This window comes from Larus michahellis, chromosome 6 (genome assembly GCF_964199755.1).
Source record: "Larus michahellis chromosome 6, bLarMic1.1, whole genome shotgun sequence".
In the NCBI taxonomy this organism is placed as follows: Eukaryota; Metazoa; Chordata; class Aves; order Charadriiformes; family Laridae; genus Larus; species Larus michahellis.
The window spans coordinates 27940424-28497530 of NC_133901.1; the positions used below are offsets into that span (position 1 = coordinate 27940424).

The window sequence follows — 557107 nt, forward strand, 5'->3', positions numbered from 1 at the left end:
AAAAGGTTTCTAAAAGCCTTTTATTTACAAATACTTCCAGGGGGTTCTATTATGCTGTACACCTCTGTTTATAATGCCCACTCATTAGAGTAAGAAAAGCAAAAATAGACAGCAGAGAGCGGTGATCTGGTTTCTGGGAAAAAGGACAGCATGAAATCACAGGACACCATCCTCATAACCCCATGAAAATGCATCACATAGCCAAGAAAGGCAGAAAAAAGCTAAGGTTTTGATCCTGCACAGAGTTCCTGCTGGCAGACCCTTGTTCCCACCTAAACTCTGGAGCTCCAGGGAGGTGCAAAGAGCTTTACTTTGGATTACAGCTTCATAGACTAATGCTGTAAATTGATAATGGGGTTTGATCATACCCTGAAAGCTTGCCTGCAAGAAACAATGACTGCATGTGTAATGCAGCAATAACTGATCAATTCCTTGTTTACTTCCTTTAGCCGAGCAGCCTGGTCTTCCAACTGCAATTACAGCCTCCTCCTTGAGCAGACTGTGCTGTATGTAGCCTGTTTCTTTCTCCCCTAGTACTTGTCACGCTAACAGAATAAGACTTCCCAAACCCTGCTCTGCACCCTCCCTCCCACCTCAGACATCAATACTGGCACACAGCTATAAGGAGAACTGGATCTGAGTTATGCAGTCATTTGCTACAGATCCAGTCTCACAGTTAACATCAAAGTTATCTCTAATGATGGCCATTGGAATCGACTTACGGCTGTCCAGTTCCTGATGTAAATCCTTCTATTCCCTCCTGACTCTGGGGAGTCTTTCTCTATAGCTATCACTTTTTCTGCTTGTTGAGGGTGCTCATGGCACTCATGCCTCCAGGTCACATCCTACTGTTACAGTCTCCTTAATGACACTGGTGCTAGAGGAGATGAGGCTTCTGATGAGGAGATGGTTTGCAATGTCATTTCTTCAGCAAAGAAGTGACAGTCACAGGAGTGCTGTACCAAGAACTGAGCCCTGGTGCAAAGCTATCTCCTGCAGCGTCTGCCTTGCTTAAGCTTCTGAGGAATTCTTGCATTCAGAGCATGCTGGTGTGCTGTCATGCACTTGGTGTATTTAGGGGTGATGATAAGCTCCTCTTCCAAAAAGCCTGTCAACAGGCTTTAAGTAATGGCTACGAAATATCTGCTTTGGGCCTTTTCCATTTCTGATGGGCATTTTTGTTTCTTTTCCTGCTTATGCTAACTGCTTTTGCTCTGCTGTTCTAGAACCTTGAAGGAAAAGACTTTGCTGAGTGTAGTTGTATGCTTTTCAACAGATTAGCTATTCCACCACCTGATGGGGGACGTGCTGAACAGTTCCTGACACTAACGCTCTCTGCCAGAGTTCCCCTGAGTTTAAGCAGTACAGCTAAAGCTGCCAGATGCAAGTGTTTGCAGAGCTGAGAACAACAGAAGTCATAGCAAATGTCTAGGCATCTACCCTCTTTCACCTCTTGCAAGTTCACAGCAGGGAAAATGGAAGAAAGATGACAGCGGCAACGTCAGGATTTGCCTGTGTCTGCAAAAGAGCTGAGGAGGGAAGATGAAACACAGTGACTTTATGTGACTTTCTTCCCAGGTGACAACATGCCAAGCTTTCAGAACAGGAGTCACAGAGGGATTCTAGCACAAAAGGATATTGTGGCCTTTTTTGAGAAAAATTTAATTAGGAAAGTGTTACAAAGGTCCTTCTGTGGCAGGTATCCCCACATTGCATACCCATGCATTGAAAGTCCACATGACAAACGGTGTTCGATAATCTCAGACTAAAGGGACCCATTTATATTTCGGGTATTTGTTTGCCACCTGCTAGCACAAAACGCTTACCAGTAAATACAGATAATTCCAGCAAGCAGAAAACAGCATGCCCAATACTGGAAGTAGAAAATAAATTATTTTAGTTCTTCATATATAAGTTGAACTAAAGCTAGAAAAACACATTCATGCATGTTGCGGTTCTGGCAAGTCCCGGCTCACTAGTATCTTTGTTTTGTGAAAAGCACAATTCCCTTGATTTTCTGTAACTTTCCTCCCCTCCCCACCAGGCTCCCATTTTTTTCGTTATTTTTCATTTGCAATTGTCTGTCTTGGCAGACAGACAAGTCCTGCGTTCAGGATACAAACTCCTACGCCTTATTATAGACCACTAAAATGTTTTATCTGACACATTTGTGATCTGTCGCAAGCATTACAGGAGATTTTTTTTTCATTATAGATTGTTGTTGCCTTTTGTTTATCCATCTCAGGTCTTCTCTTCCTCAGAAATGAACCTATCTACCGGTCAGAGTTGTGCTGAATGCTGCTTCTCAGCAACACAAAAAACATGCTCTTAAAAATGTCTCTGCAGTGTCCAGGGGATGTCCCTTTTGCCATCAGATGCAGAAAGATTTTTAGTGAAGTAGGGCAGTTAAATACAGTACAGAGCTCAGGCTTCCTGGATTTCATTTTATGTTAATGTATTTTTATAGAAAGATGCTCAGAAAGCTCTTAGATCTTCATGCTAATGAAAGGGAAATTGATATAGAAGTCAGAGGTTTGACAGTTACAGATTGGAATATTCTGACAGGAAGCACAAGGTGGGGAAAAGCACAGGAAAGGGACTATTGGCTTTCAGCACATAACTAAGGGACTGTATTTTCTCTTTGTGTGACTGCTGCTACAGGGAATTGCAGCATTTCCTGCAATCCTCCTTTTTCCCACTGCTTTATGACAAGTTGTAATAAGTGTGTTCTTCAGGGACATAGGAAAGAGTCTGGGGGATGGAGCCTTTCTTGTTTTCAAACTTGGAAAGATATCCATCTTTTACAGCTACAACCACCACCCAATGGTCTGGAGAACTGAGTCACTTGTGAACTCAACGTGGGATTTTAAATAACAAATGATGCTGGGATTGGTACATTATGAGGCTCCAAAGAAGTAGCAGGTATGTCTAAATCACAAGGACAGTTGCTATTTAACAGTCTGCATGAAAAACGCCTTGTTGAAATCTTCTCAAGACCTGCAGAATGAGACACGGGGGTTAAACTGCTGCTGGTAGCCACCTTGTGAGCAGAGGTTTGGCACAGGAGAAATGGTATAATTGTTTTTTCTCACCCTAGATCTATATATCATTGCAGGCACAGACCCGCTGGTAACTTTTCTAAGCTCCTGGGTTGGAAGAGAGTTGCTGAGTGAGGTCTCGGAGTATACAGTGAAATGAAACACAAGTGATAATGACCAGTTCTTCATTATGTTTATATCTGATTTCCAGTACAATAGGGCCCTGATTCTCATTTGTGGCTTTTGGTATTACTGTAATACAAGTAATTAGCTACACATGAACAACAGCAATGAGTGTAGTCAAGCCGTATATAATGCACGCAGAAGTGTAAGGGAGCGTGTCTTGCTGTTTGTATTCTCTAGTCGGCCCTACCAGAATTTATTTATTATACCTGGAACCAAACCCAAACACCAAAGCTGTATCCTCTCCGTGTAGGGGGAATTTGCACATAGATCAGGGATTTCATGTTCTGGTCATATCCCTGTATCAGAGCATTAGCTCCAGTACAGCACTACAATGCTCAACGCTGCTCAGATCTGAATCCAAATTTTACTACTTGAGATAATCCCAATTTAAAAATAAAACTAATGACAGAAAATTGACATAAGCCCAGGAAACGAGCAGCAGAAATATTTCCAAACATTGCTTACAGAGGCCCTGAGCCAACCCACTTATAGACTATGAAATTTATCAGATCAGCTTCAAAGGTGTCTGTGTACAATCTAATTATACTTAACAACAATGAGATAAACGGATCACCAGTATATTTTCACACACCAAAAAAAAAAAAAAAAAAGAACACGAAGGCAAGAATAGTAAATGGTGTGGCTGGAGTCTTTCAAATAGTTAGTGTCTGAAGCTGGTTTAGAATCAGGATCAGGAGTCTACTTCTTAGAACTTACTTCAAAAACCTTGATGGATACACGAGCTAGATATATTTCTAGCTTGGGATATGCACTAAGCATCTGCTATTCTTTTAGAAAATGTTTTAAGCATCCTGAGTATGGGTACTTTGAGGCTGGCTATGACAGATGCCATGCCATTGTTTCAAAAGATTTTAATGAGCACAGCTTCGCTGCCATGTGGACAGCTCGATGCTGTGTTCTGCTGACAGGATGTAGGAGTTCACAACTCTTCACAGGGGGAGGCATTGCTTTTTTTTTTTTAATCTGGAGGAAAAGTTTGAGTCTGTCAAGGTGGTAACACACCCCTCTTTAAAACTCCCTCAAGATTGTGGTGTGTGCTGGGTGCGATTGATCTGTCATAATCCTTTGCATATGGAAATTGTGCCTGTAAATCACCCAGATTTTTATTTACAGACACTAACTTAGACAAAGGGGTGACTGGAGGGGGGTCATGGGCAGGCAGAGCTTCTCATGGTCTCTGGGAAACATCTGGGACACACTAGGTGCTTGGAGAGAGACAGAGCTGAGTATAATCCATGCTGCTTTGGCTGGCAAATTTCACAGCTGGTACCACACATGTCACCATGTGGAGACAGCTCTAAGTGGTGAAATTAATGGGGTGCATGGGCCAGAATGGGACTGGCTTTCTTCTCTAAATGGGGAAAGGGAAGGGGGAGCCCTGGATACAGAGCAGGAGCCCAATTCCTTGTCAGGTCCAGATCTCCAGAGTCTGGGAGCGCTCTGGTGGGGCTGTGTGACTTTACGTTCGCTACAGTTCCTTCGAGTCTTGCCCTTTTAAAGCATAGAACTTGAATAGCAAAGCCAGGGAGAGACCATGAGTCTGAACTTCATCTGAAAGACTCTCCTTGCCCTGAGTCTGCACTAAATTCAGCCTTTCTTGATCCCAGCCTTGTGGAGTCCGAAGGCTGCTACCTGTAACTGCTGTTTTGAAGACATTTTTGGGGTGTGTGAAATACAGGCAAAGTTTCTGGCACCAGAACAAGGGGAAGTCCTAATGCAGAGAAGCGCAGGGAGTACTTCAGTGATGTCATGGCATGCTGTGACATTCCAGTCCTGCCCGGGAGTCCCAAAATGCCTCACTCCACAACCAGACTAGGGACTGCTAGTGAAGGGAAAGACCCAAAGATCAGCAAAGCAGCTGAAGTACATAAGGATATCACCAGGGCAGCCTAATGAAAGTGAGCACCTGGTAAATGTGAAACCAGGTTTGGTGCCACTCTGGGCTCTTTTCTCCTGGGACTGGCGCAGATCTGGGAATGAAGGCCACAAAGAGAAAGCATGTAGGGAGGAGAAAAGGGAAAGGAGGGAAATCTCTGCTGGGATTCAGCTATCAGTGGGAAGAGCAGAATTGGATACAGAGCCAGTGAAGGAGAGACAGGAAGATGGCACAGCAGGATCCTTGGTCTGCTGCTGCACGCCTCCCTCCCTGTGCATGGCTCACTTCCCCGCTCTGTGTCACTCTTCTTATCTGCACAGACAGCCTGTTCTATAGGCCAAGACCAGGTTTCTGCAACACAAGGCACAAAGGACCTTTGAACAGCTTAGAAGGTACTGCGATAATAGGAAGAAGGAATTGCAGCCACCAGATTGGAAAAATAGAGCGCTTCCAGTCAGCAATTTTGTTCCTGGTGAAGCCCCTTGCCACGTGAAGCTTTGAGCTACAGCTGCTTCAGTGCTAAGTACAGAAAAGGAAGATGTTTCTTGAGTCTACTTTTAGCCTCAGAAAATCTGGGTACAGTTTCTATGAAATGAGGGATGAATCTAGCTCATTCTGCGTCATACTCTAATTACCAGCTGCAGTGAAATATCTTAAGATGATGTATCTGAGGCTCCATCTTATTTCTGGATCTTGTGCCAATTAATTTGCCCTACCAGTTTGCAGAACCTAAAGGAGATGCACTGAGCATCAGGCCCTGAGTTGCCTGGTCTTTCTCCCTTGGTATCCCAGGGCAATTGCTCTTCTTGGCTACTGCAGAACTGTTTCACCACTCTTAGGATGGTGGTATTAATACTCACTTGCTATACAGCAGTTTTTTGAGACAGCCTATTCAAGTGCGAAAATCATTTTGAGGTCTCAGGTCATGCTACAGAAGTGAGAACAGTTATTTCTTCTCTTTCGCTTCATTTCTCTGTGGCCTGTTCTATTTCTAAATGCTGGAAGTGGTGCTGAGAAAAAAAAAAAAAAAGGATATCTGTTCTGCAGCAGAAAAAGAAGAGGAAGTCTATTTTGCAGGAGAAAAAGAGGAAGACACTTTGAAGGAAAGAGAAAACACATGGGAGAAAGGAAGAGTGCACGTGAAGAGGGAGAGCACAGATTCCAATGCAGGTGAGAAAAGGTTTAGTAGTTGGGGCGTTCAATCGCTATCCCGAATAAGGTGAATGTCCTCATTGGTAAGTCTTGGGCCCAGTATGGCAGATGCCACAGAGTCCTCTTACGTCCCAAATAATGCTCACAAAAGGAGCTTTGAGGATGCTGCAATGTTTCCACAGAGAGTTCAATTTCAGAAAGAAAAAAGATTTGGTAGAAAAACTCATGGCCAACCGTACTTGCAATCTCATTCTCGTTTATTTGCTCAAGTAATCCCCAGTGCTTGATTTACGTAAGACTTGAATTAACTGTGTATTTATTCAGAGATCTTAAATTGCACTGATGTGATGAGGTAAAATTGCAAGCTGATGCAGTTTCAAGGGTATTAACAAGCATATGACGGTGCAGCAGATCCCACTTGGCACTGAGGGACCCAAGCCCATTCAAAGATTTCCAGAGAAGGTGACAAAAAGGCTCCTTCTTTTGCAAGTACAACTGCTTTTCATGAAGGAGAATTTCTCTCAGCACTGAGGTGGGGCAGAGAGGTGCGGTACCTGTCTGAGATTCTTGAAGAAAATTAAAACTGCTTGCTCGGTGCTGCTCTTGGTTAACAGTGTTGGCTTGAGCTCAGACACTAAACAAAGCACATTTTCTTGTTCTGAGCAATTTCTGAATAATTCATGGTACCAGGAATTAAGCAAACTCCAAATGAGCAAGAAGCATGGAGCAGTTAACACCCTGATCTAATGGAAATTTTCTGCAAATATGAAGGTAACTGTAACTTCAAGCAGAGGTGCCATTAAAAAAGGCAATCAAACTGAAATCTCCCTTGCTTCTGGCATTAAGTGTTTCTGAAGCACTTTATGTTTCCAATAGATGTTTAGTGAATTCAGGAAACCAAAGCTAGCTATGAAGCTGTTATTGAATGGGATTTAAACATTTTAAATGAAGAGGGGGAAAAAATGACAAAGTAAGTCTGTGAATGATGTGGGTGGAGCGTCAGTGAGACCGTTTGTTGACCCACTGAAAGACAGAATCTGAGACAAAATGCTCATGAGGAAGCTACTGGAAGTCCCAGAATTGAAATACGATGCAGCAAATAAGACATGGTTAGGAAAGAAAGCTACACAGTCCATGAAGCCTGTGGGGAACATCAGCTTGAAAAAGATGAGGCAAGAGGGTTGGGGGTTTGCTGGCAGTCTGCACCATGGAAAAGTGAAACAAGGTTACCCACACAGCTAGAAATGGTTATGGCAGGCACACAGGGGATTTACAGATGTTCGGAGGCGGACAGGGCAAAACAGGAGGTCTTGAAGTGGTTTGGGGTTCGGGAGCTACCGTGACTCCTGTGGGAGCGGTGTTATCACAAGAGGGAGCTGTCTGCCTGTAGGAGATTGTCACCCCAGACAAAAAAACCACTGCAGAGAAGTAGCAACAGGGCTCTCAGGCCCGGAGAGTGGCAGGAGGCAAGAGGTCCTGAGTGCTCAGACAGGCAGGGCTGGCACGGGAGGGCACAGACTGAGCCAGGCAGGCCACCAACACTGAACACTGCGAATTGCTCTTCTACAAGTCAGATCCTGCATTATGTTAATGCTATCAGTTAATTGTTTTTATTTGTATGCTTTGCTGGGAAGGGAGATGAAGGAAAGGTGCTTGGTCAAAGTCAACCATGGTGCCGGTCAGAAGTTCATGTGACAATGCAGCTGATCACCAAGGCTCAGTGGGTGAATGAAGTTGCTGTGTGTCCGTCGGCTGTGAGCAGTACCTGAACACAATAGGGCCTGTGTACCCAGCAGAGGGCATGTGCATGCACACACACGCGCTCCTACCTTTACCTTTGGGACATCATTTCTTAGATAATGAGCATATCAGTGCCCTCAAAAGCTGTGTAAGTAGTTAAAGGAGGAAGCCAGAAGCATCAGCTGTTCCCCTTTGAATAGGCTGTGGTTTCTGTTACAGGGTCCAAACCTACCCTTGATTTTCATTCTTCTTCAGATAAGGTCCCACTGCAAGAAGTGCTGAACTCCCAATTCTGATCAAGATTAGTAGTCCAGAGGAGCCAAGCCACATTCCCGAGCTCAGGTCTAAACACTAGCATCTGTGTTTAATATGCATCAGGGAAACCAGCCTGTAACCTCCTCACACTGAGCTTAGTTTCACCTTCCTGTTTTTTCTCTGAATGCCTCATACCTAATTTTCATAGACATATTTTACCGTACTCTGGGACTGAGCTGAAAGGTTTGTTTCCTGCCAAGAATCATGAGAGGATAATACATATCCAAGCAGTTTGCATCAGTGCCATAGCATCTGAAATGCCCTGTAGAAGGCTAACACAATATATTTGTACGCTCCCTGGGCAGGAAGACAGACAGTTCTTCCAGTGGATGCACTAAGGTAAATAATGGATTGTGCTAGAGATGTTCAATGATGGGACAAGGCACAGAAGATCAGGGAGAAAACCACTGCAGGTTGAAAAGTTAGAAGGCATTAAAAATACATAAAGAAAAGAAGCATGTAGTCTTGGTGATGAGGGAATGGATGGAGATCAGAGGTCTGGGCTCCCTGCCACAGGCTGCTTGACCTCAGGGAAGTCTTCTGAGATCCCATTTCCCCTCCTATCCTTTGTCTATTTAGCTCCCAGGAGCTTCTAGGCAGGGTTGGTCTCAAGTGCTGCGGTGAGGATACTTTATCCTGGTCATTGATTCTAAGACATATGATAAAATAATTCATATATATATATATAGAAATACACACACATATATAAACAATCTTCAGGATGCCTTTAGAGCAAAAAAGGAATAAGCGCAGAATGCCTCAGGAACGTGGGAGGAGCAGAGTTCCCAGCCGGTTATTAATCCACTTGCAGGACAAGGCTTTTGCTGAAGTTTAAAATTAAATTGAAATTTAAAAAAGAAAAGAAAAAAAGAAAAAAAAAAAGGGAATTTTATCCGGAGCCGGAGGTCCGGCTCCAGTCACAGCCCCCGCCCGCCGTGACGCCGGCAGAGGAGCTAGCCCCCCCCGCGCCCCCTGGCCCCGGCAGCAGGCGGCCCTGCTCCGCTCGGGCCCGGCCCCCGGCGCGGCGGCGGGCGGGCGGCTCCGCGGGCGCGGCGCGGGGTAGGGGGGGCTCAGCCGGCGCTGCCGCTTGTTGATCTCGGCGCCCGGCGCCGCTCCGCGCCTCCCGGGGCCCGCTCCGCGCCCGCGCAGGCAGCCCCCGCGCCCGGGCTTGCCGCTGCGCTGCGGCGCCGCTTCCATTCTCCCATTGCAACATTGCAAACCCCTCCTTTTTTTTTTTTTTTTTTGCCTTCCCCCCCACCTTCTTTCCTCCTTTTTTTTTTTTTTTTTTTTTTTTTTTGCATGAAGATGGCGGCGCCTCTCGCCAGCAAGGCAGGGTCCGCCGGCACCAACAGCAAGCCTCCCTTCCCGGAGCTGGATTTCCGATCGGGAGCCAGGGTGGAGGAATTGAATAAACTCATCCAGGAATTCACCAAGCACGACCAGAGGGAGTACGACGACCAGCGAGCCCTGGAGATCCACACGGCGAAAGACTTCATCTTCTCCATGCTGGGTAGGGCAGGGACCGTGCGGGGCGGGGGCAGTGGCGATGCCGGCCGGGGACCCCGGGGCAGGGCTCCCCGACGATGCGGCACCGGCGGACCCTTTCCCCGCGCCGAGCTGGGGGGACCCCGGCCGTAAGGCGAATCTCGCCCCCAAGAAACTCTTTTTTTCCCGTCCTATCCACCTAGCCTTGAGCAGCGATGTATTTATAAGCACGGAGGAAAGGCTGGGTCGCAGAGCTGGCCGGTGCCCGAGAAAGACGCCGAGCCAGCTCGGCTGGAGGCGAGGAGAGCCCGACCCTTTATTGTTTCCCCCCCCCCCCAATTATCAAGGCTGTAGGAAACACAGATATTTTTTTCTGGGCCGCTTATTTTGATTTTTAGACCGGCTGATGCTTGTACAGAAGCATCCTCTGAACTGCGTTTCTTGCTTAGGTTGCAAAACTTGCTGCGAGTGGAGCAAGTCAGATTGTGGCGGGGGAGTCCTCATCTGCGTGAAACTTTGAATCGTGGGCAGGGATCCTCAAACCAGGGTGAAACATGAGTTGCCCCTTGCAGAAATCACCTGGGCTCTGGCATGACTAAGGCTTTTTAGGATTACCAGTGAAACGAATGACTAACAACTCTGATTCTCTAGGTAGTCAGTTCCTGATAAATATTTACCTTGTTTTGACTAAGAAATCACTCACACAAATGAAAGCCTTCAGGATACGAAAAGATGTTCTTTAACATGCAGGCTGGACCTTGAAATCACTCACACAGGTTTGAATCAATATCTCAAACATTTCTGCATGTAAAATAAGGACATGGGTAAACAGCAGGTGTGGCCAGTGAATGCTTCTTTGTAGCTCAGAGGTGCATATATACACCCTCGAAGCATATTTGGCGCAAACCAAGTGTATGGTCTACATATACACCATGAAAAGCCTACATCGCTTTTCTCATTCAGAAGCACAGAGCTATCCTATTGCAATAATAATTGTTTTCTGTATTGGGGGGTGAGCACTATAATAATCACTTCCTCTATAGCCATGAACATACTAAATGAGAATCTACCTGTCCATCTGGTTATCTTGTAAGGTACCTGGATAAGCATAATTGCCTGCCATGGGATTTGCACAATTTTGAGTGTGTATGGCTTTTTCACCAAGGGCTGGACAGGATATAACAGACTAAATTTAGCCTGAGAACAAGGACAACAAGTTGAAAAGTCAGTAGCATGTATATTTATAGTTGCTGTTATAAATATTTTTCCCTTCCTGTTTAAAAAAAAAAAAAGATGTGGTGAAGCCATGGCTGCATCAAAGCCTGTAGGATTTTTGTTATTGAAAACCTGATCCTGTGGAAGTCATCCACTATTATGATCTGACACATTTTTCAATCAGGGCTTTAAATAACCGGCTGAGGAAGCAGGGCTGGATGGGACGAAGCAAAGAGGAGTGGAGAGAAAACAGCCAGAGCAGCAGTTCTGGGTGTGTGGCTAGCAGGCAGAGAGATCTTTATATGATCCTGTTCAGGCATTACTAGTCTTTGCAGGGGACAGGGACCACAGCATTTCTTCCTGCCTCATGTGAGAGAGGGCAAAAGAAGAAAGACAGAAGAATGGGCTGGAGCGTGCCTTGCTTTTCTGCAAATGCACCCTAATGCCTTGCTGTTTGTGAAACCAGGGAGCCTTGGGCTGTTTAGAAATAAAGTAAATTAATGTGGCTGTCTTTGTTAATATAGTGGCTAGGAGATGAGTGTTCTTCAGTTTTAAATACATAAACTAAAACCAGTCTTTAAACAAAAACTGTATTTCTGTTTAAGTTATGCCTGGCAATTTTCAATGAGACTTGTTTCTGAATAAAAGAAGAGACTTAAGGACCAAGCCCAGGACAGAAATGCAGATGGGGTGTCTCATTTGTCTTCATTACACCTAGAAGTTGTGTTTGTAGATCAGACCCTTCTTAGCCAGAGAGGCTCTTAAATCTAAAAGGATTTAACTTATTAATAAATAGCTCTTTCCCCTGTGCCTGATCCCTCCCATACGTACTGCTCTTATCTCATCGGGCGATGATAGGAAAATTAAACGTAGCTTTCCTGATTTAATTACATTGGTGCGTAATTGGTGGATGAATGATAGGCGAGGAGACTTTGTGCAGATTCTCGGATGTTTGTACTCTGCATGGCTTGCCCTCTAGGTCAGATCTTTTCTTTCTATTTATATTAACTCTTTTTTGTCTGTGTTGTCTTGCCCTGGCTATTAGCAACTGAACTCTGGGAGATCTCAAGAGTTGGGCTATGATAAAATTAGGGAGAGGTACCACTTGTCATGCCTTTGTCCAAATTCTTGTGCCCTAGGAATTGGAACAGGATGCAAATGACCTACCTGTAGTGGGGGAAGTGAGTATTTTCTGAATGTGGGCAATTCCTGGGCATCCCATTCACAGTCACCAAGACCATATGGTCTTGCTAGCACCCTACACTGAAACAACAGGTGTGTTTTGGTGCCTTTCCTGTACTCGCACTGGGCTGTGCCTGATCATTACTTGTCTCTTTGGCACAGGTATAACTGAGCCTCAAGGCTGTATTAATCAAGAAAACAAGTGGAGAAAAGACAGTCTTGTGTTCTGGGCAGTGGGCTGGATGAGAGCGACTGAGAGACCCAGTCTCTGCCTGCCAGTCGTGAAAGGAGCTAATTACTTACTCTCCCTGTGACGCGGATTTGGATTTTTTTGTGCTTAAAGAGTGATAAAGGAGTATTTTTGTCAAGTGATGGTATTACAGTCAATGATATTTTGATTTTTAAAGCACTTGCCGCTATTGTGATGAGAGGTGCGTAGCACTCATATGAAAAACCTTTTAGAGGTACCTGACCTAGAGAGTATCATTCCTGCAGTACAACTACTTCCAGGAAGCTTCTTTAATAAACACTACCTGTCTTTTTCTGTTCAGCCTCTAAGTATAAAGTACTGTAATGCACAGGTGTGCTAGGCTTAAAAAAGCCATATATTATGCTCTTGGGAACGAGTACATTCCATTGAAATTTCTATTGCTGCCTCAACCCAGCTCATGTTATTAGGGATACTGACTCTGTGTTTTACTTCTTAACAAGAGAAGAGAAAAGAGCAAGGACATATGAATAAATACAGACTATACAGCGCTGTTTCCTCCAACGTTGGCGTTCAGTCATCTAGAGCAGTTTTCAAGCGCTTCAGGTTGGTATTTTGTTTCCCTTTCCTATCATGAGACTTTTTCTTCTCTGTAGACTCAGAAGAGGGATGCTCAGGACCTTTCATGCTATTCTCTTTCCTCTCATTGCCCTCTCCCTGCCAAATCAGGGGAAGGGTCGGTTTAAATTGAAGGTAAAGTGGCCTTTTTTTTTTTTTTTCCAGGCCTCTAGTATATCTTTTTGTCACTTCAGTGGTTGCATCTCACTTCTGTGGGAGCTGCCCACCAGGACAGGCCACTCTTTGAGGATCTGCAGCCAGCTGCAACTTAGAGCTGTTGACAAGACCTCTAGAGAGCTTGTATCAGCACCTGATACAGGAGAGGTGGTGAGCCTATTCTGAGAGCATTTTCCTTTTCTCTGGGGTCTGCCTGGTGCTGAGCTGGGAGTGCTAGCAAGTGTTTGTGATAGAGGCAAGTCTCGTAGTGGAGGCAGAGCTGGCATCGGCAAAAGATTTCTGCTGCCAATACCAGCTTACCAAATGGAGTGAGTTACCCTGCTGGGCCCCTGCATCTGTAGCAAGGCTTCCAGCTGTTTCTTGGACTGATGGGCCCCTAGAACATGTGCAGTGGAGGTGCAGATTGCTGTGCTGAGAACACAGGTGTCCTGACAACAGCTTGCTTTTATTAGCATCTTCTACAAGAGGAGCATTTTAAGGTTCTCCCCCGTGTCTGGGATCTGTATAGCAGAACATTGGTAATGTGACTCTGTTGTGTGGGTTTGTGCAGTATTTTTTATCCCTTTCCCTACCTGTCATAACTTGCTGATGAAACCTCCTATTGTAGATTAGATTTCAGGCATTGTTGGAATTGTTACCTGTTTGTCTATGATACATCATGGAAGTTCTCTGGTATCTGTTGTGGTGTCGAGCTGATGAAATAGCAACAGGATTGGAGTGATCTCTCTAGGGTTAAGTCTTTTGTGTGTGTGCGCCTTTTCTCAAGAGAGGCCAATCATGATAGGAGCACACTGTACTCTGAGGCCTATGTTAATAAAGGCTCCCTGCTGGCATTCCCTGTGCTGCTGAATGCATAATGCACAGCTGTTAAAAACAACCTTACTGTATTGCAGATTTCATTTCTGGCTTCTGTTGGGTCTCCTCTTCGTGCATGCCACACGTTTCTGTATTTGCATTCGAGGTTGTGGGGGCTTTGTGTTGCTTTTTTCTTAAGGGACAGGATACTATGCTGGTAAAGTAACCTAGCAAGGCATTGGTAGCTTCTAATTGATTATAGCTGCTAGAAGTCAACCAGTTTCATCTCACCGGGGATTCTTTCCCTGTAACTACTTAAAAAGGATTGGTTGCTTCCTCTGTCCCTTTGTTCAAAGGGATTGCTGCTCCATGTATGTGTGCAGTGAAAATAGCTTGAAAATCTTTCTCTCAATTTGTTTTAAGATGCTGGTACTTCACTTGCTAAACTACTGTTTTGAAACATTAGGCTGTGATGCAAAGTATTTAGTGTAATAGCTAGGAACATGTCCTAAGGGCACAAATTCTCATGGCAGGCTTGTCAGACTGCCCACCGCCTGTTCCTTCAGTCTGTGGAAATATTTGTAAAAGATTTGGGTGAACACTTGCCAAGCCCAATTACGCAATTATGTTTTAAGGGCAATTTTATAATTATAGTGGAGAATGGTAACCAGGATACGTGAGTTGTTGGGTTTCTGACTTTTCCTTTTTTCTTCCACATGACTTTGCACGAATGCTAAAACATTAGGAGCAATTCTAGTCAGAAACCAGTTGTTCAACTTTCTTTTAGGCAGCTGGCTATTTTTGTAGGTGAAGCTAAATTAAAGGTAAATACAACATTGCTCAGGAAGGCTGGAGGACATGTTTTATTATAGCTTTGGTAACTTATAAGATGGATGTGTACTGAGAGACCCAGAGTAGCCCATAGGCAGAGTCCAGTCCAGAGAACTGCCTGGACTTCGAAAGAGAATCTCAAAGCTGTAAAGCCTTTTGGATAGTTGGGATCATTTTTCTTAGTTTTCATTTGACAAATGCCAATGATGGCTTTAACCATCTCCTGTACATCTAAACCTTTTACATCTTCTCTTGGACCTTGAGACATACACTCTTGCCCCTATGCATGTCCCAATTCTGCTGCAAAGATGATTTCCCCAGGCATATCTCTGAAACCCTTCCCTGTGTTCCTTTCTCTGTCCAGATCAGACTCTAGCGGTTTGTACTCTGCAAGATTGGTTAGGTGACAAAGTTCTAGGAAGAAATGTGTTTAAGGCCAAGATATTAGCTCTCGCCTCCAGTCAAGGGGGCTTCAGTAGCCAGGGCTCCTTTAGCATGACACTGTGAACAGTGATTGAGATGACAGCTGCACCTCCAGGCATGTCTGTGTGAGACCCTGTGGTGGCAGCTGCAGGTAGAGGCTCTGGCATAGACCTCTGAACTCTCTTTGAGTCTAAGAAAGACAGCCAGCCGTTGAGTCTGTTACCTATGGCTGGGTGATGCTAGTGTATGAAACTAACTTGAGAAGCAAGAGCTGTACCTCATTTCCTATGAGAAGAGGGTCCTAAGAGTTGAATGCGTTATGTAGGGTAACATACCTCCTGAGCCAGGTTTTCCTTTAGCAGCTTAGAGCTGGGATGGGTTAAGTTCCATATCCTAAAAGAAAAACATTAATTCTGCTCATTGGTAGCTTTCCCTGCTATCCTCTGAACAAGGAGATAAAATTCCCTGAGAGTAACAATCCATTCTATACACATACTATATGCACAACATACTATATTACTTCTAGGCTTTCTTTAATTTGCCTGTCTTCAGGGTATGGAAGAAGCAGTGGAGTAGGTGGAGTTCTGGAGAAGCAAAGAAGAGTATCTGCCCTGCTTTTTTCCTCAGGAAAGCAGGGGACCTGTCATGGAAGCTAAAGGAGAAGGCAGCTTTGGATGTTGTACTCAGAGAATGTCCCTTAGTGAGAAGAGAGGAGTATGCCTGCACGGCAGCAAGGGTGAAAGAGCTGAAAAATGACCATCTTTAGGTGGATATCTCAAGTTATCTGCCCAAGTCTTGTTCTGATCACTAGTAGTATGATCTGAATTCAGGAGACTGAACTGTAGCTTTGTTGGAACTTGCAACCATACTTCATAGGCTCCCCCTCCTAACTATGGATTTTATATCCAGTGAAGGTTTATGACTTCTGTTAGCACAAACCTGTCTTACTGTCTGACTAGCAAAAATATGAAGGTTGCCTTCTTTTTTTTGCTAATGCAACGGGAAGGCAGCTTATGAGACATTCAAAATAAATCTTTCAGCACTAGCTGATGTTCCAATTGACAGATGCTGCTATGGATTTTGCTCTCTTTCATAAAGAGAACTCCACTGTTTGCTTTTATTTCTACCATTCTGTTGCATTCCCTTTTACTGCAAATAGCAATTGTCCTGGACTGAGTGGATTAATCTGTGCCTTAGTACTTCAGCCAACCTGACAGGTCCCTGAATCATGTACTTCTGCATTAGATAAACTTTCTGCAGTTCTTTCAAAGCACCATTTCAGTTACTTTCTGGTTGTAAGGAAATCAACACGTGCTGTAGCGTTCAGTTTGAGGAAGATAGATTCCCTTCTCCCCAACGTATTTGACTTTTGAGCTTTTAATAAACACTTGATGCTAAGGAAGTTACCACAATCCTGTTAACGCGTTATATTTCACCTGTCAGACAATATGATTTTAATCTAATTTCAAGCATTTAATTAGGAGGTTGTTAATGCATTTTGTTATGAGCATGCTGATGTTGAAAGCACAATTTGCATACCTCTGAGTGAGGGTGATTAATTACCTTAAGGTTCATAATATCCATGTCTTTGAAACAGCAGTGGTAGCTACTTCCACCCACTCACGTTTAGGGCTGTGGGCAGAAGTTTGCACAGCACTGGGTGGTTTCAGCTTGTAGAACAGGAGGTGGGTGGCATCCATTTCACCCTAAGAAAATCACTCTGTAGGTAAAACACTGAGTCAGGACACCCTAGACCTATGTTCCATTCTGAGCTGCCCCCAAATTTACACAGATCTGTGCAAGTTTATGAATATAATCATATGTAGTGGGACCTTGGTACTACCAGAAGCCTTCCTCGTCTCTTGTGCTTCAGCAATTTGTGAAAGGTGGGGTGGTATCAGAATAGTGGAACATCCTGGTGTTGCTGTTCTTCATGATAGGATGGTTTAACCGTGCAGCCCTCTGAAACTGAAGCTGGAAAAGGAAGTCTGTTTTTGAGAGTCTAGCCTCGGAAAGTATTGAAATAGTGATGGCAAATAGTTGCTCTGTCATTAGGTGTTGATCTAGTGGTGTTGAGATCAAGTACAGCTCAGCCTCTGAGAGACAGATTGCAACCTGACCCAGATAGGCAGTTCTAGGAAGTAATCTTATCTTATACTGAAGGGATCCCAAAGCAAAATTGGGACAAATTAGTTTAAAGAATGCATCCTGGCCACAGTCTGCATGCTGATGTAATTTGGCAGAGTCAGGCAATGCCAAGCAGTAGAAGGCAGCAGTTTGAGACAGAAAGCAAGGGAAAAATGGCCAAAGCTAGAAATCCTGCTGGGATAGCTATAAGGAATTGGCAGAGAATCTTTTTTTCTTTTTCTTTTGTCAAATTACACCTTTCTAATGTCATGATTTCGATGAAAAGTAGAGGTTTATCTGTGGGATGTTGTTGGTCTGCTTAGATCTTCTGTACTGTGGCTTGCAGTCAGGCCATCCAGAATTTCTTCCACCCACTGACAGGGTGAGAGTTCATAAAAGGTTTGGTACAGAAGTGCTGAGCAGTTAGGGAACACTTGCAGTTGCATCTAGACGTAACAAAGTTGGTTCTTGCTTCGCTGTGTAGTCTGCTAGGCCATGTGCTTTTTCTGTTCTAAAATGTTTTATCTCAGCTGTCCTGTTCACGTTGTAGAATCCTTTGACACTGCTCCCCATCTCTCTCAAGGAAGGAAGTTTTTATTCAAAGGTGCACGTATGACCTTGTCTAGAAAATCAGGTGCTGAGGTTGTGAGGGAGAAGTTGTATTAAACAGCTATCAAAAATGGTACGACAAACAGTGCGATTAACTTCTGTGCTTTTACTTCCAGCACTTCGATTCTTTGCATTTTAATGGATCTCTGGAAGAGCTGGTGATGCTTTTGGTCACTCCTCTTGGAAATGAATCCTGTGCTAATAGCTCTGGCTGGGCCTGATCCACAGGCAGATGCTTGGAGATATTTCATGTTTGTTTTGTACCTCACTAATTAATGTATAACTTAGTGGTAGAACAGCAGGAAAGCTGCATTTGCTGACACTTCATGATATAATGATTTAATCCTTTGTGACACATTCCTGCTGAGTGTCAAAGCTGATAACTCTAATCTCTGTCCCAAGCTCAGTGTAACAGGAACCTGTTCTAGAGGGCATTTTGCAGGAGCTTGCAAGCTCTTGTAGGTACTTCGTGACCAATTCATAAACTTTTTTTGTACATTGCCACTCTTGAATGTGATTGTACAACATTGCCTGGTGCACGGAGGAATCTGGAGTTGAGTGCAAACAAAGGAGCAAACTGACTGCATTCAAATAAAATAAGGCTTGTCCTGGGAGGAGGGGGGAAATACCCTAATCTCCTTCTAAATACACTTCTTCCTTACCAGCATTAAGAGCGGTGTTGTTATATTGATTCAATGGTGCCAAAACCCGCTGCTCTTTGTTACATCTGGTTCTGAAGCCTGGGTATGGATGCAGATCTGTACACAGGGATAGCTGTACAGCTACTCTCCAGTGGTTATTCCTTGCGATACAACCAGCAGAGCTCGCTTCTGTTCCAGTGGACGGTGAATTGCTGTTTATTTTAAACTTTTGCTTGAATGGTATTTGTAAAACAATTTGCAGCTCTGCAAATAGAGGAGGGAATGTCACTGTAACAATACTTCAGGGGCTCCCGTTGCCTTCTGTCTCTGAAATTTGCCTTTTGAAAGTTGCATACAGTGTGCTGAATGGCAGATCAGGTATTGATATTGGCCCCTTGATACTAGGCCCTCAAAGCTTGAATTGCTGAAATGTCTGTATTTCACAGACAGTAGGGCAACCATGTGCTAAGCAATCAGTAACCCGAGGAAAACAGGAGGAATGCAAGTCTCTGCAAGCGCGGCATGTCTCTGAGTAAGCCGCACCTTCTGAATTAAAATACCTGGCTTTTTTTCCAATGTGCAAGCTGTAATGCACTTCTAAGTACAGTATCGAGAAAAAGGAGCTATTACAATTTGACTGAGCATCTGTCAGAGGCTTGTTTTATGTGATAAGTTGTCTGTAAAAGCTTGACCCTGTACTCCCAATTTTTCCCAATATCCTGTGAATTTTGTGAATGTGCAAAGCATGCTGTTGAGGCAGCGATGCTATGCTGGAAATAACCACTTTGACACAGGCTTGTAATATCAAAGAATGACTATGTCTGTGAAGTTTAATTATCTTGGAGAGGGATTCATATGTTCTAAGTAAACATTAAGCAAAACTATTTGCACATTATCAGAGCTGCAGAGTTAAGTTACAAGTTGTTCTGGAAAATCAAAGTTTAAAAAAAAAAGTGATTTTGATCTTCTTAGACCTAAATTCTGGTTCTGGAAACATAGGGCACTCCTGGGGTTACTTTAAAAACTAGACAATCGCTATCACTCCTTCACCCAAGCTGCTGACGGGAGGTTTAAAATCATCTTTTTATCTAAGCTGCTTCTTAACAATGCGGTAAAGAAATCAGTGTCTAAAAATCTGCTCTTATGCTGAGACCCGTCTTGTAAGACATCGCTTGCGTATATGAATCACTCTATTGTGCTAGTGTATGTCACTCTGAATTCCCAACGTTTTTTAACTAACCCTTTCTTTACCATGAAACGGGTATGTGGTTTTATTTTATTCTATTTTCTGCCTTACTTTGGCCTAAACATATAAGTTGGGTGGAAAATATTTGCTGTTCAGTGGCAGTGATGACAGTGCTTTGGAGTGTAGGAGTGCTGTTGAGAAGTGAATAACCTAGGTTTGCAGGTGGAGGTCTCATGCCCTCCTGGTAGAACTGTTCCACTGTGACAGGCTTCACTGGGCCGAGGCCAGTCCTGCTCAGTGAGGACTGTAGGAGTCCTATGGAAGAGATTTCTGTCTGAGGGAAACAGGAGTGGGGGAGACAAATGAACAAAATCCCCAGACCCACAGCATGTTGATGGACCTCCTGTTGTTCTTAATTTGCGTCTGTAAATGGCACTAGTTTCCGCTGTTGTGCACCAAGACAATAATAAATAACAATCCTTAGCATTTATAAACCACTTCACAATTTTCAGAGTGTTCAACACACATTAACTAATTCAGCTGAGATGCAAATATTCTGTGAGCAAAGCTACTCTTGTTGCTGCCCAGGGGAACCTTTCATTACAGCTGGGACAAGGCTTTTCTTTTTCCCCTTAACTGGAGCTGTTGGCAGGAATGTTCTATACAGGGGCAGTGTCTTTCTTCTTGAAGTTTTTAAGCCTTTGCATGTACCCCTGTTTGCACAAGAATTGAACTACTCCCAAGTCATACGTGGTACTATTAAGAAAATTATGCAGAAGACTTGCCTGTATATTCTGTGCTGCAAATATGCAGAGCCACAGTCAACAGATTTGTGATTTCAGAAGCTAATGTGTTAGCAAAGATATTGATGCATTAAGTGCATCTTTCTGTGCTTGCGTAAGGCCTTGGGGGAACACCATCTCCCATGGACCTCTAGGCTCTGGAGGGGAATAAACATCTGTCAGTTCTTACTCTGCTGGATTGTCAAACCGTGTGCTAAAGTGAATTGAGGATGCTTTGGTCCATGTTTCACTAGATCCAGCACCTGCTAGAGCACCAATCTGTCTTTTTGGGCAGGAGAAAGCCCAACAGAAGGCCCACTGCCAGGTAAGAGATGTGTTTTGAGGGTGATGGCAGTATGTCCTATTGTTCATAATTCTGAATCCCAAACATGGAGTAATATGTGCATTGACGTGCATCTAATTTGTCTGGCATTTGACTCACTTTCTGCCTTGGCATTTGTGTGTGTGTGTAGGGAACTGGTGAGAGGGAGTTTGGTGCATCTCTCTGTATCTTTGAGCTGGGCAGGACTGGTTCTACTTTTTATTTGTAGGCATTGTAGCATTGCATTAGGGTGACTAAGAGATAAGCATCTTTTTTTATCAGGTCACGTAACCTGAGTTTAGTGGTTTACCTTGGAAATCACTGTTTGCTAGTCTTTGTAAACTGATGCCTGGTGCTGCAGAACTGCCTGCATGCTTTGTAGTTATAACCCTCTTTCTAATCCATGAGGTTTAGTTATAACTAGGTGGTGGCACTTCTGGATTGCCTCTTGTCTAACCTTTTGGTAACTTTCTTTTTCAGAAGTGGTGCCTGCAGGTTTGACCTGAAACTGATTCTGAAAGAACAGCTTAGATTATAATTTTCATATAAATGGTTGTATGAACAGGAACACCATTAGCCTCTTAGTGACCTAATTACACAGGGAGGTAGCAGCACATTTTGAGATCAAAACTCTCGTTTTGCTACAGCTTTCCCTTCAGCTAACAGTGCATGGGAGAAGAACAGCATGTTTCTTGCAGGTGATGATTTCTTTTTCAGTGGCTTTGATATCCTCATTTTCTGTTTGAAGTTAATGTGCAGATTGCTAGGTGGCGTCACTCAAAGTGACTGACTGAGCTGCTGTTGTATGTGAAGATGTCTCCAAGACAACTAATTTCCTGATCAAACAGCACATTGGCTTCTGCCACAAGACATTTTAAGGGAGTTGGTCAGCTGAAGGAGCAAGATTTAACAGTGTATTATTAGCACTGTAGCTGCCAAATACAGCTCAGAGTCCAGGCTGAAAACATTCCTATTAAACACTGCAAATGAATAGCTTAAAAAAAACCCAACAGGATTGTGTGATTTAACTAGCAAACTGATTTGTCAGAGAACTTCTACCAAAAAAAGGGAGGTAAATCCCTACCTTCACAGTTCATTTCCTCCAATTGCTATGTATATTCCTATGCTGGAAGCATAGGGAATTTAGGGACCTTCTTTTACTCTTATATTTTGTTGTTTTATGTCCAGGCTTCCCTGATACATTTCAACTCTGCTTTTTTGGTATTAGTGAGCCATATTTTTTTAAAATATACCCAAAAATCAAATGTTTGTTTCCATTTATCTTTTACTCTAAAACTTGGAAAGGTTTAGTGATTCCTTCCTGTTTTGAAGTTATGATAAAATAAGCTTGAAGCATTGGGTTTTTTTCCCTGTTTTATCCCCTCCTCCCAGTCCCCTTTGTCTCCAGAGAAGCGGTGTTACTGGACAGGTATAGAGCACTTAAAAATATTTTTCCTTTTGCATTTCCAATTTTTTACTTTTCTTTATGAAATATTCTTATGCCCATCCTGTTTCAAGGGACTCAGTCCAAACCAAAATCAAAAACACCCACATTTTTTCCTCCCTTCCTTGCAAGGCTTGGCTGTTACTGCCTAGCTGAACAAACCCCACCTTTGTCTTCGCTTTGGAATAAGAAACAAGCAGGCTTGTTGATTCCTGCTGCATTAACGCTATCCTCCTCCCTCACGCTGATGTAGTGGTTATCAGGGGGAGTAGGGTAGAAGCTGTTTGCTGCTGTTTTCCTGAGACCTCCCAGGAGGCTGCTGCAGTGTGGATCTCCTGCACTCCGTCCCCAGGGACCTTACAGCACTTGTCAGGCTGTAAAGACTGGAGGAACGCAAGCAAAAACCGCTTTGTGCAATAGTGGGTGGAGAGAGGACGCTGAGGGTGCTATGCGGAGAACGCTCAAAGATTTTTAAATAAAAGCCCAGGAGAGACAAGGGGCTGCATCCACGTCCTGACCTCTGTCCCCTGGCACATCTGAACCTGAACTCTCAGCTAATAACCCCTAAGCCACTAAGCCGCCTTCTCTGAGCATGCTGGCATGCTCCGGGGAATTTTAGGAATGCGGACTTCAGCACGGTGTGGGGTTGCTGCTGCTCACCCTCTGTTCAAGAGCTTTAGAAGCTGCAGTGGGGTTGGTATTGCCACGATAAAGCCCCATTGTAGTTGTTTGCAGCATTCTTTAACTGAAGATTTATTTTCCTGGGTAAGGTTCCATTAGAACAGCAGGAGCCAACATCAGAGAGCTGGAGAGAGGCCTCTTCCCTTCCCTGGCACAGCACAGCTTCTCCCCTCTCCCTTCACCATCCCCTCTCCCGATCCCTTTGTTTTTAAGGCATTAAAACTTTAGTGACTGGGATATCAAAGGCGCTGTAGTTAGTGGTGTATTGCCCCAAATTACAGGGGCAATTGATCTAAGGAGGTAAGAGGAAAAAGGCCGTGGCAGGATGGAGCTGGTATCACTGATGCAAACCTCTCTCTTTTGATGTGTCCTCCATTCTGAAGCAACCTCATCTTTAGCCTCCAGTTACTTGAATTGTTCCTGGTGGAGGATGTGGGAGGTCTGCAGTTGACCCAAATGGGAGGAAGATATTAACTAAGCTGGTCATACGGGCCCCACCACCGGCTTGGCTTTGTCCACAGCTCTGTGTCCTGTGTGTCTTTGCTGTTTGCATCTCGCACAGCAAGGCAGCTTGAGTGGGTTTGTTTTGTAGCCTGTATGGTAACAAGGGGTGAAGGAATGCACTCCTTAGTGAGTCCCTGTCTCTGCTTCTGGTGGATAGTAAAAGGTCCTCTTATTTACTTTGAAAACCTGCTCACAAAGGAAGGCAAAGCAATTTGTGTCCTCAACATGGCAGAACAACCATATGACCAGCATTGACAATGCATCTTGGAGTTCCATCCAACCTCTGTTAGCACAGAGTTCCTACGCGTGCAGGCATTCAGTGCCACACTTGATAACTAGCAGTGAGTCAAGCTATTTGACACAAGTCAATACTAAGTGCAGTATAAGAAGCAACCTGGACCCAAATAAGAACTCGGTGAAGGTTATTTTTAGAGTTACTGCTATTCTGTTCTACACCAAGGAGGTTTATGCACCAGTTTTGCACTACAGTTCAGCGTTGTTCTGCCTTATTCCTCATTTCTTGGTCCCATTTATTTTAACTGGCAAATATTGGTTGCTTGAGTACCTCCTTTCCTGACCCGATGTCTTCTCATCTAGGTGCTGGACAAAGCTGTGGTTTGAGACAATCCAGGGCTTGTGTTCTCTACAAAATGCACTTAAACTCATTCCTGGTTGCCTTGCAGCAAATCTATTTCTGCCCTGCTGATGGCCTGGCTTGCAAGCTGCAAATGTCTGGATAGGATTTATTATGCTCTGACCATTAAATTTTAAACTGCTTTTAATGGTAGATGTTAAATCACTGTTGTCCCGGTTCCAAGATCTGTGCAAAATTTCTGAGTTCTTAGGAAGGCATTTCCCCTGCCAGCAACCTTTGGTTTCTGAGGACGACAACAAGCTACCGGGCTGTTCACAGGACAAGGAAGCAGTAGTTTGGTGAGGGTCCTGTATGCTGGCCAATGTCCAGGCATCTGTCTGGCTCTACGGAGCAGAGCCAGGCAGATCTGGTACGGCTGTGATGTGATTGAGAGATGTTTGTGTCGGTGTCTGGGTGCAGACACTCTGCTGGGACACAGTGATTTAGTGGCTCTGCTCTTGGCTTTGTTCCTTCCTGATTGAAGCATCTTTGAAGCAACCAGAAACTGAAATTCAGTGTTTCAGCATGGAGCTGCTTACAGCAAGCTATTTTATTTTTGTACATGTCTAATAAATACTGAACTGTTCAGTGTTGTCACTCAGTGTGGCTTTGTCCCTTGCTGCTGGAAGTCTCTGTATGGATTTCCCTTGAGACTGGCAAAACATAGCCGTAATGTCCTGTGACTCAGTGTACGGTGCAGGCTGCTTCCTTGAATATGGCATGAGATGTGCACTCTCCTAGCTGAGGCTGTTGTCTGTCACCTTTACCTGGAGAGCACTAAAAGCACTAAAGCAGAATCTAATGTTTCTCAAACCACTTAATAGTCTTAAAGCCCTTTTCAACTATTAGCAAAAGCAGCTGTGGCAGGTGGGCAGGAGACTACTTCTTTGCCAAGGAGAGGGAGATGCCGCCTTCTGTGTCACGTGTGTTTGCAGAGGAAACAGAGAGACACCCAGCGCTTCCCACTCCCAGATCTGTGCATTTCACACTGCTCCATCTTCCTGGCAGTAGCCTAGCACAGGGCTTTCCTTTTCATCAACGGGAATACTATTTAGTGTGTTTTGCTTTCTTTATCCCAAAGCTGGACATGGTACAAAATAGTCATCCAACACTGGGCTGGTGGGAAATGTTTGAGAACAGCATATCAAAAAAGGCTGCAGGATTTTACAGTATGCTGTGGCAGAGTTTTCCAGAGTTTGTGCTTGATGGAGCAGGATAACCCCAGTCCTCTACATGGTGTTTAAAACCACTGTTTATAGCAGGCTTTGCAGTGATGGCAGCTACTAGCAAAGCTCTGGACCAGAGCCAAGCTTAAAACCATCTTGTATTTGATAATTTTCCTCTTCTTGAAGATCTGTGCTCTTTAACTCTGGGGTTATTTCATTTTACTTACAGTGGGAGAGGCAGGCTATCATCAGTAGAGACAGGATACTGGACCAGAGGTTTAAGCAAAACCATTTTCAGCAAAAATGCTTTCCCTGAGGGGGTCTGCCTGCCTCAAGACAAATGGAGACTGTGACTTCTTCTCTGCTTATTCTTACACCTGTAAATTTGAACAGACCGGTTTAACAGCGCTGCCGTATGGCTTATTCCCATATTAGAAAGGAAGGTGCTGAATATGGACATCCCAGTGTGCATGAGTCTCTGTGTCTGGACCCATCCCATCAATTAAACAGGAGCTGACGTCATATTTGAAGGTCAGCTGTTTTATAACCTAATATTACCATTTTTTTTTTTCCTCGTGGTTTATTATCTCCCTCCAACCTGCAGCTCGGCACCATCTGGTGCAGGCACACAAGGGAGAAAGATTAGAGGAAAGTAAAGCAGCTTTGTTCGCTTCCCCCATTGCTTCCGATGTACAGAGGAGTCGGCAGTCTCTTAAAGTATTGAATTTTAAGTGGTGGGAAGGGCTGGATCCTGTTAGCTGTCTAAGGGAGAAAGAAATGGTCTGTGCTTACCAGCGATCTGTCAGGAAGTGTCTCATGATTCCTAAGGGACTTATTGTGGCCACAGAGTGCACTTTGCTGCAATTTTATTTTACATTTAAATAGTCTTGGGGTTTTATGACCTGTTTTTCCCAGCATCCATATTTTCCTTACCTGTAAATTGCCAAAAGCACTCCTAAATGAGGTACACGCACAGTGCTAACCCAGACTACAGTCTGCTTTGGTAGTGGAGTGCTGGGAACACCTGACATGCATTTACAGCTATCAGAGCCACTGGACTGACACACCACAAGCATGTTCTGCCACATGGGGAGCGCTTTGTCTTCCCTGGTGGCATCTGCCTGCACAGACCTAGGATAGGCGTATTTACTTGTCCAGCCTCAGCCTACGGTGATAACGCACCAGTTGTTTCCACTTCACAGGCAGGGTTGGGTTTGTACTCAAGCTTCACCCTCTCTCCCATCCTCCCTCCTTTTTCTCCATCCATCTGGAGGTGGGATCGCTCTCTGTCCAAACTGCATGATGACTCTTTTCTGTAAAAGCAAAGCTCTTTTCTTCCCAATAGTAAAATCATCATAATTCAGGAATGCTGATCTCCTAGGCCAGTGGGATTACTTGCAAAATAATATCTTGTTGTTTCGTTTCAATGTTGCAAATTTTGCATTAGGCTATTTTGAAACAAAATGTCTCTACCCATAAATAACTATTGTATTTAGCTATTTGGAAAGGATGGCTAATTGGTGCATGCTGGTTGCATACCAATATACAAGCCGAGTTATGAAAACATTTGGCTGACTGTGACTCATGGTAGTACGTGGTGCTGTATACATGGCATACAATGTACATATAGACTCTTTTTCGTCCACCTTTTCTTTGCTGCTATGTACCCTTCTTCTGAACTGTGATTTTGTCAGGTCAAGGACGCTTTGTACAAATTCCTAATTCCTGGAGAGAGGAGGGTAAGCTTGGAGGCTTTGGGGGACTTTTATTTTTATTTTTACTGCTTTAAGAAAAAATAAAATTAGTTTCTCGTGCCCCCCAGCCCCTTAAATAAAGAATCTTGAACGAACAACGGTAGACATTCAAAAGAGAAAGATTTATTTGGAAACAAAGAGGGAGTTCAGGGTTTTCCAGTGCTTTAGCTTTAGCTCCAGTTTGTAACAGAACAGCATTTGTCTTCTTTCACACGTGTTCTGATACGGTTCTTTCCACTGTAGTCTTTGAGGATGGGATTTGCCTTATTCCTCTTCTAAATCAGTGTAATGTACAGTGTTTCTTCAACATTTGATTCAGCTATTCTTGTCCCTAGCATCTTCCTAGAGAAGATCCATAGTAAATGGAGCAATGGTTCCTGCATCTCTTGACAGGTTTGTATATTTGTAAAGTGCACTTTTCCAAGTAGTGAGACAAACCAAAGTCTCTGCACATGACAGTGAAGAGTTGAGAAGACAGGTGCACACAACAGAGGGCCTGACCAAGTCACCACAGTCTTCTTAATGTGAAACTTTGCCGCCTTGAACTGAGCTTGAGAATGGTGCTATAGATTCTCATGTGCAGCTTAACTCTGAAACCAATTGTGGTATGTCCCTTTAATTGCCTAGAAAGGTGTTTGCTCCTCCCCACCCCCCTCCCTCATAAGGTGGCCTTTGCAACCTGAAATGCTCCTAGACATATCAGTTGTGTACTTCTAGTGCTCTCTCTGAAAAGATCTCTCACTTCCCTTCTCAAGGATGGCATATGACAGCAGTGCTTGGCTTGGGTCATTGCAGTGCTTGGCTTGGATCATTGCGAAATCCTCTTATCTGCCTGTTCTCACTTTATTTTTCTTCTGGCTCTTGCCTTCATTGGTATTGAAAGCCTGCAGCCAAGGTTGATGAGGACAAAACTTAAGCTATGGTCAGTCTCTACTTAACTCTTTGCAGCCTTTCTTTAAGGAGGAGTGTGAGTGAGCAAAGCTATCAAATCTCTCTTTTTTTCTTTGTGTTTCTTTCTGTCCCAATGCAGCAAGGAGTTTTAATCTACCTTTTGAAGAGCTGAGAGCTCAGTCACTGATCTGAAATGCTGTACCGTGCCTGTTGGTACTGGCCACTCTGCGAGGAGCTCAGGTTTTTCCATCTCTTAGTCATTTCTTCTGGAGGTCAAGAGATGCATACACCTTACGATTAATACAGACGAGGTTGTACATGCCAGATTTCCACGTCAGGCTTCAAAAAAGAGGCAACTTTATGGCTGTCTTTGCTACCCGAGATTTCTGCCCCAGAAGAATGTGCTGCTGACACATATCTTCGTGTAGCTCCTGGTGCTGAAGCCAGAGAGGCACCCACACTGTCTGGTGAGGTCTTGGCAGGGAATGAACCAGCAGTTCTCTTTCATCTGATACACACCTGGCAAAGCCATCCTGTTTGCAGTTGCCTGGATTTTTGATTGTTCCTCTTTGCATCTCAGCAAGAATCCCTGCTGTTCATCTTTCAGGGTTTGTCTTATTTGTTTCTGGAAGTTCCCTTGTTGAGGAGCTTGGCAGGGGTTTGCTCACTGTCTCTAGCAATGATTGAGCTGGTTTAGTGAGTTATGGAGAATAAACTGAATTGATTTCCCTTTTGCAGTCTGGACTGGAAAAGCTGATTCCCTTGGTCTTCTGTGCACTCAAGGCCACAAGCCAAGCTGCTATCAATTTTACCTTCCCCTCCTGTGAAATTGCTAAAGAAAAGATGCTTTCCAGATCATGTGTGTGGAACAGATGTGGCTTATATTACTAGATGACTCAGCTAAAACTGGTGCCAAAACATCTTCCAGAACTCTCAGCTGGCTGTTGAGTTGAGAGAAGTAATAACTTCATAGAAATGCTGGGCTGGCTCTGCCGTCTGTGTCTGTAACTGCAGCCGTGTCAGGTACAGTTCTCTTTGATTTAGCAAAGGTCTAACAAGTGATGGGACGAGGGGTGCACACAGAGGTCTTGTGCCATGAAGCCAGGGAGGCACTGGAGATGTGTGTCCAGAACTGGGTGATACCAGCACAGGAGCATGAAAAGAATACAGAAATGCAATTGCAATAGGCTTGGTTAATATGTGGAGGTGCTTACACACAGCCTGTGCCTGAATTACGCACTGCTTCTCCCACTCCAAGTGTTCCTTTATTGTCAAATACCATCAGCATAGAGAACACTGGGGTCTTCTTGGCCAAATGTATTTCCTTCCACCTTCTGCTGAGATGGAGGAAATTCTGTTGTCATAAATAGGAATGTGATTAGCTCACCTGTTTTTCCCTTTGCAGTCACACTTGGCAGTCTCCCAGAAACCCACTGGAATAAGCTTTTTTGAGGTCAGAGGTATAAACAGGCTCATGCCAGAGATGAGACTGGGCAGTTGCCTGAAAGTCTAGCACTGTAAATGCACATTTGTCTATTTAAAACTTGTTTACATGTGGACTGAGAAGTGCAAAGAATGAGCAGAAGTGGTTGATCAAATTCAGTAAATATGTCCTAACAGCACGGCTCTTTGGACTTTACTGCTGATGTTGTAAATCAGAGCGCTTTAACCCTAAATCAAGTTAAACTTTCATACATGGGTGAAGTCCAAGTGAAGTGTGCTGCTGTTGATGCCTGGGGAATCCAGCCCAAAGAGCAGAAATTGTCTGTTTTGTAACCCATAATAAGGAAGTATTAATCTTGACTGATGAACAGCTGAACCAGGCATGTTTTTTACTGCACAGAGGGCATTTACGGTGAATACATGATAGTAAGTCTTGGCACTAGAGAATGTGGAGTCTACAGTGTTGTGTCTATGACTGTCAGAAATCACATTTATGCAAAATGATTGCAGGGTACCAGCTGCCTCCATCAGCAAGAACACGGGTGCTAGTAGCCTCACTCATGGATGCATCAAAGGGAAGAAATGTCTACAAGTGGTGGTGATGGGGACTGTCTCTCCTCCCTGTTCCCAGAAAAGCTTAATGTCTGTCACAGATTCTGCTGAAATCTATACTACATTCTGCCTTAATAAAGAGAGCTAAGTCCAGGAAGAGCTGTGGTTTGTTTCTGCAACTGCTGAGTCAGGAGGGGGTGGAGATGAGAAACACAGGGTTGTCATTCTGTTCCCCTGGGAAAGCTGTTTGCACCTTGGCACAATAGTTCCTCTCAGTATCTGTCCTCTGGGAGCTCTCTATGGTTCAGCAGCCCTACTTGCCTTCCTTTAGAAGTCAGGATACCTCCCTGTTGTTGCTTGGTTCTGGACTGTAGTCTATAAGCCAGATCTCCTGCACCAGCAGCTGAAAAAGCCGTCTCTACTCAATGCCCCTGGTACATCTGGTAATTTGGGAGAGGTCAAATGTGGCATGCTTGGGCTACTGCATACTATTGGATGTAACCTTGGTGTTCCATGGGAGATGGTGGTCCTTTAAACAGTGGGTGGTGCTCCCCATGCTCTGTGCCTGTAGAGTCCAGCTGCCTGGGGAGGGGGCAATGTTTGCGCAGACTGGCTTGCCTCTTTCTATGTAATTATTAAATAAGGCAGTTGGGGTCCCAGCTGTGCCTCTCTGGTTTCTTTTGTGTTTGATGTTGTGTCTTCTGTTCTCTACCCAGCCACTGCAGATTTTCATGCAGCTCAAAGTGCGAGGACTGGTGCTTTCAAAGCAGGAGACTTGATGTCCTTTCGGGTTAGTAAGGGCAGCCTCTGTCAGCAAAATCTTGCCAAGGTGCTTGTAGTTTTTGTCAGGAAGGCTTTTTCCTACCTTTGCCTGTGCCTGAGCAAAAGGCAGCACCAAGTGGCAAATAGACTGGGCTCGTACTGCAGGCTTTCAGTGGCAACACTTTGCTAATCATGAATTGTATCTCTCGCACTTTTGGACAATGGTGACAGAAGAGCTTGCCATATAGGCTAGGTTAATAGTGCTTTTGTGTTGCTACCAAATTCTCTTTAATGATAGAGTACTTTGTGGTCCCTTGAATTTCACGCAGAACTGCATGCGTGCTTTGGTGCTAAACAGTAAAATGATGCCTACTGCAGACTGAGGTGTGCCTTGGTAGGTTAAAACCCACCCAGTAAACACAAACCCAAGCCCAGGTGGATGCAAAGATGAAGTAAAATGTATTTACCAAGCTTCTATTTACTTTTACCGCAGAGATTTTAAATGGAAGCGTGGGTGCTAATTGGGTAAAGAGGCTGCTTTGTGTATGCAAAGGGTAAAAGTTTTTAGTCACTTTCACTCTGAATAAGTTGCTGCAGTATCAGTTTGCAGTTCCCTCCCTAGCTCTGTGACCATTGAATAGCGGAGAGGATACAGTAGGCTAAAGACATAATTTGGAGGAAATTAATTTCTCTCTGCTCCTCCTTTTCCTGTGAGCAAAAGGAGGGGGAAGGCACAATGAAGACATCTGTTCCTTTGAACCCACTCACAGACTTGCTGGGTAATAAAAGTGGGGGAGAGGAGGAGAACCTATTGCTGCTGCTCAAGTGGTTGCTAATCGCTGATTGTTGAGTACTGAGGGGGTGAGCTTTTATCGTGTTGACCTTCTTAGGGGATATTGAAAAGAAGCTGGCACTGACCTCTGCCAGGATTTAAATCCAGGAGACTCAGAATCCCTTTGTGCCCCTTTCAAAGAGGAGGCAAATCTCCGTGGTAGCCACGCTCTCTCCTCCGCCTCCGGGTAGGTGCCTCTGCTGTACTGACCCAGATGCTGCGCTCTCCTCCCCGAGATGAGCCCTTCACTGACAGTGTATGACCACGACCTGGGCTGCACCAAGCTAAACAGGTGTCCTGCAGAAAAAGCAAAATTATTTTGTCCCCTGGACTCAAAGCATGCCCTACCTCCCATCCACATTTTGCTCTTGTTATGTGTAGTGCTTAAAAATCTTGTGGCCGTAAGCACAGGGCTGCAGGGTCCTCCCCATCCCCCGCCACCCCCCCCCACCCCCCCCGCCCCCCCTGCCTAATCTCATTGTGCTGCTTAGTCACAGCCAAGACCACTCTAATGGGTTTAAGTGGCCCTGCTCCTGGCTGGGTCTGCTGTGCTTTATGTTCAGCCTGGGATGGTGGACGTAAGAGATCAGGTTGCACACATCTACTGCTTCAGAGTCCTCCTGTTGTCTCAGCAGGTGCATGCATGAATATTAGGTTTCCCTCTAAGTATCATACCTGGAAACAAAAGCTGTGTAGTAACCCGCATGTTAAAAAATGCCAAGCGGGTGATACATTGATCTCAAACTAATAAAATGTGGCCGACAACCCTTTTATGAGCTCAGCCACAGAATCCGGGGGCAGATGGTCCCTTAAGAGTTTTCCCACGCCCTTAGAAGTGTCTTAAGGGGTAAAACAATGGTTGTGACACCTACTGGCACTAGTAAGGTTGATGGGGGTGCTCTTAAGTTGTGGATTTTGAGTCTCCTGTGTATTCTTACATTACATTTTCCCTTAGCTAGTGAGGAGCTGTCAGAGAAATGGCCATCTGGGAGATGGTATGAAGCCTGTAAACATGGGGTGTTTGTTCAGAGTAGGACTGGTTCTGCCTTAACCAAAGGTAACAAGCAGGCAGCTGCTAGAGAGAAGAAAGATGGCTCTGTGCAGTGATGTGAAAACTGTGAGCCAGGAGCCTTGCTGGTAGGTATTTGCAGAGCTGACTGGGTTGGACAGGAGAAGTCTCTTAGGGGTGTGATGGACACAGAGGTATCTCTGTATTAGTGAATGGGATGGAAACCAAGGCTGAGCTGAGCAGCGGCATTCAAGATGAGAGATAAGTTCCAGGGCACTGTGTGAAAGGGCTGATGTCTTCTTTGTGAATGCATGTCTAGTGATTATGGCTTTCAGCACAGCTGAGAGCTACAGATACACAGTCACTGAAAAAATTCTCATAGAAATAGTCAGAAATCTCTCTGGCCTTTCAGTTTCTCTCCCAAGCTGCAAGTTTGATGAACCCACACAGTGGTGGAGAAATAGGGACTTTGTTATTGTAGGTGTCACTGGAGCATGATGATGTGATTTGAAGTGATGAGATTCTCTAATTTGTGGCTGTAAACCATAGGGACAGATGTATTATGTTACAGAGGTGAGAAAGAAGTGCAGGAACCCCCAAACATCTCCCTAAACTCTAACAGGTGACATAATGTGAAGGGAAGGGATGACACCACAATATAACAGTATGTATAGCGTGGCCTATGAAGTTGAGCTAGCCCGTAGGGCTAAGCTGCTGCAGTGGTCTGGAAAAAAAGAATGTGAGAGGCAAACACTGACAGAAGAGAGGCAAGTGAGGCTGGTAAAGCAATAGGCAAGAGGAGAGGCTGGTACTGAATTAATCTTATGAGCTAAATAGGAGTTTGTTCCACAGTTAATCACCTGAAATATTAAGCAGTGGAGACTGCTAAGGTGTCCCCAGTAGCCACGGTTGTCCCACACCTCGGAGACCCTCTGAGTGCAGGATTGAAAAAAAAAAAATCGCCAGAAAGAGCCCTGTGTTTTTCCACCCACTGTTTTTATCCCCCTTCTCTCTCTTATGGCATGGAGCAACTTGAGGGGAAGAGCCTTTGGAGAGAGATTCACCTTTAGCAAGAGGAATAGGAGGGAAACCCCAGCACTCATACATCACTAAGCTCCAGAGGAGGCAACAAGTGCCTCTAAACAATGGAAGACTGCTTGATGCCACCACAAAAGGGTGTAATACATACAAGGGCTCATCAAGGGAAAGGAACACAAAGCCAAGGATGTAATTGATGGGATGAAGCCCTCAAAAATGGCTTGTGTGTACTAGTCTGTGGGTGAAGTGAGCAGCTGAGTGGGAGAATGATGCTACAAGGAAACCTTGTGAGGTCAGGGATGGAGCTGCTCTGTCATTAAATACGTGATATTACCACAAGCTGATCTGATTATGCAGATGGCTACTCTAGCAGTATGTTTGCTTCGTTTCAGTGCAAAGCTATAAGCAGAGACAAGCAGGAAGGAAGGAAATGAAGGTCAAAGTAAGTTCCTTTGCAATAAATGAATAAGGTGGTTAAAGGGGAGCGGCAGGTCTCTAAGTAATAGGTTGCAGCACACTCCCTAGGCTGGGTTCATTTTAGTTTTAAGAGAGATAGAAAATAGAGCAGAGCAAAGAACACAAGTTAGATAAAAAGGGATACTCTCTCTACCCAATGAGTAGGAATTCAGGCTGATAAACTTCAATAGGGTGTCTGGAAAGGTTTGATCATATGTGCTAACATCAGGAGCTCTTCTTGTCCTTGAAACACATTGCTTATCTGGAGTAAATAGGAACACGAAAATCCAAAACTTAGCCAATTTTACTCATCTGTCAGGGCAGTAGGTGGGAGCAGACCTTACAACCCTATTTAGAGGAGGTTACAACACTGCCTAGCAGAGGTTATAATGCTGCCCAATCACCTGCGTGGAAAAGAGGTTTTTACGCTATGAGGTAGCTTGAATAAAGTATTTGATTTCCTTCACTAAAGCAGCTTTTCTGGCAACACAAACATTATGCAACATGACTGTATAGCATAGTATATTCTATCCTAGAGGCAGAGGAAGAGCCACCATGGATATGGTTAGCAGATCAAGTGGGGGTCTCCTGAGTTGACAGGAACACCAGGAATGCAACCTATACTGAGAGTTTGTCTTGGAACAAGCCAGGCTTTTTCTTTCTTTTCTCCATGAATCCTTAGCCAGTACTGAGTCGGTAGTTAAGATTTGTATGCAACACTAGTAAGTACGGACACTCCACCGTGTGTTGGGACATAGAGGACACTTGAAAGGAAAGGCTGGAAAACAGAACCTATGAAGTATTGTTCTCCTTTGTCCTCTTCTTGAAGTGCTTGCCTTGGGCCTGAAATGTCCTGGATGGAAAAATTGCTTCTAATAAGAAACCATTGGCTTCAGGGAAATGAAATCTCTATGCAACACTGTTCTCTCTTCACTCTGCCTTTCAAGACAGACTTTGGTGCAGACCCCTGTGGTGCTGCTAGGAAGAGCAAACAAAGAGTTACAATAGTGTCCTGGGAGCCACTGCCTGGCCCTGCCACAGTCCGTTAGTCTGAAGGCAGGGATCTGAAACCTTCATTAAGGCTTGGTGTGCTCTCAGGTGTGAGTTTTGCTGTTCATACTAGCCAGGGTGCGATGGGCAGAGGGACATCTCAGCACCCTGTTTGCTATTTGGCTAACTCCATGCAGAGGATGGGTTATTTCTAGTTTGAGAACTGTGATGAGTCTAGAATTGCTTCTGGAAATGCTTCCCTTTGCTTGGCCTGAACTGTTCAAGGAAAGCGCTACAGCGCAAGTAGACTCAGTGAGAAGCCAGGGAAATGGACCCTGAAAAACGGACCGTAGATCTATGATTCTGCTTCAACAAAGACGAAAAATAAGTGCTATGAATGTTCTGTTAGGGCGCAGATTATTGCCCACAGATTTCTCTCTAGCTGAGAGTGGAGCCCACCCTTGTGAGCTTGCACCCAGATTCCCAGTGAGACCCATCAGATGATTCCTCAGGAACGTGCATAGCTGTTGTCCTCCACAAAGCATAAGGTCCCAGCCGCTCTGTAGGGAACCATGGAGCTGTCGGGCCCTGCTCTGGATGATGTTGATGCTCAGTGCTGCTGTCAGGCTGCCTGGGATCCAGGACGGAGGCAGGCTCTGGGGAGCACCACACCACAGGCCACATGGAATAATCCTTTTCTGCTGTCTTAGGGTAGTACAGTTAGAAGAAGCCTCAGGGTCTTGCATCCTCTCCTGAAACAACCAGACAGCTGGTCTTACAGGCAAGGTGGTGGACTCAGTAGGCAGTTGCTTCTGCTCTGAGGTGATTGTAGCTCTAGTTTGACTGATGCATAGCTATCTGCAGGGTGGGCTGGACAGAGAAAGTGTTTTTTGCTAACAAATCCCCGTATCTTCCCTTTTGTCCTGACAGCATTTTTCTATTACAGCTCTTCTTACTAATCTCCCATATATCAGATTTAATTGAGCAATGCACAAACCAGACAAACTGAGTTTGTCAGTTCTTTCCCCTGGAGCAGGATTTCTTAGCCAGCAGTGCTAGAAGGAATGCGTGTGCCCTGGTGCCTTCCTTCCTCTCTGTGCCCCATTCTCTGTTACTCAATGGGAATTGTCTGGACTGATAATACTGATATCACTTCCAGAAGCACTCTGCCCAGACCTACCATTGGCTGGTAGAGAAGTTTCTTTTTTGATCATCAGGCCTGGGCCAGAATATAATCTCTCTTCCTTCTAAAGCAGCCATAGAGCATCCCAAACTGTTGAGATAATGCTCTAAGAAAGAAGCAGCTTAAAATAACGAACTCCTGACCCATGACATTTGCTACTGTGTTTTAAGAGGACGCTCTTCTTTGTGCTAACCTGCTTTTTCCCCTGTTGGGAATGGCAGTGAGTGGGGTGGAAACGGTAATTATGATATGAATTCTGGATGCTTTCCATGCTGCAGAAGAATTGCAGGCACCAATAAACTTACCAGGTGGCCACTGAGATGCAAGCATTTCCCACGACCCATAGTTAGAGCATGGAGCTTGTTGCCCCGTGACACATGAAGGCCAAAATACAAATAGATGCGAAAGGAGTTGTGCAAATTCAGAGGATTTGTCTGTCAGGGGCTATTTAGCAATTACGAGTCCGCCTGCAGAAACCTCTAAGCCACACACTGCTGGAAGCCGGGGAAGGTGTATCAGAAGAGGTATTGCTGTCAGCTTACTCCACCTTTTTACACTTTCCCCTGAAGTTTCTACTCCTTGGCACTGTCAGTCTGTGGTAGATGAACTGACCCAGGATTGTTTTTCTACTGTTGTTGAACACTGACTGTTGCTTTGTCACGATCTCTCTCCCACCCCTGTCATTTTTGCCTTTTGCACAGAGACTTGTCACGCAGGCATCTCAGTCGGAGCCTGCTTGCGTGAGGCATCATCCTAATGAGCGCTGGAGCTCAGAAGTTCCCTTTTCACACAAGTAGGGCAGCTGCTCCAGTGTGGGTGAGAGAGGGAAGGCAGACGCAAGTATCATGAGCAATAAGGGTGTTTAAAAATAAATGGCACAGCAGTTCAGTTGTGCAGACAGATCAGCTTTTTTGCTTTTTTCACCTGTGTGAGCTTCTCTGATGTGCCCGCCATTGTATTTTGCAGCGTGATACCTTCTCATTCCTCCTTCGTTTGCTGAGCTTTTGTCTCTGGCACTTTGACTCCAAGGATCTCAAAGTGTGTTAGAGAGATAAATGTTAAAGAGGTAAATGCATCAGTTTTCTGGCATCTTATACCACCCTCACTCATAGCAGTGGAATATAAAGTGTCCAATATATATAATTGGATATATATATCCAATATATCCAACATATCTAATATGTGTAATTGGTTGGATATAAAATATCCGACCCCCTTTTCGACCCTTCCATTTCAAGGGGCCTGGATATGAAACTGAAGAGTTTTGTGCTAGGAAGGTGATGGTGCTTAGTGCGAACACTAAACCAGACAAACTAGTGTCTGGATGGGTGGCTTGTGCACCATAGGTCCTTCTCTCTGGGACCAGCTAGACATGTGCTCTTTAGCAGGCTGTGGGGCACAGGCTTTCTTAAGAATTTTCACCTAAAACATGTAATTCACAAAGCTTGTCTTGCTGGGACAAACGTTATGACCACACATGAATAGCTCTTACTTTGTGTGCCTGATTCGTTGCGTGCTTTTCTGCCTTCCTCTCCTCCACGCGCTATACCCTCTGCTAGTTGCTTTTGATCAAGTTTATCTGATATTTCTTAGTAGACGGGAATATCATCAACCGTTCATTAGATGCTTTGGATCTCTGTTGAAATGGCTTCTTCGTAGAGGGAGTTAAGGCTTTGGTGTCCATCCTGCAAAACTTCAGGGTGGAGAGAGACTTCCCATGTTGGAAATGCTGGTCTGTCACCTGTTACCTGCTGCAGTTGGACACCTTTAGGCCTGGACTGCTAGGCAAAGGCATCCTGACCATTGTCAGTGCCGGCACAAACTCTTCACACAGCACAGTCACGTTGCTGGCTTTCATTTCCAGTTTTCGTTCTGATGCATGCCCCTCTTTTCTCCAGCCCTTGCTCTGCTCCCTGTCACCTTATCAGCCACCGTGGGGCTTTGGGTGAGAGTTTCAAACGCGCACTGGGTCAGCCTCTTCCTCTCCAACAGCAGGTGAGACAGAGACAGATGGCTAGGTTGAATTTTAAGGTCATACTTCTGTGTTAGGTTATCTTACTGTGTTTCTGTGACTTTAGGGAGCCTGCATGCTCAGAGATAATACAATGCTATGTGCTACAAAAATTTGCAACTTAACGCTCTTTCATTAAGAAGAACTGTTGTGTTCCTTTAGGACTACTTGTATGTTTCATCTAAACTCCCTTCTCAAAACATCCCATGAAAATGTGACTCTCTTCTCAAAAGCTGCATGCATAGCCTTTCTGGCATATGCAAAAGAGATGGTGTTGGTTTTACCTTAGCCTTATTCCCTAGCTAGTCACGAGTTCATTTCTTTATTCATATTTGTTATTTGCAATGCCCAGCTATGTAACCTCAATGCTGACCTCCTTCTGTAATCAGTTCATCCCAGCTAGTAGGAAAGAAAATAAGCACATATTGCAGTTTATGTTACAAATTGCTAGCGTGCTTGTGTATCTCAGCATTGACTGTGTAGCTGTTTTGCACCTTCACGTCTCGTGAAAACTCACAGAGTTAATGTTTTATAGCATCCAATCCAGTTTCCACTTAATGGAAAAAATCTTATTGGTTTCAGTGGTATATGGATCAGTCTTCTAATCCTATGAAGGAATGTAGCTGTATTCTTCTGTGGATTTTGGCATGACTGTATGCTGAATGCCATAATGACTGCTGCAATATTAGTCTGCATATTTTCCATCAGGGTGTGAAATCATCTTGATGTTTGGAACTGCTCAGACATTTTTCTAAACCATTGCTTATCTCTGCATGGGAGCACTGGGCTGTAATAGCCTTAGGACTGATTGAATATTGCATGCTACTGGACTGTGAGTTCCCCTTAATCCAGGGGATTCCTACCGTCTTTTTGAAAACTAAGGTAGGGAAAGCGGAGGAGAATGTGAGAAAGATTTTAAAAGGAATATGTAATGAACCTTTGCAGACAAACAGTTAGGTATTACAGGTCTGTTAGTGTGGCTTTCTGTATAGACTGACTGATGTCTTGCTTTGAAGGTGTTCTGTAGATTTCCGTCATGTTTTTAATCTTTGTAGCATTATTGAAGCATATCTAAACGCTACCAAGAAGTTTTCACTGATATGTGGGGTCTCTGACAATGTTTCAATATAATCTCTACATATTTTTGGCAGGTTTTAGGGAGTGCTGCATATACACAGAGATTTAGAAAGGAGTTTAAAAATATTTTTTGTGTTACTAACACCTCCTATATTGAGACACAAAGTAGAATCCTATACGGTGGGTTTTCTGTTTTTCACGCTGTCAGGTTTAACTTGCTGCACTGGATTCATCCTGAAGAGTACATCAGAAATTGGCTACTTTCTTTGCTTCTGCATTAAGCCTGTTGCTTTCATGCAGTGCCAAAATAGCGTCTGCAGGTACTAACGTCACATTTTCTGTAAAGAACAATCTTCTTAATAAAACCAAGACTATGCAACTTCCCCTTCCCTTTCCTCTGGATATAGCTTTTCTTTTTTCTGTTTGTAAAAGCCTGTTAACTTTGAACCTCATTTAGTTTTCCTTGTAACTGACAGCTCCCACTGCTGATGTGCCATTTCTCTGAAACAACTTTGCAAATAATTTCCTTTACATAGCAGAGTGGACGCATGTCTCTTCAGGGTGCTGGAGGGTACAAGCTACAGCGTGCTGGCTGCCTTGTTTTGGTTCCTGTTTGAGGGGTATTTTCTGCTGTGGTGTTGCATTGCTGCAGACCACTTGTCAACCTTGTATCCTTTTGCATGGCACTGGGAGAGCCAAATGCCAGGGAGTCACAGGGTTAAACAGATTGTAAGGATCAGCTGCAATGGCTGAATGGGGCAGCTGAAGCCTTTGGCTGAAAATTTGGTACCCTGAAGTCTTAGTGACCTTATGCGGCACTACAACAATTGTTTTTCAGAAGGGGATCTACCTTTTTCCTATGGTGAAACAGAGCTCCTTTCATGGGCTCATCCCAGTATGCTGATAGCATCAGGACAAAAAGATGTGTCAATAGTGTCTTCCCAGGCCTTGCTGGCAGATGGGTGCAGACCTTCCTTATGCAATTCGTACTTTTCCTGGCTTTTGTTGCTCTGAGACCCATCTAACCAGCAACGGCAATGAGTTATAGAGTCCTGCCATCCATCCTGCATGTGGATGTGGAAATAGCAGCTTCCAGGCCACTGATGGTGACAGCTTGGGGAGAATTGTCTTGGCACAAGGAGTGCAGAAGTGCTTCACTTGCATTTGGTGCCAGATGTCTGCTTAATTCTGGCTGTTGGAGTAATGCCAGCTCTGGGGTGGGTGTGGAAAAAGGGATTTGGGCAGTGAAAAGCAGGATGGGCAAGAGGGGTCAGGCCTGGCTGCTCTTCAGTGCTTTACAGGATCTTCTTACAGCAGAAGCCTTAAGGGGCTGGGTGTCCTGCTGCAACACCCGTGGGCAACCCTTTGATCTTTTCCCAGACTCACTCCTAACTACTCTTCTTTTTTAACATCCATATGAAATATGTGGGGGTCTGGCCTCACACGTGCTTGGCATGAACAGAGCCAAAAACATGCCTCTGAGCATGGGAAATATGCCCTTCCTGGGAAGTCTGACCAGGAGCACAATTGGAGCAAGTCAGATATGGATCACAGGGTCAGGATAACGATTACTCCTACCCTTCCCCCTAGTTGTAATTAGCTGTGATGATGTCACCCTCTGTTCTGACTTCTTGCTGGCATTAATTACAGAGCTGCAAATTTCCTGCCTTTCCCTTTTAATTGCTCTCTGGGAAACTAAGAGTTTACACCCTGTGTTTAATATCTGACAGCAAATTTCCTCATCACATGCTGCAGGGCCTAACCTCTGACTTGTAGCACCACCTGGAAATAGGCTTGATTGGGGGGCTTGCTTGGGTGCCTTTCTGAATGTGAACACTTTCAGGTCAGGATTGTTCCCTCTGCTTCTCTTGAGCTTGTGTCCTTACATCCCATTTCATTTTGCATTCAATCCTGAGGAGCAAGAGATGTTTAAAACTCACAGTAATGGGGGGTGATGAGCCCACAGTGATGAGTCCCTCCCTTTAAGGGAATTCTGTCCCCTCTAGGAAATGCAATTTCTCCAGCTAAGTTGAGCCATAGCCTTAATATTAGTAACTGAGGAATTGGTGCAGAAACCACTAGATGAGCAGTTTCTGTTGGAGATATTCTCTCTGCTGGTGGGACACGGTTCGCGAAGTCTGAACTGGAGCAGTTCTACATAGCTTGAGGGGCTTGCAATCTGTCCTAGTCCTGCAAGGACCCTACAGCCCTCTGCTTGGACTGCGCTGCTGGACTCTGCCCCTGCAGCTTAAACCTGGTTTCAGGGGCTGTGGCTTGAAACCAACCAGTAGTGGCTTGTACGACATAGAATCATAGAATGGTTTGGGTTGGAAGGGACCTTAAAGATCACCTAGTTCCAACCCTCCTGCCATAGGCAGGGATATCTCCCACTAGACCAGGCTGCTCAAAGCCCCATCCAGCCTGGCCTTGAACACTTCCAGGGATGGGGCATCCACAATTTCCCTGGGCAACCTGTTCCACCGCATCACCACCCTCACAGTAAAGAATTTCTTCCTAGTATCCAATCTAAATCTGCCCTCTTTCAGTTTGAAACTGTTACCCTGTGTCCTATCATAACACTCCCTGATAAAGAGTCCCTTCCCATCCTTCCTGTAGGCCCACATCTCTGTCACCCACCCATGGACCCTCATGAACTCTGTGCCGCCTCTAATCATTGGGGTCAAATGGGAAGGGTAGGAGAGCACTGCTAGAGGGATGCAGGAAGCAGATAACAGTGATTGCACTAAGAGTTGTCAGGGGAGATGAGGACTTAGGCTGTTGAGGGCAAGTGAGATCCTGGGGGCCAGGAATGCCAGCATGAGCTGGCTGGATTTATAACCAGTTCAGAGTGGGCAGTCCTGGTTAAGTGCAGATGCTCCGGATCTGGTCCTGAGCCAGGCTGGTGCTGAGAGAAGGAACGAAGACTGTCTCCTCTGTTGGGGAGCTCGTCTTAGCATGTGGGTATGCAGAGCTGCCTGTATCCCCAAGCAGGTTACCCTAGGCAGCTTCTCTGCTGATGTGGGATGTGAGGAACCAAGGATCTGCACTAATACTCCTCCATTTAGAGAAGATCTTAAAAATATGGTGCAGATTCTTTTCTGGGGAAGCTAAATCCAAAGCATCAGTAGTGGCATTTGAAGGGTTTGTTTTGGTATTGCTGGGTGATATTTGCCTCTGATCTTCATACTTGTTTTGCAGCCATTTATTTTCCTGGACAGCTTCTCAACTTTGTGCATTTTGCTCTGTACAGACCTCAGCAAGGTGGCCTCGTGGCTCCTTCAGTCAAGCATCCCCCAGTCAATCCTCCCTTTGTTTTGGGTGTCTCTCCCCTTTGAAGCGGGGTGCGTCTATGACAATGGATCCATCAGTAACATGAGGGGGAACATATCCCATAATCAGGAACGTTCTGTCTAGAGAGAAATGTTTATTATACACAACTTGTTAGGGACTGTCAATCAACCAGCCTCCCTTTGTTACTCCATAATGCATCATTAATGATGGCTGCTGCTGTGCATTTAATTTCATTGCACACAAGGGCCTTGTCTCTGTCTCCCCATCCCCTTCCCCCTCTTTATAACCACCAGCACAGAAGAAATTAATAAATCGATCCAGGGAAGGAGATACACAGGCTTGTTATAAGCTATGTTCGGTGTCCTTGCTCTCACTGGGTTGTACCTTACTCTTGGAGAAATCTCTTGGATGTCAGTAGAGCTATTTTGGGATTACTGCTTGCTCCGCATCCCGAGGAAGGGGATTGGTATCTGCCCACACACATACATGAGCATGGATAACTGGCCATGTATAGAAGGGCCAGAGGTATCTCATGAAAGTGATCTGTTGAGTGCCAGGCATGCATACGCTGCATCCTTTTCAGCTCTTCATTTCTGCCCCTGCCTCTGGATCTTTGTGCCCTGAGAACATAATGATGCTTTGCTGATTATCATTTTGCTCATTCAGCCCAACTCAATTAAGTTAAAAGAAGAAGAATATTCATCTCCGGGGCTTGTGAAAGGTGGCTGGCAGAAACAAGCTTACTGGAGGCTATAAATTCACTAAGAAAGTCAGGGCCTCCCATGGAATTTTTAGGAAACCACAAATAGTGGGAAAAACCCAACCCTGAAAATCCCCAGTTAAGACTGATAAGAGAAAAGGCTAGTTGTGGTGTGTTTCATTTGTTAAATAAACCTAACTATGTGGTTTGGGATTGGCCTGTTGGAAGCCCTGAAGCTGATTTTCCCCTACTGTCAAAGTTTGCAGCCTTCATCTGCAGCTGAAATTCAGCACACCAGTAATGGCTAGGATAATTCTGCCTTCTGGCTGGTGTCTGCTAATTGGTTTTGGTTGGTCTCCCTGTCTCATTTCTTTCTATTTGAGTATCTCTAGGGCTTTTTTTTTGAACAGAGTGGGCCAAGCCCTAGTGTGAGCTGTGGATACCAAACTTTCTGGTTTTGTTGCACTTTCCAGGATTAGAAATTACTTGGAATGCCTGGGTCCTTTCCTGTTCTGTGGAAAATCCAATTCTGTTTTGTGGTCCTGAAACAGCTGCCTGGTGTCTATCTCAGTACCAAATCTTGCATAAGGCCTTATGTGGTGCTGCCTGCTCATATTGTATGTTGCTTTGGTGCACAAGACGCTGGCATGTTTGTTCATGCAGAAATGGTGGTTTGTGTGGTCATTCCAGCATGAAAACGAGGAGTGGCTTGCGTTGAGGATAAGACACCTCACAAATATTTCTGCTCCATTCTCCTGGGTTTTTCCAAAGGAAGTCCCCTCCTTGTCCTGATACCTGTTTCACAGAAAGACCTGTAGCTACCGAGGAGAGTCCTGAAGACAATGCGTAACAATTGAAGGACAAGGAAATTCGGTCAACTTCAGATGGACTTCTTTAATTCTCTCTCCCCACATCCTTGGCTCCAGGCCATACTCTTTTGGGATTTCCCCCTGGCAAACAGCTTTGGCAGAGTGCTCCAGGCTGGGTTCCAGCTTGTTCGCCTTTGTCCCGTGTGTGTTGGGGCAGCCAAGCCTGGCTGTGGGTTTCCGGTATTGCTGGATGGGATCCCACTCCTGTCCATCCGCATGGGCACGACCTCTCCCTTGTGTAAAAGCAAGGGACGAGGAAGCTACACACATGTCCTCCACTTGGTGTACAAGGGGGAAAAGCTTGTCTCTACTGCTCATGGCCAACAGTTTGGCTTTTCACTCAAGAGAGCATCCTGTCCAGGTAGGCAAAGGCCAGGAGCAGAGCTGTTTTAAACATTTGATAAGCAGCGCTGTTCCAAAAACCTTTGATCATTTTCCATCTGAAGGGAGTAACTCATAAAACTGCTTTGCCTCAATTTTCCATTGTAAAGGAAAAATAACAAGATTTGACGTTTCTTTTCTGGAACAGAGCATTTGAGGTTTTTGAAAATATTTTGCATATTTTCTACTTGCTGTTCCTGTACCAAACTATCTGAAATATTTTTAGATTCTTCCTCTTGTGAATAATTTCAGAGGTTTTATGGCCTTTGTTTCAACTCAAAAGGAAGTCAGATTTCAGAATGTTTAAATCCTGGTCATAATGGATTTTTCTGTACTGCTCTGTAGATTTGTTTGGTATTTAACAAACACAGAATTTAGCACAGAGGAGGACAAATTTTACCTTTGTTTCCAATTTTTTTTCTAAGACCTACAATTTCACTGGAGTCATGTTTCTGGAATTGCTTTCTCCACTGTAAGGTTACTTTCTCCCTCCACTCAGCACTAATTCCGGGGCCTCCAGTGGCCCACCAATGGAGCAAATGGTCTTTTGGTGCTGGGCTGTGAACTCGTTTTCCCCAGATAAGAACATGCCACTTGGGTTAAGGTGACTACCATGCATTTATCATGGTGCTGAGGGCATAAGGTGGCTCTCAGTGTGAGAACTTGTAGACTTTATACAATTTGGTAGAGATCCTAAATGCACGTTACTGGGAGGACAGTGTGACGATGTAGTGACCAGTCTTTCCTAAAAGGAAAGGAAATTGTTGGCTTAAAATTTTACTGTACTCTTTGGTTTGACCCTGTAGGCTGAATTCAGCCCTTGGATAAATGTATCTAGGAAAAAGGATTCACCAATTTACCTGCTAATACTTTCTTCTCTTTTGGTGGAAGGTTCTTCAGAGAAGATCTTTCCATGCGATAAACTGGTGCTGAATTTCATCTACAAGACAAACTGCGTGAGCAGCTTAACCGTCTAGGTCTTTGTGATGGTAGGAGACTGAGCATAAAGTTGGTATGAGAACGAAACTCTCAACTTTACGTTCTGAATTCTTTGCTGAATTTTGTTCCTTTACATCCAGTGAATTTTCACGCTTGCTTTATATTGAGGATGGAGCTATAAACCTTGGTACTTCCCCCCTCATTCATGGCTAGTGTAGAGCAAATAATTAATCATGGAGTCTTAAATCACTGCACATCATCATTGCCTTTAAATGTCTCTGGCACAGGCGTACTATCTCTGATTTTCATGTCTCACCAATTGCTATTTTTACATGTTTTGTATGGAAGAGGCTGCTCCAAATAAAGCTGTGTGTTGTAGTAAGTGCTTGCGAACTTTAAAATGGCTACCACTCTGTTGTGTGCCTTATAACCTGAATTCCCAGCTCAGCTTTTTCCCCATGCCAGGAAATGTCTCCTGCCTTTGAAACTCCTCTCAAGAGATGAAAGATTAGCTTTATGCTGTCAGGAGCTGTCATTTCAGGCAATTAGAAATAGATCAGCTGACGCTTGGTAGTTTTGCAAATATCTGGCTTTCCTGGAACTGCTTCATTTCTGGCTGGTTTTGAAGATTACACGCAGGGTAACTCTTCCCAATTACCCACATGCACTCTTTGTGTCTGGCTACTGTTTTCTGGTTGCTTTTTCACTGTCGGTGAAGTTTCTGGTAGCTAGTAATGCTGCTGTGAGGTAGCTTTATTTGTAGTGTAAGTAAGTGGCAAATTTTTCCCTTCCCAGTCTCTGGAAAAGGAAACGGAGAAAATAGAAGTTGGTGTGGCTGAAGGCAGAGGCAAATAAAAAAGCAGTTTTTATTGCCCTAGAGATCTGTCCTGTACAAGGACTGAGAGGAAACATGCAGCAGGAGCTAGAGAATTGCATCGACAGAGTGGAACTCTTTGCATACCCTTCGGCTACACCTTTCATTAGGAAGCGTCTGCCAACCCTCCGCTGAGCGCTGATCCCGACCCACCTGTCTGGTCTTGTGCTCTCTCCATATAGGTGCTTCTGCTTTCATCTATTTCTAGGTTAAATATCACCGCCTGAAATATGCAGTTCCCAGGGCAGAGTGAAAGGCTAGGATCTGTTTCTTTGCATTTTAGGTTGAATTTGGGTTATAAAATCAGTGTAGGAGAGTGAGGGGGAGGCTGAGCCACAGCACTGGGAGGAGCAGAGTCCTCTTTGGTGACCTCTGCATTGCCTCCAAAGCATCCTGTATGTATGTGAAATTATGAACTCTGGGGCTTGGTTATGCTGCTAACTCCATTTTGGCTTTCTTCTCTGTCCCTGAGCCTGTATTTTAACTGAAGTATAGCTAGCAGGCAGTTAACCTGAGTGCTCTTACCTTGGAGATGCACTACCCTAGATAATGACATAGTTTCTACCAAACTGTTGTTTGAAAGAGGCCTCCTTGACAGCTAAGTTTCTTGGCAGGGATCTGTTATCACTGGGTGGAAGCTAAACAGAGAGCCTGGAAGGTAACCAAATGCCAGGGAGCTGGCCTGTCTGCTATGTCAGACATCTCCAACGGCAAAGGCAGAGAAGGGTCTGCCCGTACCCAGAAATAGCAAGGCAGTGAGGCTTTTGGCTCCCCATGTGCATGTAGATGGAGGGGAAGGAAAAATGAGTGGTCTCAAAGATCATTGTGTTCAAAACTGTTTTGTCACAGGCTCTGAGTCCCTGGGGGACCCTTTTGTGAGAGGGTCTGAAGGGTGGAAGACTCTGAGGCTGAGCGACTGCACCTGATACATCGGCTGAGTGCTGAAAAAGGCCAGGACTTGGACAGATGGAGTAACGGAGATTGGAGGCAGGGGAGCCTGGCCTTGCGCCAGCCTGTGGAGTGGGGTGGGCAGATCACAGAGAGGAGCTGGAAGGGGGTCAGAGGAGGATAATCCTCAAGCGGCGATGAAGGCTGCAGCTGGTGGTGTTAGAGCATGGCATTACAGAGGTTTTCTGCTGCTGTGTTGTGGGTATCAGCAGAAGTCTGCCAGCCCTGAGAGCTGGGTGAAGTGGGGTGCTGATGAGCTTGTCCCCTTCAGTGGCCCAGGGGATGTTCTGGGACATTCATCTAAAGGTGCGGGGGCCTGGTGGTATGCAGAGCCCTGGATGGAGCCTTGTCTGGCGTGGAGTGGGTTTGTAAGACCCATGACGGTAGCTGGAAGGGAAGGCAGCACGCTCCTGGAGCCAGCATTTGCATACACTGCTGTGTATTGCCTTAGAATAACCGCTGAGCTCAACTTGCATTTTTGTCCCTCTTTGCAGCCAGTCACAGAACTCTGCCCTGTCTCAATGCTTCTTCCCAGATGCTGCAGTGGGGCAAGTGGGACACTCTGGTGGGAATGATCGACTCATGCTGAGCAGGGAAGCAAGCAAGGACCCCATCAGTAGACCTAGCGAGAAAGTGAGGGCTCTCCAGGCCCCTGGAAGCCACTTGCTACGGTCCCTAGCAGAGCCACCCAAATTGTGCTGCAGTGCAGGCAGACAGTGGTCCCTGTAATAGAGCCTTTTGCTCCTGCTCTCTGTGGCATTTCTAACTCCTGCAGTACAAGTGTACATTGCTGCTTTTTTGCTTTGAGACTGCAGAGAGTTTGGCTGGGTGGAAGATGTGTGAAGAGAGATTAGAAAATCCAGCAGCGTTCTTGGTGTGAAAGTGGGTGCCTAGAAGATCACAGCGAGGCAGGGACCATTAGGTTCTGGGAAAAGATTCCCTGCCCTCCACAGAAGGGAGGTCTCTGCCCTGGGAAGAATCTGCCCTGCCTTTGCCATCCCTAGGGCAGCAAACAGACTCCCTTTTTGGAGTGTTTTCCCAGAACATCACTGTCCCAGGGAACAATACATGGGATCCTTCTATCCCTTTCCTAGCAGTCCTGCCTCTCCGCCTCCTAATGTGAGGCCCAGTGGGTTTTATTTGGCCATTGTTTTACCTAGTAAATTTGTGGAGAGAGCTGACATCAACTGTCCAAGGGGAACCTCAGAGGGAAGAGCAGTGAGCTGGTTTGCTAAAACTGAGGCACTCAGAAGCTATGAGTTGGACTCTAAAAATAAAAACTCTTGGTATATTTTTACATCTGTTTTCTTCAGCTTTTTAAGTCTTTCTCAGCCTCATCTCCTTCAGGGTATTTTCAGTTATTTGCAGCTGTGATGGACAGGAATTGCTCATTTTTTTTCATAAATTTAAGCTGATATTTTTGCACAGTGTTTGGACTCCAGAAACTGGGGTCTTCAGCAGAAAGGCAGATGCAGAAGACAAGTAAGAATTGGCAGTGTGGCCAAATGCTGAGTATCAAAAACTTATCAAGCACCTCCAGCGCATCTTTGCTCGGTTCCAGGACCTGAACACAGTACAAACACTTGTCTGTGGCTCAGGATTTAAAGGCTTGGAAGGCACGGATCTGTCTATTAGGTAGGTACATGGAGGTGATGAATGAGAATGGATCTTTCTCTGTGTTATAGCCAAAAATGGTTTGTAACAAAACGTAACAGTCATTACTGTCCAGCTGGTGGGGGCTGTTGATGGCTACTGTCTCAGAAGTGCAGACAGGTCTCTGTTTTCCTGTCCCTATTCACTGTGAAGTTTGAGATCTGGCTCAAACTCTGCAAGCACGAGCTGTCTAAGACTAGCCCCAGCCCTGCTTGTTCTCATTCCACAACTTGGGATGCGCTGGAGCAGGCAGATCAAATAGTTACGAAGGGTGTGAATAAGCCCTGGGAAAGAGCAAGCAGGCGGCTTCTTTTATGTTTGCTTCCCTGTGTTTGTGTGAGTCACGGAGCTGGCGGTGGTCCTGCTTTCACCTCGCAGAGAGCAGAAGTAAGTGTGTAAGAGCCCCACGCTAATTTGCTGAAAATAGCTGAAAGCCAGGCTCTTAAGATACTTGCAAGGGATTGCAACTCCTCTTTCTATTGATTCTTTTTCTTCAACTCCCTTCAACTCCCCCCTTCAACTTAACAGCTTTTAAAAGACAGTAAAACAGGGGAAGAGCATGCATGCAGCCCGCAGTGTGTGGTGGGCTGTCCCAGCCCTCGCCTGGGTGGCGCATGTGTGTGATCTTGCAGGGTGTGCAGAAGCGACTACCGGGCCGTCAGTGGGATGGTATGTGAAGACAGACATTTGCAGCAACAGAGAAGAGGTAAAAATGTACTTCCCTTGTTACCCTGGAGGCTGCTGGCATGCCATGCCACTGTCACGGCAGGAGAGGGGCTGGCTCTCCACCATCACACACCAGCTCTGCCCTGAGCCAAGGTGGTTTACACCTGAGCTGGTGCAAGTCTCTAGCGGTTGTGGCATGCCCATGCCATTCTCCAGTGCAGGGGGCAATATACCAGTTGAGTGCCTTGCAGTGGTGCCAGGTCATAATTGCATTTTTTGTTTCTGTTTTTAGTCAAGAGTGATGTTAAATTTTATGCTTTCATTAAAGCTCCAGCTTCTGCAGCCAATAGATGATGCTGTGAGAATCCCAGCTTTGTTTCTGAGCAGGGCAAGGAAGTCCAGAAAGGCAGTCTGACAGCTTGTATCCTGGGGGCAAAGGTAGCAACGAACCCCGTGTTCCTTCCAAGTTTCCGTGGGCCAAGTCCATACATGAGCTCCTGTTACAGGTTTTGAACACAAGGGCTGGCAGAGCAGCCTCTGGTCTAGCTGGTGTGTTGGGAAAAGCAGGAAGAGTGCTTCAGCTTACAAGGGATACAGAGCTTGCATGATGGCCACGTATTCAGGTCAGCTCAGCTGAGCAGAGGGGGAAGTAAGTGAGAGAGGCTGCTGTCACTTAAGCCATTGATGTGGGGAATGCTGCTGTGGTTTGGGGGCTCACTAAACCAGGGGTGTTTACATGCTGAGCATCTCAAGCAGGCGAGAGAGCCAGTCATCTCCCAGCATTCGTCCTTCATGCAATCAAGCGATTACTCTTCAGCAACACAGGCTCCCCTGAAGCCCAATTCCTGCATTTCCTCCCTGCCTTAGGCAGGCTTTGCTTCACTTGTTTCCACATTTTTTTTTTCTGTTACACAAACTCTGGTCTCAAGCCCCTGAGCTGAAGTACTCTGGGCTTTCAAAAGCATGATTCTGAATTGCAGAGTCTCTGCCTCCTCTCTGCTGCGTGCCCAGCTCATCTTACCCTTGGTAGAGCGAGCAACAAAGTTGGGGAGCTAGCGAGTGTTGCTGTTCAATGCTTAAAACCCGTATGTGTCTTCTGAACTGCCACAGTTTTGCTTTAAAACCAGACCACTCTCCATTGGATTCAACAATTATTCCTCAGGGAATCTTTGTGGCCATGTGAGGGCTCTGTTTACCACTTAATTGGCTTCTTCTGGTTACCCTGCTATTTTGCAGATATGTGCCTGTCCTCAGGACTTTTATTGTCCCTGCTGCCCTGAGTGCCCCAAAGGAGAAGATTTCCTCCTGTGGTCTGTAAACTACCCCTCCACCCAGCCCTCTCGCAACAAGTGATCTGCCCCTCACACTGTCTGACCTCCAGAGCTGGGCAGACGTGCCCTGCACACCACCCCTTTCCTTTGAACTGGGGTGGAATGGGAAAATGGGTATGGAGATTCAGCGTTACTCATCCACCTCCCTGTTTTCCAGAGTCCTGACTGGGGATGGGCTGGCGGGGAACCAGGACACAACAGGACACCCTGCATCCTGCCCTGGAGCATCAGTGAACCAATGCCATATGGAGTGCTGTCCAGGGGTTATGTTCCAATATCTGGAAACCAGTTCTGGAGCTTGAAATGGGCTCGCTGGTGGGTTGCTCCTGGATATGTTTGTCTTGAGCTGCCAAGAGAGGTATCCCAGCAGTATCTCCCGTGAGAGCCTCTGAGCAGTGTTTCAAGGGTGGGGTGTGTTCTGGGGTACATCTACTAATGAGAAATACGTGTTTGTGTCATGCACTAAGGTTTCTGCTGGCTCACACCTAAGGTGTGGGTGTGACAATAGCTATTTTAAATGCAGCTTCAGAAGGGTTTGTAGGAGATACCCAGCATCCCCTGAGAGCTGGTTGCTGTTGCTTGGCACGGTGCTGTAGTGCGTGCGGCGGCAGCGTTACTAACACATTGCTTGCGGTAGCTAGTTTGCTATTTCTGTAAACTCAAATGATACTTGGTTGTGTTCCTTTGATGCCCCTCATCCCAGATGTTATGCATTGCCAGATGTTCACAACTGTGTGTGTTAGAGCACATCCGTCTAAGGCTGCATTAAGTGCACCCACCAACCACTCTGGACTTGTTCCTTCGCTTACCCATAACTCTGCTGACACACAGACAGTTTGATGGACCTCAGTACTGCCAGCGGCGTCATGCTGTAACCTCCTACCTGTTCTGCAGTATATTGCTCATGGCAGAGGGTCTGTATCTTGAATCTCTGAGGAGTTACACTGACAAAATAGGAATAAAATTTCTTTGAGTAAGAAGCTAGTTTTGGCTTCCACATGTCTTTGCTATTTAGGTCCATTTTAGATTTATTTAGTTCAGAAATTTTATAGGCTGGATTAAAAAACGCAAACACCAACTACAGAACACTGTAGTTTTTTTCTTTTTCTTGATGCTTTCTTCCATGCCCCCATGTGCAGGTAGGCTCTCCATTTATTGCCCTGAAATATCTCAAAAATTCCAGTCCTGCTCCTCATTTTTGGCGTGGATATAGGTGCATTCCTACCTGACCCCCTTTGCATTTAATTTTGAACGCTCCTAGAATACTTTTGTTGTATTCTCTCTGTTCTGGGGGTGAAAATAAGTAAGGGAAACTGATTAGTTAGGTGTTGATTTTGCCTTCTCTGTGTTCAGTCTGAATCACTGGAGGGCTCTGTCCTTAAACCCGAGCACCTGCTTCCATCGAACACAGGAACACAGACAGCCTCTCTGCCTGTCTGCACGTGTGTGCTTGCTGGGACTTTGCTTGCTTTTTGATGAAGAAATAGAAAATCTAAATTTCAAACTAAATTTACCTGCAATGATTCATTCGGAGCACTGCTCTTTTCATAACTTATTAAAATGCATTAGCAATAAATTCTTAACAATGCTTCTATAAACAGCAATTGTTCTGCTTTGAAGCCATGATGCACACTGCTGGCTCAGTTATGCTGCTGTGTAAAGTGGCATAAATACTCAAAGAGAAATGACACAAAAGGAGCCCTGTGCAGATGGCTCGGATAAAATGCTGGCCTTTCCCTTCAGTCATCACAAGCTGGAAATCTGGCATTAAATAGGATTTGGAGACAGGTTTGGTGTCTGTCTTCTGGCTTATCCCCCCTTAAATTTACATCTTGCTCCCACCCCATACAGTGTATAGTATCAGAGGACTTCTGACGTACACTAGATGAAAATTATGTACCGGATCTGGTTTTATAGAAGATAGCCTGGTACTGGAGGTCTCTCTTCTCTCATAGCAATAAGTGTGCCAGAGCTGGCGTCCTCTTCACTGTAAACCCTAGCAGGTGGCGGGGAAAGATGTTTGTATGCCTGCATGTGGCTTCTTCCCTTGCCCATACTGCAGTGTGAAAACTCTGTCGCCTTTTGTTTTCAACGGTTCTTTTTCTCTCTGCTCACAAATCCCATAGGCCTGCTGAGTTCTGCAGCCCCGTCACACTGATACATTCCTGCCATCTCCTGGCAGAAGAGATGATTGCAAGTACCAGTTTTGATGGAGTTTTTCACAACTTTTGTGGGGATCTCGTACACGAAAGAACAATGAGCATGCCCATAGCAAGGGGGAATGTTTTCTGTCCTCTTGTTAAGGTATCTGGGTATTCGTCAGTAAAGCTCGAAATAAGATTGAACCTTAATATTATGATCTAAAGAATCAGCAGCAAAGTAGAATGTCCTAGGCTCGGGAAAGCAAAGACATGTTTTAGTAGCATCGTGATTTCATCAGCCATCTTTCTGGGAAGGGGTAAAGTGGTTCGTCTTCCTCAAATCCACAGTTCTGTGGAATATTTCTTGCTTACTTTCTAAGTGTTCAGAATATAATTTAGGGCAGGGAGTTGTAGTTTAGCAACCAATTCTACTTTACAGGATCCTAGTCGTGCCCCTTTCTATTGGCAGAGAATGCCAATGGCATATCTGAGCACAAGCAAGTGTTGCCTCTTTGGGAATCAGCATACTTTTGCCCTCCTCGGGGCCATGCCTGTGGATAAAGGCTGGCTGATGTCTGAGCTTGGCTTGGAAGTGCCTCAAACCCCATTAGCGTGACACATTAGCTTCTCCATCCATGGTCAGGAAGCAAATCTGAGAGGTCGTCTTGCCTGATGGTGACACTCCTTCTGGTGGGTTGTTTTGTGAGGTAGGGAGTGCAAAGCAGTTTGTATTTGGGTAGAAGAGCTCGCTGGAGCCTCAGGTCTGAGCCCAGCCGCTCATACAAAGTAGGTCTCCATGGGCACAAGCAGAACAACCCCAGCCAGAAATGCAGTGCAGCTCAGAATACAGCTTGTGTTTTGTTGCTGGTTGGTTTCAGCTACAAATCTGTATTTCTCTGTCTCTGCTTCTGCCAGCCCCTTCCCCAAGTTCCCCAGGAACAAATCAGGAGGATTGTGCTCAGATGTCTTCTGGGCATGAGCTGTACATCAGCTTTGTCTGACTTCAGGGACAAACGTCCTCCTTAAAGGGCCAACTCACACACTAATATTCCCGCTTCTACGTTGTGCAATTAATTCTATAGACTGTTAGCAAATTTAGGAGGTCTTTAATCTTCTTTGTTTGTTGATTAATCACAGGGCAGGGGGCCAGCTGTCAGTGGGAAACTAGTGAGGACAGTGTTAGTTGTTGCTTTCTGTGTAGCAGGACTGTATTCAGACAATATCCATCCCTGTTCTGCTGGGAAGTGTTTTCATGCAAGGGATAGGAAGCCCTGCAGGAGCTGAGCGTCCACCGGGAAATTTTACAAAGTGTTTTCACAGCAATATCTATAAAATATAGGTGAGATTTCTAATTACTGAATTCATTTAAAGGGTCTGTGTTCTCCATCTGTCTGCCTCTTCTAAGCCTAACTTCTTTATTAGCACTTGCGAACAAATCTTTATAGCATTTTTCATTATCGCTACAGATATAGTAGGGAATTTGTGGGATTAAAATTCAAGATTATGCACTGTGTAAGACAATAAAGAAGGTAGTCTAATGTTTGAGAAAAACTTCAAATGCAAGAGACCTGCTAGGACAAAATACCGGAGTATATTGTGGTTTTCATTAAGGCTTATTACTGGCGTGATGTGAGGTTCTCTATTAAATAAAGCAGAGTGCAACCAGAGCATCTCTATTTATAACGTTTTCAGGGGAAAGCTAACTGAACTAATTATTGGTTTGGATTTTCAAAGGTAGCTGCCTTTCCTCTGTCCTTCTTGCAAAAATGCCTGGAGAAAATGAAACTTGAAGATACTGCTATGATTTCACAGCCTGTCTCTTACTTCATGGATGTTTGGGTTGGAGACACTGCCTCCTAAAGCTTAGGGGGATTGGTGAGTGGAATCCTGCTCCCCTGAGCTTTCCCAAGTCACCAGGGTGAAGCAGCCCTGATAGGAGATGAGATTTGGAAGAATGAGCTTTGGTTGTCGTCAGCTTTCCATTTCAAGAGGGCTTTGAGATCCTACTCCATGAGGTCTTTTGGATAAGTTTCTGACGGTTCTCTGGACCCAAATCTTGCTTATGTCTGTATTCCACTAGAATTTTAGATCAGAAGGACTTTGGGAATAGGCTATTGGAGAGAATGGCTTCCTGGAACATACTTTGTGAATTTTATATTTGATCGGCAACAATTTTGCTTTCTCCTCTCTCCTTCACCTCACAACGTAACTATCATCCTGATGAGTCAAGAGATCACCAGGCCCGCTCTAAATAGATGTGCGTGTGAGGCTCTGTTTCATGCCAGGTAAGCACAAAAATGCTTAGTGACAGATGTGGGGCTGGTCTCCTGGAATTTCTCCTGAGTGAGCAGAGCAGGCAAAATGGGATGAGAGTCCTGTGCAAAGGGCCATGAGTGCTTCATGCATGAACTGTTACTAACATTTCATTCCCCATTCCTGGTAATGGAGAACCGCTCCAAAAATACAGCCCTCATCTCACTGCAAATGCTTACAGGGCATCAGCTAGTTGTGAGCACTGCCAGCTCCTGCCTCAGAGCTCCATCAGCTCCTCCTTCCCACCAGCCAATTCACACCTTACACCGGAAGGAGGGCAGTTGCAATACTCGGATCTTGCAGGACCAGCTGGCTACGTGACTTCGAACTGTTGCTTTCTTAAGATCACAGTGCATTTCACCTTTGGAGTCCTATGCTAGTGTGACAGTGGCATTTTACTGCATGCCTTCACACAAGGTGGCCCAGGTTCTACTCTGCTGTAGCAGTGGTTGCTTTTCCCTTTCTCTTTTACTCTAATTGTTCCCGTTCTGTGCTTCCTGGCTGCTGCCTGTGCTGCAGGGATAAGAGATCCTTGACAGTTGCTGGGGCCGTGAGCTTGGTGCTCGATGGAGATCAAATCTGCACAGTGCTTCCTGCTATGCTCTTTAACAGATGACAGTGCTCAGCTGCACATAAATGACTCTAAAATCTGAGAATTTAGGGTCTGACAGTCCCTGTTAGAAACTTCTGCTGGCTTTTGTGCGCTGTTAAATATGACCTCTGCAAGATGAAGCTGGGGCAGGATGGTAGGAGCAATGGGACATGGACAGGCAGGTTTGGGGGGCTTAGGTTTTCCTCTATCTGTCTGCCATGGAAAGGGAGAAGGAATGCCCTTGAAATTTCTGCCAAGTGTTCCCGTTCGCTTCAGAGGAGCTGCTCTGTTTCCCGCTAGCAGAAAACCTGGCCTATAACTTCTTCCCCCAGCGATGTGGACAAAGAGGAATTCTGCATGAACGTCAAAGCCAGCCAGCACTTTTCATACAGCTGATGTTGTACATGAAGTCTTAACACGTGTATTTCATATAGGTGACTTGATCTGGCTCCACATGGCTTTGGAAATGTTCTCAGCGATGGGTGGTCAATTGGTTAGTACTGCAGCAATGCTTGCTCTTAGCTTCATGATCTCAGACACAGCTGTATTGTTTAAGCCTTTTTGATTTCAGCACTTTATGACCAAGGATCTGCATTCCCTGCCTCATCTTGCTGGTCCAATCCATGTTCATCTGCAAGGACAGAGAAAAATGATATTGTGGTTCTGGCATTGGGTGTCTTAGCCATATTTGGCCTATATGTCTTGGCTCCCTCCAGTGTTTGCATATAAGACCTGTAAAAAGGGCCAGGCTGGGCTTGTATGGATGGGGTCCAATGAATTCTGGGGGCTGGAGAGAGGATTCACTTCATGTCTTCTTCTCCACCAGGTGCCTCAGAAAGGCTTCTGAAGACAGCTGCTTTCCTTCTGCACTCAGAGAACAGATTTCCCCTGTGTCCAGCACTGTTTTGGGGCTTGGCTGGTTTCCTGGAATCATCCTTTGTTCCCTCTTTTTCTGACCTGTCCCATGGCTCAATAGATTTAGTCACTGGTAGATGATGAGAATGAAAGTGATTGAAAGGGATGCCATTCTGGTCATGTCATTGACCCCAAGAGCCAAGTTTGATGGAATTTAAGGGAAAATCAAGAACACTGTATTGAATTACAGTTGTGGTTATCCATCAACCCTCTGATGGCTGTTTGTTGCCATGTGCGCTCCACATGTAAGTTTTAGCTTTGCTGGATGATACAGTGAAGAATTTTTGAGTCAAGGGCAAATCTCCTGCTGCTCTGCAGTGAGGTAGAGCTGTTAATACAGAATAGGCAGGCACCGAGGATGGGCAATGTTGGTTCAGGCCCAGTTCATAAGGAAGAGTGCTGTGATTTGCTCTGGCTGTGACTTGTCTTTGTAGAAAACAACTGTTACGGGAACAGAAAACAAGCTGGTGGTTAAGCAGCTGGGGAGAGAATTTCCAGTGTGTTGGATAACTGTAAGCAAGCGGCTTGGCAGAACAGCTCAGAGTGCATTTATGATGGAGGCTTTTCTCTTATGTACAGGACATGAGGGTGTGGTGGCATTCCTCTGGGCATAGCCCTCTGGCTGGCACCTGAACATAAAGCGGTGTAGCAACTTAGCCCTTTCAGAACAGGCAAACAGATACTAGACAGTAACTAAGAACAGCAAACCATCCCAGGGGAGTCCAAAGTGCTTTTGCAACCTTGGAGTCAAGTTCTGCCCGACATGTACACGTGCCCCTCTGGCTGACTTGGAGCAAGAGGAGAATGTGTTCCCAGGTCTGGAAGGGAAAGGCTGTGCTCATCGCTGGAGAGCTGCCACGTGTCTTCTGCGAGAGGCACCTGGTGCTGACTAGTCAGATTGGGATGAGAACTTGAGGGAGGCTGGGGACTTTTTTTCTGGTGTGCAGCGTTCAAAGCCTTCCCCTGTCCTATTTCTACTGTTCTTTTCCAGTGTCATCAGTGCCCTTTGTAAAGTGGTGGGATTGGTGTTCGCTTCTTCAGGGAGAATATCCTGAAGGTGAAATTAAATTTTGGGGAGGAGGACTCCATTACATTGAGCAAACCAGCAGTGTAGTTCGGGGCTGCTGCAGTATTTCCCAGAGAACTGTGAAGACATCCACACAGAAGTAGCCTTTTCGTGTGACATGCAGTGGTGACCACCTCATTTCACCTAGCGTGTAGCAATACTAGGGCCTACACAAGTGCTGAGAAAGATAATCAGGTATACAAAGTTTAAATAAATGGTTCTTTTCAATGTGGAAGAAAGATGACTGATTAAGCCATGTAAATTCTTGAGTGATCTGTGGAAGATGCCACGGTTAGGTGAGTTTCTTCATTTCCTAGTGAGCCAGCAAAAGGAAATACTTCTTGACACAACATGTACTTTGTGAAACGCGGTGCTGCAAGGCACTGACTATACTCAAAATATAAATGATTTAGAAAGCAATGAGAGACATTCCCAGCAGATGAGTCCATCAGTGTTTTCAAGGACAAAGCCGCAAATACTGCCTCTGGTTTGGGAAATCCCAAAGCCAGAGACTGCTTGGAGGTTGCAGAGGGAAAGTTATTATGCTGTACTTTCCTTGCTCTTATGCTCTTCCCCTGAAATCAGTGAGCAGCAGTTGCCTAAGACAGGATGCTGGGATAGATGGACGTATTATGTACCTCACTGAGGTTGTTATGCTCTTGTAAAGAGCACAGTAACAGTGAAGGTACTAGGAAAATAAGGGCAGAACAGCCTCTCCTGCAAGGAGCTGCATGTTTGCACTCAAGAAGCTTGACCTGGTTTGTGCCCACTGTTGTTACCCTTGTAAGCGGATCCAAGAGAGGAGTCCTGATGAGTCTCCCTCAGTGTAACATCTTGCTGAATGCTCAGCAGTGCTCCGTAAGGGTGTGAGCAGAAATGGCCCATCTAGACCCCATGTAGCCCTTGCCAAATGTGTGCTCTCAGTCCCAGAGGGTGGAACTGATAAAGCAGTCTGTCCCCTGGCAGATTTGATCTCTGGGATTGCAGTTCCAGGGTAAATGGCATCTTGTGCCATTTCCGAAGGGAATTTTATGTGTTATGCACACTTAAAAATATGGTCACTGTATGGACACAGTGTATAGCGTTAAGCAGGGTGTAGCAGCAAGCTGTTCTTATAAGCACACTTTCTGCCCCTTCTTCCTTCTGTTCTGCTTGTCGGCTGCTCTCAGACCTCATCACACACATTCTTCAGACCCTAGAGCACCTCCTTGACATGAACTTCATATTCTTTGTAGGCTTTCAGCTTTCAGACACTCTTAGTTTGGCTAATACGACTCTGGAGTAAGTCCATTGGATAAGCAGACTGGCAGGCTGGAAACCCAAAATCAGTTTGGAGGGTGACTCTTAAACTCTTTGCTATCCCAAGCAGAGTTGCACAGTGGTGTAGGGCCTCCCTCTGAAAGTGCTGGTTCCAGCTCTGGAGTCAGTCTGCCCCTGCTATTGTGGTCTCTCAGGCCTCAGTATTTTAGCCAAGCAGGTCACTGCAGTAGCATCACTGCTGGTTTTGGTGCCAGGGTGGGTTTGGGTGTTTGTGACAGCACAGCCTCTTGCTGTACAGGCCCACCCTTTGAATCTGGGCTGCTTCTTTCTTTTTTTTTTTTTTTTTTTTCTTTTTTTTCCCCTTGCACCATGAAATACCCCTCTGCATTGGCATACAGGATTTCAGCTAGCTGGGTGCCTTCCACCAGGGCACATGGGAACTGGAAAAAAACTGGGATATTACTTTTAAGATTGTTTTTAAAGAAAACTTTGGAGAAATAAGCTGATTTCTTTTACGAGGGGGTGCTGGGTCCCTGCAGTGTGTTCTGTCACCATATCACAAGATTTCTAAAAGGAGCAGAATCAGTAGGACACTGGTGTATCAGTCTGCAAAGAGCAGCTTCCTTTGCTCACCTCCCATATTTGACTAAACTGGTATCACACAGTTCAGTCTCCCCACTCCCCTCCCACCCCCTGCTTGCTTCCTCCAACAGTCCTCTCAAAATGTGCTTTGTAACTAAAGACTCTCCTAAAGAGCTGACTCTTTCAGTTCTTCTGCATAATAAAAACTTGTGCTGCTCGTAAATAGATTTGCAATTACCAAGGGAAACAGAAGAATCAGTGCAATCCAGCTGCATCAGAGCCGGCCTCCCATCCTGTCTTAAAGAAGCCCCTGAAATTCCACACACATCACTCAGGCATAGCTGGGAGACCTCTGTGGCGATCTTTCCTTTGAACAGCATTCCTCTTCTGTAGAATCTGCTGCTTGCAGCAGAATTGTCAAGGAACTGCAGAGTCCCTATCTAGTGTCTTTACAAAAAATGACAAAAGCTTTTTCTTTTTTTTTTTTTTTTTTTTTTTGGCCAGCCTTGGGTTTCTGGGTTTCATGTATTTCTTTCAGCAGTCAAGGGTAAGAATTGCCTGGGCAAAGCAGAGGACCCTGAGATTTATCATGAGCTTACAAATTGGTTCTCTGCTAATAACTTCTGGTGTGTGGTTAGTGCTGTCTGAGCAATTCGAAGTACTTTCTGAGCATCCAGGAGGTCAAACTTCCTTAGCTTTTGGGGCGTAATACAGGAGGGTAATGATTTTATATAGAAGAAAAAAAGGCATGCCCAAGGTTATGCATCAAACTGTGTAGAACTCGGAGGAAAACTCAGGAGCCGTGACTGTGCTGGGTCCTGTGGAAGGATTAAGCAGTAGAAAGGAGGGAGCAGTGGTATATGTGGGTGATCCCTAGCCTTCCCTATACAGGGAAGATCCCTTCTATATGTCTTCTCCCTAGGCTGCCAGGGGGGACGAGGGGGCATACACCCAGCATAGTGTTTTTTGACTGCCCTGGTGAGATGAATGGGCTCTGCCCTTGCCTTTAGCAGCAGGTATGTCAGATCCTTGCAAACCTGGCTGGGCTCAGCTTTGTCTTAGGTCCTGGGCTCAGGCTCTGCATCCCCACAAAGTGGAGTTAGTTTCCCAGTGGCTCATTTCTGCATATCCCAGAAAACAGTCATGGAGCTGGGGCATGCAGTGCCACAGGGCAAGCTTCCCTGCAAAGCCTCTGTGCTGCTTCTTGCTGGAAGTGCTGAATGAATAAGGGGAAATCAGATCTGTTGAATCAAAAGTAATTCCTAGCATTTCTGGTCTCCTCAGAGACATGATTGATTCCTGGAACCCTTCTGGAGAGCTTCCCTGAGTGGGAGTTCACTCGCCCCAGGGCCTCGGGTGGGTCTGTGAAGGAATTTAAACATACAGCCCTGTTGATGTCAGTGGGGACTTTCTGATTTCTTTTGTGAGGGGTATGTACCTATGTTTCTTGCCAGGTGCTGGGGGTGCAATAGCAGCAGCGTGGTGCTCACTTTCTTTCAATATGATTACTGAAAAATATTGCTTAAGACAATAGGCAGGTCTGTGCAAGACTGGCTGCAAGTAACAGGAGACTTCTGTTAGAGCCCAAGCTAATGGTTTGGAGAGGGCACACTTTAAATGCAAGGTCAGCTGATGATCAGTGCCAGAACACCACATCATTGCAATTGACTGAGGAAATGAGCATCCAAACCTCTTGTTTTGCAGAGATTAAGTTACCCGCAAAGTAAGAAGGAACAGGGGGAAGAAGATATCAATGATAATGCCAGCTCAGGTGTTGGATTTCTCTAGAGAAAAATTCAATTTTAATTCTGTAGGCTTTCCCCTGGTGTGTGAGGGAGAGAGAGGAGTGAGGAGAAGGACACTTCTAATTTTGTCCAGATCTCCGTTCCCTCCCATCTGTCCACGTGCATGTGTTGAAGTGTGTAAAGCATCGGAGAGTCTCAGTTCTTCTGATCGTTCACAGACAGCACTGTGTGCCTAGGCTGAACCCACAGTGCTTTGGGTCTTTGAGCAGGGCTGCAGAGGGTATTGTGGCGTCTTCTGAACTCCAGTGTGGGGCTGAAGGGCAGGTACCAGGCATGTTAATTCTGTGCTGCAGCTATTTTTAACAGCTGATGTTACACAGACATGTGCTGCTTCTCAAATCAGATTAGATGGCAAAGTCAAGAGGTGAGCAGGGAAGCTCGGTAATGAAGAGCGGCAGCTACCATCACTTTTACTTGCTGAACTGCACAGCACAGCTGCCCACAGGCTGCAGCCAGCCCCTTGCCATTAACCTGGGGCCTTTTCCTTCTGGAGAGAAAGGGCAAACTCCTGTCTGTATATCCCACAAATAACCTTGTGTGCATCATTTACATGTGTCTGGGGATCATCGTGCTCCTTAAAGGTGTTCAGCAGCCTGGCCGTTGTATCTTAATGGTTTAGTAGCCTCTTGCTTGCCTCCTGTGCTGGTGATGTAGAATACATTTATGATCTTAAGAAGTTGAAGATGGTCTGTGAGGGACAACATTAGCTTTCTGAGACAGCTTGCAACCCCTTCCTAGCGCAGAAACTCTGCAAGGACAGGGGTGTTACAGTAACTCATGGTGTCAGCAGTGTACAGGGAGCCTTGCAGGCTGTGCAGGAGGAGTAGGTGATGCAGGGGTCAAGGAAGAAAATCAAGGCTGTGTGCTGTGTAGGCTGTCTCCTCCCCAGCAGGCTTGTGTGGAACGCGAGCAAGATGCTGGGGTCTAAGTTGGAGAACAGGAGCAGTGCAGAGCTAGTGCCTGGGTCTGGCTTGGCTCCCAGAACTCCAGTGATATGCTTCCGCATGCAAAGTTCTGCAAATCCTCCTTTGTGGAGCCTTTCTGAGCACCCCACTGCTCTTTTGACCTCTCTCTAGTTCCCATGCAGCAGAAATGTCCCTTAATTCAGTGGCTGCCCTGAACATCACCCCATTCAGTTTGATGAGACCAGGTTAGACTAACTGAATGGCATCTTTCTTTGCTCACATTTTCTTTTGGTGACAACAGTTGTGTATCTAAGGCATCAGAAAGGAAAGCTTCAAGAAGGAACACCTAATTAGGAAATACATGTTAGAAATAAGTTCTTGTGTAATATTTCTTGTGGTCAGTTTCTTCAAAGACAAGTCTGTAGGTTCCTCCTTATTTACACAAAGCTGGCCGTGAAATAGGAGGAGATCCAAGTATGGACTGCAATTGTTGTGAAATCACTTCATCTGAAATTCCGTAATGGACGGAGAGCATCGTTGCATTGCTTTTTTTAAATGGGAAGAAAATTCTCTGTGTCATGTGCATCAGAGTTCCAGTTCATTCAAGGATGTATCCCAAATGTAGGTGTTATGTAAAAGTAAAATCTTTTTTCTCTGCCTTTATTCTCTGTGTATCACAGTGCTTGGAGTAGAAATAAATCCTATTTTCCTGCCACTGAAGGAACAACAATAGAATGAAATTCTGTCTGTAGAAGTAGTTTGCTCACCTGTGTTATTCTGAACTGACTGTTCAGTAAACTAGCCAGCAAGCTTGGCCTACAGGTGCTGCTCCTAATTCTCACATTCCCTGCTTTTCTCATGCTTGTAAGTGTACTTACCTGTTATGATGTCAAGTTTTGTAGGTTGGGAAGGTCTTAAAGTAGGTACACAGCTAGGAAAACAAAACTTATTTAAGGTGCCTTAGACAGAAGTGGTAACTGGACACCTATCTCTTACTTAGCAAAATGCCAGCTTTGCCAAACAACCTTTTCAAAAGAACATGTCACACAAGATATGACTACAAATTATGTGTTTTGCCTGGTAGCAGCAAGAGACTTAAATATCAGTGAACCTACTTCAATGCCATGAGAGCTGGTCCTTCAGCTAAAATAGAATTTTTCGAGTTTGACACTGCAAGTTCTGGGTTCAGTCTTTACAGACAACTCCACAGGGCTTCTACAAATTTCATAAGGTTATTTGTAACCCCTATTCCCTTCTCCTCCCAGAGAGTCATGGTACTGAGGTGGAAAGAAGAGAACTCAAATGTCCCGCTGGTGCTATTATCCTAAGTACTTGGGTCAAGTATCAATCTTGATATTTTTCTTCTTTGTATTTGCACTTACATGCTTGCTGAGCTGGAGTGCCTGCTTCTGTTGTACATACACGTGGTTCTCTCAGCTTGTGTTTGGGCTGTTGAAACATAGGATGAAAGCTTTGTGCCAGGGCAGTGTATGCCATACAGTGTTGGCTAAAGGGATTCCTTGAAACCCCTTCACATTTCAAATAGATGTATGAATAAAGGGGGCAGTTTGAACACATTGCAAATCCCTAAAGCCTTAGTGAATCCTGAATTTGGCCATCTCAACTATTTATAGAACATTCTATGCCTATTCTAAATATATTTTCCTCAAGGGGACCTCATCTCAAGCCCCTGCTCCACAGCTTAAATTGGATCAGCAATGTTGCTATGATCTGTTAGCAAAAATTCCTTCTCTAACTCCGTGGCAGAGCTGAAGATGTTGTTAGCCCAGGACTTGAAGGGGAAGTTCTGTGCGAGGCAGAGCTCAAGCATTTGGATTGCCAACCAGCCAGCCAGGAAGAGCAGTATTGATGATATTGGATCATTTCCTGTAGCCATTGCCTGATTATTTTTATTTTTTTATATATATTTTTCCTCTGCTGGTAGGCCTAGAGTTCTGGAGTCGGGGGGGAAAGTGACTTATTGGCAGTGTATGGCACCTTTCCCTTACAGGAGTCTTCAACCTTGCAAACTAAGCTTAATGGTGAGCACACAAAACATTTTCTTTTTAGAGGAAGTGTAAAGAGTGTTCTGTGGGCAGAAACCATTTCCTATTGCAAGGATGCTTGAAACTCGTGTTCTCTTTTCTTTCTCTGCTCTAGGGAAGAGACACTCTTCCGTGGGAGCTGTGACTCTGACTGTATGGGATGGTTCCTCCTGAAACGTTTTCCATGCAGAAGCCTCCCCAGTGCTAGCTGGCATTTTGTAACCCCTCTAGCAGTAGAGCAGGCTGTACAGGCCTTGTCCAGTGCAAGCTTTGCTTTGTGCTAGCGAAGGCAGGAGTGCTGTAGGAAGGTGCAGAACTAACATCGCAGGAGTGGCTTCTGCTTTCATCTGGCTTTGGAGGTTGATCATACACGTTCGCTGTTATTTTCCAGGCGGATGAGCACGGGGTATTTAGATAGCAGGGACTGAATGGTGTCAGACTCTCAAGTCTGTTACTCCCACATAAGGACAGAGGATATCTTCAGGCCAAGGAAAGCAACTCATCCTACTCTAGATTCCGTACTGGGGAATCTCTACCTTTCAGAAAAATCGTATGATTTTCAGTCAAAGCCTCTAGGTGTACCATAGGATAGAAGTCTTGGTGCAAAGGGCACACTACAGAACTTCACAGGACATTTTTCATCCTTCAAGTTTAAAAATACATCCTTTATTGAATTCTGTAGGTTTGAACAGTTTCTTCTGTAGGACAGTTACACTCTGTCTGCCTCTCTCAGGAACATCTGCAGATCTGCATGGCAGATGCTTCAGATCACAGTCCTGAGACTGAGCGGAAAATTTTGGGTCAGTGTAGAGGTAGGATGGGCCATCAGGACCCTACATATCCTGAATAGCTGTCCTGCCCCACAGTAAGGGTCAGTACTGATCTGGATGCTTGGAAAAAAACAACTGCTTTCTGTCCCTATGATGGGATTGACCCAGAGTCCATTCCATGGGTCTTGGACTGAGCTTACAATTGAGGTGTAAAGCACCAAGGCTGCTTGCACTGGTTCCAGGACAGGATTTGGAAGCAATGTGTCAATACTGTCTCTGGAAGTCGTGTCAATTTAGGTACCCATTAGAAATCCCCTTCTTCTAGGTGCAACGAAGGAGTTGACTGCCGCTTACTTGGCCTCAGGGGTAGAGAAGCCTGCACAAGGCTTTGCTACTCCGTAGATCAGGGTAACGTAGCCCACTGTGTATCTAAGCCTCAGAAAATGTCTTTGAGGTTGACAGAAGCTTGTCTTGATTATTACCTTTAAGGATGAATGGCACAGCATGGGGCAAGATTGCAGAATGGGATTAGCTCAGGATTTAGCAGGAATAGTTTCTTAGCACTCCTCCAAAGCTATTTCCTGCTCTTGCAGCCTCTGGAGCTGTATGAAATGGAAAGGGTTATGTCCTTGCCCACCTGGCAGGATAATTATCCCAGCTCAGTGCAGCAAAATGGACTGGGTCCAGTGCTCTGGGAAGCAATAAAACAGGTAAAGTGTATTTAACAAGGAATTTCTCATGGGGGATTTAACAGTTACCCTGAATATTGCCCCGAGATGCATTTCCTTTCACACACAGGCCTCTTCCTATTGTCTCCTTGGCTCTTCCAAGGAATCAGTGTAAGCATAGCTGCAGATTTTGCTCCGGTTACGGCTTACTTGTGTGCATGCAGGTAGCGTTTCATTGCCCCTGTCCTAGCATGCAGGAGAGGACAGGTGAGTCTCCCCAAAAGCACTGCAGTGCCACTCAGGCTAGTGCAGCACTCAGCCCTTTGGGGTGCTGCTGCTGCTTCACTCTGCTAGGGAGACCTGCTCCGCTCAGGCAATATCTGTGATCCCATGGGGATGCATTAACTCAGGAAAGGCTCTGCAGTACCTGGGCCTATGCCAGAAGGGGTGCTCCGACTCTGGTGCTAATCATTTGTGTTAGCATTTCAATAAAGAGACACTTCTAATGTATCTGTTCCTGGTCTGACAGTGTGATCGGCAGCTCTCTGGCTCACTTTGTCGTGCCTCTAGCTACTTATTCACGCTGATGCGTCTCTAAGACTGGCTTCCTCGTAGTGGAAGGTCTCCGGTTGACCACTCTTGATATAAATGAACTGATGCTGATGCGTCTCTAAGACTGGCTTCCTCGTAATGGAAGGTCTCCAGTTGACCACTCTTGATATAAATGAACTATAGTGGTGCCTGTAAGAAATAGTGATATGTCCCTTTTGCGTAAAAGATTCAGCCTCTCCATTCAGAGTCACTGGCCTTAGTTCCTTCGTGGCCTGGGTGTCTTGTCTGAACTGGGTCTGGGAAGGAATCAAGAGCATTTAACCACAAAATGAGCACCAGGAATGAAACAGCCTGGATAGCAGAAGCAGACTACAGAGTACTCAAAGCACAGAACTGAATTTTAAGCCTAATTTGAACATTGAATGAGGTGCTAATGTCTCAGCTACTGTATCTTCTCAATCTGCTGTTCATGTGCTGTGAGCAGAGTATAGTGGTATATATAGAATACACAGTGAAAAACTGGCTTTGTGCAACTGGTGCGGGCAGTGCAGGGTGAAAGGAAGAGTCTGGTTTTGGTGATGAAAATAGAAATCTGTCTTCATGTCTGTGCTCTGGGGAGCTGATCGGATATTTTGTGGCATGATATCATCATTATAGCTTGAAGAACGAATTTCAGAGCTGGCTTCTGTAATTGCTCCACTCCTCTATAAGAGGAGGACGTGTTGCCTCTGTTCATGTTGCCTTGTTCATCAGTAAATGTAAAGCAAATTGTAAAATCAGATCTACTTGAAGTAACATTTGTAGGTATTCATTCACTTGTGCACAAACCAACTCCCTGATGCCGGTCAAGCTTTTTTCTTATACTAGAGAGAAAATGAGAATAGTGAGTCAATTAATATTCGCCTTTCTTTCTGAAGTGTCAGGGAAGCATTTGGATACCATGGAAATGAGCAACAATATTGGGAAAAAATGGTTTAGAAGGTGTTTAAGAAGTTAAATTTAGTCCTGGAGGTAGCTTTGCTGTGTTTTACAGAGGCTTCTGCTTTTTTCCATTGCTCCCAGTATGTTATTTAGGGTGGACTTCACCCATTCCCAGGAGTGTAGGAGAGTCCCACCTTGAGTCAGGTGGGACTAAAGGTTGGCTGGGTGCTGGGCCTGATGTACATTTCTGTTACACGAACAGTGATGGAAACCTCTGGTTGCTTTTTTTCCGGCTGGGCATGGAATGGGTTTTAATCCTGGTTAAATCCTGCACCCCAGATCTGTTTGCCTTCTCTTGAAAGGACTTCTCTTTCTCTCTTTTGCAGGCATGGTTCAGAAACTTGACCAGAAGCTGCCTGTGGCCAACGAGTACCTGCTGCTTTCAGGCGGTGTGCGGGAAGGTGTGGTGGACATTGATCTTGATGAGCTGAATGTTTATGCACGAGGCACAGACTATGACATGGACTTCACCCTGCTTGTGCCCGCACTGAAGCTGCATGACCGTAACCAACCAGTCACTCTGGACATGCGCCACTCAGCTTTGTGCCACTCCTGGCTGAGCCTGCGTCTGTTTGATGAAGGAACTATCAGCAAATGGAAGGACTGCTGCACGATCGTGGACCATATCAACGGAGCTACCAATTATTTCTTCTCTCCAACAAAAGTTGCAGACTGGTTCTATGACTCCATTAGCATTGTCCTCTCCGAGATCCAGAAAAAGCCTCAGCGAGGGATGCCAAAGGTGGAGAAGGTAGAAAAGAATGGGACTATCATATCTATCATTTTGGGAGTGGGCAGCAGCCGCATGCTGTATGACATCGTCCCTGTGGTGTCCTTCAAAGGTTGGCCAGCTGTGGCCCAGAGCTGGCTGATGGAGAACCACTTCTGGGATGGGAAGATCACAGAGGAGGAAGTCATAAGTGGGTTTTACTTAGTGCCTGCATGTTCCTACAAGGGGAAGAAGGACAATGAGTGGAGGCTGTCATTTGCCAGAAGTGAAGTGCAGCTGAAAAAGTGTATCTCCAGCAGCCTCATGCAAGCCTATCAGGCCTGCAAAGCCATCATCATCAAATTGCTGTCGCGCCCCAAAGCCATTAGTCCATATCACTTGCGAAGCATGATGCTGTGGGCTTGTGACAGGCTACCAGCCAGCTACTTGGCCCAGGAGGATTATGCAGCCCATTTCCTCCTGGGTCTCATTGATGATCTCCAGCACTGCTTGGTCAACAAGATGTGCCCTAACTATTTCATCCCCCAGTGCAACATGCTGGAGCATCTCTCGGAAGAAACGGTCATGCTGCATGCGCGGAAGCTGTCCTCAGTCCGCTCAGACCCTGCCGAACACCTTCGAACTGCCATCGAACATGTCAAAGCAGCCAACCGGCTAACACTAGAGCTCCAACGGCGGGGCAGCACCACCAGCATCCCCTCCCCGCAGTCAGATGGAGGGGACACCAACCAGCCTGATGACCGATTAGCCAAAAAGTTGCAACAGCTAGTGACTGAGAACCCTGGGAAGTCCATCTCCGTCTTCATTAACCCAGATGATGTCACAAGGCCCCACTTCAGAATTGATGATAAATTTTTCTGAGCTTTCATCAATGTTTCCTGGGATTTTTTTTCTTTTGTTTCATTTTTAAAAACTCTTGCAGTGTGCAGGGTTTTTTTTCTTTGGTTTTCCTTGATGACTTAGTCTGTTGTTTTTTACATATCCAGCGTAGATTGGATCTGTTGAGAGCAATCTGAATAAATTATAATTCCTGGTTCTGCAGGACGGTGCAGATTTTGAAACAGTGTATTACTATTTCATATGCTGCTTTGATTTTTTTTTTTTTTTTTGCTCACCCAGCCCCATTGTCTGTGAGTAGTTTCTAAAGGAGAACATGCACTGTAAACACACATGCCACAGTCTAACATAGGGTTTGGTTTTTTTTTTTCAAGCTTCCATAATTTATGTACATTGTTGGGCCTGGGGAAGGCAGAACTCACCTTCCGTTGCTTCGGAAATTCACTTCTTTTTCCATGAGCTTCCATCACCCTAAAGAAATGAGAAGATACTTTGGGTTGGAAAACGCTACTGGTAATTTGACAAGGCCAAATCTACTGGGCTGAAGCCCAGTTCATCTGTTCTTCACACTTCTCACACTAGGGGAAAAAGTTGACTTCAAAGATGATGATGATGCAGCTTTTGGGGGAAAGAGTTGTTTCTGTTTTGATCTACTTTTTGAATGTAATTGTTCATAATTGGACCTTGTACAGTCCAGAGGGTTGTTTCTGCTGCTTTTCCATGCGGAATAAGGTTATGGAATGTTAGTTTTAGTGTGTGTAATTATTCAAAGCCTTATTTAAATTCTATTAAAGAACATACCATTATAAATGTTAATTGCACTAATGAAATCTCTGCCATTACCTCAGTCCCACTGTTTGTGTTTCTTTCATGAATTAGCATCTGTTATTAGGTCTCAGTATTGCAGATTGCTTGAGGCCCCTCGGGTCTCATGGTTTCAGGTGATTTCTTGATTGTCTTTTGTAAAAGGCTCTTCCTTGTTAGCCCTGCTATGTGTGAGAAGTCAGATTTTTGCATTGGCATATTTCTTTGGATGCGTATTGTGTGTTGCAGTGCATATTGCATTAATATGTATTGCATGTTGTTGAAACAGGTTTACCATTAGATAAGGATGTAATGCTAAAGCAGTGGTATGTGCAAAGTGAATCAGCCAGACCTCGAGCAACGGAGCTACCTTGCTTCTGTAATGCATGTATTAGGCCTGATCCTTTATGGCAGTTACCATTCCCTTGACTCCTATGGACTTTCTGACTTACCCTGGGACATGTGAGATCTTACTTTGGTCTCATGTTTGCAGAAGTTGTGTTTGTATGTAAACTTGTGGTGCAACAGTAGCCTTGAAAAACACATACGCTTTCCTTTTGTGTGTAGGGTAAGTTGTATGGTAACAAGGGTTAGTCTGAGCCAAAAATAATTCCAAGAGTTCAAGGATAGAGTGACTTTTTGCGGCTGGCTGGCCAGTGACTGATATTTAGGCCTTAAATCAGCAATTTGGGCTTACCGATTATCCCAGAGAAGCTGTTCTGATCCAAACTTGATGCATGTTTTAAAATGTGGTTATTAGAGCAGGTCGAAGTATTTTTTAAATATTTGACAGACAAATGAGGTGCATATCTAGTAAATTCTAACAGATAAAAATTGTGTATGAAAAATGTGTCACTTTTTTAGCCCAGCCTTTCTGGTAAAGAAACCAGGCTGGTGGAGCAACAGACCAGCAGCTTTGGAAACTGCTTTATTAGATGGCAGGGAGGTTTCAATAGCTGATCTAGAGCCCAAGTCATGTCTTAAAACAAAACTTTGGCTCCTCCGTTTCTTGGGCATATTTGAAAACTTCATCTCATTGCTGTAGCCAAGATGTTCACATTTACCTGAATTTACTGGTACACACTTACATGAGCCTAAAGAAGCTCTCAGAAGTTGCTGGCTAGATGGAGTGGATGAGGATCTAACTTTAAAGCACAATTGGCTAGTGATCATGAGCCCTGGTGCAGCTGCGGTTATGGTCCGGGAAAGGACATGTATTGACTTCAGCGGAAGCAGAACTGGGTCCTACCAGTATGGCTATTGCCAAAGATGAGTCTCCATTTAAATCTGTGTAACCTGCTGGAGGAGGCAGGAGAACCGACTGGGAATCCTCTCCAGAAGTGCTTGGATAATACAGATTCATTGAAATGGTCTTTTCCCCAGTCTCCGGGACTTCTGTCTGTTGGAAGAAGAGTCTGGGCTCCAGGATGAAGTTTCCCATCACCACGTGAGAGAGATCTGCTCAGCACAAAGCAGCAGTAGCCTGGCAGGCAGAGTACTTTCCCAAGACTCCCAGTGTCTGTGCCAGTGCTCCCAAGTTAAGCAGAAACACAGCCTTCCTCATGCCAGTTCAGCGTCCCGATGACCAGCAGTTTGGCTAGCCCACATCAAGCTCTGGTGTGTGCTCCTTTTTTGGTTTTAATTAAAAAACATTTTGAAAAGTATGCATCTTGTTTTTCCTGCATTATGAGGAAAATGTGTGTGTGTTGGGTTCTTTTTTGTGGGGGTGAGGAGGCTTGGCCTTTTACTGGACTGGAAAGCAATTTCCCAGGTAGGCCTGAGAGATGTTATATCCTCTGACTGGACCATCTGTTTTGCAGGGAGGCAGAATCCTAACCTCCAGGTGTTTTGCAACATCAGTCTAGTATTTACTCCTTTCAGCATACTGTAGCTCAATTTAACAAAGGAGGTTGCCAGCCTGGAGAGGTGACGTGTGCTTTCTGCATCAGAGAACACCAGAGGCTCTGTTTTCTCTCTCCTGTTGTCCCCTCTTGCCTTTGAGTATATGCTGGGACAGACTTGCAAAATGCATAGGTCTCTACGTGGGATTTCAAAGTCGTGAGTTTAGATACAAACGACCTATTATTCTTCACCACCTGCCCCAAGTTTCGAGAGGACTATAGTGCTTTTCCATCTGGGAATTTCTTGGGAAGTCCTTCATACAAGCATTTTAGAGCACCCAACTCCATGAGGCTAAAGACTTGGCCAATCTGACAAACACTGAAGTAAGAGGGGATTTGCTTTAAACTAACCGTGTTCCCTACTGACTAGGAAAGAGGAGACAAGTCAGTGCTGTGAGCCCATGGCTCAATAATGGGAGCTTCGGTTCTGCACGCACAGCTATGGGGACAGTGTGAATAAAGAAAACAGATTTTTTTTTTTTTTTTTTTTTTTTGCTTTTGCCCATTAGCTATCTCTCTTTTAGCAGATAATATTGCAAAAGGACCAGGACAATTAGTGGGGGGCTAGCGGCATGTGAAAGAATGTAGGAGGTCCCATGTATTTGGCTGCACAGTACCACCCTCCTACGCTGCTAAAAGGAGAGGGAGTCACAACCAAGAAGGTCTGGCCTTGAGGCAGCAGGAAGGTGAGGAGAAAGAAGAAGTGCCCTTCAGAGGCTCCGCTTCCTTTTCTCAGTGTGAGCCTCCTTGGGGGTCCTGACTGTGGTCCTAATCTTGGGACAAGCTTTTCCCTTTGCTCTTTCTGTAGGGCTTCTGGCCAGTAGCACAATAAGAGAAGTAGCTCATTTCACTGGTTCCAGTTGTTGTCACTTCTTTTGAGAGGCCCTGAAGAACCTGTCACTTCTTCAGGGGGACACCTGAGCTGCTGCAGAACTGACAGAAACACCAGCCAGTGGGGGGTGGTACTCTCTGTGCTGTGTTGGGGGGAATACTCAAATTGGAGCAGAAGGGAACAACAAACAGCCCAAGAGCTTTGTGAAAGCCTGCAGTGTGCTCCTTCAATCACTTCTGGCTGACTGTGATAAATCGGTTTCTCCACGTTTTCCAGTACTCTAGCCTGGAGAAAGCATGGTGTAACCAGAAAACTACAACTGAGTGTGAGAGTCACTCTTTGCATGAGATTCAGCAAAATACTGGCAGGAGTTTAACCATCCACTGCCCAAAATAGAAGCCAGTCTTCAAAAGCTGTATTTTAACAGTCTGTCTTTTCTATTGTCCTTCTGTCACACTGAGAAATAGCTCTAATTTTGATCTAAATTCTTGGACTTTCCCTCATTGCCTTGTTCCAGTGTAGAGCAACCTTGCTTTGGCAGCTATGGTGGTTCTGGGCTCAACAGAGGCATCCAAGCTCTGCGTCCTTCTACTTCTTGGCCTCCTATGGAGGCTGATAGTACGCCGTGAGACAGGCTTGTGTCTGCTACAAATTGACAGATCAGTGCCTGAAACAGGCACTGGAAGGCAGCAGTCACTCTTGATATGAGATATTTCCTCAGCTTTTGTTGGCCAGTGTCGCGGGCCAAATGAAATTATCCCCAAACTCTCTCTGTGGGCATCGTGCTCCGAAACAAGCACAGGGTGGCTGGCTTCACGCAAGATGCTGTACTGGTGCTATTTGCCAAGCTGCCAAGCATGCACCAGTAGCCAGCAGCCTCCAATCAGTTGGTTAAATTTTCTGTTAAATCTGCGGATACAGGGAAAAATGACTACCTAAAAGCCTCAGAAAGCCAGAGATTCCTGAAGGTCACATTGCTCTTGTCTCTAGAGGCTGTGACTGGTGCTTAGACCTGGCTCCACTCAGCTGCAGCCTCTGAAAATGTTTCTGTAAAGAAGGTTTATTTAGGTGTCTCGTCAATCTGCTTGATGTAGGGTGATGAATGAATATGCACATGGCAGATGGGTAATCGGACCAAAAGGGTTCAGGAGGTGGTGGCTGCGGCTGGAGGGTCACAGGATGGGGCCCAAATCCTGTTAAAGTCCATTGGCACTTGAAAATGTGCTTGAAACAAAAGTTTGTGTGCTCTGCTGGATCAAGCTGATTGTGATCGGACTGAAAATAAGCAGACGTCTGTCATATTTTATTAACCCATACATAATACAAGCATCCATGCATAATGCAAGTGAATGTGGCAGAGGGAAAGGGGAAGATAGACTTTGCTAATGATTATTTCTTTCTCTCTCTGTCTTTTTTTTTTTTTTTTTTTAAAGGTGTGCATAGTTGGTGCCTAAAATTGCTTCAAAACATCCGTCTGTCCCTGTTCGCAGGTTCAGTGCTGGATACGTTTTGCCGCTCTGTTTCACATTAAAGCGAGCGCGTTGGAAAGGTCGCTGGGCAGCTGAGGGCAATGATGTTCCGAGTCTCCTGGCATTGCTCAGTGATTAGAAATATTCAGCATGCAAATAGCTCATTCAACTTCAGCAAGTACATCATCTCCCTCCCGCCAGCCTTGCTTGGGGTGAGCTAATGGACTTTTAACATTATACAGCTTAGAGAGTGGCTGTCTCTAATAGCTCCTGATTAAGCTCTCCAGAAAGGCAAGTAACCATCATGGGGCAAAGGCTAAACAAGGGGAGGGGGGGCAAAAAAGCACAGATATTAAAAAGTTGCTGGCCAAGGGACTCTTGCTGACATGTTTTGTATTTAGGGAAATTCAGCATTATATTTAGCACATTTTGGCTTTTGAGAGCTGTCTATCAAACTGAGCCCAATTTACTTCCTCTGAATGCTTTTAGAATAGTGATAAAATAGCCCTCCATCCCTTCTCCTCCCCCTTTGCCCATTTATAATTATTATTTTAGGGCTGCTCTGAGAAACTATTGTGTTTTCCTATTATCTTTGTCCCTGGCTCAGCACTGTGCTTCCAAGCTGAATGTAGGCTTTTGGGGGTTATTTTTATCTTACTGACCTTCTGTGGTAGAGGAACACGCTCTCATTCAGGCTCCAGACAGCCTGATTTGCTGAGCAGAGAGATGTGGGTACATTTAGGGAGCATCAGGATCCCTTTAAACGGACTTGGCCCCGTTTCTCCCTCTCAGTTTTTGTGTGTTAGGAATACCAGCATGGAAGATATGACTGAGGTCTTGCTAGGGACAGAGAAGACATGATACATGATTCTGAAGTCAAGCAAGCTCTAGTGCACAGTGGACATTGAGCCCAAAGAGACACTTTTCTCCCTGATTGTCTCAGCCCCTCTGACTCCTTTGTTATAACTTTCTTTTTAGGAGGTGGAGAGAGATGAGCTGCTTTTGTCCACTTCAGGGGATACAAATCATAGCTTTGGCTTAGGATGTTAAAGACTTCAGTCATTAATGGCTCTGTCTCCAGGGCTCCCTATTGCTTTATGCCCTATCATGACATTGGTGGGACAGGTTGAGGGTTTTATGATCTGTTCAACCAATTCGCAGCAGAACTGTGTGAAGAAAGGAATGGCCTTTTTCCATGAATCATAGGCTTGTTTAGGTAGGAAAAGACCCTTAAGATCATCGAGTCCAACTGTAAATCTAACACTGCTAAGTCCACCACTAAGCCAGGTCCTTAAGTGCCACGTGTACATGTCTCTTAAGTACTTCCAGGGATGGGGACTCAACCACTTCCCTGGGCAGGCCACTTTCCTGGCCTGTTCCAATGCTTGACAACCCTTTTGTTGAAGAAATTTTTCCTAATATCCAATCATGGGGGCTATCGACCTTGTGTCCTTCTCCTGCCTCCTGTGGGCCAAGGCTTATGCACATAGTATGTTAACAGCCACTTCTAAGGACTTCACCTGATCAGAGAATAAAGGACAAGGTGCTTCTGTGCAAACCCACCAGCTCCCCTTCCTGGCCTTCGGTATCCCTTGCAGGGCAAGGCTGCTCCTCCCTGAAGCCAGTGCTCTCAGAGCAGACTTTGGCTAGTTGTGTTTGCAGGGAACGGGCTGGGTCTGCATCTGCAGATGACAGCAGGCCAGGGGACGGCTTCCCGCAACTGGCACATCAAGAGATAACTCCACTTGGCTGATCTGAAATAACACGGAGAAGAAAATCCTTCCTGCAGAGAGGCCACTGCGAAGTCTACCCTTTCCCACCAGCAGCATGACTTGCATAGTGACCAGGAGAAGACATGACCGTTGCTATCATAAAGGCACCCTTGTGTCTAGGAGCTCGTAAGTGTCACACTGCAGCCACTATCCCTGAGAGGTGCTGGGGTTCTGCCTCCCGCCCCAACACGAGAGGGAAACTAGGACTGTCTTAGGACTCCCCCAGCAAGGAGGGGATGGCAGAGGGGAAGCTGGAGTGGTTGAGGACACATTCTCTCCTCACTCTGACCCCCAATCTCTGCAACACCACCATAGCTGCAGCAGCTGGTTGCAGCTTCTATGACAATATACCATTTGTGGAGCTTTCAGAAAGAGAGACTGGGTATTTCCTGGCAAAGACAGCTCTCCAGGGAAAGCCTGCAGCCAGCCCAGCAATTCCTGTGCCTCCCTACTCACTTAGGGAAGTGCTCAGTGTGTGTGAAGCCCTTCATTGTGCCTTACACCTTCTTTGCAGCCATATGAACTCATGCAGAATAGTTGGGGCAGTGAAGAACAAGGACCAGTGAAGGACATGTTTTCCCTCTACCTCCCATGGTGTCCAGTACCTGCACATTCACCTGTGATTGTCCTGTGATGATCCTCCAAATCTTCCTCAACTATTAATTATTGATACAGAGCTCAGAAGAGCCATTTCAGTCATGGAGTTCAGCCACCACTGCAGTCAAAAATGCCTATACTGGTGGTTTTGATGTTTAGGCCCCCAAGAGTATCTGGTCTACCCTCATCCCCACACTTATCTATGCTCTGTAACAGGCAAAAGGGATGGAGCAAGAAAAAACACAAAGCTGCAACCTTCATTCAGCTTCCCTCAGAGGTTCTTTCTATTTGCCAATGGTTCTGGCTAGTCTTGGTTGATGTGCACAGTGCTAGCTATATTCATTACATTATTTTGTTAACCACTGGTGACAAAACTGGGATTGCCAAGTGGTGTCTTTAATCCCTGGACTGCTGTGAGTACATATAGATGGTATCTTGCTGGATACTTGAACTGGGTGCACTAACATCATCTCTCCTGCTAATGAAAATGGAGGGAATGATGGTGGGAAGTTGCTACAGAAAGCCTCCAGAAAAAGCACAAGCCCATCAGTTAAAGGAAACTCTAGAAACTGAACTAAACAGTTCTGAATTCCACCAGCACATTGTGAGTAAGGATGATAAATCCACCAAGGCATATGTTACCAGATTAGTAATACAAAGCTAGTTGCTCGCTCGTTCTTTCCCCAGGGCGTGGCTCTATTCAGCATCAAGACCCCCCTGAAGGTAGAATGTGAAACCCAGCCCACCAGGAGGTATGGAAAGTAAACACTGCTCAGCTGGTTCCTCCAGTCTGTTTCTCTATTGCACCCAGCCTGCCCCATGTCCCTCTCTAAAACATCTTTAAATAAACTCTCCAGAGGTGTTCTGCTACACAGTAATAAACTAAAATGAAATAACATGCTGCTGAATGGAGCTGGATAAATGCCTTCTCATATTTTGTTATAGTCACCTAGAGCACCTCATTGTCTGTGTCATCTGTCTCTCCGGTTTACTTGTGGAGCAGCAAGCATCATGGTGACTATGCGAAAAAAGGAAGAGAAATGCAAGTTCATGTGAGTTGGAGTAAATAATTCAGAGGCACTGGCTTGTTCTGACACACAGGGCTGCCAGGGCATACTGGTCCGGCACGCACAGAAATCATGGTCTCCCAAGTAAAAGTAAGCTACGGAGAAAACTGAGCAAATCCCCCAGCCTGTTAACTTTCCAGCTCATTGAGCAGGTGGAAACTCAGCAGCATGACTGTGTGGAGGGCTGGAATGCGGCTGCCGGCTGTGAGAGCAGTGTCAGGACTCCCAGGCTGGTGGGCTCTTCAGCTGGTGCTGCTGTACCTGCACAGCGGCACTAGTGCTTGCATTACTATATGCCGTTGTGCAAGTGACTGAATACAGTCAGTGCTTGAGTTTGAAAGCCATTTCTCTGTAACAGCTTAAGAAAGAAATGGTGAAAAAAAGAAGATGACCACCTAAAAAGCAGTACATCACGCACAGTCCTTCAACAGAGCAGGGCTGAGAGTGAAGAAGAACTTCACATGATCAGTTTTAATGTTGTGGTAGACTTGGATTTCCTGCCCAGCTGCCAGCTCACAAGGAACCTTACTGTATTGTGCTCTGGCTGGAAGGGAATTTGTTCTGGCTATGCAGCTCCGATAACTTTGGAAAGATGCAGTCTTGGAGGCAAATGCAAACCTGTGTCCTACCACTCCAGCATCAGACACAGTGATGGTTTGCATGGTTGCAGACACTTGAGCTTTTAGTCTTCCAGTTTCTTGCTGTATTAATGTCTTAGAAGTTCTCCTAAGCAGTGAAGATCTCCAGGAGATGTTTCCGTCCTTGATACTTCTGTCTAAAAATACAAGGAAGACAGTACAGTGTGACAGTGCAAAGATGAGGAGGCAAGTTAAGTAATTCCAATACAATGCGCAAGGGGATCTTCATGGTGTTTGTAGACCAGGGTGCTGCCTGGTTTACCTTTCCTGCCCCTCTGTGCCTTCACACCTGTGCATGCACAGGAGAGGTCTCAGGTGTGGGCTGGAGGTGTTGGGGACAGCCACAGCTCACCTTCCTGCCCGATTGGCTCTGGGTACAGCCCAGCAGAGCAGTTGGTAGGTCTGGGGGATCATGTCTGTTTGGAATCCAGCTGTCCCAGTGGCCAAATCCTGTTAACTGCTCACCTTTTATTTGAGGCATGAGTAACCCCAGCTATACAGCTGCATGTGCCTTGAAGAACTAAACGTATCTTTGCAGAAAGCTGGGGGTTTATGAATCGCTGTGGTTTATGGCTGGGGGTGGGATTTATTTATCACGAAGAACTGAGTTAATTTGGCCGTTTGTGCAACCAGGTCTGAGGTCTGAGGGACCCACAAGGTATTTAGACATCTGAGCCATGCCCCTCATGCATCACAGGTGCTTGCTGCCACAGACGCAGTCCCTCAAATGCTTCTTACGTGACATGATGCCATCGTCATGTAATAACTCACCCCAGCAGCTGGCTGGGTCCACATGTAACGGCATGTACTCCTCTGACCTGGCTGCAAAAAGGTCCTTCAGATCCAAATGCCATTTCTCTTTCAATAGTTACCGCTGAGCTCTTCCCACAAGTGCATCAGCAAGGCATTCTGCGAACCCGAAGAGCCCTGGCTGTAATCCAGCCAAGGGCCATCACCAGCCGTGGGGAGATGGGGTGCATCTTGCCTCCCCTTCCCTGTGCTTGGCTTGGAGATAAGCCCCAGGTCTCTAATGGTGACATCCAGCAAGCAGAGCTGATGTGCCTGCACAGCTCAGCCCCGCGCGGGACCAGCCCGGCACTCACAGGAGAGGCAGCGCTGCACACTGGCTGGTTTGCTCGTTCCTTCAGTGCCGCTAATTAGACCACATGCAGCTCCTGCTTCTGGGAAGAGCTCTTTTAGAGCCAGCTCAGGTATCTCTCAACTGCACAGCGTTCAGCAGTTTGGAAATAGCCACTCTGCTTAGAAAGCTAAATGGTGTCTCACAGCAGTATTGCACCCTCCCAGTTCTTACTGGAAATAACCTCCTGGTGCTGTCTGCCTGTGGCCTCATCCCTTCACACCTCTGGCAAGATAAAACGTTATTTTGAGGGTCAGGGTGAATGATGGGGAAGATACCTGCTGTTCTCAATTTTACACACAGTACTTCAGCAAATGTCCACGTTTGGCAGCCTGAATTCAGAAGACGAAGGGAGGGGTGGGGGGATAGCACAGCAACACAAAGTCATGAATGTGTTTGTAAAATAATCTCTTGTGTGCATAACTCACTTTTAGTACCCGATTTTCAGTCCAGTCACAGAGAGATTATGTTGATTTGCACTTCTGCAACCACTGAAATTCCTTTGCAGCCAGTGAGAGGCAGGAATTTCTGTTAAATATATACGTAGTACTTCTCCAGGTTCATTTGAAGAGAGTGATAATATATCATTGCTCCCAGAGGGGAGATCGCTGCCTCCTTGCTTATGTCTGCTGACACGCATTAGAGCTGGGCTCGAACGGCAGCAATCAATAGTGGGAAATGCAGCGGCTGAAGCTGCTAAGTGCAGCTCTAACGTTCCTTACCCAAACGGTACCACTCACCAGAGAGCAGCCTGCTCAAATGAGCAAAGAAACAAGATTGACTGCTCTGTTTGCTAAATGATTCCCAATATTTCTTGTTGGTGGGTTGGTTTGGGTTTTTTTGTGGTTTGCATATCTTAGGAAATAAAAAACAAAACAAATAAAAACAGTTGCTGAAACTGGGGAGGGTAACAGCAGCCAAAATTAAGAAGAGAACACCTCTCTTTCTGGGACAAGTGTGGGTTGCTCACACACGCGAGGGCAGGTGGGCTATCCTGGGCTATCTCCAAGCACATCAGGACACAGCTAGCTGGGTTCTGCCCCCCTGCCTGGTGCCCACCGATTCCTACCCTGATGCAGACCAAAGCAGGCACAGGTGTCCCTGACTCGGCTCTCAAGCAGAACTAGTGCAGGGGTGTTACAACCTTCTGCGAAGCTCCTGGGCACCCCCATGCCCTCTCCAACATGGTCATTCGCTAACCAGATGCTCAGCCTGAAGCTGGACCCGACTGCCCAAGTAGCTGAGCACCCGCTGCTCGCACCGCATTAACAGGAGCTGCTTGTCCTCAGGGTTGCCAGTGGCTGGACATGGAATTTGCTCATGTTAAAAGCCAATTTGTTTGGTCTGAGTACAGAGCTGATACATGGAGGGAGACCACTGTTATGACAGGCAGGCCCTGAGGGTCTGGGATCACTTTCTCACTCCATCTGCAAGCCGGAGTAATTGCAGCGACGACCGAGCATCATAGCAGTACTGACCTCCTTCCCCTTCCGTAATACACAGAAAAGTGGAAGAGGAGAAGGAGAAAAAGAACTTAGTTTTCTTATTTCTTTCTGCACAGTGACCCTGACCTTTGTGGTACACCTGGCTGTATCTGTGTCTGGGAGGGTTCATCCTCACCAGCTGGCCCCGGCACAGCTAATTGACTGCTCAGCAGCCCAGGTGAGGGGGAGGCTCATTAGCAGCCATTTGGCACAGCAAGGTTATAAGGAGGAATGGGGGCCACTAGGAAGGTCATGGTGGTGGCTCTCTGTACTCTGAGGGGTGACTGGATGGGGACTACAGTCAGAGAAAGGTCAGCGATGGACTGAGAAGTAAGTGAGCCCTTATGTGGGGCTAATGTGAATCTATGCATAAAGTAGGAAGGGGCTGTGTGTCCTGGGTCTGGCCCACTGAGGAGCTTTGGGCAGACCCTGTGGTCAAGGAGGGGCTAGACCCTGAGCTGTGAAATGGTGGAAGAGGTGATCCCTCATTTCAGAGGATGTGTGCGCTCACCTTTCTCACCCTTCTTGCTATTGAAGAATAAGCAGTCGGACCCTATTGGGATCCAGAATGGAGTTAAACAAGGTGACCCGATGTCTCCAATTTTATTTGACTTGTCTGTGGATTCCCTGCTGCACAAGTTAGAGGAAGATGGGGAAGGTTTCCAACATTGTGTGAGAAGCATAACAACTGTGGCATTTGCCGATGATTTGGTACTGCTGAGGATGTGTGTACTCACCTTTCTCACCCTTATTGCTGTTGCAAGCAAACTTGTGAGCTGAGTGAGATGAAAAGCCAGGGTTTGCTTGTGTATGCCAGGAGCTCGAGTGCTTAGAGAGCCAGAGGTAATGTTATGGGCATTTGAAGCAGCAAGTGTCCTGCTGCCTGCTCTTTGCTCAGGAAAGGATCAAGGTAACAAAACAAGGAGAAGTTGTTAGTGTGACTGCCTTGCAGATATGCTACCTGGGGAAGCTTGGTTTGGGAGGAGCTGAGCAGGAGAGATGTGTTTGGTCTTGAAGGCAAGGAGCGTTGGAAATGCTGCTGGGCTCGGGTTGTCTGAAGCTGTTGGTTCCTTGGGTGATAACACTCTTGGCCAACAGTGTCTGCACACATTCATCTGTGAGGAAATAACTGGTCAGATTGTAAAGAAAGGATGTATCCTGGCATGCAGTCAGCTGTGTTTGCTGTTATCACTGGTAAGCTGGACACCAGCAGGTGTTTATCAGTGGTTGTAAACCCTTGTGAGGTGTCATGGAGGGAAGGCAAAATGCTTCCTTGGCTTATATGACAAATTGCTAGGAAGAGTGCATCCTTTACACTGTGAGTTGGGGGAGCGTAGGCCTGCTAAAGCCTTGCTGTCCAGGTGCTTTGTATCATCTGTCTTAAGGGGTGCTCACCTGAACGCAGTTTGGGTGCAGGTGTGTGTGAAGAGCCCTATTTCTGCTGTCATGGCTGCAGCACTGTTAGCCTGGCAGGGGTGCCTGCTGGAAGCTAGGAGGTCGCCCCAGCTGGGGAGACAACTGAGTTCTCTTGAATAAGCAAATCCAGTAGCTTGGTTGGCTCCTTACCTGAGGAGGGAGTGTGTTGTCAGCGTGTTGACTTTGGGTTATCCCTGCCTGAAATGCTTGCAGTAGAGACTTCACTGGCCCAAGCAGTATGAGAGCCACCAGCAGAACACAGCTGTGCTTTTGTAATGCTAATGCATGAGCCGCCCGGGCTCTCTTCTCAAAGTCCTTGTTGCCTCCACAAAGTTTCCAGCTTGTTAAAAGCAGAAATCTGCAACAATGTGTTCTCCAGTGCATCACCGCAGACCAATTTTGACTCTACTGTGTTTTAAAGGTTTTAATTCCTATACACCACCTCACCCCATTTCTCTACTCTTCTAAAGCAAGAAATATAGCCTGGAAAAGCATTGTCCCGCTCTTGAGGAGGAGTATTGTTTGGACCACGCTTTCTATCCCATTTTTATGTTGTTACAGCTCTGCTCGCCCACGAGCATAGCTAAGGGGTACGATTATACTATCCATCTCTGCTGACCCTAGATGTGGAGATGAGAGCAGTTGCTGCCTGATTATTTTTTTTTTTTAGTGAAGCCTTTATGTGAGCTGTCTTGAGGGTGTGGGCCCAAGGGAGAGCTTTACGATGGGTATGTGACTTGTTAAAAATGCAAACAAAACCCCAGGGAAGTAAATCTGCCAAGTGCTGGAGAGGCTGCTTCTGTTGGTCCTCAAGTAAGAATTTCAGGTAGGTCTTTAAGCCCCAGGTGGTAATTGCATTTTCATTGCTCTCTGCATAACCTGATTAGCACATCAGTGGAAATGGGCAGAAGCTGGAGTTCAGTTTCAGAGTTTTAATGATACAGTGTGAAAAGAAAACCCACCATCTTCTTTCTCTTGTACCCTCCCTCCTATGAGGCTCTAGCAGCTGCCTCTAGTCATTTTTTGCTGACTTTAATCTTCCCTATGGGCATTTCTCTTATGTGCTGGTTTCCATTACAGGTGGGAGAATGGGAGTTTATCTTTTCTAGATTCCAACCTCTGGATGAATCTGAAAACTTTCATGTGCTTTTAAGTGATGTGTATAAATGCACGATGAACAGTCTTGCTATAAATATGAATGGCTCACTTCTCAGCGTCTCACTCCAGCCAGCTGCTGCTCCTGTTTCCCATCCCTGATGCTTAGTGAATGAGGGCTGTTGATTTCCATACGGAAATAAGCTAAAACAGCAGTAATGCTCTATTTCTTGTAGATTTTCATAATTGCTGAAGGATTTGGTTATCTTGAGTAACAAGTCATCTCTGCTGGGAAGTAAGAATGTTTCAGGCAGACATTTTTTTGAAATGGTAGCCCCCTTTTACCTTTGAGATTTCTAACAAGGCAGAAAGATAGTATTGCACAACCTCGCTTTTGGCAGCAAGTATGAACTGATGGCAGCCAGCGATGTTTCCATTTCTTTTCAGCTCAACTTCTACCTCCCCAGTCCTCTTCTCCCTGTTTGCCCTTGTAATTGGAGATAAGCTGGACCCACATAGTTATCCAGCATCAGAAATGTAATCTAGACATCTCTTCCCTGAATCACATTTCTAATGTGCCCTTCAAACAGAAGGCAGATGCCTACAGTCTATTTCCTGTGAGCTGCTTGGAAAAAATCTGAGCTGCAACTATTGATAGATACATGTTTGAGGGACACCTGGAGGTGTCTGGTGTTCTCACAAAAACAGCACAATACTTCGCTGAAAAGCAGCTCTGCTCAAGGACAGCTTTATCCTCTTCCTAAAGGGAGATCAAACTCTTCATGGGAGGGCAGGCAAGGGGCCACTAGGGACTTTGATAAGGTGATGAAAGCCTAAGTGATTCATTTTTGGAGTGGAACGGGAGTTCAGGCTGTGCAGGTCTGCAGAAGAGATTTTAAAATACCCTCTCACGCTGACTGGGAACAATGGAGGACTTGGTGAAAGATCAGATGCGTTTTCTGTCTTTGTGCCCTACCCAGGCTGTTTTGTTGCTGAACAAAACCCTGCTTGCTGTGCGATGCAGCAGCTCGCCAAGGTTCAGATGGCCCAAAGCTGGACCTCCTTTTCAGAGCATCACTGAGCTCCTACCTTCTGTTCCAGAATGGCAAACTTGTAAAAACACGAGGAGGGAAGTCTTAGCTGAGGGGAAGCAAAAGTGGGGGTGAGCAATTAACTTGCAGGTGACAGGCAATAAATTTTGATGATTCTTTTGTCGAGATATTGAAGTCCTCCAAGTGCAAAATAATCCTTACTTCCAGATCTTGTCCCTGCCAAGGGTGTCCTCAGGATCTCCCTCTTGGGAGGCCTCATGGCCATCTACAAATGCATAGAATGTTTGGCAAGGATAAGGACAAGGAAATGGAAAGCTTGGAGGGGAGGGTCAAGGGAGGTATCCAGACCAAAAAGAGCTATTTGGACAATGCCATTGCTTTGAGACAGATGAAGCTGCTCCTGACAGATGGGTTGATCTTGGGGTGTTATTGGAAAAAAAAAAACAAAAACAAAAGTGTAGATTCTGGAGCCTCTAAATACACAATGAGATGCTCAGGTGACTGATTGCTCTGAAATCCTGGTTGTGCTGGATCTGGGGGCTCTCAGAACCACAGTAGTTAAACTATTGCACTTGACTGAAATTGCAAATATATTCCTTAGCCTTCTCCTGTGCACAAGTCTCTTAGATGTCTGAATCCTTTAAGTGGTAGAAATGAGATGTAAAGGTCCAGAATGCCCTGGCTGGGTGGTCAGTGAAATCCTGTGTTGTGAGGCCCAGTAATGCTGGGTTATCCAGATTAGACACTGCATCTGATTATCTTGCTGCTAATCCTGCCCTCAGTAATTTAATCAGGATGGGGATTGCAAGGCCAGGATCAGGCAGAAATAATGGGCGATTGCCCCCTTGCGCATCTGTAGTACTTGGAACTCCTTGTTTGTGGCAATATCTGCAATGCATTTAAATAAATACACATGTGAGTTTCTGCTGTGTTGCCACTGCCATTGCAACTGGACTCTCCTGTTGTTTCTCGCTGTTCATAGGTAAGAAGTCAGGTATTGAGTGACTTTGGGTGACATGGATTCCTGCATTTGCTTTCTTTGAGTTCTCACAAAGTGTATGTGTGAGGGGACTGATATGTAATGCCAATTTAAACGAACTGGTATGGCAAAGAGTGACCCAGTCCAGTAAGAAGAACAGATGATGTTAACCTGCCTGTCAGGTAGCAGTAGGCAAGGAGTCCTACCTCTATGGGAAAGCTGGGTAAAGTAAACAATGTCCGGATCCCATCTCTGGCAAAGGCTCCCTCGGTGTGAACTGGGAATGAAGCTGCTTGGTCATGTGTTTGTAGACGTGCCTAAAGGGGAGCTGTGTTTGTGTTATTGAGTTTGGCCCAAAAGGCAGGGATTTAGATTGCCTGACACCTGGAGCATCAGGTTCTACAGAAAAACTGGCATCCAATCTATCCAGCTTCCCCAAACCTCAAATGAATTAAGACCCTATCGTGAGACCCACCTGAATATATGCACATGGGAATATAAAAAGGCCACTTTTTCAGTGTACTACATGAACCTGACCCTCGTAGCCAAGCAGAGTCTTAGTCAAGGATGACTGGGTGGTGCCTTAGGATTTGGGATGCATGCTACAAAATACAGGCTATAGAGGATAATGGGTGCTCTTGGAGCAGCTCCATGCACAGCCAAGTGTCACAATTTATGTAGGGCTTTAACCACAGTGCATATGTGATCTATTGGAAAGGCATTTGAGCAACACTAATATGCTTAGAGCCATAAAATATGTACCCTGTGCAGACCCGCAACTTTGCAAAGACTGTTAAAATAAGCCTAGAGGATGAATATTAACTCTGGAGAAGTGCTCATGCTGTGTACGGCGCAGGCGATAGGGGGGGAAAAAACCCAGCTCGACATTTCTTGTTCCAGCCAGGAGAGGGCAGGGGTTCATACACAACCACGTGTGGCCTCGGGAGGCTGCTGATCCTTAATGATGGCATTTAACGGTCACTGCCAAGGGGCTGAGCGCTTAGGCTGAGGTGATGACTCCCCTCCTAGGTTGTGACATCGGAGAATGCCTGGGGCAGCTGTGAGACAGAGCAAATGCTCTGCTGTGTCTGGGGAGAGGCTCATCCTGCGCAGGGGTGAGCAGAAGTGAGGAGAAGCTGAAAGCAGGGGAAGGAGGAATGAAAAAGCCAAGGGAGAGAATGGGTGCTGCGGGAAGGGGAGGAATAGCAGGTGGCAATGGCAAGCCTGGGTGCTGGGCTGGGAGCTGAGAGTTTTCCTCTGTGTGGCGAATGTGGCTCGTGTCTGTGTGCAGATGCCAGAATCGCAACGCTTTGTGCGTGTAGGAGGGCTGCAGCTGGGGAACGGGGGAGATGGCTTAGCTGGAGCTCACAGACTGGAGCGCTGCCTTGGGAAGGGGTCTGCACGCACTGGCCTAGGGTGTTTCAGTTTGACATGGCTCCTGCCTGGTGCTGTGCCCTTAGAGGTGGCACCCTGACCATTGCACTGAGGATGCGCTTTTGTTGCTTCGCTCTTCATGACATGGGGAAGTTTCAGGATCAAGCTGTGAGTGTTTCCAGCAAATGCTTTTATTTTGGAGCTGTTTGCCAGTTGGTGCTTTCTTGGTGCTGGCAAGAAAACATCTTCCCACTGGAAAACAACCCCATTGCTTTTCCCACTTGCTGTTGCTAGTGGCTTTTTTTTTCTTCTGCGTTGGCTGCACATCCCATCGCTTGGTGTTTCTGCTGCTCTCAGCCTTGACATTGTATCTTCTTGTTTCTGTGCTGTCTGTCCTCTTGGTTGCTACAGCTGATCTTCTGTCATCCTGAATCTCTTGCTTTCTCATCCCACTGCAATGTGGAGCTGGTTGATTCCTGGTCATGGTTGCTACAGCTGATCTTCTGTCACCCTGAATCTCTTGCTTTCTCATCCCACTGCAATGTGGAGCTGGCTGATTCCTGGTCATGGTTGACTCCAGCCTTGGATTTTTCTGCTCCTGTGAATTGAAGGGTCTCAAACCCTATTGCCATGCTGATTGTGCTGAAATCTTCCAGTTTTGCCACCTTGCTGACTAAATAGTTTTAGTTCCCTAGCTTCCTTGCTGGCATGGGATTCAGTCACAACTGGCTTCCTGCCACCTTGAGTCAGTCCAAACCTTCCTCCTCTGCCTTAATTTCTTTTTTTCTGAACAAAATCTCTTCTACTGCTTTGAAGTTTAAAAAGAAATGTGAGATGATATGCTCTCCTTTCTCATCCTTGTCTCCTGGATGTGAGCATAAGCACCTTCTTCTACCTCCAAGATTCTCTGTATCTATTCCTATCCATGCTGTTATTCTTTCCCTTCAGTCCACCCTCTCTTCTGGCAGCTCTTCCTTACAAAACAAGCTTGCTATGGAAGCCCCCACGAGATTTTCTAAATGCAGCCTATCTCTGCACCTTGACTTGAAAAGTGCCTTCATCAAAGTCAGTCCTTTCCCCTGATGTCCTTACTCTTATCACCCGGGACAGTCCTCCTCTCCTCTTCCTTTCCCTCCCGAGACTGTTTTGCACAAAGTCACTTGGAGGATGCTGTTCTTCCCTTTGGCCTTTTCCAGTCTAAATTTGTGCTGGATCCCATATCACTGCATCCTTGGGCCCTTTCTCTCCTCCCTTTACATGCTGTTTGACTGATTTCATCCAAGCAGTAAATTGCCTTTGTGGATGCTTTGTCACCTCTTCTCAGCCGGAGAATAGGAGACAGGTGTGTCCTGAAGATTTCTGTGCAGATCCAGCTATCTGCTCGATCTAGAGCAGAGCTCCTCCCCTCCAATGCATTCCTGCTTTTCCAGTGGCAATGGACATTGCCATCAGGTCCTCAACGTGCATGCCACTTGCCTTGGATGTGCCACTGGATTGCCAGGTCATAGATATTTTAATGCATACTGCTGTGTAAGGTTCCCTCCCCCGTACCACACAAACCCTTCCTGGCATCTTTTCCCTTACTGACGGTTTTTCCCACCTAGATGGGTGTGATCTCGGGCTCCTCCTCTCTATCTGGAATGTTGCTTCCACACTGGTCTTTTCCCTAGCTCAGGAAAATATCTCTTGCAGTTGGTGTTTCTGCAAAACCAACCACTATTGCAGCAAATACTGTAAAACTGCCCAAGGAGTTGGCTCTTTCTTCCCACCATTCATTCTCTGCACAGCTGCTTCTCTGACAAGAGAGGAATGTCCTCTTAGTGCTGCTTGGTTCTAGCGTTTAGTTTTGAAAGATAACTACTTTGGCTAAGAAACAGAAACACCTCTTTGCTTCATCAGTCAGCTAAGAAAAAGGTTCTAGAAATGCAGGGGAGGAAAGACTAATCTTATATGCAGTATAAAATGAGATCCTAGGAAAGGGCTTTGAAGGGGAAGGGCAATGATAATTCCAGTCTGACCCTTCTGAAGCCCATGGAGACCAGCTTTGGGCATGGCTGGGGTGGGTAGTAGCAGGACTGTGCTCCTTGACACATCTTCTTAGATGGCTGTCATGGCCAGCTCTGGTCTGCATGGCAATGTCTGTAGCACTGACACAGCTAAAAAGCTCTGCTCTTCCAGGGCTTCTGGGTCACAGCAGGATCTTCAAGGGTAAGGCTGGAATATGGGCAGAGAAACATGAGTCTTTCTGACCCCATTTAGGTGGTGAGTGCTTTCTGGACTTTGTTCTTGAAAAGACCTCTGAAACCCAACCTGAACGGCTCTCCATGATGGGACAACCACCCTTTTATGCTTAATATGTGTTGGGCTGTGTAGAATGAAGGAAGAATCTGTACAAGAACATATGGTTCTTCCAAGTCAAAGTGCTACTCTTTCTGCAGTACACCTGAATGCCTAACTAGCAGTAGGTTACAAATGTTGCCCATGATCTCAAAATCTTGCTTCAGACTTTGCTGAAAGGTCTGCAACAAGAGCAGAGGTGAACTTGCTGGCTATATTGAGTGTAATCCCATATTCTTCCTTGAATCTCCACTGTTTTCTATGTTTATCTTTAACTGTCATCTGGAAGATGCCACTGCAATGTTTACAAAATACCGTCAGTTGTTATGTCTACTCCACTTATTCACCAGATAGAGCTGACCTCCTTCTAAGCAGTCATGCTTTGCAAGTCTTCGGTTAAAAGTGTGTGACTTGGTTGTGCAGCGAGTGATGCAGCTGAACTCCCCAGCACCTCTTGGCTGTGCTGTGGCCACAGCTGGCAAGTGGGGAGCAAGCAAGAGCCTCCAAATGGTGTTCATCCTTTCATGGTCAGGCATGCTGATTTTCATACTGTTTGGATTGGTTGCAGCCCAAAATTCTGGGATGGATACAATGAGATCCCTCCAACTGAGGAACGCAAGGCTTAAAGAAATTGTTATTTATGTATATGAGCTAAGCAAACAAACCAGCCAAGCTTTTCTATAAGCAAAACCTCACCAGAAAAGAGCAGAGGCAGGCAGTGTCTTGGCAGGCTTATTAAATAAGCCATTGAAGACTGCCTGTGCCTAGTGTCCGACAGATCTGGGGACAGGTGGCAGGTCAAGTCCATTTCTGGACACTGAGCTGGCTGGAATCTAGGATTCCCTGAGCTCTAAACTGCAGCCATCACTCTTACTCTGGGCCTGAGTGGTGCTTTCCTATCAGTGCCAGACTCCTCTGCCTCCAAGGGAAGTGGTGTCCTTGCAGCTCAGTCTAGGTTGCCACAAGGATTAGTATTCCCACCACATAGTTTATATCCCACTTAAGACACTGGAGCAGAAACCAACATCATACCTTTGTACTACAGAGCTGCTGGAAGCTGGTGTGGGTTAAAATGGCTTTAGGGGTCAGGCTTCACCCAGGCAAGCTAGAACTTACAATATTCACTTCAGGGACTGAGTTTCTCCTACAAGCGTGAAGAGCTGCCTCCTTAGTTTGCAGCCTTTCATGTCAGGGATGAAGGTGCTCTATGGATGCTGTCTGTTCATGTGGATTGGTATTTTGTGGGAGAACTGAGAGAGTTTGTTCCCCTCAATTTCTCCCAGCAAAATGCATGAGTCTGTACTTCAATTTAAGTATGGGAATGTTTTGGGTTTTTTTGCGTTTACCATGGCTGTTCAAGTGCCTAAGGTTTGTGACACTGCCTGCTGTAACCATTGAATGTGGAGATAAATAACTTCAAGTAAGGGTTGGTTTTCCCACCTTTGCAGCTGAGTGTGAGCTAGTTCAGTTAGGATTGCACTCTGTTGCTCTTCTTTCTTTACTCTTCCTCCCTTTGTTTTCTATTATGTATCCCACTTTTATTTGGATTTCGCTCAGTTCTCAATGTTTTTCATGACATCTGCCAAGAGGAATTCAAGCATTGAACTGGTCCAGTCGAATATCTGTCAGTTGTGCTGGTATCAAGCAGCACTTGTCTGCCTCTTGTATTTGGCCAAACTCTGAGTTTCAGCTTGAATTATCACAGATCCAATTCCCTGAGGCATGGGAAAACTGCACTGTGAATACACTGATGCTAATAGTTTTGGCTCTGCAGGTGTTATTGCATTTGTTATTTTCTGATGTTCTGGAAAACATATAATTAAAATGAACAGAGTACACGTAGGCAAATGGAAAAAAAATGTTGGAGCTGGATAGGAGATGACTCTCTGCCCAAGCCACTGCCTGTCCCCTTCCTCAGGGACACTGGAGCGGTCTGGCATATGCTTAGGATTTTGATGGGTGTCAGATGGTACTGGATAGGCACCTTAATGGGCATCTCACAGGACTGTGGGTTCTGAGGGCAGAGTTCAGTGATGTAGAAATGTCTCTTGCATGGTAGGAATCAGGCAAAGAAATTGCCTCCTGGGATATGGGCCTCGGCAGAGGTCAGTCTGTTGTGACTTCTTGTAATAGCAGATAAAGAATAAGAAAGGTACTCAGCCCTGATGGCTGTAGAGCAGTGATGAGCTAATGGGTTTTTATTATAGGAAACAGGCGTAGGCAAATAGGACTTTAAGATAAATAGTCCGTTCTCTGTAAGCATTTGAGCACCTGGCTCTTAGGAGGGCTGAGCTGCCAGCAGGAAGCTCCTTCCTGCCTCTGCCCTGTAAAGTGTTTTTTCTTGTGTAAAGCATTCTGAATGTGTGTAATTACCTTTTTTTAATCAAGTCAAAAATGGGCTAGTGCTTAAGCAGCTCCAGCTTATTTTCATATTTTCTCTTTTCACATGGAAGCCTTAACCTTTTATAATGATATAACAACCTGACTTCAGACACCTTCCCTGGTCCCACTTGGTGGAGGAGGTGATAACGTTATTTGCTAAACTGAGTAACTAGAAGTCTGTGGTGGGGCTCAGAGGGGCTGAGTGCTAGCCCTGAGAACATAATGTGTTTTGCTGCGAGGACTGAGTACAGCCTCTAGCTTTCCTGGACTTTGAGGAGCTCAGGGTGCTTGGTACCTCACAGCAAACTAGAACTTGGGATTGAGCTGTGTCTGGGTCAGATCCAACTACCATTAGAGTCAATAGCAAGACTCTTGTTAATGTTAATGGGTGTGCATGAAAGTCCATGAAGAATAGTGGCAGAAGGAAGCTGATGGTACTTTGCCAGCCCAGTGCTGGTGCTCAGAAGGACCTTCCTCTGAGTCAGTCCAAGGATGGTTACCTTCCCTCACGTTTTTCTTCCATAGTAATTTTTGATGATTTAGTTGCAAGTAAGTGTAAAACTACTCCCTTGTTTTGGTACTTCTGTGACTTTGTTAGTGCTTTTTCCTTTATTAATATAATGCTGGCTGATTAATCCCAACTGTTGATCAATAATTGTATGTAATTAAACAGACTGCTTACTCAAAGGTCATGGCTTGTTTTGGTCTTTATTCCCCACACCAGCTCCTAATGCACTTAAGATATGCTTCTAGCAACTACTTGGATGATGTAAGGAAGTGACATCAACTGATGATGTCACAGTTATTATTTCTCTTGTTCATAAACAGAAGCTGTGTACATCATCCCTCAAGGTGATCACTACAGCTTGCAGAATGTTCTTTGTATTTTACGCTACTCATATTATTAAAAACTTCTAGTCTCTGTTTACTCCCTCTTTCCCCCACTGCATTCCTTCCTTTTGTAGTAGTGTTAGAGGTCCTTCCTGCTGCTGCTGTGTCATGGCCTACTTTCTTGGAACCTGCTGCTTTGGTTTGTGCTTATCTGAGCACAGTTCATGGCACGTGAACATCTTCTGAGCCTGATGTGGTACAGAGCTGTGTTGAGGTTTTTTTTTTTCCTGTCCTAAAGGAATACGTTCTGCTGGCTAATGATGGCGGTTAGCTAATGATGCACATTGGTCTGCAGGAATAGATGCTTTGGAGTCCAAAAAAGGACTTCCAGAAGCACTTGGCTGAGTCTTGCTCCCCAGTGCAGATGGTTTCAAGGGGTGCACTGGTTTCAAGGTTAGACCCATGCCAAACATCACTTTTAGTAGTTATTCCTCATCCTTGGTCAGAACTCAGTGCAGCTCCTTTTTGATTGAACTGTTTGTCTTTAAGGAATGCTGTCTTTAAGCTGTGGGCAAGACAAGTGCCTTTGTGTGACCTGCGGTGAGGGCAGTTCTGTCTCTAGCCAGGAATTCTTCTCATCTGGGCACTAAAGTTGGCTTCTGGGCAGTTTGGGAACAGGCACCTGGATTCACGCTCCCTGGAAATCACAGTGAAGAATTGAAGCTGCCTTGTGGCCAGGTTTGCGTAGAGCTTGGTACAGAAGTTATGTTTCCTGGCCCTTGAAATAGTGACTCTGCCTGGGTTTGCTGTTTTGGATGGTCATCATCAGGAACCGGCACTGAGCAGGTGAAATCCCACCACTGGTGGAATTGCTCCCTCCTGGCACATCCAGCCTCATGCAGAAGTGCCCCATGTGGACATGGCAGCGTGTGCATGGCTACATGCATGACCTTGCAGGCTGGCTGGTGCTTCTGCCCTTGTGAATGGAGGTTCCCTCTAGAGAAGGAGGCACTGTGCCAGGGTAGCAGATGGGCAGGAGCAGCAGCAGCTGGGAGACCATGTATGATCATCACGTGGGCTTACTGTCTGCGGCGATGCTGAAATGGCCACTTGCCTCTTTCATGTCTGTGCTTGGGGTTGCTCCTGAGCCAGCTGCTTCCAGAGGCTGGATGTGGGAGGAGGACAGGCAGCACTGATTCCAGCAGGCTCTGCCCAGCATCCCCTATCAATGGGGGGAAGCAGGAGGTTCCTCAGGGGCTGGAGGCCTGTGTAATACTTCTTTGTCCGGACCACCATGTGAGAGCAGCCAAGCTGAGTCCTTGCTGTGTCCCCTCTCGTCTGTCCAGGCTTAGTTCTTCTCTGCCAAGTAGAAGACTTACTTCCATACACCTTGTCCTGCTCCCTCTGGGGAGAGGGGGTAGCACTGGGACTGTTCTTAAAGCAAGCTGGTCTTGTGCATGTCTCCAGTAGCGCATGCTGGGCAAGAACCCTGCTGATAAAACAATGGTGCAGGCAGCCTTGAAGAAGCCCTGTGTTGGTAGCCTCATGGAAACAACTCAGGACTAACACCAAGGGTGAATAACTCTGCCTCTGCCAAATGATGATCCCCTTGCTATGATGGGAGCCAAGGCCACACTGAAGCCTTGTGAAGAGGGTCTGCAAGGGGTGGTTTGTGCTTGGACTGAGCCACTTCCTTATTTGTACCATGATTCCAGCTTACTCCAAAGGCTTCAACATGCAAAGCAAACATCTGAGAAGCGAGGGAAGCACCGCTGGCAACCCTGTGGACTTAGTACAGGAGGATGGTGCTTCAGAAGCTCTCCTTCCACTTTGTCTCAAGAGGTGTGGACGGGAAAGAGTCCAGGCTCAGCACATCTGCGTCTCCAGAGTGCTGCAGTGCTTTGTCTTACTGTGGTTTGGAGAACGCCTTGATGCATTACTGAGATGCCATAAATGTGTGTATCTTCATTTGCTGGTTGTTACTTGCAAAGCCACAGTAGACACAGGTCTGACTTTCCTGAGGGTCTGTAGGAGAAACAGTGATCTAACTCAAGCTGGTCCGGCTTGCTTGATACTTTCATGCAGGATGCACAATTAAAATCTAGAGTAGAGCACAGGCAGTATTATATTCCTTTCTACTGATAAGGTGTTTGAAAGGTGACCTGTAAATGCTAAGGGAGGGAAAACATCCACTGGATTCGTTCCCTTGAATTTGCTTCTTTATATTGAGGAGAGAATCCTTGAAGGGGCTTCATCTGTTCTGCGTAGGGAGGGGCTTCTTTCTTAATGCTGGCCTTTTATTTTAAGAACATGTGTCTTAAGCGTGTTTCATGATCTGGGAGGGAAATCATGATATCCTGAATGTGACCCAGAAAGACATAAACTGTGATTGAAAATGAATACGCGGATTGGTGGGTTCGTGTTTTGTTTGAACTATTTTCTTGCCTGCTGTTACCTCAAAGGAAGAAAAGCTTCAGAGCTCAAAAGCAAAACAAAAATTAACAAGTTTGCCTTGCTCCCCAAGGGTGAGCCCTCTGAAGTCCTAATTCATGTCCCTCTCCATGGAGAGGACCTCCACAAAGAAAACAAACCCTGGAAGAAAGCAACCTGCCTTTGCTAATGGGGAGCATGTTATGGCTGTCTCTTTTGGGACTTTGGAAAAATGTATTTCCTGTGTTTGGGAAACTTTGTGTATTCCTGTGGCAGTGGGTGGGGCTCAGCCTATGCCTCCAGCTGGGAACTGTTCCCCACCTTTTCCCGTGAAGCTGAATTATTGATGGCTCTTTGCTTTCCAAGGAGTGCACAGCTTTGAAAGGAGTCTCTTGGTTCCTTGGTCCAGTGCCTGATATGAGGAATGGTGCCTCAGATTATGTTCTTGGTAAATAGCCTGGCCATACCTTAAAAGTCAGGGTGTTTCTTTGCCCTCAGTTCTTCCTGCTGAAAATTGTTCATGAAATTGGATGCCAGGAACTTCAATGGCCTCTGAGAGTTTGCCTGGTTTTAATCTGTGGGAGCTGATAACTTGAGTCCAAGTGTTTTTAAAAAGAACTGGCTGAGGAGTTATTGAGCACTCTGATGTATATTTTGACTGCATTTTGGAACATTAATAAGGACTAATAGACCTTGAAAAGAGTTATTGTTTCATTCGGTCTTTCAGAAAAAGCACACAGGTTGACCTGGAAGTCTAGTCTGGTCAGTCGGGCGCTGATGGTGGGTAAAACTGTAACAATGGGAAATAGGATCCCACCATTTGATGAGAAAAACTGAAGAAACATAGAAGTTTAACTCAACATTCTATTTGTCATAAACTCTGTCTGCTTTGTCAGCTCTTTATAGTGCGTTTTGACTCAAAGCTCACCTATAATACCTGAATATTCAATCCTGAAATAAAATAAAACTAATGTTATTCTTCACAATAATGTAGGACTTAATAAATGGGTAGGAGCCAATTAACATGTGAATTTTATATGGTGGATCTTCACCCTGCTGGGCTGTTTCTAGTTGATTTTCAGGGGTACTAGTGTGCCATCTCCAACTTACGTGCCCTGCCACCTTGTGGGATGGTAGCTGGGATTGGAGCAGGTGTTGTACAGAACTGCCTGGACCATGTAGTAAGGTGGGATCATGTGCACAATGCTCACTTTCATAACCAAATTCAGGGTTGTGCTTTGGGCTGGGGAAGCCTGTAGGCGGTGTCTGCAGGATGGGGTACAGCAGCTTGGATGAGGAGCATGAGAAACCCTATGTAACCACCAACTGGTTTGCCGGTACTGGGTTTCAGGTGAGAAGGTGAATATGAACACCAGGATGCATAAAGAAGCAGTAGGAGAGAGGAATTATTGTTCTGGTATTCAGAAACTTATGTAGTGCTGGAGCCATCTATCCTCTACATGTGCAGCTCCCAGCACAGTGGATGCCTTGAGCTGCTTTTTCAGGAACACAAATCATAAAAAGCACAGAACTGGGGTTTACATCCCCATCGTACCAAAGTTGAAAATCATAGAAAAACTTCAGAGCCGCAGGAATAATTCCACTGTGGAGAAACTTCCTTACAGGGGCAAACTTAAGGAGCTCAATCTGTGTTCTCTGAAGTGACTTGTTTCTGGTATGAATGTTTTATCAACTTCTCATTTAGGGGACTGCTTATTTTATGAAGCAGCCAAAGAGGGACCAAGTCCGGTGGCTGGATGCAAAAGCAGAAAAGCCCGAACTAGCCGTGAGCTGGATGTTTTATGAATCAGCATAATTAATCTTGAAACAACACATCCAGGGAAGGCCTGAACCCGAGAGTGGGCATCTTCTAGGAGATCCACTCCGTGTTGGCAGGTGTTGTGGCCTCAGTCTGGTTTATATGGTAGCGGGAGGCTATGGCGAGTGGACGAACCCCTCTGAATTTGAGTGCTGTGGCCTGGGGGTTTGCCTCTGACCATGTGTGACGTGCATCACACACACACACACACATCACCTGCAGAAACCAGCCGGTGCCTATGCAGCAGCCGGGATGTGTTCTGCGTTGTGCTGCGCGGATGCCACCTCCGTGTGCCCGGGAGGTGATTTCCGTGCCCAGCGGGACTCTCACCATAAACCAGCGGGGGTTTGCGCCCGCCTTGTGTAACCCAGCGCTCCCCGGGCAGCGGGGCCGGGGGGACACCCCGGCCGAGCCGCCGCTCCTCCCCCGCGCATCCCGGGGGCCCGGCGCTGCCGCGGTGCGGGCCGCGGAGGCGGGGCGCGGGCGGGGCGCGCATGCGGGCGGCGCCAGGCAGCGCGGCGGGCCGCGGAGCCACTCGCCCCCGCAGCACCGCTCGGCCAGGGACAGCTCCCGCCGGCGCGCAGGTAACGCGCTCCCCCCGCGGCCGCGCTGCGCTCCGCTCCCGACCCCGGCCGCGGGGCTGGGCACGGGGGGCTCGGGGGGGCTAAAGGGGGGCGGCTCGGCGGCTCACGCTTTTCCTCCCCCCGCGCGGTGGTTGCTTGCTTGCAGCTCCCAGGCTGTGTCGGCGCCGTCCCCACCGCGGAGCCGGCTCTGCCCGCCGGGCTTTCGGCTGAGGAGGGAGCGCATCTTCCGGCAACTTCCCGGCAACTTCCCGGCGCTCTCAAAGCTCCGCGATGGAAGGGAAAGGTGGGTTGGGGAGCGGGGAAAGGAGGAGGGGGGGTGGTGCGGCGACGAAAGGACCGCAGTGGCCGGGCCGGGTGCGCGGCGGCGGGCCGGGAGCCGCCGAGCCGAGCCGTGCCGTGGCGGGGACATTGCAGCACCGGCGGGGAAGCGGGCTCGGGAGGCTCTTCCCTCCCCGCTCCAGCGGGTGGTGTGCCGGCAGTTGCGTCGTGGAGCGTGGTTGAAAAGGGGGTGGTGGTTTGGTGGTTGTCTCGTTTTGTTTTGTTTATTTTTAAATTGTATTTATTTTCCCTTTAGGGTGAGACAGATGTTAGTTGGTGATTTGTTTTCTTAATGCCAAGGATTTGCATAATAAATATGAGGTCTGTCCCATGTTTTTGTTTTTTTTTTTTTTTTTTTTAGCCAGTCAGCAATGGGGAGGTTTTTAAGAGATGAAAAGCATTTCATAATTAGAATGGGTTTTAAAATTATTTTTTTTTCTGAAACGAGAGGAACAGGGCTATAGAGCTCTGCCCTCATTACGTTGCATATTTAACACATCAGAACATCCTGATAGATTGGGAGAAATGCAATGAGTATTGTGCTATTGAACTGTCCACCCTAGAAAGAGGAAATCATTAAATATTGCCTGCCGAGCTTGTCTGTTTGCATACAAAGACCTATATCTCACCCAAATATATCCCTTCGTGTTGGGCATATGTATTTTGTTTCCATACATAGCTGTGTAGTCCTGCACACTTATTTACCTGCCTACCTCTACAATTGCACCAGACATCATACATTCAACTGGTACATGAACTCAAGATCTGTACATGTTAACTGCCAATGAAATATTGATGGTAGGTCAGTCCATGCGGAGGGAAAGCTAGTTGCCATTCCCACCTAACCCAAGCCGCCAGCTCTCCTGTATAACACAGATCTGGTAGCTGTTTAATTGATAGAGATCAAGGCAGTGGGAGAATATGGATTATATTAATTCAAGGAAAACGATGGCAGACTTGTATAACACAATACTACATACCTTCCAGGGAGCCGAGCAAGCTATATTTAAACCTCAGGTTTATTTTTGTAACTATCTTGTCAATCAGGGCTATAGTTCTTCTGTGTGGGAATATCTGATTATATGCTGATTAAGGAAGGAAGCTATTTCAATCATACGGAGGCAGTATGCCCTATAAAGTACAGTTTCTTGTGGGCAGTGATCAATAGAATTACTAGGGCTTGAGAACAGGTAAGTACCTTCTTTAAAAAAAGTGTATCTGCGAAGACTTGACTTCGATTAAAAGCTCCCAGCAGTCGTGTTAGTATTGATATATTATTTTTTTTTTGGCTATCCACACTGTTTTCACAGTTAACCTGAAATGGGACACCTTTACCTTTTTGAATGTCCTACTGGTACGTGTCTTGATGCGAAACAGATAGACTGTGACTTTAGTATAACACATTATGTGCCTTGTCATGCACTACACAAGCAGGCAGAAGGCTCTCTGTGGAACTCCTGATGAAGCTCGTGTAGCTGGAGGGATTGTACAGGGGGTAGAAAGGTAACATCTGCAATCAAAGAAAAGAAAAAGGCTCTAGAGAGCAGGTGGCAAAAGAAGCACCTGAGAGGGGGTCACCCGATTCCTGTCCTGTGCAAACAGATAGTGACTGTTATGATGCAGTCGCTGCCCGAGTTGGCAATGAGCAGCTGAACAAGGCAGCCTTTGGCACCACTGGTACTCGTGTTTATTAGTTTCAAGACGGGCTCTGCAGCAGTCCCTGATTCCAGGCTCTTGGCTTTGGTGGAAGAGTTATCAGGGAGGTGAGACAACCCCAAGAGTCACTACTCTAACCTTTTGCAAAAAAAATCTCAGCAGTTTGCTCTTGCTGGATGTTTTCCTTGATGGGGTAGAGGTGGGGAACAAATACTCTCTGGGTTTCCTCTATCTAAGCAGAAAAAAAAAAAAGGGCTGTTCAGAGCAAACCGGCAGAAATCGAGGTGCCAGAATGGGACAGGTCCAAAGTAAAGATGACCTTAAAGGGGGAGTACACAAGCAACTTTGGCATTTCAATGGGAAAATGAAAAGGCAGATGAAGTCTGCTCGCAGCAGGAATCCAGTTGTGTTGGCACTGAAGTAATTCTTGAAACTCGCTTAACGTTGGAGTAGCATGAGGAGGCCTGTGGTGCACAGATCTAACAGACTAATTTTGTGTACGTGTACACAGTGCAGGACGTCCCTCCAGAGGGAAGGTGTGAGCCACCCCAAACCCTTCACATCTTCAGCTGTTGTGATTAAGATGGACTTGCAGCTGCATTGCCTTACTAAGCTGTTGTTTACATTTTATTTTCATTACTAACCAAGCCTCTGCATTGCAAGCTCTGTGTTAAGAGGTTGCTGCTTGTATACGGTGTTTCTCTGAAGTCATCCCTTGTTTTTTAAATGCTTTCTCCTGCAGCCCTTTTCCTACCCCTCCAGTCTTCCTTGGTGCAAATCTTAGAACACTTCAAGCTCAGCATGATGCAGATACTGGGGAAGAGTGTGTGCTATATTAAGCAACTTAAAGTCTGGTTAAGAAAACCTACCTTCTGGTCCCTGAATTCAGCTGTCCCTGGTGACTGCTGTGGATGTTTCTGCCTAGGATTTGCCATCCCAAGACAGCTTGATTGTCTGAACGTGGCTGGTGCTGATGCTTTGCAAAGCCTGCAGTCCTCTAAAAAAAGGAGCTCAAGGCCCGTCTCCGGTGCTGCTCAGAGCAGCCGTAACCGATTGCGCTGCTTGGACTTGTTCGTGAGAATGCGGGCAGAAGGGCATATCCTAGGTTTTGTGCAGGGGGGTGCAGGACTAAGGACTTGTTGTTAGAACGCTGCAGTAAGAGTGCAAACCAGAGGGTCCTGGTGTGGGCTGAGGAGGTGATGGTGCAGCCTGTGCCTCCTTCCAACACTCAAACCTGGCTAGAGACAAACATCTCCATGTCCTCTCGATTCCTAAAAGGTAGACAACTGTAGTGCTCTATGGATCTGCAATGTTACCAACACGTCTCGGTGGTCTAAAAGTAACATCTAACTTACAGCGTCTTCAACCTAATTCTGTTCCGCACATTCACTGACTCCAAACATTTTTCCAGCTGTGAGAAGCTTAAAAGTTGTAGCTGCTCCTGAAGCTCATTAGGCAACGGGGAAAGGGAGGGTATTGTGGGTGAGGATTCTGTTTTGCATCTGCTACCTGATCCCTGTACTCTGAATCTCGCCACTACAGCAGTTCCTGTAGGCTGCAGCAGTAAGCGATACCACTCCAGGCATCCCAGGAGCTGGGCTTTGCCAAAGCTAACAATAGTTAATGTGGAGGTTAAAGAATACTTGGTCATTTGCCAGATTCTTCAGTCACAGTCAGAAAGACGCTTAGCAGGGGAAGGAATGTCACACAGTGATGTTTAGGCTTGGAGGCTGGGAAAGAAATCAGCCAAGCAAGAGTCAAGCTGCACAGCGTGGAACGGATCCGTGGGCTTCTGGACGGAGCGGAGAGGGACTGCAGGCTGGCCTTGCCGCAGGGAGCGCTCCCTTCCTCCAAAGGTGCTATATTCTCTTCTGTAGTCCTGAAGACACAGGGAAATCCTTTTCTGGCAGTGGGGGAGAAAAGACATATTACTACTTTTACCTTGTTTGAGGTGGGGACTTGATGTGTCTATGCTGCATGGGGGGCAGGGGCACGCTGCCTGCTGGGCCATTCTGCGCGGGCAGCCAGTTCTTGGTGCTCTCTGTTCTCCCTGGAGGTCAGTGCTGGGCGCTGGTGGCCCTGGGGAGGTTTCATTGTCTGGGTGCAGGGCAGGCTGCTGACAGCACAGGATGCATGCTGTCAGCTGGGAAATACAGCAGGACTTGTTTGTGCCAGCTGCTCTACTGGGACAGCAAAGCTAAAGCATGTTGTTGGCTACCCCACTGAGATCTGGAAGTGCTCTTGTCAGTCCTCTGAGCCATCATCGTGCCCTGTTGGATAGTAGTGTCGAGTTGGAGAGACATCCTCCATGCAGTGGGTCTTCCCTCAGGAACACCATTCTTGTGCTCAGAAGGCTGTGTTGTAGAAGCCAGGGGATCTGCTCTTACAGCTTTCTTCTGCTGGAGAGTCCCAAAGCAGACGGGCTTTGAGGAGACGTCTGCAGAGGACATCTCTGCAGAGTGACTGTCCCAGGAAGATGCTGCCACAGTAGTGCTATCTGAGTCATGTTCTCTTTCCAGTCACAATTGGGGGGGGGGGGAAAGAGCCACAATGCTGCTGTTCATAGACATGCAATGTTCAGGCCTTTAAATGGGGTCCTGTAAAACAGCAGTAAGACCCAGATTACCTACGGCACAGAGCTGCCCTTCTGGGGACTGGGAAACAGTTCGAGCAGTTTACATCTTGCTGTCTTGTAGATATGTGAATGGGCAGGGTGGTTTGATCTGTGTGTCCGCACTGGAGCTGCTCTGAAGCCTCCTTGGCCAGACTCAGCGTCATGGGCCAGCTTTCTCTGCACAGCTGTCTGCATGCTGTGCCTGTAAAGGACAGAATCTTCACCTTGAAGAACTTGTGATCAAAACCCAACACGAGACAATGAATGTTGGGATTGCAGACGGGCTTTGTGGACAAGGTGAGAGAGGGTGGCAAGTGAGAACATGCAATTCTGGAGATTGCTGTGCGCTGTTGCCACCTTCATGGCTTTCTTCAATGATCAAAGTAAAGATCTTAGCGATCCCAACTGTAGTCCGTGACCTGAAGCTGTTTGGGATGCTCATGTCAAAACCTACCTCATCATGCATCTTCCTGACACGTTGTGTATTTGTTAGAGGTGAGTCTGCAGCACATACTGCTGGACACATGTGTTGAAGTCATGCAGATTGCTTTGGTAAAGACTGGGTCACACAAGTCATCTTGGTTACGTCTTTGGAATGGAGACTAAGTAGTGGCACAGCTGCTTTTGTTATGAAACTGTTCCCTTTTTGGGGGGGAACGCTTCCACCTCTGTCAAGATGACCAGAGGCTTCTCTGAGCAGCTCATTTTCCATAGAGAATGTGGCTGCATGCTCGGCCTTTCTCAGTGACGTGCCGTATGAGATCCAGGACATGTTACTGAGGCCAACAGTTCTCAAACTGGCTGCTTGAGGTTTGACACAGGGAAGCAGGTTTAGGGATGTAAATAAATGGCCTGATTTATTTTTTTTTTTTCCTTTTAGTAGCTTGTCCGTGCCTCAGGCTATGTATTTCTGTCTGGATGCCAGCTTTCTGTAAAGCAGGGGAACACTTTGGTTACCTGACCTTAACACCTTATCCCTGAGGCTGGAGCGTGGTGCTGTGAAGATTGCTTTGTTCTTGTGCATCAGACTCAATTTCCGCTGAAGATGCAAACTGGGATAGGTTGCCCAAAGAGGTGGTGGAGGCCCCATCCCTGGAAGTGTTTAAGGCCAGGCTGGACGGGGCTCTGAGCAACCTGATCTAGTGGGAGGTGTCCCTGCCCATGGCAGGGGGGTTGGAACTAGATGATCTTTTAAGGTCCCTTCCAACCCTAACAACTCTATGATTCTATGCAGGAGGGGAGTGTAAGGCACTAAGCTAGCACCGCATGCGTGCTTTTCTTTAATGCGTTTCAGAAAGCAAGTGAACTGCCTGCTCCTCTTACATTGGAAATCCCATTAAACACAACACAAACGTGACTGTGTCCTGGGAGGGCTCAAAGATGGTAAGAGCTCAGGTTGCTGTGTGGGACTATCAAATGGGCAAACCTTGGCTGCACGCTGCCTCCTAGAAGAGCAGATAAGTCTAATATCTTTATTAACCATCAGTTGTTAGCTGCTGAAATGCTGTGGGCATGTATCTGCAGCTTCTGGATAAGAGGATGACCCAAGCTTATCTGATGATGGGGGAAGTAGACATGGTGCCCATATTCCTGCATCCCTACAAACCTGCCATGTTACTAAAACAAAGGGGAAAGAGGACCCTAGTAATAGGCTTAAATGTTATAAAAATGGGAGGAGGACTTAGTCATCTGGCTATTATTAATATACCCAAGAAGCAGACAAATTCCTCCACCCCACTTCCACAAGTTACGTGGGAGCTGTGGAAGTTGCATTTAGCCTGAATGAAATGCTGGAGTAATTTAAAATGAATTTTTTCTAACGTATTAAGTTGTTCTGACGTACCATTTATGCATATAGTGGCTGGAAGCGTAATCTGTGGATACTTTGAGTAATGACCTGTATACAATGGTTTCATCCATAGTTCATTTAGGGTGCAGAAATTTAAAAAAAAGAAACCTGATTTTTAAGCAGGTTTTTTCAAAAGGCTTAGCTTACAGCAAAATTTCTCTTATCTGCTCTTATCTTTCCCCCTCTATCTACTCAGCTATTCAAATCCTGTCTGAGTTGCATTCATTTCTAACGTGTCATAAAACTTGATATGCAAAAGCTAGTTATTTAGGGAGAATTGCAGAAACTATTTTAGTCTGTGCCTTTTGACCTATAAACGAGATAACATGATTAACTTTTACATGCAAAGCTTGGTGTTTATTAGCATGGTAAAAGGCAATTTTACAATGGAAAAAATATTCCTGATGGGCATAATAATTAATGCTTTCATTCCAAGTATAAAGATCTTAATACCGTTGTTATACCAAAATGATTGACGAAAGAGTTTACTATTTTCCTGTCAGTGATACAAGGATGTTTCCTTTTTTAATAGCTCCTACATCCCTGCTTTTTCTGTGTTCTTTATACTCAATAAGAGTACAAATCATTACGCTAATTCATTGAGTTTCTTCTCCCAGGTCCCAGGTTTGGATGAACCTTATGATTTGATATTTATGCAGGGTACACGTTGAAAGCTATGGCTTTTTTTTTTTCTTCTCTGGATTGAATTAAACTATTTATGGTGTCGTCATGTTTCAGTAGAGATCTTGTGGCTTGGGATGACGGCCGCTCAATAGAGTGCGGGAGCAACACTGCGGCGTGCCTTGAGCCACGCGGCCGAGGGAGGGCTGTGTACGCATCAGGATGCGTACTTTCAGAAATAAGGCGTTTTACTTGCTATTTTTAATAGCATGTGCAAAGTGAGGAGTCAGGAAAGTATGGAATAGCATTTCTAATTCGGAAAACTGCCTTTCTTGAGCCGTGTTTCTTCCTTTTGTGTTTCAACCCTCTGTTGGAAGCTGGTTTAGACTGGCTTTATCCACCATCAGCCTTCAATAGGTAAGGTTAATTCACGGAACAGAGCTGCTTGGAGGATTTAGGAAGAAAAGCCAGGAGTTCTGAATGCTTTATTGGTATAATGAGGGAAAGTTGCCTTGCTTCTTAGTCACTGAGAATGTATTATTAATGCAAAAACACTTTTCCTTGAATTTAATGCTGCCTCCAAAAGAGGCTGACAAGCCAGAAGGCCTCTTCAGGAAGACTGAAGCATATCTGGTCACTAAATCTCTTATGCCATGCTTATTCCAGCATAAAGTGCTGTCACTGATTTTCATTTTTCTCTCCAAATCCAGCCAGACAAGGGTTATTGGTAGGATGGACATGCTCTAGTGTTGTGATAGTCCCTACTCAAGCAAATGTTGGACTAGAAACCTTGAGGTCTCTACCAGCTGATGTTGGTCTCTGACATGACCCTACTGAAGGCCTTGAACTCTAAATCTGGTTCTGAATTCTGCATCCTGCCTCTTCCTCCTCCTATTCACATACTGCTCTGTACCCACTTCTCACATCTTGAGTGTTTATCATGACTTGGGGCAGCAAAGAGCTGGGTCCAAATGCTGTGGTTGGAATTTGGCTGTGACTTATACAGTGTGTGTGTTGGTGGGGATCATGGGTGGCCATGCAGTTTGAAAGATCAAACCTTGTATGAAATTAATCAGTGGAAATAAACTTCTGCCTTGAAGGACAGGCCTCAGAGCTTCATCCTTTATTGATGTGTTGTTCTGAATGTGTATTTTGGGGGTGAGCTTTAGAGAGTATAAAACTCACCTGACCTTCAGGTAAGAAAGTCTTGCAGAATGGTAGAAACAAACACAAAACACCAAAATATTTTAGATGTCCAGAATTACTCAATTTCATCATAGGTGATATTCTTTTAAGATTCAGCTTGCTTTCTGAAACTGTCTAGGGAAAGATGTACAGTATGAATTCATTCTTTACTTGAGAATCCTTACACATGCTGTGCTTGCTATGATGCAAAAGTATCCGTTTCACTGCTGCTTTAGAGTAACCCCAAATTCAGTCTTATAAATGCTAGTGGCTTCAGCATACTGTAAGTGAGAGGGAAATAACAGTAATGCCAATAAAATGAGGAAAAAACATAGAATCCAGCACCTTCTAGTATACGGAGGAAAAAAAGGAAATTACTTGTACATAAAGGAAGACTTGGATTTCCTAATTTGATACTAACAAGCCATTGCAGCATAACTGGGTTGACAGTGGAATCAGCTTCCTCAGGAAGACCTGCTTTCTGTAATATTCCCAGCATATTTGATCCCTTTGAAGGCTGAATCTGAGCTTTTGAGATATTTTCTAGCCTTAAATTCATATTCCCTTTTAGTATTGACCAGAGCTCCTGGTATTCCGAGATTGGCTGTTAACCAGTGCCATACATTATCAAATAATTGCATTGATGAAGTCAGCTGTTAATTTTTAAACTTTTTATGCCTATCAGCTTGTCCCAGTGGAGAAATTACGTGCTGCAAATTGTAGCCATTTTGTTGCCATATGAGAAGTGAGGGAGAAATCAGTGCAGAAGTTTAAAAATTTACTGTCCTGAGTCTCCTCTTCCAGTCAAGACTTTAAATAAAGCCCGTGGAGCTCCTCTGGATTTGCGCTTGTGTAGCTAAATGCATCATTTGGTCAGTAGGCAAAGGCCAGGTCTTTAATGCCTTACCTAACTGAAAACACGACGGAAAGAATACTGATTATATGGTGTAAGAGCTATTTAAATGCCTTTAGACCTTAATAATTAACTACTTAAGAAGTTGTAAAGGTTTGAAGAAGTCATTTTATATTGGTTCAAAGAAATGTTAAAATAACAAACAGTGGTAGCTTGTTTACCTTTGACTTTCTTCCTGCTGCTTTGAAGGCAGTTTACTTTATTGGTACAAATTGTATAGCTTTGGGGCTTTTGTGTTAGCAACTGCTATTAAAACTGCTATATAGTATCTTCAAAAGTCAGAATATCCACCTCATCTTAAAAATGACTATTAAATACACGTAAAACAAGTGGCTCTGAGACATGTCTCTGCCATTACTACTGAACACAGTACTGGATACCTAGATTACCTGTCAATTTTATTGGCATGATTCGTCTCTCAGTGACACGTGTTTCAGGCTTTCCTACCTAAACTGCATTTATAATGCGTTCCCCTCCCAAAAAATCAACATCCAGGAATAGCTAGCCTTTCGTGGTGTTTTGTTGTTTGCGTTTTTTTTTTTAAAAAAAAAAACCAACAAAAAAAAACAAAAATAAAAAAAGAAGCAGCAGCTAGGGTTGAATTTTCCACCTGCTTTGATTAGAAGGTTCCCAGAAATAGTGAGGACAAGCTTGACATACTGAAGCAATGCGAGCCTGCAGCCGTGGGCAGTATACAGAGACAAAGAACAGAATGTGTTTAAAATCTTAATTATTTATAGTAAGGAAATACTGGTTTTGATTAAATTGTCCCTTCTGTGGTACCACCCTGAGGTTGACGACAGCAGAACTGAGTGCAGAATTTAGCCTCGCGTTCTGCTGTCAGTGAAACTGAGAACAGGGTATTGGGGCTGGTGCCGAGCTCTGCGTGCACAGGCATCTTCTAGCGCAGGCAAAGCTCTGTGCTGTGCAAGTCAGTCAAACGGCAGGAATTTTTTGATTGATGGCCTGTTATAGGCATACTGCTATACATATGAAAACACAGGCAGTTCCTTTTTTTATTTAAAGGTTTTCAGGAACAGCGAGTCCAGAAGAGTCTCGCTGAATCTCAGCATCATTAAAGCTGGCATCACCACCACTGAAACGAATTTATGCTCACGTGGAGTGTGAGTTTATATTTGGTAATCTCAAAAGCGAGGCTGGTTCTCAGCTACTTTACTGCTTTTGTCTTACTGAAGTCATCTTTATTACCCAGAAGCTGCACAGCAACTTGGTCATCCAAACCAAACAGAGCACGTCCTGAATAAAGCTTTCCATCTTATCTTGAAAGTGGCTGTGGTGGGCTGTTGTCTTGGAGAATCTTGGGAAGGACAGTGTAAGTTGGACATGTCCCACTTCTGTCTCTCTCTTGTAGCTTCGTATCAATTCTGTAAGTTGGACTTGGGCTTGAAGCCTGGCTGGGGCACCCAGGGGGTGTTTGCTGCTTTTCTCTTCTCCCTGGCTCCTCAAATGTGTGAAGGCTCTGTCTCCTGCAGAATTCCTGCTTGTGGGCAGTTCTTAGTGACAGGACTTCTGTTCTGCCTTAGGGGTAGTAGTCAGTGGTCTAGCAAAGGATAATCTATGACGTTTCTGGGCTCTCCACTGTCTGTCAGGAACATTGGTGTAAGCACTTGCCTCTTCTCCCTCCTGTTTGCAAAGAACCTGCCTAAAAATCAGGTTTTTCTATTTTGCAGAAAAATCACATTCCCTGAAGTTTTTGTGCTGAATCGGATTGCACCCAATACTCCTTTTTTTTTTTTTTTCCATCATTCAGGCCGCTCAGGGTCTTCCTGGAGTCCACACTTACTGATAGAATAGGATGTTTCCAGTTGGAAGGGACCTACCATGATCGCCTAGTTCAACTGCCTGACCGCTTCAGTGCTGAGAAAAAGTTAAAGCACGTTATTAAGGGTGTTGTCCAGATGGGTCCTGCCTTGGATCCATGAGAGCTTGTCAGTGCCTGAGGTATTACGAACAACACAGCTGAGATTAGACTTGTGTTTTTTCAGCTAAACAATTTCACTGTCTGCTATTTTTGTAAGGAGGTATCACAATACTCTTACTGATCTCAGAGGCACTGTGGATTTTGTGTGATGCTTTTAAGGCCTTTCCAGGTGGAGGTACATATGGACCATAAAGCCTTTATCACTGTTTTTAGTTCTTGTATTATTGCCCTAATCAACTTTATAGCTCTTCCATTTGTTGAAGTTGATGTTGGAAATGGCTGTTTCCAGTTTTCTGTTTTAACTTCCTTTGTAAAAGAGGAACAGTGCTGTTGGCCTGGAAAGGAGAGCCACATATTCAGGAAAGCATGCATATTTTTCTCTTGAAAAATACTGTATTTCAATCTTAATTTCAAAACAAATTCAAACTAAAATACATACTACTTATTTCCTTTAAAAAACAATTAAAGAACAAAAAACCACGTTAAACAGCTCAAACAGAGTTTTACGTGGAGGATTACTAAAACTTATACTTCTCCATGGATTTTCTCAGGAAAGTTCAACAGAACTGGTCATGAAATTGCAAGCGTTACAATTCACTATATCAAGTGTTTCTGCCTATGCTTTGCCAATAGTTACTGGCTCAAATGCTTTGCCAAGGCCATGTGAAACTGTTCAGTTCCATGAAGATGGCTCATCTGTCCTCACCTGGGTGGATGACCTTGTAGCTTTACCAGAAAAGCATCATTCAAACCAGATTGTGTTTTGGTTTATGAACTATGTGGTTTTCACCCCATTTCCCAGAATAGCCCCAGTTGGCACCACTAGCTGTGAACTATGTATATTTATAGTGACGCTGCAGGGTACTAGAAATAGTGACCAAGGTGGCTATTAGCCAATGGCTGTTGAATGCCCTGTGTCTAATGATTTGAAAAGCTCATGTGGTTCCTTGAAGGGAAAATGCAATCAGATCGTCTCTAATGATGACCCCAGATGACGGTAGTGCAATCCAGAAACAGCAAAGCATGAGCAGTGAACTCCTGTGATACACGACGAAACTGGATGGGTCTGGTATTGGATCCTTCCTTTTCACTGAAAGACCTACTAGACTGTCAGTTCTGTTCCTGGAGGGGCTAGTTACAGCTATGTGAGGCAATAAATCAGCTCCTGCTCCTCTGGAAAAGAAACCCCTTGGCTCTCAGCTCAGGTTCTCTTGGCAAAAAAAAGTGTGGGGATGAAGAGCCAGGGTTTCACATAGCGGTGCCAAGTCCAGGACACCAGCTTGTATATCACCTGGGTTCAGACCCTTGTGTCTGCTCTACGGTGGGGTCCTCTGGTAAATGGACGTACTGTGCCTGGGGACCGTGTGTCAGTATGGCTCTGTGGTTTGTGCTCAAGGGGAGGTTGGCTGCTGCCTGGGCAGTATGCGTTCATGGGCACGCTCTGGGGTTCAGGCAGGTCTTCATTACCTTATGTAGGAATTGTATTAGGAACCCAGTGTGGGTTTAGTGTCTTACCCTGCTGATCCGAAACCTTGCTTGGGTAGCATTTGCAATTTGGGAGTGGTTGGATCCAGATACTGATGTTGTATTGTTGGCCAGAGAGCTTAAGGGGGTTTTGGAAAGAGGTCTTGTTGGTGATAAAGTGGTCGGTACAGAGCATCAGGATTCCTGGGTTAAATCTTTGAATTTTCATGTGTTGAAATTGCTTTCAAACCCTCTCTGTGCTGCTGAATGGTGAAAAGATTGGTAAGGTAACACAGTCCTGGAAGCAGGGCACTGATGTTTTGTCTTCTCCTGCTAATCCAGAAGTATTGAGCCATTTCAGTTGTAAAGTATTTGTTTACGTCTCGCCCTAGTGGGGTGCTGTCAGCTTCCCTCTTTCTTTTTCTGAAGTTCATAGCTCAAAGGTGCTCTCTGAAACATCAGAGAAGTTTAACTGGAGAGATGCACTCGATGCCAGCTGCCATCATGACTAGCGAAGTTAAAGTCTACCAGTTATTTTTTGGATGATGGATCCTAACAGTTTTTAGAGCAGCAGTGTTTAATAACAGAAGGTAAGAGCATAGTGTCAGGCCTGGAGTGATGCAGCATCCTAAATGGCGGTCAAAGATTGTAAAGGATGAAAGCACATCTGATCTGTTTGGCAGGATAGGCAAGGATATTGGGAAACCTCTATACTTCCCACCCCTCCCCCCCTTCCAGGTGGTTCCTGTTGTAACATGTTGTCTTATTCCGTATTTTTTTTTCCTCCTAGCTGTTGTCAAGCCTGTGTGTTTAGGCAGTAGTTTGATGTGGGTATGATATGGTAATGTCTCCCCTGTGCCTCAAAGGCCCTAACCTTGTCCCTAGTAAAGATGGTGATGCAGAAAGCACTGGGGAGAAAAAAAAACAAACAAACAAACAAAAAAAAACCAAAAACAACAGAGGTTTGAGAACTGTTTCTATAGGCGTGCTGCATCCTATAGACTGATCTGTGTGCTGTCTCCCAGAGGGACATATAAAAAGAAGGATGAAGGGACTGAAGTAGCAGTGCATGTAATTGTCACTTTTTTGTTACAATTGCTAATCATCTGGTTTTTCATAACGTCTCTTTCTCCTTCTGTGCTGTCAACCCCAATACCTGCTTTGCAATCTCCCGTTCATTGCGATGGCAGAAGATTGGGATCGCACAACTGCGTTACAGTTGGTGTGCTGAGACCCAGTGGATGGAAATTACCTTGAAGGGTAAACGAAGCTACAAGTGCATGTGATCGAATGCCAGCGTGCGTCGCCGCCCTCTTCGCATTTTATACCGCACGGGTAACGCTTCTATTAGCTATAACTGAAGGACTTGTTCACTCACTTGCACCATTTTGCAGGATACACTAGACTTCTGTCTAAAAGATAATCCCAGTATTTTTCCTACTGGTAAGGTGTGATTGATACGCACTGTCTGGTGGGATCTAAACCCTTCAGTATAAGAGACGTTTCACTTACATAAAACGCTTCATACTTTTAAACATCAGAGAATCTTTATAGAGCTATGAAAATGTTATTGATCTCACATAGAATCTGACTCTTAATTTTAAAATCTACGGATGTTTTATAAAATTATCATAGTAACCTTATTTTATTAAGTTTAAAATAGTGTAGTTGGTTTGGAGTAATAGTCTGTAATGTTTCCATGCGCAGTAAATCTCATTTTTCATGCAGAAAAAGACTTTCAAAGACAAATATTTGCAATAATAGAAAAGGCAACATGTAGAAATGGTGTCAAAGAACATTATTCTCTGTATAATTGTTTTCTTTCTTTTCCTTATGGATATTAACTGAGCGGGGCTGAGTGTGGATGTGTGCCTCTAACAGGTGGCTAGTTTTAATCACTTTTCTATGAGGGGAAGAAATTGGGAATTTTGAATTGACAGGGTTTAGGAGAGTTGTGCTGCTTTAATGTTTGAGGTCTCTTGGGTACCAGTTGGCTTGGTTTTGTGGGTGGTGGGTGCGTTTGGGACAGTTCCAGGGAGATCAATGAGTCCATCTCACCAAACCCTGCTAAGGGCACACCACTAGTTGCGCTCGCATAGAAGTGCGTGTCCACCGTTGAGGAACAAGGGACCCACATCAATAAGCATCTGTATCAGTGGGTGCTTTTCCTGTATTTGTCTTGCTCTGTTCCCTTTAACTTCTGCTGTGATACCTGCCCTGGCACACCTACCGGAGCCAGTCAGTAGAACTGGTGCATCTCATGTCAACTTCTCAGGCTCTTATGCGTTTGTATTTACGCTGCTGGTGTTTAAGCAAAGATGCCTGTAAAGCTCTATACCCAATATTTTCTGTTTGAATAATGTAGCTGTTTCACCAATACATTCTAGCACAGCTAGCGATAAAACACGTCTTCCGTGATACTCTGAGCTAGAACATCAGAAAATTCGTATCTTTAACGAAAGACAGGGAGATTCCTTATAGCAATGTGGAAGATGTAGTTTGCCAGGGACTTTCCCTCAAAAAGAGAGTCGGGGTATGAGCTGCAAGTCTAAAGCAGTGTTAGTAGGGAAAGGCAGCTGAATTTATTAAAAAATAGTCTTCAATTATTTCGGGTTAGTTGAACGTGGCAGAACATTCTTATTTGGACCTGTATGATACTTCACTGCAGTTATCCTGGTAAGAACGTCTCTGAAAATGCAGGGGTTTTTTTCTTGCATAATAAGGGGTGGGGGGAAAAATCCAATAGACAATTCTTAATGGTGGTAATGAAGGAAACTCGGGGGTTTGTTGAGGATGCATCTGTGGACCTCGTTCATAAGATGATCTCTCTCTGAGGGAGGATGATATTGTTGCTGTCCTGTGGCATAAGGAATCGTAGGAAGCTCAGCTTAGAACAGCAGTAAGTCAACACAGTGTTTATGCCCACCTGTAGCACTTGTGATGCCTGGGGTTTAGGAGCTTTGAGGAAATGGGGTGTTTCCCACTATTGACAACTTTTATGAGTGTATATATATAGAGAGAGATGAGAGGTTGAAATTCTTAATATGAAATGAAGATTATTTTGTGGAGTTAAGAGAAAGCTAGGTCTCTTAGGTGTTGAATTTCTTCCTCCACCTGCCAGCACCCTGACCATCCTCCCAGGAGTACTGTGGGCCTTATAAACTGGAGTTCAGTGTCCTACCTGCAAAGCTTTTGACCGCCTCCGAGCATCAGCCTCCCCCGAAGGAGTAACACTGACACGGAAGAGGAGCGCGCCGAGGACAGAGCGATGACTTTGTTCAGGGTGGCGAGGGTGGGGGTTGTGCTCTGAGGCATAACCCTGCCTTCAAAGGCAGCTTTGAATTGCAACTTCAAATACAAGTTGCCTGCTGGAAAATCGGGGAGTCCAAGGGAACAGTTACGTAATGCAGACTTAAATGTGTATTTTTCCCAGAGATGGGTGTGAGCTGCTCAGTGATTTAGAGGTGGTTGCATGTTCTTTATGACGTCTTTCAGTAGGTAGGACCTGGGGTCCCAAGAAATTAATAGAAATGGAAGCATATAGAAGTATTTCTATATAGGTGATGCTGCTGTCTGTTATGGAAAAGGATATATCAAAATATATGGTATTTATTTCTATAGCCTGCACATATAAGAATATACTTTGTAAAAAGATAATACAGCTTTCGTGGTCCCCCAGTTTTTATGAAGTATAACAATTTAGTAATTTGTTAGACAGCCTGGATGTCCTCCATTCAGAAAACAACAGATATATCTGGGTGGTCTTGGTTTTTGCTTTTATTCGAAATTCAAACTGTTCACTCTCAGTGGCTCAGTGTCTCATGGTTGATTGCTCTGTATGGAAGACAGATATTTCCCAAAGATCTATGCATAGTGTTCACAATATCAGCTGCTGTCTAATGTCTGCTCAGGTAGTATTCAAAAGCAACAAACAAATAGGAAGACACTTCTCAACACTTGAAGAAAAAGACTCAAGATAAGGACTGTTTTATAGTGTGTACTTTCTTCAAAAAGCAATGTATGCCAGAAGAAAGGATTTGTGTAAATCTGTCCTGCTGGCTGGTTATCTTCAGGCAACATACCCAGGTGACAGGCTGTTTCTTGTGTAAGTCCAAAAACCTGGTTGAGTGTTAAATTCTACCTGGAAACTAGTCAGAAGCCCAGGGTGGACATGGAAATGTTATTGTGGCGTATTCCCTGCATGAACTGTTGCTTTCTTTGTGGTGGCATTTTAAAACCAAAGGGCAGTGCTCCCTTCTGAGTGTGGGTGGTGGCCCTTGCTCCACAGGGACAGATGGAAACCAGCACCTTTATCCTGGGCTGCAAACTGAGGTACCTGAGTCAGTGCAGAGCTCCAGGATGCTGCTGCTGCAGAACTAGTCCCACATATGACGTGATCCTAAAGCTGGTGCAGTCTTATTTATTTCCAGGCTTGTACCTGCCTTTTCCCACCCCAGAGTCTTGTGAAACAGTGGTCTGTACCTGCCTGCTGTGGAGGTGTATTGCACTGTGGCAGCCCCCTGTTGCTTGTTGCTGAGCCTCTCCAGCAAAGGTTGGGGTGTGCAGATGGAGGCTGGGATGCTGGCTGGGTTTTGGAATTGTCCAGCTCTTGGTTGGGTGAGGCTGCTGGATTTGGGGCCATGCCGTGGAGGGCTTGCCTCCTCCCAGAGCTGCAGTCCTGGTGAGATGCACCGTGGCTGCTGCGCAGAGCAGTGGGAGAAGACCTATCTAAAGTGTCAGCTCTGATATGTGCTGTGGTCCAGTGGGGTCCTGCTCCCATTGCTGTCTTGCCCCATGCCAGCACTACTTCTGGAAAGCTATTTAACCATGCAGGGATTTACTTAATCTCTTGCCCCATGGGAACGACAGAAAAGAGGGTGCCAGCAATCCCAACCGCTGGGCACCGACATCACGGATTAGCTTGCCTTTGCGCTTCATCCTTGTGCTTATTTTTTAAGATGAAATACTATGTACAGATATTTATAGATTTTCCGGGCCTTTTCTGAAGCTCAACCAACAAGACATTAATGGATAGATATTAATGGATGTTTCTATCATCCAGAAATCCCTTCCTCTGTTGGTTACTTGGGTTTATTGATTGATTTTTTTTTTTGAACCACTGCTTATTAGCACATTACATAGAAGGATTATATTGAAGTATCTGATAGATTTAGAGGTTCCCTTCTTCCAGTCTTTGCATAGTCATTTGAGAAAACAAGCATGATAACCCCAACCTTCACTCACCTGTAGGCCAGGGATGCCTTGGATGGGGACACAGAGACATTTGGTATCCCTTTCTGTCCAGTCCAAGAAGATTTTACCCTAACTAAAGCTTTATCAAGGTGTGGGAGAGTCAGAGCTCTTTGGATGTTTCGGAGGGAACTGACCAAAAGCAAGCTGAGTTGAGGGTTGTGACCAGCAGGAGAAGAGGCGTTTTCTTCCAGTGCATGTGAGAACCTGCAGCCCTTCACAGAGCAGCAGCGCTCATAAGGTCTCTGCATGTAACTTTCCTTCTCTGTCGCTGCCTAAGAAAAGAAACTTCAGCAGATACATCTGAGTGTCCTGAGGTCTTTCCAGGGAGCTGCTGTTAAGTTGTACTCAGGTTTGAAAGCACGGAGAAGGGATCAAGGTTTGGTTGCAAGGGGCAGAAACAGCTGCAGGTTTTATTGCAGAGATTTGAGGGTGAGAAGGTGAAGCAGATCAGATTTAATGGCACACAAGTCATTGCAGTTAATGGTAGGCTGGACAAATTAAAAAACACGTATTTGATGCTGTGCAGCTTGAGCAGCTCACAGGTCGTGCTCGGCTGCATTTGGCCAGCAGAGTTTTAGCAATGACTTTCTGGCCATTCTTGAGGTAACTAGAGAAGGAACAGGGTCAAATCCCTGCCCCGAATGTGTATCACTCGTAAGTCCTGTATGCACTCTCAAATCCTTCTCAGGTGCCTTAGAGGAGCTAAATGAATAACGTACAGTCTTGAGGAGAGTGGGGCTAACTGTTTAGGAATAACCCTTGCTCAGGCATATATATTTTAAGTAGAGTCTCAAATGTCTACCTCAGCAAGCAACTTGCCTAAGACACCCCGATGGTAGGTGCTGAGCTCCAGTAATTCTTTGGTGTGGATAAGATGAGACTGCTTGGGTCTGCTGCAATACGCAACGGGGTGCGGTCAAAGAAACTACAAAATCATTGTTTGTCCTACAGAATATGGATCTGTGAAAGCCTATTTTCCAGCTAGGAAGCCTTCCAGCTGGAGGAGTTTTAATGTGGATCTGAACACTGTCTTGGCATTGTATGTGTGTTTATGCTTTTGTACCCCGCAGATTCTCATTTGCCAAATAGATTAGTGTCCCACAAGTGACTCCTTGGAAAGTGAAGTCATCCCTGAGTGGTCAAAACCAGCCAAAGGCGCCGTAAATAAAAGAAATCCATCCTCGTTGTTCTTGGATGCTTTTGAGTGTTTTTCCCTCAACCTTGTTTCGTGCTCTTCTGGAAAGTCCCGGGGACTAGGATACAGCGTTATTGATGGTGACAGCCTGGCTTTTTTCAGAAGACGGGAAAATAATATTTTAATTGATTTGTTAGTTGCAGATGAGGGTCAGACACCGTCTGTGGAAAAGTAATTGGCTTATCTCGATCTGATTCCATACTGGGGAAGTGTCTCTGTTCCAGCATTCATTAGCTGCTGGTACCCCTGCGCTGCGCAATGAGACAGTGGCTTTGGGGAATGAAACAAGCCGGGAGGGGCGCGCGGGAAGTGCCTCTTGCTGGTGGAGTACGTGGGACCTGCCCTGGAGAGAGGGTATCGACTTCGGTCTTGGGTGGCTGCTGCTCAGAAAAGCTGTGCCAGCACAGGATTCGCACATTTCCAAGGTGTTGTTTAGAGGGGTTTGATTACCAGGGATAGCTGTTGCTAAGCCTGTGCTGCTCTCAATTAAACAGCTGATGTCAGGACAGGCTGTCACTACGTAGCTGTAGAGAGGAATATTGGAGGGGGATGGGGAAAGGTGATCAACTGATTCCCTGGTTTGAACTCCTAAAATAAGCCTGAAATCTATTTTATTCTGCTCTGAAAGAATATTCTCCTTGCCTGGGAATTAACATGGTTGTGATGCTATTCCAGCACCTTAAGAGGAATTGAGGCTGTGATGTTCTATGCCCTGGAGAGTCTCTGCCTCAGAAATCTGCCGGGGCTCTGCAGTTGTCACTTCTCCATTGTGTCGGCGTCCTCAGCCTCATCAGTGTTTCAGTTTGAAGCAGCATGGGCTTTTGATCATAAACCATCTCACTTTTGGGACAACACGAAGGAAACTGCATTCTGCTTTGTTTGGAGGAGGGGAGGGAGAGGACCAGGGCTTTGTGCGTGTGTATTTTTGCAGCACGCTGAGCCCAAACCTTCTACCTTAATGGGACAGATTTGCAAATTCACACCTGCAAATTCTGCCTACCCAGGGTTTTTATGCGCAAGCGCTTTATTCGTGCCCCAGAGAGCAGCCTGCACCTGCTTCATCTCGCCGGGGAGACAGGCGGCTCGCATCAAGTGACAGTTTGCTCTCTGGTATTAAGTGCCACGTCCTGCAGCACTGACCCCCTTTAGGGGGTAGTGAGTCTCGCCCAGGTGAGCGAGGGCCAGAAACACAGCCCTGCCCAGCCATACGCCTACCGCCAATACTGTCGCGCAATAAGCACAATAAAACATGAATAAAGCACCGCTGCTGTTGTCTAAGCCCACAGATCCCCAAGCTGTCAAGAAAACCTTTTTTTTTTTTTTTTTTTTTTTTTGGCTGGTGCCTGCATGTAAAACATCAAGGAGCTGTAGTACGCAGCTGCCCAGAAGTCTGGCCTTGTTTCTGCTTCTTCCTAACAGTGGTTCGTGCGTTGCATTTTTCCTGAGATGGGAAGCTCAGGCTCCCATAACCATGGAAACCCGGTCTGTCTTCCCTAATAGCTTCAGCTGTACTCAACATCTGTCTCCCTGGGAAAAGGGAAGGCAGCGAGCCACAGGTTAGTTGTGTGCACCTCTTGGGATGCTGAAACCCTTGAGCACCTCCAGCAGGCTCCTGGCCCACCAGCACGAAGCAGCAATGCTGAGATAATGCTTGAGGGGCTTATAAAGATATGTCAGGCGGGAGGGGAAGTAGGGAGTGTGAAGGAAGACTCTCTGGAGGCAGGAAGGTGTTATGAAGCTGAATAAGAAAATGCTGCATTTTCGTTGTCTTGCTCTGTGTGTGTTGGCTTGATGAGCTTGGGTGTGTAGAGCTTTCTTTGACTTTAATGCTTTAAAAAAAAAAAAAGCCATTTCCCATTTTAAGTTAGCAGCCCTTTAAACAGCTTGTAGTGAAGAAGGAAATCTGGGTATAAGCTGGTAAGCATGAAATAAGCTATGAGATGTGGTAAGTGGCTCTCTTTGGTAACTGCATGTCTCTGTACAGCCCCTCACTTAGTTATTGGAAGAATGATTGTTGATTAATGTGTCTCATGGCTCTAACTTGGTGCTAGCAGTGTTGCCAGATTGGTTAACATGGGGGGGAAAAAGTGGGGAGAGGCATTTTAAAGAGGCTTAAAAACTAATTCAAGAGGGTTCTTTCTGCTGCATTTCTTCATAGGCATGCATGCATCTCCTACAGGCTGCAATTTAAACTTTGACAAATCTATCTTTCAAAGAGCAAATAAAAGCTGGCTGCAATTTAAACTTTGACAAATCTATCTTTCAAAGAGCAAATAAAAGCTAAGCACAACTACAGCCCTGGACTCTGGGCTTCCAGGAGAAGCCCTGCAGTCTCTCGGAAAGGCATCGCAGGAGCTGGCAAGGCTGGGCCCTTTTCCTGATGTTCCCAGTCCCATGTCTCTCTCAAATGCAGGATCACGCCTGGTGCAAGCCCTTGGAACTGTGTGGGGAACAAGTGTTTTCCTGCACCAGGGAGGTGTTGGGTGCCCTGGCCGCAGGTCACTGCACTCTGTAAACTGGAGGCACAAACAGAAATAGAAGCAACCTTGTCCGCTGGCAAATCACCACCTCTGTGTGTCCGTCTGAAATGGAGGTGACAGTATTTCACTGTGAATGCTTTAAGGCTTTAGTTAGTGTTTATGAAATGCTATGAACTTTTGGGTAGTACCTGCTGTAGAGGGGACTTAAAATGGTCCCCAAATGTCTTTGATACAGCAGGTCCCACATACAGTATACAGAGGTGCTGGGAAATGCTCACAAGTTAAAACCAGAATGTTTCTAAAACGAACCTAAAATACTCATCTAACAGCTATCACCTGGAGGTGCTGTGGGCATGAAGAACGGGAAAACGGTAGCAGGTAAAAATCTGGTAAAATCCAGGGTTGAGGATAGTGCCTGAATGATAAAAGCTCTTTGGGAAATGCTTTATACCTCTGCTTAATCTAGCTGTTGACGTTCTATCTCTGAGCGCAGAGCCACTGGTCTGTGTGATGAGTCCACGTTTCTTCGTGGACATGACAAGCATAAATCTGTCTTCATAACAGCCTGGTAGGAGGGTTTTCGTGCCAGTTGCTGCAGTGTTAGAAGATTGGACCGAATCAGGGAGACAGTACTCCAAACTCACCCTCTCAGTAGGGACTCTGGCCAGCACAGCCGTGCAAGATGCAGCCTTGTAATAACAATATGCTTCGCAGAAACAGTTTTTAGTTTTCTGGCTCCTTGAGTGTTTGGTGAGCGGAGAAACAAATGCCTGTCTCTTGTCTGCAAAATCCAAGTGAAGATCTTGGGAACTGATCCTGCCTGCGTGCATCCACAGCAACTGCTGTTGATTATTTTACTGGCAGCCAGAAGTCAGTGTTTTTTCCCCCACACCTTTTTGTATTATAGATGCTTTCCCACTCCTTGTCTACAGAGTGAAATGATCTTTGATCAGGGTACCTGGATCCCATCTGTTCAGAGTACTAGTCTCCGCTTCCGACCTGGACCTGAGGAACCTTTTCCTCAAGTAAATTTAATCAAGATTGCTCCTTCTAATTAAGTTTCAATTAAAAGGCATTTTATGACCAAAAAACCTTTTTTGTTAATGCAAGAGCCAGCTGGGAGCACTTTGTCCCCACAGGAGCTCCTGGGAGCCAGCAGTTCCAGCTGTTGGCTGCGTCAGATGTCAGAAGTGCACCAGAAGGACACTGAGCTGTTTCAGTGTTTGCCACCACTGTGGGAAGGTATCCTGAATTGCTCCAGGTTTGTACTTATTTTGTCCTCTTGTAATAGGAATTTCTCTGGTAGTACCAAACAGCAGTTCTGCAGCCAGTGACTATAGACTAGTATATACATACTCTGTGCGTTTTTTTGTGTGTATGTATATATACGCACACATATATATAAAAAAATGCACGTTTATTAACTTTTCTACAATAGCAGCCATTTATCACACTGCCCATCCAACTGACGGGATGTGGTGATAGCAAATGTTAAGGGAACTATCTCTTGTAGCAAACTAGCTTAATTAGAGCAATATTGCAAATAGTGCCTTTTTTGCTTTAAGTTGACTCTGGCATTTATAATGTAACATGTCATGTTCAAAGCTAATCTCTGTATCAGCACTTCAGAGTTGTGATTGCAGCTCTAACAATATTCTCTTAATCTAGCATAGATGTTGGGGTGCATGTGAGAGAAATAACCCCACCTGGAAGCAGACGCAAAGTTGGACCTTCTTCATGTTGTGCTAGAAAATATCTGTTCTTATGAGTTTGTACTTAAGTCAAGATTTGTACAATGACTTTGAGTTGGGTCTTAAACAATGGAGATGAGATAAGCAGTGGAAGTGCTCATCATGAACATGACGAACAGGTTGGCATCAGGAACTGGGCAGATGATTATTGTGGATCTATTGATTTGAAGTTGTGAGGGGTGATGTTGGTTTGCTGAGGCTGGTGGTAGGTGCTGGTTCTATCTGATAAATTGCGTTTTCCTGGTGACCTGTTTCTTGCCAACCCTATTTATGGATCTATATGGAGTCTATTTATGGATCAAATGGTGAATGAGTGACTACTGTTTGGGCTACGTTTGTGGAGCTTTGAGTGTGAATGCAGAAGTGACAAATCATCCCATAGCTGCTGAGGAGAATAGCTGATGATGACTGCAGCTGCGGTGCAGGCTTCACTTACTGTTAATATTTTTGCATCAATAAGATAGGTCTGAAAAGAAGTTATAGTTAAGGGTCAAGTTCAGCAGGTTGGCAACTGAGCAGGGAAGGAGAACAAGCTGGTGGGGTGGTTTTGGGACATGCTGGTAATAATTTTGCCTCTCCACTTACTTGCTCTGTGACCTTAGTCAAGTCTTACTATGCTTTTGATGTGCAGTTAGGTTTTTTTATTTACCTGACTGTAAGTGCCCGACAGGCACTATCCCTTTTTGTGTCTGTGTATGATACTTAGTGCTTTCAGTCCATATTCCAGTCATTCCTTCAGAATATTACTGAGCTGGAAATTATCTAGTAGCAGTTATGATATATAAGGGAACTGAATGTGACCATCTAAAGAAAGTATCCCCCCCTTCAGGGGACATGTCTTTAGAGAGTCTGTTAATGGTTTACGTGTTTCTGCAATATCTAGTAACAAGCTCTCTAAAGCTGGGGGAAATCTGCAGGCAGTGGGTTGAGCTTTACTAATGCATGAAAGAAGGGAGCATGGAAAACGGTGAGGAACTGGGCAAAGCTGGACACCTATAGCTTCCAGAAGTGGTGCAAGACTCGGACCTCTTCACCTTGGTAGCCTGAGGCCAGTTAGAGGTGGCTGTGGCTCATTCAAAGCAGCTCTAAGCAGCAGTGGTTTGTAAAGCTCTGTGCAGGGCTCAGCTCCTCGTTGCAGATGTGCTGCCTCCCTTCAGTGTCTTTAGAGCCGCAGCACGCAGTTACGCTGTGGCAGCCTGAACTCACTGGCCAAATATTATTGGCTATCTTGAACTATTGCCTCTTAATACTAAGAAATTATGGTGTAGTTACAGATGCTAAAGCAGGTGTCACATCTGAGCCTAAAGCATGCAGATGGAGCCACACGCAGAAAGGTGTAAACCTGATATTGTCCATGTTAGAGGAGAGCTAAGCAGGTATGTAGATTTACTTCTGCAAAAGTTAGCGCTGGTTTCAGACTAATGGGATCAAAACACAGTTTTTCTTAAATACGTATGGTCCAGAGATGCTGCAGTAAAAAATCAAAAGCACTGGCCTGTTCTCTGCAGTGCAGATTAAACTACGTTATTACGGTGGCTTCTTTTGGACTCTCAAGCGAAGAAGTGACTATGGGATGGGTTTTGGTGTGTTGTGGGCTTGCTTTCTTTTTCTTTCAGGTACATACTACGTCAATGTGCTGTGTTAAAGGAGCGTCCTTGAGTTGCTGGGAGACCTTTAGCTGGACCCCTATTCTGGCTTTTCAAATGATAATCCAGTCTCAAATTCATAAGATGCAGTGACAGACAGTTTAGCTTGTACAACACACAAGCCAGGGGGAAAAATGTGAGAGCTTCTCTGTTTTCCCCTTGGCTCTCCGTTTCCTCAGAGTCTGGAGCTCAGCTGGGTCTGAAGCTGCATCTCTCCCAGGAGTGAGATGCCAGCGATGCTCCTGCAGCAGGGTAAGGTCGTATGTGCCATAGGGCCTGTGCTCAGCAGATGTAAAAAGCTGCCGCTCCGAGCAGAGAAAGCCAGGGAGGGAGCTGAGTGGCAATGCCAAACTCTTTGGCTGTTCTGAGGTTTGAATTTTGGGTTTGGTTCCAAATGTAGAGATGCTTTTTTAAGAAGCAAGGCTGAAAAATCTCAGCTACCCTGTTTTTAAAGCTACCGTGCGTGTCTCCATAGGCTTACCTCTGTCATTGCTGCCCTGTGTGACCTCGGTGTGAAAATGTGCAGTGAAAAGGCAGCAAGGTATGGGCAGGAATTTTCTGGTGGCTGGGGGCTGTAGTGCCTCTTCTTAGAAACAAAGTTGAAGATGCTTTGAAAGGTAACAGATTTGATAAATGATTGCACGCTATTTTAAATGCAATTAAAAGCCATACGAAGAGTCTGAATTTAAGGCATCCTCAATCACCAGTCACTTCTGGAAAGTAAGTAATGTTTCATCTCATTAGCAGTGCATACAGAGCTGGCGCTATAAAACTGAGTCTGGAAAAGGGCCTGATACAGATGCCTGTATCTGTCCCTCCCCAGATCCCAAAAAGCCGGAAAAATGTTTCTAAATAAAAGGTTCTTCAGCTCGCTGGTTGCTTGTGTGTCCTTTAAAATAATAGATTCTTTCCATCTCATCTTCTGACAGATCTCTCGCTACATGCTCAGTAGTCAGTACCTCCCTTGGTTTAATCTGAGATGCTTAATATTAGAGAACCAAAAAAAATGCATTTTCCTATTTGAGAAGGTTCCTATAGCAGCTGAAGTTAATAAAAGTGAAGAGGATGTAAACCTAAGCCCATAAAACTTCCACAGCTGGAACGGTCCCTGAGTTTTGAAGTATATTTTGTCCGTGTTTTTTGAGTTTCTAATAGCTATGTTGCACAAAGTGAAACAGATCCTGAAAGCCCTGGATTTCCATGGTTAGTGTGGAGGCTTCTGCTCAGACCAGCACCTAGAGGTGACAAGCCTCCCTTGCAGGAAGGAGATCTGGTTCATGTTCTGCCCAGCCCTGTGGGATGTGATAAGGTGTTGCAGACATGCATGGATCTCAGAGTCACTGCAGTGGGCTCCAGCCTGCAGCCCTGCTGATTAAGAGCCTCATCTGTGTTTATTTGGAGTCATTTCTTCAGGCCAGGTCGGGACTAGGAGCTGGTGGATACTCCAAAATAGAGGGGAAAAGGATCAGCTCCAGCTGATCCAGCATAGTCTTACTCTTCTGTCATGAACTGAGGGTTGTGCTGTTTCTGATGACTAACAGGCTCACATGGACTGATTGCAGAAGCTGAAGCTCATGTGAGCATCTGGTGAGGATGCTTCAGTTTTGTTTCTAGTCATTTATGTCTGATGGTGCTTTGGAAACATCTTTGTGGGTCTTGGCTATTATGGAGCCTGAGCAAGGAGACAGATTTAAGTCGAAAAATTCAAGGGCTCTAGAGACTGAAGTCAACATCTGAGGGAAATGCATTTTTCCTCATCTTAAAATAAGTTTTTTTATGATGTCCTTTACTCTCCAAGGTGTCTTTCAAGGCTCTGCCTGGGTTGCATTTTGACTTTTGCAGAGCAAAGCTCCTGTGAGGAAGGAGGGCCAGGAAATTCAGGGAAGGCAGTCTGGGGCAGGCAGGGGAAGGGCAGGGGGAAATGCTGATAAGGGTGACGAACGGTTTCACCTTCAGGAGTGATGAACTGTGGGAGAGTTGGCTGCATTGAGGGTCTGGCACAGCTTCAGCATGCGCACGTGGGGATGGATCAGCTGAGAGAAATGACTGCATTTATTCAATGAATTTACATGAGGTGCCTGCGTTGCCAGAAAGGGAAGGGCTTCCTCCCCCTCCACAACATCAGTGGCTCCATGCAGGAATGGCAGAGGGATGTGGCTGGGAATTTTTCGGCAGAGCCTTTCCTGCATGAGGCACCCACACGCGGTGCGGGATTCAACTCCTCCCTGCTGTTCCTGGGGTTTGGCTCTTATAAACTGAATTAATAAACGGTTACCCATAGCCAGCCTGCTGCTGGCTGCTTTATAGGCTGCTTCTGCCTCCAGCCAAACTCTCTTTCCCCTTCTCCCCCACACCCCCATCTCTAGAAATTCACCAGCAGCTTCTTGCAGATGCGATTATATTTATTTTTTTTTTTTGAGGTATCATCTTCTGCTCTGTAGTTGCATTTCCCTTAAAAACAGTGCCTATGTGCAGGGTGTAGGGCAGGAAGCATTGATTTTGCAGTAAGTGTAATGGCCAGAAGAGGAGTAATAGGTCTGGACCAAAAGGTTGGAGCCACAAATGCTTTCATAGCATGTGGTGAGAGAATTGGGGCTTGAGGTGGGGAGGCCCAGGGCATGTCGTGCATCCTTTGGGCTCCCTCAAAGTGTACCACGCTCTGCAAAAAATCTCCACTTGCTTCTGTGCTCTTATTCCTGGCCCTGAGGGAACGTCCTGCCGCAAACCTATGCCACACAGGAGTCAAAGAGCTTGTTAAGAAAACATGCTGAAGAGGTTAAATGACTTATTTCTTAACCCTGCTGGGTTATTAACAAGGTGACTGTTCAATAGGCTGCCTAGGCCTGTGATTGGGGTGGGTTTATCCTAAAGGCCCCCCCAGGGGCTGTTCTCGGCACAGCCTATTGAGCCAGAAACAACTGGTCCATGTTGGGAGCTAGTGGGGGTCCTGCAGCTGATGCTCTGTTCCCTCAGCTTCCAGAGCCAAAGAGCATTTGGAAAGCCATCTCCCTCAGTCCTTCTAAAAAAAATTTAAATAATACATAATAAACAATGAATGTTTAATCTTCAAATGGGATTTCTTCAAGGATTGTATTCTTTACGTTATACCTGGTTATAGCTGTTGCCTTGCCGCATGATCCAGGGTCCTGCAGGATGTGAGCTGAGCTGAAGCGCCATGGGAATGTGCATGTCCTACACCCAATAGTCACGTTTTGTGGGAGATGCTGAGGGATGAGGTGCTGTGATAAATACCAGCTTGGCAGGATGCTGGCCAGCCTGGGCCAGAGCAGAGAGGCTTCAGGCTTAAACTTTCATTCTAGAGAGCTGCTGGAGTGACAGAGCTGGTCCTCAGTGGTATGCCATTGTCCCTGCTTTGGAGAGATGCTCCCACTAAAGAGAAATGGGACACATAAAGCTGCTCATACAAAGTCTGTGTTATGAAAATTCCCTGGCTGCTCTGAATTGATTCCTTTCTTGGCTAGAAAGTTGCATCTGAGTAGGGGGAAAAAAAATATCTTCCCATCATGTCTCTACTGTGTGGTGTAGAATCCATGACAGCTGTTACTGTCCTGCATTCAGCCTCCCTGACAGGTATCAGTACAGGTAATACTATCAGCTTTAGCTATCATAAACATGGATTGTTTTGGGCCCGAGTTTGTCTGGTTTTGTATTGCCTCATGTTAGACTGGATTTGCTAAAGGACAGAGCTCTTTGATGGAATTTCTATTCCTTATGTAGGTACTTTCAAACTGTGATCAGATTGTCCTATTAACCTTCTCCCTTTGTTAAGGAGAACAGATGGTGCTTCTGGAGCCTTTCTGTAACCTGAACTTTTGGTCCTTTAATCATCCTCTTGGTGGTTCTTTGCACTAGATCCAGTTTTCTGACATCCTTCTTGAATTGCAAGCATTAAAGCTTATAATTTTGACAGTATTAATGTCGAATGCCACATACTGACTTTTTTCCTTTGAGTGTTCCCCCATCCAAACCTTCATTGAGCTCTGTTGACCACAGCACAATGTGCTCAGCTGCTATTTTTCCATGTTGCCTGGGAAGTTCTTGCCAAAAATCACAGGATGCTGTTCCCATCATTTGTGTTGCTGTGTGTGTGGCAGTACTGAAGTCAGTGCTGTATTCTGTAGTGCAGCTTATTCAGCCATGCAGATCTGTTGGTCTCTTCTTAGTTGCTATTTAGCAGTCCCACACTGTTTGTCATCTTCAGGCTTGATAAGTAATAGTTTTAGGCTCTCTCCCACTTATTAACATATATGTTTACACCACAGGGCCAAGGACCAGCCTCTGCCAAGTCCCCAGTAGGACATATATATATACCTGTGACTACTTAGTCACAACTGCATGAGATGATTTTCATCCATTGATACGTGTGATTATTTCCTAATCTGAATCAAATCATATAATGTGAAGCTAAATTCTATATGGAAAATCAACAATGTAATTTTAATGACAAAAGAGTAAAACCATGTTAAGTAAAAGTTTAATTGTTATTTTATATCTTTTTTTAAAAAGTCAATACTAGATACTGCCTGTTCAGGAGAATTTCTAGTTTATGCAGATTTTCTCATTCTCTTAGTTTACTGGAGATGACTGTTAGGATTTTCTTTTTACTTAAAATGCTTGGCGTATCAGCAGGTTTTGTTCCAGCCACTGTGAATTCCATGTGCCCAAGATATGTTTAAAATTGATATCAATAATACAGAGTGTTTCAGGATGTTCTTTTAAAACTATGATGCAAGTCATCCAAACCTGCTGAATTTAGGTTCTGCTTAATTAGCTGCATCTTAAGGTTCTGCTTAGTTGGTAGTAGATTAAGGAGAGCAGAACTGATGATATAACACGTGCATATTCCACTGAACTGCTGTCCCCCTGCAATGAGAAATGCTAAAAATCGCTTGTAACTTCTTCTTTTGACCCCTACAATGTGGAAATGATTGAACTAGCATTGGAGTAATCTTTAATTGCCTCAAAACCTGTCTAGATGGCTCAATTTTAGTAGCTAGATTCACCCCTGTGCCTTTATAAATAAACTTACAGTTCCTAGCTTTTGGCTCCTTGTCATCACCTTTCTCTTTCTCCAGGGTGATACGTGTATAATCCTATGCTTCTAAGGGGCTTAGTGTTGGACACAGCACTTTTGAGTTAGTACGTTGCCATCTGGATGGTGGTGTTAATGTTTGGAGGGCATTTTGGTAACAGCCATGTGGGACCTCCATTTTTTTCCATGCTGAAATCCACTGCAATATCTCAGTTTTCGTTCTTGCCCGTTCTTGATGATGGTTAAAGAACAAGAGCAAAATCTTAACTTCATCTTTTTCTGAGCTGTCATTTACTCAAGGACAGGAAATGCTGAGAGTTGTTCCATTTCTTCTCTACTTACCGTTCCCAAATAAGTTAAAACCCCTGATTTCTTCATGTTCCTGTTGTGTGACTGTCTGCCAGGATACAGCATTGTTGAGTAGTGGAGTTTTCAGAAATGAGCAATCCTGGCTGCGCTGGTGTGTTGTAGTCTTACTTCTGCTGTGTAGACAGATAAAACAAATTAACCTAATAGGAGACATGCTGAGAGGAAACAAATCCCGAGGTTGGTTTTCTTCGGTGTTGGCTTTTTTTTTTTTCCCTCATGTATCAGTGTGTGTTTGTTGGTTTTTCACATGTCTGGCCAAACCCAGAAGAAAAGATCTTTCTTTTGTGAAGACATATATCGCACTTCTAACAGTTGGTGGAGTGTTATTGCTCAAAGTTCTCTGTGCCCCACAGGGTTCACTGGTTGAGCAGGACAAGCTGAGAAAGATACTTTTGAGGAACAGCAAGGAGCTCTCTTCTAGTGAATTGCTCAGCTGTGGCTGGCTGTATGTGGTGAAGCACTGCTATTAGTCCCTTGGTGTTATTTGCCAGCCAGATTCAGAAGCCCTGAAATTTGCATCTTGTCTTGGATCTGGGAGGACCACAGGCCATCCTGGTGTTCCCTTGCCTCCCTGAAGAACAGTTTCCAGCCAAGATTCAAAAGCTTGTCAGTGTAGAGGGCTTGTGGGGATGAAAATCCCTCCCAAATGGCATGCATTTTGAAAGCACCATTCATAGTTAATAGCTAAAACCAGAATTTTTAACACTTTCACAAGGACAGAATAGCGTATTCTTCCCAACGTGTGTAGCTGGAGCTCAACCGTATGTGTAAGTTAGTGTGGTGCAAAAATCACCAGCTGATTCATTGCATCTGCCAAGTGCTCGGCCTTCAGGGGTAGAGGAGCAAATGCAACGCAATTCAGGCAACCTTGGCCGCCTTTTGCTGAAAGCTGAACCGATCCAGGTTGTCTCATATTGGGTTGAGCTCAGGGTTCCCTCAGCTCAGTCTAAGCAGGGTTCCTTGATTATCTTGCTGCCTTGTCGTGCCTTATTTGTTTCTGTCTTATTCTTTGAGAAGAGAAGGAATTCTTTGATGGTTTGTGTGGCACTCCATTAGTGGGATTTTTATAACAAGAGTCAGCTGATTTGTAGAAACAAATAGAGAAGATATTTTTAAAGGGCTTTCTTTGAGAAAACAGTGTCTGAGTCTTATGAATGACCTTGATATCAAAACAACAGATACATCACACGGCTTCTAACTTAGCCTTTCTGAAATCGCATCCGTACTCTGCATTTGAAGTAGTTCTTTTAAGGATTATCTCCTCCACCCTCGGCCTCTCCCCTTCATAATTGAAAGTTTACACAGCAGCCACGTGATTTTGATAGGGGGAGCTGGTGATTGTGACGTCTTTAATTCCCTCCCTATGCTGTGACGTGGTGGGAATGAAGATGTGTGTTGGTACACCAGATAATAACTGTGCAAAGACTGTTAATGTGGAACAGTGTTGTTGCCAGATGAAACAAGTGTTCAAAGTCGCATGGGATTTTTCCCTATTGTTTTGACCCTCCCACCTGAATTGGGCAGAATTGAGATGACATGAGCTCAGTAATTAGGTGTATCTGCTTTAACATGCTTGGTGTTGCAGAAGGTTAGCTGTAAGTCTGAACATCCCGGGCTTGGAAATTTGAGTGCTTGCATGTGACAGCTAGCACATGGTTAGTTCTGTATTGCTGGTACGTGTATTTTCAGCCTGCACTCTGCTGTATCATAACTCTTAATCAGTAGTATATATGTATATGGAATGAAATACGACCCTTGTCAATGCTGCTAGTAAGGTGCGCTTGCAAGTCGGAGCCCTTGAGAGTAACTGCAGGTGTCACCCAAGCACATGCTGTACCTGCAAAAGGGGAGATGTCCTCTGGAAAACACGGTCTCAGATTATGGGTGATTAGGAGCCGATGCTTCAGATTATGGTCTAGGGCAGATGGAAGTCACAAACAGCGTTTTTCTCTCCTTTTGCTTTTTACTGTTTTTTCTGCACTGTAAGTCTGCTTCACCTGTATGTGCCCTAAACATCCAAAGCAGCAGTGGAGGCAGTAGCTACAGCTGTTCTGCCTCCTAGCCACGGACTGGAGGTACTGAGCCTTTATTAATTAGAGCAGTGTGGCAGGACACTTTCTTCCGCTGAATAGTAGCATGCATGGTAGTATGCCATTGGAATCTTCTCTTCAACCAAAGACATAGCTGCAAGCTTTAAACTTAATGTAGTAAACCCAAGACTTCAAAGACTGCTTGGAGGTCTTATTTGTTATTGAAGATGCTGCCTCTGGTGTATGATGATTTCTGAGAGATGGCTACAGTCTGCTTTGGAGAAAGAACCCTGTACCCATGACCAAGTCTCCCTGACACCCTGCTAGCAGGATGTGAATTCATTGCAGGGTAGATGTTACTTGAATCATCTCAAAAATGACTTGTGGTGAATGATCTTGACTCAAGATCACCTTCAAGAGCTGTGTTTTTTGCCATGCTTAATGCTATGTCTGAGATCAGACTTTTAGGATATTTCCTGCTGGAGAGGAGAGCGGTCCCTGTGAGCAGGGTGGAGGCTGAGTGTTGTGTCCAGGACGTGCCTGGGGGCTGGTCAGCCCCAGCTGGCATGGAGCTGCTGCCTTGCCTTCAGCAGGGAGCAGGAACACTTGTTCCTGGGGTTTGGTCTCAAAGCTGCTGTGTGCTTGGTGTCACAAAGCTGCCCAACGTGGAGCTTCAGAGGACTCTGCTGGAGCATCTGTCAGGTCCAAGGACGTATGTCCCATCAGCAGAGCAGCTGACTTTGGAGGTGACACAGGTTTGTAATCCCCTGGATAGAGCGGGTGTCTCTGAGCACCACCAGGGCTCTGGCTGCAGACCTGTGCTGACTATGTCCAGGAGACTTTACTTCTGTGTCCCAATCTGCGGTGCTTCTAAATCACTGATACTACAAGCGGATCTTGGAGCTGAGATCCTGGTCTGAGATTGTTCTGGGAGATGGCTCAGGAAGAAAATTTGGGTGTACCCTTGAGCTCATCCACAGAGGGATGTGGGCTCACCTGTGGGAGATGATCTGGTGGGGGCTGCATCTGTCCTAGGGCAGCTGCACTTGTCAAGGGAGATGTGGATGGCGTTAACAAACACTGGATCCTTGAATTCCCTGAGTGTTGTTAAATAGAAATCATTGGTTCCAGAAACCCTGAAAAGTGGAAAATGATCAGTGAATATGAGAATATTAGGGGCAAGTAGCTAATAGTTCTGGTGTACCTAGATACCTTTCCCTGGCTCTTAGTTAATACCCCGTAGGCGATGGGATATTGGTCTGTGCATCCCATCTTTATGTTGAGAATGGAGAAATCTAAAGAAACTGTAGTTGTCTGTGACAGTTCACACTTTGTTTAACTTCATGTTCCTCATGTGGTAATCATTAAATCAAATGCCATGATGCTAGCTCTGTACTTTTATTTTAAGTATACAAATATCTCAGTTCCTTCTTAGTGCCTCTCCTCCTTTTGTTCAGAAGGACAGTTCTTGGCGTAAAAGATAAAATGTATTTGTTCTCATTGTTAATAAACATCCAGTTATGTTCAGTGACAGGACAATGAATCAGTGCAGCAACACACTGAATATGCTGAGGCCAATTCTCAGATACGTGATGCTGCAGTTCCCCGTGGACCAAGCATGAGTTCCTCATGGGTGTATTGTTTTCTGCTGTCCAGCTCAGTGAAAATTAATTACAGAAGATGATAAAGGGAACTTTTTTGCAAGCTACACAAGCTGTGAGCAGAGATGAATGGAAAAAGGATTTTGAAAATACCTGAGTCCTCACTTTGGAAAAGGTGGAAAAATGATGTTGGTTAATTCATCCCTGGTGGGATTCTGCTGCTACGGAGTTAATCACAGGACAGATTTGTCCTTATAATGTGATATTTCTGTAACAGCACAAACTTGCTTATTTGGTGGATAGGAAAGGTTTTACAGCTTAGCTTTAAAGAGGTGAGGACCAACCCGGCTGCACTATGAAAGAGATGTGCTAATGTGATTTCCATGTGAAATGGTCCCAGATGCTCTGCTCCATGAAAATGTTTTAATGTTTTGAAACAGTTTCTAGTTTTAGGATTTGGGAGGAAAAGGTAAAATTTTTTTGCCTGGATTCCCCTTTTCACTTGAACTACACTGTAGGAGAAATTAAACTGCTTTGCTTTAATTGACAAAAGGCAAATCTCTCTTCTGTTTTATAATAGACTTTTTCTTGTTGTTTGGAGTAATTACACTAATTTATTTTTGTCTCCAGGCTAAGAATATTCTCCTGCCCTCGTTGCCGTAGATGAACATAGGTCATGGTCTGTGTCAGTGTTTTTCAGCTTTTTCCCCCATGGGCAGACTTTAGTGTCAATAGGGCTTTCTTCCACTGTGCTACTTTGAACCCCACACAGGGTATGATATCCAGGGCTCAGCTCCCTTATAAACTGGAGCTTCTTTCTTCACAGAGAAGAATCCAAAGAATTACTCGTAGTAGGGAAATAAATTCAGTGTGGAGTTTCATGTCTGACTTCTTTTCAGCTGTGCAAATTGTTATCCTAGAAAAATTGAAGTGAGTATAATTTGTCCTTAAAAACAATTACTTCAATTATTCTTTGCTATGCTGCACTCTGCTGATGGCATATGTGGCCAGTGGGACTTATTTTAAATATGTATGCTCTTAATATCAGCTCAAAAAGAAAGCTATCTCAGCTGGAAAAAATTAATGTAACGGAAAAAATTAGATTATTTTTTCCATCTGACCTTGCGTCTATTTGGTTATCTCTGCTTTTGATGTTGAAATTTACAGATTTAATAATTGTAGCTGCTTGAGCAAAGTCAGGGCAGAGAACAGCTATGGACTGCAAACAAATCCCTCTTCTGCCTTTGCCTTTCCCTCGGTCGGAGCGCAGCATCCACAGCACCGTTGTGACTGTACACAATTACTCACTTTCCTAATAACTCGGGGAAAGCTAATTACTTTTTCAGGGCTGTTTGCTGCCAAAGGAGGGTTTTCCGTTATCTGGCGTAGCTGAGGTCTGCGCAGGGTGTGTTTACTCTGCATCACCGTGATGTCCGGCCCCAGTTTATTTTATCAGAGCTGGCTCCGTGGGCAGCAGCCGCCCAGCCCAGGGAGCACAGGGGTCTGGTTAGAGCTACATGGGGTTTTCGGGCTGGGTTTTGCAGTCTGTGCTGGATTTAACTCAGTCCTGGTGAACCTGCTATCCATCCATCCATCCCTCGCTCGGTGCTTTGAAGCTAGCTTGTCTCGCTCTGGTGCATCGCAGTTGGGCTTTCGGTGCTGTGCGAGTGCACGTCCTTGCTGTGGGATACAGCATGCTGTGACGATGCTGGTGGCACCAAGCCTGCTTCATCCTCAGAGGTGTGTGCTTTGTCGTCATCCAACTCTCAGCTCATCCCTCCCCGGGCTAAGTTTGGCAAATGCTCCTGTATCTGCTTGATTCAGGAACGCTGACTGTAAGATGGTCCAGTTTGTACGAGCAAGAGCGGCCGTTGCGGGTGCTGGCGTGCTGTGCCCGAGCTATGCTTTGGGTACTGCATAGATGACGTTTAGAGATGGAAGTCCAGAGATATTGCAGTTATTGAGGCCACGTAAGAGATATAAAGGTCAAGTCCCTCAGACCCATAACAGCTGATTGCATGTGACCATAGGCGTGACTTCTTGAAGGTGCTGTTGCAGGCAGACCTTGCTGCGTGTTTCCAGGGTACATGCTGTTCTTGGAAACTAGACCTGAAACTGGCTTTGCCTTTAGGGTTTTGTAGCAGAACAGCCTGTTACAGCGCAGCTACCTGAATTTTAGACTTGGAAAGGCTCTTAATCATCTTATAAATGTAATCAGTGCTGTAACCTTCTGAAAACTCGGGATTCAGCTTGGAGCTAAAGACAAGTGTTTTTGGAGAAGATCTAAATCTATTGGAGAAAGTGGATCCTTGAGCTAGCAGAGTGATGTAGAAAAGACACCTGTCCTCACCGTTGCTGACAGAAATTGAAGAGCTGTTCCCCGTGCTAAGGTGTTTTTATTTTGCATCTGTATGTTTTATTTTTGCATTTGTAGGTGCTTTTAACCCAGAGTGCTCACGGGATCAAAAGCATGATTGAGAAATGAGATGCTTAATTATTGTCTCATTAGATAGACAGACCTGCTGTACAGCGCCTCCCTCCCTTGCCCCCAAAAGTTGTTTCTAAAGCTCAGACCTTTAAATACAGGGGTCCTCTGGCTACTTAAGGCATTTTTTAGAATTAAAGACCTGATTTGCCTGTGCAATTTGCAGCCCAGCTCTCTGTTGAAGGCTAGTGGAGTTCTGAGATCTGACTTAGTGCTGTATCCGAGCAGGAGTGAAACCCTCTCTGAGTAAGGGGACTTCTCCTGAGTCTTTCATGCCTGCCTCACTTCAGCTCCCCCTGGATTTCCACGACTGTGAAATGACTGATTAAATTGTGGACCTGCAAAGGCGTAGGTGCAAATAACTGCAGTGTTCTCTGAGAATCTTTCCTGTAAAGTGGTAGTGAAAGGCAGTTATATGGCTACTGCTCCTTTGTGCACGCCAGCTACAATTACCACTACACCACAGAGAGCTGCAGTGCTTCTATAATTAGCTGATGATGTGGTGAGCGCTGGTGAAATAAACTTTCCTTGGGAATATACCAGCTACTTACCCAAACACGTTACCTTTTAAAAGACATCATAAAAGGGGCTTACTCAGACACAACTAGCGCTATTTTACATGCTCTGTATGTGAAAGGATTTCCATTTTCTAATCTGGTGATAAAGCCAACCAACCACCTCGCTAATAGAGCAGAGGGATTTAAAGCAGTGAATTTAAAATATCCTTTAAACTTATTTTTGTCTGATAAGTCATTCCAGGAGCTGGATTTTGCCATATGCCCACGTTCCTGTTTCTACCAACAGCCTGCTGGATCTCACGTAGGTGAGGTTTTGCATCACGTCATACCCTGTCACAATGTATGACCCTTGTCTCGACTCAGTTCTATCATTGATTTCAGTGTTGCCTATTCTTCGTAGAAGTGTGAATGGCTCAATGTGGAGGAAGCCTTGGAGATGGGAAGTAAGCCTGAACGGAAGGATTCCCCGTCTCCTTAGCTACTCCCAGCCAAGCCATTACAGCAGATACAACCATTTTTGTTTGCCCTTCTATTTGCTCCGAGTTTGCCTGCACTATTTCAGTGCAGCTGATCCCTGTGCTGAGCACGCAGCCCTGCCCTGCCTACATCTTTCCTCATGCTGTTGGCTGGGCAGAGTTTTTGGGGCTGTGGGAATGACCGAGCTTTGCTGGAAGGAGGCGTGGACGCTGGCATGGGAACGGTGCATCACTTGTGGAAAGCTGCTGGCTCAGGAGGACAGAAAGGTAATGTCAGCCCTGAGCATCACTGCACCGTGCTCCCCAGGGCCTGGAGGATTCTGTCCACTTTGCTCGTCTGAAGCAGGCCCTGGACACAAGCAGGAGCTCTGCCTGCCCCTTGCCTGGGTCTGTGAGGGCAGAAGTGAGCTTGGGCACGAGATTTGGGTGGGAAGGCCCAGAAGTGCTCACAGAGCAGTTAGCATGACTACCTGCACCCAAAAAATACTTGGTATTCACTTTGATCTGCTTCAAAGGGTGTTTCTAATTGAAAAGATCATGTGAAAACATCGCTGTCCAGGTCAGAGATCCCTTATTGTATGCAGTCAGGAGATGATATTACAGATGGGGATCGAATCCCATCTCTGTCAGGAGCTGCTCAGTTCTCAGATCTGTATTACACCCCCCTGGTTCCGTGGCTTCCACAAGCCCCAGTGGAGGCAGGAACAGCGGGACGCAGAGGTGCTTGTGTTGGCAGGCTGGTAAAGCACTTGAGTAAACACTTGTTCTTTCGTATGGTCCAGGAGAATCTCTAATTTAAATGCTGGTGGCTGCAGAAAAGATGCTAATGAAGCGAACCTAGCAGCCTCATTTACCCATATGAAATCATTACCAGTGGATAATTCATTCTCCTGGAAAATACAATAATAGTAATGTAATATACAGAACACAATACTACCCTCTAATAAGTCTGACAGGCAGATTGCAGTGTCTATTTAGACTGTATTAGCCAGCCAGTGATTTCAAATGCTTTTATGTGCAGACCCTTGTTGCTCAACTCCTGCTCTTTGCTGGTTGAGCTAAACTAATTAAAGAAAAATGTACTATAGCTGGGGAGCCCCCCCAAAAAAGCTAAAAACAGCCCTTCCAAACAAAAAACCTCCTAAACGAACAGCTTTCATCTGTTTTTGCAGAAATGAAAGCTGCTTTGTTTTTCTTTGGGAATGGCCAGGTCAATTATGCTATGTTTAATAATCTTATTTAGGATCTTGGGTTCATGAATGTGGACCTCTATTGCAGACTACAAGCACTGGAGAAGACTTGCGTTACCTGGCTCTCTTGCTCTTACAACACGAGGTGATGGTTCTGTTGAGACAAATGGTACTAGCCATTTGTTGCGTGATACGTGACTGTAGCCTCTGATGGGTGTTTAAAGCTCTCTGTGGCTGAAGCTTGCAGTGCCTGAGGGCTGCCTCAATAGACTTCTTGGAGCATGTAACCTGTGGAGAACTCTCCTGCTTCTCCTTTGACATGCATGCAATATGCTGCCCCTCTGCTTAGGCTGATGCAAGCTGTCAGGCAGAGGACATCTCTGTCCTTGGTGGCTTTGGTGGGAATATCTCCTGTTTCAGGTGCTGGAGTGTTGCTCAGGATCTACTTTGCTCCATCCCAGTAAGCATATAAGGGCTTTTATGAGGAGTGAGTTGCCAGTAGAACTAACACCCGTTGTTGGAGAGCTGTATTTAAATGCTGCCAGTCAGTTTGAAGGCTTTAGAACTATGGGAGATAAGTTGCAGACCCTGGGGATGTCCTGTCCTCACTTGCACGCTTGCCCAGGGAGCAGATACAGGCAAGGAGCATGCGTGGGGTCAGGGTCTGTGCACTGAACTGCTTAGAGGAAGCACCATCCCCATCAACCTATTTGTGAAAGATGGTGATGTTCTCACGGGTGTACCCACAGCCCTAGGTGAACCCTTTCTGCTGAGTCCCAGCCCATGGGTTACAAGAGAACACAAAAAATCCTAATCTTGTCTATTTATGTGAAGATTGCTTATTTTCTTTTTGGATACCTTCATCAGAAGAGCAGTTTATCTTTCTGAAGCAGCGAACTTATGCTTTTGTTTCTCCAGGTTGCAAATACTGCATGTAGCTAGGACTTGTCCTGATGGCGTTCACTGTTAATGTAGGTTAAACCATCACAGAAAGACTTGGGCAGGCTCGGACTTTCCCTTGGTCTGTTTGAATTTGACTCGAATAGCCTGTTCTGATCACTTCAATGGTGAAAATTGGTCCAGAGCAGGAGAACTTTTTTGTCTGTGCATGCAATGTAGAGCCAATAACTGGTTGTTATCTTGAGCAGCACTTGAAGTCGAAATTTAGAAGCTGCAGCGTTCCGTTTGCTCTGCAGCCCGAGTTTGAAGGATGCATACCCTCTTGGTGTTCGAAGAAATATTGGCACAATGTGCTGTTGAATGCTGGCCCACTTCAATTACTGATGGAAAGATAAAACACGTTTTGCTCTTGGCTGGCTTCCTTGCTTGCTGATGCTAATAACATCACGAGCTCAGCGTTTCAGGGGTCATCTTGAAAGCAGCAGACACCTGAACCACCCCCCGGTCCTGCCTTCCTGCTGGTGTTGCCGCTGCAGGGAGACGTTGCCGGGTCGGAGAGTGGCATCTGCACTTCGGCACAGCAAGTGCCAGGTGCCTGCAAGGGCTGCTGCGCAACGGGAGTCATGACCCAAAGCGGGGTGGTGGTGGGTCTCCTGACTGGCAGGTGTCTCCGTGCACATCTCATCTTTTATTTTTTGCGCTAAGGTCAGTCTTGAAAACCCTGTAGGACTGCAGCTTTCGCAACCACCTTTATAGGAGAGAAGGCTGAGGGATAACCTGGCCGTGCACGTGTCTGTGCGTCTTTCTCATCCTCTAGGAAGTTTTGTAGTGTTTTCATCATTTTGTAGCACCCCAGGGAGCCTCTCGCTCTCTGCCAATTAATTTGCTGTGGTTATTGCAATTTTGTTCACAACCTGCTTGACAAAAGCTCTTTAAAGCTAGGTGGTTCACAGTGAGTGGGGGGGGAAACATGAAGCTGGTCTGGATCACAAGTAACAGTAGGAGACGTAATGCTTAGCCATAAAAACTGCATACATGCCTATAAGCTGATGCATGGAAAACTGAAGTGCTTCCTCAGCTGCCTGCCACTAGGAATGATAAAGATGATAGAAATAAACTTTAACTTGTTCATTAGTGTGAAAATCAAACAACTGCAAAGGCAGCTTTTACTATACCTCGCTCATGGAGAGTGGTTTTGCTGCAACTCTTTAATGCCTGTTATTTCGCTGTATGTCAGTGTCCCACATGAAATAGTGGTGGCTTTCTTCAAGTCTGGTAATGGGAACTTGTGCTTTTAGCACCTGATGGTGGAGACTTTGGTTTTGCCTGGGCACCCAAGAAAGGTGGAAGAGAAGGGGCGACATGTGGTGTCACCAGTGGGAGGCGTTTGTTCCTGCTGAAGGACAGCGATAACTTCTGAAAACATTTCTTTGTGAAGTGAACGCACAAAGTAGTGTCTGAGTGTTCAACTAGATATGCCCGCTGTCTCCTTTTGTTCCTGAAAGAGGACTATTGAATAAAGAATTGCTTGGGAATTCATGTGTATGCTGCTTCTAGCTGCTTTTTAGCAAACTGTGTGAGCCTGCAGGTGGCAGAGAGCTGGGGGGGAGAGCCGATACCCAGTGCTCTGGCTTTGGGGAGCTCCCTGCTCATAGTCAGGCAGGCTTTGACTCATGGATATTAATTAACCCCAGATTGTTTTTCAGCCCCCACTGTGGAATTTTTCTTTCTGGGCACTTAGACTTCTGTGTGGAGTGGCTCCTTGGACTTGTGCATGGAGTTGGTTTATTTATCTCGCATTCCCCCAGAGTGGAGAATTTTAATTCTGTAAGCACCAAATGTCTCTCTGTTGGTTTTGTTGTTTTGTTTTGTTCTGTTTTTTTTTTTCCCCTACTTATGGCCTTTTATTAGCCTACTGCTGTAGATCAGAAATTAGCTACACAAGTGACGTTTGCAATCGTATTTTCTACCTGGGGAGGTCATGGTAGGTGCAGGATGGCAGTGAATCGGCCAGTCCATGTACAAACATCATAGCGCCAACTCTGCTCCTACTAGTGCTCCATCTCCTGGGTTCCAGCTTCCTTTAAGGGTGCTGTATAACTGCTCTGCTGGAAACATTTTCATTAATAATGGAATTTAGCTTCTTAACACATGGTATTAACTAGATTTCCATTTATTTTTTTTTAAGGTTGACCTTAACTGCAGTGGTTCATGGGGCTTTTTGTGTGGATGCAAATGTAATTGAGTGCTGAACTTGGCCCTGTCACTTGGGGTGATGGTTCCCAGGGGCCTCAGTGAACTTTGCCAGGTGATCTGAGGTGAGGCACTTGGATCCTCCAAATCTGATTTCTGCAAAAAGACTTCATGTTGTTGAACTTAAAAGTGTTAAAAAAGGCTGCTCTGGGAAAGGGTAGACATCCCGTGCCTCAGTTTTCTCTAGTAATTTTAGTCCAGCTGATAAAATAACCCCAGTTGTCTGGAAGTTTTGATGTTTCAAGCCAGTCATAGCTATTTAAAATTGTATCATCGCCTCTATTGAGGATTTACTTCCATACAACAATCAGCAAGCTCATCTCCCACCAAGAAAAGATGGCTTGATAAAGCTTTCCCTTGCAGACCTGAGGAATGGTGAGGAGGACCTGTGAATCCAAGGGGACCTTGTGGACCTTCCTGGGAGAGCAGCAGCAGGGGGCTGTCCGTGTCCCATCTCAGCTGCTTGGCTCATTCCCCTAAGGGAGTCGGTGTTTCTTAAAGAACCAAAAACCACATCAGCCATGCTTATCAGAAAAGGGATTTTGACTGTTAAGTTCCTTAAATTTATTAAAATCTGTTTTTTTGCTTCTCCTGGTTATAAATTAAAGCAGTGCTTTCAAGACTGTTTAATTTGGGCTGTAACAAGGCTCGTCATGTCTGGCAATGATGAATAAAGGGTTTGACTGGAGCATATGTTAATGCACAGAAAATCATGACGCTTAAAATAAATGCCCCCAAAGTGCCGTATTTGGCAGTGGCTGCAGGAGATATGTAGTAAATGATGCAGTGCTGCTGCTGTGCTTATGAGGGACAACAGCAGCTTCTGGCTGGTTCGAGGATTTAATTCTGCTGAGCCCCAGCAGTTGTGTGGGCAGTGACCTGCAGTGAGTGTCTTGCAGCCAGGTTTTCCAAAGGAGCCGCTACTTTGAGCTGTGTAAGAGGTTTGTTGCAAATCTCCCTGCGAGAGGCTGCGAATGCAAGGCACCTCCAGCACCAGATACAGGGATTCTGGCTCTCCGGGGGCTCAGTGGGTTGGAAACCTGGGCTGGAATTTTATTATTTCTTTGAGGTTTCCAGGATGAGCATGGGCAAGGTGCCGTGTGTCTATAGCTGCAATACAGATCTCTCTGTCTCTCTTTCAGGATACCACCTACCGAAAGCTGTCCCTGCATATTTATTTGCATGTGTGCTGTGTAGCTTAAATCATTTGGGTGGAAGAGCAAAGTGCCATTTGCCCTAAGACACAGCTTTTGCAGTAGCCTGGTGTCTGTACCCCAAGCAAAACAAGTTTAAGCAAATTTTAAGCAAAACAAGTGACACTTTCTTTAGAAAGATTGCTCTCTTTCCTCACTTTTGCTGTTATGTTTTCTGCCTTAAGATGTAACTGAAACAAAAAACTTATTTGTCACTTGCAAGGGTTTTAATAGCAGCAGTATGATGCCCCTGGAAAGGCACATGTAGTAAAAGCTTGGGCGGTTATATGGTTTTTGATTAGTAAAAGACTTATTTCTCACCTGTGGGCACAAAAGTTTTTTGTTACACATCAACTCATTAATCAGCTTAAAGAAAGCCAACAACGTTTGCTAGCGAGCAGAGTGGTAGTTTGAAAGGAAACGAGGGCAGAGGACAATTAATGTATCATGTAGTAGGCAGCCTGTAAACTTCACCGGAAGGCTTGTGCCTACTGGTGCTGCATCCATTGAAATGGGGACAGAAAAAAAACAACAACAAACCCAAACCTGAAAGCACAATAGAGTCTGTAACCTCGTGTTTCCCGAAAGGGGTTAATGCGGGGGATGGGGCAGCACGAAGTAGAGAGTAGGGCTGATTTAAGGGTGCGGGGGGGGGGGTCACCTTCTGCTCAGAGAGGCTGCAGCCACGCTGGCCTAGGCATCGGAGGAAACACATCTGGCTGCGGGGCTGGAAGCTGAGCAGGGTGAGGGGAAAGGGAAGGGACAAGCAGTTGGGGTCCATGCTGCCCTGCCGTTCCATCGCGGTCGGTTATGCCATTGCAGCATTACCGAGACACATGTCGGGCTGGACATGGGCAGGCAGCTCTGCCGTGGCGTTGGAGCAGGTCCAGCACGCCCATGGGAAATGGCATATGGGACAGCATGTCGTTGGATGCTCTCTCACAGGGTGCTGTGGCTGGGCTGGGGTCCCATCCTTGCAGGGAAATAAACATTGCAAACTGCGCGCTGCGGCTTAAACCGAGCTCGGAGCCTGTGTTCGCTGTTGTATTCAAGCTTTTAACGAGACTGTGCAGGGGCCTGCACGACAGTGCTGAGAGCCAGCCGTGTTTCTCAAACATATCCAAGCCCTGTGGCAAAAAGTCTTCACTCTGACAAAGCAGGGCTGTCACAGGTGCCACAGAGAAGATCCATGTTAAACAGCTTGCACCAACCCCCTTGCCACAGCTGGAAGTGGGCCGTGGAAAGCTGGGTGGGAGAAATATCTGCATGCCTGTGCTGGGGAGATCTTTTGCTTAAAGGAATTAGTGGTGAATTTTTACCTGACATGGCCACAGGTATAAACTTAGACAGTTATAGGAACAATTTGTATTGTTACCTTATAGGAACAATTTGTATTGTTAACCTAAAGAACTGCTATGCTGTGATTGAGAGTAATGGGAATTTAGGATGCTGTGAATAATAGGGGAAAAAAACCCCCAAAACCAAAAAAAAAACCCAAAAAAACCAAACACCAAAAAACCCCAACAAAACCAAAAAAACAAGTCTGGCTCGTAGAAGGATTTCTGTTTCCAAACCTCAGTTGGGTGCCTCTGCACCATGTCTCTTGTTGTTCCATGTTCTGGGAGAGCTTATTAAACCAGCACAGTGCTGCAGGAGGTCTGGCAGACAGGTCAGATCTTCCCGGGCTTGGTAACTCAGGCCAAAAAGTCCCAACAGAGGTGACAAACCCTGCCAGACCTAACTGGCCTCCGTCGGAGGTGCTGGTGTCGATCTGCAGCCTGGGAAGCCAACCCCTGGCAGCGGTTGGGTTTCTCTAGCATAGCTGTACAAACACCAAGGAGACAGAGGTGCTGCTGTTACTTAAGATGATCTAGAGAAAGAGACTTTTTTCCCTTCTTTTCTGAAAATAGATCTTCCCTAAACAAACCCTCTGTACTTTAAAGAACACCTGACAGCCAGCCCTGGCTTTTGCAGCACACTGGGATTTAATGCTGAGTGAAGGCTTGGTTCGCTTTCAGTAGTTGTTTCCTCCTTGGGATTGTACTAGGGAAATGCACTGTCAGTTCAGCAGGGAGAGAAATTAGACTAATCCTTTGGGAATTTTCCCATTTTTACTCCAAGATATTGCTTTATTAATGAAACAGAGGAAAATAGGGGATTTCAGAATTTCTTTTACAAAAAATGCTGATAATGAGAGCTTGTAGCAACTTTTACTTTGAACGAAGAACGGATATAAATTGACCAAAATATTTGTTCAATAGTCTTGACTTTTTTGATCTGTGTGGGAAATGTTACAAACACAAACCAACCTCAAGACTGGAAACCTGAGCTGGAAAATCACCTTTAAGACAAAACTGCCTTGTTCCCCAAGTTACAGCATCCAACCCACCAAGGCTAATTAATAGCAGAAACACAAATACGTGTTTATACTTGCCCACCCAATTTGCCTCTCAGCCGTAGGTCTGACGTTTGCTCCCAGTCACTGTGAGCTAAAAATCTCTGGTTTCCCTCGTGCTGCTTCTACCGCATAGCTTTAAGCAGGCTTCTTTAGCCTTACATCTTTAAAAGCTTTTGCTATAACTTTTCGTCGGTTGTATTAATTGACAAAGTTCTTTGGTTCGTGCTAATGTTTCATTGAGCCTGGGCTGCATGAGAAGGAAATAAATGTCACTGCCTTCTGTAGGACAGCAGGACTTTGCGAGCTTGCAGTTGAACTGAGACATCCCTTGGGAGTGCCTTACAGGCAGAAAAAGTCCTACAGACTGCATATTAAACTTCCTATTTTTAACTTTATGTCAGGTTTAGAGAGCATAGCAAGACAACCCGATTTTCCCCTGAGGATTCAAGTAGAAATATCAGTCTGTCATTTCAGTTCACTGCTTGGGTATAATTAATTACAGCTGAGGACAATTAATCATTTTAAAGAATTTGTTTCTTGAGAAGGGCAGGGATAAATACAAGATAAAAGTCTCCGCCTGACCCCACGTGAGGCCAAGGCACTGTGATATGTTAAATAGTTATAATAATAGTTAGCAAATAATAGTTATTTGCTGCCCTGAGCCTTGGTGATTCAGAGTGGCTTTGGTGGTGTTTGGATTCCTTGGTCCTGTCCTTGATGGGTGAAACCATAACTCAATTGAGATGGACAGTTTCTGACCAGCTTGTTAAGTAGTAGTTCCTGATTTTGGATGACTCTGGAGAAAGCTTAGCCTAGGGGAAGAGCCAGAAAGGCTCAAAGCCTTATGAATTACTTGTTTCTGACGTGCGGCGTGGGCAGTTGAGGAGGAAAGGGCCTTGTGCCTCCCAGCTTTCTTCTCCATCTAGGCCAGCACCATGAGCTCATCTAGGAGGAGGTCTGACAGCAGCTGAGGTTGGCTGAATATCCTTTGCTGTAGGTGTGATACGGACTGAAAGATCTCAGAGTGCTTAAACCTGTCTGGTATCGGTACCTTCTCTCCTACCTGTCATCGTGTCTTATACTGATTGCTAGATGCTGTGTGGGTTGCAGACCTAGCCACCTAATGACATGGTAGAAAAGGAGCTTGATGCAAACTGCTTTTCCCCAAGTTATCTGTGTTCTCAATGCGGTCTTGGTGGGCCTCATTGCCGTGATGTTTATCCCCAACTTTATGAAAACAAAGGAGTTGAGTGATTCTTTTCACGGGGCTCTCAGCCATGCCATAGGTTCACCAGCCTTCAGAGACCTGCCCCAGTCCCCACACCACCTCTGAATGTACGTTTGGTCTTGCAAAAGCATCTTTCCACTGGTGCTACTGGTACAAGCTTGGCGCAGGTTTGTGGTGACCCACTCATAATAATCTGATGGTAGTTTTGAGCCCTGACAACCCCCTCAAATGTCACATCTGACACTTCTAGACAGCGTTGGCAGAGCAGAGGCCACTCCGATAAACCAGAGGGGACACACATTCTTAGTTTCAGGGTTTTCATGCCGAACTCGGGACCATCTGCTCAGATCCTGATGGTGTTGGAGTCTGTGAAAGTTTTTTGCGTTTACTCTTGCAAATATCTGCTAGGGGTTTCTGAATATACTTGCTATTGCTTCTCTACTGACTGCACTTTCGTGAAGGTCAGCCAGCGCTGAGCAATTTTAAATTTTTAGTGCTAGTCAGAGCAGCTTTCACCCTGGTGCCTTCAATTTGGGGTGGCTGCTGGAGGCTAATGCGGTTTGGAAAAGTTGGCTGGGAGGAGGAGAAGCAAGAGTCCATTCCTGATGCAGCCAATGAGACATTTGTGTTGCAAGAGGTGAAAGGAGAAATGGATGGAAAACTTTCCTGAAACTCTGATGGCTCTAGCTCTCCAGCAGGCTGCTAGAAGGCACCTATTTTCCACTTTAATTATTGCATAGCCTCTATGTTACCCCTTTTACAAGCCCATGAAAGTGTTTTAGAGTTTCCTAAGCTCTGTTTCACAAAACCCTGTAATCACCAGAGGCTGCACAGTCAGCTCTTGGGGACTGCTCATGAGGTGATCCATTTCTGTTGGGAAGCACAGGGAGCAGCAGGCACCAGCACCGCCGGTGAGCCTGAGGATGAGGAAGGGGGAGAGGCCGGCAGGCATGCTTAGCATGCCTGCAGAGGCTTTTCAGAGTCAGATACTGCCCTACTGCATAACGGTGCACGTCCTAGGCTTTAATGTCACTGCTTTAATGGAGGACTTACCCAAGGGGGATGTAAAAACAGATATTTTTTTTCTCATTGTGTATCTGTCTTCTCTAATCTACTTGTTTCTGAAGTATTGAAAGCTGCGGTACATACATGAGCTCATATACATGGGGTATACGTGCTTTTCCCCATTCTTCCCAGGAGAATGGGGAAAAGGGTCAGTGAAGCCAATAGTACAAAGACTTGTTTTCTAAAAGTAATATTATAATTTCTATAATTTTCAGACCATTGTCGCAGTTGAGCACTGGTCCGATCCAGTAGTGCATTTACAGGGTTTCAGTGCATGGCCCAGCCCGTCACTCCCAGCCATCCGTTTTGTGAGCTCATCCCAGGTCTCCTACTGAGGAAAAACATCGCATCCCTCAAGCGGGAGAAACCAGGTGCTGGTGGTACTTACCCAACGGGCCTGTCATGCCTGTGGTTGCCTCTCTTCCCCTCCTTAGGCCGTGGTGCAGGTGTTAACAAAAAAACCGCAAATCTCTTGGTGAGTGTAACAGGACTTCCGTGGGTATGTACAGGGCAGTTATTATACGTATTGATTTCCAATAAACAGATGTTTCAGAGCTAAGTGGAACATATTTTGGAAACATGTCAGATCAAGTAAGCTTTGTAAATAAATCATAGCTGTGATAGGTGGTATGAAACTACCTTATGAATAAGTTAGACTGCCTGGGGTCAAGCACACTTTCTTTAGGTCATCGTAAATGTGACAAAGTCAGTTTTTTGTCTATACTGTAACTTGCCTAGGAAATTGGGGCAGACTGTATGGTGGGAAGGAGCACCAGGAAGTTTCTGGTTATAAAGAAAGAAGTCAGGTAATGTTGCTTTGACATTTTCCAGAGAAATTTCTCTCTGGACTTAATAGGCAATGATTTAGTTTCTCAGCACAAGTCCCGCTGGCTATGTCAGTGGTCAAATAAACTTCTCTTTTAGCTCACTCTGTCCCCAGTTAACCTTGTTTTGTCCCAGTCTGGCTTCTCTTAAGGAGAATCATGGGGGAGCTGTTGGCTGGTTTAAGCATTCTGCACAAGTGCAGCCTGTTGTGCGGCAATATCAATTGCGATGGATATTTGGGATTTTGAGATCCAGGTGTTTGGAATCGTTTCCTGAGGAAGCACAGAGAACAAACGTAGCGTGAAAGCGCGTCTCCAAGCGGAAGATCCCTCATCTCGTAAGCACTTAAGTAGAAAATACGACCGCCTGTGTGCCCAGACATCTGTCACGTACCATGCAGCTGGTGTCCTCTCCTGGGGAGTTCTTGCTAGGCCAAAGTGGTGCTTTAGCATCTGACCTGAGTTAGAGGTGAAGTGCTCCATGGGCAAGGGCAGTGTCAGAGCTGGGTCTTTGCTTCATTTGTGCAGCAAAAGGCTGGTGCAGCTCTTCTCGCTGTGGATGGTTTCCTTAGCCATGGCTGCTTTGCTGCTGGCTGCCTGTATTTTGCTCGGAGCCTACGAATACTGCTAAATGATGCAGCAGCGTGGGCTTTTTTTCCTGCACAGGATTGAGGACAGCTGAGCTTTTACATAAGTAAAGTTTATTCCTGCATGCATGCAAGCCTCAGCGCTGGCTCTTACTTGAAGCTGGCAGGTTTTGGCTCTAGCCCTCCATTAATCAAATTCCTGAGTTCCTAGTTTGCTCTTTTTCCTGTCAAACCTTCACTGAGCTGAGTGGGCATTTAGCAAGAGTAAATCTGTAAGAAACGCTAATAGAGAGCAGCTGTTATTATCTTGAGAGAAACATCAACGTGAATTTTCCCTCAAGCTATTTGTGTTTCAAAACAGAGGGAAAGTGTTTAGACAGTGGCTGGCCCAAAGGTGGGAATCTGGAGGATGTTTGGAGAGAGGAGACTGAGTAAAATCTCCCTCTGCCTTGATAACCTGCCCTTGCAGCAGACAAGGGGGGGCTGAGACCTCCCAGGCCACTTGGCCTGGTTTCCTCCCATTTCAGAAAACCACACTGTACGCCACATTCATGAACTTCAAGTGCCCTCTTAAAAGCTGAATTTCTGCTGGGAAACTGTTTCAGAGCCACCCTGTGCCGATCAAACCTTTCCGATTTCTAGGTTATGTGTATTCCTGGCCATATTTATCTGCGCTGGGCTCCGATGCTGTCCTATAAATACCTCAGGGACAATCATATTCCCTCTTGCGTTTGGTTTTGCTAGGTTTAAATGGGCCAAGCTGCTTTAGTCTTTGTCGCGCGCAGCTCCGTTGTCGGCCGATCCCGCTGACCCTGCTCTGTACCTGTTCCAGATGGACTTGGTCTCACTCAAACGCTGTAACGCAAGCAGGCTACTTTCTTTAAATATAAAAGTCTTTCAGGTTGACAAGCTTAAAGATCAACATCTTGTCTGGCATAAGGCTGGAGTCTGCAAATTCAGCATTTGGATTTAAATAGTTTTTCATTTTTCACACTTTTTTTTTTTTAAATGCAGTATACACACTAAACAGATGATGCTCAGCAGGGCACTGCATAAGCTGCTTTCTGTTGTGTATTGCTCTCAGTGATGGATGAAATCAGGCTTCGAGAGTCACTGGCTCTTTCTTCTGGATGTTGTGTAGCCAGATCTATGGCAGGGGATATTTTTTGGTGATTTCATTTTCAAGTCTTGTGCCAGCGCTTCTTAAAGTGCCTGTTTAGCTCTGCCAACCTCCAGAGAGGACGAGGAATGTAGAAACATTTGGATCCAAATACCTTGGAGGGTTTATGAAGTTCAGATCCAGCTATGAACCTGACAAGTGCCAACTAATGGAAGCTATCACACTAGCTAAGATTTATGGTTGGCTTTGTCCATTATCTCCCTGACAGTGTCCAAGGGCCAATGCTTCACAAGGACCTCTCACAAAGCAGCAGCAGATCCGTGCTTCTGTAGGAAAAGCGTCTTCCCAACTGCCAATTTCTGGCTTATTCCCTACAGCAGGAGTGTTTTATTCTTCATAAAATGTGTCAGCCATTATCCGTGGATGTGGTTTTTTTTTTTTTTTCTTATAAATAGATGATCCTTTGTGGATTTGTGCCAGCCTCTTCCAATATAAGGCACCGTTACAGTGGGATTTCAAAGGCTGTTATAGCTGAATTGTGCCAGGTGAAAATGTTGAGACTATTGGAAATGCTGGGGACCCAGTTACAAGGCAGGCTTCTTTGCATTTATGAATTGCATGGAAAACATGGCACTGTGCAACGCATTCAGTGAAGGCGGAGAGTTTTGTAATACAATTTTTTTTCTGGTCTTCTAATAAGCAGTAGGAATTACATTATTTTATTAAGGCTTGTATTAATATCCTTAGTTCCACTTTGTGACTGAACCTTAAATTAAGCTCAAATAATTGGTAGAATAAAAGATAACCAGGAACAGGGGAGTAAAATGATTTCTGATACTTTTCTGGAATGAGTGTGGATGTGAATGGAGCAGCAGTTTTGAGGTGACTGGTTCCTGAAGCTGGTGTAAGCATGCTGTTAATTAACATTTTTGCAGTGCTTTGAAAATGTAAATTGCTCCAGGAACGTTAAGTATCATTATTATGGCAGTCTTGAAAAGTAATAACTTAATCTATGAAGTTATGAGTTCGTTCTTTAGAATTACAAGTGGGACCATGATGTGGCTGCTGGAGTGGCAAACTGCAATTTGGGACATTGGGTTCAGCTCTTGGGGCTCTTTAGTAGGGTCTGTCTGAAGTCAGCTTGTGTCTGTTCTCTGCTCAACGGTAAGTGACCTGGAAGGAAGAGTAAGGAAGATGAGGACAGATCGTTCATGGAGAGCCATCAAGTTGCTCGGTGAATTAGCGCAAGCAAACGGTATGCAAAGTGTTACTTGTAAAAGCAGGCATTTGGGCAGGGAGAGTTGAGAGGGTGGGCTATTTCTGAGAAGGAGCAAGTCTGAAAAGGTGCAGGGCCACTGACTAGTCAGCTGAACCGGAGCTCTCAGGGTTTCACCTGAGCCCTCCCCGTTCCCATCCGTCATGCCTGTGCTTACGGGTGCAGTAGGGGTGCAACGGCTTCCCCAGCAGCGAAGATTCAGCCCGGGGAGCTCCTTGAGGGTAACGGAGTACAGGCAAATGCTGCCTGGGGAAGGGCAGACACGGAAATTTGTAGTAGTAGTGAGGTGATTGTGTTTTCTCTGAAATTAGCACTGGTGCAATTGTTTGGAAAATACTTAAGGGAGTTTCTGACACCTGTAATCAAAAAAAAGATACTGGGGGGAAAAAGGATACTGGGGGGGGGGAAAAGATATCAGTGATAAGTCGGAGAATAGCATAAGAATGACCAGAAAACATGACTTATAACGAGAGGAATTCATCAAAGAGTGATTTGATCTGTCTAGTGTCTAGATGGAGAACAGCTCTTTAATACACAGCAAGATCCAGTGGCTGGAAATGAAAGGTGGGCACATTCTGACCAGAAATAAATTGAAGTTTAACTGTGGAGCTAATTAGCCATGGGAACAGTATGTAATATTGAGGATTATGGTGAAAGCTCTGTCATTAGAAGCGGTAAAATCAAGATTGAATGCTTTTCTGCTCCAACTTTCATAGAAATTGGTTCAGGATTATGTCTTGGTCTGTGTCACGTAGAATACCCGAACAGATAACGGTAGTGGCTTGCTTTATTCATTTACTGTGTGGCTTGGGCAGGTTTAATGGGGACATTGCAATTCTAAGTACTATCAATGACCTCCCAACTCTGGGGGTGTTCAAAGGCAAAATTACGAACAAATTTGCCAGGGCTAAGGCTTCTCCTATGCTGACATTTAAGAGAGTTGAACACTCCGAGGTCTATTTGTTTCAACTGGAGTTTGCTCAGAAGTTGTGAAAATACAGCAGTCAGCTGGGAAAATTAGTGTCTTCAAAACTGGGGGGCAAGAAGAGCCACGTCTTCAAATTTTGCCTTGTCCTTGCTGTGAGGATAAGGTTAGTGTCCTGTGAAACTGAAAGGAGTTAATATTGACCATTATCTCTCAAGGACGTGTATGTGACCTAACGAGCATTTGGAACAAGTCTCACAGAAAGGGTTGCACAGTTGAACCTGTCCCCCCCCACCCCCAGCGCTGCTGGGTGTCTGACGCTCACTGTGCCGCCTGACGCAGAGCAGCTGAGCTGACCTACCGTCTGGCCAAAAACCACGAGGTCTGTCTCGCAAAAAAAAAAATTAAAAAAAAAAAAGAAAGAAAAAAGAAAAGATGTCAGGATTTGGCGCGTGTTGTCGCTACCTGAAACTTTTCAAACTCTTGTGTAAAAGCCACGAGGAGAGGCTGCGGGTGACGCATCCGAGCTCGGCAGAGCAGGATTCTGAACAGGCAGTGCTGCAGGAGGGAACTTTTGCATCAGCACCTCTCCCTGTTTCTTGTTTGGGTTTTTTGTCTGATTTGGGGTTTTTTATGTTTTGTTTTGGTTTTTTTTCCTTGTTTTTTTGTTTGTTTCTTTTGTGGTTTTTGTTTTGTGGTTTTTTTTTTTTTTTTTAATGGTAAACTCCATTTTTAACAGCCATTCCATTGAAACAGTTTAGTTTGAATGAGTTGATGTTTTCCAACAGTGGTTCTTGGTAACAGCAGAATGGTCCCTGGCCAAAGAGGACCCTTTGAGGTATGCTGCTTCTCACAGGGATGGGGATGGTTTGAGGCAGGTCACCTGGCAGTCATGGGAAGGTTGTTCCTTGCATTAGTGTGAATGTTTCCTTGTGCATAGTGAAGAAATTAAAGGGGATTTGTGTTCTTGAGGTTTCCTTGGTTTGCCTGAACTCATCTGTCATCAGTGTATCTGCTAAGTGAGGGACATGGCTGTTACTGCTCTCTGGTGGGGTGCAACAAAGAACTAATTGTCACTGGAAGGTGACAGTATCAAAATGAGACCCCCTGTATGCAAAATGCTTATATTTGCATACAAACTGCCTAACCTGTTATTAATGGAAACATTTTGGATATACAGGGAGCCTAATCATGGCCAGTCACTCCAAATGAACAGGCATCAAAATTTGACCTATGCAAAGTCACGCATTGAGGCAGGAAGCAAAAGCCAAGAATAGATTCAGGGTCCTGAACTTCCCCAACCTCTAAAATGGGAGCCAAATTTCATCTCTCACTTGTAATTATGGTCAAAGCCTGGGCTGGAAATGAGATGCACTGATTTCTGTTTCTGCTGTGCAGTAGATTTACTGTATGACCTTGTAGGAAACGATGTGTCCTTCTGTGTCTCAGTTTACCTCCCCACTAATGGAGATAATTGTACTAGTATGCAGTGAGCTTTAATGGACTTTGTTCCTGCACCTACTGAAGCTAATGGCTCTCCTTGCGATGTGAAGATGACCAGATACATCATTTGTAGAGCATCTGGCTGAAAGGATGTTGCAGAAGTGAGATATCTATTATTTGTTTTTAACATATGGGCCCAGATTATAGCCACATATGCTTGAGAGTCAATTGCTTACATGGATAGTAAGGGATAACAATTCAGTCTTGAGAACAACAGCTGCCTTGACCTTCCTTGTGCTGCTGCTGTGTGCGCGCGTGGTCTCACCTGGCCTGGGTGCTGCTGGAGCACTGGGAGGCTTGGAGGCGGCGGTGTGTGTGTGGGGGTGTGTGTAGTTGTAAGAAATCCAAGGCCCAAATCTGTCAATAATTTTCTGAGCCAGGTGAGTGCTACACCTTGCTCCTAATGCAAGGCTGTAGTGAACAAATACAGCGTGGGGAGAGCTCCTGGCTGAGCAGGGCTCTGCCTGGTGCCTTATTTTCCTCATTAGTTAAACCAGCCCATGTATTCCTCCAAGCTAGATGTTTTTCAAGTATACAGAAATGGGACAACAACTTAAAACGTGGAACTAGAAAAGTTAGCAGCTGCAGCACCATGGAAGTGAGTGCAGCATCCCTTGTTGCTCTGCATTCCCTCCTGTGCGCTGCAGTGGGCTGGGTGGCACTTCCAAAAACCAAAGCTAATGTTGCAAAGTGTATCTGGTGTGTTTCCTGGTAACTGGTGTCACCAAGTGGAATATTGCTGGCAAGTGGGACAACATTTCTCTATTCTTCTGTTAGTAGATGAGGTCTAAGCACTGCTATCAGTTTGTATTTTTTGTGCTGATTCTTTGTTTCCTGGGCCAAGGGGAAATAAATGACCATTCGTTCTGCTGACCAACCAAAAGTCTGTTCAAGTAAATTATCCCTCAAAGACTCTTTCTGTGCATTTTACTTTGAAGTTTTTCAGAACCTGAATAAGAAGTCCCTATTTTGAAGTATCTCGGCTGGTCAGGTTTCAGTGAGTTAACACGTTCACAATACTAGCACCGGGCTGTCCCTGGAGTGATCAGTTATTGATGAATACCTGGTTGCCACGCACAGCACGTCACTGTGGTTGCCTGGTGGAGACACGCACCTATATCCAAACCTGTGTAACTGCTCTAGTTTGTCAGTAACCGCAATAGATTCCCTTGAGATTTTGCCAGGTGAACAATTGCATGCTAAAGACAGCCTCCATCCCAAAAAGCTTATAACTTGGAGAAGACAAAGAGAGATGTAAGTCTCCAAAGTTCCTGTGTCAGGTTGCAGTCACAACACTCTCCATTCCTCCTACTCAGGAGGAAGGACGGGATCATTCGCTTGCCATTATGAAGCTTTACACATTCACATACACCATCACTGCTGCTTTTTTTTGGATTCTAAAATGATTTTCTCATAAAATTGCCCTTGATCTCCAGCCTGAGACTCTGATGCATATTTATAACCCTTTCTCTGTACTTTCTTGTCACTTGACTTTACCAAATCTCAGTCCTTGTCTGAGTTGATGATACGAAGCACAAGCTGCAGCCCAAGTGGGGCTGAGGGCTGGAAGAACTCTCTCGCTTTGCTTTTACTCCGTTCTACTTTGAGCTCCAGTAATGGGGCGTCATTGTGCTGCCTGCTAATGAAGACAGCCAGTGGGATGTAACCTGTGCTTAGTGAAATCCCTCCAAGACACCTGGTTGACTTCCACCATACAGCTAGCTGAGGTCCTCCGTGGGCAAGCAATAACTGCCATAATCCCCCAACATGATCCTTCTGCCCCCAGATCCTGTCCAGATATATATCCCTATGACATTGCAAAGCAGAGGCCAACTCGTAGCCAGTGGTAATTGTCACAGCTCCGTCACCTGATTCAGTTTGCCCTCACAACAGCCAAGAGAAATCAGAATTTGTTAGAGAGCTTCCAATCTCCAGGGCCACACAGGGGAACTCAGGCATCAGAAATCTTGCACCTTAGCCTAAGTGGTGCTTGAAGCCTGCATCATCCCACCCGTGCAATCTCCAGGGCCGGGGCTGTGGTGGGGAGGATGCTGACAGCCTCACAGCTGGCTTCCTCTGAAAAAGTCTCTCTTTTCCCTGAGAAGCAGAGCACAAAGCAGGATGGTATCGCATCGCCAGGCCCTGTGGGTTTTTATTCAGCAATTCGGTGCACCACGCACTGTAATCCTGGGGACTGTTAAGACAGTACAGCAAGCTGGGGGAGAGGCTGTTGGGAAGAGCTGTAAAACGGCAGCATGTTTTACACTCTGTCCTTGGATGTGAGTCATGGAGATCTCCGTATGCTGAGGGTAATGAGCATTTGTATTCAGATGGTTTCCCAAGCTGCCTGTTGTTGAATGCTGGGGAAAAAAAAGTGTTTACTGTTGTTTTTCCAGGCAGGGACAAAGTGCAAGGTGGTCTATCAGGCTGATTTCTGAAAGCTATTCTTAGAAATGTGTTTATGGGGCTCTTTTGCTTGTTCTCTCCTTGTACAGAGATGGAGCTATCAGTGCTTTCTCCCACCCACAGTTGGTGTGAGACAAAACATGATTCTCTGCACAGGTCTCAGCAAAAGGCCTAGTTATAGTTGGATGAACAGGTTCCTATCTGCTGGTCTTCATAACCTAAATACTTCTGGTATCTGCTAGACATGGAACATTCAGACAGAGAAACACCATGTGCATTCAAGAGGGCCGCGTTGTTGTTGTTTGTTTGTTTTAAACTGCAAAATAAGGCTTTGCTGTGGCTTGGAGAGGGGAATGACTTGTCCTCCTCTAGCTGGCCTGTCATTGCCAAGGCCCAGGCATCCTCCTCTTCTCAGGATGAAAGAAAAATATGACCCTCATGAGCTGTGCTGGAGAGCTGTCAGCCAGGAGTCATTGCATGGGTGTCTTCTCCTCCACTTCTTTGTTTTGCACTGTGATGGTGCCCCAGCGGAGCTCCTCTTCCTGGCAAGCCTTCTCAACAGCTGCAGGGAGGTCTGTGAAGGCACGGAGGGCCCTTTGTGTTGTAGGCTTTATCCATTGAAACAACATGTCTTTTGATGATGCGGTGACAGTTCAGGTCTGGTGCTGAATGGGATGCTCCAGTTGGTGCGGTGGGTCAGCTGTTGACTGCTGGCTGAGAGCACAGCGAAGGCCACCTGGCTGAATTCACCAGCTGTGTCAGTGAAACGATGACTGCATCCTCCATCAGAAGCTGCTGCTTTTTGAAAGCCATAGAAGCTATCGTCTCCACTGGGAAGACTATTTCTGAGCTTCTCCTGTAGAGCAGGTGTGAATTTTAAAGAAGTGGGGTCATCTTTAGTTAAGTGCCCTCAGCATCAATCAGTTACCAATATTTCAGCTCCCTTCCCTGGTGTCTTTGGAGGCATCTGACATCCATCAAATAAAGCAGCCTCCAGATGGCCCTAACATATGGTCCATGTCTTGGAATAGCTGAAATCTAAATGCTTTTCCTCCTTGGGAAGCTGCAGCCCCTTGCTGAGTCTCGGCATCCAAGGGAGATGCCTGCTGCTTTAATCAATGCGTGTTCTGTTTTTTTTCTGCTTTGTCATAGTCATAATAATAAGCAAGTCTCGCTTCGGCATCCCTTGCTGCAAGAACCTTTCTGTGCTTGAAATACTAAATGCCTGTCAGTCCCTTTCTTTCCTCTTCTCTTTTCCCTCGTCACTAGGACCCTACTGATCTTCTCAATCCTGACAGCGCTAATTACCCTTCTCTTCCCTCCTGCTATTGCTGCCTTCCTTCCTTCTTTTAATCTTTTGTTTGTATAAATCACCAAGGGTGAAGGAAGAGTAAATATCAATAAAGCAATTCAAGCTGCTCATGATGTTTTTAAGGGCTGCCCGAGCTCCTACCTGGGGAATGGCAATTAGTGGTGGCAGTTATTGGTCTGTCCCACTTTGCACCAAAGTTTGTCCCAGTTTGTCATCTCTTCATTCCTTTGTCCTCACTCTGCTTAACGTTGTGAAATGGCAACGCAACTTCTGGCCACCAGGATATGCCTCAAAACTTGTGCTCCCTTAAATCCATCAACCTGATGTTGATGCTGTAGTCCTGCCGTGCCTAGGAGTGACATGGTATAAGTGCTAGGAGCTGTGCAGTACCCGTGGAAAAGTAGTCTTGCAGCCTTTAGTCACCATTCTGCTTGTCCCTGTTGAAACCTGTTTGGAGGGAAAGTCTCCAGAGGATAATGCACTTTTGTAACTCCTGCTCCCTGTCAAAGTAGCAAGTCAGTTAAAAATATTTTTTAATATAGTAAGTTAAATTATTGGAGCTGGATGAAAAAAGTTGCCTGCACAAAAACTTCAGATGGAAACCTTCCGGCAATTCTGTAAATATATTTATAAGACAAAAATATGGTGTTCCTTTAAAAGTGTCACGTGTGACTAAGCACGTGATACTGCTGCCACATTTAGGATATGTAAGTAGTTATAATTTGTACCTATTTGCTTTGTGTGCAGAAGTATTTGTCCAAGACTTACCTAAATCAAAATTTCAGTTAAAGTTCCCATTGATGAAAAGGCCCGTCTCTGCAAATACAGAATCTGATGAGGAGTTGTTACTGCAGCGGTAGATCTCTGTCATTCTGCAAGGTTCACAAATTACAACGTTTACCTTGTGAGCGAGGTAACTTTTGCAGATGTCAGAGGCTGAACAACTCCATCGTCCAGGTCCCTGATGGCCTTGACCCACTGAGCTGTGCACAGGATCAGTGTTGCAGAGCTGCATTCATGTGCCCTCCGGGTTCTGAGGTTGCCATTCAAGTGGTGCAATCTACTGGTATGAGATCTAGCCTTGTGTACTCATCTGTGTAATCTGTGGCTCAATTAATTTAGCCTGTGGCGTCCACTCAGACGACCATTGCTTTTTATCTAGCTTGGTGGTAGTTCTCTGCCCTGTGCTTGAAAACTAAGGCAGATGCTCTCCAGACCGTAGGTTTGATTTTAAGTTTTTGAAAGGGGAGACGAGAATGAGATTCTGCAATGTGAGAAGGAGTTACTGGTACCATGGTTTCTCTTTCACTTTCCATGAACCTTCATGCTTTGTGAGCCCAAAATACAAAGTAAAACAGTCTCACTTTCTCCAGCCCAGGCTAGTCTTGGCTGCCAAGAGCTGTGGATTGACAGTCCTGGGGCCTCATGTCCCCACACAGTAACAGAGGACTGACAGAGGGTGATGTTCCACCTATGTCTGGGACATCTCTTGGGATGAGACCTTTCTTTAGTCTACCTGTTTGCTGATGCTTGTCCTCTCTGCTGCATCTGTCAGCAGGGATTCCTGTTAGCACCCACTGCTTTGGTAGATTTAACCGGATATATCAAGGTTATGTTTACCTAAGTCACCAAACAGCCATCACGTAGCAACAGCTTCCCAGCATGACCTTACAGCTGCCCCCACCTCACCCTCTCCTTTCCCCAGAGGGGGCGATACGTACATGCATGCTGTAGAGTTTGTGGTTCCTTTGTGTGTAGATGGCAGCATATTCATGTCTCCTGTAAATTATTTACAAGTCTTGATGCTTATGTGCAGGAGGCATAGGGCCAATATTGGGATTATGCTAATAAATTCAGGCCTGAAGTTAGAAAAAAGTTTATGATAATGAAAAGGGCAACATTCTGGAACAGCTTCCCATAGGAGTAGTAACCTGCTTGGGTTTTTTCAGATGTTTTTTAAGTGTTTATGGTGAGCCTATATAAAGTGATGATCTATGCTAGCTAAATATGGGTGTGTGGGACAGGGCACTTGACGTTTTGAGGCCATAGCAGTTGTCTGTGGGCCTCATTCAACATCAGATTTGCAATGGCTTCGCTTACTTTCTCTTTCTGAAATGAAACTTCAATGGTCTGGATTATCTATGATCACTTTATCCAGCTCGCAGAGTAACCGTGCCTTAGGTGCAGTTGCTGGGGTGGCTCTGGGGAGAGCAGCAGGGCTAGAGCCTGGCACGGTGCTCAGCAGGCATGGCTATTCGGCTTTGGGGGTGCTTTTGTACCTGGAAACATCCCACTGACATTTGTGTATGAGGCACTAAGATCTGTGGGTGTGCACAGATGGTTACCTTTGTGCTATAGGCATCTGGGTTTGGCTTCAAGGAGCCCCTCTTTAGCGTGTGGGGCAGGCAGGACTGGTGGGGCGGCTGCTGAAGCAGGTCAGGAAAATGTCTGGGATGTCTTTTCATCCCCAATCCCATATTTTCCCCTGTACCTGAATCCCCCCTCGCTTTCCTCCTCCTGCTCCCAAATACTCCATCCCTTCCCTTTCCCCCCTTCTCTTGCAGCTCAGTCACACCTCTCTACCCTGCACCTCCTTGCCAGCAGCACAGTTGCATAAGTGCCTCCTTTAAAACGTGCTGGTGCCCTCTCGTCAGGGAGCAGTAGGGACTGCAGTAGCCACAGCCAGCCTGGCACCTTCCTTGCACCTCACCATACCCGTTCCAGTTCTCCACCCTCGAAGGCAGGTGCCTTTTATAATTAATGCTGATAATGGTCATAAGACATGTCGTTTGCAAGATGTGAGGTGGTAGCTAGCAGAGGGAGAGGAAAATCTTTCTAACCATATGGTTGTATCAGCAGCAGTTTGGTGCCAAGGTTGGCTCTTGGTTAAATTGGGACCTCACTTTGCATGCTTACATCTGCTGGAGGAAAAAAGAGTGTTTGAGTTGGGACCATAAAATTATTAACTTTTTTCATAGCCTTATTTCTATGCTTTCTTTCTATATGCAAAGCATACAGCGTAAAAAACGTGTCTAGGCACAATATTTTGGACTGACTGTGGTACTATACTAAGACAAGTCAATTCATTCTGTCTCCACTGAGAAGCAGAAAGAAAATCTCTGTGGCTGTCATGCTCCATCAGCTTTCCTAATCACTTTGAACATGTATTTCTGAAGATACCATCCCCATTGTCTCACACACCAAATAATTTATATTGTGTTTTGAAGACCGCTGGTGGTGTACAGGTGTAAGGGAGTGTGCGCTACATCTCCAGAAGGCACTCAGAAAGGTTTCACGGGTTGCAAGCTCCTTATTTCACTGTGGTTATTCTCTGTGCATTTGTTGGTAGGTAGATGGGAATGAGTAAAAGCCTGTGGTTTTTCATTGAGACCTCGCTGGGTCTGTTCACAAAGATGATGCGTTATGAAAGAGTAGCTTTTGTTCTTCTAAGTTCACCCTTGAATAAGAAAGCATAAGAATGTTGTTGCTTGTAGAAGCAGATATTGGAAAACATAATGTTTTGGGAAACCTCGTGAAGTAAAACCGGAAGATGGGAAGAAGGGGGGGTGTTGGAGGGATTTTTGGCACAGTTTATTCCCATAGGTGTAGGGCCTGGGACTGACTTCCGTGTGAACGCAGTGCAACCAGGAGGTGCTTTTCCACAGATGCTCTGGGTCGTTTTTATACCCACCATGTGGTGTGCCCTGACTGGCTCAGTATTCCTGGGTGGTCAGAGGTTAAAATGTAACTCATGTTTTAAGTGATGCAGAGCCTTTTGGCTATATTTGAGACCATGTTAAGCTGTACGGATGTAGCCAGTGTGGTTTATCCTCAAATTTTGGATTTAAGTCTCTTTCTGCCCCACTTTCTCTTTAAAATTTTAATTTCCAAAGCTTCATATCACAGTTTTTACCAGTTGGAAAGTTACATTAAAATTAGCAAGAAAAAGAATAGGCTGTGAACTCTCAGCACCTCTGAGATGAGGTGTGCTAGGGATATCGACCAATTTATGATAAAAAGGTTTTAGAAGAACTCTTTGGGTGTGATCTGGCTCAGCCTGTGGGTTTTCCACTGCATGATGTGAATGCACCAAGGGCTGGCGCTGAAAGCATGCTCACAGCGTGATTTTATTGTGGAACCTGAAGTCCTTGCATGCCAAATTCGGTACATAGACAGGCTTGTGAATTGGATTTTTTCCTTTATGATGTTCTATATCTTCATTAAAAATACATACATACCTAATACCCCCAAATGATAAATGTGTGAATCAGAAGCTTATAGACATCACATTTTGAGGACACTCCATTTCTTATGCAGCAATTAATCTGAAACACCATAAGAAAATCTGTATTATCTCCTCTTTGAGAAATGTGCAAGTAGGGCTTTGAACCAAAATAGAGCTTTAGTGGAGGCAAGTATCAGTTCTCCAGGTAATCTGACAATCCTTTCCTTTTATGCCACATGCTCTGCAAATGCTCTTTTCCTACACTTTCTTTTTTCGTAGTGGAAAAGGTGAACTTTTTTTCCCCAGTTAGCCAAACTACTGTACTTCAAAACTGGGGGGGGGGGCGGGCAGAATCAGTCGTAATGGTATTTTTTTCTAGAGAATGTCAAAATGAAAGAAGTTGTTTGCAGAGGAAAAGAATATTCAAACTTCACTTGGCCGCAGGTATGGCAGAGTGCAGACTGGGCACGTGTCCTTATTCCTCAGCTTGTGTAGCCCCCAGACAGGCATCCTGGAGCTCCAGCCCTGAGACACAGACTGTGTTCTTCTCTCTGTGGATATCAGCCAGACCATGTTGGAAATCCTGGACTATTAATGATTACGAAGAGGAGGCCTCCCGCTTCAAGACGCTGTATTTCAGGCATTGCAAGGTCCCTCTCAGTGCTGCTATTTTTGTGCGTATAGAACAACTGAGAGAGAACTGCAGTGTCTTAGGGCGAGTGCTGAGTCTCGAGGAGTACCTGCCAATAGTTATTCCACATCATCTCATCAAGCTCATTTCAGGGAAGGTGTTGGAATGGATAGGGCAGAGAACGGGCGATGAAATTTCTAAGGTGATTCCCTTAAAGATATTTGGGGCTGGGCTGAGAACTGATATAGTATTTTACCTGACACGAGGCTTTTAGCAGGAGCAGAAGCATTTGCTGACAATGCTGACAAAACCGCTCAAGTTGCGTGTTGTCTGAACAAAGGTAAAAACAGGCCTGCCCAGAAAGACTTTATGGGTGAGGTTCAGTTGCCAAGCACCAGTGCCTAATGCCGTTTCAGCCTCCCCAGTAAACCTGAGATATCCACATTAACGCACGCAGAGCTACCAGAGCCTGCAGCCCCCTGGAGCTGATGCAGACCAGGCAGGACACCCCATCACTCCTTAAATGACACCGGATTATGTGTATTTTGGTGATTGATTCCTCTTCTGTGTGTATGCTGCTGTGTGAAGGTACATCTGAGTTTGCCTCCTAGTCTGGTCTGCTCCAGGACTTAGAGAGTAACTTGTGATGCCTGACAAGGCTCTTGGCCACAAGAGGAAATAGAGCTGAGGAACTGAATGAACGGATGAAACAGGAATCTCCAAGGTCTGGGTAGATAGGAGCACGCTTTTAGGGACTGTGGAAGCCCACTGGCAACATCTACACAGATATGATAGCCACCAGAGGGACCAAACTGAGTGGAAAAAGAGGAATGGTGGCGGTGGTTGTTCATTTGCGGTGGAATGGCAGGAGCAAGTGGGTAAAACCCCACCAAGCCATGTAAACACAGTGCTTTGTGCTTATGTACCAACGTCTCCCCAAAAGGTCTGTAAGCCATGTATGGCACTCAGCAGTTCTCTTGATGAACTCACAAGGTTACCTTATGTGGTCTCCAAAGCAGGGGTGTGTGTGTCTGTGAACACTAGCAATGGAAAATACCTCTCAGGAGAGGAGGGCACTTGCCCAGCCTCAACTCTCAGCTAATTGCTGCACCGTAATTCTGGTCGGTAGGCAAGAAGCAAACCCTGTCTTTTCTAGATAACTCTCTGGGGCTCAACATCCAATGAACTGAAAACTCATTGAAACCATGAGCTTTGTTTTGTTTTTCCATAAACCATAACTGAGCCTGAACCACTGTTTCAGGCTGTGTTGAACTCAGTCTGCCACAACACAAGCCAAAACTGAATCTAGATCTGGAGTGAGATATTAAGCCAGCGGTAGGAGTTTTACTTGGAGAATCTTCATTAGCACAGTAAGATGAAGGTGCAAAGACCAAAAGATTTGAATGGGCTGTCTTCTTGCTGTGTGTTGTTTTGGGATATTTCTGGTACGATAACTTCCATTATGATGGGATCTCTGAAGTTTTAGAGGAGAAGACTCCTATCTTCTTAAAGAGATTACAGCGTAAGGCTGTAGCCCTCAGGACTTGTCCATACCTGCTAGCCCACGTGGGCTGAGCTGCTTCATTGCAGGCTTTAGCTCTGTGTGTCACTGTTTCCAGGATGGGGTCTCAGGGGTGAATGGGGGAGGTACAATGTTGTATAGGCAGTGCTGTGTGTTTTCTCACAGTCACTTTTTCTACACTATTGCTTCTTCTAAACCCTCTTTGTCTAAAATCTTTCAGTCTGGGCAGGGCACCCAGGCAGGCTCCATATGAACACGTGCAATCTAACCACTGTTAGCAAGCTTTTGCTTTTATTAGCCTTTGGTCCAGATTTCATATAGTTCTCACTTATTCAGATCCGAAAATGAATACCTTTGTCTTCCCACAGCACCTCTGTGCATCTTCTGTCTATGTAAACTTGAGTTTAACTCTTCTCTTTCTGTTGATGTGATCATCTCTCCCTGCACTGCCTTATCTGTATTTGCCTACTATTGATTTTCCACTTAGACTCTGGAAGAACTAAAAGGGGTTTAGGAAAAAAATAGGCTCCTAGATGTTTCTTGATTGAGAAGCTACAGCTAACTGTGTTTATTAGGACATTGTGAATAACCCAGGCAAGGGGTCGTCTCGTCTCTCTGTGCCCCTAGAAAGCAAATATGTGCAAGCTTGAGCTATAAAATTGCCAGTCAGTTGCAGAACACACCCTTGATCCTCTACAGAAAAGGGAGTGTTTTGCCAAGAGAGGGCATCTGCTGGGCAAGAAGGACTTAATGTACAAGCACCTTCTGGCCTCTGTCCCTGCCTTCAGGGCCTGACGCAATGTCCTGTAGAAGTCAGTAGCAGCAAGGCTGGAAAAGGGCTCTGGACCTCCTGACTAGGTTTCTTGTTCCCTGAGCTAAACGTCTGTCAGGCTTCTTTCCATCACTCTTTTAATCCTGTGTTTTTGCAGACATGTCAGCATGGGGAAGGTTGTTACCTTAATTGCTTTCAATCGTTACATAAAAGACTGTCAATGAAGAGCTGCAACTACTGAGAAGTTTTAATTATGGCCTGACGTGATGTTATTGTCCTGGCCTTGCACACCTCTGTGGGTGTATTTCTGAAGGAGGTGGCTTTTGTTGCTCCAAGCTGACTCCTCCTGAGAAGTCTTTCTCTCCATCAAGGTGACATTCAGGAATGACAGTGCGACATGTCACCGAGGAAGAGAAGTGCTCGACAGGGAACAGTGACTTTGGTGTGATGTTTCCCTGTATCGCCACAGTCTTTTCCAAAGTGGGTATTAGTGATCCTCCAGTTTTTCCTGTGGCATCATTCACAATAGTAAGAGAAGTTGGGTCCTTCTAAGCCACTCTGTGAGCTGCCATAAAAATTGGTGAGGTGCAGCTTCCTTGTTTCAGGTGCATTACCAGAGTCCAGGGAAACTGAACTGCATCATTAAACAACTGAATTGCGAAAAGGAAGGATGAGGGGCTGAGAAAGGCACATGGAGCCTTGCACTTTGGTTAGCTAGTAACAGCTTTCCCTGTCATTTTTCCCTTCACCAAACAGAGGTCCAAGTCACATCTGCTGGAGATGCAATGTAGTATCTGCAGTTTCCCTATCTTGAACCACCCAGTCTCTCAGGTCTCCTAAGTCAGGGCATTCTTTCCTGAAGTTGCGTAAAGCTGCTGCCTGTATTCATGCAATAACTTTAATTGGGCTCCCCATGGGTTGGAAAGTAGCAGGTTAAGATGTGGGTTGAACCCCTCAAGTTAAGACATTCTGGCAAGATTACTACAGATGGTGCCGTGACAAGACAAGTAGCCAGGAGAGGACTTTGAAGGCTGCCCATAATACTCTTTGGCCATCTTTCAGAAAAAGGAAAATTTTTATTTGTGCTTTTTGCAAGCTGGAGAAGGGAGAGAGTTGCCTTGTGTAGGTGTACTTAATTTGGTGTCGCAAAAATTAAAGTAGTTTTAGCTTCCCACCAAAGGGCAGTGCTGATGACAAGAATGCTAGCAGCGAGATCAATGCAGTGTGCCTATCATCCAAATGTATAGAAATGAAATGCAGCCCTCCTTTTAAAAACAGGTTCTGCGGCTTGCTTTGCCAAGTAGTTGTTACTTTTGGGACTGTCAACAGCTTTATTTTGTGTTATGAAACACACAAAGATGACTGGGGCAAAAACAAAGAAAAGGAGTGACTTTGTAGTTGGAAATGAGCACACCAAACAGTTGGATTGAGGAAGGGTCTGTTTTAGCTTACTGTCTTGTCCCAGAATATCTCAGACTGATTGTCAAGTAGAACTTGGTTTTATGGTTTGTAATAACAGATTAATTTGTATTAAACATCCAAATGTATTTGGAGGAGTAGGGGGGGAATCTCAAATTAAGATGCCCATGCCCTCACTACCCTAGCAGGGATGCTCAGTGCTCCCAAATTACGTTGTCCCCTTGAGGTGTCCTGACCTCAGCTACAAGAAAATGAAAACACTTTTATATATTGGATACTTTCTTTAAAAAGGTCTATAAATGGATCTTGCCCAGAGTGTGCTCTTGCACTGAGCGTGTGCTGCTTCACATTTTTAATTTGTGCAGAAGATGTAATGGAGGAGTGAGTTGCTGGACTGGATTTAGATGATGCTAGAGATTTTTCATACTGCTACAAGAAGCTGGTGCTTCTGATGTCTTTAGCTTTGGTGTCTGCTTCAGGAAGCCTGTGAGTAAATGTGTGTCTGCTACTGACGGGTCAGGTCTGATAATCAAGTTCTCTACGGGGCAGAAGCTTTTCCCTAGAATTGGAAATCTGCAAGAGCCTTTCCTCTACCTCCCATTGCTTCCTGACAGTGTGGCAAAGGGCTGATCCTCAGGTGGGGCACAGTACCTGGGGAGAGCAAATAGGATACTCTAGTTTGGGGTACGGTTTGTGGAAAATGTAGCTAATGACTTCCGTCTCTCTGTAATAGTCACTGAAATCAGCTGCAATGAACAGATATAACGACAATCAGTGCAAAGTGTCAGCTGCACTACAGTGTTAACCTACTGGGTGAGACATACCTGTATTAAATAAATAGGATAGACAAGTGAAGGTTAGTTTGTCTAATTTTTTAGAAATGGGCAGATATGAAAGAATTTCTGATTCAGAGGCTTGGCGTTTCTTTGAACTTAGGTCTAAGTGAACGGAAATTTTCAACTCTGCAAGTGCAGCTGGATGAATAATTTGTAGTGAAAAATGTATCTGATGGCTTTCACCGCATTTGGGACTGACAGCAAACACATCACAATTTTAATTATTGGGATTGATTTGCTGAAATATTCAGGAGCTATTTTTGGTTCCTGCAGGCTGTGCATGAAAAAGTTAGCTATTTAAAAGCCAGACTCTTTTTTTTTTTTTTCTTTCTTTTTTTTTTTCCCCTCTGAGCTCCTGACTGGTCTCCTTGCTCCATACAAGGTTCTCCAAACAGGGCAACAGGACTCCTTGCATCCTAGCTTGAAAATTTAAGATATAGGAACCTTCAAATAAAATAATAATAATAATTTAAAAAGTTATTGCAAGTCTTCCTACCCTAACCCTCATCAGAAAGCATGTGAAAAGGGATCAGGATGGGCTAGGCTTGTTGGCTTCTTGAAGTGCTCGCGGAGCTGAGGGCTTTCCATGTAACTGGGGTAGGTATCGGCCGGGTGGAGAATGGAGGCTTTTGCAGAGGTGAGGAAAGCATTACAAAATGTTATGTCTCTGACCCTCTCCTGTACTTTTCACAGCTTTGATAACGTCAAAACTTCAGGACTGGCCATCAGCAGTTCAGGCTGGGGGTTAGTTGAATGTTGCCCAAGGAAGAAGGCAGGGAGTTACTGATGTGTCCAGTTTCCCCAAACCGCTGGGAAAAGCCATTTGCCCTCCTGACCCTCTTCCCCGCCTCGCGCCTCCCCGTCGTGTGGTACCATGCCGTTGTACCGTCGTGCCATCCCAGTATGATACTGCATGCCACCCACTGCTGCAGGGGAGAGTTGGCCTGGGGGGTGATGCAGACACTGTGAAGAAAATTAGGGAGAAACAAACTTTTTCCCAGGGAGCAGGGCAGGAATAACGTGAAATACCAATTTTCCTTCTCATCTGCAAAGAAATCAAGGCAGCATTTTGAAAAGGAATGTAGAGGGATGAATAAAAATGCGACTTTCCTGAGCAACTGAAATAGCAACCAGAAAATAAGGAGGGAGATGCAGGTACATCGCCCTGGTTTGCCTGGATTTCTGATAGCTCCTCTCTGAAATGTTTTGCTACCCTCTGGTGGCATTCTGAGGATTTGTGCAGTCTGGTTTTCATTCCTTGTACAATCCCCTGCCAAATTTTTGAGATGCACTAAGAAACCCAGATCTGCCGATGGAGGCTCTTATTTTCTCTAATTCTAAATCAGCAGTACGATAATAACGAAAAGGCAGCTTTGTTTTGGTTGTTGTTGTTTTGTGTTTTTTTCCCCTTTTTTCATATGATATCTTTTGATCTGAAGTTATAATCACAAAGGCAGCTTGGTTGGGAGGTTAAAATGAAAGAGCCCTAACTTTGTGCCTAGGCTGGCTGTGTAGTGGGACTGTTCAGTGTTTGGGAATGACAGAGCCTTCGCAACCGTGCAGAATGCCAACCTGTGTCCTCTACTTATCTGCAGAGGACACAAAAGTGAGTACCAGCGAAGCAAATAGTAGCAAAACTCTCATGATTTCCAGAAGCCCAGAATAGGTCCTATTCAGCCTGGTGCAGGGGCAATGCTCAAACCGCCGTCATCCTTCAACTGTGCCTTGGTCTCCATTATTCAGTAACTTCTTGTTTTTTTTCCCTTTTCCATCTTCCCTGCCTTTTAATTGATTCTACATCATGCCTTTGTAGCAGAGGAGCCGTAGGTAGGGATTTAAAGGGCAGTGGTTTGACAGATTTTACAAGAAACTCCTCCCAGGCATTAATTCCTGGGTTATGGGGTCAGAGAGGCTCTTGTGATCTTCTCAGTCTGACCTCCTGCAGAGAGCAAGTCACAGGACTGCCCTCAATTGACTCCTGCTTGAAATGTGGCATTGAATGTAGAAAACATCCCCTCTTGGTTTAAAATTTTCCAGTGATGGAAGATTCACCTTGTTAAATTGTTCCAGTGCTTGATCACCTTCACCATTAAATACTTCCTCACTTCGCTTTGTTTAGTTTCAGCTTCCAGCCTTGGGTTTTCTCGTTGCTTTGTGAGTTTGAGAAGCCCCATGTTGCCAAAACTCTGTCCTGTGTTAGAGACTCATGGGCTTGATCAAGTTGCCAACCAGGTGGAGCTCTGAAAGGCACCTTTGTAGTAAGAAATGAGAAGTTGTTAATGTTATTGACTGAGAAGTTGTGGGGTGTGGTGTGAAATCACAAATGCATTGCACAGAAGGCACAAAAAAAGCAATACAGGGGCACTGCTGGAGGATGTGTGCGCTTCTCCCTAGTGCGTGTCTCCACTGAATATTTCTAGGGTTCGTGTATTTAAAACATACAGTTAGTAAGGGAGGATTTATACAGGTTTGCAAATGAGATCTAATTGCAAAAGTTCTGCAGAGGTTGAGTTTCACAAGAGATGACTCGAAATATAAAAGCATTTGTTGTTTGGGGTGTGGGGGTTTTTTGGTTTTTTGTTTGTTTTGTTGGTTGGTTGTTTTTTTTATAAATCAGCTGTGCTGTGGTCCTTTGGGATGTAGGCTGCTACATTCAGCCAAATGATTGTTGTTAGCTTCTTATGCTGTTCCAATTCACGGTACATTTTTAAACCAGCTCCATCCATCTCACAACCTGGCAGAGGTTTGGAGCAGAGAGCAGCCAGTACCTTTTGTGCCGGATCAGCCTACAAAACCCCTGAGCCGAGAGTAAGAGCGCAAGCCTGGTGGGGCAGTAAGCACAGGTAGAAGGCTACCTTAAAGCAAAAAAAAAGGTTTTTTGTGGCTCAGGCAGGGAAAAGGGATGCAGTAGATTTAGATTACCTCAACCACAGAATATGCTGTGACAGCAGATGACCCAACTCTTTCTGTGGTTTGACCTCCATCAGGCCAAACTTGCTGTTTTTAAAGCCACTTGAAACCCTACAGGAGATGATGGAAAGGCAGTCAGTGTGGAGGCATGGGATATGCTTTTAGGTTTCAGCCTTGTCTCTTCTTGGCAGGGTGTCTGAGCCCAGCACGTGGGACCAGCAGTCCTGAGTGCAAAGCCACTTGTAATACAGTTCCTTTCATGGTCTTGTGGGCTGCTTGAGTGAGGCTCCGGGAGATACTTATTTCAGTCCTGCTGCCATATCCCTGCTTGTGAAGAGGGGACAGAAATGCCAACCTCAGCGTCTCTGCCAAGGCATACCGTAAGGATTTGTTAACATACACAGCTGTTGTGGAACAGCTCTGCTGTTGATGTTCAGCATCCCCAATCCATCTTCTGGCATTGATGCTTTCTAAACCAAAGGAGCGTTTTTTGAGCTGGTGCCAGTAGTCATGGGTATGTCTTATACGATGTTTTGCAGCCCGATGCAAACTTGTTTGGGCTGTGTTTTGGGCTGGCTGGACTCAGTCTGGTTCAAGACTGCAGGATGTGTAATTGCCTGAGTGTCTCAGCTAATAAATCCAGTCTCCCAGCGGACCTAAATAGCTAAGCGTAGTGCTTTGCTGACATGGTTACAAGGCTTTTTGGGGCTGGAGACAGTTTATATCCATCCCTTTCAGGGAAACTTCTCACCTGCCAACAAAAGACAGTGTAGGCCCCTCTGAAAAGAGAGCGCATGCATTAGCCTTTCAGCTGGGATAGAGTTAATTTTCTTCCTAGTAGCTGCTGTGTTTTGGATTTAGTATGAGAATAACATTGATAACATATATTGTTTTAGTTGTTGCTAAGTAATATTTATATTAAGTCAAGGACTTTTTCAGCTTTCCATAGAAGCTGAGAGGGAGCATAAACAGGACAAGCTGCCCAAAGGAATATTCCATACTATAGACTTCATGCTCAGTATATAAATGGGGGTTGGCCAGGGGGCAGGAATCTGCAATCACTGCTGGGGACAGACTGGACAATTGATCATCGGGTGGTGAGAGCAATTGCGTTGCATCACTTCATTTTATGTATTCTTTTACCATTATTATTTTCTCTTCTGTTACTGTGCTATTAAACTGTCCTTATCTCAACCCACGAGTGTTTTTCCTCCTTTTCTCCCTACCCTACAGGAGGGATGCTTTGGGAGGGAGTGAGTGAACGGCTGCGTGGTCCCCGTTGCTGGCTGGGGTTAAACCACGACACCCCATACCCTCTTCCTGGATTCAGTGACCAAGTGGATGGCAGAGAGTGTGAGACTGAGAAAGGCTTCAACAGAGGCATTTTACACTTTAAAATCCCTTTTTACTTCCACCCTCCACCTCGATTCTGTCAGACCACAGCTAGTTCTGGAGGAAGATGAGATGCAGACTGACAGCCTCAAAGTAAGGCAGTACGGGAGATGCCAGGGATGTGTGTGAGCACCTCTCCAGAGAGGACCCCAGACTGCTGTGTCCCCCCCATAGAACCTCTCTGTGTAGTAACAGGAGAAGATTTTCCTGCAGGAAACTAGGATGATTTCAGGAAATCAGGATTCCTGCAGGATCAGCAGGAAATCACTACGACAGTTGGGGATGAGGGTCTACCTGTGATCACTGGGAGTTCCTGGAAGCTGTCGTTTTGCCATGCACAGAGACTCTTTTTGTGCCAGGTAACCTCTTCCCCAGTTGCCAATATAAGAGGGCATCATAAATGGAAGTGTGAAAAAGAAGAGAAGCAGCGTTGCATCACCTACTGCTCTGAAAGGAGAGGGAAAGAGACAAAGGAAGGGAAAAGAAGGCACTGTGTCCTTAAAAATCAGTCTTTCAGACTAGTTTTGGAAACAAAACTGACAATGGTTAGGAAAGAACAATCCCATCTAAAAGCTTTACCAGTGGGGTTTGGCTCCTCAGTACTGAGGGAAAAAATGCACTCTTGAAGCTATGCTCCTCCCTGTTTTCCAGGGCACTGCACCCTCAGCCTGTCAGTGCATCAGACAACTTTCCCAAAAAGGCACTTTGGGGATGTAGCCTACATCTCTGGAAGGAACTGAATGGGGAACATGTCTCTGCTAATGAAAGCTGCAGCCAGAAATAAGAATTTTGGAGGTTGAAAACTAGGTTAAAAGCAGCCAGCAACAGAAAGCAGCTGAAGATGGAGTGGGTTAAAGAGCTCTTGAGCATTAGACAGTGGACGGTTTTGCTTCACTCCCAGCTCCTGGGCAGTGCAGTCCTGGCAGACTGACAGGGCTTCTGGGGTGAGTTGTCACAAGATGCTTCAGCTTGTTGAGTATTTTTTCCTTAGGTTTTTATTTTTAGTTGAATTCTCACATTTTACACACACTACAGTGACCCCTACTGCTGCCAGCAGTCAAGGGCTCATCTCAGTGCAATTATTTAACTATGGGAAAGTATTGCCTGTGGTCTTATAAACAGATAGCATCACTTATAACCCTTAACTACACAGAAAGTCTGCTGCCCAACCCTACACCGCCAAAGGGGAAAACTTCTGTAAACCTTTGTGATGCTTAAATTGTGGTCATAGTGTTTGTGTAAAGGATAAGAATCAGCCAAAACCTTCATAATAGACCTTTTCATAGAACAGAATCATAGGATCATCTAGGCCTAATATCATCGAGTCCAACCATCAACCTAACGCTGCCAAAGCCACCACTAAACTGTGTCCCTAAGCACAGTATCTACCCATCTTTCAAATACCTCCAGGGATGGTGATTCCACCATTTCCCTTTCCATTTTCTCCCTTTTCCAAGTAAAACTGTTGTAGTGCACCACATGCAGAAACAGCATCCTTGTTGTTCCTGCTTGGTCCTAGGCACCAGGACCTTCTCCCGTTTTTCAAGAGCAGTTTTAGGGTGGGAAGATCCTGAAAGCAGTACTAGCATGAAAGGGCATTCAAGGCTACTACCCCTGCAAAAGTGGATGGCAGCTGCTCAACCTTCTGTAACTTCTTGTGATGTGTTAAGGGAAGAGCCCTATGCTGGTTTATGCATAGCATTTTGTGTCTGTGTTAACTACCCTGACCATGGGCTGAACCATCACCTGCTTATTTAATCTCACTCTTTTCAGCGTGATTTTTCTGGTGGGTGAACGAGTTCTTTACAGGGACATGGAATTACAAAGAGATCATGAAGGAATATGAAACGTGCAACGTGGAATAAAAGGAAGTCGGAATATTAAATATAAATAGCAGGGTCTTGCTGAAGTGCTGTGCAAACACAGCTGCTGTGCAGCAGGCTGGCCGAGCCACCACGTGCCCATCTCCATCAATCCTAGTCGGTGTAAACACCCCTGAGAGAAATGATAACTGGCCTCAGCAGGCATCCTGCAGTAAATATCCCTTGGTGAAAATGACACTAAGGAAGAAATCATAGGGTACCAGAGACATGACTCAAAAGTTTCTACAAGGCAAGGACCTAACTGGGAAAGCAAGCTGGGGAAGAGCAGAAGGAAGAAACTTTAAAATGAGATTATCCAGGCACTGCTGCCTGCATCCCTGACAGACCAGTGCAGGCTTTTCCCTATGATTTGTTCCCCAGGAATTGCTTTGTTCTAGTTTTAGCTGCTTAGAGACTATCCCACAGGCTGGAGCAGACGTCAGCTCAGAGATTGTTCCTGATTATTAATTTACTCTGTCTTAATGTAGGCCCATTACCAGGCGCTTCCCCTGATGGTGTGCAAGAAAAGCTGATGTCTGTTCTGCCTCTCATCAAAGGCAGCCGTGTGTTTTACCTGGAGACCGGGGGCTGTCACGTTTTCTGTGCTTGCTGAGAAATGTCCCCCCTTCTTTTGGTCTGAGTAAATGGGCAAAGAGGCAGCTCCAGTGACTTCTCGCCTGAGCCCAGAGGTGCTCTACCAAGGCGTATGGGGTGGCTGAGCATCAGGAGGCATCCCCAGGTCTGCCTGTGCGTGGTGCCTGCACCTCTGCGTGGAGATTCTTACGGCCGTGCTGCGTCTGGCACACGTCTATGGACTCACAGGAAACACCCTTCTCCCCACTCCCCATGTTAGTGATGGCTTTAGTCTGGGGAAAGGCAGCCTAATTACTGCAGCTAGACTGAGGCCCAAGAGCTCCACTTATGAGCTCTTTCAGAAGTTATCTTGGACAGTCTGTCCCCTGAGAGCATCAACCTGAGAATGATCCTTCTGCTTTTGCCTCCATGCACTTTGCTGTTGGCATTGAACATCTTGGACATTTGTGGTCTTGCCTGACACCTCTCGCTGTAACCAGGAGGGTGACTGAGGGAGCAGGGTGAGGAGTAAAGCCTTTCTCTGCTATGCCTTGCTCTCACTTACCATCGCTGCTGTTCAAGGAGTGTTGCAAATAAAAACGGGGAGCCAGGCTCTTGGTATCAGACTCTTCTCCTTCCTGCAACGTTGCACGCTACACAGTCCACCTCTGCAGAGCTGGAGTCAGAGTGCTTTTGTACGCTGCTGAGTGATGCTGGATTCCTTATGGTTTCGTTATGGCTTGACACTGAGCACAAGGGAATGAAAAAAACAGATGATGTGACCATGACACTTGCTGTAACTCAGCAGGGGAAAAGGAAAGACACCCTCCTGGGAACCTGCTTTCCATTCCTCACACCCTCAAATGTCATGTGCTGCCTCGCAGTGTAACTGGTACTGCCCTCAGAAGTGTGTGTCTCTGCCATCGTGAAAAGCAAAGAGCTAAACTTGTGTTTTACAACAAGCTGCTCCAGTGAGACTTAAGCAGGGATGAGCTGGGACCATGACAGAGAGAAGCAGCAGAAGGTGTGGTTTGGGCAGGAGGTCCCCTGCTATGGGTCTATTTTTCCTCACAAAACAACCATTTCTTCCCTCTCCCTGGTACAGCAGCCCTAATCAAGACTGGTGAGGACCTTCTGGAGATAAGCAGCGATTGCTCTGTAGCAGGAGAACATTGAGCTGGCATTTCCTAGGTCTGAGTCATCCTGCTAAATCTGTGCATGGCAGCTGGATGAGAACGGGAGTGGGGAGCGGAAATCCCTTATGGGAGTCAGAATTACAATGAAGGAACCAAAGTGGTGGAGAAAGGGCGAGTCAAGCCTCTGAGTGTTGGGATTTGAACGTGGGACTGGCCAGCTAAATAACTAGGTAGAGCAAAGGTAGCCTCATGGTTCCTTCCACTGGTCCCAGGGAGGCATGCAATATCTAAGGAGGGTTTATGTTAACCCAGTACTGCATAATTCCAGGTTGTCACTGTGTTGGGGGTTAAGCAAACGCCAGCTGGAAGGAAATAATTTTGGCAGTGGTCTGGGGATGGATACGTGACATGTGAGAGCTTGCTTAGAACATTTTTGCTTTAATTGGCAATTTCTCCCCATTATAACTACTGTTTTCCTGCTGAACTGAAGGATGTAGCTCTTTCAGAATGGGAAGTGATGGCTGTGGTTCCACTCCCTCATGAGCCCAGTATGCCTGATAGGACCACTTGTGCAGGGACAGAAACGGGGTGTGGAGCTGGGTAGCACTGAGGACTTGGGGTGACTCAGGTCTGCACTCATGCTTTTTGATTCTGCAGGGGCGTTCTTGTCTGAGGGTTGTAAAGTAACCTCTTAAAATTTAGCGTTGCCATTGCGTGGCACTTGTTGGGACAATGTTTGTGGCTGTCCTGATGTAAACAGGCAGAAGGCTGATGCAGGAGTGGCTGGAGGTCAAACATGTCTTGCAGCAGAGTCGATGCAGTGGCTCTGCCAATAGCTTCAGCAGATAACGTGCTCTGGTGACTTTTGCCGAGTAGCTGGAGAAGGCATGTTGGCCACATGCCATTCACAAGCTAAGGTGAGAATTAGAAAAGGTGTGTTTTAGTGACTCATAAATAGCTTAGCACATGCTGACAGGGCAGCAGCTCAGCTTTATCATTCCAGCTTTGAATCCCTAAAGTACCTGTGAAAAAAAATAATAAAATAATCAGTGCCTGAAACCTAGGGGCTAAATTCAGACCTCGTGGAGCAGTATCAATTTATAGCAGGTCTGAAGCTGGCCCTAGCTCTCTAACATTATTGGTAAATTCTCTGCAGCCACCTCTCTCTCTCCTCCAGCCCTTCCTTGGTCTGTTCTGCTGCTGCAGTTACAGCTTTAGCTTGTGCTGAGCTGCACTGTGTGCTGTGCCAGGTCCATCACATGTGCCTTGTGTATCATCCAGGTTTTGAACTTTGTTTGTGGGCAGTGGACAGCCACTGCAGGGATTGACCTTCAAGGCCTTTGGTAATGCCTTCTATGTGTTTCACTGATGATAAAGCAATGTCTTACTGATTTATCTGCTTGCACATAGAATTATTTGCCTCCCATATTTTATTTCCCTCATGAAATTCTACCCATTTGATTTCCAATTTCTTGCTGTGCTCTGTAGCAGTCTCTGTAGAATGGTGCTTCATCTTTCACTTGAACACTTCTCATTCCTCCCCAATTTTGCCAGGTTATGCATGTTTTGGAATGGGACTCGCTGGAATTTTTCTTCCAGCATAAGTGAAATATCTTCAGCTGCTGAGGAAAGAAGGATTTTTACCTTTTCATAGGGGAGCAAAATCTCCCAGGGGCCGATAATCAGTCTAAGCCACGATCTGTGCTGGCACCACTCTGCTTTCAGCAGAAGCAGACTAAGGCCATTACCGAGTATGTCACAAGTCAGCAGTGATTCCTGTTTCTTGGAGCCAGCCATGTTACCCGTCAGTGGTGTCATTGTTGTAAACTGGTGTTGCTAACTCTTCGAGGATTGGGGCCTTTCTTAAATCCCTGAGCCATTATGTAAGAATCACAACTTGGCATATTTAGATATTTTCTGGTTCTAATGGCTGCAGAGAAGAGCTAACAACAGAAACCTTACAAGACCCTAAACTGGGAGTCAAACGCAAGAAAGAAACTCAAAGATTTGCTTTAACTCTCATAGCAGAGGATGGAGGAGGTGGGTCTGCCTTGTGGCTGGCCATGTCTCAGCCTGGTAGTATCGACTGCCTTTGCCATTTGTCCTGAAACTGTGAGCAGCAAAAAAATGTCCTCTTTCCTGTGAAGCCAGCTTGATACTCCATGTATGTGGTACACACATGTCACCATGAACAGGGCTGGGGCTGCAGCAGCAGTGTGGGGGTTGTGGCCTGATGGGGTGGAATTTAAATTCTCTGTGTATACACCAGTGTCAGCCAAACGCTCCCGGCGGTTCCTCAATTGTCGATTTTCATATAAAAAACTTATGGAAATGTTTCATTTTGATGAGGTCAAAACCTTTCATTGCAACTTTATTTTCATAATATTGTCAAAATATTTCAGCAAAGTTGAAATACTTTAGAAAGTGTCTTTTAAAGGAATAATGGTGAGCGTGTTGATTTTTTGACTTCTTTGGAGCATCTACCCAAAACCAACAGTGTTCCCTGAGAAAGAAAATCCGAATCTTTTTCTTAGCTCTCTTGTATTCTGGTGAGGACTAAACTGCATGAGACAGCCTCAGAAAAGGAATTTTTGTAGACAAAAAGTCCTCTTAACTAAGTTCACCTGGAAAAAATGTACCTAGTAGGAAGTCCTGCCTAAGAAGCCAGGATTTCAAGGTTGGCTCTTATAAAGGTCTTGTAAATTCAGTCTTCAATTCTCTTGAAACATGAACTTGGCTTTACATATATAGCCACATTATAACTACGCTCTAATGTTATGATTTGAAGTCTAGCTTTTGTCATTTTTTGGCCTTCAGAACGAACAGGGACAAACCTGTGTGTGGGTCTGGTGAAGACCCTGCTGCCTTAGCGATGCTACGCTGGAGGGGCTGGGAGTTACTTGTTCCAGAATAGTGGTTTTGCTAGTGCAATCTGTGTTTCAAACATGTCTTCACGTCTTCTTCAGCCACGGTGGTCGGTTAACGAGTGAGGGTCTGAACTGCGGTGCCCTGGTAGTGGTTTTACTGTGATTGGAGAAGCTGTGAACTGGAGCAGAAAGCGTTTCTTGTACCATCATTCCCAAGGCAGGGAATTAGGCAGGCAGGTACCTGCTTGTCTCGGTGAGACTATGCCACACATGTTGTATTAGCATGCCAGAATAAATACACTTCAGATCTGGACGACAGTAAAAAGCTCTGTAAGTGTCACGGGAAGTAGGTAGATGGGGAGGTTCATACTTCCATGGATGCTGCTCCTGACCTCAGATGCACTCCTGAACATTAGGAGTGGGTCTGCTGGAGGGGAAGGGGACCTGGCTTCTTGCAGAGGTGGTCTATTGTACTTGCCCTCTGAAAATCTTTATTAAGCCTCACAACTTTTCCGTGTGGGATGGATGGATTAATTGTGCTATAAGATGAGGAAAGCCAGTCGTTCACTTTTCATGCAGTGAATCAGGGGGAAGCCAAGAGCATGTCCTGGTCGAATTTGGAAGGCGTACTGGTTCCAGTGTTGGCTTTGCCTCGGTGTCTGCCTACTGAAACCAAAGGAGCAAAGATGCTGCCTGATGGGCAGAGCCCAGCAGCCCTGTTGGCCAGTGAGCTCGCTTGCCTGCCCACCTCAAAAGCCTGGCACAACTGCAAGCTGTTGCCCCTAAACTTGGGTCATGCCTCAGGCAAAGCCTTTGTTTCCTACCGTGGATTAATAACCTCAATTACCAAGGCGCTGTGGGTCAGATCTTCCCACCGCTGGCTGCATTACAGCCCTTTAATCTGCCTTCCTCTCTCACAACCTCTGAGCCTGGAGGGATCGGCAGAGGGGCGAGATCTCCTGCCTTCCTGCACAGTTTTCCCTTGTGAGGGGCTGCAGAGACTGATCAGATGGGAAACAGCACTTGGAGCTGGCAGAGGAATCACACCCACAAAGGAGGTGCCTCTGGAAGGTGCTTCTGCCACTCTCAGGTGCAAAGAACAGATGTGGCAACATCTGGAGGTTTGCCATGAAATTCAACCACTTGCAAAAAATCACAGCCCCCCACCCCAGAGGGGTCTGGCAGTCAGGTCGGGTCATCCGGGGAAGGGGCAGCACGGCTCTTCCTGCGGGGGAAGATCATGCCTCCCAAATCTCTTGGTATCCCCTGAGCATCTGAGTAAAGGTGATGCAGATGAGTTCATGCACTTGAATTTCTAAAATGCTTCCCTCGCTGGGTGTTTCCTTTAAAGAAAAAAGGTCAGGTCTTGTAAGTGGGGAAGCAGCCAGTGGAGAGGGATAGGACTCTGCAGTCCAGCATGCTCCTAAATGATCTTGGAGAACGAGGGGATGGAGAGGAGAGAGAGTTTGTTGATCAGAACAAAGTAATTTGGAATAAGAAAAACACAAGTGGACAGGAAAGAGCTGTAGAAGAATCTCCTGATACTAAGTGTCTGGTAAACTAACAGCAGTATAAACTGAGAAGTGCAGAGTAACGCACCCATGGATAAAACCAAAGTGAAATATATATTTGTGATCAATCATGGTAAGGGGTACTACTTGGGCCATTTTCTCTCTGGATGAAGACCTCAGCGACAGCATGGATCTCTCTGAAAGCGCTAGCTCAGCAGAGGCAAGCAGAAGTTATTGGGAAAGGTACAGAGAGCAAACAGGACCTATCATCCTGCCATGCTAGAAATCCCTGGTGCACTCGCACCTTGAGTGCTGTGTGCAGCTCTAGTTTTCCTGTCTCAAAAAAGATGCGATAGAAGGAGAAAGGCACAGGAAACAGCGACAAGGTCAGAGGACTGTGCAGAGTAGCTGCTGCCTGGGGAGCAATGGAACAGATTAGGCATTTTCAGGTGCCTTCATGAATGAAACAATTGAGAAGGGAAACATGGCAGAGGCAAATAAAACCATGACTGTCGTGGAGAACGTAAAATTACCATTTCACAATATAACCGCTAAGGTGAGCGTTAAATGGAACTACCGAGAAGCAGTTTTAAACTAATAAAAGCTTTTTTCCGGCAAACAATGAACCTATGGAACTTCTTGCCAAAAGATAGTGAGGAGACCAACTGTATTACTGGCTTCAAAAACCAATTATAAAAACTTGTTGCGGAGAAATCCGTAAGGGTTCCTAAGCATGTTGTGACACATCTTATGGATGAGGAAATGGCAAAGCCGCAGGGCACTGGAAACAGATGGAGGGAGCAATGTATGGCTGCCCCTTTTTCCAGCATGTCTGTTCCGAGCTGCTGGCACTACTACCAAAATACATTTGGAGAAGTCCTAGAAATTCCAGCGTCTGAGGAAGTGTCACTGTGCTAAAATATATCCAGAGCAACAACTTCTCACTAATTCAGATTGGAGATATTTGATACACAAAGCCTTCTTTACGTATAATATTAGGTTTCTTCTTAATGTCTGCAAATGTAACTACTAAGTACTCATTACTATGAGCTTTTTATGTGTCTGAGGATAAACCTATTAAATGATCAAGGCTATGGGGCATCTTTTCTTTTTCTCCTGCATTTGCCTTGGTGAACTGAGAGGATGCTGAGATTTTACCAAGTCAGTCTCTCCACCAGTAGCTGGGGTAAGTGGTTTCTGTGCCCTCTTGTTCATACGATAGCACTGCTTTTTGACCACAGAAAAGCAGGCAAGAAATTGGAGTTTCTCCTCTGATGTACAAAATCAAGCTACGTCTTTTTTTTCCTGTCTGATCATCTATTTTTTGTCAGAAGGTGTGTGGTATACTTTTTCCATGGTAGATTTTCCAGCAGAATAGCTACAATCTTTGCCTTATAATGAGCGCAATTTTATACTGATCAGGAAGAGGCTAATCCTCTCGTTAATTCACCAGAATGAGGACTGACAGATGATTCCCTACTTGGCCACAAATTTATTGTGTGACCTTCAGCAAACCCCTGAACTTTGAGCTGCAGCTCCCACTGGCTCTGGCGTGAGTGCTGTGTGCTTCGGTGGAGCTAGGTGCAGTAGAAGGTCTTCATGGGTAGTATGTCTCTGAAGCAGACCCTGCCGTCCCTCCTTGTCAGTGGGGCTCTGCTTCGTAAAGAAGGGACTAAAGTATAAGCAGAAATACTGGGAGAGCACAGTGACAACAGTGGGGTAAGTACTTGTTTGCACTGAAAAGGGATGTATTTTTTTTGGGCCGTTCCAGGGTAGATTTTGCTCAAATGGCTCCTGCCAAGAAAGGTGCTGAGAAGTGGTTACCTGCCGTCACCGAGGAATATACCGTCGCTGATCACAAATAGATCCATGGAGTGACCATCAGGAAATGAGCACCGAGTGCTCCCATAGGAATTTCGTAAATTTACAAAGAGGGACAAGGTCTGAGATTTGCATCAGCACCGGCTTGGGCGAAGCTGTTGAGGTTAATGGACCGTTTCTCACCATATCTGGCTATGTGTGGCCAGAAAATACAACAAGGGCGAACACTTGCCGGGGGGGCGGAGGGGCACACCTGCAAAGGCTGTTTATCTATGTACCCATCGCAGTGTTCAAAGAACTACAGGTAGTTGATATGGGTGAAAACAGAAACAACATGGACCCAGCACCTTGATTATTACCTGCTTTTGTATGAACACAAGGAAATTACCTTTCCTGACTTGTCACTTCTTTGAGCTTTTGTAGATTTTTTTTCTTTTTTGTCTTTTGTAACTGATGAACTCATGCACATCATGCTATTTTAATACCTAGCAAAGAGCCTTGTCTGCTAAATCACCTTATTTTTCTCTGATCAGAGCACAGTGCATTCCTCTTTTTAGTAGAAGGTATTAATTTAAATTCCATAATCCTAAACATATTCTCGTTTCTGTTCCATGCTTCAGAAGGCCAATGGCATTTTAATTTAATAAGGGAGAAACACACATGACATTGTGTTCCCTGTAACTGTCTTCTGACCTCAATGAGTTTTTCACAGCTTGCTTTGTGTTCCAGTAAATGCAATCTCTGCTTTTATTCAAGAACACTATCATTTCTAATACCCGTGTTCTACTGATGGGCAAAAATGTAAATATCTGTAGCATTTTCACAGTAACTTTTGAGATGTTATTTGAATTATTATTTAATAATGCAAGCCCATCAATGGAGCCAGAGCAAGATTTATGTGCCACTTATGTTCCGTTGAAATGTTTTGGGTGCATGCTGTCCCTTTGCAGAGAAATAAATTTTATTTTTGGTTTACCTTGGTTTGGGATTAGAATGAGTTAACTCATCTAGCATTATCTTGATTTATGTCAGCTCCATATATTTTTCTAAGTTCTATAAGCTTTGTTTACTGGTTTAAGATTCACCTAATTGGGTACATGATATTACTGAGTATTTTGTGGCATGTAAACGCTTGAGTCATATGCATCACAGTTCCTAAAGAATCATCCTTTGCCATTTTTATGCTTCCATTTTGCTGTTTAAACCTACTTAAACCTACTCAGTTTGAAAGAAGAACATGTGCTTGTTGCAGTCCTCGTGGCCCTTCTTTGGAAATGTCAAGTAACACTCGTTCATTTATTTCGCTGGTTTGATTCTGCTCTCCTTTACTCTGATGTGAATCAGGAACTGACCCCTTGGAGCCTGCCCCACAAAGGCAGAAATCCCATCAGATCGGTACCTGTTGAACCTGCATCATCAGCCTCGCTGCAAGGTGATAGAAACACCCCAAAGAAATGGGGATTATTTTATTAGTGGTTTTGTGGGTTATTCTGCATAGATTTTCTAAGAACTGTGTTAGCTTAATGAACAGAGGTTTCAAACTTCAGCTACCTGTTGCATTTTCACTTTTTCCTTCTTACAAACATTTGTAATGTGTCTGGTACACCTGTTCTCGCGTGTCTAAGTGATAATGCCTGCCTGTTCCCATGCTAGCCTAGCACGTATAACATCTAAGCGCATGTTTCTCCTGGGACCCGGTGCTGCACTTTAGTATGGGCATCTTTAAATCAGAACCCCCTCATTTACAGCTCCATGTTGGCTGCTAAGCAAAGAGGGCACCTTGACTTCAGATCTCACTGTACTGTCCTTGGTCTGCCAGATCCAGGATTGTTCTCATCTCAAACATGCTGCTGATGCATTTGCAGAAGGAGGACTATTATTTTTTGTGCTATTACAGAAGTACCCAGGAACTACTAGTTGTGTTTTAGGGCTTTGCTGTGCAAACTACTTCTGACCTTGTTCCAGAGGGACTACAGGCTTGCTCACTAATCTGGTATAGCGGAGAACTGAAGGACAACAGTGGGCAAAGGGGAGGGGTAACAGCTCTAGTCTCGGTTTGGTATCTTCTCTGATACAGCACAGCAGTCTTCCATGATTGCTGTAGAGCAGGTATTACTACGGAGTGTAGGTGGAACAATGGTCCTGGGTACGTGGGGACACATAGAGAGGAGGGAGAGGGCAGTTTCATTTAGCTTTTTGCTATGACTTGGAGCATGTTCAAGGTCCTGTGTAAAATAGCTTATGAATGAAGACATACAGAGTGATGATTTTCAGCACAAGTCAGAGCAGACAAAAACTGAGTTTAGCATGGATCCCAGGGATTAGTTGTTAATACCTTGCATCCTTTTAACAGTCCTGAACTGTATGCTACTGGCTTTGCTTCTAGCTAAGTGCTGTTTTCAGTGTATGAAGTAGGGCTGACTGGAAAATAAGAGCTTCCATTTCATGAAACATTTAGCATTTTAACTTCTTTGTTTTGTTTTGTTCCTATTCTAGAGGAAAACAGTCAGGTATTTACAGAGGGCAGGAAAGACTCCAGATGCTCTCACAAATAGTGTTTTTGCCACAAATTCTCAATAGACTCTCACACTAGAACAGCGTTTCTTTTGCTATGCCTGGTTTATGTGCCTTGGTATTCTGATCTCCATGTATTTTATAGCTTTTACTATTCCATCCTAATGGGATTCCCAGTGGGCAAATCAGTGTTGCATCCCATATTATGCTGACTGTGCCTTATTCTCTTTGGTTTGACTTGAGAGACATCCTAGCAAGCGTTAACAAAGTAACCTCACTCTCCACTCTTGCATCCCTGCAGGGTGTTGGCCAAAAGCCTGTTACATCCTAGAAAAACACTTTCTGGAAAAACTTCTGTCTTGTGTGCTGGTCAGAGGAGCCTGGCCACTTCTGCCTGGTGCCAGGAGGAACAAAAGTAGAGGCAGCTTTGAAAGGTGGTGTATGAGTAGGTAACCCTGCTTCAGCACAAGGTAATCCAGGTAGAAATTCACCCTGGTACAAGGTGGTACATTTGTCCCGGAGGCAGCTCCCTTTCAGTGGAGTACTGGAGTCTACTCAGATGAAAGAGCTCATTTGAGAGGTTTTTGTATATGCTAATACGACTTTCTCTGAGGAGCTTTCCATGCTCCTGTGATTTCCAGCCGTGTGTAGTGGGTTTTGCACTGTGTAATTTCGTAAATTGAAAACAGCTCTAAGGAGAGCACCTTTCCTCAACTTTCCTTGCATGTGAAATATCAGCCCTACCTTTCTGTGCAGCACAAAAGCTGAGCCTGGGCTTAAGTCTGCAACGCTGTAACCGCAAGAGTTTACAAGTGGGTAAAAAAGTATGAAACTTCAGTTTCGTTGGAGTGACCTTCGCAAGGAACTGTTGCCTGAGTGTCCGTAAGCCCGTAAATAAGGGGACTTGCTCGTTTAAAGTGTGTGGTTATAGGAACACCCTTGCTTCTAGGGACGCGCTCCTACTGGTGATTTAAGACAAGAGGTGTGTCCTCGTCCCAGCCACGTTGCAGGTCCCGTGGTTTCTGCCAGGCGGGGAGCCCCGGAAAGGCCGGATTCGGTGCCCCCTGCACGTGGTGCCTTCCATCGCTGGGAATATCCGCGTCGAGCCTGCCTTGCCCCGGAGAGCATCCCCGGCGGGGGAGCGGGGCCGGCCGCCTCCCACCCTTCCTCTCTGCCCGCCGGGAATCAGACAACTTCAGCACAGCGGAGCCGTGCAGGACGGCCGGACCGGGCTCTCCGCAGCGGCGGAGGGAGCTGCGGGGGAAAACGGCGAGAGTCTGCACCAGCGGAGCGGCGCGGCCGAGCCTGGCGGCAGCGGGAGGGGGGGTCCCGGCGGAGGCTCTCCGCCCCGGCGGGGGCTGTGCCGGCAGGGGGCAGGGCTGGGAGCCGGCCGCTCCCGTTTCTAGGGCTTGACGTCCTTCTAGCTGGCCCGACCCGCTTCCCGGCAAAGCCTGCCCTCCCCCAGCGGAGAAGTCCCGAGAAGTGCCGGCGGGGTCCCCCACCCTCCCCCGAGCGCGGCGATGGGCCGGGAAGTTTGGCGGCGAGAGGGGCCGGCGCCCCGCCGCTGAAAGCCGGCCGCTCCGGGGCCGGTCCCTTTTCCGAGGAGCGGGAGGGCGCCACAAAGTGAAATCCATGAGGATTCTCGGGCTTCTCCTGGAGAAAGGCTCGCATATGCTGCAGTGTCTCTGTGGAAGGCGCCTGAGATCCAGCCACAGCCCAGGTGGGGAGCGCGCGTCCTTGTCCCCGCCGCCCTCGCCTCCCCGCCCGGGCGCCGCTCGGCCCGGGCTGGCCCCGTTTCCTCGCCTTCCTCCCCGCGTCCGCCGGCGCCGCGCACAGGTGGCCGGGAGGGACCGCGCGCTGTCCGCGGTGCTGACCCCACCGCCCGTCCCCATCAACCCAGGATCCCGTCCTCCCCCTGCCCCCCTACTCGTGGCACCACCCCCAGCCCTCACCTACCTGAGTCCTCCACCCTACCTGTGTACCCCACCCCTACCCAGGTTCTACACCCCCTCACCGTGGATCTCTACACATGGCCCTCACTAGTGTCCCCCATCCCACCTGCAGCCCACAGTCATGCAGAATCCCCCTCCAGGTTCCTCTTCTTCATGCAAGTCTCCTGTATCTCCCATCCCACCTGGGATCCCCTACCATGGTCTCCGTTACTACCTGATCAGGAGATACATAGCCTTCCCCAGACTGCGTATGGCCCCACACAACTCTAGGGTTGGGCCCACAGTAAGAGCTGTCTGTGCCCTGTGTTTGTAGCAGCGATGTTGCCGTGTTTTTCTGGTGCAGGGTGTTATGTGAGTTCTTGAGTGAGGATGCCCCTAGAAGCAAAGGGAAATCCCTGGCTGCTCCTGATGGAGGTCCATGAGACTTCCAGCACCTCTCTTAGCTCCCAGTCTGTTGGGGAGGGAGCGTCGCTGGAGGCTGCACCAGGGTGGGGAGTGCAATGGGGTGAAGGGCTGAAGGATGTGCTTGATCTTAAGCTGTATCCAAGCACTTTTTGAAGAGGGGAATAAATGCGTGAGTGCCTTGGTTTGGTGTGGCACTACCCCTGAGTTTTAGGGTGATCTTGTTAAAGCTTTTTGAGTGGTCTCTCTGCGGTTTCTTTTGTTCTATATGTATTTCATGAGTCTGACTTTCTCTTTCTACAATATTGGATGAATGTCTATGGAAAGAAACCCTATGTTATGAAGATCTGCAGAAGTTACAGCACTAATCCTACAGTTTTGAGCTTGGCTGCGTTTTAGTTCCTCCTTGGCTTTTGACTAGATCTGCTTATTGAACCCTGACCATTGTAATCTCTGGGCACCAGATGCTTATAAGGATGTTTTTTTGAGTATTGCTTGCTAATGCTTTTGTTGTTTCCTTATGTGAGATCATGGTCCTAGAGGAGAAAAATTTCAATGCCTCCTGGTATTGTCCGTTGAAGAGAAAGGCTGTGCTTGAGGGAACACTGTTGCTGAGATAGCCATATTCCCTTTTGGCCTTGCTGAGGAGAATTTGTTAATGGTTATAGCTACCTGTTTATGCCTCAGTATCCCCTTTCCTGTCATGAGACTTATGCGTGCAAGTTGTTGTCTGTGACTGTTTAATGTCAATAGGGGATGTACTAGAAATCTTTGAGAGAGTAGGCTTGTCTCCCTTTAACATGTCTTCTGCCTTGCTTTGAGGAAAGATATGATCATATTAAATAGAACAAGTTGTGTCTGTGCTTGGAAACGTTACACACAGTCATTTTTTCAGTGAAAAACTATACTGGAGTTTTCTTCATGGTGCTGTGTGTGAATGTTTGTTTTGTGTCATTTAGAAACCTGGGGTAGAGTACAATAAACTTACTGGTAAAAATGGGGTGGTGCTCAGGCTATAAGGCATGCTAGACTGTAACTTTAGCGAACCAGAAGCTGATCATAGTGTTATAATAGTTGCCTTGCTGAGATGGTTTGGCTTTACTGGTGGATCCTGTGCTGAAGCATGCTTGATGTATGCGTGGGGACTGAATCTTTCCTTATCCCTCTTGCTCTGATGGAGTGATACTGAACATCGCGTAGTCTTTGTATTTTGTGATGTTGTGCTATAAGGAGAAAGTCCATGGGAATGACCTCCTATTGTTATCTCTAACTGACCTTGTTCTCCAGGTACTAGCCCCATGTTACCATGAGCTTGAGCACTCTAGATGTGGCCTATTGCTTTGAATCTGGCTGCTAAAATATGTTCCTTCTTGGCTGCATTTTTCCCTTTTCCAGTAAGGTTGGGCTTTACGTTCTTGAAAAACGTGTAATAAAAATAAAAGCTTACACCTATAAAGGGGTTGCTGTGGGCCAGGCCTGCTGGAGGAGAGATCTCCTTACTACTTTGAAAGGTAAGCGTGCCTCAGGAGATAGGCGTGTACTCCTGCAACAGCCCTAAAGGTGTAGCGCTGTGCCCAGTATGGCACTGTGGGCCTATGGCAGTCAAAGATGTAAACCAACAAAAAGTTTATAAATTACAGGAGAGGTAGGACCATGGAAACAGGGTCTACAACAGCAATAGAATGCTGTGAGCTACTTACATACCCTTGGTCCTCCAATCTGAAGAGTTATGCTGATGGTAGGTGGCTTACGCCAAACAATTTGGCACTTTGTGCACTTAAGTTGAATGACAGATTGACCAAGCCCTTTGCCCTCCTCCTATGCTTTCTTTAATGCAAACAAGTCATAAAGATGTAAGCACACGCTTAAAGTCAGATTCATACTCCTGTGCTGTGCTGACTCAGAGCCTTAAACCACTCCTGATTCTGACAGAAACTAATGCATGATACTTCAAAGAAAGACAGTGAAATACTGGAGATAGTTGCAGAGTACTGTGCAGCTCTGTTGTGATGCTAGCAAAAACATTAGCAAAGTCTTTGTTATTACAATGCTAAGACCTCCCACCTTTACTCTTAGTTAACTCTCGCCTTGTTTCCTTATGGTCCACTTCTGAGGTCTGCAGACACTTGTCTTACTCTGTGCAGGCGCCGGCTTCTTTGGTTGCTTGAGCAGCACCTTGCGAAATGGGGTTTAATGGGTCTCCAAGGCACCACAAAAGTGCAAGTAATTCATAGCAATACAAAGCAAGAGATTTATTCCTAGTCCTTTGTGTATTTTTTTGCAAGTATCTTAGCACAGCAATGTCCTGTATCATCTTTTTATCTTAGTTTTAGAATGTGTAAGTTGACTGATTGTATTGCATATGCAGAGATATTTCCCTTCTGGATGGTACAATTATAATTAATTTTGTTAAGTATTTTTTAGTTAATTTATTTTCTCTTCTAACACCTTTTTCCCCTTTGCTTGGGAGATGTGGTTTGCCAGTCCAGAATTTTTTTTTGCTTTTGACTTCCTAGTCAACATTATGACATAGATACACTGTTAAGTTCAAGGTAAATGTCAGATAATGATTGTAATGTTGATATAACTGTGAATCGAGTTGTAAAAACACATTTCAGATGACCTGTACCTGGTTTGCAGCCACTTCAATGCAAAAGGCCATGTACCTGTAGACTACATTAATAGCAGCATAGAGATTTCTGCTAGTGAGTGTTTCAGTTCCTTTCCATAAGGACGACTTGTTTGGCTGTATGAGTGCTTCTGTCTCATGTCTGTTCTGCCCTTGGCTCCTGTACAGACTCTCCTGTGGGATGCATTGTTGCTAAAACCAGAGATATTTTTCACATCATCATATCAACTCACAACAGCATTCAGCAGCAACGCATTTTCAGCTTTGTTTTCAGTAGTAAACACCAGTACAGTGGATTTTTGCCACCAGTAGCCTGGTGGTATCCAGAGACTGATCTATTCCTAAACATTCAGATAAGAGTACTTCTCAGCTTAAATCCCTCTTCTGCAAGCCAATGCCTTCAGTAGAAATTAAGCTCATATTGAAAGTAAGCCCTGGACTTGGCTTCCCTGGGACTCTCACACTGGTAAAATTTGGAGACGCTCCTGCAAATATGCTGATTGATACTGGCTTCATAGCAAATTAAAGCGATGTCTGGCACAGTAGGTCTTCGTATTTTTCTAGGCATCACAACCCTAAGTTTGATATTTGGGGCAATAGGAGCAAGCATTATGTCTAGGTAAGCAGAGTCCGATTGTGACTCTGCTATTAGCCTGTCTGTTGTTACTAGTACACATCTTTGCATTTGTCCTGAGACTGTTCAGCTCACTGTCATGCACGTGCAAGACATGTAATCTTCAGATGTAAATGGAATCACACACACAAGAGGTACAATTGCATAGTCAAGATTAGCATTTGGCTCATGAGCAGAACAGGCATTCTTTGTTTCTTGTGCAGTGATCTGTGCATTCATGTACACTTTACTTACATACACTAGTTCTGTAAAATCTTCCTGCTGCTGTTTCTTCAAGTAGACAGGGGGTTATAGTGTATAGCAAATACTGTGCAGTCAGCTTCAAATTAGTGGGGGCAATAGCTCTGTGTACGTAAATGACAGATAGTAAACCTTGCAATTCCTTGCTGAGTTTAGGGAGCTCTGAGAGCCCTTCTGGTCCGTGGCAGTTCAGAGTGTGGTACGTGCATTGCTGGTGGGAGATAGGAAAGGTGGCTTAATGCTACAGAACTGGAGACGGGAGTGGGTTGCAAGGCTGAGAAGTGGTGGTGTTGCACTGGGGGCCATCAGCACTTTTTTCTTCCTGAACCAGGTCCCTAGCCTGCCATTCTCTGCCACTGTTCCAGAGTGTGTCAGTGTTCTTGCATATGTTTTGCTCAGGCTCCCTCTTTGTGTTGTATGTCTTCGGAAAAGTAACACCTGCTGACCAGTGGAAATTAAGTACCTGTGCTGTTCTAGGATAATGCCTATTATTGACACTTATATGCTAGTGGAAAGAATGCTATTGTCTGATTTAGTTTAATTCACCTGGGAAATGAATTAAGCAAAACTCTGAAAAATCTTTTTTATTTTGTAATAGGAGCACTCCTCTAGAGTATTACTCAAGAATAGCTATAGCATTTTAAATCCACACCTTCATTTATTCTGAAGTAACCCTCTCATGTAGACACATGCTAAACATCTCTCCTGGAAGCCCATAGTGCTTGTGCATCTTTGTAAAAAAAGATCTATTTTGGCTGAAATAGAAATGATGGATTTGATAGGGTTTTTATTTGGTGAAAGTGCTCTATCATACAGAAGTTCAGCAATATAGATTATAATGAACTTAAAGTTATAGGTGTATAACTCTTTTAAGTGCTCACAGGCAGTTCTGTGTAGTTATGCAAAGGAAAGCCTTTGATATTATGCAGGATTTTATTGTTTGGTTTGCGATAAAATATTTCATAAATTTTCAAAAGCAAATGCAGGTCCAGGGACTCCCCGGGTGTAACGTGCTTTGGCAATGCATGGTTGTCAGCCAGATGTCTGGGTGTGCAGAGCTGGGCGTCTGGAATTGCTGGATTTTTACCCAGTCTTCTGAGTCTTTAAACTTGTCTGGGTCCTACCAAAGCATCACTGATACCCAATCGTATTTGTGAAGCACTTTACTTTCAGTGAATGTGACCAAATTCAGGTAAAATAAGCTTAATCTGAATTTTCTTAAGTAGCTGTAATCGGGATGATGGACAGTCCTCCGAAGCAGAGGTTGGCTGGTTTACGGCACTTCTCACCTGGAGGTTTACATGGTTTTGCAAAGGAATAAACTTTAACTTCCTTCACTTCCCAGACTAAACCAAGGAAAAAGGAAGATTTTGTCTCAGTTTAAACACCATGTGCAATTGTGACACTTTATAAACTGTAAGTCTGAGTGGGAAATGTTAACCAAGAATTTAATGAAAGATTTTTCCAGCTTTTCCATTGGTTTTCCTGAATACATAAAATATTGTCTTCTGTGTTATTGTTTCCTCAATGGAAGAGTGATAAAAGAATCCAGGTTCATAAGCAGATATTTAAAGCTGATGACTTTCAGAGCAAATGCTTTCAGCTTAAGAGCTGTGTGAAGATCGTTAGGTCACCAAGGAGTATTTCCGGAGGTAGGTCTCAGTTCAGCGAACCATTTAAGTGCATGTTTAACTCTATGCGTGCGCCTATTCCCCTTGTAAGAAGATTATGTGCTTGAGTACTTACCAGAATCATTGTTTTAGATGAGTGGCTTTCAACCTTTTTTAACATGTATTGTCCCTAAAATTCTTCCTGTTTTCCCTGCCCAACGGATCATTGACCGTAGGCTTGTTTTCTATTTCCAGTAGACTCCTCCGGAGCTATTCACAGTCACCAGTTCCAAGTTGAAAAGCCCTGTTCATTAAAGAAACTCAAATCCTACTGCTTTGTGAGAACGATCTACTTTTGGCTTACTGAACTTTGTCTCCAAACCAGTCCGCTTCTCTCCCCACAGTCCTTTCTGCTGCTTTCCAGAAGTAACCTGTTCCTTTTTTACCAAACTGGTGCTACTTGTAAACATTTTAAGCCAGGTGGTACAGCTATCGTTGAAAGTTCAGCAGGCTGTGAAAGCTAGATGAGATTGCTTATGTGGTGGTAGTACACAAAGCTTTCAATTGTATGAATAGATGTTTGCTTAAAAGACCTTTAAATAGATTCTTCCCCTTGGAGGAAAAGAGATGTGTAAAGTTGAATAATAAAAATAGCGTTTCTTCCCATAGCCTGAAATGGCATGGAAGGAGGTAATCGTGTTTTGTACGGCAAAGCATTTTTCTAAATGGCATGTTTATGCCTTTCTAGTATTGTGGCTGCGATTGGCTGCCGGGCCTATTTGCATGCGCTAAATTGCAGTCCTGGAGATCTGTGAAAACAACCCAGCAAAGCCAATCTCAGCTGGGTGCATGGAAGCTGCTGCTAATTTTGTGATGAGCCACCCACAGGCCCAGCGTGAGTCATTATCATTGTTTTGTTTCCCAGAAGTCGGCACCAAACGCATCCAGGATCCGAAGTGTGGATTATCTCTGGAGTTGTATTTATTCCCTCGTAGCTTTGTTTGTTCCAGATAAGAGGAAAGAATAGGAAAAAAAAATCTGTTCTCAAAACCATAAAATAATTAATTGTTTCCTTATTAGTGTCCTCTTCCTGCTTTAATGTGCATTCACAGCCATTTGTTCACATGAAAACTCACTTGTGTGTAGCCTGGCAATTGCGCTGCTCAGTCCTAATCAGCTTGCTTTGTGTCCCTGAGGGGATGGGTGGGCAACAGTAAGTACAGTGAGATGAAGGGACTTGTCTGAAGTCATTTCTTGGCTCTGGCAGAGCTGAGATGGGGAGTTTCTGCTCTCTGTTCTTCTCTGTGTCCTGCTAGTTTCTCAGCGAGTCTTTTTATAAAGCCACAGCTGTGAACGGGACCAGCTGGGGCATGCATTTGCTGTAGGTCAGGAGTCTTTCATCTGAGAAATTCACTGGCCTTATCCCTGGGGTTGTAGGCCTGATACCCACTTGGTGAGGTCGCTGGTCCTCCTGGAGACGGGACAAGGGGTTGAGAGAACAAGAAAATCCCCTGCCCTGTGCTGGGATTGTGACAAATGTAGTCAATTTGGTCCTAGTTTTTAGCCTGTCTTCTAAGGTGTTGTCTGAAACAGACTTTTTTGGTGTGCCGGTGACCGTGCAAGTGTACCTGCAGGGAACGCGGGCAGGATGCAAAGGAAATGCTTTGTCCGTCAGGAGAAACGTCCAGGAGCATGAAAATGGGGGTGTGTGGGGCATATAGAAGCATGGAGAAGTGTTTTAAATGCAAAACTTGGACACACAGTGGGTGGAGAAGACATGGACAGTTTGGGAGGGCTCCGTGAGCATGGGGGTGGAATAAGGCGCTGAGAGCACAGAAGAGGGATAGAGAAGGGGGGCTTTTAATGAAACTGGCTTAAAAAATGTAGCTAGGCATACTGTGCTTTCTTTGGGGATAAAAGTACCTAACACCGTGCTCCCTGCTCTGCCTTAGTCTAGTGACTTTTCAGGATGGGGAAGTCTGCTGGGAGGACCCCAGTTATGCGAGGAGGGAGGGACAGACCATGGCAGTCTTCCGTATGGGGCTTGGAGTGGAGCTGGACATACTTAAACAGAGCATTCAACCTGGAAAAGCACAAGGATCAAAAGTGCCCGTGACACTCCCACAGCGACAATACTCAAATGTCTCTATGATGTTGGTGCATACAAATGCCCACCAGAAAGGTATTGCCAAGTCCTCCCTGCTGCACATTCCTTCTCAAGTTCTGGATTTCCTCTTTTGTCGAAATATGAAATAAAACCCAACCAAACAAAATAGTAACGATTATACTGCTGGGCAGTATAATGCTGCCCTGAGACCGGGCAGCCAACAGCTACTGTTTTTCTGAGTTCCTGTAACTTACTGTTGCCATTGCTTATCCTTTTCCGTGGTGTTTTTTTGGTGGGGGAGACAGTGGCTTTTCATTTTATGTGTGGATAGCCCTGACACAAGGGGCTCTGGTCTCTTGCAGGAGCATACCTTGGCCTTTTATAAACAAAATCACGTAGCAGTCAGAGCGTCTTTAAGTGCGTCTGACCCTATGTGGAATCGCAGCAGTGAAATTCAAGCACAGACCCTGCAGTCTGGGGACACCTTCCGCTGTCTCAGTGCACGGTGTTCCCTTGCTCCCAACAATGTGTGCCCAGGCCCTTTACTTACCTGCTTCTTGAGTTTAGAAAGAGCTTAGGGGTATTCCAGGTGGTGTATTGGTGAGGCTGGAGGGACTCTGAGGTGTTGCTTTTGAAAGGCTGATTTCCCCAGGTATTTTTGTTCTGGGCAAGTACAGTATAATCTTTGTAAACACTCGGTTGGTTGATCAGACAAATATGTATATAAATGTTCACATATGTCTCAACATACTGAGGCTGTGCTCAGGTGTTTCTCTCTAATAACTGGGATTTACCTTTTATGGACGAGACAAACTCTTTTTGCTTTTCCTCTGTTTCTGCATTTGCTGGAGTTTCTGTGGCGTGAATCCTTTACTGTTCTCACCCTTAACCTGAAGAGAGAGTTCTAGGGATATAATTCATGTCTCCCGGCCACTTGGAGGCTGCTCAGCAAGTGAAATGCCCTTTCTCTGCCTCCACCTTGCCTGGTAAATAGCTGACACACATCTTACAACATCTTGCTGGAGATCTGTTACTGCCCTGCAGCTCATTCACAGTACCTCGGCCGAGAAGGTGCCGTGCCTTTGTTTTTTAGGTTTGGTTTGGGGCTTTTTTTTGAGGTTAGAAAAGGTGAATTAGAACAATCAAATTTCTGCCAGTGGTATGTGAAGCATGAGTAAGCAGGGCGGTTAAGTGGGAGTGTGTCCTTTTCTGAGGAAACACTTTAGGGAATGAATTTTGCACTTTGCCGTTCCTGGCAAGTGGAGGGTCTCGCTGAGAGCGCTCCCGTGAGAGCCTCCCTCCTGCCCACCCGCAGCCCCTGCCCTTTGGGTCGACACTTCTCTGTCTAACACGCTGGCTGGCAAGGCAAGCTGTCCCCTCAGCGAGGGAGGGATGCGCCAACCTCCCAGAGAAGGTCAAGAAACACGGTTTCTGTATGATAGTCTGCTAAATATAAAAATAGTCAAAACAGAGGCTTTTTTTTTTTTTGTTAATAGTGGGAAAAAAACCACACCAAACTGGAAGAAGGATCCAGACAGGCACACTGCTTTGTGGAATAGCCAAGGGTGTCTCCTGGGGACTGTGCTAGGGGCTGTACCGGCCCAAGGTGGTCCCTGCACTGTGGGGAGAGCTCATTGCCTACGTACATACATGTCCACTGAGGAAAAAGGGTTTTAATATCAAAATCTTATTTTGGCAAGAGTCGGGAGAGAGAAATGCTAACCCCTGAAGTGTGCTGGAAAGGCAGGTGTGGGTTTGACTCCCACCCAGAGCAGGGAGGAAGGGTTGGTGGCATCCACCTTGCTCAACCTGGAGGCATCGCTTCTCTTTCTCTCCTGTGCCCCTGCTGCCTCAGATGAGCTCCAAACTCAGTGCAAGCCTCCACACCACCAAGCTTTCCCTGCTGCTTCGTTGCTCCCAGGCTGCAGAAGGAGAGGACAGCACAGTGCTGGGGAGGAGAGAAAGGCATTTCATCTCTATTATTTATGGGAACGCTCATTTGGCTGGTAAAACACTGCTGGGATTAAACGTTAGGGAGGAAAGATGTGCTTGCTACTGAGTGAGCACATGTTGCCCCACTAACTGCCAAGGGACAATCTTCTGTTTTAGCACTTGTATAATCTCACTTTAAGCCTTGAGACCAGGAGCCAGTGTGTCTTACTCCCTATTTCAGCTTCACTTTATCCGTAGCACTGTTGTGTTATAGATCCAGATTTTTTTTAGGGTTTAATATAGAGTGGAGATTTTTTTTAGGGTTTAATATAGAGTGGAGAACATTATTTGGCAAAAAAGAAGCCTCTCTGAAAAAAGTCACCAAAAAGAAAAGACGTATGGAGGCAGTATCAATTCACAGAAGAATATGGGAGTAATTAAACTGGGCCAGAATAAAGTGTCCATCTATCCCAGTAGTCTTTCTCTATCTGCATTAAAACAGATAGAGAAGAGTAATAAAATAGCAATATGATGTGTCCCCAAATGCTCTCCCAGCTGAGTAAAACATGGTTCAATGTACTTAGAAATTCTCAGTGGATTTCTCTTCCATGCACTTGGCCAGACTACCCTTGAGTTCACATTTTTAGCGTGATAGTGTCCTGTGGACAGGTTTTCCCCAGACTTGTTGCATGAAGCAGCCCCTCCTTTCCTTTTTTTTGAACGTGGTTTCTGCTAGCTTGGGTCGATGCTTTCCTGAGACCTCGTACTGAACGAGCTAGTGAGTAACAGTTCCTATTCTCCTCTCATGCTACTTGTGATTTCATGGACCCCAAGAGTATCCCTGCTAAGCTGTCTCTCTTACAGTCTGAAGAGTCTTTGATCTGCTTTGTTGCCTTTCTCTAAATCATTCCCAGTTCTAGTAAGTGCTTGTTGCAATGAGAGGAGCACAACAGCACAAACTAGAACTTGAACATTGCTGGGATAAATGGGAAAAATGAATTGAAACCTTCACATGTGCTTCTTTCTAATTTATTTTTGCCCTTAAATGATCTTCTGATTCTTGTGCATGGAAGGGAAATACTCCTGGGTTTACTGGTGGCTCAGGTTTGTCGTTCATGTTCTTCCCTGTGATTTCTCCCCTCTCTGTGGCTGCCAGCTTCATTCCCTGCTCTCCAGTAGAGGCTGAACTAGATCTGAAGGGGAAAGTGGTTGCATTGTCAAACAGCCTATCTCTGAATTATGCTTCCATCAAAAAGCTCAAGTAGACATCTCACACAAAAGTTTGCCATGGAGGAGAAATGAATCCTAGATAAATCCAAGTCCCCATGATTGATTAAGTTCAGTGTGTCCTCCAGAATGAGAAGTCCCTTTTTGAAGAGCAGGAGGACCTGGGCCAGATTGTCCTTCTTGGCATGCCATGTGCAGTGTCACTCCCTGTCCTCACCTGGCAGTGCCTGCTGACAAAAGCAGCTCTTCCATTCGTTTCCTGGGGCCATAGACGTGCATCTCACTCCTTCATTCCTTCTCTTGCCTCAAGCACCAAGAAAGACTAGGAAAGACATTTATTCGCTTTGCTTTCATTTACAAAGGGCTGGGTGGGACCCTGCTCCCATCCCCAGGGGCTCACAAACAGTAGTATCAGTTGCTCTGGAGAGATGGTAGTTGTCATGTGGTGTGTAGAAAGGAGAGCAGGCTGGTGAATAGGCTATTCTGGCCAAACAATGAGTTGAGTTTCTGTAGCTGTCAGTCCCTACAAGCCTGTGATTAAACTGGTATCACAAGTTGCGTGTGGACACAGCTTCAGTCAGCCGTTTAGCCACATCAGGAGATGAGGACGGCCGTGCCGAAAGCTCTGTGTGTGACAAAGCGTGGAGGATCCCCTTGATGCAGTTTTATCTTTTGGATGCTTTGAATTCCATTCTGCCTGATGAGCTGTGCTGGCGGCCGGCTATCCATGGACCAGAGCAAGACTTGGGGAGCCGGTTCCATGCTGATGCGAGATGGTGGGGCGAGGAGCGAGATGCTGCCCCTCCTGTGCAGATCTCTGCGGCTCACCTGGACTTGCCCCGCAGCCAGAGCAGAGGAACCAGAATAGCCAGGGTACAACTGATCTCCTTTGTAGTACAAATCTCCTGCATGGCGAGATGAGCTGCAGCTCAAACCCCATTGATTGTATGGACAAGATCTCCACCGAGCGTAGGGGAAGCCAAGGGGAGCTGCTCAGTCTGACATTTAGGCTGTGGGTGTCTGCACGTAACTCCACCCTGGGTGCCACCACACCTGCTTCTGCCTTGTGGCCCTGTCTGTACGATGGCGATGACACTGCCCTCTTTGCAAGGTGGCTGTGGGACTAACCGAGGACCTGTACGTTCCACTGAAGAACTGTAAGTTTCAAAGTAGTTTAATGGAGGGCGGAACCGGGGGAATGGGTTAGGTATTTAGCGGAAGATGCACCGTGAGAATTTTAGAGTACAGATTGCTCATTTGTGCTTTTAGAGGCATTTGAGACTCCCAGCCATTCAGTGAGCTGCCATTAAAAGCCCATGCATTATAAATTTCTCACATAAAAGTATTTAAGGTTCAGTAGGAGTGACGTTTGCCAGGGAGAATATGTTGGCTGCCTGTTAAGAGAAACAGATGCCGGCAATTGCTTTTGAAGGGTTAAGTGTGACCTGTAAGCCAAGGCCTGCAGGGTTAGCAAGGGGCCAGCCAGCAGCTGGGATAGCGCAGTGACCGACATGTGGATAACAAATGCCCTGTCCTTCCATCCCTCCAGAGAGAGCCTTGCTCAGTGAAGGTTTCTAACACTGAATCAGCAACAGCACTGATTTCTTACAGCTTCTGCCCACTGAATGTTAATGGAGACGTCTCAGGAGGTAGATTTCAGAGAAAACAGGCTTTTCTCTGTTGTTTGGGGCTTGCTTATCCTCTCTACATCACCTGCAGCAGCGTCCTAACGCATAGGCAAAGTGGGCTGTGACCTCAATCAGCTAGTTAATTTTAAGCCCGTGCTTAAGTGATTTGCTAAAACTGTGCTTATTCAGAGAAGGAAAGCAGACTGTATGTTCATTGCTCAAGCTAGGTGAATTATAACATGGAAGTGATTTTAATGATGAAAGGGTAAATTATGCTTTGAAACAATTATTTAAATTTCCATAAAGAATATTAGTAGCAGTCAGGATGTCAGATGGTAGATAGTCATGTTTATACTTTGATAACAGCCTCTTCAAAGTTACTTGAAACACTCTATTGTGCATTTACATTTTTATCTCTGTATTTTTGAAGATGAGAGGAGCTCATTAAACCAAAGTCTTTTTTATGGCTTGTGTCAATAGAAAATGTTCTTTTAAATGTTCAGAAGGAATTGGTTACAGAAGCGTGGGAAAGATAGGGAAGAGACTGTTTTCCTTTTGTGTTCAGTATATTCTTCGTCCTTTTGCTTTTTGATGACTAAACTGTTCTGTATTTGCAATTGAAAACTGTTGATTGGAAACTCTTGCGGGAGTAACACAAATGGGGCTTGATTTTGAAAAGTTCGTGATTGTTTGCCTAATTTGTGTGTGCAATTAGTGTGATTGCAATTGGAAGTGTCCATCTGAGAACAGACTTTTGAAGATTTCTCTCTTTTTCTGATCTGTTTTCTCTCTCTTCTTCTTAAGGTGCCAGCTTCTATGATGTCTAAATATTACCCGTGGAAGTTTAATTTGGTAATATGTTTATTGATCTCCTTTCATCTCTTACCTCTCCACGTTCAGATGTTTGTTAAAAGACTGAGGATGATTATTCCCTTCTGCTTCCTTCTCAAGTCCACTTGACTCAACGTAAGAGAGGTTCTTTCATCTAAGTGGTTGATCTTGCAATTTAGAGAGTCAGATCCCACTGGGGTCTCTGTAGATTCTTAAACGGCCATAGTAATATTTAAGCAGGTTTCAGGCACGCATAAAGGATTATGGCTGTCATCTGTCAAGTCTCTTGCTCCCTTCTGAAAAGACCTGTGCTTACAGGGGACATTTATTCGTGACAAGTTGGGATTTTTCTGTTCTGTTTTGCTTTAAATATGTGATGAATTAAAAAGGTAAGATAGATGAGTCTCTAGAGTATTCTCTTCAGGGAGTCTGAGAAACCTGGTTCACATTAGGGATTTGCAGAGCACATTCAATCTTTGAGCTGACTTAGAGGTTGTTCTTGTAGGAGCATGGTACCAAGGCTGCAGTTCCTCAGTGGCTTCATTGATGTATAAGAGAAGGGGACGGGCCTGTGCTCCCATCATCTGTAGGCATATACTCTTATTCCCTCCCTATGCTGATGCTAGCGCTGGGTGGTAAGCCAGAGCAGAAAACTAACCTTTTTTTTCTTAATTGTTTTTTGTAAGGTTAATTTTCCATCAAATCAGCCTTACCTGAGTTATCATGTGGCCACACAAGCGCTGTTGGGAAGGAAGCAGCAGTAAAGGTGTAGCGACACGGGGGGAGAGGAATGGGTGGAATTGCCCCTGTTAGCAGCTACACACCTTATCTAGGTTTGAAGCCCCCGTCCAGGTGACATTCACATCCTGTTTGTTGCTCCTGAAATTTTCTCCATCCCAAGCTACGACTAAGTGAAATCTAAAGATTGGATGTCCCCCCCGTTTTGGGATGTGACTCAGACCTATAGTTGCAGAGGTGAGAGAGTCATGACAGGGCTGCAGAAGACAAATATCCCCTGGATCATTAATCACGGGATGGAGAGCACACTGGCTGGTTGCTTATTGGCTGTGGTCTTTCATTAAGAGTAAACTCAATTTTCCCAGCATCGACAGCTGCCTGCTGGAGGGGGCGTGCTATGTGGCAGGCACCGAACTGCCGAAAGCAAACACCCAGGTATAGCCATATGTCAAGAATGATACAAGCACTCTATTTCCTTCTTTTCTTTGGTGCTCCCTCTCCTTGTTGAGAAGAAACAACTTCTAGGGATGAGACATTAAGTATGCCAATCCTGGCCTGTCTGCTAGCTAGGAAACGCTGGGATGTCAATGTACTTTAAGTGGGGAAGCCGATTCTTGTTTGTCTGTGCTCATTTCTGGCCTGGCTTGGGACTGATTTGATTATAGAAACATAGTACTATAGCCAAAAAGTCCCCCCAGCCAAACAAAACCTTTGTTTTCTTCCTGCCCAGTCCTTCTGATCCTTCCCAAAGCACAAGCGTTTATTGTGCTGCGAGGGAGGACTTTGGAAAGAAACAAGCAGAGCATGTTTTGCCAGGGAGCGTTGTTTTCTGCTGGCCCCGGCACCGCTCTTCCCCCTGCCCCGTCCAACCAAGCACCCTCTCCATCAGCACAGCTCACTCGAGCATCTTCCCTCCTTGTTCTGAGAGCTGCTCCGGCCCCTTCCAAACGTGTAATTATAAACATGAAAAAATAAACTTGTTTTTATTCAGCACCTGATAAAATGTTGACTCGGGCATTTTCATTTTGCCTTGGAAATGCAAGTTCTCACGCATTCAGAGTGCTCACCAGCACGCCGTCTGAATCTTAAAAGGAGCTGTGTCTGCCCACTGGAAAGGCAAAATGGTTACAAATGCGAAAGGCCACATGGAGGCTTTCGTAAGTAACTTCATTTGTCCACGTGATGAAGCAAAACAAGGTCACTTACCTGTCTCTGCACTTATCTTTGCAATGTAGTTATCTCAGTAAGACCCTGACCTGCACCTAACAGTGGGCTGTGAAGATTTTTTCTTTATATATTTATCTATTTCTGATAGTCAGGTGTCTGGAGGATTTACTTAAGCCAAACCTGAACATAACCTGTGGGGCTTCATATAGGACTGCCCACATGCAGCTGCATGACCTTTTGATGCACCGGGAATCAGGTTAAATACACAGGAAGGAATGGGAGGATTGAACCAGGCCACCCTAGCAACTAGGAGCTCTCTGGCCACCTGGGTTGCAGGTTCAGCCTGGTGTTTGAGACAAATAGTGGAGCAAAGACACCTGATCAGGTTAAGGATGGCCCTTGTGAACAGTGTGATGACATCCTGTTCCTAAAATAAAGATGTTTCTGTGCTGTGTCAGGAGATCGCGGTATACAGGCTAGAAGCAAGGTACTTACTGAAAGGCATAAATCTTTCTAGCCAGCTTCAATTGGGTTATTTTTAAGCTCAGGGCAGGTGGTGCTACGAATCCCGTCCCATTAAGGGCTGGGGGAGCGTCAGCCAGCAAGATGGGCTCTCTGGAGCACAAGTCCCCTCTTCGTCCTGCCCACATGCCCTGTGCCATGCAAAGGAAGTCCATGGGCTGTGACGAGAAACCGTGCCCTGTCTCTGCCAGGCTTCGTGAGGGAGGGCTTGAAAATCCTCCCAGTAAGCTGAGTAGGTACAACATGTTGTTTGATTTTGTTTTAGAATTAATTCATTAGAAGGTATCTTATTGTATGCCTCTAGAGCAGCCAGTTGTAGGATAAATATTTATATAGAACAGGTGCTGAGTTAAGAAAAGATGCAACAGATGTACAAATATATTTTTTTGCCCTTGCTTCTACCTGAAGGTCCCTGAGGACTTGACTCAATGATCCTTATGGGTCTCTTCTAACTCAAAATATTCTATGATTCTATGACTTTGCTGGAATCAATTATTTCTTGTACCCCTCGTGGACGTGAGGCTTTTGTATGTTTTTATATAGTTCAGGAAACAAATGCATCCATTTGGCAAAAAACCAAGTCCATACCTGCTTCTCCTCCATCTCGCACCCAACCTGTGCCCAAACCCAGCACCTCCTGGCAGCTTTTCACAGGAATATTCTGAACTGAACCCAAATTGGTGGCTAGTCCCTCTTTCTCCAAGCATTTACACTTGCATCAAATGCTGATGTAGCTGAGTAAACAGGACCCCTCACGGGAAGGGCTGTAACATCTCTGAACATGAGCCAAAATCCTTTAATCATAAAGAGATAATCCACGAAGTAATTTGAGCCCAGCAGTCTGCAGGGCATGGGGGATGCTTTCTGGCTTTGCTCCCAAAGATTCAAAAAGTTCTCTAGAAAGGAGAACTAGAGTTTCTAGAAGGAAACAGATGGGAGAGACAGTAGAAGATGACATTTGGATTTAAGGTTTTGTTTTTTCCCGTGATAATGTAACTTGCTAAGTAAAAGAAAAAAATTGAAAAAAAAAATCTTGCTTTGTTCCTTTTTAGTCTATAGGGGAAAAGTTGACATTTCTTATAGACAGAAGGACCTTTCCACAGGATATTTCCTACATCTAATTCTCCTCTGACAAAATCTGGGTGCATTTTACTAAATGTTGAAGGATGTGGAAGCAGTGGTGCTTTACAAATCACACTCGGTCATGAAGTGGCAGGTGTGTGGGGTGAGCTCTCTGCAGCTGTGTCATAAGGCCGTTGGCATTAGCAGAAATGCCTCCCCAGCTCGGGCCAGGGAGGATATGTTTTGGAAGGGCAGGAGTCCAGGGTATCCGTCCTGCAGTACAGCCAGGTTAATGGCATGCAGGTGATCTGTCACTGTGGCTCGTGCAATATGGATCTGTGATAAATCTGTTGCTTTGGCCTGTTGATCAAACACAAGGGTTTTCTCCTTGTTCCGTGAAGTTGGATGACAGCGTGTGAGCCAGCAGCAGGTGAGAAGTCCCTGGTCTCTCTGTAGATATCCCAGGTGGTCATTTGGGCCTGTCCTACACAGCAGTTCAAAGGAGGTTTCTGCCTTTTCCAGAGTCTAGCAGGAAATTTGCAGGCAGCCTTGCAGGGAAACTAGACAGCTGTGTCCTTTGAATGGCGTACAGGGCAGAGGAGAAGGTTGTCAGTACCCCAGTAGCAGGATGTTTGTCAGACCTACAGTACTTGTCAACCATCTGGAGACCCTTAAACCACCCACAAGAGGCTGATAATGGGAGGAGGGATAGAGACTTGGCAGTATGGTCAGGTAGGGCCTCCCTTGGCACTGAGCGTTGCTGCAGCCCCGTTAGGAGAGCAGGGCACGTTTGTCAGCAGGGACCTAAGGGCTACCTGGGAGTAATAATTCAGCTTGGTTGCAAGAGAGTCCTTGCTGTTCCCTCCCTCTGTCAGAGGGGTGGAGGCAGTTGTGGTGGTCGTACCCCTCTGTTGAAGGCTTTTTCTATTATGCTGCTTTGGGTGATCTTAGGTCAGCGGTGACAGGCTCCTGGGAGGCTCTGTCCCTGACACCTAACCAGCCCCTCGTGGTGCAGAGCTGGGACCTCCAGCCTAGGACTCTGCGTCACCTCTGTCCCCTTCTTGGGTGAGTCACCTTTGTGAGTGACGTCTCACGAGGATGCTGGCTCCTGGAGTGTCCATTAGCAATCACTGGACTCATTCCTCTCCCCATCTTTCTTGTAGTGGTAGTCTTTTTTTTTTTTTCCCTTAAGGATGTTTGCACTGGATTTGGGGACGTGCAGAGCAAAGACTTGCATAATTTGCTTTAATAATCTAGCTAGGTCCAGCAGCAATAGCAGTGCTGACATGTTCATCACATAAGCACATACCCAGAGCAGCCAGTGTGCTGGTATAAGCGTTTTGGTTTTTCTGCTGTTTTAATTATCCAGGATAAATAGATTATACTTAGATGTGCCTACCAATAGCTCAAATACATCTTCAGTCCAGTTCAGTAACACTTCGCCTCTGACCCACCCTCCACGGGACGATCATGTTAAACTTACATCCCGTAAGAAGCACAAGGATTACTCTTGTCGTGGACCATAGTTAGTGTTCTTCCAGTTAATGTGATCATCCCCAGAACAGAAAAATTTTGAGCAAAGAGCTATTCTCAGCCAAGCCCCTGACATTCCCAGCTTCTATCACTTGAAGGGAATGTCAGGTATTTTCATTTCTTTGACAGAAAAGTGTGACTGAATTCTTTTCTAAAAAATATTCTTAACTTTGTGGCTACTATTTCTTCTGTACCGGATTTCAATTTTTATTCTTGAAACTAGCAAAGGATACACATCCAAATCTGCTAGATATTTTTTCAAACTATAACCTAGTTTAGATGCATGTATGCGCCATTTATTTTAATGATAACCTGCATCAAGCTTGAAAATTAATGATACAGACAGAGAGCTATTCCTGGAGGCATCCCTAGCTTTAAAACACCAGCCAATGTTTCTGTCTTTTATTTACTTATTTTTTGCCTGTACTGTAATATTCATAGAGTGAAGCAAAATAAGGAACTGTAAAGAGCATTTTTATGTAATTTGTGATACATGTTAAAGTGCTCTGCATGCTTATCTGAATGACTCAGTTGTGCAAAATTCTGTGTTCTTTCTGCTTTTTCTGACATTGTGCAAATATCTGCATAATCGGTGTAGGGAACCAAAGGAAGTACAACATGGGGAGCAGAGATGCAGATGGGGAATATCTGCTGTGAATTCCTGTGATGGTCAGGAAAGAGGAGCCCATCAGGCCAGTTTTGAAGAACGTCCTGTCAGAGCCAGACTGAACTTGAATGTGTCCTGGTACACTTCCATAACGAAGCAAAAAAAATCCCGCAGCGAGACAGGCGGATCGAAGCCTGCCGACGGCTCACCCAGCCCGCGCAGGAGCAGCCTCCGCACCTCCCGCCTGCAAACTGGGTCTGATCCGGGTGGGAGCAGCCGTGGCTTTAAAATGTTCCTTGCCATATGTTATAGTGCTATTGGCGCTCGCCAGCCTAACCTGCGGCTATGTGTGACACAAATAAGATGCGAGTCCAGGAAACGCGTGCCGGGCAGAACGCGGGATGCTTTTCTCCCTGCTCTGCAAAACACTCACCGTGCTTTTTGCCTCCATAGTTTCCAGGTTTTTTTATCACCTGCAAGTCACTGGTGGTTTCTAAAGGCTGCAAAGGGGAAAAAAAACCAAACACAACCACCTTCTGATTGCTGTGTGTGCTGTGGCTGCCGGCACCCCGCAAGCCTCCTGTGAGCATTAAGGCCAATGTCACCCACATCATTACCCAGCCGGGAGGCAGCTGCTGGCAGGGGAGCTGCTTTCTGCAGAAGCAGGGAAGGGCTGAGGCTTCTCAGTGCACAGATGCTTTCCACGAACATATGCTTAATTAAGAGGCAAACTCGCTGCCTGCTCTGCAGCACGGCTAGCTAGGCTCCTTTCAGAGAGGTATTTGCTTTGCCGGGCGCTTATGCTTTTTAAAGGGTCGGAAAGTGCCGGTGGTTGTGCTTGTGCAACTGCCGGTGCTGTTAGCGTGCAGAGCTGCCAGCTTCGTTAAGGTAATTGTGCCCAAGGCCTTTCCCTCCTTCTCTTGGTTTAATGAGGAGCCAGAGCATCCCCTTGATGCCTCCCTGTGGCTGCTCGGCCGCATGGCTTCAAGGAGCTGCAGGCGGGTGGGAGACGGAACGGGTTTGTCCTCTGCCCCCTCCAGCCCCTGGGGCTGGGGAGGGTTTTGCCGCTGTCACCTACAAAGCCCAACACTGGGAAGGGGAAGGTGAGCTCCTAAGAGCACGTTTTGCTGCTTAAACAGGTATCTTGGCTTCTAAAGATGCAAAGAAATTCATCGCTCCCTTTTGAATGCTCACACCCGTTGGAAAGCTGTGCGGGTTTGGAACCCCTCGCCAGCCCTTCCCTAAGCCCCCGTCTCTCGATCAGCAGCCAAATCCCCGGCGGAGCTGGCAGCGCTGCGGCAGCCCCGGCAGGGATAAATGGGCCATGCACTCTGCAGCGCGTTGGTGGCACGGCGGCAGGGACAGATTAACCCTCTTTTGCAGAACCCGTGCAGCGATGGCAGCTGGCAAGCGGCTGAGAGACCCCTCTCCCTGTGGGGGCACAGCCTGAACTGGCTCGGGGAGCTCCAAATACCCGTGCTTAAACAGCAGTCACTTAACCTCTCTGCTGAGCCCAGCCTGTTTTCTTCTCTGCACTGTTCTCTCTGCACCCGTCGCAGGAATGCCTTTTCCACAGGGAAATGCATTTTCTGTGCCCAGTTTGTGATGCATGTGACATCTTTAGTGAAAACGAACATTTCTCCTGCAGCGTTTTCGGGTTTCTGGGTCCCAAGAGGAGATAACGAATGGGGATTTCAACCCACAGCCCCAGGATCTCTCAGTAGGGAGCTCAGGGAACACCTGCAGAAATGCACATCTGTGCCCCAATCATGGAGCCGTGATCTTGTGCCCAGAAGGTTTCCAGCCTTTTCATTCATTAAAGATGATCCTGGATGATCACAATTAATTATTCACTAAGAGTCGTTTTGAATTTTCACTGGCTGCAAGAAGGCGCCGGTGGGACCACAGGAAAACAGGCATGACAGCGAGACACGGGCTCGGTCCATGCTGGCACGCAGGGTCAGATCCGTCTCCCCCCACCCACCCCAAGCCTGGCAGACCCGCAGCTCCTGCCAGTACCCCACTCCCCAGGGGCAGGCAGGCATTGGGGGCCTGCCATGAACTCGCAGGGGCAATGACAGCAGAGCGTGGACACCCCAGAGACCCCAGGAGCCTCCTTGGGTTGCTGTGTCATGTTGCAAAAAGCAAAGCTGTCTTGGACCTGCATTTTTCCAGCTGTGCAGACACACAGAGGAACCAGGGGCTTATTGCACTGCAGGACACACTTTTCCTTGCTGGGAGACAGAAGCCAGCAGCTCAGGTACTGTAAGGTTCGTACCAGAATGAGTTTTAGGCAGGCTGGTTTGTGTCCTGCCTGCAAGTCTGGCTGCTGAGGGTGATACCAGCCCGCGAGGCTACGCTGAGCTGCAGGCTGCGTGCTGGCGTTGTCACCGTCACCCCGGCGAGTACGCAGGAGCTCTCGGCACCGTGTCTGCCCGCGCCAGACTCAGCAGCATGTGAGAGGTGAGCGGGGCTCGGCGCGCTCCTGGCAGCCCCTCTGCAAATCCAGGGTGACTCCCCAGATTTCGGCGTAAGTAGGAGTGGCATTTGCGCCTCCTTCGCTTTTGGTGGGGCGTCGCTTGCCTGAGCCAGGGTCCTGCTCAAGCAGAAGTGTCTGCCCTTACTGCTGTTCGCACTGGTGTAACAGGCACCGGTTGTGAAGTCTTTGTAATTACTCAGCATCAAAAAAACCTGTAAGAATCCTATAAAATGAAACCGCCTCATAGAAACCCTAATTACTTCCCCTAGCATAAAGCTAACAAGGTAGAACACTAGCTGTGTTCTTTTCAGGTCATTTCATTCCAGATAGAGTTAGTACCTGTGCTGTGCCTAGGGCTGTGTTGCAGGTACACAGGAGGCTGTTCTGGCTGTTCTTACACCTTGTTCCAAACAAAATCTACTGGAAAAAATTGCTAAAAGGAGAGCTCAGTGTTGGCCCACCGAGACTTTGCAGCATCCTGCACGTACGTATTATTCGCTGTGATCAATGACACTGCAAAGGTTGTGTCCCAGGGTAGGAAACGCCTAATTGTATAAACAGGCTATACTGGGAAGGAAAATAGTACCCAGGAGAGAAAGCAGCGGTGCGTTAGAAATAATGGGCTCTATCAGTGCAATTTTGTTGGGCAAGGTAACCTGAAAGATTTATTTAAATAGGCCAGAGATGTGAGTGACTGCTACATTCTCACTTTGTAATATGTTTGCCAGTCAGAGAGCAGCCAGCAGTAAAGCCACTGCTTTTTACAGCCTAAGTTCGTTTAAAGCGTGGCTCTGCAGTACTTGCGGTGAGCTAAAGCAATACCCAACACGTTTCTGTAGGAGAAATGGGTATTCAGACAGGAATAGCTGCATTTGGGGCTTTTTTTTCCTGTTCGTTTTCTGCAAATTTTGAAGATCTGAAGAACAAATATTAGATAGATCTGTTCCCTGAGGAAAAAAAACTTAGGAGATTTGCCCCTGTGATTTATTCTCAGTTCTTGCTGCGGAGTCAGGGTGTGGGACCAAGAGGACTGTGGAAATTTCCTTTTCCCAGGCAAGCAACTAGCCAGTACAGCACAAACCCATTTTATTCCATTAAAATGGAATATCGTGCTTGACATTAATGCTGCGGTGGAAAGCTGTATGCAGCCTCTTTCCTACATTAATTTCCTATTTTATAGGACAAATTACAAATGTTGGGCTTGCATGACTGGCCGAGCAAGAACTGCTCAAGGCAACGTAAACAAATAGCTATGAATAACAGAGCGAGGGGGGACTTTCACAACTTGCAGACAAAGGAACAAGCAATACAGCTAAGGCTAAGCTAGTTAGCTAATGTTTTTCTATGTAATCTGCACACCTACATCACTTTACAGGTTGTAATATCTGGGGCTGATGTGGTAGTACATCCGTGTGAGTGGTGTCCCTTGTTGCTTGGGGGAATACCCAGAGGCACTCACCGCGTTTTGCTGGACGTATATGCAGGCAGCTAAAGCGCAGAACCTAAGCTTCCTGGCGCTCGCCATTTGTGCAGGATGACTACGCTAAAATGGATGGTAAAGGGGCAAAAGCTGCCTTCCTTGTTGTAAATTTTGTGTATGAAACAACCGCAGGCCCGGATTTGGGCAGCTGCCTCCTGCTACTGAGTGAGTCTTGGCTTGCAGTGACCAGGACCAGGCAGGAGGGAAGGAGAGTGTAAGAAACTCTTGCGTACCCCTTCTGGAGTAGAAAAAAAGCACTGAAACCCATATGGTCTCTCTGATTAGCTGGAAAACAAGGCCAAGGTGTTTAATGATGCCCGCTCCAAGGCTGTGGTCAGCTTCTGACTTGCCTGCCTATGGCTTGCTTGAAAATCCCCGTCTCCTTCGCTGTGCTGTCCCCTGGCCGGTCTGGCAGGGACATTGCAGGGTGTTGCTCTGCGCTGTTAAACGGGTGATTTGTTCCACCCTGTTGCTGGTTGCATCTTCAGCGGGGAGCGAAGGTGACCTTGGTACATACTCAGTTTTCTAGAGTCTGTAAAGCAGAGCAAGATCTGTGGAGGGCGAGTAGGCATTTCCAGTGTCAGTTATACACCTTTGCATTTAGCAGCAAGCAATTCGAGCTCAGAATTTGCACTTGGGTTCTGTGGGTAGGGAGCACAAGTGCTGCGTGCTGTGAAGGGGAGAGGCAGTGTAACTTAGTGCTGTGAGAGCAACAGAGCTGGGGTTTCGTGCGGTGATGAAAATTTTAGAGGGAAAGAATGAGATTTTAAACACTTAGTCCAAAACTCCAACAGAAGGAAACACACTCTGTTTCTAACTTGTTAAAAATACTTAGCATAAAGCACATTGCAAGCCAAACGCTTGCCTATTCTTTTATTCAGAGGAAAACTTTCCTTGCTTTCAGTTCTTTCAGGTTTATTCCAAACTAGCGCTGTAATATTCACCAAATATTCTGGTCAAGCCACATGCAGATGTCTTTTTTTTAAACATGGAGATGATGAGATCATTTCATTGACCTGTCACCTGCAGCACAGGGCACCTGCGCTGCTGTCGCAGAGCTGCAAGGGCGCAAAGGCTCAAGAGCCACTTATGAGATGAAGGGAAAAGCCCTGCTAAGAGCGACGCAAAGCTGTAACACTTGAGCAGGGGCATATGGTGGCCCCGGGCAGGCAGAAGGGCCACGGTATTGCCGGAGAAACTCTTGCCTTAGGAAATGACCTGGGATAGATGGGGTTCGTCTTGGCAAAGTCTTCGTGGGTGCAGATGGCTTGCTGGACTGCTGCTGAGCGGTGCCATGGGTGAGTGTGTCCCTGTGAGCACCAGGTGGCAGTGCTGTCGCAGGGAGAGCCGCTGCGGTGGCAGCAGGTCCCCCCTCCCCGCTGCCCCTGCATTTTTGCGGCGTGCTGGGGAATGTCCTGCTGGGGAAGGGGCTCGGCTTCCCCAGCAAAGTCTCTCAGCCCCCTCCTTTGAAGGTGCTGAGCATCTCTCTCTCCTTTCATTGATTCCCAGGGCATGCGTATTTTCCAAGTTTGAGCCGAAACTGTTTATTTCAAGTTTCTGTTCAACAGAAAGCCCCCAGCTCGCAGGGCGCCTGACTCCGACAAGTTCTACCTGGGATGTGGCGAAGGTGCTGATTTGCTGCACGTAGAGAACCGGGGCTGCAAATTCTGCCTGGTGGGAAGCAGGGTGGCAAGTTGCCTCAACCCTGCCCCAGCTAGCCCTGTGGGACTGGAGCAGATCCCTCATTTTCTTCCCTCCTCTTCAACACAGGCACTTAGAGGAGGATTTCCTGGCTACCAGCAGCCCCGTCTCCCTCCAGCTGACCCTACACCAAGTCCTGGCCCCTGGTAAAATCTCCTGGGGCAGCTTTGCTGCCTGCGTGGGACCCAGCTCCTTCCTGCAGTGCCTGCAGACGGCAGAGGGGTGCCTGGGTCCAGCAGCTGTGCCAGGACCTTGCTCCAAGGGTGAACCCTGTCAAGCTCCCAGCGCGGCTTGTGGGGGTGTTGGTGTGCAGAAGTCCCACTTTAAATGAGTGAAGGTCTTCCAGAGAGTTGTAAAAAAACCTTCCTCTGCATTTACACTTTAGGGTTTTGGTGGGGTTTTGGTTTGGTGTTTCTTGGTTGTCTTTTTTGAGGAGTGTGTGTTTTTCTTTTTCTTTTCTCATTTCCTTTTCCTCTTTTCCTCTTTTCTTTTGTAATTTTTTCCCTTTTTTCCTCTTTCCTATCTCCTTTCTTTTTCCCCTTTCCTTTTGTTTTCCCCTTTCCTTTTGTTTTCCCCTTTCCTTTCGTTTTCCCCTTTCCTTTCGTTTTCCCCTTTCCTTTCGTTTTCCCCTTTCCTTTCGTTTTCCCCTTCCCTTTCTTTTTCCCCTTCCCTTTCTTTTTCTCCTTCCCTTTCTTTTCCCCCTTCCCTTTCTTTTCCCCCTTCCCTTTCTTTTCCCCCTTCCCTTTCTTTTCCCCCTTCCCTTTCTTTTCCCCCTTCCCTTTCTTTTTCCCCTTCCCTTTCTTTTTCCCCTTCCCTTCCTTTTTCCCCTTCCCTTCCCTTTTCCCCTTCCCTTCCCTTCCCTTCCCTTCCCTTCCCTTCCCTTCCCTTCCCTTCCCTTCCCTTCCCTTCCCTTCCCTTCCCTTCCCTTCCCTTCCCTTCTTCTTTCCTTTTTCCCCTTCCCTTTTTCCTTTATTTTTTTTCTTTTTCTCATTTTCCCCTTATTTCTTTTTTCTTTTTTTCTTCTTTTTCCCTTTTCTTTCTTCTTTTTTTTTTTTTCCCTTTTTTTTCTTCTTTTTTTGATCCCCCCCCCCCTTCCTCCCCCCGCTCCTCCCTTGAGTCGAGGCTGAGGGGGGGCGCAGGCGCCTCCTCGCTGCGGAATGCTCCTCTTTTCCCCGCGGTGCGTGCGCGGGTGCGGAGCGGCAGCGGCGGCTCCTCCGGCTCAGCCACCGCTGGGCGGCGCTGCCGCTCCGCAGCCGCCCGCGAACGCTGGACCCAAAGGCAGGCTGAAGAGGGCTGCTTCGGAAAGGGCGGAGCTGAAGATAAAAATCATTAGCGGTGCCCTTCCCGTGGAAGTTCAGCTTCCCGTGGAAGTTCAGGGGTGCATGCGCCTGTCTGGGCTGATGTAAATAGGCGGTGATTTTCTTTATCGTCATTTTCTTAAATCCGCGTGGGTTTGAGCGTGGGCGCTCATAGTTTCTTGCAGCATAAAGAGAGCGCACCGCTGTGTAGGGCATGGGGCTGGGCCGCTCGCAGGCTTTTTGTGTCCCTTGGTGCAGTGGAGGTCTGTGGTACATGGTCAGCCCCAGGGGGACACTGCTGTAGAAGAAACTCAAACTTGATTTTTTTCCTCATTCGGTTAGTGATGCTCGTATCTTTGCTCAGTTTCAGCAGCAACGCTGGTGTGGTGGGTTCGCCTTGCATGGCAGGCTCTCTCCCTTTCCAGCTCCCATATCTGGCTGTTGTCCCTCTCTGTTCCATGTCAGCCTGTGGATCCTCATACCCTAGGATTGTCCACCTTCATTAGAAAAGGGATTAATCAAGCCCTTTCCACTCTCAATTATAAATACCTGTTTGGGACTATTCCATACGGAAAAAGAAAAAAAAATAGGCTTGCTCTAACCCACAGACCATTGGAAACAAGACTGGGAAAGCTTATACAGCGGTGACCAGCATGCCCCCAAACAAAAAACAATGTTGGATTTAGAGGCAAAATGAGAATTTTTTTGCCAATTTTAGAAAAAATACATAAAATCATAACCTGAGGAGGTTTACTTTGTTCCAAATCATTACCTAATTGCATTTCAAGTTTTTCCATGAGAGACAAATTCCAAGATATTTTGCAATCCACCCCCCCACCCCCAGAAAAAAAAAGACGACCACATTGGAAAGTTTAAAAAGTTTTGTGTTTTCCTCAGAATTAACCTTTTAAGGGTTAAATATTATGGAAAAGAAACAAGATTAATTTCAAGCAAAACGAAATAGTTTTGTGAACCCAATATTGTTTTCTTTTTTTTTTTTTTTAATTCATTGTAGGGGGAAAAAAAAGACGACTCCATGCAATCCTATGTATTTTTCTTATTTTTCACTCTCCTCACATGCACAAAAAAAAAACTCTGAAAAATTTCTGAAATTGCACATGCTGAGAGTTTTAATCCTACAACCGTTTGGGGCGCAGTCACTCTTGCCGTGCTGCTGTAGTCGGATCCCTCAGTTGTTTATGGGAAACATAACATAAGGGATGGAATGGGGAAGGATCTTTCTGAGTGGGAAACGTGTCTGTGAAGCCCTGGTGCTTCCCAGGAGCTGGATGGAGCCTGCAGCACCAATCCCCCCATTCAGCGTGCTGGAAGGACAGGGCTGCTCCGATACCCTGGAGCATTGTCTTGTTAGTCAAAATGATTTTGTTGGTGCTACCCCGAGGTCTGTGGGAGTCTGGGTGGGATTAGTGGATCCCTGCTGCTTGTCCGGTGGCTGTTGGGGCACTGGGTCAAGTGGGCCCCAGCCCGGCTTGGCACCTCCATCTTCTTCCCCCGGTTCTGGGCTGCAGACCTCATGTGTCATTGCACTGGGTGCAGAGGGACCGTGGGGCTAAAAATCAAAGTCCTGGTGAAGGGAGGTGGCAACCTTGTCCTTTACATCAGTGTCACAGAAATCCTGCAAGCCGTAAATGTGCTGGAGGAGCTGGCGGGGGTCGGGGAGAGCACAACTGGTGGGGCCAGGGCTCCTCCGCAGCAGCTCCTCATGGTCTCGCAGGGGGAGGTAAGACACAACAGGGTCACAGCTCGGGGAGGAGAGGAGCTGAGCTGGACGCCAAGGGGACACTGTGAAAGGTGTCAGCTGAAGAGTGTGTCTGTCCTTTCAGAAAGGGAGGGGCCCTTCCTCTCAGCTCCACCTGTGTGAGCATGGGGAAAGTGGGGGTTCCTCCATCGGCACCCCTTGCCTGCATTGCTTGAAAAATCCCACCCTAAAATCCACCTGACCCCCCCCAGGAAAGCATCTTTTCAATCTTTCCCATGGTAAAGGCTCAACAAAAGGAGTATCATCGCCCTCATTTTAGGGATGGAGACATTTGAAGCCTGGGGAGGAGGGTACAGACCTGTGGTCACTAGGCGGGTCGGTGGCATACACGGGAGTCAAAGTGAAGCCTGTCAATTCGGTGCTTTGCTCTTGGCATTGAGGATGATCTGCAATGTTTGCATCTCAAATGCTTCAGTGCTGTGCTTGTGAATCAGGCAGAAAGACTGCTTGAAAAACAGGCAGTCTAGTTTTCGAGCTGGCATAATCATAATTCCTATGCCACTAGGAGCTGGGGGGGGAGGAGCAGATAAAAATCAGAAAATTAGAATTTATTGCAATAAAAGCCAAAGTGCTAGAAGCCAAAACTGTCATTGTAATGCGAGCTCTATTTTGATAGTGTCCTATTACATCGTATAAGAGGTTGAACACGCGTAAGAATATCTTGGTTGGTAATTATCTGATTTGTGATATGTAGCTAATGTGTATTTGTTGTTCTGCCGTACATTATGCAGCAGCAATTCATTTCTAAACAACATTAACTGGCAATATAGCAGTTCAGTGCAGAAATTACAGGCATAAACGTTAAGTTTTACTTAGGCTGAGTAGCAGCTAAGTTGAGAGACCAGCAATCCTGGTCAGGGGAGATCTGGGGTGAAGACCTGAGGGGTAGATCTCTTCCTAACTCACCCTGCCAACAGAATACCCCCCTTCCTCCCCCCGCCAGATGATACTGGGTATCTCCAAAGTATCCAGCAAGCAGAAAAGACACACGTGGACAGATGTGGGTACCAGCTGGCCAGGGGACGCCACATGTGGGAGCTGACAGCTTCCCTATTCTGGAATGAGTTTGTGGGAAGTGGTGTCCCTGCAGACTGCACCAATCAATAGCAGAGATCTGCAGGAGTGGCTTTCAAATTAGATAAGCTTTGGAGCTGATGTCTGAATGATAGTAACGATATAAACACTTGACTGAATGCCCTCCTGTCATTGCATCCCTAACAACGCTTACATAAGACCATTTGTATTTTATGAGATCTTACTTTCTTTCACTTTATTTAACGACACCACTAAATAAAAATACTCAATAATTGCTGTTGCTTACTTTAATTCATCAATTAAATGAGCAAGGCTGTTAGGATAGATATACTTTAAGACGGAACAATTAGCAAAGGTTAAAGGGCCAGCGCTCATTAAAAAAACCTACTGGGTACGCGTCAGATGTCTCCCCATTCTTTTAAAGACCAAAAGTATTGGTGCTACGGATGAGAGAAAGGGTATCTTGGCTCATGTTATTGCCAGCTGTGTCACACCATCTTTTCATGGTGCCCACTGGTCCTATTGGAAGCATCTTACTCCTCTGATCGCTAGTAACCATGTCCAATTTCTACTCTAAATTTATTCTTGGCCAGTTTCTAGCCGTTTGCTCTTGTGCCAGCATTGTCCTTCAGCTTATCTGTCCTCTGGCTGCTGTAATTTATGCCCTGTTTACATTTCTTTCTGCCTGGGCAATGAAGATCTATGAAACATGTCCATTCTGCTTTAGTTTGTAGCCAGTTTCACTTTCTTAATTGCTCCAATGCCAGGGTTTCAAGCAACACAAGGGAGAATCCTTTGTTTTAAAAAGAAAAGCTCTTATTCAAGCTGTACAATATTGTGGGCATATTTTCTGTTTGATTGAAGGTTTATGAATGCTCTGGCTTTTGTGGGGTTTTGTTTTTTTGTTGTTTTGGATTTTTTTCCCCACAAAATTGAGAAGCTGGGCCAAATTCAAGCTGCCAGAGTCCATGTGAAATGGTTAAATGAATAACAACAGAAAGAAGACTTTTCAGACCCTACATTGTGCCAAGGGTCAAGAAAGGAAAGCGAGAGGGTTGCGTTAGTTGCTGGAGCCATCCAAGTGCAAATAATAAGGCTGGGAGTAGCATGTAGCCTTTTCTAGAACAAATGCCTGGTGTCTGCTTCATTATGTCAACTATTATTTTTTTTTTGAAGGGGAACTTTACAGGAGTCGGTCTGGCATGCTTAACTGGGGCGAGAGCTGGTGCCCGCTGCGCAGGGATCTCTTGCGCACCCCACGTTCAGCGCAGAGCATTGGTAGTGTAAGGGGCTGGAGCTGGCGGGGGGATCCCTGGAGTATCCCAGTGAGATCTGGAGGTCTACCTCATTTATGTCCATTTTGATAAACCCAGCCCACGTTTTTTGGCTCATGACAGTTAAGACTTGCTGATGAATAAGCAAGGACCTGAAAGTTGTTGAAGGTAATGAAGTGTCTATGAAATATGCTCTTTCCCAAGGACATGTTTGTGTTGCGTATGCTCCTTTTACTGCTACTGTCTTCAAGCTTCTTTACCTGCATCTCTAATGAGGAGGCAGACACTGCCCTGGTAGCTACAGATCTTCACACTTAATTTCCTAAGTGCCTGAGTTTGTCATGAAGAAGTTGCTGCAGACTTTAAAGTAGCTGTATTTCTCAGTCACTTCATTGTCAGATCAGTCTTTTCATGGGAGGGCACCTTCTTGCGCCCTATGTTTAACAGCATTTGAGGTGGGCTGGAGTGGGTATTAGAGGCACCGGCTTCTAGAAGTATCTGCTATAATGGACTGAAGAAATAATGCATTTGCCTCTTAACACTGAGAAGGGAGCATGTATTATTGGTTTTCTTTAACAAACAGAAAGTTCCCCAAAGCCACGCAAATGGGAGACAAAGCTTGCATGACACTTATGAAAACAAGTCAGGGAAGAGAGAGAGAGAGAGCATCCTTGGAGCCAGGTCACAACTAACCCACCGACACCACTGGTGGGAGGCATAAGCCAATCCTCCTCCAGGCTGGAACTGCCGAACACGTTTTGCTTCACTTCCTTTGGGGTGGGAGTTTTTCTAGGAATTCAGGGCCTCTGGGGCTGATAAAGAAAGAGACAGTAGTGGGACCCACCTCTGCTGAGCAACAGGGACCTTGGGAGCTAGGTGGCTTCTTAAAAATAATTTTGTGCCTCTTTTTCCCTGGTGCAGAGGATCTGAGACTGTAAAGAGTATCAGGATTTCAGCCCCTCTGTTGCCCTGGCCCTCTTTCAACTCTGAAGGATGCTCTTTGAGGAGAAAATCCCAACATGCCTCTGCAGCTAATGGATAACTGGTCATCTCCGTGCAGAGTGCTGATGATCTCTGGTGCCATATTGCCACCTGTACCCAGCACAAAGCCATGTTCTCCTTAATTACTGACAAAAATGTCTCTTCAGAAGCCTCCCAATAATTACTCAAGTACCCACTTAAGTGGCTTTTAATTTAGGCTCCCCACCCCCACACTCGTACATTTTCCGATTGCCAAGCACAGCTAGTCTTATGTGTAAGCTTCTGCCAAAAGAAAACGCAAATAACTTGCCCCCTGGTTTGTACTACCTTGCATGAACTTCGGTGAGCCCAGAGCATCTCAAAAGATGGTATTTCCAACAGGCTAGAGCAGGAGCATTCAATCATAATGAAAGATGAAGGCTCTTATTGTGAGTTTCCCTGCGTCCGACAACACTTGGCAACACTACAGAACCTTTTGTTGGAGTGCTGCTGGCTGCCGTGCCAGATTGTCTTGTTACCGGCGGCTGCCCCTTGCCCCTGCGCCGGGGCAGGAAAGTCGCACAGCGAACAGCTGCCCCAGCAGTGTCTACGGGCTCCTGTAAACGCCGTGGGGCAGGTGGCATGGCTATGGCCACCAGGCTGAGTGGCACAGGAGAGGCAGCCGACACTGTCACTGGGGCAGTGCGGAGGGAGCATTCCCAACTTTGCAGTCTTCTTTTGGGGGGGTAGAAAGGGAAAATCAGGGGATCCTGTCCTCTCATCATGAAGGACCCGGCTGTGTTCAAAAGGGAAGGGTTTAAGGCATGACTTTGATGGGTAAGCAGGGTTCATGCCTGTTTCTCCACGCCTGATAGAAGGCGTTTCTCCTCTTATTTCTGCTGTTTTACAGGCGTATTCTCTGGACACTGAATTCAATCAATGACTTGTCTGGAGCAGGCTCCAACAGCCCTTTAACTGAAAAATGTTTTTAGTGTTACGTGATGGAATAAGACCAAAGAGACACTCGCTCTTTCCCTGAAGTAAAGAAACGTGTGTATGAAGAGGGAGGGCAGGCAAGCATGGCCAGAGTGGAGGAGAGAAATCACACTGTACAGGAATTCCTTGTCCAAGACAGGAGCTATAGAGAGATCATGAATAAAGGACACAAGGCAACAGGGTTGTCCATGTCCAAAAGCTATTCTTGGAAAGCCCCAGAAGAGCCCTACAGAGTGGTTAGAGCAGCTATTGCAGCTTTTGCTTTAAGCACTTCAGGAGTTCAGCCGTCTGAGGGCAGATAAGGCCACAGCTGTAATTTTTGTCAGAGACACATGTATGAGTGATACAGGTTGGAAGACTGTGATGGATGCCTGCAGAAGGAGCAGACAAACTATTGGTAGTGGTGTTGTTTTCATTGAAAAATGCCACTTTATCAAAACTGTGGGAGGGAGAAAGAAAATAGTAATTTCAGAAGAGCCCTTTGCACAGGGATTTAAAGACCCAGTTTCATGCCCTGCTGTGCCTAGTGCAAAAGCAGAGATTTGAGTCTTGGGCTCAAAAGTGGTGAGACCGCCAGTTCCACCACAGCAGTGGGTTTTCTTGCTCTTCTGGCATTTCATAGTGAGCTCTGAAAGGTCTCATTTTCATTCCTCATGGGGAAGAAATGTGAGTTTTAACCCAAGATTTTCTGCAAAGTGGATTTCTGTTCATATTATCTCTAATACTGACTGATGCTGGGTGAGTCGCAGAAGTCAGGCGGAAGGGACTATTTGTGATTGTGCCGTTTGGTGTCCTGCTTCGCTCAAGTCAGGACTGCACAGAGCAAATCCAGTAAGTCCTCTGTGACAGGCATACCAATAGGGCAAGAAACTTCTAGATAAGCGGGATTTGGACTAGATGTTAGAAAGAGCCTTTCTTAGCTGAGGGTGGTGCAGAGACACATTCCCAAGGGAGCTGTGGGATTTCCACTGCTGCAGGTCCCTAAGCAGGGATCGGACCAACCTTGTAAGCGATGATGAAGGTGCTGCTGGCACGGTACAAGGGTGACCTCTCCCAGGGTCCTTTGTATCCTGTGTGCTATGGTATCGGCTCATCTATTTTTGAAAGAGGTTGGCTCTTAGGGCAAAATGATAGAGAATCCATCACAATTCTTGCCATATCATTCTCTTGATGGATTACCTTTGCTATTAACAGTAAACATGAGCCTTGCCTTGACTCATAGCCTCCAAATCTCATTCTGACTTTGCTGGATTGAAAGAGCCCCTCCTTTTGAAAATGTTCTTCCTGAGAGGTGAGAGATTTATCAGTCAGGGCCAAGTCTTCTCTGTCATTCACTTGGATACAGATGACCTCAACCATTTTTCTTCTGTGGCCAGATTTTTGGCAACAGTAAGCTATCAGTAGCCACAATATTAAGAGGCTAAATACAGTGGAATACCAAGAGCATTTTCACAGGGTGGCCCCATGTGAATTCCCTGGAGATGTCGTTTTTACTGCAAAAAAGAGACTGAACTGCTCGAGCGTTTCACTATACCCATATTCTATCACAGACTCTCTTGGAGCTATGTTCTGATCCCTGCCACTTCTGAAGTGTAGCAACCAGACTTTGTGACTTCTGTGATGCCGGTGTTTGCTGCACTGGGTACAAATGTGACAGAGCATTTCTCTGCTCCCCGTTGCTCCATGCGTGCACCCATGGACTTGGGCTCTCCTAATTGCAGGTCTGTGGAGAAAGCGCCTGTTCGGCTGTATCTCTCTCATGGTTCCCGGTTCCCAGATTCACTGCTTTCTGGGAAAAAACAAAGTGCCCGGTCTTAAGCAATGCAGACTGCACAATTTATCCCCAGAGGTTTGATCTGGCTGTGTTAAAATGAAACTTGTTTCTATGAACTCAGTTTCCACGTCAGTTCAGCTTAGTCTCTTCACCAGACCTGCTGCGATCATTAATTACTACTGCATTAGTCTTTGTATCCTTGGCAAACTTAGGTTTGCTTCCAGGCCACTGATATCTTTATTAGTGTCTGGATTGCAGTAGCTGTGAGAGTCCGGGGAGAGAGGACATGGGATTTCATTTTACTGGGGAGATAAAAAAGTTGATTTATTGCTGGGAAGGGAAATAAATTCCAATGCAAATAGCAAGAGGTGTGTTTGGAGGCCAGGGGTATGTGTGGGAAGTGATGTATTCACCCAGATCCTTTTTAGCCAGCACTTTAGGTCAGCGGGGGGTGAGGAAGTCTTCAAACCTTGTCCTAGGCGTATGACAGCTGTAATCTCTTATTTACATTTAGTGTTGTGTATGCCCTTGCAGTATGCGGGAGAAATAAGCAGGTTTGGTTAAGTAAGATGCAATCTGGATGCATGTAACTTCAGAGACATCCTGAGGGCAGGATTAATGTCCCAGCACTCCTGTTCTGCAGAGCTTGATGGCAGGTTTTGTCAGAGTCACTGCATTTCCCACGAGCTCTCCAAACTGCAAGGAGTCTTTGCTGGGTGAGAGAGCAATGGGCTGCGCCTTTGAAGCATTGCTCTTCTGACCCAGCAGGATCAGAGATGTGACCTGGCTCAGGATGCGAGTGCTGGGCTTCTTATGGATTTGGAGGCTGCATGAAGGGACAAGTGAAGTTTTGGGTCAGGGAACTTCCCAAGGTTTCTTTAGGTTTGGAAGAATCCATTATGTGCAGATAGACTTATGGGTCTGGAGAGACTTTCTTATATTTCCTTGACAGCTTCTGTCTCTTCCTCCTCTCTTGGCCTATGCCAGTGCAACACACGTGCATTAACAAGGCTGATGTGTCCAATCTCCAGGCCTTGGCTTGCTGTGGAGCAGACGGTCCCACAGCCCTGCTGGAGGAACGCGATAGGGGTTTCATTCTCCCTCCCTTCTTTTTATCATTCTCGATCACATAATCGGGCTGTTTTGCCTCAGCCAAGATCTAATCAGGAAGGATATGTTTGACTTTCAGCAAAGTCAGCTTGATAGAAACTTTAAATTGAAAGGCTTTTCCCGACACCCTTGAAAATGGTTTTGGTTAGAATCAGTGTCTGGCTGCATGGTTACAACGTGAGGAGGTTTCACAGCGTGAGGAGCTTTCCTTCCTCCCATGGAGGGGGAAAAAGCATGGGCAGCCCTTTAGACCTTCTGAGCCCAGGGGTTTGGAGGCCCTGGGCCTGAAAATGCACTGTCACTCTCCCCTCTCAACCCAGACCACATCGCCTTCAGGCAAATGAGATGTAAAGTTAGACACAACCAGTTCAATGTCCATGGGAACTTGGTGCCTCTTGCATTATTGAAAGCATAGGCTGAAATGGGCTACAGGCTGTCATCAAATAGCATTCAAAGACAGCGATGGGGATGGCCGGCCTCTTCTAGGGAGGGGCAGGTTGTAGGAGTTGTCCTCTTCCTGAAAGTGCTGCTATCCTGAGGTCTGAGGGCTAGGACTTTGCTTCAGACAGAGCAGGACATGATGTGTGTGTATTCAGTCTCAGGCTCGCAACTGGGGTTGTTGAATGGGGGCTGTTTCACATATTTCAGTCTCAAGCTCCTGCTCTGCATTAAAAACCCAAGGGATGTGGTCTTTTCCTCTGCCTTGGATGCTGTGAATGCAGACTTAAGACCTGGCATGAAATCTTAAGTCCACACTCTCCCTCTCTTCCTTGAAGTTCCTGTGGCTTAGGGCTATTAGATGGGTGGCCATGGGTTAAAAAGTCCCTAAGGCGGCGGATAGAGGGAGTTGCTGAATGTTGGGAGGAGACCAGTGAGGAAGAGGAGGTGGAGGGAGGATGGAAGGGAGGCAGATGTCTGTCCTGTCTTTCAAATTCAGCAGCTATAGTACAGGCAAGGAGGTATGCTTAGGTGGGTGCTTCTAAGCCTGGAGCAGCTGGTTGGCTGTGTGTCCCTTGCTGAGGAAGAGAGGGCTCTCAGCTCTGCCTTGCGCAAGGCTATCTGTGAGTAGAGTACCAACCCTTTCATCGCTCCTTGATTGGAGACCCTTCAGCGAGGCCTCCTCCCTGCATTGCCCTAACGACTGAAGTGCTGCGGGGGAGCTGTGAGCGGGCAGGTGTTTGCAGGCCCTTTCCCTTGGACTCCTGCCATAACTACCGAAGCCACAACTGGAGCACATCATTATAAGGACGGCAGTTTTTCATGCCCTGATCCCATCGGGAAAGGCAACATCAGAATGGCTGATGAACAGGACTGTTGGGGTGGGCTGGTAACAGCAGCTTTGAGATGAGCCCATCTTGAGCCATGTGGGACAGGCACTGACCTGTCTGCAGGGAGGTCTCCATGTGTGGGAGTGGTTTCAGATGCCCCCCCCATTGCTACTCCTTTTCAGGATTTGTTTCGGGGAGACAACCTTTACAGCAAGATACAGGCAGCAGAATCAACCCTAGATGGTGTCCCTTCCTGCTGTTTCCAGCAGGTGCTTCCAGAACCCAGGAGACAAAGCCTGTTCAGCCATACGTGAGGCTTCTGGAAGAAAAATGCAACGTGGCATTTTCATTCCTCGATAGCCACAGTTGCCTTCAGCCGAGCAAAGCTTTCTTGGGTTCCCCTGCCTCCACCTGGTGCACGCAACAAGTCACTGAGGAGAAATAAAACCTTGTGTTAAGTAGAAATCCTCTTTTAAAAAGGAACAAAATATATATGAACATATACAAGCCGAGTAGAATTATTTCTTTTTCTGGGCTCCAGCTGGTTTTGTTGTGTTGGTGCTGCCTGTGGCCCTGTTTTTGCAGCAGCGGTTTCATTCTGCAGTCTGCGTGACTGCTTACCTGCCACTTGCTCTAAGACACAGACAAGCCCAGCTTTTCCCCAGGCTAGAGCTGTTTTTAAAGACACTGGGTAGGCTAATGAAGACTTCTCGTGATGAGTTGCAAATTTTGTTTTAATTGAATCTTTGAAGCCAAAAAAAGGGGGTGAGGGGCCCATTAAATAAATTATTTTAATATAGCAATCAGATGATGCAGGCTCTTCTGTGTTTATTAAAAGGCCTAGTCAGCTCAGCGCTCAGCTGTGCGAGAAAAGCCCAGAAAGCCAGCCAGTTTTCATTCTCCGCTGCTGTTTTAGGGCCAGATCTCTCTCCCCGAACAGCATATTTTTAAGCGGCCATGTGAATTCTTATTAGGCATCCAAACATAGATATAAAACCATGCATTGTAAACAGAATTATCCTGCTCATAAAATGAGCAAAATACTGTAAGGTCTTTTCTTTATCAGGTTACCCAGGCGTGGTTTTTTTTTAAAAAAAATAAAAAATAAAAAAATCCACCCACACAGAAAGACTGGGGAATGCCAAGGCTGCATGAATTTTAATTATGCTAGACATGCAACAAGGGGGCTACCTTGTAAAGAATAAAGTTAATAAAACATGGATATGGGCTTAATTCTGCTTAATAAGCAGCCCTGGCAATGCACACTTTAGATGTAATTTACACAGCGTGGAAATCGGGTACAATTCTTAAGAGGTGTCTGCATGCAGACTTTCAAACTCAACAGTGCCTTCCTATTGGAAGAGATTTGTTGCTATGCTGCTGTAAAATGGTGAATTAGGCCATTCATAATTATTGGCCAGAGACGGGCGTCTTTCTTTTTCCTTATTCAACTACAGCAATACGCATGTACATTTAAAAGTGGTATTAAATTTAAATCTTTTCCTTAAGTTTCAGGTGTGCATTTTCAGTAGCTATGCAGACAAAACAGCAAAAAAACTGCGTATACATCTATCTGTATGTAGTTAGCTCTCTGTGTACAGAATTAGGAAAGCAGAGATATGCCTAATGACTGAATCTACAGAACATAGCCCATGGCTTTTGAAGGCTCTATGAAAAATAAACAGGATATTCTGTTAGCAACCCTGCGGGAATTATTGCACTTCACTAAGGAAAGATGCCAATAACCTCCGTTTTGACCTAGATAGATTGTTCTGTTTAGGAAGGTAAGGGAATGCAATTCTAGATCTCTTCTCTGTTCAAGCCACCAAAGCTGTGAAATTCAGCCAGGCCTTTGTTTTAAACCTCAGCACTGAGGACAGAAGAGTTTATTTATCAAGTGAGCAAAACCTCAGAAATGACAGTGTCTTGAAATGTTTATGTTGGCCTTCTTCCACAGCGAGTGCCTAATGCATAGGCTCCTGCGTGCTTAGGTGGGGACATTTAATAAGCATTGTGAGCCTGATTCTCCAACAGCCGTGAGGAGTCTGACCCTCTGCCTGCTCCGGGGCGCGGGATGGGGCCTTTCTCCACAGAGTGCAGGAGAAGCATTGGCCATGTCCCTCCAGCGTGATCAAAACACTGTCTTGCTTCTTCATTTTATGAATCAGTGCTATTCTCTCCTTCCCTCTTCAAAGTGCGTGCTGTGCAGCTTTCCAGAGTGGGACTGGAGGTGAGGAGGGAGCCCAGGGGAGAAGAGGCAGGGGAGAAAAATTGCCATAATAATTATATAATACAGAGATTATTATATTAAATATAGATAGATAAACATGTAAAAAAAATATTCACCGTAAGAAAAAATGCCACATTGGCTCAGTTTGGTCAAACAATTCAGCTTCCCTTGTCAGCAGTGAGAAATGCCCCTGGATTCAGCAGGAGCTAGCTGGTATGGAACAGTGTAGGCTGCACTACCCTCAAAGAGGAACATCTGATACAGAAGAAAATGGGAGATATTTTGAGCCCTGTTTATCCGAATGAAAGCTGAAGGAGAGAACTTCCAATGGCAGCGACCAAAGCACTTGGAGGCTTTTCTGTTTTACTCGGCAGCCCACCTAAGGTAATGTTTCACCTGCAAGAAGGACAGTGCAGGAGGGACGCAGTGCATGATGAGAATGGCCTTCAGTTCTCCAGCTCAAGACCACTCTGGGCTGCTTTGGTGTTTGTAAAAGCATGGGCTGTTCAGAAAATGTGAAGTTGGGGCAAGATCCAGAGTGGTGCAGAGCAGATGCGCATGCCAGTAATGTCACTAGGTGTTCATGGCACTGTGCCCGCGTTCAGAACCAAACCCTGTGGACTCCTTGGCCATCTATAAATAAAAACAGACCTGCGTGTTAGCAAACGCAACATTAAATTCAGTTTCACAAGCTTTGCTTCAATTTAATTCCATTACTGCAGAGACAGAGACCTGGGAGAAGCATTTATTCTTAGAGCTGCAGCAACTCTCTTTTCAGATGCACAAATCACCAGAAAAAAAACAAACCAAAAAACCAACAAAAACCAAACGTGTCACCAACTTTATTACTGATTAGGATCATTTTTAAGTGCTGAGCTGCTGCTTCTAGTTTACAGCTACACAAGAAAACAAATTAGCCGCGTGCCAAAATAACTGAAACTTGTCTAATATGAGGAGGTATAAAACAGCGTTCTTTCACCAGAGATTTGAAGACTACAGGCAAAAAAAGTATCCTTATATATAGATGGAAAACCTCTTTCTGGGGAAGATATCAGATTTGCTCACATCCTTTGAAGATGGAGCTTTGGATAATTCACTGGCAGTTCAGACAGTGATTCTCTGATTGCAAACAGCTTTCTTTAGGCCATGCCTGTACCTTGTACTGCAACATTCTTTGATGTCAAGTGAAATAATCTGGCAGAGAAAATTAAAATATGAAGCATTTTAGTTACAGGAAAGGGAAGAAAAATCTTTATTGATTGGGACAGTGAAATCTGCTCAAAAAAGTTGGCAGCAGTTAAAAAGAGATCAACAGCCAAACATTTATATCTCCCAAATGGTTTTCAATATCTTCCTTCCCTGTTCTCTTCTGGAGGACCTGATTCCATCTCCTTTTGGCATGCACAGGGATTAAATCAGGAAGAAATGCCAGAGTTTAGTTAATCTTTATGGACATAGTGGGTGGTTTTTACAGTTGCCTTTTTTTTTTTTTCAATACATTGTAATAGTTGAGAACTGAAGTTCTTGCAACAAAGTAGTTACAAGGATTATTTTATTTAAGTTGGTAATTCCCAGGGGGTGTCACCAACTGGTTTAAAGTGCCCTCTTCAACCGGGTACATGCTTCATCCGTACAGCACACAGGGCTCGATTCAGTCTTATCCTGCCACTGGTACTTCCCACAGTGTAGCTGGGGCAGGTCTCCTCTTCCCAGACGAGATCCCCTTTCCCTCCACCCTGACCGCTGTGCGCTCCCCCAAAATACCTTGCTCAGCACCTTCCTCCCGTACGCTCATTAGCTGTAACCTGGACCTGAAATATGGAGAGCGCCGTTCTTATGGCAGCAACAGCAGTTATTTATCTGGCTAACCAGAGACACATTTCTGCATCTTAAATTTTGCTCGGTGCAGGTTTGCGGCTGGAGATACGAGGGAGCCAGCCCAGCTCATGCGGGAGCACCTGCTGATAAATTGGTGGTGTGCCTTGGGACGGCTGGCACCAGAGGCAGCCTGGTGCTGCCCACCACCGCAGTGGGCTTGCGGGCTCCCCAGACGAGGCACCGACCCCCCCCGCTTCCCCGGCAGCGCAGCCCTTGGGGCGCCGGGGGCTGTCGCCCTGGCTCTGCTTGCACGGAGAAGCAGGGAAAGCCGCGGAGATGCTCGGCTGCTGAGGCTGGGTGCTCGGGCACCTACAGCAATGGCCGGGGTGGCTGCGCAAATCGCAGGCGGCTCCCTCGGAGGGGACGGGTGGGGCTGCGGCTCCGGGGAAGCCCGGTTCCCCGCGGGGGCGGCGGGCCGGCCCGGGGGCTGCCCGGGCGGCGGGGCAGAGCCGCGGCGGAGCTGCAGTTGCCTCCCTCTGCCTGCGCGATTTTTTCTCATCCAAACCTCGATCACGTACGATTGCGTAGAGGAGGGCGAGCGGGAGCAGCTGCAATTCTCCCCGAACCCGGAGCCCCGGCTCCAGCCCGGCACCGACCCGCCCGGCCGCCGCGGGGCTCCCCGCCGCCTTGGCAGCAACCCCGCGCTGCGTGGGCGTCCGGGGGGGGCATCCCCGGCCCCTCCCTCCCCCCCCCCTCCCGGCCTTCCCCCTCCCGGGCCGGGCCGGGCCGGAGGATGCGGGCGGGCGGCGGGCGCGGCTCGGCTCCTCCTCGCCCCGCCGCCGTCGGGCGGCACCGCGGAGCATCCTAAGCCCCGCACGGAGCAGCAGCGGCAGCCGCACCCCCCCGCCCTCCACCACCTCGTCCTCCTTCTCCTCCTCCTCTTCCTTCCCGCCTCGCATCGCTCCTCCCGCCGCGGCAGCCGGGGCCGGGACCGCCCCGGTGCCGAGCGCTCCGCGGCCTCCGCCGGGCCGGACGATGTGGGTTGCTGCCGTCGGGGAGAGCCGCTGCCGGGGCAGAGGCGGCGAGCAGGGCTGGGGGAGCTGCGCCAGCCATGGCGCTGTGAGCCCGGGGTGCCGAGCTGCGGCGATGTGAGCCCGCACCCGCGGCCGGGGCGCCTCTTTTTTTTTTTTTTTTTTTTTTTAAATTTAATTTTATTGTATCGCCTCTTTTTTGTTTGTTTGCTGGCCTGGTGCTTTTTCCCGTGGCTGCTTTTTCCTTCCCCTCCCGCCCTCTCTGCGAGCGGAGTGGGGAGGGGGGGAAAAGAGGAAGAGGAGGAGTGCAAACAGAAATGCAGCGCGGCTCGCCCTGAGCCCGGCCGCGGGAGCGGAGCGGAGCCGCGTCCATGTGCGCGCATCGCCGCGCCGCGCCTCGGAGCCACCGCGCTGGGGCCGGGGCTGGCCGCGGGCCGCGGGGGCTCTGACTCATCCCACGGCCCCTCGCCGGAGGGCGGCCGGCGGGAGGAAGCGCCGCCGCCTGCGCCCGGGCGGAGCGGATCCGCGCCGCAGGGACCCGCGGATCCTCCGCGCCTCCCCCCTCCCCTCCTTTGGACACAGCTGCCGCCGGCGGATCTTTGCAAGCGGGGCAGCCGCCTCCCGGATTTACAAGGCGCGGGGGAGCCTCCAGCCCGGCCGGGGGGTCTCGCCGACGGCCGCCCGCGCCGGGATTTGCGCTCCCCGGGGACAGACCCATGGGCGGCGGGGTCCGGCGGCCAGCCATGGTTGTTAGCCCGGGCGCCCTGCTCCGCCTGGCCGGCTGAGCCCTCCCCGGCGCCGGGAGTCGGGGCTGCAGCGCGTTAAGCGGGGTGTCCCCCGTTCCCCGTCCCCGCGGGGCGCGGCGGCGGCTCGGCCCCAGCGCGCCCGGGCGGCGCCCCCCGGAGCGGCGCGGAGCGGAGCCGGGGGGGCCCATGAGCGGCGATGGCAGCGGCTATCGCCAGCTCGTTGATCCGGCAGAAGCGGCAGGCGAGGGAGTCCAACAGCGACCGGGTGTCCGCCTCCAAGCGCCGCTCCAGCCCGAGCAAGGACGGGCGCTCCCTCTGCGAGAGGCACGTCCTGGGGGTCTTCAGCAAAGTGCGCTTCTGCAGCGGCAGGAAAAGGCCGGTGAGGAGGAGACCGGGTGAGTACGGCGGGCCGGGGCCGTGGGGACCCGCTCTGCAGGGTGGGGCAGCTCCGGAGCCGCCGGGGTGGCTGCCCCGCGGGCGGGGAGGCGGCCCGGCCGGTCCCGGGGCTCCCCTGGCACCGCCAGGTGCCGTCTGGGGACAGGTTTGCTCCGCGCTCAACTTTCGCCTGGGTCCTGGAGGGTCTCCTTCCCCGGGCTGGTGGGGTGGGTGGGCAGAGAGCAGCCCCAGCATCCCCAGCATCCCACTGCCGCTGTCCGAAGCGTGAGCAAAGTGGGTCCTCCGGCAGGAGAGACCCTGCAGCTTAATCCGTCCTACCTTAAACCAAAATTGTATTTTTCCACCTCTCTGTAGGTATGCTTTTTAAACAGTCTCCTCTTATTTTCTGCATAGTGACAAGGAAATCGATAAACTGAGGATCAGTTAGAATTGTGGTCATTTGATAACTAGATCCATCAAGTGCTACTTCTTGAGCAGAGTTGCACAGGGAATTTCATGAGCTCAGAAAGCTTTCTAGATGGCAGCTGCACGACTGTTGCATTTAACAACGAGCTTGCAAGGACCTAGAAATGCATTTTGGGGTAGTCTCTTTTTCCTTTCTTTCCTTTGTCTTTGTGTGTGTCTTGGTTCCTTGTGGAAAACTTCAGCCCTAGTGTACGTGTTGCTCACATTTCCACGACGGAGTCCCACCACCCACAGTTTCAGTTCTGAGCAATGCTTTGTGCTCTCAGCTGTCCTTGGTAGGCGTGAGAACTACCTGGCAAGAGTAGGCCCTCTGTGATTTCTCAGTGGAATTATTATTTGCATCTTCCTTTTTTTTTTTTTCCATTGCTATAAATCACCACTAAGGTAAGAAAGCAGCGATTGGTTTGAGAAGCTGCTGTGAACATGTGCTTTTCTCAGGTGTCCGTTAGTATCACTGTTAAAAAAGAGCGATACTCGTTTACTCAGCTCTTCGGGATGTACCATCAACCTGTGTAATCCTCCCACGTTTTCCATGTACATGAATATTTTGTTTATTGATTAGTCTCTTCATGAAGCCCCTTCTCCACATCTGAAGTCTGTCAGTCGTGACTCTACAGCAGAGTGTCAGAGCTAGCTGGGGGCTGCTCTTCTGGTCTGTAGGTTGAGGTACGTAACCTGTGCTCAAGTGAGGAACAAAAAGAAATAGGGGGAAAGCCTCTCACCATAGAAGGCCACTTACTGTTGCCACCAAAGGGAAAAGAATAATTACTCTGGATTGCTGTGGGGCAGGGACTATATTTAGCTAGCAAAACGCTTCAGGGCTTGCAGTGCATGGGTTAGGCTGTGAAAGCCAGACTCATTAGTGGTCTGTTAAAGCAGTTACCAAAAGAGGATGCAAAATATCTGAAATACAGCATGACTTGAAATATTCAAAGGGAAAAAAGTTGCCTTTTTTTTTTTTTTCTCAAGTTATGATGAGTGGTATCTTGCTGGACCATCCTATGTGTTAGTTGACCTGTGAGCCTAGCCCCAAAGATGGCTCTTGCCCAAAAAGTGTGGTCATTTTGTCTCAGGAATCACTCTTTGTAGCATCAAGAGTGACACCTGGGAGTCTCACTAATTTTTTTCCCATTCCTCGTTCTGCTTCATCTCCATCTCCTATTGAATGAGGTCCCCCAAGGACTAAAAAGGGTAGGAAGTCTAGACCTGTTACCTAGATTTCAAGATGCTTCGTCGCATTAAAGTTTGGGTGACTTTTACAGCAGGGTGCGGTTGGTGAGTCTTTATTGAATTGATCCTACCACAGCCCTCCCAGCTGTGCAGGTCCAATTCTGCGTCCTTTGCACTCACTCAATACCTGTGAAGAATTGATGAATTCTTAGAATTCCCTCAACTTGCACGGACTTCCATGCTGAGGAAGGTGTTCAATAACTTACAGACCAGGATGATTTAAGGAAAACTTTTTATTGACTTAGAAGAAGGATCAATGCTGCTTAGTGCTGTAAAAATAGACCTGTTCAGTCTTTAGAGTTGTCAGTCAATCACTCGTAACCAGTACTGTATTCATTTTATAAAATAAAGTAGAGGAATTAAGTTGCTTTAAAAAACTTTCCTAGGCTATGGGTGGTGTCTGTTTTAGTTTATCCATCTTTTAAATAGGGATTTGTTTCAGTGGTACATCCTATTCCTGGACTCAGGTACACTGCTCAGAAGGCAGTATGCCGCTCGGTTTGCTGCTACTTGGATTGTTTATTCAGGGAGTGTATTGTGCCCGGATAACTTATTCATTGCAGAGTTGCTCTTCTGCATAGAAAATGATATGCAAATTAATTGAAACTGGTTTAAAGAAATGTGCATACATTGTGCAGTGACCCACAACCCCAGTGATTATGTGTACTTAATGATATGCTGGCTCAGTAGTTTGCAAGTCAGTGAAAGGAATGTGAGAAACATCCATGTTCAAAAGGGGTACAATCCCATTTGGAAATGGTACGGTTCGAGGGGAACTATCTTTACGTTTTTAAACATGACCTCATTTTATGGCTATGGGGAGTAACTGTCAAAATACTTCATGTTTACAGAGTGATTTTCATCTCCAGTACTCAACAGGCTCTACCAAACGGAGAGGATTCTTCCCATTTTACAGAAGGCGAGACCAAGGCACGGAGCAGTTACCTGACACAGAGACCTAGTTCCTGCTGCTGGTTCCAGCACGCCGGGCTTTGGGCCCCCGCTGCCAGTGAGGTTACAATGCGGCAATGGTGGAGCTGTAGCTACTTGCACCATTACAGAAATACAGCTCCCGTGGCGGTTCATGTTCCCTTTGCTCTTTGCTTTTGCAAAAGTAACTGTGTGAGCGTACGTCAATTAAGTGTTTTTTTAATATGTGACTCAAACGACGCTCTAACTAAAATACTCAGTAGAAATGTGTGTGAGCAGAGTTACATTTTGCACTGGTTGGCACCTTGTGCTTCGTTTTGCAGCTTGTGTGAAGCAAGAGTGAAATACTCCTGCTCTCGTATGGGAAGGGAGAATTCGCACCCAGTAGAAGTTCAGGCTCCCTTCGTGGTGGGCATGAGCAGTCGTGGGTTTTGGCAAGCTACGGGGAACCAGGTCTGTGCGGGACATCTTGTATAATCAAAGCTATCAGCTCCTAGGGAAAACAGACTGCAGAAATGTCTAATTTGTTAGTTGCAATAAGCACCATATTGTGAAACGAGTGTCATCTGCCTTTTTGACGGGCAAAGGCAGTTCTCTCTCATGCACGCTCTGTGTTCTTTTATATCTCTTGCCTGTATTTGGCTCTAAGATAGGATTTCTCAGTTTAAGATAGGCCAAATAAGGGTGTTGAGTGCTGTGGACTAAGCTGAAAATTTGGACACATGGCCTTAATCTCATTATCGTGAATTAGTACGGGTCATTGGCTGCAATTGTGTAGGTGCCAAGCAAAATATGTGTATGGTGAACAGTACCTGTACAATTGTACGTACAAAGTACAGCTAGAAAAGATTAAATGATGTACTTTGCTCTGACCGTAGTAACTTGATAGAGGATTCAAAATAAATTGCTGCATGGCGTGGCTTTCTGGTGCAGGTTCAAGAGATGGATCCTTCATCAGGGAATGATAGAGCCAAGACGTGAATGCAGAAGACTAGACAAAGCAGCTCTATGTGACTTCTTTGCCAACAAATGGTTGAGCCAAGTAGTTGCATCCCCTTTGCAGCTTCTTCATCTCTTCTTCAGCTGTTTTGGAGCAGGCTGGAAGCCCTGGGCTGGTGGGTCCGGCTTGTTTGTGAAAGCTGTGGCTGTTGATTCACCAACCTTCTTCTTGGGCAGAGCTTACCCTAGAAAGCTGAGGTGGAGTTGCCTTTCTATCCTGCCATGGGCACTGGGGGCCTTGCACGAAGGGCAACAGGCTGGAGCATCAGACACAGCATCTGTGGGCGTTGGTGGGAATTTTATCTGAGTGAAGCCCGCTGAAAGGGTGTCGTTGCTTGAGGTAATCGTATTTGGATTCAGGCGGCTTTGAGTCAGGCAGTGCCAGGCACTGGTGTAGCATCGTCTCCGTCCCTTCAGGCGTTGCTTCTGTAGACAAGTTTCCAGCTCAGAATGCAGAGTTCAGTCTCCAGCAGGTTTTTTACCCCAGGAAAAAGAAAAAAAATTCTGTGTTGGTTTTTTTTTTCCCTTTTTTTTTTCCCTTTCTTATGTATATTTTGTGCTCCTCCAGGGAAAGGATGCTTTTCCTTAAGGAAATCTAAAGGCTTCTTCCAAAGTTAAGAAAATGGCTCACATATAGAAAAAAAAGCAGTAACTTAAAACATGTTTTCCCTTTGTGGTGTTTTTCATTTTGAATAATAAATGGAGATTTGGAATTTAAAATCTAAGTATGTGGATATTTTTGCAGCAGTATAAGGAAAATATAAGAGGAACTTTAGCTGAAGGACACAAGGACTTTATTCATTCGGAGATTCATTTAAAACATTTGAGAAGTCTGTCATCTCTGCAAGCTGTTAAATTCCCTGAATTAAATCCTAAAGTCCTTTCTGATTTCATGCAGGCTGAAAATTATGATTGAAGCTCATGAAAAAAACCACCTTTTTAGCTCCCCCTTAAATTTGTCATACGCCTTGCCTTCTTTTATGGACTTGTTCATCTCAGAACAGCTGTAATATCTGCCTAACCTGTGGAATTTGGCCCCTCTGTTGCTAGTGTCCTGATGCCAGCTACGTTTTCTCAGCGCATAGCTGCCGTCTGCAGTAGGATTCAGGATGGATCCCAGCACTTTTCCATAGGGTGTGTATACACATCTGGGTGTGCGCCCAGCCAAGGCGGGGTCCATCACATCCTTCTGCCTGCTCCTCCGCAGAATTTGGTGCTGTGCCCCATCTCTGAGTGGCTGGGGGGAATGGAAATGCCTGGAAATCCCGGCATTGGTGGCCAGTAAGAGTTCTTAGATGTACTGGCTGAGAGGAGGGCAGGAATGCCAAGTGGCCAGCCAAACACGAGCGTGGAGAATGTCAAAGGGAAGGGGCAGAACCTTGAAGGCGTGCATCCTTCTTGCTTGGGGCAGTCTGTCGGTGAGGTCTGCCGTTGGTGCTGTGAGCTCCTTCTGCACCCGCTGGTGCTAATGAATGCTGAAATAATCAGGAGGGGGGGAAAGGCTTCCTCCTGCTCGTGACAGCTCGGCAGATGGGTTTCATTTTACCAAATTGATCCCCGGGGGTGGTATCGCACACGTTCGTGACTTGCAGATGTGGTGACTGTCACGGTGTGTGTCTGTGCTCGGTTACCAGGGGGGGTCCGATAGCAACCCCGAACCCTCCGCTCTAAAATCTGGGGAAGAACTGCAGGCTCAGGACTTCCTCTGGAGCATGGAAAACTCAGCGGCCAGCCCGCTTCGCAACAGCTTGCTGGTGAGCATGTCAGTCAGTAAGCCACCTCGTACTAGTTCTGGACTGGTTGATGCCAAGAAAATCCATGGAAGTCATCCAAGCTCCTAGAGGGATGGATATCTTCTCTCCCCATGGCCGCAGGGGTAGCTGTGCTTGTGGGAGCAGTGAAAATCATTACCAGCAGAGGAGGTTCACCATTAGAGCAATACAAATGATTGATTCCTCCATCACCAGCCAAATGAAAAAGTCAGGGTGAAAAGAGGTTCATGAGTGATTATTTTCCCTCCCCATAAAATAAAAGATCCTTATAAATCAGTTTATCATTGACTGATATAACTGATTTTTCTTTGGAAAAAAAGAAAAGTGCAATTTCATTTGGAGGATTTTTGTATGTGTATATATCTTTAACTTTCAGGTATACTTCTAAATTAAATGTTTTGAAAAAAAAACAACAAAAGCTTGAGTTCCAAAAACAGAAATGAAGACAAGATTTTCTCCCTTCCTTCCCTCCTTCCTTCCCTCCTTCCTTCCCTCCTTCCTTCCCTCCTTCCTTCCTTCCTTCCTTCCTTCCTTCCTTCCTTCCTTCCTTCCTTCCTTCCTTCCTTCCTTCCTTCCTTCCTTCCTTCCTTCCTTCCTTCCTTCCTTCCTTCCTTCCTTCCTTCCTTCCTTCCTTCCTTCCTTCCTTCCTTCCTTCCTTCCTTCCCTCCCTCCCTCCTTCCCTCCTTCCTTCCCTCCTTCCTTCCTTCCCTCCTTCCCTCCCTCCTTCCCTCCTTCCCTCCTTCCCTCCTTCCCTCCTTCCCTCCTTCCTTCCTTCCTTCCTTCCTTCCTTCCTTCCTTCCTTCCTTCCTTCCTTCCTTCCTTCCTTCCTTCCTTCCTTCCTTCCTTCCTTCCTTCCTTCCTTCCTTCCTTCCTTCCTTCCTTCCTTCCTTCCTTCCTTCCTTCCTTCCCTGAATTCAGCATGAATTTAGAATAATTTCAGTAGGCCAGATACTTTTTTTTACCATATTTTTTACCATATTTTAACAGATAAGATATCTATTATAAAAATAATTCAACAGCTTGACTTGGGCAGCATGGAGGGCAGAGCTGCCATGGGAGCTGAAGAGATTGTAAGAATCTCGCTCCTGTGAGAGACAAACACAATCGTGAGTCTCACTTCGTTGAGGAGCAAGTGCAAACTCACTTCGGCTTATTTTCTTCTGTCCCCTCCCCAGATGGGCACATCATGAACTGCCAGATAGCATGGTGGCCAGGTAGCCCTTTGTTCCATCCCTCTGGCATTCGTTCCATTTGATCTATCCCTCTGAACAGTCATGTGCACATTATTTCTAGGAGTTTCCTACTCCCGCACAGTTGAAGCCAAGCTGTGATTTGTTATTATTAAAATCAAAGCAAGAATTTTAACAAGCAAAACATGTAAGAGATTGACATCCCTTTCATATTTGCAAGCTCCGCGGCTTGGCAGGAGAAGGTGTCCAAGAGAGCAGTTCAGGGAAAGCAGCTCCAGAGAACTAACCTTTAAATACACATACATTTCTCTTCGCTCCGTGTTCCCGTGTTCTGTCCTAGCATCGTTGCATGGCTGCATTACTGGTGTGCCATAATCTTGGAAGTCTCTTGTGAAGTGACCTGTACCACAACCCTCTACTCTGTACCTGGGCTGCAGACACTGCAGTCTATCAGGGAATGGTACCTTTATACTCTCTTCTCCTGTTTAATGCATGGTTTGTCTCTATTCCCTAGCTAACACAATATTCTTTGTAGTAATACATTATCCTTTCTGGGTATAAAGCAAACTACTACATCTATTGTTTTACCTTTACCCTGTTCTGGCACGTAGCACAATTCTGAAATAACTTGGCCTTTCCGGAGGCTGATTTTACTTTGCATTTCTATTAAAAGCTGTAATAGAGCCATGGACACACTTTGTGCCCCTCACCCAGCAAACACCGCTAGCGGGGGCTCCTAGAATAAATTCTTTTTAACTGGGGGGTGTTGTGCTTTGAGAGGAGTCAATGTGGCCGTTGAATTTTTGCAGCATGGTAGCAGGGCTGTAGGGCTACAGCTTCCCAACAGTACTGTCTCTGAAAATAGCAGCAACGACACATTTTTTAAATGGTAAACCAGAAGGCAGCTTTCTAGAGAGCTGTGGAACACGACTGTGGTATTCACTGCTCAGGCAGACCACTCCGGCTTTTCCAGCCCCCACGCTGCAGCATAGACAAATATCTGCCTGCTTGTTCCCGGCACTGAACTGGGGCTCTCCGAAACCCTGATGGAGCTTATGTGGCTGCTGAGAAAATTCAGCTGGAAGTGCCCTGACACCTGTCAAGACACCTCTGCTGTCCTCCGCTTATTCCAGAATGTCCTGGCTAAAGGTGACAGAGGGACAAAGACACGGGCTCAGAGGCAGAGTGGTGGCCTGAGCCCTGAGCCCTTCTTGTCCTCAGGGATGAGGTGCTGGCTGGTTCCTGGAGCGATGGGGAAGGCTGGCTCCATGCAGCGCCTCCGGGCATTTCTGCTTTCTGCCCTTTCCCCAGGGAGTGTGCTGGGCTGCGAGGTTGGGGTTAGTGCTGGAAACAGCATCATCACTGAATGGGGCTTCGCAGCTCTGTTCCTGCAGCTGCTCTGTGGCTTTGGGTTTGTCGCTTTCCCCCAATATCATGGGGAGGTGCCTGTGCCGCTGTGCCTGGGGTCCCTCTGAGGAGATGCTGTACAGGGTTGTGTTGCTCCTAGTAGAGCTTTAAGTTTGGAGAGTGTCCTGCTCATGTGTAGACGCTGGCTTGGGTCAGGGCAAGAAGGGTAGTAGCAGTAGCAGCTCCTCTCTCTTCTTGGCAGCACATTCATCTGTTGCGCCTGAAGCTGTATGTGGGAAGAAGGGGGGATTTTGTCCAAGGGACACCTGCTTCAGAGTTTGCCTTGCATCAGTGCCCCATTCTCTTTCAGCATTACCAAGCACAAGGATGAACTCTATTTTGAATGGTCCTTGGCACTGTCATGCTCCCAAAAAGAAACCCTCAGCTGAGGACCTGTGGGACTTCTCTGGCCAGAAGGTGGGCAGCCGTGGTGAAAGGAGGGGAGCGGTTATGCTGCCACCTGCCCGCGCTCCCCAGCTTTCTTCCTGGGCTCTTTTCAGTGCGATGGTTCATGTTTGGAGTGCTTGGCTCCATTGATAGATGTCAGAAAAGGGGGGATGGGAAATGACTGGTTGCCTCCAATGGCCAGGGGCTGGATTTGAGGATGAAGATCCAGGGCTAGATAAAGCTGTTACAGGGATGGAGAGCAGAGAGCTTGCCCCCATCACACAGCATCATCCATGGAGCGTGCTGTGCAGAGCTCTCTCCCGTGGCACTCCTGTCTCCCCTCCAGCAGCGTGCTCTGGTAAGGGGATGTGTTACATCCAGTGGACGGCTGCATGCTGTGAACTGGCAAAATATCCTCAGAGAGGCAATATAATTCTGTAACTTGTTCCTCTTTCCAAGCTGAAAGCTGATTGGGATCATGATAAAGATGAAAAAACCCCAGAACCTTCCTTTCTTGAAATATTTAAGCATTTTGGATTGAAATGAAGGTAGAAAAGAGCCAGGTCTCGGGGTTAACAGAACATGCTCACTTAATTGATATTTATCTAGAACAGCATAGTTTGCAGTCCCCTACCTTTTCTGGCTGCACAGATAGTTTCTTTGCTTAGCAGTTGCTACTCATATTGTCCGAACTGCCAAATAAATACGATTCCTTCATTCCCCAAAACAAAACTGTTTGCAAAAGGTCAAGCAGTACAGGACTGCGGCAAGTGAAGCCAGGCTGCAAAAAGCCAGTCCACGTCTTCCAGAAAATTGAAAAGCGGTAGAAATTAGCAAAAAGACACAGTGGTTTTGGCTTCCAGGGACCGGCTCGGGGTTGGGAAGCATACAGCGGTTGCTGAAGGATGCTCCCCGGGGACTTGGGAGCCACTGGGCTGCAGGAGATGCAGGGATCACACATTGGCAGGTGAGGGACTTGGAACATCCACCCGCTCCCGAGCCGGTCCTTTCCCTGGCACAGCTCCTGTAACCGGATCGGGGTCTAAATTGCTGGCTGCCTGCACCCTCCGCCTCGGTTATCGATCTGCAGCCGTTTGTGCGGGCATCCTCTGGTGACTGACATCATGCTCTTGTGGGGATTTTCTGTGACAGTGGCTAACAGGGCTGGCAGAGCGTGCGGTGTAACCACCAGAGCTCTGCTGTCCTTTTGTAGTTTGGTTTTATGCTCTTCAGTACAGGGTCTCCCTGCTGGCTAACATACAGCATCGTTACTTAAAAATTTATAAACATTTATTTTGGTTGTTATTTCATTTCCTTCTGTGCCACTCCTATCTTCTCCGTAAACATTTCTTCTACTATTTTTCTTTCTTCAAAAACACAGATATACTTCCTATGATATAAATTTTAGTTTCTAAAGCTAGAGCCCGATAGTGGCTCCTGAATGATTAGAAACCACCAGGTGAAGCTTGAGAGCTCCTGAGCTCTCAGGGGGTGAGTGGCTCCCGGGCAGCTGGAGGAGCAGGAGCTGCGTTTGGAGACCTGTTGGAGAGGCAGATTTTCTGTTCGGGCTCCATCTGCACCGTGTCATCCTGAGCACACTCATCCCCGGGGAGGGAGCTTGCTGTTTGCAGCGCTCCTCCGAGACAGCAACAGGGCAGGCTGTGAACCTGCCTGTCTCGCTGGAGTCCTCGTGGCTGCCCGACATCGGGAATGAGGTGTTTGTAGTGAGATTCGAACCTTGAAACCCCAGCCTTATTTAAAGCAGAGCTTTAGATGGAATGGGGCGGACGATGGCTTTCTTGCACTGCCAGGGTTTTCATTAGGTTGAAGGAAACCTCTGGCTCAGATGGAAAATTAAAATCATTCTGCAGGTAAAAAAAAGGTGTATTTTCACAAAGCAAAAGGAAAGAAGAACGAACTTTGAGTCACATGGTGGGTTTGGGCCATTTTTAGCATGATCTTGCTCTCTGAAGTGTAATGTTTCAAACCAGAGTGGCACAAGCAGCATATTTTCTTTATGCATCTGGGTGTTGTGTAAGATCTGTCGAAATTCAGTAACATCATAATTTTGGGTCAAAAAATGCTTGCAAACTGCTACAGGAATGCTTAAGCTGCATTAGTGCAGTGATAAAAATAATATCTTATAGTACAACCTGACTGATTCAAGCTTTAATTTTTCCACATCACAGGCTCATTACCTGTTAAATAAAGGAGTCTCACACCTCTCATCCCCTTGGAAAATGCTGCGGGAGCGCATGAGGAATACCGTAGCAAAAGGGGACGTTATTGCCTGGTGTTACTGAACGCTTGCAGAGTGACACTGGGACCCAAATTTTACCCTGAGTTGCCATCCAGTGACTACCCAGGGCTTTTCTGTCTGGTCTGGTCTGGTAGGACCAGGTACCCTCCCCAAGACAATAGCATCTTAAGTGATTCATTTCTGCTCAGTGCTTGTTGATAGCATGTTCCGTCTATTTTCTGTTTTAATGAATTTACTTTTCTAGGTGTGTGGAGTGGGGTGGAAGAATGACGTAGCCGTTTCCGTGGTGTGTTTTGTTTGTGTGAGGGACTTCTCGGCGCTTCTGCAGTATTTCAAGCCTGTTGGATTGATGGGGCAAGCGGAGAGATTTAGCATCTGAGAATAGCACAAATCACAGCGTCGTGGCAGGCGTGAACAGCAGGGATGGCGTCTGCTCTGCTCGTGTGAGGACTATTAGTGATCTGGTGCCTTGCGTGGGGCACTTCAAGGTGAGGGGAGCCGGGGACTCTGTTGTGGAACCCTTCAAAAACTCGGGGTGTAGAAGTGTGATAATGTCACCAAGTCGTGGTCACCTAGCAGCAAGGCTGAAGGGACCCCAAGGCAGACTAGTCCAACCGCAGCCCTGCACTGACACCAGACGTACGTTCCCCAGACAGATGTTTTTTAACCTGTCTTCTACATCTTCCCATGGAGCAAATTCTAGAAAGAATTTCCTAATATCTAAACCAAATCTCTGTAGGAAACCAGGAAGAAATCTGCTTAATTGACAGTGAAGAAGTTTTATGTCGCACATTGGAGTCAACAAAACACAACACAGCCTTTCTAACTGTACAAGCGGCAAAGTGCTGCCACAAGCTTGCCCTGGATTTCTCACCCATCAAAGAACTCCTTCAGGACTCGTCTGGGTGATGCGTGGCCCTGTAGGAAACCCTCTCCCCCTCCATCCCCTTTTGTAGGGTGAGCGGTGCTGCAGGTGTAGGGAGAGGGCAGAGCTATTTTTCCACTTCTCCCTCCTGCCAGCTCCAGGCAGCAAAGCCCAGCAAGCAGCACCTCCAGGCATCATCCTGCAAGCCTCCCTTCCCACATCCCCTGGGGACAGCATAGCTGTGACCCCTTCTTCGCTGGTATGAGCTTTGGGCTCAACCATCCCTCAACCTAAAAGCTCTGCAGGATGGAGGTACACGTTTGCTAAATCATATTGCAGCACTTGAGCTCTCATTGCTGGCATAGGGAAGGTCTGGATTTTACTCCCGATGTTTCCCCTTTGTGGGTGCCCGCTTGCGAGCTGTCACAACCCATGGGGGCCAGGGAGGAGCCACCATGAAGGAGTACACGCTTGGTTGGTTCATGGAGTCACGTTTGCACCAAAATGAAATGCGCTCCGTGATTGTGGGCTCACACATAATATTTATGCTATCCTCTGTTTCGCTCTGGGTGAATATGTTGTAATTTTGCCTAATTACACAATATGTCAGGAATAATTGCAGGGTGTTCCTCAAAATAAATAATATATCTTGCGTGCTCTGCTATCCATACTTATGAGCATGCTGTAACCTTCGGTAGCCAAGGCATTGACAGCTTAGGAGCTGTAGCTACAACTTCTTTTCCATTAAACTTCTCATTTTTTAAATTCCCTTACCTGAAAAAGTTCACCCTGCATAAATTCTGGAACAGCGCTACATCTCTCTTTTATGCTTTCTGTTTCTGTCAGGCTTTGGTTTTCTTCTCATTGGAGCTCAAGTCAATACAGGTGTAGAAGATTGCCCTTTACAGGGAAATGTTTTGAAATTTTGACTGCTGGTAAAACACACTGGATCAACAGAGCAACACAAACTGTGTCCTGGGGGAGGCAAAGACAAGCCCAAGAGTACAGCTGTATTAAGAATTGATTTTTTAGTTCTCTGGTCAAATAAAATAAGTTTATAGGGAGGAGGGGATTCAGATCCAATGCAATATTTCAGTCTACTTAAAATGAAACTTTGACTTTCATCTCCAACTCTTTTAACATCTTTTTTTTTTCATTACATTTCCAAATAAAACATTGTCTCTAAAGAGACAATCAAAACTTTTACCATTTCCAGATCTTTTTTTCTCCGTTAATGAGATGGAGTTTGTGTATAGCTTCAGCTGCTCTTACTCTGAATTTTTCATCAAAATATTCAGCTAGACAATTTCATCCACAAATAGTCAGCAATTCTGTGCCAAAATAACTGGTGTCAGTTAGGCCATCAGTCCTCTTCCCCTTGCCACCCCATTGCTTTCACCTGCACTGGTCTTGGGGGACCTCTTTTGGCCCGGCAGTGCTGGAGATGGTGGTCTCATCCTTAGCCTGTGTGCAGGGACTGCTCAGAATGAGTAGCTCATGTATCATGGACACTAGTTTGGCATTTACCTTCTAGGAAAACCCATCAAAGACTTTGGATCTCTTTGTCCTTGAGCCTTGGACCTTAGGTGGCTGTCGCATGAGGTCAGGAGCCTGGGGAGCGAGTGAGCTGCAGGGTGATGTCTCTTAAGTCCTAACATCCATAGGCTCCTAGGAAAAGGGGGGTCTGGGAGAGACACGTAGCAGTGGTCTCATCTTGCACCCCTGATTTTCAATGCGTTATATGATTCCTTTCTCTGCCCCTTACCTTGGACTTATATTAATATCCGTGTAAAGCTGATTCCCTGGACATGGGAGAGCCCGTGTGAATGCCAGTGCTGTGCAACCCCATCCTTTCCACCTACTCTACAAGTGAGAAGTAGACTTCCCTGGAGGGACTTATCTTTGTAAGAGCAAAGCAGGCGTAGTGCAAAGCTTTGTGCATGTCTCCTCCTTGGTAGAAAGGGTGCAGGCAGGCAGCTGTGCTCAGTGCTGGAGGGCTAATTACTATTCCTCCTTGCAGGCATCAGCACAGGAAAGGAAATCACTTCTCTGGATGCTCTTTTTGCCTACAAGGTGCCATTCTGCTCTAGTGACTCACTGATGGTGACAGCTTTGATGGGTGCTGTCATTGGCTTGAGCCCATCATCCCTCTGAGTTAGGGAAATGTCATTTTTGGAAGCTTGTCCTTCAAACGCAGAGGCCACCCCTGTCAGCACAGCCTGTTATTTCATGTAACGCATCCTGGAAACACCAGTTGTCTCTCTGTAGTTATTAGCCCTGGGTGGAGATTTGCACTTGAGATGAGTAAATACACGAGTGTGCCATGCAGCCCTATTGTCCCAGAGTCATTTTCTTCTCAAAATAAATTCCCTGTAATTGGAGGGTGACGCTAACCCCGTAATCACATTGAACTGGAGCTGGGCATGGCCTTCATTCTGCATTAGCGGGAAAGGAGCTGGGATCAACTGTTCAGTGTCCCCAGAGTCACAGACTTTGGGAATAAGTCTTAGTGTCAGTCCGTTTGCATCTCTCCATCCTACTCGCAGGCTGGGTGATGCGCCCGTGTGTTGAGCTGAATGGCTGTATCTAAACTGGTATCTGTCGTGGCAGCTTTGCAAGGTGGGGCTGGATGCCTGGCTTTGCTGTGGAGCCCCTCATAATGCTTGGGCAGCCACCGTTGCCCACCATGACTTGATGTCCGGGCGGGCAGCCTGAGGAGGCATCCGAATGCAAATGCCCACCAACGCTGCTCACCTCCCTCGGCTCTGCAGCTCATTTGTCCTCTCCCTGCCTGTTACTCAGGATGCTGCAGGCTGCATTGCCCAGTCCATCCAGGCCACCTGCTTGTAGGCTTCCTTGAGGCAGAGTGTGTCCTTCTGCTCTGAGCAATTTTGCTGAGTGTAGCCACAGAAGCTATGGAAAACATTTTTATGGGGCTGGGAAACATCCTCCCTCCCTCCGCCTGTGTGCTTTTCTGCAGTCAGTGGCTCCTGTGGGAGCTGAAAATGCTCAGCGCTTTGCAGCAGGATTTCCTACCTCTGCACCCGAGTGACACAGTTGGAGTGTCCTCCAGGATTCCCGCGTGTGGCTCAGGAGGCTTCGACCTGCTTCGTGCCCAACTCACTGCAGGTGCAGTCACACACACCCGTGCGCAGCATCGGCTAAAGGCTCACGCTCTGCCGTGGTCACAGCTTGGAAGAGCTGCACCCCTGGTCTTCAAGGGCAGCAGCTCCCAGCGCAGCTGCAAGTGCTGTTATTCCTGAGCTTCCCAGTTTGGGTGGATTCAGTGAATCATTGTAGTGAGTTGAGCTATTAAACTTATGCCAACAGTGAGGCATTTACTTGGAGACAGCCACTTACTTCATCTTAACTACAAACACCCTGAGAACTTAGTAGCTCCTGGCTGGGAAAAAAAACCCCAACATTTTTCTCCCTCAGCTTTTCATCTTCTCTTTCTCCCTGAGTTCTGTGCTGATGCCTGTCACCATAGTAATCTGCATGGAGCTCACTGATGCGTTTTTGTGCCGAGTTAATACAAGCCTTCATTAATACTGTACTTCTGAAGGAGGGATTTCGGTGCCCTTCTCTGCCTGTATGTGTTTGCAGTATTTGACATATCGAGTGTTCTGGAACCCATCCTTTTCAGGGGAGGGGAACTGCAGTTTCTGCAGTGGCACTTTAAACGTGGAGTTAATCTAAGTAAATTAGGAGCAGTTTACGCTCTGACTTGAATGCTGGTTTTGGTGCGTTAAGGGTTTGAGTGCTGGTTGGGTGAGTCATAAATCAACCTCCCATTATGACAGCTGCAGCCTGAATGGGGGAAAATAAGAATAATGGAATGTGTAAATTCCAGGCTAAAATGTTTAATTGCAATAAACAAATGTTTAAAGAACATTTAGGTGAAATATGCTCCTGAGATGTATTACAGTTCCCATGTTTGCAGTCACATCCTCAGCAAAACTGTTGCACAGGCACAGCAGAGAGTCAGCGTTGTGCCCAGCCGTGGTTCACATCAGGGCTGGAGATGCTTCCTGCCTTTGCCGGACCAGTGTCCTTAGCGGGTACCAGAGGGACTGCTTCAGGAGCCTGCTGCTGGCATCTCTGACAGCATTGCTGTGCTAAGACCAGGCAGAGGTGCTGGGTCAGAGTGTGTCCCACTGCAGAAAAAGAGAGCAAACAAACGGGCAAGTGTTCTGCCGAAATCACGCAGCCGGTACCTTCCTTCTGCCTCATTGCAGGTTGCTGAATATAAAATGGCTGCTTGCCGTCTGAGCTAGCAGAGTCCTCTGTTGTTCGACAGCTCGTTGTGCGGAGAACAGTAACCCCCAGAGCTACAGAGTTTATGCCATAACTAACACAGAGTACTGCTGGCACCCAGCACGGTAACTTCTGGAGTGGATTTAGAAGCAGTTCTGCACCAGCAAGCTCAAGTGGAGGCCTGCCTGCCAACTGGAGCATCGCTATGAGTTGCAAGAATCCTTGAAGCCAGTGGCTCAAATCCCTGAAAGGTCACTAAGCCCTTCGTCTTTTCAAGAGATAGATGAAAAGCAGCCCCTCTGAGATCCCTACCATTAACTCGGAGAGTTCCGATTAAGGTGACTTCTGTGAGTAGGGTCTTGTTGAGTCTTTTTAGATTTCCCAGCCCAAGGCAGAGGGGGGTCTGGCTTGCTGCAGCCTCAGGTAATCATATTGCCTTAATGAGAGGTGTTCGGTGAATTGCAAGAAATGAGGCTATAGCAGACTGCCTTCCACAATGGAGCCTCAGCTGGAAATCAGCATTGTGCCCTATTCCTTGGCTCTCTGGAGCTCAGGGTTTGGATTGGATTGAGCCACCTTACAGCACTTGGTAGAGTATAGGGTTCCTTGCTGTGGGTTTGTGCTGTTACATGTGGCCGGATCGTGTTTGTTGCTGCTGCTTTGCTGATGGGAGTAAGCAAGAATTAGTGGCCTCAGTGAGGGCTTTGCTAAATGCAGAGTTGATGCATAACCTCATAGCTCCTCTCTGCATTTAGGGAAGTTATCCTGCTTGTGTGTTCTCCGTTTTGCAGTTAACGGGGTGAGCTCCATATTCACCTTAAATAACAGAATTATAAGAAAAGGTCATTGAAGAGCCAGTGATACTTCTGATAAGAAGCATTTCTGCCAGTGTCCCTGTTAGAGCTCTTGTTCTTTTCCCTATAGCACGCAGAAAATACCTTCAGCATTGCCTGTGGTTTGGGGGTGAGGGATGCGACTCTGGGCAGTAGCTGATTTGGGCATGATCCCCTGTCCTTCTGTGACCATGTCCCTGGAGATCAGGCAAAGTATGTGTGAGCACCCTGCACCTCTCATGTCCTTGACAAGCCCCAGGAGAGTGAAAATCACTGTATAGCTGTACAGTAAGGCAGGAGGCACAGCAGCTGATGGTGAACTGGTATGACTTTAAGGCTCAGCAGCAGAACAGCTGAAATGAATAATGGCAGCATCACATTACCATTGAAGTAGAGACAAGGAGATTAGCAATCAGATCATGACTTACTTAGCCTCAGCTGTGACAAAGGGCTCAGAAAGTTAAAAGCAGGGCAGGCAGAGGAGATGAGCTTGGCCTGTGGAAAGGGGAGCAAGCAGAATGCCCTTCAGGGGATGTGCTGTGAGTTGGTCACTGGGCAGCTACTCTAAGAAGGGTCGTCAGGGACCTTCACCCTAGGGAAAATCCCCAGCCTGGCAGATGCTGCAGACCAGCAACAGGGCCATGGCTGAGCTCTCGCTACTCTTACTGGTCTGTTCTGCACTGTGACTGTGATCTTCTCCTGCGTCTTCTGGGAGTGCTGCATTTGAAGGGTTTGAGCTCACTGCATCGGCATAAGGAAAGGGTCTGCTGAGCCTTCTCCAGCACCCCCAGCCCTGAGCAGCTGTGTATGAGCAACCAGAACAGCGTCTTTAAAGTAAGCATCCTAAAACATAATGGTATGGCTTATAAAATAAGGATAAAAATATCCCTTTGCGTATCATGTGGGAATCCTAATAGCACGGGGTCTGCGCTGTGAGTATGCACTGTGTGGAAATCTCTTGTGTTTAGTTGTTACTTTGGGATCAAGGCAGTCATAACTTCTTTCTTAAATCCATTTTGAAGTACTTGACTTTGTGTTTAGGGAGACGGTGAGTTGGTGCTGAAGTCTTGTCCACATTAGTTCAGTTCCATTTCTGCAGGGAAAGCTGCTCCTACAGCAAAATAGAAGAGTGTACGGAGGAGCCTGAGTGGGAGGAATAGGTTTATCCCAAGTGCATTATGCAGTATTGCTCCTTGAAAAGCAAGAGGATCTGCATCCCCCTTGCTACACAAGGATGAGGTTAGAGAGTAGGTTTGAATTTGATTTCCATTAAATTCTGTGAATTATAGAAAGAAAATGCTTATGGCAGTGTCTGTGCTTATCTGCGCTGCATTTTTTTCTTTTTCTTTTATGGTTTGCTTCTTTCTCTTATTGATTATAGCCTCGAGCCGTATCACTGAGGGAACTTTAGACAAATAAAAGTATCAAGGTTGTGGGCTTTTATTTTAATTTTTTCTCACTAGGGCTCTAATAGGCACTGGGAATATTGCCTGCTGAGAAGGTTGCTCTCTGTTGGTTTTTTTTCCTATTGCAAAACTGTGAAAAGTTCTCAGTCAATTTGTTGTCTTTCTGCCTTCTGTTCTAACTTATCAGGGTCTCCCACCATGCTTAATTGGCAAGGAGATCTGCTGGTCTTGAGATTTTTCTACAAACTGAGGTTTTCAACATGATTGCTGCAGTATAAGGGATAGCAATGTTGGAAGACTGAGATAAAATTGCTCTGTAGATGGAAAGATATGATGTTAAAATATATGATATGACAAAAGTAGGGAGTCAGTAGGGAGTAGTTAAAAGTCATGTGCAGAGCTTTGCCTCTGGGACAGTAGGAAAAATCCTGTCCTGTGATTATACAGTTCCCTCTTCAGTTAGTACTCTGTAGTGAGCTTTGGGGAGAAGGATGGGTAAATCTTTGTTCCTTGTTAAAAGCTTCCTTCAGCTAAAATTTTTGCCTACAAGCCTTCCAGCCATACTGCTTGCTGTACGAATGACAAATCCCAATATCCCACTTCATGTCCAGACAGGAGACAGGAAGTTCCCTGGTAGGAAGCAGCTACTCTGCTGGCTGTTGTCATCAGCGTAGCTGTTTGTGTTCCAGCGGGTCCCTCTGCAGTCAGTGGAGAGATGCAGGTAGTTTTGGGACCCTATGGACCTGGCCTGGCTTGCCTGTTGATTTTTGGGATGCAAAGGCATCCCAGTTTGGGTGTAGAGATGGCTGTACTAGGTGAGACAAACCACCCATTGCCCAGACAACTCCTTAACCCTCCTGGGCTGTGCTCTGCGTTGGAGGAGAGAACTTGGCGCTGGCTGCGCATGTCTGTACGCTGCTTTTTGTATTTAGTTCAGGTTGGTACCCAAAGGTGCAACGCTGCTCTCCAGTGCTTCTCTGTTGAAAGAGACCCAAGGAAATGCAGAAACCAGGGAAGGAGAGATCTGTATGTCTCCAAAGTGCTTTCTGACCCTTTAGTGTTGTCATGGATTTGGCCAAATTGACCAACAGCCAGTGACAGATACTCTCCCCCCACCTCTCGCACACGCAGAGGAGGAGGAGAGGTAAAGGGATTTACGAGTTGAGAAGAAACTCAACTACTTTAATGGAATATTAATAGCAAAATAAAAAGGAAATAATAAAATAGATACAGTACATACAAAACTGTATTAAGCTCCCAGGATGATGTCATCAGCAGGTACTGGGGAAGTCCCAGACTGGACTCAGCAATGGGTGAGAACTGGATTCCAGAGCTGGGGTCAGGAACATGTGCATCGGTATCAAAGGCAGATGAACAGACAGAGTCCTCCTTGGATGTCGGCCATTGAAGAAAGAGACTGATCCGTTGATCCCTCAGCTTTTGTACTGAGCATGGGGCAGATGGGATGGAATACCCCTGTTGGTCAGTTTTGGGTCACCTGTCCTGTCCGCTCCTCCTTGCAGGTGGGACCCCTCTACGCTTTTCCACTTCCAACCCTCCAACAGGACACATAATGAAATTAGCTGACCCTGGTTGTTATAGCAATAAGTATAAACAAGAGCCTCTCTGCATAGCATTCCTTGGCACAAACTGTAAACATTGGTCTTATCACTCTGAGAATGACCCGTTTTTGGCACAATAAGCTGTTAATTTCAGAGAATTAGAAGAGGCCTAGCTAGGAAGTAAAATTACGGAACAGAAAGTTGGTTCTGTTTTACCTCAAACCAGGACATGTGTCTGGAAAAAGCATTCGTTCGCTGGCACTGCAAGGCATCCTAAATGAGTCTGGGGAGCAGGGATGCTCCTGCAGAAGAGGTTCTGTGCAGCGAGGAGAGACAGGAACACTGCTGCTGTCAGGCTGTGTTAGGGCCAGGAGGAATGTGGTGGTTTTGTGTGTGGCTGAGAGCTCTCCACTCCCTTTGAGTTTTACTTTGAGTTTGGGTGTAAGCCTCAAACTTCAGCAAAATCAGGTCAGGTCAGGGGAAAAAAAAACACATGTAAGATAAGATCTCTCCTCCAACCTGTCCGTAGGCAGGCATTGACTCAGAAAAGCCTGGGATTATGAAGAGCACAGTTGTTTAAAGCTTGAATTGGACCTGACTGTGGGTCTATGTCAGATCAGTAACAAAAAGGGACCCTGGAGCTTTACCTGTGTTTTATTATAGTGACACTTAGCCTTCTGGTGCAAAAATGCAGGGGGACCTTGGGGGATCTTGGTTGTTGTTCTGACATGCTTTAAAAATTACATGAAGCTCCAAATGATGAGCAGATTTGCTCTATATTTCACTTGGTAGGCTATTTAGTGAAAGTGGGAGAAGTTTTCATGTTGTTCCAAAATGATTATATGATTGAAGTATAGTTTGCACCCCAAAGAAGAAGGAAAGGACCTTCTGTCCTATAGCTAAAATCATCTTCCCAAGAAAGGGGAAAAGGTCAGGGTTGTTTTATTTCTCCACTCCGTTTATCCTTGAGGGGCTTTAAGACAAGATCTCCCTCCTTCCCCAGTACACAGAAAGCCTCAGGCTTCAGGAGCATCTTCTAAATCACTCCTGCCCGGAGCTTTTCCATTTTGTGCAGAGTACTTAAACATAAAAATTTAACCAGAGAGTAAAAATGCGGCTAAGACTTGTGCAGGGACTCAAGCGTAGGTCTCTCATAGCAGAGGGACATGGTTTAGTGGTGTAACCAGTGCTAGGTTAATGGTTGGACTTGATGATGGGTCTTTTACAATCTAAACAATTCTATAATTCTATTAGTGCCGTTACTATTGTGGTATTGGATGGAAGGGAGGAAGGGGACAGGCTTGAGGAGGGTGGTGCAGTCATCTGTGCCTGAGAGTACAGCTTTTCATTTCCTCTGGCTTTGATGTGCTTGTTAGAAAAGCAAGTTAAATCAAGCTTTTGCACTCAACAAAATAGATAATTCATTTTGGTATGAAGGAAGCAAAACACTTAGCTCAATCTAAGTGTCAATTTGATGTATATTGGCTTGACCGATGTTAGCTTGTAGTAGATGGCCAGTACAATTGTACTTATTTACTGTCCCAGAGTTGAGTCTTGCTGGGAGAAAGCCTGCCTGCAGCCTGCAACACTCTCATTGCTATGAAATCACTTTTTTTTTAAGGCAGCATAGAAACCAGATGATACTGATTTATTCAGTGGCTTTTGTAGCTACGAAATAGTACCTGACTCTCCCCTGGCTGGTGGAGGGGTTGCTGAAGCTGAAATCCTCTGCACCTGCAGGCTGTCTGCATCCAAGGTCCCTGCTTGCTGCAGGGGGGTTTGCCTGTGCGGAAGCGCAGGCTGCGAGGGCTGTCCTCGGATGGGAGTTGTACAGTGCAGTGCGAAATCGTTAGAGACGGAGGCTCCTAATGGAAACACTTAACACACAACGTGACCAGAGTTATATAATGACTATGGCTTATTAAACAGCCTCACTAGAGGCATGAAAGACGGGAGGCCGATGAAATTTTGGTATGCTACACTGGATTTTTTCCTGTCTATTGAGCCAGCAATAACTAGGTCTTATTTACTTTTGGTGGGTGGTCACATAAAACTACAAACTCCCGTCACACAAGGGAGATCTCTGCCATCCAGCTAGTGTGTCTGCTCACGTGTAGCCAGCTAGCTTGCTTTCCAGAAGTAATGCCTGTGACAAATCGTAAGACTTGCATGATTAAAATTGAATTTATTTTTGACCGCTTAATTTGTGTTTGATTGGTTGGATGGCAGGCAGACAGGCAGTAATGCTGCAGACCTCTGTCATGTGAAGTTCAAGTTGTTTCTACATTTTTAGTGGTTTCATCTTCCTCTAAAGCACAGGTATAAAATGTTGCAGAGGCAACAGGGAGGCCCCTAGATAGTCCATGGCTGGCTCATGATGTACAGGGGCTGGGAAAGTACCCTGCTAGAGGCAAAGAGTGATTCTCATCTATGAGAGTGTGTGGCACGTGTGTTGGGAGGGAGGAACATGCAGGATTTCAAAACAGAGGCGTTTTAAGCTGCCCATAGATGCGTCGGAGGTCATTTTTGGAGGTGTCTTGCATCTGTTCCTTTCAGGATTTTGCTCCCTGAATCCCACACAGTTGGACTCACACAACCTGATCCAGCACTCAGTTACTTTGGTTTTACACCACTATAATGCCAGTGATTTAAATAGATTTTTTTTTCATTGGCATAAAACTGGGGCTGCACGATAGTGAATCAACCATACAGAAAGCAAGGTAGTTGGCTTCACAGGTAGAATAATAAGCAAATTCTTTGCAACACAGCTAGCAAACATTCTTCTGAACGAGTGGCATATTCAGAATACGTAAGCTGTCTAAAGACTTTCATTTGGTAGGTAACTTTCAGTGAAGCGATGTTCCATAAATCTGTTACTTTCTGCTGCACCAACTATGCATTGCATTTTACTTGCTCATCTGATCTCAATTTTACTTGCCTGTATGTCTATGTATATATGAATATTTTACAACTATGCTTGAAAGGAACCACAGAAAGCTGTCTTATCTGCCAAGCACTTCTACATTTACTCAGGGCTTAATGGGGGCCCAGCAAATTGGGTCTCTTGCTACATGCTGCATGTTTGGTATATCTAATAATAATTATTATTTTTTTTGCAGAACCCCAGCTGAAAGGAATTGTGACAAGGTTATTCAGCCAGCAGGAATACTTCCTGCAGATGCACCCAGATGGTACAATTGATGGGACCAAGGACGAAAACAGCGACTACAGTAAGAAAAATTAGCCTGTTTTGCAACCCAGTTGCAATCAAATACATCACCTAGTGGGTCTCACTTGTGCGGCTTTATTTTTGAAAAGATCAAATTAGGAAGAAGCCAGCTGTTTTCTGCACATTTTTTTCAATCTATCCTTCCCCTTTAAATCTTGCCTGTATAATTTCATATGTTTCCTCTCCGATCTTCTTCCCTCCCGCCCCGATTCCGTAACTGCCATCTGGGTGGGGTGGAGAATAAAACCCATGATTTGAATTGCTGCCAGAAGAGAAAGGAGATTATATTTATACACATGCCACGTGAGTAAAGGATACGGGGAATTCTCCAAGGAGAAGAGGAGAAAATTGTTTTCACTATTTTATCCTGAAAAATTCAGCAAGCATCAGAAACTTCCAGGCCAGAGAAAACCAGCTGTTCATTAAAGTCTAGTGCTTCGAGGCTACTGTCAGGGCTGAGGGTATCAAATGACCTTTCCAAAGAAGGTCATCTTCCAAAACCCTGTTCAAAGTGGTTGACTTCACGGTGTCCAACAAATGACAGCAAAGTGCAGCAGAGCCACATAGATTTAAAAATGATGCTCATGTACAGAGCCATATTGGTTTAAACAAATGCAAAGCAGTAGCCAATAATTCTTTTGCAAAGGAGTAGTTTTGTCAATACCAAAGCTCCTCAAAAGGTTAAAAAAGGTGCAGGATATTTTCTACAGCATCTTTTCATTTAATTTCATAGGCCTCAGATTGATGCTTCTCAGAGTGCAGCAATAAGCTCAGATCCTTGGTGCCACAAACTGTACCAACAACCTAGGACTCAAGTCTTGATTTGGTCATCCTATATTGATTTGTAGCGACCTGTGCCACTGCTTGAAGGGAGATCGTGTATAGCTTGTCCAGCATGAAACATGCCTTCCCAGTCATTACTAGACATCGATGGAAGTTGATCTGTGTGATAGGATTAATGGAAGCAAACTTCATGTAGTTTGTGAAAGGTGGAACCTACTTAATTTGGGGGCAAATCTTGTTCTAACTCAAAGAAGCTCCTAGCTGGATTGAAGGTATCATTCCTTCAGGGCTTGGATTGCAGGCGAGAGGTGTCCGCAGTTGTGCAATGCATGTAGCAGGGCATGAATGTTGTCCTCTGAAGCTGTGCTTGGACAAAGGTGCAAAGTGGCTGCAGCCCCACACCCGCTGTGCTTTCCCCATCCCCAAGAAGCTGGCAGGGTGCTGTGGTGGAAGTGTTGTCTGTGGTGGGACTGCTCTGCTGCAGCCCGCTCAGGGCTGGGGTCCGTGTGTGGAGTAATGCATGAGAGAGGAGCTTTGAAAAGATGGCAACTAAAATTGTGGGAGGCTGGCAAAGCCTTTGTGAAATGACCTAAGAGGCTGCATTCACCAGAAACTTGGCCTGTAGCAGATGCAAGTGTCAGGTTTTAGTCCCCTTTTTCATGTGCTGGTGTTGAACAAATGAAATACCACAAATAGCAACAACACAGCTTCTAACTTCTAATTTACATTGGAGCAGGAGAATCCGTGGACCTCCACACACACACTTTTACTCCATGAGAGAGTGATCCAGGTCTCTTCCTATGAGAAAGGTCTGGCCTTGTGATTTTTTTTTTTCAGACACCAACACATGTGATGAGTTCAGTGGTCTTTAGTGGGTGAGTAATGACCCAGTATTGGGCTGTATTAGCTGCTTTTTCTTAAAGAAAGATGATGTAGGGTGTTCTCAATCTGCAGAAAATACCGTTGGAGGCCTATTTGTCAACGACATGGGAAGAGCTGCTAGAGATGACGAGGATTCATTACCCTCATCTATCAGTGAGGACCGAACAACAAAGTAATGGGCTTAAATGGAAGCAGAGATGAATTTAGGTAAACAGCAAAGGAGAATAAAATGTAAGAGCAGTTCTGCAATATTTCAGGCTGGCAGGGGAGATGAGGGAAGCTGCCTCTGGCTACACCTCAGTGGGTGCAGGGGAATCTCCTGAGTGCCCATGACTGAGGTTGGGTCCCAATCACCCAAACAGCTCTTACGTATCCCACTAGAAATGTTAGAGATCAATTTGCCAAGGTGCTGAGTACTTGTGAGCCACTTCCACCCAGTCATCTTAACTGGAAATAGATGGGTTGAAGGACACTTCGAGAGTGTAAATTTATGTGGTGAGATGGCAGCCCTGCCTTGGCAGCTTGGTGGGACAGGAGGCATCTAGCTGAAGAGTGCCAAGCCACTTGCTCAAAGACTTGGGCTATGTTTAAAAGTTTAGTGAAGTTTTTGAGAGAAGATTGAAACCAAAGAATTCCTCATCCCGTAATCTCAGATGATATCAAAAGAGGAAAAAATCCAACCTGATAATATTTGGCACCTGAAAATGAAATGAAGAATGTGCTTTATTCAGTTCTGTTTAACTTTTTTCTACATGCTCTGCTTTATAAGTCTTCAGCTCGAGTCAACATTTTATATTATATGAAGCTTCCAGTTATAGCTTCAAAACAAAATCACATTTTTCACTTTGGAAATGCCAAAATAAAGCCTACTGACTATTTTTTTTTTCATTTTCTCTTCCTCCAAACGTCTTAATTTTTGACCAGAAAAAAGTCAAAACTCACTTCTCTAAGTGAACAGCTTACAGACTTACTTCACTGATATTTTCTGTTTTAAAATGCTTCTCCAGAAGATTCCTGACCAGGCAGTCAGAAGTCTATGCAATATTTCTGTGCAAGGGCAAAACTCATCAAAGACTAGATAAATAATAGTTCTCTGTGCCTGGAGAGGGGTTGGTTAACTCGCATCCACTGGCAAAGAAGGGAAATCTTTATGGCCACAGCAAGATCCTTCCCACCCTGCATGACCTTCTATTCTCCATGCAGAAGCTACCTTAGCACAATTAAATATGCGGTGAACACCGTGTTCCATACATTGCTCTGTGTTCTGTAGCCATACACTGATTATTCAAATTAGCATTATGGAAGGAAGCTTAATTTTCATGGAATACATTAGGTTGGTTTACTCTGGCAAAATAAACGTTTAAAATGAGACACGACATGTCCCTCAGATACATCTGATGCAATTAAAAGTTCTAATAAAAATCCAGTTATTTATATAAGAGGAACTGCTAATATTTAAGCAATTTTTAAATTAATTATTTGGTGCCCATTTTATGTGTATTCTTGAGAGGCTGATGGCATTTGTTTTCCACCTCCTCTCACTTAAGGAAAAAGGAGGGGAGGGAAAAAAAAAACCACAGAAGCCAAGTTCTAATGGCATTTGAATGGGCATCCAGCCAGCTTCCCGCGAAACAGCACTTGGGACATCTGTTCCTTATACCATGTAGTTAAAGGCACGCCATCTTAATGTGAGCAAGAAGACAGATTCTCTGCCTACTTGCATTGGGATATATGAAGAATTTTATTTTAATTGGAGTGCAGTTTCATGGTGTACGAGGCCTTTGTTTCTGTTATTAGTAACGTAATATATGAACTTAAATTTGGGGCAGTATCTTTTCTGTCCGGCTCCAGTGATCTCGAATGGTCTTTCAGGGTTTACTGTTGCTGTCAGTGCTTGCATCATAATTGCTCTTTTCTGGGCTGAGGAGGGTAATGGCCCTTCTTCAGGAGAGCAACTGGACTTCTTCATTTGCCAGCATAATCCTGCCGAATGTCTGAAAAGCCTCAGCAAATGGACAGTTCATAAAGGATAGGTCAACTCTACTGACCGGGTGGAAACAGCCCAACGTATCTAGGATATTGTTTGGGGCTTTCCAGCCAGAAACACAAAAAGATTAAGACTGGGGAAACCTCTGGAGGTCTCCAGTCCAACATCCTACTTGGAGCTGGGTTATCTTCAGAGCCTTGTCTAGTTGTTTCAAATGTCTCCAGCAATGACCTATTCCATAGCTTCATAACCTCTCTGGTTCCAGTGCTGCACTGTTCTCATTGCAGAGAATTTTCTTTATATCCAATCATAATTTCTTCCTGAGGCTTTTGTCTAATGCCTCATGTCCTTTCATGGTGTTCCTCTGAGAAGAGTCTGTCTCTGGCAGCGTTGGTTTTCCTTCTTTGAGCTACGCAAACCCAGTTTGCTCAGTTTCTTCACATACACATTGCAGCACAGCCCCTTGATCATCTTAGGGGCCTTCCTCACTCCCCTCAGGATCTTAAACCTCCCCATCTCACGGTGCACGGAGGCTGCTGTTTCTTATTGCATCCTCCATTAGTTCTTCCTTATTCGTATGCAGAACAAATGTCTTGCTCCAGAACAAATCACGTAGTGTAAATTAGCTTAGCTCCTCTGACTTACTACTGTTTAAATCAGCTGAGCATATGGACCACATCTTATATGTGGCATAACGTGCTTAACTCTTCCATTTCTGTAAACATGTTAGCCCAGACCCATAGCTAAGTATGCATTCAGATTTTTAAAAAGTGTTATGCAACTGATAAACTGCCATAACTTAACAGCAAACAACATACTCATGGCCAAAGGGTTTAGGACCGGAGCGTGCTAAGAGTAGTATCATTAATAAGCATGGTCAGGTGCAAATCTACTGATGGTTGAAAGTGGTAAGATGTAATGAAGGAAAACAGGCAGAAATATTAAACATCTTCATTATTTTTTCTCTTCTGCCCACAATGTAAAAGAACAGGTCCATTCCATGAAAATGCACCTTTTGCACTAGAGAAAGAGTTTTAAACGCATTGGTTAATTTTTCTCTCTTTTTCACATCAGCGCATCCTGTGTCCAGTCCCATTCTACCGCAGCTAGTCCTCTTCCCCATCTGCTGTTTCGTGTTAACCAAAATATCTTTTCCTGACAAAAAATGGGACATCTTGCTTTCAAGGTTGGTTGAGGGTTTTCCCCCCTACATTTTTACAATAAAGCGTATAAGCTTTGAAATATTTCCAAAACTAGATGAAACATTCATTTGAAAGCCTGTTAACAAACGACTTCAACTTCTTCAAAGATATTTCTAGGTTTGAGTGCAGAAACAGCTCTGAAGAATTTACAAAATTTTGATTGACCCAAGTGACTTTATTAATAGAGGAAGGCATTTGCTTCCTAAAACTTCTTTGGCTCTATGTCAGATGCATGTCCTCCTGCTTGCTCCCCTGCTCTGCAGTATGTTGCAGGAGGTGCTCTGCCTAAAAGCCATGATTGTGGGTGCTGCTACCGTGGACTGCCGCGGGGTCCCAGGGAACTTGGGAACTAGCCGCAGTCTTACTGCTGTAACACAGAGCACAACAGGATTGTTCCTGTGCTCCTTTAGCAGGTATGGGTGGAAAGAAAGAGATTTGGAGACCTGTGGGTGCTTCCAAGAGGAACTTCTCTCCCCCACTAATTCTGGGCATTATCACCTCGCTGCCTAATGAATGCTTTGAATGGTCTGTCACAAGTTTTCTATGCAAGACAAATTGGTTGTAGGGAATGAATGATGATGCCCATTTGGCTTCATTATTAGCAGTAATATGCTCCATTTTTCAGTGGGGGGGAAGAATTAGGGAAGGGGAATTGCTTATAAATAGACTTGCTAATTGCAGAGGGTTTTTAGACCTTCATGGTAGCGAGAAAGGGATGGAAATAAAAGCTTGCCTTGGTTAGTGAGCTTTTCAACAGTAGAACTGCGCTATAATGCAGCTCTTTAATGCTGACTAGCCACACTGGGATGTGTTTGTCTGGTCTGGGGACAGTGTGAGAGTAGCACCGTCCTTGACTCCAGGTGCTCACAGACCAATACCCAGGCTGGACTTCATTTGCCATATAAATCTGTTGACGTCCTCCTACAACATCACATAACAACATAGGTGCTAGCTTTGGTGAGTTAGCACACACTTTGCTATTTTACAGAATGTTGTGCTTAAAGGCATGAAAAGGGGCTTGGGGTTTCTTTTCACTAAACTCAAGGTGCCTTCCTTTTAGGGTCTCACTGAGGGGAGTCATCCAGTCATCTTTGGGAATCAAGGGAGAGAAAAGAACCTTCATGGGAAAATGGGATTCCTGAATTCCTTTTTGGAGACAGCCCTAAAACCAGCTTAGTCAGGGCACCTGTTCGATATCTTGAGCAAAGTGGCTTTCTATCTCCTGTGCTTTTTTCAGATTTTACTTCTGAAAAGGTATCCACCTCTGACCTTTAAGCAAATCCACCATGAGTTTAGGTCAAACGTAACCAGTTTCCCATTATGTTTCACACACCCTGTGAGCTCTGCTTTTTCTCTTAGAAATTGTGCAACGCCTGGGACTTTGGAGCAAGCACACTGGCTGCAAGGAAAGAATCAATCCACAGTTTCAGTTCTCCCCCTGCCTTTCTCTCCATGTTTGCTGTAAATTTAATTTTTTTTTTTTTTTTTGCTTTTGAAAGGAATTCCAGCACATTTTCTCCGCCCCTCTGCAATAATTCACATGCTGTACATGAGAGACGTTCTTGGGAAACATCTTGCGGTTGAGGTACATCCAAGTGTTACCTGGCATGTGCACATCTAAGCAGTCTCCTCAGGGTGGTGGGTTGTTGCTGAGCTGGTCTCGATTCCCTCCCATCGCAACAGGATTAACAGTAGCCTGGCCTGGGAAGCTCTAGCATTTTGAATAGGCCATTTCAGCAAAAGCTGCTTTATCCTTCAGGGCTGATGTTAAATCAGCAGTGGTCCATCTCACAGGGAAAGAGAGGCTGGGAGATGGCACAGAGAGGAGGAGAACAGACTGTTTCTCCTACAACCATTATGGAAGATCCTTTTGTGCTGTGCTTGCTCCAGTGTGATGTGTCAGGCATAAAAATTCATAAATGATCTATAAAATGAATCAGCTAGAGGATGATGTCCTTAACGGTCAGCTGGAAAATATAAATGTTTCCCTGCATGCTCTGTCACTCGGTTTTTCCTCAGTACTCTGCCCATTAACAGGTCTTCTCTGGGCTAATTTGGACACCCCAAAGCTCTTGAGAAGGTTGAAGCAGGCTTTTGCAAATAAATCTGTGTGTTTAAAAGCCACAAAAAATGCTTCATGAATGTGGAAGGGGCAGTCTGACCTCATGAGTAGGGAACCAGAAAAAATACTCTTGTTGCAGGGCAGTTGTGTTGGAACAGACCTTGAGTGAAGTATTTCCATGGTGTCTGCGCCTGTGTTTCTTCCCAACCCCGTGTCCATCTTGCCATATCCTGAGCTCACTGGGACAAGGTCTAGTTAGCTCTTTGTAGGCTGAAGGACAAGGGGTCCTGCAACACCTGGATGCTCTTGTCCTATAAATCTCAGTGGAAACAAAACCATGCTGATGCCTCGGTGTTCAATCTGACAACAGTGTCAGTCCTCTCCCTCTTTGAGCCGATTCTGTTAGAAATGTAGCAAAAGTCTGACTGTACAGTAATGTATATGCTCCTGAGAAAAGTCTTCCAATGAGATACAGGGTCTACTTGGAATCAATCCACAAAGTAATTAATTGGGAGGAAGGGGTTGCAATGCTTTAATAAGATCGCAGTAGAATTGTGTATCAAAAGGTCTTGTCCTCTTCTGTCCTATCTGGTGCTGCTTCTGAATGATGAGCAGTGCTCTGGTCCTGGAGCGGAGCAGTATTTCTTCCTGAGTTTCTTCATTCCTTTAACAGCAGGGATGACAGGGCCAGACACACAGTCAAGTTAATTTGCATCCTTCTGGCCGTGGTCGCTGTCTATATACTCTTACAGCATATGGCAAATGCAAGAAAGTGTGACTAGGCTAAAATCTGTTTCAGGGTGAACTAAACTAACTTGTGTTGTTGTGTTTGCCATGGGCAAAGACGTGTACACGTGCAGTTTCCACAACTCAGCTGGCCCAAAGAAAGCCACTGAGATGCACATATGAGCCCTTGGCATCGCAAAAGCAGTAATCAGACAGACAGACTGGGTGTGTTAAGGCTTCTGGGAGGCAGCCAAATCCAGCACGTTTTAAAAATTTGCTTTCAACGTTGGCCCCACGGCTGCAGACCTTTCTTGTAGCTGGAAGCAGGACTTTTGATTCTAGTTCAGTATCTTTTGTAAGGGTCAGGAGTGGGGTGGGTTGGCCCGGGGGCAAAAAGTAGCAGCGGCCACGCAGGGTGATGTCTCCGTAACCTTTGCTTTTCTTTTCCTTCTGCAGCTCTTTTCAATCTAATTCCTGTGGGTCTTCGCGTGGTGGCAATCCAAGGGGTGAAGGCAGGTCTGTACGTTGCCATGAACGCCGAGGGATATCTCTACAGCTCAGTAAGTACTTTGCACTGTTGGGCTCCTTGGAGTGGTTTGGTTTTGTAGGCGGGAGGGAGGAGACTGCATTGGGACTTGCAGCTTTTTCTGAAAATGGTCACGTATCAGCGAACCTTTAAAAGCAGGAACCGGGGGGAGCTGCTGCATGGCCATGCAATATTCACTTTAAAGTGTCTCCACGGAGATTCGTGGCAATATTTCCTGACCTGTGAAGATACACTTTGTGTTCCTTTGAGTAGTTACTTAATGTAGGTCACGTTGTAGAGGAGGTTGTGTGGCTGGCTGGTTATGTTCTGGTTTCACATTTGTGAAATGGCATGGACTGAATGGAATTGCTTCTGAATTGCACCTGGATAACTGTTCTTAGGTGGTAGTCCAATGGGTCATACTCTGCTTTTGACTGCAGTGTAAATCCACAGCAACACCCTGGCTTCATTAAAATGATTCTGGACTATTCTGTTGGCAGAATTTCCCTGTATTTGTGTGGTCTTTTTAATGCACATAAAAGATAAGTGAGGCATTTTTTACTGACTAATTCCCCTATAACTTTCTTAGATGGCATGAAAGGGCATGAGGTTATTCATAAGATTCTCATTTGAAGTAAGTAATTGATTTTCACAGTGAATAATTGATTCAGTGATTTATTAAATATGGCAGCCCTTTGCCAGAATTTTTTATGCTTCAAATAACTTTGCTCTAGTTCTACGTAGTAAAAAGTGATAGTTAATAATACGCTTCTCATTTCTGTAGCTATGATATCTTTAAAGTGTATAGCCAAGATTCTAATCTCATCTGCCATTGTGTAAATTTACAGCACAGCGATTCTGCTCTTGTCTATACATTTACTTTGCTTTAAAAGCGTACGTGAGAATGGAGATAGGACCACTGAAAGGACAACAGTCTGAGTTGCTCCTACGCCGTATTTCCTAACTCTTACCATCCATCTTTGTTGGTGGTCAGTTTTAAACCACTCACATGGTTGGGATTTCCCCCTTTCCCTCGAGAGGTAACAAAGCTGTCTCCCCAGTGGCTCAGGGTAGAAAACAGCAAGTGGATGTGTTAGTATGCCTGGCGAGATAGGTCTCAAAACTGGCTGCTTGTCAAGAAGAGACAGAGAGATCAATCTGGATCTCTGTGGATGCCAGACGCTTCCTGTTATTTCATAGCCCAGTAAACATAAATGACTGCTTCTAAATAAATTACATGGGTTTACTAACAATGAAAACTTCCTCTTTTTGTAAAGCTATCAGAAACCTCAAGGTAATACCAACCGTGGTGTGGTGCTGCATTATTGTGCGTGCTTCCCTCTAGGCACTTAGTCAGGGGGATCAGGACTGACATTTTGCCCTGGTTTTGTGCAGTGCTGGGCATAAAGGGTCCTGACCAGTGCTGAGGTTCCTTGTACCACTGGTGGCCCATATATGAGGAGTGCAGGAAAGCAGTGTGTGTCACAGAGCTGGCATCCAGACTTTTTGGAGCAATGAGGGGTCAGCATTTTCTCAACAAATAGTGGAAGGGAGGGAAAGATGTGGAGCTCAGGCAAGAGTGGAAATGGAGAGTTGGAAACATGAGGTTTGACAGCTGGGAGATTAGAGACGATCAAGAGGAAAAGGATCTTTTGCTAGCAGTAGTGAGATGATGCAAAGGGTGGGAGGGACGTACCAAGAGATAGTGGGCAGCAGAAGGACCATGTGTCCAGGAAACACATCTGCTAGTCATATGAAGCGTTCTAAAAGCCACCAAATCATACATGTATTCAAATGAGGGTGTTTTAACGACCTGCTTATTCCCAGCAAGTGTGCCTATCTTAAGTAGGAAGGTTAATCAGGGAAGGCTAAGGACGCAGCGTGATGGCCAGTGGTTAATAAGGTTAACCTTATTACATGCCACGGCTTGATGACATTCAGCTCTGTCTGAACTAATAAGAGTTAAACTGTTCATTTTGTCAATATAATCCAAAGTTGCTGCTTGCAGTAAAGGAATGCAACTGGCCCATCTCTACTCCAGAGAGATGGAACTTGCTGGACACCGTTTTCTTCTTGTATTGACTGGTGGCTCTGTCTTACAGCAGTAAATCAATGAATTCATTGTGCCTTGGAGCAGACCCCAAGGCAAGAAAAAAGAAAAGTTGTGGATAAAGCCTGTTAGGAGCAGGGAGTGTGGATCAAGCCACGCATAGTATCAAAGACAAGGGATGAGACCAGGATCCTCTAAGAGAACTGGATATGGCTGAGAAGAGCTCAGCCTGTCCAAGCAGTCTTTCTTGGATGCTGCAGCTTTCCTTGTGGGGCCAGGATCCCAGTCCAAGCCAACATTTGGCATGGCTGTGTCAGTCTCAAAGACTGCGCCGGGGAATTGCTTTGGCGGGACTTGACAGTCTGTTCCTCTCTGGGGCGAGCAGGGCCCCTGGCCGTGCCGCCTGGACCTGATTGCTGCCGACAGCAAAGGACACATTGTCCCTGTTCCTTTGCTTAGCAGACCCTAAACTACAGCTTTGCTCTGTCTCAGGCCAGTTTCCTTTGGTGCTGTGCGTGTACCTTTTTTTTTTTTTTCACTAGCCTTTTCTGTGGGTTTTCTGAAAAATGGGTCAATAATCCCCATAGATATTATTCACTCATGCAGATCCACTGATAAATGAACTTTTTCTGCTGCTTGGCTGCCTCCCCTGCTGTCTGTCCCAGGCTTAGCCCTGCTAGGACTTCTTGTAACACCCTCAAGCCCAGGACTGCTTTCAGATAAAAAACAACAGTCCAGGGAAATGTTTTGTGTGGTGTGTTTTTTTTTTTTTTTCCTCCTCTTGAGTCCAGATTGTGTCTGAAACTGAACACATCATCACAGTGGGTTTGTTTTGTTTTTGTTTGGTGCGGGTTTATTGGTGATACTTAATCTGTGTGCGTCAGCTGAGACCTTGGCTGACATCCTCTGCCCTGGATCAAACCAGAGGCTATTATCAGCCTGGTCTCAGTGGTGATTTGTGCCAGCTTCTTCTGAGCTGGGGCCAATGGGCTCTTGAATGAATGGGTTTAGAGTAACTAGCCCTTGGAAAAAGTCTTCCTGGTGCTGACCAGCACAAAAGCAGGGCTGAGTGAGGTCCTCTAAAGCCAAACTTGTTGAGAAGGCTCTTTGCAGGAACACACAAGACCCTTGTATGCGCTCAGCCACATTGTGATACCTTTAGCGTAAGTTTCCTCATCTATTCTTTTCGGTTAGGGTTGGGTAGGGTCACTGTGGGGTTGGGTTGCTGGGTTGAAGCCAACCATAGATCTGTAGCCAGCTTCAGAAGCCTAAATGCATTAGATGTGAAAGCCTCTTTGCTTGGGAAGCAGCTGTTTATGACTTTTGTGCATTGTTTACTTACACTTGACACCTGATTTATTTTTTTTTTTCCAGACTAGCTTATTGCTACCTCTGAGGTCTGTCGGGGAGTTAGGTGCTTAGTAGGCAAGAAAATCAGGTCTTGGTCTGAGCCACCTGGCTTTGCCGACAGTAGGATGCAAAACACTGTCTTCATAGCAAGTTTGCAGAGTCAATGGTGTGTTCCCATTTGATTTCTTGTAATGCAGAGCAGCTGTAAATTCCCTGATGGTGCATGAAGGTAGTGGTTTTTTTATCAGCACCTGTTCTGGGGAGCAACATGACTCTCCTGAGGATCCACTGTTAGCATTTTATGCCAAAGTAAAAACATACAGAATGAATGAAGGGCAGTGGGGTATTACTTGTACTGTCTGAGCGCTTGGGAAGCTGAAACCAAAGGCTGGTTGTTGCAGAGGAGAGGGAAACACAAAATAAAGAGGTACGTCCTGCTCCAGTGAGTTTACAGCCTAATCGTAACGGGAAGAAGACACAGCACATGCTCTCCTGTCTCTGTCTGGAGTTAATAGTCCCGCCACCAAATTAATTCCTACTCCTGTATAACCTTTCTCTGGGAAATTTCTCTCCTTGGCGCCCAGCTTTCTCTCCATTACTCCTGCTGCAACACCTCACAGGGGCGTGGGGACGGGAACGCCTGTGAAGCGTTTTGCCTAAGAGGCAAAACTGGTCCTCCTGGAGCAAATGCTCAACATGGGGCTGCAGAGCCTCCACAGGCTCACCCAATCACTCCAAGTACACTGAAATTGCAGCTCTCAATACGATGATATGTATAATTCAGTGGCGTTACAGCTGGGATTGGTTTTGCCCCAAGTGCATAACACTTCTCTTCTAAAATGTACTGCTCTCAGATATTCCTTGTTGTTTAACTCGGAGTTCTAATTATTTTGAAATGGCAAATTGTGATACATAATTTATGGGAAAGACTGAGAAAACCCTAGCAGAGATACAGAATACAGAGGAAAAAAATGGGTCGCTTACGAGAGCTCAGTATGGTTTTACAGTATAAACCTGTGAGTTTGAAATGCTGAAATTAGAGCTTGAATCACTTCAAAGATTCCTGCTAATAAGGAATGATTATGCACAATAAAAAAAAAAATAATCTAAACAGCATTGAAAAAACCCAAGTCACGTTAAGAGCTCAGTGTGTCTTTGCATTTTCTTTTTCTCTGCTTTTTTTTTTTCTGCTCTATCATTTTGCATAATAAACATGTCTTGCATAATAATAAACAAGCATCTGGGGAAGTATGTATATTAACTGTATTTTTTAATCTGCTTGCAATGCTATAACTATTTTGCTACGACTCCTCTAGGGTTGCTGCACGCTTATTTACATCATTTCAAGGTGAGGGGCTGGAATCAATACACTGCATTCTCTCCCCTGATAGGTTTGGGGTGTTAAACCTGGTCCTGCCAATGCCATTTCTTTCATCCCTATTTGTCCGCCAGTGGTGCTAGCTGATTTGGTCAGAAGTACGGATAGGCCAGGATATCCTGGACATCTCCCTTCTGCAAACTTTGCAAGCAAGCACACTCGCTGGGGGGGATTCCCTAGTTTTACATGCCTCATTAGGGAGCCAGGTCAGTGGAGAGAGAGAAATGTCTCTGAAGGCAAAGCACAGCAGGAGCCCGATGTAATGTGCTTTTAATTTCCCTCCAGAGTGTCTGCTCTTCTTCACTGGTTGTTTAAAGGGGCTCGCTGAATGAAGGCATTAACTGGGAGATGTAAAACTCCTCCTGTCCCCTGGCTTAATCATAAATATGGAGGGAACAAAATGGATGCTCAGGGAAGCAGCTGTGCTGAGGAGAGCCAGCCCCTGGGAGCGGATTCCTGCCTTGCATCGAATGTTCCTAAAATACAGCGGCTGGCGGGCACCCTGGCATGCCTCCCTTGTAGCATGGAAACTTGTAAACACGGCTATCAATAGCAAAGTGGTCCCTTTTCCCTCGGTGAGGTGCTACTGCCAACATTGCTCCGCTTGGCTCTCGGGAGCTCTTCAACAGTCCAGTTTTCCTTCCACTTCAGCAGACCAAGCTCCCTCATCCCGCGTGTGACTGGTGCAAGTCATGCAGGACCAGTGCTGGCCCACACTGGCTCAGGGATTAATCAGGATGTTGTAAGAACTAGAAACGGGAAAGACCGCACAACCTCACTTGGCAGGACCACCTGGACTGCTTGTCAGATGGGGAGAGCTGCGACAGCGCAACACTGTGGCTTTTTTGGGGCAGGTTTCCCATCTGGCATCCTGTTGAGGGGACCTCTATTCCCTGAACTGTCCTGGCACAGCAGCACGGTGGGGTTCCCACGGGGAGGGTGCTGCTCTGCACCTTGTATCAATGTCCGGGGTGAGTTAGGTCAGACTTAGTTGGCTTATTCAAGCAAGAGACGGTTCAGAAGACAAAATCAGTAACAGCAGGACCTAATTCTGTTTTCCTAGCTAGCTGTTCCTTGTCTTATACGATAGCAGTGCAAATTATAAAAAGTATGCTTCAATAAGAAGTGCCTTCTCTTAACCTTGGTTGAGCAGGATATTTAGGAATGTGTTTTGTTCTACCTAAGGCCAGCTGGAGGAGAGGGGATGGGACGTTTCCCTTTGTGAGCAGTGGTCTGTTAGTATTGGGATGCATTATGATCTTTTTCAGAAATTTCATTTTGGAAGAAAATCGGGGAAAAACACTCCACTAGTGCTGACTCATCTCATTTTGACACTTCCCCAAAGAAACGTTACAGATTCCCATTTTGGAAGAACTTCAGAGTGTTTTATATTGCTTTACCATTCCTAATAAAATCAGAACAAAATGTTTAGATTTTGGTTGAGCATTTTGATCCCACCTGATTTCCTTTTAGTGTGGAAGAGGGAGGATGGTAAAACACCAGCAGGGAGGGGTTGCTCTATATAGTAAGGAAAGCAAGAGTAGAAATTGCAGAGATGAATGTGGTAGCTGCCGCCTTCTGCACGGCATTCCTTCTGCTGATTTCCTTGAGGCCAAATGTAGGGGTTTAACCTTAGCTAAGTAGGCAGATGAAGTCTTTGGAGGAGGTACTAAGCAGCCATAGCATTGCATGGAGCTTGCCCGTTTTTCTCCTGTGCATTGTGTGCGATCAATTAACCGCTGTAGGGGAAATGATGAGGTTAAAGCAGAATGGTTGGTGGCAATACAATGTTTGAGTTGGATTTTGGACTGAGGACGGGACAGTGTGCAGGGAAGCCCCTAGTTAGAGATGGTGTGTGAGTGGAGTACTCATCTCAGCAAACAAGAACCAAAAGCTGACAGTTGTGATGTTGCTCTGGAGAGGTAGTCGCAGAAGTCCCTTTTGTTGCCTTCCATTTGCATCCTGCCGGCCTGGGGAGATTCAGGAGAGGCCAGTAACTGGACCTCCTCTCACTGGACTAATATTTTGCTTTTCCTGAAACTCTCCAGCCTGCTTTGCTTGTTTTTAATGCTGTTTATAGAATCACAGAATGGTTTGGGTTGGAAGGGACTTTAAAGATAATCTAGTTCCAACCCCCTGCCCTGGGCAGGGACACCTCCCACTAGACCAGGCTGCCCAAAGCCCCATCCAGCCTGGCCTTGAACACCTCCAGGGAAGTGCTATCTGGTGTCTTGTCCGTAAGAAGTAGTATTGTCTGTTTTCCACAAGTGAAATCTAGACTAAACTCCAGTACGTTGGGGTGATAATGGCATTAGTAACATTTTATTTTGTGGTGGAGGGAGGACAAATATTGTCTTTCCTGAATCCAGGATTCTGTTCGATATGAAAAGAAAGCAGGACAGTTCTGAGTGAGGACATGTTTGGCTGAGGTCACGTGCGTGTTAATGAAGTGATTCAGATCTCCTTTCTGATAACACCAAAGTCAAATATAGAATGGATAAAACTAGTGAATGGTGTGCCTTTGCCAAGCAGTGACTAATGGCTCTGGAGGCGAAAGCAGGAGATACAACAGGTATAGGCTGAAAAATCCAAGAAGAAACCTTACCGACTGTGTGCATGTAATTATAACTGGGAGACAAGTGATAGAAAACTTTTAAAATGAGAAACATTGTTGGACTGTAATGCAGTTTTCCACAGGAAAGGGAGAGAGGTTTAAAATACCTGAGTTATTTCAAGCCAGACTGGCTGAGTTGGTGGGGAATGTAGTGTACTGTAGCAGAAAGGCCTGGATGGAGGCCTGAACCATCCCTGCCCTGCTTTTACTGTGAAAGGCTACTATCCTGACTAAGCACTTGCAAAGCAAAAATAATTTTCTTGAAGTCTCTGAATCACGGGTGCTGAGTTCGGGTCCCATATCTTTTAGTTCCTGTAAGTCCCAAGGTACAGGGCTGGCTTCTGGCACCCGTACGTGGTACAGGAGCCTCCTGAAATTGGTGGAGTCAACGTGCTTGGCAGAATTCATGAACCGAAGAGCTGAAATGTCCTTATACAAGATCCAGTTCAGCAAAGCACTGAAATTGCACCTTGATGCTTTGCTGAATCCATGCTCCTCAGGCCCCCCTGCCCCAGGGACACAGGCCCTGGGGATTACCAGCCACTTCCAGTTGCCTCTTCTGGCATCTCTTCTGGAAGAGCCACTCCTTACTGCAGGGATAGCTTCATGTCTACCCAACTTCTCTCACTGTGAATTCATCTGTGAAGGAACCATGAGCGGGATGGAAGGGATGATCTGTTCGTACTACTGGCAGCCAGTCACTGCTGTGATGTGTTGCATGCTGACAGCGTGCTCAGCTCCGCAGAGTGCGTGGGATGGCCGGCGTGCTTCTGCCAAGGAGCCTGCAATCTGTGCGCAAGCCGGGAGGAGCGGAGAGGCACCTTGCCAGCAGCACTGCCCGAAGGCATCCCAGCAGCAGAGCAGGCGGGCAGCACACAGCTTTGGACCCCCACCAGGCCACCCTGAACCGTGCCCGGTCCTTACGTCTGGCCTCGTGGTGCAAAGTGCACCAAAGAGGCCCTGCAAGGTCTGTCTTCTGTACGTGCTGGCCGAGGCTGAGCCCGGTTTTGGCCCTGTGGCCATGGGTTAGAGGGCAGCCGAAGAGCAGTGGGCGTCAGAGGCAGAGCCCATCCTTTCCCGCCACTGCGTCCTCTGACAGGGGGGCTGAGTTTTGTTTTTAAAAATGTGCCTGGCCCTCATGGAAGGCTGAAAACGTCAGCCCTGAGGGAAAATGGATGAGTGTTTTAGATCCGCTCGTTGTTTATTACCGGGGTATTTAATTATGTTATGCAACTTGTAAATTTTGAATGAATGAGTAAACTGGGTAGAATCTGGACTTAAAATAGCTCTTTAAAAATATGCAGCTCTAAGACCTTTCTTTTTTTTTTTTTTTGCCTTCCTCCTCTTGGTGTTAGTTTTTTCTCTGGAATTGTACAGGAGGTTCTAGGATGGGGCCCGCACAGTTTTGAGATGCTGCCACCCAACACGGGAACCGGCAGGTTCTTTAGGGGTCCTTGGCAGAACGATGATCTGACGGTGTCCTCAATGCAATCAAACCTTCAGTTTAACCCGGACCCCATGCAGAGAGAGCAGTTCACTTTAGCAAACATCCGAAGCCCTCTGCAGAGTTGGTCAGTTTAACCAGCGGCCCAGACCCTCTGTAGAGCAGGGCCATTTGGCCCCAGCATCTGGGACGCCTTTAAAGGAGAAGTGGACACACGGCCAGCTTGCCACTGGCCACCTGCCCTACATGATGGCACAGCGGCGTTGAGAGTAGGGGACACCATCTAGGGTGTAGGACATGTCATGGCTTCTTCTGCGTTGTAAGTAGGAGGAGGAAGTCCTCGCTTTGCTGGAGGCGGAGTCCAGACGGGATGGTTCAGAGCAGAGTTTGGACTCATGGCCTGGCCCTTATTTTCCAAACTTCAGTGAAACTATCCCTGCTGCACCAGCAGTTGTCTGTAGACTTGTCATAGGACTAGAAATGCAAGTAATGATGGTTGGAATGGTACCCATTAGTGCCTTTATGGTGTCATCCGCCTTTCTGCCTGCAGTTAGGTTACGTACTTGATCTTTTGTGGCTGACTTCGGTTGCTTACAGTTTTGCTGTTTTTCAGTTACGGCTTCTACCGCTCACCTTGTTTGCTGTCTTCCTTTTTCCTTTTCCTTAACCACTTTTCATTAATCGTAACATCAGTGTCTTTCAGACAACTTACCCAAACCAAGAGATTGATCTCAGTGGGTGAACGCTACGTAGACTTGTGCCTGTGGCATCCCCTACAGCTTTTGCTTGATTACAAAGGGGACCTTATTCCCTGCTGATGCACTACAGATCACATCCTTTGTTGTGTGGAGATGGCTACTCTTCTGTGGAAAAGTCTGATAAGCCCTGAAACTTATGAATGAAGTTAAATTAATTGTCCCTCTCTGAAATCGATAAATCCCTTGCATACACACAAGTCACAGGTTAATTTGGTGGTTTGACATCTCAGCCATCAAGAAGGCAGTAAAGAGACTAAGGGGGTGTCCTGCCACTTCTAACATACCAATGGTCTCCAAGGTGCAGAGGAGTTGTGCTTGGGGAGCACATATAGGCTTTCGTGCATATGTTTTTTATAAGTTAGCTGAAACCCAGAAAGTTGAAAGTATTTTAATATTCACAATGTGCTCTCTAATCCCCCAAATACATACCTAGGCACCAGCCCCACACTAAAAGCGTTCTGAAATGTGAACACCCTCTTGACATAAATAAGACATGGCATGAAGATGTTAAGTTTTCCTATCTCCTCACCACTTTCCTCCTGAGAAGACCAAAGGATTGACTTCCCTTTATAAGAAGCTTCCTTGGTCAACTCCTCTGAAGGCTGCACATCAAATGCATTATTGATAACAGTACTTGGGAGTTACATGCACACATTACAGGCTCCCAAATGCCGTCTGGAACACTGCAGAGGAATTGCTGCAGCTGGACAAAGACTGTCTGCTTCTCTCTAAAGCCTCTGAGATAGAAATCAGCACGAATCTCCTGCATAGCCTTTTCTCTTCCACCACTAAATCATCGTAAGCATGAAATAGAAGAGAGGAAAATAGAACCTCGGGGATTTTGAACAAGGCTGTTAGGTGAGGAGACACTGAGAAAAATAGTGTCCAACTTTCTAGGCACGTGAAAAGTGAGAATGATAAGCAAGATTCTGACATTCCCACAAGCGCAGTGGCTGTGCTGGGCTATTGCTTCCCCCAGCAGGAAGCTCTCCAAAGCAAGCAAGGGTCAAGAAGGGAAGTTCGTGGTATCTCTGCCTCAGTGTTTAAAGCCCATGCACTCGTGCCAGACATCATGTGCATTTTAAAGTGGCAGTTTTCTGTTTCTGCTGGGTTGAGGAGTCACTGCATCACCCCATATTGCTCTAAGTTGGCTCATGTGCACTGGAAAGAGGTTCCCCCATTCCTCCTTAGACTGGATAACTACCTGTGATGGAGCTGAGGCAGCTAATGGGGTTTGAGTTTTGGACTGTACTCAGTGCCTAAGAGAACCGCCACCATCTGCAGCTGGGGGATACTAACTATTTCCTACAGCCCCCTCTTCTCTGCACTGGGCCTGCTCCCATGTCAGGTAGGTGGCTGCAGAAAGGCCATTGTTTTCCAGTAAGGCAGAGCAGACTGGCTGGAGGAAGGACCTTCATCAGGGATCCAGCCAGCTCAGGAGAAGGGTGCTGTGCAACCAGCCCAGTCCAGCTGGGATCCATAATGTTGGTTGTTGCCTTCCTAGTTCTTAGAAGAAAAAGGCTCAGAGCTGTTTTACTGGTTTGTTCAAAGCAATTTCCCCCGTCTTGCACCTCTTACTGCTGCTATGGGCATTTGGGCTGGGCAAATCCCTTCCTTTTTCTCCCTGCCTCTCCTGGCATGCTCTGGGAGCTGTAGCTGAACAGCAGTGGCTGTGCTGTCTTGAGTGATGCTCTCTCTGTCTTTCTTAGCTCCTGCCTGATGATCTGCGTTTGCCCAGAGGCTTAGCAGGATCTCGTCCACAGGGAATGTCTATGAATGTCCTGCAGACACCTGGTGTGATAGGAAGGCATCTAAAATGCCACTGCCATCCAGTGCTTCTCAACTTGTAGACCTGTCTGGGGACTGACATGCTCTTCTCCTGGCTTAGCATGGAAAAAACTTGGAGACCTTGTGTATGCACTTTCCTTCCTCTCCATTTTCCCAGTCCTCGAGTGCAATGCAGTGCTCCGCCCTAGCAAGCAGGCTGGAGGCATTGAACCCAAAGGCAGACATGGTGTCTCCAGCTGGAGAAAGTGGAGGATCGCTGCAGGAGTCACATCTATAAGCTTTGTTTTAGGTGGAAAAAAAATATAAAGCTCCTCTAAGAGCAGACCACAGCTTGGCCAAGCCTGTCATGATGCTCATGATCCTGTTGCACTGCAGATTGTTTCCAGTTTAAATCCTGTCACCTGGTTTACATTTACTGCCTGTAGTGGAATTTCCCTGTGGATGCTGGGGAATCCCAATGTACATCGTGGTGAGCAGGAAGGGAACGGAGAAAAGGGAAGGACTCTAGAATACTTGAGGTGAAATCAGAAGCAGGGTAGTCTGGTGATAACTGCCAGTGTTGGACTAGGAGGAGGAAGAGGAAGGAGAGCTCATGCTGATCACCAGCTTCAGATGCGAGGCCAGGTCAGAGAGGTGCTGTGTCACTTCAGTCTCTGATGGGAGCACCACGCAAATACTGTCAGCGTAATGCAGGACCCAGCCTGTGGCGCTCACATGTCTGGTAGATATAGAGCTGTTAAAATGCAATTCTTTTGCCTAAAGTTATGATTGGGCTTCAGGAGTGTGCTGGTCTGAGGGTGTCTGGGTCATCTGGATCGTTGGCAGTGGGAGGAATTACTTTAGCTGGGGTTGCAGAGGCCAATGGTGTAGGCCTCGAAAAGTATCTGTTATCACTTACCTGTGAGTTGCTCCTGGGCTCTCCCACGCTCTCAGATAATTTTCCACTCATGCTGGGAAGCTTCTTCACATAGTTAAGAAAACTGAGCATAGAGGAGTGATGTGACATGCCCAAGGTCATACGTGGAGACTGGATTAGGCCTTCTGCTCTTCCTCATCCTAATTCTTTGCCTTAATCACAAGCTTTCTTTTGTATCACTGTGATTATTCAGGGTACTGGTACATCAGCAGCAGCACAACTTTGTGTAGTATCTTGTGTCTGAGCAAATCAGTGAGCTTTGAAAGCTGTGTGCTGTGTAGGCAGGGCTTGCTTCTCCCTCTCTGTCTTCCCGTTTCACTTCTTTTCTGGCTCCTCGTTATTTATGTCCCTTACAACCTTCATTGAGGATAATGGGAGCGGGCAAAAGAACCACAGGAGAGTCGTACTCTGCCAGCCATCTTCCCTTGCACATCTTAATACCACATGTCAAGTGCAGTTGCTCAGGGCTCCACAGATAACTCTTTTTCAGCCACTCAAGGAGCTGGGGCTGTTTACGGTGTTGGCTTCACAAGATGGCAGGTGGAGAATGGGAAACAGCTCCTGAGAAGCTCAGGATTGCAGCAGTGCTCTGGAAGGAAGCATTTGTAATGTGCTGATGCCCTCGGGAGCTGAACAGCCAGGTCTTGCAAGAAAACCGTTTCCAGTAACAAAATCAGGCATGGATTTTCAGACAATTTAAAGCCCTGCTTTCAGAGGTGTTGGGCACCCAGTGCCTCCCCTTGCTCTCGCTGAGGTGAACATGAGAGTGGCCCTTGTGCGTCCATTTAATTTGGTGTCCAGCTCCAGTACGTGCCACTAATAGTGACAGCTAGGAGAAACCAGTAACAGAGATAGTAGCATAGTGAGCTATCTGATCAGTGAGAAAACAACTCCTTAGGCTGTGCAGAAATAGGTGCTTTTTTTCAGATCTAGTTTTAGGTACCAGAAACCATCTGGGTGGATTGCTGGGCAGTCTGTCGAGCATTCACGATGCTTCAGTAATGCTTTATAGCCCTGGTATGGTGCCATGCACTGTGTCTTCCTCTCTCCAAGGCATCTTGTGCCATCCAGGCATGACCAAGGACTTGGTTACGAGAGTTGCAGGACAAACTCTATGCTCATGGTTTTGCTTGGAGGTGGACTGTTTGTGACTCAACAGAAAATGTTGTTCCATACGTTTTTTTAGCAGTGGGAGCATGTCCATAAACCATCACATGGCAAGGCAACAGTGGAAGGACCAGTACAACTTCTGTGGTATTGAGGGATATTTCAGTTTCTGATGTCTCTGCCACTGGGTTACATCTAGAGCAAACCAACTGATGTTCATGTAGTCAGAAAATTGAGATGAGTGTTTACCCCGGCATAGCTGAGACTGCGGTCTGCTCAGTCATTTGGGTAATGTCCAGTGAATGTGTGCGTGCACATACTACTACATATATAGGAAACCAATTCCTTTCTGAGACCTTGGAATAGGAATTTTTTATTATTTTTCTTTGTTAATAGTATTTTAGGACTTTAGTGAATAAATGGTAATCTCTCAGAAATTGTGCACGTTTTGGAAATCGGAAATCATCATGTCTTTCTATGAAGTCATAGCAAGACCTGCTTTCCTACCAGAAAGCTCAAAGCGGTTTCCAGTAAAAGGACACAATTATTCACTTCCTTTCAGAAGGAAACAGAGGTGTAGAAAAGGGAAAGATGCCTGTTGGTCACACTTCTCTGGTTTGTAACTCCTTAGTTGCAAAAGAAGGCAAAGCACACAGATTCTCATAGCCTCAGTTTCTTGCATGACACTGCCAATTTCAAGTGTTTTTTCAGTTTTTTTCTGCCCCCCCATGAAAGTGTTGGCCACTGGATTCCAAGTGTGAATGTCTCAAACTTTTTACTCTGCAACAGCCTCTATTTTTGTAGGGAGCTTTGAAAGATGATTTATTAAAATATTTTAATTACAGTTTCTTGCATCTCCAGGAGTTTCTTGCGAAGAAGTTCTTTGTGAAAGTTTATTATTCAGATTTGGAGAGATGGAAGGAAATCAATTTCCTCCTTCAAAACTACCTTTTTTCACCTACTCTATTTGCTTATCACTCTCTGCCTTGCCAGGATTATTCTAATCAGATTTCACATATAAAAAAATAATAACATAAAAATAATTCTCTTCTTTTCAAGTATTTGGGAGGCTTAAGTAAATTAAGACATTGATCAGATTCTGCCTACTGTTACAGCTGTGAATACAATGGAGGGTACCTGGTGTGGCCGGGGAAAGAATTGTGTCTGATGCGTGTCTTCTATCTTTGGAGAGAGGCCAGAAGGGAGGACTGAAACCAGCTTCGTCCCTGGAGGTTGTTTGGTTAAACCTGTGTTTCTGGGTAGCAGCTGGGATGTAGACCTGCAAGGTGTGTGGACACAGCCCAAACCAACGGGGGCAAATGGCAGAGAAAAGATGGCTGCGTGGCTGCGGGTTGCACTGAAGAAAGCTGCTCTGGCAACCGGACCTGCCAGGCTGGTGCTTCGCCACCACCTCTTTCACAGACCCGTTTCAAAGGGGAACCAAATGTCCGAATTGCTCGAGTGGTTTTGCAAATCTGTCCTCAGCGTAATGCACCAAAATAACAGCCTGCAGCAAGGCCAGCACAGCTTCTCTGCATACAGCTTATTTCTGGTTTGGCAGCTGTTTGAGAACCTTATTTGCTGTACATGTCAAGACTGATAGTGCTCCTATGGGGGCTGTGACCTTGACCATCCTTTCATTCTTCCTCGGTAAGCTCATTACAAGCTTCTAAATCATCATCAGGGTTTTGCCATGAGCTACAATGAAAGTGTCTTTCTGTAAATACTGCCACAAGGAGGTAGATTCACCTTTCAGCGTGAGGTCTGGGCTTGTGGACATGGAGGGAGACCATTCTGATACTGATTCTGGCTTCTTTTATTACAATCCAAGTGTTTCTATTGAGTTTGACAGAAAACAACTCCGTATTCCATAGGTGGGATTTTCTTGATAGTGGCTGAAAAGATGGTACGTTCATAATCATACTGTGTTCATACTCAGCCAGGAAAAAGACAATACACAGGCTCCTGACAGCAGTAGTTATTTTGGGGGTCCCAGGCACATGAAACTTGACTTTAGTAATAAAACATGAAAAAAAGGTTGTGTCCCTCTTTGCAGACAGAAGACAATTCTTGCGTTTAGGGTGTAGCAGGGCAGTTTGTAGGGTTCAGCTCCCTTCTCTGCTGCAAATGCCTTGCCTTGACTGCAGGATTCAGTTCCGTTGCCTAAACCTAGACATTCATCTCCCTCTGCAATGTGCCAGCATATCCTGCCCGGCCTCCAGAAGACCATGGGTCTCCCTTAGGTCCTGTGTCCCACCTGCCAGCCCTGTGCATGTCTTGCATGCCCCAGGACATCTTAGATGGCACTAGAAACTTATGTTGAGGTAACTAGATCAAGCCCTTAATTTCTCTGTCTCAGCTGCTCATCTATATGGTGGAGATAAGATTTCTTTCCTACTCCCACAGAGACAGTGTGGAGATAAGTGCTTTGGTGATTGACAGGCACTCGGATGCTATGTTAAGGGCACTGTGTAAGAGCTTGAATAGATAAGAGAGTGACTACATGACAGCATGAGGGTTTTTTGCTTTGTTTTTTACCTCAAAAGATTTTTCTCCTTCACGTGTCCTTTTCCTATCAGGATGTTAGTGCTGAGAAAGAGAAATGAGCTCACATGAGCCTCTCACACCTGAAGGCTTCCTGGGTTGATATTGCTCCAGATCTAGCCGTGTTCCTCTCTGAATCCAGCCATCCTGGCCCTGTTTGACCTATTTGCCCCACATTACTCAACCACAGAAGTGTGCATATGCCTCGGCAGCATTTGGAGATAACTTCTATTTAGGATATCTCTATTACTCATTTTAAAAAACAAAAAGGCGAAAGGAGGCTCTTGGTTTTCAGGTCTGCCAAGTTGGAATGGTGCAGGGAAGTATGGAAATCACTATTTGACTTCAACATCAAATAAATTGACCTGGCACAACCTGAGAGAATAAACCCAGAGCCTAGCTATCTTATTTTTCAGCTAAATCACTGCTCTGGCACCTAGTTACTTCATTGCCAGTGGTGCTGTAAATACTTGCAGCTCCCTGTGGTTTCAGTGGGATTTCAAATTAATCACCATCCCTGCAGTTCTTTCCCCTTTTATTTACAGACTTCAAAAGCTCAGTTTTATGCTCATCCTTTAGGACTCTGTTTCCTGACATCCATTTGGAGACTGTCCGAAAGAAATTTTCTATAGCTGAGAGAGCTTTTAAAAGTTTCCTCTAAGGGAACCAAATACTGGAATTCTCTGGGATGTAAGAGACCAAACTAGCACAGGCACTTTAGATAGTCACAGCTGTAGACCCCATTGACATCTAGGGCAGGGCGTTAGGTCATCTCCTTCCTTAGGTCTCCCGTGAAAAAAACAAGCCATCATTCTCTGCAGCAGAGGACTCCCATGCGCAGTGGGAGAGGTGGGTGCATTGGGGCAACAAGAAGAGGCTGTGAAGACCTCTGTGCTCTGCAGCACAAGTTCTAGCCACACAACTGTCAGAGAAGAAACTGAGTAACCGTGCACATTTTTCCAAAGACCCTGTTAGAGAGCCTGCAGCATGCACTTTTTAGGTCATTATGTTCTTTTATTCATCTTCACTTTCACAGCATCCCCTTTGTCTGTGCCTGTAGTCATCAATCTTATGTTCAAATACTTGACTATAATCTTCTCTCACTAGTGTCACTTCAAATTGTAAAATTCTTTGCAGGTAACAGTTTCTCAATTTCTGTGAACGATGCATTGATGTAGTTATCAACAATATACTTCCCCACACACACACTGCTGTTGAATGTCTAGTCATTGAAACAACCAGAAAGTGAGCAAAAGCCAACAAAGGCCTTCTGAGTGTATTTGTAAGTCACCGGCATTGCATGGATTCTCCATTCACTTTATCCTTTGGGTTTTTACTGAAAACACTCTTAAGAGAAGGCAGTGGTGGCCATTGCTGTACTTCCTCCCATCCATTGCTAGCAGTTGGAGTCAGGAGCCCTTCATATTCAGCCCAGTTCTTGCTGGGTATTTCTCTGGCCGGTTCAGTGGCCTTATATAGTAACTTAGTCACCAAGGACACGAGCACATCCTTAATTCAATAGTAAACCTCTTGTGTCTCCAGTTACTTCTCTGCTCAAGTACTTCGCTGAACTGAGGAACTATTTTCCTCCAGAAGATCCTGGGGGACTAGCTTTTGATCTAGACTTCAGGGCACCTCTTGTGCCCTGCAAAACTTGTCAGCATCCATCTGGTGAAAATATCCCTCTCTGCATCTTTCTAACTCATCTCTCTGTAGGAGCCATCTGTCTTTCTAATCTTCCCAAGCACTAACGGATGGCTGTGCTTAAGAGTTTGACCATCCAAATAGAGTCCTCTAATGATGAAGCCAACGATGCAATGATTGCTAGTACATGGTGAGCACTGTGCAGCCTTCCTACAGCTGCTTCCTTGCTTTCACCACTCAAATCCGCAGTGTAATTTTAAAAATGAACATCCCAGTTACCCCTAATCTTGTGATTATAATGCAAATATTGACCACTTTTCCTTTGAAAAATTTGTGGAGGATGGAAGAAGGAATGCCTCGGTGGAACTACATTGTCAGCTATACAAAGCTAAATCCACATTCACTAGGACAAAGACGAATTTGCATACTGAGAATGGGTAATTGCATAGCGAAGAACACAGTGTGCATGCTAGGTAGGTAAATTATAATACTCTTGAGGCTGTTGTAATGATAATGTTGGGGGGACAAACCAGATTTACATATTTCAGAAAGTGGGTTTACATATGATTCTTTTTTGTTTAGACAAATCAGCTAATATATTAGCTTAATACATGGTAGAGACAACAGTCTGCCTCCTCAAATATATGTATTCAGAGAAAAATAAAGATATAGAAAAAATTATTTCAGTAAATAGGGGGATTATCCACAAATCCAATAAAAATCTGCAGTTTCTATTTCCCCTGTTATAGTATTTTCTGGCTTGAAAACATTTGAAATGATGCTATTTCCTGATTAGATACCTCTTTAGAATTCCCTAACAGCCATTTTCCTATTTTTTTTTTTGAGCCTTTCCTGGCTTCTAGGTAATAAAAGCCATTGAATAATTCTTTAGTGTGCGACTGTGGAGTCAGCAGAAAATAACAGTCCAGGCTGCAAAGGAAAACTTATTTAACCTAGTCTTTAGATTGCGGGGAATAAATGAGAAGGAGAAACATGTTCCTCATGTTGTCAGCCTCCAACAATTCAATAACTGTGCCCTTTTCGACCTCAACTGACTGAAATACACACTCCGAAGGAAGTTCTGCCATAAAATTGTTTTCATGTTTGGGGTTTTTGGGTTTTTTTAGAAGATGATCTTCACTGCGCAGGCAACGGCTTCTCAGTAACTTTGTCAGTCTGTCCCTTTTCTGTTTAGGAGACATCCCACCACCTTTGGTGTTGGAATACCTGCAGATTTCTTTGAGAAAGTAGTTGCAAGATAGAAAGTGTGATTGGTTTGAAAGCAAGCTGTCAAACTTGGTTGAATCATACTTACCTGGAGCAATATTTTAATGAAGCAACTGGGCTGGGACTGGAGGGTTTTTATCTATCCTTTAGGGAGGATGGTGTATGCTGAGTGACTGCTCGTACTCTCACAGCAGTTTGGAAGGTGCCTGGAAAGTTTCATGTGGTGTGAGGGAGCAGAGCAAATGGGAGACTAATTAGATGTCGGCACACAGTGGGGCAAAGCAGGTCTTAGAGTCAGTGAAAGTGTCACATATATTTGTGTGCAGAAAAGAGAAGGAGAAGGGTTCAAGCCTAGAGGTGAGTCCTTGGAAACACAGCCCCACTGAGAGGTTCAGAGGAGGGTGAGCCTCGTTCTCTGAGTATCCCTGCCAGCCTTTTCCAGGAGAACATTAGCAAGTTTAAAACGGAGGAAAAGAATAATTCTTCATGTAACATGCGATGGCTGTTAAAAACAAGAATACCACAGATTGCTGGAGGTTCAGGGCTGTAGGCCGTGTTCCTACACTCTTCACTAGTACATCCAGTACCGATCCCTGCGAGCAACAAAATGTGCATCTCGATGGACTTCTGGCAGAAGGGAGCCTGTGTTCAAGAGGGTTTAGGAGCAAAGGTATGGAAAAGGATGCCCTGAATGAACCTTTACCTTTCTATAACCTCCAATTACCCCTCAAAAACAGTGATGGAATATCAGCAAAGCTGCCTCTGACAAAAGGGCTTATGACTAGGCCCATCTGAAAGCAGGACAGCAGAATTGGAAGAAGTTCGTGCAAGTCCACCAATGGCACATGGGATGTCTGTGGAAGACCCGAGCATTTACTTAGAATCACGATGAAAATTCATCAGTCTCCTTCCTCTCTAGCTCATCATGTTTCATACAGTCTTTTCTCTCAACGTCATGCATTGACTCACAGGTGGGGAAAAATGGGGTAAACTTTTTTGGTAGAGAGGGATTTTTCAGCTGGCTCTGGGGCTGGAGGTAATAGGCACAGACTGAAACATAGGAGGGTCTGTCTGAAGATCAGGAAACACTTTTTTACTGTGAAGGTGACTGAGCGCAGGAACAGGTTGTGAAGTTTCCCTCCTTGCAGGGATTAGCTCCATCTTTGATTTCTGGCTTCCCCGGTAAGCTTTGGTGGTCTTTCCAGATGGCTCTGGAGATGGTTTGTAAGATTCAGCTGAAGTGGCTTCCTGGCTATGGAAGCTAATCAAGGACCACGGAATAGAATAAAGCTATGGAATGTCTTAAGATGGCTTTAAAGTGCAAATGCAAATACGTTGCCAAGATTAGACCCAGTGAAACAAATGCAGCAGCAGAGCAACCTGCTGCAATAAGCTAGTGCATAAATATCCCAGCAGAAAGGTTCAGAGCCATCTGCAAAGACCACTAAAACTTACCAGGGAAGCCAAAAATTAGAGAGAGAGGTAATAATCAGTCTTCAATGTCTCAGAAGCATACGGGCCTCTTTCCGCATTATGCTACATGAATGTTTTTGTATTGCAGTATCAGCCTTTAGGTGATAAAAAAAAAGATGGAGGCACAGCAGTTTTAGTAGAGAGCTCAGATATAGACTGATGCTATTAAGTTGCTGAAAGTCCTGGTTGTTTTGAAAGAGCAATCTGGTTACCACTAAAAACACAACAATAAAAAATCTCCCTCCCCCAAAAAATTTTGCATTTTTGCACTTGTGTTAATAGTTGCCTTTTTTTTTTGCTCAATAACATGCCGTTTTTTTCCAAGAGGTAAGAAAAAAGTGACAGGAAGGACATTTTGACAGGAATGATAGAGAAGACTCGGGCAAGGGAAAGTGGGTGGTGGAGGAGATTTGTTATGTGATGCAAAACCTCTCACCTCCACGTCCAGATTCCTCTCCGTCCAACTCAATACCACCCTAATAAATCTCCGCCTCTTGGTTGGTGTCCACATCCAGGCCATATCATTAGTCACTGGTGACAATTGCTATTAGTCATTATTGTCAGTATAGGAATTCAGTCTGAACAGACTGGCTGGGACGGGAGAGAAACCAGTCTCTCTGTCTGTGCTGAGAAATGTTTGCTGCCAGCGATGTGTGGTCTAGGAGTTGGTAGCGCTGACTGTTGCCCAACGCTGTCCACGCTGCATTTCCATGTCTTGGACAATACTTGCTTCTGTTCTTCTGTTACCAAGTTTTTAATGAACGGCGCGTCGGTATGTGTGTCGCTTCCCTTAGTGTGCACCAACTCTCCCCCCAGACACTCCAGAAGCTCTGAGATGATCCTGCAATCATCGGTAATAAAAATGTTGCCACTTAATTTGCACTTTCATTTCAAAATGAGGAGATAAAGTTCCCAATGATCTGCCTTTAAAGGGAGCTCATTTGTTGCTGTTACTCAGTGAGAATCCAGGGAGATTATCTTGTTTGGTTTGGAAACTGTAGTGTTAATTAAAAGGTCTCCAGAAACCATCTGTGAGTTTTTATTGCAATTTGAGATTTGTTCCCACTGATTCCTGTAGTGGGCGGAGAGCAGGGGTTACACACTGATGGCTTGTAATTGCTTCAGTGTTTGCGTATTGATCACTATGGGCACATTCGCAGCAGAAGTTATTAAGGTCAGTGGTGCCGTCTCGCTCTTTTCCCTCTGCGGCGTTTTCCCCCGGTCACCCACGTTCTCCCTGTAAGGATGTTTCCTGCCATTATGTAGCTGACATTTCTGTGACTGTGAGTTTATTCAGCAAAATTCCTCCAGACATGCTGTCGTGGATTGTTCCAAGCCACAGTCCAACAGGACAGAAGGTGCCGGAGTTAACTTCAGCAATGAAATTATACAGCAGAAGGCATTATTAAAAGTGGATCTTTAGTCCAATAAATCCTCCTTTATGAGTCAGAGATTGGAAGGGATTCAGAGAAGGGCAAAAGAAACAGTTACGGGGCCGAGGGCTGGGTGAGAGGGGATGTGTTAAGAGAGGGAAAGGCATCAGCGTTTGATAAGGGAGAAAATTGAGCATGTAATGTGCTGTACTGACCAAGAATGGGGAAGTTTTCAGGAAACCAACAGTGCACATAAACGTTGCAGGAGGTACATAGCAAGTTCCAACCTGGTGACGGGAGAGCGCTAGTTCAGTGATTTTTAGCTCTGCAAAATGGAGGTTTCCAGGTGTGTTGTGAATATAGAGATGGGTATGTGATTTAAATCACTGTCTTTGCACTGCTGGGGACGCGTCCTTTGACTTGGCCCATAACTAAGGGTGGGAAGGACAGCAGTTACTAACGCCCTCCCATTTGATACCTGTATGTAAGGGACGTTTTTACTTAACAGAAGAAAAATCCCTGTCATTTGCAAAGGATAACAAGAAATTTGGGAGCTGGAGAAAGCTTTTCTTTTCCAATGAGTGTGTGTTAATTAACTGTCTGTCTCACAAATGAACTATTAGTAGAAGGTGCTTAAGCAAAATGCCCTGGAGCTGCCACTTTGCTTCTTAACCATCTTCTCTGGAAAAAAGATGTTGGGATCTGCTGCGAAGCCCAGTCGCAGAACTGAGGAGAGCCTGCAGCAATCCTCCTGCAAGAAGGATGCTGGCAGCATTTCCATGCTAGCTGCGTTAGATCTCTTGGCAGCTTTTCATTCCAGTGATGACAGTATTCTTTTAACCCACCTTTTCTACCTGTTGGGTTTTCCTGGAAGCACCTGCTCTGGTTTGCGCTGCATATATTCTAGGCTGCTGGATTTTGGATTCATTGTGCACGTCTAATATAGGTGCATCTGATCTTAAAAACTACTAGTTAAAGGAGTTCCTAGACTTCTGGCTCTGAGGTAGGTGATGTTTTCCCAGCTCATCAGGGGAACAGCACCTGCCGTCATCCTGTCTTTGGACTATTGGGCTCCAATGTGGCAGGGAGGGGATTGTGGCTGTTTTCCTCTATTTGTGGCAGAGGGTCACGAGCATTTCCTTTGTTTCCGCTCTGGGTGCTGGCTCTGTGGCTTCCGTTTATGACTTTGTACTAGGATTTTTTACTCTTCTCATTTACTGCCTGCTACTTACCTCCTGTGCAGCTTCTTTTCTTGTGAAAGCATCGTGGCCACTGAGTCAGTAGGGGCTGCTCTGCGAACGTCCCTTGGTTCCCTTCGGGGGACAGGGCTTCTCTGCTTAGGGAATGTGGGAAACCTGAAACGGGCAGCAGGGGTGCAGGCAAGGATTTGTCCCAGCTTGTCAGCTACCCATGGGAACAGATGCGAGCAGTGTGTTTCAGTCTGGTGCCTCGGCACCTCCTTCCTTCATCTCCCTGGGGAGGCAGAAAGGACAACCCCAGCTCTATTTTCGCCAGGGAAAAGTGAGAATTACGCACCGCTGCACTGCGCGAGTCAGTCTGGATTTATATTGGCGTGATTGAAATGGGCTTATCATAATGCTGGGGGAGAAGGGGAGTCCAAATTGCTTTGCTTCCAGCGTAGGGCGGCCGTGCTGTGGAGCAGGCGTCCTTGCCCTGAGCCTCAGAGCGGATTTCCATCGGCAGCAGGAGCAGACAGGGATTTCTGGCAAGGGCGGGGACCTCTCCCTCTGTTCCTAACGGGACTGTTCGTTCCCAGGGTTAGGAGCCGAAGGCACCAATAATACTAATGCATACAGAACTTTGCTAGGGCACAATGGCTTCCACAATTTAATTCTTTTAATTGGAATTAACAGGGAAAATAATTCCCTCTTTCAGCAGGAATAAGCAGGATATGAACTGTCAGAATTTTTACAAATGTGCTCTCCTGATGGCAGAGGTGCAGAGACACATAGTCAGCCTGCTTTAATGAGATTTAGCTGTAATTTTGTGATGAAATTATTCTAGGTTAAACTCAACCACAAAAAAAAGTGTTTCATTGTATTAAGGCAGATTTGAGACTCAAAAATCTCATTCATGTTATTGGTGAGATAAAAACTATCAGAAATTATGTCATTTTGAGAGATTTTTGTTTTCCACATAGAGGTTGGAGAACAAATACTGCTCTTAATGCCAGGCCCAGATATACCAGGATGTGGTAATTCATGGATTTCTTTTCCAAATAGTTATTAAACTAAGAAAAAGCAATGCAGATTTGCAATATATTGAGATTATTATAGAATACTTAGACCTAGAAAGCTGAGAGATCATGAGTTTTTTCAATTTAAATTAAATGGAAGGCTGAACATTCAACTGTAACTAAGATTTATTATTGCCTAAAAGTGAAGGAAACTAGTTATAGAGGCAAACCAGGCTGTAGAGCTCAGGACTTGAATGCAAAAGTGACTTGGATTGTTATTTTTTTTTTTCCTCTGTGAGAGAGGAAAACAACTGTAGAATTAATATACCAGACAAAGGAAAAATCTGGTGGGGAAAGACATGTAGTCTAACGGATTTTAAAAAACCAAACCAAACCAAAACCACCAAGAAAGCTAAAAAGGGGGATATTTGATGCAGGCAGGAAGTCCACAAAAATGCAAAATGTGATTCAGTGAAGAAAGCTATTGCTCTCTGGTCAGAAAACATTGGGAAGAAATGAGAATTCCAAGTATGAAGAGGAGTTAGAACACCCCCCCCCCCAAAACAAAAAAAAATATTAAAAAAAAGAGAGTAAGAGGAAAAAGAAAAAAATAACCCCCCAAATACTAAATTGCTGTTTAGCCATTAAAACTAAAGCAAGAAAGAAGTAGACCTGATTTGTGGTGAGGAGCCAGCAGAGGTAGAGGTGATGTAAAGGCATCCCCAAATACGTGAACAGAAGGCTTAGTGCTCTTCATTGCTTAGCAGGGAGGGTGTTGCCAGAGAAGGCGAGTATCTATGAAGAATGCAGCAGCTGCGTTTAAGAAGGAAATGGTGTCGCAGACTGCTGAAGGGTCTGATGTACCAAATTGCAAGTCTGTTGCCATACAGTTGTATGAAGGCTATGTGGAAACGTACTTCATACTGGGGAGTGCGGGAATTTCATTTAAGAATCAGCAAAATAAGCGTTATGGGCATGTACGGGCTCATTCTTTTGACTTCAGTGTTATCCAAAAAGGGAAGAATCATTTAAAACGATGAAGATAATGAGATAAAGTGTAACCTGAGTTTAATAAAGGTAGATTGTGCTGATTACTCTGTTACTGGTCTTTATAAAATAACTGACTTTCTAGAGAGAGGGAATGCAGTAAATCTGATTTATCTGGATTTCAGTAAAGCATTTGCTATCATGTCCCACGTGTTACTAGTCCAGTTGGGAAGAGCAGGATTAGCAGAAGAGAGGATTGCGGAGGGAGTGAGGATCCCTGCAGCGGAGATAAACAACAGGTTGTGCTGCAAGGGTGTATCTGGGCTGGCTGCGAAGCTACTGAAGTTTGGGCGAGGGAAACGCGTGATGAAGCTGCATCTGGGAGATGCTGTCACTGCAATAGGCAGCTGGAATATTGCATAGGAACAACCGGGGGTTTCTGAGGGACTGGAGTTATAGAAACACCAGTTACAGAAAAAGCTGTCATATTAAGTGGATATTGGAGAGTTTGGCCTGATAATAGGAATGTGCACTCTGAGTTATTATGTTTGCTGGAAATAACAGCTTAAACCTTGGCTGTATTGTTTACGTCGGGCAACGATGAACCATTTGTGAAATGCAACTCAGAAAATGCCAAATGACCGTGCAAGTTGTACTAGACACAGATTACCCATGGAGAGCTAAGGGAATACCGGAATGCTAAAGACATCATCACGGAGACCCAGTCTAACTCGTGCATGCATTTCTGATTAATTGTGTTAAAAAAGATTGAGCAGAGCAAGTTCAGAGAAGGTCTTTTCATATGATCTGCATTCGACTGATTTGTTTAGTCCCCAGCAAAATGAAAGATGAAAATGCATTATAATTACTGTATAAATTAACACCAGGGGGTAAATACCAGCAATGTTTATGCTGAAGGCCAAAGCTGGCACAAGAACAAATGGTCACAGCCTGGCAGTGAATCCAACCCAATAACTCATTTAAAAGTGAAACTTGATGGACTTTTGAAAGGGTTGATGAGGTATTGCCAGGAACTGGACAGTGTGAACCAGGAGGGTACTTTCTCTCTAGTAATTTTCCTCTGTCTTGGAACAGCCATTTTTTATAGCTAAAAGTCCAATTAAGTTGAGAGTGTTTTTTTAAATGGAAGTAATTTATAAACGACATTGAGGAGCAAATTATAAATGGCAAAAGCCCTGTAAGTACTGCCTTGGAAAATTGCAAAAGTGCTTGTAGATGCACCTTTGCAGGATGCTGCCTGTGAATTGGAACATGCAAAAGGAAGGAAATTATAAAACACGGGTCACGGTGCTACCAAAGGACATTGCAATGTAAGCCTGTGTAAATGGTCAAAGTTGTTCAACTGTTGGTAAACCTATGTATCACTGAGGGACTTTTCCCAGCTGTGCCCTGGCTGTCTCCGGTGTGCAGGACACGCCTGGGTGCCCAGCAAGTGCCCGTCGTGCCCATGGCACAGGCTTTGCCAAGAGTTGTGTCCGGCAGTCTCGGTCCATTAGCCATGTCCGCAGCTGTGGGAAACGGATTGTAAATCCTGCCATGGTCTGCCATGTGGGAGAGCTTTCTTCTTGTTAGGCGAAGGCAAAGTGGAGTCCCGTGGTCTGCTGTGCAGCTCTCTGGTACCTGAACCCAGCCCGTTTGTTAGAGCTCCTCAGCCAGAAACCTGCAGGACCTCTTACATGTACCAGACCTTTTATCTGTACAGCAACGGGGGCTTAGAAGGGGAGACGCTCTCAGCTGGGAGCTGCGTTGGCAATTCCACCTGAACACTATTTTAGAAAACTGTTAATTTTTCCCCTTGCTAAATGAAGTTAATCACCTGCTCATCACTTTGCATCTTCCGTTGTTCCCTTGCTCTTTGCTGAGAGATACAGATGTTTACGGTGTTTTCATCTCACTTGTGGCTCAGTGATTAATATTCTGCAAGTTGCTGAGCTCATGGATACCAGCGATTTCCTGCTCTACTTAAGGTACTTAAGTCAGCCTCATTTGTTTTTCTTCCTCTTGCTAATATCCACCTGGTGAGTTAATTGTGTAGGAAAGCAACCAGTGAAGACAAAAGATGCAGAAAACATGACATCAAGCTCAGCTAGGAGTATTCTGCAGTTCAGACCTACGTGCGTTAGAGAAGGGAGTGCGTAAGAGGCTGGATGGCAAAGTTTGCTATCTTGGAGGAAGCTGTTTCTAGTGATGTTCCCTTGGTACGGTCCTGAATTGTGAGCAGGAGTGGTGGGCTCTGTCCTGAGCTCTCCTGGTTTGACTGCAGGGAGGGACAAGCCATGCATGGACTGTGCTTTTCCTTCCCGGAAGCTTGTGTAAGGGCCAGGTGTCATTTTTGAAGGAGTACAGGGATAAATATTCGTTTAAAAATGTTGTCCCCCTCTTCCTCAATGTCTGTTTGATGTTCTGAGAATAGATGGGACTTCGGGCTGCGTTCCCTGGTTTACCTGGGATGGAAAAAGCTTTGCCAAAACTAGGTTAAAACAAAAATGCTGAAGGAGAAGCACATGGAGGTTTTTACTTCTTATTTGGTAACTGATCTACTGAGACCACTGAGACTTGCATCTCCAAGCAGATCATGTGAAACAGCAGCAATTGGGAGGGCTGGGCCTGGTGCTTTGGTTACACACTTCGACTTTGTGTAAGTAAATATCCACTGGATCAGGGTTTTGGAGAAAGGCATCAGGACTTGCAGAGGAGTGGTGTAACCACCAGGCAGTATGATGTATTGAGGCTGGGCTCTTTTGCTGTCTCCTGGGGGAAACGTTCCCATTCATAGAAAACATCGGTGGTTAGACTAAGAGAGTCAGCGGTCTTCCCTTCCAACGCAGCCCTGCTTTCTTCCTGGTCTGGTTTCTTTCTAGCTGTCTCCTTACTATTTCTTCCTTCGTCTTACCCTCTGAAATCACATAATCCCAGTAGCTCCCTTTATTGATCCCTGCCCAGTCAGTCCCAGTTTACCTCTTGCCTTCCTCATTTTCCCACATTTCCCTTTTTCTGTCTTTCCGGTTGCTGGTCCAGCATTCTCTCATTTGTATTCAAATTGGCCAACGCCTCCATTTTGTCAGGATCCAGCAGAGAAGATAGATGAAAAGAAATCTCTCTGCTGTCAATTCAGAGCAGTCCTGGCACAGCCTGTAACCATCCAGAGTTGAAATTGCCAGGAATTTGTTCACTGGAATGCATTCAGTTTGGACAGAATCAGTAGGAAATAACAGCTCTTGAACTATAGCATATCTCCCCTGTACTCATGTGTGAACTGCTCATTTTCACAGATCATCCGTTTAGCTAAAGCTTGGGTGAATATTCTTTACTCCAAAGGATGAGGATGAGGGAGGTTTCTGCAAGAAAACTTCACCCGAATTAACACATTTTTTCTTATTTTTTTTTTTCCTGGAAATGTATGAGGTGTCATGGCTGAAAGTTTCCAGGTGAATTCATCTTGAAATAGTTGAAATTATCAGTCAAACGGTTAAAACTTGGCAAAGTTATAAGCATCTGAAAACAGGGGGTTATCATGGGATTTGTCAGACAACCTTAAGAATAGTTTCACCTACAACAACAAAATTCGGTAATGCAATGTAATTCTGAGGCATCAGCACCGCACGGATGAACACCATTAGATAAATGGGACCTAAGAGAGTGCAAAACACTAGTATCCTAGCACTTAAGGCTGTGGTTCTACCTTTTTATTTTTAAAGGTTATATGAGCGTAATAACAAAGTGGAAAACAGCCTGGTGCTCCTGAGATGCGAGCGTAGCAAAACCCCTGCTGTGGGTAGTCGCCAGCACTGTGTCACATCTTGGGCTCGTCACCTCTCCCACTTTTCCACCTCGCAGCTCAGGTTTGAGCGAGATTTGTGGCAATGCCAAACTGATGGATCGACATCCCATTTTCTAAAGGGCCCTCCCTAACAGCACGGGCTGTGCCAGCAAATCTAACTGAGAAAATCCGGGATAGCAACTCTGGGCCATTTATCAATTTGGTTTGAGGCTTGCAAGGTAGAATTTCTAACTTCTCCCAGTGTCAGTACCAGGAGTACAAGATATCCATCCCCAGCAGGTTTCCTCCTTGTGTACCTCTCTTCTCTGCTCAAGTGTAATGAACAGATTAATCCTGGAGCCCGTGTGTCAGTTTAGCCTATCTTTGCTGAATAGATGGAAGAGAAAAAGTGTGGGACAAATGGAGTATGCGCCTCCTAGTCGTGCTCAACCTCTCTTGCTCAGTTTCTTGACAGTTTATTTTGTTGCCCTTGGTCTGTCCTGTTACAGATAACAGTGACTTAATACGAGTTCAGTTTCTGCATTCCACAGGGTGCGTCTAAAAACATGAAAGTAGAAAAGTGAGGGTCACTCTAGCAAAGAAAAAGGACTTTATGAGTTTTCACCAGCTGGGGAGCAGCCTGGGGCTGTAGGGAGGATATTGGAGACTCTTCTGCAGATTTGTCAAGTCCAGTTTCTGCTTATGAGCTGAACTAAGACAGAGCTGCTCGGTGGACTACTCAGTGCCATGTAGCAAGATATTATGAAAGTGCTTTGAATTTTAAGGCATTCTCTAACTGCTAGAGATCAGCATGAGACCAAATATAGGGTACTTCCCTTTCCGATTGCCATCAGAGACCTTGGACACGGCCAGCTCACATATTTTCCAAAATGTTCTTTGAGGAGGAGATTCCATGAGTCATCCTGGTCATGGTGATGAGCCGAGCCCGCATGAAAGTGTTGGAAGCGCTTTGCTGTGACATTAGCTTATGACTTTCTTCTTGCCGCAGGGACCCAGCGTTGCAGTGGGATAACGGTAGTGGGAAACGCAGAGTTGTTTCCACTCGCTCTTTTCATTAAATGGGCTGAATTGTTCAGCGCGGTTCAGAGAGATCAGCCCAGGCTCTCCTTCAGCCGGTCTCCTCTTTAGATACATTGCTGCCTAGACAACCAGAGAGCTTCTGCATATGTCTGATAGTTTGGGCAAGCAGGCAGTTGTCATGGTTATGGATGCTGCATAAGAACCAAAATAGACGTATAGAAAGACGGTGATAGAAGCTGGCGCAGATCCTGTCTTTTCTGTACATGAGCTGACAGGATGTAGCACGGAGGAACCACCTGTGTCCTGGCTCCCTCCTGCTCCCTCAAAGACAGGACTAGCCACATGGTTGGCCTCGACAGCTGCAGATGGCAAAAGAAGCCGAACTGTCTGAAACAGAAGAAGTCGTCTAAGTGAAAACTTTGGGGTAGAAAATAGACAAGTGAAGATGTTAATTTGCTAGAAAAAACACATTTATTGAGTTTTAAATTGCAGGGAATGAAAAATATCAGTGTCTGATCAGTTATACCTCCTCTCCCTCCTGAAGGGAAATATCAGGACATAACACTGTCTTTCCTCCTCTCAAACTGGTTGATAAAAGCTCTTTGTTTTTAGCAATATCGTTTTTACTGTTTCTCATAATCGCAAGACACTTCCTTGGGCTTTTCCGTACAAATGCATCAAAACTCAAAGGCGTGGGGAGTTCCACTGAAGACACGGCTCCTCAGGGGATGGCAGCTTCAGGCGGCCAGCTGGGTGCAGAGGGCAGGCAGAGCACCTCCTTGGCTCCCGCTGCCAAGGTTCGTCAAGCCCCTGGAGAAACCAGCCCAGCCTGTGCAGCTGCAGCACTTTGTGAATCGCACGTAAACCACTGCAGGCCGTGAATCTCAGTCACAAGCCCCTGAGAGTTACTGGGCAGAGCGGTTTGTCTTTGCAGCAGGCAGGTGTAAGCAGCCAAGAGGTTGTGTGAGTCCATCTTCTCCTCCAGGTTTGCAATTGCACCTGGAGGGCAAGGGAAGTCAGAAGATGGAAAGCAAAGGCAGCGGGAGGAGGTGGTGGAGAGCTTTAGTCAAAGGTGGTGCAGGGTTTTGGAAAGAGCTTTGGTTGAACTCTGGACCCAGGTGCTCACAGGATCCCAAACAACAAGAATTTTCGTTGAATTCAGGCTGCTGGCATCAGGTTCGGCGCTATCATGCCTTACTCTAGTGCTTTTCCTCTGTCCTCTTTCTGCTACAAAGCCTGAAACTACCTGGACATTTTCTTGTCACTCCCACGGGATAAAGGGTAAAAGCAGAAGGGTTATTCTGAACGCTTTTTAACCCGGTTCTCCCTTTTGAAAGCCTCTTATAGTAGAGTTTTAGATTGGTTTAGGGACGGAGCCTGAACATGATGTTAGTTAACACGATGGGATAATCAAGTCACTTTGATTTCTCCCCAGGCAAACCTCTCTGCAGTCTATTAAAATGAAATATGATGCCACTGCCATTTCCCTCAGCTGTAGTCAAGGAGATATTTGTTTTAATTCAGCACAAGATTGCCCCACAGGCTCCGATTTCTACTATCCATATTGACGTTTGTAATTTATTGCCCTTTTACAATACACACTAAAAGGATGTTGTATTTGCCAGGCTGGCTTTTGAGAACTTCATCTCCAAATCAGTCTGTATATGATACACTGAAATTGTTCTCTGTCTGTCGTTAATGTACTGTGTCATACAATATTAACACAGGCTCCATTTGTTTTTCAGGCAGCCTTGGGTTTAGTAAGGGACAAAATAGAATACGACATATTCACAGAATATAGCGATATTATCCTGGGTATGATTAAAACAGAGGGGCCTTCTTGTCCCAGCTTGTATAAATGTTCAACATGTTTCTGATTAGCTGGCACTTTGCCTTCAAATATAAATGACCTGAGAAGGTACGAGGAACCAGACCATAGATGATAGTACGTGTTACTGTCATGTTTCGTCCAGCAGGGATGCACTTTGTTAAAAGGTGTATAATTTATAAGGCATGTTGGGATGAAAGATGCCGCAGAAGTGCAAAACCCTGTTTTAAACTCCCCGTTTAAGCAAGCCCACGAGAACTGGAACTATCTGAAGGCTGCGGGCACCGATGCCACGTGAAGCCATACTCAGTGTAATCCACAGGTCAGAGTAGGTGATGCAGGCAGTTACTTGAACTCTTTCATCTAATACATTTTCTAGTTGGCAGATCTGAGTTTTACAGAACTTGACTTTTTCCAAAGGAGAATGACAAATTGATGAGATGTTATAATTTTTCAATTAGATGAATTGAAACAAAAAATTCGTTTTGGCATTGATATGTCATAACATTATGATTTGATTGAAAATGTCCTTTCTGCTGTGACTGATTCCACTTTCATTTCTCCCTTTCCTGATTTTTATTTTTTTTTCTTTTTGATTGGTTAATACATCAATATCTTGTCCTGCTTTGAACCAAGAAGATTCCAGACATTCCCAGAAAAAGAAACGTTTCCGAGCAAGGCTGGTAGTTCGCTCCCACTGGCACGTATGCGATCGTTCAGCCTGTGATGTGAGGCCCTGCAGCCCCATGCTGAGTTATATTCTTGTTGTTATATATCTCGCTCTTTTCTTTTGGAGAGCAAAACAGTGGCAAAATTTGGCCCCACCACATCCTTGGAACCAAAGTACTATTGCGACTATTTTTTATGCAGCATTTTACATTTCTTAAGGCTAAAGAGTAAAGTGAAAGAAAGGTAAAAGCAAGATTGCTGGATGGAAAACGAGCTGTTAAACTAATTCAAACCAGATTCCTTTGGGAATGGCTGGGGATTTACAGATGGATCTCATTGTATCGGAGTTTGAGATACTTTAGTGAAGCATCGAGGAGATGCATAAAATCCCTTCATCTTTCCTATCCATCTCTTCTTACTCTTTCCCATCTCAAAGGCTTGGCTTGTTAGAAAAAGACAATAAAAGACTAATTGCAAAGAATGGGGGATTTTAATTAACTTCATTTACATATAGAGAATTAGTCTAAAATCAATATTAGGCTGTCAGAAAGGAGAATTAGCTGAATGTTTTTTTCTGGGTTTTCATGTCAAGGAAATGTGAGTTTAAGCAATGCAGTTTGGAATACTCTTTGGGGTTACTTTCCTCTTCCTTCCCTAGTGGCTCATCCTCATTCATTTCAAGACTCTCTTTTTCTCCATGAAAATTCAAGTATGAAGGGAACTTTTAATGTTTTCTTTGTACTTGTGGCAAAAAAGCTGGCCATTTTTATCTGCAGATCCGGTTGTGAGATGTTGTCAGGAAGGGATAGTGCTTTTGTACTGAGAGCCTGAAGTCAAGGCAGAGGAGGAAACACTGAAAAATATGTGGACTGTTCTGAAGGAATAAGGTTGTCTTCCCTAGATGTGCCCATTGCTGGTGCCTAGAGAGGCAGATAGATGCATTCTGAATACTGGCCTCAGTAAAACTGTTGCAGTTCATCTTTCATCACCCCGTGAGCAGTACCTGGCTTAAATTTCCAAAGCACCAGTGGAGTGACCCACGAGCTGACAAAATTGCTCATTATTTTAAATTGTCTTTCCATCTTCATTCCAAAAGCTGTTGTAATAGATTTTTCTCTCATCAGCATGGGACTCCGTCCCCATCCAGGGTAAAACCAAGTGGCAGATTGAAGTGCTGTCCCAGCTGCAGGATAATTGCCATATCCTGACATGGTGGGTTGGCCATGACTTTTGCATGCATCGAGCGTTGTCAAGGGCCTACACCACCCCATCGGTCCATCTCGCTGGACCTGGAGGGCAGCCAGAGCCAGCTCCCCTCCTTGCCTCAGTGCAGGACAAACAACAGTTTGGGTCTGGTGTCTCTGTGTAAAACACTGTACATGCTAATACCACTGCCTAAATAACAATAAACTCGTGTAATTTTCATAGAGGTCTCAGGAGGCTTTTTACTGCTCCTGGAAGGGGCCTCTGCGGTCCCTGTACTGAGTTCCAGTGATTGAGACTCTGGGATGGGAGTGCGTTTTCTCCCCGCTTTGCCATCTTGGCAGTCCCTCTGGTTGTTCCATTCCTTCTCATCCACTGCTAGCTGAGAATCCCAGTTCTCCATTAAAACTACTTTCCTATTTAAAATACAAGATTAAAAGGAAGTCGTAAAGAGCCTAGAACTCCCCCTTGGTCAGATGCAGTGGAAATGGGAGTTGTTTTATGTAAAACACATTAAAGTGAATGGACAAAATGGAAGGGAAAAAAGCCTCCGTGACCTCGAATGGGTAACAGAAGTCACTTTGGATGATCAGTGATTTGTTTTTCTTCCTGAGGCTTGATACAGCCACTGGATTTAGAGTCTCCTCGTCTGGGGAGACGTTCAGAGCAGAGGGAGTGGATCAGACTGTTACAGACTTTCAGATGGAGGAGTGCAAGGAGCTTGTTTCAGTTTAGGTGATATGTGGAAGAAAATCCAAGGACCCACAATTTTTGTCCTCCTACTGTCTCCCCTCTCATACTCCACTTGCCCTTCACACCGCCTCTGTCCCCCAGCGTGGTGGCCTCCCATGGGACTACTGTATTTTTGGCACAGTGCCGCAAGTGGGAAGAGTCTTATAGCTTCTCCCTACAATGTGAGCTTCACGTGCGTTTCTGAGAGGTGGGAATCCACATTTCACTGGGCCACACTTCCACACCTTCCTGAACTCAAGCACCCATCTTGCATGCATCCGCTTGTACTCACTTCATGCTCCTGGATTTGAAATATCCAGGGTGGGGGGAATGAAAGCTGAGATTTTGAAGAATGCAAAGATATTTTTAAAAAGTTGCCATTCTGTTGTAGTGATATTGATCTAGTCTAAGCTGAGAGAGATGTTGTGGTTCTGCAGAATTGTCACTAAACAGAGCTTTTATAGACCTTATTTGTAAAATGTGAACATAGACCCAGATGCTGAACGCCCAGATTTCTGCAGCACTTTGGCCCAGCTGTGCAGCGCCCGTTTTTTCAGGTCCTTCTTGCGGCCACCAATGATTTTCTGTTGATTTGAGATGGACGATGTTGATTTAGGTTCATCATGCATTTCAAGAATATTTTCCAGTCGTGTTACACTCTGAGTTAGTTTTAAATTATCCAAGTTTAAAGACATAAAGAAAAGAAAAAGTGTCTTAAACCCAAAGATATTTATTTAGTTGTACATCAAGAAGAATAGTTTTTCATCCTGCGTTAAGATTTCTCCCGATACATACATAATAAAGCTCAGCAAAACAAAACAGTATCTTTTCATGTGCGGTAAGGCTGATTCATCACTGACATGAACATTGTTCCTCTTCCTGCCAAGGGAGGAGATAGCTCAGTCTTTGATCTTCAGAGTGACTGGGGATGGAAAAGCCCTTAGAAGTCCATAATCTCTCTTTTTTTCAGCCTTAGCTGCATTGAGAGAAGGGTCCTGCAGGTTTTTCTATATCAAACTGCGAGTTAAGCTTGATTGAAGGTTTTGATTCTGTCCCCCTTCTTCTAGAAGTCTTCCTGCTCTGTGGTGGATCTACAAGTATCTGCACACAGGTGTTGGTGTTCCATGTCAGGATGAAAATTGGCATATGTAAAGTTTTCAAGAATGATAACCACAAATCTAAGAAGAGTCAGCTGGTTTCCCTTGTGACCTCCTGACCTGGCCTACAACTTCTATGGTTGATGGAGTCTATGGATTACCCACTAACCGCCATGGCGGTTTAGCCGGGCAGAAATGAGTAAGACATCTAGAAAGAGGAGTGTGGCTTATCTCAAAGTTGGGAATATGGATGTAAAGCACTTTGGTTTCACCTCTGATGAGGCACCAAAGTGTCCTAGGAACAAATGGTGGGGAAGAGTAGACACCATGTTCCTCATATTTGCTCTTCTATAATTACAAATAACTGTGTCACTGACTTTTATTAGATTCAGATTCAAATATTCACCCTGAGTCCCACAAAATGCTTCTCTAAAAAGATCGGTCTTAAAGGACATAATAGGAAATGCCAAAGGCCACAATAACAGCATTAATTTTATGACTACAGAGGATAGAAATGAGACATCACATTTGAACTTTGCATAAAGAAATGATATTTTTATATAAATGCAAACCAAAGCTCAGAACATTTTGACCAAATATTATTTAATGGCTCTTGTTCTCTCCCAAACAGGATGTTCCAAACACAGACAGATCCTTTATCTAGAAGAATATATCCATCAGAGAATCCACTTGCCCACCTCTTCTGTTCATAAAATATGTAATTCCTCAGTCATCATTCACACACATACTATTACATTGATTTCCTTGTCTGTCGTTGATGAAAATGGTTCCATTCAGCCTAAATTTGAGAAGAGAAACAAGGACAGGCATGTGCAGGGGAACAGACCTAAGCTTGTATACTGAGCCATAAACCACGCTAAAGCCCAGAATTTTCTAGCAATACAGCTAAACTACGTATATGTGGACCAAAATGATGGTAATGATTTAGTTAATTAAACCATTGCCAGCCTCCTGTTGTTATAATATGTATTAATCTCTAATACTAAAATAGCTGAATGTACCCAGACACTGCAAACACCTTTATAAATTGTGAATTAATTAACTCTCAACCTGCCTATGTAGCTAGAGGGAAATTACTGCTTCATCCGTTCTGTATCATCCATGGTCTGAGTCCTGGTCCTCTGTGCTGTCAGTGGAGAGGACACTGTTCATTATTTGTTGCCGACAGGTTTGTGAATAGAACGTAAAAGCATAAATAAAACTGCTGTGTTTTGTACTGGAAAGCTGCTTGATAGTTATTCCCAGCAGCTGTTTGCTAAGTGGAAAAAAGAATAAGGAAAAGTAACCAAAAATATCTTCTTAATTAACAGTATCGTTGAAGAGGACCAGGGTGATACATGGGGACAGTCCTTTGGGATTAACTGATGTCTGGTGGTTGTTCTCATGGTCAGGACTGTTTTCATCTCTGTTTTTCTTGCCTCATCTTCCAGGCAGGAGGTCAGGTTAGTGTTCGCCTAGAGCATCTCTGCCATCCGAAATCTCCTCCCTGTGAGGGCTCTTCCTGCCTGTCATTGAGCTACTTACCAGACTTCAATGAGCAAAGTGATAAGATGGGGCTGGAATATTGTTCTGTTCCGCAGAGGTCTCCGTGCCACACAAGCACAAGAACTTGGGAACAGTTTGGGGAGAGCAGACAAGATTGGGGTTCCTGCTCTCTGCTGGAGCACCCATACCCGGGGAGGGTACGGAGGCGCAGACCCACACCTCAGACCTCCCACTGGAACTCTGTGTGAGGCACTGGTATTTTGACTTTGATGAAGCACTTTTCAATGGAAGAAGTTTCTTTTAAGCTTTAGGGTTTTTTTAGGCAATGCCATGCTTTGCTTAGTTGTCGTTCATTAGCTCCACTGAACAAGAGCCTGAGAAACGGTGATGCGTACATACTCTGGATATCCCAAAGTCAGTCATACAACTCTTTCTCAGGCGGGCAGGCAGGGCTGGCTGTAGCCATGGTGGGGGTGGGGACGGGAGGGCGGGTGCATGGGTGTGGAGGGCGTACTGCGGGGGCTTGCCAGGTGTGACCTCCCTCCTTGCCAAATTAATCCATCCCGACTGTCTCCAAACTAGTGAGCACATCTGAGAAGCTGCCCCTTGGCTTGTCCTCATCAGCAGATGGAAAGACTGAAAAGGGAGGGAGGTTTCTTCTTGCAGAGCCCCAGTGCAACTCCAGAGGTGGGGGCGGAGGAGAGGGTTTAAGGCACTGGGGAAGGACAAGATGCCCTGCCAGCATGTGTGGGTGTTCTCCTGGGAGGATTTGGGAAGATTTTCCATAGGGGACAACCAGACACCTGTGCAAGCTGTGGTTCTCAAACCCTTCTTATCAGCCCTCAGACGGGAGAGATCACAGCCAGTTCATTTGATGTTTGAATCAAATGAGGCTACATTTAATAAAGCAAATCCAGGGAGCGTCGCAGGCCCCTTTCCGCTGCTGCTGCTGCCGCTGGGTTTGTTGTCAAGGTTGTTTAACAACCTTGACAAATGTTCTTAATAAGTGACAGGCTGCCTTGGCAGGGCTTCCATGCACATCAAACGTGCTGCTCGAGGTTAATCCAGCCGTCCCGCTCCCACTCGGGAGGGATGGGAGAAACTCCTCAGGCAGAGCCTCATGTTTTGCGGGAATGGGGCCACCCTGCAGTGGGGATGTCCACATGGAGCCGTGGAATTCATGGTCCCATGGACACAAATGGCAGGTCCGATGGGATGGTAACATTTCTTTGCCTTTTTTTTTTTTTTTTTTTATCCTTGCAGCTGCGATGTGTCTGGGCAGACCTGCCAGTGTCCTTTTCTGTCCTTGGTCACTGTGTGACATTTTTTATGATGGCCCTTTATAGGCCACATTATCTTCCCTTCTATTACTTAAAAATCTATTACCTTTTTATGCATCAGTTCAATCTCCTTTTCTGCAATGAATTGCTTTGTGGTAGGACATGGAAGTTCAAAAATGCTGTGGCTGTGGATTTGGCTTCCCCAGGAGCTGAATTGATGCAGTGACTTTTTATTTAAGCTAACCTTTACATTTTGAGGCTACAGAAGAAATTTTCCTTGAGGCAAGTTACACCATTACAGCCATGGTGGGAGCACTTGCATGGTCTCTGAAGCAGCTTGTGCTGCTCAGAGAGGAGATATTTTATTGGGTACCCCCCAGGTTGTATCTGATGTGGCAACTCCTACATATAGTAAGAGAACTTGCATGCAAAAAGTACAGTCTGTGGCTGGAGTTGTCTGCATCCAATACAGATATTAACTGGGAATCACTGATGGCAAAGAAAAATGGGGAAATACAGTCTGAAGAAGTCCTTGATGGTTTTGACAATTTGTGCCCTTTTAGACATGAAAAAGATTTTCTAGTCTGTCAGGATCAATATGGAGCTGAGCTCTGCGCAACTGGTCTCACTGTCGTTCATTAGCACAGCGCCCAGAGGCAGTGATTTGATATTACCATGTCACTAGATTTTTGCAAATATTTTTTCCTTCCTCCCCTGCCTTTGGTTCAGTAACCAGTATCCTCTTGGTCTCGGCAGAGCCCAAATATCGGTGGCAGATAATGGTAAAAATCGTCAAAAGCTCAAAAAAAGCTTTTCCCTCTGGTCTGCCCTGAGAGTCGGTGTCTGGCATTAGACACTGTTGTCCCGGCTGAGGACTGGGACTGCTGGAGGATGAGAAACAGGATCCCTGCTCTCCTCTCGGATTGCAGGGCCCCTAGATTGCAGCTCTGCAGTCTTACGTTTAAGAATATAATTTACCTACTATTTAAGTCTGCAAGACTTACACTGAGCAGAGGCATTGTAGTATGTATTTGCCTCAGCAAATACACATTATCATGCACTTACAAGTGAAATTTTTAGTGGTCAAAATTAAGTTTAATCATTTCATTGGATTTATAGCCCTCATGACTGGTAGGTAACTGTCACTGTCTGAGTGCGGGTGTAGCAGTTGCCTCTATCTGTATGTGTTTCCCTGGCTTGAACGGAGCCTGTCTGCTCGTATGCCACTGCTAGTTTCTATTTCGATCTCGAGCAAGGACTTAGCAGCCGTGGCAGAGCAGCAGTGAGGATTGCTGTTACTGAGAATTAAATTACTTTTCAGAATAAGCTGCGGTGGAACGGTCCCCAGCACCCTGTGAAGCGGTGGCATGCATAATTAAAAACCAAACTACTCATGTCAAGCAAATGAACAGAGCATGTCTTGTCAGCTTCCTCCTTTGCCTTTTTATTTTTTGTTATTGTACGTCAACCCTTGCTTTGGAGTTTGCAGAACTCAGTCATTTGTGGTGCCTCTTGCATCATTAGTATGGCAAACACAGCAAGAAGCAGCTTTCTTGTGATAATAAAAAACCGGAGTGCAGCGACTGCCAGACTAGGTCAACCCTGTATTCCCATCTCATCCTGTCGCTTGCCCATTCAGAGTAGATAAAAAAAAAGTTCTCCAGCAGATAGGACTGAGTTCATCTGCCAACACCATTTGTGTGGCGCCAGGTGATTTAGCTCTCCATCGTACACCCTCACTCAGTTTCCCCAGTTATCCGCACTGACTAGATGGCAGCTTGTTCCCAAGCTCTTTTTTGGAGTGAACCACCTGGTTCCTCTGGGGCTGTGGGTGTAGCGGCTGTTCCCCAGGAGTCAGTACAGAGGAGAGACCAGACCAGGTTTGGTTTCTTCCAGTCCTTGTGCAGTCTTCCAAAATTATCCTGGCAGGTCTTATATCCTCTTACATCCCCATAAGCGACCCAGGGCAAGCAATGCTTGGTCCCATGCTCTAAAACCATCACCACTGGGTTTCACCACGACCCTCTCATTATTTCAAGGACTTGAACCTGAAGAAAGACACAGCAAATAATGATGGTGTGACAGAGCCACAACAGCACCTTGTACAGCCCAGACCTGTGGGCCAGGGGCTGTGCAGGCACAGCAGTGTGCCTTTGCAGGGGGTTGCCACAGTAGTTTGGACATGAACCCATCTCTACAGATCTGGGTGGACTGGGTATATGTAGCATGCTGCCTGTTGCCTAGGCTTGAACACTCGCCCAGATTTCTCTTAAGCAGCTCTCAAGAACATTTCCCTCCTGTGTCCAGTCCTTCTCCTCACCACACGTGTGTCTTCAGCCCTGGAAAAATGTGAAACTTGGGCCCAGAGAGAGAAAAATGCAAATTCTCCCTGGGTGAGGGAGAATCCAAACTGATCAGCAGTCCAGCATGTTCCCTAAAATTGCTCAGAATCTCACATAAGAGAAATTTCTCTTATCCTGAAAATCAATAAAAGCCAATTAACTAGAGGTTAGAAAGGGTCCTTGCTGATAAGCCAAATAGACACTTGGCTTCTTCCATTCACCTGCGAGGCTCATTAACAAAATCTGAACCAGTTCCAGGGACCTGCTTGCTGCCTCCCCTCGGGGCTTGCCCTTCCTCCCAGCCCTCAAAGCCCACCTCTGTCAAACGGAGCACTTTGGGCAAATCACTTAGCTAGGCAGCTTTCAAACTCTCTCTCAAAGGAGAGCTGGGTTGGGAAGATTTAACTGAAGATGGGTTATAAAAAAAAAAAAAAAAAGAGAAAGCAAGGACACAGAGGGGCAGTTCCAAGGGAAATAGTTATTAAGCAGCTGGAGAATACAGCAAAGAAAGCTCTGTATAAAGAATTAGCTGCATGAAAGTCCATCCACTTTTTATAGACTTACCTTGATTTTTTCACACTCCAGTACTATTATTAACTGCCTGAACCCATATTTCTGAACAGAAAAGATTTATGTGTCTAAAAAGCATATAAGTTTGAAAAACCCAGGCCTTACTCTGATCTCAACTCCATCGCATCTACTCAGTGATGTTAGTAAGCCTTTTGAAGATTCTCCACAAGGAACTCCTATATGGGCAAAAGGCAGCTGGATTAAATTAATGGAAGGGGGGAGGACCTGTACTTGCAAAAATCACCCTCAGTGCATAGCAGTGTGTTGCAGTTAAATGGGGAACAGACTCTGAGGAGTCTTGAGCAGTTTGTCTTGAGTCTAGTTCAAGCCAATTAACAGTGCATGTGATAGGAGACCGTACTCCTAGAAAAATGTATGGATTGTGCCAAATTGGGATTAACTTTGGAGGGTATAGTTAGAATTCAAGTATCACCTTGATACTTGAAGTAGTAGTCCAAAATCAAGAGAGTAGAATTCAGTAGAGTTTCTTGTGAGTTACACTCCAGAAAGAAAACTTCAGCGCACAGATAGAGAATGAAAAATGTTAAAGGCAGCAACGCTGCAGGAAAGAAATAGGAGTTTACAGCCTACCACAAATTGAACATGAGTCAAGGTTGCATGGGAAGCTTATAAAAAGGGCACCTTTTATTCTGGCTCTGAATGGATGCCGTTGGGAAGGGGTTGTTATTCTGCTCCTCAGGTGCAGGATTGGAGCTAGTTCTGTGCTTAAGAAAACCACAGGAAAACTGTAAAAAAAAAAACCAAAGAAGGCAAGGACGAAAAAAGAGGTCCAGAGGAGAACAGTAAAGTTTAGAGAGAAAAATGTGAATTATTGGGAGGATGGAGTGCATTTATTTTGTTTTTTTTCTTGGAAGAGAGAAGGTCAAGTATGGCTCAGAGGCATGAAGGATGACAGACAGGCATGAGAACAGCATTCACGCGCACAGAAATTGTTCTTAGGGTGATTGGCACCAATTGTTCTGTGTGACCACTGTGGGAATGGCAAAAAACCAACAGGTTTAACTCTCAACAACAAAGGAAGGAAGAACTCTACTAGCTGGGGGGCCACCGGACCAAGTAGTTAGAGATATTGTGCACATTTAAGACTACGTTAGGCAAATATCTGTAAGGATTGGTTTTGGTATATTTGCTCCTGCTTCAGAGTAGATAGACAGATTTGAGATCTCTAGAGATACTTCCTGGCCCTGAAGTCAGTGATTTATATGACATCAGTATTTTCACATTAAAATGATGCTTGGCTGCTCGAGTGTCTGCTAAGCAAAGACATGCGGAATGATATTCTGTCCTCCTCTGTACATCTGCAGTCACTGAATTAATTTCTGTGTATGCATAGCAGGCTGCAGGCACAGGCACGTTGCTGACCTGGGACGATGGGCCATAGACAGTCTGTGTACTTTAGCTCTGTTCAGTTCCTCTTCTTCCACTTTCTGAGACCTGTTAGATTACCAATGGCATTACACGTCATTGAGCACTGTTAATAACCCCAGTTAATCACAGAAGCACATTTCCCCTTGAAAGAGTTCAAACGGTGAGAGCGAGCACAGCCAAGTTTAATGCCTCCACTGCAGAGCTGGTGTGCTCCCAGCCCCGGCTGCCGGGCTTTGCGCAGGGCCGGCAGGACCGGGCGAAAAAGAGCTGCAAATGCATCAGAGAGATGGCTCTCCTGTAGTCTGTTTCGTTGCTCAGGTGAGGCTGAAAATTTTCCTGTGGTTTTGGACCAGGATAATAATTATGATCCAGTTTTGCACAGAGAAATTTGTTTACTGTGTATTTTTTTTGTTGCATTAGAATTCAGACCTCTTCCCACATCCTGTTATTATTAACGAGCCCTGTGTATATAACATATCGTAGCCACTTCTGTGTCTTTAATAGCGCTAACAGTTTGATTACTTATAGATCTTTGTACATCTTCTACTTCATCTACATTACAACACAGATTTCCAATAGTATGTGGATGTGGAAAGATGCTTACGGAAGCTTTGTGGGACTTACAGATGTGCTTAAATGACTTAGGTGCCTAATTCCCTTTGACGCCTGGTGGAAGCTAGGTGCCAAAGCTGTTTCATAGCCTTAGTAAGTAAACAAACTACATGTCAAAACTGCTAAATATCTGCCTTGGGAGATGGGCACCCAAGCATGTACCGTACTCTGGTATAGTCTGTCTATGACAGTAATTAAAGTAGGGAAGACTGATGCTTTTAGGTCTAAAAATCCAGGGCCAGATTTCCACTTGTGACCATCCACTGTGATATTACATTTACAGATCTGAAGCCATTAAACCTGGGGCTTATTACTGAGCTGATGACAAAACTCAAGGAACCACTCAAAATCAATTATTTTTAATGCCAAGGGCCTCCGACCCTCAAACCTGCAACCACATCTGGCACGGAAAATGGTATGGATTCGTTCCAGACCAAACTTAGAAAGGTATGAGCTGCTCTGCAAAGTAGCTGTGGAGCAAAGGAAAGGAAACTATTATGTAAAAAATGGGATGATTAATATTCATGCAGGTGCTAAGGAGTGACATTTTGATTCCCTAACACCAGTATTAGCATTTTGCTTTTTGTCAGCAAACCTGAATTGATTTTTGGCTCAGTTTTGCCCTTTGAGGTAAATCCATGGTAATAAAGTTGTACTTTCACAGCTTACTGAGTGTGCATACATGCGTTAGAAAAAGGTGGCTGTTTCGATGTAAAATGAGAGTCGGTATAAAAAGTAATGTAGCAAGAAGCCTTTTAGTAATAGCCCTTTCTGTTGGCCACTGGTTTGTATTTTCATGGTAGCTGGATAGCCTGGGGCAAGGAACGTGCAGGATAAAGAAAAGTCCATCTTCCCAAATTCAGATGGAAACTCAAACAGGTAGAGGGACCATGGAAAGCAGCTGGAAGGACCAGTGGGACGCGCTGGGCTCCGTTACAGCTCCGTCCTGCGGGAAAAGCCAGCTGCAGGGGCTCTGCCTGGAGTGGGACTGTCACAGCACCGAGGTCCCCGGAGTAATTACTTGGGAGCCATGGTAGTGAGAGGTTATTTGCCCTGCTGTTGAGGTTATTTGTCTCGGTTTAAAGAGCTGCACAGTGAAAATATCGTTATTGGCAAAAGATCTCAGAAGAATGAGTATCTTGCAGTGCAGTTGAGCGTTCACTGCCTGCTGATCAGTTGCGGGACCTTTACGCTCTGATTAGAAGCTGAGTGTGACACTTCTTGTTTTCAGAAACTCCCAATTTAAATTAATCAAGCGCAGAAGCACACTCTGGCTGGCAGGACACTCAGGAAATCAGCTGGGAGCCAGGGTGATATCTCCAGCTTTCATCTTGTTTCACTCTTATTGCCACTGCTTGGTGACTCTTGATTTGAAAAATATTGGCTTAGCAGAAATGGGCTTGTCACCTGTCCAAATAGCCAATCTCCGATACTCTGAATGTCTAAAGGATTTTCACTAGGCGTGACTGAAGGGTTCATCAATAATATAGAAACAGCATTTAAAATACAGAGGAAAGTTTTGTCAAGGGATCTTCAAGGTCAGGGGAGATCCAAAAAGTTTTACCCATCCGTCGGTAGTGTATTTGTTTTCTTTGAAGGCATAGGAAGTTGCTATTAATATTATACCTGTATTGCCAGAACAGCAGGGAAATCCTGCTGTCAGCCACAGCCAGCCACAACGTGTCCCCTCCCTGGCAGAAGTAGAAACTGTCCAAGAACAACCTCCGGTGTCTTCACCTAACACCAAAATGGTTGCAACTTGGCATAGGCACCGTCAGACCAAGCCGAACGCTCAGAATCTGATGAGGTCCTTGATGCTTCCATCCAAGATGGAGATAATGCGTGTCAATGTTTTTCCAGTCTCCACAACATCAGTAAAATATTCAGACTTTGAGAATCATTGCCCTAAATATCCTCTTACTTACAAGGGGGATGAGACTCTGACACTGTAAATTCACTGTGGGGTCAGGTCCCTGGTTTCTGTGCCCCCAGGCGATGAGGAGACACACACACTGCAATGAAATCCTCGCAGACAGACCCAACTGCAACACCGCCTTCCTTCTCTCAATGAGTATATGAATTTGGACAAAATCAAACCTAAAAAGCACAAGCCATGTAACCCGCTGGCACCAAACTTGCTGTCTGTGCAGAGAGCCTATAATGAAATGTGCCTTTCTGCTGGAGCTGCCTGATCCCCTGCTTTGTCACAGAGCCACCCTGGTGTGACGGGACATGGAGGCTGTGGCTCTGCTAGCCGCATTCCTTCCTCTGTTGCCTGTTCCATCCATACCAGGCCCTGCCCGGGTTATATTTTTTTTAAATTCTTTTTTTGGCTGTATCATTTTTAATAAAGAGAGGAGGACAGATGGAAAGCAAGACCCCGAATGCATCTGCTGGACCCTGGGCTGGGTCAGGATTTTGCTTTCTCTTGCTTTCTCTCACCAGCGGCGATGTTGCCGTTGCTAAGGCCAAGGTCTAGTCTCAGCGCGGTTGTCCTGGGAAGGCTGTTGTTTGGATAAGACAGGAATTGATGAGCAAGAGTTACTGAAATTCTCTCCAGTGACCTGCTCTTAAATAGAGGGATAAACAGAAGAGAGGAGGTGCCTCTGTCTGTTTGCAGTGGTCCAGGCACGTTTTGCATATCTGTTGTTGTATTTTTAGGCTGAAGATGTGTTGGACCCAGAAGCTGGGGGGGGTTGATTATATGAACGCAGTTTCCTACTAGGAGAAAAAAGTGCTTTTGCTGCTCCGTGTGTGCTGGTGCTGTGGGGTAGCGGACATAAATTCACGCTGCCCAATCCATGAGATTATTTTTAGCAGGGGGAGGTGGTGTTTTTGAGCTTGATTTGTGTTTCAATTTTTGCTTATCTTTTCCATGTGATGACGGGGCTGCTCACAGTGCACTCCCAGCTCTGGGATTGCCATCAGGGCGCGCTGCAGAGGAGAGCAGCCAGGCCATAACAAGTGAGCTCTGCTCTCCTGCTCTTCCCTTGCTCCGAAGGGCACCAACCGCCTCCTTGCGCTGGGGCTGTGATGTGCAAACCCCATTCAGTCCTGGCGATGCACTCAGGGTCGGAATTTCTGAGTTCAGTTGTTCCTGACAGTCGATCGCTGCATGTTGCCTGTAACTCTTTCCTTCCTCGGAAACAGCTTTTTTTCGTGGAAATTAACCTGTTTGGACAAAGATTCTTGCTGTTGCCATTTGGATTATTTTTGACAGAGTGAGTTGACAGCAACAGCAGTAAACTGTCATGTGTTTGGGCAGGAGCCGCGTCTCTGCACCACTTACCAGCTGTTGCGAGGGTTGTGCGTGGTGGGGAGGAGTTGGGGGTTATCCTGGGGGTTCCTGGCTGCAGAAGCGCAGCAGCGGGACAGGACGCTCCTTTTCCGTACTAAAATTTCCGCCAGGCAGAAGCAGAGAGGTTTGCCCATTCCTGAGGTTTCATCCAGGGTAGCAAATCTCCAGAAATCCCACGCAAGCAGCTGCTGCACATGTGTAGGTGGCACAATATATTCGCGTCAGCCTGGTGCATCTAAAATACAGCTTGTGTTGAACTCATTCAGCCTTTTTATGCAGCACCTGTACAGTACTGATGCGCCAGGACACGCTGAATATATATGTCGGCTGGGTACGTCTGTATTTCCCTCAGGGGAGTGACAGGAATGGATAAGCCTTAGCATGGTGCGGCAAGCGCTCCCACGTCCCACGAGGCGATAGGGACGGCCTGGCTGCGGGACTGCCCTGCTCGCCTGCGGGTGGCTCGGGGCTGTGGAGGGTCCCCCAGGAGGATCCCTGCTGATTCTCAGGGTGGTTTGAGAAGCAGAGAGCCTGAATATCTGCTTCTTCAGAGGCTTTTTGCCAAATTCCTGCCAAAAGAACTAAGGGGAGGTGACGAGGGCTGCTTATGTACCAAGGGTTGCAAGGGTGCGAGCAAAGGGGGGACGGGAAAACCCTGTGCTATGCCATAGTGGGCACGAGGTGCCCTCTTAGCCTAGGCTGGACCAGTTCACAGCTCCTGGATCCACTGTTGTCCCGTGTGATTAAATGCCAGCTGAGGGGCCTCTGTTTGTCACTGCTCTGTGCCGTGATGCAGGATTGCAGCAGAGACAGGGTAATAGATGCGCTGCAATCAGTTGTATGAAACTCATTTCACATGTCCAGCACTTGGAGATTTCTTGATGCCTGCCAGGGCTGAGGTTTTCTGTGTTGGGCCGAGATGTTGACAGTGACCTTGACCCTGTAACTTTCTTGCTCCGTCATGCCAGCAAAGTTTCCCATGGGAAAACAATATGTCCCTTTCTTGTTATGCTTTAAAAGCCCTTTTCCTCTGTCACATTTCTGTGTGATGGAAGTGGCCAGAGAGAAGTTGCTTCTTACAGTCAATTGAAGTTGAAATAGAAGTGTTTTTATGTCTAATTTAGAATATGGCATAGCATGACCTGTGCCTGAAGGACCTGGCAGAGCAGATGAATTTCTGAGTGACTTCATTTGTGTAAAACTGTGGCTCAGGAACAGAAGCTTGCTGCGGTGAAATAAAGTGCCAGGGAATAGAGAAGGAGGAATCAGAAGTGGAAAACAGATAACGTAAGTTATGAGCAGAAGGAAGGGGAAGAAGTTGATACGATGTGGCATTGCCCGTATTGTGAGACTGAAAAGAGCCAAGTTGTTTGAGGATTTTAGAGCAAAATGGCATCCTGAAAAGCATGGGAGAGAGCACATCCCTGTCCCAGCCCAAACCGCCCTAAGAAGAAACATCCTGCAGGGTCATCCCCAAAAGTGCTATTGTCGGATATGATGAAGCTGAAATCACTGTGCTTCCCTGCTGTCCCCAGCACATTTCTCCCGAAAGTGCAGTCAGTGCAGTTGTTCTGCATGACCTGTGAATGCCGACACATCTCCCCGGTGCCCTGTCCCTGAGTGCACACCTTTAGCTTTCAAACATTTTCGGGAGCTGCAGGATTGCCTGCCACACCTCAGGTATCTCCGGCTGCTTTTTGGTCATCAGATTTTCATAAATTGTCCATTTTCAGCAATTCCCCTTATAAACACTCCTGAGTATCTGGCCACAAATTTTCCTAACCCCACAATGTTCTGGTCACTGTCTGCACAGATTCATCCTTTGTCCCAGTCTTGCACAGGGGTGTGGAGCAGGTAATACAGGGGGAAATTGCTGTATGAATGATTCATGCTGGGATGATCCTCATCCTGTTCAGTTCAAAACGAACAGCAAGAAATGGCACAATTAGAACTGGGACAAGAGGCCCTTGAAGCGCTGTGGCCATCCCGCATTGCCTGTCATGGCTTTCTCTGCTTTGTGTCTTCACGTGGAGCCGAAGGATGTCACAGCACCTCATCTCGGGGCCTTTTGAGGAGCCACAGCTTAGAGGGATTGTGCTGGTGAAGAGGGATTGTGCTGCATCCAGCTCTGGTTTGGCTTTTGATCACCAGGAGACGCATGTGTCGAAGTACAGCAGCAAGAATGACAGTGTGCTTCATTCTTTTGCCTACGGGGAAAACAGCCCACTGCTTGAAGCACATGGTGTTCAGGAGCTTGCCACATTGATTAAGGGAAGGCGTACCAGGCTTTGACAAGTTACACTGGAGGCTGAACATTGTCAGCTGTAGAGAACATGCTAGCACATATACTGCATACATAAAAAGCTATTTATCTTTGCAAAGGGAGGAACTTCTGATGATGATAGGGAATTCATTTCCATGGACTTTTTGGGGCTTTTTGATGTGCATGTGCTCGGCATCGCTGCTGAATGACTTTATGTTTCCCAAACATTGATGCTACTACTGCTAGAGTCAGAAAAAAGAGATGGGCCACAGCAATGTTGTGCCTCAGTGCCGGGGCTCTTGGGCTCAGAAGGTGATGTAGAGTGGAGCTTTCCTGCGGGGTGGTCATGACCACTTTGGTGAGATCCCACCTGGAGTACTGCGCGCAGCTCTGGAACCCTCAGCACAAGAAGGACATGGACCTGTTGGAACAGGTCCAGCAGAGGGCCATGAAGATGATCAGAGGGCTGGAGCACCTCTGCTATGAGGACAGGCTGAGAGAGTTGGGGTTGTTCAGCCTGGAGAAGAGAAGGCTCCGGGGAGACCTTAGAGCCCCTTCCAGTACCTAAAGGGGGCCTACAGCAAGGATGGGGAGGGACTTTTGATCAGGGAGTGGAGCAATAGGACAAGGGGTAATGGTTTCAAACTGAAAGAGGGGAGATTTAGATTAGCTATTAGGAAGAAATTCTTTACTATGAGGGTGGTGAGACACTGGAACAGGTTGCCCAGAGAAGCTGTGGCTGCCCCATCCCTGGAAGTGTTCGAGGCCAGGCTGGATGGGGCTTTGAGCAGCCTGGTCTAGTGGGAGGTGTCCCTGCCCATGGCAGGGGGTTGGAACTAGATGATCTCTAAGGTCCCTTCTGACCTGAACCATTCTATGATTCTATAAAGGGCAATGATTTGTGGCTGCTCTGTCTGGCATGCCAGTGCCTTCCCATACTGGCCTGAATGGGGCAGAGAAAAGCTCTTACACTGAAAGCATTGGGCTGGGATTCAGAAAATCCAGATTCTGACTCTGACACAGCCTTTCCAAGGATCTTATGCAACTGACCTCATTTCTTTGTGTCCTTTACCTCCCCACTGTGGTGGAACTTTCTCCATCCCTCGTAGGACCCTTGTGTGAGTGAGGTAAATGAAAATATTCAGTTGCTCTGCTGTTTCCATAAAGGAACAAACCTCCACCCTTACTTTTGGCATTCTGGGGTTGATCCTGCTGCTGTCCCACCGAGTTACCTGTGTAAATGTGAGTCTAGCATGACACAGGCAAGCATCATGATGGTCAAAAGTGCATTTGGCAATTTTTTTTCTCCCTAAAATAGTACATTCTCTTTTGCCATTTCCTCTTGCCCATGCCAGAATCTAACGTTGACACAGATGAATTCTCCATGGGCCAAGACCTGACAGGGGCGCAGCCTGCCCCAAGCTGGGCAGCAAATCGCAATCCTGGAGCTGCTCTTCCAAGCTGAGCCCCACCAGGAAACGTCCCTCCTGTAAATGTTTCCCTGAAGCCTCTTGTTGCTGAGACCCTTCTTGCCTCTCCTTGGGGAGCTACATCAGCTCCCACGCCCTGCTTTGAACACACAGCGCCTGCCACGCTTGTGCAGTCCCACGGGAACCAGGGCACCATCACTGGATCCAGCAGGCATAAGCTCCCCTCCTTGCTCCTTGGGGGCAAGGAGGAGCTTTCACTACAAGTTTGCCCTGATTTTTTACCTTTCCCTAGGCGCTGCTGCTGGCCACTGCCAGACTGCTGGTCTGGCTAAGCACAGCTCTTAAGTCAGTTTTAATAAGCGTGTTTGAAACAGAAACGAGTCGCTGGAGAAGCTGGTATCCTCAGGAACGCTGCCCTGTCGCACAGCATGCCTGTCGTGAGCGTATGTCTGGCGTCGGGACGAAACCCACAGCGCTGGCTGTGAGGCTGCGGCATGGAGAAGGTTGCCAGCTGCCCGCGAAAGCAGCTGATGGATCAGTGTTGCCAGCGGACATTGTCCCCTGCATCATGGCCAGTAATTGGTACATGGGGCTGCGCTGTCCTTTAATAATAACCGCTTCTTTTATCGCCCTCTTCAAAGGTGGCTTTGCATACAAGACCAAGAGCAAAACCATAGCTCATTACTTGATTGCATAATTACATTCTGCTAGAGTGTAATTTGGTTATGGAGGTAATTAAATGGATCAAGGTCAGCAGTAGGGCTCAGGACACAAGTGGGGGAAAAAAAGGCTGAGAACTTTTTAGTGCAGAATACCACTCAGGTTAGTTTTTTGTGGCCTTACTGCTTGTCCCTCTGGCCTCACAGGCAAGATGTGATGCTTTTCACCTGGCTTTTCCACATGGTCGTGAGGTGGCCAGCAGCAGCACCAGGGTCGGCTGGCTGGTGGGGTGCAGGCAGTCAGTTCGTTTGAAAAGCCCCTTTGCTTCCCTTGCAGAGCCTTTCCAAAGGAGTCCTTCGAGACCCCTGAACCTGACACCCGTGTTGTCACTGGGGGCTTTGGGCTAGATTTTGGCTGGAAAGCAGAAGGTTCGTAACCCTTGGAGCAGCTGTCTTCCAAAAGAGCTTTGTAGTATGAGATGTGGGGGAAAGAAACCAGAGGGTTTTAAATGGAGCTTTGCTGAGAACTGTTGTTGTTGTGCCACAGCAAGGACTGGATCAAATAATTCAGGGACCGTCCTCCCCACTGCACGCTCTCTGTCCTGCTGTGTTGAAGCAGGGGCTGTGCTACGCCATGGCAGCTGCCGCCTGCATATGGACATTACTGGGCGCACAGACTATTTTTTCCCATTCACAAAACTGGGGAAAGAAGGAACAAAAGGCTTTAGTGTACGTCAGGACTTGTAAAAATGAATGTACATTCTTCAAAACAGTAACTGAAAGTAAATCATGCAACAAAGTTTGAGTGTTGAGGCCTTCAGAACAACCTACTCTTTCCACAGGCTTCCACAGCCCGATATGAATAAATAATTTAATGGCTATTAATGTGAATGCTGCTGATTTTGAATCTCAGTTCCTACAGTATTAAACCCTCCAGCCAGCTCTGCCCTTAAGGAACGTTCTTTCTGCAAGGGCTTTGTATCCATGCAAATGTTATCTGCACCCTCTGAAGAGGCTAGAGCTAAAAAATGGCTTTTGAAAATGTGTAGCGCCAGGATTATCATGCCTCATTTTTTATCAAGTTTACGCTAACGAAAAAAAACTAAAGAACAAAACCCAAGACTTTTCAATATCAAAGTTAAATTTAGAAAGCGGACTTTTTAAAGCATCCTTGTCAGACGAAAGCTTATTTTTTTTATGACCGGCTTAAAAAGCAAAATCTCCCAGCTCTCATTGTTTTTCTTTTGTGCCTCACGTGCCTCGTATTTTTTTACTGCCCTCCTCTAAGTAAAATGATCCCCGTGGTGCTCTTACTTTCTGTGTGTTCCTCTAAGTGCACAGGTTGTTGCATGTATTTTTGTGTGTATTGGCAGTTTGCTAATATGCTTTGGTTAGGTCAGTAGAGATGCACAAGTGTAAAACTAGTAAATAAAGTCCAATGATTTTATAAGAATTCTGCCACTTGCCTGATTGAATTTCTGCTTCACAGGTTTTTACCTCCCAAATGCTTTCGTATTGTGAAGTACGCTGACAGTCGTTCATGGCTACACTGTTCGTTGCCCTGTGAGACAGATTTGGACAGGGTGGGAGACTGTGTGCCTGTCGCTGACCCCAACACCATAGACTATAGGGGCAGAAGTGACTGCTCGGGTCGGTTGTATGAACACATCATCAGATAACAGAGTTTTGCTAAATCATTCTGCTTGCATGAAGTCCCTGCCTTCGTCTGAGTTGAATCAGACACCTTGGGACAGGTTATCTTTGTACCTTTTTCTCCTAGCGCCAGAAGTTATGTTCCCACAAGACTTCTAATCTTCTCCTTCATTTCCTTTGTTATGAAAGTGATCGTACCCCTTTTAATTGAAACATCCTTGAATCAGTGTTTATTCCTTGAACAGAATGTGTGGTCCAGCTTTAGTGATTCTCAGAGGATCCAATTCTGCTCTTGTTGCTGCACTAATGATTCAGGACTTAGCATTGATTAAAACATGAAAACTATGAAATATCGTGGATAGTAAGAAAGGACCATTATGCCCATGAGCAAATGGTTTCTCTTCTGCGGGGTTTTTTTGGTGGTTTTTTTTTTTTTTCCTCCCCTTGTTCTGGAGTAGCATGAAAGAAAGCAGTAATGACACGTTCCTTCTCCAGTGATATAGTCAGGACAGCCCTGAGGTTTCCTTCCCCCTCTCAACGTGTTTTCTAGAACAGATGCGCAATTTCTTTAAAATTTATCATGCTAAGAAAAGTATTTTCAGACCTTTGGAGGATCCAGCTGTGACACGCTGTAAACTCCAGGCTTTCTGCAAGCCAAGGTGCTGAGATTCAAATAGGCAGGCTTAACAACTTACCTTTTTTCTTACTGTTGCTAATCTGGCTGGTTTTCTTTGTGGATGTTGGTGGTAAGTGCTTTTTGGAAGGCTTCTTGCTCCTATATCCAGTGTGGCTGTAAGGCATTTCAGATCATAAAGGAACAATTCGAAGTGGAAACTCTGCATGACAGGAGAAGAGGACCTTGCGTACAGCCACCACCCAGGTTACAGCATGCTGCTCACACCCCTGTTTTCCAGTGTGTGTGCACACAGGGCCCTCAGCTCCTTTTAAAGATCACCAGTGTGCAGCAGGACACTGACATTTCACATACATCATGTGCCTACTTTATTATTGCTGCCTGCTGCAGTAAGCCAACTATCCCAGCCATCTCTGGGATTAGTGTGTTAGTTCAGACCAGGAGGGCGCTTTTGGAGCAGTCCCTCCAGTCACCCTCACGTACGGCTCTTCGGTTTGCACCACAGAGTTGTCTCAGGCTGCACAAACTAGATTCCTTTTGGATGAAACTAAACTGAAGGGTGCCCTCCGGGAGCGCTCCTAAAGTGCCAGATATTCAGACCATGGGACCAGGTGGCAGCTAGACCAGACTGAACCCATCCTGGAATGTGTACGATGTGAGTGTCTGGCTCTTGCCACCAACAGTTTCCCTCTACGCATTCGGTCCGGCATTGTAGATACAGCCTCTGTAAAAGAAAACCAAAAGTCTACAGATCTGATAGTAAACCCTGGATCTCACTGAGACTGCATGCTGAAATAAGTAGCTACAAATAGGAAATAGCAATTTTTAACTCTGGATTGCTTTGTTGATGTATTTTGGGTCATATAATTTAAAGAGAGTTGCACAGTTTTCTGTATACTAGTAACACAATAAAATGGTCTCCTGCTTTACTGTGCATTGTGCCAAATAGAGTTAGTGTATTATATTACTCTCTCTAGAGTGACTATATTATCTTAGATTGGAAGTTGCAGTTATTAGTTGGCTTCTGAACAGGATCAGATGCCAAAGCTAATCTGAGTTCTTTAGCAAAGTGTTCAACAGAGTGAAAAATTTCACTATAGCCCCTACTGCAAAATCCCTGATGATACGCTTCCATCTGTCTGATTCCTGGGAAGCAAAGCATCAGCTACTATGGGTCACTTGGCTGCATACGCTGGAACAGTCATATCTAAGCTGTGGCGTAGTTTGGGTCCATTCAAAATATTTGTGCATTGTCCATGGGTTATTTCACATCAAAAGGAAACTAAGAGAAAAAGAGCAAGTCAGGTTGTCAGCACAGACGTATCACAAAATCCATTCAAGGTATAAATAAGTCCCGTCTTCTCTGTAAAGTTGTTTTGGGCTGTGAGATTTGTCAGCTCTTTCAGGCTATGCAGAAATACTATGGTCCATATGTGGATGAGACTTCTGTCACAGCAAAGTTGGCTGATTTTCTGAATTCCCAGAAAATAAATGAAAAACGGGCTGTCTGCACTTCATGCCAAATACTTTCTTTCTTCTCTTTTTCTCTCCCAAAAACGTTCTGAGGAGCTGGAGGCTCATTCATTCCTCAAGCTGAATATCCCTCTATAGTATACAACCAAAGACAGGCTCTTCATACACAATGAGCAATTTAAAGAATATTAGATGGGACGCTAGCCCAAAGTGTCTGGCCTGAGGACACGGAGCCTGGAGGAGTCAGGACCAGCAGAGGAGCCTGCTCTCAGGAATTAAAATCCAGTGCCTCAGTTACGTGACAGGTGTTCACCGACAAACTCTCTCCACTGGCAGTAAATGATGCTCAGGACCAATAGAAATGTGCTTGCAACCCCTCTTCAAGTCTTCCTTTATAGCACATTACCCACCTTCACTGATGGTTGGGATAATGAGCAGAGGGATTTGAAGTGTTTGGCACATGGTTTGTGTGTCTGCGGTAAAGCATCCCCCAGCAGAGATGGGGCAGACACCTCAGGGACACTCTGGCAGATTTTAAGGAAGCACCATTGATCTTTTTTGCTAGCTTTGTCAGCAGAAATGTTGCTGGGACCCAGGCTTTGAGGCACAGATCTCAGTGGGTTCCCTTTGGCTTTCCTGGTGGGCAGCAGAGCTGGCCTCCACCCAAGAATATGCCATGAACCTTTCCTTTTCTATGTGTACGCACTGCAGCGGCTGGTACAAGGGGGAGGGAAAAGCCATGTAAATTGTCATACTTCACAACATTTTGTCTTGGTTGTAGGATCCTGCCTGTCCGAGACCGGCTCACTGCAGCCTTAGTGGATGCTTTAGACCACAGGGCTTGCTGTTAATTGGCCAGTTGTAGCCAACCTGTCAGTAAGCTGTCAAAATATTAATAATCTAGCACCACTCATTTTCAGGATGGAAGTTTTAACAGCAAAGAAATTGAATTTCCAGCCCTGGTCATGACAGCTCCGAAATTGGTTTAGTGCAGGAGAGATCTTTCCAGCATTAGGGAAGATAGGGAGAGTGTCGGAGATGGTGCGTTCCCAACGAGTCTGCGGTTTGAATTCAAGAGTCAAAGCAAAGAGGCTATCTCAGCACATCAGCAGCTTACGGTTGTAATAGGCCTGATGAGCTCCTTGGCAAGTCCTCTTATCTTCTGCCTACGTGACATGTTACTTCAAAAAATGAACTAGGTGGAAAACTGGGCTAAAGCTGTTTTCTTTCTTCAGACCTGCACTCCGTGCCCAGCTCCGTACCGTTGGGTAGGAACAAGCGCGTTTTTGTCTATGTGCTAAAACTCCATCCACCGGAGGGTCTGCCTTACAAGGGCTGGGACTCGCTCGCAGTCCCCTTCTCCCTGACATTGTTATAACTGCATTATTTCATTTATATCAGAAAGCGAGGGCTTTTGCCTAAGAAACTGAACTGGAACCTGAGGGAAATAAGTTTCTCTACTAGCTCTGACACTTCTTGTTTCACAGAACACCCGGCAAGCCGGTTGCTCTTCCAGTGCTCAGGATCTCAGCGCAAAAGTGTAGAAAGTAAGAGGTTAGACCCTCTACTCCTCTCATGGTGAGGGCATTTTTATTAAATGCCCAAAGTATTCATACTCTAGTTTGAGCCTTTGAGGATAATTTTATTATAAATAATAGCATGATAAATCTAGTATTGACTGCTAGTTTTCCACTTAGATGTTTCTTTTGATTATCAGAAGAAAATAGTCATGTTTATAAATGCATAGTCATCATTTTAGTTTACACATTGTTGTTATTATTATCAACCATAATAAAAATAGCAATATCGCAAAAGTAACCGAAGGCCACAAATCAATTTATTGTGCCCTGTGCTCAGGCTCAATTTGATGCCAAGTAACTCTCTCTGGCCCCATAGAGAGATCACAGGTTCAAAGCATCCCATCTGGCTGTCTTTCTAGGGTTCCTGCATTATTATTTTTCTTCACAGTTATTTCAGGCTCTAGCAGATGAGGCAGTACGATGCTAATTTAGGAAATCTGTTTTTCTTGTATGCAACTAACATATCTTCATCTTGTCCCATCTTGTCTCATGATCGTTATCTCTGAATGCAAAGATGTATTTCTGGATCGTGGTTTGGAGTAAGCAGGGTTGATAACATTGTTACCAACTTCAGATACTTTGTCAGAAAAACAGAATGTAGAGAAGACAATGGATGAATTGGGATTCCCGGGTGAGAAATTACCCTGGGGTTTCACCAGATCCCCAGGCTGCCGGGAGTGCAACACCAGGGACAATGCTGTCAGAAAACTCCGCCTTGCAGGAAGCAGTTGCTTTCCTAGAAGAGCGATGCTGAATTGGATGGGCCGAGTGCCATGTGAATGTGCTATACTGCCATCACTACTCCAGTTCGTAACAGCTCCAACTTTTAAAAGACTTTAAAATTCCAGCTTGAAATAGGATCCAAAATTTAAAAAACAAAACAAAACAAAAACAAAACCAAAACAAACGCAAATCAATCAATTAAAATCCAGATATACTCTATACATTTTAAAAAGAAGGGATGAAAATTTATTCCGTCCAACCATGAATTTGAATTTGGGGTCCATCATTAAATAAAAATGAAGCAAAGTATGTCACTTGCTCTGTGTTGCCCCATGGGTGAGTTGCTCGATGTGCAGGCTTTCCTGGATAATACTGTACACAGCTGTACCCAAATTTTACGCCGGAGCCTGTTCTCCCACCCAGCCTACCCAGTCTCTCCAGGGAGGTGTGGAAGTGAGCAGCCCAGCTGGAAGAGTCATCCTGAGTTATGTTCTTGTCAGCACTCATTAAGTTGAAAGCTGTGTTCCTATCAGGATTGCATGAGCAGCTCGCCAAAGGCCAATGCAGTAAATTTGGGCATTTTATTGTTTATGAGGTAGTTGGTAAAAATGTGCCTGCACAGTGGATGGGCCAAGAGCTGAAAGCAGGAGAACACAATACTGAGGTATAGTGGGAGGGACAGGTCCGAATTTGGATGCCCACAACTCATTGTGTTCATCTGCTTTGTAGCCAAATGTGGGAGTGTAGCTTGTGTGGATCTATACGAGCTTGTTTTGGTCTAGGTAACCAGTTAGCTGGGGCGGAATGGAGCTCAGCGTGTCTTGCAGAACCTGCCACGGGTTTTGGTCAATACTCTGCCGTGTGCCCGGGCAGATGTCCTGGTTGCTGCAAGGTTACCTTGGGCATGTTCACGCTGCAATCACACCTTTGTTTCCGGCATTCGCAAACTTCCTCTGGGGTGATATGGGTGATTTAATCAGTCCGTGAACACGAAAAGGTGCTTTAGGGCAACTTGTGTCCACATATAGAGATCTGCAGCTTAGTTAGCTTGTCTAGCACTTGACTTTTTTTACCTGTCTAGGCACTCCACCTCGTGCTGGGGTGTTTTAAAATGAAGCCAGCCGAACAAATATGTACCTTTAGCACAGAGAGTTCCCGCAAAAGTGAGGGCAGATAGCCCTCTTGTTATATTTTTCAGAGGCAGCAAGTTAGACTGCTTGTTAATGCCGCTTCTCAGCTCTACAGAGCTGGGGACCAGACCTGCATGGATGGTGATTTATTTGAAAATGTGCACCCTCCAACCCACAGATGGTCCAGGCGGAGCCAGAACGCTTGCAGATACCATATTGTCTCATCAAGTGAATCTCTGCTCTGCAGCAGGGCTGTACGCTCCCATGTAGCAGCTTGTTATTTTAAAACATATCTGCTCTCTCCTACTTCTAAAAGGCCACCAAGAAGACTTGTCACCAATCTCTTACGGAGCTAGAAGGGGGAGGAAAAGTGGAGTGTGAACGGTACAATATCACCTGCCATCTGGACAAAGATGTGATGAGATGTAAAGTTTGGATGCACATTTGCGGTTCTTGGTCACAAGCCAAGAGAGAGCTCAGCTATGATTATTTCAAAGCATTTGCAGACAGATGCAGCCCTAGGTCATGGGGGAAGCTACGCTGGGGCAAGAGGCGGCTGAACTGGATCAGGCTGTATGCAAGGCATCGTTGCCTGTGGGAGCACGGCTGTGGTCTGCATAGGGCTGGTCCTGTGAAGAGGACCTACGTGGTTCAAGATCTGTCCTGGGAATAAGAGTAGGCCAGGATCAAGTGCTGTGGTATGAGGTTTGTCGTCACAAATTCTTAGATATTCAAAGACATGTTTAGTTTCTGAACTTCCACAGGGCATTTGCATTTCATCCGGGAGCCCAAATGTCTTCAAGAATCTGGTGTCTTTGTTTATCCACAGAGGTCTATGCACACACACTGATACCACTGCTGGACTCGGTGCTGTTGGCATCAGAGGGGTGTTGATTAAACCCTGCTCTGGCTGAGGTCAGTGAGGAATTTAGAATGGGCTTTACTGGGTAAAGAGCACCATAAAGCAGATGCTCTTCTGCAGTGCCATCCTTTCCCCTGGGATGGAGCAGCACTCATAAAGACACAGTGAACATGATCCAGTCGTTCCATGCTCTACCACCGCAACCACAATGAAATGCCACTGCTGATAGCTCTGATGGTATTTATGATTCCTACTTAATATGTTTTAAATGACTTGATGAGCTATAAGTATTAACACTAACATCGGTAAGCATCCTGAGCCAGATTCTCTGGGAGGGAAGCCTTGCCGTGCCATAGACTTTGGTGCAGTTTAGTGCTTTTATCCCATCTGAAGATCTGGCTCGGCAACTGTGCAGAACATAAAAGAGAAACCCGTAAGTGCTGTAAACAAAGGAAAACTGTTACTCTGGGAGTGTGTTAGTTAGATATTTCAACACTCGTAATTAACATCCCTTTCCTAAACTGTGGCACAAACTACTTGCAGAATGGGCTTTTTCTTTTATTGCTGCTAGTTTCAGTGACTAAATTTATTAAGTCATTAGGTTTGCGTATGGATGTGTATATTTGCTGTTCTCCTTTGGGCCATAATAAAAGGAGATCTTGAGGAATAAAAAATAGGAGATCTTTCTTTATCTCGCAATTTGGAGAATGTTTGCAGGGAAATGGCAAGCAATACAAACAAGTGGCCCAGTCCAAGGGGATGCTGAGTGAGCAGCTGGGTTTGGGTACAACAGCTAGTGACAGCCTTCTCTCTGGCTTCCTTCCTGTCCCTGAGCATTGCACACGGAAGCCTGTCACCATTCCTGCTGTGGTCTGGGGATATCGAGGGCTTCTGTGCTGGTCAGAGCTTGGTCTAAACAAACAAGGGAGCAAATTGATCGCTCTCATGATCAGTACGCAGGAGCACTGTGCTGTTTCTTACGGGGGACCCTTTCTTTGCACCTCCTGGCTGAGGATGTCAGCCTAGTACCAGCAGGGGCTGGCACTGCTCTCTCTTGCTCAGAGCAGCACCAGGGATGTCCTCTGTCCTGGCAGCGCTGTGCCTGCACCAGGGCTGTGACACCATTGGATTGGCATTTTTTGAAGGAGCCGAGCTATCCGAGGGTAACAGTGTATTCCCCAAATACCCTGCAGCCTCACGTTCACGCGTTTGACAGCGATGCTTCTCCACCGATGTCTGTGGAGCTTCTCCAGCTTTACAGAAGTGCAACGGAGAGTCCAACCAAACTTACTGTGTTCAAGGCCAAGAGGCTGGGTTAGATTTACTTGATCAGGGCAGATGAAAGCTGAGGTAGACTAGAAAAAAAAAAAATCTGTCCTCTCACAAATGACCCCCAGCCTGTGCTGCTAGAAGGTGGTGGGGGAAGATGCGGCCAGACATTCCCAACACCTCCCTGAAGGACCAGACTGGCCCAAGGGATCGGTTTGTGCCTGGAAGTCCTGTCCACATTTCCATCTACAGATGGCAGGAGACATTACTGGGATCAAGGATAAATGAAACATCTCATTTTTCTAAAATTTTTGGGGCAATCCATGGTACCTTATACCCTCCCTCAGCACATCTGACACACCGAATCCCTCCCCAAATGGCAGCTGCAGCCATCTGGCTCTCTTTGATTCCCAGTGTCATTGATTGTGTTCTCCCTAATTTTCTGTGTGATAGCTACCATTTTATTTTTTTTCTAGGCTGTGCAACTTCCAATAAAACTAGAGTTAGCATAAACCAGACCTATGTTTGTTTTTCAAAGCAAATCTAATTACCCTTCTTACTGGAATTGCCTTTTGTTCAAAGGATTGGATTGAGATACAGAAAACAAGTTGCAGGGAGATGCTAATCATTTTGCATGTAAATTACTAACATTTCTTTTACAAATATTTCATGCAGGTTTTTAGTTTAACAATTAAAAAAAAAGCTGCTGTTTCAAACCCCTTTCGGTAATATCTATAGACATTTAACAAAATGCCTCACGCTCTAAATCTCCAAGTAGGAAACAAATAAATGTATTTATTTACTTTGTATGCAGAAATGATTTAGTCGAAGAAACATATTTCACATGAAGATAAAGACAGGCAAATTTCCTTCTTTTTTTTTTTTCCCGAATCACAAGCATACTCTTTAATGAGAACTGGTGGGTTTTCTGAGTGAGCTGAGTTCATGACGGTGCTGTCAGGAAACTGAGACCTCTATCGAGTTTGTACAGAAAATAGAGTCACCACTTATTTCTTTGTTTATAGACTGAAAAAAGGCCATTGATTAAAAGATGAAGCCATCTGTCCTCTCCCTGTCTTGTAGCTGGTCATGCTATTTCTATCAAGGAGAGAGTTGGGAAAATAATTGAATGGGATTTGTTATAAGCTGTTTCAAAAGGTCCCTGCACCAAGTGAGAGAGTGAAGTGGGTGCCCTTGACCCCAAGGCTTACCATACCATTACCTCTGGAGGTGGATGTCCTTATGTCCCATCAGAAGTGAGTGGGAGACACAGCCTGAGGATCCCTTTGCTGGTTTTACCCACTCTGTATCTGTGGGATGAAGAGAAAGTATTGGACTCAAGGTCTGCCCATCAAGCACATTTCATCAACACTGAATTCATCTTAAAAAACAAACAAACAAACAAGTTTGCATGCCCCAGAGGTCTGGCCAATAGGTCAGTGGTTTTCCAAAAATTAGTTATCAGTTCAATTCAGTTATCTCCGATTTCAGTCTGTGCAGCAGCGGCCACTAAGAACTGTTTTATTACTGTGAAGCCTGTAAAGCTCACCTGCACTTTCCTCTTTCTTCCCAGCTCTTCTCTGCCCAAGACAACTGATAAAGCAGTTCCCACCTGATTCGACATAATTGCCACAATTAATTTTGACAGTAAAGCTTGCAGAGAGGTTCTGCCATTAATATCCCAATAGCCTTTTGTTATTGGTAGCCCCAAAGCCATTAGCAAGAGGCACGTGCAGAAACGAAGTGACACAATATAGCTGAAGGCTTGATGTTGGCCACCAAGAAGCTTTCAATGAAGAAAAACATAAAGGTTTGCATGTTAAATAGATTTAGAGGACACTCCAAATATCCCCAGGTGGTGGCCTGTGTCCTGCTTGTCTGTCTCATCTCCTTTCTGGTCAGCTGTCCTTTTTCTTCTCCATCTGCATGCTCTTCGTGTTATGTCTGCATGTGGTAGTGCCCACACCAAAGGTTTCCGGTGCTCGAACCTGTGAAGACCCTGCAGCATGTCAATTTGGTGGCAGGATGAATTGCGTCCTGGTGTGTGTTTGTCCCTGCATGGCACAGTGGGACACTTGCTGTTGCTGATGAGGCAATATACGTAAGGAGAAGGATAATAATAATGAATAACAATGGTATTATTTAACTATAACCTAGCTGTCAAATCTGTGGGTTTTCTAAACTGCCAATAGACAGAGCTGGGATGTTTCTTGGTGGTGTTGCCATGGTTAGTGTCCTGACGTGCTGTGGCAGCTGAATTATGGGGGATGAGGAATCAACCAGCCAACTCACAAAAACAATGGGAAGGTTTTGTTGGCTTGTGGGGGAGCTTAAACGTTTAAAGGAAATCACTATTTTTTTCTTCATTTTTCTTAAATTTTCATTAGGTCGATATCTTCAAATACAGTTGCGTTAAAATGCTATGACAATAATGCTGTTTTATTGGTACAAGTGGATATACAGTATGGTATCTGCTTTTATGAACTACTGCTGCATGTCATTAAATATTTTACTGTGGTAATTTTAAAAGAGGTATTTATCTGAAAATTTGATTTTCAATAATTTTTAAATAAAATCTTTTTTTTACTTTCTGAAACAACATTTTCAAAAACTTTTGCATTTTGTCTTCATGGAAAATTAAAAAGTAGTCTTTGTTCCACGCTGAAATTAAAACAAACATCGAAAATCCCGATATTTTGTGCGCAGTAAATTCCATGTTTTGGTGAGGTTGGTAGTTATCCTTCACAGCCTACCAACTTTTCAGTTCCCATAAAGGGAATTTTCATGATGAACTTTTATTGATGGGGTAACGAAGGCGTGGGAATGAGGATTGAGTTGTCCGGTTTGGTTTTAGAGATTCTCTCCATGGCAGGGCTTGCTGCCTGGCTGGGCCTGATGCCAAGGGGAGCCCCCGAGCCAGCCGGGCGCGGGCACTTGCCTCCCGGGTGAGCTGCGTCTTCCGAGGCAAGACAAAGCCTGGAGATAAAGAGCAGATTTAAGGAGCGCTTAAACACTGATCTTTTGGGAACCTACTTCAAACACTGTTTTATAGTGCTCTAAGTCATCTAGATCTCTCTTAACTTGTTTCACTCTCTTCTTAAAATATTTATTTCTCCAGCAAGGAAGACTCCCTCAGATAGGGCAAAATGACCCGTTGGGCTGACGGTGTTTTTATCTGTGTGGTGCTAATGATTGATGCAAACTTAACGTGTGCAGCACCGCTCCGTGCTTTCTGCTGTGCTTTATCTTCTGTGGCTTCAAGCCTGCCTGGCTCCGTAGGTCTGTTGCACGCTGGATTTATTGTCAGACCAACAACAGTTTATATAATCCCCAAAGCGCTTTGGAACACAAACCTGAGTGTTGCTGAATGTTCAAAACGTTCACTCTTAAATGAGGTCTGCAGTAAATATGTGGCCTTACTCCAGATGCTTTGCTCAGATGTTGGTCATGGGTTTTCCATTAGCAAGGTTGGAGGTGCTCCCAAAGACTTCTGAGTGGCAAGGGCTTGGGAGAGAGCATCCTGCCTTCTCTCACGGGGCTCTGAGATACCTTGTCTGGGTCCTACAAGAAGGGAGTTTGTTGTTAAAACAGTTTTTCTTCAGGAAATGCATATTCATTGTGGCTTGAGCTTTTTTCCCAAGAATGTCATAGTTTTAAGGAACCCAGTGGAAGAATTTGTTTGGACAGGATGAATTTTCTGCTCAAAATCAAAGTCTGGGAATAAAACAACCCACCAACAACCACATCTGACTCAGTGAAGGTTTGGGAGACCACTGCCCCAGAGTCCCCTGGCCAGCCAGGTCTTTTAAAAGAGGTTTAATATTTCTCTGTTGTTAAAATATTGAAAAGTTACTGGGACATGACAAGTTTTGGTCCATAGCTGAGTCTGTTTTCCTCCTTAGACTTTCTTCAAAGCCACCCCAGAGCCAGCACAGACTCAGGGGATGTCTCAGGCAGGCCCATGCGTCCTCTGTTCCTGGGCAGATGTGGGACCAGTTCTCAGTATCTGAAGAAATCCTTGTGTCAGAAGTCTTTGCAGTTACTTCTTTCTCTTTACTGAAAGATTTCCACGATTTGTGCCAGTGTTTGCTCCCGTTGCTCTTGAAAATAAATAATTTACTTGTTTTTATACTGCTATTTGTCCGACTACACTTATATGTCTCTCATAAAATACCTTTTGCCCACAAAAATCTGAAGAAGACTCAATGTTTTAGACAACAACCATTGCATATTTCTTGCCCGTCACAGGGAAGGTAAGAGGAAAGCCAGGGGAAGGCGCTGGGAGCAGCAGATGAGCAGCAAGGCTGCGTCTGCTTCTCAGCTCTCTTTTTTCTATTTTGCTTAGTATTTCAGTCTAAATCCTGGCAAATTCCTGACTTTTTCTGCACATTTTTCATGCCTGTTTACTGTAGGCTGTTTTGCAGACCACAGCTGTGCCAGGAAAGGAGCGCCTTCCCTTTCAGTGGGGAGTTTTCTAGATGTGTGTTATTGCTGGGAACTGCTATTGCTGATGCCGGTTGTTTTCTATTGTTCAACTAACTGCAATGCGTGACCGTTGTGTATCACTCAGTGATGCCTAATTTAGGAAATCAGTGATTAATTCCTTCCATTGTTTTTTCTTCTCTCTCTCTCACTGCAGGATGTTTTCACACCAGAGTGCAAATTTAAGGAATCTGTCTTTGAAAACTACTACGTTATTTATTCTTCCACGCTGTACCGGCAGCAAGAATCCGGACGAGCGTGGTTCCTGGGACTCAATAAAGAAGGTCAAATTATGAAGGGAAACCGAGTGAAAAAAACCAAACCCTCATCACATTTTGTACCCAAACCCATTGAAGGTATGGAATCTGCCCGCTCCCTCCATCAGTGGGGTACGGGGTGGGGGAGTTTGCAGCTGGGGCTTTGCTGGATGGGGCTGTTGGGCTGCAAGACCGGAAAGCAAGGACTGTATTTCTAACATTTTAGAAAGGTGCTGGGCTGCACTGTTAGTGTTTCATCTGCTTTCCTTCCCATAGAATAAACCTTACATGTCGTCTCGAAGGGGTTTCTCAGCTTTGGGGTGCTAAAGGATGAATTTGAAAGCCCAGCAACATGAGAAGCTACTGGGAAAGGAAAGCAGCCCTCGAGCGGCCAGTAGTTCAGAAGGAATCCGATCCAGTAGTGACCATAACGTTGGGTTCTCTGTGAGGATTTTCCCAACATCATTCCGTGGGTTTTCAGTCCCATGTAGAGTCAGTAAAGACAGGATTTATCTCACCTGATTTTAGACTTTGACACCTTGTTTATAGTAACAGAAGAGAAATGGGTCCTAGCAACACGGCTGTGGATGTACTTTATATATGTCTACCCTAAGATGACGTAAATCTGTTTTTTCTCATATGTAAAGACATCCTAGTTAGTCGGGGGGGGGGGTAGAAAAACCTTATCATAGATGTCCAAAGTTGGATGAGATGCTGTTACGCCATATGCCATCATCACAGCATGAGGCTTCAGTGAAAGTCATGGAGTTGAGGTTTTGCCCTCCTGCTGTAGACTGTGCCCTACTGAAGTGTGCCACAGGCTCGGGCCAGAACATTTTGCTTTTTATGGGCTGGCCCCTGATAAATGGAGGAATACAGTGTGATGATCCTTGTACTTAGCAGGTACTAACTTGATTCTGGAAACAAGGAGACCTCTTGTTTTCTGTTGCGTGGAAAAAAGGCTACTTTTTGATCCCCAAACTACGTGCACATTTCTGACCCCATCTCGGACCTGCCAGTGGCCACCTCAGGGACACAGCAGCCCGGGGCTGGCCTCAGCTGCCTGGCTCCGTGCCCCCTTTCCCTACCCCCATGCTGTCTGTGGCATCAGGGCTGGACACATGCAGAGAAGGGATGAACTGATGCTTTCCTGACAGGCACCACTCACAAGTGGTGGAGGCCACAGCTATGTCCGTGCACTAGTAGCTGTTTTAACAGGTTCCCAGCTCAGGCGCAGGGACAGAGGAGCGTGCGTGTGTGAGTGAAAGGCCGGTTCAGGAAGGCAGGCTGAAAACATCTGTTGGACCACTGAAGCAAAGCACGGTGAGAGACATTCGGCTTGGCATTCAGAGTATCTGTGGCCTTTGCACAGGAGACGGACATATTGGAAGTGCAGAGAACAGCCTGGAGCCTCTTGTCCTGTGCTTGTTTTCAATAGCGTTTCTGCAGCCAGGAGCCTTTTCTTGTTTATCTGAGACATTAGTGGGATTGGTGCCCTAAACCCTCCTTGAGTTTTGCTAAGGAACAGGGCCTGCTTCAAGCATGGTGTCGGTCACCAGCTTCTCTTTGGTCTCCTCCTCTCCTGCCTCGGCTGGTAGGAGAGTCTTTTGCAAGCGTTAGCTTTCACAGCTGGATTTCCAGCTCCTTCTGGTATTTCTTAGCTGCCCGGCTGGGTCTTGGCACTGATCAGTGGGTTCCTTTGAATCCAGGCTTCTTTTTTGATGTAGTGTGCGTGGCGTCCGCTGAACGGCTCAATAGTTGTCTTCTGCATGCATTAAACTAGGCCATTGCTGTGTCTTTCCTCATGGAATGCCTTGCCTTAATAGAGGTGCCTGACCCACAGCGGAGTTCTCATTGCACCAAATGCCGCTCCGGCTTTCATTTTGAGAAACCCAGCCCAGCCCGAGAGCTTCCCTTTCCTGCAGTTGCATCCTCCCACGCTTGCTTCAATCACAGCTGTCACATAACCTCCCGAGCGAGTGAGCGCTTTGGAAGTTGGCAGCCAAATTAAGGGCTCCTCCACCCCTTCCCTCCTCCACATGCTTTGCAGTCAGCCTCTGTGAGCACTGCTGCATCAAAGAGCTGGCAGTCTCCCAAGCCGAGGCACGTGTCAGCTTCCCAAAGCATTCAGCTGTCTGGGACTGTGACTCCAGACGGAGGACTCTGTTCCCCAGCCTAAGATTCATTGTAGGTAGCAGAGGCTTGTGGGGAGGGTTGGAGTAAAACGCGCTCAGCTCCACGTGATTTCTCTGCACCGCGTCCATCAAAGTGTCCATGAGCAGAGCTTGCAAGCAGAGATGTTACAGAAAAGGGGCAATTCCTTCCCCGTTTTAACAGCCTCTTTCTCTTTGTCATGACTCTTGGGAAGTATTCAAAGCATTCCCCTGCTATATTTGCGTGTCCCTTCTGCTAAATGCCGTGGCGTGCTCCAGCGTGTGGGCTTTGCTGCTTATTCAGGCCGGTACTTCGCAGCTTCCATCTGCAGTAACGCTCCCAGCTTTCCTTTTGCTCCGGTACCACCACCAGGATTAGCCCTGCCACATGATGGCTGAGACAGTAATGTATGCAAGGAGGAATCTGGTCCCCTGGGAAGGAGAGGTGTTACATACATTGCTAGGAATCGCTTCACCCACCACTTCAATGGCAATTATCTCCGAGATGAAAGTTCCCAGTTGTTTGCCGTGCGCAGAAAAATTATGCAGCAGCTTAGTGAAGAGAGAGTTTGTAGGGAAAGGAAACACAAAAAAGCCCAGATTGCTCCCGAAGCTCATTTGACAGTTGCTTCATAGTGCTTTCTGAATTCAGAGGTCCTCTTCCTCAGAGGACTTCTCAGAGTTGCAAATGGGCAGTAAACTAGTAAGTAGATATGAAATACCCAGATAATTTCTAAGGAAAATATATATGTACACATGCATATATATATATATAGTGGTATTTGTTTACGTATGTGTGTTAGCTGTGGCTTTTAGCAGCTACATCTTTATGCTGTGCTAATCCCACAGAGTGTTTTGACTCCTGTAGATCATCAGGATGCTGGAGGTGTTGTGTTGTGAAAGTCACTAGATACCAACTGGAAAAGTTTTGGGGTTTGGTTGATAGGAGGGTTTTTTTGATTTAGCGTAGGTAGGATTTGTTTGTTTTTTTGGAAATAGCATTAAGCTTAATCAATATAAAAGCACAAAAAACTTGCTAAGTAATAACAGGGGAAACGTTAAGTTCCTGTCCCATCTGTGCGCAAGCAAAGCCAAGGCAAACAGCCTGGCAGGCAGCAGCTAATGTACTGTGTGGTGCCAGTTTTGGTTAAAAACACATATACGCAACACATTTCTTTCGATATTTTTATTTCTGATCCCTGATAATTCCAGCTAAATGAGCCCTTAAACTGCAGACGTATAGATTGAACCAGACTGCACAAGAATCAGCTTGAGTATAATTGTCACTTGGACACCAAGCAATCTTTTAAAGCAATTTCAGTCTCTTTAAGTGTCTGTAGTGATTAGTGCTGGACAAACACTACTGTCCACAGTGCCTCTTGTTCTTTTGAATATCCAAACCCATCTCAAACAATGGGAGACTTTTCCGGTCTGAGAATTTTATCAGATGCTTATTGTGGTTGTGCTCTGTTATTTGTATTTCCTTCTCCTTGAAGACACCAGTTCCAGATTGCTCTCCCAAAAGAGCTACTTTTCATCTCTCACCTGGCCCAAGCCAGAATGCATTTGGGGTGGCAAATCTGGCCACAGAAAGCAGAAGACGACTCTTGCTCCATCTGAGCGGCCCCTAGCTCTAAACTCATGGTGCTTCAGCCCTCATGACGTGAACACGTCTCAAATATGAAGGTGACCTGTTAATGACTAGTCTGATCCATTTATTACCACTGATGAATATCTGTGTGCAAGGAACAGCAGCCAGGTCTTTCCCACTATGTTTTCCCAGGGATGCAACATCCCAGTTTTGTTACTGTGGAGTCCTCAGATGTTGCAAAGAAGTACAGGACACTCTTGAGCAGGAAGATGTGGTAGACCCAGTGAAAATGCTTTAAAGGTATCACCTTAATCCACAAAACACCCTAAAAAGTGTTCTTCAGAAAAAAAAAAAAGACAAACCCCACACTCCTTATCAGTCTTTGGTAACACAGCTCCTCTTTTGTGTCTGTCTTTCAAGTGGGCAGGCTTTGGTATCTTCTCAGTTGCACAGTAACTCACTTGTTCATCTATCAAACTCCTAATCATCTTATTAGATGGCAAATGCCATCTAAACGCTAAAATGTGTTTTAACCATGCTTTTGCTTGGCTGTTTATCATCCTGTGCTGCATTTCTTACCTGAACAAACTGTGATTCCATCTGGCAGCATCCTGCACATTTAGCCGCTGGATAGATGCGAGCTCAAACACCTCTGAAACGCATCAGCTGGGACGGGGTTTAGAACACAGTAATTAGAAGCAGAAAACGAGGGTGCATAATCACTTGCTCCCTCCTGCCCCTAGCTGCTGCTCAGACAATTAATTCTCTTCACCGAAGCATTAGCTAATGCAGCCGCTACTGCAGATACCGACAGCCGGAGCTGTGGCATCCGTCAAGGGAAAGAGCCCGTCTCCCGGGCTGTCTGCCGGAGGATGGGTGTCCAGCCCTGCCCGGACACCGCTCCAGGCTGCCATCGTGGCGTGTGGCGATCCTGCGGGGCTAACGACCTGCCTACCTGCTAAACAGCAACTTGGGGAACATTTGGTTCCTCCTACTCGTTAGGGTGTGGGGCAGGGAAAGCCAGGAGTCCTTCAATAAGCTTTTTCCCGTATTCTAGAGAAAGAAAATGGAGCTTGTTTCATGCCCTGAACCTCCTCCACTGACAGCGATGCCAAGTGAGAAATGCTAGGATCAGGACACAAAATGGTGCGTGCTTCCCAAACTCAGGCAGTCCCTGAAGCCGCACAGGGTGATTTCGGTTTCCCCGTGTGGGTGGTGTGCCAGTGCCGTGCCTGGGAAGCAGAAATGATTCTGGGATCCTGCGCCAGCTCATAGGCGAGAGTGCGCTATTCCATGCCTTCGCCTTTGGGAAGGATGCTCCCCGCCACCCCCTTCCCTCTTGCTTCCCCTGTTCCCCAGACCCCCCAATTTGCCTTCCTGCCTAATTTGCGAGTTGTTTCTTTGTGCAAAATTGTTTTCTTGCGTGTGCGAGCGGCAGGCACTGCTGTTTAGCAGGGAAGCAGAGAATCCAAAGCTGCAAGAACCAGACATGGGCACAGCTCCGCTCCCGCTCACCCCCTTCCATTTACGCCTGTGGTTCTTCAGCAGATCAAGCTTACGGCACTTTTCAATTAAAGCATGAATATGGATGTGTTGATTAGAATCTGGGACATAGGAGCTGATTATCTGATTGAAGCTCCACAGCATTAGCTTGGTTTCCAGACATTAAGGGCTGCATTTGGCTTGGTGTGTGGGTGTGGGTGGGTGGGAGAAGCAAGGCAGAGCAGGGAGGGATATCTCTTGTTCTAGCCAAATTGCTCATCCTTCCAAAGCTGCCTGGTGCTGTGTGCACCAGCAGACCCCCCCAAGCGTCTGGGCCTGCCGGCTGCCACGCTGCTCCTAGTTTACCTGGATGCAGGTGACAGGGGCAGCCTGTCTTCACACACACACGCGCGCATAGGGACCTCAAACAGACCTGTCGGGGAGTGTTGCTAGTCCCGAACCACAAAGATGTATTTTAAAGCTGGGAAAATCTGAGCACTCGCAACAGTCCATTTGCAAACACCCCCCTCCTCCCCAGTCCATGACTAACATCTCCGTGCGTGAGTCACGCTCAAGCGTCCTCAGTACAAGGAGTAACAAACTGCAATCCAAGAGCTGGTGTCGCACAACACGTCCCGCCGTCCTTAGACCCCCGGCGTGTGCGGCTGTGTGCATACGCACCCGTGTGTCTGTGCACACACATGCACCTGCGTGTCACCGTGCACGGGGGTTTGCAGCCGCCGAGTGATGGCCATAGCTCAGCACGCGCGTACGAGCCGCTTGTGTAGGAGAGGATCCAGGCACTACCTTGTGTGTGATGCCATATAAATACTGTGCACGCCGGTCCTGTAGGTGTATCTAAATACTGAAAATACGCCTGTCCTGTGCTGCTGCAGATTTTCTGGCATGGTCTGTTGGCACAGCCTGGCTGGTACAGAGGCTTTGACAGCTCCGTCTGAAAATGTGAGCAGCCCCCGGCCGTGCCCCATGTCAGTACTCGTATCATGCACTAGACTAGAAGATAAACTTAGAATTCCTGCCCTGTTTGCATACTAGGTACAGGATTTCCTTAATTTTTAGCTGCAAACGTTGTTTACTTCTGTAGCCTAATTTATATTCATTACTCTGTGGGCCTTGTTAGCAGCTCAACGTTTTCACCCAGCGGCCACGGTGAGAGGCAGGGAGCCAAGGAAAGGCAGCGTGCTGTGGTGGTGGAGCTGCTGCTACCGACTTTGCTTGGGCGCAGCCTTTGTGGTTAAGCATCTGGCCCAGCCTGATGGGGAATTAGGGATGAGTGTGGTGAGATGAGCTTAGTCCATACAGCTGCCTGAGGGAAAAGCTTGCCGGGTCCCTCCGCCTCCAGCCTGAGACCAGAGAGGTCAGGGTGAAGACGGCACTGCACTTGACGCACAACTTTGTCTATGGGACATTAGGGGCACTGGGGCAACGCCGCCGCTAATACCCAACTTTGCTGGGCAAACATCACGTGAGAGAATAAGGTTGGTTGCAGAAGTGATGTGCATCCTCAGTGTCATCAAAAGGCTCTGCATCTCAGGCTAAGAAATCATAAGGGCACAGGTTTTTCTCAGTTGTTAACCTTTTCATAGTTCTTCAAGCTTTTTACTAGATGCTTCTCTGCAACAGACAAATTCAGCGTCACCATGTTGCTGAGTGACACTCAGCAAGGTATGAGGGGCAGCTCAGCAGCTGAATGGGGACATGAGATCTCTTTTCCTTCTGTTACCACCTTGCTACACTCTTTCTTTGCACCATTCAGACAGCACTGATAGTCTTGGGCAGCTGACAGGCAGTCCTGGCATTGCCCATTCTGGCCCAGACCCATAGGACAAGTCATTCATTTTCTCTTTTTTGTCATTTTCATCAAAAAATGGCTCCAGCAGCAACAGCAGTTTGCAGATTGGTACCTGCCTTGCAGCCACACTTGGAGGCCCAGCTACCGTGTGTCTTTATACTGCTTTGAAAGCCTCGCATGAAAAATGCTCTATGGGAAAAGTAATATTTTTTCACTGCTCATATATTCAATGCAATATCCCTCCTATTAATACACAGTTGACTGCACTTTATCTCTGTCCTGTATTGTTGCACACTGCTATAACTGTTTATCTAGCTAGGAGTAAAATGCAGAGCAATAACGTCATTTGTAGCCTGCCTCTAATTGCCAGGATTTATTTGCAAATTGGGGGAGGTTATAAATATAAGCGCATACATTGCCTTTTTGTACATGGGGTATTTTTTTCACTTCTTCAGATAATTTTCGCAATTTTGTTCTTGTTGAGTACCCAGAACCAAAACCTGCTGGGCCCTGTCCCTTCTGTTTGAGCTCTGTTTGTGACATGCCAGCTTTACAAAATGAAGCACTACACCATAATTTCTTTGTATCCTAATTTTTGCAAAGATCTAGCTATGACATTTGCAGTCTGGACCTACCACAAGTTCTCAACTCCAATGTGCCTGCCCTTGAGAATTGCCACTATGTCAGTCACATCTACGCCCCACATTTGCGATGGGCTCATCAGAGATGCTCCCTTTGGTGCGAGCCGCTGAGCCGCTCCACGTGTGCCCCTGCTCTGGCACACCTCACACGGCGTCAGGACAGCCATGAGGACTTAGTCCACATGGTGAGTTGGATAAATGCTTTATGCTGCACAGGAGATGGGGATGTGCCGTGCCTTGGGCAGACGTTGCCTTCTCAGGCTGTCTAGGCTCCAGCGAGTACATTTTTATAGGACACACATTGCTTAGCCAGGGTCTGGAGCGAAGGTGCCCTGTTCTCAGGGGTTGCCAAGTGATCACGCAGAGCTGAGACGGCTCCTGGCTTGCTGGTCACTGCATGCATCCCCATGTGTCTGCTCACGGCCTTGGCCTTGGCTGGCTGTCTCGATTTACAGGGGAAAAAATAAGAAGTGCTGAGAGCAGACCTCAGCTCTTGGCCGAAGGAGCCAAATGGGCTTGAGTCACCACTTCCAGATCCAGAGCTTAACACCCAGGAGGTTTGGTTGGCTCAGATGCAAGTGTAGTTTTGATTCAAGACTCTGAAGGGCTTCTTGTTGGAGGTTAAGGACTCGAGATGATACATGGTGCTATGAACTGGAATGTTTATTTTTTTTATATATATATATATGAATATAACATGAACAAAACAGTAAAGTGCAGAAAACCTAGAAAGACTTAACCTGTGAGAAATGCCCTGTTTCTACCTTGGAAGAATCCAGAGACAAAAGGAGGATCCGACTGGCAGCGAGGGCAGGTAACAGATCCTTCTACCGCTGGGTCACTGAGGTTTCTGTAAGTGTGTGTGTGTGTGTTGGGGGGTGGAATTTCAGCGTCACGTACAAAGAAATAATTCATTATGGTCAGTAATGCCTGTGACTTCAGGGCTGTTAACAGGTGTCTTCTCTGTTTGCAGTGTGCATGTACAGAGAGCCATCGCTGCATGAAATTGGAGAAAAACAAGGACGCTCAAGAAAAAGTTCAGGGACACCAACCATGAATGGAGGCAAAGTTGTTAACCAAGACTCGACATAGCTGACAAATACCCTCCCTTCTTCCAACTCCTCCCCTCCCACCCACCTACCCACCCCACCTGGCGAAACCACACTGAGACGACGACAACTGAGCAAGGCAGGACCTACCGGTAGTGGCTAGGAGTCCGAACTCCAGAATCTTTCTTTGTGTAGGACGAGGAGGTTGAACCCCAGATCCTGCCTGTTGCAACGTTTTAAAAAACAAAACAAAACAAAACAAAACCAACAGAAAAAAGTGAAGAAAAAATGTTTTAAATCAGGACTCCATTAACATTTTCAAAAGCAAACTGTTTGCTCTGTGATCAAAGGGGGAAAAAAAAAAAATCTCATCTCTGCATAACAATAATAATAATAACAACTAATAAATATAATAATAATAATAATAATAAAGATGTTACCTTTAAAAATAAAACAAAGCTTTTGGAAAATTGAACTTAGCATATGATGTGCGAGAAACACATGGGAAACACAGCCTGGGACTGCGCTTTCTGTCTTGTACTTTCACCTCACGTTCACACCACTGTTTTTTCCGTCCCTGCTTCCCTGGGGATGGATGGGATTTTTCACAAAGCAGGAAAGGTAGGGATGCATTATGACTGTGTTTGCTCTGCTATCAATAAAATATGGCCTGTCCGAATTAGGAGTCTGACAGTTATGGGCAACAAGCTAGCTACTCTGCATTCAGCTTTTTCCACCCTCATTCAAACACTGCGTAGTTATTTGTTGCGAGTGTCACTATGTGAGTCTGTTTGACCCAAGTCTGGCATTTTATGCCTTTTTATCATAATTATTTATATTTATAGGCTTGTTTTACTGTATTAGTTGCCTGGGGAATTTTGGAAATGGGTTTTCAAGTCTCACAGGATAAAGTGATCATATTTATTAGGGAAGGGTTAGAAGATAAAGGGAAGGAGGGGTGGCTGCTTGCTTTAAAATACAAACCGGAGCAAGAAACGCTACTGAAATCCCGGCTGTCAGATGGAAACGATGAGGTGTGTGCTGTGTGAGGGGGTGCCAGGGATTTCAGCGATGGGAAGAGGGGTGCGGGGAGGTAGAAGGTGGGGTGCGTGGGGCTGGGGGGGGGCAGCCACAGAGGACCGTGGGTGGTTGTGCATGTCCAGCTGTGCCAGGGCGAGGAGATGCTGCCGTTTCCTTCTAGCAGCCGGGCTCTCCCTATGTGTTAAGGCTCCACACACATCTTGTTTTACACATCTTCAAAGCCAAGACCACAAACCACTCTAATCCAAAGCCTTACCATTACCACAGCCAAGTCCATTACAAGATGAGAAACCCAGAGGTGCTGCAGCAACCTGGGTATGGGTATGTGTCTCGTGAGCACCGGGGCTGCAGGTGCAGAGGTAACGAATTCACCCATGGGGAAAGGCAAGGAAGAGGGCGATGGGGCGAGGGATGCTCAGCGCTGAGCCCACTCGCAGCAACTAGGCATTAGTGGGGATTTGCAAGTCTCACCCTGTTTGGTGCATTCTCTCCTTGTAGTTTGGGGGTCAGTGGTGAACCACACACCCTTGGTCCCACGGATGGTACTAAAACAGGGCGATACAGACAGACGCTCTTTGCCAACAGACATGAACTTCAGTCTCTGACCTTTTTCCGCACCCAGGGCTTGCAGACATGAGCAGCACATCGTAGGGGCGATGCAGCTGCTGTTACAAAACCAGGCTCTGCCCTGGCTGAGGTGCCTGGGAAGTTTTTGCTGCTGAGGTTGTAGTTATAGCTCCTGTGGGAGGTGAAATGCAAAATGAATAAGCAAATGCCCAAGGGCCTGGAGAAGGGTAACAGGTCAGAATGGACTTTTATACAAGGGGAAACAGCCCAAATCCTTGCTGTTACAAGGTGGGCGGGGGGTGTTTTTGGCGTTCATAAGTTATGAGCACACATGAAATGCCAAATACCACCTTAATTCTTGAGGTTTCTTTACTGTCGTGGCCAGTGCCTCGGCTGGCCAGCACCTCGGCTGGCCGGCGGCTACACGCTGTGAAGCTGCTGTGGCGTTGGGAGCCGGGCAGTGCCTGGGCTGGCCGTGATGCTCCCTGTGAAGTGGCCCCTAACCCGGGCTCCTCCAGCCCCACGGCACGTGCCAGCCCCGGTGTGCGGCAGGGCTCGGCAAGCGGCTCCATACAGGCACGGAGCAAGCGGGGAAAGCTAAGGAGAGAGCCAAATTTCAAGGTTATGGAAAACTCCCAGGATCAGCATGAAGGAATGAATTTCAAGCATGTCCTTTTTGTGTTTTGAAAAGCTGAAACCTTGAAATAAAGAGCCTCTTACCATGGCTCTGCTTCCTAATGCTGCACCTGCGGACAGCCCCTCTGCGCTAGCAGCAAGCACCAGTGAGGTTTATCTGGGGCTCCCAGTTGTGCCTCCGTGATTCCTGCCCGCCTCAGAGCCCCCAGTCCCACAATACTGGGGGCAAGGTCACTAATAACCTGTTCAAGTTGGGAACGTACCGCACGCCCCAGCTGATACTGCCTAAATTTCAGCTCCCTCACAAACTAGAGAGCGACCCAAATTAAGGGGTGAGTGTGTATGGGTGTGGGTGCTGCTTACTGCCTGGAGAGAGGTACATTCAAAGAAATAGAGCCTTAAGAGCAGCATCTCGGGCTAGCAGGTCTCTGAACTAACCAAGCCACCAAACACCCAGGCCGTGCTTTAGGCGCTCAGCCATGGCCTTTCTCAGCTGCCCTCCTGGATGGAAAGCCCAGCACCTACTGCAGCAGAGAGCAGCCGTGGCACACCTTGGTACTGCAAACCTCTTCACAAGCCTCTTCTAGCCCCAGCCGTGGGCAGCTTGCCAAGGTCACGGATGCCATGGGCAACAGCGGATCCAGTTCTGCCATGGGCTTATTTTTCCCTTATGTGTCTCACTTATCACTTCCCCACACTGGGCTTTTTGCCTTGATAATGGTCTTTGGCCAAATCATTGCAAGAGTCCCTGGAAATGGCACATTGAGGCCTAAATGTCAAATTAATCTGCTCCTTTGGTCCATTGTGTTTGAGCTAATCACCTTCCTGCAACACTCACTGAGTTGGCCCATAATGAGAGCTAATTAATCCTGCTCACACCCAGGGTCTGTGCTACCTCGGAGCAGGTCTTCTGCCATGTGTTGTAAGTGCATGCTGGCGTTCCTTGCTGCCTGCTTAGCCCTGGCAAACTGTGAGCCACATATGGTGGCATAAACCATGAGAAAACCCTCCCACACACCTTAGGAAATACTGTGCAATTCTTGACCTCTAAGGAAGCTGCAAAAAAATCAGCTCGTGGTGTAATGCAGGGACTCCCGACGTGAGGATAGTCTAAAAAAAAAAAAAACACCAGTGAGGCTGCACAGCCCAGCTCCACAGGGTCCACCTGCACCTGCTCCTGACATCCTCCAGATTCCTGGGATAGCCCATGGAGATCCACGGCTCGCAGGTACCACACAGGGCTTCATGCATTAATTTTTTTTTACCCAAGTGCCTTGCACGCTTTCTCCCAAGCCATATCTCAAGGAGTTGCTGTGGAGTTTGTTGATTATCCATCTGCCACTTCCCAATCTGCTGGGAAAAGGGGAGTCCACAGAGATTCTTTTTTTCCTGCTTTGAGGTACTTACAGTCCCTTTATTTCTTCTTGCTGTTATTGCTCAGTGTCAAAGTCCCGATGAGTGACATTTCTTTTGTTTCTTTCTTTAGCCACACATGCCACAACCATTTAGGGAGCTTTGTGAGTTTAACGTTAACAGTGACTACAACTCTTAGCTAACCTACACATGATAATAGCAGGACAAACTCCCTTCCTAGCTATGTTGGCATTGGGCAAATATCTAGTGCAAAAAATGGCCACAAAAAGTAAATGATAAAAAAAGAGGGATGTTTTCATCTCACTCAGCCCATGATAACTGTTAACTCTGCTAAGTCTGCAGCAAACTTTTGCCCTCTGAATAACAGATGCTGCTATGGAAGAACTTGGACATTAGAAGTCCCTTCCCAGCACAGAAATATGGGTACATTTAAAACATTAATTTTGTTTCACCGTAGTGTTGGCTTTAATCACGATGTTGGCACTATTCTGACAGTACATGCTGTGTAACACAAGTCCTTTCACTTATGCATCAAGGGCAAAACCTGATAACATAGCTCCAGTTTGGACCATCAGGAATTTACTTGGAAAAAAAAAAAAAGGCAGAAAAAGATACCAGCACAACAAGTATACCATACTGCGCCAGCAAGTTATGCCACAAGTGTCAGCACTGGCATGTGACAAAGCGCTATAAAGCAAAGTTGACACTCAACAAAGCAATTTATGAAAGTTGTCTGTCAACAACACTTTTTTGTTTGCGCTGAAATAGGGTCTGGCTGGTGGAGCCCCACGCAATCCTTCAAGCTGTCACGGGCCTTCCTTTACACCTTTACATCTCAAACTGCACTGATTGTGCACCGTGCGTGTTGCCACCTCAGAAAGACATCGTTACCTCGCTCTTCGAGCAAAGCTGAAGCGAGTGGTGGTGTAAGCTCCCCAGGCTGAGCTGAGCAGGAACCGGAGTGTGCCATCCTTCCTGGTTTCAAGCCAGCAAAGCTGCAGCATATATGTATGGCAGACACGAAAAAGCTGTCTTTTTGAGGCTACAGTTCCTAAAAAAAGATGGTTCAGAATTATCATTAGTTACAGCAATCAACCCCAGCCTTTGCTAATGGCATACACTACTTTTAACATGGTGGGGGAATGCTAGCCCCGAAACATGTCCAACAGTAAACCTCTATTATTAATTGTGGCATAGCTTGGCCCTGGTCCATGGCTCAGGACTCAGTTTGTATGTCACTTCGCATCAAGGGAAAAAAAAAAAAAAACCACAAACCAAAACCAACAAGAAAAAACAAAAGTGAGTGTCTTCAGGGCGAGGGTGGTCTCCCTAAACTGGAACAAAATCTTTAGTTGCCCCTATGGGACGACCCACTGCAAGCACCTATGAGTGAAATCAGAAGAAACTCTACCGCACTGCCTCAGTGAAGCAGAGGGGTTTCCATAGCATTCATGTCTTACCTCTCCCACCACCAAAGCTTCAGCCTTCAGTGTGATTGAAGGCTGTTTCCATGGAGTAAAAGGCAGCAAGCCTTACATCCTCCTCACCAGCATGAAGGAAAACTTGACTGCTCTGCTTCAACACCTGAGCGACAGTCATGGCGTCAACCAATTTTTCCTATGTTCTTCTTAGAGACCTTGATTAAGGACCAAAAAAAAAAAAAAAAAATCTCATAGCCAGGCTGATAACATTTTTAGCATCACATTTAAGTATATCAACATCTCAAACCTTTGTGGCCACAAAGTTAAAGCTAAGTAACCACCATTTCAGGACAGAGCATTTCTTTTCATGATACTTAAAAACTGCTGCATGCACAGAAAGTTGGCCATCTTCTCAGCCTGCCTCCCTTTTGGACTTCAGGCACCTTCTCTTTGGCAAAGGAGGCCTAGGTCAGCATTGCTCCAGGACTCATTTCACCAGTGCAAACACTACAGATAGTTGTGATGGTGCAAGGAGCTTGCACAGGCTCCAGAGTATTCCCACCTGAGGCAACTGGAGGATCAGCGCAGAAAGATTTGACCTTTTATGGAATTCTGGTAAGGACAAGAACCCTGGTCAGACAGCTGCTTGGAAAGAGAAAAGGTGGGGGGAATCTGTTTATTCAAACCACACTCTGGTGCAGGCACAGGGATAATTCATCTTTGGGAAATGCCATTAATATTTACTGAGCGATACAAAGGGATTTGGGCTCTCCAAAAAAAAAAAAAAAAAAAAGCATTACCAATTATTAACAAGAAAGTGTCTGCTTACGGGATCTGAGGAGAAGCAGAGGATAACCCTCCCAAGAGCCTATTAAGACTGGGTTATATATTGGTCCATTTTCCATGCTCATTACAATCACTGCCCCAATAATAGCTGCATGCTGTGCCTTTTTCTATTCTGGTACAATTTTCCCCATGGGAACTAAATATCTCAGTTTAAATACTGAGCAGAAGAAGGCAGCGTGCTTCTGCTGTGCTAACCTTGTGTGTAATCTGCATCTGAGGTAGCTGGTTCCTACCCTTCTCTCTCATTGCTTGATACAAAAATGAAGGGGCAGCACAGGGGAGCAGGAAAATATTGGTTAAACAGTCAAACTAAATGACATTGTGAAGGTCAAAGTATGTCAGAAAATGTCTTTCTGAAATTAAGGCTTTGGTGATGAATTCTAATTCCTTGAGCTCTGAGAAAAACTGCAGGGAGAAAAGCACTCAGTGGCTCCATCTTAGTGCCAGTCCCTAAACTAGGACTTTGGTGACATTTAAGTCTCTATATCCAGCTCCTGGGTTGTCTCCAGTGTGAAGTGATGCTTTCCTTTCTCAGGGGTCAGAGTTTCCCTGGGAGCTTGTCCTTGCTGAATCCTTGGGGCATCCCAGTCTGAACAAGGCAGAGCAGTTTCTGCTTGCGCAGCATTGGGATTCCAAGCCGAGTACCCTGTGCAGGCTTTGAACTGATGGCCCAACCCAGAGGAGCTCCTCACAGAGTCCTCCCCATGGCATCACACACCTCCTCCAGCTATGCCAGGAAGGAGAAGAAAACAAGGCTCAATGTCTTGGAAAAGTCTGCTTCCAAGGACCCTGATTTGTGCACAGTGAGAACCCAAAAGTCCGAGACACAGAGATGTCAGCCCTCCTGTTATGCTGTTCCTAGTCTGTGCCCATGGCGCCCAAATCTCCAACTGCCAGCAATCAGTTCTGCCACAGGCATGTCATGAGGATCACAACGTTTTGGCTTATGAAATGGTCTGATCACATGATAACGGGACACAGGAAGGGCAAAGAGCTGCTGATTTGACTGTGCCTCGAAGGGGTCACTTATACACTGTGACTCTGACACTGGCTCTTATTAATTCTATTTTCCAACTTACTGCACAAGCTGGCAAGTGAAATAATTCCACTCAATTCACCGTTAAGAAAAGAGGCAAGCCAGTGCATAGAGCACAAGCTTTGCTTGACATTAACTGAATTTGAAGATCAAAAAGAGGTGTGTTTAACTTTGCATTATCTTCATTTTTAAATTCCACTATTTTCCGTGCTTCCAGCTATCAGAAAGAACAGAAAGCAGAACTAATAGGGAACAACACACTGGGAAAACATTGACTCGTGGCGTGCAAGCACGAAACATTATTTCTCAAATAGATGGATACTCTGGTGATTCCCAGCTGAGTCATATCCGGGCTTCAGATGGATAGTTTTCACCTGAGTATGTAATGAACTTTCACAGGGTTGCATTTAGGGCACTGCAAGGTTTGCCCTTCACCAGCAAGTTCAGGTGATTCTCCTAGCAGGGTCAGTGGGCTGCAATGTAGGACCTAAATCTGAATTCAAACTGTGCAGAGAGTGTACGTAACCAGAGCTTCTCAGTAAAAGCTCCCCATGGGGACTCAGAGGCAGAAATTTGCTAGCGAAGGGGGTCTAGTTCAGATTCTCCATCTTTGGATTCCCCTGCCATGTTTTTCCCTATAAAACCAAACCCAACTTCTAAATCCTATGCTCGCCTCTATGTTCTTGAATCTCCAAATACAAAAACTGGACTAATTCAGAATGTTATCCCATCTGTAGGATTGACTGGGCTTTTTTATAAAGTGGTAGCATTCAAAAAAAGAAAAAACTTAAGTATTGGATATATCCGATTGCCAAGGTGCACAATAAGCTAGCTCTAGACATGCCCACACCTTGGAGTCCACATCCACATAGAAATTTAACTTCAGCTGTTGCAGATTGAGTCCATCTATTATTAATTCAGTAAAACCATTTCTCTGTTCAGAAATGCTTTCCTTGGGAGAAGCTTCTGCAAAAACATCAGCAGGCAGTGGCTTCAGAGGGAGACTAAATGGATGCACTCCCGAGAGTCAAAGCTGGGGGTACTTTAAACAGAAAGACAAGTTCATCAATGGAGTGAAATCATTCCAAAGGTAGCATAAGCTTGCTCCAGAAGAAGGCTTTACCTTTTCTTTGTAAAATAGTTGCCTGCTCCTGCAAATCTGCAGGCGTAAGTTTTAAGTGATGGTAGCTTGTACTAAAACAATTGGAAATAAAACCCAAACCCACAAACAAAAAAGCCCCATCAGTTCCATATTGCTGCCCACCTGGGTTTTGCTTTGTTTTTGGAAACTTTAAGGAGTTGGGAATCAAACTCACCCTCAGAGCAACTCCAGTGGAATCAATATGCAACCCTGGGAATTAATCTGGCCCAAGCCTCATTTTCTCTTTAACTGCAGGAGCCAAGGTCATTTTCCCATCTGGATTTTGCAGATGCTTCTGCACATACTGATGAGTTATACCTTTTATCAAACCTTGGCCATCATTTCCAGGGCTAGAAAATGATTGCACAAGTGTCAGAGGATGACAGAAAGTAGCATGAAGACTTGGTGTTAAAATCCAGACCTTATATTTGTTATGTGCCAATTTTCCTGTGTTCCCCAAAGCCATATACAATATCTTTCCACAGGGCAGTGCAGGACTTTGTCCTCCTTTGTCTCCACAATCTCTCTGTTAATGCTGGACGACAGCATCATCTTCTGTCTTGACTTAAGGGAAGCTCCTTTTTTCCACCTCTGTAGGATTTATCTAACAGCGCGACCCAAATTTTTAGGCTGGTTGAAGGACTTAGAAGGACAAACTGTAAGCATTACTTTTTCTTTTTGGAGGGAGAGTGTGTCTGTCTATCTGTCTGTCTGTCTGTCTCTCTATCTATGCCTATAGCCTTGTTCCCCTCTTACCTCCTCAGTAAGACACCTAGTACCTGCATACGTGATGTCTGGATGGATCTGGCCCTGCAGGGACCTCTGATGACGACAGAGCATCTTTCAGTCAGGCTGGCTTAGGCCTTAACTTGGTCAGCGCCTTAAAAACTGCTTTTCAGTAGCTGAGGGCAAAGACCTAGTGTGGACAAGCAAATAGGGCAGTTATGCCGAGGTCAAAAAAAGTAGATGGGTCAAAAAATGCAGCAAGGATTGGCTGCAAACAACCTCCTTCTCACGAGGTGGTCTGTGTCAGACATGCTGGCCAGGGTCTACTTCATACATCCAGCAGTACCTAGCCCCGTTATCGTCAAGAAGACATGTCATTCAAACGTGGCAGTGACTGTAATTCGATATATTGGGGAGAAAGGGTCTGCAAAAGCAATTCCTGCCTGGAAGCAGACTGCACAAGGTTATCCTGTGCATCCCCTTTTACCCTAGGTTTAGTATGAGCACATCACCTCCTCAGTCTAAAACACATAGATGCCAGCTACAAAGTTATAACACTGGGAAATTTGTGGTTTGTGATATTTTAATATCCTGAGCAGAGGATTATTTGCTGTTTAGTGTGCTTTAAAATGTTCTCATTCTGCACAATTGATAGCTTTACTGCTCCTGGACAGAATAACAAACAGCTGTGCTGTTAAAATAAAAGAGATCCTTCGGATCATCTCAGGGCAGCATCTTGGCAGTCTTGGAGCCATGGTGACTTGTGGAAAGGGTGAGTGGTTGTGGGGCACTTTTGCCAGCTGGTGCAGGCACTTGCAGCTACTTAGAGTTCATGTAAAAAAGTTCTCATCACAGATTATTAAGGGCAGAAAGGACGGCTGTAAATCATAGAGCCTTACTTCTCATATATCAGAGACCAGTGACTTAGGACCAGAAGTCATGGATGAGCTTGACCAGAGATGCCCAGCCAGGTGATGGAAATGTTGCTGTAAATTGCCGGAATTTCACCTACCAATGCTGTATTTACATGATGCAGCAGAGAGTTCACCCAGAAGATGGAGACCAGGTAATCAGATTCCATACATGTTTACCTCTTGATTGTTTATTCGATAAGAATCACATTAAAAACCCACTGGAGGCAGTGAGAGACTCCTGTTGACTTTGCAGCAGCCTGAATCAGACCTGAAGCATTCACAGTTTTAATTTGCACAACTGGCATTTAGTACCTGTGCTTCCAAAGGTCTGTATCAAATTATGAGCTCCCTTTGGAGTAACATGTTCATCACACATCCCTACCTGCCTGAGAGTAACCTGTTAAAACCTGTTCCATATAGCTGTCCTGCCTGGATTGACACTTCCTCAGAAAAGCCAGGACCACCTCCTTTCATGCAAAAATGGTTTCTCAGCCCAGGTGAAGGAAAGCATGGCAGGTGAGGCAGGCAGAAAAGATGGAGCTGCAGCTCAAGAGAGTTGGGAGCAGCTGGGGCAGAGCTGTAGAACAAGCTCCACATGGCTTTGTGTGAAGGTTCAGCTAATATCGCTTGGTCCCTCTGTTCTGTTTCCCTATCAAGACAGGACACAGCAGGCATTCCTTCCTCCCCTTCTCCCACACTCCCACTCCCCTCTGGCAATACCCGAACGCTGTCTTTTGCCGCAGCTGCTGGGGTCCCTGCACTGAACAGCAGAGCAGAGAAACAGCTCGTATTGGTGAATCCTGGAGTAAAATCTTTCTGGGTCCAGCTCCACACAAGCCAAATAAAGATGCGAGTGCTGTAGCTGACAACATTTGCTGTGTGTAAACACACCAAAGGGAACGATCTGTCAAGGTTTGGACATGTCAGATGTGGAGCCAGAACTGATTATATTGTCTGTTGACCGCTTGATAATGAAGATCTTTTGCCCAGTCTATATAAGATTGAAAATCTAGGTAATATTTCTTGGTGTAACAGAATGCTTCCAAAGGGAAGAAATACAGTCTCTGCTCTGTATTCCTCTGACTTGAAATCATTCATTTTAAATGACTGTTATGCTAATTTAGAATCCGGGCAGGCATGGAAACCATGTCTTTTGGTTTGTGAAAGGGGCTGAATTTGAGTTTCTTAAGCGCATATACACTTTGTTGATTTGGGATGCAATGCAACGCCCTGCTAGAATAAGATTTCTTTAGTGGCAGGAGCTCCACAGTGGGCTTCGTGATGATACCCTCAGCGAGGGACCTGCCCTTCACCTCCCCTGGGCTTTGGAGAAGACCCAGTGATAGCTGGGTTGGTATGGCTTGTCTTTGAGGAACAGCTCCACACAGCCTTTGTGGAAGGTGTGAGAGTAGGATTTGGCCCTACAGCTCACCCACAGCACCTCAGAACACCTGATGAGGTGACAGGCTGCGACTAAAAGCATATGGCTGTGGTCCCCTGACTGCCACAGCACATGGAGCAGTGCAGTATCACGTGCACTAAATGCTCAGGAGTGGAGATTGCTTTGTCCTCTCCCTCCCTCGCATTCACGTAGTACATGGGCCCCACCAGCTGCTGAGATGTCACATTTTGCGCTCACCCCTCCTCAAACCAAAACATCAGTTGGTGTCCAGTCCAGAGGCTTGCTGCAGACTGTCCCCCGCAGGCTCAAGGTCTGTGATGAAGCCAGAGACTCTTTGCAGCATTTCTCCCCCCTCCCACCTTCCTGATGAACCTGCCTGAGGAAGACAGGTTGAACATCAGATCACTTTGTCTCCTCTATAAGAGGTATTGTCTAACAGTCACTTAATGTACTAAACTTTCTTCAGATGGCCAAAGTGACTTTCACACCCCTCCCTGCATGATGTACCTCAGACTGATGTTCACACAGGAGCCTAGTCCGACTTGGACCGTCCGGCTGAACTCCTCTTCTCAAATGGGGACCACTCACCTCCAAATCCCAGTGTGAGCACTCCGCTGCGTTGGAGAAGTCCTTGCGCTTCTCACAGCCTCACTGGAAACTTAGAGTCTTGCTGCTGGAAACACGGAAACTATTTCAAAAAGCCTACTTGTGCAGATGCAGATAAAACAGGATTTTGACATCTCTAACAATGCTCCTATCCCAGTAAATAAATTATCGGCATTCACTTATAATTACTTTTGTTATGCTCGTGCCTGCCTCACAGTGAATTTCCCAAGACAGAGAGTTCTGATGTCTGCTAACTCTATTTTCCCTAATATCTAAGCAAAAACCTTTTTTTTTTTTTTTAAATGCTCCTTATTACTTGAAGCAGAAAAGTAATTGGTATTGAACAAAAGCTGGATAATATTGTCTTTCGTGATATGCTGAGCAATGACTTGGACTACAGCAACGTTACATGAAGCGAGGATTTGTTTAAATAGCTTTCATTCTGGTTTGCCTCTAAACCTCAAATAGTACATTAAATACATGTATTTCAGTACCCCAGCACAGACATTTTGTTCTGTAACTCGGAATATTTCCTCTTACTGCTCTAAGGATTCTTGCCAGTTGGCAGCTTTGCACGCGTGCTAAATTGCTAAATTTTTAGCATTTACCCACTTATCTAGTTTGACACAGCATGCTTGCACGAGGCAGAGGGATTTGGGTCTGGGAATATGGGCACTGCGCTTTCAAGGTTGTAGACACTTAAATTGGCACTCTGTAGTCAGACAGCACGGCAATGGGCCCCTTGCAATTAAACTGATAAAGAACAAAATATGTTAGAAGCTGGATGAATTGAAACCATAGCCACCTAACAGCAGAACGATTTGCAAGAGAGACTGCACTGTCAGGAAGAGTCACAGGCAAAACCTGCCTGATTTACTGCAGACAGCTCATCCCCTTTGAAACCAAAGACTGAATTCACACCATATCTTTGCTCCAGCCACCCATGGGTTTGAAGTCGGGTTTGGTCCAAAACCAGCAAAGAGTTTGTCTCCGTATCTTGGATTCATCTAAACTGGTGTGGCAATTAGCTGCTGCCAGACTAGGGCTGGGGCTGTCCCTCATGCTCACACCACCTCTCATCTGACCCCTGTTCACAGAATAATTGCCTAGGTTGAAAGGAACCTTTCAGATCATCTAGTCCACCCATCAACCTAACACTGACAAAACCAGAAGAAAATAATTTGCTGGTTTAGCCACTGAACGGACTCACCGACTCACCCCAGGGGCAGCCAAGAGCCAGCGCTGGCACAAGGGACGAGGTGGGAGCATGCGTCCAGCAGTGAAGTTGACAGCGGGCAGCAGGTCTGCTGCTGTGGGGAGCAGATAGCCCTTCCAGCATCCTACCCACAGTCCTCAGCGCCTGCTGTCCTCACTGCAGACAGAACAGTCAGACCAGGACACTGTGGAAGATTTTTAAGCACCATCAGAGTAACAAGAGACTCACAGTCCTAGGTTGGCCTTTGCCCTGAACCAGAGAGTTTTCTTTTTCTGTTGACTGGTATCAGAAATGAAAATTAACAACAACCCATGAACACAAGCACATTAAAGCTATGCAGCTACTATGAATACACAGGGACAGGGTCATCTCAGCACAGATGGCTGCTCTGAGTATTTCTAGCACTGTTGCTAACTAACTGTACCAGTTGGGGCCACGGCAGCCCCCTATATCCCCCAGCCATGTGTCCGCAGGTAGTCTTCAGAGAGAAAAGCATGACGGCAGCCTGCTGACAGCCTGCCCGGTCTTCATGACAGCAAATAAACTGCCTAAACTTCGTAGCAGTGTTGTGCCAAGCTGCCAGCTGTACTCAGCTCAGTTCTGGGTGCACCAGGGACCCTGTTCCAACTGTGCCCATCCTGCCAGGTTGGCATCAGAGCAGGGAGCAAGTCTGGTTCGGAGAGTGGCCCTGAGTATCCAATGCAGGCAGCACAGACTCAGCTGTCTTCCCAGGGAGGAAAATTGGCTTTTAGAGTCCCTTACAAAAAACAAAACAAAACACCACACAAAAACATCTCTTTATTCAAAAGTGGGAGAGGCTCGTGGCCAAAAATTCACATTTTGCAGTGTCTCAGAGAGGTCTAGAAATTCCAGCCTAGTTGGCACAAGTCCCATGGGTTTCAGGGCAGCTATGATTTCATTCTCTAACTTACGCTGCCGAAAGCACTGGCTTATGAAAGGTGAACAGCTTCTAAGAAACAGGCTAGAGCCAGACCTGACCTTCCTTATCGCTGTTTCCCAGGGCTTTTAGTGCTAGTGTCAGGCGACTAGCTAGTAACGAAAAGGTTCCACAGTAGCAGCAGAGTCCCAAGGACAGCTTGAGGCAAAAGCTCCAACCTGTCTCCTAGGATAGCCCTGTCTGGGGTGCACAATATCACAGTAAGACTGCCCATAAGATGCTTTATAGGGAAGGAGTTGAACTACACCTCTTTTACTGAGCTCTTCACCTTTGTGACAATCCTCTTGGATAGTGAGTTTCAAAGAACTAGTTATCCTCCATCCAAAATAGCATTGTCATTTCTCCGCATGGTAAATAACAGCAAATTAATGATGTCAAATGAAAGAGCAATTCTTCTGTTGTTTCAGGGACCTGAGCTGTACAAAGGAAAAAAACCTATTGCTAACAAATCCGTTGTTCTGAATCTCCCCAACCTGCAAGGGTTTGAATACTGGAATAAGTGCCACCTGGCTCTGGGATTCTGCTTCCACCAGCAGCCCCAGGTCTGTCTGCCCTCACCCTCTGCTGCCCGCCCACCCACCCTTAGGGGAGTGATTTGGTCTAGAGCCTGCTGTGTTGGCTCCAAACCAAGGCAAGCTGGGCTCTATTCCCAGACCTCCTTCTGCTTCGTGATGCTGTGCAGCTCAGATCCCTTCTCTGAGCCTCAATGTCCCCATTCTGTAACAAAAGAGCGAGCCATTGGTTTATTTTTGAAAACCGCAGGTAAGCAATGCAACAGTTTGGGACCATCCAAACTGCTGCTCTGTGTGCAATGGCTCACGAGGTGTTGAGAACTGGGCTCTAGCTACCTCCAGCTCCGGTTTTGGAAGCAAATGCCCTCGTTGCTGAAGTTGCGCAAGTCCAAATCTCCTTCCTCCTGCACTCCTGCCTGTTTTTCCATGGTGCCTGTGAAAATTACAATTTTGTCATTTGAAAACAAAAGTGCTTAGCTAGCAAGAAAGAATCCATAAAGGCGGCAATGGAAGCTGTCACATCTGTACTGTCTGAACACCATCTGTCTCCCAAGTTTACTCTGAAAGAAATAAAATCCCATCCAGTTCTCTTGCTATATATCAGTAAAATGCTTAGCAGTGGCACTTGGAGAAGGAATGAACACATTTCAATTAGACAATGGCATCATAAAACACCAGCTCAGTAAATAAAAACCTGGAGGTTAACATTTGTAGAGATTAAGCAGTCTGTTAAGTAAAGTTTACTATAGAGTGTTAGGGTTTTTGTAATACATACTTACATATACGCAGCATTCAAAACAGGCTCCTTGGCTTACTTTTCAGATTGTTATTTTTGCTTTAAGCATATGTGACTGCCTCTTGAGAGTTACCTGAGATCCAGAGACTGGTTTGGAACTGGAGACACCCGCAGAAACAGGTGTATCACTTTTGGTAGAGAAGTGAAGGACAGCAGAGTGGTGGAGAGGGAAAGCAGAATCACAGAATGGCTTGGGTTGGAAGGGACCTTTAAAGATCAAGCAGGCATATCTTATCTTTTCTTAAGGGGCTGGTGGCAAATGCTGGAAACAGGAGGTAACTGCTGCGAGTGACCTAGTTACCGTTCAGAAAAACTTAATTCCCAGGTTAGATGGAACTGAATGCTGGGATAACACCTTGCTGAGAGCCCTGAAGCGTATGCATCACCACTAATTTCCAAGACTCTGTAACCACTATGGTTATGAGGTTATAACTTCTTGCTTTCCCCTCTGTAAATCTCAAAATAGCCTCACAGATATTTGATTCTGGAAGGATGGAGCAACACCTGTATCCACCACAAGCCTAAGCTGAGAGAAGGATCCACTGTTTCTTGTCTGCTTTCGCAGGCAGCCTTTGCATCCAAAGCACAGTAAACCTGGGCAGCCTTCAACTGCTTCCAAATTCAGATAAATGTTTTTGATCAAGTTAAAGCAGTACAAATACTTAAGAAAGGCTTCTCTTGCAGAGGGCTCCTGGGGTAGCAGGTCCCTGTGTGCACAGGCAGGTCTCACAGTGCTTTTCAGAGGAGTGGTGTCCTCTGTCTGCTTCAAGAAGCGGCTGCTCAGAGCTGCCTTCACTGTGACCCTCTATTGACTTTATGAACAAGACTTGGGACAGAATTTGTTTAAAGCACCTCAGGAATCTTTAGTGCGAAAGTCACCAGCACACTCACATTGCAGTGAATTGGGCCTCACAAACAACCGAAAACATTGCTCCCATCTTATCTATGGGGAAATGAGTCTCAGACAAAGGCAGTCGGTGGCAATGTACCTTCCACTGCACTTCAGTAACAACAGGACCAGATCCACCTGGTGCACATATTCCAAAGAGCTGCTGAAAGCCGCTGGCTGCCGAAATGCCCCAGTACTACAGCACTCCTGCTCCTGTGCTGCCAGTTCTCCTTCCTTGTCACTTTTCCCCCCTGCTTCAGCATCATTTCCCCCCTGCCCCCCATGAGCTGAGAGATTATCTCAATTATTCCAGCTGTTGTGCTACACCACTCTGAACATAATCAAAGCTAACAAAGCACGCTTCACTGGCTCCATTGTCATCTGGCACCGAAAGCTGAAGATCCTAAATGAACAGTGCTTAAACTCGTGTCATACTTCAGGGAGCTCGGCAGGGGATGGTGGGGGAAGGGGGGAAGAAAAAAGAAATAAAGCTGTAGATTTTACACAGCTGGGTTTTTTTATTATCATTAGAAAGTTTGAGAGAAGTATTGATGGGATGGGATGGGACGAAGCTGTGATTCTGGGGTTGCATCAGTCTTGATATCCTTTTGAAATGCAGCCGCCTTAGACAAATCTCCCCAGGAATACCTCGGATTATGAATGCAGATTTACCTGAAAATGTGTTTATACAAGGTCCTGGGTATGCCTTCACTTACGCAAGATGCAGTCTTCCACTTTAAATACCATGATTAACACAGCGGCATCTTTAAGGCATCCATCTGAAACAAAATGAAAGGGAAAAGAAAGAAAAGACAGTAAAGTAGAACCCACATTATACATACTTCCAGCTCATTTACCTAAGCAGACAACTTCAGACTCACCAGCACCAGGGTGGATGATAAATGAGGGCTGTAGCCTTAGGCAAAAAGTCCATCTGCTCACTCTGCTCCACCCAAGCTTGCAGCAGTCAGTGCACAACGGTGCTCCAGGGGGAAAAGAGGAACGGAAATAATTTGCCCAAAAGTTGGTAGAAAGGGGACTGACACTATATCCTAATCCAGTACCTAAATGGTGAAAAGAATCACTGGTTAAGCAGGAACAGCAGCTGAAGTCGTTCTCTGTGCTGGGACTTGCCCTAGCCCTGCCCATACCCCTGGGCATACCCCTGGGCATACCCCTGAGAGCCTCTGCCAGTGGATTACAGGTGTGTGGGCACAGTCCACTGCTACATTTTTGGCTGCTAAGTCTTGTTGCAAAAAGCTAAGAAGACACCACAGGCCCATGAATGGCACTCCCTTTCCATGGTTGTTTTTTCAGGTGCTAATGGGGTCCACTTCACACCAGCTGAGAGCAGCTCTCTAAGCGAGACACTCTAAAAGGCTGGCATCTTGGGGACCCTAAGGCCATCTCCAAGGAGTAAGAGCAACAATTTTCAAAACACAAATGATCAAAACTCTTCACATCATGGCCCCCACTCATACACACTTCTAAGATGCTTAGTCCTTTTAAAAAATTAATAGTGACATTCTGAGATCCACTCCCAGATGCTGGAAAGGCCGGAGATTTTGCAAGTTTTCATGCGATGCCATTTCAGCAGGCTGAGAAGCATTTCTTGGCTTCTCAGTTTATGTGAACTACAACAAACTATTCTCCATTATCGTCTTCTAGTATTGCACCCAGGGATGTACATTTCAGGGGCATTGAGAGCTTCATGGCAAGCATGGAATAATCTCCCAAAATCTAGGCTCATGTTGCCGAGAACAAAACAAGAGACCCCTTGTGTGTTGTAGAGCTATGGAACACAACTGAAGAGGCCAATCTCCACCTCATACGGAGCACCATTAAACAAATGCACAGCAAGTTTTGTGGCAAATTCATACACCCCGCTGCAAGACATCATGCAAAAGGTGGTACCCGCACGTGCGTGCAGAGCTCTCTAACACCCAGTACCTGAGGTGTTAATACAGCAGAGCAGAAACAAGGTAATCTCTGAAATGAGGACAGTGCTCCAAGAACAGATCGATCCAGGGTTGCCCTTCACTTCCCAGTTGCTGACAGACAGCAAATTGATCATGGTGTCGTTTGAATTTCTCTCCTGACAGTTCAGGCCAGGAGCTCTGTAAATGCACAATCCACGCCTGGCACTCGCTTGCTAGGTACTGAACAACGATAAAACCTTTGGAGCAAGCTGTTTCTCCTCCAGTCGGTTAACGTTTGTATCCGGCTGAACTCCTGGTGTGATAAGTACAGCAGACCTCCTCCTCTGAGGCAGATAAGTAAAACATACCGTAAAGAAAAGTACAGGGTATTGGCACATCTCTCCTAAAGGGACTGTCAGCAGCTGAGTGCCGCCGTCCCTGTGGACGCGAGGAAGGAGAAGGGTGCTTTTTCCAGGGAGCCTTTGCTCTCTCTCTGCCTTCCTCAGAGAAGGAAGATTCATTCCTCCTTCCCCCTGGCTTGGTGTGCATAGAGCCATGCCCTGACACAGGCCACCGCAGCCTCTTTGCTAATTCTCAAAGTGCCACCTACAGTTTGTGCGAGTGCATGTGTATGAGCGCACACATTCATAGGCAGAGATGGAGACATGCTATAAATGTGTGTGTGTGTGTATATATATATATTTATGAGTACTGAGACAGGATCAAACCAGCTGCTAGCTCACACATGAGAGGATAGAAATAAGCCTGGAAATGCTTCTGTTCTGGGGAGCAGGTCCTCTGCCTACAGGGAAAATTGGGCATTGAGCACACAAACTCTGCAGGAGCACAAGCCTTGCAGGGAATGAAATAGGGTCGTTCTGGCTGCACCTCATACACTTTGTGAGCGGTCCTCCGTCCCCAGCTCAGAAGAAAAGCCACAAGCACAGTAAAAGGCTCTGGCATCTATTTTCCTCCCTGATCAAATATGCCAGTGGATCTGGCAGTACCAGCTCCCCAGAGGTGCCACGAAAATGATGGTAAGTGGGAGCAAGTGCTAGAGTGGAGCAGTGCGGTGCCTTCAATAGTCGCAGTGATTTAGCAACCTCCACCACACCCCCATCCCACCACCCCCCAGCAAAAGGGCCCTGAACAGTGGAGAAGCTTTTTTAGACAGTAAGAAGGCAAAAAGGGCAAAGAAATTAATGCAACAGCTGAGAGGCTTGGGATTTAATCAGAGCTGGCTTTCTACTGCTTGCTTGCTCTCTTCATTTATTTTCAAGGGAAAATATCCATGCCTATAGAAAATATAGAAGGTTTTTTTTAAAAAAAAAAGCTATTCCCTGCTCCCTCTGTCCCTCTGCATGACTGAAATAGAAAAAAAAGGTGGTGTTGGTTTTGTTTTGTTCTGTTTTTAAATAATTTTCCTGCAGAGATTTTTAAAAGAAATAAAAGAGAACTTCTCTGGTCATATGTTGTCCTATAGCAGTCAGGTTAGCTGGGGACCTCACAAAAGCCATCCCTAGATCCACAGGAAAAACAATGTCCAAACACTCTCAGGTAGAGGCTATCATTGGAGATTTCCCTCCCTCGCCTGGATATTTCTACAGCTCTGTGCAATGGCTCAGTCTTTTCCTTGGGGTTTCATCCCACCCATAGAAGGCTGTGGTGAACCGACGCCGTCAGTGGATTGCACTGACCAGATTTCAATCAGCGTATGTGCAGACCTCAAACAAGCCCCCCCATGTTTGCTGAAGAGCCTGATCCTGGCAGGAAAAACCACCATCAGGCTGGAGCAGATGTTTGCAGGAGAAGACCCTGGCGAGGCTTGAGTGCTCTGCTCTGGAGCTATACAGCCTTTCTGCTCCCTGCTCCAACCAACCCCAAAGAACACAACAACACATTCTGTTTGGACATGGGCACGTTTGAAAATGATTATTTACAACGATTTCACCCAGACTGACAAGAAAACAGGAGAAGAGAATGGTTTTTAAATGCACCCTGTGGCTAAAAGCCCGAAAGCAGCTGGCCTCTGGCCAGGCTATGAGAATGAACAATGATATTTTGGGGCAGAGGCGGCGGTGAGCCCAGCTTCTTCTTGCTATTATTTGACTTTTTAAAATGTACTTCAATGGAGAGGTTAACTAATTGGATGTCTTTCAGTTTGACTCTTAGCTTTGGCTCCTGATATAGTAGATATACAAACAGCACATTCCCAATACCCCCTTCAGTCATCAGTCATTCGTCTCACTCATCAATTTGTTTCTTTTTTTTCTCTTTTTTAAAATGTTTCTTTGCTGTAAGTTTAAGCCTTTTGTGGGAAAGAGAAGACAGAAGCAACTTTTCTTCCTTTCTGTTCAGGAGAAACACTTTTATTCTGCATGTTAACTGATTTCTTGGCTTTTGAAGAGTAACAAAGTGTTAAAATGTCAAAATCAAAGATGAAATATTGAGGCTGTCCTGACTCCTTGTTTCTTTTCCAAACCTGCCATCAACCATTTGGGATTTTAATTTCTGTTCTAAAACACCAAGCAAGAAAATAATTTACAAATCTTCAAAACTCCCACAGAAACGGGAAAAACTCCCACTTCACCATCTGGACAACTACTGTGTCTGCTCCAGCTCATGATTGTTGGGGGTCAGACCCCAGTCTCCTCACCAGTGAGGGCAGGAGCCAGCTCCATTCCGCAGGTGACGGGACCACACTGACTCCTCCAGTGGAAAGTCCAGTTCCCACAGGGCAGGTGGCTGCGGTGCCATGAAACCTGCCAACAAAGGACACAATGTCACTGAAGGCTGATGCAACACTACCAGGAATGGCATGGAAAGCTCCTTCAAGGTGGGCCTGGCAGGATATGGGATTGGGCAAGCATTTAAATGTCTGCTTCTGGGATAGACTTTCAGCGCTTTTGAACAATACCAGAACAGGCTTTTAATTATTATTATTTTTTTAATCTGCAGGGGGTCACTTACCTGGCAGATCTTTGACAGGCACACTACTCTCGTGGTCTTTTTCTGCTAGAGAGTGACATTTGGTGGGAGTGGAGAGAAGGAAATTGGAAATGCAAAAGCAAAAATTTGACCACAATACTCCCACTTTTCAAAAACCCAAAATACATGCGTGCATGAGTGAGCGGGCTAGATGGGAGTTTGAATCCTAGCTGTAGGTAGACTCACCCAGAAATGTCCTTATCTGTACCCTTCCTTCTTCCTTCCGTATACTTCTGTTAATTTGCAGCCTCACAAATACCCGCCGGGTCAATAAGAGCCCCAGAGAAAAGGGGGAGCTCTTGGTCAGGGAATTGGCTGAGGATGGTCCCGCAGACTCACAGCCACACACTTGTCTGAAGAAACCTGCTCCTGTCAGGTTTCAGAAGCTAAGCCAGCCTGTCCTGGGAGGTGCCGCAGAGGAAGACAACCATGTGTAGCTGAAGGTCTCTGTATTTAACCACAAATAGATGGGGAGAATTTGCTCAGTCTGCTTGTTGCTGCAGGGCTGAAAGGCAAAATGACAGAAAAACTATCCTGTGGCAAGCCTAGCTGCCCTCTTCCTAAGGAAAACACGGCTTTGGCAATCACGCTGCAATCCTGAACCCTTCTGCTGAAGCCTGTGCCTTGTTTCAACCGAGTCTGTTGGAGTGGTAGAGAACTGGAGGGTAAGGCAGTTCCTATGGATTTTCTGAAAACAGGTACCTGGGAACAAGAGACCACAAAAGCCCTTCGAACAGGGGACAGATTGCAGAGATGTCAGAAACAGGACACTGAGAGGGCCAGAGAGTCCAACAAGACAAAGAGCTAGAGATGGATCTTTTTTTCTTATAGATGACAGTCAGCCAGCCATGGAAAACAAGCCCATAGGAAATTAGACTTCATCAATTCTAACTCTCATGCAGGGACTCCTAACGAGTTACTCTTTAGGACAGGACTGAGACACCCCAGCAAGGCAGCAAATTCAGTGGACGACATGGTAGGCTGAAGCTCAGGAATAAGGTATGGGACCATTGCAACAGCTTGATCAAAAGGAAAACCATGGTCCAGTGGCTTTCTTTAGCAGAGATTAATCTCTCAACCTGCCCCGCTTGTGGAAATGGCTCTCTGTATGCCCACATCAGAGCAGCTGGCAGGATTGGGACCTTCTCCCTTGCCTTGTAAGACACTCACCGAACATGTCCTGGGGAGCTGTGCAGAAAAACAATGCATGAAAATGTATGTGTGAAGTGTGCAAGACTGAATACACAGGGAGAGAAGAAAGGAGAACATGAGAACCCAGACATCTAAGAAAGAAGGAGGAAAAATGATCAGGCGAAGCAGTGAGATGAGAGAGAGTTGTTATTAGAGGCAAGAAATGAAAAGAGGCAAATTAAACACCAGTTCAAACCAGAGTAAAAATAGCACAGGAGGAAGAGGAAAAAGAAAACACCTGCAAAGGAACAAAACTCATGTTTTTCAGGAGGTGCTATCACACTCACACAGCTGCTCAGACAGCTCTGCAGGGCAGTGCACCCTGAAATTAACTGCAGGGCAGTGGGGTGTCCCAGGGAACGGCCCTGGCTGTAGCCCACCCTGCCCAACATCCATGCTCTCCTGGTGGGCCAAGTGAGATAACAAACTTGGGGAATGCTGCTGGGTCACTGCACCTGGTTATTTGCATCAATATCAAACAGTCACTGCACAAGAGACTTAGCTCTTTGTATGCTTTTTGAGACACCTGCATCTCCCCTCATCACAGAAGAAGATGGGGTCTGGGCCACTGGAGCTAAATACAGCTAAGAGCAGAAGTTAAATACAGATACACAATTAATTGGTGCAGAATTCTTCACGTAGCAGTGTCAAGCAGGAGCACCTGTATTAAGATATCTCAGAAAGTTAAGACAGAGTCAAGGTCCATGTGTTTACATTTGATTTGCATCCTTGTCACAAAATTAAGGCTAGGAATGAGAACAAGATCAAAACTTCATCTTGGGACATGACCTCCCAGCTCTGCCCTGTGTCTAGCTGCATTCACAACAACAACCGGCATTAATCCCTGGGGACAGCAAAGAAAACCGAATGCAATGCAAAGCAGGAATTTATGTGTAAATAAGAACCATATGACACAGGGTGCAAAGCAATGACTGCACCACTGCAAAAATCACAGCTGATTACACGCATCTTGGAGTTGTCTCCCTAGTCCCTTCCCAAAGAGGCACGCTAAAATGAGCCAGGCTGCTAATAAAAGACGGGCGTGACGGCTGTCTGTGCTGCCCAAAATGTCTTGGTATTCTCTCCGATGTGTTCCGAGAGAAGAGGTGTCATTGCTCCAGACCAGTCAGCATCTGGGGTTGAAATGGGTGGGGTGAGAGCAGCCCCAGGGTAGGCAATACAAGGCAGCAGCCAGGGAGCGGGCTGGGAAGAAGACCCAAGGTGATTCTTTCCTTTGACTCCAGAGAGAGATGGAGAAGAAGGTCTCATTTCTGCCCCCCAGCACAGACCAGCATAAATGCAAAGCAAGTTCAGTGCCAAAGAGACAGAGCATTTTCAGCCCTGAGCCTTCTGTGCCACCACTGCAGCACTGGGAGCCTCTCCTCCCAGCCCTGAGCGAGGCTGGGTGCCTCATTCCAAAACCTTGTGCTTTCCTTCAAGAGTGCCCTCTTTATCCATCCTCCCTCTTGCCCTCTCTGCTATCATTTCTCACCATGATCCCTTTGGATCCATCAGAAGTAGCTTTGAAATGAAACCTGAGGGCATGCTTTGGCTTTACCCTTGTCCTGGGTGCATAAACTCAAAAGCAAGTGTCACCTATATGTATCCCAGGAATGCAGCCGGTACGTCTGGCTGACACGGAGCCGTCCTTTAGCGTAAGGCACTGAAAGGGTAAAGGTGAGTCACAGCTCCATGCCTCTGTGCCTGCCCTGCTCAATCCTCATCCCCCACAGGATTAGTCCAATGGGCAGGGATGTCCCTAAGGGTTGAAGAAAGCTGTTGTGCTCCCTTTTCTGCCTCAGGCTTCCCTGCCTGCCCTTCGCCAGGTGACGCTGCAGTTCAGCTCCCTCTCTGCAAAATCAGGATTATTGAACCACTCTGCCCCAAGGCAGCATTGCAAGAATAAATGCATTAACAGTTGCATTAGGCACAAGAGTCATGACAGACGGGATGAATATGACAGATTACCGCACATTTAATTTCTAATTTTCCCTCCTAGACCAGACTGAGTAACCTGACTTCACCAAAGTGCTACTCACGCTGACAGCCTCTGGAGAGTCAAAGAGCTCCAGCACAGACGCAAAGTCAGCCTCCCCTGAACACTCTTCTCGGGACCCGTGTGGAAAGACCAGCCCTGGCCACTCCTTGGTTCTGCCGTCACTTCAGTTACAGCGCTTCCCCACGTTTCCAGATACACACACGCTCGGTGAGCTGGAGATCTGAGCAGAATGAAATATCGAGGGAAAACAAAGTCATGCAATGCATATTTAGACGCAGTCATAAAAATACAATTCTTGCTTTGATGGTGTATTAACCTGATAATTTCCAGGTGTAAATACATGCTGTTCCAGCTAATCTTAGGTGAATCCAAATGTTAGTGCACCAGGTATTTGCTTTAACACGACCATAGGTCTTTGGGAAAAAGAGAAGCTGTGTTTGTGTGCCTGTGTGATAGACAAGTGAGTTGGATATATACGTAGGAGATGGAAACATCTACTACACATCTTTGTGTCAGGGTTTTAGAGCTATGGGCTTCTGAAAGAGTAACAGCTCTACTCCAAACGCGTCTTCCTCCCCTCCCTCCACTGCGGGCTGCGTTGCTGCCTTGCTTTGTGAGCTCTGTAACATCGTCTTTACCGATTCAGCTAACAGTTAAGGAAGGTCGAGCTGACCTTGCCGTGCACACACTGTCTGGGTAGGGAGCCTACTGGGGCCCGTACACGTCTGGCTAATACAGCCTCCCCATGTGGTAAGCCTGCTCCTTGCCGGAGTTAATATTCACACCCACCCCGTGCAGGGGTTGCGAATACCCAAGGAACAATTAACCTGCCACAAATGCTTGTTTCATCATTTTTAATCCAAGGTGTTGACAGGGAAAATCATGTTTTTTTCCTACTTGGCTTAGAACAAGAAGCAGTGAATTCTACAGATTTACTGACGAAATGCATCCTAAAAGAAATTCTCAAACAATGACCCCTCCAAACAGCCTCTCTCCACCCTCTGATTTTCATGCAGCGAGAAATTTCAATTTCTCATGACTTATACCTGCTTTTGTGAGGGAAATGCCCTTTTAAAACATGCCAGTGCCTCCTGACTGATGCAGCTGCCCTTGCACTTAGAAAGAAACAGTTAAAAGAAATACATTACATCTCACGACAGAGCCAGACCTGCTGTCTCAATTCCTTTGAGTCAATCAGCACATTGTTGCTGCTGTAAATCAAAGGCAATTCTGCAGTGCAACACCATTTTATTAAGCAGGTACTGCCCTGCAAAGGTAAATGCATATGCATATTAACTATAAGAATTTATTCAAAGTTCATAACCTCCCAGTGTTTTGTTTATAGTCCAAATATTCAATCACATTATTTTAACTGACATATCTTATATAAGTGAAGTGCCAAAGATGTATATGTATAGGCATATACTATAGACGTGTAGATACATCACACATACATATTTATTTCACTGCATGAGATGATGGAATCATTGTTATATCTCCTGTAAGGCTGGATGCTGTTTTCTGTAGATCGTGATGACAACCTCTGTTGGAAAACTACAGGATATTAGCTTTGGATACTCTGAATACATTCTCAGCTTTTTAAGGAGCTACAAGAAAGCAACTTATATTCAAGTTAAAACTGTTCCTCGAGAAAAATGCATGTGCTGAATAATGTGATTTTTCAGGCCAGTGTACCTAAAGACTACGAAGCAGAGGAAATAAATGTGCAAAAGAAAAGACTGGAGAGCACGTTGGGAATATTTATATCATTAATTACCAGATAGGAACAAAATATTAGTGCATTTTATTATCACTATATGCTTTGATGTTGTATTGAAAATGAAACAAGGCTTACAATTGCAGAAGGTTTCTTCTACGAATTTGTCCACCGTGGTTCTTGCCCTTTAACTAGTAAAAAGGACACTCAGCAGCAGAAGCATGGCTTTACTGAAAAGCCAGAACATGGTTGAGACACCTTTTCTGATTTAAGATTCCAGGTGTTTTCAAAAACTAGGTCCAACCCAGCCACATCTCTCACTTTTCTGCAGCACAGGCATGTGGATGCATTATTTGAAGCTCCAGTATGTGCGCTCTGAGCATCAGGAACCACAGAAATACCTTGCAAAACCCAGCAGTAAGCACAAGGTGCCTTGCCCACCACGAAAGTGGGATCAACTGCTTCTTTCTTGATGCAACAGCCCAACCCACACTCCATGTGAACTGGGAACTTTATCGTCTACCAGATCCTTTATGCACTGACGAAGAGAAATAAGCACAGCTGTAGAAAAGCTGTGATTAAGACATGACTCTCAGAGCACCTTTCACTGCATAAAGCAGTGAAGTTCAACTATACAAGCCAAAGGCTTATGGCACAAAGAATAAAGCAAGGGTATTTGCCAGCTTTACCTTTAATCAGTGCCTCAGGTGCTGCACTGACTCCTTATACCTATCACGGGAAGCACAGGAATGCTGAAAACAGTTGGAGCTGAGCTAACAATAAATCTTTGTTACAGAGGCTGTCTAAGGCAATCGGCGAGTTTGTAAGTACTGACGTTCATATGTGTGTGGTCTGTGCAACTGCACTGGCGCGTGCACATAACCAGTGAATTCCATGCTAGAGGTTTATATAGACATATATATATATTATATAAACACACAGACCCCAAAGATGCATTTTCCAATATAACCCACGGCCATCCCATGTGACCTAGATAATTCAAGGGCGGGAAAGCTACATAACGTAGGATCTTTGCTGATAACAAAGTAATAATCCCCTTTCTGTGAGGAAATGACAGGTTTGAAATTGCCTTGTGTTCCCAGGCTTTAAACTTGGCAGCATGTCGGTTCTTGTAAATGTTTCACTCCGGAAGAGTCTGGCTATCCATTATTAGCAGCTAATTCACTGTCAAGCATGTGGGCAACAACATTTGGACACAAGCAACGAAGCACCAGCTGTTAGCCTGCTGCAACTCTCCACACGTTAAAGACCGGGGGACTTTCTGACATAGGAATTTATTTCATGTGTCGTGGGTAACCCTTCTGGTGAGATCAGCAATTCAAATAATGTCTGGGCTTTGCAGAGAATCTCTTTTCCCTCTCTAAGGCAAAGTCCCGCTGTTCCCTCTCCCATAGACAGAGGGAAAGGAGGTTTATTTTACCATACAGAAAACATGGTAAGAGGGGAAATGTGAATGCTCGAAATTCACATTAGCCAGAAAATCACTGTTGCATGGATTAAAAGTACATGTGTCTGCAACCTAGGCAATCTTCCTTGGTAGCCAACTTGAAGGGGGCATTCTGGTTGATGTTAATTTCTGATAAACATATAGTTCAATTCTTCCCTAATGCTGTCTCTCTCTTTTTTTTTTTTTTTTTTTATAAACCAAGTAATTATCAGTAATGGACAATTAAAAATAGCTTCATAAATATCACCACGCTCTTAAACACAAAATGACTAAATTCATCGTACAGCTTATCTGCCACAAAAAGGTTCAGTCAGCTCTTCTATTTATAACAGTATCTCCCTTAACTAATTAGCAGCATTAGCATTCACAGGCTGTTCACCGGGAGAATCCAAAGACCCTCATCTCCTGGTCCGGCCCTGGATATCTTACATCATATTTCCATTAGCTCACGAGAACTTTCTACTACCTATGTCCTCAATAAGCCAAGATTCTCTCATCTCTTGACCACGTCCTTTTGTCACAGGTGATGTACTATTCTGCCACAATGTCACATTGGGATATACACATGGCATAATGCCACATGGCACCAAACTTCTGGCCAAACCCACGACTGCCACAAGTCCTCAGGCCTATTGGCTATATTATCTCCAATTCCTTTGCAGAGCTGTTCAGCAGCCATAGTATTACACCTTTGCCTACGTCTGAGTGACAGAGAGAAAAGAAAAACCTTTCCAGAGTAGACGGCGAAAAGCCAAATTACTCTGAATATTTGCCAAGAGCAGGAGGGATGCTTTGAAAAGAGGTTTTGATGCCAGATTGAAGAAAAGGAAGGGGGTGAGGAGGAATAGGTCCTAAAATACTTTCCTTTGCTGGGTTGTCTGCCCTCTAGGAAAAAACAGACGGAGGTTGCACTGGGAACCCAGCTCAGACTGCGAGGGAAAAAGTCATGGAGTGAGCGAGGTTGGCTGGGGGAAAGAGGAGAAACCATGTGGAGCTGGCAGCGGTGCAGTAGAGGAGAGATGGAAATCTCATTCCAGATCTGACAGTCAGGGAACTGCAAAACTGTGCGTGGAATAGAAGTCAGGCAGCTCTTCAAGAAGAGGTTGGGAAATCCAGCAAAGATACAAGCTGTGCTGGTGGTTGCTTATAAAGACAGGGCCTCCGTGAAGAGGGCTGCTGGCATTTGCATTGCCAGGAAGTATGCAGAAAGCACTGCGCTGTGCTCAAACTATTTACATGGTGATTTTCCTGGCTTCAGGAAATGCTCAGGCTGTCCCTCTGAGAAGCCCATTTTGTATTTATAAGGCTTCATGAACTTGCAAAATCTCTCAAAAATTCTGATCCTTGCATAATTTCCCATGTTTTTTTTTTTTTTTTCAAGTGCCTTTCCTCTCCATAAAAATGTGTTATTAACTTTCAAAATCTTACCGCATGACTGTTAAATTCAGGGGAGGCTTCAGAGCATTGAGACTAAATGTTGGAAACTGGTCCATTGGAACCGAAGAAAGAAAATGTTCTGGGAAACAAGGGAGGGCAGGAGGACTATAATCATTCTGTATATAAAGAAAAGAAAGTTGAAATTGTTTAACTTAGCAATCTCACAGCCTTGCGTTCTTCACTCACAGGAGGAAGGTACAGCGAAGCCAGAGATCAAAAAGGGACGAGAAATAAGGTTTTGGCCTCATCCGAATCATTCCTCATACTGCAGACTGCAAATCCCATTCATTCTTGTTCCCAGGACATGTTGTTTCATGGCCAATATTTAATCTGCAGCCAAACAAATACACTTAAGCATCCAGACTTTCCCCAGTATGTTGCTAGGTTCCTGGTGAACAGGTTTGTCACACATCACAAAATGCAGCTCACAAACCCGTTTCCCAGCCATCCCAGGTTTCAAAGATTTGTGTATGCCAAAAGCAGAACAAAGCATTCATACTCCCTGTGTAATACAGACCAAAGGATACCAGTTGGCACATCTTGGATCAGTAAAATAATTCTGATTAGTACCAGTTTATCCTAAGGGAAGTCATACAGTTGTAAGAAAAAAAAAAATCATAAGCAATGGAGAATCTACTGTGTCTCTTGTCTGTCTGTTCTAGCACTAATTCCCTTCTTGCTGAACATTTGAACTCTGCCTTTAGATTCAATTTTTCTAGCTTTGGAAATGGTAGAAGTCCCCAGGTGAGATCCTCCAACTTTTGTGATAGGAAGGAGTTGAGACTAGCTGATTATAATAGCATTTCTAGCGCGAACATCTCTGCATCTCTGAAAATACTATGAACTTTGACAGGTTTTCAATGCGTTTGTCCACCCACAGGGCTGATGTCATCTCACTTGTTGAAGGAAAATATAATGGAGTGATTTCCTTTGGCTCGAGAGAGACGTCTGAGTAGTGGCAATGTCTGTCCTTCCACAGGCTTTTCAGCCAGCAGGGAATAGCCTGAGAATCCACGGGCTGTTATGTTCAATCAGTGGCCAGAAACAATTAGAGAGCTTGGCTGGGTGTTTTTTCAGCCTGCCTTGCTCAGACAGCCCAGCTATCGCTGGTGGTAAGAGCCAGAACTGCCTCTTTCCAAGATACATTATTAAAAAACATCCTCTCTTCTCCTGCCACAAGGTTATCGCTGTCTGTGAGCAGGATGACAAGTCAGACCTACTGATATGGAGGGGATGGGAGCACTAATAAAGTCCGGATCACTCAAATGAGCCCATCTCCAGCTGCTCCACCGCTGTCCACAGCATACAGCTGGCCACATCAGACACAGCCCTGTTCCCAAAACCTTCTCCCCTCGCTGCATGTTTTCCTCCTGTACAATATCTTCCCCGTGGAGGAGCACCCCCTGACCGAAAGAGCTCCAATGCCATGTGTGTGTGTCTGTCTGTCTGCAACATTCAGTCCCTTGCCTGTCGCCTGTTGCACTGGGTGTTTTGCGTACTCCTACGTCTCAAGACAGACTCCAGCCTTCATCCCCACACTGGATCCCATTGTGCTGCCCTGCAATTAGACTTTGTCACCCATGTTAAAAATGGCAATATTGGGGCATCTCGCTTTTTGTCACATTACTTATGGAACAGAGGAGAAACCCCAGCACTGACCTGCCCCTTGGTCATGCCACCAGTCCTGGCCCCATGCTGCCAGGAGCCCTGCTGGAAGGCGCATTCCTCAGGTCCCTCCGGTGCCACGCAGCTTGTTTGTCCAGCCTTGTTTGGCAGGGAAGGGAAGAAAGCGGGGAGGTCTGATTTTGACTCTTCCTACCTGCAGCTTGGAAATGTAAGAGCTGTAAAACTAATCAGTGCTTTAAATCAATTGGCAAAGTTTTCCTCTGTCGGAGTCACAGCCACTCAGATAAATGTGGAATAGGCATTAGAAAAAGATGGATGTGGCAGGTCCGATTAATCCAGGTGCTTTTCTTGAGGAACGATAATTGGGGTTTAGCATGGCTATACGTATAAAATCAAATTTAATCAGTAAATGGACTGCCTCCAAACTTACTGCCAACCCACCCTCACATTTATCTGGGGCTACTGCTATAACTTCATTGAAATTGGAGTTTTCATCCTGAAAATTTCTTCCTTCACCTTTGATGACATTTTAATCCTTTCCTTTGCAGAATGCAGATTTTCACTCTAAGAAGTAGAGCTGCACGCTAATGTGCCTGGTCTTGTCGAGGGGCAAAAAAGGTCAGCGAACTTCACCTCACCTGTGGCCGCAAGGCTCTGCTAATCCACAGCTTAGAAAGAGCAAACAGCAGCGTAATGACTGACTGTCAGCTGGGGCTGCGAACAGGAAAATTTAGCTGAATATTCAAAGCAGAGGAACTGACTACACCAGCTCAAGGAGCAGCCCTGTGAGCTGACAACTGCAGTTGGCCTTTGTCTCCAGTAGCCTTCTCTGTTACAGTAGATGCTATATGGCTCGTTAGTACTGCAGCACATAGGCCTAAGTGTAATTGCAGTAATTACTTATTTCAACTATCCCAATGGCGAGCGCCTGAGCACCATCCCCTTAGACAGAGGAGCCCTGAAATGCATCCCGCTCTTGTGATAACACGGAAGATCATCAGAGATTCTCCAAGTGGTTGTGAGGCCACTTCAAGTCACTCGGTACTACCTTGTTATTTGTTTACCTGACGTATGAGCTTGTGTGGGTTAACAAGCAGCCTGCTGGCACACCAAGTCCATGCAACCCCAACTGCGCTCCAAGAAAAGGATAAATCCAGCAAAGCAGAGCTCAAACCTCCCTGGCCAACAGTTGGTGACTGTCACTTGACTCTAGCTCCCGGATCTCCTAGAATTCCCTTGGCATCCCAACCTACCTGGTTTGACCCCATATATAGTTTCCGATCTCCAGCCAGGCACTGGCTAATGACCTGGATGGCCTCCCTGCAATCAAGAGGGCTTGATCCAATACCCACAGAAAAAGGAGCTATGCAAAAAGCTACCGTCAAGGAGCTGGTCCCACACATTGCTATGAGTGTTATCCTTGCTTTTGGATCAGGCAAATGAAGTGAGGAGGCCTGGGAGGAGATAAAACAATCATATAGGAGGCCTTGAAAAATATCCATACACTTATATTCGTAAGTCTATAATTCTGAATAAAATTATGGGAAAAAATACGTTAATGAATATATATACATTCCTCTTTACATAACGGTCATGTACTCTTTACTGTATGATACCCTGCTCTTTCTGTCCACACAGAAGTACATTAAGGTTTGCATACTGCATATTTTACTCAACGTATTTCACAGCAACATTTTTGCAGATTTTGATGGTTTTTTGAGGATTTTTGAGGTTTGTCTGAGAGCGGGCTGCTGTGGTGTGACCCCGAGTCCTGGGATCTGTTAGCGTTCTGGAAGGAAGCCAATCCTACAATTTTCTGTCTAGGCATTTCCTCTGGGTTTGCATCTCTGTTCTTTTGGGGTGATTTGTAATTAATTTGTAATTTATTGCTTTATGAGGAGGTTTGCAAGTATTCTTTTCATAACAAGATGGGCAAAAGCCAACTCTGGGGTAATAGCTCAGGAATCTCCTTGTATTTGTATTGGGGAGAAATTTGCTACTGGTGTTTCTTGGATGATTAAGCACTCAATTTACAGGCAATTCTTGTTCATAAATATTAAATGACCATCCAAATAACAAACTTCCCAGTGATGATTTGCTTTTTATTTTAAATAAGCCATTGACTCTTATACCAATAAATCTCATCCAGTGTCTTAAGAAAACAAATAAAACCCTCTTACCTCACAAAAAGTGTCCTCAAAGGATTTATCTGGGTCTCTTTTACTGTCTCCTGAAGTTTAATTGCTCTCTTCTGCGGGAGCTGTTTAACTTGGCTCCATTCAGGAGGACTTCTGAGTCAGCTGTTCCTAACTCCAAACACAGCTGATCTCCTTTACCACCAAGTAACCTGGCTGGTATCATCAGTAGGGATGTTTTAGACTCTCCATGAGACTTTTCTAATTGTTACCTGCCAAGGAAAATGCTTATACATGTGCACATATATGCTTAAACATGTACAAGCTGCTCCACTCAGCTTGAACGAAGCACTAACTGACGCCCATGGCTAAGCAACAGGGAGGAGGGAGATGGATACAGTGGGAAAAATTAATAACGGGGATGGCTGGGGCAGTTTGCCTAGTAATTTCCCTAAGAAAACAGGACAAATGCCGGCACAGGCCTGGAAAGTGAGAACCAGGCTCCTGGCTTGTCAATCAGGAGCTGCATTACAGGGGAATTAATGGAGTTTGGTCATGCATTCCTACAGATGTGGTGTTACAGAGGGTGTGGAAAGAAAACTGTGCATACTTTATACACAGGCACTGGATTTTGGTTTAGCCCAGCTGTTTAAACTCAGCCTTCTTTATTCTATGACAAGGCTCGGAGCAGCATCCCAGGCTCCATCCCTCCTCTGTGGGCTCTGTGGCTATGAGGGCTTGGCACAAATACTTAACAAGCCAAGAGTTTGTCTCCAAATGGATAAAACATTTTTGCAAATAGGGAAAGCAGCCACTACTTAGGGGGATAAGATACATATGATGAGGATCACCAGTCCTGGTGATGCCAGGCACACATGCTCATTGGCCAGGATCCAAGCGAGATGCCTCTTTTTTTCTCCTCTATCTTGTTGCCTTTTCAAGTAGGCTGTTCTTGAGTGCTTGTAGAGTGAGTAAGGCCATAGGGGAAAAAAAAAAAAAAAAAGAAATCCATGCCCCGACAGCTCCTGAACATTTGCCAGTGATCTTCAGCTTCTGAGATTTGCTGATCTCCAGCCATCTCCCAGTGGAGATGAGGAATATGATGGGAAATACAAGATCGATAGCAAAAAAATCCCTGTCCTTCGTCCCCTTTGTGCCTCACCTAGGACTAATTGGTCTCTTGAGGGATTTCTAGGACCTGTGGACCAAAGTTTAATGACCACCACCCTAGGCTCATATCTCTTCTCCCAGGTCTCTGTGAAACCTTTTTATGCCCCTCTGCTTTTTACAATATTTTTCAGCTTTGTGCAATGTCAGACTTCATGTTTGTCTGACTGCTAGCTATAGGGAAGGGATGATTCTCCACTCTCTTTCTCCCTTTCATTGAAGTAAGTTGCTGATCTAAGCTATCCATGTTCATTGGCCAGCCATCCAAGAACTTTTTCTGTATTTCACGAGTCACTCTTAATTTCTGTTAGCATTTGTGGAGGCAGATTTAGAAAAAAACAAAACAAAACAAAACAAACCCTACTATTAACTTCTAGAACAGCAACTGTCCAAGTGATATTTTTATTATTTTAACATAATTGGTTTCAAATCTCACCATAGGTGAAATCAAAATAATCTGATATAGTCCCTTCCCACTAGGGAAGAGCCCAAGAGCTGCTGCTGTTACACTGCTTTTTTGGAGCATGTTCCAGAGACTCTGGGGCCTGCTCCTCCTCTCTGCCCGACCTGCAGCAGCTGGCACATGGGATGATGGAGCACGTCCTACTCTTTCTCATTTTGAAAAGCTGCCTATTAAAAGCATGTGGACAGGGCTCCAGGAAAGAAATGTTACATATGACAGGCAATGGGTGGCACTCTCAAATGAAAAGTTCATGAAAACAGACAGAATTTTCCACGCATAAAAACTTTTTTGCCATGGAACATGGGAGCAGTTCTGCAGCAGGTACAGCAGGATGGTGACTGCCCTGTAGCTTGGTAGGACACACTGACGTAACACAGCCCTACCACTGCTTTGATACAGGAAGAACTTGATCCAAGCTAGCATTTCTATCCTTAATCAGAAATAATATCTCTTCTAGGAACTTCCCTTACCCACCCGACCAAGATATAAAAATCCAACCTAGATAGGGAGACTAAACATTTTTTCCCAGGGCTTACAATATTCACAGCACCATTTCCTTGTTTCGTTACAAATTGCCCTGTATAATAACGCTAAGGATCAAACCACAAAATCTGCATTTCCCCTTAAGCAAATTGCATTGTGATTCAGGGGTGGAAAGCAGAGGAGAGCTGGCAGCACTAGATGGCTGCACAACTTCCTGATGCTTCTGCTTGGGGCTGCAAAGCGTTTAGTGCTGGCTGCGTTGAAAGACATTAACTTGCGCTGACAACGCTCTACTTGGGGTGAAACACTGGAAGTCTCTGCCCTCCAAAGCACTTTAACACTAGAGGTATCCTCTATCATCTGCACCCAGGGTAACTTCTTTATCAGGTGCTTCAGGGTCTGGGTAAACTATGCGAGAGGAGAGGTGGTGGCCGTGCCCGAGTCCGGAGTCACATCATAGAATCATAGGGTTGGAAGGGACCTCTGGAGATCATCTAGTCCAACCCCCCTGCCAGAGCAGGGTCACCTAGAGCAGGTTACACAGGAACGTGTCCAGGCGGGTTTTGAACGTCTCCAGAGTTGGAGACTCCACCACCTCTCTGGGCAGCCTGTTCCAGTGCTCTGTCACCCTCAGGGTAAAGAAGTTCCTCCTCATGTTTAGGTGGAACTTCCTATGTTCAAGTTTGTGCCCATTGCCTCTTGTCCTGTCCCCGGGCACCACTGAAAAGAGCCTGGCCCCATCCTCCTGACACCCACCCTTTAAGTATTTATAAGCGTTGATAAGGTCACCCCTCAGCCGTCTTTTTTCCAGACTGAAGAGACCCAAATCCCTCAGCCTTTCCTCATAAGAGAGGTGTTCCAGTCCCCCAATCATCTTTGTAGCCCTCTGCTGCACCCTTTCCAGCAGGAAATCATCCCACATCAGGGAAACCACGCTGCAGTGAGGATGCGCTTCATGGAAATGCTATGGCCAGTCGGATGGAAAATGTTACTTTGGCTGGTTACGTTTTCTTTAAAAAGACTGTCCTGCGCTAACCTCTGCCCATCTCCAGCCCTCTCTGCAGGCAGACGGCTCTCGCCCTCACCGCTATCAGGCAGAAGCAGCTGGTCCCAGACAGCCTGGGGACCCCTGCTCCCCACTGAGCCCTGGGATATCAGACCTGCATTATGCTGTCTGCCTGGCGCGGCTGGAAATTAAACTGCCCCTGCTAATAGCTGATAGCTTTTCAACAGACACTCTGAGAGCTGATTTTGGCAACGCACTTAACGTTGCACCTCTTTGAAGAAGGTCTGTCTTTTATCCCCTACGAGAGGATTGTTCTGGATGTGGTTGGTGCCAGAGGCGTAATCTCACCTCCCTGCACTGGGCATACGGCCGTGCTTCAACACCAACGGGCGATGCTCGACTCAGTCCACTGCATCTGGAGTTTACAATGAACCCCTTAGGATTCAATTTATGGATTTAAATATAATAGAAACAAAAGCATCTGGTGACGGCACAAGCAGATCCTGCCAAACAGCTAATAGAAACTAGGCTAAATGTTACTGCTTTGGTTATTCGTACAAGCTGGTCCTGTCTGTGAGGCAGCTCAGCCACAGCAGGTGATACAGCAGCACCACTCGATACTGCCTTTAACTTTTTAACCTGAACTATAACTGGAAAAAAAATAATCAAAGGAAGGAAGGACGGGCTCGAATGATGTATATCCAGATGATAAAGCTCATCGCAGAAGGTAACAGGCATTTCTCTCTGTCAAAACGCCTGTCTGTTTAGATGGAAGAAATTCCTAAAACTACACATAATAGCATTGCCAAAAGACTCCCCAAAAGCCATTAAAAGCAGATGAAATTCTACATGATACTTGGAGCTCAGAGCTCAGCTTCTTCAGAACCACTTTGCAGAGCCTCTTGTCTATTAATGGCTGGAGATGCTGCATAGCTCTTCTCTCTCTTTTTTTTTTTTCTTTTAAATACATTAACAAAATCCCTGCCTTCCTGGATGAACGATGGGATGCCTGTGACTACGGCAAGAAACATGCACCCTGGTAAGACATACTTGTAACATGGAGGTCTAGAGGTACCCATCATATACTGAAGGGCCATGTAAACCTGCTCAGTATCACAAAGGGCTTCCAGTGGAGAGGTGAGCTCTTGTGGTTTGGCCCAATCTCTCCTAGAAATCATGCTAAGACTGAGAGAAAATCTCATACAAACCCTGAAATTAATCTCTGAAGTTCACTTAAAACAACTAAACTACCTGTGTCTAAATAAGAACACTTGAAATGGTATAGCATTATAATCCTCCCTCAACTTGAGAATATATATTCATCTTTCCAAGATCTACAAATCACTTCTCCAAGGGTGCTGTCCCCGTCTTTCATCTTAAACTGCTGGAGAACACAGAATATTTATTTTCTATTTTAAAAAAACCCCATATTTTAGAAAGGGAGACCCACAGTATAAATACTTTTGCTTTTTTTTCCTTCAAATCTGAAACAAAATTCTCCTGGGCTCAAGAAATCTTCTCCAGGATTCATTTAATTGTAAACCTGGACTTGTACAACCCTTATTAATTCCACAGTGGTAAAGGATATGTGATTATACCATCTTTATTTGATTATATTAGTTTGCTCTTCAATGCCATAATGCTTAGCCATTATACAAATAGACAGAGATAAGTTATAATTAGCGACTTCAGGAATGTTCTGAAGATCACTTGTAATTGGCAACAACAATAAAAAAAAACCCTAATTCATTTAATTAGGCGTGTGATAGATATTACGACTTGTAAAATGTATCTAAGCTTATTGATAAGGAATAATTATTAAAAGTGGCTTCTGTTTACTAAAGGAGCAGTGGCAGATACACTATAAACACAGTGTTAGATCTACAAGTCTCTGATTAGGATGTGTATTGCCATTTTTGCTCTCTTTTATTCTGCTGTAGTGCTTCAAAGGCTCTATGGCATGACATTAGTGGTAGCACACTGGTTCTGCAAAGATTATGAGCTGCTCATACAAGCACTGATGGCAAATGAGCTTAAGATCATGACCAAAGGCGCTGTTTTCAGAACTGTGCCACAATAACACCTACATTCTGGAAAAATAAATTAATGTCTGAGGCCCTCAGAAGAGAGTTACTCCAAAATACCAGGTATGATGACCTGAGCGTTTCCATTTCAGGTTACTGAAAGATATTATCATTTGCACGAGGCCTGGAAATTGGTCTCACACTGTGCTTTTAATGACAAGGGAATATCATGATTTGGAAATCTAAGCAACTCATCAGGAGGCTGGGCTCTTAAATGATGTTTAAATTGAATGGTGGGTAAGATGTTCTCCAGAGCATCCTCTATCAGCTTTATGTTTTGAGTTTTGCCAATCTCAGGGTAAAAACTATAATTAATTTCTCCTTTTCAAACCTTTAAATTATAATTAAAGACAACATGCATAATAAGAAAGTTTTCTCTTGATATTACATGCAATGCCGGAGTTAATTATTATAATTTTAGCTCAGAGTTTTTATCACTCAGAATGTTAATCTCCCTATTACTCTGAGAGATTGAGGAAAACTGGAAAAAAATCTGTAATTGGTTTTTTCCCCAAAAATGCTTCTGTGCACAACTTGAATGTAGCATGCATCTAATTTTAACCAAAATATTTAATTGGCAATGACTGCAAAATAAACTTTGTTCTTGTTCTCAAGGTTTTCTCCCTGTAAGAACTACTTTTGGTAATTAAAGAAAGGTGAAAGAATACTACACGCAAAATTGCGTACTCTCATTAGCCCGAATGTTGTACAGATTCAGCTGGACGCTGCTTTGCTGGATTTTAGCCCTGGTGGCTCATCTCCACAAGAGTTAATGCTCCCTCCACAGCTTTGTGCAAGGGAAGAGTCGCGCCAAAGTCAGGGAGACTATCTGGGAGTCTCAAGTTAAACAAGTTTTCAAGTTTTGCAGGATCAGGGCCGTGGCTTCTCACTGGGAGCCACTAAATCAGCATAATGCTGCATCACACTTTTATTACCTGTGCTGTTTTCTATTGCTTTGAAAGCTGTTTGGTGGAGCGTTGTTAGCATCCTGGCAGAGGCTGCCTTACCAATGAAACGATTAAGTTTATTGTTACGCTCTCAAGCAGCTCAGGAGGGTTTGTAGTGCCACAGGCTGCCAACTGCTCTCCTCCTTTCAGCCGAGGTAGGGTTAACTTTCTTCGCAGCAGCTGGTATAGTGATATGTTTTGTATTAAGGATGAGAACAATTTTGATAGCACACTGATGGTTTTAGTTGTTGCTAAGCAGTCAAGGACTTTTTCAGCTTCCCATAGAAGGACAACTTCCTATAGAAAGCACGACTGACCCAAGCTGGCCCAAGGAATATTCCATACCATAAACATGATGGGCAGGGGGCAGGAATGAGCGATCACTGCTCAGGAACGGGCTGGGCATCAGCCTGTGCATCACTTGTTTTGTATATTCTTTCATCATTATTATTGTTGTTATTTTTTTTTCCTCCTCCTTTATTCTGTCCTATTAAACTGTTTTTATCTCAACCCATGGATTTTACCTTTTTTGTCCTTGATTGTCTCTCCCATCCTACTGGGGAGGGGCAGAAGTGAGTGAGCGGCAGCGTGGTGTTTGCCTGCCTGCTGGGTTAAACCATGACAACTGCTTATTGTGGGACTGGATCGAAGGGCTTGGATTCAAATCCTGACTCTGTCATCAAGGTAATACATGTCCACAAACAGGCTCCTGAATGTAAACTGCCCAGCCTGCTGCCCTCTCTTCTCCTCCCACTCCCAGTATACAATCTGTATTTTGATCTAGCACTGAAGGTGGGACGGTAGGATGCGTTAAAGCGTCTGCAGCAGCTCAGTCTGGCCAACCCAGGTAATAGCAGTGACTCAAGAGAAGTAGCCCAGGTTTTGCCCTGTTAGCCACCCGAGGATGGGCTCCATGTCTCTGGAGATTTTTAGTGCCTTTTGTTCTGTATTTCCAGAGAGGTGACAGACACAGCTGCAATGCTGATGGGGCTGGAGGGGAGGTCACAGAATCACAGAATCTTCAGAGTTGGAAGGGACCTCTAGAGATCATCTAGTCCAACTCTTCTGCTAAAGCAGGATTGCCCAGAGCACAGTACTCAGGGCTGCATCCAGGTGGGTCTTGAAAATCTCCAGAGAAGGGGACTCCACAACCTCCCTGGGCAGCCTGTTCCAGTGCTCTGTCACCCTCACTGTAAAGAAGTTTTTCCGTGTATTTGAACGGAACTTCCTATGTTCTAACTTGTGCCCGTTGTCCCTCGTCCTGTTACTGGGAACCAATGAAAAGAGTCTGGCACCATCCTCCTTCAACCCACCCTTTAGATACTTACATGCCATAATAAGGTCTCCCCTCAGCCTTCTTCTCTTCTCCAGGCTAAACAGCCCACACATGGCCTGTGTGCAACAGTCTTTTTCCCCCCTCCAAGCCCATGCATCTTGCTAATTGACCTGAATTGGCTCTGCTTGCACCGGAGGAGCCGTGAGCATACGCTGATTCAGACTTGGCGCTGTGATAAGACATCCCCACAGCTCTGGTGAGCTGCGGGCTGACAGATCAAACTCCTGTGAGCCAGCAAAGAGCAGGCAGAGGTACTCAGTGCTGCCAGCTGTGCCACATGTTGCTCCTGTGCTGTTGTCAAATCCAGTGGTGTTCGCAGAGAAAATTACAAAAGAACAGGACAGTCACAACCTGTCCTTGGAGGAACAGCTTGTTTCTCCAATGTCTTACACACATTATCATTCACAACCCAGGAACAAATCCCATCCATATGTGGGTTTTATTCTAGCACATAATATTTTTCAACATAGCTTTTTTTTTTCTCTTTTTCAACATGAATACATCTTCGCCAGGAAAAAACACGGTTGCAGAATCTATGGTCCAAATTTCCACAGTAATGTGGGTCATGGGAAGGAAGTTATACTGCTGTGCAGTTTAAATTTACAACTTAGAGGTCTTTTTTTAAGTCCTTCACGTGCAGAAAAGGCAAAGCTTCTCCAGTCAGAGAGAGAAACTTTTGCTACCATCACGCTGGCCACATCACAAGCAGAAACAACTTAAATCTTCATGCATATTCAGATTTTGCAAAGTCTCCTAGGACATGAACATGAACCAAAAGAATGGATATCAAGCTCTGATGTGAAAACATGAGAGATAACGCTTACAAAAGAGAAAAAATGACTTGAAAAGAGAACACTGAAATATTCTCGTGAAAACAAGAAAACAACAACTTGCAAATCAAACCAACCCTCATTACTTTGTCCAGCAGTGAAGGTGAAATTGGCTTTGCAGCCCACAACGCTAAGAAGTTGACTGACATGGTCTAGCATTTCATGTACATAACCTAGCCCAAGATTCTCTTTTTTAAAAGCAGGTACCTATAAATCTACAAAAATACACACACGTACACACAAAATCTATTTCATCCTATCCAAAAAATCCTTTGACTAGCACAGGCAAGAAGAAACACAGGGGTGCACAGCTGCCATATATTTACACCTTTGTTCCCGAAAAAATCCTGTTTGAACTGTATTGTGGTTTGTGCAGAAAAAAAGTTTCTCTTAGATTTTTGGGCTGAGCATGTGCTTAGAGGAAAACTTATTTGTGGGTCCCAGTCACCTGTTGAGCCAGTGTCTAGACTACTTGTTAAACTGCCATTGCCACAGCAAACCTCAGTACATTTGCTGATGTTGGTCAAGCTGCTTCTGCAGTTGGGTCCCGTGCTGACTGAATTATTTCAGCTGCAAGAGTTAACCAAGACGGCGGAGAATAGCTGTGCCACAAAGCTAATTCCCACCCAAACTTTCTCCACAAAAGGGAGGATTTCTCAATTCAGATTTTGCAGCATGCCATACATGCAGCTTGGCTCCTCGCCATCACCCTTGGAAAACCCAGAAATATCAGGATACAGCATTTGAACCTTTCTCTATTTTAAGTCTCACAGGAATACTTCCTACCTGACCTTCCTTTGCTTATGCCACTAACAGTTAGAGACACAGCCGTGCATCCCATAGCAATGAACGGTCCACCAGAGGGGGGAAACACAGCACAGGTTTAGCGAAGAGACTGCACCTTCCATGAGGGAGTACAGAACAGCCACCGCCCAGCCCCAGCCCAGCAAAGCCCCTCAAACTCTGAAAATCCAAGTTTTCCTAAAACAAAATTTGCAGCCTTCCCTTCCCACCTGCTGAAGTAAATAAGCAACTTCGGGGTCCCGCTCCCCTCCTTCAGCTCCTGGGGTTGCACTCTTGACTTAGACTTTATTTAGCGTATCCTCTGGCATACGTCCCTCTGAAGACAGAAGGGGCAGTGTTTCAAACCATCGTTTGGTCACTTTAGAGGGCAGCCCCTCTCCATAACACCCAGGAGAGTCTTGTCTTTCCCTGAGCTAAGTTTTCCACCTCCACCTCCAAGAACGGCATTTATGAAGCATCCTGGTTTACCCATCAGAGAAATAATGTTTGATGCAGTGCCTCTGAACTGAGTGATTTGTCAAGGTAACTACAACGGGAGGACATAGCATCGCTGGAAGCTAATGTATTACTGTCCTGATAGATTCATGTTGTTAAATTGATGGCTGACATTGCTGGACCTTTCAGTGGAGAAACTGCCTGGGCCATCAAAAATGCCATGTTAAAAATACTGGTATTTATCACTTACAGGGTGCTTTATAGCCTTGGAGCTATTTACAAAAATTAACCAGCAGATCTCCTCCAGTTTCCATCATGGGTAGTCCGCATAACTAACATTATTCTCATCTTACAGAAGGGTAAATTTGAAGACCTCATGAATTTCCAGCACTGGCTGAGCACCATCAGATCCAGCTGAACACTATAAGAGTAACAAGAAAAGTACACCTGAGACATAAACCTATAAATGTCAGGCTACAATGAAAAGATTGGTCACAAAATTAAATTCTGTTCTCTCCCAAAGGAATATGGCAATGTACCCTTTGTTTTTAGAGACAGGATACCATATCTCTATATTAGGAACAAAGGAGGAATTCTGAATTGTTGAGGTTTCACCTGGTATTATATCCCAAATCCCATTTCTGATGTCCCATTGACCTCTCTACTTACTAGTATCAGCTATCACAGCAATTCAGTCAGCTTCCCAATAGGAAATAAACAGAAGGAATGCAGTGTCTGGCAGCTATTTTAAGCTTACCAAAAAAAGTAACTTTTGCGTTGGTCCCAGAACCTTACAGCAGACCAAGTGAGGCAATCCCTTCCCTCCAGAAACGTCCCCATCAGCATCACTTTAGATCACAAACATCTTGGCAAAACACAACCTCCCTTGACTGCCCAGTGACTCCTATGCAGAAAAACGAAAAATGAGTTCTCCCTTGTAGGCTATCAAAACACTGGCAGCACTGCAAGGCTGTTTGTAAGCGTTCCTCTCCAACGCCTGATTGCAAAGCTGTGTTGTGCTCCTGGGAGCTCCCACACACCAATACAAGTGCTGTTTGTATTACTTACAAAAATAACGAGGTAATTTCTCCTTCTCCTTGTCCTTCCAGCTGTCACCACTGTGCGCTCCTGACTGCAGAGGCCATTTCCTCCAGCCTCTGTGGTATTCCTTCCTACTCACAGGTGCCACCAAAATAGCTCTGGGAGCCGACATTATCACTGCCTGGCTTTTTCCTCTGCTGTTTTGCATTTTCAAATAGCTGTATTCCTAACAAAGGTGAGACTTTCAAAGCAGGCAAAGGGGACACTGTACTCCAGCCTAAGAGGTCTTCAAAATGTGAATTAAGCACCTAGAACTTCTTTTGCGCTTTTGATAAATCTCTATCCCCATATGAAGATCAGCAGTGCAGTATTTTTGACATCTGCTAAGCAGATTGCCGAATGGCCCAACCTTCCCTACCTTTAATGCTCAGACTGACTTCCCTTAATCCCCACTCTTGAAAGATGCATCAGGCATATATCTCTGTTTGCAGAGGACAAAACCCAAACCAGTCAACCCGGAATAGCTTTGATCTTATTTATTGAAGTTGTCTTTGTGAAATATGCTCCTTTTAAAAGTGAGTTATTAGAAGTCCAGAATAATGAGCACCATTAAAATAACTTAGCACAGGCTGGGATCAATTAAAATAAATGGTTAGGAATAAGGACTTTAAGAACAAGTTGCTTCATCAGGGAATTCAACGCTCGGCTGTGTCTACCTTGGCTTCAGTATATACCACATGTATATTCATAGTGCCTTGACTCAGAGTTATTATACAGCCGAATACCGTGGCTATCAAATCAACTACAACGTACTATATTATTTTTTTAAGATAGAAAGATTGTTTTTAAAAAACACAATATGTGCCAGTACACTGTCAATGAATCTTTAGTGATCTCTTTCTTTTAACAGTCAGATGTAATTGCTGTACTGGCTCTCCAGGTATATAAGCCCATGCTTAGGTTTACTTTGATCCAGTAAATCAGGTATTTCAGGCTAGACTATTCACAGGGCTGAAGGACTTTCAGCGGGATTTGGGGAATTTAACCTCCCTTTGTTGAAAATTGCAGCCAAAGTTCTTAACTGAATAGGGATGAACAAGCTTAACTGGAGTTTTTTAGCTCACAAAATCTGCTGCTTTCCTCCCAAACTAGAACTAAATCTAAAGAAGGGGAGATGTTGCCAAATACCTTGCATAAAGAGAACTTTTCTGATGAGACATAAGCCTAGATATGAAAGCAGTTATCACCACAAAGAAGAGAAAAATATAACGGCAAGAGAAAAAAAAACCTCGGCCCAAGAAATTAGGTGCACAGTGTCTCTCTCAGTTTGAAAGTAGGTAGAAGTCCTTTCTTTCTTGTTTACATTAGAAACAGTAGAATAACTTTGCAGGAGTACTTCAAGACCTGAATAATGCTTTTATGTTTAAGACCCAGCATATCTTTCCAATATAGAAAAACTAGATAGAAAAATGAGGTTAAAGCACCATGTGGGGACACAGGAGAGACCAATAAGACCCGAGCTCAGCCACTGATTTTCAGTGCCAGCGGTTAAGCCACCAGTCTGGCCCCCAGGGATTTTTATCTGGGTTTGTTTTTTTTTTTTTTTGTCTGATCTTTGGTGTAATCCTACTGTCCCATGGCTGCTGATGAAGGTGATTTACGTTATGCCAAGAGGCAGCACTGGGAACAGACATTCTGAGTTTTAGACAGCAATTTTCCCCCAGGTCACCTGCCCAGGACTGCAGAGTGAAGGGACGCTGGAGCAGGTCTGCCTGCATGTGCTGGAGCATGGGCTGGCATAGCCTCCATGGGACAAGCCCTTCTACTTGGGATACAGATCCATACCAGAGCTGGAGTCAGGCTCCGGCCATCCCAAAGAAAGGTAGAAAACAGGAGAATAAGGAAAGCCACAGTTAAAGACAAGTGGGACAGAAAAGACAAGTGGGAGGGCAAGAGCCACCAGGAGTAAGGCAAAAATGGGAAAATGACTGGACACGGCATTTTCCTGTGCGTTTTTAAGAAGAAACATTGAGTTTTAGCTTACTTCAACTTAATTTTAGAAAGCGATTCCTTTCCTCTAGTCTCCACTTGTCCATCTATTCCAGGTTTAGTTGAAAGGGCTTCCAACTTTAATAGTTTTCCTTCAGATTGTTTTCAGTAACTTTGTCTATGCATGAACATCATCTGAGCAGGAATTTCGCATCATGAGAAATTGCATCTCAATAAAAAGCTTTCAGCAAGCAGCAGTTCTCCAAGGCAGGGAGTTACTAATGTATTTGAGCATGCTAGTTAAGCAAGGTAATTAATATATCTCTGAACATTAGGTATGCATGGCCAACTCTGATAGCTGTCAGCAAAACATAATCTAGGTAATTTCTAGCATATAAATTGAATGTATTCTTGAAAAACAATTTCTAATTATGAAGATTAATTAATTCTGGGGAAAAGCCTGCTTTTGTTTAACTGGAACAATAAATTTAATTATGATAACAAACACCCAGTGGACAAACAGTTCTGAAGAACATCATCTCTGTCCACAAATAATCAGTTTTCTTTTATTTAAAACCTGATCCTGTTTTGCTACCAAGAAAAAAAACTAACTGCTCATTGCAAACACGAGCATGATTTCCCGTGTTATATTTAGGGATACGTCTGGCATAAAACACGTTTGCAATGGTGCCAACTGAATAGGCATATGCAGCTAGGTATCACAACCTGCCTGATGCTCAAAAGTGTGAGTGAAACATTCAATACCACAGGCGATTGACAAAAACCAAGTAGCTGTAGCAGAAGCTATTTTATTTATTATCAGCTTCCAGCAGCCTGGGTACTGAAAAGAAAACGGAGGAACAAAACCAGGGAAAAAAGTTGACCTGTGCCAGGCTTTCTCTTTTTCTCCTCAGGACAGCAGTCACCTTTAAGAACAAGCAAGGTGTGAAACAGACCCTATCCTTCTTTGTCTCCATTGTCTTCACGAATATTCTGTTCAGATGCACCCTTCTCATGGCTGGGACAAAGTAGGTATTTTGGTGGTTCCAGTTCCCTTGAGGAGAAGTTGCTGGGGAGCCCATTTCAAGTAAAGCTGAGAGTCTGTAATTGTCAGCCTCTCAGCTCTCCCAGCACTCCCCCACTTTGCCTGTTTTCTCCTCTCCCCTGAGCAATAAGCGTGGACTCTTTGGAGCAGCAGATTCAGTGCCTCAGCATCACAACAGGCAGGCTTGCAAACGGCAAACATTCTGCTGAGCACACGTAGGCTGGGCTGCGCAAGGCCAAGGGAGAAACAAGCACTGAGGGGGAAGGCTGATGAAGAAAAACCTGCTACCATGGTTGGGAACCAAGCTACGGGAGGGTCGTGGTGCCATCACGCACCCCTTGGCAAAACAGGAGAACCCCTGGCTCCGTGCAGGTACGCACAGGTCCAAGGAATGCAACGTGGCAGCTGCCAGGGTCACCCTCCACTCCTGCAGCTGCCCTCGAGCCGATGCTGCTCAGCTGTGCTGTGCAGGACAGCTGCCGCAGGGCAGGGACCAGGCTCTCCTGTGACTCCCATCATCAGTCCTCAAGCATGGGGAGGTGGCAGTAACTTTGCTCCCCTCTTTCCTCCTGTCTGGAAGGTGTTCGCCACACGGCAGAGTTGCACCGTGACAGCCATGAAGCAGTTTTCAAAACAAAATATCCTTCTTTTGCCCATGTCAGATAGCTGTTTTTATTTACTCTGAAGTGTTAAACTCCGCCCTAGCCCGCGTGGGATTTGAGATTAGAGAGTGAAGTTCAAGCAGCCAGTTAAAATTGCTGAGTTCTGGAAAGGGAGCAGCACAAGAAGCACGGATTCCCCTGAAGCAGGACAACGAGCCTTTGAAGTCTTTTTCCTTTGCTCAGCCATCTGACTTGTGTGCAATTCACGGCCCCTGGGGTTAAGATTTGCATCCCAAAAGAAAGACTTGAAAAGTAGCTGGTTTGAAGCACTCGAACTTACAACCCAGAGACTTCACAGGCTTCATGGATAGCTGCATCACATTTCTCCAAGGCCTCTGTAACCTTGGTGCTAAGGAGTTACTCCTGTCAGAAACCCTGTGTACAGCGCTGAGTCAGGTGAAACATCAGCAGGGAGGTGGCAAACTTGCTTACGCTTATTTTTCTACATGATCATTGCTTTCCCTTGCTGAGTACCTGGCTTATCAGGGCAAGTTCTTCACGAAGGAGTGCTTCAGCAATGAGACATGCACTCAGATGACATAGGAAAGGCCACAAAACCATTAAAATAAAAAAATGGGAAAGAAAAAAGGGGACGTGGGCTGTCTGAATCTCTGCTAACGGCAGCTGGGAAGTACGTAGGGCCTTTAAAAGATGAGATGAAATGGAGCCTCGACTTTGATGTACTGTGTGCGTGAGCTAAGGATAATCCTGATGGAAAGACAAATACATCTTTCTTCCTCCCTCAAAAGGTCTTCCTTCTCACATTTGCTGCTTTACTTCCTACTCGTTTAACCTCATCACAGCTGGAAGTTTCTGAGTTGCATTCCCAGGAGTCACCACCTGTCAACTCAAGGAGAATTGCTTCGTTTGCTGTCTTCATGCTCAGTTACAGGAATAAAATAGGGATTGGATTTCGGAAGTGGCTGTTACTCATTCAGGCTCTCATTTAGACTCAGGCAAGTCACCACAGATGGTACTTTCAGAAACCTCCCAGAAACTTCAGAGTCCAATTAAAATAAGAAGTGAAACAGAGCTGATCAAGCCAAGCAAAACTTGTTTGGTAAAAAGGAGAATGGGATCGGCACATATCAAATCCAGCTGGATTGACATGGGTAAGTCTGCTGCACTGTGAGGCTTCCGAAAGAGTGGCTGGTGGACCTGGGAGGACAGGCTGGGCAATTTAAGAGAGAGCTGAGAAAAGACACACGTCGTCACAGAGTAGCCCTGTTGTCAGACAAATCAGAGCATAGATAATTGCAGTATTAAGGCATATCTAACAGAGAAATACATTTGGAAAGAACTGAGAGCAAATGGAAAGATAAAAAGAAAAATTTCTCAAATGCTTAGCATAAAACATCATCTTTCTGATACCACCAGTGAGTGCAACAGGAGTGAGCAAAATTTCTGTCTCTCTGCAGAACAGAGTGCCCTCCAGCTACCAGCATTTCTCGTGGGAGAAGGGAATCCCTGCAGAGGCACAAATAGCAGCATCTGGCTCTGGATTGAATTCCCAAGGTCACTTTTAAGCAGAGCAGGAATTTAGCTGCTCCTGAGACTTGAAATGCTGCACAAATAACTGTGTTAGGCCGGCAGAAGCACGCGAAGGAGACCCATGCAGACCTCTGCTAGGGAGCAGCAGTACGAGGGGGAGGCATGTGCCATAGCCACGTGAGCCCTCCTTCTCTCTCTTCTCACTGAAGCACCATGTCACCTCAAGCCCACAGCTCCAACTGTGCTGAACTGACTGCAAGGACCCTGTCCACCCGAGCAAGTACCCAAGCATACAACTAGGGGGTGGAAGCAGCTGAAGATTTTATCATTAACACTGAAAATGCATTTGATTATTTCACACTAAACCAAAGCAACTGGCTCTCTGGTCATCTGCCCTGCAGAGGGTCTGCTGCACAAGGAGTGCCAAGACCTGACTGCTTCTGATGAAAGGTCCCTGCAGTTACAAGATTCCTGGAGAATATCTGATTTCAAGAAAGCAGCATTGTCTGGTTGGAAGCACGATGCCGGGCAATTCCAGCCAGCTGTAAATGGGATCCCCTTACTGCAGAGCAGGGATACAAGATGTAGGAGGTGATTTTCACTAGAGAGTTCACAGCAAAGCAAGTTGCAGAAGGAGAATCCAGACTGCAGTGTTTGCTTCAGGTACACAAGAGCAATTCTCATTAGCAAGGAAGTCATTATTTAACATCATCTTTATCTTTTCCTTGAAGAGAGAATTGGTATAGGACTGTCCTGATTTCAGCTGGAAAGTGTTAATTTTCTTTCTAGTGATGGATGTGAAAGGAATGTTAACGATGCATATTGTTTTAGTTGTTGCTAAGCCATGCTTATGCTTTTCAAGGACTCTTCAGTTTCCCATAGAAGCTGAGAAGTATAGACAGAACAATGGAATGGCCAATGGAATATTCCATACCATGGATGTCATGGTCAGTACATGTGCTGCTGACCCAAACAGATATATGGGTCTAGAGGTTAGGATTCCCGGTTTTTGCCCAGATAGTCCGGTTTGACTCCTGGTATGGGATCAATATGCTGAGCATGATGTCGATGGTATCCATAGATGTCATGCTCAGTATTATAAGTGGGGGCTGGTGGGAGCAGGGGGAATCATCAATCACTGCTCAGGACAATGCCAATTCACCTGGCAGAGAGAGAGATGTGTGTCATTATTATTGTTATTTTCCTTTTCTGTTACTGTTTCTATTAAACTGGCTTTGTCTCAAACCACAAGATGTGACTTACCCTCATCCTACCCAACTTCAGGCACCTAACAGAAGTTAATTAAGGCTTTATTTGCTTTAACATTCCTCTATAGTTTCTGAATAGAAATAAAGCAACTTGTGTCCACATGGCTCTCCTCTAGCTTCCCTAGCTCGCTCTCCATCTACCTTCCTCTCAAGGGTGGCATCCATTTCCTCAAATGTAGTAAAGAGCACATTTCCAACAGATTTTGTGGTTCAGCTTCTTCTAGCTCAGCATACTTCACTGCCCTTATGGAGTCAAGAGTGCTTCCAAACGGACCGGCTGCAATGCAGTGGTCCCCATTATTATTATTACGGTGCACTTACATATCTCTGCTTTTGATACTGCACAGGCCTACAATAAAATGCCAGTCTGTGCTCCAACAGATTGACAATTATGAAGGACCTACTTATCCTTCTAATATAAGAGTGATGAAGATAATGAGAAGGACCGGTCTGTGATACTTCCCATTTATCACAGAGATGTTAATTAAATTTTGTTAAATCTTTGATGTTCTGGGTATTTGCAGAGGAGGGCTGTCACTGTTTCTGGCCACCAGTATAAGGTGTGGTCTCTTGTAAGGAGGCAGGAGTACTTTTTTTCCCGAATATGCAACTTTTTTTTAAAGCTACTAGATGTGCATATGCTGAGCTTTGGTTTGCAAAAGCACATGAGGGCAGCAAGTACCTGTGTGACTGGAATCGCTACCCAGGTTGCAGATGCAAGAAAATCAGCATGCAAAATGAATGCACTTAAGAGTCCCCCCCTTCTTCCCTGAAAAGTCAGGGAAAGGAGCCACTGACAAAATACAGCCTTTGATCTTGAGCTGCTGCGGCAGCTGCAGTCTGCAAACTGAGGCTTTCAAAATGCAATAAAAGTATAATTTGAACAGGAGGGAAAGAGTGTGATACAAGCTTTATAGCTAAATAATTAACAAAATGAATTGAAAAGACTGAAATATTCATAGCTTTAAATATTTATAAATTAATTTTAAAAGTCACTATATAGTAGTGAATTATCTTTAAAAGTCTGACAATCTAGGACCTCTCAGTTTCATTTCTGCTTGTTATTACAGTTATTAATGCTCCAAAAATGACAGGTGGTTGGCAAGAGGGATGAAATGCAGCTTCCAAAACAACGGCGGTAGCTAATGCTTCTGCACTAGCGCAGGGTCAGCTACTCTGCCTGGAGTGTCTGGAGGAAAGCCAGGCTCCTTTCTTTCTCTCCTGAGTGGACGCGTTCAGAGCCAGCTGTGCCATGCTGAGCCTTGCCACCAAACCCCCCGTAGCACCCATTCCTGCCCCCATCTGTGTCAGCAGCAACTCTGTTGCTGACTGTCTAGTAAAGGGGCAAGCAACAACGTCCCTCTGCCTGGCATCCTTGCTGGACCCCTTAACAGATACGGTGTGCCTCTGTAAAAGGCTATCAGTGACAAGAAATACCAGTTCAACAACCAATCCCTTGGCTGAAGCTACATCTAATTCCTCCTTGTCCCCAGAACAGTTTGCGCATTTTAACAGGAGTTTTACCTGTCTTCCTTTGTCCTAAGATAAATTAAAAATATGAATAACGTGGTTGGTGACATTCCACTCTGGCACTGTGTTACCACACAAGAGGAGACCCATATCTGCTCTCCTACCGTCAATACCCGAAAACATTCGCCATGAAACACAGTCCTTTTGCTGGAGGTGCAATTAGACACAGACAGACAGTTCCTTCATGCCCACCGACGCCACATGCCCCAGAGCATCTCCTGCCGCTCTCGTCTGCCCCCCTTGCAAACACGAGGCAGCAAATTGCACAAGAACGCTGATCCTTTTTCTATATCCCTGCATTACATAGCTCCTTCACTTCCCTTTGGTACTTATTTCCGATACTCTGTATTCATGTAGCAGCAGGAGACCATTACCCTTTGACAAGAGTCTGCTTTCATTGACATTATCTCTAAATTATTCTCATTTGAAGCGACTCAGATGGGTTACACTTAAAGAGGCTTACATGGCAGTACTTAGAAAAACAACAGAAGTTGTCAGACTACTTTTTTTTTATATCAGCTAAAGAAATCAAATCATTAGGTTTAAAAAAAAAAAAAAATCCATATTTTAAGGGTGTGAATAGCTGGAGCTTAAATCTTTCCAGAACAACAAGAATTAAAGTTCAGTTTATGATTTACAGAATAAATAGTTTCATCTAACTTTCTTAGAAGGTTTAATAGCTTAATCCAGAGCATTGCTTTAATCGTGTTTTAGGACTGTACCTTAAATAGAGCTGAATACTGTAGTGGAAAGGATAACCACATATATGGACAGAACACTTCCAAAATGGGACAGAAGAAGATATAACCAGTGAATAGGATGGTTTTGCAAAGATATTTCTCAAGCCAGGAGATCATTCCCGGGGGCAGCCGTCATATTTTTAATGGGTTCATTTTCTGTTCTGTATTTCTGGAAGGTCTTGTGCTCTTGCTGCGTCTGCTCCTGAGCAGTTGTGGTCCATCACAGCCCACGCCAAGGGGAGATAAGCACTTAAGAGATGCAGATCACCGTTTGTCTGGTGATATAGATTACCTGAACTTCTCTGCTTTTCACTCACACTTTCTGGCAATTTCCTGTCTTGACTTAATCTTTAAAAATGAACTCATTTAAATAATGATCCTTCTCTGACAGTCAATTGCTTTCTCCAAGTGAGCTGATGTAAATTGAGTAGGTGGCTTGTCATCATACCACCGAAACATCAGAGAGATGCAGCAAACTTCAGCAGACTGCAATTAGTATTTTCAGAGCAATTTATGTGGTTCATTTGCTAGTGCCTCTGCTGGTTGCTTCTACACAGTGAGGATTTCTCTTCATGATTACAGATGTTACCCAAAACAGTTTTAATAGTTTTTTCTTCCTTTAGAATTACTCCATTTATGGGATTCTTTATTACACGTATGGGCAACTGAATGAATCAGAAATAATTTGGAAGGCAAAACATACCCTTTTCCACTACAGAACGTGTCTGTGTACAGAATGCCATCCTCTCAGACATGCTATGCAAAATTATTTGTTGACTTATTTCTAAGAATAATGACAGCCTTGCAGCTTGTTAGTGAGATGTCTATAGCAAGGACTTGGTATTTGAAGTCTGACCTTTGGATGGGAAACAACAGTTCGAGCAGTTATTTCTCATCTTTGAATAAATTAAAGTAATCCTTAGAGCTAGGACTGCATTTTGGATTCTCAAGAGCCCAAAAAGGCCTTTCTGAAAATCTCCTCTTAAAGTTTTTACCACAGCAAACACTGGTTGAATAATTGCCTGTAGTTATTTTTTAACATTCGTTGCAATTGAGTGGAACCAAAAACAGGGCAGACGGTATATATCGGTATAACAAGCTGATACAGCAAACTGCCTCGGAAAGGCAGAGCAGAGGCAGAGACACCCTCCTGTTCTCAGACAGTTCATCACATTAGTGGCCACACTGACACCAAACACCTGGCTCAGACTCCCAGCATCAAGCCTCAGCAAGCATCCTTCCCTCTCTCCCTCAAAGGCATCTCTGAGAGGAAGATTTCTTCCCAGATTGTAACTGAGGAGGTTTTGATGCCGAAGGCAATGAAAAGAGGTAGTTTAGATGTTGGGAAGGTAATCCCCATCTATCTGCTTTAAAATGGGAAGTAAACAAAGACGCTCTCTTTAAATCAGAGAGGCATGTGGGTTTATTTGGCTAAAAAGCACCGAGGCATTCGCTCCTTGAAGGCAGAGGGAAATGGCAGTAGTAAGCTGGGGGGATAGCAGCTACGACGAGGACTGATGACATCAAAACCTGCAGTGCCAGGATCCTTCCACTGCAAAACAAGCCCACACTTTAGATGACTCGCTTTCCTCTACAGTGCTTCTGAACTTTTCTATAGGTGGCTACCCTTATGCTGAGGTTGGAATAAAATAATCACCTAACAGCATATATTAGCAAGGGGAATGTGCAACCATGGGCTATTTCATCTTGCTGAATACTCAGGTAAACTAGATTCGGGGTGAGGCACCCGACTGCATAATTAAAAGTCAAAGAAATAATAAGATCCAGTTGCTGTCACTGAAGATAGAAAAATTTGGACTGAAATGAGATGCAGATGTTTAAGAGTTCAGGTAAAGAATCATGGGAGCAGAGCACCCCAGGAGTCTGCGAGTGGGAACTGCATAGCTTTATAAAAAAACACAAGCTGGTTCAAACAAAAGCTTAGTTTTAAAAAAAGTTATGAGCTTGAGGAAGGCAAAAATACTTATAAGATTTCTCCTGCCTTTGTTTTGCATGTCACAGTAGATGCTAGAAGTGGTTGTTCTTTTCTTTGATGTCAATGACAGAAACAACCATTTTTACCATCTAGTCGATGACATCCCGGTTTGGGGAAAAATGTTGGAGAAGTCACTCGTGGTTAGCGTGTTAGAGGTGTCTCAGAGGACAGAGGATCTCTGCCTTGCCTGGGGCTCTGCCCATCTCAGAGCTGGAGGCTGCTGGAGAAAAGAAGCTGACGATCACACACCAGCCCTGCTGCAAAAGCCTTGGCAATGTAGGAAGCAACCTGTCCGCACTCCTGGTGCTCCGTGTGAGCAACTGCACACCAGCGGCCTGACAGGACTTTGTGCTAAATGGTATCAAAAGCTGCAAAGACACCAGCATCCAGCAAGCATACTCCATCCTCCACTGCCTCAAAGCACACCCAGAACAGGTACTGCTGCAGATCACCTGAGGACACAAAGGCCTGCATTTGCTACCACATCAAGCCTCATTTGACATTTTCACCTGTGCAAAATATTATGCATAAAATCCTGTCTTTCTGGTTACCGAACGCTACACACGAGTGTAATGCTCTCTAGCTGACAAGGAGACAACAATGGAAAGTCCTTCTAAAGCAAGTGAGAAATTCAGACCCTTCCACCAGTAAATCCATTGAAGACAGGCCCTCAATCTTCCTCTCCTTTCTCTGGGGAGAAGGAGAAAACAAAAAGTTTCATCTAGGTGAGCACCTTTACAAATGCCTCTGGATTTTGGAAGTTTAAAGAGAGCCAATTTGCTACCATTTTGCAGGACATTAAGACAAAGGCTTCAAATGACCCAGGACATTCCTAACTCACAAAGTTTTACTCATGCTCTAAATAAATTAAGTCTTCATGAAAGTTTTGCATCCAACGTCCATTCTGCCCTGATGAAACGCAGATACAACATTTATTTACTTATGTAAGATTGTCTCCTCTGGGCACCGGGCCCAAGTTTAACAATCATTCTCTATTGAGAAGATGGCTTTGAACCAAGCCATCTTGATGAAGTATTTCTCGTAGCCTCATTTACAGCTGTGTATCAGCCAAACAACCCAGCTACAAACAGAAACACCAGCAGGAATTGCTTAGGTACCCTGGTACTTTGGAACCGAGGTTTGGCAGAAGAATAAAACACAAAGAGATATCCTTTTGTGCTGCTGTCTTTTGAGCTCTTTGATGAAAACTGGGGCTTGCAAGGTAATTTCAAGCCATGTAACACACATATGAATAGCTATTGATACTGCAGACAAGTCAAATTAAACAAGCTGACTAATATTAGGGACAAAAGCATCCGTGGCTGTATTTCTTGTCATTCCAGCCATCTAGGCTGAATATCTAATTCATGCCAGAGCTGTAGGAAGAATCAGTATTACTGTTATTATCTATTTATTTTTAACTCTTTTATTACACTAAAGATCTTATTAGAATGAGAGAGACATATTTTCTAGGCTGTTTTGTCAACATTAGTCATAGAATTTACTTGAATAAGAAGCTCCCCATTTTCTTCAAGAACATTTTAGGTTCTTAAGTGAAGGAAAAATCTCTTTTAAAACAATATTTTTTTTTTTTCTCCGAAGCCCAGAAATTTTCTCACATTTCCATTTTAGTGAGCAGACACTGACAAAAGTTTAGGTATTCTTTTAGTTGGTCCTGGCTCTTTGGCTGCATCGTGTGGCAGATTCCTTGGGAACCTCATACCACACAGCCTGCTGAGACCCAACAAGCATGCCTGAAATTTGGGACACAGCTTTCTACATTCTACCCCTGGCAAGCACACATCATTCTCTGTGTCAGACGTGGGTGTTTACGTCTGACGTTTACTTCCTTACGAAGGAAAGCAGAGCCCACAGGCAGTGTTACACAGATCTGGCCAGGTACCTGATTTGGATTGACAGGATGCCAGTACCTTACCCCTGCAGAACACCTCTTTAACAGCTCAGATGTAAGAAAGCTGGGGAGGGGCTGTTTGCAAGGGCATGTAGTGATAGAACGAGGGACAATGGCTTTAAACTAGAGCAGGGTAGGTTTAGATTAGACATTAGGATGACGTTCTTTACAGTGAGGGTGGTGAGACACTGGAACAGGTGGCCCAGAGAGGTCGTGGAGGCCCCATCCCTGGCGACGTTCAAGGACAGGCTCTGAGCAAGCTGATTTAGTTGAAGATGTCCCTGCTTACTGCAGGGGTGTTGGACTAGATGACCTTTAAAGGTCCCTTCCAACCCAACACATTCTATGATTCTATGATAAAAGGCATCTGTAACTCACAATAGCACACACCTCCTCTGACACTAAACATTTCCAGAGAGATGCCTTGAGTGCAAGGAAAAGGAGCAATTTCAGTGAGGATAAAGATGAAAGGCTAAGAGTGAGATCACGGAGAAGAAACCTTGCATGGGTGCCTGGTCCCAAAGCTGCAGCTCCTCTGGCAGATGCTGTGCTGGTGCTTCCCCAGCTGTCCCTTGCCCATGCTCAGCCGCTGCTCTCCTTGTGCAGGAGGGACTGATCAGACCCTCTTCCCCAGGAGCTGAAAGCGCAATCAGAGCAGCACCAGATGATGCCCTTTTCCAGCCCCCCTTGCTGAAGCAGTCCTGCCTGGCCACAGCGCGGCAGGGAGGAGGGAGCTGGCTGCTGCCCACCACCTCGCTCCACCAAAATCCCCCCACAGTCTGTTTAAGCAGCACAGCAGCAGGTAGCACTGGCGGTGTCACTCATGATGAGAATAGATGTTGCTCATCGAGCGCTGGCGCCTGGGCTGATACAAACTGCGCTGGGTTTCTGTGAAGTGCAGAGAGGAGAGTTTTTAAATTGCTTTATACCTCAAGGACACTGGTCCATACTCAAAGGTCAGGAGCATCGAAAAGCAACACGTTCCTGATGCAACCAGCTTGAAAAGACGCTGAAAGGATTAAGCCACGGTGCCTGGCACTGACAGGCAGGGGAGGGGCAGGGTTGGGTAAATGTTTGCTGAGATGTGGCAAATGCAAAATTGATTTTCTTCTTCATTTAACACGTTTTTCACTCTCTTCCCCCCTTCTCCTCCCCTTTATGATTAAATTTAAAGACAACAGTGACTTCAAGATGCAAACACACTTAAAAGTTTAGAGGAGAGGCACGGGGAGAAGGCTTGGAGAGAGGAAAATCTGCATATCCAGCCCTGCGAGAGAAACTCCTGAATTAGGAAAGCTGCAGGGATGCAGAAATGGTATGAAAAGGGATTCCCTGGGTAAAGAGGAAGGGGATGGTCTTTGTTTCAGCACACTCCATAGGATCTGAGCTCCTGACTCCTCTGAATGATGACATGAGCATGGCTGAGAAGCCAGTAGGGACAACGCTCATGGTTTAGTTTAACTTGCACCGGCCTCTCATGTTCACTTTGCTTCAGATATAACGCAGAAGAACTAGACGTCTTCTGTAAGAGGAAAAATCCACCACAGATTTTAAATTGTCTTTAACAGACTCTTCAACTGTCTTTCACCTGGCGAAAGGCTGAGAGCATTTTGAAGATCTGTAGCATTACCCTCATTCATTGCACAGCAGTTATGTCCTTGGGGGGTGAAATGGGATGGGAATATTTTAAATAGCAGCTATGAAAGTGTTTCTCCGAACATCACAAAGCACTTCCCAACTTCTCTGACTAATTCAACCATTCAGAGCTGGTCAGGCTTTCAAATCAGAATGAGAACAGTCAAGCAGAGTGGACTTCAAGTTTTTAGCTTATTTTTTAATTATTTACACACACCATTACTGAGCAAAACATCTGGAGAAGAGGAGAGGCTGGAAAGCCACCTTCAGCAGCAAGCCTGCAAAGGAGAAACACCTTTTTCCTTTGCATTCAACTATTGCCCTACTGGGAACAATATCTATTTAAAGCTTTCCTTAAACTCACATTCCCACTCCCTTTGCCTCCTTTGCAGCAGTTTTGCAATCTCGGCTGTGCCAAAGCTTTTTGTTTGAAGTAGCTCTGGACACCCTCACTCTCAGGGCACATGAGTCCCTTGGCCTGTGCCATCAGTGTTCATCAGTGCTTCTTTCCACACTCCGCATCCCTAGAGATGCTCGGTTTAATCTGGTGCAGTTTTTTTCCCCAGCCATACACATTAGCCCGTAGCAGACAAGTTCTCTGGTGCTTATTAGTCATCTGAATGCACACACACACTGTGCTCGTGCTAAGCTGAAAACCTGACCTATAAGGAGGGAAAGAAACAATTTAGAGGCCAAGAGAGGTGACCCAAACTGTCATTCAGACTGAAGAGCTTGTCCCAGGTCAGTTCTGACTGGCCAGGCGTGCAGCAGTCCCTTAGACCCGACTTAACACAGGTCTACCATTAGCATGTCCTCAGACAATGATTACTTATTTTAAATCATGCTGGCTGGGGTAGAATCCCCTGTTGGATTTGGCTCTGCAAATCTTCTAACAAATGAATGTCATGGCAAGGTTTTTCATGGGAATAGCAAAGCAGAGGTGATTATTAGAAAAGCCCCAGTTCCCACACATTTAGCATAGTGCTGCCTGGTTTTCAACTCCAGCATAACATGCAAAACCTCAAAACTCTTATTTCCTTTGTTCAGCTGCAGCTCAGAAACAATATTTCCAAAGGCCCCTGCACCGTATAAATCATGCATGAAAACTTATAGAAAGCAGAGTGCTACTGGACACGTAGGTGCTCCTGGGAGCTCCAGGACACAACACCATGCCAGCCACAGCAGTCCTGGTGGTTCAGTTCCTCCCCATGGCCCTCCTTCCCTTTTTCTTGTCACAAGTATTAGAAATCATCTGAAACCTGGCGATTGGAAAATGATGCAATCAGCTATTGGTGCGTGGCATCATTCCATGCTTAACATCCCATAATGTCTTGTGTGAGAACCAAGGTGAGGTCAACTTCCAAGCCTTTCTTACCCTGTGGGACCTAAAGTAAAATTATGTCAGTGAAAATCTGGGTATAGCAAGGTATCACTCCATACAACGTACTCCACTGAGCCTGGTGGGGATTAAGAAGCTAATCGTGTGCTGCATCCAAATCTGGATAGAGCTGAAGAATCTTCCCACCAGTAGATGTATGGTCTAAACTGGAAATGTCCATCTCACCGGCCTGTAATGGACTAAACTGCTCTGGGTTTTCCAAGTTCTGTTTTAAAAAACACTGCGTGTCCTAAAGCTTCCTGAGAAAAAGTGTTTTCTGCACTGCACAAATTTTTTGCAATTCTGCACTGCAAAGTTCAAAATCAACTCTGTCCTCCAGCTTGAATTTATGAACAAAGATCAGCTCAGAGCTTATCCTTAGGCTTGGCTCTGCATCAAGATCTTCCTTCGGGACTGCTCCTCTACCCATATGCTCCCTCCTCTTTTCCCTCGAGAGCAGGGGGTACACAGGAGACAGCAACCTGCTCCAGTGAGCCAGCAAAATCCAAATCCAGAAAGAGGGTGGGATGTTTCTGGCAAAGAAGATCCATGCCAAAGCACTTTCCAACATCTCCCTGCCAAAAAAGAACTTTGGTACCCCTCACCTTGCTCTGTGCTGATCTATTTCTGTGCCAAGGGGAGTTTTCCATGTGCTTATTAACTATTTACAGGATGTCTTTGTCAAATTACATTGCCACCTTTTCTCCTTGAATGCATCCCACTGAAATCTGTATTCCTGTCACCTGCCCCCACCTCTCTCAGTGGCAGCTACTCTGTTCAGCTGTTCTTCCACTTCGCATTCCTGTTAGACTAGCAATATCCACATAATATCTTTGGGGGAAAAAAGCTTTTGAAATACAACTTTTGTTTTAATGATGGAACAGCATATGCAGTCGCTCCTCCAAGCATTTTCTAAGTGGTGATAATGCTCTCAACTTATTTAAGTACAGTATTTTTCCACTGAGGCTCTTTGTGTAACGATGCTCCCACCTCATTATCTTTCAGTAGCTGTGCTAGCAAACAAGGCACATGGAAGCCAAAACGATACAGGTTGCAACTCAGAGAGACAAGAACTAGTCAGGGATGGTAATAGACCCAAAAAGCTGGACCCAAAAATAAACCAGGAGCGTCTGACATTAGGACTCTCTGGAACAGTTACAAAGACAACAAACACAGCCTGGACTCACTGTCATTTTGCATTTTGTGTGCAAGAATTGCCTTTGTTAAAGGATGCTGTCCGCAGCAAACCATTGAAGCTGCACAACCGCCTTTTGTGCTATGTAGTGGCTGGACATGAAAGTGCCTTCAGATAAGAGGCCGGCTCCCATCGCCAGCTCGCCATATGCTTCCTGCCCAGCCCACACTCAAACCGAGACGCTCTGAGCTGCAGACCCGCGCGTGGCGCTCAGCCCAGCGGCTGCCTGCCTCTGCTGCCAGCACACAGAATGACTTCCAAAAGTCAAGCAGGAGAGGTGTCCATGGGTGAGGTTAAAGGCTGAGATCTGCCCTGCTGCTTGTCCATACAGGAAGAAAAACCCGTGCTCAGGTTTGTACTGCTGACATGGGGAGCACTGTCACCCCCCGCCAGTGTGCTTGTCACATGCATGGACAAATGCCTGTGACCTGGTCCTGTGAAAAGATGAGCAGCACAGAGAGCAAAGGGCAAAGGGTTGGTCACGAGATGGAAAAAGCTAAGAAGCCCTCTCCACACTGCTGCCCTGAGAGCTCCCCGTGGCTCACTTGTGCCACTCTCCTGTTTGACAGCATCTTTCTGCCTCTTCTGGCTGTGAGAGCAACTGTGATTCCAGATGGTATCTGCTCCCATGCGAGTCCCACTCAGCGTGCTCACACGCATGTTTTGACTTATTTTGTTTAGATCTGCAATATCATCCCTGGCTGGACAAATGCAAAGTGACTCACTGGCAAGGATTTTTGAAAATTATTGAATTATTTACTTACTTTAATACAGATAGGAACCCGCTCATTAGCTTTGATTACATGTGACCGTGGTTGATTTAAATCAAATTTGCCTTTCGAATTCAAAACACAAACAGAAATGACAGCAACAACAAACCCAGTGACAATGTTTGTCAGTTCTAGGCCTGATCAAAGGAGCACAGGACACAAGCAAGCTTTTCTACAGAGGAAGAGGACACAAGCGAGCTTTTCTACAGAGTGCTTGGAGCACTCAGTGCTGCTTTTCCTTCCCATGTGGACAGTAGATGTTTCTTTGTTTCCCCATCGTTTCCAGAAGCAAACAGGTAGAATGCGTGTAACAGCTGTAGAAAAATCCCATTACAATATACACACAAAAATAATAGGCAGCAGAGAGGGGGATATTTCTGCATTGCCTTAAAATAAAGCCAAGGAATGCCCATAACATACCACGCACACTTACATTCCCAGATTTGTTTCTAAATGAAGGTGGAAGACACCGGTTCCAACAAGCTAGAAATACCCCAGCTCTGCTATGGTATGCAGGTGACAGCCCCTCTCAGACATGCAGCTGGCTCTAGGGCTTTCATTTATTTCAGAAAATTGTTGAAGTATGAAAGCGAAGACAGAGACTGGAGAAGTTCCAAAGGCCTCAAAATGTCACCCTTGTTATTAAAGCAAAAAGACAGTATGTAGGACACGGACCGAGGAGAGGACAAAAGTTTTTTTTATGAAAGAATCAAATTGCTTTTGCCTTCTCCAGCTGTTGCCTTCAGCTTTGTTGACATTTCCACTAATAATATGTGAGGACATGCTGGATGTGCCCTGAAGCAGACCTGCCAGTTAGGGAGATGGGGTTTCCTCCAGCTAATGACCTGGTAAGGGAACTTTCCTACCCCACGGTTGCTTTTGGATGTGCTGCCTACATCGAAGAGGATGACTTAGGAGTGAGGGAAGGAAGGTGTGGAGTGACTGGAGGTGGTGCTGTGATTGTCACCCCTAAGTCTCTCCTCTGCAGGCACCTGTAGACTGATGAGGAAGAAAAACCCACATCCATCCCCACAGGGGCGATCTGAGAGGCAGTTCCTCAGCTTAGAGGAATACCCATCTTGGATCTGACAGCCAGAAGTAGCAGTTTGTGACACTAGAAGCAATCCATGCTCTGGAAAGCATTTGGTTCAGACTGGTACTGGCAGAGCTGCAAGACCCAGAGATGGAGCAGACAGGAGAGCTGGCTGAAGGCAGGAAAAGATGCTCTGAGTATGTGCTCAAATGGGATCACTCAGAGTTAACTTTTCCCATTTGCTCTGCACATGCCCTTTCTACGGCTTGTCTCCCCCAAGGAGTTCCCAGACAGACGCCAGAGGAAGGTATAAGCTTTGCAAAGAAATCTGACCTGTTGTCTAGACCATCCCGAAAGAGAAGCTTGACTTTTTCTTATTTATTCACAGTACACTTCCCCCTCCCCAGGTGGTAAGTCTCCCCAGCCAAATAACACTCAGGAAGGCCTCAGAGTTGGAGTAGATGGGTTCCTTTCCTCTCCTACAAGCTCCATTGGCCAACAGTGACACACTCCCTGTGTGGGAGGCACAGCACCAGCAGGTCCTGGAGATGCCACAGGTCTGCATTGGCTCACTTCAGGGTTTCACAACACAGAATTAAATAAAATAAGTAAACTGTTCTACAGTGGAAGCTAAAGCTTCCTACTGGCAGCTGGAGTTTGGCTTTAATCAGATGGTAATGTCTGCAGGTGCAGTCCACCAACCCAACACTGAATTGCCCCTTTCCAGCCGGCCCTGCCAGGAGACAGCTTTCTGTACCTTTAGCTGAATCACTGAACAACCCTGAGTGACATAAACATCCAAGAGACTATTTCTCCTATTCTTCCAGCAATACTCCTGGGCAATTCCCAGATCCGAAAACCCTTCCAACCAGCCAGATACACCCGAGGCCAACCTCTGCATAGGTGGTTGGTACCTCACACAAGACTGGCCCTTATGTATGTCCACAGTCCAGTCCACAACACCCTGAGGAAGATTATAAATACTCGATTTACTTAATTCATGTCTTGCTGCAGACCTGTTCCAGGCCCACGGTCACAAGCAATCTCCAAATGGAAGGAGGGGGGGTGCCAGACCACCTGCCAGTTTCCAAGATAAATTTAAAAAACCTATATGTATTTTTAAAATGCATCTAAAACAGATCTGCACATAAAATATTCTTGTTCCCTTGAATCTGTCCCAAACTAGACTCGGTGACTGAGTCCTGGATATTATATGTAAATTATGACTCATCACCGTAACACCCAAATGCAGCAGTGTCAATTTTGGATTGCAGAGTCTGTCTGGACAGATGAAACCAGCTCCAGATGCCTCAGTGGCTCTGACCAGTTACTCCTGTGTACATTTAACGATGTACCTGTCAGACAGACCGTGGTCTTCACCCACCTGTGCACATACACTGATTCCTTCTTAACCAACAAGCTGAACAGTTTGTATGGGAGATGCTTTAGTGGTTGTAGCCATAAATCAGAAAAAAATTAGTGCTTCTTTTTCAGATATTGGAAAGCGATCCTTGTTTACCCAGCACCAAGATCTATGGCTCTGGGGCCATGCCTCTTGGATTCCTCCTCCTTAACCACACGTTGAAGTTGTGAGCAAGCTACAAGGTAGATGAGCTGATGTGCCCCTCCACCAGTGTCCGGTGGTAGGAGTCTGATGGGTCCCTGAGCTCTGTGCTACTAAGCGGCACAAACTTGCGCGGTGCTTGGGTTGATCCTGTTACAGAGCGAGAACAGGTCTGAGAACAAGTCACCTTTGTCTGCTCAGCCCCTGAGAAATTGTCACTGGGCAGGCGGCTCTCTTGTACCGAGCAGGCAGCAGACAAGGGCCCCTTGTTAACACATTCCCATTCCCTCCTTCGAGTAGTCCTTGCTGGTTCAGAACAAAAGCGGCTGAGCAAGCAGCGCACATCCCTGCCCAAAAGGCAAAAAGGTAAATGCCTCTCAACTTGATTTCATCTTGCTTTCTCGGTAGGCAAGAGCAGCAATTCCATGTGAAATCGCAATGTGACATTGTGAAGGGTATCAGGGGAGCTCCTTTTGTTTTTAAAGTGAAAAAACAAACACCAGACCCTAAGGACAGCTTATCCTTCTGCACAGACAGGCAAATGAGGCAGAGCCCAAGCTGCTCTGTCCCAAACCATGAGCAGTTCAGATTCCCCAACTTTACTGGGACTCCCCTGCAGGGACTGGGTCTCATTTCCCAGCTCCCACAGCGCAGACTGATTGCCCTCCACCATCCCCATCTTACAATGGAAAACTGAGGAGACTGAAAGACCAACTTTTTTTGTTTTCCCGATAAATCTGAAGGAAGAGCTGGCATCTGCACCAGGATTCAATTTTCACACCATACCTCCTAGTTCTACCACAGTTCTCCTGAGAAACATCACCTCAGATCGCCCCCCATTGATGGGGAGTCAGGAACTAGACTTTGCGCTCCAAGCAGCTTTCCTGGGAACATGGGCAGGGTAAAACTTTGAAACAGTGAATTAGTCACTTTCCTGAATCACGGGTCTCCTTTTCCTATAAAAGGCATGTGAGCCGTTTTCCAGCCTTTTCTTTTTCTCCCTCTTGCAACTTCTGAAAAAACAGGACATTTATTCAGACAGACAATTGGAGGAACAGCAAGTCCCCGCCAGGTTATGTGACAATTTGCCAGGGTCCTGAGGCCCTTAGGAAATGGTGCAGGGATGATGGATGAAGGTGCGAACCGAAATTGTCACTCCACAGCTGAGGCATTAATCAACTGTCGGGACGACTGAGGAGTGTGGCAGGCAAGCCTGGAAAACGGGGCACCGCGCTGCAAGCAAAGCCCCAATTCTGGCACCTCCCGCAGAAGGAAAACACTCTGGGAGCGACTTCGGCTATGCACAAGAAGCAGCAAACGGTCCTGGCAATTCCCTGGGCACTTATTCCTAGAGAAAACACTCATTCTTGCATTTTAGAGAAATTTGTTCGCAAGCCCTGCTGTGCTTCCCAAAGTCTATTACCAGCTGTGGCAAGTGACTCCAGCTCTGTCACTGGGAGAACTCACGAGCAAGCCCACCACTCTCTCCACCCCCCTTCCCTTTGTTAATTGTTTTTATTTCTGGTTTTGCTTTAAATTTCATGTTGAAGTTATTAAATTCCTTTTTCAATTTAGGTAATTTTTAAAATAAAAAAAAATATGATGCAGCATAAAAGGGCTTTTTCCTCTCTAAAAATAGAAATTAAATGTTTTGTCACTTGAAAAAAAACCACACCTCCCTTTATTTTGTAGCAAAACTATTCAGCAAGAGCTCGTTTCACAGAGAGTTTTGTTCCTTTGAAAACTCAACTATTAGTTGAGATCTCTACACCTCAAAAATATTAGCACATATAGAACAAAATCTGTAGAAGGTAAGATCACGACAACTTCTGTGGCCAAGGAGGTGGCACCCCAGATCGTTATTAAGGTGCTCTTTTCTGTTTCTGCCTCATTCCTCCCTATCATTCATTTCCATCTTTTCCCCAAGCTCACACATCTGTAGCTGTCCTCAGAGAAGTGGATGTAACGTTCCCACTGGCCTGTAGGCGCAGATCTGTGGTACACTAAAATCACGTAGCCTGTGACGGATATAATATTTGAAAATTTTCCTAAGACAGATTAACCTACAAAATTCCCCTTTGAAGAGCGGGAGGGACAAAACCTCAGTATACGTCGACATCAGATTCTAGCTTTTGTTTGGATAATTCAACCCAGATTGTTAACTCAGTTGTTATCCACTGCTGCAGGCTCAGCCCTGCTCCCTTGATGTTAGCAGGGCTTCAGCGTGTGATTTCAGCAGGACCATAAGAACAAATATCTCCTGCGCTGTTTTATAATATTATGCAGACCTCTTTGCACATACATTAATAACAAGAAGCTGCCAGCTCAAAAGCCTGGAGTCAGGTTGCTGAAGTTCTGGGTTTCACAGCACATCTGATATCTCTGAGCTAGGAGAATAAGTTTGACAATCCCCTCATCCAGAGATATTAAATTTTCCTGCTGGGCCTCAAAAGAGATTTGAAGCATCACATCACCACAGCTGACAGGTTTAAGTCATAAACATCTGCTGAGCACAGCCCAGAAGGGATAGTGTCAAAAGAGAGAGATTAGCAGCATCTCCTGCTCTCTGGCCTGGAGTGGTTCTTACTTGGTGCAGAAATGCTCTGGTCTCACACACACTCCCAGGGCTACGGTTTCTCTTTCTCGTGACAGCGTTTCAGACGAGATCTGCAGCCCAGCAAATAAGTTTCGAGCAGCCTGACGTAAGTGGGGAAGGGCAGCCCCGACAGACACTCTTGCTTCTTCCATGATGGGCAGATGAGCCTGAACTCCTGAACAACCTGGGAAGTTTTGAAAGGCCTTTAAGCGGCAGCTTTTGCTGTGTCAGTGTCCAGAGAAACTTAAAGCCCATCCTGAGTGAAAATGCCACAGGGAAGGCACAGAAGGTGGAAATCCTCCCCTAAAGGTTCAACATGAGCTTATGAAAGTATTCCAAGGCAAAAGTGAGGGCTCATCACTGCTGCCCTGGTGAGCTGAGAAAAACTGCTGCCAGACGGATGCAAAGCCTGCGAGGACTCCCGAGGTTCTGTTGCCATCATCCTCCTGCTCCCTTGAGCAAGGCCTTCCAGAGAAGTCCTATTCCAGGGTTTCATCAATGATGTGGGTGATGAAAAACAGAGCGAAACCATGAAACTTGCAGACCACACTAGAAAACAACTTCCAATTCAGTGCTCAACAAACTCCCCCAACAAGAAACTTAAACTTTATGCTGCTTTTACCAACTCACCACCCCCCACCAAACAAAACACTACGGTTTGCATTTTGCCTTCATCACACGGCCATGAAAGAAGTAGATCAGGATATACATTTTGCATATATAATGCAGTCTACCAGGAATAGTCCCACAGTGCTGGTTCAGTTGTCTGCAGCCCTGTCAGCGGAAGCCGGCAATGCCACGGAAGCATATGAGCTTCACAGCGTCAGGCTTATTCAGTAACTAGATGAGAGACAGAATACCCACATGCCAAATAAATGGATTTTATAGTCTTGAGCCAGGTTTTTATAATCTTGGCTAGAAGGTAAAGGAGGGACGGTGGATATTATCAAGCTGACAGCAATGTTTTCTGTGAGACGTGTAATATCAAAGATAAAAATGTGGAGCTGAGAAAGCTTGAGGAGCAAATACCAGAATACAGCAGGGGAGCTCCAAAATTTCCACGCACAACATGCAAAATTTGATAGGTATGACCAGCTCTTTCTACCTCCCTCTTCAGCAATTACTTGCATAGTATTCAGCATAGAGGTCTGCTCTTTCTCTCTTCTTTGCTCCCAGTCTTGCTTTTAAAAACAATTCTTAAGTTCCAGGGTGAGGAGCAGCTGCAACAGAAGTTTCCCCTGCTAAGGCATCTTTCCACACCACACAGAGACAAAGGAAGTGTCTGTCTGAAGGAATTATCACAGCAAGCAAAAGACTAATGGGGCCATTCATTATCTTTAATTATATTCATCATCTTCTGGTGATTAGAACACAGTCATAAATTAAGATACATTTAAATCTGGTACATTTGAATGAACTGGATATCCTTTGAATATCTTATGGGAAGTGAATTTGTTAGGAGTAACGATGCTGTCACCTTGACAGGGCAGAGAGGATGCTTTAGTGTGTCAGGGAGCTCAGAGGGCCTTGCAGTACAATAACAGTGGAACTGGGAGAGGAAGGTATCAGCCTTTGCTTTGGTTGCACATAGCTGAAGCTCACAAGAGCTCAACTCCCAGTTTTCAGCGATTTCTCAAGTACTCAAACAAAGAGCATGGCACTTTTCTGGAATATATTAATTTTTGTTCTTTGCAACACAGGGGGTGCAGGACAGGACTCTGTCCATGGAAGTAGCTCCCCTTGTGTCCAAGGGGTGAGGAACCCATGCATGGATGTACATTTGCATAAGAGTTGTAGACTTGGAGCCGTTAATATACTGAACTCCTCAGGTACCTTAGGAAGTAGTGGATGGGAATACACATGAAGGCCCAGCCCTTCTAAGTCCCTCACATCTTAATGGTTGCACCATGAATTAAGTGAGAGGGAAGGATTAAGGGTTCGTGGTTTAAGCTGGACCTTCCTGGGAGGTGAGTGGATGGGACAGTACATTCTTCCCCAGCTTTTACTCCACTTTTATGCACCTCTAAGTCTTCTCAAAAAACTTAAAGCAAATTACTGCCTGGAAAGAAAACCACAGGCACAATTATTTTGCTTCTCCAACATTCTTACACTCCGCTAGTCATTAGCTAGCATAGCTCAGATAACACAAGCAGAGAGCTGTGGTGCCTCCTGCAATCTCACCCAGGGTGTCAGAGTACCCACGGTGCTTCCAGCACCCTGCCCATGCTGACCATTTCTGTACACGGCTCAGACACTAATACACCTGCACCTCGGGATTTCTCTATTTCACTCTCTAGCATCTTAGTGAAAACCCGCAGTGGTTGTAAATCATGACGCCATTTGCCATTAAAGAGAGCAGGTCTACAACATTATTGTCTGTGCATTGCATCTAGAAGTTAGCCAAGTTTAAATATTGCTGGTTTTTAATGTGGATTAAACCACGCAGATAAGGTATGTCAGCTTAACCAAACACTCTGATTTCAGCTGGTCGTCAGTGATATCGGCGTACCTGGTTATAACTCACATGTGTCATGTTATCCTGCATTTGCTGTGGACAAAGAACGTGTGGCCAGCAAGCCCCCGTGGCTGGGTCAATCTTGTTTTGTGGAAAAGGGACCTGCTTCTGTCCCAACCAAGAACACACGGCCATGGGGTCCCTTCCAACCTAGACAAACCTGTGATTCTATGTGGGTCACCAAAAGCTCTACTGTTATTTGTTCCTGGATAGTATTTTTTGTCAATCAACCCCTGGAGCACCACAATGCTTTATACCATAACAAGAGTGTACATCAACACATCATACACTGTATGTCAACAGCCAAACGATCCGCCGCTGCCAACACAAACACCTCATCATTGGCAGCAAAGAAACACCCCCTTTCCAGATTTGGATTTAGCTACATGCCAGGATTCGTCCATGATCAAATTATTCTGAGCTGCTTTAACCGTGTTTCCATTTTCATCAGAAAAAAATAGATAGGAAAACTTATCCAGTTTAAAAAAAAAACCTACGTGAAAAGTGATAGTTAGTGCATTACTTAAGAGAGATAAAATGTTTGATCCGACTGGAACTTTTATCCATGAATACATCTGCAGGGCCCAGATTACTTTGAAACACGAGGATTTCAGAGCAGAAGCAGTGCTCAGTCTTAGCAGCTGCTAAGAAATTGTTGAGTGCCTTTAAAATTTCCTTTATTCCCACCCCTGTCAAGGCAAGTCCAGTGTAGGTTGCACACATAAAAGCTCGTAATGCAATGAACAGAAGCTGAATAACAGCATTGAATCTGAATTTAAATTATTTCAAACAATTAAAATGAAAACCAGGGAAGAATAAAGAAAGATGGCCTGAAGCAGAGGTTAAAAACGAATAAATAAATAAATAAAATCAATAGAGGTCATTCTCACTTGTTACCTGATAAAATGCACTAAAATAAAAGAAAAACAAAGTAAAATACAACCAGAAGAAAATGATCTTAAAAAGAAAATTACTCCAACGCATTTTCTAATAAAAGCGTTTGCAATCAATAAATGCCTTCAGAGCAAACACATACTGTTTTCTGCGATGAATTACATGGTGCACATCTGGCTTTATCTGACATCTCGCATTGAGGTCCCACAGTTTCACTGCCAATCTAAGTGATGCAAGACAGAAAAAGATAGTCCAGGCTGTTGTAGATCATGAGAAAAACATTAAGTCAGGGTGATGCTTTAGTCCTTCAAAAGCCCCAAACGAGGCCATACAGTGGGCACCTTGCAGGAGACGGTCCTGCACTTAGCACCAGGGCTGGATAATAAAGAGTACATTTGTTTTTAAATCCTCCTAATTACATCTTTTCTATATATTTTAGGTTTATTTCTTTAGACTGGTGCTTCCTGAAAGAAGCATTTAGCAGCTTCTAATGAACAACAGAAGTAAATTTTAAAAGATACTAAATTGCTTCTACAGGAGGCTCTTTGTTAATCTGTGTGCTTTTCTTTACCCTAAATCCCAGAGTGGTGTCCAGTCCACATACATTTTTAAGTTGAGGTTACAGAACTGAAGAAATGACAATTTCTTGGGGGAGGAATGACATCCATTTACCTGAATAAAGTACCAAATCTAAATTCTTGCCACCAAAATGCAAAACTCAGCACTTTATTTGTCAGAAACACTTGAGTACTTGTAGCAATGGAGGTTGAGTAGCCATAGTAAAATGTCACTTTTCATGACAGCAGGTTTTAAAATCCCCCCCTTCTCCCCTCCACAAAAAGATCTCCCACAGAGTTACTACACTGCTGTCTAGCCCATGAGCCCATGTATGCTGGATTGTTTTCTGTAACTAAACATGCCCAAGAAAGTGAAAAGCTACTCATTATTGAGCAGCTCTAGGCAATGACTCTTTTCACACCCACAATTAGAAAACACCACTTTATTTTCAATTCACCTAAGTAATCAAACCGTAACTATGACCCATCAGTATCAGAAGATGAAAGCATTCAGCTGATCTTGGCAAAAACTTCCTGCATCTTTGTTAAGGATGAAAGCGCACCTCTATGTCTTTGTTGTTAGCTATTTGAATAAAGTTTGGGGCTCTAGTTTGGATCTGAATTTGTGATTTGAGATTAACAATGCATTTATACTTCCTATTACACATCCCACACGCATTTAGCCCCTGAACGTGATAGCATCCTTCATTTTCTCTGTTACATCTCATTGTGAGGCTGTTTAAATTCACTTGAAAAAGTCATTAGCTTTACATTAAGAATCGCTGTGGCATCTGGCAGATGATCTATAGAGGAAAATTGTGTTCGTATGGAGCCCCACCATCAGTGCTCATAGACTGAGAAACATTATTTAAGAGAAGGACTGAACTAATGGTATTTGACGCATAAATACACGTCTGTAATCATCAATGAATCACACAGTGCATTACCAATGTTAACGTTCATAAGACCTCCATAGGGTAGGTAAGTAGGATTTCTGAGAATACCAAGATGGGGAAATGAGACATAGGTACTTCAGAGAAGAAATTGGGTTGCAAATAAATTGTGCATCTAAACACATGAACAAAAAGGAAATTAACTCAAGTCTGTTTCTCATCTACTCCTTGAAATACAAACCCACCCTGCTCATTCATCCGTCTGATATCTGAAGTGCCTGATCTGACATGGAGGGGGCAAAATTTTAGGATCCTCTCATGTCCAAGGTTTTAGCTTCTCATAGACACCCAACCAATGACACAGTTCAACAGAGGAAAAGAGTAACAGCCACCTTTGCCAAGGCAGAGGCCAGCAGAGCTGATTACCCTCCTCCTCCCTGGCAGTAAGTCAGGAACAGACTCTGAAGAAAAAGTGCTGCTGACAAGGAGACTATCAGCAGCCCTGGACTGATGCGCGTTGTCATCTCCATCCATTACAGTTTTGATCAGGAAACAAAATCTGCATCCTCCAAGCCCACAGACATACAGTGAGAAGACATAGATGAAGGCTGATGGGAAAACATACACTTTTGTATTATGAGCTTTTTTATGCCTATTTCTCTATTTTTATGAGCACTAGGAAGATAATTTTTGACTATTCCATTCATCCATACTTCTGTTTGTTACAAATATTTTATTAAGTCAGCAGAGCAAAAATTATAGGCAAAACCAAGATAGTTTAAATGCTCCATATTACAGAGAACAATAAAAAAATGTTTTAAGTTTCCTGTTTTTATAAAACACAATGGCCCATGTCCACTCCTGAGAACAACTTAAGCTCACTGCACCCTATAAGATGTTTTACTTAATCGTCCATATTAAAAGTCCTGTTGGTATGATGAGGTTTGCAGAAACATTTTGCATTAATGCTCGATTTTACCTTCAGTTTGGGAAAGACACAAGAGTCTTACAACTAGTAACACTTATGCTAGTGGGTGTCACTGTCTCATATCTCCAGCATAGCTGAAAGAGGTCCTCCTCTTTAGGAATACTGCCCAATTTTGTCACAAAAGTTTGTTGTCCAACCCACCTCTAAGGATGGGTCACCTGCTTTCAGCGATGAGTGATCTCTGGGTTGACACTACCACAGAGTTACCTGTACATCATTTTCCGCTGGGACAGGATTTTCCCAGCAAGAAAGCCAGTATGATACAAGAACTTGGAGCAAAAACCAGATCACACGTATGCACACTCTACCATGATGTAGGTTTTTTCTTTTCCTAGTAAAACTTCTCTCAATTTATTCCAGGTTTGAGATGTTTACGAGCTAACATTAAGTTCCAAAAAATGTCAATTCTTGATAGAAAGCTTCTGCAGATGAACTGTATTTTTTCACCAAATAAACAAGAAATGACACCACTCCTCTGGACTTTCACCAATCTTTTCTGCAAAGGAAACCAATCTTCCTCCTTTTCACAAGTGAATAATGCAGGCAATGAGATCCTCATCCACTAAAACTTCAGCTCATTAGGTCTGCAAACATTATCAACCTCATCTCATGTGTCTGAAGGCAGAGGACAACTCTGCATCTCCTCAGGGCCCAGTCACCAACCCTCTGCTTGAAATGTTAGAGTACTATGGCTTAGTCTGGAAGCCACGAGCTCAACAGGCCATTCTGGAAAGCTCGTGACACTCTAAGCCTAGCTTGACATCAGTAAAAGAGATCGGAAAAGAAGTCAAAGCAAGAGCATTTAGGTGATCAAACAGCAGTTGACCACTCTTGAAAAGAGACAGGATTGAGAGTGATTGCTCATCAGCATTTGGATCTGGCAGGCAGAGCCACGTCACGCAGGTCATGCAAAATCCCGTTTGCATTCAGGTCAGCAGCATAAGATCTTAGGCCATACCTGCAGAAACCAGGAAGCCAGGGGGAGCCCACCCAGGATTAATATTCCCTCTCGACTAACTAGGTGGCATAAAAGAGACAAAACCTAATGGAAAGCCATCAATGGCCTGAGGCCTTCTCTTTCCTAAAGGAGGCAAACATGGTGATGCAAACCTTGGCATTGCATCATTATCAAATTAGGCAAAGCAAAATGGGGACATTGAGCAAGGTCCCACGTTAGTAACACCTTTGGAGGAGGGCATTAGGAGTTAGGCGAGCAAGAAGTGATACTATAAAAATGCAGACACCGTCTTGGTGTCAGGGTAAACAAAAACATAGAGGCCTGAAAGGGGCTGAGGCAATGAAGGCTTTTCAATCAGTGGCTGAGGGACACAGTTTATTAGCCTGGCAATAAACCTTATTTGCTGACAAGATTCAAATTAAAACACACTTACAGATACTGTACAGTGCATAATGCTGCTGCTCAGCTTAATGCTGTGGCATGTTGAGTTAACCCCATCTTTACTTGCTGTATATCCTAGAAAAAACTTCAACCAGCAATTATGAAACTTGATTGAACATTTGAATCAAAATCTTGGATGCACAAAATCTAAACTGCCCAATCAAGCTGTTATTTATAGCCAGAAAGCAGGGAGAAGCTACAGATTTTTGACTTTTTTCCTTTAGACTAATGTTTTTATTGGATGCACTGTGGTCATGTTCGCATCATCCTTATCTCCAAAGAGCTTTGTGCAAGACTAACACGCACCAGTTTCATGCTGAAATTACTGTGCTAGATGAGACTCTGTGAGGTACACTGCCTAAAGGGGTAGGAAGGACCCTCCTTTTAACTACTACTTTTGCGGGGATTTAGAGGTATGTGCGCTGCCTCCCTCCTCTTAAGAAGGAAAACGCTTGCTCCAGCAACAACAGATACTCTGCTGTTCTTCTGGGTCCAGGGAGAAGCAGAGGTCAAGAACACAACAAGAACAGATACCACCATTGCAACCTTTTAACACTGCAATATGGAAGAAGGTTACTCGTTCTTCCACCCCAACTCCTCTGCCTCCTCTCAGACATGACACTAGAGCTGAGTCTTGCAGAGGGAAGACCTGGCAGAGCACCTCCAGTACAACAGCACAACAGATTACTGGGGAGACAGGCAAAGGTTGGAAAAAGCTTGTTTATGGATGTAATTAAGGGGTTTCTGGCACATATAATTTCTACCAAGGTTACTCTTACAGTCCACTAGTACAAAAGACAAACAAAAATTCAAGCTCTTGGAAGTCCAAGAGGTCTTTTATTCTTAAACTTCTTAATTTTCTTTTTTTTTTTTTTTTAAATCACTAAAGGAGAGGAAAGAGGGTGTTTCAGCCCTGAACTATAAGGCTGACTTACAGCTGGTGGCTCAGTAATTGGTATTTATGGCTCAGAACGCATCGCTAACATGCAGGTTGAAGACTGATATTTTCATCACTTCTTACTTTGCTCTCGGCTTTGCAGCGATTTCATGCACTCTGAGTTTGTCAATTACCTTCCTGAGCTGGGACGGAGCAATTTGTTTTTAATGCACGTACAGCGAGTTTTAATAGCCTGTTTTGTTTTTTGCATTTGCAATTTCATGGGGACAGATTCAGGGACAAAAACACAGGGAAGACCAAGAGGGCCAATAGTCTTGATAAGCACTGCAATGGCTTCTTGGAGCTTCATCTCATCCCGGCCTGTAAGGTATCAATTCCCAAACTGGCTCCTAAAGCCCCAGCTACCACTGCTCCCTTTGGTCTGCATTTTGTGGTGTCAATCTATGATGCAGTTCTCACGCTGTGAGCTTTGCCCTTCTGAGGAGTGGAAGTGATGCTGAGGGGTGGTGCAAACACATTGCAATGCTGAAACCTGAAAACTGTAGGTTGGATGGCAGAAGATATTATTGAAAGAGTTCACAGGATGAGAGTGCAAAGTTAATCCAGGAAAAGACGTCTTCACAGAACCCTATGAACATAGGATGAGGTCCCAGTATGAACCAGGAGGTGTGAGGGCAGCTCTGAGGAGACCCATACCGCTAATTTTGCAGTTTGCAGCCCTGGATTTCGGACTGTGAAGAAGTCAAATAGCCTCTCATCTATAATTCAATCCTCTTTCACTTTGTTCTGGATTCCTAGAGTCCCAATTTCCCCAAAAGATATAATGTGTCCTGCCTGAGGGCATAGGTACCAATAAATTGAAAATGTCACCATTTTGTCGTATTTGTCACTTTTGGCAGCAGTGTACTCAGAATAGGAAAAGGAAATGAAAGGATCAAGTGCGCAACCAGCCAGAGCCCAAAGTATGTACAGGGGGCTAGTTGGGATGATGAACGTCATCTCTGGCTGAAATACCAATTCTCAAACTCATTGAAACTAGTCAGAGTCAGATAGCACAGATAAACTCTTAAATACACAGTAAAATGTAAAAGACAGACCCTATATGGATTTAATTAGTACATCAGAAGTAGAGAAGAGGTACTGGAAAGCCAAATCAATCTGCACTCCTTGGATTTCTCAGCGTTAAGGATAGAAAAGGGAAGGCCCTCGTATAGAAAAGAGAGAAAATAAAGTATTTCAGGGAATATGCACAAACTTTCCTGTAAATGGGCTGCTGGAATAACCCAGACAGAATAAGCTTCAGTTTCAACTCAAGCATGAATGCCAATAATCTTCTCTATAACCTTTTTAAACTCTTTGCTTTTCTATCACATATACCAAGGCTGAAGGGAGTTAATCTATTCAAGGTATGAGTATAGACACACACATTATATACAGCAGAGTGCTCCTTCAAAGAGAACTAGTTACTCAGCAGTCTCTACCAGCACCAGTAATATTTAAGGAAAGTGTCATTTATCTTATTGAAAATTTTACCAAAACCAGGAAAGACGTAGTTGCCCTTCCTAAGAAAACAAGAGGTTGAAGGGTGAAAGATGGTCCGAATTACTTTTTACCTATCAATTATTTGTCTGTAAGTACTCTTAAAAACTGATTTCCCATATATGTATTACAATTTCATAAACCATTATATAGCTACATGCATTATACATTAAAAATGAAATTGGGAATATTTCTTCCTAAAAGCTACTTCTGTAGACGCCAAACTTACCCATGCTGTCTTTGGCCTTTATGTTTCTTTGCAAGTGAAAAAATGCCCAAGCAGAGCAGATCATCTCATTCTCAGAGGGCTGTGTCTAGTTTCGAGTTGTGTAATTACTTTGGGTAAGTTGTTTTATCCCTGACGAAGGAGTCTGTTGCAGTCCGTGGAGGGTGTCTTTCCATCTGGGCATCAATTAATAGATACTCCAGGCTAAGACTTGCAGTTTCAGGACTGCTCTAGTTTTTATTTGACAGTAATGAGACTGTCAGAATACCTCTTATCTCAGTAGAAATAATCTCTCTCAATCAGTGCAACACAAAAGGTAAGACTGTCACTCACTGAGCTTCTCTCATACAAGAGCCAAACTGTTATTGATAGGATCAAATAGAAAAAGCCATTAAGGGCAGGTAGGCTTGCCCCTATGGAGGGTTCGTTCTTAATAAATGGTTGCCAGACTCTTATTCATTCTTTTAGCTAGCTCTTCCTTAGAAAGGCTACTTCAGACAGGAGTTTTCCAGGGAGCTAACAGGGCTGTGATATCCCCTCTCTCAATAAATTAGTACACTGTTATATAAGACATTCAGGTTGATCTCGCAAAGGCAGCGTGATTACATGCTTCAATTTATTCCACAACAGAAGTGCCTAGTTTAAGGTCCATATATTAAAAGAAAGACCAAAACAAATAAAAATTATAGCCAGAGAGGATATCAGAACAAACCCCAAATCTCCTGGCTTTCTGGATGAAGAAATTATGAAATTGGGTTTCCACTACAGAACAAAGATGTTTCCAACCTCTCTAGAATACTGTGCAGATAAATTCCCTCGCCCGTGGGAAATGCTCAGATGTTGTGGCAACGGGCTCTACATTAAGCAGGTAAGAGCATCGTGTGCTTATCAAGTTTATTACAAATTATTAGTTTTAAATTAAGTAGATTTATGATAAGCAATGACAGAAGTAGGAAAAGATCACTGTTAGAGTACAGCACATGCACCCGCAAACAAGCTGCATCAGCAATAAAATGGAAGAGAAAACCCCCTCTGACTAGGTCACACCTTGGAAAGTCCTTAATTTATGATTGGGCACCAGAGTATTTGAAACTACTGATGCAATGCGCCGACACCACCTATCAACAGTGTTCACTAGCTAAGCTGCCATTTCTCCACCATGAGGACAGATGTTGCAAGTTAAAATATAGTTCGGGCATACATCTGGTAATATGTGAAATCAATTCTTTCAGGACTTTGCGGCAGGAAGAGGGAAGAAAGAGTGGGGATAAGTTGACTGTTATCGAAAAATACTTTGCACGCGATGATGCAGTAATGGCAAATAGCCCAGTTTCAGTGGGCTAAGCTGTGATCTATAGATAAATACAGGTTAAAAATGAAACTGCACATACCATCAGATTTACAAAATAACAAAATTGAACTTGTAAATGACAAAGTGTCCATTTCTTTCTTTGTTGATAAGTACAAAAATGCTGCACACAATCATGTTCTTTGAGCCAGTGCTTTTTAAACACCGATACTACATAGGAATGAACAGAAGTAGGGCTTCCCCCTACAGGAATTCACATTTTCCACTGACAACCCAGAAAAAAACATACATAAATGTATACAGTAGAGGATGTCACGTGTGACACTCTGACCTAGAAGACCCATGCCATGCAACACAGCTATAAGAGGCAGGGGAGAAGCACGCTCCTGAAATCTAAAACCAGCCAAAAAATATGGAAAGCCAGAGCTGTAAGCTCCACAGGCAGGGCGCTGCTGGCCTGGATCTATCTTCTTTTCCCCAAGCTCACCTCCAGAATTTATGCATAAAGTTTTTTTGACATTTAGAGCCTGATCCAAAGATAGTTGAACTCAGTAGGACCCCATAGCAAATGCATCTGGGTTTGGGGTGGACTGCAAAGAGAAAAGTATTTCTGTGCCCAGTGTAATGCACCCTGGACCCAGACAGGTCCCCAGTGCTGCCGGTGTACGTAGCACATGCAGAAGGAAGATTGTTTGTGTAGGGCCTATACCCAAATATCTGCTCTAGAATACTGATGTAATTGCCAGTGCAATACCTGTGTGACGCAGCAGACAGTCAGAGGTCTCAAAAAGACAAATAAACTTATAAGTGATGACTATCACACAACCTTAATTGCTCAAGCACTATTTTTTTCTGCTTACTGGTAAATGGCTCACCAGGCTGTTCTTGCTGGGGTTTTACCTGATTCAGTTTCCTCTGGTAAGGAGACAAATTAAACCAAGGAGAAACTGAAAACAATGAAAACCACTTCCGCCAGTTTCCCATATGACAATTTTGCACGTTATAGATGATGACATATTAATTGCACCATGTACTGGACAACACAAAGCAATTAACACTTCTCGTGTGCTTTATGGGTGCTCTCTGTGCTGTTTCCAGGGGAGTTATGACATGAAATCTCATGACTAGCATGAAACCAACTGCAGTCATCACTGAATTTATATTTTTCCACGTCTGCCTATCACCCCGTTCAGTGCCTGCTGGGCTGCCTCTTATAGGCAATCTGGCACCCTGAAACAGCAGACCTAATTTCTACAGACATAGCATAAGATCAAAGTTACCCAACTTCTGGCAGAACTGGGGATGTAGAGGAAACCAGGAAACATTCAGTAACCTACCAAAACAAGGGAGAAGGAAAGAGTTCCACTTCCTGGCATTGGACAACTCGTTTCATCTCCCCCAAAGCTGGAATAACCATGCATCTGCCTCCCATGCTGTCTCCAACCCTTCACTTCACTAGCCTTCGATTACAGGACCCGTTTCCATATCCACCATGCATCCAGCCTGCCCTCTACCAGTGTGCTAAACTGCCCGTGTCTCTGTAAAACTTGCTAGAATTATATACAGCATCTAACACGACAGCATCCCAAGCTTCATTTGGGACTGCAGCGTTACTGGAATGCAAAAAAATACAGCAGCATTCTTTGGATGAAAGATAATATTTGTGAGTTAAAGCATAAAAACCACAGAGAGGGCTGAGCTTTTCTCAGATCTCCCAATCTGGAGCTCTCAGCGTTACTAACAATTTGATGTTATTAAAGGCAATAAATACGGGCACTAAATCACAACTTTCAGCTGTAACTTGCCATTAGCATTCAGCAGAATCCCCCACTGGAATTACTTCAAAACTGCAGGAATGACCTTGCTCCCATAATTAATCCTATCATTGTTAATGTTTGGGTTTAGGTATCACAGCTCTTCCCCCAGGTCTACTTTCAGCCTGATGTTCTATGATACCTCCTACTCCCCCTGACAGGCTGGCATCAGGACTGAATGGTCCAGCCACAGGCAAAGGTGATGTCAATTAACCAGCTGATGGGGTTCATTTCATTCATTGCACCAAGGCCCATGGTCACCATGCTCTGCTTTTAACTGTGAACAGTGCCTGCGTGGCGCTAACCAAGCTCCTTCCAACTGCATTGGAATATTTATTACGGTCTGCTTGCGAGGTGGGAAGGATGAAGTAAGACACATGTTACTCTGTGGCTTTGCTTAGTATAATTTAGGCACTACCAAAGCCCTGGTTAATCCCAATAAAACTGAAAGGAAACTCCATTAAAGTTTGACAGAGGGTTTAGCAAACATGGGCACTATTCCCAGTCTTACCCCATGGCTCTCAGCAAGCCAGGGACCCAGGGTGTTTAAAATAGCACTTACAGAACAATCTTAATACCCAGCCCTAAGGCTGTGTCATCAAAGGCTGCAGTCCAGGATGACTGCGAGGTGGTGAACTTCCTCAGGAGGAAGCCACGCATGCCTAAATCGGTAAGGATTGCATCATTGCTTGTGTAGGTGTATCCTTTACTTAGCATCTTAAATCTGTAGAAAACAAGTTACCTTGGCACTGGGATTCTGATTGGCGAGACTTGTGAAATTATAAGAAGGGACTAAACTCTGGGGTCCTTCCCTTCTAAGCTGTATTTCAGTTCTAGAAGCTGCAAAGTCTTAAAAGCAAGACCCAGAAATGTATCTTTTTGTCTCCAGTTTTGATGCTCTCCTTTGCTCTACGTTAATTGACAAAATCCTTTTATTTGCATATCTCACTGGGCTTTTATAATTCTCTGCACAAAATTTGATTTAGAAGGGAAAGCCTGAGAGCCTTTTAAGCTGAGCAGTTGGCAGATGCATAGGACTGTATATAATGTATGCCTATACCATAAAGACATACATCAGTAGTGGGTGGACTGTATATCTCCCCATGCACTTATTTCTATTTTATGGTATTTTAAAATAAGAAATACCATTTAAAGGAGCTGATTGCCTCAGGCTGGCAAAAATTTACAAGGCTCACTTGAAATGTTTTTCTTAACAGCAGAAAAAAAAAAATCATTCATTTGAAAGCAAAAATTTCAATCATCCCAATCTTGGTGACCTCTTCTGGGTATTAAGATGCTATTGGCGGACACCTCTCTTCAAAAGATAAATCTTGCCTTTCTGCAGCAGCAGAATGGCATTTGTTTTCATGTCAGGAATAATGGTGTTTCTGAGGGACATATTGATTTCACACAGATTTTAGAGAAAATTACAGCTGGCCACATCCATCAGTGATGCCCGAACACCCAAGTACAAGTGCCCTGAAGGGGAGGGAAGCAAGTGTGTTAGTCTCAGGGCTACTCAGCTGGGGACAGGAGGCATCCTGCGCCTGAGGGTGAGACAGCAGGGAGCTGCAGCCATACAGAGATATTACAGGAGATATTTTGACTAATCTTTGAGGGTTGTTCGAGTTCTGACACATGGAGAAGGGCCAGCACAGAGCCCTGATGCTTACAGCAGGGCTGCAAGGTAGAAACTAAACACCTGCATCCCTCCCTCTACCCAGGCAGTTCCTTTGCAGGGCAAGTTTTACCCCAATAACATACAAAGAAATACTTTCTTGGAGGTCAACAAACAGCTCTAGGAATGCAAAGTCAACCAGTTAGGAGGACAGAGACGGAAATCCTCCTATCTATTCTCCTGCGACCAGAGCTGGCTTTGAGAGTCTTTAAGAATGAAGAAATATAGAAGAAAATATAATCATATCTTTAGGCCACAGAGTGGGCCACTATGAAGCCGCAGACCAGAAAAAAAAAATATATCTATTAAACTGAGATTTGAACAGTGCCCTGGGCTCTGATTCATAAACATCTCTGAGCTTTTTATCAAAAAAACCTCACCCAAACCACACTATGAGCCTCCTGGGTTTGATAGTGCAGCCCAGAACCACTTGTTTCCCCTGCTGAGTCAAGGCCACATAACCCCAGAAGTCCCAGCGCTGGCAAAGCCAGGTATCATCCTACCTCAGCAGATCATCTTGGGTACTGACCAGTGGCTGCTGTGGCAGAAGGATGAGCAAAGGCTCTCTGGTAGACAATACGAGATGCTCATAGGAGAGCAGCTGGTTTCAGCTCCTCTTTTGCAGTCCTGCATTTATATACGGGATGGTTGTGTGATATTAAAACAGATGGGTTTTCCAAGCATGACTGCTTCTTTTGGGGATAATAATGCCATTAATAGCATTCAGGAAGGAGGCACAGCTCGTCAGCACCAAGGGGCCCACTTTAGGGTGAAACAGACTTCATGCAGAAACAACCCCAAACCTATTTGTAATGTCTCCCTGGTTTTGGCATCATCCCCTTCCCAATCCAATCTTATTAACAAAAATAATGACTGGGCAAATATTGAAATTAGTTTGCCAGCTGGTTTGAGTATCTATTTCTGAAAACATCTTAATCTTCTGGAAAAGCTCATAATTTTAATGCAGTTGGTGACACAGTCTTTTAGAAATTGGTATCAACACAGGCTTAAGAGGTTTTTAATACTATTCTTCTCTTTCATTTCAGACCAGAGCACTAGAATTACTGAGGTTTTTAAACACAACATGTATTTGGTTTTACTGAATTAAACTAAAACAGGACAAAAAGGCATAAATATTAATTAATTTTTTTTTTCTTCCCAGATTGCAAATGGTGCAGTAATGACAAAACATCCAGGACTTTGCTGCGTTCCAGATTAAGCCATTAGCTGGGAGTTCTATGTCATACTTTGGGGGCATTTTGACTGGTAAGAGGTTTTCTTCAAGTTTGCAAATCTTGGACCAGAAAATAAACATTTGTGGTGTACCTTAGTGAGAGCACTTTACCAATAACACCATTCACATCACATTCTCTTTCACACTGTTTTACCAAACCTATCAAATTCCAGAGCTTCACTGCTGCTGGAATGAGCCTTTGATTTTAAGGACGAGCAGTTACTGCATTTGTTTGGGCCCCTTGGCCGTAGGAGTGTTTTATTAAGCCCAGGTAGGAGTAGCCCAAGGGAGAGGAGCATCCCAGGGTTTTGTCATCAACCTGAAGCACACTCCGCACAGGTCTGAAAGTGTTTACAAAGATGTAGAAATTCCCAAGGACTTTCTCCAGGGCAAAAAAGAGCGAGGACTCTATCTTTCAGACAGTTGGTGTAGAAGCCACCATCTCCACATATCCCAAACACTGGTCTTAAACTGGTACCCAATCCCCTTCACTCAAGTGAATTTTACTCCTATTGTCAGGGTCAAGAGGGTAGTTCAGTCTCTCATTTGCTGATATTAATGCAATTTCCAGTTAAGACCTCACCAAGCCTGTTTGGCAGCTTTAGATGGGCATGCTTAGGACTGATTTAATATCAGTGCAATCTCAAAATAAACACGGTGCTGGCCTTTCAGCTCCTGATCTCCTGCAGGACAGAGTTGGCATAAGGAGAGCAATTGCTATGACCCATACTTTCCTTACTGCTCTTATCTCATGCACTTGAAACATATCTCCTAGTGACAGAGGAAAGAGCAGAGCTGGCTCAAAATGTTGCTGCTTTTAGAGCAGGGGGAAAAAAGCAACCAAAAAAAAAAGGAATGCCAATTTTTCTGTAATTCATTACAAAGAAAACGTCCAAAAAGTCTTTGATGCAAGAATCAGATTTTTTTGAAGCAAAAGCAGAAAACAGACTTCCAAAGCAGTCTGTAAGAGCAAATGTGACAGTTTCATTAAAAAAATAATTTTCTTTTATCAGACAGCTTTCACTCTATATTCAGCCTTGGACAAACCACACAGTCCCGGGCTCCTGGCACCCTAAAGAAAGTTCCCTAGCTTCACATTAAGCCTCAGCAATAGCCCAAGGGCTCCAAAAGCAGACTATTTATTTCATCTTATTTTCATGGAAACTAAATCCAAAGCCAGTCCCATTGAAATGAAGCATGGTCTTGGAACATCAATGAAGACGACCCTGAGGCTTCATCCCTCTCTGCATCACGCGTAGCCTAAGAGAGACTTCGGAGTCCTGTTCCAGAGCTGGATGCTCTGATATTGCTGCCTGTCAATATTGTCGCATTGCCTCTGTTTACGCCAAAGCATAAAAAAATGCCATGTAGAGGAACTGATTTAGGATGACAATTAATATAATTTGGCTTCAAGGCATGAAGCCAGGATATTCTTCACTCATCACCAAACAGCAAAAGTTTTTCCAGCTCCTGAAATAGCTCAGGGCTGCTGATCTACAGATACTGCAAGGCCCAGATTTTTGTGTGTGGTGACTGAAAAAGGTGAGAAACCACTTGGTGACACACAACAGAGCTCTGTCTGTAGCGATAGGGTTAGGTTAGACTGGCACTTTGCAGAAGAGGGAGTGATGCCTGGGGCAAGGAGCTGAAATTCACTTCTGCTTTTCTGAATTACTGGTGGTAGCACTGCGATTAGACCCAGGAGCCTGACGGTTGATCGGGACTTCACGGTGCTTAGCAGTGTGCAAACAGAAAATAAAATTGCGTTCTCTGAAGAGTCATTTTCATGCTTTTAAATAAAGTCACTAAAGTCATAGCTGGATTCCTTTGAATCTCATTTATAAATCAAAATCATTATTTTAGCAAGTGATGACAAGTGATAAGTGGCACAGTCTCTTATCTTCTTTCACTGTAAGATGAACCACTTTTCCTGAATTACGGGATGATTTCCCTATTACTCTGTCCCACCCTCTTCCCTCTAGTTCTGCTCCTCTTCCCTTCTCCCACATCCAGTGCTGGGAACACCAGCTGACCGCTGGACCAAACAACTCGTGAAGGCAAGGATTATGTTATCTACAGGGCAGTGAAGAGTCTCCTCACTGTCTACACACTGCTTAAACAAACCAACAAAACAAAAACCAAAACCCCAAAACATTTGCTGCAGCTCCCAGCTTCAGCCTTTGCAGGTATGGCCTAAATAACTGCTTGCACAGACTTCACAGCAAGGCATCCCACCCGCCAAATACATAATAGTTGCATTTAAAACCTCCCACGAAGGAGGCAACTGTATTGAATCAGTCTGGGGGCTGGCACAGGAGATCTGCATCTTGCTGGTTTCATTATCTTGAATAATAGCACAACAGATTCCTGAGTCACATTTAAATCGATTTTAAATGAATCCAAACGGTAGATGTAAACAAGACCAAAATGTTGGATGATAAGTCCATGGTTTAACCCATTTTTAGATGTCTTGTGTTTCTGGGATAGCAAGGACTGAAAGCATGGGTCTTAAATGAAGGTGGGCTTTAGCACCTGAGCCACCAGCAAGCTCTTAATTAGAGACGTGGTCTAGCCCTGGGAAAGAAAAAGGAGCAAAAATCCTGGATACAAAGACCCGGGCACGGAAGACGGACCTTCCTTGGCATTTAGACATAGACTCTATCTTAGGACTCCTTAGCACAACATATGTATACCACCCACTGAACCACACTAAAGCTGTACTCTGGCTGATGTCAAAATAAGGCAACGGTTGGTGTCTGTTTTCATACTTACCAACACGTAACACTATTATTTCCTTGTTCCTGCCTTATACATATCAGACGGAAATAAAATGCAACATATTTCTGGCAGAGAAACAAGGTTTAGATTAATCTCAATGTCTAAGAAGTGATGACACCAGTTGCATCAGCTCTGCAAAGGGGCTGTGATGGGGTATAGAACGGCTCAGAGTTAAAAGTGTTTTTTCAAGGACAGTAGAGCTGAATTTGACAAATAATATTAAGTATTGCGCTAGAGTTATTACTCACCTTTCTGAAAGTTTTGCTCATATAAAATTAAAAAAAAGATCACAGTAAATAAATGTTTTCAAGGTGTCCTGTCTGACATTGATACAGCTGGTAGAACTAATAAAGAAAATCTAAACTTCAGCCTCTTCCCCAATAATCTTTCTGAAACGTTCAGGATTTTTTAACCAAGCAATTTTTTTCCCTCCTTCCGAAAACAGATACAAGGTATGAGCTGGAAACAGCACTTTTCCAGGTGGAGTGAAAACCCATATTCCTGAGAAATCCATCTCTAACTCTCAACCGATCCCACCCCTCCACCCTGACTTTGAGCACTGCAGCCCAGCAGCAGCCATCAAGGGGTGGTACCCGAGGAGTTCCTACCCTGCTCCCTGCATCCAGAAAGTAGACATGGCAGGAGGGTTTCCTCAAAACACATCTAAAAGCCTTAGTGCTACAGATGATGCAACACTTGGAAGACATGTTTTCCATGTCAGTCTGGAGCTATCTCTTTCCAGTAAAGTACTGGTCTGCCTCACCACAGATGCTTGTTTGTGCTGCTGGCTATTGCCGACATGAAAAAATAACACTGCTTACAAAAAAAAAAAAAAAAAAAAAAAAGAAAAGAACCCAAATACACCAAAACCAAAACAAAACCCCAAACAAGATAAAAATCAGTTTTCAGCTAGCTCTGAGCTGGTCTGGGAGCAAAGGAGTTACACTAATGAACTCAGTGGGCCATCCTATGCAAACCCAGGCATCCCTCCCTCTGACTGCCTCCCGCTCTCAGGGGAAGCCAGTTGAAATTCCTTATAATGACTAAAGGTAGGATATTTCTCCAACTCGTGGGGTTCCCCCTCTGTGCAAGACAAAAGAGAAGCAAACAAGATTTAAGGAGGTGATCTCTGCAGCTCAAGGGAACCGGTCCAAAGATTAAATCAGTGCTCTGCCATCAGCTGAGCTTAGCACATTTCAGTTGGCGCAGTCATTTAACTCCGTGGCTGCCACAGCCCGAGCGCTGGGATGGCAGGCGCTTCCCAGGCTGGGCTTTCTGAGCAGCACAGCCCTTCCTTCAGGGAGCACCCTGTGTTGCCCCCAGCACTGTCTGCAGCACGAGCAAACGCCAGGATGTTCCCTTTCATGCCGTGCGGGCGATTCCGCACAAAACGCAGCATATCAGGAAGGCAGGAGAGGCTCAGGGAGGAGCAGGGGTAAGTTGGGGCTGGGCTGGCAGTGGGCACAGAGCGCACGCAAGCGCTGGAGGCTTTGCAGGACTGGCAGTCTGGGTGTCCATGTAGGAAGAGACCAGGAGACATCCTGCCTGCTGCTACAAACCGCAGGTAGATGCTGGCGTCTGCCCGCTGACACCAGGGCCAAGCAAAAACCCACCCAGAGCAATGGAAGCAGCTGACTGGGGTGGGGAGATATTGCAGGTGTTGCAGAGTGCAGCTGTGAGGAGAAGCCACTGCAGTTTAATAGTACTAATTCCCCATCACAGGGCTGACAGTCACCAGTTTTAAACATTATTATACCAAGGAAAGCAGAGTTCAGATCTCTTCCCTTTAGCTTTGGGACCGTGTCTCTTAGTACTTTTAGCAAACAAATCTGTGACATTTGGGGTTTTTGAATGATTCTTTTATCTTTTGCTTTTAAATCCCCCGAGTAGCTGAAAGGGCATGTAAAACCATGTAGGCTGTCCTCTCACGGGTGCACTCTCAGGCTTGGATGTTTAGCCAAGAATTTTCGTGCAAGTTTGGGAAGTTAGTTCTGTTGAGTTTGGGGTTTTGTCTTTTCTTAATCTGAAAAATGATTGTAGCAGTCATGGTAATTTTTCATGTATATTCCTTTCTCCACACACACAAACAAGCCTTTATATATAAGGTGTTGTACTTCTTTATGCCTCATTTCCTTTACTTCACAAGAAGAAGAAATGTGCTTTAGAATAAAGTTTTCCCCCCACCCACTCCAAAGAAATGCTTTTAAATAAGTATGAACTCATTTATTTCCTTTAATGGTGGCCACTTATTTCTTCAAGACAGGGCCATCCACAGAAATTGCACATTCTACAGAGACTGTAAATACATTTAGGTAGAGAAGCAAGGTAGCTCTCCCTGGAAAATAATAATAATATTATAATAACAAAATATATTTCCAAGCAAGAGCGATAGACTGCCAACTGACTTGGAGCATCACAGCCTGTAAAATCCAGAAAAGCAGCATCAAAGGAAGGACGCGAATAAAACGCTGGACTGGCCTAGGAGCTGAAGATTTTTGCTCCATCTCTCTGCATTAACATAGGCTCATTGCAGCCTTGGGAAATTCACCCATGTTGGTGACGCCCGTCCCTCTTTTTTGCGAAAACAAAAACAAGAAAGGCTGCAATAAATCCTACATCTGGAGGATTTCAAACACAGACAAAAATTTGCATGGGAGGGCTTAAATATTCTTGGTCTTGCCTTTGTGGCAGAGAAACAGATAAGAAGGAGCTGGATGGTATTCCCATGAAGTATCTGCTGTTACTCTGTACCTGAGAACTGTTAGCAGCTCTGCCCTGACTGCAAATCAGTGGATGAAAGTATTAATCTTTGTGAAGATCACGACACGCTGTTTTGGGAAGTAAAAGCAATTACAAAATTTATATGGGTAATGATATAAACCACCTAAGTAAGCCAAAAGGCTACTTGCTTAGATGAACAATAAAATTATCTTTGGACCAAATCAAATTTAAACCATCCCTCATGCAAATGCACTAACTAAACGTGTGTATTGAAGAGAAGAATTTCCCTTGGATACTTGTCCTGTTCCTGTGCCAGCTTCAAGCCCGTGGCTCTGCACACCAGGATGGCCAGAAGGCAGGACGAGAGGGGTCACTGGTCTAAATTGACCTGGCAGCTTGTGGTTCCTTCTCATCCTGGCCCCCGCTGCAGCATTTAGCCCAGCGGGTGAGGAGGCAGACTGCCAGGTCTCCGTAGCATCGCACAAGTTTGGAGAGGGGTGGAACCTATGAGACTTTTCCAGACTTTTCCCCCACATCTCCATGCATGAGGGCTTTCACATCCGTGGGACACATTGTGCTCTGTGTCACAACTGGGAGCCCTGAGAGAGGCGCTTGCCCTCGACCCAGCTGCAGCAGCGACAAGGAGCTCCGAACCTGGCACATGATCTTCAAGGCAATTAACTTCTTCTCTTCACTGGGCTGTGCAGCCCCTCAATCACTCCAGCAAGCAGCTAAACTGAGCAGAAGCTTAGTATCAGCACAGAAAAATATGTCTGGCTGGAAACAACCACTTAGACTGATTTTATTATGTGGATAAATCAGAGATCTCTGTTCAGTAATAAACCTGCTAAAATATTCTGAAAGAACAAATGCATCAGTCTTCAATGGGTGATTGGTCTACTGGTTTAGGTGCTAGTCTGGGACTGAGGAGACTCTGATCCTACCCCCAGCTGCTACCAGGGTCCCGGACAACCTTGGGAAGGTAAGGTCACACCTCTACAGCTTCCCTCCCCTGCCTCCTCCATTCAGACTGCAGGAGTCTGTAGGGGAAAACTCTGCAGGGAAGCATTTCTGTGCTTCATTAGGTGTTTATTGAGAGCTTAAACGAAAGCTGTTGCCCTGAAGGTAACAATAACTTCTGACATACTCCAAACTGAACCAGCCTAAGCAATATTGGGTTAAAAATTACTGAATGTTTTACTCTGACCTGGTTCTTCCCAAGACACTTTTTGTGTCAATTGAATTACTTCTGATTTACACCAGGGAAAACATACTGAAATGCTGCTACGCCCAATCCTCATCAACATGTGGAAGACAGCTTTCTCTCAGCAAAATCAGGTTATGACATGGGCATGGCTATCCAGAAAACCTTTCACTTCAACAGAAGCTGAGGACAGTGGGCTCAGGGCCAACATTGCATTTTTCAGATTAGGTGTTCACTGTCTTCTTCCCCCCACTTCTCACTAGAAAGATTTTGTTTCAGATCAATACTTACAATACATTTACCACCACAGTCAGTTCCCCTTTCAAACATGAGAATCATAAATAAAAAGACCTCATACACCTTTCTTCTGGAGTTTAATACTACCTGGAAGAAGTGCAAGTGGATGATGCCTTTCCATTAGCAGATCACTGCCTGAATGCCTGCTGGACTTCCAGCACATGCTGGGTTTGTGGGCACAGCCTAATATTGTTTAAAAAAAACCCATATTCCTTGAGGCCTCTCTCCTACGGATCAGGAGCTCGGTCCTGATAAGATGAATGAACACTCACAGCATTTCTTGAGCTCCAGCTATGGTGACAATTCCTACACGTAGGAGATAAATCACCCCACTTAGTGAAAGTTTTCTTAGCACAGAAACCAGGGAAAACTACACGTATAAAAAGTGAAATAGCTGTCAAAGACTGATTAAAAGCAATCTCCAATCTCTCTGAAGAGCTAGTAAACAAAGTATGGTGTTACTTGGCTTCTGTCATTTCACTTTTTCTTTCTTAAAATAAACAAGCACTGTCGCTTATTCCCATCCTTTCTATCATCCCTTCTCTTCATAATGCAAATCTCAGCTTGTCCTTTGTATTCAAGCACAAGCCCAGAAGCAGAACTGAGCCCGGAGTTCCTGCATCAGTGAGCACTCAGCCGGGTGCTCCTGTACAAAGTCCCCCACTTCTCTTACTTGAAGAAGGCAGTAAGGCTTTAGATAGAGATGACAAGTGTTGGAGCACCTAGTATGGCTTTAGGTAACCTATTCTAATACCCAACTCATTAACAATCTGTACTTTATTTCTACCTTAGATATTACTGCCAGTTTCCAGTCTTCTGACTAAAGAGCTTGCTTAGATCTGCTACCATCTTGAATTTTCTTCTATGCAGAAGTTTGTAAACTGTGATCTGCTCTTAATTTGCTCCTGAACAAAGGAAAAACAGTTTCTTAAATCACTTTTGTAGACTCTTCAGCTTGGGATCACCTGAACAGCACATTTCTAGATGTTTTCCAGTTTCTCAGGATCCTTTGGAAATATGGACACCAGAACCAGCACAGTTTTACAATGCCCTGCAGAGACAATTTTGCTCAACATTCCCAAGACCACACATCCACAACCTCACACCAGAAGAATAATCTTACTCAATACCTAATCGTAACTTTAAAAGATTTTTTTTTTTCAGTGTCACCATTTTAGAAGGCAGTCTCCCGCTTAACAAACACGACCTACATACCTTTTTCCCTAAAATATTTGGCCTTTCTTTGATCATGTCTCAGGTATGCTATTTAGATGACCACACTAGGACAAATCCCTGTCTGTGTCTAATGTGTCGGGTCATTTTAACCCATTCTTCTACAACTCTCCTAAGATGGTTTTGCTGGTGACAGTTCCCTTATTTTATTCCTCAGCCTTCCATACTTCACTGAGGGTTTCTTCACATACAAACCCTAACCCCATGGCAAACAATCCTGCCAGAAACAGCCACCACTGATCCACAGCTGCGCGGGACTGAAGCACTCAGGAGGATAAAGCAGGGGAGCACCGATTAACTGGCCATAACTGTTTTCTTCCAAGAATGTGGGGCTTCTTTGAAAACAGTTTCATCCATTCACAATGCGAAGTAAAGGAAGGCACAAAGTCCTTTATTCTTTTGCTTCCTTGCTTCTTTTGCTTGGAAGACTGAAAAGTTTTGCTTAGTTTTTACCCTGGGGAATAATAAATAATCAGGAGGCGATGCACTCATTTAACACATCCCTTGGTTCGCATGCAGATTGGGTATCGGCAGGAACAGCAGGCTTCCCCAGAACATATGTGCAAATATTCAAGAATAGCAAACAACAAGGATAAACATAGTTGGACCAAACAGCTTCGCCGAATAGAAGTGAATGTTTGCAAATGCTGCTTTGCAGTATTTGACCTGCTCTAATGAGCCCTCTGTATTCAATGACCCCGTCTTACATGCAAAGAAACCTTTCTGATGAAGGGCATGCACCTCTAGCTTCCCTGTGGGGCTTAAAGAGGGGTTCTGAACGAGCATCTCGGAGACAGCACTAGGTTATTTTTTATATATATATATTGCATATAATTCCCCAAAGCGACCAGCTTAAACATGTAGCCTTGATGAGAACTCATATTTACTAATTATTGTCATTCATCAAGTGAATCTACTTATCCTCAATGCTGCATTAGTGTTAGAATTTGACATTGGACTATATGTTTTTTTAACTTTCACAATTTGAACCTTGCCGGACTAATATACTAATGATGCGTCCCTAAGATGATCCACAGGAATCTGTGTCAATTGAAAAATGCTAGTAGTTTTGAGGGAAACACTTCCATATTTTCCAAGAGTAAGCAAGAAAACTGAATATTAAGATTCTGAACAAAAAAATAAAAAATAAAAAAAATCCCCACAGCCAGCACTAGAAATTTACCTTCAGTGAAAGAATAATAATATTTATCCGGAGGAGCAGTGGCTCAGAACAGATGCTGCCAAGATGAATGATTAATGTGCATTAATTGTGGTAAGGAGTCTTCAATTTCAAGTGTTTTCAAATGAAAAAACAGGAGATTTGATACAAAAAAAAAATTATACTCTTTTCATTCAACTGCCTTTTAAATCTTTTTTTTGCCTTCTGAAAAACAAAAGACTTTGCATCTAAGTTACATTTTTAGTAAAGCACGTGGTTCACTGAGCTGCTGTCGATTTCTGATTTTCAATTGCCGTTTTATTACCATCCAAAAAAAAAAAAAAGGCAAGGAAAGGGAAACGAGGAGGATACAGTCTGGGAAGAAAGCAGTTTCCAGCCAGCTCTAGCATACTAATAAACAGACTAAGAAATCCAGAAAGGCTCTCCTCTTCAGTAATATTGTTTTGAGCAACATCGACTACAGTTGCCAAGGAATGAAAGCAACAGCTGGTACAGGAAGTTTGCAACGGGGTTTTATTCATCTTCAGCTTTCGGAAATAACAGACTAATGCCGGTCAGAAAAAATGTTTTAGTTTGCATTTTCTTTTATCTGCATGTAGATTTGCAGTGGGGGAGAGGGGCTTTTTTAGTGCAGCAAATAAGACCTAAATACCAAAAAAATCAGCCATTCTCCTCATACAGATTCGCACAGAATACAAACACAAGCTCAAGTCCCAGTGTGCCCTGCCAGCTGTGGTACAGCCGTAACCAACACGTGGCGCTGAGAACCGCTGCCTGCCTGGAGCAACGGTCTGTGATTTGTGCATCGCTGGTTTGTGTGTGTTCCGGTTTGAGGTAGAACAGAACCAATTTGAGCTAAAACAGCTCAAACCGGACAGTGTGCAAGGCACAGCCTCTTCCCTGGAACAGACCTTTCACCTGAGCAGCACTCAGACAGGAAGGGGGGGATGGGGGAAGGAAAAAATTAAAAAAAAAAAAAGAGAGAAGAGAGAGGGACATCTTTTTTTTCTGCCTTTCAAGAATCCTCTCTAAACTCAGACACGAGAAACCTACCTCATTTATCCATGAGAGCACTGAAATTTTTATCTCAGCCTCTCCTTTTCTTTGATTCTACTTCAACACAAGTCTCATTTCTATTAAGTGCTTCATCAGACAGTCACACAAAATGCCGCATAAAAACAACCGAGAATGCATAAATGCAGCTTAGAGCTCCTTCAATTTGTCAGCCTCCGTTTTTGTTCTAGCTGCTCTTTCTTAACACCCTGCTGAGATGCAGTTTGCTCGTTCGAGCAGGGAATTCCTCACTTTCACCTGGCTCTGTGTATTTGTGTGGCTGACACTATTTCTTCCCTTGGGACAAGCAAACGCTTCCTGACAGAGAATAAAATAGAACAAGAAGTTTTTGTGGAAGCTAGCTAATGACATCCTTTTCCCTCTGCAAACTGAGCACAAGGTCAGAGAAGACATTTCTGTTTTGCTTTAGGCATCATTCCCCCACTGTGGAAGTGTTGGGAGATTTTTTGAAGGCGATTGATGCCCAAATCCACCCCTGGAATTTGGAGACAAGATCCTACCATTATAACCAACTAATCCAAAACCCAAATTTAATGGAGAACGGGGACCACAGGTGTAAATGTGAGGTTACCAGCTCCATTCAAAATACGCGATAAGGAGACTTCAGGAGGTTGGCACACTTTGCTTCCACAGACCAAACTTTGGTGAGGAGGAAGGATGACTTTGTTGTCAGAGGAACCCAGGTTTGTTTCCTGCCCAATATATCACCCGTCGTTTCCTTACCAAAGGGAATATTGCTTTACTAAGGCTTTTACACCAACTCTGTCTGTGAGCTTTTCCTGTCCATTCATTCCCGAGGCAGCAGCTGAGAATCAAACTGCCCGTATAGAGAGCAATAAAGCCTCAGAAGAAGGAAGAGTCACAATTACAAGTATCAATCTCCGTGAAAGATGCCAGGTGTCAGCATCGACGAGAACATCTCAACAGCCTTGACAGGACCGCAGGAAGACAGTGTCCCCATTCTCAATGCTAAATTTAATCACGATACAATGTACCGTGCAAAGCCTGGCCAAAGATTATATACAGCTGAATCTGCCAAGTTACCTGGTGAACAATTAAATGAAGAAACTTGAATTTACTTTGATATCAGTAGCAAGTGTTCCCTGTGTAAGGTACAAAAGCTGAAATTGCCCCAGATTTCATGTATTTTGTTTCCATAGAGACTCTTCATAGCTCTGCACAAAGCACAACGCTACTTCCTCAGCACAGCCTGTGAAGCAAACTGTTGATCAACATAAAGGAAGATAGGGCCCTGTTTAATTAGCATAAGTCAGTAGAGCTCCCACTGATAATTGAACTATATGGTTCCCAGGCCTGAATTTTATATCTGGGCCAAAAAAAAAAAAAAAAAAATTCAAGCACAGAGCACACAGCATCAGGAGTTTCCAGCACCTGAGTAACCTCCCAAAACACTGCAGAGAAAGAGTGTACCAGAAGGAGCAGAGATGTGGTTCGAGGCTGGAAAAGTGAGGCAACTCCTATGTAGAAGGTGAAGAAGCAGAAGCTGCCAGGGACAAAATGAAAGGGGATGGTTTGAAGCAGAAGGATAAGGTAAATACAAAGCTTAGCTCCAGTATGCACTATTTCCAGCTTGCCTAAATTTCTCTCTTACTACTCAGTATTTCTCTGTAGTTATATTGCTAGATATAAGGCCTGATGAAAACAGAGGAGCCTGAAATCAGGGATCTAAACATCTACTAATTCAGAGCAGGGAACAGTATAGTACTCAGTTAGCTGCACTAAGAAATATTCTTCCAGGGTAAAAACAAATGGGCACAGATGAAAAAAATGATAAAGCTAGGAAGTGAACATTATTTCGGATTTGTATCAAAGAACATATTTAAGCAAACAATCTTTTCTGTCATTATTTCCCTTAGTCCTTTCCTTTCAATAACCGCAACCAAATAATAAAGCGGACTAAAAGTATGTCGCATACAACAGGCATCATTCCTTATGGAGCAGCAGCATCTCTGGGAAGATAATGTCATCAATCAGAGAGGGGAAACAAAAACGCTTTGTCCAGAGCGTCAGCACCGGACCTCACTTGATTTTTCAAATGAATATTTTCAAATTAGATCTTCAAAGAATGCAAGCAGAATATTTATTGCAAGTATTACTCAAAGTCTATTGTTTCTTGAAAACAGATTTAATTAAATACCAAGCATCAATAAACAGATCAAGTAAATATTTTTTTTTTATTACAAAGACCAGAACCAGAAACTAGGATTAAACCAGAGAAAAATAAACCAAAAAGACTTAGGGAAAACTCCTTAAACTGCATTTTAATAATGAACTCTTACTTTCAAACCATTCTTGCTTTCTTCAGGAAAAGAGATTCATTCTTTGGACCCATCTCCTACAGGAGCGCACCATAAATCTGTCATAGAACATAACGCACATGACCCATCAAGGGATCAGAACATTTTCGACTTCTAATGAGACCAGGGCCAATTCTGCCACCCTTCCCTGAGCTAGACCGTACCCACAGGGGAACTTCTTGAGGGGTTATACCACTATGGCTGTGTGTTGGTTACCTCTGTCTATCCTTAGGACTGCACCCCTGGTTTGTCATAAGAGCGTCATTTAAGCTTCCTCCCCTGTATCTTAGATAATATATTGGTTTAAAGTCCCAGCTTTACCAGCCTAAATGGTATCACTGGGAAAGAAGAAAGGAGAAGATCAGTAAGGAGAAGAACCAGTAACTCCCCTTTATGCACAGCAGCTGAGCTAGTGCTAGAGGTGCATTAAATGTAGAAGATTAAACCGATAAAAAAATTTCTTTTAGTGGAACATATGCGAATAATTTGTGATATGCTTAAAGTGTTAGAACCCCGAGTTAAGCCTGGACCTTTTAAAGCTCTCTGAGCAAGAGGAATCAATACTCAATTTCGCAAAGATTTCAGTCTCCCCAGGCTCTCCTCTTCCAAAGCCTCAGGGCATTGCACCTCACCCAAACACATCAATAATCCCACATGCACTAGCGTATGGATTTCAGCCCTGAGTCACAACAGTATGTCACTGCCAGACCCCAGGCAGAGTCACCCTGGATGGATCGGCCCCGCAGGGATGGCACACAGCAGGACCAGCCTGTACCACTTTTCCACCCACCTTTGCACACCCGGGGACACTCCACAGCGTCAAAGGAAGAGACGCTGGGTGCAATTAAAATGAACACAGTGGTTCTGGTATTAGCAGCCTGCCTTCACTTGAAGGGGAACACAGTGAATAGAGGCTAGGTGAAAGCAGATGAGTATTTTCATGCACTTCCCTCAAGCAAGAGCAGCCAGACATTCAGCAAAGTCTTTCTGACCTTCTGCATATGCGACTATTCAGTTTCAGTTTTCCTTTATATATAAAGCCTCCTTAACAGAAAAGATTGCCAAGTCCAGAAAAATTTTTAACTGCGTTTCACCCTGGACAGAATAAGGCAGTTAAAGAGATGTTGATTTATTTATGCTCAGAGCACTCAGGTTAGGACCTGAAGAGATTAGAAAAACATCACCTCAGAAATACACTTTGCTTTGGATGAGTATTACTTTCATGTCTTTTTTAAAGATATGAATAAAAAAAACTTAATAAAAGCCTTATTATTAAAAATAAAGGGTTTTAATCTATATATGGTTGGATACCAAGGAGAAAAGAATATTGCAAACACATCCTGACCATGCAAAGCACATGGAAAGGGTAATGGGTGGCAGAGGGGGTGCAAAGACATTACTACAGCTAAAATGGTTGTAAAGAAAAGGAAAAAAAAAATCTTAATATTCTAATGTCACAGGACATCCATACCTCCTGAAGGCAGTGATAGAAAAAGGTGCAGATCTTACAATTACTTTCAATCATTCTTGAGTTTGCAGACATAACCTTATAGCTGTAGAAGGGTATCTATATTTAAGAAACAAAGAAAAAACATGCTAATCTATGAAAAGAACTATTAGTCTGACTTCAATAGCCTTCAAGCCTTCTGAACAGGTTTTGAAGCAAACTGTATTGTGACTGACTGGAGACCAGACTGAAACACAACACATGTTAACTACAGGGAGTTTGAATTTGACTGACCCAACAACCTTCGCTGTTAGGAGAGGCAAAGGAAAGCTGAGCACTATAACTTTTACTAAAGCAGTAGGCTGCATTTTTAACGATTACTTCCCAACCTAACTTCACAATTACTTCCTAACACTGAGAACAGTGGTACCTGGATGACATTTACAAGTGACACCAACTTTGCTGGCTTTAACAGGACAGCAGGGGACTGGAGAATCATGCAGGTGTGGATGCCGCTGTCTACTCAATTAACAGGAGTTGTATTTACATTTTAAACCAGTACAGAAATAGATTCATTTTGGGATTAAAAATTAATTTCCGTTATAAACTAAATGCTCGTAGTTGGATATGTTCGAGGAGGAAGAGACTGCCTATGACAACTGAAACACCATAATGAAGCCACAAAAAAGGTCACTGTGATCCCAGAATGCTTCAGGGGTCATCCAGCCCCTGGAAGTGCAGTAGCATTAGATACCACATACAAAGCACCTGCGTGATATTCATCCAAGAAGATGTACATAGTTCAAGCACAATTTAGAAAAGACAAACTCATTCTAGAGGAGGGTAGGAGGAGGACTTTTCGCATGGTTTGAGTAATGGAAGACTGCTTTATGAGAGCTAAACGAGCTGGGTTGATTTAGCCCATCAAAAATGAAGGCTAAGAAGGGATGCAATCCCTCTGCTTCAGGCTTAAGCAGTAAGAAGAGAGGAGGAATTATAGGAGCTAAAAGACAATGCTGTATGAAACAGATGCTGAATATCCTTGGGCTGGCAGTCAGAAGGCAGGTTTTAGCTCTCAGAGGAGTGGGGCTCAGGAGTCACTCGTTCCTAATAGGACAACTGAGGAAAGAAAAGTCAGCCTGCCTGGTGAAGCAGCCTGATCCCTTGGCAAAAGGGCTTGTATTGCTTATCTCCGCTGGTGGAGAAACCTGCTCTCAGGCCTCTGTTCCAACAACCTCTTAAAAAGAAAATATTTGGAAAGTGCACTAAACTTTAAAAGGACTACAAGGTAGTTACTGAATTCCCCAGATAGCAATCTGCATCGCAGTCCTGCAGCCAGTGTGGGCAGCCTTAGAAGTAATTGAAGTAATTTTCTTCCCTTTTTTTTTTTTTCAGCTTGCCTGAACATCCCATAAAAAGAGGAATTACTACAGTGAAAGAGAGAAATTGATTATGCAGATAGTACTGTCAAATGCAGGAGGAAAACAAACTAGAAAAAATAGAGCAGAATAAATTGTTTCTGCAATCTCATAGTGAGTTACATTTAAAAAAAAAACCCCAGGAGATAAGTGGAAGGGCAAGGTGTTTTTTAAAAAAAGTTTCCACTGTCCTTTTATATCAAAAGACACACTTATGTGATTGTATTTTTTTTTCCCCTGCATAAATACGAATATCCTGGGAAACCATAGACAAATTACCCAAACAAAGAGAAAGCTGGAAAGACTGTTTAGATGAAGAAACAACCAATAAAATTGCTCAGAAGAAATACTTATCTGCATCCTGTTTGAGATTGACATGGGAGGTATTAATATTGTATGTGCTTGTCTAGTGGATAAGATAATCGAGCACCAGCAAAATGCAAAACAGCTCCTGCAAGTTCTCCAGCAGTAAAAACCTGCTTTTCCATCTGAATTCCCTTTCTCCTGCAATGCCATCTAGAGGAAACCAGACAGATAAAAGGGAGGGCAGAGACAAAGGGATGAGAAGGTGGCAGGTACCGGGTGAAGCCGAAGCCTCCCCCAGACCTAGCTAATAAAATGAATTAGGCTTTTCAATTTATGAAGCCATTAGAGGAAGAGCCAGCCTTGGCTCCGACGCCTCGCTGGTACTTGCATAACAAATGGCATTTGAGCGGCAGATGACTCAGCAAGAGGATTTCCCACGACACCTTTCTAAGAAAGGCGCCGTCTCTGTGTACTACAGGTCTCTGGCTGCTGAAGAAATCCTCATGAATTGCATCCCTTTCTCCTATGATTTAAATCTGCAAACGCACGAAAGAAAAATCCATAAACATCCCACATTTGACAGGGGAAATAAAGGAAAAAGAAAAATCAGGAACTAAAATTTGCAGCGAGTCGCAGGCGCCTCCAGGCAAACCAGCAGCGCTCCAGAACTTTGGTTAGGGAGAAGTTTAGACCCCTGTTTGCACCCTCATCCATCCAGTCTCCTTGCTGGGACCTTGGGTACTCACTTAAACTCTCTGTAATTCAGCTCCCTAAAAATTTCTTCTCAGGGGGATTGTAAGTGTTTGTTAAAGACTAAGACTTCGAGACACTCGGAAGAAGGCACTTCTGCACACTCAGTGTTAAGTTTTTCGCCATCAGCTTTAGCCTTGTTTTGTACAGCAGCAGGGACCGCAGCCACCAGCTCTTAATTCCACAAGGACTAACACAAGATCAAGCAGTGTTAAAACTTCAGCGGTAAGTTTGTCACATGCAATACAGAGGACTATTGGAAATGCATCACTTTTTTTACCCTACACAGAATTTAAACCGTTCCTCTCAGATCACAGCTCCCAAATACTGCTCATGTGATGTTTCTATCTGAGGGCTCAAGCTTTCTCCTCAGAGTTCCCCTGGCCTTTAAAAATTAATCACAGTCAAACTGGAGAGTGTGTGTGTGTGGGGGGGGGGGGGGGGAAGAAAAAAATTTAAAAAACACACTTCAAAGGTTTTGGGGAATAAAATGGTTTGGAATATTTTGTTTTGACAACCGCCGGTTGTAGGTTTTTTCCCTGAAAATTTAGAAGAAATTTTTAAGCTGTAAGTTTCATGAAAGTAGCAATAAATAAGGCCATGTTAACAAATCTTGCTGCTTTTATTAAAAGGTCTGAGTTTAAAAAGAGAGATATATATTATTCAGGTCTGGACAGTGCCTGATTTAACAACTTTAAAGGACCTTTTAAGCAGTGCACATTTTAAGTGAATTTGCTTTTCCAGCAAAAAGTTAAAGAAAAGAGAACTTCCTCTGGTAAAGGCATGGGAAGAGAGGGAGAGCTCTGAATGCACTGTTCAAACACAGAATCTTGTGACTGACAAATCTCAATTCTGTATGAAATCTATTGTTCAAGGCTGGGTTTGCAGACAGCTTAAAAGCCGGAAAGTTTTACCCTGTGTTCAAGGACAAGTGTTACCCAGACATCAAGAACTGAAGGAACGAACAGCCCCAGTATAGCACATCCAGAGTACAGAAGGCTGCTGGGGTCTGTGGATGGCTATCAATTTTAGTAAGATTTCTTGTATCCATTTTTACAAGGATTTTCAGAACTTCTACAAAATAGTAATTCAAGCTTTATGCTAGTTAGTGTATTTTTAAAATATTTTTTTTGGTGGAATGAGCCAGTTACCTGCAAGAAAGATCTTCCTATGGTTTACTCTATAGCGACACCTAGGCAAGACTCCATCTTGGAGGAAACTAGGATGGATGGGGTATTAAAACTGAGATGTAGTTATAAAAATATCATCTTTATAAACAAGACCTTAGATAGCCTGTTGGGAAGCCTTGGTCTCTGCCAAAGGCCTGACAACCCAGTTCCCAAGGCTCCACTTAGGAACGACGAGTTTGTATTCCAGAAGGTAAATGGAAAGTCTGAGTCATCCTGAGTCAGCCCTACTTTTCAAGAACAGTGTCCTGGTCAGTATTTTATAGCAACAGTCACTGCCATAAGAGTCCCTTGGTTCTATTCTTCTAGGTGAAACTTGAAACGCCTTAATTTATCAGTCCTGAAGGGGACTTCTGTACATGCTGATTATGAGCACAAACAAATACTGTTTCCAAATTTTTTCTTAAAACAATCTCCAGAAATCTTTCACTCTTCTAACAAGGAATTTCTGCAGTTCTTACAGGAACAACCATCAGGAATGTGAAACATACATGAAGTGAGAAAGGCTAGTTAACACGCTTTACGTTCTAAACTTATAGGGTCACTCCTGCGTCACTTCCAGTTCCCCATCAAGGACACAACAGGGACCCTTCAATGCCTCTCCCTCGTCCTTCAGCCTTTACTGACCAAGCTGCAACCAGGAGATGTCCGCGTACCAGCCACGTACCAGCCCCATCAGCTTCCAGAAGACAAACCCCATTGCAGGCTGGATGCATGGCAGTGACAATGGTGCAGTGGCCATGCACTGACACAGTGCACCAGGCCCTGCTTAAGAGCACACATTCCCTCTTCCTGCAGGGATAATCGTATCATATTTATTTTCCCATACACGTCCCTCTCTCTCCTCTTATTCATCTTAATGTATTAGTGAAAAAAAAGCCAAGGAATTCAGGTGGATTTCCTAGGCATCAGCTGCTTTGGTACCCCTTACTAACTTGCAGGATGGTTCTTCACCCTGCTCTCAGCTTGGCAACATCCATGTCCCTTCCCATCAAAAAAACTCAACTCCTTTCACCCTCTACCTTGAAGCCAATTTGAACCAGTGGCACAGAAACAGGCACCAAAACATCTCTATCTGCAGTATAAAGACAGATAAAACTTCTTTCACAAAGCAGCTACTCTGCTGCACAGACCAGACTGGGACCTCTCCCAGCAAAGCCACCCCTACAAGGCAGAAATCATCTCCTCAGCTTGCTACCCCAGGGACAGTAAAGGCTAGCTTCTATAGTTACACTCTGAAACTCACAATTTTTTTTCTTTAAAAAAATAATATTACACAAAGCAAGTAATCAATTTTACAAAGAGAAATAGATAATGCGCCATCCCTAAATAACCTGAGCTCTCCCAGGCTCACAGAGGAAAATGGCACATTTGCTGCCCGCACATGAGTGACTCTGACCTACAGCTGCGCGTGGGCTAGGGGATTTTAAAATCTACTGGGACCTGGTCGTGTAGCTGCGGCTCATTCAAGTGTGCACTACAAACCAGTGCTGACAGCACTGTGGAGCCCTAAATATTTAGTAACACGGGTACATTGTAGTGCCCCATTCACAGAATGAGCTGAGATACTGGTTTAATTTGTTCCGTCACAAAACAAGGAAAGTGAAAATCAGAAATGACTGTAACGAGAACACACCAGAGCCGCTGCTTAAAGTGGATAAAATTTGATCTGATTTTTATCCTTTGTAGAGTGGTTCTCAGAGAATTTCAGATTTTAGACTATACACCCCATGGTTTTAAAATCTGCTCTAGAAACTTTTCTATAAATATAGGAGAGTTTCAGTAAAATACAACAGTTAGGTCAATGAAAGAATGGCAACTGCTGCAAAGGGGTGATTATCTCCTAAGGATTGCAGAGAGGTTAATTTGCCAAAGAGCTTATTCGGAGGTAACTCTAGCTGCTATGCCAGGGAAGGGTGGGCTCTGAGAGCATTGAGGAGGAGTCAAAAGAAGCAGGTCCTCCACAAAGAGAAAGCAGAAGTTCAGCTGCAAGGGCTGGGAGCAGGTTTGCAGCTGGTTCTCAGCCAGATGGGGATTGGCACCAGAGGTGAAAAGCACAGGTGTGCCAGCAGGCACCCACCTCCTCCTGGGTGGAAAAAGATTGCAGAGATACCTTGACTCTGGGGACACTTCTTTTTGGCCATCCTTCATCTACTAGCAAAAGAGAAGTCTGTACTCCTTCACTGGGAGCAAGAGGAACAGCAAAGAAATATGAGATAAATCATACCCAACACTACTCGTTTGATACATTCCTCTAAAAAGATGGCTAGACCAAAAGATGTCCATGTACTAACCTTGATTGAGAGGTTATTTGTGCCCAATATACTAAAAAATAAAAAAGATTCAAGAGCAGATCATCCTTAAAAAAATATTACTTTTGTTAGGCTGCCAACATCAGAGCATGCTTTGGCTTTTGGCTAAGCCAGGACAGCGACAAGAAGATAGTTTAAGTAATTCAGAGCACAGCTCCCTCCTGGAAAGTTAATTTAGAAATCAAAGGTCACAGTATTGTCCTAAGAAAAAGGTTGCTTATAACTTGTGCTCCATTTTTATTCCATGAGCCTTTAGGTATGAGATTTCTCTGTGGCTTAGTCTATACTCAGTACATCTCCAAACTTTCTAAACAATTCCCAGAGTAAGCTAGGGGGCAAAATTAACTTTGAAGGATATTGGCTCCCAGCTTTCAATAACTGTTGGAAAAAATGGTGCTTTGCAGGGCACAAGCCGCTCTTGCAAATCTTTGCCTAGACAATCCTTGGTGGCAAAAGGTACTGAATGAGACTTCGCAAAATGACTATAAAAGAGGACAGGGTATCACAAGTCACGGCTTTAGGGATTCCTTGCCTGTTATTAACACTCTATTGTAAGGTCCTGTGGGGAAATCTCAGCATGTTTTGCAAGCATTCCCATTTCATCTTGAAAATGCTTTCCACTCCCCACACCATGTTATGTTAAAAAATAATAATAATAAGAGAGACTTGCATTTTAGCACTGGATAAAATGGAGCCAAGTGAGAAGAGACACTTAAGAGCTGTCCTAAAAAAAAAAAAAAGTTCCAGGCAGTTTTTCCTTGAAGGATGATGGCCCAGCAACACTGAGTTGATATCACTGGGTGATTGTCCTGGGTGGATATCGCTGTAAATCTTCCTCAGGGCTACACTTTATACCAGCCTGTATCCTAATACCAAGGAACAGCAGCTCATGTAGCTGTACGATTCAATTACTGGGGTTCACAGTGATGTGACTGGGTGGTAGCAGTGGCAAAGGGAGTCCTGGTTTGGTCACCTCAGTGCACAGGGCTTTGTGCCTATGCTTAGGGAATGGGAGTCAGCATAAATATACCAGTTCCTAGTCACCAGCTACTACATAGGGCACACAGGCAAGGTAGGATGCTGAAAAATTTCTCAGATCATTAGTTGGTATACAAAAAACACCCCAAAACCAAAACCCACAGGCACTGAAGAATGAGGTTCAGTGCAATGCCAGCTTGTCCAGTTCAATATCAACCTTGGAGCAACAGCCCAGATCCAACACTCAAATGTACGTATTTCTTAAGAATATATTAAAAGCACAGAAAACAAGACAGGGTGTTTGTATTCCATGGGTGTGAAATTCAAATGCAAGCAGCTAGAAAAATGTCACAGACTGTAATGCCTTTGCAAAGAGCCCCCAAGGCTGATTTGTCACACATTGCTGGTCTAAAAGCAAGCTCTATTCAGAAGAGCTATTCCCTAGGGATTGTAATAAAGTTTTTCAGCCATCTCTGATTCAGTGCACTTTTAATCCCATAGGAATGGCTGTCATTTCAGGAACTCGTAATGGATGAGAGGAGAGCCTATGCCCCATCCTTACAGGAGAGGAAAAAACCCCACCAAAACCCATGATGGTAATTCACTCAAGATGGTTTATACTTTAACATTCTACTTCACTGCACTTCATTATCATTAATAAGAAGGTTTTGAACATTTCCCTCAACTACCTCCTTCTAATAGTGATTGTTCTGGACACAAAATACATTTTCTTGTGGTCATAACATAGCAAAATGTTTTACCTCCAGCTCTTCAAAGCTCCCAAGCCATCCTGGGCATTCAGTTGTAAGGAAGGACAGCACGTCCTTGAGCACAAGGAATAGGCAGCATGCAAATAAATAAAGCAGATGCAATGTAGCTCCTATTCCAGGTAAAAGGTAGCAGCTGGTCACGTACACAGGGGATTCTCTTTCGTTTTGGGGCTGTCTGAAACATTTCAAAACATAATTGATGCTTCTCTATTAGTATCTTGGTTCAGAGAAGGGGTATGCTTTGGAAGCAAATCTCCCTCCCATCTTTCCTTACCACTTTCATCTGTATCATGGAGCAGCCTCTATGTGCGAGAACTTATTTCCTCCCCAATGAAACCAGACTGCAAGATGCTCTCCAGGTGTGCACCAGTGTGCTTCACCTGCTTGTGGGTGTTCAGTCCCTGGGACTGGGTCAGAGCTGCACACCTGCTATGAAATGCTTGTGGTGTAGACATCAGCTCCTCAGCGCTGTGTTCCTCTACAGACCTGCTCCCGTTGGGCTGCCTTCTAGACAGAGGGAAAAGAGTGACTGTGATTAAGTCGAACTTCTGTGAGGTTGGATACTGCTCCATGGGAAACTCCCACTAACAAGTGGCTGAAACCCCCCCTACATATAATCACTTGGAGGTCAGTGGGGATTATTCCCCCAGGCGATCTGTTCAGAGTCAAATTTTGTTCAAGATCATTCTTAAAGACCTGGGATTAAAAAATGCACCCGTAACATACATGTGCATCAGGATCCTGTGAAACACAAGTCCAGCGGGTTCAGAGCTCGTGCCAGTAACTTTAAAAACTTTCAGTCCGTGTGTCTCTGGTAGTTGTATTTTGGAGTGGATTTCAGTAAGAAGTAGCTTTTATAAATGAAGGGATGACAGCTAATGCCTTCTAACTGAAGGCATCAGGACAAAACCCTTAAAAATTACTGTTTATTATCAGCACTCTCCACTATCAGAACAAATTGCCTATTGAGAGAGTCACACACACACAGTTTTATCACTTGCTAATGTTGCACTCCGAGGCTGTAGTGTTTTTGCCCTTATTAATGGGATATAATGGAGCTTTAGGGCATGTCCTGCTGTTCAAACAAAAGAATTAGCAGTTTGCAATAAGCTCCCATTACAAGAAGCTGTAGTCTTTCTCTGCAGGACATCTCTCAATATGGCTATATCTAGACTGAGCCTGAGAACCTCCCTGTGGGATAAGTGATCTTAAATCTGCTGACTCCAGGGAAAGCTGGGGATATTCAGTGTCCCCAGGTGTCTCGCCTTTGCCACTTTCCAAGACAACTTCACTTGTCTGGTGGTTGTGATGGTGCTGGAAGTTCCCTGGCTGGATTTTCTGTGCAAAGCCTTTCACAAACAAACCTGGCCATTTCCTGCCTGATCAAAAAATGGATCAGCAACAGATTCACCAACAGAATAGGCAGGGGTGTAGAGAAAGGGGACACCACGCAGCACCAGCACATGATGCACCACATCTCTCACCGCAAGGGCAAAACCAGCCTGACTCCCCGCAGCAGACAACCGCAAGACCCATGCACTACTGCCAGCTCCCGACTGTTTCACAGGGACCTTGCATTTAAGTCAAAATACTCAAGATGCTGCCAATCTAACCTTCAAAAGGAATAAAACACTCTTTCTTGTATTTGCCTATGCAATGATATTCTCTTGGTTTGCTCGACTCAGGAAAGGACATTAACATTACCTCTGAAACATTCAGAAAAATTAGTGGAGTACAAAAAGCTCAAGTAACCACCCTCAGCTGAGCTATGAAAGCAGCAATTTAGCTCAGCCTAAGGGTTGCATATATAATAAAAAGCAGACTTTTTCCCGTGCCATAATTCAGATAGCCTTAATGGATTTTTTTTTACCTTTTTACTTTTAAAGAGCTGCAGCAAAGTAACTTACAATTATCATATCTTCAATTAAACACACTGTGGGGCTTTTGGGTGATCTAGCATGAAAATGTTGTTCGGGGAAAAAAAAAATTTACAAGCTGCTAAGAGTTAGTGGTACATCAATTAAGTGAAGATTGCCAGTTTGCCACAAAGTGGCATGGGATTCCTAGATCCTCTTCTCTAGATAAAGCGCTCTAACTGATGGTGAAGTTAACACAAAGGAGAAAGAATGAAAAGCTGGTGTACCTGGAGAGCTCGTTTCATAACAGGAGCTCTGTCAAATGAGCCAGTGTTCTCGATCTCCTGTTACATTTAGTAAAGGGAAAGTTACGTCCAGAACAAACAGCATGTTGTAAGAGAAAGCAAAATGGAAGAATTTTGTGCCATGAAAAATGAATTCCTGACCAATTACTGCCCTAACAGTGGTGAGACTAGTGTCAATGCTTAAGCAAATAGATATCTTTTTTAATAAACGGTCTCTACAAGATCCTCTTTCTATAAACCACTTCAGCTTGGCTATTCCAAAGAGAAGAGTTGAATGCGTTACAGTCGACTGCACTCAGTGATCACACCCTTACAAGCCATAGCTGTCTTGTGAAGGCAGCAGTTTATGAATAAATAAAGCAGCAAAGCACTCCATGAAACCTGCACATAAAGAAACCATTTTGCTTGAGACTGGGCTGTTCCCGTGTCATAATAACCCCCAAGAATCCCAATATGAAGAATGCTGCCTCTGTCATCTCTTAGGTTCTTGATTTTCACTTTTTTTTCCCTCCTCCCACTCATTCAATGACAAGGCTTATTCTTTTCATTTAATTCAGTTTTGGGTCCCTTGCTGCATCGTGAGCTCGCAAGGGAGGGGCTCCCTGTGTGTCCTGCACAGACAAGTCACCTCCGCCCTGGGGACAAGGTGGAAAAATGGGCTCCAGCACCTCCTCCTCTTTCCAGAGCTACCTGCAGGGAGCCCGCAGCAGGAAGGTTTCCTATTTAACACTTGCTACTCACAGAGGTTATGTAGTCTGCCTTATATCTTTGAGCAAACCCACCCCTTTAGAGCATGCGTGGGGACAGGTTTTATGCCAACGAAAAACAGTCCCCAGGGCAGTGCCCTACCTCCCCATTCCCCTTGAAAACCCTGAGATTTCTTGAATGCTGTGCAGTCGCTCTGCAAAAGTGTTTGGCTTTAATGAAAAACTAGCGGGGGAAAAAAGGTATAAACCTGTCAAACAAACAAACTAGCTATCTAAGGGATCTAGCCAAAAGGAACAAACCTATTAAAGGAATCGTTTTCTGCACCAATATGTCACCGCACTATACTCTGTGCATAATGATTACTTAAATCCAGCCATCCCATGCATTATTAATAGGACTAGCCAACCTCAAGTCCCTATGCAGCCTTAAAGCAGATATATTAAATATTCCCAACAGGAAACGGGCAACCATCCTTTATCAGCAATAGACTACACAGTTAAGTCAATGCCTCTTTTCAAGCAGGTTTTGTTCCGGTGTGATCAACAAAGCTGCTCACCCCCATCCTCCAAACTGCCTTTACTGTCAAATCTGAGCAGCATCTCCTCATTTCTCCATGAAGTGTGCAAGTTTACCCTTTACTGTGAGCAACAAATCTTGCGTAGATGCTACAATGCTCTGTGAACAGAGAGCAACCTAAGCAAATTGACAGCAGAAAAAGAACAGGTAGCGGGGTGTCAGGGCTAAAGGTTTAAGAATGGGAGAAGGAGGAGGAAGAACAATGCTCCTACTGCTGCCGAGGGCAATGGAGATGTTTGTGTGCTGTTCATGCATCTGCCATGGCTATAAACTTGTTATTAAATACAGATATGGGCTAATCTACCATCTTACAATTCGACATTACTCAGATGTGGGCGACCATGATTCTTGTCCCTCCTAATTTCACTCTCTACTCTACTCAATATTTCTAGCTGCTTGTGCTCAGTTGTAGAGCAGTGGTTTAGTACAAGGCCACACCACTAGCAAAATCCATAAATGATATGCTGTTTTTCCACAAGTGGGATGGTCCTTTCTCATGCAGGGGCATGGACCAAGGCTAACATGCTCCAAGTGTGGGGCAGGGTATTTCTTTCTCAAAAGAGAATCTGGATCCAAAACCCTCCCCTCAGAAAACACACAGGTTTTACATAAATACATAACAGTAGATAATGCAAATTGTAGCGCTTCTTGCATACTCCTGTGCCCTGTAATCTTTACAATTTCTCCATATTTTGAAGTGATTCGGTAGCATCCCATGCAAGGTGTGATTACAGAGTGATTCAAAATAGCAGGCCTGGAAGTTTAAATGCTTCAGCAGCAAGCCAAGGAAATGCCCACAAATTATATGTTAGGAGAGTTTTTGCTATGAAAATGTTTGGCTAGATATTTACAGGAACAAGCAGTAATAGAAATATGAATATGCCTTGCTAAAAAAAAAATGAGAAAAGGGGGAAAAGTCTAAATAATAATGCCATGATATTTAAAAATGTATTCTTTTCACTATAGAGTACAAAGAGCAACAAAAACAGAAGAGACATCTGTACTAGAGAGTGCTGGGAAGTTTACAGCCCTGCCGACTGACCACCATCAGAGGAGCAGCACATCGGTACGTTAGATGTGCGCTACAGTTTTTGTCTAACAGATGCAACGTGCCTGAAAGACAAAGAAACCAAGCCAGCTGGTTGTGAAGGTAGCCCCTTGGGCTCCTGTTTGTTGCTGGGAAGCCTAGAGTATTTGACATTTCTTATCAGTAAAAATGAGCCCGAAAGGTTTCCTGCTCATGGGGGGAGGCATGGCAAGCAGATGAGTAGATTCTCCGAGAGACGTTCTGAAACATATGGTTTGTTGGAGGATTGAGACATTTAATGTAATAGTTATCAATACCTGCATGTGTACTTAAAATAAGATAAAAGTTAATTAGTTCCAGCTTCAGTCCTTCCCTTCTGTTGATAATCCTTCTTTTTTTTTTTTATCAGTCTGTAAGTGACTGGCAAAAATCTAGCCCTAAAATCAGGCTGTTTGAGAACCTGAACTAATTCCCCCAGTGGCACCCTCCACAAAACAGCTATCTTGGACTCCTGCTATCATGTTAATAATTTACAGCACAAAATATAGTTTTCTGAATTCCTCTCCCACAGCATGACAAATACCCCATTGAAGTATTATATGAGGGAGAGAAGAGAGGGGGAAACAATTCAAAACAGGCTGCTTTCAGTATCAACAATCTAAAGATGCTACTAGCAGATTACCTGAACAACATATTATTGCTGAACCAAGGTGGGTTAGAAAACACTGAGTCATGCCACTGAATTCATCAAATTAGTTTGAAATTACAAATTTTCCAACTAAGCTCCAACAGGGTTTCGGTTCTTTGACAATTGCTGTAATCTTCCACACTCATAGCCCATTTTACTCATGTTTCAACTTGCTCCTTGCACGAGCAAGGGGTAAAACCTGAAGGCTGGGGGTCACAGAAGCCAAGGTTTGGAAAAATGAAATAGCAAGTATCACGGTAACACTAAAAGCCACCCTTTCCTCACCCAAGATGATTCCTTTCCAAAGATTTGCTTTTGGGGGGTTTTAGTTCAAATCGTCACCGATGGCAGGAGCTTAACCTGCAGAAGGTTTAGAGAGTTGCTTGCTAGGATGCATAGCAAAATAAGCAAAATCAAACATCTCAAGGCAGCAGCTACCTGTACAACTGAAATGGGCCAGTTTGCAGGCATCTTGAGGTTTACTGCAGGGATCTTAAATCTTGAGAGTGAACCTTACTTTTCAAAGTGTATTTTTAAACCCAAGAGTGTTAGACAAAAGAAGGAAAAAGAAAGGCTATTTCAGTTCTGCTTTTATTTCTGTGGTTTGTTAGGCATTGTATAAGTGTAGAGAGATAAGATAAGCCAGTCTCAAAGCCTCCTCTTTCTTATGTTTATACCCAGCCAGACCTGCTGCTTATCGCTCTGCCATCTAACTCCCCCACTATTAAGTAAGAAGAAAAGATGAGGGAAGAATTAGTCTGATTGACCCCCCAAACTCCTTTGTGAGTGAGATGTGGTGCAGACAGTAAGAAGGGTTGTTTGAGGCAGCAACGTGAACTGAGCTCCCCATCTAAGGTAGCCAAACCTTTGGAGGCTGAGGAGCAGGGCGGGTTATCACAAGAGAGCAGCCTGTCTACATTTGTTTCATTGTCTCTCTTTAGTTTAGCTCCTATTTTAGAGCTAGGAGCACCTGTCAATGCTCAAAGGATGTTGCACATTTTTCCTTTGACAATTGTGTTGATCCTGCTGTCTCAACATGAGCGAAAGGCGTTTGGATCTCCACATCTCTCCAGGTTGTCTTGTATTTTGGTTCAAGAGCAAGGTCTTGAACACACGGGACGTCCCTGCCCGTGTACAGAAGAAACTACTCCCTTGGGAATGTTTCTCTCTATTTTGCTGTCTCAACAGCCTCTTGGCTAAGTCTCAGAATTTTCAAGAAAGATGGAAAATCTTTGGCACAAAGACAGAGGCTGTTCTAGGAACAACTTTGTCCTGAAATGCATTAACCTCTTCTAGCACAGCTCAGTCCTTGCATGGTGAATTAAAGTCCATCTTCTCACCCCACCCCACTGTCCCTACTCAAACAGAAAAAGAGGTGACCTTAGTAACACAGAAGTGTTACTCTGACCTGAAACTATACTTTGAGATTTCATCCGTGCTGTAAAAACAGTAACAAGCAACAGAGAAGATGGTGGCCTGGATGCAGGAGATGGAGTCCCCTAACAGGGACCAAGCCTGAGTCTCAGTCAGGAATTCTGTTTCTAAGAGATAGAGTGGAGATTAAGATCCGGCTAAGATAAAGATCCTGCTCATTTGTCATGAGCACTGCAGAAATACACTAAAATTAAGCTCAGTGGACAGAACACAAGTGCAGAGAACCGAGTGGAAATTGGGCAGATAAGGTAATAACTATTAACCTCGGTCCAGCTACGATTACTGTCCACCAGCTCTGCAATGCTCTATTTGCTCCTCTCAGCATTTGAGACTGAGCACAAATGAAGGAAGAGATTAGGGCTACCCTTTGGCTCAGGGGCAAAGAATGGACTTTTTCAACATGCATCATTGCTCTTAAAGCATTCGTGACACTCCCAGAAGCAGCAGCTTGCTGCAAACACTCTCTAGAGCTTCAGGTCTGATCCAGAGCCACACACTGGAGCACAGAAGTTATGCTCCAAACTCGATTCCCATTTTCTCAAATGGACAGAATAATGAAACTGTCCTTTTTGAGCACTGATACCAGCTGTACCTCTAGTACATCCGCTGAAATTTGCCAGTATTTTTTCTTCCACTGCTTTAAATTTTACTCCTCCCACAGTTCTTTGGCTTCTGCATAAATCAAATCCCTGCTGGCAATGCCATGTTAGACTGCATCTCTTTGAGGAAAAGGCGTGCTAGCATGGTGGACTGCATGTCTTGAAAGAGAGTTGTAGTAGTCCAGGGTCATTGCAACCAATTACACCATCCAATTCTTCACTGATCCTGCCCTTGACACTGAAATAGTGACTGGTTTCATCCTCCTACGTGATCTCTCTATTCCACTTGGTTTTTCAGAGGCAATAATGCATGCATCATCTCTGTATTATGAATATCTATTTTTTTAGCGCTGTGCACATTGAAGTGCTCTAAGTTATCGTTGTAGGTTTCCACTTAATCCAAATCACTGAGGCACAGTCTGGGAAATGGTAAATGAGGCTGACAACGAATTAAGAAAAATGCTATCCAGGGGAAACGTTGGCTCCAGCTTAACATTTCTAATTTCTCTTTTCATCTTAATGGGAGCAGTGGGAAAGAGAAGGTTCTTGTTTCCCACACCCTCTCCAATTATAATAATTTTCACACAGCACCCAAAAAAGTCTCAGGCTGTACTATTAGAAAAGTCAAGCAAGAATGAGTATAACAGTTCTCAAAGTAGTTATCTCAGGTGAAGGCTGCTATCATAGCAGCAGAGAACGAAGCAAAAGAGGAGAAGACTTTTTAGCTACAGTGTGCAAGCACATGCTTTCTCATTAAATAACTGTCCAGAAATCACAAATGCCAACTAAAAAAAAGCTCAGGACAACTGTCCACAGGCATTAAAATAAATGGAAAACCCTGGCTGTGTTGCAGGAGGACAAAGCACAAAGTCAACTGTGCCAGGACACACAGGCTAGGACAATTTCATAGATTTCAGGCTGGAGGCTTTGATGCCTACGTCTGCTTCTGGAGCATGCTCTGACCCCTCTCCTGCCCTCGACTCTTCTCATAGGGTGGAGCCCATGTCAAAAAGCCAAGCAACTCATGGCTCTTGCACACTGCTACCAACGTCCTATAGTCAGAGAGAGAAAATTTTTAACTCTGGGGCATATTAAGAGGAGATAAAAGAATCAGCAGCAGACTACACTTTTGAGCATCTGACTGAGCTTTCTACCCTTCTCAAGGAACCTCTTTAGGTTTCTATTGACTGGCAATCAGCCCATCTGATTATACTTATAATCAGTGGGTATATACTTATATATGGCTTATACTTATTCTGGATCAAACAGCTTGTCACAGGCTTTTACTTAGAGGGCAGCTTGAGGTGGAAATATTTAGCATCTACTACACCTGCTGAGCAGAGCTGGTTGTGGGCTATTTCTACTACACGCTTGCAAGTGTGAGGTGCTGCATAGCCACATGCCCTACCTATCCTTGCATTAAAGATTGTTCATCATCCATGCAGAAACCTCCCTGCAATTCCCAGCCTAAACATATTCACAGTTTTATACTAATGCTGTCCCTCAGTGCAAGACACCTTTTTTTCTTCCTTTCTCAGTGTTTCCCCCACCAAATGCAATCACACCAGCTTTTTTTACCCTTTTGCTTTCAACAGGCTCTCTACCCCCCAGCCTCCTTCATCTTTCTCTGTCCCACTCCCTTTTGAACAACTAGCAGGAGGTAAAGGAGGCTGATTGGGATTTTTCTTTTGCACACAACATCCTAGAGCACCTCTGAGGATTGCCTCCTACCTTCATCACTCAGTTCAGCTACAGAGCTTTCAGCTGTGCAGGGACACGGCCAGGCTGGATAGCGGAGGACAAATCCTGCTGGTGGAGTTGCAGCACATTGCACAGATCTCAGTAAAACATCCCCACCAACCAAGTTCAAAATATAAAGGAAAGGCAGAGGAGCACAATTACCTTTTGAACAGGGAAAGCAAGCGGCCTCTGAGGGCTTTAAGACTCCCAGTACTGCAAATGTGATTGAAAACAGCTGAGGAGGCACAGCCAGGTGCATGAACTGCCCCACATTCTGCTCTAAAAGGAACGTGATTCTACTTTTCTTTTCTTACAAGGACCCCTGGCCTTTCAGTAAATGTTTTTCAATGAAATGAAACATTTGCATAAGTTTCGTTTTGCAGATCTGCTGGATTCGGTTAGTAAGAAAGGTCTGAAAGCAGAGTAAGGTAGGTACAGGTTGCAGCCAGTTTTCTAGATTGCATTGTGCAGGGTTAGGATAAGGCAGGGGAGAGAGGTCAGTATTGCAAATAATCCTTTCCCATTGATGTAGTTACTGGAATTTGTTTGGTTAATGGATAACTTAGCTTCCTATTGGGACTTTATGAGTGATTTTTGGGTAAAATAAGTGTCTGGCAATGAGTTAAGAGTTGATAATGTTCAGCTGACATGAAGGAAAAGAGTACTACCTGAAAAAAACCAAGGCAGTCATCATCACAGGCTCATATATATCCTCGTAAAGGAATTGGAGGGTAGTCTACAACCCTTGTCCAAGTTAGCATCCATGCCAACACAGGATTGTACGTGGTGCACAGGCCCTTTTGCTTACTCCAGCTGGCTGGACACTCACTGCCGTACCATTTTGACTTTATGCTCCACATCCCCACACAAAGTGCGAGAAGCTTTCAGTTGTTGGGGTGATGCTGAGGCTTTTATTACGCAGGCAGCATCAGGATGGAAAGCAGTTTCAAACTTAGCAGGGGAGAAGCGAGCAATGAACTTCAACAGAAAGCAGCTGTGCTCGTGGTGCCACGGCCTCAGCACTGCCCCACGCAGCGCGGTGCCCTGGCAGTGCTCTGTGGCCAGGGCCTGAACTATTCCCAAATACTGCACTGCTGACATACCCACACCTGGGTGAGGATGGGAATGCTTTTTCTTTTGGACTCAGTAGTCCTGGATTCACTACATAATCCTATTTTTCTACAACTTTGCCCCTGTGTGGCCTGCATGAACCGTCCCATAGATGTGTTGTGCTGAAGATGCAACCACTGTGCCTGGTTCCCCATCTGCACTGCTCCTCGCTGTCAGCACTCCCACCAGCGCTGGTTTGCACAGACCAGTGCCAAGCAGAAATCTCCCAGCCCTGGACCTACAAACTCAAGGACAGTTTTGCCCCGTCCTCACTAGCGGGTGTCAGAGCATCCTTCTGAATCCATCAGAAGGCATAACAGCCTGAGGGCGGCTGGTTTCCAGACCTGCTCCAGAGGTTATTTTCCAAAATGCAGCTTCTGCTGATTCATCCCCTACCAACACTGCTGACTACCTGTAAATGCCTGACCCAGGAATATAAATTACCATTAAGGCTGACAAGGATATACCCTCCGCGACAATAACTCACGCATCTGCTGTTTCCTAGCACAAAAGAACATCCCTTTTGCTTTGGCACAGTGAGTGCATCATTTGGGATTATTAATGCGAGCATCTCTCACTGACATTAATGAGGCTGGTGCACTCTTGACACAGGAGGACAGCCATACTCACACCACGGGGCTCAGACACAGCGCAGTCACCATCGTTCTCCAGGGGAAGAGTGATTTGTTGCAAGAGACTCATTTCTTAATGTCTTAATTCTCAGCACAATACTCTAAATGGCGTTACTCATCCCTCGTGATACACGAGATATCCTAGAAAACGGCCACTACTGCTAGGCGGGATGGAAATTATAAGGGCTATCAAATCAGTCGCAAAGCTTCAGGGCAGGAGCTGATCACCAGGTGGAAGGAAGCAGGAAGAAACCTCTCCTCAGCGATAGCATTACTGCGGAGAGGTATGGATTGAAGTGATCAGGGAGCTGGGCAGAGAGGGAACGTGGTTTTCAAACATGCAGTGGGGCCATGGCTGAAAAGGAGCAATTGCACAGAACAGTTACAGGAGCCCCTTTGAAGACAAGCAAAGTGCAGTGTCTTCACCCTTCCAAGAGTAAATTTCCACAATGTTCCACCTATCATAAAGCAATCATATAATTCAAGGTTAACGCTTCAAGACACTCTTAAAGGCACAAACTTGTTATAATGTGCACTACGTTAATTACAGCTAAAATTATTCCAGCATATATTCCGGCACTGAAACATCTGTTTGCATCTGCAACAAGCCTCTCTTATCCCACAGCAAATTGCATAATGTTTTCATTAGCACCATCGAGCAAATGACAAGACAATATTCCAGTAATGTTTCTCCCTCTAACAGATGTGATCTTGTTGAAATCTCTCCCTTTGGTTCCCTTTACCTTCTTGCTCCCCTGGAATGAGAGGATATAGAAAAAGAGGAGAATGAAACATTACAATAAAGGGGAAGTTAAGCAACTTCATTACAAAAAACCTAGAGCAGCAAATGATTTGAAGAAAGGGAGCTTGCGTGTTATTTGCACTTGTTCTTGTAGATGTAACGACCAACGATGTGCCTCTACTCAAAACCTGTATTTTAAATGAGGTAAATGTAGCTGACACTTTTAAGTAAGGACTGTCTGCTTTATGAAAGTGGTCGCTGTGTAGGCTAAGTCACATCTTGCCAAGTACATTTCTTCTTTCAGTCTGATTTCTAGGTTGGGGATGGGATCTCACAAGTTTCTCTCTCAACCTAGTTTTTGGTGGAACTGTTTAAGCTTTCGGTACCGCACAAGGATCTGCATCCAGACACGTCACACTGTTGTCTCCGGGTGCAGTGAGAGCGCTGCTCAGTGACCAGAAAGCTCTTATAAATTCAAAGTATTTCACAGTAAAAGAGATCCAGCAAGGAGCATACAGGATACTAACACACTTTGTTCACTGGATATCAAACAATTTCTCAGTAGGAGGCCTGACACAACTGAACTCCTAAGGTCTGGTACAGCCCATGTTTCTCCACAGAGCGAATTTCTTAATCTTTTTTGTTTTGGGAGAGTCTCCTTAAAACCTTCTTAGTTTTTTTTTGATAATGCTGTCACCCTGGGAGTTATCATGCTACCTTGAGACCTACCTGTCACCGAATCTGAACTGCAGCAACCTCCTCTGAAGTTTCTGTGATGGCCCAGCATCCTGGCTCAGGTTCGGAGCCAGAAGTCTAGCTCGCTAGTAGCGAAATGTAAACATGGGTGGAAGACATTGGCTCAACACGTACCTTGTCCCTAAGGGCATCATGACTGTCTTGATCACTATCCTGCCTGAATATATCTGATGCAAAGTATTCATCCTCCAGGAGTATCTGAGAGACCCAGGTGAACTCAACCATGCTCCCATGTCCCTCATCCTGTTCCCATGCTGCCCAGCCCCAATGGCCTTTCATAAAAATGCTGCATGTAGCAAAGGCACTTCGGGGAAATGCAAGAGCGGATGAAAGGTAGGGAATGAAGCTGAACTCAAGCTTGTCTTATGCATCATAGAGATGTATTTGGAGCAAACCCCGCATGAACTGAGAGAGTTCGGGTGCAAATGCTTGAGGGCTGGGGCTGGTGTAGGCAGTCTCAGTGTAAGCACTGTCACAGTTTGGGCCGGGTTGGCCAACAAGACCACAGATGGTCTCCCCCACCTCTCGCTCCAAAGAGAGGAAGAAGAGAGGAAAAGAGATTTACGAGTTCAGAAAAAACTAAGCTACTTTAATGAAGTATTAATAATAAAATAAAAAAGGAAATAATGAAATAGATGCAATATATACAAATATACACAAAACCATATCAAGCTCCCCAGGAGACATCACTGACAGGCACTGGGGAAGTTCCAGACCGGACTCGGTGACAAATGGGAACTGGAACACACTGACCAGAACCAAAGGCAGATGAGCTGACGGGGTCCTCCTCATACATCAGTCATTGAAGAAAGAGAGACACTGAAGCCAAGCCAACCCAACCCCTTTCATCCCTCAGCTTTTATAGTGAGCGTGGTGGATGGGATGGAGCACACCATTGGTCAGTTTGGGTCACCTGACCTGACCACGCCTCCCCACAGGTGTGAGCCCTCCACAGGGTAAACAACCACCTCAGCAGACCCTGGTTGCCACGGCAACGAGTGTGAGCCAGGGCCTCCCGCTGAGCAGAAAGTTGGCCCCGCTCCACCCCAGGCCGGCACAAGCACAGGCAGGTGCTGCTCTCAAGAGCAGTAGGAAAATATTTTCTTACATTTTTAATAGCCTGTTATCTATTAGTACTCAGATTTATTGGAATAAGTCTTCAACCTGTTTTCAACAGAATTAGGTTTGGTGTCTGGATCCTCCCTGTTGCTCTCTTCCACCCTTATTAAGCAAAGGAATTCATCTGCGCAAGAAACTCTGATGATGGATGCAGTAAAGTGTAACTTTATGCTGCCAATCAAACACTTAAAGCATTCCTAAAATTACAGCATAGCAGTTCCATAGCTGTAAGAAATCCTTTTTTACTCTTCTCACTAAGCCTGGAGTATATCAGGACTTCATTTTCTAAAATCAGTAAGTGAGAAGAAAGTCAGATTTAGCGCATGAAAGCAGCAATAAAGTGCAAGTCCCTCTTACTCTGCTCTTCCTCCGTCTCAGTATTGTCCTTCAGGGATCACTCCTAAAGGATTTACCATTCCATCCTCAGTTTCTGAACAAAGTTTCTTGTGTGAGTTGATGGTCCTGGTGAAGGCACTAATGGCCCAGGGACTGCTGGACTGAGACTGAAGTGAACTTTTGTACAACAAAGATTTAGTCCAGCTCTTGCAAAATATGCTCTAGTGTACATGAAGTTGGGTTGAAAAATTATGAATCTGTCACAACAGTAAACACTTAGTTAATTTTAATCTTTTAATGGCTTTTTAGCTCATAGAACTCTTTTTTTTAAGAAACTGCTCTTCCCAGTCTTGAAGGCTACAAAATAAACAAAAACTTAGTCAAGTAGGAAATTAAAGAAAAATTCCTCTTGCAATGGGTGGCAGTACTATACTCTTACACACCATCAATAGCCATCTAGTAAACAACTCAGCTCTCCAGCCAAAATTCTTCTTCCTTGCTTATGTTTATTTCTGGAAATTCCTTATGCAGATAAAAATCAGCTTGGGTTACCCACCCTGCATGTACTAATCTGCTCTGTGAATGCGTCCTTGCTGCAGACCTCATCTAGAAAATGTTGCTATGACTCTTCCCTCCCTGTTTGCTCAGTTGGAGCAACCTCAGTGTCTTCATTTATAGTCCAGATTCCTCCAGCCTCATGGCTCATGTAATGTATTATAATTGTTTTTCTACGGGACACACTTCTAAACTTCTAACTGCTTTGCATCACTGCAAAATTATCCAGAAAGCAGCAGACTTATGCCAGGCTTTGTGTAAAATTATTTGAACCAAATTTACGTTATGGTTCAAAGACACCAACCAAATGATTAAACTCTTGAAATAAGACTTATGATATGATAAACAAAAAATACAATTATTTCAGTTTCAGACTGAGCAACTCAGGCATAGCAGGATTGAGAGTCATTATTATAATGAAAACCTGCAACAGATACAAGGTTTGAATCTGACATTGCATTTCAGACATTACTTGGACTCACTTATCCTTTTGGTTGATTATCTGCTCTTGGAGTGGTCTATATTCTGCTTCTGAGTCAGCACTCATTGCCCATCTTTATTTTCTTTCCCTTTTCTTATAACCTAGGCATCTGATTGATTAACCATTCTTTATTTTGTGAATGTTGCCAAACTTCCTATTCGCCTATAACTGTGTTCTTGTGTTTCTGGATCATTAAGCATGTAAATTAAATTCAATTGCAAATTGAATATATAACTGTGCATATGCAGGGTCTTGAAGAATAGGGAGGACTTTAATGAGAGAAGATATTCCCACATCTGTAATTTTGACCTACTCAGTCTTTCAGAAAGGAATTGCTCAACAGATTTGAAATTGCATCATTTCAAATCATTTTGGCAGCTTTTATAGTCAATTAATTTTCTCTTATTGAAGTTTTCCTGAAAAAGAAGGGCAACCTTTTCATCCTCTATTTCTGTTTGGGAACGTGTCTATTGCTAGAATGGGATCCCTTTAACTTAAATTCAGATATTACACTTAGGGGTCTGAACTAAATAGATAATATACCTTGCTTTTCAGTGGAAAAAAAAAAAAAAACCACAAGAGTTTGGATTCTAGAGTATGGGCAGGGATTGGGCTTTGCCACTCCTGGTGCTGGATAGAGAGGCCCCTGCCACTGGAATACCTCAGTCTAGTGGCTTCATAGATGCCAGTTTTCCCCTGAGAATCACTAAAAAAAAAATAGAATAAATCAGGACAGGTCAGACAATCCAGTTAACCTTTTCCTCTCTGATGTAGGATATCCCTTTTGACTGCATTGAAACCTGTTCCCATTCATAGGGGGGGTGTGAAAGTCACAAAACCCCAGAAAAACAACTTTTGTATTTTCTTTTCCTCAAACACAAAGGAAAAAAACCCAACATGCCGTTATGAGGATTTTTCTCCCAGAATGCACTGGCTTTAATTTTGGATCATTTGTGATGCAACAACATCATAGGACTTTGCCAAGGAAGTTTCCTTGTTGGACCAAATTTACATACATGGTTCATTTCTAACACCATACTTCACTCGTGGTTCCCTAACTATCAGCTGAACTCTCTGAATATGGAAGTAAATGGGAAAATGGGATCATAGTCAGCTTCTTTGTGATTAGTGGTCAATAAGTGCTTACTGGCACTTTTGGCAAGGAAAGAAGTTTTATCTTTCTAACCTTCTGGATGCAATTTATCGTTTTTCTTGTCCTTTTCTTGCCTTATTGTTAGGCCATTTTAAATACTGAAGAGTTTGGTAAAGCAGCAGTTACTTAAAGAGGACCAACTTACTCCAGTGTCAGAGCCATAATCACCATTGCAAATCTTCTAATAAACAAAAATCAGTCATGTCTTGGCCAAATTCCAGCCATGTTAATCATTCACAAGCTTAATAAATAACTTGCACTAATTAGTTTATAATGTGGCTTTTGCTACTTTTCCTTCTCAAGGGCGATTTGGTATCTGATATTGGTTGTTTTCATATATATTTACTATTCAATTCTATTCATTGCATCTACTAAAATATTTTCTTGGTATGCAGTTTATGGTTGACTTGCAAGCAGATAACCATGAGGGTTTGAAATCCATGAGACTCTGCTGTGCTGGTTTATAGCAATTCGACAGAACTGCCCACAATATGGTTTGTGTCTTGGGATAAAAGAATGACAATCACCCTTATGGAAATTTTAATTTCAGCGTAGTACTATGCGTAACTTCAAAATTTACTTTACTGAAAATTTTATGTCAGTAAACTTTATTGCCAGTAAAGCAGAATATGACCATGAAAGGTTCATAAGAATTGCTACAGTAATTGCATTTTAAAATTAAAGAATGATAATAGACATTTTTAGTTTGCAACATTTGTCCAAAAATTATGCTGTACTTGCCAAAAATTACAGTCTGCAAGACAGTGAGTGAAGTTATTCTTGACACCTTATCTAAACTTCATGTAATTCCTCAGTACTCTAGACATCTGCTCATTTCACTGCTGCTTGGGGCTGCTTCATTATCTGCCAAAAGACTTGTGGGCATGTGGCCTGGACAGTGCTCTGGGGGTGCTGGTGTTTGTGAAAGGTAGCAGCAGCAGCAGACACTTTCTACTCCTTCTGTTTCCTCAGAAAATTTTGAAATGAGCATCATATTTGACTTTGTTCAGATTACTTTTCAAGACAAAATATGCAAAAAGCCTAGAATTAATCTGCACAGGGGATATGTATGTCTTTTAAAGTTATATGTTCACTCAACTTGCAAACACTCCATTTCCAGCTGTCAATTCTGAAGCATTAAAATCAACAGCCTTAATTATTTATTGTTCTCTATACCTACTAATAGCCTCTTAATTGTTTTTTGGATAGGATATTTTTAGAGGGAACCATTAAGTTTTCATACTCTGGCACTGTCCCAGCCTAGAGAGTTAATGAGAGGCTCTTAATTTAGCCATAAACAAGTGACTTTATTTAAAACATTCCGGTTTCTGATATTCATTTGAATACTCTAATCTTCACATCCTGTCCTGACATACTGCTGCTTCTAGCTGTGAGACGTTTACTGTATCTTCCTAGGCATATCCACAGTCCTGCTGCTCCCTGGATCTCAAGAGCAGCAGTGAGTTAGCCCAGGGGGAGGTGCTGAGGATGTCAACAGTGGGATTTGAGGAGTGTTGCCATATTATTTGCCGCCTGTCCTCATTGCCTCACTCTGCTTTAGCCCTTTGTTTTTCTCACTGGCTACCCTTTTTTTTTTTTTCAACTCTGGCACCCTATGATCTACAAACACATCTTTAGGCATGTTTTAGCAGCAGGAAGGTTTTAGGGACAGGGCATGCCAATGGCTACAAGGAAACCCAGGTGCGTCTGTGATCAAACAGTCCTGCAGGCATCCTACAGATATTAAATGCTCCAAACCTTCCCAAGTTTCTCTGCCAGGTTTATTTTGACTCTTACATCTTATTTTAAAAAGGCCAGTATCACTATCACTAAATGTAGATTCTAATTTTCTTCTTCTAATCCCTCCTGGCACAGACTTTTTGCCCCCAAAACGGAAAAAAACCCAAGTGAAATCACTTTCTAGGGGCTGCAGAATAGCTGCTTTCCTGTCCTATGCCTTTTTCCTGAGATTTTCTTTATTTAAAAATAAACAGGATGGTTTTGAAGCAGTTGTCAGAAGGTGCCAACTGACAGAAATAAAACATCCTCAAGGGAACTGATACCAACATTTCCCTGCAGAGATCCGTTGCTCCAATAAGAGCTGTAAGACATTTTTAAAGAACCAGCTTTTCATGGCTCTGCTGGTTCAAGCACTACACCATCTCTCATCAGGTAGGGAGAAGGGTTTGGGAGCAGAGGCCACACTGCACTTCCCTTCTTCTGTTGTAGTCAGTGCATATCCCCTTCCTTCATAGCACAAAATTTAGACAAGGGACTGCTATGAAGACAGCAGATGAGGTCTGCCTGCCCTGTCCTTTCAGGCGAGCTTTATTCCTTTCCAGGTAAATGTTGTCAGCTGCAACCGTGTTCAGTAGAAAAGAGGAGTGGTCAGTCAAGAGTAGAAGAGACAAGGACCTCTCAAGAGATCGCAAACCTATTTTTCTGTAGTAAGGAGCAGCTAGTATGAAATTCCTTGACTTTACACCACATATTTCTAACAAAGAAAAAAAAAGGTATTAAAATATTAATTTAGTACTAGATGCAAGGGCTGGATTGAAGTCTCCGGAGAATAAGGCCTTGTCCTCACCCAAACACCCATGTGATCCTGCAAAACATGGAGAAAACCCCATTTCACTGCTTTTACAGGGTGTATCAGACCTGTCCTGGGCTGACCTCTGTTGAAGATTAAAGCAGCCCTCATCTTCACAGCACTGCTGATCCTAAGCCTGGGCCCGAGTGCCACTCCACTGATTAATTAAACCAGTTCCCCACATGACAGCTGGTGGAATCTCTTTCCTGTAGGCATATCTATGTTCATGCTAGGTTTTGGCTGACATTTTGATATCAGATAGAGCACGTATTCATGAGAGACATTTGCCACGTCCTTAACTGATAATATTAGACTGACAAAACACAGCCACCAGGTACTATCTGGTACTATTCATCTACTATGCTAGGTACCATCCATCTATCCTGGCTCTTGCATACTTGAGGTGCTGAGACAGACTCTCTGTTACAGAGCTACTCACCTTTCAGCCACGTGCATTCCCACACAAACAAGGAGGAAGCTGAAATTTCCTTTTTGCAAGCACATGGCAGAATCAGAGCAAAAAAGATCTTTAAAAACCATTTGGTAGGGGTCATTCCGTCAAAACACTAAAATATTAAGCCAGACAAGCAAAATCAGAAGGAAGCTTCTTCACCTACAGGCAACGATTGGAAGCGCAATTCAGAGGCAGGGTGAAAGAGTATGTTCAAGACTGGTTATTTCCCTCACACACACATATATTTCTAACTCCCTTGGTGCTTTTTAAGAATGAAGTGGTTGTGAATATGAAAATCCTTGCTGAGACTTTGACTCCCTGTTGGATTTCCACATTACACGTGGGGACTATGACTACAAACCCAGTGTTCCCAAAAGGGGCTGGAGGTGTTCATCTCACCACACAGGCACCGCAGAGGAAGGTGACACATTGCCTATATGGAAAGTTTCCATGTGGGGAAAAATGGTGTATTTGCAAGTACAGTTCAGATGTTGGAAGACAGATACAGAGCACCGGCATGGCCCTGACTCAAGGGTCAAAGCAATGTGGAGAGAGACCAAAGCATACATTCTGGTATGTTTTTAGGAAGGAGGAATGAGTCAGTTTTGACAGGTGCTATGACAGTTGCAAAGTACAAGTACCAAGTAAAATCCAAAGAAAGGATGGAAGTTTTAATAATAAGAAGTCCTGGGTTCTAACAGTTGCTGTAAAACAAGCAATTTCTTCACTGAAAGGGTTGTCAAGCACTGGAACAGGCGGTCCATGGAAGTGGTTGAGTCACCATCCCTGTAGGTATTTAAAAGACATGTAGACATGACGCTTAGGGACATGGTTTAGTGGTGGACTTTGTAGTGTTAGGTTAATGGTTGGACTTGATGATTTTAAGGGTCTTTTCCAACCTAAACGATTCTATGATTTTATGAAGTGTAAATTGTAGTGTCAGGTTAATGGTTGGACTTGATGATTTTAAAGGTCTTTTCCAACCTAAATGATGCTATGATTTTAGGAAGTGTAAACCTGCTTAACTCAGGATTTAGACCATCATTGGGATCACGCTGAAGAGTAATATAGTATCATTCTGAGGAGTACATATTATCCCACATCAGAGGGTCTTGAACCCTTCTTAGATGAGTAGGTCAGTACCAAACTGTCAGCTTGTCGTGATTCCTGTGATAGCCCTCTCCCCTGGAGTCATGCCATCCTCACACGAACCATGCCAATCCCATCTGCCTCAATGCCATTCTCACAAGGTGATTCTCCCTCGCCTAAATGTGACGCCACAATACAACCCCCTTTCAATGATATTCCAAATCAGCTGCCGCCTCCTCCCGGTGTCCCTGGAAGTCACAAATCTGATAGCTTGTCCAGCTGATTTGTAGGGCAATGAAAAGTTTCTACCTCAGAAGGACAAAATAAGGAAATCTGTATTCCCTCCTCTGCCTTACCCCCCCACTTTCATCAAGCTGTTTTTCATGGGGTTTTTGACAAGTGAAGCAGGCATTTAAGCACCATGTTACAGATGCTCAGAAATAGAAGAGCAAAGGTCCCAGGTCCCCTCCTGGCATCGCTGGCTAACAGGCTTTCCTCAAGGTGAGCAGAATAGGGCAATCTGATTAACTTCAGGTAATGAAGTGACACATTCATCCTCTATCCATCTATTCTTGCAACCTTTAAGATGAATAATAAATAAAAACCAAAGGAAGACTTTGTAGGCTTTGTTGGCAGATGTTTCCCCTTCAGCTAATGGCAGTATATCTTTACACCTGCTCAGTCAATTTTTAATCAAAAGTAAAACTACTCTCTTTGACTTTTTGTTCGGAATATCAAAGGCAATTTGCAAAGGTCTTAATATCAGTTAAGCACCCAGACTCTGCTGAAAATTCATGTACATTACCTATTGAATTGCTTCTATGTATGTCTTCAAAAATCTCATCGTACATCCAGAGATGTATTGTATGATGCAGTGAATTAGCTGGATATAAGCAGGAATGTAATGTTAGTTCAGTGCTTCACCAGGGCTCATTTATCCTGTTTAAGAAATAGGCTTGTCTGCTTCTGGTATTCCATCTAGTTTGGATATGATATTATTCACTGAATATACGCCCTGCAGATAACAGGAAACACACACAAAGCAATTTCACTATAATTGATTCTTGTGCCAAAATAATATAAAAGCAGAGTAACTTCATAACCATCTGTAGAGCAAATCTGTACTTAGTCTTTAAGATCAAAATTAGATCTCTTGAGTTATTGAAGATTTATGCTAATATATGAAAAATCGGAATCCAAAGACCAGAATATGTGTCTATTCATGAATGCAGATTGATTATGCGCATACACACATTACGTCTTACATGTTAATCACTGAAGGTATCACTGTGTGCAATGTACTGTTCCACAGGGCAGTGAATGCCTATATTCCATCACAAAGATGCTCCAGTAATTATGTTTCAGGTGCCGTGAGTTCAGCCCACATCATAAATAGGCATGACAGCATACCTGGATATACTTTCTCCATTATGCATGGACACTGGTCACATGGACTGCCTCAGGACCTGCTCTTCTGGGGGGTGAAAGAAGTTCTGGAACACTTCTTCAGCTCTGCTTTTTTATTTTATTAAAAAAAATTAAAATTAAGATCCAGTCCCTTAAATATGGATCAGGAATCTCCTATCTGACTTTACCTACAGTAGAATCTTCACTATAACCACTAACCCAATTGAGTAAATGATTCCCAACAGCAACAAAATGTTGCCAGTTTTCTTTGTTTGAGGTCAATTGTTTGTTTGTTTTTTTAGCAGAACATATTTAGAATTGACCACAAATTCTGGGAAATCAGGCCTTGCTCTGTCTTTCATCTATTGTTCTTGTTTATCAAGAGGTTTTTTAGTTTTTTGAAAAGACTTGAAAGGAATATTTTTAGGAGAAAAAATGCAACTATTTCTATGCTTACTTTTATTCATCAAGCCACCAGTACACAACAGGTATCCTGGCTCTACCAGATCTGTAAACCAGAAATTTCAAAAATTTTCAGAGTTTGGGGTTTAGAGGTTTTCTAGCAAGTCTCCTGTGATTCTAAACCTGCTTTTGTAAACTTCCATTTTGACCACTCTCGATGAGAAGTTTCCAAATTCTTTACATCTGTAAACTCCTAAAAATGTTCAGATGGAAATGTGGCCCCCTGGGGTCACAAATTTCAGTCTACAGATGGGAAGCTTTTGTTTTTCCAAGTTATTTTCCATGGGCTTGTAAAACCTAATCCTTAGATCGACAGGGTTCCATGGACCACAGCTTGAAAACCTCCAAAGTAATTCACATAAAGATTACTCTCTCCTGGCATGCAGGAACAGGTGGTGCTCTGCAGAAGAAGTAGGCTTAGTAAATTACATTCTTACTGTAACACTGTATAAATGATACACAGGATCATAAAAAAATTTTAGGACCACAAGTCCATCGAAAGGCAACAGAGAACAAACTCATACCAGTTAACAGACTAATGTCTCAGCCTTGCAGTTATTCCTGCAGGAAACTGAAGGGTCAGGATTTCCTTGGCACATTCAGGACATCATTGTATGGAGTCCTCAGAGAGGAAAAAGTTATTTCTGTGAAATAGGACTTCCAAGCCGTGAAAATTTAGAAATACCTGGAACTGGATCAAAAGGGAACCAAATGGAAAATTCCAGAAGGAAAACATCCATCCTCTACTAAAAAATTTAAATTTCAAATATTTAAAATGCGCTGATTTTGACCATCTCTATGGTTGCTTGAAAATAGAGTTTTCCATCAAAATGTCAAGAAAAACACTCCTTAAAATTCTAAAATTTCAGAGGTCATGAGATATGGGCAAGAAAATAAAAACAAACATATGAAGCCTGTTGTCCCATCCTGGTTGTCACTGATGAGCCATACGACCCTGTTAGGAGAAAGGTAATGAACTAGTGATATCCAAAAGGTATAAAAAGCACACCTGAAACTAGCAGAAATTTCCTTTTCTCAGAAATCAACAGCACCTGTGTCACCTTCTGGCTGGATTACCTGGGTTCTAACTCACAGCTCAGAAAACTATCAGCTGGATGACGTGTGTGACAATGTGCTCCACTGTCAACCTGACCTTTATCTCCTGTAACCCTGCCCAAGTGATAACCACCCATGGTGGTCATAATGGGTGCGTGTAGTCACGATGGCTGCGCCTGGCTCAATGTGGTTTTGGGTAGACAGATAACGACACAATAGCCAAGAGCTAACTTGAGCAATACTGGTACTGTGGTCGATATGCAAATAAAACTATAGGCCAATCATCTTATCCCCATAAATAGGGAACAGCCCAAGAGCCCTTTAAACTCTCCTGCACGGCAGCAGACTGCACACCAGGGTCTCCCCTTGAGTAGGGACGCCTCCTAAGGTTACTTCTTGAGATTCATAGATTCCTGCCTGCAATAGATTCTCGGTAAGTGACTAATAGCATGCTAAACTTTGAAATCTTAGATAAGTGAAATAAAGGATTAATTGCTCCTATATAATCCTTTAGACATAAATTGTAGACCAAGTCTGGGACCGGGATTGGATCCAGCCGCACCTAGACTCCTCTCTGAGAAGAAGTTTAGAAAGCAAGGGGGTCCTCGTCATGGTATATATTCTGCATTCTCACATTTTCCTCTCTCTCATGTTCCCTCACAGCCTAACCCCATACTTTAACACATCTTGCTTCCCAAGAACGGGTCTTCCTGCAAGCATTCAAGCCTAGCTTGGGAAGATTCTCACAGCTTTGTCTCAAGAAGCCCTCACAACTCTGGAGCTTCCCCGTTCATTGCTCAAGGGTGTCCCATCTCTGAAGGAAAAGCCCAACATGTTGGAGATACAAATGATGCATCTAACAGCTCTGAAAGCTTTCTCTGGTTTCCTCCATCCTTGCTCATTATTTGGAATGCATTGTTTGTTCCCTTTCAGAATTAACCTATGTTAATCTATCGGTCATCTCCCATCCTGTCCTGTGTTGTATTTCCTTTCCAACATTTTTTTTAATCAATATTCCCTCCAGACACACTAAGCGCAGTTCTTTTTATAAATAAATCGGTTGCTCTTACCCGAGAGATCTGACATTCAGACAAACTAAATGTCCCTTTTCATCTAAATAATTTAAGGGATCTGCATCCCTTATCAAAGACTAATATATCAGGCACTGCCAACAAGACACCTTCATTGTTCTTCAGTGTGTATTTAAAATACATTCCCTGCTTGGCAAGTGCTCTGTCGAGAGCCATGGAGACTCAAAGATCTCTCCATAGAGTTGTTGCATTATAAACAATACCAGCACAAGACTCCCCAGTCCAGAAGTAGCTATTGTGATAATCTACCCCAACGTGCAGCCCAAAACAAAGGGAAAAATCACACAGAATACCCATGACCAGCCAGTGTCTCATAAATGAGCTCAAGTAAAACTGCCAAGACTTAAGACTTCCCTCATCTTCAAATAAATTTTGAATTATCCTCCCTGATGAGCTTACATTTTTCATGTAACCAGGAACTTATGTTTTCAGCTTCCAATCACCAAATATTACATCTACTCAGTTAGTGATGTCTTTGTTCTCAAAAAATCTCTTTCCAATTTCAACTCTGAGAACATCACCTCTGACCTTTTTTTTTTTTTTTTTGAAAAGTTTAAGCTTTAGGCAGATTTTTCTTGCTTTCTGTACAAGCTGTCTTTGGAATAGTGATATCAGAGTGAGAACAAACTCCACCTACACAGATATTCCCCACAGAGCTTTTCTGATGTCTTTCCCCCTCTCCTGCAAATGTCACCTCCAGGGCACAGCCCTCTGATCCTCTATCCTTTTCTCCAGTTGTGGATGGACACCAGCTCTGCATGGCTGCTGAGCCGGGGGAAACTAAGATCTGCAACAGCTTCTGGGGGCAGACTTTGAGGCTGGTTCACTGAGGGAAAACAAAGCCAAAACTTATGACCCATACAGCAGTCTTTAGATCTGAACTTTGCAGGCTGGATTGATGTCTATGGCCTCATCTTTAAGGTAAGGTTTCCAGGAAGGAGAACCCACAGCGCTGATCAGAACTGTTTTCTGTACACAGTGCTACTAGGGAAGAAAAATGAAACCATTTCTCCTTTTAGACGCTGGTATCCAGGGTAATACCTCTTACTTACAAAAACACTTACAAAGTGCTGGGAAAATCTTCCTGTCTCCTCATCTCTCCCCCTGCCTGTGTGCACCACACCTACCATAGTAGTATTGAAAAAAGTAATCACAAAACATTATCCAGTCTTTAACAACAACTGATATAAGTGCTGAGGAAGGTAGTCAGTACCAATAACTTCAAAAGAAACTTCAGGAGACATCCCACTACATGACTTGCTGAAGCCATGGAGCGAAAGGGTTTGTTTTCTTCCAGAGCTACAGGGCTGAAGGCAAATAACTTCCAGAGACAGGAAAGCTGAACCAGAAAAATGAGAAAAGTTTGATGCATTTTCAGCTCCACAGCCATCCCGCCCCACCTGAAGCCTTTTATTTCATATTTCTTTCACCAAAATTGAAGCTCTTCCAAGCAATGTCTTGAAAACAGAGACAGGAGAACAAATCAGCCTACTAGATGCAACTTGTGTCCTTCTCTCTGCTAGGAACAGAGGCCAGAGTGGCTGACGGTCCTGACATGTGGAGATGTGGCTTTTTATGAAATTGGCTCTTAATTGAGAAGGAGACCTTCCATCATGACCAGGTAGTGCTAAGACTGTACAACTAATTTCAATCCATTACTGTTAGTGAAAGGGAACTGTTGCCACCTAAACTAATACGGGAATTTTTCACTGTGTCATTTATATAGTAGAAGGAGTTGTAAAATAGCTCCATGACAGATAGCTGTACTGCTGGATTTTCCTTAGTTGGTCATTGCACACAAAGGATCTCAGCCACCATAAAATTAAATTTCTCCACATTGCAATTGTTCAGCAATGAGACAAACCAAATTTTCTGCTAATTGAATGTGCTGAGCTACCTATATATTCATAGAAAGCTGGTGCTTTCAACACCATCACCCTCCGGCTCTGCGGGAGCCTTCCAAACAGCAGCAGTGAACGAGCAGAGCAGGTGTGGGGCTGGCACAGCCACCGAGTCACCCACAGAGCCTTTGGCATGGGCTGGGAGCCCAGGGTGCCACCTTGGTGGTGGTAGTGTCATGGGTCTCCCTCCTCTCCTTGGGAAGCACAGGTGTACTCTCCAGCTCCAGCCTCTTCTCTGGGGCATGTTTTCTGGAGATTGCTCTTACTGCTTTGCAGAAATATGACTAGATGGCCTAAGACAACCCCTGATTCCTCCAGTTCACCAGTGGCTTAAGCTTGCTTTTTCCTAGCTCATTAGCCTCCCGCACTTCAGAGCATAACTCTTCAGAAACCTCTAACATACTTGGAGATTTCTAAACACAATTCCCCATTACCTGGAACAACAACGAAAAATGCCCCTCATGAATGCCTGTGGTCCAGTTTCCTTGCTACAGTGGGGACACTCTCTGAGTTGATGTGAGCATCCCACAGAGCGCTGGGATCCTCTCCCACCAGTCAGTCATGATGCAAACACCCACTAAATGCCAAATCTCAGTCTCACTCTACATGCTAAATTAGATTTTCCCGATGTTTGACAGCCTCTGACATCCTTGCTTTGAAATCATATCCCTCTCCCCAGACCACGTGACCTATGTTTGTCCAAGTTTTCTAGATCAGTATTCTCCTAAAGAGCTGCTGTAACACTTGGTGCCTGCAGTCAGAACCCTGTGAAATATCAGGGCTCTAGTTCTGTTTCATTCCAGGCTATCCTGGCTCGTTCATCAGTGAATTACCCTTGCAGATGTGTCTCTCAACAGCAGACAACTTGACACTTTTCATCTGTTCCATTACACAAGAACTAGGAGATAATAAACAAAATAAGACAGAGACATAAGAAATACAGCCAGCTCGTGGCCACACAGGGGAATCTGCATACTGCTGGCTGACAGGTGACCAGGGTCACACAACTGCATTCTGCAAATCTATTTCATATTCACCGTTGTCAAATTTGCTATGTCAGTATAAGTTCCAAAACTTCTTAATATGCCACTTACAGCCCCAGCTACTAGAATTATCCTGTTTAAAAATTTCCGGCTTTCATTTTCTTTAAGTACTTTTCTCATCTCCATGGTTGCACAGAGCAGCTTGAAGCAAGTATACATTCAACTCAAAATAACATATGTTTAAAAGCCCTTGTAATTTCAACCCTCTTATGATCTCTGACTAATAGACTTGATATTTTTTTAAAATTTGCATTTGGCCAGATTGCATTTTATATACGTGTCTGAGAATCTGTATATACATGTGTCTATGTACAAGTGCACGTGCCCATCTTTTAGACACAATCTATCCAAAAGGACGTAGAAGAAAATGAAGAAAAATCTATCAGTGATTTCAAGGATTAATTTGGGAAGACACCCGTTCCAGTTCTATATATTGCATTGTTAAGAATAGAAGCATTTCACAAATGCCTGAAAGCCACAGAAAAGCAGGCTGCTAAGAAAGTGTGTGCTGTCAGAAACAGACAGACAAACCTCCAGTTGACTTACTATGTGAGGAATCAAAAAGCAAGGGTTAAAGGCTGTTGGAGGCCAAAGCATGACCTTTCTATCCTTTAACAACTATTTTAGACAATACATTTGAGGTGGGTATCTACAGGTACTAAGGTATCTAAACTTTTTCTGATATCGGATTCCCCAGAAAGATTAATATTGCTGTGGATCTACCCTACCCTCTGCATATCGAGAGAACAAGTACCAATATAATGCAGTTCCAGTTTCTGTTCTGGAAACTAAATTACTCCTTGGTCAATGGGTTCCCAGAAGATGAGTTGGGTTCATCAGAATGGAAAATGTGGGTCATTTGTTAGTGATGGAATTGATTTTATGAACAATATTTCAGGGAAGTACATTCAGACATTTTGCAGCCCTCCATATCAAGGTAAGTTTTATTTTCTATACACAACAGTGAGCTCTGCTGGGATTTGCGTGGGCTGCCAAAAGGGCTCTGTTCACACGGGTCACGCATTAATCCACTGATTAGTTTAGTCAGTCACAACATTTTATTTCCACTGCATACCTTCACTATTATCTTTTATTCTTCCTGTATTTTGAGAGTATTATGGAGATCTTTTATTAACACATATACACAGGGCTGAGATTTAATCTCTTTAATTTATTATCTATTGTATTTCTAGTAAACCGTTCTTTGTAATATCCAGGCAGCACCCTGGTGGTAAATCTCCACTGCTGAAAGACATTACAGAACTGCAAAGTATTCTTTATTAAATGTTTTATTTTATTACCAAAACTCTTCAAGTGTCCTTAATAAATTTTTCAAGCAGTTTTCATTTGGCAGTGAAATGACTGATCCTTGCAAAGCTTTTGTCTTAGTGCTTAAACAAATGAAATCTGTATTCACTCCCAGGTACACAATGTCCCGTGGCTTCCAATAACAGACATTATCCAGAGTTCCACTGGTTGTTATGGAGAGGGTCACTGAAACACATTTGGTAGCCTAGAAATTGAACAAGTCCAAAGGATCTCATGAAGAATGGCTGGGTCTTGCAAAAGGCGTTCAAGATTTGGCCAAGATCTCACCTAGAGCAGCATCTGCCATGGAGGGAACTGCATCTTCCAAAGGTAAGAAGCAAATGAAGCAAGGACTTATGCAGAAAGGCACACATTACTTGAGCAGTGAAAGCTGAGACACTGAAGCCAGTTGGGCCTTTTGGCTCCAAGATACCAAAGGTAGCTTTGCTCACTGCAAGCCTCACTCAGTATGAAGCTTTTCTCCAGGATGTAAAGCAATGCCCAGGACAGCCTTCAGCTGCAGAAGTACAACTTCACTATGGCCTGACCTACCATGAGGTGTTATATTGTGCTTGCCCACAGCTGTTTGTGGTGTGCAATTTCTTAAGCCCAGTTTTACAGAACCATCTCAGAAACTCTTTGAAAACTGGAGCCAGAGCTGAGCTGCAAGCCTGTTTATTGATGAGCCGCTCCTCAGAGGGACTAAGTGAAATTACCTGTTGGGACCTCACTAAATGTAAGAATATCAGCTGGGCTCAGCATATTTCTTATGCCATCTGATAGCCATTCTGACTGTCACTTTGACACAGTGCGGTATATTATTGATGTGTTTCTGTAAAGCAAGCTGAAAAATATTGGAATTATTCTATTCCGTTCTTGGATTCTTTGGAGTGGAATTGTCTTTCCAAACTGCCTAGATGTTTTTGTTTTATTTAGCACCATTTAGCAACCATAAGGATTAACCACCTTACAAAGGAACCAAGCCTCCTGTCTGAATGTTTGGTCCAGGAAATTTTTTTAGTATTTAGGCAGTATTTATCATATGATACATACACTCCCAGAACAAGTCTCTCTCACCTCTTCAATCTTCAGTTTCCTAGATGAACTGTTTACTTATTAGCCAACATCGTAATTTCTCCTAAATCTTCTACCACTCTTACAATTCACGTATTTTATTTTTAAGTGGTAAAAAAGAGATTAAATGTCTCTTATGAGGCCTATAGTGAGCCAGGAATTTACAGGAGGTAAACCCAGGAGCCCTGAGTCTCATTCTGTGTCTTACACTCCAAGACCACAGCAGTCAAACCCAAGAGACTCCTTCACTGTCAGCCTCCCCATGAAGCTGGAAGCTGTTCTGTGATGCCACATTTTTAGCAACTTTTCTTGCCGGTATGGTGTCTTTAAGGTTTCAGAAAGAAACCTCAGGCAACACACTGAGCGAAGAGCTCATCTGTTGCCTCCCAGGGGGATTGTGCGGTCCCTGCCTCTCTGCATGCCTCTGCTAGGAGTAAGCGAGAGCAAGCTGCCAGCACAGTGCCTATGAAATTCAGCAACAAGCCTCATTTTCAAGTGATGCAACCACTTCTAAAATGTCAGAACAACCTCGGAAACTAGCTTTTGCGTAAAGAATAGCAGCTGAGGTTGAAACCCTGCAAGGCTGAAGTGATGGTGCTCAGGAGTAGGTCATAGGCAGTTTCTCCTTTTTCCCTACAAAGCTGATAGCCCACACAGGTTGGAGTACCGAGAAGCAGTAGGGTCCAGCAGGACTCCCAGCTGAAGGCAATAAGCAGAAAGCCTTGATTTCTGACTTGTGCTTTTTCACCCCCATCTTCCTGTCCTTTTAGATGAGAATCTAAGAAAACATTTAATCCCAGGAGAGGATTCACTACAGAGACTGGGGCATGTTAAGGAGACGTTTGCTTTCCACCATTTTTAAGCTCTTGTCTCCCACTTCTTTTCTATGCCCTGGCATCCCCGGTACTCCCCACCGGAACACTGCAGCTCCAGTCCAACCATACCCTACCAGCAAGCAGTGAAGTGGGAGACGGTACCTGCTGTGGGAAGCATAAAGACAAATTGCAGGTTTACCCCTGCCATGTGTCCTGGCACAAGGAGATGCAGGCATGAATGGGTGATGGCAACTGAACAGCCCTTTTCCCACCAGGGCTATATCTGCTGAGTGTCCCTTTCAAGCCAGGTTACTGTGGCCATCTCTTACAGGCTTTAGCTGCAGCCCAAAACGACTGCCACACAGAGGCACCAGCTGGTGAGAAGCATAGCTGTCTGCCCACTCCATGAACTGGGCAGCCCTGAGCACACCAGAGCTGGGAACAGGGCCCCTTCCCTGACACCACTCTGAAATGGAGCTCCTCATTTTCAAAAAAACCCATAGATCAAGCCGTGGCTATGTCAACATCTGCATTTTTCCTCTGTGAAACACTTGCAATGTCTCTGCTGCCCTAGGACAGTGCAGACCCCAAGGCCCCCAGTGCAACCTGTGGGAGCTGGAGAGAGAGGCTTATCCAGCCAGGGGGCCAGGTAAAGACTGACCCTCCCCAGAGAAGACCGCCTCCCCTGGATGGCTTTCCCCTGGTGAAAAACCTTTTCCCTGAAAAGCGTCACTTACAATGCTAACACAGTTTCTGTCTATTCTCATTTCTCCTCACCAAAAAAGCCCCGCTTTTAACAAAGCCTTGAAAAGAAAGAGAGAAAAGGGCTGGACATGTCAAAGGCTACTATTATTATTGCCTTTATGTGAGAGGCACAGAGGAAGGTGGCTGTTTAAATTTCTAAGACGGACAGACAATGATAGGTAGCAGATGGATGGACAGGCTCCCGCTGGGAACAGACAATGAGTTTAATTTTCTTACAGCACTGTCTACCGCAGAACGGGGATGATACTGCAGTACGTGTGCCAAGATCCCTTCACTGGAATGGATGCTGCACAGACCGGACTCTCGCACACAGCATAGATCTTTATATACTAAACAGGAAAGAAAAAGGGCTGACTTACAGCTTTTGTCTTCAAAATCCATTCATAGTAAAAATCTAACAGGAAAAGGAAGACTGTCCCACTTTTTGCAGCGCCAGGAGATGCTTCAATATAACCAGTCTCTCAAGACACTTCATGGGTTTGTACAGAAATTGCTTTTCTCATCACTGAAGCACAAACGCTCATTGAGAGAAAGTTAGCGAGCACCGAGCAGCGCACGCAGCCGCAGCTTACGGCTGACAGCACAGGAGGCATCACCCGAAAGGGGACACCCCCGCAGCTTCCTGTCCCCAGCCCCTGCCCTGGGAGGGGAGGCTGGGGTTCCCACAGCTGATCCCAGTCTTCTTAGCTGGGGAGAGCTGATTAAAACCCCCAGGGCTGCACCCCTCCCATTTGCCAGCGGTCCCCTTGCTGTGGCAGCAGCCATCCCTGCCTCCCTGCACAGTCGCATCCAGCCACCTGCAGTCAAGGTGAGATATGAGAGACACAGGGAAAGGGGGGAGGGAGGAGGTTTGCTTGAGTCATCCCAGGGACTGCAAGGCCTTTTAAATGATGTTGCCAGTTTGAAAATGGGTTTAGAGCCTTTCAATGGTAAATTTTAGTCTAAGCACGCTGCTTTTGCACTCCCTGAAATAATGTGTGTACATACACATAAATATCTCCAGGCTGCAGCCAACCCCATCCATCCCCATCCTGGAGCTCCCTATTAGCTCCAATATCCTGGCATGCAGCCTAAGACCTTTCAAGTGAGGCATTTGGGAATGATCGGTTGATTTACTATAAGAAAAATAATTCCCTGGGCTGGAGGAGACAACTCAGCAATGAAGACTAACATAATCCACCTTTGCCTGCATTTCAGCTTCAGGTTTCCTAAATGAAAGGCTTGCAGACTACAGGGATGGCAGGTACTCCTGACCAGTGCCTGATCTGGAGACATCATCATCCTCATCATGGCCATCTACACTGTCCTGTTGAGGTCCTGCCTTCTCACCTAAAAGCAATTAAAACACTAGAGTTTCTTTCCCATGTGTTTTGTGCTGTTAGGATTCAAACCACCTGTGTGTCACCTCAAACCTGAGCACCAAATCCACCTCCCACTGTGGCCCTTGCAATGGCCACTGACTGCCCCCAGCACTGGAGGCATCCTAAATCTCAGTACTCAGGACCAGCTAAATATCAACTCTGACATTCAGGGTACTCCCCGTCATCTAAAAAAATAAAATAAAAAAGGAGAGCACTGTCCTCAATATAAACAATTAACTCCTTCAACTCTGGAAAGTATTTTAATATTAAGGCAACTGATGCTAATAAATCCAGAAATGCAAAAGTTTATAAGGCTGAAGGCAAGATGTGGGAGGGTACGGAGGTGAGGGAATTAACATAGAAAGCCACATGAACTCTTTTGCAGCCTCTTCCAAGAACAACACTTCTGATTGATCCCTTTCCTTCCCATGAGAGTTCCAGCCCTTCCCTTCATGCCCCCAGACCCAAGCACATTGCAGTATTTGAAATCCGCATGCCAGCCATCCACCTGGCCAGCCTGGCAATGGTAGCTCTTACTCGTGATTCACACTGGTGAAGTTAACAGGATGCTTTCTATAGGCAGTATGTACAGGGAGTGAGCAAGGTGAGCAAGTCTGAGCTTGGAGATGCACTTAAAACATTATTGTCCCACATTATGAGACACCAGAAATTGAGCATTCACTTGAAAGGCTTCTAGCACATCAGAGTGATCTCTGAGCAGCCCAGAGTTGAACTCTGAGATCTTAGCTTGCCCTGTTTGTGGGGAGAATGGTGCAGGTCTGTGTTTAGTGCACTCAGCTCCTTGTAGACACACCTCAGAGTACACCTGCAGAGGCAGTCTTAGCTAGGCTGGATCTGGTGACCCACCACTGTGATCTGCTCCACTCCAGCAACAGCTTATACACACCACTGTTTAATTACTAACAGACATGTTGTTCCTTAGAGATCAACAGCAGCTGCTAAGCTGCTAATGGTAGAGAGTGCTCTGGTTTGCAACAGAATTGAGGAGTCCATGTGAACATCCTTTGAGCATGTCCTACATCCCATTACTTTGCCCACATTCCCATAGACACCTTCCAACAAGCACCCAGTGTCAACATCTAAAACAAGAGAAGGTCCATAGCTGCTCAAAAATATTTGCACATCCCCTGATAATTTGCTCCCATTTTTGCTTTGCAATAAACAGAAGAAGGACAAGGTTAAAGAAATGAGATGTGAAGACTGACCTTCCCTATAAACTCCATAGGCAGAAAATGAGGCTGAGCAGTAAAGTAGAAAGTACCTGCCAGACCTGCCCTCCCGGGTCATCTGGAACCACAAGGGAGGAATAGTAGCTATTGAGAAGGCAATTCTATTTTATGTTAACCTCAAGGTACTAGTGAGTGTACAGGGCTAGAAGTGAAAAAGGGTATGGAGGAAGTGGAACCTCATATGTTGTCACTGATTACCCTTCCCAAAGAGGTTACAAGTTTCACTGGAAAAAAAATCTGAATTCTTTAGAGTGGCGGTGACTCCTAAGAACAGGAAGGCCTGGATCCTCCCAGAAACTCTCATTCTCATTAGAATGACAGAGGATTTTGGTGTAATCCTGCAACTAAAATCCTCTACAATAAATCCATCACCAGCCTGGTTTAGATTTCAAATTACAATAGATGCCTCCCATTTTCATGCACAGCAACTATTTTCATAAGGGAATTGGAAAGCATTAACTGAAGTTGCAAATACTGTTTGACTTCTGGAGGGTTTTTGTTTTTTTTTTTTTTTAATTTTCTTGCTCAGTACAAAGAAGATATTTAAACTTGCAAGTTGAAGTCATTTGTCTTCATGATGCCAGCTGCTGACCACAGGGAAAAGGTCACTGCTATTACCAATGACAGCATCCCAGCAGATCATCCTCTCTTAGCATTTTTCCTCCTTCATTCCTTCCTTCAACAGAAGGTCAAGCATCACCTCTCCTCCAGGGAGGAGAGACTACTAACATTTCGTCTTTGCATTAGGAACAGTTAATGGAGACAGCAGTAAATCACCCTTCATGTTCTCATACAGAAAGTTACAGAGAGCAAAGACCATCTGCTTGTCTGGACTCCCATGAGGAGCCATAAGGGAAAGAAGTTTTCTTCTTCACAGAAACCTCAAATTTGAATCCACAGCATTACCAAAAGCCATGGTCCAAGACACTTTCATTCCTAGCTCGGAGGAGATGCTGTTGGAGTCTTTTGCATGGCATTGTTAGCAGTGGCATACCAGCATTTAACAAATGTTACAAAACCACTGGACTAGCTACTATCACAGACCCTAACAGGAACTTAAAGAACTCATGGTCTCAATGCACAGGACAAAGTACGAGTGGCAAACCCCAAATCAAATGGTTGACTGATATCACCGGCAACGCCATGCCACAGCTGGACACAGTCCTACTGACTCACCAGCTGCATTGCTAGCTATCCCTAGGACACCTCCCAAACTTGCAAAACTTGTCAACTTTTCTGGGGTTAGACTTGTAACAGGGTGGTGGTGGAACTGAACAGTCATTGCCTGTGCAGGAAGATGCAGAATAGGATTGTCCTGTTGGTCTATGCAAGGTTGATACAGAAATGTGAGTCCAGAAAATAGGAAGTGGTTAAGATGAGCTACATCCTCTCCCTGTTTCTTTTTCAGACGCATTCTGAAGTCAATAGATAATACAGAAAACAAATTCAGGCACAGGGTGAAACAACGAGGAGAGCATCTGTTGTTAATTTTAGTGGTCAGCCCAGCCAAAGAACAACAAAAAGTTTTAAGGTTTCTGACAAAAAGCAGTGATGGTAGTGCGGTACAGCTATCAGCTGTGGAGCTGTGCTAATGAAATTCCCTCTCTCTCAGAGATTAATGTATGCCACAGACTGGCAGTATAACATATTTGAAACCCCATGACACTGTTCATTGAATTTTTTATGCAAAGATGATGGTTCTTCTCGTATTTATCACCTCATTTTTGTTATTATAAGGCATTTCATTTGCAAGGTACGTGGCATGAAACAAGATCCACATAGACTTAGATGAAGGCATATTTAAATAGGTTATGTTTAAATAGCATCTAAGTAGGTGACAGGTTGCGTTTAACATGTTTAAATAGGCTATTTACTTTTTATCAAGTTTAGTACTTAATCAAACGGTTTGCTTGGCAGGTATAGAACGAGCAAGGCAGTCCCCAAGGCAGTACGAGTCAGACAGAAGGTAGAAAGATTGCCATTTCTGTTGCTTCTGTGGTGATAAAATTGCTCATAGACTTTTCACACACACATTGGCCATTCAGGAAAATCAGGAACCTCATCTGTCCTAAGATGCTTTATTCATTTGTTAGTTGGGGTTTTTTGCCTTTTTTTTTTTTTTTTTTTTTAAAGTGGTGAGCCATTTGGAAAGTCAGCTTCTAGCCACGCCTGCTGGCCCCCGGAGCTGTCCCTCAGCCCTGGTGCTGATGCCCGCTCGGGCCCCAGGCGCAAGGCAGCCTTGTTGAGTGTCACCTGTCCTCTCAGCTTCATCACTGCTCTTCTACATCTAGGAACGCAGAGCAAAAAAAAAAAAACAAAAAACAAAACCAAAACCAAACGTAAGTCTTGCTTCTGCTTTTCTAATTTAAATATTTTTTCCGATGGAGAAACTGTTTCGCAAGGCAGGTGCAAACTGCCTTCATTCAGAAAGAGTAGATTCAAACACTGGAAAACGACAAGACTATTAGCATCTGTATACCTCCCGTCGTACATGATACCCCCAAGTTTCAGCTCATCAGGAATTACACAGTCATACATTAATGCAACCTACCCCTTGTTTTTACCAGAAGTGTTTGCAGACTTATCAATTGCTTTCTTGTTTATGTACCAGCACACAGAAAAATGTGGGACTTGAGAAAATTAGTTTCTGAGTAACACCAGCAAGTGAACAGTGAATCTACCTTTAAAAGAGAAGGCTCATTTGTAGGGTGAAAACTATAAATGATCACTGACCAGCAAAAATCCCCACATTTCTTTCCTCTCCTTTTCCTGACCCTTCTCAGGATTCTTTGAGACAAGACTGTCACATGAAGAGGGAATGAGGACGGGGGAAAACTAATATAGATCTACCTTTCAGAAATATTGGAAATAAAGTTTATTGAACATTGGTACACGCTCAGGTCTCCTGAGAATGTGTTTATTAGATATTTCATCACCTCCACCTGTCTAAGATTAGATGACCTTGTGAAGTTACAGTTCCACATTCTGTTCTTCTCTAATATTTTTTCTTTGTTTCTTTAGGTACAGGAGAAGGGTGCCATGAGAAAATAAAAAACTTTCTTGGTGATTTTCAGTATGTACTATGAAAATAAAGAGAGCTGATTGGTTGATATGGAAGAGTTTCATAATTCCTCCCCTTTTTCCTCTTTCCTTCTGGTCTCCCTATGCCATATTCAGAAGGGGTCATAGAATCATAGAATTGGTAGGGTTGGAAGGGACCTTAAAGATCACCTATTTCCAACCCCCCTGCCATGGGCAGGGACATCTCCCACTAGATCAGGTTCCTAATCCTTTGTTCAATGACACAGCTGTGACCTCTAGGCTGAGAAAGAGGTAGGAAGCAGAATATTGTGGCTTACTAACCAAATATGTAAATTTCTTTTATGAACAGCTTAATTTCTTTCTCTTTGTGTCTCTAAGAAACCAGTGAGTATTCTGTTTTGTTTGCTTCCATCAAGCTTTGAGGTTTGAAAGCATAGGTTTCCTCTTGCTTTACTTGAGATTGCTTTGAGGGCTTATACTAAAATAATGAGACATTTTAAAAAACTTTCAACCTACCTGAACTCCTCTGTTTCAGACACTTAGCTGTGTCCCTTTTGATCCCCTCTCACTGGGAGGGGAAGTGGATTTGAAAGACAATGTAACTGGTTAAAAAAAAAAAAGTTCTTTTCTCTGAGGCCGACTCACTTTATGTTCCACTTTCTGGAGAAATAGCCTCTAAAATAGCAGATAAGAGCCTGGGCTTCCTGTCTCACTCAGGGAATTCTCCTTTTATGTTTGCCTTATAAATACTATTTCTTATTTTAAAGAATGTGAAAGACACCGAAGAGACACAGCCAGTCTTTGACAGAAATACAATTATTAAACCAAACCTTTCCATGGACTAAAACAAGAGCTCCACAGCCCTGTGGGCACTCAGAGCATTAGTGGGGAACCAGACCTTGTCTTAGCACTGCCATGCCATGTGACCCTGGATGGGTGATTCCTCTTCCTGTACCTTGGTTTTATCTGCTTAATCTAGATTACTATAACTCCCCATTTCAGGGAGATACCTATACAGGAAACTATAGAAAGAGTTGGCAATAACCTCTGCCATCGGGGTACCTTCATGAAGGGTAAACATCTCTTTCTGCAGAATCTGGCTCTATAGCTTTTTTTTTGCCTTTAGGTAGCTCCCTTGGGAAGCTTGCAGGCTTTGATCCCACCATTACTCCTCCTCTAACACAGAAAGGGCTTAGAAAAAAAGACAGCACCTCTCATGAAACTGCAATTCAGCCTGAAGATCTGTCTGAAGCAAGAGACTGACTGAAAGCTGCTGAGGTGCCCTGGCCAAGGTCTTCTCCCCTGATCAGGACCCCATGCAGGAGGGGTGTGAAACATCCCTGCAGGTGGTGACACACCATTCTCCTGGGCACGAAGGCAGGTGATGCTGTGCCACAAGATGAGATCAGTGCATTACTTTGTTTCTTTGTTGCTCAGAGCCTGCAGCTCCTTGGAATACAGTTTGTAGAGATGCCCTTGGAAGGTGAATCAGGCAGAGCTGCTGTTTGCCAGTACCTGTTGTGAGGCATCTCCTTTAGTCTAAATCGTTAGATAGTTTAAGAGCTATTGGACATTGGGCCAGGTTTTGGCAGGATTGTCGCTGCTCAGGCCATAATGTCTCTGCCTCTCATTTGTTCTCATTTGCTCCGGTGAGCAGTGCTCATGACAACTCTGTGGCAGCACATCCTTCAAAGGCCAGCAGCCAGATAAACAAACTGGACTACCAGATATTTCAGCAGCAGGTCTCAGCCAAGGAAGGAAAGCACTTCAGTCCTTATAACTGCCTGTTTAAGCTCCAGGGAGGGGAAGGAGAGTTAAAACTACCTGCCTCCTTGCAAATCTTCATCCCTTAGAGGTCATTGTTATCTAAGAGAGGAGCCAAGACTTTTGTGATTGCCCAGGGAGGAAGGAGTGGTGCAGGGTAAACAAGGGCGAACATGAGGGGAATGGAAGCATTGCAGGAAAAGGGGAAAAAATAAGAAAGAGTTAAGTTACAGGGGAAATTCCCTTTTCCAGCCCAGATTTTAAATCAGGGTGAGGCAAGCAGAAAAGGAGCAGGACCACTGGAGAGTTACAAGAGCAAGCACTGGACTCCAAGCTGCAGGGGCAGCACTTGGGGAGGTATGTCCAAACAGATTTCAGAATTTATTCTAGCTGCAAGTTCTGCAATTAAAGTGTGAGGCTCCCCCAGTGAAAGCTACCAATCCCATCTGCAGTGGTTTAAACTACAGAAACCTCTTCAAGCTGGTGTGATCAGTGACCGAGGAAAGTCTTTGTTTGCACAGTTATCTCACTGCATTCACACTTGCTGCTGCAGGATTCCTCTCTTCCCTAGCTGGGCTATTTGTGGTCATCTTAATAATATAGTGCAGAAGTGTGAGAATGTTATGGTTTTGCAATATAACCTGTGCCTGATCACAAAGCAAATTTGGCCTTTGTATTAAGGTAACCAAAGTGCTATAAATTTCTAGGTGAAGAATAAGCGCTTCTTACAGCAAAGCAAGGGTGTTCAAAGACATTTGTCCCCGTTTAATTAGATTTCAAAAGTGGGTTTAAATGAGCTTTAAGCCTCCAGACTGCTGGGGAAGCCCAATATTTTACCTCCATGCCTTGTGACGATAAATAACCTTAATGCCTATTCTTCCAGACAGAGTTACCACCTTCTCAGGGCCAAGCGAGCAGTGTATTTATGTTATTGATTGAAACAACAGTTTAGTCTGCCACTTGGTTTGAAAGGATCTACCTGAGAGCAATCAATCCCGTTCAGGTCCATCTCCCAGCCGGTGTGTGACTGCCACCTTCACTGACAGCTACACCTCCCTCCCAGGAAAGCCAGAGACCTTTAAGACAGCAATGCAGGTTTAGGCACTTATCCAGACCAGTCCATTACTCTCTCCAGACCACTGGGGAGCTCTGCGTGATCTTCATTGCACACCAGGGAAAAATCATGATAAAAGAGAAGCAAAGGACTTGTTCCTTCCCTTCAGAAATACCCTCCGTGCAGGCGGAGCACAGCTTACAGGTATCTTCTGATGACGAGGAGGAGACATGCAGAGCTGCACGCTTGCACTTCCAGGCATGTCTCAGAAGTGGGATTTTAACAGGGTGGGGGAATACCTCTGAACAAGCTCGTTATTCTCCCCATTTCATTATCTAACCATCCCTGGTTGTGTAGCAACGACATAAAGAGTTTGGGGGCTGACAATTTGCTGGAGATTTCACCTGGGTAGCTGCAAGAACAGGGCTGTGATTTCTCTTATGTGACACAATAGCAGCTGCTCAGCCCCAGCTCTGAGATGGCTCTAGCCCAAAAGAAATATGAGGCTCTCATTTACATGAGTTGCATTTTTGCTTCAGAAAGAAAATAAATTGACTAATACAGCAGGATAAATCCCCCAACATGTACATAGAAACATCTGCCTAGGATAAGAAAGAGAAACTATGCAGCGGTTATTAAGGAATAGGAAATATTTCCATGGATTGACAAGGTTAGTCTGTGACCCCTTAAAAGCATGTCAGATTAAGTCATTCTGATGTAAATTCCATATATTCCAGGTAACCAAAGCACTTTGGCTGACTAGTACTGTTATGACCTTCAAGAAGACTCACATAGATATATGCATACACATGCGTGCACCTTTGGGGTCTAATTCTGACCAAGTTACACCCGCCTAGTTTAAGTCCTGGTTTGTGCAGCACATGCAAACAGTTAAAGTGAGTTAATTCCTTCTCTTGAACCTGAAATGCAGCTGCCTGCCAGCCTCAAAAAGACATGTCTGAGCACGAGTCATCCCAATGGTCTGAATTGGGCAATTCAGATAAGTTGTCCTTAGTCCTCAGGCTCTAACCTCTACAGAGAGCGGGGGTGTTAAATTCCCATCTCCTCACCACTAGCTCTTAAAGTCCTTTACAGAGGTCGTCTGGATTTTCTGTCCTTATGTCCTCCCTGAATCCCGCAGCCAAGCCCTTGTCACTCCTCCCTTAGCTCCCTCTTAGCCTGGAGTAGGTCAGAAAGAAAGAAAGATGTATTCCTTTGGAGGAAAAAAAAAAAGCCAAGAGGAAAACAACGAGGTCTTATTGAGTTTGGAACTGTTCAGTCTTTCCTTATTTATTTGAAATTATGTTTTTCAATCTGTTTTCAGTTTCTGGAGAATGTCAGCCCTATGAGACCACCCTCAAGAGAATCAGCACAGGAGGAAGCGTTACCCTGGAGCGGATACAGGAGGTTATAGGTCTTTGCACAGGGCAAAGCAGAGACCTCAGACTTTTGAGAGGGGTAAAGGAGGAGCTGTGGTGGTAGAAACCAGCCAACTTCCACCAGATGCCCTAAAAAGTACACAGCAACAGGAGATGGGTAACACCCTACACTGACTAGTCAAAACTGAATAACTTCAAACCACTCTAATTTCTTTTTAATGGAAGAACAACAGGTTTTGTGGGTAGAGAAGCACAAATATCACTGTATCCTGACTTTTAGAGGTGTCCATCACTGTCCCATTCATGTTGCCGTAGATAAGTTATGGAAACATCAACAGGTAGAGCTGTGATGAGGCAGAGGAGGGAGGAAAAAGCAGACTCCAGGAGTCATTTTCTATGGCTGCTGTCAGATCAAAAGGCAGTATCTGCAGATGGTAGCCCTGGTCTGCTATCATTGGAGATTTCCAGTACAGAAGGGGATAAAGAAAGGACAAGGGTGCTTACTAAATCTGCAGATACTGCTAAGCTGGGAAGACCTGTGACCATGTTGTGGGACAGAAATAATTCAAAACAGTCTTGGCAAACGACTGCAAGTTTTAAACAGTGTAATTCAATAAAGGACAAGTAAACAACATCTAATTTCATTGGGAATAATTCACTGGCATCAAGGCAAACTAGGGAGCTACAGCCCAGGCAGCAGAGCTGAAGCAGGGAGGATCACGAGTTAGGGAGGTTAGATGGCTGCTGTAAAACCAAAAGGCAGATACTGTCCAGGGCTGCAGAATCCCCCGTGATGCCCAGACAACACAGTTAGAAAGTATTCCTCTTTACTCAGCTTTGCCAGAGTCTTGAGTTCTGGAACCACAGCTCAGAAATGTGTGGATGAACTGCAGATAAAAATGGTAAGAGATATAGAAAATTCTCTGTGCTATGAAAGGATGAAACAGGAGCTGTTCAACTTAGGAAAAAGAAAAAAAAGAGAGAGGAGAAGCACCTAATGCTCTGCAAATAAAAGGTTACTAGAGAAAAGAAGTTATCAGGTTTTTTTGTGGTCGTCTGGGCAAGAAGGAATGGACTTGGACTGCAGTAGAGGAAATTCAGAAACAATTCCTAATATTTAACCAAGCAAAATGGACAGAGAAGAACTAGAACTGCCAGGTACATGAGAGATCTGGATTCTGTAGCCATAAGAATCTTCCAAGAACAGTTTAGAAAAGCATCTGTCAGGGGCACAGCAAGGTGAGTCAATCCTGCCTTTAAACATGAAGAAAGGCAGAGACTCATGGCCTTTCCAACCCAATTTTCTGCAGCTCCTGTAACTACTATTGTTAGTACTTGCCTCACTAAAATGGAACAGTTTCTCATCTTCCTGGAACATACTTTGCCAAAGACAGAGCAAAGAAAAAAAGGCATTTTAATTGGAAACTTCGCCATTCACCTCCCGTCCATCTCCCACAAAACAGAAAAACAGTCAAGTCATCTCTTCCTAACCGCATTCTCCCATGAGGTTTTTGTAGAGAGGAAAAAACCCAAATCCATTAAAAAAGTAATATTGCTTTTCTTATTGAAATGAAAATAACTGAAAAAGTTCTTTTCCCCACTGAAAAATAAAGAGGTGAAGGGAGGAGCAGCAGACAGGCTTTATGGAGGCATTTATCTCTGAATTCGTCAAGATACCAGTGACGCTAGCTTTGGGGAAGGAGATGGCCCTGTGTGCTTAACAGCCCAGAGTAACGCTGCAAATTGGTGGAGGCTTTGAGGTATAGCAAACTCCTGTAACCAGTGGAAACTCTGGTGTGGATGTGGGGTGGATTTATGTAAGCAGAAAGTAATTTCCTTCTCAGGCAAATTCAGCTCAAGTATTTCTGAAGGCTGCAAAATTGGCTTCAGAAAAGTCTCATGAGTAGCAGCTTCAAATGGATTATTCAAACACTTTACATTTATACTACAGTTTGCAACAAGCAAGGGGTTTTAATAATGTATATCTTTATTCCAAGAAGAGAGTTGCCAAATTCAAATTGGGGGGCAGATTTTCCTAAAGGAAGCAGAGAGCTGAGGCTTTTCTTTGGGACCATACTGAATTAATTCTGAAATCTAATCATGCAAACTCTTTGCAGACATTGACTTCGTGTCTCAGTTCTGCGACTGGTCAAGAAGAATGGTCTTAAACTTTTATATACACACATACACCAAAAAAAACCCCATGCGTTTGTTTCTAACTGATTCCACATAAAATCGTTTTTGCAAATATTGATCTGAGGATTCTGGCAAGAACCAAAAGCACTAAACGAGGCTAACTGAACTATAACAGAAAAAAGTGAGAATAGGACTAGAACCAACACTACATGAAAGTTTGTCTGCTATCACTCTTTTAAACTGTTCCCAACAAAACATGAGTCTGGAGGATATTGAAAACTCACATGCAAGCACTGTCCACAGTCATCGATCGCATTATTTTCTGGGCTAAGCAGGGGCTTGGGCTGCATTTTTCTCCTCCCACCCATGTCTTGGATGACTGGTGAAGCTATCAGACTTCACCTGGTCTGGAAATCAAGCCCAGAAAACAGTTCCAGCTGTCAGGGAAGTCAATCACAAAACAGAATTTGTCTTTGTGCAGACAAATCCTGAGAATTTTGCATCACACTTCCCTCACCAAGGCCCTCTTTCTAGACGTTATTGGTACAAGTGATAAATAGGCCTTTACACTGCTGCTTTACAGTCACACACACACATCGCCCTTACCAGTGCTGTCAGGATCTTGCAGCAGCTCAGAGAGCAGAACCAAGGAGAACTCCAAGGATCAGAGCACGCTAAGTACTACTCTGTTTCCCCCTCATTATTTTCTAATAAAGACCCCAGGAAAAAAATGCTGCCACTTAAGAAATAACTTATTAAGAGCCAAGACCCCAAGAAATCTATTTTAGGTTCTCCTGAGGTCTCCGTGCTGTTCTAGCTGCCAGTGATGAATGACATACTGCAGAAAGAGATGAGGGTCCTCAAGGCAGCACTAGAGTAGCTTTATTCAAGAGAATTGAATAATCTATCTGATATAGTAAATTTTGTAATGACCTGATGAATCACAAGGAAGAGTCTGAAATATTACAGGAGAAAGGGACAGGCAGCAGCTGACTTGCAGCTGGCCAACAATGTGCGTCTTCTCAAGCAACGCTTATTCTGTTTGCAACTGTCTCAAGAGGTTTTTAATTCAACTTTTTACCCTTTTCACTCGACAGATTCCCAGCTGGAGCAAAATGAATTGTCCTTAGCTATCAAAGTGAAAATTAAAAAGCACCAGCAAGGCTTGCCTAACATCTTAACGTGTTTCACATCTCTTCCAAACCCATATTATCATCCTGAACAGAACAGTATAATCAATTTTCCTACGTACTTTTCAGTGCTCTAAGAAGTTGCCTTTTCCTTTACTTTTCATAGCTGTGATGTTGCAGGCTTGCAATCTACCAGAAAGATTTTAAATAAAACAGAAAAATGTTTTTGGCTCTTTCCGCCCCCCCGTACTCATCTGTCACAAAAACAGCATCAACAAAATCCTGCAAAATCCCAGTATACACATACGCTCAGACTGGCCTGAATGGTCCGAATACCTGTTACCCAAAGCTCCATTTTCTGAGAATGGCACCATTTTCAGTAAACCTGTTTGCACAAACTAAGGTCAAGCCAGAAAGTTTATTTCAATGTCAGTTCCACATACTCCTATCTTCATCCTAAGGTAGCTGTCAAAGATAGCTGAAATGGTTCCAGTCTAAATAGATTAGGTTTCTTCAGTCATGAAAAGAGACAGCTAAGGGAAGTATAAAAATACCCATAAAATCAGCAGTGGCGTGGAGAAAGGGAATAGGTAGGGACTGCACACGCACTCTCTCCAAACCAGAACTAAGGGGTATCAGACAAAACCATGAAACCAGGTTCAAAACAATCTAAAGGAGGTGGTTCTTCATAAATGTGTACTGCAGCCAAGGAAATCCTTGTTGTGGATGGCAGAAGTTGAGACAGGCTAAAAACTGGAAAATTTCACCAAAGAAAAGTGTACAAAGACAGACACTGCCTTTGTTTTATGAAAGCCCTGCACCACAAACTGCTGGAAGCAAGAATATTTGGAAAACTACTACTACGTTTGCCTGTATGCTGCTGTAAATGAGATACTGGGCTAGACTCAGCATGTTTAGTCTTACATTCTTATAAGATTTTTTTTTTGGACAAGACAAAAGATTGCTGGAAGGAAAAACGAGGTTGGGAAATAATGTTACTGAATGCTTCAGTATTCTGGTAAAAACGGAAGAGAAAGAAGTACTACTGTTCCAAAAACTTCAATTGAAAGCAATGTTTACAACGTCCCTCCGAAAATGTAGTCATGCTTCTTGTTCCAGTAGTTACTTTGGTGTCATGCCATGTACTTCTCATTACGCTTTTGAGTGAAACTTGCTCTGAAGTGTTACTGTGCCATACAATACGTGCTTGTTCTTTATGTGCGTCCTCAAAGAAATCTGCTGGCCTGAGCAACAGAAGACATTTCTGTTCCTTTTAACTCTTGCTTGCCCTGAAAAAGGAAGAGCTTTGCTCTCTCCTGCGTGTCACCAAGAAAACCAATTGCAAAGACTCAGTCAAGTGTCTGAGGAAAGCCTTCCTGAAGGCGTCAGGGGTTGCATGAAGAGTTTGTGCTCAGCTTGCAAGAATTCTCCTGATAAAGATAAGTCAGGGGAAGGAGACCCAGAATGGCTCTCAAAGCCCTGATACCTCTTAGGGATAGCAAGCTAACGCATTGCTTGTAAGGAAACACATATTTCTAGTTAGAGATCTGGCATCACTAGGAGCTTGTTTGTGCATGGAAAGCTCTGACTAATTTAAAAGCATGGCAATCAAATGAACATACATTCAGAGTTGCGATGGCACGTCCAAACCCTGTTGAAAACGAAGTGTGTTTGCTGCTACTGGTCCTACAACTGACCTCTGTGGCACGAGCAGGAACTACTGCCTTTCCATCCCTCACCATTCAGCACTGGCTAATTACTCATCAATTCTTACAAAGAGCGAGCTATTCATAGGACAGTAAAACCAAAGGGAAATAAAACACATCTAACTTTTTGGAAACAAAACATAGGAGAAAAATCTCTCTATTTCATATGGAGGAAAGGATCGCTTATGTTTGGAGCTGCCTCTTGGCAACAAGTCAAAAATCTGACCCACTAGTAATTGACGAGACTTAAAAAAATAGTAATTTCCTGTAAATACAATGTGATTTGGAGGGCTTAACCGAGATCTAAGGTGTCCAAATAATGCTTCGTTTCTAGCCACATTTCTGCAACATAAACGACACTTGCAACCCCGTAAAAGCTCTCTCAACTCTTCAACTTCTGATTTACAAATTTATTCCTAGGAAAACACTTCAGTCATCACCGAGCTGTGATTGCCTCTTGGGTGGCAGGCAGCACTTGTTTAACTGCTTAGTGCTTGAGGATGCAACAAGAAGAGACACAGCCAAGAGAATTATACCCGGGCAAAACAGCCCAAATCCTCAGGGGTGCTTCGGCTCTAACTCTCAACTGACACCCATGGCACTTCAGCCCTAAGTAACTGCAGGGAGCTGTGACAATGCAATTAATCCAGACAGTTTGGTCAGCATACAGCGGTAAATGCTCTGTCCTCACCAAGAGGGACCGTTTGTAATGGGAAGTGGAGACACGCGCAGTTTTTACCCCTCCTGCTAATGACAGCCTCCAGAGCTTTTGAGACAACCATAACACAGTCACGAGTCTCATGGCTACTTGGCTGGATGGATTATAATGCAGAAGGCTACCCAACCTCCACAGCAAGTCTAAGCACTAGCATTTACATGTCTCTATCAGCACACTCCAGATCTGAGTAATTCACAGCAAGCTGCCAGCCCACAGAATACTGAGCTTCTGCAAGTCTGAAAAATTAAACTAACAGAACAAAGTGTGTAGACAGACACTACAGGAAGCAAATTATCAGGATTACTATGGTAACAACGCAGAGTGAATGATGACTTCAAGGCCATGACAACATATGCATTTTATAGGAAGAGCTAGTTGTCTGACTCTCCTCACTGGCACCACAATGTATTTTTCACTAAATACCTTGATTTTTGAATTTTGCTGCCTCCAGCTACTATTAACATATTTTGCATTCATGCTTTGTATAAATCCCCAGTAATGTTTCTAGTTAAAAGTTCCCAAACATACATTCAATTTATATTTAATGACACAGTGTAAGTTAAGTAAATGAGTGCTAATTAATTGAAGCATATGTATAGTGGGCTGCAAGGATTAATTAGTTAATGTTTGCAGAGAGCTTTGAAAAATGTAAAGAGCCATATAAACACGAATGTTGCTTTGGGAGAAAGAAGGAGAGGGAGGAGACAAAGAGATACAGTACATTATATCTAACCCTTAATGATCACCTATTTAATATCACGCATAGTTTGTCATACAGTGTTAACTGCAACAAGAAAGCAACTATACTTTAGTTAAAATCTGGGTTATCAGCTATTACTCTTCTCCTGTAAATGGGCCAAATTCTCCAGTTCTGTCTCACGTAACATGACTAGCCCAAGTTAGCCAGAGTTACTGGATAAGGACCAAGGTGACAACGTGGGCCAAGGGGAGGAAGAGTCCCCAGCGCTGGCTTGCAGAGTCCTAGTGGTCACCAGGTAGATGCAGAAGCCAAACTTTTCTAATGCTCCCATTTCAAGCAGCTCCATCCCCAGATTCAGCACCCAGTGTCACGCAGCCAGAGCTGCTGAGTCCTCAAGGGCTGTGTGGACAAGGACAAGCCCAGGATGGCACAGCCTGGCCAGGGCCAGGAGTATTCACAGCTTGACACAGCCTGAGTATTCGCCAGAGTCTCCCATGGGGTTTGTAGTCACCACGCAAAGGTCACTGCTGCTGTAGCTGGGGGCTGGCAGTACCTGAAGGTGGCCGAGAGGGTGACTGCGTGGTTGGCCTGCCCGGGGAGAGGGACGTCAGTGTGCATGGGGATGTCTGGCAAAGCAGCCACTCTGTAAAGGGCCTTAGCAGCTCTGCACCCCTCTCCTATCCTTTCCATAGGGACAGGGACATTTCTCTCTGCTCAGCTCTGTGGTGGAGCTTTACTAGTTTCCTTCAAACAGACAAGTTTCATTAATTGATGCTTTGTTAATATATAGAGCGGGAAAAAACAAAACAAAACAAAACAGACTGGAAGAAGCTACCTGGGTTACCAAGTCCTGCCTGCTCCACTCAGAATCACAGAATGGTAGGGATTGGAAGGGACCTCTGGAGACCATCTAGTCCAATGCCCCTGCCAAAGCAGGTTCACCTAGAGCAGGTTGCACAGGAATGCAACACAGCGGATATTTGACGCAGGGCACCTGCAGAGCACCTACTGCAGCCCAGGCCACATCCCTCCTCGTGTGGGGAACTGCAGTTTGCCACGCAGCAGTTCTGTCAGGCAGCTGCACGCCAGAAACATTCGACTACTCATGAGACCTCGCCTTGTCCACACCTGACAAGGACACCCAACTCTTACATGCCCAGCCCCATTACTCCCAGAGCAAATCACCTTTTCCCACCACTTATGTTCTCTGTTTGCTGCGAGCAAAGATCTGCATGGCCTGAAGAATAAATTCACACACAGACTTGAGGGCAAAGGCCAGCAGAACAGCAGCATAACTTCCAGCCTCGGGACAGCAGCACTGGAGGAGGTGGGATGTCTCAGATGCTTTAAGACACAGGTAGCTTTAGGATGGGATTTGTCTTCTGAGGACACGACAGCATGAAAACAGCGAGACACATAGGCTTCGAGCCCTCTCTCATGGCTCCCATTTACCATGGCATCCAGCAAGTGCCTGAGCTCAGCATGGGGACTGCCAGCTCCTCTCTGGGGCAGAAATCTCCAACACTCACGTCTTGCTGCTGCAACCCATAAACACAGCTTCCCTCTCCTCCCTCCTTCTCTTAATCATTTCAGTTCATCTTGGGCCCTACCTGTGTACTTGGAGACCTGCCTGGCAGCGGGAATGAAGAATGAGAGCACTAAGAGCTTTCTAGCACAGTTTGCCACTGGCAATGAGAAACCAGCTTGGTCGGTGTCAACTCCATTGCTGCCTGAACTGTCTGCTGCGACGGCTCACCGCCTGCAGCCTGGGAAACCACCATCCACACAGCTCCACGGCTGAGAGCACCACTCAGCGGGCAGCATCTCAGGGGAGTGCTGGACCCTTGAGCCAGACACAGCCAAAGCTACCCCACGTGCTTTCACTAGCCCTCCTCAACACTCAAGGGACAACTAGGGAGTATTTCTGGGCAGCCAGCCAGGAAGATTTCAGTCTGTGTCTTTGACTTTTGCCAAGGTAGTTTGTTTTATACAGAGCTGGAGAGAAGGGACAGAACAAAATAAGCTGCCCAGGGAAGATTTCTTCGGACAGTATAATTGATGTAGGCTGCATATTAGCAGAGCTTTCCAGGATAACATACTGGTAAACCTTATGCTCCTGAAAAACAGCCCTATAAATAAATTTGGCTATCTGCAAACATAGAATAAGACAGCCTGCCTGACCTCAGGGTAAGTCTTTCAGCCAAAAAGGGACAAGGAACGTGCTTTCACCTTCCCCTCCTGAAGACCTAATAAAATAGGATGAAGCAAATGAGCCTACACGTGATAGGCTGCAAACCACCTTGGCTGCTCTGTGTCCTCAGGAGAGCCAAGGATGGAGTGTGGGGGAGACCAAAGTTCGTCCCATCTCCACATGAGGCATTGAATAAGGGGGGAAAACCAGCACAGCATCTGTGAGGATTCCTGCCATGGTGGGTGCTGCTGGGGCTTGGGTGTCACTCCTGGTGCCATGGGAGGTTTAGGGACATTCTAGGTTGATCAACAAGGGGTTTTATCCGGATCCTGCCCTACAGCCTTAGAACACAGTACCAGCTGCTAGTATGTCCCCATCCTCATTACGTTCCGGTGAGAAATGTGGCCAAGGTATAACAACATATCTGTGCGAAATGAGATGTGAAGGGACTCGCAGTAGGCAGGAGTCCAAGCAGAGGTGCTGGGGACAATAGGGTCTGCTGCCCTTGTCCCCAGGCCTGGTTGAGAGAGCACAGATGACTGAGTGGACCCCAATCTCACCTGAGCCCCAAAACTCTCTCAAGTCCCCTTCAAACAGCTCCTAAAATTGCAGCTGAACACCAGGACTGGGGGGAGGCACCACATCAGTGAAACATTTAAGGCTGTATTCAGGGAGCTTTCTTGTGGGTTTCCTAGAGCCTGGTGGGTGAACGATACCCATGCTGGTGTCCCCAGTGCCCTCACACGCTGGCTGTGCTGGCGGTTGTGTAGTACCAGCGCTGCAGTGCCACCAGGCAGCCCAGCATCCTGCCAGCCTCTGCTAACCCTTCGTCTCCTGCCTGACACTCAGCCAGCCTGTGCCAGTGCCCAACAGAAAGTGACTGAAAACCCATCTGATAGCCTGTGCTCTGAGCCACCAGAGAAGTCATCACCCACTCCATCTTCAGCCAGTTTCCCTGACAGAGCAGAAGGGTTATCTGTGACAGGGCCAATGCCTGGTATGGATGGGTTTCCATGGCTGCCAGCAGCTTGGACAGAGATATTTATCCCAGCAGTCAGTGGCTGCAGCCCATACACATTCTCTGCGGGGTGAGCTCCATCACCGGCACCCAAAATCCTGTACCTATTTACCCACAAAGTCAGCGGGAACCTCCCAGCTCTAACCCCCGTAAGAGGGCACAGTCTAATTAAACAGGATCTGGGCTGCTAATTTAATTAGATCAGGATCTAATTAAACAGGATCCACCTTGAAAGCCCAGACACAAAGCAACACATCCCTGAAAGGATTTGGTTAGTTATAAACTCCAACTTATCACAGCCCTGTGGCTGAAGACCGCTTGCACTTAAATCCCATTTCCATAGCTGCTACAGAGAAAGGCAGTTTATTACAGTCCTCTTAGGGAGAGACCCTGGCTGCTGCCCTAGGCACAGCTCCCCGCACATTAGGAGATGCTTCTGCAGTTTGTCTGGATGCTGTTCTGCAGCAGTGCCAAGAAAAAGAAAAGCTCTTGGGTGAGCAGATAAAGCAGAAAGCCCAATAGCCAGATGCAAGGATGCATACGGAGCAAACGAGCACAGGACAGCTTAATTTCCAGACATGTCTGCCACTGTGCTTCATTATCCCCCCAAATGGGACAGTGACCTGCGGGCACAATGTTTCTGTTAGCCCATCAGCCACACTGCTAGCTTGTAGGGCTACCTGGGCAGCATTCCCTGAGAAAAAACCTCAGCTGCTCACATGGCTCCAGGCAGCTGCTGCCAGCACGCCTGGTGTGCTGCTCGGGGGAGAAGCGCCTCTCCTTTCAGGAAGATAATCTTCATTTGTACAATATACTTAGCAGGCTCCCATTGGTAAGTAGTGGTTGATGATTTATTCAGCAGTGCCTTTTCTCCTGGAAGGACATAAGCCATTCCCTTAGGAGACCTACAAAAAAAAAAAAAAAAAGGCCACATGGACACTAACATGTTCTTTGATGATTAGAGACTTTCCAACTTTCCCTGGCAACACTCCATCAGCGCAGGCTGTCAAAATATATTGCCATAATTGCAGATAGACTTTCCCCATTTTGCATTACACAGTAATTCAGACAAAGGGCTCCAGGTGGATTCCTTCACATATGGTGCCATGGTATCAGTTAAAACCCTCCCCTTTGAGGTGATGGAAAGAGCACATTTTCAGGAATTTTCCCATACTGGCAATTGTGTGCTCATGTGGTTTCGTTTAACACAAAGCAATATCTGGATCCACCATCTGTTGCTCAGTAGCTTATGCAACATTTAGCTGAGTGTTTTGTATTAATGATGATCACCATTAATAAAACAGTTTGCAGATTAAGAATTTATCCCACCTTTTATGCTTAATAGGCTGCTCTTGCTGATCTCCTCCATGGTACTTTCTGTCCTAAATTCTCAAAGTACTGAGCCTTCCTATCTAGATCTCACTGCCAGGCCATAACCTACCATAGGCACTGCCTCAATTCCTAATTGGGGGAAAATGAAGACATGGCAGGGCACCAGCTGGTTCAGCTATTGCAAGAAATCACAACTATCAGACTTAATGAGAGAGACCACAGCAACTATTAGAGCAGCTGTTGCATCAAACATCAACCACTGAAGAATAAAGAAGTTCAAGTGCAGTCAAGACCTCTAACAGTACCCACTTGGGGAAACCAACCTGGCCATACTCATGTTTGTTGAGACTTAGTTGCACAGACTTCCCTGGAAAAAGATAAGAGGCTTTAGGAACTGATATCGGCCAAGACCTGTTCCATATTCCCAGTCTGGCTCCTGAAAAAATTCAGGAGCCTCAAAGATAGCCTCAAAGATAACTCCTGAAGCAGTCACAGGTGACAAGACAAAGCCTTGATCTCTCCCTCACAGTTGGACTTGAGGGACCCAACAAAGGGTCCTGAAGAAACATGAAGCATAAATTATTTCTGTTAAAAGTACGGAATTAAAATTATGTTAATAGAAGTCAGTTGGCCACCTGAGCAGTCTCCTAGCAATTGCATAAATTACTGACTGAACAAGGAGTTTCAACCAGAACATCATTTTTTGGCCAGGCCTCGACTGATTCCCAGGCAAGCAATAACAAGCACTCTGGAGGGAGAGGCTCTATCCTCAGATGAATAGAATTAATAAGTCACAGAAAGCTGTTTAATAAACAAATTTCCCCTTTTTCTCTTGTGAGCTGTACAGGAGCAGAGTACGCAAACACAAAAGCCTTTGCTATTTTCGTGCATTTCCCAGACCATTTCCTCATCAAGCCCTTGCCCCTCACTTTAAGCCCTTCGCTTCTGAGCCCCACGCTGCTTTGATCTGCAGCACAGACCCCAAGGCGCTGCTGCCATTTCCTGAGGGGACTTGCCGTCGCCTCCACAAATCCATGCACTCCACTCAAAGGCTGGTCTCTGCCTCCCGAGACAGACTGGCAGGATTTTGGTTCAAATCTGTTATTCCCTTCTAAGACTCAGCCATTTGTAGCTCATAAATTACAGCTTAGCAGATAGATTGAGACATTTCAAGTTTATCTTCCCACACAAGTAACAGCAAATCGTAGCATGAGCCTTGTGTGCAATTTTGCTCAAGTGCCCTGAGGCTGGGAAGCTGCTCAGGGAAGCTGTTTTGCTGGAGATGCACACTTCCCCAGTCACCATCTTCCCAACACAAAGCTCTCCTCCCACTGAAGCGGCTCCGGGAAAGGTGATGGATGGATACGCTGCAGGCAGAAGCTTTATAAAAGGTCCAAACTGAAAACCCATGCAGTGAGCTAAAACTGCTTGTTTGAGACAAACCGTAGCAGAACTTTTTATTGGGTTGGAAAAAAGGTCTTTCAGCTTCTCTTAATTGTGCTGGATTTATGTATGGCTCTGTACATTCCTTGGGAACAGCAACGGTCCTGCTGAATCACCGTGAGAAAAAGCCTGTATCTAGGCAGATCTGAGTTTGCAGAAGCAAGATTTCAAATTCTTTAGGACTAGAGGATTGGAAAGAAAATCTAGCAGTGCACGTGCACAGGATTTAACACAGGAGAGCTGGATCCTTCAGCTACTGTCACAGTGAAGCTTAGCACCACCAGCAGAAATGACTACGGGAAACTTCTTTACCTGAGGCATTTCCACGTGCAACCGTGGCTGTATCACACCCGGTTTATCTTGCTGTGCCCTAAACAATCTCTCCACGACCTAAGGCACAGAGATATCACAGTTTGGCTCCAGCAAAAGCTAATCTAGGTTTTCATCACACATAAACAACAGATTTGGGCAAATATCAACTTCAGGACTGTGATGGTGTCAGACTGGAGGGAGCATCTCTGTCCCATCCGAATCCTCAGTCTGCATCTGAACCTCACAGGGGGATGGGTCTCAGAGGAGAGAAGCCATGGCAAATTCCCCAATCCCCTTATGACCCACCCATCCCCAGAGCTGGGTTTTGTGGGTTTGGCAGCACATGGCAAAACCCGACCAGGCAACCGTGAAGATTTTGGTCTGATATTTGCTAAGCCTCATCTCTCCCTGCACGGAGACACAGTGACAGTCTGGCACCTTCACCCCTTTCTGCCATTGGGTTTTACCTACTGGGGAAGCAGACAGGGCTGTGGACTCGCCAGGGCTCCTCATCTCACATTTTTCTATGGCATGTTCTATACCTGTAGCACTGATGGGTGCAGATCCTCGGCAGCTCCCTTTGGAAGCTGGTTACCCAAATCTTCCTTGGCTTTCCAATTCATAAGGAGCTTTGAAAATCTGAAGCTTACTAAAAGAAACAAGAGCGATTGGCATGCCGCTCCATCAAACCTCATCTCTGAGGGGCAAGCCTGCCGCCGCTGCTGCTTCCACCCAGCTCCAGTTCCAGCCCGACCTCTATTTACCCACCGTCTCCACAATCCACAGAGACATCAAGTGGCCGAATAGTCTAATTGCACATATACAGACCAGATTTTGCTGAGGAAGGTTTGGGAGGACAGTGGGGCATCTCAGCCTAAGCAGAGTTGGGCTATTCACAGTCCAGCAAGAAGTTTTGTCTCTGTGTCTTTTCTGAATGTTATTTCATTTTAGTCTTCCTTTCCCTCTCTTGATTATAAGCCCAGCAAAAACAAGGCCAAAAAAATACAAACAGAAAAGAAACTAGATGATCCCCGAGGACTGACTGGTTCGTGTGTATCCCCCACTCCACACAGACACTGTCCCTGCAGAGGGGTGTATGACAAAGCCCCCGCACACCACAGTCTGCTAAAGGAGACACAGGCACTGGAGCCTGTGTTCAGGCAAGAGAGACCTCAAACTAAATAAACAGGTTGTGCAACTTATTTCCTTGATTTTGCCCTTTCTCTCCTTCTCCCTGTATAAACTAAATCAGCACTGCTTTCTTTCTTCCCCCCCACCCCGAATCCCTGCTGTAAGGTTATCAGCAAGACAAAGAATGGAAGAAAGCCTGGAAAAGCTGAAAATCATTTGCTATTGTCAGTACCATGGGGAGAAGTCTTTCTCTCAGAGCGCTGAAAAACGTTTCAAAGCTAATCCCAGCCCAAATCTCCCATCAGCCGCGCTCCTCCTTCTTCCCTCACCTTCCCCTCTGACAACAAGGGACTGTGGCTGGGGAGCTCGGCAGCAAGCCCAGGAGCCCCGGGGATGCCGGTAGGTACCATCCCCAGCTGATAATGCTGTCAGGAGCGTGGCAATACCTTATGGGAATCAACTTACTAAATCTTGTATGAAATAAGTTGATTCAGAGGGGGGTTCTCTCACACCAGAAGCTAAGAAGGTGAGGAATTACGGGTCAAACGTTTTTTGCAGGTCTTAAGAGATGAAGGACAGTTACAGCTTTGCAAACCAGGCTTACAGGTTTCCTGTGATTCAACTGTTAAATACTGAAGCAGAAAGCAGTCCCATACCTCACTGCTCCCTGCAGAGCTATTCCAGAAGAGACCTTTGCTTTTCCACTCCCAAGCGCTTCCCATCACAGTCTGCAGAAGAGCTGAGTGCACGCACAGAGCTCTACCGGTAGGTGTGAAGACAAGACCCTGCACCTTCAGGTCTGCAGTTTCCCCAGGTATCATCTTAATTAGATACATGGTCAGCTCCTGCTCCTTGGAGCACATAACTCTTCACGTTTTCAGTTCCCTAGAAGGAACAAGAAGGAAGAGTCCTGGGACAGAGACTATGGACACCTGAATGGAGAGGCCGAGCCAAAAGCATGAAGAAACCTTGCACCAGCCACAGCAGAGAGGACAGGCTGGGCACCAGGAGCCACTGAGCACGTGGTGTAATTCAGCTTTCGGTCACCCTGCTATAAGTTTGCCACTGCAAAAGGAAAGCACATGTGGTGGGATGCAGACAGGGGTTGGTACAGAAAACCTGTATTAAACCTGCGAAGAGACCAACGTTTCACATTGAGGTTCAGGCGCCCATTTGAGACAGCAGCTTTGGCTCTCCTGAACCGATGAATCATGCCACATTTCCTCCTGACACCCAGCTTCTCCTCTTTTCCTTCTTCCAGCATCCCACTGCTGCCCCTGGAGGTTCTATGTCCAACTCAAATTCAGCGCGCTTCACACAGCACCTCAGGACATCGGCCATGTGGCTCCCGGGCAGAACCAAATCCAAGTTCCCTCCTGAGCAGCAAAACATACGAATCCCGTTTTCCTTCAGAAACCGCCAGTGTGGATTCTCTAGTGGCTAATTAGTTGAACACCTGCTGTAATACCTAGGATGCCTCTGGCTAATTTCACTGGAACTAATCTATAGGTTCAAAGGTTAGAGGAGCGCTGACAGAGTTTCAGCTCAAACTACAGGTAGCTGGGCAAGGAAAAAAAAAAAAAAAAAAAGATATGTCCCAAAAGAATTTCCAGCCAAAACAGTTTCCCCAGCTCAAACCAACACCTCAGTAGCTAGACAACAGCTACGTTAGAGAACAAAGCACGTGTTACTGCACTTTAAAAGTCCTCTCTGGGGAGACCTGAGCTCCCCAGGGCTCTGAGCAGTGCCCTTTCACACAAATTTGAAAAGAACATCGAGATGAACTCTTCCAGCTAGCATTGTCTTTCCAGCGGAGGTTTAAAAGCGGAGCGCACTGCACTGATACAGCTGCAGTTAGAGATGTACGAGGCAATTCCGCTTTTTAAATCCAAAGTTTGTTTTTATGTTACCCTTGGTCCAGCACAGGAGACAGGAGTGCAGCGCCAACAGATGTCACCTGTGGTTGTTCCCTCTCCGACAGCAGCGCCTCTCTGCAAACTGCCTCCCTCATACCAGCTTTAAGTCAGGACAAAACCGCATATAGCTCCAGCTCCGTGAATATCAAAGAGACAGCTCTATTAAACCCAAAGGACAATTGTCCTCTCTGTATTTCGGATTGGTCTAAAACTGTGCTACAGGGGACAATTAATCTTCAAAATCAATTTTTTGTCAGGAGGCTAAATTTCAATTGTCTCAGGAACGGTGGTGCTGGGCTGGTAATTACTGTCTGATGAGGCAACCTCTGAATTCACTGCCCAAGAGAACACTTTTTATTAATAACTTTTGTCACAAACCCCAGGTCCTTTTTTGACTTTGAAAAAAACATGTTGCCTTATTTACTGTGTTAAGAACCTCAAGCTGTCAGGAGTCAGATGATTTGCTTTGGGTTTTCATTGCATTGAGAGGCAGGGAGTAGATATTCCCTTTTCCCCAGGAAGGCAAGGCAAAGCCCCCAGTGTGTTCTAGAAGAAACACAATAAAAATGCTAATCTGTTTTCTTTTGCATTTGTGTCCTTTTTGTCCACCCCTCCGCAATAATCCTGTCTCCCCTATGTCTCCCTCCAACTATTTTCCACGCGGTTGCTTGTTGTCTGCCTGCTACGTACACACTGGCCATTTGGCTCCCAGGCTCGCTGCTGGCCATCACCCAGAGGGACACAATGCCCAGAAGAGCCTCTGAGCACATCCAGCAACAAGCCTTGGAAGCCACAGAAACACCAACTCCATCCACGCAGCCCAGGTGAGGCTGCCCCAGCACTGTGCACCCTGCAAGTGCCCAGCTTGGCTCCCTACAGCAAGGGTATTTCAGGATTTAATCCAAGGACAGTGTGAAATGCCTAAATCGCTTCAGAAACAAGACTGATCCAGCGGTCCCCTCTTTTTGAGGGACACCTAAGGCTCCCCCTTGCACTGATGGCTTGGCCCTGGGAGCTCAGTTCATCACAGAGCAGCAGAGTTTGAGCACCAGGGATGGGAGAGCAGAGTCTTATCAGCCTAAACTTGTGTAGCCAGCACACTCTCCTGGCACAGCAGAGACATGGCTTTGTGTCTCAGTGAACAGCTGGAATAAAACCTGGGTTTTCAACTTGCTAACTACCTACCTTTGGGATGCAGAAAACGATATGCTACTGCAGTGGATGCTGCCTGGAGGGTATCTGAGTCTCCGCAAGCCGCGACAGCAGATGTCACCCCCGCACACATCGCATTTCCGTGTGTCAATATATTGAGCTCCTAAATCATACTTCCAGAACACCAGCTTTCCCCAGGAGCGGTCTGGTGCCAGCGAGGCATTTTGTATTCCTTGCTGGGCACCTGCTGCAGAGCTCAAGTCCTTCACTGGTCCCCTCAACGCCACCAATGCTGCACTGGGAGTTTTGCACTGAGCTGGAAGATGGACCCAGCTCTCCTGACTCCCAGTCTTGCATTTTATGCCACAACAGTCCCTTGCAGTGCAGGAATCCCTAGTGTTTCAGGAAATCAGGCTCCACAGGAGCTACTTTTTACTAGCAAAGGGATTCTACTGAATTGAATCTCCTTTAAGTCCCTGCATGCTCTTTATTTTCCATCTCACCCAGCTAAAGCTCATTTGATTTTAAAGATAATCCAATAAGCATCAATTAATAACATTAACTTTGCAAGGATTGGATTTCCCTAGTGCATGAGATGGTGAGATTAAGGGACAGGCCAAAAGGGAAAACGAGCTGACATTTCTGTTATAAAGAGGCATTTCTGCTAAATCCTAGGCATTTTGCTTTGTATAAATCAAGATTCAAAGAACTCCTGCGCTGCAGAATGCCAGGACAACACTGAGATCTCTCCCAGGCATCGAAGCAGGCACTGCCACAGGTCTCGGAAAACAAGTTTTCTCCAGGCTGGTCCTGCATGCCATGAGCAGCAGGAATGCTGCTGCGAGAGTGTTACAAGCAACGCAGACGTGCCAGGTCCCTGTTCACTATTGCAGGCTCTGCTGTCCCCAGATTCACTCTGAGCCCTGGCCAGTCCACACAGGCTGGAGCTTCTCCAGCCCAGGAACACATAGCAATTTTCCTGGGGAATAAAAAAAAAAAAAAAGACGACGACTCCAGAAGAGAAAGGCACGTGCACCACCACATGCTTGGGAGTAAGGACAGCAGTATCTGAAAGACCTATCGCAGTGTTCCTTTGCATCCTGTAACATTGGTATTAGTATTTGCATTAGCTGGTCCCAGCTGGAAGAATTCGTTCTCTGTTACTGAAGATCAAATTAAGCTTGCTAAAAGCCCTGAAAACTAAGAAGTTTGGTAAAAGCACTCTGCTGTCCGAACATTCACTTGAGTGGTTAGCACCAAATTAAGCTCTTTCAGTCTTAACCACAGAACCATTCTCTTACCACAGGCCGGTAGCTTGCGAGACAGCTCTACGTGTGCCTGGCTAAAGGCAAAACGCATCCCAAGGGCCCTCCTGAGCTGCAGGTGTGCTTTCTGAACAGGCTTCCCTCCTAGCACCAAAACGGGAGCGATACGTTTAGTGATCTCCATTAGATTCTCAAGCACAAAACATACTTCAACACCTCAATTCATATAGCATGAAAATGCCACGTATGTCAAGGCGGGGCGGGGGGGGAGGGAAACCAACAAAAAAACGATACTCAGTTACAAGGAAATGCCATTAACCAACAGTCTGGGGCTGCTGTAAGACACAGTTCAGCCCATGAAAAATTAAAGGCAACATAGACATCTAATGCATCATGTATCAGGAGAACCATTAAGTAATCAGTCAGCATCCAGTTTCGTAGGGCATTTTGGGCATAATTCAATCTCCATTCATTTTAGATCATTTCCTTAATGAAGTAATGCACTGGACATAAATATTTCAATGCAACTCTCTAATGCCCTTTGAGTAGCAAGCAGCCTTCAGTAATGCAGAACCCAATTAAGCTGTAAAGGGTAAATACCACAAAAAAGGAAGGAGGACCAGATACAAGTGCAGTGATATGCCTAAGTCCATGGGATTCGGGAAAATACATACAGCTGTGCTTCTGAAGTAGGGGAAAAAAAAAAAAAAATCACTGAAGTAGCAGAAACAGCAAAAAAAGGCAGTATCAGTGAGTTGCTACTCTTATAGCCCGGCTGCCTCTCGCTTAACTGTGCGCCTCAAGCAATTTAGGGTAAGGATTGTTTTTTCCGTTGCAGGTTGGTACAGCACCAATGTAGTGGTAAGTGGGTAACTCCGGCAATGAAGTTCCTAGTGATGCTTTTCCTACCTTCACGCGCAGCAGAAAAGGGAACTAATTAGCAGGAGGAAGCAGTTCCTTAAGTGCTCCCCCCCCCCCCCCCCCGCCCCATTTCACAGCACTAAGCGGTAGCTTTGATACAGAACTCTTTCACAAGTTACGGAGACTCAATATTAGTTTTAAAATAGTTACTGTCAGTTCGCTCCAGCAGCTGGGCTGCAGGGCCGGGGGCGGTGCTCTGCACCAGCCCCCACCACATCCCCACCAGGTGCCACCCACACCAGTTCCCTCTGGAGGGGAGGCTGCAAGGCCAAGGTTTCAGACGGGTTTCTTGACGTCCGGGTAACCGGCATAGCTTCCTAAAAGTGCTGCACATCAAAAAGTCACTGCAGACTTCTTTGCAAAGCAGCAGCCACAGGTTTCACTGGGATTGTGCTCACGCCACCATAAGACGAGATTCTCCCAAACACAGCAAAGCACTGCAAGCCAAAGAAAAGCATTTGCTCCCTTTGAGCCACAGGCTGAAATATTTCACACCAATGGCTACAAGAGTCACGGGGGAGGGAGTTAATCTAGGGAATTTGTTTTAGCATGTACAGAGTCAATTTTCAATCCTCTAATGAGAAAAAAGTAAAACAAAATACTCACAACAGAAGCGGAGAGAAGTTTAAATCCATCAGAAGGATGGGGAAAAGCATCTTTCTATGCATGAAAGGGCCTCTTCCCAGAAGAGCAAGATGGGAAAGGCTGGCTATAAGAGGAGTCCCTTCCTTCAGGGCATTAAGGACTTACAGAAGAAGGTGGTGGAGGCTCTGACTCCTGGTGGGGGTGGGGGGGGTGGACAGTTACATTATTTGTCAAGAAGCAGAACTCCCTGTTCTTTGGGGAACTTTGGCTTTATTTTGAGGTGATGGCAGTAAGCAGCACTGGTCACAGCTCATCACCCAGCGAGCTTGCGCCGCGGCTGACGTAAGAGCCCAGCGAAAAATACTGACCCTGCTCTTATCAGGCTTACACTGTGTACTGGCAACGGGGCTAAATTAATATTCTCTTTACTATTTCAGTTCTGGTCTTTCCTAAATTTTTCAGTGTTTGGCTTTGCCACATAATTGACGTCATTTAGATCCATGTTTTTGGCACACAGTTTCTACAATGAAATGAACACAAGATCTGCAGTACCGTCAATAAGAAGACTGCCCAAATATTACCCTGCAAGCGATCAATAGTTAGGTGCCAATGGTTATTGCCAACCACACTGTCAAATGAAATTAAAAAGCCAAACGAAGAGAAGCCTCCAAAGACCTCTGGCCAACCTAGAGGAGGAATCCTCTCCGCTGTCAGTTCCCAGCTGCCGTGTGCTGAAAGGAGCAAGGCAACGCTCCTCTCAAAGCGTGAGATCTGTCTGCAAGGAATAGGATACGGCTGTACTGTGAATAACTGACCCCAGCTAGTTACAGAATCATAGGAGGGTTCGGGTTGGAAGGGACCTTAAAGATCATCTGGTTCCAATCCCCTGCCATGGGCAGGGACACCTCCCACTAGACCAGGCTGCTCAAAGCCCCATCCAGCCTGGCCTTGAACACCTCCAGGGATGGGGCAGTCACAGCTTCCCTGGGCAACCTGGGCCAGGGTCTCACCACCCTCACAGTAAAGAATTTCTTCCTAATAGCTAATCTAAGTCTTCCCTTTTTAAGTTTAAAGCCGTTACCCCTCCTCCTATTGCTAGACTCCCTGATCAAGAGTCCCTCCCCATCTTTCCTGTAGGCCCCCTTTAGGTACTGGAAGGCTGCTACAAGGTCTCTATCAGGTATTTTGACTTCTGGAGGGCTTTGAATGGCTTCATCCAATGCAGCCCCCTCAAACTTTTTCACCCTGAGGGCTTTGTAGGGCTGAAGAACCACCAATACATCTCTCTGAGACTCGATTCCTCCATTGGCACACCTCGCAGGTGGGATTAGGGCTGCATTTGCCCGTTGCTCCTGTGGCCTGATCAGTCCATGCAGGAGGCACACCTGCAAGAGGGGAGCCTACAGCTCCCCTGCGGTGGGGTGTCAGCACCCCCAAACCCAGCTCCCTTGCTGCAGATACACCTGTCTGCCTTGAGATGCAGCTGCAGCTCTGCCACTGAGCAGCCACACGGTGCTTTTCTTGTCTGTGGTCTGGCCACTAGAGAGAGCCATGGTATAAAACGTGCTGCTCCGGGCCCAGCACGCAGCACTGGAACTGTCATCAGTGAAAAAAAAAAAAAAAAAAAATCACTTAAAAGGAAAATAAAGCATTTTTCTACCTTCTTTTTTTTTTAAGGATTATTATAATTTATCTTTATTAATCCAAGTTTATTTTCAAGCTTGCATTTTTAATTTGCTCTTCATTTCCCAAGGGAGAGCAGGCTGGGAGGAGAAGGCGTAGGCAGACTAACTAACTAGTCACACACCTGCAACTCAGCAAATTGGAAGAATATTGAGAGAAAACAGTGTTTTCAGCTGAGCAGAAAGTGACTTCCAAATTCCAGCGACTGGTCCAAGCAGCACACCCTGATTTCAAGCAGACATCTTCCTGAGATCAGCCTGTCCCATGGAGAAGAAAAGCCATCCCTTCTTGGCCTACCTGCTTCTGTCGGGAGCTGTTGCTGTCACCCAGAATCCACAAGGGCACTGGTCCCTTCCCAGCTTGAAGTGCAGAAGACCAAGAACACCAGGGCTAGGAGGGATCAGCTTTGGCCAGCTGTTTCAGCATCCTTAGGGATGGGGCAAGCTGGCATTAACTTGCACCTTTGCACAGCTGAATTAACTCCTGGCATCAGGAGAGATGGCTTTGGTTCACAGAGGGGCAAACACCAGGAGGACCTGGTCGTCTTCTGCTGCTGTTGGGCTATTACAGCTCTCCCTGTCAAACAGAGACCTGTCCATCCCAGTTGCCTGTACTGCTGCTTTGGGTCCCTCTTATGCCCTGGTGTGTGTGTGGTGGGGTGTCAACAGGACACAGCTGCTGTCAGATCTGCAATCATGGCCATACTTAGGGCAGCTGTGGGTCCTCTCTGCCTCAGGGGCTGCAATGATGCATCCCCTTCTCCTGTGGGATGCTCTGCACCAACCCTCCCAGGCTCCTTGTGGCAACGAGAGCAGTCCTGTCTGTGCGCAGGACTCATTTCCTACAGCTGAGGACTTTTCCAGTAGGACAAGCTGCCTGGGTTTGCTGGCAGACTAGAAAACTCACAGAGAAACCCTTGTTCTTGATGCCTCCCTTTGCCTTTGGAGAGGAGACTGCAAGCAATCTCTTCCTCCGGACCTGCCTGCACACTTTATGGTAGGGATGTTCCTGGACGTTAGCACGCACCCTCAGGCTGGCCTTCAGTAGCTCAGCAGTTGTGAGTAATTGACGGGTAAATAAAAATACGTAAGTGAAGTGCTCAAGTGAGGTTTGTGTGTCCCTTGACAGGCTGAGAGCAACTTCTTGGGACAGCGTGCAGAGTGGCAGCTGGCAGCCAGCGGTGGGAATAAACCTTGTGTAGGCAGACATCTCATCCACTCCCCAACCACCACCCTCCCCTGGTAAACCTCCAACTGTTGTATCAGTAACTGTTAAAACTACAAATCAGCTCTTTTCCAGCCTTGCTGGGACAAAGCTCGTGTTCCCCAAGTACCCTCTGGTGACATGCGCGTGTGTGGCTGTGTCATCACCTTCTGGGCACTGCCTGTACCTGAGGAGGATGAAGGTGGAAGGAGGGCCACGGCATGGAGCAGCCTTTGGGTAAGTGCCCGTCCCAGCTCCATGCTTAGCCCAGGGAAGGGGACGCTGGTGTTCTTCTGCACCCCTCATCTGGGCATAAACCCTATTAGCAAGACAAGCATGTGTTTCTCTGGCTCAGAATTAGGTGCTGCATATGTCAACCGTGTTTTAATAAAAATGGAACAGCATCCAAATGTAAAATAGCCAGGAAAAAATTGTCCTGTGATGTGGCATTACGCTGTTTATACATAAATAGAAATCACATGGTGGTCCTGGAGCCCCCAGCACCAGCTAGGGGCTAGTTGGGTCAGTGTTTGAAGCCTGGCCTCAAAAGGCCACAAAGTGAGTCACGGAGGTGGAGTTAGGATGTGTGTTTTGGGGGGAAGGGCAGGACAGGGGAACTATTACTAAAGCAAAAGCAGCACCAGGGGAAAAGAGACTTTGCAAAAACCAAGGTGCCAATGCTCAGAGCTGCTGCACACCACCACCAGTATGAAACAGGAGCAGGTTTTGGCACAGCCGCTTGGGTGCTTGTTTTGGGCTCTCTGGGGTCAGAGATGCACTGACATTCCAGAAATTCCCAGCTGCTAGACTCAAGTTCTGTACTTGTTTTACACTTGGTTTACAGTCGATGCTAAATCTGTTTTGCCATTAACTGTGGCAGGAAGCCCGGCCAGGGTGAGGCAGGTTAAACCGATGGACTCAGGGCGATGTTCAAGGGTCGCTGTCTCTGAAAGAACAAATCATGGTGATGGACACGAGCACCTCTGACCTGAGATAACTGATTGGTGCCAGGAGCTGACGCTTGCTGGCAGGATGGCACAAAGGATTGGGATGTAGGGCCTGGTTTTGCTCAATATTGAGATTGAGAAGGAATAGTCTCAGGCAAAACGCAGGGTCTCGCATGGCAGAAGGACGCTCTCCGCCTCCAGGGAAACTGTAACCTGCCAGGTCTCCAGGAAATGAACTGAGAATGGTACTAACGTACCATGTGTAGTAGACTCAGTCATTCGTGTCTCAGCTACCCCAGCTTGTTTAGGCTTTGGGTCGCTCTGCAGCCACAGTTTGCATCATGAACAAGAGGAGCATCAGTTCCAGGTAAGAGAATCACGGTGCTCCACCAGCATCTGCTCCCAATTCAAAGTGTGAGCCAACACACAACAGCTCAGTTTAGCCCTGGCCGTCCATCCAGATGTGAAAAGCCATTTGCCTGCTGCCTGTGAGCACGCCCAGCCCTGCAGTTCCTTCCACAGGCGGCATCTAAGCAGGGCTCAGCCCTCCTAAGCCAGGAGCAACACCCACCGAAGTCTTTCTGGGCAAGAGCCCCCAGTTACACAGCACGGACCCGGGTGAAAGATGAGCATCCAGACACATGCACAGGTGGGAGATGGCAGCTGCCACCTGCAACTCCTACCCTGCAGTGCAGGCTGGAGCAGCCACGTGTGCAGTCAGGCTGCCGGGTTCTGAGCAATGCTGACTTCAAGCAGTCTCTAACAGCTTACCTGCTCTCACAGTTGGAGGATACCTGGATCCATCACCAAAGGCACAATGGATCACCACCCACATCCATACAGTTTCAGACCTGCATGTGACTTGGCAAGCCAGAGACCAGCAATTCTGCTGATACAGCAAAAAAAGAAGGTTAAAAAAAAATTCCCCAAGGGGTCGTCAATGTTCCTTTTGTGGTCCCCACATACAGTCCTGGGTGCGCATCCCTGCAGCAGGTGAAAGATGCTGCTCAGGGCTCCAGCTGCCGCCCTCTCCCAGCACAGCCTGATGCTTAACCAAGCGCCAAGGCTGGCATGAAAGAAGCCTTTCAAAGCAAACAGACCAACCCAGTCACTTCAGACAAGAGGCTGCAATAAATTGTAAGTTGGCAGAGCTCTTGGCACTTCCGAGTGCCCTGATTCTACAAGGCTCTTCCACTGCTAGAGCCCTGTCCTAGTAAATTTATTTTTCTATTTTGCTGGTCCCTACCTCTGCTCACTGCTAATGCCTGAGGGACTTTGAGATGGAAGGTGGCAGGAGGTAAGGATGACGTAAAGACTTTTGAAAGCACTGGGGTAGTGCTGTGACACAGCCCCTAATCAAGCCCAAAACCGAACTTGGCCGGAGTCAGAGCCCCCGCTCCCGCACAGACCCAATCCCCTGGGGAAGGAAAGCCCCCGGCCCATGCAGGGACAGCCTGGTGCACCCTGTGGGGGGGTGTGCAAGGGCTCCCTGCTCCCCTGTGCAATCCTTATACTTGGGACTTAGAGGGAAATGAGTAAATAAACATTTAAGAAAGGTTTACAGTTTGGACTCAGGATCCACTGTTCAATATTTAGTAACCTCCCCTTTATTTAACATGTTGAGTCGCCAACTGAATTCATGACACGGAAAAGGCTTTGTGTCTGCTCACGTTTGAGCTGCACGAGGCTGCATCCTCAGCTGATGCCTTTGAAGACATCAGTCAGTCACAGGGCGTTCGCCCTGTTTCCTTCTTGCCTTCCCTCCCATCACTGCAGGTCTAAGTTGTCCTTGGGAAGCTTCAAGCAAGCTTTTTGCAGACCAAAAAGCCATGTTAACGAAAAAGAAAAAAGTATCCTACCCTTGCAAATCATTACACTGCTTTATTTTTCTGTATCACAGTCTCAGGAAATGAAACAGTCCAGATCCTTTCCAAGATATTACACAGTTGTTGGGTTTTTTTTTTCCCCATCTCTCTGGCCACAAAATAATCAAATTAAATACAAGTTTGTTGTTTTGCTACATCTATTACATTGGAAGAATATAATTACTGGTAGAAGCAGCTTAGCTCCAGCAGCCAAGGGTGGAATGAAGCACTGTTTTCTCCTGCTCTCGTGTAACCCCCTTCGGTGTTCCCAGGAAAGCACACAGAGGGACAGAAGGATGTGGTAGATAACAAAATACAGCGGTTTATTGAACAAAACGGGGCAAGGCAATGTTCGCTTTACATTCAATGAGAATTCAGGAGAATGAAGCAAAACATGCTACACACACGGACATGATACTTTGGTTAAATGTCATTCAGAAGTTCTATGCCAAACCTGATAAAATTAGAGAGTGAACAGTCAAAAATAAGAAAAAACCTAGGCTTGCATAGACGGATTATTGTCAGTGCGCAATTTATATTTAAGGATTAGCTGTTGCAACACAGGGTACGCTTGCAGCTCTGAAGAATTTAAGCTTTCTGATTAATTCATCTCATTGTGTGGCTAATATTAAGATTCAACAGGCTGAAAGTTTACCCGGAAGAGCTAAATGAGACAACTGCAGTTATTTCTCTGAGGCAATTAACTATATTGCAGTGCACAGATGCAGCTGGAGACACACCGTGGAGTCTACACAGAGTGAACACTGATACAGTGGAAGTTGTTTACCATGAAGTAGAAAATGCTCATTTGTGTGTGCCACTGCCCTCTCTGGGACTCTCCTGGAAGAGCCCAAACTCCACAGCTGAGCCTTGCCCTGTGCTACCCATGGGGAGGAGGCGGCCGATGATATCTCCAGCCCAGAAGCTGAGGGCAGTGCAGCTTCTCAACACAAAACTTGCGTCCTGCAGCTTGTCCTGGGCGGAGCAGTGCTAGCGGCTCTTGCGTGCACCACAGCCAGAGCCCCCACGGCAGTGCTGCACAGCCAGAAGTCTGCTACGGCTCCTATTGTAAAGAGTACAGTAAGCCAGGATGGACCTCAGTAGGTTTATCCCTGTCCTTCACAACAATAACAAAAAAAAAAAAGACAAGCTGCCTGTGGAATACTTCCTGTGAGGGGCACTGCTGTGCCTCAGCACTATATCCCACACCCACCTCCCAGAGCAACTGCAAAACTGAGCACTGAAAATCTTGAGAGAGTGGGGCAAAACCAAAACCATCCATCAGCTGGGCATGGATATAGGGCAGAGCAACCCTCAAAGTCACCCCCAGGTGGGAATTCCTGCTGCAGCATGCTCCCTGGCACCATTGCCAGGAGCAGGACAGCAGAGAGCTCAGTCACCCATCATCAGTCCGTGCACGCTAGGAGCTGCGCTTCGTTTCCTATTGCATCTCACACAGACTTGCACAGCCCAGAGGAATGGCAGGAGCAACCTGCTCGGGGTGACAGACACCCAGGAGACCATTCTGTGTAAGAAGCGATGGATGAGTTCCATGGACTGGCTGCACTAGACTACAAGAGTGTAACCTAAGGAGGGGAATCCTCACACTTTCTTCAAGTGCTCCCCTTTATATATAAATTAGCAATCCACAGTTAGTTTGCATACAGGTTAATATGAATTAAAATAAAAAACCTTGATAATAAAAATATATAATATACACATTGATCAATAGCAATAAACTGAATGAAAACACTAGATGTAACAGTGGCTGTAATTTGGCACAAAAAAAACCTCCAAAACACACAAAGGTCTAGCACTGTAAAAATAAAAATCCTTTTTTTTTTTCCCCCCTTAAGTAAGAGAATGTTATTAATCCTGATTCAAATCCTGACAGGTGGGAATGCAGAGATATAAAAATACTGTACATACAAGATCCCTTTTACAGAGTGAAGCAAACTGCAGCATTTGTAACTTCTGTCCTTCCTCCTCAAGAGGAGAAATTCAGCAATGAGACTTCATCTGTCCCCTAACAACTGATATTTTCCCGCCCCACTAAGTTCAAAACCATGAAGTTCTTTAAAAAAAGATGAGGTTGACCTCTTGGATCTATCCACATGACGACAACCGCTTCTCGCTGCTGGAAGTTGTACAGTCCACGTTAAGACAGTGTTTCATAGCAAGGTGACTCAGATCAGATTGCTGAAGACATCGAGTATCCCTGCATGTAAGGCACGATCACTCGGGTTCGCCCGACCTCTCTTCTGCAGACCGTTGTGCTTTGGACGGAGGTGAGGTGGCGGCGAGAGCTCTTGCTGGCGAGACGTGCCTACTATGGAGATTAGGAAGTGCCAGGATTTCACGATGATGAATTTTCCACATGGTGTCTGTTGCCTTGTTAATGCACAAAGTCAGAAAGGGATGCAAGACCTGAATGACCGGGGCTGGGGTCCCAGCAAGGGCTCCGACATGCTATTACATCCAGAGCAAAACCATAGGCAAAGCTACTAGAACTTGGCAACGGAAGACAAAGGAAAAATAGAGTTGCTTAAACATTTTTCTGTCATAGAAAGGAAATATTGCTCTGATTGTTTCTTTTAAAAAGATCAACTTCATTGTGCCTCTTTTCCAGGGACACACATGCAAGGTGCAGATTTTGCATCTCTCCTACAAGTTGTATCTTCTTGAGTCTCAGCAGAACCATGGCTGCTGAGCCCCAAGATGACTCAGCTCCTTGTTCATCCATGATCTTAACTCAGCTCTTGTTGACTTCAATGGGACCATGGAATCTCCTTCCAAAAGTGGTTACTAAACATGCAAGTCCGGTTGTAACCTTTGCCTCAGGAAGTCTCTAACCTGCATGAGGCCCACAAGCTATATTAGATGAATAATTGCTCTGTTTTATACCCCATTTACTAGACGCTTATCTCAGCTACCATTCCTAGCATTTCTCTCTCGATAGATGTCAGCCCCTTCTAACAAAACCTCAGGGCCCACCCTTTTCACAAGGGCTATGGAAAAATAAACCAGGAGAAACACTTACAAGGGAGTGCAAATGAATAAAAAGGTAAGAACTAAGGGAGGATATAGACCAAAGCAACCCATAAAGCATTCAGCACTCCCTGAAAGCATCCAAGGAAGCAGGAGATGCTCCTGGGATTTTTCCTTTGGACTCTCGTCTCTTGGTGCCACAGCTGGAGAGCTGGCTGGCCCAAGGAGGCCATTAAGGAGATCCTGCAGCTCCCCAGAGTAGGCACTGAGGTGTTCTTCAGACTATACCCAGCTTCCAAATAAAAATCACCTGGAGTTTTCTCTCATATCATTTCCACTCACTCCCACTGAAGTCAACAACTTGGATACTCCCAAGCACCCCTCCTGAATTAATAGGTTCTTCAAATGTCAGCAGGCTCAGGGCCTTCATGACTTTTTCTGATTAGGGGAAGACAGAAGTTACAACAGTCAACTGCAGTGCAAGAAAGCCCATCACAGCCAGGTACAGAGGCCCAGGGAGGGCTGAATTCCTAGTTGGTGATTTCCCCTTGCCTTGTACAAAGGTTCACCATTTTTCCCCATGCACAGCAAACACAAAGCACAACCACTTTCTGATTTGGCAGGATTTTTCCCCATCCAGTTTTCACAAGTGCACCAGATGATACAAGCAGCAGGGCCTGGACTGGGGTATTTGTAGAAAATATCAGTCCATAAAACCCCACCAGGCATCCATTTCACAACAATAAATACTCTCATGGCAATGGAGGGGAAAAATCCACAGAAAAAAAAAAAAAAGGCATTTTCAGCAGTAGAAGTTTTGACTGTTACGTGAAATACAAAAATAAATTTTTACAAAATAAAGTCATTGCAGATGAGGTGGCCACATTGGCCCAAGTTACCAAATAGAAAAAGGAAAAAACACGGTCTATGTTCTTTTTCTGGATCGTTTAAAATAACATTAACACTTCTGAATGGACAGAGATGGAACTAGAAGAGGGAACAAGGAAAGGACAGTATAATCTAGCCGCTGACTGGGATATTTCCTGAGAAGCAGCAGCAAGCAATAGCTTGCGAGTCTCTTAAGGGCTCATGCAGGTGACCAAGCTCATGGTCAGGAAGCAAGGGTATGCAGCTAATGGGATGCTGCCAATGCACAAAGTCCTATGTTACAACATTTTTGGCTATTGGTATGCCTGGAGCAGAGGTCTACTGGGGGTTAACTAGTTCTTCACAGCACAACTGCTGCCAACACACCAGTAGGGGTAGGAGATGGGTTTCTTGAGTTGTTGGTCAAGGCAAGGCAAGGGCTCATGCTGTGGTATTAAACATTCCCTTGCAGCTTAGGTGAAGGAGTTGCCTTGTCTTCCTAGTGATTTGCCTCAGTAACTATCCTGACCAAGGACAACAGCCAAGGGTAAAGCCTTACAGCTGCCTTGGAGCTTGAACTGTGCATTAGTGCAAGAGCAGAGAGTCATGATCTCTTCCGATTTCTTATCAGTGCTCCACACCAGCACGTGCTCTCCACAAAGCTCTGCAGAGGTGTCTGGCTCCTTTCTCAAGCAGATGGTGATGAGGGTGAGTATAGTCATGGCTCTAACCCCCTCTCTCCGCAAATCCAACAGCAGAATTGCAGCTGCTATCAGAAGATGAAGAGCATGGTAGGACAGACTCAGGGTCGGGCAATAAGGAAGCTGGGCTGCAGGGGCAACGCGGCCAGCCTTTGCTGCCATGAACTAGACTGCCGAATTAATAACTAGCCTGTACTGGATGAAAAAGACTCCAAGCCACTGTCCAGATGCTCAGTTTGGCAGTTTAAAAATGCACTTAAAACCAGCAAAAAAAAAAAAAAGATTAAAAAGACAAAAGAATTGAAATGAGAGGAGGCCAAGGGAAAAGGCTACTTGTTTGCAAAAGAGAAGAATGATTTTCAAAGTGTGGAGGGAAAACAAGCCATTGAAAGAAAAAAAGAAAAAATATCACTGCATGAGCAAATCTATACAGACAACTTATTCTTGCAGACCCTGCTACACCCCAGAGTTTTGTCCGGAGTGGAGTCTGCCTGGGGTGCTGGACAGGAGCAGTGTAGAGGGGAGGCAGTCAGCACAGGCACTGCGTGGACTGTTCAGCATTCTGTGTCTAGCTCAAAGTTGCCTGTAACCATAGATTTTGGACACAATGCTCAGTGCCCATATGGCTCTCCTTCAGTCCCAAGTTTCCAAGACACATGCAGGTTCAGACACAAGTTACTGTACTCAAGTGCATAAGCAACTGAGCTGGGAATTACAGTAGTTCCTACTTGGCTTCAGTGAAAATTCCTTGGCTTCTACCACGCTGAAGCTCAAAGCAGGTGACCACAGAGGTCCCTTCAGGCATTTAAATCTGTTTGTGTGATTCTTCCCAATCCACAACTCACAGCTTCATCAACTCCCTGGCATGTCTTAAAAGTTGTGCACACAAGGTCTAATTTCAGTTGAAATTGTATTTCCTCTTAACAATATCCTGGAGCTAAATGCCTGGTTACACACTCTACCCAAATTGCTGGAAACCCTAGAAAGAAATACAGCAGTTAAGAAACCTTGTTACATAGGCAACTTCTTCCTGACTAGTCCCAGGTTCTGACTTTTGCTGGTGTACATTATGAAGACACTCTCTCCTTTCTGCAAGCTAGCATGACCCTGTCAGGTTGGCTCAGCTGTCTTATCCAGCACAGGAAGAAACACGTCTCCTCTTATAACTCTCTTTGTTAAGTCACCCTAATACAGAAAGGACTTGTATTTCTGACATTCTGCTGCATTGCAATAACCCAACCCATTTCTTGGATTTTCCTCCCTGTCGTATGTGCACCTCTAGCTGTCAAAGCTCCAGCCAAAGCTTAAAAATAAAAGGAAAGCCTGAAAACAATACAAGAGGGAGCTGTTAAAATCAGCTGTAAATCAGTTGATTCACACAGCTCAGTGGCGGCTAGATTATACTGCACTCATCACATGAATAAGAAATTGAAACGAACAAGTGTTCCTTATTAATATGATGACACTTAAAGAGGAGATCCTGGGAGTGGAGGGTGTACCTCCCATTGGGTAAGGAGTCAAGAAAGTTGCCTGGCAATTCCAGTAATGTTTGCTACAGAAGAGTCAGTACCAAAGCAAAGGCTAGCTTACTGCTTCCTACGGGAACCTGGAAAACAAAACAGAAAGAAAAAAGTCCGTAAGGATAGATCCTGGTGAAGAAAATACTGCCTGCTATCATCTTTTACTTGTTCTGCCCTCTTAGATGCCTGCATGACTTCCAGGATACTGGAATGCCAAAACGGGAACCACCCATTACTTAATGCAAGCAAAAGGAAGGACAGGTCCACAAGACAGGCAGACGTCTGCATTTCTTCTAGGCTGTGAACAGCACTGCAGCCACATTTCACAGTCCCACTGAAGAAAACAAGTGTTGGGCTTAGAGACTGTATCAACTTTCCAGCTTGTTTGATGAAGACAGAATGCAAAATCTTCCCAAACTTTAAATTTTGGGAAGTAAACTGTCCACATTTCAGTCACAAGCAGCAAAGCTGGAAGAAATCTGAGCAACTGAGTCAAACTCCAGCCATCCCTTTCCTCCCCCAGAGACTCTACAGATCACTCAGACAATTGGCATTCGGATTTAAAAAAAAAATGGAGAAGGCAACCCTACCCACACTCTTGTGGTTAGGGTCTTGTGCCTAGTGATTTCAGGAAACAAGCCAACAAAGCAGCGTTAAGATGCTACAGGAACAAAACAAGCCCGTTCTCAGAACAAGCTTCTATCTGATCATCCCATTCGCCTGCCAGACAGGTGATACTGTGAGGTTTTGTCTCGTCTTGGATTGCTTGATACTAGTGAGTCATCTAAAATCCATCATGTCATTGTCTTTATGTTTTTTCTCCTTCATTTGCTGCCTGGATTTACAGTCATTCATCATTAAGAGATCACAGAGGACAGCAGAGAGCAGTTTGACAAACTCAAGGCAAACTCATTCAGCTTCTTAGTCTCTCAGCCTGCAACATGCTCAGCAAGTACAATTTGAACACTGAATAGCATCACCTGTCTGCTAGGACAATAATATCCATTCCTCCTCTCTATTAAAACCCCTCTTTCAAACATCCTGTCCTGTAGGCTGATTATTTGAGGAAAACAGCCCAAAATAACCCAAATGTGGGGCAGCCATGGACTTGATCCTACCTTTAGGAGAGTGCTCAGGTTTGGGGGTCTGGCGCAAGGGGCTGGGCTGGCTTGTGTAATATCGAGCGTGTTCAAAGTCATCGAGGAGAGGCTGTGACCTGCCAAGCACAGAGGAAAAAAAAAAAAGTGTTAGGAAAAAACCTCAAAGGTATAACAGTGCAGCAAAAGCAACAGCTCAGCTGCCTGGTCTGTCCCTGTCAGTTTGATGCAAACTGTGTCTGGCCCAGACTTTCTACCTGCAGCCCAGCTCCTCTGACCACAGCCTGTTACTGTGGTAAGAAATGCACAGCATTTACTACTTCTCATAGACTGCTTAATTTAATAATGGTTTTGAGCTGTCAGGAAACACAGAATTTTCATTATGAAGCTTGACGCAAACCTCACTCAAAAGGGCAACATTTTAAAGTGTTTAATGCTTGCCCAGTTTTAACCCCAGAATATTTTACGAATATCTTCCTCAGTCTCCACCAGCACACCTCTTGTTTTTTCTTTTGCAAATTCAACAAGAATTTTTAGGCTCATATCTGGACTGGAAATCAAAGCCAAGACGGTCATATCCAGGGCTCAGTCCCTTATGAAGAGCATCAGGCAAGGGTACTGAGTGTTTTAGAAGCAGCACTGGGCTACAGCACATTCCCATCAGCTCTGGGATGAGGTACCCCAAAACACAACGTGGTTGAAGAGGGGTGTCCACACACAGCAGCGGGAGCAGTGTACGGGGCTTAACTGGGGAGCAGGAACCCAAGGGAGCAGCTGTGCAAATGCATCAAAATTGCTCCTTCCTGCCCAGAGATGACATTTGGTTTCACATCCCCACAAGCTCTTTAACCCTCTCGATGCTTCTCTGCCATTTAACAAATGTCACTGCACAAGCTCATCAATCTCTGCCAGCACCAGGCACGAAGACCAATATGGACAAATGCCACGAGTGCAGCAAGTAACGCATTTCACCAAACACCTCACGAGGTCTGTGCCCTCCATCTCCTTTCAGTGCTAAAACCTCTGCTCTTTACCAAGCCCCTTGTGGGTTGGTCAGGCTGGTCGCCCCACAACTCCTCCTTAGGACTCAGCTTCTGAGCAGCTCCTCAGCTGCATTTCCCCATTTTTTACTAGCCGGTTCAAGCTCACCTTGAAGACCTGTCGCTTTTGTGTCGCTGAGTATCAGGCCCTTCTCTTGACCTTGAGCGCGTGGACTCGCTTGCATCATGCTGATGGGAAGAAGAGAAAGCAGTTCATCTGCGTGCCTTGCAAGACACCAGCCAGTGTGCGGAGGCTCCCCCAGCTCCATGCAGTCCTTTCGTGCATCAGTTTATACACACAACTAGCTACAGCCAGACACATGCAAACGGCAGTATCACAACTACTTTCCAGCAAATGAAACTCAGCCTTGCTGAGCCAAACTCAATTTTTGCTCTAAATATGAGACAGTGCTGGGGGACAGTCCCGAAGCTGGGATCGAACGCAGTCAGTGTGTAATGACTGTGCACACGGCTGGGCTGAGCACGAGGGACCAGCTGCATGCAGCTGTGCTCCGGCAACCACTCAAACACAGTAAGGAAGCTGAAAACATCAGAGCTACCTCCAACTGGCCCTAAGATTAACACAACACCCCCTTTAGCACCTTACCAGCACAGACCATGAAATCTGTTTCCTATCACCTTCCATTGCACATTGGCTAGCCAAGCCTCTATAGTATTACTCATACAAAAACCTAGGCTTGATACACTCAATACTTTCATTATAGAGTCAATTTTATTATGAAGCAGAGGGATAACTGGAGCAGCTGTGTTGTCCTTGTACCTGCGGTGCACAAACAGAACCGAACCAACTACTGCTTTTATTACTACAGTGAGAATTTCAGCAGAGGAAAGGTCGTGCACCAGGAGGACTCACAGTGGTTGAGGGAGGCCACAAGGTGCTGTGACATCCAGTGCCCACCTCCAAGATCAGAGCCCAAAGCCAAAGAGCATCTAACCAAGGAGGTGGCTCCAAAAGGCTTGGGAAGCAGCAAGACCCTTTGGATGCAAGAGTCTGCATCATTCCTTCTGTTCTCACCACACACCCTAACCTCCCCCTAGAAATGGGAATAACATTATAGCACTTCATTTGTGGCATCTGCTGAAGCTCGACATACCTTCCAGTCTTGATCATGCCTCCTCCTTTCAAAGGAAGGCTTTTCTCTCTCCTTCCCTTTCTTGAAAGCCTTTTTCTCCTCGGCCATCAAGAGTCGGGCAATCTCCTAGAAGGGAAAATACAGATGTTTTTAACTGTTTTTGTGGATTTGAGTTATTTAAACCCTTTCCTATGGACAGCTGCTGAATGGGAAGGGTGCAAAGCCAGGATTTCACCCATCTGTGATCAGAAATCAAGTGACAGAGCAGAATTAAGACTGACTACATGCAGTATGCCTGGTATGCCAGAACTGACAGAGCCTTTCTGCCCTTTATCCCTTTTCTTTCAATGGGGGGGTTCATCTCACAGCATCTCTGATAAGTCTCCCTTGGGGCTCAGTTACAGGATATGCTTACATAGCCATGAACTTCCTTCCTCTGCTATGGTTACAACAGGCAGTGCAACTCCCTGCTTGGCCAGCCTGAACATATACATGAAAATCAGCTAGTAGCAAACCCCACTGGAGCCCTGAGCTTCCCCTCCAAGGAGGGAAATGAACACCCAGACGGTCAGAGGGGACAAGGGGGTGTAGCTGCAAACATTTGAGTTCTTGCTCACCTCATCTTGGGCTACTTGAGCTGCCTTCTGATCTTCCTCATTAGCCTGGGAAAAAAAAAAGGGGGGGAGGAGGAGGGGAGAAAAAACAGAAACAAAAGAGACAAAAGAGTAACACTTCTGAATTATTCATACCCGTTAACCTACTGAGCAAGGCAGGAGCTGCCCATACCAATATGCTACCATCCTCTCCAAATACACTTAGCTAGCTCAATACTTCAACTCACAACACAGCACCAAACTGTCATTTCAGTTTATCAGCTGATTTTTGCCCTCACCTATCTGCCAGGCCACACCACAACGCATTGCCCATCATGCTGCCTTCTCTCTCAAAGATGGGCACTGGCCTGTCTCACTTCTGAGCTGACCACACTTACTACAGGCTACCTTTACCTGCCTGGAAGTGTTTATTTAATATCACTCTGCTTTGAAAACTTAATTTTTGGGTGTTTATTTCAGGAAATAGGGCTCTGCTGGCTGGATGCCAGCTGTCACTCCATACGTGTGTATATGGGAGACAAAGGTAACTATCAGAATGCGCAATAGCAAGACCTTAGGTCTCAGTCACTATCACATATAGAAGCTTTGCTAATTGAAGTTGTCATTGCTAGCTACCTTTGAGTTGACTAATGCACCCTCTCCACTTACCAGGAGCTCTTCCTCCTGCAGCTTCCGAGCAATCTCTGCATCAGACAACTCCTGTTCCCTCTGGGGTGTGTCATACATGGCTTGCTGCGTCCCTCTCAACTTAGTGCCTACGGAATTGAGAGAAAACAATCAACTCATCCATTGTCCAAATGCTCTGGGTAAGGAAATCCCCACCATCTCCTCTGCAAAAGCCCCACTCAAGGTGAGCAGACGATAACAGCGTACCTGCCACACAGCTGGTTTGAGAGTACCTTTAGCCAAGGTGCAGCACGCACCTTAGGGTTGTTTTGCTATGCCTATAGAAATATCTGATACACCATGCCTTATATGACAAATGCAACTATATGGCCAAAGAGGCCATGTCCCTTGAAGTAGTCTTTGCTGACACAGTGGTGCTAGCAAAAGAATCATAATTTTTCACTCTGCATTGATAGAGACACACTGGCAAAATTGGGCAGCAGAGAGCAGTCCAATGTCTGTTAGGAGCGCAGCAGTCTGTGAACACACTGCTGGGGCAGCACGGGCTGCAAAAGTTGCCTGGGACAGACTTACATGATGTTTCAGACAATTTCTTCCTAGGGCTGAACCATGAATTTTACAATGAGAAAACAGCCAAGTAAACATTTCTGAAGTTCATATAAGGTTCAGTTCTTGTTTTGAGTTTAGTTTTATTTGTTTGTTCATTTTAAAATTAAACCATCTCCAAGTGATTTAAAATGTTGCATTTTGAAAGTCTCTCCACAGTCTATTTGCACCAGGCCATCAAAGGAATCTCACTGTATCCCCGTTATAAAATGCATGACTTCACTCACATACAACACACTCACATACTGCCTTCTCCTTCCATCTGCAGTCTGAACTGTATTGTTCAGACACCTCAAACTTCAAAAGGAGCTTTCTGCTTTATGTACGAAGTATACAAATATTCCAGATGTCCGTCTGTCTTCCACCCCAAGTGGAGAAAATAAGTTTCACTCGAAACTTTCATGCCTCCAGCTACACCATTTACACATTTATTATAAATACCTGTTACAGCTTACAGGGCCAGATAGCAGTTTCCCTCCCATCAGGTAAGATCAAAGGGGGAAAAAAAAAAAGGAAGTAACCAACTAACCTCAAAAAAAACTTTCTGTGCGTTTATTGACAAACTCCCATCACTCTCCACCAAGCATCCTGAAGACTTCAAACTGCATCAGGCCAGAGAACTCATGTGTCAACACAGAATAAAACTGTGTAATAAGAAACCACCTTGTCTTCAGGTATTATAGGAGGTGTGGGGGTTTTTTTGCTTTTTGTTTTGAGTCAACTGATCAACAATCTTAAGCAATTAACACCCCTCTTACAAATTATCTTAGCATAAAAAGAGAAAACTTCAGCTCTGGCATGTTATGGTTAAATGTATGTCCTGGCCTTTCCCTGCACTGTGTGATCAATCCAGGCTGTGAAGAGCTGCAGTCTCCAGCCAGCACAGAAACGCTGGCAAAAAGCACCAGTTTGGTCAGAGTTAAATTATTCAGAGTGCTGCTAAGGCCATGGCAAACACAGTTTTATCATGCTGGAATGAACAACAGTGTGGTCGACAGGCTCCTGTACGCCATTGACTCTATGAAGAAAAAAAGTGAATTTCCAGGAATTGTTTGCTGGCCAGCCCGAGGTTGAGCTTTCTTCACATACTGATCAGTGCCAGGCTTCATTTGCTCAGAAGACAACAATAAACTTTACTTCCACGTCACTTCTGCCCACGCTCAGGGGAGCACAAAGCCCACCATGACCACGGCCCACAGGAAGAGGATGTGAGCTTCTGGCTATTTTGATTCAATGGGATGGGAGTCACTCAGGTCCACACTGTATTAGGGCAAATCACAACCTAGCAATTATATAAAGACCTGATTAACACCTTCCACTTCCCCAGATAAAACCTTTGCACCATGAAGGCAAAGAATACCTCTCCCAACATCTCCAGAGACAGACACGCGTTATCATCCCCACCTTATCCAAGTGAAAACCAGATAGATGGCTTAAAGCAGGAGTTTCCCATGCTGTGACAGACATAGATCCAAGTCTCTGAACTCCTACTTTCATAGAATCACAGAATGGTTTGGGTTGGAAGGGACCGTAAAGATCATCTGGTTCCAACCCCCTGCCGTGGGCCGGGACACCTCCCACTAGACCAGGCTGCTCAAAGCCCCATCCAGCCTGGCCTTGAACACTTCCAGGGATGGGGCAGCCACAGCTTCCCTGGGCAACCTGTGACAATGTCTCACCACCCTCACAGTAAAGAATTTCTTCCTAGTATCTAATCTAAATCTACCTTCTTTCAGTTTAAAACCATTACCCTTCCTCCTATTGCTACACTCCCTGATAAAGGGTCCCTCCCCATCTTTCCTGTAGGCCCCCTTTAAATACTGGAAGGGGCTATAAGGTCTTGCTGGAGCCTTCTCCTCACTAAGAGATATGTCACCCCCACCCCCAGTGTGGTTTTAAAAGCAGAAAGATGGATCTGGATCTTTACCACACAGGTAACCATTTCCTAGAAAAATCCACTTGTACAGAATTTGACAAGAACCCCATCTTACAAACAGAGCCCCGTCAGACACCTAGTGACACTACTGAATTTTACCCAAACTGAATTGATTATGCTGCCAGCAGGCTTTTCAGTAAAAGCAAATGGAAATTGCTGGCTTGTTAATGCTTAAGCAAACTGTCCTCACTTACAGCCCTACATCCCAAATCAACAAAATACAAATGTAATCCTAACATTTAGTTTTTTTGTTAGGTTTCCTTTTTTTCTCCTGTGCAAGGAGACCACAGCACAAAATATATCATGAAAATTACAGCTGGCTGTTGTTTGTTTGATTGGGGGTTTTTTGTGTTTGTTTTATTTCTTAAACACAGGATACCAAGAGCACTATTTCCAACAATACCTGCTTACTCATCCTCTCTGATGCCATGCAACATGTCAGAAAATAAACAGAGCAAGAACATCAATGGGTAAGAAGAATCTCACTAAATAAGGGAGAAACTTGGCCAGGATTCACCGTGTACACATTGCAGGTGAATATTGGAGATAAGCATCTTCAAAGAAAACAAGGCAGATTTCAGACACCAGGATGGGGCACACAAAGGTCCATCCCCACACGTACATACGCCTTCCCCATCACTTGGTTACCTGAGTATCGCTGGCAGTCTGCAACCTTCCCCTGGGTCACAGCGTGTGGGGAGGAGGAACATCTCCTGTGTCCTGCCCTTTTGCAGTCTCTCTCCTCACCCCTCTTATGATCACCTCTAGATTCAGCATCATGGAGCTTCTCGTCATGCACTGTCCCATGTGACGAGTGGCCCCGATGATGAGATTTGTGTTTTTCAGGGCGCACCACCTGGTTGCCACCCTGATGCCAGGTCTCCTGCTCAGCCTCCAGTTCCACATCAAGAAGAGGAAGGTGTCTTTCTCTGTCTTGCCTTGTTGGCTTTCTGCTGTGCCGTGGCTGGTCTGTGAGTCCATGCTCTGACTCCAGGTCAAGACTGAGAGGTCTCCAATCCTTCTCCCTGCCAGGTGCTCTCCTCTCCCGTGGCTCCCAGCTATTGCTGTGGTCACGGGCACCGCGCTCAGCCTCTCTTTCCAGGTCAAGGCTTGGAGGTCTCCTGGACCTTCCCTGGCTGGCTGATTTCCACTCCTGCTGATGGCCATTGCCAGCCTCGCTTGGTTGAGGAGACCTCCGACGATGCTCCAAGGGGGAATGCCTGTGTTTGGAGGTGCCGTTGGACAAAGGTGAGGGCGCTTCTTGGTGCTCTCTCCGCCGGTGCATGCGCCTGTCACCACTGCGTGCCCTGCGAGGCTCAGAAACCTGCTGTCTGGGGTCACCCCAGGGGTGCTCTGAGCAACAGGGGGACAAACGAGGAGCGGGTTAGTGGTGCGGGGGTTAATGGTGGTTCACTGAGGTCAGGCTCACAGCATGCAGATGAGGGAGCTTGAGGCAAGGAGAAGTTGAAAATGCAGGCAAAGCACGGCAGGATCAGAAGGAAAAATAACAGGGAACAGAGTGAAATGGCAGCCTGGCTACCAGCAGCGCAGCATGGGAGGCAACAGGGAGCAGAAAGCACTGGTCCGGCCAAAAAGTGTGTCTGAGCACCTCCTAAGACAAGGACAAGTCACTATGGAGATGGAGGGCTTTTAATGATGCCATTGGGGCTGAAAAACAGCCAGCAGAGCAGCTCATCTCCCGGTGACATGTCACTGCTGCAGAATACTGAAAGCACCAGAGAAAGGGTTGCAAAGGAGGGCACATGATGCAGGTGAGGCTGGGACACAAAGGGGTGGGGGTGGGAGGCCTAAGGTCACGAGGGGCCACGCAGAGGATCAAGTTGGATCCTGGTTTACGAGCACCGGTACCTTGCCCTGGCTTTGGGCACAAGGTTTTTCCATCAGAAAACAGCCTTACCTAATAGAGGGCAAAGACCCGCATAAAGCAGAAGAGAGAATCAAGTGGGATGGGATTATTTAATTTTTTTTTTTTTTTAAAAAAAAAGCAAGAACAAGATGATGGATGGCTGCAGCATCCAAACATCTTCCACCACAGACTGTCAAGTTTCTCTTGCAGATCCAGAAGTTTCAGGGCCCAGACTTATTCATTGCCTAAATAAAAGTTTAGGCTCTGACTGCAGAGAGGGCTACAGGAAATTTAAGAGCAGGAGAAGACTTCACAAAGCCCAGGCTCCTGACCTCAGCAATGTAGGTGTAAAAGCTGCTTACTCGGCAGCTTGGCGAGTTGTTTCCTCCGTGCTTTCCAGAAAGCAGGTGGAAATTTTCTTTGCTTTTAATTTCAGCAATAAACCTGACACAGCTATGAGGATGCAGCAGTCTGCCTACAATCTGCCGATAGACTTATTTTCCAGTCAACCTATTTGCTAAGGAAAATCATTGCACTGAGTAAACTGTTATCTCTACAACAGCTTTTCAGAATGAAGGCGTATTTCTGAAGAAAAAAAAAAATTTCCTTGAAGCAGAAGCTGATTTGAACTAAAACTATACAAAAAAAAAAAAGCCAGCAGTGTAAGACTTTCCTTCTCCACTGCCGAGTTCTTTTACAGTATCTAATAATATTTAAAATAGATTTCACTGCACACAAACTGCATTCTGTTTTAATAAATAGCTCTGACTTCCTTACAATCATCTAGATTTCAGGGGGGAAACAATGAAAAACACACCAAAACTGAATGTTCCCTGCAAGTCATTCTATTCAGAAAAAACTTTTTCAGAGCCAGCAAAAACACAGCCTACAGAAAAATCTACCTTGAAAACAAATCTATGTGACTTTTATCCAGAACAGGTATGTTTTTAAAAATCCAAGAACTGTAAGAGCAACCACAGCAGTTCTTGTTAATTGGTGGGTTTTTCCATTCAGTTTTAGACCGTTCACATGACTTACAGAAAACAAGTGTTCCATGAAACAATCTATGTGACTTACTGAACAACGGAGACCAGAGCCCGAAAGCAAGAGTCAATTTTTGAACTATAACAAGGGTCTAAAAATTAGTTCAATTTTCTTATCAAGGAAAGCTCAATAGATACAGCAGCAGAGAGCAGGAGATTAAGCATGAGATCAAGAAAGAGTAAAGCGTGGCTGTGCTGGGACAGGATTGGCGCAGGTAATGCAGTCATGCCAGACAGCCCGAGCAGAAGATTTGGTTTTGGAGTATTTCAGGGCGACTAACTCCTCAGCAGGCACCGATTCCTGCAGCAATTTCTGCAGGGGCTGTGTAAACACTCTTTAGGTCCTGGAGTTACTCTCTCAAGCAGCAAGTAACTGAGTGAATACAGAAATGTTTTTCATGGCACAGACACTTCTGGAAGGAAGTTTTTTCATGTTTATTTTTCCACTTTTTAAGAGCTCAGATTGCTCTGGAGCAATAGCCCTAATCCACACTCCTCCTGAATGTGGATAAGTTTTTATTCAGTCTCAAGACAGACTAAAACCCAAACAAAGCAGGGCTTTTTCTCTTAAAGTTCACAAGTAATGAGGACGATGCAAACTGAAGATGCTAAAGCCTAATCAAATGGCACCCAAGTATTTAAGAGATTCCAGATCAATGGACTAGATGATCCAGGCATCATAATCCACTCCAGTCCTTTCTAGTTTTTAAAGAATGAGGATGAAGAGCAGCACTATGAATGGTCAGGCAAAACACCTTCCACCTCACCTCCAAGACTACAGATTCTTGCAGAAAGAAAAGTCAGATCCACAAGACATCCTGCTCTCCAAATCCACACCACAGTCTCAGTTCAGAGAGTCACAGGCTTCTGTCAGCTGATTTCTACTACAGAAATCCACCTGTCCTACCATCTCTGCATGACAACACTATTACCCTATATTGTAGTTTTTCAGGGACTTGTCCCATTTAATTCTGAAAAACTGAAGTATGGGTTGGCCATAAGACTCCAAGACCAAAGTCCTTCCCAGGTCTGTACACGTAGCAAGACTTGTGGTCATGAAGTTTCCACTTGGTTACTGTTTTGCACTTTGTGTTTTGTGTTTTCTTGGCCGTCCTTGAACTTCCCAATCGAAGCTAAAATTCTTTGTGTAAGTTCAAATAAAGACATTTAAAGTCACCAATGCCATTGATGTTACAATGAAAGATAAGAGGTTTGATCTTCATCTTCACAATCTGTTAATTAAAAGCAGCCCGTCTCTTTCCCACATTTTTTTTTGAAGAAAGAACACAAGAACCACCACCAATGCACACCAAAGCCATCCCCAGATTGCTCCATAATTAAACACACCCTGATTCTCTCCTCCCAATTTAAAGAAGGTCTGTATTTAATCACAGAAGCCAACCAAGAGAAAGCAACACAGCGCTGTGGGTCACATCTTTTCTACAATGTACAGTCCCAGATGATAATCACAGCAGAAGCATTCTGTGGAGATGACCTTGTTATTCAGTAAGTCATTCAGAGCGGCTGTGCTAATTTTAATGCTTGGATACATACCTGTAAGGAGTTATTTTTGAAAGGCCCGTTCTATGAACCAGCATTTATTCCTTTATGCTCGTAGCTGTGCCAGCATAGCATCGCAGACAAGAACACGTAACTGTTTCTTTTTGAATTCAAGCATGGAATTACATCTACTTCTCTCCCCTGGTGTCACACAGAAGTAACTGTGGCTTATCAGTACCATCAGCTACGGTCTTTTCCACAAGCCCTTTCAAAACATGCATGCATGGCTGTGCTTGCACATACCACACCACAGACCCTATCCCTGTCTTTTCGGACATCTTCTAGATCTTTAGTCAAAAATTATAAAATTGCCTACTCCACTTTTTTCTTTTTCTTCTTTTTTTTTCCCCCCCCCGCAAATATTTCCTGATTCTAGAATAAAGTCTGATCCTAACGCTGGAAACTGATGCAATGCTACAGTGCTGAATGCAGGACTGTAGTATAAGGGAAATCTCCTGAACGGAGTTGCCAGATCATCAGGTTCACCTATATGCCATGATCTTGGATCCTTTATCTATCAGACACGCACCTCCATTTTCTGCGTAATAGCTGTCTTCATAGACTGTGTGTCCCTGGGATTCTGTGTAGTGCTTCTTGCGCCTTTTTTCTTCCTGCAGTTCTTTTTGTTGTAGGAGACGGGCAATGTCCTGCAGAGATGGAAGAAAATAGACATTACCTCTCCCCCCCAAAAAATATCTCCAGGTTCTTTTATTCAAATTCTTTATTCAATTATAAAAATCCTGATAGTTTAATTTGTCAGACATGGCAATGACAGGGTTACTCTCAAATTCAACCCCTGGGCTGGATGGGGCTTCCAACTTAGTGGTTGACACAAGGGCCACCGCTGACCTTCCAACCCCGTGGCAGACTCACAGGTTGCCATTTCACCTGCACACAAGCCTGTAAAGCCCTAATGGCCATAGCACAGCAGAAAGGGACTGCGTGTGCAACTTCAGACTTTCAGCAAGGGTTTGGAAGTCACACAAGCGTACACCTGCTCACACGAGTGGGCTGGAAATGCCCCCTGAACTCCACTAGGGAAAGAAAAAAAACAGAGGCAAAGACTGTCTCCAGCTGAAGGCACTTTGGACTGCAAGGAGTTCAACAGAGCAACTATGAACTCGCTTCAAACTAGTGGTAATTTACAGGGACTGTAGGATGCCAGGCAGGGAAATGCATCAATTTGACAGACAAGAGGCTGAAGGAAAAGAAAATCGAAAGGGACGTTAGGAAGAGAGGAGCAGGCACAAGGCAGGAGCGCTGCAGGGACTGCAGCCGTTTATCTTCTGTCGCAGTTTTGGTAGATATGCCATCAAAGACAATAGCACTCCATTTTTCTAATTGGTTTTCCTTCAAGATTGACTAATGGATCAACAAGGCCCAACAACAGCAAACAGCTCCCTGGGGCTCATTTGAGGCCCAGACACTTGCAAGTCAGCGGAGGTATTCTGAAGCTAGAAAGAGAAGCTGGAAGATACCAGCAGGGTATGCTATCCCTTTGGATGCTATATTTAAGCCTCCCTAATCCTCAGGACCTTTATAGAGCCACGCATGTAAAGTGTACATTGCAGACAGGAAAGGCGTTACTGAAATGCAAACTAAGAGCCAACACGCTCCAGAGCAAAGCCAGCACTGGAGGACATTGGATAGGTGTTCAAGTACAAACTATTATTTCAGGATTCAGATTGGATTTGCTCAGTAACCAGCTTTGTGGAGGACCTGGGGATACCACAGGATCTTTATCAAAAAGAAAACAAAACACCACCCCAAAAATCCCCACTTCCTTTCTCCTGACAAGGTTAACCTCTTCTAGCAAGTACAGTAAGTCTATAAATATATGGGCTTAAGCACATTATCTCCAGGACTGAAACAGCTCAGGACTTGCAAATCCACACAAACCATTTCTTCCAAACTGGACTTGTAAGTAGGCAGGCTTAGCACTTCATTTAAGTGCCCTGCGCACCAGACTGGATCTGCCTCACGCAGAGCAGTGGCACAGCACTGGTAGTCACTACTGATACCAGGGAGCTATCGCGTACGTTGGGCAGCTGCTACACCCTCACGTGTGACAAATACATGACTAGCCCGGCCTGTGACCAGTACTGGCGTAATACAGAGCAACCTGCAAGTGCTGTGCTGAGAGCTACAGAAGGGGCTCTGATGTTTGTCACTGCCAGCTGATAACTCTCTGGGGCACTGTGCAGCCTCACTCATGCCGCTCAGGCTCTGCATCAGCACAGGAGCCCACCCAAATGAAATAATGCTGGCAGGGACCTTAGAAGGAAAGCAGTATCAATTCAAGCACTCCAGAAAACCCACTGCAAGGAGAGGCAGCAGTGCCACACTCTGGTACTAGCTGCAGCCTAACTCAGTCCACAGCTACATTTCAGCCACACTTGGGAATTTCTCACATACTAGCAGGAAAGGAAAGAGCATTTATGACTTCTCCCCTTTGCTTTGAGCCACATTCATTTGAAGATTGCTCCCGGCAGCACAAGATGGTCAGCAGGCAGGTTTGACAGATTGCACGGATCTGTTGTCAGACTGCTGACATCCCAGCAGCTCTCTACAGAAAGCAGGAAGGAAAGGTGCGATTCCCACAGCCAGCATGAGTTGTACTGCATCCCCTTCACCTTCCCAAAAATAAGATGGTCACATTTATAGCAGAAATCCTTTACTAGTGCTCCTCCCAGCCCCATTACCACAAGCTTCTCTTGTAAGCCCCTCCCTGTCTGCCAGGGCAGCCTTTCAGTACTTGCTTGGACTTAATGGTATAAGAAGAAAATGAAGTCTTGCACAACCAGAGCGACGCACCTGTCAGGTAAGGACAGATTCTTATTTGAGGATCTTCTAGGAAACACAGCCTTGTGTTTAAGCTCTTCTTACAGAGAAAGTGCCACAGGGTGCCTCTTGAGCATCTTTAGACTACTCATACTTCTCAGGGAACTATCTGTAATTGAAAGTGGGGCCACATTCCAGGCTCATACAAGTATTGCTCCATTCTGTGGCTTTCTTGAATGCCCAGTCTGACAGGCTGACACAATAAAGTAATCAACAAGCAAAATCCTTTGAAAGCCATGGACAGACCACGCTGCCCACTCGCCAGCAAACAGCAGCGGAGCAATATTTTGCAATAACAAAAGGAATCTGCAAGCAAGAAACTGCATCAGAGTATTCAGGCTGTGAAGATGCAAGAAGATAATGGAGAAGCCAGAGACTGAAGACTGTGCTGAGGGTTCTGCTGAAGTCTTTGCACCAAAGATGAAGAAATCACAACCCAGGCTTCTCACAAACATAGTACTTGTCATCTTGCATTTGAGAAAGCAAGCAGATCTGAAAGTGCATAAACAATTACAACTTCCTACACCAGGGCAATGAACACCTCAACAAGACTCATCTGTTACTTGCCCTCTTCATTAGCAAGGCTACTGGCATCAACAACCCCTGTGACCCTTGAGCATGAGGATTATGACTGTTTTATTCCTGTAACAGGACTCCCCAAAATCTCTGTGCATACCGAGACCTGTGAGGGGACTGACACCATGCAAGCCAACTCCTGTGGCTAAGGACTGAGAAATTCCTGCACTCAAAGGGCTGCTACAAATAGCCCTGCCATCCCTGCAGCTTTAAAGGTTACCTCGTCTTTCTCCTCTTGCCTGCGGCGCTGCTCTGCTTCAAATACCAGCTTCACTTGGATTTCCTGAGCGATCTCGCAGTCCTGTCGTTCTCTAGAAGGCAAGGAGACAAGGATTATAGGCAGCTAAAGTCACAGGCATCAGTCAGCCTGCAGAAAGGGATAAAAGGACTCAAGAACCCATCTGATGTACACAGAAGAATTATTACTCAGTATTAGTGCAGAGCCTATGAAGCCTCACCAGGGACCAAGACTTCCTGTACTTACTGCTAGCCAAATTTAGAAAATAGGTCCCCAAACATTCAGAATCAGAGAATAAAGCAAGAGAAAACAGATTCATAGGCAGTTTGCTAAGAAAGGAGGTAGGTACCACAAGATTGGACAGGCCAACGTAGTACATAGGAGTCTCTGCAAACAGTCCAATTCTGCCGAGGAATTGTTGTACATGTGGTGCCAAAGGAGGCGCTTAGGGGTCCAGTTAATGCAGGCATTTCTGAAAAGTGATTTTCACATGAAAGCCAAGAAGGAGAAAGTGCAGAAATGCTGATAGCAAAATGCAGTAAGTAGGCCAAGCAGAGGCTGGAGGTGGCAGTTCAGCAATGAATGAGAAATGCTGCTGAGGTGGGACAAGACAAAAAAGCAGAATCAGTGCCAAGATGCAAGAGAGCGACATGCGTCAAAACAAGGGGCGAGAAGCCATCATCACAGTGCCAACGCGAATGCGGTAACGACACAAGATTGCATTAACTGGGGACAGAGAGATATCAGAGTAACTGAGACACGAAATGAGAGTTTCGTCTGTGCAGACAGACAGGGAAGGCTGTATTTCAGGGACGTCATACTGAAAGCATCTGCAAGAATTCTGCCATACTCAGTGTTGTGCTCTGATGCCCAGCAAACAGGCGGAACGATGGCCAGGGGTTCCTTAGGGCAGCCCAGAAAAGGGCTGGGGGATTTGTGAAAAAAGATTAAGAGCTCGCTCTTTGAGTGCTGTTGAAATTGAGCCAAAGATTAGCTCTGAACAGGTCAGAAAAATCAATCTGAGCTATCTTTGCAATTGAGCCTACTGAAAGGCAAGGCACAGAAGGAGATGAGAATGGGAACAGCAACAGGCAGAGCTTGCTTTATTAGAATCCAATCTTTTGAAGAATATGCTGGCAATGATCAGATAGGTGATGGGAGGACTACCAAGAGCGTTATTACGGAAGTCAAGCAAATATTTCAAGAGAAGCAGGTTCAGCTGTGTCAAAGTTGTGATATGTGGGCTGGAGCAACTAGTTCTAGGCTTGAGCAAGGATCAGGGCATAAATAACCTAGCGAACTTGGAGGCAAAGGACTGGAAGAGGATCTAGGATGTGAGTGGAGGAAATTAAAACAGTAAATGCAGACAAGCACTTTTGGTAGCAAAACAGAGAACAGTGGCACAGCCAGAGCAGTCAGTGGCACCACACAGCCTGCTTTTTTAGGAAGTGAAGAAGAATGAGAGAAGAGGAAAGAGTGGATATGTGGCTTAGGGTGGGGAAGAAGGACACTGCAACAAGAACAGGACTTAGGACAAATGCCACCAAGAAACAACTGATCTGTTACAGGGAATGAAAAGGAACATGCAGGAGGAGGGAAAATAAGCTTCTTTATTTCTGTCAACTGCTCCTTGGAAGCAGACATGCAATTGGGTATTGCATGTTATTTATATCCCCCACCCCAAACACACATGAACCCCAAGTCATTGGCACAACATGACATTTCCTTCCCTTTCCCAGACCACCATACTTGCAAACACTTGTGCATATCCCTAAACTGACCCACATCTAGAGACACCCTGGCAGGCACTCATGTATTTCAGTGTTGGTAGGGCGGGAGTTATCAATAGGTCAAACATCTTCAGACATCAGTTTCTTTCATCCAGGTAATAGAACCTGGCATTTTTTTGTGTGTTCCTGTGTGTGTTTCACTTGACTCCAAGGAGAGATCTGTTCAAAGACACACGAACTCACACAGCAGCAAATCTAGTTCTTGAACCTGGCAAATAAAATGGGACCATGGCAAACATGGTACCAGGAGGGAACCAGAGTCCCCAGCAAAACCACAGCTGAATGTGCAAATCCTGGGGAGCAGGCTGTCAGTGGGCTTAAGACAGTGGATCCCTTATGACCCCAGTCTCAGAAGACATGAGTCCAGGTAGAAAATAAGTTAGAAAGGTCAGACATATCAAGGCATTGCATGTCTCCGGTTCCCCCAGCACTTGTGAACTGAGCTAAGGTGCCAAGTTCACCAGCACCAACTGACTTGCTAAATGCTTAAAATACATCTTATCGCAGACAAACAGGAGACTGAAAGACGATTAGCTGTTTCTGAGCCAAGGCAACAAGGTCATTGGCTTCCCATTCACAGCAAAGAACAGTAGAAGTAATGCAAAAGACGCAGCATTTTCTTGTTCCTGATGACACACATCTTGGAATACACCGTATCAGTCTCTAAGAACCACTGAACAGCAACAGAGAATTAGATGTTCTGTTTTATTGCTCAGTGGTAATTAAATGCTGAGACTTTATTAGTTACTTAACATAAGCTGGTGTTACAGCTTGACTGATCATAAGAAAACAGGTTAAAGAAATTTGACTGCTCTTCTTGCCCCTCGTTTTCTTTAATGTAAGTTCAAGTGCCCATCAGTTCCCAGAAATCAGCCAGAGCAACATACACCTCATCATCCCCGAATATCACGCCAAAGAATCCTTCAATCCCGGGCAGCCAGGAGTGTCAAGAGTGTCAGGGAAACTCTACAACAGTTTATGAAAAAGAGGGGGTGGGGGGGAAAAAGTCAGTGTGATCAGAAAGCTCCCATTCACACTGGCTGTAGCAACTAATTGTTGCCAGATGAGGAGAGGAAAAATAAAAAAAAAAGGGTTTAAGGGAATCATTCAAAGGAACTGCTCACATTAGTGTAAAAGAACCACCACAGCACTGGGAGCAAAATGAGGAAAGAGCATATTTTCACAGTATTTCCAACAGTTATTTTAGCAACCTTGCTACTATGCTTAGCAGTGTGCAAGCTGCTCAGCTAGATGTGAGAGATGCTTTTAAAGAAGCAAGAAAATAAGGTTTGATGCTTCCCCGAATTCTTAAGAAGAGAAGTTACTTCTATTCTCTCATTTATCATCAGAAAGCCTGAGAGAATCTAGGATTCGAAAGACAGAGGAAATTGCATAAATTTGAAGAGCTTTTTTACGTTCCCTGTTTCTAAAGAGCACTCAGTTCTGCCCCTTTACTCCTCCCGTCACCTTGCGGTGTCAAAATGTCCTAAACCATACAGAAAGCAGTAACAGGGAGGATAATTTTGTTGCCAGAACACGCTGATCTTGCACAAGGAAGAGACAATGGGAATGTACAAGGAATTAAGGAAGAAAAAGATCAAATTACAAAAGGATGCCTCCAACTTTTTTTTTTTTTTTTTTTTTACTATTCTTGCAGAAGAGCTCAAGCTTTCAGGAGCAGAACTGCTGCTGACACAACATTTTGCATCAGCAGTTCTGCCTGCAACTTGGCTCACAAAGTTTGTAAATCCCATTTTACACAGTCCTACAACAAGGAAGTTGTTTGCAGTTCCCAGCAAGTAACAATCTCTGCCATACAAAATTAATTTTTATGTTGTCATTTACATACTTACATCTCTAATTGGTAATGAAGACAAAACTATTGAAAGAAAGCACAGACTTGAGAGATACACATGTATCTACCCAGTGCCGCCTGAGTATGCTGGGAACATCGAAAACAGCAGATGATTTGTCACACCCCAGCTTCTAATCTTTTATGAGCATCTCCTTTGAAGCCAGTCCTATAACTCACATCTGCAACACAGAGCTCTTCTACTCCATCGCCGTCTCTGCTGGATGAGCCACCCAATGTCTGTGATCCACCACCAACTGTACCTGGTGGGTGGCATCACGGAGCAAGAGGCAAGCTGGGAGGCAGCGTAGACGCTGGGAGATGCACTCTGCCCTGCAGACCCTGCACTTGTAGGGAGCCCCATTCGAAAGCAAGCTCCTGTCTCTCATCATTGGGATCCGACTGAGCCCTCTCACACAACCCTTTTGTTACATCTCATACATTGCAAGGGACTAAGTGTGTGCGTTTCAGGGGAGGAAGCACCAGTGTCAACTCTAGATTGGAAAGGCCGGTTTGGTGTGCCCTGCCCTGCCATGTTTCATTTCTACACCAGCTCCACAGCCTAAGAGCCATGGCACACAGAAAGCCAAATCACAGGCCACGGGGTTAGATCTAGTGTGTGGGGCCTGAGCAAACCTGCAGACCAAACTGGATCAGTCATTAAACATCCTCCCACAGCTGCTGCAGAACTGACTGCAAGAGAAGACCTGTCCTCCAACACCCATCTCCACCAAGTGACCCTGGGGCAGCAGCTCCTCTTCCCAGGTCACTTCACACTGGAGTATCTGCAAACGCAAAAGCAAGGGCTTTCAGCTGTTTGGTGCAGCAGGACACGAAAAAGCATCGCACCCAGCTCCTTAAAAGCACTCATCAGGCACAATGTAAACACGCCGGTATCTGCAATTGCCACAAGAGAATTCACTATAACACTGTGTATTTCGTTGGTGTGATTTCTTCTTTTTCAGATTTTAGCCAGGAACAAGGTTAATGCAAGTAGCCAAGTTACCTCACTTTGCCAACGGGCAGCAGAACAGGAAGGCTCCTTCCCATGGTCAGGCAACAAAATCTAAGCCAGGATGGGCCCCAGGACCACCTACTCGCACCCTGTTCTCATTGCTCCATGCCAGAGCCTAGTATCAATACTTCTATTGCAACAGATAGCCAAAGGTAAAAGGAAACAACAGCAAAAGGCTGATCAACCGGAACCCCACGTACTGTCAGTCAACTCAAACCAAAGCAGCCGATTTCAGTGCTCTGACCAAATGGGACTAGCATTTCAACAGCTCCATCCCAAACTCACAAGTCTTTTCGGTGTTTCTGGATTTGAGCCCGTGCTTTCAGATCTTCCTCTTCTTGCAGTTGCTTGGCCACTCGCAAGTCATGTTGCACCAGACGATTACGCTGAACATTTGTTGCCAAGTGATGCTCAACTGGAAATAAACAGAGACAAGAACCTCAAGTCAGCCTGCAGAACTTCACGGTGTAAACAAGACAAACCAAGTGCGAGGGACATTCCGGGCCAGAAAGGAAGACAGCTCTTGGCAGGGAAAAAAATCATGTATTATCTCTAAAGGTGGGGAAGTCCTGAACTGAATTCCGCTAGCAGCTTGAGATTGCCTCGTTTCAACACTGAGGGGGCTGTATATGTACATCTGTTACCAAAACAAGATCTGCATATCTTAATCGCATCCAGATTTATAGGGAATGCTTTTTAGGCTTTGAATTTCATTGTTTGGCCACAGGAAATTACCCTAGATTAATAAAGGGCTGGAAGGGACCAACAGAGACCAGTGAGGATGAGCTGAACCTAAACCACTTCTGATGGACACTTCCCTAATCTGTTCTCAAGAACCTCCAGAAGAGGAAACTTCTCTCGCTCTCAACATAATTGGTTCCAGAATCTCACTACCTTTATATTTAGCAACTGAATACTACAGTGAGTCCTTTACCATACATGGATGCTGTCTGCAAGAAAAGATGGCTACATGAGCTGCAGCTGAGAGCCAGCTTTAATTCAATGGTCTCAGGTTCCAGCAGCAAGGGCACAACTTCAGCACGAGCTGCACGTTTGGCAGAGTATTAGCACCTAGTACTGGTAGATACCAATGGTCTTGGCACCCAGCAAAGCAGATTAGAGGCGCCACCACACCTGAAACTGCAATGCAAACATACCCCAAGTAGCAGATAAGCATGTAAAAAAAAAAATTAAAACAAAAAAAAAACCCCAACAGTCATTTTGAAGTTCCTAGCTGTACTTTTTTTCTCCTTTTCAAACCCTTGTAGTATACAGCTGCCCTACCTCAAAATGTCTTAAAAAGAAACCTCCTTTCAAAAGGCAGGCACTAGCAATTTTGAAATAAGTAAAAGAATTCTGGTTGCACCTCAGGTCAGCCTATAAAACTGAAAGCTTCCAAAATTGCTAGTCATTTCTAAAAACCTTGCACAGCAACAAAACCTCAAGTGCACTCCCACATGCAGTTTTATCATAAATAGCATAAACAACTCTAAAAGAGGCACAAAATTGAAACATGAAATGCATCTATCTCTAGGGCACAAGGTGAGGTGGGGCAGAATGCAGAGCAGTGTTAGAGGACTGTGAAGACAGTAATAATAACCCATATTCCATTAAAAAGAATAAAAATTAAATAAAAGTAGGGAGAGTTTTTCTCAGCAAAACCAGAACCAGATATCTGTTGGGACAAAATTGCTTCAGGTTGTTCCAAAGATCATTGCTACTTACTCTCTTGCTCCTGCAAGTTATGGGCCAAGGTATGATCTTCCAGAACAGCAAAGTCTCGACACACTGGACAGGGAAAACAGAGCCAAGAGAGTTAGCATTAGGACCAAAAAAGAGATATGGGGGTTGTGGGAGCATAAATACACAGAGAATTCTGACACATTTGCTTTCTATCAGCCAAGGTGTGGCCTTGTGGTTTTCTCCTCCTTTTGCACCTGTGGCTATTTCTACACAGACTCACTTCTTTGTCCCTGTTTGCATAACACACCTTCTCCACTCTCCCCTCCACCTCCACTTCTTTAGTTTAAGAACAGAGCTGCCCACACCATCACTGGATCAGACCTCGCATACAACACTGTGTTTCACCCAGATTCATACCAATGCCCACGCTGTGTGTGTTAAACAAAAACCAAGGTCAAGCATTCGTGCTTACTATGACTCTCTTTGGGAAGTTAAAGACTCCGAGTAGTATTTTCTCTGCACAAAGACATACACACTGTGACCTCCACAGAGCTGAGCAGACTGAGCTTCACAGCTCTTGCTCCAAGGCATTTCTACTGGCTCAGAGATCATTTTACAGTTGTCTCCTGTAAGCTCCAATGACTTTTTCAAGTGCAGATGCTGGCTATGTACCTAGAACTCAGACACAGGATCAGCCACAGCATTACCAGCAGGGATAAGCACAGCTTCCTAAAAAGACACTGAAAAAAACCTGGAGACAAGCTAAATGAGAAGGGGATGAGCTCCCTCTGGCACCAGTCTGAAAGTGGCAGATTTTTGCCAATGCCTATCACTTTCGCACTTGAACTTTCAAAGGAATGCTCTACCCACGCTGTAGAATAACACCAAGGTTTATTTTTAACTTGTTATGATAGGCAGCGGGACATCAAAACACAAAAGTCACACACATATTGGGACAGGGACCCACAGACACCATCAGGTTCAGTCTTTTGGTGGTAGATACACATCAGCTTTCCCATGAACCAAGGACAAACTGACCTGTGTCCCCAAACTGCCGTACAGGCTACAGGGCCCCGATCCGTACACCTGCCATACACAGGGTTCCCATCTGCTTGAAGAGGAGTTTAAGACAGGGGCACTGCAAAATTAAGACTAGGGAGGTCTGTCACTTGTTTTTCCTGAATGTGACAAGCTAAGCAGCTTAACAGGACCCAAGAGGGGAATCTCTCCCCTTTGAAATGTACGACACAAAGCACAGAACTACAAGGTGCTTTAGAAGCTGCAGAGGGAGGTACAAGCCACTGCTGCTGCACTCCACAGGAGAAACCTTTAGCAGAGCACAGCAACAGCCTAGAAGAGAAAGTGAAAATAACTCCAAATCCCCCAGAATGTACCAAAACTACAAGGGGAATTTATGAAAGTTTCAGAATCAGAGAAAATAAAGCATTTCCACCACCGCAAAAGATGGAAAATACTACAAGGAAAGGAGAAGGCAGCCGCGTCTTCCCAAGCCACAGTCACACAAGCCCTCCCCCTTCTCACATTGACACACATGCTCCGACAGAGAAGCATAAAGGTCTGCACTGAGGTATCTTCACAAAATATCTAGAAGAGTTTCTAGTTGTAGTACTAAGAGGTCAGATAAAGGATAAAGCATTTGTGGTATTCAATAGAATTTTTGGTTGACTCTTTCTGCATTGGAGAGTGTTTTACAGATGACAAAAGCTCCTAGAAGCTAGAGCAGCACTTCAGGGAAGGAGAGTGACATGCAGCAGAGTGGAGATGAGGACAAAGATTACGGTTATACGATCCCATAGTGACTCACTTTAAGCATGTACAATTCTGGACGGTGCAATTAAAGTTTTTTCATGGCTTTTTTTCTTTTTATTGCAACTTCTTTTAAAAAAGGAAGGAGAATACAAAACACTAAGTAGCACTGAAACACTTCCAATGGGTATTTGTGTATAAATAAAGAAATGCTGCCTTCAGCCACAGAACTGGGAAAACCACAGCTGAGCAGCAGGCAGCACTGCTACTCCCAGGTGACATACTCAGGGTGCCTGGTGGTCACGAACACGTGTTTTTATGGGATGGGACATGGGGATTTTGCCCAAAGAGACTTTATTTCTGTGGACTTTAATACTATTCAGCTTTGCAGCATGCTTACAACAAACATCATCTGGCCTGCTGGAAGAGCACCTCCAAGTCAAAGGTTTGACCCCTACTATCAAGTTCAGAGCTAAGCAAAGACATCTTGATACAGAGCCACAACCAGCTTACCCAAGTCTAGGGCTGTGTTTTTACCACCACATATTCAAGAAGCAGGAGTTGCTCCTGACAGTTTAAAAAAAAAAAAAAAAAAAAAAGAAGGGAAGGGAAGTGTTATTTTCAAACGCAATAGGTCTCTGAGCAAGTCCACTGCACAGCTGCCTGAACAGCTGTACTAGCAACACAAGGTAGGCAGCATAGGAGCAAGGATGAACATTTCAGAGCTGTGTATTTTTTTGCATAGAGGTTGCTACTGTAAGAAATGCTTATGAAACTGCATCCCAGCCTTTCCCAACTCATTTCTGAACAGGCTCATACACTGCTCTGATCCCTGTGGAATTCAAGAGCTCTGCCTTATCAGTCATGGTGCTGATGGTGCCGGCAGACCTTTGCTCCTTCCTCCCCGGAGGCACACGTGCAGAGGAGGACTTTAAGTTTTTTTCATTCCATTGTACCCACACCCAGACACGCTTCTCTGTTTGTTTGGGAAAAAACACGTTTACAGAAACACGCCTCGTGTACAGGTGAGAAAGCGGGAAGGCCGTGGTAGAATAGAACACTGCTGCTCTTCTCTTAACAGTCTTCCACCAATCCAAAAAAAGTCTCATCTCCTCTGGTAAGCTTCCTTCCTACAACAGAGCAATGATTGTTTTAACCCTTTTGGACTGATAGGCCACTAGAAACTTTCTAAAGAAAGCATGGACTCAAAATAAAAGGGCCATGTGCATATACTGTTGTGTTGTATAGATGGGCTTGCTTCTTCTAGCTGCTTCTCCAGAGATCTGCTTGAAGTAGTCCATAGATCACTAAACAAACAAGAAAAATAAGGAAAACAAAGCAAACTCCTCTGGTACTCACTTTGTATGGGCCACAGCTGAAAGATGCTGGATGACAGAGACATAAAGCAGGGACCAAGGCTCCTGTCTGGGTTGGTCTGGCACTGCAGGACAGGTCTGTGCCACTTGGAGCTCAGTGCCTGGGCCAGGAAGCACACACAGCCCAGGGTACCACAACAGGCTCATGACCCGAAGCAGCCTAGCTCAGATCCAGGGCCACCCCTAACACGCCCATGCAGTACCAGACCTGAGGCTGTGCCCAGCTCTGTGCACAGGGACAAAGCAAGTGGGGACAACACTCTGTGACAAGCCACCGAATTGCAGATGCGCATACAGGGGCTAGGTTTTAAAACAGTGATGATTATCACATCAAGATTCAGTACAGAGAGAGGGAAGCTGGATGGTTATTAACGATATGCTGGAAGCTCTGGGCTCCATGGTGCCTGTGTCTCACAGAGGAGACAGTATGGGGCAGGCTGGTGGGGCACCAGCAAACCTTGGGTTTGCTCACACATTCGGATTCATCCATGCACTGCTGAAGCAGCCACTTGGCTGCATATACACTCCCATTAAGCTGCTCTTACAAACCCGCAAACGGCCGGCTCAAGCACACAGCCTTCGCTTTGTGCTTGCTGAAGCTGCTGGCAGGGCAGACGGCACAAGACCTTTCGTCTCTGTCAGAAACTTGGCTGGGCTGACCGCCTCCAACTCATCAGAGCACATTATTCCCAAGTCCCATCAGCCTGAGAACAACATGCAAAGGAAGAGAACACCACATTACAAAAACAACAAAGCGCTGTCAACCAGCCAGGTGGCAAGAGATGGGGACACCTGCAATTCCCTAGCAAGTCTGGGTACGATGGCAAGTGCAGAGCACTCCCTCAAGACTAGACCCACTGCCCATGGCACCAAGTCAAGCATGACCGCAGCTGCAAGTGAGGCCAAGGAAACCAACCCTCCATCCTTGAAGACACGCATCCAAGAATGAGGCAACTAAGAAATAACTGGAGATGTGGACCAGCCAGGCATGGTCTGAAATGATGATTCACTGATGCTAGTCCTCACGCCCTGCCCAGTCTCAGCGTGGCACCAGCACACTCATTACCAGGTATTATGTGCACTGGGTTTGTGCTGAGAAATAGGATGGCCTCAATGACAACGCACAGACTCACAATTCCTCCTCGCCAAGAGGCTTCCTATTTAAGGGAGAAAGAAATCTATTTCCTTATTTCCTACTAGTATATCCAAAAAATGAAACGTTAGATTAATGTTACATTCACTGCTATGAATTAACTTGACTTCCCATCTCCTGGACCTGGCTGCTAGCCATCAGACAGTCAAACAAGCAGCAGGGGTGCAATCACAGCAGCTACAATTGGCAAGTCCAGTGAAGCGTGAAACATTAACAACAGATTTACCATAGTCTGATTAAGCCAATCCACCTTGGCACAGCAGGGAGTGGGCCTGGAATATGCACTTCTGGCACAGCTGTGAAAGAAAAATATGCCAGCCCAGGAATCCCAGCCACTAACCACAGCCAGCAGAGATGCCAGCAGAGGAGGACAAGGGCAGAAGTATCACTGGAAGCATCATCCCTTGCAGCACTGATGGGCTGCAAAATCCGTGCAGCAGCATGAAAAAGGGAGCTCGCTTGGTTGAGGGATCCTGAAGAGCCTCTCTGCAAGTTCCAAGCACAGGTCTCTACTGGTAGAAGCTCACCCCAAAAATATGCCTTTCTAAGCATCACGGCACCTGAGGCTCTTGGAAGCGTGGTCACAAACCCTGCCTTTATGGCCAAGATAAGAACGTCTCTAGGTACAACAACTTGGTAAAATTTCATGAAATAACCTTTGTCTTTTTATATTCTGACATCTGCCTCACTAGCTTTCTCCAGCATTACCTCAGCTTCATAGCTCAGCATTTCTAACACCAAACTGCTTCAAAGAGAGGGAGGTAACCACAACAGAGGAGCAAAGGCAGCCTTAGATGTTTCTGGCGATACTTCGGTGTGTGACAAAGAGATAGTTAACATCCAGGGAACAAGCAGCGTGAATGTGCACTGGCTCTACAAGAGGCCAAACCCCACTGGCTTCTCAAGCAAGGCTTACAGCAAAACACACCCCACACTTCTGCCTGAAGTCTTAGACCGTGTTTTGACATCCGCTGAAGGGCCCAAGGGACCCCTTGGTTCACGTGGCCCATATGACATGCTCTGGGATATCAGCCAGTTCAATGACCCAGGGACCACACATGCGTGCTCCAAGCATTTCCTTTTGAGTCTTAAAAACTATGTCTTTCTCCCCACCCCCTCCACTCCCAACATTTTCCCATCAGCATCATGTGCTGGATAATTCACAAAATAAACTAGAAGGTGTGACTCATGCTTAGTTTAGAGCATCTGCAGTTTTTGAATCCTGAACTGAAGGACAGGAGGGAGAGGAAAGACAGAAGGGACACAGGAAAAAACAGTTTCATCAGCTAAAAATCACTTTTTAAGGCTTACAGAGATGACAAATTAAGTGGCAAGCAGCAAGTGCAGCCTGTTACAAGCCAGCAGTCTCAGGAAGATGGTGAGTTATAAGGATCCCTACAGATTAAAAAACAAGCCAGGACCTCATAGAGACTCTTAGCAGCAGGGACCGGCCGGGCCACTCCAAGTCAGGTAAACCCTCCAAAATCTGCAGGTTGTTTCCTTGAAACAAAGCCAACATGACCAAGCAGCCACCCAGCTGGAGGTGAGAGACTACCCAGAGGGCAATTTCCAGAGGAAATGTGCAACTGGGACATTTCCTTCTCACCCCCAAAGCTGCTCTGCAAGATATGTGGCCTGACCTCGGCACCTCTCATTTCTGTCCTGCCTCTCCCATTGCACCAGGAGATTCCTGAGCTCCTGCTACCACACATGGGCACCCAAGAAGGCTGGCCAGGACACACCTCAACTGCTGAAGCTGCAGTTACACAGACAGCATTCCTAGGGCTTTGTTCACCAGGCACCATGAGTGCCAAGGACATTAGAAAACTCTGTCTCCCAGGCAGAGGGCAGGGCTGGGCAGCCTGGGGAAGGGAACAATTCCTGCTTCTCAGCCACTGCACCAGAGCATCTCATGTAGCTGGCAGTTACGAGGCAGCACAAGGAGACTGATCAGCCCCATGGGGAACCAAACTGAGGGGTCTCAGCCTAATTCTTAAAAGCATAAACATGCAAAATAAAAAAGTATTGCCAAAGAACCATGGTGTTTTGTGGGGTTTTTTTATTGGCAGTCTTGGACTGGAAGCTAAGAAGAGCTTGGGACTGGGAAGGAGGTTATCCTCTCTGCTCTAAGCTAATGCTTTGAGGTCAAGGCCATGAGAGGTTTGTGCTCTGTTTGCACTGTTCAACAACAACAAGCTCTCACCTGCCCAACAATGCTTTAAAAAGGAAGACTACATATTTTGGAACCAAATCCTCAGAACACGAGTCTATTTTTTAACCTTCCTTGAAACAGAGATCAGCAGCATTCACAAAATGCCTTCTCTGAGGCTACTAGTTTAGGGTTCTCACTTCTGTAAGCATGCCTGCAAACTGTACTGCAGAGCAGTCCTCAAACTGAGATAGCATCTGCTGAACACTCCAAAGCAGAAGGTGATGTTCTTGCACAGTATAAACAGGAAGCTGGAGGTACCCAGGATCACAAAAAAATAGCACCACAAGGGAGTTAAAAGGTAATCCTAGAGCATGCCCCAGCCACAAAATTTGATAAAATTTATCATTCTGCCTTTATTACAGAAGGCTGCCATCTTTTCCATCATTGGATAATTTGCACCCTACATCACTTCATCTGCAATCTTTCTAAATAAGAGCAACTGTACTTATCCCCCAAGCTTAAAACACAACCCACAGGTCAAGAGTTAAAAACCACGTCTTTGACTTCCACAAGAAAATTTTGAATTGAAGCACTTCAAGGTTGGACATACAGACACACCTGAAAATGGCATTGAACCTTAAGGAGTACTGGCAGCCATGCTTTGAAAATTCAGCCTTTTCAGCCAGGTCCAGCTGGGTCCCCAGACATGAAGTAATCTGAGTGACAAGAACTTTCCAAAACCCCTCAGTCCTATAGCCAACATTGCTGCTACAGCTGCTGCCTCCTATTCCAGAAATTCTGTGCATTGAGGGGCTGAATGCATACAGTATTTTGCCACTCTAAAGCAGAAAGCAAATACATAAGCCACAATATGTAAGCCATTACCTGCGAGGCTCAGACTCCGTAGCTTTTTCTTGTGTGCCACAGTGTCCATCAGCCCATACAAGATTGCCCAGACCCAAAAGGTCACCAGTGTGCTCAGCCATCACACTGTAGACCCATCAGTAACATCCAGGTGGACAGGTATAAAAACCTCAAGGTAGATATATTGGTCAGGGATGGTTTGGCTAGTTTGACACCACAGCCAAGTAGTAGATCCCAGGCAGCCAAACACACACTTCACTCACAATATTTGAGACATAACTGGGTCTGTGCATGAAGGAAGTTAATCCTAATCATCAATGAGAACAAAAGTTGCTCCTGTAGTCATCCTCTCCAGCTTCAGTTGACTCAGCTAACACCACATGTGCAAAATGAACAACCAACAATAAAGACAGGGAGAAGTCTTACTGGCAGTCAGCTTTCACCACTGCCTCCAAATCATGGATCACAGCAAAACAAACAACACCGCCTCCAACAGCTGTGTTTTACCCTCACTTTGCCCAAGGGCAAACCACCACACAGGTCAGTGGAGAGTGGGACAGGAGTCACCTTTACCAGGAGAGGCCAAAATCCCTGGCTCACACAGAGGTTCCCCACAAGCGCTACTGTAGTTGCAAAACATGCCTTCAGCAGTGCCCCATGGATCGTATGACACTGCCCTTTTCTGGAGGGTTTCTTTTTTTTGTTTCTTTTGCAGACAGGATGTCATGGCAGTTTTAGTTTTATGCCCCACACCACTCATTTAAACTAGTGTAAGGGAGGGGGAAAAGAAAAACAGTCTCCCTTCATGCACAACTCAAAACAGACACCCACTCAGAAAACCGCTCAGGCATGGAGTTTGCATCTCAAGAGATTTGCACTATATATGCTCCCTTCCCCCACACCCATCTAAACAGTGATCACCATCTTTTGCTTTGATCTGTTTATTTCAGCTTTTATTTCAGCATTTTAGGCAATTTTATACTATACAAAACTCTTGGACGGACACGCTGCATTTCCCAGATAGGCAAAACTTCTGTTCTCTGCTAAATGCAAGCCTAAATCCCTTGCTCAGTTCAGTAGTTTCTCAGCGGAGAGTTGGCAGGTCCACTTTGTGGTTCAGGGTGCCTTTCAGGAGCCATGGCATCCTGAATCTCAGATGCTTCACTAGCATTTCTATGCCCTCAGTTTCAGGCTGTGGTGAATAAGCTCACACAGCAGCTCCAGAGAGGCAGGCAGGCAGGCAGCCGGGAGCGGAGATAATTCAAAGTGTCAGCTTTCCCAGGCTTCTCCTCCAGCTTAATCCTAAAAGATAATGTAGCAAAATACAAGCGAGACAGGATTCAGAAAGGGAGCTCTCAGTGCCTCTCTGGTGCAAGTTCATGCAGTGACTCTGTTTGGTGACTGTTTACGCAAGGCTGACTGAGGACGCCTACGCAGAAGGTGCCAAGTGCCAAAAAAAGGTTCTAGTTCCTCTCAAAACCCCACAGTGTGGTTTTACACCACAAGGACCCACAGTCATATGGAGGAAAAAGCATCTCTGGAGAGAACAAGTAGCAGAAAGACTTCCTCAGAGATGCCACTTTCTTCTCACCCTTCAGGTAACTAGAGCCAAGCCTGAAACTGCTCTGGGGCTTGTAGCTAAACCAGAGCTGCGGCTGGGAGGAGGGACCACAGCATCAGTGCACAGGAGAACAAGCCAGGTTCTATTCATCCAGATCAGACACCACGAGAAGCAAAGCTCCAGCAGGGTGGGCCTCAGGGCAGCCTCCCAGGCTTGCTGGAAACCTGGCCAGCTGCTGCGTTCAAAGCTGTAGGTGTCTGAACTGATCCTGCAATCAGCTCTGATTCTTGCACAGATTCCTATCAGCTTCCTTTTTCCTAGAAAGGCGGCTGCTAGGCTGCGAGGACTCCTGTCTGCCACCCGTTCAGCTGCTGCCAGCACTGTAAATCTGCTCCGTGAGAAAAACCTTCCTCTACCAAACCAACCAAGGATGCTCTGCTTTGTTTCAAATCCCCTTTTCTTTGCTCCGCCAGCTCCTTGGGGGTACTCTCTCCTCTCCCCTCCTTGCTTCCCACATTTAAGTTCTCCAGGTTTATTAGTCAGCTCTGGAGAACACAAAGTACCAAAGCTGGCCCCAGATCAGTCAAACCTTCACATCCATCTAATAACAGTCACCAGTCAGTAGACTTACAGCTATACACGTCGCCCTTCCTGTCACAGCCTTGTGTTGGCATACTGCCCTTAGAACAACTACAGATTTAAAACAGTGGCATAAGAGAGTACGAATAAGTCTATGGTCTCTGGGACCAGACGGGCAGGGAGGCAGAACTCCCAGCATCAACCTGGAGCAAACCGCTTTGTGGCAGCTGTGCCCACAGCTCACATGCGTTGGCAAGCACGAGGAAGAAGCAGGCTGGCAGCCTTTTAAATGCCTCCTCACTGAAAGCACAAAATGAGCTGCAAGTCAGTCAGAAGTAAAATTTTTGCTTTGGGGGCTAAATCACCCTTAGGTGTTATTGTATACTTATAGCTTTAAACAAAGTAAAAGAAAAGACAACAGAAATCAGGACCTAACAAGTTCACCTGTTCGGTGATGCTCATGCTCTGGGCAATGCCAACAGCCTGGAGTACCACGTAACTAAGCACGGCAATCGGAGCTGGAGGCAAACCTGCCTTTTCCGCCTTGTAGCATCAGGGATGTGAGGAACGCAGGCAGGGCTATGCAGCCCTAGCCAAGGAACCAGTCTCTCCAGCACTGCAAACAAGCTCAGGAGAGCCCAGCCTCTTCCCAACACCAACTTCCTTTAGAAACCTGGCACCGACTGACGCGCCTGCAGGAGAGCACAGCCCTGTGAACAGCAGTGCTCTCTGCGTGCCACCAAAACAGCCAACACCCTGGCAGCTTGGAGAATTCCCAGGCCCTTCCCTGCTGCCCTCCATCACCTCACCCCAGCTGTACTACCAAACGAGCCAGGAGGTGTCGGTGAATTTAAGACATAAATCCTCCCTGTCCCACCAGTCAGCAACCCAATAATAAAACTAACTTCAGAATAGAGGGAGGAAAAAAAAATTTCTCCTCACAAGTAAGGTTTGCCATATCCATAACAGACATATACAATAAGCTCAGATGCTTTTGCAGTGCAGAGCTGTTCTGATGAGTGGACAGGGCAGAAGTTTTCCATCCACACCAGGGAAGGCTGCCCTGAGCCAGGCCAACGCCCTCCCAGCCCACCTGCCCGGTCAGTGGTGACAGTTCCTCTGTGAGGAACATCCCCTGCCAGGGCATGCTCCAGTCTTTTGGTCTGTCTGGTTGTAAAGGGACAAAGCTATATGCACTGTATCATTTGGAGAGGTTTCTGCAGAAAGAAAAAATACACCTCTCACTGCCAGGAAATATTCCTGTTTTCATAAACTTCCTTCCCCTCTTTTGTCCCATTACTTCTTGGTCAGCCCTGTCGGTGTCCTTAAGGTATGCCTGTCTCTCAGTGCCTTCAAATATTTGCTCATTTATGTCCTCTTCCCCTTTGTCATCACTTAATGAACACCACGTATTGAGCCCACATAGCATTTCCTCTAAAGCCAATTCCTCCAGCCACACAGTCCTGGTTCAGCAGGGCTGGGAAGAGAGCAAATCATACCCACATGCACACAGGAACTCAAAGTTTTACTGCACGCAGCTTTTTACACCTCCTTTGAAAAGAGAAGTGAAGAAGAGTGACTCAACTGCAAACCCACTTCAACTTTCTGTCCTGAACAGCACTCACCGCAGGCAGAGCTGTGAAGAGCGCACGGACCAAGCTGCTACCAGCCCCAGTCAAAAAGATCTCACTATTTTTATTTGGCTGACAGAGCATCATAGTGGTAGCACCGTGGGCTGGCGTGCAATTAAAATAATCATCAGTTGAGCTTCCGGAGCCTGACACAAAATCCTTGGGCAGGGGCAGAAAGGCTGTGCCGAGCTTCTGAGCAGGCTTTCATCCACACCTTTCTTCCCAGGGAAAGTAACACTCCTGGCAAGCCTAATTTACAAGGCACCCAGGGTTACAGCGTAGATTTTATGAGCACCCAGGCATAACTGGTCTCCTCTGTTCAGTGCAAAGTTCAGGACAGCCCTGCCTTGCAACTGTTATACATATAGTGTGATGGTGCACTCTCCTTTTTCAACTTCTCAATCATTTATCAGAGCCAGAATCATACCGTAAGGGTACATGAAGAAACAGAGCAGATGAAAGCCTAGTTTAATCATGGTTTCCTTCATGTGTCATTTCAGTTGTCCTTGATTATGGATCTGTGTGGGACCTCTCTTTCCAGTCCTGATAAAGTCTCTCCCAGCTGCCATACAGTGCCAAGGCCATATAGCACTCATTCAACGAGCTGTGTGGTATCTTCAGGTACTGAGAAAGAACACAGTGGGAAAGCTCCAATTTCTATTTTTAAAAAGGAAATACAAATGAAGTGTCAATGGACTTCCACAAGGTCCCATCCTGTGTCCTATGGAGAAGCCAGCACTGTAAGGTGAACATGGAGTATTCCCAACACACAGCAGCCTCTGGGGAGATGGCAGCCCTGCTTTCCCAGTGGAAATGCTCAGCAAACACCCTTTGCTTCCTGCAGTGCAAGCCACCAGCAGCAAAGTGGCAAATATCTTTATCATCTTTTTGGAGAAAGACAAACAAGACAAACCAGCAGTGAGTGCCACACTAGAAACTGGACCTAAGCTTCTCGAGTTTTAAGGCAGTTTTACCCACAGATCGGCCCCCTTCCTCAGTCCTTCAGCCTTCAAACCAGCACTATGCAGAGGAGCAGCAGCAAGTGAGGGGGAAGCCAGCCAGCTGGGGACACTCTGGGAAGTGGACAAGGAAGCAGGGAGGGAACATGTCACTTCATCTATAAATCACCACACTCATGTGAACTGGATGTCTCTGAGCAAGAAAAAGAAAGCTTTTTCCAGCAAAACAGAGAAGCTTCACACAGCCCCCAGGGATGTCCCATTGCTTCTCCAAGTGGGGTTTTTCCTGTGCCCAGAGAGAGCACAACTGGCCTCTCCTGCTCCTTGCAGCAGCCATCTCCAACTCCTGCCTGGCACACACACACCCTCTGACAGTGCTCATGGCCACAGGAAATTGAAGAGTAAACAGGGGCCCATGGTCACAGCAAACACAATGCTGTCTGCAACACAGCCTTTGGCTGGGATCATTACTTGGAGAGGAGCAATGGGTGATAGCCAGAGTCCTAGTATGACAAACGGAGGAAGCCACCAACTCCCCCCCCACCCCCACCCCCCCGGAATCAAGGCAAAACAGACTGTCCCCCCTCTTATCCCAGCCCAAAAATTTGTCAGTAACTAAGGAAACATCTCTGTAGAAGGCATCAACATGAGTCTGGAAGCTCCTCTCCGCCAAAGACTGCTTTTTGAGAAATCTTTTTGCCTCAGTACAACCTCCACGGCAGCTCGCAGAGGACAGTGCTAAGGATTTAAGGGTTGGGAGGAGGCAGACCTGCTTGCTCAGTTGCGTTTTGGAGCCAAGAGCATGAAATATGCTAATCCTGCCCATCTCCTCTGCCAAGCACTGCAGACCCGGAACAACTGAATGCATAATAAAACTTTCACCCAGCTTTAACCAGAAGTGAAATGAGTACGACAGCCTCAGCTACTGAATTCATGCATGCTGGAAAAACAGACCTCCTATTACTCAGAAGAGCTGGACATGAACCAGTGACCTAGAAAGAAAAGCCTGCATCTATGTCCCACCACCCTCCAGCTCCTCACTGCCCCCAAGCCATCCAGCTTGCCTGAATTTTTCAGAGCCCTTCTCCGAGGAAGTCACAAAGCAGAAAACCGTGACAATGCACATCACGCTGCACGGAAAAAATCTCAGTTGGAGCCAAAGGGCATGGTGCAGGTGGCTTCACAGTGACCTGGCTGACCCCCAGCTGCTCTCAACATTGTTGCCCTGATTATATTAATCCAGTTAAAGGCCAACCCTTCCTTCACATGAGTACAGCTGACATCTCATCCCTCAACACCAGTCCCTGAAAAATTCCAAAGCAAACCTCCTCAACAGACATCATGCCAGCCATCAACACTTTCTGAACCCGCTTCCACCTTTGACAGACAGCAAGTTCCTCTCCTCCACCATCGTGTTGCTGAGCACACACAGGCACCAAAAGCCCTGAAATAAGCAGGTAACATCAATCAGTCTGTTCTAGGAGACCCTGAGACACTGCAGCTCAGAGCTGACCCCCTTCCCCTGTCCCCTGGGGAGTCAGCAGCCAGGAGGTTTTTATTGCAGGAGTCTCAGCAAAGGTCACATTAAGCTGCAGAGGTCAGAGGGAAGGTGCTGTGGTTGGGAGGAAGACCGATGCTTACAGCAAACTTTTATTCAATTTATGGCAAAAGAGAGTCAGCCAGGCTGCCTGCCCCAGAGAACGCCTTGCCAAGACAGAAAATGAAGATTCAAGCCCTTCCTGTTTCCCCAAGGCCACAGTCAGAGGTTATCTTTTACTGCCACATTTGGGAAAGTAGCCTCTCTGGCAGCAGACTACAACTAGCAGCATTTGAATGTACAGATCAGGAGCTTCAGAAAGTCAAATCAGATGCTTAATGAAGAGTGGAAACCATAGTGCGAGCATTGTTGCTGTGCCTCTCCAAGTACAAGTGGCACAATCAGCCTTTGTCAAGACTAGAGCTCAAGAGACAGCAGCGTGGCAGGGTTGGCTCCAACGATTGGCACAGACATACTGCCCTTATACATCTTTATAGTACTACTAAAAATAAGATTAAACAAAAACATTTAAGCCACTGCAATTTTCCACAGTTCCAAAGAGCAGTACACTGCTGGAGCAGAGCACAGGGTCCCTCTTCCTCCCAACACCTCCCTTTTTTCTCCTCACAGAGGATTCAAACAGACACAAAGATCAGGATTCCCTGGTGAGGAAGCCCATACCTGGGTTCTACCTGCCACCACTAACAACTGACGGCTCTCAGGGTCTGCACTGGATGAGGGACTGAGCCTCAGTCTTAGAAGACAGGCATCCCCTTCACAAAGCCATTGCCACAGACCTCACCCCTTTGGCAAAGGCAGCAACAGCAGAGGGACCACAAGTACGTCCTCCAGAGAGGGGCAAGGTCTGCGCAGCTCTAAAATACCTCCCCAAGAACGTGCCCCATGCAGCTCCCAGGTCCAAGAGGCAATACCCAGAGCTTGGACATGGCAGGGGGAGCTGCACCGAAGAGCTCATTTAAAACTGGCAGCCAGGGAGAGGGTGTAGCCCTTCCCAATTTTAGCTGATAAAAAAAAAAAAAAGCATCAGATGACAAGAGATGAGAAACAAATGGTTAGAAATCAAGCAGAGCCCTTTTATTTGCTTTTAAGTAACTAATTAAAATAATATTTCCAGGATGCTTTTGTTCCCAAAAGGCTCACAAATGAGACCTCGAGTAAGAGAGAGCTACACACACAGAGCCGAGCAATCCCCTGGGGCAGGTCAAAAGAGCACACAGCAAAAGCTGCCTTGTGAAAAGAGAAAATGTCACAGACACTTGAGAGGAGAATAGAAACACAGGGAGAGAAACTCAGCCCAGAGATTGCAACTAACACCAAAACCTTCAGTAAATAACTTACAAGAGCTTTACTGACCACAGTGGTCAGAACATCCACTTTACTGCCCATGGAAAAATGGCTCTGTAACACCAAGCTGCAGCACCAAGGTCTAGCTTATACTAGAAAGAGAGTGTTTTGAGGGTGTATTTTACACCAGTAAACCCCTGCCTACAAAATAAACTGTACCGGCTGAAGCAGTTTTCACCAGCAAAATGCCACCTGTATCAGGCCTCCAGCTAATATAAATGTTTTTAAAGATAAAAAAAGAAAGTAAACACAAGAAGCAAGACTTCCTGCAGCACCAAGCTACAGTTACCAGATTTTTTTTCTGCCACCATTGCACAGAAGTGACCTCGCTTGTAGAAGAGTTTCCGAGACCCCACCAGAAGAGGAGGATGACACTGTCTCGCAGCAGTCCCTGTGGCAAGGGAGAACCTGGACACAGCACCTCTTCTCCCAGTGGACAGCTGGTAAAGAACAAAGTAGCCAAACCAAAACAATGTTTTTCATTGTTAATGAATGACTAAACTGACCTTTACCCCGAAATGAAGAAAGGGAATGTTTTTCCATAAGGATCAACAGTGATTTCTGTATCAGAACAATAAATATTTCCCTAGGTATGGAAGGCAATGCATTTCTTTCCTTGGTTGGCATTAACACCAAGCATGAAAAGATCTAATCCAAAGCATAGCTCAGTTTCAACACTTAGCACAATAAAAACAAATGATGTCACTAAACTAAAAGCGTGAAACATGCCAGAGGCTTTGCAGAACATGGCTCGGGCCTCACGTACTTTGCACGTTGGAGCTGCCCTGGGACGTTGCTTTAATCCAATCGCTATCAGGTAACAACAGAGCATCGTACCAGGACACTCTTGAAACTTAATCCACAGTAACTGTAGGTGCAAATTTACCAAGGACTGGTTGAGCTTCATTAGAACCCCATAAACATACTTTCATTCACTATGTAAGTGACCTTAGTCCAGTTAGTTCACTTCAAAAACAAATCAAACTAAATCAAATCAAGGCTACTTAAATTCTGAGTAAGAGCATCTACACAGGGATTTAATTCACTTTAATCAACCCACTGGAAAGGTTAATTGGATTAATTTTCTTAAGTAACCATGTCTGGACAGACTCTAAGGATGAGATCTTGGCCACACTAAAATGACCAATAACAATTTTGCTAATGACTTAATGGGACCAACATTAACCCCTAAAACTTCAGCCCACGGGTATTACTTTTCTTCCAGTAGCAGTAAGAAGTGAAACACAAAAGGATGACAAGACGTTCAAAGGAACCTCCAGCTCCCTGTGTGGACTCTTCTACTCTTGCCTAGCTGAATCATCAAATTCACGCTTGCTGTTTTGCAAGAATTGAAATTTAAAAAAAGAAAAATAAATGGCCAGTAGCAAGGAAAACAAGTTTCAGGAATTTTGGTTGCATTTAGACAGGCATGCAGTATTCTCATTACTACGGCATAAATCTGAAACAATTTGATTTTGACAGAGCTTCTACAGATGTATATCAGTGTCAGAAAGAAGAGACTCTACCTCGTACAAAGCTTTTCAAGCTCAAAGCAGCTCTAGGGCACCTTTAATTAAGCTTAAAGGCACAGACGTTAAGCAGATCCTCTCTGCTAGGAGGGAAGCCGAGGCCAACCTGGCCCAACTGAAGGTGACTCCGTGTACTGAGCACAGGCTAAACCCGTGGCCAGCGGCAGCTGCTGCAGTTGGACACCCAGAAAGTGAGCAGGGACGCTTCCCCTGCACTTTTGGGGCGCACAGAGATTTTGCAGAAAGCGAGCAGGGCACCCTTCCCCTGAGTTCTTGGGGTGCCCAAGGATTCTGCAGAGCGGAGAAGGCTGCTTGGTGCTCCAAAGCTCAGCGCAGGGCAAAGCCCTCACACAAAAAAAACCCAAACAAACAAACAAACAACCCGTAGGCTGAAGTATTTTTTAACTGGGCCAGTCCCCTCAAATCACCACATTTGTGGATATTCACAGTTCCGCTCCCATTGTCCCAGTGCCCCGAGCGGAGCCTCTGAACCCAGCCGAGCCGCACCTCCGTGTCAGTAGCCCGAAGGCTCCCCGGGCTATTTCACAGCAGGGCTCATCTGCCGTGGGAGCCCTCCCCGGCCCCCCCAGCCGGGAGAGGAGTAGGGGCGGGTGGGGGGGAGCCGTGCAGAAGCGCCAGGAGCGGCCCCGGCGCAGACAAAGGGCTGTCCCCCTCCCCCAGCGCCTCTCCTCGCCTTCTCCCGGGGAAAACCGGCGCTTCCCCGCCGCCCCCCGCCTCCGAGGAGCCGAGCCCTCGGCCGAGCTCGGAGGGGCGGCCGCGGCTGGCGGCCAAGCTAAGGCTGCTGCTCCCCCTCCGGCCTGTCCTCCCCTCCCCTGCCCTCCTTCCAACCCGCACAGCCGGGGACAACGCAGGGGGAAGCGGGGAGGGCTCCGGCACATCCCGGCGCTGCAATTTTTCGTTTAAAAGAAGAGTTTCTCCCCTTCCTTCCCCCAATTCCCACCACCCCCACCACCCCCACAACCCCGAACCGCCCCGTCCCGTCCAGCTCTCCACGCCCGGGGCCGGGCTTCGCGCCCCCCCGCCCCACGCCGCCCTCCCCGTGGGGGTGACGGCTACCTTCTTTGACTCCGGGCAGCTTGGAATGGTCGATGCCGATGCCGGCCATGGCGGGGTGGGCCCGGGCGGGGGGTCAACCGTCGCCCCCCGCTGCCGCCTCAGCTGAGGGCAGAGCCGCGGCGGCACCGCCGCCCGCGCCACAAAGTTGCCAGCGGATGGAGCCGGCGCGCGCCCGGCCGTACGGCGCGGGAGAGGGGACAGAAAGCGGCGGGGCGGGGCGGCCGCTCACCGCCCCTCCGCACCCCCCGCAGGTGGGCGGGGGGGTCCCGGCGTGTTTTACCCTCCCTCTTCCCTTCTTCGGTGTTGTTCAGAGAGGCGGGCAGCCCCCGGGCGTGTTTCTTTATAGTTAATTTTACTTTTTTTTGTTTGTTGTTTGTTTTTTTTTTGGGGGGGGGGGGGGCGGGGGGGGCCTAGAGATCCCCTACTGCCGCCCGAGCGGCTTTTCAAAGCGCCCGGACAGCTCGGCTCCCCCGAGCCGGATCCCGGTGCCTCTGCTCCTAACCCCCCTCCCATCCCAGTGCCTCCGTGTGTCCCTGAGCCTCGAAGGAGACAACTGCCACAGCCACTGCACGGTGCACACCTTGCCCTTCACGGGGGGGGGGGGGGGGGCGGGACTAAGGCGGGGTGTGATGAGTTTGTCTGTTGGGATGGGCACATGTCGAGCAAGGCAGTGTCATCAAGAGATTTCTGGCCAAGGAGCACCTTGCGAGGCCTTTGAACCCCAGCAGCACTCTGCCACATATGGTCAGCAGAGACAGGGAGGACTTAACAGCTGTGGTCCACCTTTGTTTTCCAGCAGAAAAGAAACAGCGTGAGATGATGACCTCTGGGCAAAGAGGAGGAGATAAGAGGAAGAGGATTTGGGGTTTAGGGATGTCTGAGCTTCTCTGGACTGCGCTCAGCGCAGCCAGTCACTCATGATGACTGTTTAGTGTTTTGATCACAAATAAACATCTATCTCAGGACTATGCAAGCAGCGGATGAAGTCACTATTAGCACACTTGAAATGAGTGGCCTCCAGCTTCTATTCTAATGTGCCATGGCCCCTGTGGCACTGGTGGGTACAGGGAAGCAGGGGTGAAAGGGGGGCTGAGCCCATCTCCTTCTCCCCCTCTCTCACAGGCTCCAGGGAGCTCTGTGCCCTGGGCAACTGGGACGGGACACTATGGGATGTCAGATGTCAGATAAAATGGCAAAGGGAATTATATCTCAATATTCCTAAAAAGTAAAAACATTAAAGAAACTGAGTGTGAAAAGGAAGTGATTTCCAGAGGGTTAGCCATGTGCTATTCCAGAATTTTCCAGTCCTGTTTTCTAAAACTGAGGAGCTGCCTGTCCTTAATCCTGCCCCTTTCAAATGATGCTTCATCATCCCTGCTGAGGTATGCATACACTTTGTCTTTAATCTGTACATAACCATAACTGCCTTTACCTTTCCTTGAACCACTCACCCATTTCCAGGAAAAAAAAAAAAAAGTCCCTGAATTGTCTATATTTACAATCCCTTCTCACTTACACGCATCTAACACACTTCTCCTGTGTGCTAACACCTGCTGAGAGCTGATGAGCCTTCTGCCTAGAAGGCTGTTGTACCCTGTTACTGAGGTGAGTAGTACACAGGATGACCCCAGCTGCACAGGTACTCCATCGGATCATACAGATGGGGATTAGTCATGGGGTTTTGTCCCTCCAAGAGGCAGCTCACAGAGATTATCTCCTGTCACAGTCCCAGATCTGCCCAGCTCTTCCTTCTAATCCCCCTGCCATTCACTCCAGCAATACAACTGGACCGCTCTCAAATAATCCTGGTGGTTACGGCCAGCTCCATGCTAAGGAAGGGTCTAAAAGTCCATTTCTAGTTTCTCCTAAATTTGGGTTTTCCTGAAGTCAGTATATCCCTCTGGACATCCTTCACCCTCCACTAATCAAGCTTTTTTGGTTGCTGCACTTATTATGGGTCAAAAGTGAGGACAGAAGATGCCAAGCAATCAGGAAGATACAGGAGAAGTGGCACAGAACGTACTGATCTGACACAGGGCACCGCTTCCCAAAATTGGAATATGGTTTTCTGCTGCCATTCTCCAAGTATAAGGTATTCAATACAAAGCAGAAACTGAAAGCCTGAAGTATTCACATTTACACAGTAGCTTTAATGCAACGGAGCCAACTAGGTCATAAAGGGTCAGGAGCCCTACATTTAGGAGCACAACTTTTAAGCTGTCCATCGCAGTGATTGTGCATATTACTCCATGCACACAGCTCTCTGCTCTGGTCTTCAGTAATGAATTTGAACCATATTAAGCTGTCTGGCTACGGCCAAAACCAGCAACATAAATTAGTCATAATCTGCACTGCACTCAGGAGATACCATGTTGTACTGATGTGATTCTGGCTGCTGTTGAGAGAGCTGTGTGCCTCGCTATGTGTAGCTTCACTAAAGCAAGATCTGGTACCTGATGCTCAGAGTCACAGCAGACTAGTTCTGGGTTCAAGTTTCTACTATCTAAATTAGGTGGCTTCTTGTGGCTCCCTTAATCATGTGAATATATTTGTTCTTGCAAGGGCCACAAAGATGATCAGAGGGCGGGAGCACCTCTGCTATGAGGACAGGCTGAGAGAGTTGGGGTTGTTCAGCCTGAAGAAGAGAAGGCTCCAGGGAGACCTTATAGCCCCTTCCAGTACCTAAAGGGGGCCTACAGGAAGGATGGGGAGGGACTCTTTATCAGGGAGTGGAGCAACAGGATGAGGGGGAATGGTTTCGAACTGAAAGAGGGAAGATTTAGATTAGATATTAGGAAGAAATTCTTTACTGTGTGGGTGGTGAGGCACTGGAACAGGTTGCCCAGGGAAGCTGTGACTGCCCCATTCCTGGAAGTGTTCAAGGCCAGGCTGGATGGGGCTTTGAGCAGCCTGGTCTAGAGGGAGGTGTCCCTGCCCATGGCAGGGGGTTGGAACTAGATAATCTTTAAGGTCTCTTCCAACCTAAACCATTCTATGATCTGCTGAAGCTCAGTGATAGCAGTTGGATGGTGAGCTCTGCTAGGACCTGAGAAACTTCAGGTAGACAGCGCAAGTGACATCATTTTCTTGGTGATGGAAATGAGGGGAACATCTCTAGCTGTCAGAGCATAGAAAGGCTAGAAGAGGTTCCTGGGAGGAGTAACACGAGCAAAAACAGTGACCAGCATTTGTCAACGCTGTTCCCTAAGGCAAAGTCCTACACAACAAAGTGTTTTCTTTGGATTCTTGATACTGGACTTCCCCCTCATCTTAGCTTGATTTTGAGAGATGTATTCAGATGAAATCTCTGAAATTGGAAGATGGCATTGAAGATTATAGGTTCCAAAAGCAGCTAAAAAAAACACAAAAGAGACCACAGGGGGACAGAGGATGAGAGGGAAATAAACAGGATCCAGGGAACGAGTTACTGATGTAATGCTAGCACTGCAGCATCATCACATCTTATACTCCCAAAGGGATCCTCATTGTGGTGGATCTCAAGTCACCCTCCCGACTCTCACTTATGTCTAAAAGCCATGCCTTTTGCCTAGAAGCAGAATGTGTTTGTTCTGCTAGACCAACATCTGCTTTTCCTGTGAAAATTGTACAGGATCTAGCTTGACAAATGGTGTATGTTGCAGTGGGTAGGTGAATCCAAATAAAGCTGGGAATATTAACCACTTTCTTTTATTGAAGATAATGACACCGCAATCTTTTATAAAAGCAGGTACTTAATCTCACAGGAGCATCTTGTTGGAAGACAAGCCCATCTCATTTCTCTGGACAAAAGCAACTGGGAAGCTGATGCAGAATTTGAGCTGAAGTGCACAGCACGCACCTTTAACTCTTCTCTCACAGAGTAACTTCACTCAGGAGGGAATTTGCAGGGCTCTAGTCCAAGCCCGTGCTCAAATCAGGACCGGCTTCAAAAACTGATGAGGTTGCTCAGTGGCTTGCCCAGGTGAGTTTTGAAGATCTCCAAGGCTGGAGATCATACCATATCTGAGCTCCTGTTCCATTCTTGGCTCCTTGTGATTTCTCTCCTTCTATCCAGGTGGACTTGCTCTTGCTGCAAACTGTGTTGGCCCTTTGTCCTCTCACTGTGTGCCTTGTTTGGCTCTGTGCCAAGGCAGACCACGGAGTACCAGGCACACCATGATCGGGGAGGAGCATGCTCCAACAGACAGCTGTGGTCAAAGGCTCAGAAATGGGACTGTAGCTGGGACTGCGCCACCAGACAAGTCTTAAAGCCCATGGAGCCCCAGGACCGGGCACTTTCCCTCCATCTAATCCTGCCCCAAGACATGTCACTCCTGGGGTATACCCAGTTTGTCACCCTGGTGCACCACACACCACTTTCCCACCGCTCACAGCACTGAAAACATTCCCGAGGGGATGTGCAAAACAAAGGCTGGAACTGTTAAAAATAGATAAAAGCAATACAATCTGGACTGGCGCTCAAAAAAAAGCCACAGAGAGCTTTTAGGACAGGAGCTGCCAGGCAGAGCACTGGGACAGGAGCTAGGAGTGCCTTATGTTGCTAAAATCTTCCTGCAGACAGGGAGAAACAATTTTGTGCTTTCTTCTTAAATGAACTGGGCACTTCTCCAAGTGTCTTGCTGTCATTTTAGGTCAACAGGGTAACAACAACTGTGAAATAAATTAGGCCTCATCAAGATGTTCACTCTCAACAGTACAATCTTTGTTAAAGTTTCCTTAATGATGGCAAGGCTAACTTCCAACTGGTTAGGCTCCTGTGGGAATAGACACAGAGGATAACGGTCCTACAGGCAGGAATGTGCACATCGGTTAATGGTCAATGCAAAGGGACAGAAAAAGTGGTTCTAGGTGTCTCATGATATCAGGTGCTTCACAAACGCATGTCCAAAACCTGTGGGTCAGTGATGACTCATGGCAGGCACTGACCTTCCTTCTCACCTGAGATGGGGACACACACGTGCTTTTGTTTTTCTCCTCTTTGACTCAGTTCAGTCATTCACCCCCCTGCATTTCTAAGCTAAGTTGCACTTTAAGAGAGGTTTGAAGTCCTGTGCCAAAAGGGGCCGATGAGAGGAAGCAAACATTACAGCATTGGCAAGGAGCACCAAGAAGCAGGTGTGCAATTTCCGTAGGTAGCTGAATGGTGCCTGTGGGAATTCAGGCTCCCTGAAGGAGGAGAGCAGGAGCCTGCAAGGATTAAGGTATTTTAAAGCACACAGGAGTAATGAATGGGGTGATTGCAAAGAATGAACAAAGAGGAAACTAAACTTGTGCTTACATGTAACATAACGAGAGGCACTAGGAAAATCACGAGCTGTGCATTTACAGAACAAGGGCTTTTGTTGACTTTCAAGTTGGAGGAGGAACCCGTGCAATTTGAAGTCAGGTATGATGCTGCTCACAGCTCGGTTACATGCACAGAGCAGATGTTTGTAAGGGCTACCCTGTAAACTGCAAGGTGCAAGTTAGCTCTGCATCTCTACCCCCAGTTTTACATACACATTTGCAAAGATTGTAGTTTTGGTGGTTTTTTTACCCCCAAGTGAAAGAGTGTTAAGTTTCACATCAGCAAAAGAGAGCAAAGGCCTTCCAAATATCTCCTTTACCACGAAAAGTGAGAAGTAATACTATAAATTTGCCACTTTCCTCTTCCCTCATCTGCTGTGCATCTCTCCTTTACTCTTACAGGTCAGAAGAACAGAAACCCCCAAAACAGATATTTGTTATTCACTTAGTGCTCCACAGGGCTGCCTGCAAGCCTGCACAACGGAGGCATAAGAAGCCTAATAAAAGTGGCAGATAGTGGTGAATTGTCTTGGTTGGTTCTCAGCTATTCACAGTCACTATTGCCTGGGTGAAATTTCAACATATTGATGTTGTTAGAGGCAGTTGGGTGGCGGCTGAAGTCAGTGCAATTCTCACCTAGCAGCGAGTTTGCCACATTCCACTCTGAAAAAATTACTCAATCTACCTAAACCCACATCTTTTGATTTCTACCTGCCCATCCTTTTCTGGTTAAAAAAAAATAAAATAAAAAAAATAATCCTGTGTTATCACTTCTGCCAGCCTTGTTTATCAAGCTTCAGGGTGGCAAGCAGACCAAAAGCTGAAGGATGGATATGTCCTACAGTCTCCCGTTGGATGCCTCATTTCTAGTCATGATTTTGTATATGCAAGTTTACATCCACAAAGCATCGGTGTTCACTCAACAAAACACTATTTTTCACAAGCTATCAGAGTCTCAGCAGCCCTGGGTGCAAATGAAAAGCTAGGTAAGACGACAGGCTCTCCAGAAATGCAAGGATTATGCTCATCTGTGCAAGTTTCCTCAAAACAAAACAGATCTGTGTACCCTCTAAGTCCTCTTTTGGGGGACCAGTAGTGAGAGTTTTCAGTAAAATTGATAACATTTTGCAGTAAACCCAGAGGCCAGATGATGAGAACTGAGAGGAGGAAGAAGGAAAAAGGGGAACAACAGGATGAAAGCAGGCAGGGTTGACCTACACAGCCTTAAAAGTGCCCCAACCAGCATTTTTAACAGGAAATCACCCAGCCCTGTCTATACGGCCGCATTACCAAAAGTAGTATGTGTACAAGCTACATTCTTACTGAGAGTGGCTAACTGAAGTAGAAGGTGTGCAAAATTCAGGGGAAACATTCAGAGACAGATGGGTGCTCAAACTCATTCCCATACAATGGCTGCTGACCATGCCAAAGGATCCTTGCAGAGGTCCTTGATGCAGGTAGCATTGAGCATCTTCAGCCCAACACCTGCAACAAGAAAAATCAAGAGGCAGCTAATTCCTCTGTGGTCACACTGGGAGGGGCCAAGTCCACATCAGCCTGTACAGCACCCAGCAAATGGTGGCTGCAGCGTGGCCTAGAGGACACAGTGCTTCACTGAGTGGCCTTGGAAGTGCTGAGGAACTCAGGCTTTCTGAAGACACAACTCCATGCAGGCAGGCAGTGCCCTGTGGAGATGTGCTAGTTCTACAGAAGCTACCGAGAACCAGCACAGCTGCCTTGGCAATTTCACCCAGAAGCCAGGCTAATTAACCCATCCAAGTGCCACACTAACATGGTTTTTGGGTAGCCAAGCTTGGGTCTCCACCCTGCTGTGAAGATGCATCAGCTCACTGAGGACACACTCAGGTAGCCTAGCACAGCCTGCTGCTACTCAGTAGAGATAACACATCTCATGCTTGGTTTTCCTCACCTTTTCTCTCCATCTAGATAGCGGCAAGCTCCATCAAAAGCCACATGCCAGACCACCACTTTGGGTCCTCCTGGCTTTGTGTGCTCACAGGATAAGTGTTGATGACCACTGATATCCACTCTCCAGAAAGAATGAGCTAAAATCTGAAACTATTGATGGGGTTATCGGCTTGTAACCACATTTAGGGAAGAGAAGTCCCAGCTCCAGAATTCACCTCTTGTTGGCCATGTACTGTTTTGTTACCTCAGTTACCATTTCCAGAAGCGGCTGTTCTCTAGTGTCCTGTAAATGATGGAGAGGGCAAAGGACCTCCAGAAAACCAGACAGACTGCTGCTTCAAAGGACTCTCAGCTTTCATACTTTCACTGCCTTTACTGGGGGACTAGCTTCTGTATGAGTGACATTACTCTTGCAAAGACACCTCACAGCATCACTTACTCAGCACTCAGTGTCCCTGCCAAGTGCACAGGCTCAGGGCTTGCAGAAGGTGAGTCAGAACAGAGGGGGATCAAGCTCAGGGTGAATCCGATGGTATAAACAGGTCATTCCAGATCATGCCTCTTCAGGACACTGTCCTTGCACAGGGGTCAGATTAGTCCCTACACCAATGTTTACCATTCAGGAGCATCACTGGAAGTTACTTTGAGTCCAGCAGGTCACAGCATGTGTCAACGCAGAAAAGGTTTCTATAGTGCCTTCACGTCCTCACCAGGAACCTCAGCCAAGTAACCCCAGTCAGCAGGAATGGGAGACTGAGTCTGGAGCAGGTGCTCCAGCTCAAGATTAAAAGGCAGAGGTGAGAATGGTACGATAATTGCCTCTGGTCCCTCCTTTCTCTCCATGGACTGCGTCCTCCCACATCACATGGTTTCACATTCCTGAATTACTCTTTCAGCCCCTCACTCCAGGATACTTTGGAGCTGGCTTGTTCTCCAAGAAGTTGAGTGGTTTCCCGACAGCCACCAGAGCAGATGTGAAAGCCAGGCAGGCAGCCCAGCTGCACCTCTTTCTTACCCTTCGCTGCCTTAACCACAAGTAACTGCTTCTCTTTAGCACAATGCCCATCTGATGGGAACTGGTGATGCTTCTGTGTGCTCCCTTGATTGCTTGCAGTGAGGTGGCAACTTAAGCTGCTTTACACGCTTGGACTTTTCCCTTTTCTTTCACTAAGCAAGGATACAGTTAAACCATAGCATCCAATTTTATGGCAGTAACAGACCAAGCAACAGCTGAGTCCAAAAGACAAGCACGTAGAAGGGGGAACAAATTGCATGAGTCAGACTAAAAGCTTAATAAATATTGACTGGTTTTAACAGTCCCCTAAGGAACAGAGAATCTCATTTTATAACTACATCTCCCTCCCCATTATGCACTCCCTCCTTTCAGGGAGCTGTGAGGGGGGCTGCTCTCCTGGCTTATGTGCGCATTATTTTAATTCCTTTCTGCAGCCAAGCTGCTCTGTCAGGGAGTTTGCACCACACATTAGAGTATCTGAGTGCCTTCCAGAGGTACTTTAAATAACAGGACCAGTGGGTTTTGTTTTCAAGTTCACCCCAGGGTATGAGTGACACCGGCAGAGGAGAAATCAGATATTAAATGTGTAAGGGATGAAGGCTGAAGACAACAGGGTGGTTTTCAGTATCTGCTACTTTGATCACTAACAGAAAAGCACAGTTGGAGAGACAGAAGAGCAGATAGATGCAAAAGGAATGCAGACAGAAGAGACAAATGGCATCAGGTCTACAATGGTGATACAGACAAGACAGACAAGTACTGTGGAAGAGAGAAGGGACTTGGCTGCCAAAGGGGGAAACAGTTTGTTGGACACGTGATTGACAGAGGGGATAGAGACACATAGTGGGATGGGGGAGTGCACTGCAAGTCACTGCCCAGGATGGGGGAGCAAGATAAGTGCCTTTCTGACACCATATATATCCCCTTTCTTGCATGCTAAAAGCTCAACAACTCCCCACTTTGTTAGGGCTATTAGGCCCCTACTCTGCCTTTCCTCCTTCTACAAAGCATGTCCCCTCCTCACTGCCAAATTTGTTATCATGTCCCATCCTTATCTTATTTGTACAAATACTCTAGGCAAGAAAACAGTGAGACGCAAGTCTCCCCCTATGTTCCACACAATATAAAATCCTGTATCTGCCCTCTTAGACTACCTGGTCACAGCCAAGTCCCATCCTTGGTGCAGAGGTTGCAGCTCAGTTCATACGCCTCTTCTCCCACCCTTAAGCAAAGGCTCTCCCCTGACAGGTCCTCTCACAGCAGGTTGTTTGCTTTGGGACCAAGCAGCTCTGGTTAAATGGAGACCATAAGACCACAGCAAAGCCTGTGGATACTGTTGAGGCTCACCTGAAATACATGATGCATGTGATGTTTTCGTGTGTTCTCAGGAAGCTCTGGAAAAGAAGAAATATCCTCCCTCTCTCCAAACCCCAAATGTACAGCATACAAAGTGGTCTGGAAACCTGCCACTCCAAACTGGCTCTGGAAAGTAGCCCTTTCATGTTCTGCTTTCAGCAGCTTAGCACTGCCTCCTGCATCTTACAAGTCACTCAAAAGCCACACTGAATGCCCCTTGTCTGAGGCTTACTCTGAAACAGTAATGGTTACTGCTTTGGGCTTAAACTAAGGTTATGTTATTTGGGGACTACATCTCTTCTAGAGGCAGTCCTAGCTTCATTAGAGCTAACAACAAAGCCCAAAGTGACTTCAGAGAAATCAGGATTTTATATAACATACCCAAAAGCCTTTTCTGCTCCAAGATTTAGTAGTCTGCTTGGCAGAGGGAGTCAACGCACAGAAAGCTGAATATTTTGAGGAAGATGATGTCCAAGAGCAGCAAGGGCCAGCAGCTCCCTAGGGAACAGGGAACCAAATGCAGTGATGCTGCCAGCAGGACAGGGACCCATCCCAAGAGGTGCAAGCAGGGCAGACCCAGAAACAGCAGCCAGGTTTAGTGTCCCAGTGTCCAAGAGTCCCAACGATTAAGGAAGCCCACGACAATGAAGTCGATCCAGGGTCAAGCTGGAAATCAATCCACTAGTCAGCATTAGGCCTGATGATAGCAACCAGGGTCAAACATAGTCCAGTGAACACCAGACAGGTCTACACTGATGGGACATGTCTGAGGTCAACTTGTAGGTCTGGGTCCAGATCAGTGGGGGCCATGGCCAGGCAAAAACAGAGCTGAGCTGTACACCAGCATCCCTCCAACCTACCTCAGGCAGAAACAGAGGTGGCCCAGGGCTGAGCTTAAATGGGACTCCTTGGCCTATGGGCAGAGAGGGTGGGTGGAGGCCCCAGCTGAGGCTGCTCTGGACTGTTAACACCCTCAGGGGCCTCACGTGTACATGTCTCTCACACTCAGAGCTGGTGCAGCTGAGATTAGCGGCATCCCAGCTGCTTGGGTCAAGTCTTTTCCATTCCTGCCCTCTGGGCTGGTTGTCTTTTTCCACCCTTGTCAGATTTCCAGTTCGATTGTGTTTGATTATCTGAAGTCTGCATAGCTCTATGAAAAGAGAAACTTCTACATGAAGAGGCTTAGACAGACTAGGACCATGGGAGGTAGAGGTGGAGCTCTATGTGAGATCTACACGTTCTCACTATCTTTGAGCTCTAGACACAAGTGCTCAGTGGGTGATGTAGAAGACATTATCACTGAGTGAAGTAATATGAAGAATATGGGGACTATGTTGTTTTTCTATAGAGAATAAAGTACATAAGAATGAGAAAATGTAATAGTATTTCCAGCACTTGGACAAATGGGCTAAAAGCAAAGGAATTTTCCAGGTCGGAGCCTCACAGAAGCCTGCTACTGCAAATCAACCATCTCATAACTGCAACAAATGCAAACAGTCCACTAGCGTCTGGCAGGCATCTATCCACCCACCTGCTGAGCGCATCCACCCTCTCACAGCATCCAGTAATCTCCCTTCTAGTACGTAAATGCAGAATGGCAGTCCCTCACCTTCACCTGGGCCCTCACTAGCACAGTCTACACATGAGTTGCTTTGGGGCCTGAACAGTTGCAGTGACCCAAAACGAAAGTTTCTCTGCAGTGAAAGAGGAAATCTCAGGGAATAGCTCATCTTCCCGAAAGACCCTGCTAATAGCCCATGATGCCTTATAGGAAAGAGTAGGAAAAACTACTCAGAGATCTGTGGATTATGCATAAACTTAGAGGAGATGGGAAAACCCAGCTTCTATACCAACGCAAAGCCAATTTCACAACAGATCTCAAGACATACTGGTAGGAACCTGGAAAGCCGTTTAATACCAAGTAAAAATGGAACTGACCTTCCCTTAAGAGTATGGTTTTGAGTCAGAGCTACTATTGTCCACCCTGGACTCCGGTGCAAGGTGCTGCTCACCAAGTTATGGTCTCTGCTTCATGGGGGGTGCTCACTACCAACCAGTTTGAAACAGGCAGCTTAGGGAGACAGAGGCGGCTGGAAAAGTGTTCCCAGTAGGACTGTCCTGGTTTGAGGTAAAACAGAACAAGGACACAGATGCCCTTCAGTCCAAACAGAACTTTGTGAAGAAGGAAAGGGGAGTACTTCAGATGGCTAATCACCGGTTCACAAGACTGAGAGAAAAGACAAGTTTGATTTAGTTTTACATATTATATCTGCAGGGAAAATTCTGGAATATTTCCTCAGTAGAGAAGTATTCCTTAATGGAAGAAACGCATTCATTTTCGTAGCCACTTCCTGAAAAAAATCCGAGCCTCCACCCCTCCATTTTTCAGTAAAAAGTAAATATTAAAAGGGATATTAAAAGGCTAGTCATTCTTTAGCTATCCAAGGTGCACAGCAAGTTGTAGGGAGAGCTGGGGACTGGAAGCCAAAAGCCCAAACATGGAAATTATATCGTCTTTTAGTTAAGATGAAGTGCAGGTATCATCAGATTAAGCTATGTTGGGTAATCAGGCATGATGTGGTGTCAAAAAAGCACACGAAGTGAGTCACTAGCAGTGTATGTACAAGTCAGAGCTTGGCCAAAGTGTGGTACAGATGATTCAGTTCTGCAGAAGAAGCAGAAGTGAAGAACAAAGTTTAGCGCTGTTACTGTTACAACATTTTTCTTGGTAAGGTTGTAATAGAAAACTAGCAGCAGGTCCCTGATCAATAGTGATGGACAGACAACAAATAGAAGCCAAACCAAGAAGTGGTTGTGACCTGAGAAGGCATGGAATACATGCAGTGTGCCTCAATAATTTGCTCTAAACTAATAAAATATGTCTGTGCAGCCAGAGCCAGCATCTGACCTTCCACTTCTTTTTTTTCCCCCAGAAAAAATGAAGACTGTTGCCCATCCTTGATGTATTCCATATCTGCTGCCAAATGTTCACTCCCCCTCTCAGACACAATCCCAAAATAGGGTGTGATGCCTTTTCCGTTGACAAAGCCATAAGTCACGGTGAGCGAGACTCACTCAACATCCTCCAATCAGTTAAATGAAAAGAGCTCTCCCCCTCTGTTTCCCACCACTTCAGCACTCATTATGTCTCACATTAATTAATATAGGCACTAGGAAGTGAGATGATATATTACAAAAACCC

General features: G+C 45.4%; 3 protein-coding genes across 8 annotated transcripts; 2 read left to right on the plus strand and 1 right to left on the minus strand.

The window, feature by feature from the left end:
• Nucleotides 1-9299: 9299 nt before the first annotated feature.
• On the plus strand, nucleotides 9300-71628 carry MB21D2 (Mab-21 domain containing 2). Its single transcript, XM_074592495.1, has 2 exons — nucleotides 9300-9838; nucleotides 67930-71628. The coding sequence occupies exons 1-2, from the start codon at nucleotides 9628-9630 to the stop codon at nucleotides 69192-69194; spliced, it is 1476 nt and encodes a 491-aa protein (XP_074448596.1). The 5' UTR covers nucleotides 9300-9627; the 3' UTR covers nucleotides 69195-71628.
• A 9513-nt stretch (nucleotides 71629-81141) lies between these two features.
• FGF12 (fibroblast growth factor 12) lies at nucleotides 81142-329735 on the plus strand. 5 transcript variants are annotated; one of them, XM_074591105.1, is made up of 6 exons: nucleotides 81142-81202; nucleotides 97317-97454; nucleotides 247641-247751; nucleotides 255849-255952; nucleotides 320432-320630; nucleotides 329185-329735. In XM_074591105.1, the coding sequence occupies exons 2-6, from the start codon at nucleotides 97442-97444 to the stop codon at nucleotides 329301-329303; spliced, it is 546 nt and encodes a 181-aa protein (XP_074447206.1). In that variant the 5' UTR covers nucleotides 81142-81202; nucleotides 97317-97441; the 3' UTR covers nucleotides 329304-329735. The 5 variants fall into 5 exon arrangements, with proteins under 5 accessions (XP_074447206.1, XP_074447205.1, XP_074447203.1 ...); XM_074591104.1 differs by lacking the exon at nucleotides 81142-81202 and adding an exon at nucleotides 97024-97171; XM_074591102.1 differs by lacking the exons at nucleotides 81142-81202; nucleotides 97317-97454 and adding an exon at nucleotides 182107-182481.
• A 169776-nt stretch (nucleotides 329736-499511) lies between these two features.
• CCDC50 (coiled-coil domain containing 50) lies at nucleotides 499512-544494 on the minus strand. Of its 2 annotated transcripts, XM_074591321.1 has the most exons (12): nucleotides 544320-544494; nucleotides 526812-526874; nucleotides 525372-525501; nucleotides 520412-520502; nucleotides 517304-517421; nucleotides 512953-513657; nucleotides 509784-509890; nucleotides 509139-509183; nucleotides 508543-508647; nucleotides 507537-507616; nucleotides 506409-506506; nucleotides 503389-505376 (listed from the first exon to the last, which is right to left on the minus strand). In XM_074591321.1, exons 1-12 carry the CDS (start codon nucleotides 544366-544368, stop codon nucleotides 505357-505359), a joined length of 1611 nt encoding a protein of 536 aa, XP_074447422.1. In that variant the 5' UTR covers nucleotides 544369-544494; the 3' UTR covers nucleotides 503389-505356. The 2 variants fall into 2 exon arrangements, with proteins under 2 accessions (XP_074447421.1, XP_074447422.1); XM_074591320.1 differs by lacking the exon at nucleotides 512953-513657 and having other exon boundaries at nucleotides 499512-505376.
• Nucleotides 544495-557107: the final 12613 nt, after the last annotated feature.

Excerpts from the sequence above, each read along its gene's own strand:
- MB21D2 (XM_074592495.1), top strand. The coding sequence starts at position 9,628 with ATGAAGATGGCGGCGCCTCTCGCCAGCAAGGCAGGGTCCGCCGGCACC. Across the intron at positions 9,839-67,929 it reads CTTCATCTTCTCCATGCTGG|GCATGGTTCAGAAACTTGAC; the intron begins GTAGGGCAGGGA and ends TCTCTTTTGCAG.
- FGF12 (XM_074591101.1), top strand. The coding sequence starts at position 224,759 with ATGGCAGCGGCTATCGCCAGCTCGTTGATCCGGCAGAAGCGGCAGGCG. Across the intron at positions 224,958-247,640 it reads GCCGGTGAGGAGGAGACCGG|AACCCCAGCTGAAAGGAATT; the intron begins GTGAGTACGGCG and ends TTTTTTTTGCAG. Across the intron at positions 247,752-255,848 it reads GGACGAAAACAGCGACTACA|CTCTTTTCAATCTAATTCCT; the intron begins GTAAGAAAAATT and ends TTCCTTCTGCAG.
- CCDC50 (XM_074591321.1), bottom strand. The coding sequence starts at position 544,368 with ATGGCCGGCATCGGCATCGACCATTCCAAGCTGCCCGGAGTCAAAGAA. Across the intron at positions 513,658-517,303 it reads CTATTACGCAGAAAATGGAG|AGCACCCCTGGGGTGACCCC; the intron begins GTGCGTGTCTGA and ends CCTGTTGCTCAG. Across the intron at positions 509,184-509,783 it reads TGCAGGAGGAAGAGCTCCTG|GCTAATGAGGAAGATCAGAA; the intron begins GTAAGTGGAGAG and ends TTTTTTTCCCAG.